Source organism: Equus caballus, chromosome X (genome assembly GCF_041296265.1).
Source record: "Equus caballus isolate H_3958 breed thoroughbred chromosome X, TB-T2T, whole genome shotgun sequence".
NCBI classification, from domain to species: Eukaryota; Metazoa; Chordata; class Mammalia; order Perissodactyla; family Equidae; genus Equus; species Equus caballus.
Genome location: NC_091715.1, coordinates 145,068,779 through 145,645,494, shown reverse-complemented (window position 1 = coordinate 145,645,494; position 576,716 = coordinate 145,068,779). Strand labels below are relative to the sequence as shown.

The 576,716-nt window shown below is 39.8% G+C and overlaps 16 protein-coding genes, 1 long non-coding RNA gene, 3 other non-coding genes and 1 pseudogene across 52 annotated transcripts in view; 9 read left to right on the top strand and 12 right to left on the bottom strand.

The window, feature by feature from the left end:
* The window catches only part of RAB39B (RAB39B, member RAS oncogene family), a 6,529-nt gene extending 1,875 nt beyond the window's left edge, over positions 1–4,654 (top strand). The window contains exon 2 of the mRNA XM_001494307.6: positions 1,595–4,654. Within this exon, the coding sequence (XP_001494357.2) occupies positions 1,595–2,021 (427 nt within the window). The 3' untranslated portion in view covers positions 2,022–4,654. The remainder of the gene's footprint in view (positions 1–1,594) is intronic.
* A 10,000-nt stretch (positions 4,655–14,654) lies between these two features.
* On the bottom strand, positions 14,655–44,361 carry VBP1 (VHL binding protein 1). Its single transcript, NM_001433650.1, is given in 6 exon segments — positions 14,655–18,537; positions 20,556–20,694; positions 22,223–22,321; positions 23,402–23,468; positions 40,618–40,742; positions 44,208–44,361. Coding segments are annotated over 6 exon segments (594 nt in total). The 5' UTR covers positions 44,301–44,361; the 3' UTR covers positions 14,655–18,466.
* A 4,918-nt stretch (positions 44,362–49,279) lies between these two features.
* LOC137571858 (uncharacterized) lies at positions 49,280–84,937 on the bottom strand. Its single transcript, NM_001433652.1, has 16 exons — positions 84,292–84,937; positions 81,475–81,617; positions 80,439–80,514; positions 79,322–79,424; positions 79,070–79,163; positions 78,838–78,949; positions 77,864–77,970; positions 76,995–77,036; positions 71,905–71,984; positions 71,005–71,081; positions 67,304–67,420; positions 67,156–67,186; positions 62,902–63,028; positions 55,907–55,963; positions 50,254–50,361; positions 49,280–49,373 (listed from the first exon to the last, which is right to left on the bottom strand). Exons 1-16 carry the CDS (start codon positions 84,368–84,370, stop codon positions 49,332–49,334), a joined length of 1,395 nt encoding a protein of 464 aa, NP_001420581.1. The 5' UTR covers positions 84,371–84,937; the 3' UTR covers positions 49,280–49,331.
* Positions 84,938–105,892: 20,955 nt separating this feature from the next.
* On the bottom strand, positions 105,893–204,186 carry BRCC3 (BRCA1/BRCA2-containing complex subunit 3). Of its 2 annotated transcripts, XM_001498791.7 has the most exons (12): positions 203,976–204,186; positions 203,289–203,305; positions 202,385–202,439; positions 197,584–197,703; positions 193,060–193,147; positions 186,540–186,628; positions 185,124–185,179; positions 137,788–137,862; positions 115,787–115,918; positions 115,188–115,231; positions 112,478–112,647; positions 105,893–111,065 (listed from the first exon to the last, which is right to left on the bottom strand). In XM_001498791.7, the coding sequence occupies exons 1-11, from the start codon at positions 204,096–204,098 to the stop codon at positions 112,496–112,498; spliced, it is 951 nt and encodes a 316-aa protein (XP_001498841.2). In that variant the 5' UTR covers positions 204,099–204,186; the 3' UTR covers positions 105,893–111,065; positions 112,478–112,495. The 2 variants fall into 2 exon arrangements, with proteins under 2 accessions (XP_001498841.2, XP_003365962.1); XM_003365914.5 differs by lacking the exon at positions 137,788–137,862 and having other exon boundaries at positions 203,976–204,181.
* Positions 123,193–124,435, bottom strand: LOC100062279 (large ribosomal subunit protein eL30-like). Its single transcript, XM_070257668.1, has one exon. The coding sequence runs from the start codon at positions 123,694–123,696 to the stop codon at positions 123,220–123,222; it is 477 nt and encodes a 158-aa protein (XP_070113769.1). The 5' UTR covers positions 123,697–124,435; the 3' UTR covers positions 123,193–123,219.
* Positions 204,187–204,709: 523 nt separating the features above from the next.
* On the top strand, positions 204,710–210,626 carry MTCP1 (mature T cell proliferation 1). Its single transcript, XM_023633328.2, has 5 exons — positions 204,710–204,849; positions 209,720–209,871; positions 209,990–210,160; positions 210,242–210,293; positions 210,379–210,626. The coding sequence occupies exons 2-4, from the start codon at positions 209,767–209,769 to the stop codon at positions 210,287–210,289; spliced, it is 324 nt and encodes a 107-aa protein (XP_023489096.1). The 5' UTR covers positions 204,710–204,849; positions 209,720–209,766; the 3' UTR covers positions 210,290–210,293; positions 210,379–210,626.
* Positions 204,711–212,742, top strand: CMC4 (C-X9-C motif containing 4). Of its 4 annotated transcripts, none has more exons than XM_005614661.4 (3): positions 204,711–204,849; positions 211,761–211,828; positions 212,370–212,742. In XM_005614661.4, the coding sequence occupies exons 2-3, from the start codon at positions 211,771–211,773 to the stop codon at positions 212,513–212,515; spliced, it is 204 nt and encodes a 67-aa protein (XP_005614718.1). In that variant the 5' UTR covers positions 204,711–204,849; positions 211,761–211,770; the 3' UTR covers positions 212,516–212,742. The 4 variants fall into 4 exon arrangements, with proteins under 4 accessions (XP_005614718.1, XP_005614720.1, XP_005614719.1 ...); XM_005614663.4 differs by lacking the exon at positions 204,711–204,849 and adding an exon at positions 210,688–210,741; XM_005614662.4 differs by lacking the exon at positions 204,711–204,849 and adding an exon at positions 210,705–210,842.
* Positions 212,743–219,378: 6,636 nt separating this feature from the next.
* FUNDC2 (FUN14 domain containing 2) lies at positions 219,379–236,978 on the bottom strand. Its single transcript, XM_001498864.5, has 5 exons — positions 236,661–236,978; positions 233,261–233,411; positions 227,775–227,850; positions 223,591–223,722; positions 219,379–220,584 (listed from the first exon to the last, which is right to left on the bottom strand). The coding sequence occupies exons 1-5, from the start codon at positions 236,791–236,793 to the stop codon at positions 220,507–220,509; spliced, it is 570 nt and encodes a 189-aa protein (XP_001498914.1). The 5' UTR covers positions 236,794–236,978; the 3' UTR covers positions 219,379–220,506.
* Positions 236,979–239,247: 2,269 nt separating this feature from the next.
* On the top strand, positions 239,248–384,790 carry F8 (coagulation factor VIII). Of its 23 annotated transcripts, none has more exons than XR_011434834.1 (26): positions 239,248–239,730; positions 256,619–256,740; positions 259,517–259,639; positions 265,135–265,347; positions 272,664–272,732; positions 274,935–275,051; positions 277,664–277,885; positions 280,045–280,306; positions 280,603–280,774; positions 286,262–286,355; positions 290,999–291,213; positions 292,962–293,112; positions 308,670–308,879; positions 313,188–316,230; positions 342,762–342,915; positions 344,325–344,537; positions 344,808–345,036; positions 345,244–345,426; positions 346,854–346,970; positions 347,570–347,641; positions 348,673–348,753; positions 352,947–353,102; positions 365,458–365,602; positions 366,002–366,150; positions 366,948–367,124; positions 382,221–382,256. XR_011434834.1 is itself a non-coding variant. In XM_001498904.5 (26 exons), the coding sequence occupies exons 1-26, from the start codon at positions 239,585–239,587 to the stop codon at positions 382,374–382,376; spliced, it is 6,996 nt and encodes a 2,331-aa protein (XP_001498954.2). In that variant the 5' UTR covers positions 239,248–239,584; the 3' UTR covers positions 382,377–384,790. The 23 variants fall into 23 exon arrangements, 14 of the variants coding, with proteins under 14 accessions (XP_001498954.2, XP_014584794.2, XP_070113762.1 ...); XR_011434831.1 differs by having other exon boundaries at positions 344,787–345,036; XM_001498904.5 differs by having other exon boundaries at positions 348,668–348,753; positions 382,221–384,790.
* LOC100630866 (elongation factor 1-alpha 1 pseudogene) lies at positions 329,969–332,816 on the top strand (annotated as a pseudogene).
* Positions 359,043–360,819, bottom strand: F8A1 (coagulation factor VIII associated 1). Its single transcript, XM_023634332.2, has one exon. It carries the CDS (start codon positions 360,719–360,721, stop codon positions 359,603–359,605), a length of 1,119 nt encoding a protein of 372 aa, XP_023490100.2. The 5' UTR covers positions 360,722–360,819; the 3' UTR covers positions 359,043–359,602.
* Positions 361,541–362,564, bottom strand: H2AB1 (H2A.B histone 1). Its single transcript, XM_023634333.2, has one exon. It carries the CDS (start codon positions 362,024–362,026, stop codon positions 361,679–361,681), a length of 348 nt encoding a protein of 115 aa, XP_023490101.1. The 5' UTR covers positions 362,027–362,564; the 3' UTR covers positions 361,541–361,678.
* A 5,305-nt stretch (positions 384,791–390,095) lies between the features above and the next one.
* On the top strand, positions 390,096–408,002 carry SMIM9 (small integral membrane protein 9). Its single transcript, XM_070257670.1, has 5 exons — positions 390,096–390,283; positions 393,561–393,664; positions 394,354–394,586; positions 395,713–395,842; positions 407,846–408,002. Exons 3-5 carry the CDS (start codon positions 394,445–394,447, stop codon positions 407,871–407,873), a joined length of 300 nt encoding a protein of 99 aa, XP_070113771.1. The 5' UTR covers positions 390,096–390,283; positions 393,561–393,664; positions 394,354–394,444; the 3' UTR covers positions 407,874–408,002.
* A 10,411-nt stretch (positions 408,003–418,413) lies between these two features.
* MPP1 (MAGUK p55 scaffold protein 1) lies at positions 418,414–450,236 on the top strand. The gene is made up of 12 exons (XM_014729317.3): positions 418,414–418,913; positions 434,210–434,353; positions 434,649–434,727; positions 435,546–435,631; positions 439,081–439,149; positions 442,137–442,333; positions 443,518–443,624; positions 445,146–445,226; positions 446,054–446,134; positions 447,787–447,989; positions 448,209–448,283; positions 449,722–450,236. The coding sequence occupies exons 1-12, from the start codon at positions 418,812–418,814 to the stop codon at positions 449,896–449,898; spliced, it is 1,401 nt and encodes a 466-aa protein (XP_014584803.2). The 5' UTR covers positions 418,414–418,811; the 3' UTR covers positions 449,899–450,236.
* Positions 450,237–451,547: 1,311 nt separating this feature from the next.
* DKC1 (dyskerin pseudouridine synthase 1) lies at positions 451,548–463,713 on the bottom strand. The gene is made up of 15 exons (XM_005614671.4): positions 463,453–463,713; positions 462,639–462,706; positions 462,099–462,185; positions 460,592–460,683; positions 460,188–460,372; positions 459,488–459,552; positions 458,985–459,111; positions 458,625–458,755; positions 458,063–458,206; positions 456,167–456,287; positions 455,194–455,312; positions 454,552–454,655; positions 453,964–454,072; positions 452,869–452,997; positions 451,548–452,448 (listed from the first exon to the last, which is right to left on the bottom strand). The coding sequence occupies exons 1-15, from the start codon at positions 463,466–463,468 to the stop codon at positions 452,383–452,385; spliced, it is 1,563 nt and encodes a 520-aa protein (XP_005614728.1). The 5' UTR covers positions 463,469–463,713; the 3' UTR covers positions 451,548–452,382.
* LOC111771698 (small nucleolar RNA SNORA56) lies at positions 454,153–454,284 on the bottom strand. Its single transcript, XR_002805625.1, has one exon. It is a non-coding gene; the product is annotated as a small nucleolar RNA SNORA56 (small nucleolar RNA).
* LOC111771696 (small nucleolar RNA SNORA36 family) lies at positions 458,395–458,528 on the bottom strand. The gene has a single exon (XR_002805623.1). It is a non-coding gene; the product is annotated as a small nucleolar RNA SNORA36 family (small nucleolar RNA).
* Positions 463,714–471,755: 8,042 nt separating the features above from the next.
* GAB3 (GRB2 associated binding protein 3) lies at positions 471,756–571,130 on the top strand. Of its 7 annotated transcripts, none has more exons than XM_005614673.3 (11): positions 471,757–472,040; positions 510,151–510,454; positions 512,861–513,056; positions 513,632–514,110; positions 529,825–529,880; positions 530,369–530,588; positions 539,172–539,253; positions 540,377–540,479; positions 553,475–553,591; positions 554,928–555,049; positions 570,996–571,130. In XM_005614673.3, the coding sequence occupies exons 1-10, from the start codon at positions 471,969–471,971 to the stop codon at positions 555,042–555,044; spliced, it is 1,746 nt and encodes a 581-aa protein (XP_005614730.1). In that variant the 5' UTR covers positions 471,757–471,968; the 3' UTR covers positions 555,045–555,049; positions 570,996–571,130. The 7 variants fall into 7 exon arrangements, with proteins under 7 accessions (XP_014584799.1, XP_005614730.1, XP_070113767.1 ...); XM_014729314.3 differs by lacking the exons at positions 471,757–472,040; positions 570,996–571,130 and adding exons at positions 508,805–508,889; positions 509,688–509,797 and having other exon boundaries at positions 554,928–558,267; XM_014729313.3 differs by lacking the exon at positions 570,996–571,130 and having other exon boundaries at positions 471,756–472,040; positions 554,928–558,267.
* Positions 516,977–517,081, top strand: LOC111771682 (U6 spliceosomal RNA). The gene has a single exon (XR_002805610.1). It is a non-coding gene; the product is annotated as a U6 spliceosomal RNA (small nuclear RNA).
* On the bottom strand, positions 531,484–537,207 carry LOC138921882 (uncharacterized). The gene is made up of 3 exons (XR_011434840.1): positions 536,838–537,207; positions 532,925–533,102; positions 531,484–532,109 (listed from the first exon to the last, which is right to left on the bottom strand). It is a non-coding gene; the product is annotated as an uncharacterized lncRNA (long non-coding RNA).
* Positions 570,702–574,528, bottom strand: LOC102147628 (spidroin-2-like). The gene is made up of 6 exons (XM_023634374.2): positions 574,469–574,528; positions 574,205–574,377; positions 572,885–573,471; positions 572,212–572,728; positions 571,638–571,766; positions 570,702–571,444 (listed from the first exon to the last, which is right to left on the bottom strand). Exons 1-6 carry the CDS (start codon positions 574,526–574,528, stop codon positions 571,306–571,308), a joined length of 1,605 nt encoding a protein of 534 aa, XP_023490142.2. The 3' UTR covers positions 570,702–571,305.
* Positions 574,529–576,716: the final 2,188 nt, after the last annotated feature.

The window sequence follows — 576,716 nt, the reverse complement described above, 5'->3', positions numbered from 1 at the left end:
GCTTAGAAAGGGCTTGGTTGCTTTCTAAATACTCGCAAACCATTAATGTAATAATGTATTTTAGAGCTCTGACAGGGATCTACAGCTTGTTTATTGATTTCTTGAACCAAGCTGTTTGTGAATCAAAACCTCTGTTTGTTCATGTTGAATTTTCTGGTATACCTACCGTTCTCCATGAATCTTCAAACATAAGAGAATCAGAAATGTTTTCAGTCTCCAGGGCTTATTTGCCTGGTCCTGGAGACTTGAACTCATTTGTAAGGTTTGCTCTTATCATCATATAGCTTGGACTTTACTTCTCTGGACAATGTTTGTTCTGTTATCATTGGGCTATTTGCCCTAAGCCTTAAGCTATTGAGTCCCTCATTGTTTATCTTCTTCATCCAAGGAGACAGAAAACCTAAAACTAGACATAGATCAAAAAGCACAGTAGTCCTGCTGACCCAGTGGTGTAGTGGTTAAGTTCGAGCACTCTGCTTCAGCAGCCCAGGGTTCACAGGTTCAGATCCCAGGTGTGGACCTACACACCTGCTCATCAAGCCATGCTGTGGTTGCATCCCACATACAAAGTGGAGGAAGAGTGGCACAGATGTTGGCTCAGGGACAATCTTCCTCACCAAAAAAAAAACAAAAACCAAACAAACAAAGAAACAAAGCATAGCAGTCTAAAACAAGTGATTGTAGAAGCAAATAGTTGTACATTCTAATACACTCTAAGCAAAGTACCATAATGTATACTGATAATGAAGCTCCTCAAATCAAGAAGTTAAAATACATGAGGTTTCTTCTGCTAAAGACATACAGCAAATGTATAATTGGTTTTAGAAGTATTCTAATTACAACCCTTTAAATAAATCGTGTCATTTCAAAGGGAAACTTTGGCTACTTAGGCAGTTTTCCTGGGGGCTCCTGAGTCAGCCTCTCTGAAATGTGTCAGGAAGTAGGGCTGACAGGCACTGTACTCAAGGCCTTTGCGATCATCCTTCTTTCTCCCATTCCCACAGAAGAGATAGAAGACCCCTGTTGGATTATAATAATAATAATAATAATAATAATAATAGAAAGACAAACATGGTAATGATAAATGGAGTATATTGCAATATACCTATATACTTATAAGCATTTTCTGTCAACTATCATAAATTCATTTTTATTTTTTTAAAGATCTCATTTCAACTACTAGAATTTGTGATGAGCTCTCCTGGCCACATAACATTTTAACATCTATTATTTCATTTTGCCTCATGATAACCTGTGCCTTGGGTGTCCCATTTTGCAGAAGAGGAAGTCTCATTCAGTTATCCAGATGAGGGGTGGGAGAGTTAGCTTTGGTTCTACCCGAATCAAAGGAAAAATGCTTGTAAGTTCATGAGCATTCATTTCTAGAAGATGCCATCTCCAAGTTTTGCCCAATTGAAAATTCATATATTGTTATTATTATGGAATGACATTTGTATTCCTTTGTTGGAAAAAAAAAGGGTCGTTTTTACTAAAGGACTGTGTCAGTAACCAGAGACACTAGAATACACTGAGTTCATTGAAGTGCAGGAGTTTGGGCATGGCCTTTATTCTTTACTTCTTTCTTGTGTTTTAGATCCATCACTCGCGCCTACTACAGGAACTCAGTAGGTGGTCTTCTCTTATTTGACATTACCAACCGCAGGTCCTTCCAGAATGTCCATGAGTGGTTAGAAGAGACCAAAGTACACGTTCAGCCCTACCAAATTGTATTTGTTCTGGTGGGTCACAAGTGTGACCTGGATACACAGAGGCAAGTGACTCGCCACGAGGCAGAGAAACTGGCTGCTGCATACGGCATGAAGTACATTGAAACGTCAGCCCGAGATGCCATTAATGTGGAGAAAGCCTTCACAGACCTGACGAGAGACATATATGAGCTGGTTAAAAGGGGGGATATTACAATCCAGGAGGGCTGGGAAGGGGTGAAGAGTGGATTTGTACCAAACGTGGTTCACTCTTCAGAAGAGGTTGTCAAATCAGAGAGGAGATGTTTGTGCTAGTCAGCCCTTTTATTTCCAAAACATGCTCTCCCACTTGAACTTAAAAGTGATCAAAATGAATAGAATCCTTGTGTGACTGAAGAGAACTCAACATCCATTTTGAATACCAAGTGAGCCTCCTTCCCAAGGGGCACTCTGACAGGCCATGGGTGGATGGATGGGGGAGCCTGGGTGCTGTGACTGAGGAACTAAATTACTGACGTGGGCCAGGCACTGTCTTGTGACACATGCTGGGCAGTAGCTGCTCTGCGTGCCCTTTGTGGACCACATGTCAAGGGGCTGAGATTTGAGGAGTTAGACCCCAGAAAATATACCTGCAGACAGGACAACTATTTCTTGGTATTTCAGCTCATTCATAGGTCACAAACATAAAGAAATACGTAGAGGGGAATAAAGTATCACATTGGGAACAATTAGCAAAAGCAAAAAAGACTATGATATCAACTTAATCAGTGAGAATATCCTACACCAAATCTGTGCTGGGCTTTATTAAAAGGTACCAGTTAGCTTCTAAACAGCCCATCTGTAAAATGAGGGACGTGGACCAGCTATTTACTAAGACCCTTTCAAGGCCTGGCGTTCTACTAAAAATGATGTGAATATGAAAAGGGAGGCTATTTACACACTGTTTATCACATTTGTATTCCCTTGTGATTGTATAACCAGCTGTGTGAAAGAAATTGTCCCATGCAAATTACCATGTAAGTAGGAGAGAGAAACACTGGAACCCAAACACCATATCCTCTTTCCCCTCTGACCATGCCTGGGGTTTCACTGCATTGGTGACTGCCATCTAGAAGTAAACAACCTGTGATCTCTTCAGGTATCTGAAGGCAACAACCCAGGGATTGCCTCTGGTGGCAATCTATATGTGAACCTGATGCAGTCTATATAGAAACTGAAATATAATAATGTAAACCTAAAATTGACACAATGTTATAAGCCAATATGACCCCAACAAAATATTTTTTTTGAAAAAAGAGCCCTGAGGCAAACACTTGCTCATCAGTCCTCTACTGAGTATCTGTTCAACAGTCACTTGAGTTGCTGATTTGATCATTGGAACAGGCCTGTTAGGTCTTCCCCATTTTACAAAAGAATAAACTAAGAGGCAGAAGACTCACTTGGCCAAGGTAAAGGTCTCCTGACTCCTAGTTCTTGTTTCACTGCATCATCCTGCTGTCAAATGAATGAACTGTTATTAATTTGTTTACTTTGGAAGAGATATAACTGTAAATAAATGTTCTCTACATGTTAGGGTATGTTTCTTTATTGATTACAACTCAGCTATAATCCTGAGAGAACCTGGGGATGAATCAAAAGTAAAGCCCTTTCAGGTATTATTGACAAGAGGGCTTGACACAAGTGAATAATTGCACAACTGAGAATACATTAGAACTGTGCAGGCTATAAGTGTTCTTATCACTGAAACATACTGGACATATTATTGAAAGGAACCAAATACAGCTGGGGAGTCGGAAGGGGAAAAATACTCACCTCACAATAACCTTGGCCACCTGTTTGCCATATACCTACACTGGGCTCCTATCTACCCTAAAGAGTCAGCTCTTAATTCTCAGGTGAACAGACAGCTAACTGCATCATAAAATTGGAATGGTTGGCTTGAGGTTCCATTACCTTCTTGAAGAGAGGTGATGCTTTAAATTATTTTTTGGATTGTAGCCAGTTCAGCTAGGCAAAAGCCATACTTTTCACAGTAAGAAAACAAGTCTGATTAGAGTCAGATATCTCATATCCATTGTAATAGGAAAGCCTGAGAATGGTAAATTGCTTTGAGATATAGTATTGAACTTCAGTATGAATGTGACTGAATCTGAAACTTTGGGAATTTACTTCAGCCAGAATAAAGAAGCCAAATAATGAAAATTATGAAAACAAACCACCTTGGACCAACCTGCAGCATCAACTACAAGTGAACAAATCATCATCTCTATATTCGTTTAATATGACCTGGCTTGGGTGGACTAATTAAGTTGCCAGATTTGTGGTTGTAGAAGGCAAATAAACAATAATAAATTGGGTTAACACAAAGTTTCATCAACTACTATACTTAGTTATGTTTAGAAGATTCTGAAAGCAAGATTATCCAGTGGATAAACAAGAGTTGACTGGATTCTGTCAGTTCAAAAAAAGGATAGAAATGAAACTTCTCTGTGGTTTTCTTGACTAAAATACGTTATATGTATACTTTTCCCATTCCTTCCATTTGTTTAGGCAGGTTTAAAAATACCCAGCATAGATCCAGCAGGGGCGGCTGAGCTTAATTGCTTAAACAAATTCTAGAAACATTAAAAGTCATTTTAGTAGAATTCAGTGCTGTTGTCACTGCACTTAAGTGGGTTTTAGAAAATAAGTGTGAAAAAACGAGGTGTTAATACAATACTAAGGATAAAGCTTTAGAAGCTATTTTACTACATAGGTAAAGAAAAGATAAACTAACTTGTAACTAAGACCACAACTGCATGTTGGATTAGATTGTCTCATATTCCAGAATAAAATGTACTGTATACTTTTCCTATGTTGTGCACTGTAACGAAATGTGAAAAAATGTTTTCTTTAGCTGTATGTGAATGAAAATTTGCTTGTATTTAGTAAAATGGTTGATTATGTGACTGTGAGATTCCAAGTGTGTATTATAGCTATTTCCAGAGTCTGTCACTACAGTGTAACAACCACTACCAAGGATGTCAATTAGGTATGACATATACTATGCACAATATTATTCACCAGTATCTCAAAGCCAGAAAGAGAATATGACTTTTGAAAGTTATGTGATCATCATGTTGAAAGTCATAGAGACCTCACTACTGCCTGGGAATCCCATGCCACTTTGGAAAAATTGGTCTGTCAAGCCTAAATCTGAATCATTGTAATTTTTAGTCAAGGATCCTAATTCTTTTTTTTTTTTTTAAAGATTTTATTTTTTTCCTTTTTCTCCCCAAAGCCCCCTGGTACATAGTTGTATACTCTTCGTTGTGGGTTCTTCTAGTTGTGGCATGTGGGACGCTGCCTCAGCGTGGTTTGATGAGCAGTGCCATGTCCGCGCCCAGGATTCGAACCAACAAAACACTGGGCCGCCTGCAGCAGAGCGCGCGAACTAAACCACTCAGCCATGGGGCCAGCCCCATCAAGGATCCTAATTCTGATGCCAGGTAGCTGATTATAGCTCTTGTCTTCCCTGGAAAGTCTTCTTTTCTCCAGGATAACTTGCCTCAGCTTTTTCAAGTCATACTATGGTGTGCTTTTTGTATCAGGATCACTTAGAGTGTGGGGCCCAGATTGGAACATAATAGCTCAGGACATTGCCTAGGGTTTATAGTACATATTTAGGGGAGGGCAAAAAAGGGAAAGATGTTTGATTCTGAGTCTAGGCATAGGTAGGCTGAGTTCTGTACAGCTTGATCACTTGTATAATCATGAGTGAGTGAGAGAGGGAGGAAGAAAGGGAAAAACCAACAATGCAACAGCATTGAATATAGTTTATCACCCCATTCTCCTTAAAACACTCCCCAGGGCTTGATCATCTTTTCTTCAGTTATATTAATTGCCTTGGCAACCTCATTCAGTCCCCTAGCTGTAAATACCATCTATAAACCAAAGAATCTTGAATTTATGTCTCCAGCTTGTCTCTTTCCTATGGACTCTAGACCTTTATGACCAACTGCCTACCTGACATCTCCATTTGAATGTCTATTAGGCATCAGAAATTTAACATGTCCCAAACCAAGCTCCTAATCTTCCTCCCCAAATGTGTTCCTCCCTTAGCCTTCCCCTCCTCAGTAAATGGCAATTTTGTCCTTCCATGTACTCTTGCCAAAAACCTTGGAGTCATCCTTGACTCCTCTCTTTTATAGTCCACATTCAATGTATGTGAAAGTTATGCTGGCTCTACCTTAAAAGTATAACCAGAATTTGACAGCTTTTCACCATTTTCACTGCTAACATGCATCTTAGCAACTATCATTTGTTGCCTGAGTTGTGATAGCTGGTCTCCCTGCTTCCACACTTGTCAACCCACAGTCTATTCTCTACACAGCAGCCAGAGGGAGCCTGATAAAACATTAGCTATAAGCAATCATCTATTCATAATTCTCCAGTGGTTATCCATTTCACTCAGGTTAAAACCAAAAGTCCTTCCAATGACCTGCAGAAGAACCCTTAGAAATGAATTCCATCCCCATCCCATCACCTCTGTAACCTCGTTTCTTACTGCTGACCGTTTTATCATTCTACTCCAGCTACATGGTATCTTTCCTGTTCTTCACACACACCAAGTACATTCACATCTCATGGCCTTTGCACATGCTTTTCACTCTATCTGGAATTCTCTTTCCTGAGATATCTGCATGGATTTCTCCCTCATCTCCATCCAGTTCTGGAACCAACAGTTTCCAAAATCTGCAAGCAGCTTCCTGATCCTAGAGAAAATGTGGCTCCAGAATCCATTTCTCACAACTCAATGTAAAGTCTAACTCTTTAGCCTTCCCTGGGGAACAACAAAGTTTAGGGTGTATAAAAAACAGAAAGGAAACTTTGAAGGAGAGAATGCAAAACCTGGAGAGTACTGTTTCAAAGGAAGGAGTGGACAATAGTATCACGATACAGTAGTGGTTTCAGAAAGATAAAGACTAAACAATATATCCATAGGATTTGAGGGAATAGGAAATCATGAGTGACCTTTGCCAGCATAGTGTTAGTGGAATGACTTTTGCCTACACCAAGACTTCCTTCTCAGGAAGTCGGTGTTCTCAGTTCTGTTGGAGGCCCAGTTCTTTTCCCGCTCTCCATCCTCTCCTCTCTCTTGACAATCTTACCTACTCTCATGACTTCAGTTACTATCTTTGCATTGATGACTCCCAAATACAGCCAACTTGCCTACTAAACACATCCACAAATTCCTCAAACTCAACATATCCAATGTGGAATCAACATCTATGAAAATGTGTTCCTTCCACCCCAGTCTTTTTCATCTCTGTAAATGACACCACCATCCACCTCCTTGTTCAACAGAGAAATTTAGGAGTTATCCTTAATTCCTCACTTCTCCTCACCTCCCATATCAAATCCATCATCAAACACTACCATTGCTATCTTCAAAATATGTCCAAGTCTGCCATTTTTCTCCATCTCCATTGCTATCACCTTTGTCCAAGTCACTATCAACTTTTTACTGAACCACTTCAATGTCTTAACTGTCTACCTACTTCTGCTCTTATTCCCATGATACATTCTCAACATAACAGCCAGAATGATCTTTTCAAAACAGAAATCAGATCAAGTCACTCCCCTGCTTAAAAGTCACTAGCGGTTTCTCATCACATTTACAACAAAATCCAAATAAACCTTACATTTCTTAACATGGCTACAAGGCCTTGCATGATCTAGCCTCTGCCTACTTCTCCAGCTGTAAGCTCCTTGAAAGTAAGAATCTTATTCATCTTGTTCACCAGTATTTCTGCAATCTGTAGCATAGACATATGCTTGAATAATCAATTTAAATAATCATTGACTTTACCTCCCTCTTTCTCCTGGCTCTTGTGGTCAATTGCATTTAAGCCATCAATTCCTAAAAAAGTAATTGTTAAAAGTTTGGCCCATTTCCTTCTAGATTTTTTAACTACTTTTCAAAAGGTTATTTAACAGTAAAACAAATGTGGAGTAAAACAAATGTGGGTTCAAATTCTGACTCTACCAGTTAATATATGTGTGATTCAATGTCTCTGAGTCTCAGTTTACACATATATTAAATTGGATAATAATAGTATTTAACTCATAGGGTTGTTGTGAGGATGAAATGAGATAATCCATATAAAGCACACATCCTAGCACTTGGTAAATGTCACACAGTAAACATACCCAGAAAATGTTTAGGTATTATGTTTGCACCTAAATGAATCTTTTTCATAAATGCTATCATGTAACACACTGTGCTGTTATCTTTTTCACATGCAGTATATTTTCTGTAAATACATGACGGCAGGAGCTATCTATTTTTGCTCATTATTATATCTCTATAGTTAATCAGTGCCTGGTACATATTTGTTGAATGTGATTAGGACGAGAGTTAGTTGACATACTGAAGATGGCAAAGCAGATAGAAGAGAGCTGGGTCCTGATGATGCCATTGAACTACAGATTTAAGTATCCTGCAGCCACTCTCTACTAAGACTACTACATGAGATCATGAATCTCCTTTTAGTTTATGCCATTTTTTTCCACTTGTAGCTGAAAGTCTCCTAACTGATACAATAGCATTCTACTGTATGGACATACAAGAAGTTATTTAATCAATTCTCATTGGAGGATACAATTTTTGCTGTTATAAAGCAATTCTGCAATGCATATATATCTTTGTGTATTTGTGTAATATGTCCTCAAGTGAAAATCATAAAAGTGGAATTTATAAATCAAAGAATATACATATTTAAAATTTTGATATAATCAGATTGCACTATAGAAAAAAAAGTTTTACTGAATGCCCATGAACACTGTATGATAATGCCTATACTATTATTGTCAATTTTCTCTCTGCTAATCTGAGAAGTGAATAATATATAAATGTTTTTAAATTTGCATATCTCTGGTTACTGGTTTTCTGTTGCTTATGGCTGAAAATAGTCCTAATAAAAAGGTGCCAGCTTTTTTCTTATTAATTAGTAAGATCTCCTTATATATGGAAATCAATTATTTATCCATCACACGTTACAATAATTTTTCAAGTTTTTCTGACTTTTAACTTTATTTATGGTGTTCAGCAATACAGGAGGCTTTAACATTTAATAATAAATAATACCTATTGTGTTAAATAATTAATTATAATTATTTTAATATATAAAAATCATTTAAATAAATATTATGTAATAATGTTATTTATTATTTAATAACTATTTAATATGTTGTCTGCAAGAAACTGAAAACAGTCATCTCAGAGTTGGGGAACTGGGTGGTTGGAAGACAAAGTGTGAAGAAGACAATTTGTACTGAATAACACTTTGTACTTTTTGATTTTTGTGCCAGGTACCTTATTTTTCTTACATAGCATGTTGTCTTAATGTTTTGTGGCAATACTATTAGTTTTAGATAGGCCTTCTCCTTTCTAGAGAACCATTTTCTTATGATTTCCTATAATGGATTTAGGGTTCCCTTAGAAATTGGCTTATGTATAGGATGTGGAGATAGGGATAACAACTATTTTTCCCATATGGCTATTCACCCCACACTATCCAAAGAATGCTCCATTCTTTCTTCAAGGATTGCAAGTTCTACCCTTTTCAAATATTAAATTATCATATATACACGGGTCTGTTTTGGGACTCCTGTTTTACGGTTCATAAATCTTTATCTATTCCTGCCCTAATACTACCTTGTTTTAGTCATGGTAATTCCATAGGATGTTTTCATTATCTTTTTTCCCTTCAAAATTTTCTTTGATATGCTCATGCAGTAATTAGAACTTAACAATAAGCGTGTCAACTTCTTTATCCATTCATTTGTTGAAACAGCCTGACACAGAAAGAGAACAACTGTATGATCACACTTGTATGTGGAATTTTAAAAACTCAAATACATAGAAGCAGAGTAGAATGGTGGTTACCAAGGATGGGGAGGTGGGGGAAATGGGGAGATGTTGGTCAAAGGGTACAGAGTTGCAGTTATGCAGAATGAATAGGTTCTGGAGATCTGTACAGCATGATGACTATAGTTACTAATGGTGTATTGAATACTGGAAATTTGCTAAGAGACTAGATTTCAGGTGCTCTCACTACACACACAAAAAAATGGTAACTATGTGAGGAGATGGATATATTAATTAGCTTGACTGGGGTAATCATTTCACTATGTGTGTGTGTATATATATCTCAAATCATCACGTTGCACATCTTAAATGTATATAATTTTTATTTTAAAAATAAAATAAAAATAAATGTGCCCTGTTTCCCCTCGAGTAGGGCTAGAATTTTGATTTCATTAATTTACTGACACTGATAGAATATCATTCCATTAATTTAATCCTTCATTTATGTCCATCAATAAATTCTTATACTTCACTTAAGTTTTAGCTATTTTCTGTTTATTCCTAGATATTTTAAATATATATCATAAATATGATATTTATACTTTATTTGAATGGGTTCCTTTTCTCATTACAAGTTCTAATTGGTCGTTGCTAGTGTGTAGGAAATCTGTGGATTTGTGTATGTTTACATCTTGTAACCAGACACCTTACTAAACCCTCTTATTACTTCAAATAGTTTTTCAATTGATGTCTTCTGTTCTCTAGGTAGACATTATAATCTACAAATAACAATAATTCTCTCTTCCTTTCCAATATTTGTACTTCATTTCTTTTTCTTGTCTTTTTACACTAGCTTGAACCTAGAGTAAAATGATGAATAACAACGGTGATGGTGGGCATCTTTGCCTTGTTCCTGCTATTATATGCTTCTAGCATTTTAACCTTAAATTATCTTTATTAGGTTACAAAACTTTTCACTGCATTTTTATCTTACTAAGAGCTGTTAGAAAGAATGTATGTTGAGTTTTTCAAATGTCTTTCTTGTACCTAATGAGATAATCAAATGGTTTTCTTCCCTTAACCTATTAATGTAATTAATTGTATTAGTAAATCTGTTTAAGTTTAACCATATTTCTTTATGTTCTTAGAATAAACTCTACTTGTTCATGGTGTGATTTTTAAACACTGCTTGATTTAATTTACCAATATCTTATTAGGATCTTTGCATCTGTATTCATGTTTGAGATTGGTTCATAACAGTATTTCCAAAAGCGTATGCCACAGGGATTAAGAGGAATGGTGGGAGCACCTACAGTAAAATAAATTTCAAAAATTGTGGATTAAACAAAACAAAATAGTATTCTGTAGGACTACACCATATCATATATTAGGGCTCTCTGAAGGAAGGCAATTTTATACAGCATCTCAACTTACATGACAAAATAGCTTATTTTCTGGAGCATTTTAAAGGACTACTGTTCAGTGAGAAACATTGGAAAATGTTGATCTTCTTTGCTTTCTGTCAGGTTGTAGCATCATGGTTATTCTGGCCTCATGAAATCATGAAATGGTTGGGAATCTCTCTGGGTTTTTTTTTTTCTTCTATACTCTAGATCAGATTACATAACATGGGAGCGGTCTGTTGCTTGAAAGTAACATATTTTCCTTGAAAGTTATTGATTCCATCTAGGTTTTCAAATGCATTGGCATACCATTGTACTTAGTATAATTTTAAAAACTCTGTATTGGTGGATAGAAACCTCTCGTTTGTAATGTAATATTTTTGTGTTTTTTCTTTCCATTATTCAGAGATGTTAGAGGTTTGTCTAGTTTTATCAGCATTTTCAAAAAAACAGTCCTTGGCTTTATCAATTTTTCTTTTCTGCACTCTAATTTATTTTTATTTACATAAAATTATAGTCTTTTTTCACGTGAGTGAATATTTTTCTGGTTCTTCATATGCCAAGTAATTTTTAATTGTACTCTGAACATTTAGAATATTATGCAACTCTGGGTCTTGTTTAAGTTCTATGGAGAATGTTGAAATTTTTGTTGTAGCTGACAATTTATCTGGATGGGTTCAGGTCACATGTTCCAATCTGGCCTCTGTGGGCTGTCATTTCAATGCCATTTCAGTTTTCAAAGCTTTTGCTGAGCACCTCAGATCTTTCCTGTGTTTGTGCACCATCCAGCGGCCAGTGTGGAAACTGGGTAGTGATCTATCCTTTTGTTCAGTTCTCGAAGTCTTTGTTACGCTGATTACAAACACATACAGAACACAGGAGTTCATAATCACTATGGGGTGCTTTCCCCAGCTTCTCCCTTTCTATGTGTCTCACCCAAGAATTTAATTCTTTTTAGCGCCCCTTTCTACTTTCAATAGTGTCCCGGCTTGGTTGGGATTTCTGACTGGAGCACAGAAAAGGAAAGCCCCAAGGAACTGTAAATTACTAGGCATAATCAGTGCAAAGATGGTATTCCCCAAGATGAGACTGGATGATTCCTCAAATACATAGAAAAGAAGTCTAAGTAAACCTTGGGGAACACCAGAACCTAGAGGTCAAGAAGACTGAAGAACCAGCACATGAAACTGAGAAGCAGCAGGCAGAGAGGTGGGAGGAAAACCAGGCAAGTATCTTAGAAACCAAGGAGAGAGTGTTAAAAGGAGAGAGCAATCAACTGTGTCAAATGCTCCTGATAGATCCAATAAGATAAAGAGGAGAATTGACCACTGGAGTTAGCAATGTGCAGGTATGGAGACCTTGACAACAGCAGATTCTGTGGAGGGTAAGCATAGAAAACCTGGTTTGGAGGGAACAGGAGGAAAAAAATGGAGATTAGAGTACAGGCAACACTTTCGAGGAATTTTCTCTGAAGGGAAGAGAAATGAGGATGACAGCCTGAAGAGAAGTCAGGCAAGAGAGAATTTTTTTAAGATAAGATTCAGTGGAGAAAAATTGAGGATATAGGAGAGAGGAATTGTCTGGGAGAATCTTCTCTTTAATCTTCATTCATAGTAACTGGAGGGGAAGTAGAATACAGGTTGTTCTGTTATGTACTACAAGGCAATGCATGCACTCCTAAAAAAATTTAACATTCTCCAAAATTGCCCATCAGCTGTTATGGGTTGAATTGTGTTCCCCCAAAAGATACGTTGAGGTCTTAACCCTCAGTACCTGTGACTATGACATTATTTGGAAATAGAGTCGTTGGCAAATGTAATTAGTTAAGATGAGATCGTACTAGAGGAGGGTGGGCCCCTAATCCAATATGACTGGTGTCCTTATAAAAAGGGGACATTTGGACACACTGATCTGCACACAGGGAAACCACCATGTGAAGATTGGAGTGATGCTGCCACAAGCCAAGAAATTATCAGAAGCTGGGCAAGAGGCTGGGAACAGATCTTTCCCTAGCACCCTCAGGGGGAGTGTGGCCCTGCTGACACCTTGATTTCAGACTTCTGCCTCCAGAACTGTAAGACAATAAATTTCTGTTGTTTAAGCCACTCAGTTTGTAGTACTTTGTTACAGCAGCCCTGGCAAACTAATACAGCAACAATAATAAGGCCTAAGGGAAAAAACCAATTTGGGGCCTATCACTTAAAACTGATGCGGTCATTGGTACCTGGGAGATAACATGTGCGCTGTCCAGGCCAGAACTTGGTTGACTGGAGGCTGCCCCCCAGGATGTTAAAAACGTTCCACACTGCCAGGAAATGCTTATAATGCTTCTAATGTTTCCGTTGGGGGCTGAGGAGGATGGCACCGAGTCAGTGGGACAACCACGGAGGTAGGCACAGGGGGCAGAGCAACCTGCCAGCAGAGTGCCACAGGCTGGGAGCTTTGCTCACAGAAGGGGGCTCCCATACAACAGCTTCTTTTTTTCTTTTTTTGTTTTAACTTTTGTTTTTGTTTAGTTTTCTTAAAATACAGCCCAATGTGCTCCTTCGGGTGTTGGTTATAATTCTTCTCCTGCTAGTCTGACTCCTTTTATCTAGAAAAAAGCCTGAACCAAAGCCAGCTTGTGTTATACTGATGTCAGCCTCTATTTACCAATCTAACGTGAGGGAAGTAACAGCAAATGGTTATGAATATAGGCAGACGGTGGGTAGACAGATGGATGGTGGAGTGCATGTTGATTCCTCTGGTTGCTTGGATCTTCTTGGGCAAATAGGAAGCAGCGGCATGAGCTGAGAGCAAGAATAGGAGGGAGTGTCAGGTTTGGGGCCAGAGAAGGCAGGAAACAGTCCCGCAGAGTGGGGGAGTGGAGGGATGAATGCGCAGCATCACTGCCCACTTGCTTCTCCTGCCTTTTGTCTTCCAGGGCCATTTTTATCGTCTTGGAACTTGACCACTCCTCCCCTAGGATAAAATCTATTTTCTCTAGGACCTTCTTTCCCCATCATCTCATCTGCACAGACTAGCCAGAAATCCAAGGTCAGTCCTAGACCTTAGTCATCTCTTGGGTAGCTGAGGACCAAGTGGAGAAGATGAGCGCAACCACAGCCCACTTTTTAACCAAGCACTGGTGTCAGTGTTTCAGTGTGACACCAAATACATACTGAAAAGCTAGCGTTGTCACTTTGCTCTGGTATTACAACCAATAGTTAGAGTTGAAAATTAAATATCTTGGGTCAATTAAAATTTAACTCTTAAGCCACCTCTGGCCTACTTGACTGAGAAGAAATTATAACCCAACCTAGTCCCGACAGGGGCTGAAGGAGCCAGGGATGTGAGTATTGAGGAAAGTGTTATCTGCTGACCTTTGGCTTTTTAATTTCTGTATTTTTCCTTCCTAGAATCCATGTTTGATCTGGGGAAAATAAGCTGCTTCAGTCTAAGATGTGTTTACTTGGGGAGCTAAAGGTTCTAGAAGAAATTTCCTATTTGGTCATGGCCTGCCTCCAAATAAAGTATCCCCAAAAGGCAAGCAGAGTTGTCACACAATCAACTAAACAAAAAAATTATTTGAAAACCATGGCCAAGAGGCATGATCCTTTATAAACAAACTACTCAAGGATGGACCTGTGCACACTAGGTCCATTCTTTTTATTTAATGTGGCTATAACCAAATCTGACATCAGACAAGAGAGAGAGGGACACAAACAGAAATTCTTTAATTGAGCTTTTGAGGCACAATCCACAACTGAGTTTTCATGTGCAGATGAGAATCCTGGGCCATCTGCTAACAACTCAAACAAGAAAAGCAGCTCTATGCACATAATACATTAACCAATTTCTCCAGCCTCAAACACTTCCAGTCTCAAACTGTTGCCTTCTTACAACTGGTCACGTGAGTATTCCCTCGCAACAGAAGGGTATTAATATATAGAAAATACAGTTATTAGCAGGCTCATCTACTCTATGATGCTGGTTGTAGTCAGTTATAAAATTTCAAAATAAAAAGTGTAAAAATGAAAAACGTTATCAACTAGTTTTGGCCACAAAACTAAAAAGTCACTCTGCAATGACTTCACAGTTTCACTAAATTTATGGCATCACTTGGTTTTCAGTCAAGGAGGAAAAAAGCTCTCTAATCCATTGTAGAATTATAAAATCTCTCAGTTGATGCCTTACTTTCACCTAACCCAGACAGAAATGCTCCCAATCTGGCCCTTTAAAATATCTGCACTATTACTACCTTTTTTTGCAGAGGCAGTTATTACTTAAGGAGCCCTAGAAAAGGAACCAGAGAAGCAAGTAGGCCATTGTCAAAAACGGGGCCAGGATTGTGCAAGATTCAACAGGTTATGAGAGGTGTTCAAAACCCCTTCTTCATTTGAGGTGGGGAACTGATCTTGGATCAGCTTTTAAGCTGGGTTTCCCTGGAAATCTGATGAAAGTGGACTGTCAGCTGTGTAACCAAGGGAGCCAGCTTCTGGTCAAAAGCCCTGGGTGGTACCCTGCATCTGGGCTGGGAGAACCTGCTAGGAGTCACAGCTCAGGCTCCCCGAGCACGGTATACCTCTTGTTCCTGGGCTCTGTCCCTGGCTGGGACCCAGCCTATGCACAAGGGACTGTTGCAGAGTGGTCCCTTATGGCTTCTAAGCCAGGGTGGCTCTTGTACCCATCTGTGTAGTCTGTGGGAACTGCTGCAAGAATTCCCACAGAAGAATTGTGCCCAAAGCCACCCCTTGGTGTCTTGCCTGTCCCATGTCCTTCAGAGTAAACTGGTGTCAGACATGGCCTATCCAGATCTTGAGAGTTTAAATGTGTAGTTGAACCCAACACTAGCTGTGACGGGTGTTGCACATGTCTTCAGCAGTGTCTTCACAGACAACATAATCCCACATTAGCACCAAATAGGCACAGACATGGCTATCAAAGGATTATAGGATTAGAACCAACTAAGACAAACTTTTAAGAAATGGTTCAAGACCATTAAAGGTATCACTGAGGTTTAGGGCAGAGAATAGCAAACATACAGAGAAAGGAGAGCACTCATTTGTTGAGGGATTGAACTTAACATTTTTATCAAACTTAGTTATTAGCTATTTCTAAATAAAAGAGCAAAGCATCATGGTACAGAGGAAATTGGCCCAGGAGCTGAATCTGGGTCTCATTCTGGCTACTCGGCCTTGAATAAGGTCCTTGCTTCTGCAGCCATCAGTGTCTATATGGAAGAGGATGGGAGGGACAAGCAGGGGTGATAAATTGTGCCTTCCATCATCCCCTGCTATCACTATTGACAAAACTACTCTCAGTCAACCCCAGAAAATAAAACGCTATAATCTTTGACTTCTTAATTCCATTTTCAGTAATCTAGTCTCAGGAAAAATCCTAAATACAAGAAAAAGCCTTATGTAAAAATGTAAACTCCTGGATCATTTGTTACTTTTAATAGAGAACAAAATTTAACAACAACCCAAATGTCTAACTGTGAATCACAGTTTACTATACTCACCCATTAGAATAGTGCAATGATACTAGTAAAATAATGTTAACATAATAGTATTATATAATAAGCAAATTTTATGTTAAGTAAAGAAAGTAGGATAAAAACTATAAAGACAATTTTTTCAATTATTTTTTTAAAAAAATCTATGCATATAAAAAGAAAGACACAGAAATGTTAAGGGGGACTGTAAGTGGAACTTAAATGTCTTTTCTTCCTCCTATTTTCTAAATGTTCTCAAATGAACAGCTGTTTCATGATGGAAAAAGTTAAATTTTAGTTGCATTTCCAACATATTTGTTACTTGGCATCAAGTTTTGTAGTCAATCTTTTGCCCATATCCTCTCTGGGTATACTGTACTAATATTAAGATTAACCTTGAAAATATTGTGTCAAATCAGGACGGTTACGTTATTCTGAAAATGTAAACCATTATAAGAGAAACGATCTGGCAGAGGCAAGATTTAAATATCTTTCTTTTATTTAATTAACAGAGAGCCTAATACTGTTCCTGACACACACTGGGTGTTTATATATATTTGTTGAAAAATTAATTTTGCTCTGTAATTCCTATCTCTAAAAAGCTGCATTCCTTCATATTGCCTGGAACACCTAAAAATTCTATTTAGATTTTCAGGGACTTAAACTAAGACAAAATAAAGATCTTCTGAGCAAATCATTCCTGTCTTAATATGAACAGGGACATTTTGTACCAATATACTTATCATAATAAAGTTTGGGGAAAAATTGCACTTATAATATCGCAAGATGTTTATAAACCTCAACTTCTAAAATACAAGAATTTAAAATTATAAAACAAAAACTGACTCGAGGAACTTTGGTATCATTCAGATTTAACGCCTTAATTGTTTGCCTATCTGTATTCCTTTTAAAGGGATTTTATGTTGTTTCTACAGACATAAGAAATTCTTGGGACACAGTAGGTGTATGTGCAAGTAAATAAACTTTACAAATATGTGAAAAGACCCATGTTAACTTTAGAAAGGATAACATGAAAAAAGGTGCCATGCTACAGTTTTAACATCATGAAATACAAGTACAAAACACTGTACAAGTATACTTTTTACTACATGGAGACAGAATAATACATTTGTGTTTTTACCAAAATCTGTAACACCCAGTATGAACCACTGCACCAATGGCTTTCCACAGGGATTTTCTACTATTCCTATGAGGTTTGATCATGAATAAAAAAGCTCACAAGTCTTTTCAACCACTGCAGATTTATATTTATCTTAATATTCCTGTTCAGCTGCTTTGGAGAACTGTTAAGAAATACAAAATTGCTTAGCCAAGGGTTTTGAGTGGGTAATTTTGTTATTTCATGTTGGCTGAGATCTCCCTTATGTTGGCATTGCAAAGACACTGTACACTTACAGGAGGTAAGAAAAAGCGTTGTCTCAATAGCCCTCTTACTGTTTAGGAAGGCAAATTACCATTTCCTGAAAAGTACAGAATATTATAATAGTTATTGGCTAAGCAGTAATTTGTGAAACTCCACTTACATAAGACAAATAACTGTAACAAAGGATCATAAAGCCCCACATGTACTAAAGAAAAACAAGTTTGCAAACACTCAAACTGATTTGTTTTTCCTACTTCTAAACTGGTTTAACCACATCAAGTGAGAGTAACATCAGCCAAAAGAGAAAAAGTAAAACGTGCTAAAGTGTCCAGAATTCAGCTTCCATAGCATACCTCACAGTTTTAAGCCATTTCAGGTAGGACTTTTCTTATGACTAAAAAACAAATATAAAAGCAGCATTTACTTTGTTGGAAATGCGAAAAAAATTACAATATTTCTAATTTCATAAAATATTTGAAACTAATTTTGTTTTTATAAATAAAATGGTTTATCTTTTTTTAAAGTTTTAATTATCATTCTTGCTGTTAAGAAATCATTCAAAGTTACGTCAACCTTTAAGGATAAACTTTGGGGTATTTAGAATAACATGTTTGGAAAACTGAACCACATTTTTAATTGTCATCATTATGCTTTGTTCTTGGTAGAATCATCTTTGTTTCTTCTTTTTACATCCCAATTATAAACCCTGGCCATATCTGTAAGAATTGTCAAAGAAAACGCAAATCCAATTCTAAAGACAACATAGTTAATGACCAAGTAGTCACTCACACACTGACTCAAAGACAGTATAGCTATAATATCATTTGATAAGAAAACACTAGAACTAAATTTCATCAAAACCAAGCCAAAGCCTCAAATCAACAAGTGTTTATCATATTTAGTCAACTATGGTATTAAACAGACATATGCTTGACACTGTCAACAATTTTAAAGAAAGCCCCTCATCCATAAAATTTCAAAGATTGTTCAAACCATATCCTGACACATATTTAAATTAGTGCAATTTAATTATCAATAATTTTATCTCTTATCCTCCCTTCAGTTTAACAAGACATTCCACTCAATTTATTAAGCACCACCCTGAATAGGCCCTCGTATATCAATTATTTCTTCCATGGATCATGCCTTGGGTGTTATATCCAAAAAGTCATCACTGTACTCAAGGTCATCTAGATTTTCCCCAATGTTACCTTCTGGGAGTTTTATAGCTTTTTTTCCTCTGGATGAAGTCTCCGCATTACCAGTCACACACCAACTCCTGCTCTAGGCCTCAAACAGACCTGCCTTCCCTCACTCAAGCACTCAGTGCCTGCTGCATACTACTACATGCTGTGGAGAAGAGAGAGAAAGTACAGCTCCTACACTTGAAGAGCTCCCAGTTTGGCATGGAAAACAAATAAAGCACCATGTGCAAAGTGCCAAGTAAGCACAGAGGAACAACAAAACACCCTGAGAGGATTAGAAAATGTTGAGAAATGTTCTGATGCTTGAGCTGAAATATGAAGGATAAAAAAAGAGTAGCCCAGGTAAACAGGGAAATCATTCTAGGAAGGAGAAACAAAGTATGGAAATGCAAAGGGCATGGCACATTCGGGGGGTGAGGAGAATAACTGACTGGGGTTATTTGGAAACCAGAGTATACTGGGGGAGGGCCAGGGCAGGAAGAGGTCAGTAGCATGACGTAAGACTGGCTTGGGACACCTCACAGAGTGCCTAGATGCATACTTTACATGTAACAAGGAATCCCTGAAGAATAAAAATAAGATGTGTGATTCAGTAAATTCATGCTGGAGATAGTGTGAAGGACAGACGGGTGGAAAAGAGACTAGAAAACTACAAAGTCTAGGTTCTGGAAGGCCAAAACAAGAACAACGGCAATGGGCAGAAAGGTTTACGAGGGAAATTTGGCAAGAATCTGGAGACTGGTTGGCTCTTGGTGATGAAAAAAGAAGAGTGAAGGATGACCCCCAGGTTTCTGTTTTGGGTGATTATGTGGAGCCAATGACTGTGACAGGAATCAGGAAGAGAGACAGGTCAGAGAGGAAAGGCAAAGAGCTGGGTTTCAACACGCTTGCCCTCTCCCTTGACCAGAATACCCACCCCCGGCTTCTTCTCTCTGCTGATCTAAATCCTACACTGCCTTTAAAAACAGCCGAAGTTCTTTCTTCTTAAAGCCTTCTTTGAACTAATTCCAGCTCACATCTATCTTTCCCTAACTTTAAACCGCCTTGGTGTCACATACATGAAATGAACTTATCTTTTGCTACAAAATTATCATTTAACTGTTTTACACATGCAGTCATAATAGAGCGAGACTTTGCTACTCTTTTCCTTTTTTGTACTGATTCCCTGACCATCCTGTGCCCCATACAGCTTAGCAGAGTTGCAGGAACATAGGAGATCCTTAACAAATGCCTGTGGAATTAAACTGCCCAACTAGCTATGAAGGTGTCTTGAGAAAATATTTGAAAAAAAATGTTCATTCACTAATTTTTAATTTGCTATTTCCACACCTTCACACTTCAAATTCAGATTAATCTATGTACAAACTTACCTAAGTATTAGTTCCAAACATATTACTTACTACTCTCATAAAATCTCTAACTTCACATTAGTCTAAGAGTAAGGACATTCTTTTCATTAAAGCAATGCAAGCAACAATGTTAAAAACATCTTTCTCCTTTCCTCCCTTTTTTTTTTTAAGAAAGGATACTGACTTCTGTGGTAGTAAACTGATCTCGAAGAAAGTCAAGGTCTTCCTCAAGAGAATCAAGATTCTTCGTGGCAGTCGATAAATTCTTTTCCAACAATGCCTGAGCTTCGTCAATATCATATTCAAGCATTACATTAGCCTGAAGAAAGAAAATCACAACAATTACTCAACATTTACATGGTACTTTATAGCTCAGAACGGATGTTGGTGAACTATAGCCCTTGGGCCAAATCCAGCTGCTGTGTTTTGTCATAAGCTGTTTTACTGGAACTCAACTATTCTCCACTTGCTGACACTTTTGTGCCACAGTGGCAGAACTGAGTAGTTGTGACAGGCCATGTGGTCTGCAAAACCAAAAATATTTACTCTCTGGCCTTTTACAGAAAGTTTATTGACCCCTGGCTTAGACAATATATTTACATACATTATATCATTTATTCCTCATAACAACCCTGGTGAGGCAAGTTTTCTTCTTCTTTACAGTTAAGAAAATGGAGGCTCAGATAGGTCAGGTTGCCTATGCTCGCATACCTAGTAAGTAAATGGAAGAATCAGGATACGAACCAATATGTTTAGATACCAAATCCTATCTTTCTACTACCTCCATTGTGACTCTAAATAGTATTACATTTGCATCAACTTAAATAGTTGTTTCTGAGTTTAAGATACAATAATTTAAAAGTTTTGAAAGACATATACATTATCTACATTTGATCCAATAAGAAAAACAGTCAGCTTTTATTGTTCCCTTACTATCTCTGAGACATGCTAGGGTCAAAGGCAAAACGACTGCATCTGGAATTCTCGAGATCAGGCGTTATTGTTGAAACTTGGGGATCCGTCCACTGTGGAGGTGGGGAACAGTACCTTTCCCAGCTCTGAACTCCTCCTACCACCCGACTTACCACCGGGCATTTCCTGAACCACTTTCCTCATCTATCTGATAAATGGAATTTAAAAATTACTCAAAGGACTGTTGTAAGGATTAAATGAGATAACACGAAAGTGTTTGGCACAAAGTAAGTGCTACATAAATACTTATTGATTGAATAACACAATCCACGATAATTAGAAAAACTGTAGAAAAATTCAAATAGGACCAAAAATAATCAATGAAAAGTATATCTCTCCAATCCTAAACTCCCAATTTAATTCATCAATTACTGATGTTTCTTATTACTTTTTTTTTAGAAAATTCTATGAAATCATCTAAAGTTGAAATACATGGTTTAAAAAATGGACTCTAACAACCTCAATGCTTTTGTTAATAATCATTTTCCCCATTAAGTTTAGAGATCTTTCTAAAACTAATAAACTCTTATGGGGGAGAAACATTTACTGAGGTTCAGCAGCACCTTCTATTTTATTTCTATTGCTCTTCCTTCTGTTACATTTAAGAGATAAGGCAATAGCTGGAGGGGAAGTATGCTTTTGGTCAGTTTTTTTTTTGACTGGGAGAGACTTGAGCATGTTTCTGCAGCAATCTTCATCACACTCTTAATTCTAGTCAGTTTCTAATATGGACCACTTGAACTCCATCCATTTGCTCCTTCCGCAGTCAAAGGGAGATGAGCACTTTACACAGCTCAAACAATACTGTTGGAGTGGGAAAAACCACTGGTTTACAAACGTCAGCTACGAAAGCTGCAGCTATTACATTTACTTACCCCCAACCACAGACACACTTTATCAGTAGGAGGAACTGAAGCTTTGCAATACAGATTATCTGCCAGTAAGAATCTGGTCTCCAGTGAATTGGTAGACTCCTTCAAAAAAATGACAGTACTGTAAACAGGCCAGTTTAATACCAAGGATACAAAGGAGAGACTGGAGAGCTGAACCTAAGCCATTTAAAACAGTATCATCATACAGACTAAGTGTAGTGGTAAAAGAAATGAATGCTGGAGCCAGATGGCTGAGCACAGAGGGCATGGATTCTGGCTCAGCTACTTACTACCTGTGTAATTTTGGCACATCACTTAACTTCTCTGTGTCTCAGGTTCCTCATCTGTAAAATGAGGATAACAACAGTCCCTACACCTCTGAAGCTGTGCATGAGTACACACACACATACCCCCTCCTCAGGGCCTGGCACAGAGTAAGTGCTATACAAGAGTTAGCTATGATTATCAGTTCATCAGTGCTTCATGCCCAACCAACCAATTTTCCAAAGTCTCTTACAAAATTCACCATATAAAATAACGTAATAGGAATGTGGATATTCTACCAGTCAAGTAATAAATTATATATGTACATATACACATAATCTTTTAAATATAATATGCTTATGAAATTTAATCTTTGCAACCTGCTTTTATTTAATAAGTATCAGATTAAGATTCAAAAGATCCTCAAATCCAGTTCTGCCAGTAACTAGCTATGTGAAACTGGCCAAGTATAACCTCTCTCTGTTTCCTCAACTGTGAAATGAGAACCTGAAACATAATATCTAAGATTCCCCCCAGTTCTATAAGTCTTGGAGTCACTCCTTAATCTTAGAGAGAACAAGAGCAACAACAACAAAAACCCTTAGATGCTGTTACCTCAAAATAAGACATTTTCTTTTGGTACCTAAAATAATTTCAAATTGCATTTAAGTTTTGCAAATACTATATTTAAGTAAAATAATCCATAAAGTGTGGGCCCTAGAATTAAACCTGACTTTGGGGGGAAAGTCACAAAGCCACATTTATCATGGAAGCATACTGTCTGTAACATCAGTGCATGTGCTCAGGCAGACTGGAGCTTCCAGCACAGATCAAATACCAGTACCAAAGAGTCAAGGAAGACACATCTCTGCTGAAGTATCCTGGTTCGCTCTTATTTAGAAACAAAAATGCACTTACTTTTTTCTTCTGCATGTACTTTAGAATTTCTAAAGTCTGCTTAATTTCAGGAATCTGACCTTTTAGCCTGTGAATAAGAAAAAGGTTAGCTTAGTATTTTGCAGGCAAGAATAAACACCAGGACAGAGTCTTACTAGCTTCACATCTTCTGTTGTCATGTTTTTGTGAACTATTTACAAATATAAAATATTAAAAATATTTAATAAATTTTGTTTCTTAAAATATCTAAAATATTTCAGATATATTTAATAAAACATTTAGATGTAACAGCAAATGTTTATGGAATGCCTATTGTGTACAAATCCCTGTTCTATATGTCAAACACCCCATCGTTATTTAACATTTCTAGAGCAAACCACATTCCAGAGGTGATTCAAGGTTCTGCATTTGATTAGAATTGCATTTAAACAGATTTTTTAAATAACATGCATTCAAATATTATATTCTAAATTCAAAACCACTGGAAACCACCAAATCCCTATCACGTGCTCCTGCTCAGTGCACTCACTGCACAGACATGTACATCACAGTCAGCTAAATGCCAGCAAAGTACAGTGACAGCTTCTCAGGGCTTGTGCTTCTCACACTGCAAGAAATGTGCAATATCACCAGAATACCTAACACACCACATTCTGATATAGTATAGTTTAGTGATTCTTTTAAATTTTGGGTAATGTTTCTTTAACTTTTATGTTGATAAATGCTATTTTCAAGTTAGGTAAGAACTGCTCTTAAAATTATGAATGGATCACTGGTTTCAACACAAGAAATGAAAGAAAACGATGTTGGGCAGGATGAAACTGATCAGACTCAACAGGTAAGTTATATTATAGCAAAACTACTAGCCTGGAACAACTGGACATCCATATGCAAAATAATGAATCTAGACAGACCTTATATACTTCATAAAAATTAACTCAAAATGGACTATAGACCCAAATGTAAAATGCAAAACTATAAACCTCCTAGAAGATAACACAGGAGAAATTCTAGATGACCCTGAGTGTGGCAATGACTTTTTAAATACAACACCAAAGACACAATCCATGAAAGAAATAACTGATATGCTGGACTTCATTAAAATTAAAAATTTCTCAGGAGTGACATCAGCATCAAGGTGGAGTGAGTTCTCTAGTTATCTCTCCCCTCCACCACACAGCAGAAAAGACATTCACACTCCAACAGAGGACATCCTAACACAACACAAAAACGACAGAGAGACCCACGCAGCCATATGATGGAGGGCAGAGAGGCTGGAGCCCCCCTCAGAGGAGGTGAAACAGGGTAAGAGAAAACTTCACACCCTCCCCAAAAGACTGGGATCCAGGACAGTGGGGCCTCCCAGAGGGAAGAAACAGGGGAGGGGACGTTCATTCACCAGAATATCAAAGATCCTTAAAGGCCCTCACAGCCTAGGGGAAAGCCCCTACCGAGGTAAAAGCTAATGTGGAGGTGACCACATCAAGCCAACACCCAAGGAGAGCAGATAGCAAGGGCAGAGCGAGAAAACCCCAAGAGCATGCAGAAGAAAGCATCCCTCCCTGCACCTGCCCAACACCAGCTCCAGTGTCTGGGATCCTGGCAGAATGCAGAGGACTAAGAATAAATGGCTCTTGACCATTTATTCTTTTTTACCCAGTGGGAAAAAGCGGTAACTGAGCCCAAACAATACCACGATGTGCAAAAACAGAGCCACGCCCTCTAACAGTATCAAAAATTATATTAAATGTCCAGACCAGAGAGAAAATGACAAGTACCCAGAAATCAGTCCTGAGGACACAGAAATATGTAATCTAAATGACACAGAATTCAAAATAGCTGTCATAAAAAAACTCAACGAGTTAAAAGAGAATGTAGAGAAACAAGTCAACGAGTTCAGGAGCTACTTCACAAAAGAGACTGAAACTATAAAGAAGAACCACTCAGAAATATTGAAGAGGAAAGACACAATGGAAGAGATAAAACAAAATATGGATTCCCTGAATGCTCTAGTGGACATTATTATAGAGGAGCAAATCAGCATAATCGAGGATAGACATATTGAAATGCTCCAGATATAGGAGGAGAGAGAACCAAGACTAAAAAGAAATGAAGAAAGTCTTTGAGAAATATCTGACTCAATTAGGAAATGCAATGTTAAGGATTATAGGTGTTTCAGAGGAAGAAGAGAAGGAGAATGGAGCAGAAAACTTGTTCAAAGAAATAACAGCAGAGAACTTCCCAAACCTGGGGAAGGGGATGGAAACCCATGTAGAAGAGGGTACCAGATCTCCTAAATATGTCAATGTAAAAAGATCTACTGAAAGGCATATAGTAGTGAAACTGGCAAAAGTGACTGACAAAAATAAGGGCAGCAAGGCAGAAGAAAATAACCTAAAAAGGAACCCCTATCAGGCTTTCAGAGGATTTCTCTGCAGAAACCTTACAGGCTAGGAGAGACTCAAAGGACATATTCAAATCTTTGAAGGACAAAAACTTTCAGCCAAGAATACTCTATCCAGTGAAAATATCCTTCAAATAGGATTGAGAAATAAAAACTTTCCCAGATAAACAAAAGCTAAGGGAGTTCGTAGCCACAAGACCCCCCACCCCCGTCAAGAAATCCTCAGGAAGGCCCTCATACCTGAAAAAAAAGGGAGAAAGAGGTTACCAAGCACAGAATATAAAGATAAATAGGTAGACAGAATCAGGAAATTGTAGCTATACATCAGAAAAGGTTAGCAAATACTAATGGACTATCTTATCTACGAGACTTTGAATACAAACCGCATGGTAACCACTAAACAAAAAGCAGAACAGAGACACAAATAATAAATAAGGAGAAAACAAAGAAACACAAGATAAAAAACTACATAACTCAATTGGTAGACCAAAACACACTGGACGAGAAACAAAGGAAATGCAGGAGAACCGGAAAACGAGTGATAAAATGGCAGCATTAAGCCCTTATATATTGATAATCACCCTAAATGCAAATGGATTGAATTCTCCAATAAAAAGACACAGAGTGGCGAGACGGATTAAGGAACAAGACCCAACAATATGCTGCCTCCAGGAAACACATCTCAGCTCCAACAACAAGCACAGGCTCAGAGTGAAGGGATGGAAGACAATACTCCAAGCTAATGGCAAACCAAAGAAAGCAGGTGTCACAATACTTATATCGGACAAAATAGACCTCAAGATAAGGCAGGTAAAGAGGGACAAACAAGGGCAGTATATAACGATCAAAGGAACACTCCAGCAAGAAGATATAACACTTATAAATATCTAAGCACCCAACACAGGAGCACCAAAGTTCATAAAGCAAATATTAACAAACCTAAAAGAAGATATTAAAAATAACACAATAATAGCAGAGGACCTCAACACTCCAGTCACATCAATTGATAGATCGGACAGAAAAATCAACACAGAAACAGTGGAATTAAATGAAAAGCTAAACCAGTTGGATTTAATAGACATATATAGAGCACTCCATCCAAAAACAGCAAAATATACATTGTTCTCAAGCGCACATGGAACATTCTCAAGGATAGACCACATGTTGGGAAATGAAGCAAGCCTCAATAAATTTAGGAAAATTGAAATAATGAGAAGCATCCTTTCTGATCACAATGCTATAAAGCTAGAAATTAATTACAAAAAGAAAGCTGAGAAAGGGACAAAGATGTGGAGACTAAACTACATGCTACTGAACAACCAATGGATCATTGAAGAAATTAAAGGAGAAATCAAAAAATATCTGGAGACAAATGAAAATGATAACGTACCATACCAACTCATATGGGATGCAACAAAGTGGTACTAAGAGGGAAATTCATCACAATACAGGCACACCTTAACAAACAAGAAAAATCCCAAATAAGCAATCTCAAACTACAGCTAATTATAAAAAGAAGAACAAACACAACCCAAACTCAACAAGAGGGAAATAATAAAAATCAGAGCGGAAATAAATGCTATTGAAACAAAAAAGGCGATAGAAAAGATCAATGAAACAAAGAGCTGGTTCTTTGAGAAGATAAACAAAATTGACAAACCCCTAGGCAGACTTACAAAGAAAAAAAGAGAAAAAGCTCAGATAAACAAAATTAGAAATGAGCGAGGAGAAATAACAATGGATACCACAGAAATACAACAGATCATAAGAGAACATTATGAAAAACTATATGCCAACAAAATGGATAACCTAGAGGAAATGGATAAATTCTTGGACTCCTACAATCTCCCAAAGCTCATTCAAGAAGAAGCAGACAATTTGAACAGACCAATCACAAGTAAAGAGATTGAAACAGTAATCAAAAGCAGCCCCAAAAATAAACGCCCAGGATCAGACGGCTTCCCTGCAGAATTCTATCAAACTTTCAGAGAGGATTTAACATCTATCCTTCTCAAGCTATTCCAAAAAAATTAGGGAAGATGGAATGCTTCCTAACACATTCTACGAGGCCAACATCATTCTGGTACCAAAGCCTGACAAGGACAACACAAAAAAGGAAAACTACAGGCCAATATTGCTGATGAACATAGATGCAAAAATTCTCAACAAAATATTGGCAACTCAAATACAGCAATACATTAAAAGGATCATACATCAAGATCAAGTGAGATTTATACCAGGGACACAGGGATGGTTCAACATCTGCAAATCAATCAGTGTGGTACACCACATCAACAAATTGAGGAATGGAAACCACATGATCATCTCAACAGATGTGGAGAAAACATCTGACAAGATCCAACAGCCATTTATGATAAAAACTCTTAACAAAATGGGGATAAAAGGAAATTACCTCAACATAATAAAGGCCACATATGACAAACCCACAGCCAACATCATACTCAATGGGGAAAAACTGAATGCCATCCTCTGAGAACAGGCACAAGACAGGATGCCCACTCTCACCACTCTTATTCCACGTAGTACTGGAGGTTTTGGCCAGAGCAATTAGGCAAGCCAAAGGAATAAAAGGAATCCAAATAGGGAGTGAAGAAGTGAAACTCCCGCTGTTTGCAGATGACGTGATCTTATATATGGAAAATCCTAAAGAATCCATCAGAAAACTATTAGAAATAATTAACAACTACAGTATAGCTGCGGGGTACAAAATCAACTTACAAAAATCAGTTGCATTTCTATACTCTAATAACAAACATAGAGAACTCGAGAATACAATTCCATTTACAATCACAACAAAAAGAATAAAATATCTAGGAATAAATTTAACCAAGGAGGTGAAGGACTTCTACAATGGAAACTATAAGACATTATTGAAAGAAATAGATAATGACATAAAGAGATGGAAAGAGATTCCATGCGCATGGATTGGAAGAATAAACACAGTTAAAATGTCCATACTACCCAAAAGCAATCTACAGATTCAATGCAACCCCAATCAGAATCCCAATGACATTCATCAGGGAAATAGAACAAAGAATTCTAAAATTCATATGGAGCAACCAAAGACCCCCAATTGCTAAAGCAATCCTGAGAAAAAAGAACAAAGCTGGAGGCATCACAATCTGTGACTTCAAAAGGTACTACAAAGCCATAGTGATCAAAACAGCATGGTACTGGTACAAAGACAGACACGTAAATCAACAAAACAGAACTGAAAGCCCAGAAATAAAACCACACGTCTATGGACAGCTAACCTTGGACAAAAGTGTCAAGAACATACAACGGAGAAAAGATAGTCTCTTCAATAAACGGTGTTGGGAAATCTGGACAACCACTTGCAAAAGAAGGAAAGTAGACCATTATCTCACACCACACATAAAAATAAACTCAAAATGGATCAAAGACTTGATCAAGTCCTGAAACCATAAAACTCCTGGAAGATAATATAGGTAGTACACTCTTTTGACATCAAACTTAAAAGGATCTGATTGAATACCATGTCTTCTCAGACAAGGGAAACAAAAGAAAAAATAAACAAGTGGGACTTCATCAGACTAAAGAGCTTCCGCAAGGCAAAAGAAACTAGGATCAAAACAAAAAGACAACCCACCAACTGGGAGAAAATATTTGCCAATCATATATCTGACAAGGGGTTAATCTCCATAATATATAAGGAACTCAAACAACTGAACAACAAAAAAACAAACAGGTCAATCAAAAAATGGGCAGAGGATATGAACAGACATTTTTCCAAAGAAGATATACAAATGGCCAACAGGCACATGAAAAGATGTTCAACATCACTAATCATCAGGGAAATGCAAATCAAAACTACACTAAGATACCACCTTACACCTTTTAAAATGGGTATAATCACTAAGTCTAAAAATAACAAATGTTGGAGAGAGTGTGCAGAGAAGGGAACCCTCATACACTGCTGGTGGGAATGCAAACTGGTGCAGCTACTATGGAAAGTAGGAGGCTGATTCCTTAAAAAACTAAAAGAGAACTACCATATGACCCAGCTATCCCTTTGCTGGGTATCTACACAAACAACTTGAAATCAACAATCCAAAGTAACATATGCACCCCTATGTTCATTGCAGCGCTATTCACAATAGCCAAGACATGGAAACAATCCAAGTGCCCAGTGACCAATGATTGGATAAACATGTGGTGTATGTATATAATGGAAGACTACTCAGCCATAAAAAAGACAAAATCACCCCATTGGCAACATGGATGGACCTGGAGGGTATTATGTACTAAGTGAAAAAAGCCAGACTAAGAAAGACAAACACCAGATGATTTCACTCATATGTGGAATATAAAGAAACACACAAAGAAAACAGTTCAGTGGTTACCAGGGCAAGGGGGTTGGGGGGTGAGCACAGGGGGTGAAGGAGAACACTTATGTGGTGACAGACAAGAAATAGTGTACAACTGAAATTTCATAATGATGTAAACTATTATGAACCAAATTTAAAAAAAACTTAAAAAAGATTTCTGCTCAGCAAAAGGCACTGTGAAGAGAATAAAAAGACAAGCCACAGACTAGGAGGAAATATTTGCAAAAGATATATCTGGTAAAGGACTGCTATGCAAAATATTACATTACAAAGAACTCTTGGAACTCAACAGTAAGAAAAGAAACAACTTCACTAAAGAATGGGCCAAAGACCTCAACAGACCCCTCACCAAACAAGATATACACATGGGAAATAAGCATATGAACAGATGCTCCACATCATATGTCATCAGAAAAATGCAAATTAAAATAATGAGATACCACTACACACCCACCTATGAGAATGGCCCCAATCCAGAACACTGACACCACTAAACACTGGTGAGGATGTGGAGAACAGGAACATTCATCCATTGCTGGTGGGAAGGCAAAATGGTGCAGCCACTGTGAAAGATAGTTTGGCAGTTTCTCATGAAAGTAAACATACTCTTACCATACCATCCAGCAATTGCGCTCCCTGGTACTTACCCAAAGGAGGTGAAAATGTATTTCCACACAAAAACCTACACATGGATGTTTACAGCAGCTTTATTCATAATTGCCAAAACTTGGAAGCAACCAAGCTATCCTTCCATAGGTGAATGGATAAATAAATTGTGGTACATTCAGACAATGGAATACTATTCAACGCTAAAAGGAAATGAGCTACTGAGCCATGAAAAGACATGGAGGAATCTTAAAAGCATATTATGAAGTGAAAGAAGCCAATATGAAAAGGCTACATAGTGTATGATTCCAAACATAAGACATTCTGGAAAAGGCAAAATTATGGAGAAAGGAAAAAGGTCAGTGGTTGTCACAGAGGTTAGGAGGGAAGGGAGGGATGAACAGGTGGAGCACAGAGAATTCTTAGAGCAGTGAAACTACTCTGTATGATACTATAATCACAGATACATGACATTATGCATTTGTCAAAACCCACATAATGTACAACACAAGAGTGTACCCTAAGGTAAACTATAGACTTTAGTTGTTAATAATACATCAATACTGGCTCCTCAAATGTAACAAATGTACCACTCTGGGGGGAATGCTGATATTGGGGGAGGCTATGCATGTTTCAGGGGCAGGGGGTATATGGGAAATCTCTGTTCCTTCTGCTCAATTTTTCTATGAACCTAAAACTGCTCTAAAAAAATAGTCTACTAAAAAGTAACTTAAAAAAACCACTGGCAACTGACTCCCAAATGAAATCAACCACACTGACAAGAAAATAAGAGATAAAAATATGCTGAAAACACTCAAAGTCACTTAGAAAGGAAAGAACAAAATATTTTCTTTTTTGGTCACTGAGGTGTAACTGTTTTTTATGACATTTAGAAGCTGCTTGGAGCCAGCCCTGTGGCATAGTGGTTAAGTTTGGCGCACTCCACTTCAGTGGCCCATGTTCACAGGTTTGGATCCCGGGGGTGGACCTACACCACTCATCAGCCATGCTGTGGCAGTGTCCCATATACAAAAAGGAGGAAGACTGGCACAGATGTTAGTGCAGGGCTGATCTTCCTCAAGCAAAAAAAACAAAGGGGGGGAGGGGAAGATTGGAAACAGATGTTAGCTCAGGGCTAATCTTCCTCAGCAGAAGCAGCAGCAGCAGCTGCCCAAGGCTTTAACATGTTGTGCATGGAAAAATGCAAGAAATAGTTCTGGAGTCCCTATCAAATCACAATGTAATTTGTAACAAAAAAAACTAAAGATACAAAAACAAAGCTGTGGTTCTTTCAAAATAAATTTAACTAAATATTATTGATCAGTTTGTAAACAAAATTTAAATATAATGAAAATGTACTTAATGCATCATATAAAGGAAGCCACAGCACATGTGAAGGAGGCCAGCAGGGCAAACTTTATTACACCCTGTGCTACTGACCTGGTGAGAAACGTGTTAGACGAGTCCAGTGCTTAAAAAAAAAAATGGTATCACTATCTGGTAATATAGTCCAGTGAATAATCTAGAAACATAGTCTTAGCATTCACTTTGTTTGACTTAGTTTGACTTAGTTCTATGAGCTCTTTACAATTCCATATGGATGTTGTAGGTCTCTCAATTTTGCTTATTTTTGTATGATCTGTTGATATAGGTAAATACTAGAAAGATATAGATGTATTCATTTGTAAAATATCTGAAACACATACAACATAAGAATTATGTGCATATCAAGTTTTTTGGTCAAGTAAATGATTTCTATGATATATTTTTGTATGTGTAAATATTACATATACTGTATAAGTTATGAAGCATATTAATAAATTGAGCAGCTGCAAACTCAGGCAACTTAGGAACCAGATAGCCAAGGCCACTGCAGATGTCCAAGCAATACATCCCACCCTACCCTGCTCCATCCCAAGAGTTAGGAGCTCTCCTGAACTGAGTGTTTACAGTCCCTTGTTTTCTTTTTCAAAGAGTTCCATCATATTTATGTGTATCCCTAAACAATAAATCCTTTGCTGGTTTCTTAGCTTAATACAAATGGTCTCGTATTGTATGCATTTTTCTGGGGTGTGCTTTTTTAACTCAATTAGGTCCCTAAGATTTGTTCGCTCATTTTCACTGCCATATAATATTCAATTATGAATATAACACAACTTCTTTATTCACTCTCCTGTCAATGGATAGTTGTCAATGGGTCAGTTCTAGGTCTTTGTTATTATATGTCCTGGCAGTGAGTAGGGGAATGAGAGGGGAGAGTAGCTTAGACGGGAAGTAGACCAAGTCTTCGAAAGAGAAGTAAGGCTAAAGGAGAATTTTCTAGGTGTTTTTCTCCCTCTAAATTGCCCTGGGCGAAGCACATTACCTACCTCAACACTGTAGGGGTAGAAAAAGAGTAGAATTGGTCAGAGGCAGGGAGTAGTTCAGGCTGAGGAGCTGAGAAGATGGTAGTAGTGACCCCCAGCAGTGCCCCTCTTGGGGAGAAGCAGCACTTGTCCAATGGCTGTGCCCTGGATTTTAACACCAGCAGCATTCTTCCTACCTCTACCCACCAGAAAGGACTTAAATTACTCCCACCCTCACATACATTACTGGCCAAAGTAACTGATATCCCAGAGAGAATATGAGTTTACAGGGAAAAGAAATGATAATTTGCTAAACTCAAGTACAATAAAATAAAGACAATAAACTCAACAACCTCTATCAGATGAAACAAAATTACATACTAAAAGATAAGATTATATACCAATTTAAAAATACCTCAAAGACAAAAGACAGGATATTGGTAATAGTAAGAATAAACAAATAGCTGTAATAAGAACCAATGAAAACTACTAGGTATAAAAAAACGTAATGGTTGAAATAAAGAGCTCATGGATATCCAGCTAACTGCCAAAAGACAAAGTACCAAAGTCAGCAGAAGAGAGGAAATAATAAAGAGAAATAGAAGACAGAATTAGAAGCATCAGCATCCGTATTGACAAGAATCACAGAAGGAGAGAAGGAAAAAAAATTAACAGATGATAGATAAAAGGCATACAATTTACGTGTTAAAGAGATCACCACAAGAGAATCACGAAATACTAAAGAACTTTTACACAGCTGAGGGTAAAGTTAAAGGTAAATGACAGGCTGCAAGAAAAGATTTACAACATCTGTAAAGAAAAAGGTTAGTATCCAATCTAAACAGAGCCATCTGCTACAAAACTTGCTCATGCACAAAAACAGTTTTTGTTGCGTAGCTGCTATCACAGAGGTGAGGGAAATTCCAGAAAAAAATAAAAGAGAAAACAACTGGAAAAGGCTTTGAACTGAGCGGTGAAGACCAGAGAGAAGTAGGCATCATGAAGCAGATGCTGATATCAGCTGTATACCTTAGCCTGGGCCCTGACTTGCTGGATTTAAAAGCAATAACCCTATATTATTTACATGGAACACTCTTAAATATATATAATAAGTAGGCTGAACATAAAGGGACTGGAAAAGATACGCCAAGAAACTGTTAGCCACAAGAAAGCTGGGACAGCTGTAAGAATCCAACAAAATAGACTTTGTAACAATACACATTATTTTAATAGGGTTAAATTCACCAAGAAGGCATAATAATTTTCAAATGACACGCATCCAATAAAACAGACTAAAAAGTTCGTAAAAAAAGGACAGAAGTTGTTTCACGTTAAGATGGCAGCAGACCAGCACTCCCACTTCTAATTGCTCAAATGGCCAGAGAAAATAAATCCATCCTTTGTTGGCAGGCAGCACGGAGCTGATAAGGTGATAGGAACTACAGGGCTAAGATTCCTGCAAGGGAAGAAACTGAGAGGTGAGCTGATTTCCTGCGGCCACTTTTACCAAATAGTACGTGAGGGGACGGTTCTCTTTATGGAAGTATGACAGCTTATTAATCAGTAAAAAAGAAATAACTGAATCAGAACATTATCATTTTGCAACTCATAATTAATGGATCTAGGCATTGAGTATCATAAAAAGAGATAAGTAGATACCATCTGCCTCTTAATGGAAGAACAGTACACAAATCTATGAAGCAGTGTTGCCAAAAAACACCCCACAAATACACCCTGAATATGATCAAAATTGTAAATCCAACTATCAATCTATAATAAATAGAGAGAACAAAGAAACATGCTTGAAAATCCCACAATTCCTTTGAAATTGAGCAACATATTTCTGAATAACTCATGGATTATAAGTCTAAATGTGAAAGATAAAACAATAAAGCTTTGAGAATAAAACATTAAGAGGATATCTTCTTGAACTTGGGACAGGCAAATATTTCTTAAACAGGATACAAAAAGCACTAACCATTAAGAAAAAAGATTAACTTGGACCACATTAAAACTAAATGGTGAGGGGCCAGCCCCATGGCCACATGGTTCATGCACTCTGCTTGAGCGGCCCAGGGTTCACTGGTTCGGATCCTGGGCACAGACTTACACAGTGCTCATCAAGCCATGCTGAGGTGGTGTCCCACACAGAAGAACTAGAAGAATTTACAACTAGGATATACAACTATGTACTGGGGCTTTGGGGAGGGAAAAAAGAGGAAGATTGGCAACAGATGTGAGCTCAGGGCCAAGCTTCCTCACCAAAACAAAAACAAACCAAAAAAAGTATACCTCAAAAAAAATTTAAATTAAATGGTACCAAGTCAAAGAGTATGTCCATGTCCCCAAACTGAATCAGGAAGAAATGGAGAATCTGAATAGACCAATCACAAGTAAGGAAATAGAAACGGTAATCAAAAACCTCCCCAAAAATAAGAGTCCAGGACCAGACGGCTTCTCTGGAGAATTCTACCAAACATTCAAAGAAGACTTAATACCTATTCTCCTCAAACTGTTCCAGAAAATTGAGAAAGATGGAGAACTCCCTAACACATTCTATGAAGCCAACATCACTCTGATCCCCAAACCTGACAAGGACAACACAAAGAAGGAGAACTACAGGCCGATATCACTGATGAACATAGAGGCAAAAATCCTCAACAAAATTTTGGCAAACCGATTACAGCAATACATCAAAAAGATTATACACCATGATCAAGTGGGATTTATACCAGGGACACAGGGATGGTTCAACATCCGCAAGTCAATCAACGTGATACACTACATCAACAAAATGAAAACCAAAAACCACATGATCATCTCAATAGATGCAGAGAAAGCATTCGACAAGATCCAACACCCATTTATGATAAAAACCCTCAGTAAAATGGGTATAGAAGGAAAGTACCTCAACATAATAAAGGCCATATATGATAGACCCACAGCCAACATCATACTCAATGGACAAAAGCTGAAAGCCATCCCTCTGAGGACAGGAACAAGACAAGGGTGCCCACTTTCACCACTCCTATTCAACATAGTTCTGGAGGTGCTGGCCAGAGCAATTCGGCAGGAAAAAGAAATAAAAGGAATCCAAATAGGTAACGAAGAAGTAAAACTCTCGTTGTTTGCAGACGACATGATCTTATACATAGAAAACCCCAAAGAATCCACAGAAAAACTATTAGAAATAATCAACAACTACAGCAAAGTAGCAGGGTATAAAATTAACGTGCATAAATCAGTAGCATTTCTATACACTAACAATAAACTAACAGAAAAAGAACTCAAGAACTCTATCCCATTCACAATCGCAACGAAAAGAATAAAATACCTTGGGATAAACTTAACCAAGGAAGTGAAGGATCTATACAATGAAAACTACAAGACTTTCTTGAAAGAAATAGGCGATGACATAAAGAGATGGAAAAACATTCCTTGCACATGGATTGGAAGAATAAACATAGTTAAAATGTCCATACTACCTAAAGCAATATACAGATTCAATGCTATCCCAATCAGAATCCCAAGAACATTCTTCACAGAAATTGAACAAACAATCCTAAAATTCATATGGGGCAACAAAAGACCGCGAATTGCTAAAGCAATCCTGAGCAAGAAAAACAAAGCCGGCGGAATCACAATCCCCGATTTCAAAACATACTACAAAGCTACAGTGATCAAAACAGCATGGTACTGGTACAAAAACAGGTCCACAGATCAATGGAACAGAATTGAAAGCCCAGAGATAAAACCACACATCTATGGACAGCTAATCTTCGACAAAGGAGCAGAGGGCCTACAATGGAGAAAAGAAAGTCTCTTCAACAAATGGTGCTGGGAAAACTGGACAGCCACATGCAAAAGATTGAAAATTGACCATTCTTTTTCACCACACACCAAAATAAACTCAAAATGGATCAAAGACCTAAAGATTAGGCCTGAGACAATAAGTCTTTTGGAAGAGAATATAGGCAGTACACTCTTTGACATCAGTTTCAAAAGAATCTTTTCGGACACTGTAACTCCTCAGTTGAGGGAAACAATAGAAAGAATAAACAAATGGGACTTCATCAGACTAAAGAGCTTCTTCAAGGCAAGGGAAAACAGGATTGAAACAAAAAAACAGCTCACTAATTGGGAAAAAATATTTACAAGCCACTTATCCGACAAAGGGTTAATCTCCATAATATACAAAGAACTCACACTGCTTAACAACAAAAAAACAAACAACCCGATCAAAAAATGGGCAGAGGACATGAACAGACATTTCTCAAAAGAAGATATGAATATGGCCAATAGACACATGAAAAGATGTTCATCATCGCTAATCATCAGGGAAATGCAAATCAAAACTACACTAAGATATCACCTTACCCCCGTTAGATTGGCAAAAACATCCAAAACCAAGAACGACAAATGTTGGAGAGGTTGTGGAGAAAGAGGAACCCTCATACACTGTTGGTGGGAATGCAAACTGGTACAGCCACTATGGAAAACAGTATGGAGATGTCTCAAAAAGTTAAAAATAGAAATACCCTATGACCCAGCCATCTCATTACTGGGTATCTATCCTAAGAACCTGATATCAGATATCTCAAGAGTCCGTTGCACCCCTATGTTCATCGCAGCATTATTTACAATAGCCAAGACGTGGAACCAGCCTACATGCCCAGAAACTGATGATTGGATAAAGAAGATGTGGTATATATACACAATGGAATACTACTCAGCCATAAAAAAAGACGAAATTGGCCCATTCACAACAATGTGGATGGACCTCGAGGGCATTATGTTAAGCGAAATAAGTCAGTCAGAGAAAGACGAACTCTATATGACTCCACTCATAGGTGGAAATTAGCATATTGAGAAGGAGATCTGATCGGTGGTTACCAGGGAAAAGGGGGGGTGGGGGGAGGGTACGGAGGGGGAAGTGGTGTACCCACAACATGACTAACAAAAATGTACAACTGAAATCTCACAAGGTTGTAATCTATCATAACATTAATAAAAAAAAAAAAAAAAAAAGAGTATGTCCATGACATACCCATAAAAAAAAGAAGAAATCAGAAGCCTACCACATACCATACATAAAAATAAATTTCTGACGGATTAAGAAGTTAAATGTGAAAAGCAAAATTTTACAACTTTTAAAAGAAAATATAGGAGTTTGTCTTTTTAAATATGAAATATAGGATAGGATTTCTTAAAGAAGACACAAAAAGCAATAACTATTTAGGGCAACTTTGACTGAAAACATTTAAATTAAGAACTACTGGGCAAAAGAAAGCATAATGAAAGAAAAAAGCCAAATTACAAAAGGAAGAAAAATATCTCACATATATAACCTAAAAGGATTAGTATCCAATATATAAAGAACTCCTACAAATAAAAAAAGACAACCAACCCACTACTAAAATGGGAAAATTCTTCAAAAAAGTTTTCCATATTCACTGTCTCCATCATTCCATCATTCTCTTTTAAACCACTGGACCAATAGTGTTTCCATCCAGAACATCAATGACTTCCACTTTGCTAATTTCAAATCCATTCTCAGTCTTTATCTTACTGGAGCCATCAGTAGTATTTGACACAAGCGATCATTCCCTCCTTTGTGATATATTTCCTTAGCTTGGCTTCCAGAAGCCCACAATCTCCTGGTTTTCCTGACCTCACTGGCAGCCTCTCTTCAGTCTTTTTTGCTGGTTATCTCTCTTCTCCCTAACTTCTTACTGTTGCAGTGCCCAGATCTTTGATCTTCTCTTCACCTACATGCCCTCCCTTGGTGATGAAGCTCATTCACTTCTCTGGTTTAAATGACCCCCAGTTTTTATTTCCAGCCCAAATCACTCCCAAAATTCAGACTCATATATTTAACTGCCTACTTAACATCTCCACGTGGATGTCCACCTCAAATGGGTACAGATTGAACTCCTGATATTCCCCCAAAACTGCTCCATCCAGTCTTCTCCATCTCTTCTGCCTCCAAATTCATAACCAGCCTTCGAAATTCTACACAACCATCTGGTCCTCTTAGAAGGTTCCCCTGAACCTCCCTGCCCCCTCCAGATCATGCCTTCCCCTTGCTAACTCATTACTTTGTACCAAAGCACCCTGACTGCTTTGCGTACTTTGTGTACTTATTTTATTTATATACCCATCATGCCCCTAGAAAGTGTCCTTGTTGAAAACAGATGATACTGCACCTTATTTCACCCAAAATAGCATCTGGCACCTACTAGGAATTTCATGTTCAACTGACAGAAGAATGCTGGCACATGTGCATAGCAGACATCCAGAAATATTTATTACAATGAATTGACTTTATAAGCTACTGTAAAAATACAGGGAAATAAAAGGATTGAGAGCAAGAATACCTTTGTCCTATGCCTATTAGCTATGAAATCTTGGAAAAATCATAAACTCTGTGGGTCTCTCATATCATTGGCAAAATGAGAAGAATGAATTAGACATCTAATATGTTATGAACCTAAAAGCTTTGGAATAAGGTCAATATTCATTCTATTATGCTTTCAAAACCATCTTTAGACTCACAATACCAAGTGCTGGCGAGGATGTGGAACAACCGGAACTTTCATACATTGCCAGTGGGAGTATAATATGGTATAGTGACCTTGGGGGACTTCTGGCAGTTTTCCATAAAATTGAACATACACTTACCATACAAGTCAGCAATTCCACCCCTAGGTAATTACCCAGGAAAAATGAAAACATATGCCCACACACAGACTCAAAACCAAATGGGGAAACAACCCAAATGTCCATCAACAGGCAAATCGATAAAAATTGAGGTACGTCCACGTACAATGGAACATGACTCAGCAACAAAAAGAAACTAATTTACTGATAAACACACAACACCATCAATGACTCTCAAAAGCATTATACTAAGTGTAAGAAGGGTAACCTAAAATACTAGTTACTATGTGCTTCCATTTATATGAAATTCAAGAACAGACAAAACTAATTTATGGTGAAAATAATCAGAACAGTGGCTGTCTCTGGCAGTGAGCAGGGTTGGCTAGAAAGGAGGGAAAAGAACTTCCTGGGGCAATAGAAATTGTTCTATCATACTGATCTCAGCAATGATTACAAAAGTGGATATATTTGTCAAAATTCACCAAACTGAACATTCAACATTGGGACATTTTAGTGTATGTAAATTATGTCTCGATTTTTTTTAAAAGTGTAAGCCATACAAGATTAATTAAAAAAATCGGCCAGTCCAGTGGCACAGCGGTTAAGTTCACATGTTCTGCTTCTCAGCGGCCCGGGGTTCACCGGTTCAGATCCTGGGCGTGGACATGGCACCACTTGGCAAAAGCCATGCTATGGTAGGCGTCCCACGTATAAAGTAGAGAAAGATGGGCATGGATGTTAGCTCAGGGCCAGTCTTCCTCAGCAAAAAGAGGAGGATTGCTAGTAGTTAGCTCAGAGCTAATCTCCCTCAAAAAAAAAATTTTTTTAAATCTTGGAAGTTTTTACACTTACCTCCTTTTCTTTTGAGCAAGGTTGAGTTCCATAAACTTATACTTCTGGTATTGTTCATCTAGTTTCTTTAGCACTGTATCTGCAGTCTCATTCCCAGGCTGTTTCATAAAGGAATCTACATCCTCCTTTAATATAAAAAATAACACATTACAAATTTTAGAATTCATACTTCTAATATGATATTTGACTGCTTTAGCTTTATCTTTAAAACATAAAAAGGTTTGTGTTTCATTTTCTCCACAGGATGGTTTTTAACTAAAAAAGTAGTTATAAAAAGTTAGAGACCATTTTATACAGTGCACATACATTATATAGCTAATTTATTATTCCTCTACCTTCCTTTTCTTATTTTTATGTATATTGGGAAAGAAAGATGACCTTGCCTGCTTTATGCATCCTCCATGCAGCCCTAGTAGTAAATATGAAAATTACCAAGAATCAAACACATTGCCCAGTCATGTGCCCTAGCCACAAAACGCTTCAACAGGTTGGGGGCTAAAATTATCGATTTTATTACTTAAATTATTAACTCAACAAGTTCTGCCATAGAAATCATGCTAAATATGGTCATTAGGTTCCCAAGGCAAGCCACAAGTGCCTCCTCAAGTATCAAGTGGTTGAAATAAAGTAAACTTAAAAGGCAAACAGAACAATAGTTTGTAACAGGAATAATTAAGCAAGAGAAAAGCAGTAAAACTGAAAAGCATTTTTTAAATGTATACTATATGCTGATCCTTGAAGAAAAGCTAGTTAATTAGATAAGAACCAAAAACAAGATGAAAATACATGGAAACTTTAAGGAGATTCTATAACAGCCTTCTAGTACTTTAAAGAACTTTAGTTTTTCACTGCAAGTAAGTTAAATTCAATTATCTTACAGTTTCTGGGATCTCTACACCATTAATTTTATCCATGCTTACTAGCTACGAGGGAATATTTTAGCTGAAACAAGGCAAGGAGAAAAAGAGAAACACAACAACGGAGTCAACTATGAAGCCATCAAGCTAGAGACAGTAAAAGTAACTGAAAAGGTGAGGCTGAGGCAACGGCTGAGCTCTGTATGTAAACTGGAGATACTGTCTTCCTAGAAGGGCCACTGCAGGAAAGAGAAATAAGTCAAAGTTTCCAGCACATGGTACCTGTTATGAGGAGCTTAGGGTCTAACAAGGAGAATTAACTATAGCAGAATAGGATTTCGGTTAAGAGACAGAGGCTGCCTGGTTTGAATTCTGGCTTCATCACATAATAGACGTGTTGACCTTGGGTAAGTTATTTAACCTCTCTCTTTTCCTCAATTTCCTTATCTCTAAAATGAAAAAAAAGTACCTTTTCCCCACAGGGGATTAAATGAGTTAGCATGTGTAAAATGCTTAGAAGAGTACGTGACAGCTAGGAAGTGCTCAACAAACATAGCTATATCTATAACACAATGTGCTAAGGGAATAGATGAAAGTACCAAGAAAACCATCTTGGGGTAGTGGTCAGGAAAAACTACAGGGAGATCATATCTGAACTAGATATGAAATTCTAGAGATGAAGAGGTCAGTAAATGGACAAGGGGGAGAAAAGCAAATTACTGCACCAGTGGGAATGGGGAAAGGGGCAAGGGTGAGGTCTAACTTGTAACCAGTATGGTATACTGCCTCCTATCATCACAGAAACTAACATATATTAAGCGTCTACTTGCAATACTGAAAGCACATTCTCCATCTCCCATAGCAACTCTGTAAGTATTGTTATTCCTATTCCAATTAAAGAAACTGAGGCTCAAAGTGATAAAATAATATGCTCAAGACTAAGCAGCAACTGGGAAGTAGAGGCAGAATTCAAATCCTGGTCTATTTAGATGCCAATGTTCTTTCTACAATACCATGCAATTCCCATTAGTTTGGGAACATAAAAATAATTACGTAAAATTTGGATTGCTTACTACATCATATTGGCAAAAATTTTAAGGTCTAGAAAAAAATAACCCATAACATTTTAAGATAAAACTTTATAAAGCCCTCAAAGTTTATCCTCCTGAATTACTTTTGGAGTCATCTGTAGCTGAGCACCCTGAATGTAGTATTTAAGGCACTATGGAAATTCAATTCGACATCCAGTTAGGAGCTTATCCTATGTGTCAGGACTGTGCAAGGACCAGGAGAAATGATAATGAGCAAGATAACTACCTCACTTTCCTCCCAGTGGCAGAGCAGGATGTGTAAGTAGAGGCTCTGGAGCCCCACAGATTGCCCAAGTTCAAATCCTGGATAACTCACTCACACCCTGTGTGACACGGGACAAGTTACTAAAGGGCTCTGTGCCTCAGTTTCATCATCTACAAAACGGGAACGATAACAGTATCTACCTCCTAGAGTTTTGTTAAAGCATGAGCAAAGTCCCTGGCACTCAACAAAAATTATCTGTTGATACAATTAGTTCGCAGATGAACATAAAGAAACAAATGGCACAGCTTGGGGAGAAAACGCAAAATGACTAAAGAAAATAACTACAAAATTGAATCACCAAATGCAAATATGCAATATAGAGTGTATATAAAAGAATACACTCTAAATAAAATACATTCTAAGTAATCAATAAAACAAATGGGTCTTTTGAAGGATGTAAGACATGATTAACAAAAAGACAGAGATAAGGCAACAGAGGTACAAACCAAAAGGCCGAGAAAATTCCATTAAGAATTGATTCGGGAAAGACAGATGATACCGGCCTGGAAGGCCAGTGAGGTTTTCTGTCATTATTCAAATAGTTCTCAAATACTTTTTCTAGATTAGCCTAGAGCAAAGACAGGATTGAAAGCATCTCCTTGCTTCTCTTTGTTTGGACTTGGGTTGGTCTACCTGTTCTATGAAGCCTCCAAATTGCATTCCCTGCCTCCTGTCTCAACTCCACACGACTCATTTTCTACTAAGTTGTTAGAATGATGTACCTAAAACCACTTATTCTCCTGAATTAGACGAAACATTATATCACGGCTTTATTTAGACACCTTCTAACGACAGCCCGTTGCCTATTGGATAAAGCCTCAATTCCTTAGCAGAACACACAAGGACTTCACATTCTCACCCTATCCCACTTTCCCATCAGCCTCTTATTCCATTCCTCTAAGGCAACAAACCGCTGCTCTCCTTCAACAGACTGTCTTTTCCTATTTTCAAACCTTAGCAGGAGCCATTCTGCCTACTCATTGTATCCTAAGTCACCATTTATCTGTCGGTCTCTCCAGCACTTAGGCTGAGTCTCGAGTTTCTCACCGCTTCCCCTTTTCCAGGCAGCAGGGGACGAACCCCGGTGGCCGGGGCGGTCCCTCAGACCACCCCGCCCCCCACTCCGCTCCGACTCCCCAATCCTCCCGCCCGGCGCCCCCTTCTCTTCTCGAGCCTTCTCGGACCACGTTTCCCCCCCGGCAGTTCCCAGTACAGCTCAGTCCGTTGAGGCGCGGAGGGAGATAGAGGACGGAGCACTCCCTGCCAGGTCCTTTAGTTCAACTCATTTTCCCAACAGTCGAGGCCAGAGTAAGGGCCGTGAAGGAAGGGGTGGCCCGCGGCCTAGCATCAAGATGCCGAGGACCAGCGCGCCCTTACCACAAACACGGCTTCAGGAATCCCTAGGTGGAGCCGCCGTCCGTTCCCTGCTGCCACTTCACCTAAACCACAACTGTCCTTAGCCGCCGCCATCTTGGGGAAGCAAGCGCGCGACTAACTGCTTCTCCAACCGCCAGCCGCCGGGGGCCCGTGATTGGCTCGCTTGCACCTGCAAGCCCGCCCCTCCCTTGTGAGTCTGCGCGTTCATTGGCGCGCAGGAAGTACCCGGCCCCTTCTCCCTGACCAGAGTCCCCCAGCCTTTGGGTGCTGATTGGTTGCGTGCAGGTGAGTGACAAGGCTGGAAGAGCCGCGGGGGAGAAGCTGGCTCTGCGGAAAGGACAATACAGAGTCCTGCGAAAAAGCGTCTCGTGGATGTTGTGGGTGGGCAGGGCTGGAGACCCTGGGAATCCAGGACCGAGTCGGACCCCACTCTCACCATAGAACAGGGAGCACTCTTCAGAAGGGCCTTCGAAGTGACCCGATCTCCTTTCGAATACAAGCGAACCTGGGACCTAGACGCCACCATGGGGCTTTGGCCTCGGTGCCTCTCTGGTCCCAGCATCCCAGCGAGCTTCCTGGCCCCTGAAGGGGACTTGTTTTGTGTCTGCTTCTGGAGTCACTGGCCTGATTCTAATAAATATCACTCCCATTGTACCAACCTTTCCCGAAAGCCACCTTTGATTAGAATCTCGCCACTCCACTCAAACATTTTGAAAGCTTCAGTCTACATAACAAAATCCTAAGGACTCTTCTGAGGTTTCTATGCCCAAGGACTTCCCCAGCATTGCCCACAACTACAACTCTTTGAGGGCAAGTGTGTTATACAGACACAATTAATTATTCTTTGGCGTCTTTTCTGACATCTAACAACCGTGTTTGTTCCTACCTTTGCATGCACTGGAGTGATTCCCAATGAAGCAGTGCTTCATCCACACCCACAAAGCCTACCATGAGCCAGGCCCTTTATGAATGAAGGATAAACGTCAGTTCCCTTACCTAGTGGGGACACACATAATGATTAACATTTATTAAAAACCAACTGTGTGCCAGTCACTAAGTCATGTTATTTAGTCTCCACAGCCCAGTGTGAGAGGGACTGCTATCACTCTTAGTTTACAGACAAGTAAAGGGCCTTAAAAATGAACCATTTGTAAGATAATAGGATAAATATTATAATAGACACATCACGTAGGAAGGATACACAGGTGAAGACACTACCTAAGTCATATTTTAAAGTGATAACAATATATACCAATAAGGCTGTTGTAAAGATTAAATAAGATTATATACGTACAATGCCTAAAAAGTACCTGCTACACAATAGGGCAACTGAATGATTTTATTTTCATTATCTTGTTCCACCCAACATCCCAACATCCTTACTGTCTGGTCATTATGAGTACATACATAAAATGACCTTGTCATGGTAGAGTGCCAACAGAATCAGAAAGAGGTCAAAGAAAAGCCTCTCAAGGCCAAAGAAACGAAGCTATATGCAAAAAGACCCAGCACTAGGGAACCAAGAGCCCAAAGTCACCCCAGTACTGAGTCAAAGAAGAGGCCAGGCCTGGGAAGCCAGAACTCCATGCTTCAAGTTCCAGGAAGGCAGGCTGCAGCAGGCACTCTCCAGCTCCTAATAGTATAAGGCAATCTAGATTAGTGCTAATTAGTACAGACAGTCATAGAAATAGCAACAATCTAGTTGGAGCCTCTCATGTTACAGATGATAAAACTGAGGCCTAGAAAGAGAACAGAAGGTGCCTAAAATCCCACAGAATGTCTTGGGGTAAAATAGAAAGAACCCAAATAATTCAGTTCTAAGTCCGGTGTTCCTTATTGCATGGAAAAAAAAAAAAAAAAAAAAAACAGACTTGTGAAATAAAGTAAAATGTCCAGAAACAGACAAGTACACAGGGAAATTTAATAAATGATGAGGGTGGCATCTCAAATCACTGAGGCAAAGATATACTTTTTAATAAACAGTGTTGTGACAGCTGGGTAGCCATTTGGGAAAAGATAAAATTAGATTAATATCACAAACTATATACAAGAATAAATTCCAAATGGATTAGGAAAATAAATGTAAAATAAAAAAATAAATGTGTAAAAAAATAAATTCTTTTCCAGAAGAAAATATGGGATAATTCCCCCTTTAACTTTGGTATAAGGAAAGACATTCTATGACTTATCTAGGGACAATAAAAGAAAAGGCTGATACATTTGCCTGTTTATAAAAAACAACAACATAACACTTACAAAAATGACACCAGAGCAAATTCAAACTGTTAAGAAACTGGTAAAAAATATTAGCGAAACTGTATCAAAGAAATAGACTAAACGTCATCCTGAAAAATGGTCAAAAGACAATTAACAAGGGGCTGGCCCCGTGGCCGAGTGGTTAAGTTCGCGCGCTCCGCTGCAGGCGGCCCAGTGTTTCGTTAGTTCGAATCCTGGGCGCGGACATGGCACTGCTCATCAGACCACGCTGAGGCGGCGTCCCACATGCCACAACTAGAGGAACCCACAACGAAGAATACACAACTATGTACCGGGGGGCTTTGGGGAGAAAAAGGAAAAAATAAAATCTTTAAAAAAAAAAAAAAAAGTCCTCATCACAAGAAAAAAAAAATTAAAAAAAAAAAGACAATTAACAAATAAAAAGATGTAAGAATTTCCTTTAAACATGTGAAAACATGTTCATCCTCACAAACACTAATACATTTCAAAATAAAACTACTCCGTGAGGAAAGCATTAGGAAGCAAGCAGGCCTACCAGAGAGCTGGGGGAGGGGGAGGAGGGAGCAGGAAAAGGATACTGGACAGATGGTGGAGCAGAGCAGGATGACGATGGAGCAAGGGCCAGACAAAAGGATTGAAGACCAGAGAAGGAAAGAAGAGTGACACAATTAAAAGAGGAGGTGAGGTCAGAGGACAATGAGCAGGGCACGAAATCTGGGACACGGAGCAGTACAGGAGGATAGAGGAAAGGGGGCGAGGTAGGAAAATTGGAAGAGGGGCACACTCTCCACTCTGAACACACTCAGGAACCTGCTCAGGGAGGTGAACATGGCTGGAGTAGGGAGGACACCGGGCCAGGCTGCAGAACTCTGGAGAGGGAGGGAGGTGAATTGGAGAGAGGGGCTGGACTAGAGGACTGGGGACAGGGGGAGACTGGAAGGTTATAGAGAGGAGCAAGGATGGGATACTGGAGAGAGGGGTCTGGCTGGAGGAGAAGGGAAAGCAGGAAGGGCTGCAGAACTGTTGATAGGCTGGGGAATAGAGGACTGGGGACGAGGGGTTGGAGGGCTGGGGAGATAGGTAATGTTGGAGGAGCGAAGAAGTTGGGTAGGATAGCAGGACTAGGAGGTAGTGGAGCTGAGGACTGGAGACAGTGGTGAGGCTTGAGGACTTAAAATAGGGGTGGTGGTAGAAGACAGTAGGGGCTGTTCATTATTTGGAAATGCTGATATTCTTAAGATGTCTATATGTCTGTTTTCTCCAAATTTAACTATAGATTCAATGTAGTCCCAATCAGTGTTCTCAGAGGGCTTTTTTTCATAAAAATTGATCAGCTGCTTGTAATATTTTTCATGGAATTCAAAGAGAACCTGAATACCTAAAATAATCTTGAAAAATATGAATAAACATAGGAGACAAATACTACCTGATTTTGAGAACTACAGAAAACTATGGTAATCAAGACAGTGTGTTATTGGATTAAGAATAGAGGTTTGGATCAATGGAACAAAACAAAGTAAAAAATAGCCCCTGAAATATGTTGTCAATTGATTTTTGAGAAATGTTCCATGGCAATTCAAGGGGAAAGGAACTTTTTCTCACAATGTTGCAGGAACAACTGGATAACTATATGGGAAAAGTAAATCTCTACCCCTACCTGTCACCAAACATAAAAATGTATTTAGATGGATCATAGATATAAACACAAAAGCTAAAACAATAGAGCTTCTAGAAGAGAACGAGGATATCTTCATGATGTTGGGATAATCAAATGTTTCTGAAGACACAAAAAGTACTAATCATAAAAGAAAAACTTGATAAATTGGACTTCAAAATTAGAAAACACCTGCTCATCAAATGATATCATTAAGAACATGAAAAGGCAAGCCACAGACTGGGAGAAAGTATTTGCATAATATATTTAACATAGAATTAATATTGAGAATACATAAAGAACTACAAATCAACAATCAAAAACAAAGGAAAACATTAAAATGGACAAAATAGTTGGATGCTTCACAAAGCAAAAGATATTGGAATGGCCAGTAAGTATGTAAAAAGTTGCTGAGTCATCAAGGAAATGGAAATTAAACCACAATGTTCTATTACTACAAACCCACTAGAATGGCCAAAATTTAAAGTATTAACAGCAGTTATTGTTGGCCAGAATTTGGAGCACCTGGAATTCTCATACATTGCTGGTGGGATAAAGTGGTACAGTCATTTTTGGAAAACTTTTGGCAGTTTTAATTTTAGACAAACACCTACTCTAAGATTCAACTCCTAGGTATTCACCCAAGATATATATCCACATTTGTCCACAAAAAGACTCATACAAGAATGTTTATAGAGCTTGTATGCGTACATCAATTTAAAATTTAGTTTTAAAATAATGAGTATGAAGGAATGTATTTTCAGATAAACAAAAACTGAGTTTATCACCAGCACAACTACACTAAATGAACTTCTAAAAGATGTACATCAGGAAGAGCGAAATGATTCCAACACAAGAAGGGACGGTAAACAAAGAATTCGTAAATACATAGCTAAATTTAAAATGAAACTGTTTCTGTAAACACTAACACTTTTAATTTGGTGGGTAACAAAATGGGACAGGGCTAAAATATTGGGCCACTATAGTAGGTAAGTTGGGAAGGAATGCCTTGTTGTTTAAAAGTGTTCTAAGGTCCTTGCGTTATTTAGGAGCAAAGATTAAGATGTTACCTGTAGTTTTTGATAATTTTGCAGGGTAAAATCTCAAGGATAACTATTAAAACCAGAGAAATAGAGTGCATCGCCTCCAAATCATTGAATTAAAGAATCTCAAGAGAGTATTGAATGCCCAAATGAATGTTTATTTTACTTGGAAGATGTGGATGATTCAGTTCAGGCTGTAGAGAGATCATCATGTTTTTCACCTCTGAATGTCTGCGTGAAAGAAAGACAGATATGTAAATCTTTCATCATTTCTACCTATTTTTCTTTGTAGTTATAAAATAAATTACAAATATTTTTACACAAAACTCTGGTCAATCTTCTCATTATCTAATACTGAAATTTGTCAGCCCTCTTAAAACAAACATTCAGGAACCAGGGGGCCCAATACATTGGCTGAAGACTTAAGGAAGTAACCCTGTAAAAACTTCTAGAAAACAATACTCTGAGGCAATGAACACCTGGATCATGACACTCTCCCACATGCTTCAGCTACACTCATCCACATTAACACTGCCTCTTCTACATCTATGCTCAAGCTGTTTTCTCTGCCTGTAATGCCAAACTTCTATCATGTATACATCTACTAGTTGAAATCCTCTTTATCATTTGATACTCACTGCCCCAAAACCTTCCATCCCTGAACTGATCAATTCCTTCCTTTGACCTCCCATGGTACTTTGTGCTTTCCCATCTGTTTATATGTTTGTTTCCACTCGGCTGACTGGCTATTTTTAAATCTTAGCCTTCGACTTAGGTATCGTTTCTCTGAGTTGTCCCTGAAACCTCCAGACTGAGTGACCCACCTCTCCAGCACTGATCACAGTTGAGTTCGTTGAATGAATGAATAAAAGGATTGCTGAATAGGTATCAGAACCCAGTTGAGGTTTAACAACACACGTTTGTAGAGAACTAGGTCTGCACAGTTCCGTCTTTTTACAATGCTGAAAATGTTGGAATCAGTTTTTCTCCTATGAGAGACCAATAGTGCACAAAAGATATATATACTGTAAAACTTTATTCTAACGCTGGTCTTGCCTCCAGTGACTGCATATCTCTACCAAGGCCCTAAGCAACGACAGCTAAAACATACCTTAATTTTTGTGGCTGGAGTAGAAGGATTGTTGGTCCTTAAGCCAAGTTGGGTGTAAATCATGGGTTGAGGTGCCATTAGGGAAGGAGCTTCCATTGGAGTTGGAACCTATGAATTCGAATGGAAAAGAAAACAAAAAATGAAAACTTAATTAGTATTTAATTGCTGTCCTAATACAATAGCACCAATAGAACAAGTAGTCCCTCAAGAGTAAATATTACATTTAATGAATGTCAACTAAAAGGAATACTAAATGCCAGATACAAAAAAAGAGAGAAAAATAGATCTGTGAAGGAGATGCTAGTGATAAAAGTGTGAAGGGGAAAGGCCTAAAGAATAGCTCTTGAAAAGCAGGCACGGATTAACCGCCATTAAGGCCTACAAAGGACTCTTTATGAGATAAAGAACTACATCTCATGGCCAATTAGTCCTCATGGGAAAGAGAAGGCAAGTCTGTAGGTAGACATGGACCATATTAAATATATAATGGTACGTGTGTATCTTTGATGAAATACATTAGTAAAAGTATGTGACTTGATATGACCATTTAAAGGTTAAATGTGAAGGATGTGTAGGAATTTTCCTGGTGAAAGGAGTGAGGAAAGGGCAGGCACACCAGGTCAAGGGGGTGGTTGGAGCTAGACAGGCATTCAGGCCTGAGAATTCATACTCCATCAATTCTTGCTTTGACATCTCTCTGCTTGGTATTATCTTTCCAGTGAGCTGAGGAGCTCTGATTTTTTTCCAGCTTTATTGAGGTATAAGTGGCAAATAAAATTGCATATATTTAGGGGCCAGCCCCGTGGCCGAGTGGTTAAGTTCATGCGCTCTGCTTCCGTGGCCCGGGGTTTCGCCGGTTGGGATCCTGGGCGCGGACATGCCGCCACTCATCAAGTTATGCTGAGGCAGCATCCCACATGCCACAACTAGAAGGACGCACAACTAAAAATATATAACTGTGTACCGGGGGACTTTGGGGAGAAAAAGGAAAAATACAATCTTTAAAAAAAATTGTATATATTTAAAGTGTACAACATGATGACTTGACACATGTATACACATTTTAAAATATATTCAAAAGATGAAAGAAGGATATTTAATGAAGGACAAATATAAGCAGGTCGCACAGACCCATTAAGATAAGACTCTGACCATCTCCCTCCCTGTTTAAAACCCTTAAATGGATCCTCAATGACTGTAGATAGATAGTGTGTAAACTCCTTGGCATGACTTAACAAGCCTACTGCTTCTTTATCTTTATCTACTGCACTTTTCCCTCACAACTTGAGGCGATATGGGCTTACTCGAGGACAATTGGGTAAATTAGAAACCATTCAAGTGACTCATATGTAAAGGTCAATGATTAATGTGTTGACCTGCCGAGAGGTTTCTGGTGATATGCTGCAGGACTATGTCCCTGGTCTTCCAGGTTATCTTTATCCAAGTTATCAATGAAAATGTAGAGGACACGCTCACTGAACATGTAACATATATATTAGAAGGGTTAATGAACATAATAAATAGAATCAGAAACATTAATGTTTTTGACAGGCTGGAGATAGAGTCCCAGCTGAATAAGATGAAGTTTAACAGAGATAACTATTAGGTTTTGTGCTTGGATCTTAAAAAATACCTTCATGGGGGAGAAGTGAAAAAGACTAACATAATTTTAGTTGATAGTAAGGTTAAGTTTTCCTATCCTTCCTTCTGTCTTAACCCCATGCCAGCAATTTAGAAGCAGCTCCCAGCTATTTTCATTATACAAGGCTGCCACCTCTGCAGGACTAAATAAATGGCCTGAGGAATATACCAAGACTTCTTGCTTTACAAACTACTGCTGCTTAGAAATTGTCAAAAGTGCTCTTGCCCAAGGATGGAGACCTTGGTGAACTTCCATGATGCTATCAGATATTGCACCCTGGAATAGTTCCATGCAGCAACTAAATTGAGCAGCTTGTCCTTTTGGGGAACCTAGGTGTGTATGCCTCCTTTAATACACCTGGGTCCGTAGTTACTCATGTCTGAAGAGTGGGATCACCATTCTGTAGTCTAGCCAATGGTGGGGCCCACTTTGTATCTGGTTCCCGTCAGCTTGCTAGGAAATGGACTCTATTCTGTTTACGTTTTTTTTTTAGAAAGAATCTGTGACATAACCTGGCTCTTTATGTGGCCTTCAGTTTTCACTCTGCAATCCATACATTTTGCTTCAAGCCCTGTTATACTAACAAAAGATGGATGCCCTTTGGTTACTGTTGTCTAACCTAGAATCTAATACACTCTTTTTGGGACTTGGACCCTGACTCCTCATCGTTTCCTGTGGAGTATCTCAGCTCTACCCCTGTTGCCTTATATTCCTATAAAGTCTACTTTCTCCAGGCTTGGGTCCCCACTTACTTCTAGCATACAGGCACACCTAGCATCACATAATACTCTAATCCTCTTTGGGGGATTAACTGGCAAATATAGTTTATCGTTATAGAGGTTGCACAGAGACGTTCAAAATGAAGACTGAAAAGAGGTGTGAGGCAGGAGGAAAACTAAGAGAGTATGGTGTTTCCAAATCTAAGAGGAGAGAGTGTTTCAAGAAACATTCCTCTTCCCTTACTGGCAATTCCTTTTCTACCTCCTTTACAAGTTCCTCCTCATCTCTCTGCCCCATTAATGACAGGTATTCCCAGGGTTCACTCCTTGGACCTGTGCTCCTGTCTATACTCACCCCTAGGTGATCTCATGTACTCTCTCATCAGACAGGGCTTTTGTGCTGACCATGCCCTCTCCCTGGAATGATCTTCCACATGGTCTTTTCCCTATTTTCTTTCAGTTTTCTGCTCAAGACTGAGTCACATTCTCAGTAAAGAGTTCACTGATCAGCTTATTTAAAAATGGGAACCTACCTCAAAACACTTAATTCTTCTTCCCTGCTTTAATTTTACCCATAGCACCTGTCACCTTACTTATTTTATTTATTGTTTGTGCTCCCCCCCACCATTAGAATGTATGTCCCACAAGAGCATGGAGTTTTGTGTGTGTGTCGGGGGGGGGGGGGTTATTGCTATATTCCCAGCTCCTAAAAGTACCTAGAACATACTAGATGCTTAATGAATATGTGGTGGCTGAGTAACAGGAGAGAAGGGTTGAGTAAGATAAGAACAGAGAAGTGACTATTAGATTCTGTCACATGAAGGTCATTGGAGACTTTCATGTCAGCAATTTAAGTAGAATAGTGGGGACAGAAGCGACATTAATAATAGGGTGCTATTTATATGGGGTAGTCGAGAAGGGACTCATTTGGTGAGATCCCTGAAGGAACTAAGGTAGTGAGCAAAACAGGTATCTAGGAAAAGAGTGCTGCAAGCACAGGGCACAGTAAGTGCAAAGGCCCTGAGCTGGAAGAGTGTCTGGTATGCTCAAAGAACAGCATGGCAGCCCTATGCCTAGAATGAACTAAGCAAGGCAAGAGTGCCAGGAGATGAAGGCAGAGAGGTAGTATGGAGAACCCTGGCTTTTATTCTGGGAGAAATGGGGATGGTTGCAGCAGAGTGACTTAATCTAACTTACACTGTAAGCCAATCACTCTGGCTGCAGTGTGGAGAAGACTGTAGGGCACAAGGGCGGAAGCAGGGAGACCAGGTAGGAGGCTACTACAGGGATCCAGATGAGAGTGACTTAGAAAAATTGAGGATGCATTCTGAAAATAAAGCCCATAGCATTTGCTCATGAATTGGATATGGAGGGAAAGAAAGAGAGACATCAAGGAGGACTCCAAGGTTTTTGGCCTGAGCAACTGGAAAGACAGAGTTGCCATCAGCTGCGATGGAGAAAGCCATGGGTAAAACAGGTTTGGGGAAATGAAGAGTTCAGTTTGGGACATGAGAAGTTTGAGATGCCTATTATATATTAAGTGAAGATGTCAATTAGACAGTTGGATATACAAATCTTGGTAACAGGGAAGAGCTTTAGGCTGGTGATACAAGTTTGGGAGTCAGTATATAAATGTACATTTAAAGCCATGACTTGGATGGAATCACCAACGGAGTGAGTGTTGACAGAGAAGGTGCTCAAAGATTGATTCTGCGGCACTCCAATATTTAGTGTTGGGAAAGAGAAGACCAAGAAGGAACAACCAGTTGAGAGCATGATGTCCTGGAGGTTAAGTGAAGAAAGCAATTCAAGGAGGATGGAGTGGTCAATTGTATCAAATGCCACTGATAAGACTCGATGTGGACTGAGGAGTGACCACTGAATATGGTAATATGGAGGTCACTTGTGACTGAGATAAGAACAACAGGGGCAGGCAGAATCTTTACTGAAAGAGGTTCAAGAGAGAAGGAGACGAAAAGAAGTAGTGACACAGCATATAGAGAACTCTTTTGAGGAATTTTTCAATAAAGGGATAAAATATACTATTAACTGGTAGTATATTCATATGTGGAATACCATTGAGCCATTATAATTAACATGTACCAATCTAGATAGATCTCAAAAACATAAGTACAGAATGATACCAATTATAATTAATTTTTAAAAATAATGTAGACTAGTACTACATATTTTTCCATGGTAAAATTATGGAAATGTTCTGGAAGGCCATACATAAAATTCATCATAGTCACTGTCTCCAGAGAAGTGGAGGGTGATTGGGACTAGTGGTGTGCCAAGGAGACTTTGGTTTTATTTGTAAAATTTCATTTAAACAAGATCTGAAAAAATTATGACAAAAAGTTAACATTTAGTAATTCAGGATAGTAAAGCATGGATGTTTGTTATCCTCTGTATTTTCCTGTATTTTTAACATTTTCCCAAATCGACACCAACAGCAAAAACATGAGTGAACTAGTGGTGAGGCTGTGTGCACTGAATGACTTCAGAGTTTCCATTACCTGAATTACCTTGCGTGAAATTTATGCAACGCACTGAAACTATAAAAAGGAGAACTTGCGATTGCAAACAATGTTTTACTAAGTAAAGAAAAATTTTAAATTATGAACATATTTCCAGATAGGCAGAACAGAAAATAACAGACTAACACGAGTTGGTAAATGTTAGATAATAAGCCTGAAATCAGAAAAATTCCCGATATTCTGCCTGTATTAACAATTTCTCCCATTAGAAGTTTTGAACAACAAGAACAAATTCAGACTTATTAAATTCCACTTATTTTTTTGGCTATAAATGGTTCAATGTATTTGTAATCCTAGAGTAGAAGTGATCCCAAACAGCAAAATGGCAAATAAAACAAAACAAAATGAAACAACAACAAAATCCTTGCAGAAAGGGAGGAAAACCGGCAGCAAACAGTAGTTCATAACTCTTGGAATAAACCAAGAATGTAAACTAAACTAAATTATATTTGAATCTCTGTCATGTGCATATTGATTATTCCTATCTTGGATTATCTATTAATTTTGGAACAGCTTTCTCTTAAATATTCCACGTCCACACATCCCTTCTCCTCATTTCTGGTGCTCCTTTCTGTGTTCCCTTTAGCCATCTCACAAAGCTTTTGCTGTATTATTTCTCAGAGGAAAGGATATGGATGGATTACATTCCATTTTAAATTATACATATATCATGTTTTTTTCTGTTAGTGCAAACCATGGGGAGTTTTAACTATATCTCCCACTCTTGATATCTTAAAAGGGTTTTTTCTTACCATTCTATACATAGGCACTTGCTGTGAAGTCACTGGGTAGGTCACTGGAGGTGGTACCTTGAAGAAAAGTGTCAGTCACTATATGGCACATTTTCTACTAGTATTTAATAAGAAATATTATAAGATACAGAAAAAATTCTGCTATATATTTAATATTGAGAACAAATATAGTGAACCATTTACAGCCAGGACAACGATCTTTCCTTGTACATGACTGATTTAGGAAATTTAAGGACTTCCAATTATTAGTATGTTGTTTTGGAAGCCATAAGGGAGTTCACTGTAGCTCAACTTCCCTGAGTACTAGGAATTTGCTTGAACAACATTCCACACCCAAGAGAAATACGAACTTAGGTAAGAAAGAGTTATGACTCTTCTTTTTATACTGCATAAATAAAGTGATAACATTAATAGGCAAAATGAAAGAGAGAAAAATTCAACCACAATCTCACTACCTCCAACAAATAAAATCTTCTTAATTTTTCAATGTTCACTCCCAGTCTTTGGTCATGACATCTTTCAGGTGTGTGAGATAAGGTGAAAAATGAAGATAGTTTGGCTTTCATCACAACAGATGAAAAGTAGAGTAATATATTTAATGCTCTCAGTGTAACGTCAAATTATGCCTGGCTCTCAACCCTGAATTAGTCTCCTCGCCTATACCACTCATAACTTTAATCCTTGTCTTAGTATCTTTGCCTATTACTAGGTGATACAACACGAGAGACAGTCATCTTTGGCCTTAGACATTTGACCTCAGAGTACTAGTGACTGGCCAGAAGAACTTGAACAAAGAGGCAGAAATAAATCTTTAACATCTTCCTGATCTTTCCCAAAGTATTTTTATACCCTGACTCCTAATTCTTCTATAAACAGTTTCTTCATTCTTTTTTTTTTTTTAAAGATTGGCACCTGAGTTAACATCTGTTGCCAATCTTCTCTTTTCTTTTCCTTCTTCTCCCTGATGCCCCCCAGTACATAGTTGTAGATTCTAGCTGTGAGTGCCTCTGGCTGTGCCATGTGGGATGCTGCCTCAGCATGGCCTGATGAGTGGCGCCATGTCCGCGCCCAGGATCCAAACCGGCGAAACCCTGGGCTGCAGAAGCGGAGCGCGCGAACGCAACCACTCGGCCACGGGGCTGGCCCCTCTACATTCTTTATATATATCAGAGGTAACTAGAAGAGTCAAATTGATAGAGACAGAAAATAGAAAAGTGGTTACTGGGGCCTAGAGGGTGGGAGGAATGGGGACTTATTGTTTAATGGGTACAGAATTTCTGTTTGAGATGTTGAAAAAGTTCTGGAAATACATAGTGGTGACGCTTACACAACATTTCGAATGTATATAAGGCCACTGAATCGTACACTTAAAATGGTTAAGATGGTAAATTTTATGTTATATATATTTTACCACAATAAGGAAGCAAAAAAAGATAGCAATAAAAATACTGTACAAAAATAACATATTAAATCAGCAGGGAGTCTGACCAGGGTTAAAGTTTTCTGAAGTCCTTATTGTTGTTTCAGAGGAAATACTGATTAACTTTAAACTTTGGTAATTTAACTATGCATGTTGTAGTCTCTAGAGTAATATCAAAAAGATAGCAATAGAGTATATAACTTCTAAGGTAACAGGAGAAAAAAATGAAAGGATAAAAAACCATTTAATTATTTCAAAAAATGAGAGGGAGGAGAAAGAAAAATAAGGGGAAAAAACACCCTATAATAGGAACATCCAAATATATCCATAATCACATAAAACTATATTAACTAAACTCAAGTTAAAAGACAAGGATTGGGTTCTAGTTTCAGTTAAAATTGAGCAAGCACTGACAAATTTCCTCTCTCATTGAACACCTAACTATAAAACCTGGATAGGATGCATGGGCAGCTATCAGAAAACTCTGAAAAGTACACCAGGAAAGAACACCAGAATTCGAAGTACTACTGAACTGGCAGTGAATTTATCATTTTTCCCTTCCAGTATCCCCCATACTGGACTCAAAGCAGCATGAAACCTGGAAGAGATGAGAGAAAACTCCATTAAGTCCTCTAGTTCTGGCTTGAATAGCTATAAAGAGAATCCCTAAAGCTCAGAGAAAGCCAGAAAAATCCACCAGTGTTTTTTCTTTTTACCAATTCTCTCCCACTCCAGCTCCCAGGCAATCCTACAGCAGTGGCTATGGTGGCAGCAAAAGTGGCCTGCAAGGGAAAACTCCAAGAGCCAAATATCCAAGGGAGAGGGACTTTCTTCTCCATTAGGTGGAGCTGTGGCTCCATGAAGAAGGGACAAAAAAAAAATGTTGTTTTTAATTCTCTGTCCTACCACCACTTGGAATCCTGACTTATCTCAATCACAGAAGTGAGCGGGATTTTTGGCAGATGAAAGAGAATGGGAGTCCCAAGAAACTGAAAAATACTGAAGAGAGGGCACAAATGGATAAGCTCAGGAAAGCTATTTATGAACTCCTGGGCTCATCAACCTCCTCCTGCCACCTGTGCAGGGGTGGGTCTGGTCTTGGTGAGCATACTGAAGACTTTGATTACTAAGCCAAGGGAGAGCCCAACGCCCAGGTCCCGGGCTGACCACTGGGTGGCGCACATGCACGACTAGTCTGAATAGCGGCACAAAGGCTATTCCTCAAAGGTTTCCACAAAGGTGGAAACCAAGCTGACGCAGGGACCACAGCCCAGAGAAGAGGGCTGGACTCGTAGCTTAAACTTAACCAGGTTAAGTGCCTGCTAAAACACAAATTATCAATATTCTCCATAAAATTTAACAAGACTCAAAGTAATAGTCAAAATGTCCAGGACGCAATCCAAAATTACTTAGCACATGAAGAACCACGAAAATCTCAAGTTGCATGGAAAAAGACAATCAACAGACACCAATGACAAGATGGCACAGATGTTGGACTTTAAAAAGACTTTAAAGTGGCTATTATATAAATGCTTGAATGAGTAATCATGCACACTCTTGAAACAAAAGTTAAAATAGCATCAGCCAAGAAATAGAAGATATAGAGAAAAGCCAAATGGAAACTTCAGATCTGAAAAATACAATGACTAAAATAAAAATACCCAATGGAAGGCCTCAATATCAGACTGGAGATGACAGAAGAAAGATTCAGTGAATTTGAAGATAGACCAATAAAAGTCATTCATTCTAAAGAACAGGAGAAAAAAAAGATTTATAAGAACCAAATAGAACATCAGGGGCCAGTGGGACAACATCCAAAGGTCTAATATTTGTGTTATTAGAATTTGAGGAGGAGAAGAAAATGACTGCAGTGCTGAAAAAAATATTAGAAGTAATAATGGCAGAAAACTTCCCAAGTCTGGCAAAAAATATCAAAATGCAGACTGAAGAAACTATACGAAGCTGAACAGAATAAACCCCTTAAAATCCACGTCAAGACAAATCATAAAGTTCTGAAAATGAACGACAAATATCTTAAAAGCAGCCACAGAAAAATGATGCAATATCCATAGGAGAATAATGATTTGAATATCTGTGGATTTTTCATCAGAAACCATAGGGGCCAGAATGAAGTGGCCCATTTTTCAAATGCTGAAAGAAAAGAGCTGTCAATCCAGAATTCTATATCCAGTGAAAAGTGCTTTAGGCATAAAGGTGAAATAAAGCCATTTTCAAATGAAGGAAAAATGAGAGAATTCACAGCCAGAACTGCTAATGCCAGAACTGCCAGAATTGCTAATGGACATTCTTCAGGTAGAGGGGAAATGATACCAGAAAGAATGAAGGAAGAGCAATAGAAATGCTGAATATCTGGGTAAGTATAAAAGGCTATTCTTCCACTTTTGAGTTCTATAAAACATGTTTGATGGTTGATAGCAAAAAGTGTAAGATCACCTGATGGTTTTTTTCAAAGTAATGTATGTATAGACAACTATAACATAAAACGAGGAAGATAAGGGAACCTATATGGTGCTAATGTTTCTACATTCCAATTGAAATGGTAAAATATTCATTCTTAATGGACTATGAAAAGCATGTGTTTTATAATTGCATTGCTGGAGCAAACACTAAAAAACAAAGAACCCAAAGGAAGGCAGGAAACAGGAAACAGAGGAACAACAACAAACACACCAATAATGAAATTAAATGCAAATAGTCTAAACATACCAAATAAAATACAGATTGTCAGAATGGACTTAAAAAGTATGCACCGTACAGTGTATACAACTATATACTTTTAGACAAGAGACTTACTTAAAATACAATGATATAGGCAGCTTAAGAATAAAAGGATGGAGAAAGATATACTATGAAAACACTAATCAAAGGAATGCTGTTACATTAATATCACACAAAGTAGACTTTGGGGCAAAGAAAATTACCAGGGATAAAGAAGAATATTACATATTGATAAAAGGGTCAATTCATCAAGACGACATAATATTCCCAAATGTGTATCCACCAAACAACTGAGCTTCAAATTACCTGAAGCAAAAAGTGGCCAGACTGAAAGGAGAAATGGACAAATCCACAAGTACAGTTGGGGACTCAACACCTTTCTCTGAGTAACTGACAGAATAACTACACAGGAAGTCAGCAAAGATATAGAAGAACCGAGTAACACAATCAACCAACAAGATCTAATTGGCATTTATAGAACACTCCACCCTACAACAGCAGAATATGCTTGTTTTCAAGTGCTCATGGAATGTTCACCAAGATAGACCATATCCTGGGTCACAAATCAAAATTTAACAAATTTAGAAGAACTTAAAGCATACAAAATACTTTCCTTAACCATAAAGGAACTAAACTAGGAATCAATAATAGAAGGATAACAAGAAAATTTTCCAACACTTAGAAATTAACAATACAACTCTAAATAATCTGTGAGTCAAAGAGAAATTAAAAAAATATATCGAACTCAATGAAAGTAAAGATAAAACATAATAAAATGTATGGCTTATATCTAAAGCAGAGCTTAGTGGGAATTTTATAGCATTATAAACACTTACACTAGAAAAGAAGAAAAGTATCATATCAATCATCTAAAACTTCTACCTCAAGAAACTAGGAGAAGAGCAAAATAAGCCCAAATCAAGCAGAAGGAAGGAAATAAAGAGCAGAAATCAATACAATTAAAAACAGAAAACTGGGGCTGGGCTGAAGTGGAGCGCACGAACTTAGCTACTACTACTACTTCAGCCGCCCAGGAAGGGACCTAGCACTGCTCGTCAAGCCACGCTGTGGCAGCATCCCACATACAAAATAGATGAAGACTGGCACAGATGTTAGCTCAGGGACAATCTTCCTCACAAAACAAACAAAACAGAAAACCAATAAAGAAAATTTAGTGAAATGAAAAGTTGGTTCTTTGACATGATAAATAAAATTGATAACTCTTTGGCACGACTGACAAAGAAAAAAGGAAAGAAGGCACAAATCACCAATATCAAGACTGAAAGAGTGAAGATCACCACAAATGTTATGTTGTTTCTACATTTCATCCTTTTTACTTCAAACCCAAAGCTTCCTCGCTACACCCCTTCTAGGTTCTTAGTCATCTGTGTTCTCTATTAAGCATGCAATTCCTTCAAACTGCCCTATGTTATTCTCAACTCTACTGCAGCAACACAGCACACCTCTCCTCAGTACATTTTGAAATTACTTCTTCCTGCTTCTCAAATCCTATCAAAATTCTCATTTCTAAAATGCACCTCAGCTGCATGTTGGGAAAACAAAGTCACTATGTACTCAATAAATAATATGCAGCTTGTTATATGATTGGACCCACGAAGTTTTAAAGCTAAATCATGCAAAAAATAGCATAGGCCCATATGCTTTAAGTCCTTGGGGCCAAATGTGTTTTGGAATTCAGAATGTTTTGTATTTTAGAAAGATAATTTAGAAATTACACATAGAACATATTAGTAACACCTGGGGGGGCTGAAATACCACTCCTTAATGAAACACATTAATATTTCTGCAGCAAAATGCGAATGCAAAATTCACATGTGAATATTTACACTTAGTGAAATAAACATTGACAAAAGCCTCGTTATAGTTCAGGTAAAGATTTGCAGCCAAAAGACTTTGTTGCAAACCTAACAAAAAAACTTGTTTTCCAGAGCCTTTTGAATTTTAGAATTGCAGATAATTTATTTTAGAATTGCAGATACTTTACTGGGGACCCATGATTTGACTTTCAATCTGTTAGCCAACTCCTATCAATTATATCTGCATATCCATCTCTCAAATCTCTTTCTTTCATTCTACTGCCACCATTCTAGCATTCTAGACCAGGCCACTCTAGATCGCTTGTCTGGACAACTTGAAAAGGCTTCCGTGTCTTATTTCCCTACTATCCATCTTCCACGTTCCTGCCAGGCTAATCTTTCAAACCTGTAAAAGTGAGCGTGTTATAGCTTTGGCTCCCCACTCCTTATAAGATAAAATCCAAACTCCTATACGAGTTCCTAGATCTGATCTCTGTTCAACACTCTAGCTTTATCTCTTGTTGCGCCATCATACATTATATGCTATAGCCATGTTAAACTACTTACAATTCCCTGAAAAACCCAGAGTTTCCTGCCTTTGTTCACACTGCTCCCTCTGCTTAGAATGCCCCATTTGCCAACCAGTGACTGTCAATTCACCTTATCTCCTTTTACCTGACGTTTAGCTCCTTTATAAAATTGACAGCACGCCCTCTAAAGTATTCCATCTCAGCACTTATAATATTCAATGCTACTATTTGATGACACATCTGTCTACTCTTACAGCTCCTGTATCTTTATCTTTCATCATAGTGCCTGATACCTAATAGGTGCTCAATAAATGTAGAGCAAAACAGTGGAATAGTTAGCTTAATATGTCTGTAACAAATGTGAGCACAATACATTAAAATTAAAAAGAAAACATTTCTTGCTTTACCTACTTCCTCAATACAAATTTCTATGTTATATTTATATATCCAAAAAGTTTTAAAAAGTAAGGTATTAATCATAAATGTTACCATGTGGGGAACAGGAGGAACAGAAATGGGATTCCAGATGGTTGATGTGCAGGTACAGGTATTCAACTGCCAGTTCAGTCCACCAGTAATTTCCATCCCTGAAGGTTGATGCCACTTCGTGTCAGATCTAAAATGGATTTATAAATCAGCTCCTTTTAGGGGGTTACAAACCTACTATTTAAACATCTAGTCAGGGTATAGCCTTTAAGACAATGTTTATACTTATCAACAGGTAAGAGATAATAGGAAGGAATCACAAAACAAAGCTGTATGAAATTAAGTTATTACAAAAGTAAATGTTTCAGCTTAGTTTTGATAGATAATGCCAAATTTAAATTCCCTACCAACAAATTTTGAGAGTTCATAGAAAAAATTCAATAGTAGCAGTTCCTCATAAATAAAGTGACTTGAAGGGATACATTTTATTCTAAACTATATTGTAATAGTTTATCTAAAGAAAAAAACTATCTCATGTTGGTGGGTCAAGAGGGCACTAGAGTAGGAGGAAGTAGTATTGAATTCTGAGCCTATACCAGTGGTTAAGATTATTATCCTTATCTTCTACATCTCTTTCAACTCCTCCACCACATCATGTAATACCCTATTCTGCATACATCAGTCACCACTTCCCCTTCCCCAAAGTAGCCACTCTTTTTCTCATGGTATTTAACTCCATAATCTCAAAGAGGATGTTTATACTGCTACACCTTAATTTATAAATTTTAGACATCACTGATTTCCTTTGGAAGATTTAGCACTCTCACAACATACCCTACTTCTCCTCCCACCTCCTCTCATCTTTGAAATACACTTATATATATATATAGTTTTATACTATAGAGGTTAATAGTCCCGACTCTGAGTTCAAATCTCAGTTCAGCCATTTAATAACTGCATAAAGTTGGGTAAGTTATAGAATCTCTGTATCTCAATTTTCTCATATGTGAAATGTGGATTCATTGCATTCATTCAACAAATACCCATGAAATATCTACTAGGTGCAGGAACTATTCTTGGTGCTTGGAATATATAAAATAGACAAAAATATCTGCTTTCATGGAGTTTATGATCTAGTGTAAATAATAATCTCAAGTGGAAAGATTAAATAAGTCATTATGTGTAAAATACTTAGAATGAATAATATCTGGCTCAGAGTAAATAATAAATGTTAGCACCAAATAAACTGTTATTTTTATTTTTTCCTGGAGACATCTCTCCTGGAGCTCTATATCCTTCTGTTCCAATCTAAACCGGCTGGTCTCTAGGCCTGCTACACACCTAGGCTGTATGGTACTAATCTTATGGGACCACTGTAGTGTATGCGGTCCATCATTGACCAAAACATCGTTATGCAGTGCATAACTGTATTGGGAATTCCCTCTACCTTTCACTTAAGTAGGGCTCTCTGTTTCCCTGAATCCCACGTGTTCCTCTTTCTTAGTTTACTTCTCTGTTTTGCTGGAGCACACTCAATAGGAGCTTCCTGAGCAAAGGTGCATGGTAGGTAATTTGTTTTAGATTTTGGGTGTCTGAAAATGTCTCCATCTCTTGCATTTGATTGAGAGCTTGTCTGAGTACAGAATTCTAGATTGGGAATAAATTTCACTACGAATTTTTAATAGGTTGAAGTACTGTCTTCTAGCTTCCAGTGTTATTGTCTAAAGGTCCAATGTGACACTTATTCTTGACCCATTGTTTGTGCTTTGTTTTCCTCAGTTCTTGACACTTTAACCATCTCTACTCAACCTCTACAATATTAGGAAGTTTTCAAAGTTCAATTCTGGACCTAACATTTCCTCTTTATTCTTTACCAAGATTAGTTAATCAAGTCTTAAAGCTTTAACTACCACACTGATGACTCACAACTTTTTATCTCCTGCTCTAATCTCCAGATTCATGTCCACCTGCCTCTTGGATGTGTAATACATATCTCAAACATAACACGTCAAAACAGAACTCTTGATTCAACTTGTCTACTCGAACTATTTCTCCTCCAGTCTTTCCCATCATATGTGATACCACCATCCATGTAGTAGCTCAAGCCTAAAACCTAAGCACCATCCCTTGATCCCTCTTTTCTCCTTCACTTCTAACAGCAAGTACTATCACATCTACCTCCAAAACATGCCCCAGATGCATCGACCTTTCATCATATCACCTGCATCCCAGACGGGTGTTTTGTATGGCACACTTCAAGAGAAAAGAAGCAGTATGTACACAGAGTAGAATTTTTAAATATATTCCTGGGTTTTATTTGTGACTATTTTACCTAGAATTCTGACATCCATAATGAATAAGTGAGATTGGTCAGCAGTTTCCTTTTTTTGTTAGATCTTTATTGGGCTTTGATATTAAAGTCATATCATTTCATACACTGAATTATAGATCTTTCCTTTTTCCTTTAGCCTGGAATTGAAATTTCTTACTCTTTAAGGGTTAGATAAAGCCCAACCATGAACCCGTGATACACCAGCAGATCTACAATTCTTTTTTCAAAACCTTTTGTGGTAATTGGTCCATGCATATTTCTGCCTCTTCTTAGATAAACTTGGTAATTTATATTTTGCTTGGAAATCATCAATTTCCTCTAGATTTTTGAAAATGTTGTTGCCAAACAGTTGCACAAAGTATTCACTTATAATTATTCTAATCTCTCCTACATCTGTGGTTATGTGAGCTCTCTTATTACTCATGTTGTATGCTTTTACATTCTCTTTTCTGTTTAATCAGAGGAGCTTGTTTTATTGGAATTTACAAAGAAATAAGTTTTGGATTTATTTGGTTTTTTTCCAATTTTATTAGTTTAAGCTTTTATCTTTACAAATTTTATCTTCCTAATATATTTTTTGTTATTTTACATCTATTTTCTTAAGATAAAAACTAAAATCTTATTAATTTCTCTTCTTTAACAATGATGAAATTTTCCTCTGAGTTCTCACAGTGCCCTTTAGCTCTGGTATGAAGTTCTCTTTTTCATTACCTTTAGATAGTTGATAACTTTCCTTTTGATATCCTCTTTGGCAAAAGTATTATATTTTCTAATTTTTAAGAAGTTAAGATTTTCTTTCTTCTCCTCCTCCTTCTCCTCCCCCTCCCCCTCCCCAAAGCCCCATAGTTGTATTTTCTAGTTGTAGTCCTTCTAGTTGTGGCATGTGGGACGACACCTCAGCATGGCCTGATGAACGGTGCCATGTCCACACCCAGGATCAGAACCAGCGAAACCCCAGGCTGCCAAAGCAGAGCGCATGAACTTAACCACTCGGCCACGGGGCTGGCCCCAGTAGTTAAGATTTTCATGGTCAAATTTTTATTAATTAGTTCTAATTTTAGTGGATTATGAGCGAATGTAGTCTGTAAAATTCTTTAGTTTTTTGTTAAGGTTTTCTTTATGACTGCTTTGAAGAAAATGAACATTCTGTGTGTGTGGGTGTATACACTCGGGTTTGTCATTTATTTATCATGTGTTATTCAAATTCTTTTATGTTCTTACTTATGTTTTGTCTACTAGATCTGTCCAATAATGAAAGAGGTTGTTTGAAGTCGCCCATTATAATTGTATTTTTATCAAGTTCTCCATGTATTTCTAATATTTTTTGCTTTATGTATTTAGCTTTATGCATACACTAAGCCTGTTATATCTCCATAAATAGTGCCGTATTTATTCTGTTCAGTGCTTTTAACCTTACATCCCACATTATTTGTTGTTAATATTATCGCTTCTGCCTTCCTTTGGTTTCCATTTGCCTGTTTGTTTGGGTTTTTTTGGCTGAAAACGTAGGGATTCACTCACTGAGGTAACACTGATTATCTTACAATGCTGAGGAGCTCCAACTGGTGGTTTATTGTCTTTATTTAATAAAATATAAAATAAGTATTACTCATTTAATACAGTCTATATCATAAAGTAAGAAAAGAACTGAGAATACAAAGAACTAGGAGGAATGCCAATATTTAAGACATGTTTAGAAAAAGAAGATCCTTCAGACAAATCATGAAGGGATTGTCAGAGGGGTAGGAGGAGAACCATGGAATTCAGTTAACTGAGAACTTTACCTACAAAACTGGGATAATATGTAACAAATAAATTTTCTACTTTAATTATGTAAGTGAAAAATTCACATCATACTATAGAGTTTTATAACAAATTATTCTTATATCTAATTTAAAAATAATTATTTTCTAGTTGTTACCCTCATGCGTCCCTCCCTCTAACATTTATTTATTGGTTATCTTTTTTAAATAATAAAAACTTACTTGTTGACTGGATTTTCTCCAAAGTTAAAATCTGTTTCATAAAACAAACACAAATTTTACATTATTTTTGTATAAATACTTTTTATGAAAATGCACTTAAAAATATATATGTATATACATAAAATATTAATTTAAAATAGATGCTTACTTCCTACAAGGCTAGAAAGTGAGCCATCCAGGTTGTTTGCTCTAATTGTTCCACCTTGCTGTCTGGCTCCAACCGGTTTGTGGGCTTGTGAAGGTAATATTGGTTGTAACATATCATCTAGGGGAAATAATCTGAAAATAAGAGACAGAATTAGATACAAACCTAGACCAAATTTATATCAATACAGTAATGACATATATGTATCTTCCCATTAAAAACTAGCAGGATCTCAAATTATTAGGTTAATGAGTATAAATAAAGTCATGTTAGATTATTCATGATAAATTTTAATTGAGCACTTATATGCTAGACCCTGTACTAGGTGCTAAAGATACAGCAGTAAATAAAAAAGATAAAAATCCCTGCCTTCATGTAACTACATTCTATTCGAGACAGAAAATAACGAAGGAAATAAAGTACATGATATGTTAGATGGTGATAAGTGTTAAGGAAAAAATATCAGGGACAGCGGTATGATATGTTCGTAGAGGAGGGGATATTTAAATTTTACAAAGGAAAGGCTCATCACAGGGACTTTTAAGTAAAGACCTGAGGGATGCGAGAAAGTGAACCATGTGGATCCAGCAGAAGGAACAGCACGAGCAAAGGCCCTGAGGAAGGAGTGTGCTTGGTGTGTTTGAAGAACAGTGAGGAGGCCAATGTGTCTAGATTCAGAGTGGTTAAAGGAGACATAAAGGCAATGGAGGGCCTTGTAAAGAATTGTGAGGATTTTGGCTTTTACTCTGAGGCCACCATCTCGGGGCAACTTCCCTGAGATGGTGAAGCCATTGAAGGGATTTGAACTGAGAGACATGATCTATTGACTTGTATTTTAATGAGATCACTCTGACTTTTATGTGAAGAATGGACTATAGGGGGCGAGGGCAGAAGCAGGCAGGTAGTCAGAAAGCTCTTGTAGTAGTCCAGGTAAGAGATGATGGTAACTTGGACTAGGGTGGTAGCACTGGAGGTAGGGAGAAGTGGTCAACTTTTGTATACTTTCTGAAGGTAAAGCCAACAGATTCCCTGATGGATTCGATGTGGGGTGTGACAGAAAGAAAGGAGTCAAGGATGACTCCAAGGCTTTTGGGCTGAGCAACCAGAAGAAATGATTTGCTATTTGCCATTAACTGAGATGGGGAAAACCATGGGAAAAGCAGGTTTGGGGTGGAGTATCAGGAGCTTAGTTTTGGACATATTGAGTTTCGGAACCCTCTTAGATATTCAAGTGAAACCATTGAAAAGACACTTGGATATACAATTCTGGAGTTCAGGAGGAATGGCCGTAGCTTGAATACTAATTTGGGAGTCCTTACCATGTAAATGGTATTTAAGGCCATGACCCTGGATGCGGTCATCTAGGAAATAAGTTAAGTATAGATTAAAAAATGATGAGGAATCAGTCAAAAAAGTCTAAAAAGAAGCCAAGAGTTAGATAAGAAGAAAACCAAGAGGCAAATTAAAGAAAGTGTATTAAAGAAGAGGGAGTGATGGACTATGTCCATTGCTGCTGAGGGGTCCAGTAGGATGAAGACTGAGAAATTACCACTGGATTTTGCAACATGGAGGTCACTGGTGACTTTGACAAGAGCCATTCTAGTGATATGGTGGGTATAAAAACCTGATTGGTACTAAATAACTACTTAAAGTACTTAAAGTAGTTTAAGAGGAAATGGGGGAAATGTTAACACACTTTTCTTAGTAACTGTAAGAACAAGCAGACAAAATAATCAATGAAAATATAGAAGATTTAAACAACAAAATTAACAACCTCAACCTAATTGACACCCATGGAACACTGTACCCAACAATGACAGGATACAATTTTCAAGTGCACGTGAAACTTCTACCAAAAAAAAAAAACGATTATATGCTAGGCCATGAAGCAAGTATCAACAAATTCCAAAGGACTGAAATTATATAGAGAAGGTTCTCTGACATACTGCAAGTAACCTAGGATTCAATAACAAAAAGATAACTAGAAGATCCCCATATGCGTGAAATTAAAAAATGCACTTCTAAGTAACACATGGGTCAGGCCCTGTTCTAAGCTCTCTACACGTATTGACTCATTTATCCTGACAGCAACCTTATGAGGATAAGAAAGCTGAGGCACAGAGAGATTAAGTGATCTGCCCAAAGCCACACAGTTCATGAATGGTACAGTGAAATCTGAACCCAAGCATTCTGGTTCCATGGCCAGTATTTTTAAATCATGACAATTTAAGAGAAAAAGTGATTTCAGCTGGCTACAGGATTTTCAACAGAATTGGTTCAAGCAATGAGGGTTAGGCAACCCGGGCCGGGTGCTCAAGACAGCACGTGCAGAGATCACCAGTAGTCACTGTTGGTCTGCTGGCAATCAGGCCCATAGGCTTTTATAACAGCGTAGTAGTAGTTCCTCCTCTCTACTCTCCTTGGGATCCACATTCACATCAGACTGAATCCACAGCTTGTCAGACACCATGTTTAACGTATCTTGTAATACCTGTTGCACTAATGATTCCCCAACCATAGGGACTCAGAAAAGTAGTCATTCTTTTGGAAATGAACCAAGTGTATAGTTTTTGCTATACATATGGTTTTACTCAAAGGACTTATGCTCATCATAGTTTTAGTCAAACTCACCCATCGAAAATGCAGAAAGTATGTCCATTGAGAATATATGTATAAAAGAAAAATAAAAACAACATTTAAAATAGATACAGTTTAAGTCTTCAAGTTAAATTAAGAGCAAACTTTAATTCAAATACATATAAACCCTATAAAAAATATAGCTCATTATTACATGGATTTGTGTCTAGAGTAGAGAATCAAGTAACATCATTGAAACACAATCATTCATTGAAAAACAGAATATGGCTGATTAGGAGTAGTTATGTGCCAGTAAATGTATAACAGCCAGTTCTCCAGAAAAAAAACAAAGGCCTGTTTTGTAGTGTTTGTCCATTTCTGTGGTGCAAATACTTCCATCATGGCCAATTTCAAGTTACCAATGCAACATCAAGCAGCTTGCAAAATTCCTGAAAATGTAGCAATGGGCTCTTGTAAGTTGCTATGAGCTGAAGCTAGCACACTACTGAAGCATGAGGCACACCACCCGTAAGAGACTACAAAGGACTTCTGTGTTAGGCATTACAACATATCACACTGTATGTATGTATGTATGTATGTATCTGTTTCTTTGTAAAATTTATCTTCAATTAGCAGTTATTTGCATGTACAAAATTCAAAAGTTACAAAATGGTGATGACTCTCCTACCCATCCCTTTCCATGAACCACCAAGTTCTTCCTGGAGGCAGTACATTTTACTCATTTCTTATATATCCTTCCAGAAGCATTCTTTAAGAAATTATATAAACATATGTATTCTTTTTTTTCTGTTTTTAAAAACAAAGATGGTAGCTCATTTTCCATTTAACAATACATCTGGGAGATCATTCCATTTCAGCACATAAAAACAAAGTCCTTATTGATAGTCATTTTGCAATTACAGTGTTGCAATGGATATCCTTGTTTGTACATCATTTCACAACTGTGAATATATATGTCGAATAAATTCCTAGAAATAAAATTTCTAGGTCAAAGACTGCTTCAGGAAGAGGCAGCAGATGTAGTAGGTGGTTAAGCAGCAGAAGAATGAAAAACTAATTCTGTCCTCGATTATTACTGATAGAATCATATAATAGAATTACATTACCTGCAAACCAAGCTCTGCTTGCTGAAGATTTCACAACTGGACTATTTGGGACGGAGGGAATGAATGCATGCTGGAGACTTAAGAGATCACAAGAAGGATGAGGCACACTGGAGAATAAATAGAATCACATATATCCTACCCAGCTGAGCCTAGGTTTCTTTAATTCATTCATCTATGAATCCATCCATCCAACTATATACTATCTGTGATAAAGATATAATTAAGAAATAGTCAACAGACTTTTTGTCTATTAGAGGGTGATAATATAAATCAATTACAATCAACATAACATAAAAAAGTGGAATGAATGAATAATACATGACGCTTCTAGAAATTTTGGACAATACTGAAAAGTACAAAAGAAATTGAAGTCAACCATAATTTTTCCATTCAGAAATAGCTAATCTGAACATTTTGAAGTGATATACCTCGAAATTTATATTATTCATCTTTTCTGTATATGCATATATAGAGGAGTGCATGCATGTATGCATTTGTATTATCTGGGTGTATACCCACACACACAGATAAGTCTCAAATGTTACTATGCACACTATTTTGTTGATAAACAGTTTGCCATACCATTAAATAATCATTTATAACAGTTATTCTCACTAGAGGAGCTCCTGAGGGAAGAAATCAAACTCTTCAAAAGAGGGGGTTACTCCACTCCCAACCTCTGACTTGGCGAATCACTCAGTGTAATAAAAGATGGTCCTTTAGGAAGCATATCAGCCTTGTGAAGAGTGTGGAGTTCCATATTATCATTAAAAATCACTGCACAGCATTGTATCATATTCAAAGCCCATAATTTATATAGTCACTCTCATGTTGTTGAAATGAGGGAACTTATTTAGACGGAAACAAAATTAACCTATATTAAGACAGTTATTAACTTACCTGTGAGGAGGTAAAATGTCCTTTTTCTCTTCCAAAGAAGCTAAATGCTGTTTTAGTGCTTCAAGTAAACTGTGGGGTGCCTAAAAATAGTTATTATAAAAGGGTTATTTTCTGATATTCTTAGTAAATTCATACTCTCCTACATCATATAAAGGTTTTAAACAAAAAATAAGACACCTGTATAGTAAATGCCATAAAGCTAAATAACGGCAATGAGCAAATTCATTATTAAAAGTAGCATCTTGATATCAAATCACATTTTCAAACTATGCTTTTATGTACACTTTTTAAAAACAACAACAAAAAAGCCTCTTAGAATGATCAAAGGGCTGTTAAAATATTTACTCCCTTTGGAGAAGATACTGGGCTTGAGAGCATTCAATATTTGTAGCTCCTTCATGAGTCACCAGACCTAAATAAATTTAAGTTAAACACCTTAAGCCCAGTGGAGAAGAGAAAGAGGGGAGAGAAGGAAACAGAGAGAGAAAGAAAGAAAAAGGGATGGAGAATTTCCCTCATTAGCAAATTCATTCGTGGTTTCTGGTCTCTGCTAAAAAGTCACCTCCTCAATGGGGATTTCCTTACTACCCTACATAAAATAGTACATACCAACAGTCTCTTTACTCTCACTATGTTTTATTTTTCTTTGCAGCACTTATCTTCACTGCAATTATAGGTTTCTTTCTCCGTATGTTTATTGTCTGTCTCCATGAAGACAGAGATTTTGTCTGTTTTGTTTACTGAGGAATCTTAAGTGCTTGGCACATGGTAAGTGCTTAATTAATATTTGCTGAATGAATGGAGATGCATCTTTTCATTCTCTATTCCCATTAAAAATGGAAAAAGTGGGCTTCTTACATAAGGTTGGTTCCTCACCAAGGTTCTATATATCCTACCATCTCTCTCCTGGTTCAATCAATCACTCCTAAAGAAAAGTTTATTGATAAACTACTATACACTAGGCACATAAGCAAAAACAACCTGGTCACAGGCTTTATGACCTGGAAAGCTTCAGTCTACAGGTCTAGGGGAGAAGCGATATCAAATAATTACACAAATAAACGTAAAATCAAAATTGTGAAAAGTACTATGACAGGGAGGTACATGACAGATAGTGTTTTAAGTCAGAGAATGTGACCAAGTCAGGGAGGTCAGAGAAGCAAGTAGCAGTTGAGCTGAGATCTAAAGGATGTCCAGGAGATAAGTAGGATAGTAGGAGATGAATGAGCATTGTAGGCAAGAGAACAGTATGTACAAAGGCAAGGACCAAGAATAAAGATGGTCTACGTTGCTATAGCAGAAAGAGAAAAGCGGACTGTCGGGGAGATGATACTGGAGAGTAGGTAGGGATTCAACAATGCAGGACTTAAAGGCAATGTTGGGCGGTATGGACTTTATCTTAAGAATACTGGGTGACCATCGGAGGGCTTTTAAGTGAGGGGTGAAATTATCAGATTTGTATTTTGCAAGTTATCAGATCAGCATTCCGGTTGCATTGTATAAAACAAACAGCAGAGGGCAGAGTATATACCGGCAGACTGGTTGGAAAGAGAGAGAATGGAAGTTTAAGCTAGGATGATGGTGTAGTGGCAGAGATGGACATAGATGGCTGCTGAACTGGCAGTGGGGAGACCAGGAAGTCCGGGGCCCAAGGTGAACCACAAAGGTTGAAGCATACATGATGGGCAAGAAGGGGTAGAGGGACTCCCCAGAATGATCAGGGGACTGCCAGTGTCACCAGGGCAAATGCACACGTTTGGCAAAGGGACAGAGTATTTCTGGTTCATTCAGTCAGTCATTCAATAAACACATAACAAAATAATTAACAAAAAATAAATAAAATTTAAAATTAACAAACGTTGTCATTACTTGAACAATGTTGGTTGGAAACACTCTTTTTCATCTGATTTGCTTTCAGACAATTCACTGACAGCTACAAATTGGTGGAAACGCTGCCACCCAGGGTTAGCAGACATGATTAGCAGAACACTGCTTAGGACTACGGAAAACTTCAAATGCACCAAGGTGCTTTACAATGAAAAGGTAGACGTGAGGCCATAGGATGTCTTTTGTGGGGCACACAGTTACCCTCCACCCACAAAAACCACGGAAATGCTGTGGTGAAGGTGGGAAAATGCATTCAGGTGCACATCAGGGTGGAACCCTCTGGTAGGTGCCCCCCTCCCCGAGTTTGTGCCCCTGGAGCTGTGATGAGGAGTGCGGCCCAGAGATGTCTGAACTATTGCAGTGAAAACTAAAAATGCATCTGGTGGCAGACAGAGCAGACCCTGCTACGTGAGTTTCCTGGAGTTGGGCACCCAACACGAACTGCACAGAATAGTTGAAAGGAGAAGGACAGACACACCAGATAGCTACTCACAGAAGGAGGCTCTGCGAGCCCCAGACAATGTCGAAATCAAGGCAGAAAAGATTAACCAAGGAAACGAGGGCGATTTCCGCTGAAGAAAACAGAAGGGTTTTGGTGAGTCTGCACCTAACAGTCCAGCATCCATTCACATAAAGTCAAGTCTGTTGGAAGCACAAGGAGAAACTGGCCAACCTACAGTCACAGAGGAAGATTTAACACCCTTCGAGAGATCTAGTAGCAGAGAGATCTAGTAGCAGATCTGTTGTAAACGCTCCTTGAAACTGTGCATTGTTAGGAGGAGACCTCTATCAAGGAGACTGACTGAGTGGGGCAAAGCAGAGGCTGACTTAATTCTCGTCTCCTTAACCTCCTCCCCTCCCATGGAGCCCTGCACGTCACTCCATTCCAGAGTTTCCAGGACACCCGAGAAAGCACGTCGCAGGAGCAGCTCTGCCAACCCAAGGCCATGACAAATGACTTTCTGTACTGGCTGAGGGCCAATGGCTAGCCTACTGATAAGAAAGCTCTTCCAGTAAAAGGAGTTGATTTATGGAGGAAGGAAGGGGGATCTGCATGAAAGTTTACCAAGAAAGACTCTCACCTGCCTTCCACAGCCTCTCCCATAGCTATCTACTTTGTTTTTGATTCAGGTGTCCTGGGGACCAGAGCTGAGATAAGGAGGAGAAAGAGTGGCCCAATGGGAAACATGGACCTCCATCCTGCAGCTCCTCCTGTCAGATGTCTCCCTAGAGCTCTGGCCACAGGCGCTGAACACTGAAGGAAGCTGAAGCCAAGATGCCAAGCCCAGGTCAGTTAACACTCATCAGTACCCGAACAATGGCCAAGCTGTGGTTCTCAGCAAAGGACCCCTTGCCACCTCCACCATCTCCCTCAAGGAAGTGAGGTCAATGTGGAGAAAAATCAGAGGACTACATTTTGGCAGATATTTTAGTCATGTTTCTGTAGTCTTTGTTCTATCTTTTTCAGGAACTCAGGGACTGGGACTGTGTCTCATTCATTACAGCTCCTTCCTCCTGGTAGGGATTAAGCATGTGTTTGCGAATGAATGTTGACTGAAATCCATTGGTTATAGTGCCTCTGGGAAATGAAATCCCATCTTCTCCCCTGCTAACCCAGATATTCTCATTTTCTCTTTGTCTGGTTATCTGACTTCTCATTCTGAAAACTATGCATTATTTCACCCTACTGTCGGTGGGGACACACCTCTGAAACAGCCGCCACCCGCCCTCCAGGCAAAACAGTAAATAAAAAACAAGATGGCCTCCCAGGAGGATGGCAGAAATTAATGCCGATCTTAAAGATAAAAAGGATGCAGAGTGATGGTCCCCATCATATATCCATGTAATTTGCCAATATGGCCCCCCAAACCAGTCAGGCCCTGGAGAATGACAAACTACAGCATAATCAATCAAGTAGTGACACAATTACAGCCATGGTTACTACACTTTCTTTGGTAGAGTTGGATTACCGTAGTCTCAGGTAGATGGCATGCAGCTATCAGTTTGGTGAATGCTGCGTTTTCCATTGCCATCAAAAGTGTGCATCAGAGTTTGTAGGTACATGGAATGGACAACACTATACATTAACAGTTTTGACCTAGACTGTGTTTACTCTTTCAACCCTCTGTCATAATATGGTCAGAAGAAGTCTAGACCATCTGGTTACCCCTCAGAAAAATTACATTGATCCATTTATATCCATGATGTCATGCTAACTAGATCAGATGAGGAGGAAGTGGCCAGTACAGTAGAGACCTTGGAAAGCTACATACTCTCCAGAGGGTAGGAGATAAACCCTACAGATTCAGGAGCCTTCTACATCATTAAAATTCTTAGGGCTCCAGCGGCCAGGTGTCTACCAGGAAATCCCATCCAAAATGGAAGATAAAGTATTGCATCTTGCACCTCCCACCATGAAAAAGGAAACACAACACCTGGTAGGCCTCTTTGGGTTCTAGAGACAGCATGTTCCCACACCAAGGAAAACTGCTTTGGCCCATATTCGAGGCAACCAAAAAGCCTGCCACATCAGTTTGGGGCCCAGAGCAGGAAAGAGCTCTGTAGCAGGTCCAGGCTTGGCCAGCAGCCCTGCTGCTCCAGCCCTATGGTACGTCTGGGATGGAACACAGGCAAATCCAGAGGGCACAGGCAGACTGCATGAGCTCCTCTACCTCACATCACACCCATGGCCATGTAAGGGGTTCCTGATGACCAGCTTCCAGGGAAGAAAAAAGCCTGAGTTCATCTGATTCTCATGACACTGCTATGAGACAGACAACAGTATTACACTCATACTGCAGTTGCAGAAACAAGGCACAGAGAATGGGAATGAATTGGTTGAGATTATACACCTGAAAGGAGGACAAGGCAGCCTCAAATCTATGTTCATTATTCCAAATACTCTACTGTTTCCACTGATCAGTTCTCTCCATTTAAAAAGCATGGTCTAGTTGTTATACTATGAGTCACCATTTAGTACTCAGCAGAGAATGGCCTCTTTTATAAGACCAACAGCTCACAGACCTGTTCAGAAGACACAAGTCTATGTGTGTATGTGTGTGCACATATCTTACTCCTGCGGAAATGAAAATACACATGTGAGTATATGGCAAAGGATGGTACCTCAGATGATGACCAATAGAATAAACACACAAACATAAGGACAAAAACATCATTTAAACACACAGGAGAGATACACTGACCTGAGTAAGATGTGGAATGTCGTTCTGGTCAATTCCAACTTGCTAAATTCACAAAAAAAAGGGGGGGAAAAGTACACATTACTGCAGGGAGGGGCAACAAAGAAATGCAAGTATGAGACCACAAGCATGAGTGCTTTGCTGGGCTGGGACCTATCTGATCAAGAAAAACAGGTTAGGCTAAAGTATGCCATGGACAGTTAAGTACAAACTTATATTTGTCATAAGGCTAAAACTATAAAAGAGAAGACTGGGCAGATAATGAGTCTTTGCTGTTTGAGAAGAGCTAAGCTACATTTTTGATATCACACAAACGTGTTCTAATTTTTCAAGTAGTTAGAAATCAGCTATTATTCATGTTGTTGTTCTCCTGTGGCTAATATGTCTTTTTCCCTTTGGTGTTTAGAAGTTCAAATATTGCTTGCCTCAGGTGTGGTTCTCTTTGTATTTGTCCTGCTTGGGTTCCTCTGAGAGTCAGGGTGAATGTGGGGCTCGCCTCACGCATTTCTCTCTCTTATTGATCACAGACCTGTTCTACCTGTTGTCCACTGACTGAAAAGACTTAAGTCATATATATTTTGGCCTGGTTTTAGAGTCATTTCTGGTGGGAAAGTAAGCTTGGTATAGGTTATCCTCATGGCTACAAACAGAAATCCTTGTAAGATTGCTTTTGAGCACAAGTGCATTGGATGGTACATTTGAAGTACCTAATTTTAGTTTTTAGTTTTACTGTCTACAAAATAGTTAAAACTACTACCAATTTCTGTGTGTTTGTGTGGTACGGGGCGGGGGGGGGGGAGATATAGTTATACTGGATACTAAACTAATACAGAAAACAGCAGAAAGCCTTGGATAGAAATGGACTTTTGTACCTCTGCAACTTTCAGAAACCGTGCCAATTTGGTCATTCTTTCAAGGAATTTGATGTAAATATCCAAACTTTCCTTGCACTGGTTCTTCCTCATGTCAAAATACTTGTCTATAAATAGAAAAAAAATTACCATGAAGGAGCCAATATCTTAGCAATTTTCAAGTTCCACTCCATTCTGATGATTCTCTTTTAAGCTGATTCTGGATATGATTTTAACTTGTTCAAAACAATTACAGTTTTAATCCAGCTATTTTTTTGTTTTAACAAGCAAGAATACTGCTCCGGGAGTAACATGCCAAACACTGGTGCTGGGAATATATATAGAATTTAATAGCATACATAGAGAGTTTAGTTTAATTTCTACAACTTCTAGTCTGTAATCTTTTTGATTAACATCAAGTCTGAACCTCTCTAAGGGAAGGGGCTGTGTCTCCCACTCTTTTATAATGTTACAAATGTACTAGGTACCCCTTCAGTATAAGAAAAACCTCAACTTCTCATTAGTGAAGTTTGGAGAACCCTTCCTATGAAATAAGTCATTCATTAGGGCTAAATGATGACAGAAATTTCCTGAAAAGCCTAAGAAATATATGCCTGTATATCAGCAATAATACTTACTTAAGTTATAGGCCCTATCTTGTTAGGAAAGTCAGAACTGTATTATTTGACTTTGGTGGAGTGAGCCTTAATGTGTAATGTATAAATATGGCAACCCATGTTGATTCCCTGGTAAGTTTCCCATAAATATAAAACTTATATGAAAACTAAAAAGTTCTGTGGCTAATTACCGAAACAATTTTTAACCAAAAAAGCAATATAACGTCTCATTATTTAAAAATATATATGACCCTGCAAAGATCTTCTATTTTGAACCTAGAACAAATACGAGTTTAAATGTAGAGATAAAAGATTTTTACAAATAAATTATTTTTACCAGTGTATTTTTTAAAAAGCAATGTTTATTCTTTAGCCTACCTAGCAGATTAAGGATCCCCTCATTATAGGCTGCAAAGAGACGAAGAGAATCCTTAAAGAGGAGCATGAAAGCGGCATGTATTATACCATTAGTTAGTTCGTCTGAATTTGCCTAGAAATTAAATAAAAGAGTAATCAATTACCACTACAGTTTAAAATAATTCCTTCTCCCACTTACAGTTAAACAATGCCATATACCAATATTTTAAAAAAGGATTTATAAAGCTCTTACATTAAAATTAAGAAGAGCATCAAACTGAATTTGAATAACTGGAAGTGTGTTTAGCAGCTCTTTAGTATTCATAGTTCTCATCATACCATTCGTCCTACAAAAGATAACAAATGCATAACATCAATAATTAAGAGTTTGAGAAGCAGCGTGACATCAGCGTCTCGAAATAAAGCTGTGTTTTTGACAAACTACATATCAGAGTACATATGTATTTCAGTATTTCTTGCTTACAAACTAATGATAATTACTGACCCTCTCTTGGTTTTGGTGATGTCAGATGCGATCAGTCTACATGCGAGCGACTTTTCATTCAAGTATCTGCTATATCGTCTGATGAAGGTTGACATAGTATAGCCTAAAAATGAAACATTTTTATTTTTTCCTAATTAACCAATATTAACCATTTACGATATATGTCACTAAATGCAAAGACTTATCATTCCACATTCACCTATATATGTCAATATATATATATTCAATAATAGATTCAATAATATACGTATATATATATATATATATGTCAATAACATCTTTGAAGCACAAAAGCTAGAATGGCCTTTATTTATCATCTAGTCCAACATTCCTCAAACTTTCTGTTAAAGATTATTTTTTTATTTCCTCAAAGCCTTGATATCACCTCATGATGCAGTGTTGATAGTGACACTCCTGAATAAGGAAATCATTGAACTTTATCAGTTTCTTTCACATTTCGACAGAAACTATTGTAAATTCTTAGCATTTTCCTGAAACACCTCATTCCATTGTCACCATCCCTCCCCCACCCTGCCTCCACACAGCAGATAACTTTGTTCCCTACTTCATAGACAAAATGGAGAAAGAAAGGCCATGATGGAAACTCAACTCCTCACTATTCAACCTCCAAATGCACCTTGATTATTTACTCAATTTATTTATTCATTCAACAATTGTCGAGTGCCTACTATGAGCAGTGAACAAAACAGGCAAAAGTCCCTACCCTTGTGGAACTGCCATTCCCATGGGGATTGATAGACAAGCAAAAGAAAAGAAAAACACAGAGATGGTTAGTCGGAGAGAAGTGGAAAGACTGAAACTCAAGCACAGAAGGGGCACAGGGGTATGCCACAATTTTTGGTAGACTGAACAAGGAAGGCCTCATTGAGTAAATACCCGGAGATTTCAATTTCCTCTATCTCCAGCACATATTCTGTTATTCTTAGTAAGCACCCAAATATGTGTTGTATCAATGAATTTAGAAATTATTTACCATTGTAAAATGTACAACACACCACACCCTTCATAATTTAGAACCATTTTTTAACCAAACGTGGTTTTCAGAACTTTTCCCTCCTTGCCACATAGAAATACTTCCATCAACGAATCGTCTTACCTTCCACGACACTTTTATCCAGAAAGTTGTGTAAAGTAAACAAAGAGTTTCTAGATGCAAGATGTTGGATAAAACGCTGTCAAACAAATGTGCCAAATTCTAAAATTAGTTTCTGTCCACAAAAAGAGTGTATTAATGATTTTGTCATTGTGAATGCATATTTAACATAGTTCTATCACACAGTTTCTATTTCAGGAGGGCTGAGTAAGGTGAGCATGAGCATATCCTGGGCTACCCAGCAGAAGGATCTGCAGTGTTGTCAGCTCTCCTCTGTATATATACCCCCAAATAAACAAGGGGGTACACATTAAAGCTCATGTGAATACACATTCTTTTCCCCCAAGACTTTCTATGGTGCCATTTCCCCCTTTTTGATTTTGAGAAGTTTTAACTAATTGCAGAATTAATTACAGTTGTCCCTTGGTATCCATGGGGGATTGGTTCCAGGACACCCCCCCGCCATGGATACGAAAATCCACAGATGCTCAAGATCCTTATATAAAATAGCATAGTGTTTGCATTTAACCTGCACACATCCTCTTATATACTTTAAATCATCTCTAGATTACTTATAATGCCTAATGCAATGTAAATGCTATGGAAATAGCTGTTATACTGTGTTGTTTAGGGAATAATGACAAGAAAAAGTCTGTACATGTTCAGTACAGACACAACCACTGTAGGCCCTTTGACTTGCAAACTGCTTTATTTTATTTATTTATTCATGCATCAACACATTTTTGAGGGTTTTCTTGTTTTGGTCTAAACCATCTAAATAATTGAGAAATATCCACCCTATTATCCACTTTATTACCCAGTGGTTAAAACAGTATACCTCAAATACTGACTGCAAAGATATATCCATAAATAAAAATGGAAAAATCTGTTTTTTAATACCTACTGCTATTCACTTCTCCCACTTGTCACTAATGAAAGTAAAAGGTAGGAAGCCCTTAACAAACCAAGAACATTTTGCAATTGCACTCACAGTGTTTTGTACTAAAAGGAAGGAAATTTGAATACAACCCATGCTCACCTCATTTCCATGCACCATAAGGTGATGCACAGTAACCAGGGCTTTGAACACCACCACCCAGCTGCTGCTCCGAGTTTTCTCAGAAAGAACATCAGCCAGATGTTCAACACTCATATTTGTTTCATTTATGTACTGTATTAGATCTAAATTAGAGACAATGACAAGAGTTAAAATACAGACTGAGAAATAATTTTCAAAACCAAAATTGGTAACTTAAATACAGATGCAATCAAATCTCAGAGAAATGACAAAGGGAATAATCCAAAACATTTTCTTCATTACAAATATTACAAATGTACTGATATAGGTTACATGATATTTACTGCCTGTCTACCTTATTGTTCTGTATACTTGATGAGGACAGGGACTGTGTCCATTTTGGTCACCACTGTCTCCCCAAGACCCAACACAGTTGTTGGCACATAACAGGTTATGGTAAATACTTCTTAAATGAATGAATAGGGCTCAAGAAGGTAAGTAACATACCCAAGGTCAAAAGAATAGTTAAGCAGCAGGGCTGGAAATTGAATTCAGATTTGTTTGAGCCTGGAGACCAAGATATTAACCATTATGTCACACTGCCTCTCTCAAGAAAACAGTCATTCCATAAAGGTTTAGTCAGGAGCTTTCCTTGTAGTATCACCCAACGTCTGATCCTTTCGTTTGTATCCTTTAACCCCTTATTGCTTTTTCTTCAGTCCACTTCCCCATAGCCTTGTACCTGGTTTATTGCGACAGCTTCCCAATTTCCTGCCTCAGGGTTACAACCATTCATCAATTTACTTCACACAGCCCCTCAAAAGCTAACTTTCATTGTTTCATTTTCCCATTCAAAAACATGCAATGATTCTCTACTGTTTATTAGTTTAAAACCCTCTTTGCTTTCAAAACTATCTATAGACCATTATAAAACAACTTCATATCTAGCACTTATTCATTAATCAGCATCTTCATATGCATAGCACTAGGATAGGTACTGAGGAAGGTGCTTAACAAATATGCTAGTGCACTGGAGCTATAGGCTGACCCTAACTGTTGACCCAGATTCATTTCTTCAATAAATATATGTCGACGAAAATAATCCATCACCAATCTATAAATGAAAATTTGGGAGAGTTTATTCTGAGCGGAAATCTGAGGACCATGGCCCGGGGCCTTTCTTCCCAAAGGAAGAAAGGGCACCAAAGAAGTGGGGTGTACAGAGTGGTGATATAGCCCCAGAGAGGATGTTTCACATAGGATTGAAATGTCCCTTTTACAATAGTCGCGAGACTGCTCTGTCGGCACAGCGATTGATGGAAACAGCAGGTAGGTCTTCTGTCTCAGTGAACGCAGCAGGGTGGCAGTCTGTTGTGTGGAGCTGGGTGGTCACAGGTGAGCTGGGTGGTCAAAGGTGAGTGCAGCAATCAGTTCCTAGCCTAAGGAAAGATGCTTATCCCTAAGGAAATGCCAATGTAGGGGGAAGTTGCACCTTTATCTCAAGGGCCTTTGTTCTGGCCATAGGAAGTGTCTAAGCAGATATACAATGTGTGCTCAACAGCCACAGTCAGGCCCTCTTGGAAAAAACAAAGTCAGGCCGAATTAGGTTTATACAAAATGGCTTCCTCGTATACTCCAATATATCCTATTGCTTGCCATTTTTATTTGTCATATATATACTTGGTTTCAACGCCTAATGTATGCCAGTTGCTGTGCCATGTTTAAGGTTATGAAGAATGTGATTTTCTCATATTTTTTATCTCTAAGTCTGCTTCATTTCTCTTTCTGTAAAGTTTCCTCTGCAAATTTTTTTTTGTTTCTGCTTTCCCATGATTTCAGCCTTTGGACTGAACCTTTGGGCTATCATGGTACTGACTCAAGCGTCCCTTTTCTGTTCCATGCATCTTCCACATAGATAACTACTGCTCATCCTTTAAGTCTTGAGAAGCCAGTTCTGGACATATTACATAACCATCCATGGCTGGATAATATATATTGCCCCAGAATCTACTATGGAGCCTGCCTAGAATGTTTACCAAACTTAAATATACATATGTGTGTATATATATATATATATAAAGGAAATTAATCTGTTTAACTTAGTGAACTGTTAATTGTTGTAATACATGTACATTATCATGATGATAAGAGAAAACTTCAGAGGGCAAATATATATTAAGTCAATGGATAGTTTTTAGGCAAAATACGAAAGAGGTGATGGAAAGAGTAAGACAGCTATGAAGGTTTCAAAAGCAGTAGGATTTATGTATATTGCCAATAGCACATACTGTTTATGAAGTCACTGCTCAGTATGAACTCAAACAATAGGAACTGAGGCTAGGCTGGGAGTCAATTCTGTCTGAGCGACAGATAACTTCAAGAATCAAAATTCTTTCCCCCGGAAACACAGAGGCGCATAAAAAAGGTTGCCATGGACACTCTAAAGCATATTCACGGAGCTTAGGTAAGGACTATCTATGGGAAGATTTGCTCCATAGACTTTTCCTTCCTTTATTTCAAAAGACTCGCTGCATACCATGATTTATATGGAGGCAGGGGCGGGCTTTAGAATTGAGATCCTTCTCAGAAGCTTGAGTTGAATGTTATTCTACCACCTCTCGCGTCCTGAGTTATTTGAATAACTTGCAAATAGTTTGGAGTTTGGAGTTAAAAAGGCTTGTGGTTCTCTTTTGGGCTCAATCAAAGATTGCTAGAGGGAGAATTCAATCTCCCCACTCCTGCAGGGTCAAGGACCAGGGAGAGGAGCAGGCGGCAGCCATCAGAGGCAGTTAGACCTCGCTGGCTGCGTGGGCCACCTGCGCCAAGCCTCCTACTCACCGGCTAGGTGTTTCGGCTCTGGTTCCGCGAGCTCATCGGTGGTCGCCCCGAGGGCAGCCTTGGACGCAAACGACCCCATGCGCACCTCGCAAACCGCCAGCCTCGAGGATAATGGCTGCAGAGTCTAGTCCCTCCTCTTCCCGACCAGCGGCATTATGAGGTGTGATTTGAAGTCGCTAGGCACCGGGGTTCCGCAGGAATGCTGGGAAAGATGGCTGCGGGGGCCCAAGAAGGGGGTTCCCAGACACGATCAGGCTTGGGGCGGGGCATATCCAGAGGGGCTAAGGCAGACCCTTTGCATAGTAAATGCTCAATAACAAAATAAACAACCACCATTGAATGAACATTACGAGGAAGGAGAACATGTTAACTCCAGATGGAAGGGCTGGAGATCTTCAGGTCTTGGGAAGTTAAGCAGTCCGAAGACGGTACTTTGTAAACGCTTGATGTGGCCTCATTAGGGAAGCTTGGGTCGCATATTATGGGGGCTGTATCCTGCCTAAGGTCATGTCCTCCTATCCCTCACCCAGCATCAGATACAGAAGTCTAAAGAGTTGCTCATAATATTCCTTTATTATCCCTTTTACTGTCTGCAGAATCTGCAGTGATGCTACTTCCGTTGTTCCTGATATTGGTAATGTATGTCTTCTCGCTTTTTTTCTTGATAAGTCTGGCTAGAGAGTTATCAATTTTGTTGATCTTCTCAAAGAACCACCTTTTGGTTTCATTGATTTCTCTCTATATTCTGTTTTCTATTTCATTGATTTCTGCTTCTACGTTTATTATTCCCTTCCTTCTACTTGCTTGCAGTTTATTTTCCTCTTAATTTTCTGGTTTGTTAGGGAAGGTTAGGTTACTTGAGATTGTTCTTTTATAATATAGGCATTTAGAATTAAGTTCTGCTTTTGTTGTTGTCAAAGAACGTATTTCTTATGATTTCAGTTTTTTAAAATCTGTTGACATTTTATGGAAGAGAATATCCTCTATCAAGGTAAATGTTCTCTGTGCGCTTGAACACATGCATATTTTTCTATCATTGAGTGCACTGTTCCAATTAAACGTGTATCACGGTTTTTGATATTGTATCACAAGGGACTGAGGCTCTGTTCATTTTCATTTTTAAAATTTATTTTTGAGGTCATAATGGTTTATAACATTGTGTAATTTCAGATCTACATTATTATTTATCAATTTCTGTATAGACTGCATCACATTCACCACCAATAGTCTAGTTTTTATCCGTCACCATCCATAAGTGCCCCTTTACCCCTTTTGCCCTTCCTGACCCCCTTCCCCTCTGGTAACCACCAGTCTGTTCTCTTTGTCCAAGTGTTTATCTTCCACATGTGAGTGAAATCACAGGGTGTTTGTCTTTCTCTGTCTGGCTTATTTCACTTACATCATACCCTCAAGGTCCATCCATGTGGTTGCACATGGGACGATTTTGTCTTTTTTATGGCTGAGTAGTATTCCATTGTATATATATACCACATCTTTTTGTTTTTTTTGAGGAAGATTAGCCCTGAGCTAACTCCTCCTCTTTTTGCTGAGGAAGACTGGCCCTGAGCTAACATCCATGCCAATCTTCCTCTACTTTATATGTGGGACGCCTACCACAGCATGGCTTTTGCCGAGCAGTGCCATGTCCACACCCAGGATCCAAACCAGGGAACCCTGGGCTGCTGAGAAGCTGAACGTGCGAACTTAACCACTGTGCCACCAGGCCGGCCCTACCACATCTTCTTTACCCATTCATCAGTTGATGGGCACTTGGGGCTGCTTCTACATCTTGACTATTGTGAATAATGCTACAATGAACATAGGGGTGCATAAATCTCTTTTAATTGTTGATTTCATGTTCTTCGGATAAATACTCAGTAGTAGGATAGCAGGGTCATATGGCAGTTCTATTTTTAATTTTTTGAGAAATCTCCATATTGTTTTCCCTGGTGGTTCCACCAGTTGGCATTCCCACCAGCAGTGTATGAGGGTTCCTGTTTCTCCATATCCTCTCCAACATTTGCTATTTTTTGTCTTGGTAATTATAGCCATTTTGACAGATGTAAGGTGGTATCTTATTGTAGTTTTGATTTGCATTTCCCTGATGATTGGTGATGTTGAACATCTTTTCATGTGCTTGTTGTCCATCTGTATATGTTCTTTGGAAAAATGTCTGTTCATACCCTCCGCCCATTTTTTGATTGGGTTGTTCATTTTTGTTGTTGTTGTGTTGTATGAGTTCATTATATATTTTGGAAAATGATCCCTTGTCGGATATATGACTTGCAAATATTTTATTCCCATTGGTGGGTTGTCTTTTTCTTTGTTGATGTTTTCCATTGCTCTGCAGACACTTTTTAGTCTGATGTAGTCCCATTTGTTTATTTTTTCATTTCCCTTGCCTGAATAGACATGGTATTTGAAAAGATGCTGCTAAGAGCATTGTCAAAGAGTGTACTGCCTCTATTTTCTTCTAAAACTTTTATGGTTTCAGATCTTACATTCAAGTCTTTAATCCATTTTTACTTAATTTTTGTGTATGGTGTAAGATAATGGTCTACTTTCATCCTTTTGCAAGTGGCTGTCCGGTTTTCCCAACACCATTTATTGAAGACACTTTCCTTTCTCCGTTGTATGTTCTTAGCTCCTTTGTCAAAGATTGGCTGTCCCTAGATGTGTGGTTTTATTTCTGGGCGCTCAATTCTGTTCCATTGACCCGTTTCTGTTTTTCTGCCAGTATCATGCTGTTTTGATTACTATAGCTTTGTAATATATTTTGAATTCAGGGAGTGTGATACCTCCAACATTGTTCTTTTTTCTCAGGATTGCTTTGGCTATTCGGGGTCTTTTGTTGTTCCATATAAATTTTAGGATTCTTTGCTCTATTTCCATGAAGAATGTCTTTGGGATTCTAATTGAGATTGCATTGAATCTATAGATTGCTTTAAGTAATATTGACATTTTAACTATGTTTATTCTTCCAATCCATAAAGCATGGAATATCTTTCCATTTCTTTATGTCTTCATTGATTTCTTTCAATAATGTCTTACAGTTTTCAGTGTATAGGTCTTTCACCTCCTTGGTTAAATTTATTCCTGGGTATTTTATTTTTTTGTTGCAACTGTAAATGGGATTGTATTCTTGACTTCTCTTTCTGCTATTTCGTTTTTAGTGTATAGAAATGCAACTGATTTTTGTAAGTTGATTTTATACCTTGCAACTTTACTGTAGTTGTTGATTATTTCTATTAGTTTTTTGGTGGATTCTTTAGGGTATTCTATATATAGAATCATGTCATTTGCAAATAGAGTTTTACTTGTTCCTTTCCAATTTGGATCCCTTTTATTTCTTTTTCTTGCCTAATTTCTCTGACTAAAACTTACAGTACTATGGTGAAGAAGAGTGGTGAGAGTGGGCATCCTTATCTTGTTCCTGTTCTTAGAGGAATAGCTTTCAGTTTTCCTCATTGAGTATGATGTTGGCTGTGGGTTTGTCATATATGGCCTTTATTACGTTGAGGTACTTTCCTTGTATACCCATTTTATTGAGAGTTTTTATCATGAATGAATGTTGCATCTTGTTGTATACTTTCTCTGCATCTATTGAGATGATCATATGATTTTTATTCTTCATTTTGTTAATGTGGTTTATCACATTGATGGATTTGTGGATGTTGAACCATCCCTGCATCCCTGGAATAAATCCCACTTGATCATGGTGTATGATTCTTTTAATGTATTGTTGTATTTGATTTGCTAATATTTTGTTGAGGATTTTTGCATTGATGTTCATCAGTAGTATTGGCCTGTAATTTTCCTTGTTTGTGTTGTCCTTGTCTGGTTGGTATTAGGGTAATGTTGGCCTTTTAAAATGAGTTAGGAAGTGCCTCATCCTCTTCAATATTTTGAGATAGTTTGGGAAGTATAGGAACTAAATCTTCTTTGAATCTTTGGTAGAATTCATCAGAGAAGTCATCTGGTCCTGGACTTTTCTTTTTTGGGAGGTTGTTGATTACTGTTTCAGTCTCTGTACCTGTGATTGGTCTATTCAGATTCTCTGTTTCTTCTTGATTCAGTTTTAGGAGGTTGTATGATTCTAAGAATTTATCCATTTTCTCTGGGTTATCCAGTTTGTTAGCGTCTAGCTTTTCATAGTATTCTCTTATAATCCTTTGTATTTCTGTGATGTTCACTGTAATTTCTCCTCTTTCATTTCTGATTTTACTTATTTGAATCTTCTCTCTTTTTTTGCTTAGTGCATCTAAGGGTTTACCAATTTTGTTTATCTTCTCCAAGAACCAGTTCTTAGTTTCATTGATCCTTTCTATTTCTTTTTAGTCTCTATTCAGTTTATTTCTGCTCAGATTTTTATGATTTCCTACCTTCTACTGACTTTGGGCTTTGTTTGTTCTTCTTTTTCTATTTCTTTTACACATATTATAAGCTTGTTTATTTGAGATTTTTCTTGTTTGTTGAGGTGAGCCTGTATTGCCATGAATTTCCCTCTTAGGACTCCTTTTTCTGCATTCCATATGTTTTGGTATGTTGTTTTCATTTTCATTTGTCTCCAGGTATTTTTTGATTTCTCCTTTGATTTCTTCATTGATCCAATTGTTGTTCAGTAGCATGTTGTTTAATCTCCAAATATTACTGACTTTCCAAGGTTTTTTCTTGTAGTTGATTTCTAGTTTCATAGCATTTTGGTCAAAAAAGATGCTTCATATTATTTCAATCTTCTTAAATTCATTGAGGCTTGTTTTGTTTCCCAACATATGGTCTGTCTTTGAGAATGTTCCATGTGCACTTGAGAAGAATGTGTATTCTGCTGTTTTTCAATAGAACGTTCTCTATATATCTATTAAGTCCACCTGATCTAGTGTTTCATTTAAGGCTCCTGTTTCCTTATTGACTTTCTGTCTGGATGATCTATCGATTGATGTGAATGGGGTGTTAAGGTGCCCTACTATTATTTTGTTGCTGTCCATTTCTCCCATTAAGTCTTAATAGTTGCTTTAGGTACTTTGCTGCTCCTGTATTAGGTGCATATATATTCATAAGTGTTATGTCTTCTTGTTGGAATATCCCTTTTATCATTACATACTGCCCATCTTTGTCTCTTGTTATCTTTTTATCTCGAAGTCTGCTTTGCCTGATATATGTAGGACTACACCTGCTTTCTTTTGCTTGTCATTTACTTGGAGTATCATCTTTCATCCCTTCACTCTGAGCCTATGTTTGTCTTAAGAGTTGAGATGTCGGGCTGGCCCAGTGGCGCAGTGGTTAAGGTCACATGTTCCACTTCTCGGTGGCCTGGGGTTCGCCGGTTCAGATCCTGGATGCGGACATGGCACCGCTTGGCAAAAAGCCATGCTGTGGTAGGCGTCCCACATATAAAGTAGAGGAAGATGGGCACAGATGTTAGCTCAGGGCCAGTGCTCCTCAGGAAAAAGAGGAGGATTGGCAGTAGTTAGCTCAGGGCTAATCTTCCTCAAAAAGAAAAAAGAGTTGAGGTGCATTTCCCAGAGGCAGCATATTGTTTCTTGTTTTTTAATCCGTCCATCCACTCTGTGTCTTTTGATTGGTGAATTCAATCTATTTACATTTAGAGTGATTATTGGCATGAGGGCTTAATACTGCCATTTTATCTTTTGTTTTCTGGTTTTTCTATATTTCCATTGTTTCTTTTTTCTTATATTTCTGTCTGCCGTTTCACTTGGGTGGTTTTATTTGATGGTTTTCTCAGTTTTCTCTTTATTTATGATTTGTGACTCTGCTCTGATTTTATGTTTTGTGGTTACCATGAGGTTTGTATAAAAGATCTCATAGATGAGATAGTCCTTTTTCTGATAGCCTCTTATCTCCATTAGTCTATGCAGGTTCCATCTCTTTTGTCTTCCACTCCTATTTTTTATTGTCATAAATTATTCTTTTTTGCATTGTGAGTTTGTGACCCAATTCAAGTGTTCATAGTTATTTTTTATGCTTTCTTTCCCTTTATCCTTCAGGTTATAATAGTTTGCTAATCTGTTCTGATATAGGGCTCCAATTTTATGACTGTCTATCTATTTATCTCCTTGCTCAAAGCTTTGTAAACATTTGCCTTTTTGTTTCAGGTAGGAGGGATCCTTCATCATTTCTTGTCAGGCAGGTCTAATGGTGATGAACTCCCTGAGCTTTTGTTTGTCTGGGAAAGCTTTAATTTATCCATCGTATCTGAAGGATAATTTCACTGAATAGTGTTCTTGGTTGATAATTTTTCTCATTCAGTATTTTCAATACATCATTCCACTCTTTCCTAGCATGTAGGTTTTCTGCTGAGAATTCCACTGAAAGTCTGATAGAGGTTCCTTTCTACGTTATTTTCTTCTCTCTTGCTGCCACAATACTTTTTCTTTGTCATTGACTTTTGACAGTTTTAATATTATATACCTTGGAGAAGGCCTTTTTGCATTGATGTAATTAGGAGTTCTGCTAGCTTCATGTACATTCATGTCTAGTTTCTTCTCCAGGTTTGGGAAGTTCTCAGCTATTCTTTCTTTCAATAAGCTCTCTGCTCCCTTCTCCCTCTCTTCTCTCTCTGGGATACCTATAATCCTTATGTTACTTTTCCTAATTGAGTTGGATATTTCTTGAAGAATTTCTTCATTTAAAAAAAATTTTAGTTGTCTCTCTTCCTCCACCTGAATCATTTCTGTGTTTCTATTTTTTACTTTTTTGAGGAAGGTTAGCCCTGAGTTAACATCCACTGCCAATCCTCCTCTTTTTGCTGTGGGGGATTGGCCCTGAGTTAACATCTGTGCCTGTCTTCCTCTATTTTATATGTGGGACTCCTACCACAGCATGGCTTGATAAGCAGTGCGTGGGTCCATGCCTGGGATCCAAACCAGTGAACCCTGGGCCACTGGAGTGGAGCATGCAAACATAACTGCTGCACCACCGGGCTGGCCCCCTATGTTTCTGTTTTGAGCTCACTAATTCTCTCCTCCAGAAGGTCTGCTTTCTTTTTAATGCTTTCTACGTTATTTTTATCTCATTAACTGTGTTCTTCATATCCAGAATTTCTGTTTGGATTTTCTTTTAGAGCTTCAATCTCTTTGGTAAAGTATTCCTTCTGTTCATTAATTTTATTCCTGAGCTCATTGAACTGTCTTTCTGAGTTTTCTTGTAACTTGTTGAGTTTCTTTATGACAGCTATTTTGAATTCTCTGTCAGTTAGATTGTAATCTTCTGTGAGTTCAGGTTTGGTTTCTGGAGAGTTGTCATTTTCCTTCTGTTTTTCAGTTTTACTGTAGTTCTTCATGGTGCTTGATGAGTTGATCCTCTGCTAGCAAATTTGTGGTAGTAACCACCTTTTCTCATTTGGGTATGGCTTTGGTTACTTTCGTTCTGAGTTGCTTCTGATTGTATTTGAGAGCCTGCGCTTTCCACCCTTCACTGCCCCTACCAGAGACATCATCAGCGCCCTCCTTGTGTTTCTTGTGCCTCTGGGGTTGCTGGCACCTTGCTGCTTACAATGTCCCTGCAGTGTCAGGCCATACCACCAGGGTCACCAGGCTGCGAGCACTTCTGTTGCTTCCAAGGTCACCTGGGTCTTGTGTTCCTCCACTGGCTCTCTACAGGCTCAGATGCTGCTGCCCCATACACCACCTGTGCTGCTGTTCCTGGGTTGTCTGGTGGTACTGGTTGCACCACTGCCAGGAGTGCTAGGTTCATGGGTGTTGCTGTCAATGGCAGGGGCCTGGGGACCCGGGGACTTGTATGCAGCCCCTGCTGCTGGTGGAGCTGGTGTCAGGAGTGCCACCACTAGAAGCTGGGTCACCAGTTCTGCTGTGGTTCCTGATGCTTGTGGTTACAGGTTCTGCCTGCCATTGTTTGGGGGGCAGGCAAGGGCTGTTTTTTCTGCTCCCGCCCAGTGTGCTTACAGTTGCATGGGTTGGGCTGTTGCCAATGCCTCTCTGCTGGCAGCCACATGAGTGGGGCCACCACCATAGCCACTCTGCAGGCAGCCATGTGGTGTGGGGCTGCCACTGCTCCATGGACAGTCATGCACAAGCTGGGCTACCCTTGCCTCCACTCACAGTCGCATAGGCCACTGTGTGAGGCTCCATACCCTTTATCACTGCTGCCAGGGGAGGGTACTTCTCCCCTAGTTCCACTACTTCCCAGGGGTCCAGTCCACCCACCTTCAGATGTACAGCAGCAAGGATCTCTTAGGCATCCTGCTGTGCTGTGTAGGGAATCCTCTGTTGATCAATGGATGTCCGTTTGGTTGTAACTTGGAACAGAGAGACAAAAGGAACTCATTCTGCCATGATGCTCATGACACTTGCTGTTCATTTTCATTTTTTATAACCTTTTTCCCCCTATGCTTCATAATGGAGAGTTTCTTTCACTATGTCTTCAAGTTCACTAATCTTTTTTTTCTGCAGAGTCTAATCTTCTGTTAATCCCATCCAGGACAGGCTGCATTTCTAATATTGCATTTTTTCTCTATAGAAGTTCCATTTGGTTCTTTTTATATCTTTCATTGCTCTCCTCATTATGTTCACATTTTCCTTTAACTCCTTGAGGATAATCATAATAGCTATAATGGTTATTTTAAAATGCTTGTCTGCTAATTCCTTCATATTTGACAGTTCCAGCTCTGTTTCTATTATTTTTCTCTTGTGTGTGGGTCACATTTTTCTACTTCTTCCTATGCCAAGTAATTTTGTATGGGATGGCAGATATTGCTAATTTTACTTTGTTAGAGCTGTATTTTGGTATGTTTCTTTAAAGAATGTTGAAGTTTGTTTAGACAAGTACACACATTACTTTCATATAAACTTTTATCCTTTCAGGGCATGTTTTCTTAAACACCTTTATTGATATTTAATTCATGTATCATACCATTCACACATTTAGTCTACAAATCAGTAGTCTTTTAGTATATTCAGTGTTGTACAACCATCATCAAGATTAATTTACAACATTTTTACCATCTTCAAAAGAAACTCTGGATTCATTAGTCATCAGTCCCCATTTCCCTCTAAACTTCACATCCCTAGACAACCACTATTCTGTCTCTAAAGATTCTCCTATTTTAGACACTTCATATAAATGGAGTCATTCAATATGTGAGCCTTTGGGACTACCTTCTTTCACTTAGCATAATATATTCCAGGTTCATTCACATTGTAGCATGTATCAGTACTTCATTCCTTTTTATGGCCAAATAACATTCTGTTGTATGGATATACTGCAATTTATTTATCTGTACATTCATTGATGTACATTTGGGCTGTTTCCCTTTTTGAATTCTTGTGAATACTGCTTCATATGCAAGTATTTGTTTCAATACTTGTTTTCAGTTATTTTGAGTATATACCTAGGAGTGGAATTGCATGGTCATATGGTAATTCTATGTTGAACTTTATGAGGAACTGCCAAACTATTTTTCCACAGTGGCTGAACCAGCAATGTATGAAGGTTGCACTTTCTCTGCATCCTTGCCAAAATTTGTTTTCCATTTACTTGATTATACCCATCTTAGTGGGTGGAAAGTGGTATCTCTTTCTGGTTTTCATTTGCATTTCCCTGATAACTAATGATTTAATGGATTTTTTCATGTACTTATTGGCAATTCGTGTATTTACTTTGAAGAAATGTCTATTCAGATCCTTTGTTCGTTTTTAAATTATCTTTTTTTTCAGCTTTATTGAGGTATCATTGACAAATAGAAATTGTATATATTTAGATTGCACAATGTGATGTTTTCTTTTAAGGTGTACAACATGAGGATTTAATATATGTATACATTGTGAAATGATTACCATCATCAAGTTAATTAACACATCCATCACCTCACATACTTACAATTTGTTTTGTGTGGTTAGAACATTTAAGATCTACTCTTGCAGCAAATTTCAAATATACAATATTATTAACTATGGTCACCATGCTGTACATTCGATCCCCAGAACTTATGCATCTTTTATTTTAACTAATTCATCTTATAACTGAAAGTTTATACCCTTTGACCAACTTCTCCCTATTCCTCCCACCCCCCAACCTCTGGCAACCACCATTATACTCTGGTTATATGAGTTCAACGTTTTCAGGTTCTACAGATGAGATCATACATAATTTGTCTTTCTATGCTGCGCTTATTTCACTTAGCATAATATTCTCCATGTTCATCCATATTGTCACAAATAGAATTTCTTTGTTTTATGGCTGAAAAATATTCCATTGTGTGTGTATATACACACACACACACACCACATTTTCTTTATCCACTCATCTGCCAATGGACACTTAGATTTTTTCCATATCGTGGCTATTGTGAATAATGCTGCAATAAACATGGGAATGCAGACATCTCTTTGAAATTCTGATTTCATTTCCTATGGATACATACCCAGAAGTGGGATTGCTGGATCATATGGTACTTCAATTTTTAATATTTTGACCAATCCATGTCTTCCATACTGGCTGTACCAATTTACATTCCCATCAGCAGTGTACAAGGGTTCCCTTTCTTTTATCCACACCCTCACCAATACTTATCTCTATTGCTGTACAAAAGCCTTTTAGTTTGATGTAGTCCCACTTGTTTATTTTTGCTTTTGGTGTCATGTCCAAAACAATCATTACCAAGACCAATGCCAGGGAGCTTTTTCTTTAAGTTTCTTCTAGGAGTTTAACGGTTTCAGGTTTTACATTTAAGTCTTTAATTCACTTTGAGATGGTTTTTGTGTATGGTGTAAGGTAAGGGTCCAATTTCATTCTTTTTCCTGTGGATATCCAGTTTTCCCAACACCAGTTATTGAAAAGACTATCCTTTCTCCATTATGTATTCTTGGTGCCCTTGTCAAAGATTAATTGACTGTGTATGTGTAAGTTTATTCCTGGGGTCTCTATTCTATTTCAGTGGTCTGTGTGTCTGTTTTTATGTCAGTACCATAGTGTTTTGGTAACTAGAGTTTTGTAATATCATTTGAAATCAGGAAGCCTCTAGCTTTGTTGTTCTTGCTCAGGATTGCTTTGGCTCTTTGGAGTCTTTTGTGGTTCCATATGAATTTTAGGATTGTTTTTTCTATGTCTGTGAAAAATGCCATTGGAATTTTGATAGGGATTTCTGTAAATCTGTAGATCACTTTAGGTCATATGGACATTTTAACAATATTGATTCTTCCAATCCATCAACGCAGGGTATGTTTCCATTTATTTGTGTCTTCTTCAAATTACTTCATCATATCTTATAGATCCCAGTATACAGATCTTTCACTTCCTTGGTTAAATTTATTCCTAAGTATTTTTTTCAATGCTATTGCACATGGGAATATTTTCTTTAATTTCTTTTCAGATAGTTCATTGTTAGTATAAAATTTTTTTTGGTGGAGTCTTTACGTTTTTCTACATATAAGACCATGTCATTGGCAGAGATAATTTTACTTATTTCTTTTCAATTTGGATGCCTTTTCTCTTTCTTGCCTAATGTTTCTGCCTAGAACTGCCAATATTATGCTAAATGGTAGTGGTGAGAGTGGGCACCCTTGTCTTACTTCTGATATTTGAGAAAAAGCTTTCAACGTTTCACCATTGAGGATGATGTTAGCTATGGGCTTAGTCATATATGGCTTTAATTATGTTGAGGTATGTTCCTTCTATACCTAATTCGTGGTTTTTTTTCATGAAAACGTTGGATTTTGTCAAATGCTTCTGCATTTTTGAGATAATCATATAATTTGTAGCCTTCATTTTGTTAATGTGGTGTATCATGATTATTGATTTGTACATATGGAACCATCCTTGCATCTCAGGGATAAATCCCATTGATCACATCGTATGATCTTTTTATTGTGCTGTTCAATTTGGTTTGTTAGCATTTTGTTAAGGACTTTTGCATCTATATTCATCAGGAATATTGGCCTATAATTTTCTTTTCTTGTTGTGTACTTATCCGGCTTTGGTATGAGGTTAATGCTAGCTTTATTAAGTGAATTTGGATATGTTCCTCCTTCTTCAATTTTTTGGAAGAGTTTGAGAAAGGCTGGTATTAATTTTTCTTTAAATGTTTTGTATAATTCATCCATGAAGCCATCTGGTCGTGGGATATTCTTTGTTAGGAAGTTTTTGATTACTTCTTCAATCTTACTCATTATTGGTCTGTTCAGATTTTCTATTCATGATTCAGTCTTGGTAGGTTGTAAGTTTATAGGAAATTATCCATTACTTTTATGTTATCTTATTTGTTGGCATATAATTGTTCATAGTCCCTTGTGATCCTTTGTATTTCTGTAATATCAGTTGTAAATGTCTCCTCTTTCATTTATAATTTTGAGTCTTTTTTTCTTGCTTGGTGTAGCTAAAGGTTTGTCAATTTTGTTTTCTCTTTTCAAAAAACCAACTCTTAGTTTTGTTGATCTTTTGTATTGTTTTTCTGGTCTCTATTTCATTTATTCCTGCTCTAATCTTTATTATTTCCTTCTTTCTCCTAACTTTGGGTTCAGTTTGTTCTTTTTCTAGTTCCATGAGGTGTAAAGTTAGGTTGTTTATTTGAGATCTTTCTTTTTTCTTAATGCATGCATTTATTGCTATAAACTTCCCTCATAGAAGTGCTCTTGCTGCATCATATAGGGTTTGGTATGTTGTGTTACCATTTTTGTTTGTCTCAAGGTATATTTTTATTTCCCTTTTGATTTATTCTTGGACCCAATGATTATTTAGGAGGGTGTTGTTTAATTTCTACATATTAGTAAATTTTCTGATTTTCCTCCTGTTTTGGACTCCTGTTTTCATGTCATTGTTGGAAAAATGCTTGATGTGATTTCAATATTCTTAAATTTGTTAAGACTTGTTTTGTTCCCCAATTATGATCTATCCTAGACAGTGTTCTAGTTCAATTTATCTATTTTTCTTTTGTTGTTTATGCTTTTGGTGTCATATCTAAAGATCCATTGCCTAAACCAAGGTTATGAATATTTACCCCTGTCTTCTAAGAGTTTTATAGTTTTAGCACGTAACTTGTAGATCTGTGATACATTCTGATTAAACTTTTGTATGTGATGTCAGGTAAGGGTCCAGTTTCATACATTTGCATGTGGATATCCAGATGTCCTAGATCCATTTGTTCAACAGACTGTTCTTACCCCATTGAGTGATTGTAGTCTAGACATAGTTTATATGTCTAGTCGTATGCCATTACCATACTGTATTTATTATTGTAGCTTTGAGAAGTGTTAGTCTTACTGCTGTATTCTTTTATAAGATTTTTTTTGGCTGTTCAGGGCCCTTTGCAATTCCATATGAATTTTAGGATCAACTTGTCAATTTCTGGAAATAAGGCAGCTGGGATTTTGATAGAGATTGCATTGAATATGTAAATGAATTTTGGGAATATTGCAATCTTAACAAAATTGTCTTTCAATCCATAAACATATCTTTCCATTTATTTAGGTCTTTTACAATTGCTTTCAACAATGTTTTTAGTTTTTAGTGTGTGTCTTACACTTCTTCGGCTGAAGTTATTCCTAAGTATTTTACTCTTTTTGATGCTATTGTACATGGAATTGTTTTTCTTAATTTCATTTTCAGATTGCTCATTGCTAATGTATACATGTACGACTGTCTTATGTTTTATATCTCCTTTTCAATTTGGGTGACTTTTCTTTCTTTCCTTTTTTTTATTTTCACCTAATTGCCCTAGCTAGAACCTTCAGTACAATATTGAATAGAAGTGGCAGGAATGGACATCCTTGTCTTGTTCCTGATCTTATGCAAAAAGCAGTCTTTCACCATTAAGTATGATGTTAGCTGTGGGTTATTTGTATATGACTTTTATCAGGTTGAGAAAATTCCTTTCTCTTCCTGGTTTTTTGGGTGTTTTCATCATGAAAGGCTGTCGTATGTTGTCATATGCCTATCTTGCATCTATTGTGGTTTTTGTTCTTTATTCTTTTAACATGGTGTATTACATCGATTGATTCCTAACCTTGCACTCTTGGGATAAGTCCCACTTGGTCATAGTGTATACTTCTTTTTATATGCTGCTGGATTAGGTTTATTAGTATTTTGTTGAGGGATTTTTCATCTATATTCATAAAGAATATTGGTCTCTGGTTTTCTTGTGATAACTTTGGTTTTGGTATAGGGTAATACTGGCCTCACAGAATGAGTTGGGAAGTGTTTCCTCCTCATCTGTTTTTGAAGAATTTGTGAAGGATTGGTATTAATTCTGAATTGGTATTAATTCAAACGTTTGGTAGAATTCACCAGTGAAGCCATCTGGTCCTGGGCTTTTCTTGGTGGGAAGTTTTTAAATCACTAAATAAATCTCTTTACTTCTTATACGTTTATTCAGATTTTCTGTTACTTCTTGGTGCAGTCTCAGTGGTTTGTGTGTTTCTAAGAATTTGTTTATTTCATCTATGTTACCTAATTTACTGGAATATAGTAGTTCATGGTTTAACTTAATAACCCGTTTTCTTTTTGCAAGGTTGGTAGTGTTGTCTCCTATTTCATTTGCAACTTTAGAAATTTGAATCTCCTTTTTTTTCAGTCAGCTCAGCTGAAGGAATGTCAATATTGTTGATCTTTTCAAGGAACCAACTTTTGGTTTTGTTAACTTTTCTTGGTTGCTTATCTGTTCTCTATGTCATGTATCACTGCTCAAATCTTTATTATATCCTTCCCACTGCTAGCTTTTGGTTTTAGTTTGTGCTTCTTTTTCCAGTTCTTTAAGGTAAAAAGTTGGCTTATTAATTTGAAATCTTTTCTCTGTGTTATGTAGGCATTTTCATCTATCAATTTCCCTCTGAGCACTGCTTTCACTGCACCCCATAAAGTTGGGTGTTATGTTTTCTTTTTTTTTTTTTTAGGAAGATTAGCCCTGAGCTAACCAATCCTCCTCTTTTCGCTGAGGAAGACTGGCCCTCAGCTAATATCCGTGCCCATCTTCCTCTACTTTATATGTGGGATGCCTACCACAGCATGGCATGCCAAGCAGTGCCATGTCTGCACCCAGGATCCGAACCAGCGAACCCCGGGCTGCCGAAGCAGAACGTGCGAACTTAACCGCTGAGCCACCGGGCTGGCCACATCATTTTTAATTCATTTCACAGGATTTTCTATTTTCCCTTATGATTTCGTCTCTGACTCATTAGGTATTTAGGAGTGGTTTGTTTAATTTTTACATATTTCTGAATTTCTCAAATTTCCTTCTGTTATTGATTTCTAATTTTATTCCATTGTGGTCAGAAAACACCATAATTTCAGTCCTTTGAATTTATTGAGATTTGTTTTATGTCCTAAAATATGGTCTAATCTGGATAGTATTCCATGTGCATTTCAGGAGAATGTGTATTCTGCTATTGTTGGATTGAAAGTCTTATAAGTTGTCTCATGTCTAGTTGATGACAATGTTGTTCAATTCTTCTGTTTTCTTGTTGATCTTCTACCTAGTTGTTCTATCCACTATTGAAAGTGGGGTATTGAATTCACCAACAGTTACTGTTGAATTGTCTATTTCTCCTTTAATTCTGTCAGCTTTTGCTTCATATATTTTGGGGCTCTGTTGTTAGATGCATATATAACAGTTTATCTTCCCAATGAGTTGAGCATTTTAACTTTATAAAATGTCCCTCTTTATCTCTACTACCATTTTTAAAATATTTTGTCTGATATTAGTTTAACCATGCCAGCTCTCTTATGGTTGATATTTGCATGATATCTTTTCTCATCTTTTTACTTTGAGTCTTTTCATATCTTTGAATCTTAAAGTGTGTATCCTATGAAAAGCATATAGTTGGATCTTGTCTTTTTATGTAAGGATCTCTTCCTTTTGATTGGATTGTTTAATTCATTTATATTTAATGTAATTACTAAGTTAGGATCTATTTCTGCCATTTTGCTCTTTTTTTCTAAACATATTATGTGTTCTTGATCTTCTAATCATCCATTACTGCCTTCTTTTGTGTTTTGCAGATATTTTCTAGTATACCATTTTAATTCTCTTGTTTCTGTTACTATATTTTTAATTACTTATTATATTTTAATTATTTCCATGGTGGTTGCCCTGGGGATTACAATTAACATATTAAAATCATCTAATTTGAATTAATACCAACTTAATTTCAATCATATACAAAAACTTTGCTCCAATATAGCTCTATTCTGTTTCTTCTCTTTTGTGCTATTATTGTCATACATATTACATATTTTACATTGTAAGGTCATCAACACATCCTAAAACTATTGCTTTATGCAGTTGTCTTTTAAATTAGGTGAGAGGAGAAGAGTATTACAAACAAAAGTACACTTAAAGTGTCTTTTATACTTATCTATGTAGTTACCTTTACCATTGATCTTTATTTGTTTATGTGAATTTGAGTTACCATCTAATGTCCTTACATTTCAGCCTGAAGGACTGTCTTTAGTATTTCTTGTAAGACAGGTCTGTTAATGGTGAATTATCTCAGGTTTTTTTGTTTTTCTGGGAATGTCTTTGTTATAACTTCATTTTTGAAGGATAATATTCCTGGATATAGAATTCTTCATTGACAGCCTTTTCTTTCAGCACTTCGAATATGTAATCCTACTGCTTTCTGGCCTCTGGTTTCCGATGAGAATTCAGTCATCAATATTATTGAGGTGCCTTTGTATGCGATGAGTCATTTCTCTCTTGCTGATCTCAAGATTCATTGTCTTTGGCTTTAGACATTTTGGCTTATGTCTCTAGGTATGGATCTCTTTGAGTTTTGGATTCTTTGAGGTTCTTGAATGTGTACATTCATGGATTTCATCAAATTTGGCAAATTTTTAGTCATTACTTCATTTAAAATTCTTTATGCTCCTTTCTCTTTATCTAGAACTCCCATTTTGTATATGCTGGTATGCTTTATGGTGTCTGATGGGTTTCTGAGGCTCTGTTCCTTTTTTTTCATCTTTTTTCTTTCTGATCCTTAGGCTCAGATAATTGACCTATTTCAAGTTCATTGATTCTTTCTTCTCCCTGCTCAAATATGCTGTCAAGCCTCTACAGTGAATTTTTCATTTCACTTAGACTTTTCAGCTCCAGAATTTCTATTTTGTTCCTTCTAAAAATTTTCGTATCTCCTTGTTGTTATTCTATATTTGGTAAGACATCATTCTACTGATTTCCTTTTGCTCTTTAAGCATATTTACAACTGTCGAATTAAATTCTTTGGTAAATCCAATGCCTGGGCTTTGTCCAAGATAGTTTTTATTAATTTCTTTTTTTCCTGTCAATAGGCCATATCTTATTTCTTTGCTAGCCTCATGATTTTTTGTTGAATACTGGACATTTGTAATATTGTAATATGCAATTCTGGAAATCAGATGCCTCCCTCCCCTGGCTTTGCTGTTGTTCTTTATTTAGTGAATTATGGAGTCGATCATGGTACTGTCACCAGATACAATAGTAAGCTGTTATTTAAAATGATAATCATGAAGCCTGTGCACCATGTAAATATTTAAATATTATGTCAAATGAAGGAAATCCACATGTACAACTATAAGATGTATTAATACTAGGACTGGATAAAAACAGAAAGAGAAAAACAAAAAGGAATAGCAAAAGTGATAGTAATTGTATTATGATGATATTATAAGTGAGTTTCCCTTTCTATTTTCCAAGTTTTATTATGTTACTTTTTGTGATTTTAAAAATTGTACATTTTAGTTTTGTATTATGAAAATAATACATGCTCATTGTAGAAATTCAAAAAACAGTTTACAGAAGATTTCAAAGTGAAGAATAAGACTCCCTTTCTTTGGCCTCAATCACCAGAAGTAATTAGCCAGTTATCATTTTCTCATGTAGCCTTCCAGACATTGTACATGCATGTATTTCATTATAATTTTCAACTTACAAAAAAGTTGGAAGAACGGTACAAAGAACTACCATGTAACCTTTACACATATTGTTCAACCGTTAACATTTCATCATATTTGTGCAATGTGCGTGCATGTATGTGTGTGTAGCACCTTTATCATTAGGTTTTTCTGAACCATTTGAGAACAAGCTGCACACATGATGCTCCATCATCCCTAAATAGTCCTGTGTACATTTCTCACAATCCAGGACACTCTTCTACATAACTACCACATTGTCAAGCAAAAGGCCAAGCAAAAGTGACTGATTTGACTTGTAAAGTAACAACAAGCCCTTTTTCAATACAGTCTATTACCCACATAGACAGCAAGAGAAAGAGGAGACAAAGGTGTCAGCTCTTTGTATCCTTGTCCCACACATCAAATAGGACAAAACTGAAACAAGACGGGCCAATGACTGCAGCACCAGTTATGGGACACCTCATTGCCCCTTCTAGACTGCAGCTAAGTGATTTTATATTCTGTAGCTATAACCTGAGTGGGGCAGGGCTGAGAGCCTCATACCTCATCAGAATCCAGAAGGCAATGAGAAACTGTCTCAGGACAGCCTCCCAGGGGAGATAAGGTGAGAAGGAGATGGCCTTGAGGCAGCACCTCACAAGCCTCCCACCCTCTTATGTTCCAGGAGGATCACAAGGTATCCTGCAAAGACCCAGATAAGTCATGGTTCAAGCTTTGCTTGCATGAATGCATGCAAGGTCATGAGGGCAACTTGGTGGACCCATTCTTTACGATTCCACTACTGACCTTTCACATACCCAACTAAGAATTCTCAGGAGCATGGGCCGCCCCATCAAATATGCTCTAACTGATAGAGGCTTATACAAAATCCATTCTGTTTGTTTTAGGCAACATAGGACAAGAGTGATGGTGACTATGATTACCTAGGATTATTGTCAGACCCACTTGGAGGACAGACTTCAGCCAGGCTCCCCAGCTGGAGCTAAGCCAGTTAAATATCTCATTGATTCAGGTACAGTAAGGGGTTTTGACAGTTGCACATACCTTGCCTTGACTGACCAGCAGGAAGTCCAGGGCAATATGATATTGTTCATTATCATTACCATTTTCACTAGAGAGTATAGAACAGTTTGTGTGTGGCAGGCTAGTATAGGCCTGACATTCACATAGGAAGTCCTAAGAACCTTGGCAGCAGCATTTTGTTGAGCTGGGGATGGAGTCTATTAAGTTTTTGTAGAAAAGAGTTTTCTTAGTTTCCAGAAAGTAAATCTTGTTCTATCGTCTTCAGTGGAGGCTGTTCACTCCTGAAGTCAGCAGCTGCTGGGACATTTCTGAGAGTCCTTAGAGATTCTTTGTGGGTCAGCCACCAAGTTGAGAGTGGTGGTGGCAATCTAGGTTAAATTGTCCAAGTGCCCTACAGACAAGAGCTGAGAGGTTAGTGATCCCCTCTCCACCCATGACCTCCTGGCAGCGTTTAAGGTGTGCTCTCCACCAGTGAGGACAGTGGCCATTCTTCCACAGCCAGGTGATTGGTATGACCAGTCCCTGTAGCAGGCACTTCACTCTTTTCCATTCTTCCCCTTGTCTTGCCTACACCCTGCTCCTGGACTTCTCTCTGAATGGCTTGGGAGTTTCTTTTCTGTACCCCTTGTACCTAAAATATCTCCCACCTCTGACATGTGGCCCACACCAGTATCACTTTAGGAGTCATCATCTCATATTTATGATCATTATCATCAATGTCTATAATTACCCAAATCCAGCAAGCAGAGAAAAGTGACAAAAGGAGCACCAGGTTAGAGTCACCAACCTCCAACTCCTCTTTGCTACTTCCAAATTCCAGTAGCCCAGGGTCCCAGAGGTAGCCATGGGAGGAACAAATGTAGAATGAGAAGAGTTAATTATGAAGTTTGGATCTCTTAAAGCCAGTCTAAGCTTCCTCCCCTTCATCACCTTATAATTAAACATCCTATTTTGATGGGAGCTACCCTTCTGCAGAATTGTCACATTTATAGCCCAAACTGTCATAAGTGTGTGCTAAACTGAGAGCTGAGCAGTTGTCTTTTTCAGTATTTCCTTTGAGTCCATGCCATCTTTCAGTAGTGTCTGCTCACTGGGCAACACAGATCTGATGAGTGTGTGGATTCTACTGATGTTCATCCTCTGAGGCTCCTTGTCCATGGGCATCCACATGGCTCACGTGGGTCTTGTGCAATCTGCTGCTGTAATGTTTTTCCCACAGAGGCTGACTTGATCATCCAATTGTCTTATCAGGTGCCAGCCCACATTGGCCAAACTGCCGATATGTTGGCTACTGCCCATGAGGCAGTGAAAATGTAATAAAGTGCATTTGAAGGGATGTTCCAAGGCTAGCACCACAGCAACTCTGCCCATTGAGCAGAGTCCCCTTTTCCATGCACAGTTTTAAGCACTTTTCTTTGGGGCTGCACAGCTGCAGCAGCCCAGTACTGAAAAAGATAACTGGACCACTGAAGCTCAGCCCCAGTGAAGCACACAGTTAAAGGAGGCAGTGTGGGTTGTAAATGTGGCAATTCCCTGGAAAGGTACCTACCATCTAAATAAAATATCTAATCATGGGGTTGAGAGGGGTTAGGAGGCCTAGTCTGGCCTTAAGTGAGCTGATCCATCTTTGAACCAGGCCCAGGCATCCTCAAGAACGTGTGGACCAAAGGCCTCAGGGAAAGAGAAGGGGGTGGGGTAAAGGTCAGGCTGTATATACTTCATCCTGTTTCTATTAGCTGCTTCCTCAGGATAGTGATACCCCACTTCTCTTGTAGCATCCAATACTACTTCCCTCTACCACACAGCTGGGCTGGGGAGCCAGGTGGGCTCCCAGCCGTGTACTCATCCCACCATCTCTGTTCTCATTGTGGTATTCTCCCATTGGGCACATCCCTGACAACCTGAAGTATTAAACATTCTCAACACATTTAGTGCCACAGAACACTCAGCAATATCAGCCATAAGCATGTGGGTATGAAGAATGTCCATCAAATAAAACAGCATACAAATTAGCTTCAAGGACTTCAGTAGAGTAAGCATAGTCAGCTGACTGCACTGAAATAGCAACACTGTAACCTAAAAAGGTCTTAATGGCAGTGAGGCACCACGAATAGTCCCAAGAGGGGGTCAAAAGTCTGATGCAGCCTCCTTTACCATAAAAGAAATGGGCCAATTTTTGGCAGGAGTTACAGCTTTTTTTTTTTTTTTTTAAATCAGGAACATAGAGTTCTTCACCTTGTAAAGGACAGCTGTTTTTCTTTGACTGACAGAGACTAAGCACTATACATTTACCCCATTGTTTCAAAAAATATTCCTTGGCAAGCAGGCATCTGAATTTTGTTGGGACTTATAAGTCACTCCACCTGGTGGGCAGCCATGGCCATTGAGACTGAGAGTTTCAACTTGTCAACAACCAAGACATTATTTATGCAGTGAAAACTCTGGACATCAGAGAACATTTCTAACACATTATGAACATGTACAGTTAAATATGTAACATATGTCAACATCAATTACACATTTTTACAAGACATAAAATTAACTGGCCTAAGCCTTACAAGGTAAAACTCTTTTGTCCAAAATCTGAGAGGAGTCTTTTTGTTTCTGTTTTTACAAAAAGAGATGCTACATCCTATCTACTCAGCTAGGAACTGAGCGAGTACAGGGCAGAGAGGAAGAGACCAGCCTGCAGGGTCAGCTGGAGGTGCAGGGAAGATTCTTCTTTTTTCATTTTTATAAACAGCTTTATTGAGACATAAGTTACATAGAATATAATTCACCCAAATTTACCCAAAATGTACAATTCAATGGTTTTTAGTATAGTCACAGAGTTGTGCAACCATCACTACAGTCAACTTTAGAATATTTTTATCACATTGAAAAGAAACCCAATACCTTTTTGTTATCATCCCTCTATCCCCACTCCCTCCAGCCTCTGGCAACCACTAATCTACTTTGCATCTCTGTGGATTTGCCTATTCTGAACATTACGTATAAAAGAAATCATACAATATGTGTCCTTTTGTGTCTGCCTTCTTTCACTTAGCATCGTGTTTTCAAGGTTCATCCATGTTGCAGGAAGCATCAGTAATTCATTCCTTTTTATGACTAACTAATATTCCATTGTACAGATATACCACATTTTGTTTATCTATTACAGTTTACGGACATTTGGGTTGTTTCCACCTTTTGGCTATTACATTATATTACGTTATGAACATTCGTATATAACTTTTTGTTTGAATACTTGTTTTCAATTCTTGAGATATATACCTAGGAGTGGAGTTGCTGGGTCTTGTAATATTTTATGTTTAACTTTTGGAGTAACCACCAAACTACTGTCCAAATTGGCTGCACCCAATTTGGAATTTTACAGTCCCACCAGCAGTGTACAAGTGTTCCAATTTCTCCACATGCTTGTCAACACTTGTAACTATCATACTTTTTTTATTCTAGTGGGTGTGAACTGGTATCTCATGATTTTGATTTGCATTTCCCTGATGTCTAAGGATGTGAAGCATCTTTTCATGTGCTTATTGACAACTTTTATATCTTCCATGGAGAAATGTCTATTCATATCTTTTGCCCATTAAAAAAATTTTTGTGTGAGTTGTCAGAGTTCTTCATATATTCTGGATACTAGATCCTTCTTTATATGATTTGCAAATATTTTCTCCCACTCTCTGAATTGTCTTTTCACTTTCTGATAATGTCCTTTGATGCACAAAATTTTTAATTTTCATGAAGTCCAATTTATCTATTTTTTCTTTGTTGCTTGTGCTTTTGGTGTCATATCTAAGAAACAATTGCCAAAACCAAGGTTCTGAAGATTCACTGCTATGTTTTCTTCTAGGGTTTTTATAGTTTTAGTTCTTACATTTAGGTCTTCCCGCTGCTTAACTTCCAAATGTATCTCAACAGGTAGCATATGCTATTGGATCCCAGGGAGTCCTTTTATATCCTCTCAGACCACACAGCCACTGATCACATAGGACAGTGGGAGGACCCTTACTCTCCCTGCTCCCACCCAACACTTAGGTGACAGCTGTACCACCAGATCCTGGGGAGTCTATCTTATCCCCTAAACTGGCCCTGTTTGCCTTTTAAAAGAACATTTTAACTTTGCCAGCCCCATGTGGGGCACCAAATTTGTCAAGCACAGACTAAGACTGACAGATTTGGCTGGTTAAGCTACACAAGCCCTTTTTAGATTCAGTTTACTACTTACATAGTCAGCAAAGGGAAGAGAAACCAAAGGTACCAGCTCCCTGTGGTCCTTGTCCCACACACCAAAATGGATGTAACCGAAATGAAAGAGGCTGGATGACTGCAATGTGAACTGCAAGACACCCCATTGCTGAGGAGCCCCTGTTAGACTGCACCTAAGCAGTTTTATAATATGTATCTATACAGACTACACCTGAGAGGGTATAGATATGTCCTGGGTATCAGAACCCACAGGCAATAAAAAACTGTCTCATGACAGCCTCCCAGAGGAGGTAGGGAGGTGGGTGGCAGATGGCCTCAGAGCAGTTCTTTACAGGCCTCCATCCTCTCATGTAACAGGGGGGATCTCAAGCTGTTCTGACAAGACTCAGATTAACTGTACTTCAGGCCTTGCTTAGGTGGCATATGTAGATACCACATGGGCACCAGATCACTGTGATAGAGCTGTTACCCTGTACACATCTCCCTCTTAATCAGGTAATACAACACTACAATTCAATCCAAAGAGACCATTCAAATATTGCAACTGTCCTAAGAATTTCTTTTTCCTTTCTGGCCCAGAATCCAATAAGGAATGCATGTTGCACTTAGTTTTCATGTCCTAAATCTCTTTAAGTCTGGGGACACCTCTTGGCATTTCCCTATTTTTCATGTCCTTGACAGTTAAACTTCCACCCGTGAACCTGCCTTAGCATCCATTGATGAGTCATACCTGAGTCAGTCACTACTATGATGATTACCCAAGTGTGATTTTCTAATTTTATCCTTCCTTCTATATTTATTAGTTGGCTTTCTTCTTAAAGAGCTTTCTTTGTCCTCCCAACTATTTATTTTTATCAGTGCAGACTCAAGATTCTTATAATAACTTATATAATGCTTTACTCTCATTAATCTGATGCACAAATTGTCCAGATTTGGCCAATGGGAACCCATTCAGGCTGGACCCATTTCCTTACTTTATGATCAAAAAGATGGTTTGGGCTTATCTCGTACTTTCTCTGCCCCAGCCCTGGAACCAGCCATTTCTCCCTAGGGAGCCCTGGTTACCTTTAGTGAAGGATAGTATTTGAGAACCAATATCTGGGTGCCAGATGTGCTCATAGCTACTGGGGTATCACTTTCAAATTCTTACATTAATCAAATGGCCATGACTCCATCAATGTAAAAAGTTTAGATTGTGATGAAGAGAGATGTTAAAGATGTCTGTTCAGTTTCTGGTTTGTGTAAATAGATGCTCCATTCACTGAGGTAAGAAACACTGGAAGGGAATATAGTTTAGATTGAAAACCAGGAGTTCAGATTTAGATGTATCAAGTTTGATATGCCATTAAGACAGCCAAGTGGAAATGTGTAGTAGGCAGGTAGAAATGTAGATCTAGAGTTCAGGGAGAGGTCTGGACGGAGACACAGATTTGTCTGTCAGCTGCATATAGGTGAATAAAGATGGAGAAGCCTATGAATGAATTTGAGAAGTAACAGCAAGAGCAGAGAAAACCTAGAAAAGAACAGAATAGCAGAAGTCGAAAGTGGTAGATTTCAAAGAAGAGTGGCTAACTGTGTCAAGACTGAGAGAATCATTAAGGACAGGAAAAGCATCTATTGACTTTTGCTATGTGGAGGTCATTGGTGTCTTTAGCAGGAGTGGTTTGAATGGAGTGATGGGGGCAGAGGTCAGAATGCAATGAGTTAAATGAATAGGAGATGAGAAAACAGAGAGAGAAAGTAAGTGTATATTGTTCCCATCAGTCTTGGCTGTGATTGAAAATAGAGAATCTGCTGACCAGAAGGGTATACAGGGTTGTGTGTGGAATGCAATGTTTTGTGTAAAGGTAAGCCAGACTGGTGCAAGTAGGAAAGTAAAGATACATCTTGTTCACATCACTGTTCCTTGTGATACTCAACACTTTTAAAGACTGAACACTAAGCTAAAGGAACCTTAGTGGTCACCTACTCTAAACTTATAAATAAAGAAAATGAAGCCCAAAAAGGGAAAGGGACGTGTGTTCAACGATAGCTGATAAAAATATTGAAATCATTTTATTCCCCTCAGATTTTCCTTTTATAATTCTTATTTCGTAAAATAAGTACCATACATCTTGGTTCCCTATTCAATACTTATAACTTTTTATTTTGCAATAATTATAGACTTACAGGAAGTTGCAAAAATAGTACAGGGAGTAGTCCCATGTACCTTTCACCCAGTTTCTCCCAGTGCAGTGGTAACATCTTACTTAACTATAGCACAACTTCAAAACCAACATACTGACAATGGTTGACACTACAGACCTTATTAATTTCACCAGATTTTACATGCATTCATTTATGGGTGTGTGCAGGTCTAAGGAGTTTCAGCACAGAGATTCATGTAACCAACACCACAATCAAGATACAGAACTGTTCCATGAGCACAAAGGAACTCCTTCTGTTAGCCTTTTATAGTCACACATATCCCACACTGCCTCCAGTCCCTATCCCTGGCAACCATTAATCTGTTCTTGATTTCTATAATTTTTTCATTTCAAGAATGTTATATAAATGCAATAATACAGTATGTGACCTTTTGAAATTGGCTTTTTTTCATTCATTATAATACCCTTGAGGTCCAACCAAGTTATGTGTATTGACAGTCTGTTCCTTTTCATGGCAGAGTAGTATTCCATGGTATGGATGGTTGGTTTAACCACCCATTCAATGGCAGGACATCTGGGTTGTTTCCAGTTTGTGGCTATAGTGTGCACAAGTTTTTGTGCCAATATAGGTCTTCATCTCTCTGGGACGAATGGCCAGGATTGCAACTGCTGGGTTGTATGGTATGTGTATGTGTAACTTTATTGGAAATTTCCAAACTCTTTTCTAGAGTGGCTGTAAAATTTTGCATTCCTATCAGCAGTGTATGAGAGATCTGGTCTGTATGCTCAACAGCATCTGGTATTTTCACTATTTTTTCTTTAGCTGTTCTTATTGATAAGTATGTAGCCATAATTCATTGTGGTTTTAATTTGCATTCCCTGATGACTGATGAAGTTCAATATTTTTTCATGTGCTTACTTGCCATCCATTTATCCTCTTTAATGAAATGTCTGTTCATGTCTTTTGCTCATTTTCTAATCGGATTGTTTGTTTTTTACTGTTGACTTTATATATTCTAGATTGATCAGATATATGGTTTGCAAATAATTTCTCTCAATAACTTCCTCCTCTTAAATATTTTGCAAAGCAAGTTTTTCATTTTGATGAAGTCCAATATATCAACTTCTTCCTTTTAGGATTGTGCTTTTGGTGTGAAGGCCAAAAACTTGTTGCCTAGCTCAAGATCCTGAAGATTTTTCTATGATTTTTTTTCTAAAAGTTCTACAGTTTTATGTCTTACATCTAAGTACATGATACATTTTGAGTTAATTTTTGTATGAAGGATGCAGTTTAGGTCAAAGTTCATTTTTTTGCCTATGGGTGTTCAATTGTTCCAGCATCATTTGTTGAAAAGACTATCCCTCCTTCACTGAATTGCTTTTGCACCTTTGTCAAAATCAGTTGTGCATATACCATACCATCTTGATTATGTAGCTTTATAGTAAACCTTGAAGTCAGGTAAGCTGAATCCTCCAACTTTTTCTTCTTCAAAATTGATTTAGCTTAATTAATTTTATACCTGGATATTTTCATCTTTCCTATAGGGAAAGAAAGAATAGTGAAGAACTGTGGCTGTGGGAAATTATGGAAAATACAGCATTTATACTCCATATGCCCTAGGGTAATGGTTTTCAAACTTTAGTATGCCTCAGAATCAGATGGAGAGTTCATGAAGATTTCTGGGTACCATCCCAGAGATGAAATTTAATCTCCAAGTGATTCTGGTGCAGGTGGTTCTGGACTACACTTTGAAATTTGACAAACAATAATCTAGGGAGAAACAAAAAGAAACTAAACTAAATACTAAAACAAAAACCGGCCGTTTGTCTCCATTGTTGGGATCAGGCTCTCTTTTTTTTCTTTCCACCTACTCCAATTCCCACTTTAATTTCCCATATGCAATAGGCTTGACTCTTTTCTGAAGACATACTTATCATCTGTCGTTATACAAGGTGAGAATAATGCAACAGAACTTTTTAAAGCATGATTTTTTCTACATCCTAAGTTCTAAATGTTTCTGGAAAAATACATTTATATTATAATGGAAGTTCCTAGGTAAATAGGATCTGTTCAATGGGAATTTGGTTCAGAGTCAAACATGCTAGAACTCGTGTATTTGGTTAGAAAGGGCACCCACACAGATTCAACCTTTGATAAGTATCTCAGAATACATATTTTATTACTATTTATTTATTTATTTTTTACTGAGGAAGATAAGCCCTGAGCTAACATCTGTACCAATCTTCTTCCTCTTTATGTGTGGGTTGCCACCGCAGCATGGCTGACGAGTGGCATAGGTCTGCACCCAGGATCCAAACCCACAAACCCAGGCCGCTGAAGTGGACTGCACTGAACTTAACCACTACGCCACGGAGCCGGCCCCTCAGAATACATATTTTAGAGATCAAGAAGGAAGACATAAGACATATGCCTCTCAATGAGAGCAAAGAGTAGAGGTGGAGTGCTGACAAGTCACCTTCACTTCCTTCCACTACCTCTTCTGTACTTATTTACTTGTGCAACATAAGCATCATAACTACAAAATTGAAATATGAAATACTCTCCTTCCCTTAGCTTATTCTAGGGAGTGAGTGTATCTGAAAATGAAAATAAAGACATCCAAGTTAAATAAGGGAAAAATAAACATTTAAAATTTTCTCCCAGGACATTTTATTACAGGATGTCCTTGCCAATGTACCTTCCATAGCCTTTTAAAACAAACCTTTCACATTCTACTTAAATCATTGTGCATATGCTCTTTGTAGGCCAGTTATAGGTAGGAGGGTTCATTAAGTCCTAATGAAACTTAAGAAGACATCTTGTGTTTATTGCATGCATAAAACTCATCCATTGGGATATAAAATGAGCTGCTCCTACAAAGAGTCTGCCTACACATGAGGTGTGTGAATTTCCAGACCATGATACACAAGTTGAAAAAAAAGTTTTTTACCCCATTTTGTCTCCTGCTTTATTCTAGAGAAGAAAGTTCTTGCATAAGCTCTTCCTTTTCCTGTTGCAGCTCCTGCAAATGCTGTTGGTTTTGCTCCAGTCTGTCCTCCAACCACTGTAGGAGAGGCCCACTGACTGCTGACATCTGACTGCACAGATTCTTGGTAAACACTTGAAGAGGAAAAACACAGATGAGATAACACTGCACCACCAACAGCCCTCCAATTGTGAGTACCAAAAGAAGGGGTTGGAGGAAGAAGTAGAACAAGTGCAATAAGTAGGACTAGCAGATGATTTTGTACGGCTAGCCAGGGGAAAGACAGAAGAGCAGAGCACAGAAGATACCTATCCTGAGGCCATCCTGAACATCCCTGGATCCATAAGCCTGAGGGAAGCCTGGCTATGCAGAGAGAAGATGACCAGCTCCTTACTACCTTAGGGAAATGGGCTAAGAGCTACAGAAGGGTTTCTTTCCCCAGCGCTCAGACCTCTCCACACTGTGAATGACCATAACCTCCTAGGGAGCTAGAACTCTGTCTTCTGCAATTGAGTTTTCCACTAAGTCCAGGCCAGTAGGAAAACTGCTTATCAAACGTTATATACATTGAAGAAATAAATACGTTAATTCAACCCACCTGAGAGCTCCTTTTTTTAAAATGAGGAAAAACCAGAGAGATGAAGAGTAAAGAGTTATCATCTTTCATGCCTTACTATGAATGTTCAGCTTCATGATGAGACAAAGATTCTATGGCACTGTTTTTAAACAAATTCTACCCAAGAGAAATATCTTTTTCTCTCTCATAATACCTAACTTACTGAAAACGACCACTGTTATACTGTGTGGTATATCTTCCAAGATATATGTATATGTATATGTGTGTACGTGTGTGCTGGTATATGTATACTTTTGAATAAAACCTGTATGATTTTGGATGTTACTTTTTCTCCACATAACAATATGCCATAGACATCTTTCTGTGTCAGTAAAGATCTAGCTTGCCTTCTTAAGAGCTAAACAATATTCATCTGAATGGATGTACCAATTTAATAAGTTCTCTATTGATGGGCATTTCAGTGACATCCAATTTTTTGCTATTATAAAGATTGCAATTAATTTTACCTCCAGGAACAGTATATGGGAGTGTTCACTTCCTCCACATCCTCATCTAATTATCTCAATTTCATCTTTGCCAAAAGAAAAGATGAAACACTGATAACTTTATCTTAATCCATACTTCCTTTAGAGATTATTATGAACAATTTGATTTTTCTGTAGGGGTCTATAAAAGTCTTTAATTCTTATTTAGTCAGTCTTGTCTTTTGTAAATTCAGGGTTTCAGATTATACTTAGGTGATCACCTCCCTAGAGGTTGAAAAATATCCTTTCATATTTTCCTTCTGTACTTTTTTTCCTTTTAAAATAAGCTTTATAGAGGTATAATTTGCAGACAATAAAATGACCCCATTTTAAATGTCCGGTTCAATGAGTTTTAACAAATGCATACCCCTTGGAACCACCCTTAGTCAAGATACAGAACACGTGCAGCAACCCACAGGCCCCTCTGCAGTTCCCTTTGCAGTCAATGCCCCTTCACCTCTGGTGCCAGCAGCTACTGATCTGCTCACTGTCACCATAGATTAGGCTTGCCTATTCTTGAATTTCATATAAATGGAACTATAGAGTATGGAGCATTTTCTGTGATGCTTCTTTCACTTGGCATAATGCTCTTGAGATTCATCCAGGTTGTTCATGTATCAGTTGTTTGTTCTTTTTGTTGCTGAGCAGCACTTCGTTGTATGGATGGCTCACACTTTGTCCATCCACTGACTGACAGACACTTGGGTGGTTACACCTTTTGGATCTTGTGAATAATATTGCTATGAACATTTCTGTACAAGTTGTTTTTTTAACCCTTGTTTTCAACTCTTCAGGGTATATGCCTAGGAGAGGAACTGGTGGGACATTTGATAATTGTAATTGCCAACCTCTTTTCCAAAGTGGTTGTACCATATTTAATAGTAAAAGTATAAATACACTTGGAATTTATTTTTTGTGTAGGGTGTTAGGTAGGAATCTATTTTTTCCCCAAATAGAGATAGAAGAATATAAGTCCATGAAGGTTAAGACTCTCTCTTTTCTTGAGCAATGTACCCCAGTGCCTAGAATAGTGCCTAGCTGAGAGTAGGCACTCCAATGTTTCTTGAATGAATAAACTAACAATTAACTGTCCCTACACTATTTAGTGAATAATCCATCCTTTTTTTTTATTTGAAGTAACATCGTTCTTAAATATAAATTCTTCTATATACCTGGGCCTATTTCTGGGCTCTATTCAGTTCTACTGATTTGTCCATTTTTGAGTTATTAACCTACTTTTTAAATTCAGAAAACTTGCTAAATTTCAAGCTGCTTGAAGCCATGTTAGTTGTTTGAAATCAGCCATGGTAGGGGTTTTATACCATGGAAACTGGCAAACACAACAAATCAGAGCCCTCTCTCCTCCCTCACTCTAGGTAGCATTTACAGTATTCAGGAGTCCATAGGCTTCAATAGAAAGGTGGGGAGCAAGATTAACGAATGGCAAAGCTCTGAGGAAAGAAAACTTGAGGATAACCTTGTACCCGTCACTTCAATCACTTAAACTACATTTGCTTCTGTCAGCTGCCTATTTCAGGAATCACTGCCTCTACTCAAGAAGAAAAAACCTTACCTGAGCCATTATGGATCTTGGTCACTGAGTCCAGATGTGTGAGGCTAAAGGGATAAAACAGTTTAGGTGAGTAGCAAAGCAGGAGTGAAGGGAAAACAAAATGGTCACGGACTGTCTAACAAAATGAGAAACAACCCCAGACCTTTACCAACTGGATTAGATGAATATGTATAATTTAAATTCTGGTTATTGGTAAATTTTTCATGATTTTTGGGACGTGATTTTATTCAGAACTTGGAGATAATTCAAAGAGATAATTTTGAAATTACTGTCTCTCACTGAAGACTTCACATAGTACAAATTTATTGGGCAAGACCCAACACTTGGCAACAGGACTACTGTTGTAGTTTACTTTTTTTAATAACCAAAAAAAGTGTCCTTGCCCTTGAAGGATATAAAGTGCAGCAGGAGAGAAACAAATGTTAAAGAGATTGTTATCATACAGTGTGAAAAACATTATGATTGGAGACTGCTATAAAGTTTTCTCATAGAGAGGTGAAAGGAAAGGGGCTCAAGAAGTGAGTTGCTAAAGATGAAAAGACAGAAGACAGGAGTAGGGACTAGGCCCCGAGAGGTGGAGGAGTGAGGAAGGTCTCTACCTGTGGATCCTTCTATATGCATCCTGCTCCTCTTGGCACAAGATCTTGGGCAGCTCAACTGCTGATTCAAGGCACACTTTCCCAATGGTTACATGAGGCACAATATGGATTGGGATTTCAATTCTCTCATACCTGCAAGACAATCAATTCAGGTCAGTTTATTGTTTGTTTCCAGCTTTATTGAGGTATAATTGACAAATAGGAATTATATATATTTAAGGTGTACAAATTGGTATTTTGGTATATATACACACATTGTGAAATGATTACTACAGTCAAGCTAATTAATGTATCCATCACCTGACATAGTTACCATTTTTTTGTGTGTGGTGAGAACACTTAAGATCTACCTTCTTAGCAAATTTCAAGTATATAATACAGTATTGTTAACTGCAGTCACCACATTGTACATTAGATCTCCAGAACTCATTTATCTTGACACTTCATATCCTTTCACCAGTACTTCCCCATCTTCCCCTGTACCGGCCCTGCCACAACCACTCCTATTCCACTCTCTGCGTCTATAAGTTTGACTGTTTTAGATTCTACAAGTAAGTGCAGTCATACAGTATTTGTCTTTCTCTGTCTGACTTACTTCACTTAGCATAATGTGCTCCAGGTATATCCATGTTCTTGCAAATGGTATGCATATATACATGCACCACATTTTCTTTATCCATTCATCCACTGACAGACACTTAGGCTGTTTCCAAATCTTGGCTATTGTGAATAGTGCTGCAATGAACATGGGAGTGCAGGTATCTTTTTGAGATCCAGATTTCATTTCCTTCAGACATATACCAAGAAGCGGGTCAGTTTTTAATGCTGAGTTGTCGTAATCAGAAGTTTTCTATAGTTTTAATAAAAACTTAAGGATACAGTGTGCTTCAAAGATTAAACATTCCTGTATTTCATTTAGTAGCTCAACTTCAAAGTGGATAGGGCTCAAACTGAATTCATCTGGGGAGCAAATTGGAAGCACATTTGCAGAGCCAATATTCTCTGGTCTCATAGAAACTCTGAGGCCACTTCTGTAAACTTAACAGAAGCCTTGGGAGCTCAAGATCCTTATGCTCACTCCCCAGAAAAGGGGAATAGCTAATTAATACTGTTTTCAGTCAGGAAGTTGCCAGTGAGGTTGAACACATTGATCACAAAGCCTGGGGAAGAAGAACTGCAGACTCTTCAATGACTCTATCAGATTCATTATATAGATGGGATTACTCATATAAATGCTCACTTGTTCTAACTCAGTGTTCACCAGTGCCGCCCCCCTACTTCCTGGTCTCTCCCCTCAGAGGAAATAGGTAAGAAATTCACAAATACTTGCATTTTCATGCTATAGTGGAAGAAACAGATATGCTTGTTACTGAGGCAAACCAATCTACCTCTACCTGCTGCTCACCCTAAATACACCTAAACTCCACCTAACAATGGGTTCAGTGGAACATTCAGGTTGAGGGCCCCTGGCACTGTGAGGCCTCACTGGCACATAGTGGTACAGCAGCATAAGACCTAGCTCCCCTCTCTCTTTTTCCTACCCAGCAGAATGTGTCTGGGGCCCACACCACAATCTAGATGGGAAACTAATGACGGAGGATGACAAGCACGCCTTCCCTCACCACATCCAAGTAGTCAGGGAGAAATTCATGAAGAGTATGCCATAGCTGTTTGTGGTTTACAGACGGCCCTTTGAAATAAAACACAGTGACTATTATTACTGATGTTTCCAGAAACTTTTAAGAAGTTAATCTGCTGCTATTAGTGTACTTAGCAGGGTTTCCCACTGAGTTTATCAGTACCATGAGCATAAATGGTTCCAGTAGTTGACTGAGAATGAAGACACATTTTATAAATTCCTAATGGAAATAGTTAGAGCTTCTGTCGCTTTACTCAAAAGTACAATTCCAGGACCTAGCTAAAGCAGAGATCCAAAGCTAAGACAGAGATTCTCCTTCTGCTAACGAACTAGCTGGTTAAGACCAATCCTCCTGTTGAAAGCAACTAGAATAGCTGGGCCAAATAAAATAGCATCTGTTGGAAGTCACTGGAGAGCTACCAAGGCAGTGAGTAATTGTGGGATCAAGACCTGGGAGAGGAGGAAAATCCAGAGAGATGAGCCTGGCATTTAAGGACAGCCTTCCTGGAAAGGCATCTGCTGATTCCAGAGGAGGAAGCTTATAGGCTGGGAAGTTTAAAGAGTTTCCAAAAGGGCTTATGGGTCTTGGGTGATAAAATCGGAGTTCAGGGCCTATGAAGGGGGAGAGGACTCGGCAAAATTGTCTCCAGGATTTGGGTTGGGACCTCAATAGTATACATACTAGCAGTAAAAACAGACCAGCCTTTACAGGGACTAAAGGCCCAACTTTGAATCATCTCAGTTCCTAACTAGATTAACGTGATTTGATAATTCTGCTACCAGTTAGGATGTAGAAGGTTGCCAAAGACCACTGCACCTACCATAACAACAAGAAAAAATCAGATAAAAAATTAGAAAGAAAAGACCCCAGAGAGCCATGGATACAAAGATAAGTCTAAATGAACTACATTCTTGAGAGCAACAATGAGTAGATGAGTAGAGACCAGTGGCCACTCTCCTCCGTGAGGGCATCTGTCTTGTCTGGAGGCACAAGCAGGTGAAGGATGGGGACTGCCACACACAGATGAACTTTGCTGGGGTAAGAGGAATGCAACTGGGACTTGTAACAATCACATGAGGTGGCAAACTGAAATATGCAGAAGCATTGAGGACAATGTATTCTTTTTTTTTATTGTGGTCGTAATAGCTTATAACATTGTGAAATTTCAGTTGTACATTAATATTTGTCATACACCATACAAGTGTGCCCCTTCACCCCTTATGCTCACCGTCCACCCACCTTCCCCCTGGTAACCACTAATTTGTTCTCTGTCCATAAGTTTGTTTATATTCCACATATCAGCGAAATCATACAATGTTTGTCTTTCTCTGTCTGGGTTATTTTCCTTAACATAATGCCCTCAAGGTCCATCCATGAGGTTGTGAATAGGACAATTCTGTCTTTTTTTATGGCTGAGTAGTATTCCATTGTACATATATATCACATCTTCTTTATCCAATCATCAGTCAATGAGGACTTGGGTTGCTTCCATGTCTTGGCTATTGTGAATAATGCTGCAATGAACACAGGGGTGCATAAATCTCTTTGGATCATTGATTTCAAGTTCTTTGGATAAATACCCAGTAGTGGGATCGCTGGGTCATATGGTATTTCTACGTTTAGTTTTTTGAGGAATCTCCATACTGTTTTCCATAGTGGCTGCACCAGTTCGCATTCCCCCCAGCAGTGTATGAGGGTTCCCCTTTCTCCACAACCTCTCCAACATTTATTTTTTGTCTTGCTTATTATAGCCATTCTAATGGGCATAAGGTGATATCTTAGTGTAGTTTTGATTTGCATTTCTCTGATGATTAGTAATGTTGAGCATCTTTTCATGTGCCTATTGGCCATCTGTATATCTTCTTTGGAAAAATGTCCATTCATATCTTCTGCCCACTTTTTGATTAGGTTGTTTTTTTGTACTTCATTTGTGTGAGTTCTTTATATATTATGGAGATTAACCCCTTATCAGATATATGATTTGCAAATATTTTCTCCCATTTGGTGGGTTGTCTTTTCATTTTGATCTCTAGGCTCTGGTATAATGTATGTAGCATTGAAGGCTATGTATTCTTTGAAGATTCCACTTTGAAAGCAACAGGGCTTTTTATTTTTGGGGGGAGGTGAGAAGTTGTTCCTTAGTAAATTTGTCTGTTCCTGCTATGGGAATTGATCTGTTTATGCTTTCTTTCCTAATGGGTCAGTTTTGGTAAATTGTATTTTCCTAAGAAATTATCTATTTTGTCTTGTTTTCAAATTTATTTACATAGAGATCTATCTCCCAGACAGCTTGTTATGGTATTTTAAATCTCCTCTATTTCAGTAGTTGTCTCCCTCTTGCCATTTCATATTTTGTATGTTTGTGCTTCTTCCTTTTTGCCCCATGATTATGTTGACTAGTGGGGTGTTTATTTTGTTAATTTCCCCCAAAACAATCATTTTTATTTATTAATTTGATGGGTTTTGTTCCTACTCCCGACTTCATTAATTTTCTTTTATCTTTCATTATTTCCTTATATTTTATTTTGGTTATTTGGTTTATTTTGGTTATTTTCTTGTGCCTTACCTTAGCATTTAGAATTTGGAATTTAATTAATACATTTTTGGTCTTTCATTTTTATTGCTGTAAAGTGCTTAAGGCTGTGAATTTCAACTTATCTCTTCTATAAATGTATCCCATATATGCTGGGATAGTATTTTCATTTTCATTATTTTTCTAAAGCCCTTTAATTTTTGTTTCCATTTCACCCACCCATTGTGTTCCAGTCTTCCCTCTAATTTGGTATCTGTGCTCTAGCCTTTCTAAAATGGTCCTGCTCTCTAACACCCTCAGAAAAAAGCCCCACACCTGAAGCCTTCATGGTTCACCTGTTTATCTAGCCCTGCTCTCTCCTACTCATATGACTGACTCTGCCCAGTGTCCTTTCTCTTTTTACAACCTGGCTAATGCCTACACACTTTTGGAGACTAAGCTCAAATTTAGGAATCCTTTTCTGATGCCCTTCAACCCCCAAAACCACCCCAGTTAAGTACTCCTTCTGGGAATTAAATGGGATCCTATACTTCCTTTATCATAATACTTATATAGTTGAATATTTTGTCTGTCTACTAACATTGTAAGATCCTTGAACATAGGCTTCCCTTTTATTGCTGTACCCCTGGTGCTCAATTAAATAATTGTTGAATGTCCCTTCACTGTCGACTTCAAAACTAGTATTTTAATACATTTGTTGTGACGTGTGAGCTTTAACAAATACTAGAGCTACTTTGTCATAAATTTAGTTTGGTTGATTGATTTTAGCTTTTCAGTTCAAGTATAGTACACAGAAAAGTACACTAATTGTAATTAGAAAAGGACACTATAAATGTCCAGAGCAATCAACTTTCACAAAGTCAAGATACCCACGCAACCAAAACACAGATCAGCTCTATGAGTTTTCAGAGTGAATGTTCCTATGAAACTGCAACACATATCAAGAAATAGAACCTTACCAGCCTTCCAGAGGCCCTCTTTTTGGCTCCTCACAATTGCTACGCCCTCCCTCCATTCCAAAGGTAACCATTACCCTGATTTCTAACAATACAGATTAATGATTCTGTTTTGAATTTTATATAAATGGGAAAATACAGTAAATACAGTTTTGTGTGTGACTTTTTTCACTCAACATAGTGTCTGATATATTATGTTGTGATGTATACTGATGGTTCTTTTTTAGTGCTGGGTAATATTTCACTGTCAGAATTTACCATAATTAATTTACCAATTTTCCTCTTGTTAAGCATTTGAGTTGTTTCCAGTTTGGAACTATTATGAAAACTGCTTCCTGTTGCACATATAGCTTGCATATCTTTTGGGTATATATGTAAGAATGGAATTTCTGGGTTATCACTTTAGTAGAATATGTTGCGCAGTTTTCCCAAGTAATTGTACAAATTCATATTCCTGCCACCAGTATTTGAGGTTTTTCATGGCTTTAACAGCTTCATTAACAGTTAGTATTTTCTGACTTTTTCATTTTTTTGTCATTCCGTTAAGTGTGTAGTGGTATCTCATTGTGGATTTAATTGTATTTCCCCAGTGACTAATTAGGTTGAGGACATTTTCAAATGTTTATTGGCCTTTTGAATATTCTCTCATGTATAAGTCCTTACCTGTTTTTCTATAACTTTCTTATTAATTTGAAGGAATTATAATATATTCTGGATACAAGGTCTTTGTAAGCTATATCTATTCCAAGTATCTTCTCTCTCTCCCTGGCCTAGTTTTTACTGTCTTAATGATATCATTTGATGAGCCTAAGTTATTCACTTAATATGTTATCACTTATGATTACTGATGTAAAAGTACTAAATAAAATATTAGCAACCATAGCCCAATACCACATTAAGACAACCTAGTAGGATATTTTTCCAGGAAGGCAAGCTTGATTCAATACTAGGAAATCTGTTAATATATTATATTATAATACATTATAAGTTTGAGAATAAGTGGTCTAACTCATTTTTCTATCTCCACACCTTCTACTCAGCTTAAATGTTCTTTAATTTTTGGTGACAAAATATTCCTAGAGTTGCAAAAGTAAAGCTTATTAATCCTTCTTCAGAAAGAAAAAAAAATAAGGTGAGGTACATGAGGTTATTTTCTAACAATATAAGAAAGCTTATGATTAGTAAAGTGCATTCTGGTGAAACCTCAAAGGGACTTTTAGTTCCTTTAAACTGTCTTCTGTCTTCATTCCTCCTTAAGTCATAGACATTCAAGGGGATGAAGGTGAGAATTCTGCTAGCTCTAAAAAACTTAAAACTTTCTTGAAAGACACAAAAGTAGACTACAGCAAATGGAGACATCCAGTGTTCTTGGAAGGGATAATGCAACATCAAAAAGATTAATTATAGGGGCCGGCCCGGTGGCACAGCGGTTAAGTGCGCACATTCTGCTTTGGCGGCCAGGGGTTCGCCAAGTCAGATCCCGGGTGCAGACATGGCACCGCTTGTCAAGCCATGCTGTGGCAGGCGTCCCACATATAAAGTAGAGGAAGATGGGCACGGATGTTAGCTCAGGGCCAGTCTTCCTCAGCAAAAAGAGGAGGATTGGCAGCAGATGTTAGCTCAGGGCTGATCTTCCTCAAAAAAAAAAGGATTAATTATAGATTAATTTATAAATTTAACACAATCACAATAAAGATACCAAAAAGTTTTTAGCTGGAGCTAGCCAAGTTGATAGTAAAGTTCACGTGGAAAACTAAACATGTAAGAATAGTCAGGGAAACACAGAAAAAGAAAACTGACAATGGGCACTGGCCCTAGCAGACAGTAAAATGTACAATAAAGTCTCTATAATTAAAATAATGTGATGCTGCTACATGAATAGATAGATTGCAAGATAGAATAGAAAGTCCAGAAATAGATTCAAGCAAATAGTGAATTATCATACATGATAAAAGGTGGCATCTAAAATAAGTGGGATGAAGATAAACTTTTGTTTTTAAAAAAAAAGCTCTAGCCAGTGTTTTTAAAAAATTTTTTGAGGAATATTAGCCCTGAACTAATATCTGCCACCAATCCTTGTCTTTTTGCTGAGGAAGACTGGCCCTGAGATAACATCTGTGCTCATCTTACTCTACTTCATACGTGGGATGCCGCCTCAGCATGGCCTGACAAGCAGTGCATAGGTCCACACCTGGGATCCGAACCAGTGAACCCCAAGGCCGCCAAACTGGAACGTGGAACCTTAATCGCTGTGTCACTGGGCCAGCCCCTGGCCAGTTTTATTAAAGAAAAATTATGCATGATTTACTTTTCACCAGTCTGTTCTGGCATGCTTCTAATGATATCAGAATCACCTGGATCAATAATAGCCAGTGTGCATACTCTGTAGTATTTTCCACGTGCTGTGCTCAATTCAATATTATTGCCACTGTAGTGATGGACATCAGTTTTGGCCAACATGGTATAGTACTCTATCTCAGATTTCCTCAAGGCTGGGCAGTTGTTTGCAAGGATGACCAGTTTCGCTTTGCCTTGTCTGGTCATTTTCAGGCTCTGCTGGTACCCCAGCACGTACTTTCCACTTTTCATAATGAGTTGAAGCCTAGAGTTGATTGACTCCAATGATTTTTTCATCTTCTTTGCGGCCACCATCTTCCTGCCTTGGGTGCAGGATGGCCCCCAACCAAGAGCAGCTGCCAAGATGGCCCAGGACCAAGAAAGGTTAAACTTTTTAATAAATGGTTTTGGGACAGGTGGATAGCCTTTTGAAAAGATAAACATAGATCCATATTTCACTATACAGAAAACAAACTCTAAACTATATAGTTCTGACTTTTGACTTTTGGAACCATGTTGATATTTCAGTAACTCCAAAAAGAAAAAAAGTATGGGTTAAAAAAATTCTAAAATGGAAAATAAACAGGAAAAAGACCCTAATTGTCATTCAAATAAATAATATAACCATATGGAGGTGGTGGGAGGAAAAAAAGACCAAACCCAAGTAACTTTTGAATACATTATTTTGAGTATATAACCTCAGGCTGAAGACAAAAAGAAGTTTAAACAAATTTTGATCTCCAGTTAGTAGGTTTGTGCCTTACTCAATACAGAATGCTATAACAAAAATACCATAGATTAGAAGCCTTAAACAACAGAAAATTATTTCTCTTAATTCTAGAAGCTGGGAAGTCTAAGAGCAAGGTGCCAGCTGATTCTGTTTCTGGTGAGTGCCCTCTTCCTGGCTTGCAGACAGATGCCTCCTTGCTGTGCCCTCACATGGTGGAGAGAGTGATCATCTCTCATGTCTCTTCTTATAAGGCAGTAATCCCATTTATGGGGGCTCCACTCTCATGACCTAATCATCTCACAAAGGCTATACCTACAAATACCATCACTTTGGGGGTTAGGATTCCACATATGAATGGGAGGGGGAGACACAGACATTCAGTCTATGGCAGTTTGTTTTTCACAGTGATATAGGTTAGCAATTCTGAAACTACTTTCTGATTGAGCAATAAATAAACATATTATGGACAGGAGGAGCAAGCTGTCTCTATGTCAAAGAAGAGAGCTGTAAATGTGCAAAGAGAGAATGCTAGAATGAACCCTAAGGTGTAGGAATGGAATTGAAGTTACAGGTTTGAACTCATGGCTTGGGGTGGGGGGGGACACGGAGTGTGTGCACATGCACACATACAACTTTTTCCTAGCTCTATCTACTGAGAGTCTAGAAGCAATGACACTCTAGTAGCAGTAAGTATGCCTAGCACCCAGACCTTGGTTTCTAAATAGCATTCTTAAAGGAACCATGGTACAGGCTAAGATGGAGGGATGGGGACCAGATTTACCTTCTTCCTGAAACAACTAAAAAAGGCTAAAAAAGAAAAAAGTGAAACAATGACTCTCAAGACACTGGAAAACAGGCAGCGAAAGACAGTGATCCCTAGGAGATGAGAAACAAGCAAGGTGAGTCTCAGCTTACTACCTGAAGAAAGTTTCCTGGCTGTAACATAGGGAGGGGAACCCCACATAGAGCTTGATGGTCAACTTGAGTTAAGACGATAGAGCTGAGACTCTGGGAAAGCCAAGGAGGCTTGAATTTGCAGGGCAAGGACTGTAGAAAAGAGGGCTGCAAACAGAGAGAACTCCAGAGATCTTTGGACGGTCCCCTTCAAGTGTTAACTTGAGTACCAATCAGGGTATGTGTGTGAGGAAACCACCCAAGCCCAGGGAAATATCAACCTAGATGGATTACAGGGAACCGTCCTCAAAGTGTACTCAGGGCCAGGAACAGTACCTGTTCCCAAGAGCCTGAATGGCAAATCTCATAATTCAGGAGACAACAGAGTACTAAAACAGGTCTTGCCTTAGTAGTAGGGAAAAATGAACCATACATTAAATACTGCTTTGTTTCTGCCTAAGAAAGCCTAAAAGCAAGACTCAAAAGGATCAAACTGTTTCCTAGCAACTTAACAGCATCTCAAAACAAAGCTCAAGAATATTTTTAGGAATATAAATATATCTAACACCTGATAGGTAAAATTCAAAATGTCTGCATCCAGTCAAAAACTGCAGGCATGGAAAGCTGCAGAAAAATCCAACTCATAATGAGATAAAATCAAATGAAATTTATCCAGAAATGATGCAGATCTAAGTGACAGGAATTAGCAGACAAAGATATTAAAACAGATATCACTATTCTATATGCTCAAGAAGCTAGAGGAAAGATTGAATGTCTCAAGTAGAGACAGGAAGAAAGAAAAAGACCCAAATCAGACTTCTAGAGATGAAAATTATAATGCCTGAGATAAAAAGTATACTGGAGAGAGTGATGTCAGTGTCATGGTGGGGTGAGCTCAACCTGGACTCTCTCCTCTCCAACATACAACAAAAAGGAGCAACAATATTCCAATAAAAAAATCCTAATAGCACAGGAATCCTCAGAGACCCACGGCAGCCAAATGATGGAAGGCAGAAATGCTGGAGCTCCCCTTGGAGGAGCTAGAAGGGGGTAAGAGAGAACTTCGCTCCCTCCCCTAAAGACTGCGGTGGCTACCTGAGGAGGCTCTGTGAGGGAAGGAGCGGTGGAGGGGTTGCACGTCCTTGGGATCGCCCAGGAATCTCTAGTGCCCTTGCAGCCTAGAGGGAAGCCCTCTAACGGGGCAAAAGCTTTCATGTGGGGTGACCTCATCAAGCCAAGATCCCAGGAGAACAGATAGCGAGAGCTGACTGGGAAACCTGGGTCTGTGCGCAAGAGAAAGCACCCCCCCCCCCCGACCTGCACTGCATGGTGACATCTCGGCTGAAGACGGAGGGCTCAGAATACGTGGCTGTTGACCCCCATCTAGGGGCGACAGGCTATAACTGCAACCAAATAATATCACAATGGGGAAGACCCATGCTTCTTTCGGCATCCGTCAATTCATCAAATCTCCAGACCAGAGGGAAAAGAAGCACCCAGAATTTTGTCCTGAGGACTCAGAAATAAGTAAACTAAATGACAATGAATTCAGAATAGCTATTGTCAAAAAACTCAATGAGGTAAAAGAAAATATACAGAAAAAATTCAACGAGGTCTGGAGCTACTTCTTAAAAGAGATTGAAATTATAAAGAAGAATCCATCAGAAATACTAGAGATGAAAAATACAGTGGACCAGATAAAACAGAATACGGATTCCCTGAATGTTCATGTGGATACCATAGAGGAGCAAATCAGCATAACAGAAGATAGACAGGTTGAATAGCTCCAGAAAGAGGAGGAGAGAGAACTTAGACTAAAAAGAAATTTAGAAAATCTCCAAGAAATAGCTGACTAAATGAGGAAATGCAACATAAGAATTGTAGGTCTCCCCGAGGGCAACAAAAAGGAGAATGAAGCAGAAAGCGTGCTCAAAGAAATAATAGCAGAGAACTTCTCAAATCTAGGGAATGAGAGAGAAATGTGTGTGGAGGAAGCTTTCAGATCTCCTAGACTTGTCAATGTAAAAAGACCTACTGCAAGGCATACAGTAGTAAAACTGGCAAAAATGAATGACAAAGAAAGAATACTCAGGGCAGCAAGGCAGAAGAAAATAACCTACAAAGGAACCCCATCACACTTTCAGTGGATTTCTCTGCAGAAACCTTACAAGCTAGGAGAGAATGGAATGACACATTCAAATCTTTAAAAGATAAAAATCTTCAGCCAAGAATACTCTATCCAGCAAAAATATCCTTCAGATATGAGGGAGAAATTAAATCTTTCCCAGACAAACAAAAGCTAAGGGACTTCGCAGCCACGAGACACCCCCCCCAAAAGAAATCCTCAAGAAGGCCCTCATACCTGAAAAAAGAAAAAAAGGGAGAAAGGGGTCACAAAACACAGACTAAGGAGACGAATAGATAGAATCAGAATAGGATAGCAAATAGTCAACTGTAACACTGGGATAAAGGGGAGGAAAACACCAAAAACAAAGACAATCTTGTCACTTTAACCACAAACTCACAACACAAATTGAAATAAGATATGAAAATAATAACTTAGGAAGGGAGGAGGAAAGAGACTGAATTAGTTTAGACTAAGGAAATAAGAGGCCATCAGAAAATGGACTATGTTATGCACAAGATTCTGAATGCAAACTTCGGGGCAGCCACTAAACTAAAAAGTGGAACAGAGACACAAAAAATAAATAAGGGAAAAGCTAACAAACACAGCATAAGAAACTGCAGAAGTCAATGGGTAGACCAAAACACGTAGGACGAGAAACAAGGAAATGCAGGAAAACTGGAAAATGAGTGAGAGAAAGACAGCATTAAGCCCTCATACATCAATAATCACCCTCAATGTAAACGACTGAACTCTCCAATAAAAAGACAGAGAGTGGCAAGATGGATTAAAGAACAAGACCCAACAATTTGCTGCCTCCAGGAAACACAACTCAGCTCCAATGACAAACACAGGCTCAGAGTGAAGGGGTGGAAGATAATAATCCACGCTAACGGCAAACAAAAGAAAGCAGGTGTCACAATACTTATATCAAACAAAGTAGATTTTAACATAAGGCAGGTAAGGAGGGACAAAAAGGGGCAATATATAATGATCAAAGGGACACTACATCAAGAAGAAATGATGCTTATAAATATCTATGCAGACAACACAGGAGCACCAAAGTTCGTAAAGCAACTATCAGCAAACCTAAAAGAAGATATCAAAAATAGCACAATAATAGTAGGGGACCTCAACACTCCACTCACATCATTGGACAGATCATCTAGACACAAAATCAACAAGGAAACAGTGGAATTAAATGAAAAGCTAAAACAGTTGGACTTAATAGGCATATATAGAACATCCAAAAACAGCAGAATATACATTCTTCTCAAGTGCGCAAGGAACATTCTCAAGGATAGACCATATGTTGGGAAACAAGGCAAGCCTGTATAAATTTTTAAAAATTGAAATAATAACAAGCATCTTCTCTGACCATAAAGCTATAAAGCTAGAAATTAACTACAAGAAAACAGCTGAAAAAGGGACAAAAATGTGGAGACTAAACAATATGCTATTGAACAAGCAATGGATCATTGAAGAAATTAAAGGAGAAATCAAAAAATATCTGGAGAAAAATGAAAATGATAACATGCCATATCAACTCATATGGGACACAGGAAAAGCTGTATTAAGAGGGAAATTCACTGGGGCCAGCCCCGTGGCCAAGTGGTTAAGCTCGCGCGCTCTGCTGCAGGCGGCCCGGGGTTTTGTCGGTTCGAATCCTGGGTGCGGACATGGCACTGCTCATTGAGCCACGCTGAGGTGGTGTCCCACATGCCACAACTAGGAGGACCCACAACTAAGAATATACAACTATGTACCGGGGGGGCTTTGGGGAGAAAAAGGAAAAACATAAAATCTAAAAAGAAAAAAAAAGGAGGGAAATTCATTGCAATACAGGCACACCTTAACAAACAAGAAAAACCCCAAATAAGCAATGTCAAATTACACCTAACTGAATTAGAGAAAGAAGAACAAAGCCGAAAGTTAGCAGAAGGAGAAAAATACTAAAAATCAGAGCAGAAATAAATGCTATTGAAACAAAAAAGGCAGTAGAAAGGATCAATGAAACAAAAAGCTGGTTCTTTGAGAAGAGAAATAAAATTGACAAACTCCTAGCCAGACTTACAAAGAAAAAAAGAGAGAAAGCTCAAAGAAACAAAATCAGAAATGAAAGAGGAGAAATAACAGACTCCACAGAAATACAATGGATTATAAGAGACTACTATGAAAAACTATATGCCAACAAAATGGATAAGCTAGAGGAAATGCATAAATTCTTAGACTCTTACAATCTCCCAAAGCTAAGTCAAGAAGAAGCAGACAATCTGCACAGACCAATCACTAGGAAAAAGATTGAAACAGCAATCAAAAGCATCCCAAAGGATAAAACCCCAGGACCAGATGGCTTTCCTGGGGAATTCTACCAAACTTTCAGAGAGGATTTAATACCTATACTTTTCAAGCTATTCCAAAAAATTTAGGAGGATGGAACACTTCCTAATACATTCTATGAGGCCAACATCACACTGATACCAAAACCTGACAAGGACAGCACGAAAAAGGAAGACTACAGCCTAATATCGCTGATGAATATACATGCAAAAATTCTCAACAAAATCTTGGCAACCTGAATTCAGCAACACATCAAAAGGATCATACATCATGATCAAGTGGGATTCACACCAGGGACACAGGGATGGTTCAACATCCGCAAATCAATCAATGTGATACACCACATCAACAAATTGAGGAATAAAAACCATATGATCATCTCAATAGATGTAGAGAAAGCATGTGACAAGATCCAACAGCCATTTATGATAAAAACTCTGAACAAAATGGGGACAGAAGGAAATTACCTCAACATAATAAAGGCCATATATGACAAACCTACAGCCAACATCATACTCAATGGGCAAAAACTGAGTGCCATCCCCCTGAAAACAGGAATGAGACAACGATGCCCTCTATCACCACTCTTATTCAACATAGTACTGGAGGCTTTGGCCAGAGCAATTAGGCAAGAGAAAGGAATAAAAGGAATCCAAATAGTGAAAGAAGAAGTGAAACTCTCACTGTTTGCAGACGACATGATCTTATATATAGAAAACTTCAAAGAATCCATTGGAAAACTTTTAGAAATAATCAACAACTACAGCAAAGTTGCAGGGTATAAAATCAACTCACATAATCAGTAGGATTTCTACACTCTAATAACGAACTAACAGAAAAAGAACTCAAGAACACAATACCATTCACAATCGGAACAAAAAGAAGAAAATACCTTGGGGTGAATTTAACTAAGGAAGTGAAAGACCTATACAATGAAAACTACAAGACTTTCCTGAAAGAAATTGATGACGACATAAAGAGATGGAAAGACATTCCATGCACATGGACTGGAAGAATAAACATAGTTAAAATGTCCATAATACCTAAAGCAATCTACAGATTCTACGCAATCCCAATCAGAATCCCAATGACAGTCTTCATGGAAATACAACAAAGAATCCTAAAATTCATATGGGGCAACAAAAGACCCTGAATTACTAAAGGAATCCTGAGAAAAAAGAACAAAAGAACAAAGCTGGAGGCATCACAATCCCTGACTTCAAAACATACTACAAAGCTACAGTAATCAAAACAGCATGGTACTGGTGCAAAAACAGGTGCACAGATCAATGGAACAGAATTGAAAGCCCAGAGATAAAACCACACATCTATGGACAGCTTATCTTCGACAAAGGAGCTGAGGGCATACAATGGAGAAAAGAAAGTCTCTTCAACAAATGGTGCTGGGAAAACTGGACAGCCACATGTAAAAGAATGAAAATTGACCATTCTTTCTCACCATTCACAAAAATAAACTCAAAATGGGTCAAAGACCTAAAGGTGAGACCTGAAACCATAAGGCTTCTAGAAGAAAATATAGGCAGTACACTCTTTGACCTCAGTATTAAAAGGATCTTTTTGGACACCATGCCTTCTCAGACAATGGAAACAATAGAAAGAATAAACAGATGGGACTTCATCAGACTAAAGAGCTTCTTCAAGGCAAGGGAAAACAGGATTGAAACAAAAAAACAACTCACTAATTGGGAAAAAATATTTGCAAGTCATATATCCAACAAAGGGTTAATCTCCATAATATGTAAAGAACTCACACAACTCAACAACAAAAAATCAAACAGCCCAATCAAAAAATGGGAAGCAGACATGAACAGACATTTCTCCAAAGAAGATATACAGACAGCCAATAGACACATGAAAAGATGTTCATCATCACTTATCATCAGGGAAATACAAATAAAAACTACACTAAGATATCACCTTACACCTGTTAGAATGGCAAAAATAACCAAAACAAAAAGTAACAAATGTTGGAGAAGTTGTGGAGAATAAGGAACCCTCATACACTGCTGGTGGGAATGCAAACTGGTGCAGCCACTATGGAGAACAGTATGGAGATTTCTCAAAAAATTAAAAATAGAGATACCATATGACCCAGCCATCCCACTGCTGGGTATCTACCCAAAGAACTTGAAATCAGCAATTCCAAAAGTCCCATGCACCCCTATGTTCATTGCAGCATTATTTACAATAGCCAAGATGTGGAAGCAACCTAAGTGCCCATCGACTGATGATTGGATAAAGAAGATATGGTATATATATACAATGGAATACTACTCAGCCATAAAAAAGAACAAAACCGTCCCATTCACAACATGGATGAACCTTGAGGGAATTATGTTAAGTGAAATAAGCCAGATAGAGAAAGACAATCTCTGTATGATTCCACTCACATGTGGAAGTTAAACATGTAGAGAAAGAGAACAGATTAGTGGCTACCGGGGGGGGGGGGTGGGGGGGGGCACAAAGGGTGAAGTGGTGCACCTACAACACGACTGACAAACAATAATGTACAACTGAAATTTCACAAGATTGTAAACTATCATAATCTCACTAAAAATTATTTTAAAAAGTATACTGGATACAATTAACAGAAAATTAAACATTATAGAAGGAAAGATTGCTGTGTGAAGACAGCAATAGAAACTATAAAAAATAAATCACAGATAGAAAAAAAGACTGAAAAACAATGAACACAGCATCAGTGAACTGTGAGACAATATTAAGTAGCCAAATATATCTGTAATTAGAATATCCAAAGAAGAAAGTGGAACAAAAAAAATTTGTAGAAATAATGGTTGAAATTTTTCTAAATTTCATGAAAAATGTAAATCCACAAGTCTAAGAAACTCAGTGAAACCCAAGCACAGGACACACAAAAACAATTACATCATGGCACACTATAATCAAATAGTTTAAAACCAATGATAAAAAGAAAATCTTAAAATAATTCAGAAAAAAAACCCAAATTAAGTAGATAGGAACAAAGGTAAAGATGATAACCACTTTCTTGTTGGATAGTGGAGAAATATCTTTATAGTTCTGAAAAAAAAAGAAAGGTCAACCTAGAGTTCTTTACTCATTGAAATTATCTTTCTAAAAATGGAATCGAAGTAAAGACTTTGTTCAGATGTACAAAAGTTGAAAGACTATATCACCAGAAGAAGTGCACTACCAGAAATATTAAAGGACTTTATTCAGGAATGATACCAGATTGAAACAAATAAATGAAGATCACTGGAAATGGTAACTACATAGGCAAATACAGACATTTTTTTCTTATTTAAATTTCTTGAAAGGATAATCATCTGTTTAAAGTGAAACTAATAATAACATATTATGCGTTTATACCATACATACAAGTAAAATGTATGACAACATTAGCACAAAGGCAAGGAGGAAGGAAATGAAAGTACACTGTTGCAAGGTTCTTAGACTACATGTGAACTAGTTTAGTATCACTTGAAGGCAGACTCTGATAAGTAAAAAAAAAAAAAAAATGTAAACCAGTGGTTTTCAACCAGGGGTGATTTTGCCCTTTGGGGAACAATTGGCAATGTGTGGAGACATTTCTGATTGTCACAACTGAGGAGGTGCTACTGGCATCTAGTGGGTGGAGGTCAGGGATGTTGCTCAACATCCTAAATGCAAAAGATGTCAATAGTGATGATGTTGAGAAACCCTGCTGTATAACTTAAAGCACCCACTAAAGCAACATAACAAAAAATTATAGCTAATAAACCTACAAAAGAGGCAAATGTAAATCACAAAACAACTCAATTAATCCAAAAGAAGGCAGAAGAGGAAAAAGTGAACAAAAATCAGATGAGACAAATAGAAAACAAATAGCAAGATGGTAGACTTAAACCTAAACACATTAATATCACCTTAAATTTAAAGGATCCAAATATGCCAGTTAAAGGCAAAGACTGTCAGATTGGATAAAGAAGGAAGACCCAACTATATGCTAACTACAAGAATTGCACTTTAAATTTAAAGACACAAATAGGTTAAAAGTAAAAAGATACAACATGCTAACAATACTAAAAAGAGAATAAGTGTGGCTATATTAATATCCAACAAAGTCAATTTCAAAGCAAGAAATATTAACAGGGATGAACAAAAAGCAATTTTGTAATGACAACAAGGTCAATTCAGAAAAAAGACATAACAGTCCTAAACAGGTATACACCTAAAAACAGAGCTCCAGAAGATATTAATAAAAAACAGATAGAACTATAAGGAGAATAGACTAACCCACAATTATAGTTAGAGATTTCAATACCCTTCTCTCAAAAACTGACAGAACAGTGAACACAAATATCAGTAAGGATAAAGACTTGACCAACACTATAAAACAACTTGACCTAATTGATATTTACAGGCACACCCCCCAACAGCAGAATACATATCCTTTTAGAGTGTACACAGAAAATTTACCTATACAGACCATATTGTGGGCCATAAAACATTTTCAATAATTTTAAAAGGATTTAATTCACACAAAATATTTTCTTCTGACCACAATGAAATTAAATTAGAAATCAGTAACAGAAATATATCATGAAAATCCCAAAGTATTTAGAAATAAATAGCATACTTCTAAATAATCTGTGGATCAATGAGGAAGTCAAAAGAAAAGTTAAAAAGTAATCTGAACTGAATAAAAATGAAAAACATACCAAAATTTGTGGAATACAACTAAATCAGTACTTAGAAGGAAATTTATAGCACTCAACATTTATATAAGAAAAGAAGATAAGACTCAAATAAATGAACTCAGCTTCCATCCACCTTAAAAAATGACAAAAAGAAGAACAAATAAAACTCAAAATAAGCAAAAGGATGGAAATAACACAAATCAGAGTTGACATAAATAGAACAGTAAAGAGAAGAACAAATAGAGAAAAATCAATTAAAACAAAGGTGATTCTTTAACATAGTCAGTAAAATTGCTACACCTCTAGTCGGACTTATCAGAAAAGAGACACAAATTACCAATATAGGGATAAGAGAGATGACTTTACTATAGATTTTACAGGTAACAGATAAAGAAAAAAAGAATATTATGAAGAACTTTGCCAATAAATTCAACTACTTAGATGAAATGAATAAGCTCCTTGAAAGACACAAATTGCCAAAGCTCACTCAAGAAGAAACAGATAACCTGAATAGCCCTATATCTATTAAATAAATCAAAATGGTAGTTAAAAAGCTTTCCATAAGAAGGCTCCAGGCCCAGAAAGCTTGACTGGTGAATTCTACCAAATACTTAAGGAAGAAAGAATATCAACATGAGTACAATAAGTTAAGAAAAATAAACAGACGGCATTCAGATTGGAAAGAAAGAAGTAAAACTGCTTTTATTCACAGATGACAATGTATGTAGGTCTCTTCAAAATGGACTCTTCAAAAAAGCTACTAAAATTAACAAGTGAATTCAGCAAGGTTGTTGGACACAAACTCAATTGTATTTTTATATAGTAGCAATGAATAGGAAATTGAAATTAAAATAGGATAAAAATATGAAATGTGTAGTGATAAGTCTGACAAAAGATATGCAAGTCCTGTATACTGAAAACTACAACCCATTGTTGAGAGAATTAAAGACCTAAATAAATGGAGAGATATACCATATTCATGGATTGGAAGACTCAATATTATTAAGATGTCAATTCTCCCCAGAATGATCCATAGATTGAATTAATCCCAACAAAAAAATCCCAGCAGGCTGTTTTGGAAAACAGACTGGCAATTTCTTAAAAAGTTAAATATACATCTACCATATGATTCAACTAGTCTATTCCTAGGTATTTCCTCAAGGGAAGACAGAGCATATATCCATACAAAGACTTGTACATAAATGTTCAAAGCAGCTTTATTTGTGATAGACAAAAACCACAAGCAACTCAAATGTCTATCAACAGGTGAATGGATAAACAAATTGTAGTAATATTTATACAATTTAATGTTATTCTGTAATAAAAAGAAATGAACTATTGATACATGCTATAACATGGATAAATCTCAAAATAATTCTGGAGTGTGAAAGGAGAGAGACAAAAAGAGTACATATTCTATGATTCCATATATATATATATATATATATATATATACACACATAATTCTAGAAAATGCACACTAATCTATAGTGACAGCAGATCAATGTTTCCTGAGGTTGGAGGAGAGCAGGGAAGCGGCAAGAGGGAGGGATTACACAGAGACACAAAGAAAATCTTGGGGGTGATGGACATTTTCATTATCTTGATTGTGGTGATGGTGTATACACATCAATTATCAAATTGCATACTTTAAACATGCATAGTATTGTATGACATGTATTGTATGTCAGTTAAACCTCAATAAGCCTATTAAAGAAAATAAAAGGAGGGGGCTGACCCCGTAGTGGAGTGGTTAAGTTCACACGCTCCGCTTCGGTGGCCCAGGGTTTCTCTGGGTCAGATCCTGGGCACGGACATGGCACCACTCATCAGGCCACGCTGAGGCGGCATCCCACATAGCACAACTAGAAGGACTCACAACTAAAATATACAACTATGTACTGGGGGGATTTGGGGAGAAAAAGCAGAAGAAAAAAAAAAGGAGATTGGCAACAGTTGTTAGCTCAGGTGCCAATCTTTAAAAAAATAAAAGGAAGCAAGGGTCTTGGACAAATGCTGAATCCAGGGCTAAATATAGGAAAGACCAAGATGAAGCTGGAACATCTTCGTGTGCCAGAAAATCAGGTAGTATCCAAAGAACAATGGGAACATATCAAAAGAACACAGGAGGGGCTTCCACTAGCTGATTGTGAAACAACGTGTGCCTCAAACTAGCTAATGGTAGCAATGGATTAGAACCTATTGAATAAAACAAGAATCCAGGTGTCCACACTAATATAAATAAATAAATGAATAAATAAACAAATGAGAAAGGAAAGCCCTTCCTTGGAGTAGAATGCCAACTAGCAAATGTAGAAGGAATGATGGAATTAGAACATTGCCTTTAATAACCATCTTAGTAGTAAATAATTTAGGAAAGAATGATTAATGAATGCTAAAGCTCCCGACAAGATACTTATGAATTTCATGAGGAAGAATGGAAAAACCTCATAGACACTACCTTAAGCACATGGTCAAAGTTGAACTCACCAGTAATGGGACAAATTGATAGATATCATGTGCCTTCTGATACAAATCACTGAGAGGAACACAACATCACTTTTGTGGTGTTATTGACAAAAGTGCATAATCTGCATCTAGTCATGATAAAACATAAAGAAATCCAAAATGAGGGGCATTTTCCAAAATAACTGGCCTGTAGTCTTCAAAAATATTAAGGTTCCAAAAGACACAGGAACTGTTTCAGATCAAAAGACACTAGAGAGTCATGACAATTATGTGCAATGTATGAACCTGGACTGCATCCTGGACCAGAATAAAGGTGTTTTTTTTTTTTTAATGCTATGAGGGATGTTACTAGGAAAACTGGTGATAGTTGAATACCATCTATAGATTAGATAATAGCATTGTATTAATTTTAATGTCCTGATATTGACTATTTTATTGTTGTTATGTAAGACAATGTCCTTGTTCTTCAGGAAATGTCCACTGAAGGGGCATCATGTGTGCAACTTACTCTCAAATGGTTCAGGAAAAATTATCTATAGGTAAAAGGAAAAAAATAATGGAAATATGATAAATTTTGACATTTGGGGGGTCTGGGTGAAGGATATACAGGAATTCTTTGTTCTATTCTTACAACTTTTCTGTAAATCTGAAATTATTTCAAAACAGACTTAAAAAACATTAAGAGCAATAACTAAAAAAATCAAAACAATGACGATTTCTAAAACAGAAAAAACAGGGAACAGAAAACTCAATCAGTGTAACAAATGGCAGGAAAGGTAAAAAGAATTAAATAGAAAGCATGGCAAACAAAAAACAGAAACGATACCAGCAGGAATGTTGCCACATAAATCAGCAGTGATAATAAAATGAATGATTTACACTCACCTATTAATAAACAGATGTTCTGATTATTTAAAACCAAATAACTCAAGATCTTGCTATACTCTATTTATAAGAGACATACCTGAAACACAATAACTGAGGAAGGCTGAGGAATAAAGGAACAGGAAAAGTTTTAAGGAAAATGCTACTAACAAGAATTACAACAAGCAACAGGCTAATAGCAGAAATTGCTGGCTGCCTAATCCAAATGTCCAGTCTCCCCTTCCTCCTTGGTAACAGAATGCCAATTTTTAGCCAAGACAGAGCTACCTTGACAGGCCTCTCTGGTAGTTAAGGTGTGGCTACTAGACAAAGTCCTGCCAATGAGATGGAAATGGAATTGTTTCCTAGGACTTCCGGGAATGTCACTTATTAGAAATTGGCTGAGCTGGGACAGCCCCTTTTTGCTCTCCTACCTTTCCTCCTCCTTCTGTCCCTCAATGGAAATGTGCTGGCTGGAGCTCCAGAAGTCTCGTGGACCATGAGGGGACCTTAGGATGGAAACCATATACCAAAAGGGTGAAGCAGAAAATAGGAGCCTGGGGCCCTGATGACATCGCAGAGCCCTGGAATACCTATCTCCCGACTTGTTCTACCAAGAAAAGAAATAATCTTTCTTGTTTAAACTAATTTTATTTATTATTTAATTTTTTCCCCTAATATATGTAATTGAACCTAATCCTGACAGGAACAATAATATTATTTAGAGACAAAGAATTCAAGGCATACATAAATAAATGGAACAAAGAGGGCTATTTTATGAAGGAAAAACACAGCAGGATAATAAAATAGTTATGAATCTTTATATACTCTTTATATACTAACAATACAGCTTCAAAATACATAAAGCTAACCTTGACAAAGTATAGAAAGTGGACAAATTTAGTTATGATGGGAAGTTTATATACATTTCCCTTAGATAGGTATAATCAAAACCACAAACAATGAGAAAGGATGTAAGGATCAGTATAATACAACTTAACAAGCTTATTGTAACAAGGATATAAAGGACTTGTACTCAAGAGACAATAAACATATTTTTCAATCCATAGGAAAAAGTCACAAAAATTAACCATGTTTTAAGTTAGGGGTCAGCAAACTTTTTATGAAAAAACCAGACAATAAATATTTTAAGCTGTGTCAGACACAGGGTCTCTGTCACAATCACTCAGCCATGTAGTTATAGCTGGAAAGTAGTCATCGGTAGTACGTAAACAAATGGGCATGGCTATGTTTCAATAAAATTTGATTTCCAAAATAGGCACCAGGCCCACGGGGCCAACAGGCTGTAGTTTGTGGATCCCTGTTCTAGGTAACAAAGGAAATAGCAAAAAATATCCATACTCTCCCCCCAGATCTACACGCCTTGAAATTTTAAAATACACTTCTAAATAACTCTTGGGTTGAAGAGAAAATAAAAATGGAAAAAACAAATGAGTTACAAGTAAAAAAACAAACAAACAAAAAATATTGGATACATCATAGGGTGGGGCCAAAGTGAGAATGACAATTTATGGCCTTAAATGTATTTATTAGAAAGCAAAGGAGACAAAAATAAACCTAGTTTTCACCTCAAGAAGTTAAAATAAGGATAACAGTAAGAACAACAACACAGCAACAATAAAACATACAGAAAATAGAAGGAAGAAATTAATAAAGAAAAAAGCAGAAATTTAAAAAAGAAAGCCAAGAAACCAAGTTGATCAAGAGAACCTAAAGCTGGTCCTTTGAAAAGACCAACAAAGTAGATAAGCTTCTGGCAACAGAATCAAGGGGACATACAGTAGCTCCCCACTTAGCCATGGTTTCGCTTTCTGCAGTTTCAGTTACCCGCAGTCAACCACGGTTCAAAAATCACGCTACGTCACAATGCCTTAGTCATTTACTCACTTCATCTCATCATGTGGGCATTTTATCATCTCACATCATCACAAGAAGAAGGATGAGTACAATACAATAAGGTATTTTGTGTGGGAGACAGAGACCACATTCATATAATTTTTATTACAGTATATTGTTATATTTGTTCTATTTTATTATTAGGCATTGTTGTTAATCCCTTACTGTGCGTAATTTATAAATTAAACTTTATCATAGGTATGTATAGGAAAAACATAGTATATATAGGATTTGGTACTATCTGTGGTTTCAGGCATCCACTGGGGGTCTTGGAACATATCCCCTACGTATAAGGCAGGGACTTCCGTACTTAAAGAAACAGATCACACAATCACCCACTCAATAAATATTTACTGAATAGCTACTATGTGGTAGGCCTGGCTCTAGGTACTACAGGTACAGCAATGAGCAAGACAGAGAAGGTCATGGAGACAACAATCTGGGGAGAAGGAGAGATGACAAATAATAAACAATAATTTACATTAGTGATAAATGCTACAAAGAAAAGGAAACCGATTCTAAAAATAAACTACATATATCCTTAAGTCAAAAAACAAATGGAAAACTTAGATAAAATGGACAATTTTCAAGGAAACTATAAATTATCATAACTGACTCAAAGAGGAATAGAAAATCTGAAAAAAACCAAAACCAAAGAAGAAACTTAAATGGTAAGGAAAAATCTACCCCCCAGAAGGCACTAAGCCAAGGTGGTTTTATAGGAGACTTCTATCAAACTTTTAAGAGAAATTCCAGTCTGATATAGCCTGTCCTAGAGCATACAACTACTCCAATAAAACAAAATATAGCTAAAATACAGCTAAGAGAGGAATTTCCTTAAACTTATAAAGAATATCTGCCAAAAATCTACAACAAACATCACACTTACTGGTGAATTATTAAAATTCATCTCCCTTAACTTGGGAATAAGAAAAGGATACTGAATATCATGGCGAAAGTCCTAGCAAGTTCAGTAAAGCAAGAAAAAGAAATAAAAGGCATATAGATTGGAAAGGAAGAAATAAAACTGATTATTCACAAATGACCTGGTTGTGTTTTGTAGTAAATTTTAAAAACCCACACACTATTAGAATTAATAAGTAAATTTAGCAAGGTCACTGGGCACAAGATCAACATATAAAAATCCACTGAATTTCTATATAATAGCAAAAAAATAGGAAATAAACTTTTTTAAAAGATGCCATTCACGCTAGTTTTACTGTATTTTTTAAGTAAACATCAAACAGGTAGGAATAAATCTAACAAAAGATGTGCAAGGCCTCTACACTGAAAATTATAACATATTATTGAGAGAAATTAAAGACCCACACAAATGGAGGGATATAACATGTTTGTGGAGTAGAAGACCTCACTTAAAAAATGTCAGTTCTCCCTGAATTGAGCTATAGATTTAATGCAATCCTAATCAAATCCCAGCAGGTCTTTTCCTGTGGATACTGACAAACCAAATTCTGAAATTTATGTGGAAGTGCAAAGGGCTAAGAATAGCTAAGGCAACATTATAGAAGTACAGTAATCAAGACAGTGTGGTACAGGCACAAGGACAGACAAGAAACCAATAAAATAAAGTAGAGAATCCAGAAATAGATCAACACACAAATGAATGCCTGATAGATAACAAAGAAATGGTCTTTTCAAAAAACGATTCTGACTCACTGGACATCCACATGAAAAAAAAGGAATCTTAAACCCTGCTTCACATCATACACAAAAATCAATTCCAGGTATATTCCAGATGTAAACGTGAAAGGTCAAACAATAAAATGTTTAGGTAAAAAAGTAGAACTGAATGACCTTGGAGTAAGAAAAAATTTCTTAAATAAAGCACAAAGAGCACCAAAATGGAAAAAAAAATGACATATATTAAAATTAAGAACTGTTATCAAAATATTTGCAAGCTATATTCTGATAAAGAGTTAATATCTAAAATATATAAGGAACACCTACAACCCAATAGGAAAAATAAGTAATCCAATTTAAAATGGGCAAAGGACTTGAACAGACATTTCTCCAAAAAAGATATACAAATGGCCAACAGGTATATGAAAAGATGCCCAACATTATTAATTATCAGGGAATGCAAATGAAAACTACAACGAGATATCACCTCACACCTGTTAGGATGGCTAATATCAACAAAAAAAGGTAAGTATTGGCAAGGATGTGGAGAAACTGGAACCCTTGTATACTATTGGCGGGGATGTAAAATGGTACAGCAGCTATGGAAAATAGTATGCAGGGTTCTCAAAAAACTAAAAATAGAACTATCATATGGTCCAGCAATCCTACTTCTGGGTATATACCCAAAAGAATTGAAATCAGGATCTTGAAGATTTATCTGTACTCGTATCTTCATTTCAGCATTACTCACAATAGTCATGACATGGAAACAATCTAAATGTTCATTGACAGAAGAATGGACAAAGAAATTGTGGTATATACACACTGGAATAATACACAGCCTTAAAAAAAAGAAGGAAATCCTGCCTTTTGTGACAACACGGATGAATCTGGAGGACATTATGCTAAATGAAATAAGCCAATCACAGAAAGACAAATACTGCATGATTCTACTTATATGAGGTATCTAAAATAGTCAAATACATAGAAGCAGAGAATGGAATGATGGTTGCCAGTAGATGGGGGAAAGGGAAGGAGAAGTTGTTATTCAACGGGCATGAAGTTTCCATTACACTACATGAATAAATTCTAGAGATCTGCTGTACAATATGGTGCCTATAGTTAACAATACCATATTATGCACTTCAAAATTTGACGTCTTCTTACCACAAAAACAAAATAAAACTAAACCAAAAAAAGACACAAAGAAACTTTGGAAGTGTTGGATATGTCTATTACCTTGATTGTGGTGATGGTATCATGTCTATTTACCTATGTCACAAATGTCAAGATTTCCTTCTTTATTAAGGCTGAATAATATTCCATTGTGTGTTTGTACGTGTGTACATCCCTGATGATTAATGATGAGCACCTTTCATATACCTGTCGGCCATTTGTATGTCTTCTTTTGAGAAATGTCTATTCAGGTTCTTTGCTTATTTTTTAATTGGGTTGTTTTTTTGTTATTGAGCTCATTATATATTTTAGATACTAATCCCTTATCAGATACATGGTTTAGAAATATTTTCTCCCATTCCATAGGTTACCTTTTCACTCTGCTGTTTCTTTGCTGTGTAGAAACTTTTCAGTTTGATGCAATCCCACTTGTCTATTTTTGCTTTCGTTGCCATATCCAAAAAATCACTGCCAAGACCAATGTGAACAAGCTTTTTCCTTATTTTCTTCTAGTAGTTTTATGATTTTACATCCTACATTTCAAAGTCTTTAATTCATTTTGAGTTGATTTTTGTATATGGTGTAAGTAAAGGGCCCAATTTAATTTTTCTGCATGTGGATATCCAGTTTTCCCAAAATCACTGATGGATTTTGTGTATTCTTGGCACTCTTGTGGAAGATCAGTTGACTATAGATGGGTGGATTTATTTCTGGGCCTTCAATTTTGTTCTGTCGGTCTAGATGTCTGCTTTTGTGGCCAGTACCATACAGTTTTGATTACTGTAGCTTTGTAATATACTTTGAAATCAGGAAATGTAATGCTTCCATCTTCATTATTCTTGCTCAAGATTGACTTGGCTATTTGGGATCTTTTGTGGTTCCATATAAACTTTAGGTTTGTATTTTCTATTTCTGTAAAAAATGCCATTGGGATTTTGATAGGGAATGCATTGACTCTCTAGATCACTTTTGGTAGTATAGACATTGTAACAATATTAATTCTTTTAATCCATGAACATGGGATGTGTTTCCATTTATCTGTGTCTTCTTTAATTTCCCTTATCAGTGTTTTTATAATTTTCAGTGTACAAGTCTTTGACTTTGGTTAAGTCTATTCCCAAGTATTTTATTCTTTTTATTGCAATGGTGAATGGGATTGTTTCCTTATTTTCCTTTTTGGATAGTTCATTGTTTGTGTATAGAAATGAGTAATTTTTGTATGTTGATTTTGCATTCTGCAACTTTACTGAATTTACTAGTTCTGATAGTTTTTTTGTGGGAGGGTTTTCTACATATATTATCATGTCATCTGCAAACAGATAAATTTTACTTCTGATTTGGGTGCCTTATATTTCTTTTTTTTATCTGATTGCTCTGGCTAAGACTTCCAGTACTATGTTGATTATAGGTGGCAAGAGTGGGCATCTTTGCCTTGTACTGGATCTTAGAGGGAAAGTTTTCAGTTTTTCCCCCATTGATTATCATGTTAGCTGTGGGCTTTTCATGTATGACCTTTATCATGCTGAGGTAAGTTACTTCTATGCCTATCTTATTGAGAGGTTGTTTTTTTTTTTTTTTTTTGAGGAAGATTAGCCCTGAGCTAACATCTGCCACCAATCCTCCTCTTTTTGCTGAGGAAGACCGGCCCTGAGCTAACATCCGTGCCCATCTTCCCCTACTTTATATGTGGGACGCCTGCCACAGCATGGCTTGACAAGTGGTGCGTAGGTGTGCACCCAGGATCCAAACAAGGGACCCCAGGCCACCAAAGTGGAACATGCAGACTTAACCACTGCACCACCGGGCAGGCCCTTTTTGAGAGTTTTTACCATGCTTTTTCTGCATCAATTGAGATGATCATATGGTTCTTATCTTTCATTCTGTTAATGTGGTGTATCATATTGATTGATTTGCATATGTTGAAACATTCTCATATCCCAGAGATAAATCCCACTTGTTCATGGTGTATAATCCTTTTAATGTGCTACTGAATTCAGTTTGTTAGTATTTTATCAAAAGATTTTGCATCTCTGTTCATTAGGGATATTGGCCTATATATATGTGTATATTGGCCTACAGTATTCTTTTCTTGTGGTATCTTTCTCTGGCTTTGGTATCAGGGTGATGCTGGCCTCATAAAATGAGTTTGGAAGTATTCCCTCTTCTATGTTTTGGGAGGGTTTAAGAAGGATTGGTATTAATTCTTCTTTGAATTTTTGGTAGAGTTGACTCATGAGGACATCTGGTCTTGGACTTTTTCTCCTAATCCGCCATCTTGCAGATGTCACCCTGCATGTAATTTGTAGTTTATGCCAGTAGTTAATTCCCTCATGGATATACCACAAAGATGAATGAGTGTTGTTTTTAAAGTTATTTTTTCATTATTATCTTTCTGTATGTTGGGAGGTTGGCCTTATCTCTGAATATGCAATACCTATAAACTTTGGAAATGTTGCATTTAGGGAAGGGAAAATTTTGTGCAATTGGGACTGTTTTTTTTTTTCATTAAATAATGGCTCCTAACGTTCCTAAGATACTGGGAACATTCTACTTTTATCCCTTTTGAGAAAGATAGGAGTACAAACTTAAAAAACGATGTTTATTAATGCAAAGTATATAATTGACTGTACCAAGCCCCCAAAGCAAAATCCATCATTATAAGCAATTGAATGTTAAAATAACTCCCTCACAGTATTGTGTGACTTTGAGCTGTTCTCAACTGAAAAAAAAAATGAGTAGAATGCTCATTTATTCTTTCAATTATACATTGTTTCATTCGATGAATGTTTATCCAGTGCCTATGTCATGTTTTCTGTTTCTATCTAGTTTGCCCCTTTCCTTTCATGAATTCCTAGGTCCCTTAAATTTCTTATCACAAAGTTTATCCTTTGACTTTCTGGTTGAATCCTGCATAACAATCTTTACTATTCAATACCTGTGAGATTCTCTATAAGAGTAGGGACTGTAGCTTTTACTTCTTTGATTTCTCTTCACCACATCCTGTATGAAAGAGACTGCTCTAAATATTCTCTAAGCATCTTTCTTAGTAAACAAAGGCCCTAATTTTTAGCTGGGTGGATTATCTCTAAGCTAAAATATTACTTAGCATCTTTTGCAGCTAGCTGTTACCATATTATTGCTAGCCAATAAGACATTTATGAAAAAGTTATATGTACTATCAGGAAGATTCCTTAAAAAGAAGGGATTTTTTTAAAACTTCCTTTTGTTGTTTACAATATCATTGTACGTCTGAAACTTTAACATCCATCTTGGACTATTTGGAGAACACATTAATGGAGCAACGAGATAGAAGATGCTTGTTTCCCGAATAAAGGCCATTTACTGTCTACCTGTTTATTTCTATTCCATGATAGAGAATTTAACTTTGCTTAAGGCACTACTTAGGAGTTTTTGCTTGGTTCTCAACCAAATGTAATTTTAACTAACACAATCTAATAAATTGTTATGCACATATTACAGACCTAAATTAAAAAATCCTATTGGGGCCAGCCTTGTGGTGCAGCGACTAAGTTCGCACGTTCTGCTTCAGTGGCCTGGGGTTCACTGGTTCGGATCCTAGGTGTGGACCTACACACCACTTGTCAAGCCACATTGTGGCAGGCGTCCCACATATAGAGTAGAGGAAAATGGGCATGCATGTTAGCTCAGGGCCAATCTTCCTCAGCAAAAAAGAGGAGGGTTGCCAGATGTTAGCTCAGGGCTAATCTTCTTCAAAAAAAATCCCACTTATTTGACTTTAATTTTGGGACTATGAACACAAGGCTTAATCCAAGGACTATATTCATGTATAAGACAGATGCTATTCATACCATAATAAAATGCTAGATTTAAAAAAATATGAAAAGGTTTTTAACTTTATTAGTGATCAACAGAATGCAAATTAAAGCCACAATGTGATACTACTACACACTCACCAGAATGGTGAAAATGAATAAGACAGTACCAAGTATTGGCAGGGATGTGGAAGAAGTAACTCTCCAATATTGGTGTTAAGAGTGAAAACTGGTACGGACACTTTGGAAAACTGCCAGAATTATCCACTAAAGCTGAACATATACACATATATACATACATATTCCACTCCTAAGTTGTACCCAACAGAACTACCCAAGAAATGTACATATGTTCACAACAACAGGAATATTTATAGCAGCATAATTTGTAAGAGCGTTTAAAAACTGGAACTATCTCTCAATAGTAGAATGAATAAACAAACTGTGGTATACTCATACAATGGAATACTAAACAGTAATGAGAGTTACTAAACTATTACTTGATGTTAACAACATGAACGAATCTCACAAACATAATACTGATTGAAAGAAACTGAACACAAAAGAGTACATCCTGCATGACTCCATTTATATATGGTTCAAAAAGAGACAAAAGTAACCTATAGTGTTAGAAGTCAAGATAGTGGAAAATCAGGATTTCAACCACAGCATCTGACTACAGAGCAGTGTTCTTAACTATTATGCTTATTGTCTTTCCAGAAAAGAGAAAAAGTCTTAACTCATTTTATAACTTAATAAAATAATCCTGATACCAAAACCAAACAAGAAAAGTCCAAGACAAGAACACTTTAGGCTAATCTCATTTATGAACATAGATGCAATGATCTTAAGCCAAATATTAGAAAATACAATCTACTTTGTATTAAAAGAAGAATATATCATGGCAAAGTGGGGTTTATCTCAGGAATGCAGCAATAGTTCAGTTTAAAAAGCTTTCAGTGTAAATCATTACCTTTACTAGTTTAAAGGGAAAATAACCACATTATCAACTCAGGAAATGACACAGGCATTTGATAAAACTAAAGAGACATTCATGATTAAAAACCCTCAGTAGAGGTCTCGTCAAGATGGCAGCATAAGCAGACTCTGAACTCATCTCCTCCCATGAACACAACTAGGTTACAACTATTTTTGGAAAAATTACCCTGGAGAGAAAACTGAAAACTGGATAAAAAGAACCCCCACACCAAGCGACAGTCCTGACTAAGGCAGAAGAGGCAGAAATTCCTGGTGGAGAGGAAAAAGCCACCTTTGGGAGCAGCAGAGCTTCTCAGATGGCCAGGCGGGAGCCACCCTAAAGTACGCGCCCTCCCTGGAGGAGTGAGGTCCAGAGTGGGGGCCGACACTGCTATAAGCATCCTTCAGACTCAGCCCAACTGAGATGGGGGTCTTACTGTCTGGCTTTGCTGGCTATTAACTGCAGTGAGGATACTCCCAGAAAAGCTATGGGGCGGGGGGTGGGGGGGGGGCAGCCAAAAAGACCCAGGTCTTAAAGGGCCCACGCACAAACTCACTCACTGCAGCAACCTAAAATCACCAGAGAGAAGGCTGACTGTCCTTTGGTGAAATGAGACTCACCTGGTGGGCTCTGGGGGCATCTTGGTGAGAGGAGGGACCTCTCTGGACACTGAGACATTGGTGGGGGCCATTGCTCTGACCTGGTCCAAGCGTCCTGACACAGACCCCAGTGGGTGCCACTGAGGTTCTTCCCTTGGCCTGTTAGCCCAAGGGTCTGCCACACCCACTAGAGCACACATTTAATCCAGCTCAGCCAGGGCAGGCAGCACGCCCTAGGGACCTGCCCCACCCAACCGCAAGCCCTCAGGCTACTTTTCGGCCTGCATGCACTGGGTGCCTGGATCCTCTACAGGCAGGCAAGTGTGTCCACCTCTGTGGGGCAGGGCCTGTGTGAGGACCAGGTGAACTGTGGGGGGCACTGGTGGAGAGGTGGGGACCTCTGCAGTGCGGCATCTGGGTACGCTCCAGGGGGTTGGGAAGTGTGCAGGGACCGGGGCTGTGTCGATGGTGTGTGTCGTCCTGTGCGGGGTCAGGCTTATCAGCAGAAGACCTATGTTTCACAACAGCCATAAAAAGGATCAGCCAAACCTTCCAAAGCCTTAAACAATTGAGTGCCTAGGGCCAGCCCCACTCAGCTGCACTCCTAAGAGAACTGACAACAGCCTTGTTGGCCTGAGGCCTATCACAACTGTAAGCCCCTGAGCCTAGCAACCAGCTACACTGGATACCAACCCTGCAATAGGAGGGTGCTGATAGACTTTGCAGCAAAGAGTGCTGAGGCTCCCCAAACCGGATTTAAAAACAGCTGGCCAGGGAAGGAAAGATTAGGCTCCCTGGGTACCTGCAGTAAGAGCAACCCTGACACAGCAGAAACACATAAGTAGCCCACAAAGGGGTCAATCCTGGATCATTTGGACTGGTGATGAGAGGGAAGCACACTGCTGGGCTTCATAAGGCATCTCTTACATAAGGCCACTTCTCCAAGATCAGGAGACACAGCCGACTCACCTAATACATAGAAATGAGCACAGAGAAAGAGGCATAATGAGGAGACAAAGGAATACTTTCCAACCAAGGAAAGAGGACAAAACCCCAGAAAAAGGACTAAATGAAACAGAAATAAGCGACCTGATGGGGGGTCGGTGAGCCGAGGAGTCGAAAGAAAGATTTCTTGGACTCTCAAGATCTGGCAGTAGTGCTCTTTTATTTAGAGAATAGTGTGGAATAGCATGGGGACAGGACCCATGGGTAGTCAGAGCTGCTGCTGCTGGCATGGGGACAGGACCCATGGGCAGTCAGAGCTGCTGCGTGGAGACAGGGCCCACAGGCAGGAGGTGCTGCTGGCAGGGGGAGCTGCTGCTACCCGCCATGGGTGGAAAGTAAGGCTAAAACTAAGGCATAGGTATGTGAGTTATCTCTTTACAAGACAAAGGAAAGAATATGTAAAAAAGTTAAAATGGTATCAGTGCAGGTGGAGTCTGGCTATTGGGTGGTCCTATAACTTTTAGATAAGAATCAAATCAGATTAAGTAAAGGCCAGAAGCCACCACCCTAAATACTATCTTCAGCTAAAGACAAAGGAGGATTTTTTTTGGGGGGGGGGGGTCAGTTACATGAGGTTGCCAGACAGTAAACAACTTCAGTTCTTGCCTTTGGCATTGATTAAGAATTTCTAGAGATAAGGCCATCCCGCCTTCCTCCTGGTGCAGAGGGGAAGGCATCTTTATAGATGGAGCTTTCCCTTACAAATGTAAATGTTTCCCAACAAAGGGCAAGCAAACTCTACTCCTCAGAGCCTGCTTCTCATCTGCCATTTTAAAATTAACCAGCCTAAAATCCTCATCACGACCTACTTGACAAAAGAGTTCAAACAAAATAACATAAGGATGCTCACAGATATGGGGAGAAGACTGGATGAACACAGTGAGCACATCAGCAAAGAACTGGAAAATATAAAAATGAACCAATCAGAAATGAAGAATACAATACTAGAGATGAAAAATTCACTAGAGGAACTCAATAGCAGAGTAGAGGATGCAGAAGAATGGAGTAGCGAGCTAGATGAAAGATTAGAAGAAATCACCCAAGCCGAACAAAAAAAAGAATTAGACAGAATGAGAACAGCCTAAGGGAACTCTGGGACAATATCAAGCGTGCCAACATTCGGATTATATGTGTCCCAGAAGGTGAAGAGAGAGACAAAGGGGCAGAAAATTTATTTGAAGAAAAATGGATGAAAATTTTCCTAACCTAAGAAAGGAAACAGACATCCACGTACAGGAAGCACAGAGAGCTCCAAACAAGATAAGCCCAAAGAGGCCCAGAACAAGACATATTATAATTAAAATGTCCAAAATTAAAGACAAAGAGAGAATCCTGAAAGCAACAAGAGAAAGGCCACAAGTGACATACAAAGGAAGGCCCATAAGGCTATCAACGGACTTCTCAGCCAAGACCCTACAGGCAAGAAGAGAATAGGACGACGTATTTAAAGTGCTAAAAGGGAAAAACCTACAGCCAAGAATATTCTATCCATCAAGGTCGTCATTCAGAATGGAAGGAGAGATAAAGAGCTTCCCAGACAAGCAAAAATTAAAGGAGTTTATCACCAAGAAACCAGTTCTACAAGAAACGCTGAAGGGACTTATGTAAGTGGGAAAGCAATGACCACAAATAGAGATAAAAAAATTATCAAAAAAAACCCCAGGCAATAAAATCACTTGTAAAGGTAAAAATATAGTAAAGGTAGCAGATCAACTACCTGTGAAGATAATATGAAGGTTAAAAGACAAATGTACTAAAATCACCAATTCAATGATAAGAGGGTAATAGATAGACACACACTAAACAAGAAACTATATATGATTGCAAAAACATAAAATGTGGGAGGAGGGGAGTGAAAAAGTAGAGCTTTTAGAAAGAGGTCAAGCTGAAGAGTCTATCAACTTGATATAGACTGTTATATACACAGAATATTAAATAGGATCCTCATGGTAATCACAAATCAGAAACCTATAATAAGTAAAGAAAAATTAAGACAAAAGAAATCAAACATATTACTAAAGAACGCCATCAAACCACAAGGGAAGAGAGCAAGAGAAAAAGAAAGGAACAGAGAAGAACTACTAGAACACCCAGGAAAAAAAAAAGTAACAAAATGGCTATAAATACATATTTATCAATAGCAACTTTAAACGTCAATGGACTAAATGCTCCAATCAAATGTCAAAGGGTGGCCAATTGGATAAAAAAACAAGACCCATGTATATGCTGCATACAAGAGACACACTTCAGACCTAAAGATAGTAACAAACTGAGAGTGAAAGGATGTAAAAAGATATTCCATGCAAATGGCAAAGAAAAGAAAGTGGGGGTAGCAATACTTATATCAGACAAAATAGACTTTAAAACAAAAACTGTAACAAGAGACAAAGAAGGGCACTACATAATGACAAAGGGAACAATCCAACAAGAAAATATAACACTTGTAAATATCTATGCAGCCAACATAGGAGCACCTAAGTATATAAAGCAATTATTAACAGCCATAAAAGGAGAAATAGACAGTAACACAATAATAGTAGGGGACTTTAACACTCCACTTACACCAATGAATACATCATCCAAACAGAAGATCAATAAGGAAACACTGGCCTTAAATGACACATTTTACCAGATGGACTTAGTGGATATATATAGAACATTTCATCCAAAAACCACAGAACACATTCTTTTCAAATGCACATGGAATATTCTCCAGGATTGATCACATATTAGGTCACAAAACATGTCTGAATAAATTTAAGAAGATCGAAATAATGCCATGCATTTTTTCTGACCACAAAGGTATGAAACTAGAAATCAACTACAGGAAGAAAACCAGAAAAGTCACAAAAATGTGGAGATTAACCAAAATGCTAGTGAACAACGATTGGATCAATGAAGAAATGAAAGAAGAAATCAAAAAATACCTGGAGACAAATGAAAATGAAAATACGACATGCCAAAATCTGTGGGATACAGCAAAAGCAGTTCTAAGAGGGACGTTTATAGCAATTCAGGCCTGAACAAAGAAGAAAAATCCCAAACAGACAATCTAAAAACACATCTAAAGGTACTGCAAAAAGAACAACAAACAAAGCCCCAAATCAGCAGAAGGAAGGAAATAATAAAAATCAGAGCAGAAATAAATGAAATGGAGACTAAAAAAAAAATAGAAAAAATTAATGAAATGAAGAGCTGGTTCTTTGAAAAGATAAACAAAATTGACAAACCCTTAGCAAGACTCACCAAGAAAAAAAGAGAGAAGGCTCAAATAAATAAAATCAGAAATAAAAGAGGAGAGATTACAACGGACACCTCAGAAATACAAAAGATAATAAGAGAATACTATGAAAAGCCATACACCAACAAATTGGACAATCTAGAAGAAATGGATAAATTCTTAGAATCATACGACCTTGCAAAACTGGACCAAGAAGAAGTAGAGAATTTGAACAGACCAATTATCAGTGAGGAGATCGAAACAGCAATCAAAAACCTCCCAAAAAACAAAAGTCCAGCACCAGATGGCTTCCCTGGTGAATTCTACCAAACGTTCAAAGAAGACTTAATACCTATCCTTCTCAAACTCTTCCAAAAAATTGAAGAGGAGGGGAGGCTTCCTAACTCATTCAACGAAGCCAACATTATCCTGATACCAAAACCAGACAAGGACAACACAAAAAAGAAAATTACAGGCCAATATCACTGATGAACATCAATGCAAAAATCCTCAACAAAATACTAGCAAATTGAATACAACAATACATTAAAAAGATCATACAACATGATCAAGTGGGTTTTATTCCAGGGATGGATGCAGGGATGGTTCAACATCCACAAATCAATCAACGTGATACACCACATTAACGAAATGAAGAATAAAAATCAGATGATCATCTCAATACATGCAGAGAAAACATTTGTCAAGATACAGCATCCATTTATGATAAAAACTCTAAATAAAATGAGTATAGAAGGAAAGTACCTCAACATAATAAAGGCCATCTGTGGCAAACCCACAGCTAATATCATTCTCAACAGAGAAAAACTGAAAGCTATCCCTCTAAGAACAGGAACCAGATAGGGATGCCCACCATCACCACTCTTATTTAACATAGTATTGGAAGTCCTAGCCACAGCAATCAAGCAAGAAAAACAAATAAAAGGGATACATATTGGAAAAGAAGACGTGATTTTATATATAGAAAACCCTCAAGAATCTACTAAATAACTTTTAGAAACAATAAATGAATACAGTCAAGTCACGGGATACAAAATTAACATACAAAAATCAGTTGCGTTTCTATACACTAACAATGAAGTAGCCGAAAGAGAAATTAAGGATACAATCCTATTTACAATTGCAACAAAAAGAATAAAAGACGTAGGAATAAACTTAACCAAAGAGGTGAAAGATCTGTACACCAAAAACTATAAGACATTGTTGAAAGAAATCAAAGAAGACACAAAGAAATGGAAAGATATTCCGTGCTCTTGGATTGGAAGAATTAACAGAGCTAAAATGTCCATACTTCCTAAAGCAATCTATAGGTTCAACGCAATCCCTATCAAAGTTCCAACAACATTTTTCACAGAAATAGAACAAAGAATCCTAAAATTTATATGGAACAACAAAAGACCCCGAATAGCCAAAGGATTCCTGAGAAAAAAGAACAAAGCTGGAGGTATCACACGCCCTGATTTCAAAATATACTACATAGCCATAGTAACCAAAACAGCACAGTACTGGCACAAAAACAGACACACAGATCAATGGAACAGAATTGAGAGCCCAGACACAAACCCACACATTTATGGACAGCTAATATTTGACAAGGGAGCCAAGAGCATACAATGTAGAAAGGAGAGTGTCTTCAATAAATGGTGTTGGCAAAAGTGGACAGCCACATGCAAAAGATTGAAAGTAGACCATTCGCTTACACCATGCACAAAAATCAACTCAAAATGCATTAACGACTTGAATGTAAGACCCAAAACCATGAAAACTCTAGAAGAAAACATAGGCAGTACACTCTTTGACATAGGTCTTAGCAGCATATTTTCAAGTACCATGTCTGACAGGGCAAGAGAAACAAAAGAAAAAATGAATGGGACTACATCAAACTAAAAATCTTCTGCTCAGCAAAGGAAACCATCAACAAAACAAAAAGACAACGTAACAATTGGGAGAAGATATTTGCAAACCATATATCAGATAAGGGGTTAATATCCAAAATATACAAAGAACTCATACAGCTCAACAAAAAAACCAACAGCCCAATTAAAAAATCTGCAAAAGATCTGAACAGAGATTTCTCCAAAGAAGATATACAGATGGCTAACAGGCATATGAAAAGATGCTCAACATCATTAGCTATCAGGGAAATGCAAATCAAAACTACAATGAGGTATCACCTCACTCTGGTCAGAATGGCTATAATTAACAAGACAGGAAACAAGTGTTGGACAGGATGTGGAGAGAAGGGAACCCTCGTACACTGCTGGTGGGAGTGCAAAGTGGTGCAGCCACTATGGAAAGCAGTATGGAGTATCCTGAGAAAATTAATAGATCTATCATATGATCCAGCTATCCCACTGCTGGGTATTTATCCAAAGAACTTGAAAACGCAAAGGCATAAAGATACATGCACCCCTATGTTCGTTGCAGCATTACACACAATACCCAAGACTGGGAAGCAACCGAGGTGCCCATCAAGGGATGAACGGATAAAGATGTGGTATATATACACAATGGAATACTACTCAGCCATAAGAAATGATGAAATCCGGCCATTTGTGACAACATGGATGATCCTTGAGAGTATTACGCTGAGTGAAATAAGTCAGAGGGAGAAAGTCAAATACCGTACGATTTCAGTCAGAAGTAAAAAATAAAAACGACAAACAAACACATAGCAATGGAGTTTGGATTGGCGGTTACCATAGGGAAAGCAGGGGGAGGGCAAAAGGGGTGATTAGGCTCACATGTGAGGAGATGGACTATAATTAGTTTTCGGATGGTGAACATGATGTAATCTACCCAGAATTTGAAATATATTACTACGTACATCTGAAAGCTATATATTGTTATAATCCAATGTTACTGAAATTTAAAAAAATTTTTTTAAACCCTCAGTAAACTAGAATTACAAAGAAACTTCCTTAACTTAATAAAGAAATAGAAGGTATCTATCACAAAATCATAACAAACACATGCTTAATGATGGAACATCAGAAGTATTCCCTTTAGAGTCAGAAAGACAATAATGTGTGCCACCCAACTCTGCTATTCAACTTTTATAGGTCCATACCAATGAAATAAGAATGCTCCTGAGGGGCCGGCCCGGTGGCGCAGCGGTTAAGTTCGCACATTCCGCTTCTTGGCAGCCCGGGGTTCTCCGGTTGGGATCCCGGGTGCGGACATGGCACCGCTTAGCAAAAAGCCATGCTGTGGTAGGTGTCCCACATATAAAGTAGAGGAAGATGGGCATGGATGTTAGCTCAGGGCCAGTCTTCCTCAACGAAGAGGAGGATTGGCAGTAGTTAGCTCAGGGCTAATCTTCCTCAAAAACAAGAAAAAAAGAAGAATGCTCCTGACAAAAACAGATGTACACACATATAATATTGGAAAAGTCAAACTTGTCATTATTTGCAGATATGATCACCCACCTAGAAAAATCCAACATAATCCAATGAGAAAGTATTACTATTAAGAGAGTTCAACAGCGTGGCTAGTTACAAAGATCAACATAGAGAAATCCATACCACTAACATAAGAATAACCATCCAGAATTTATAATAGAAAAAGGAAAATATCCTATTTAAGAGAGCAAAACATCTATGATTCTAAATGAGAAATATGATAATAGATATTTGCCGGTTTTGCTGCCACATATTCTCTCCTCCTCCTTCAGGAAATAGTGTCCATGAAAATAGGATTACCAAATCCCTTTCTCCTTTGAGGTGGGGAACTGATCTTGGATCAGCTTTTGAGCTGGGTGTCCCTGGAAACCTGATGAAAGTGGACTGTCAGCTGTGTGACCAAGGGAGCCAGCTTCTAGTAAAAAGCCCTGGGTGGTACCCTGCATCTGGGCTGGGAGAACCTGCTAGGAGTCACAGCTCAGGCTCCCCGAGCGCAGTATACCTCTTGTTCCCGGGCTCTGTCCCTGGCTGGGACCCAGACTACACACAGGGGACAAGACGGAGCGGTCTCTAATTTGGGACACGAGGTTTCTAAGCCACAGTGGCTCCTGCTCTCCCTGATCCCCACCCCATATGCTTTCATTCCTTCACACCTGAGCTGTTAACCAGGGGGCCAGAGAAGAGCCCTAGACAGCTATGAGAATGCTTGTTGATGCTGGCCTCCCAGCAGGCTGGGTTTCTTATCCTGCAACCTTCTGAGAAACCAAGTATATACAGATGCCGGAATGGCCTATTTGGGTTTTGTGAATGTGAAACATCTAGCTTAACCTGAAACTACTGCTGCTGATTGAGCTGATTGCTGCAATATCCCAATTTTCATTATGAAGAAAATGTTAACATATTTCTAAAGAAAATAAAACAAGATAACTGAAGGGAGAGATATATTCCAAGTTCATGGATGGAAAGACTCAATGTTGTAAACGTGTCAAGTCTTCCCTAAATTAATCTATAAATTCAGAGCAATCCTAATAAAAATTGCTGACTGCAGGATAGGTTTCAGAAAGTAGAATGGGTTGTGGTGGAGTATAAATGCCTACCAAGTCCAAATCCTGGAATAGCTTACATTTATTGAATCTTCCCATTTGCCAGACACTATCCTAAGTGCTTTACTTACATTAATTCATCTCATCCTCACAATAACTTTGAGGTGAGTATTGAATTAATATCTCCATTTCAAAAAGGAAACAGAGGCAAAGAGATCTTGAGTTACTTGCCCAAAGTCACACACCTAGTTAAAGGTAGCTTCAGGACTCAAACCAGGCTATCTGGCTCAAGGCCCCATGCTCTCAGCCACTGTACACACTGCCTCTCTGTTTCTATGCTAAAAAGTCATAGTAACTAAGCAAAGAAACAGTACAGTATTGGCAAAGGAACAGACAAACAGATCAAGGGAATAAAGGAGGGACCAGAAATGGGCTCATGTATATAAAGAAACTTAGTATATGATCAAAATGGGCTTTCAAATCAGATGTGTAGGAAACTGCTCAAAAAGTGGTTCAGGGACAACTAGTGAGCCCTCGGGATAAAATGAAGTTAGATTCTGACTGCAAGGAGTTAACTAAAGTATGTTCCACATGAATTAAGGTTCTAAATGTAAAAACCAAAATTATAAAAGAATAAGAAAATACATAAGACTATATTTATGTTCTTGAGGAAAAGAAAGGTCTTTTAAAGAAGAAAAGCAAAAGGCACAAATAAAATGATGGATAACTGACTCATTGTTTCAAAGCTTTTGCCTGACAAATGACACAATAAAGTCAGACTACGGGTAAACAGTTGCAACATACTTGACAGACAAAAGATGAAATTTCCAGAACATATAAAGAAATCATGCAAATCAGCAGGAAAACAAGATAAACAATTCTAAAGAAACTAAAGCAAAGTATATAAATGGGCAAATCGGAGCTGACAAACATAAGGGAGGCACCTCACTAATATGTAGCAAAGATCACTTTAATAGCATAATATCGTTGGTCTGTCAGATTGGGAAAAATCGATGTCTGACATTGAGAATGGCCCTGTATGCCAGCGTTTTGACTTGGAGCAAGTCTCTCAACCTCTGAGCTCCAGTTCCCTCATCAGTAAAAGGGGGCACAGGATTGCTGGGAAAATTAAATGAGAGGATAGACGTCAAGTACCTAACAGTTTCCATTAGTAATGACTTGTAATTTGTCAGTGTCTTCCCAGTAGCTATCGACGTAACCATATGGTTTTTCTTCCTTAATTTGTTGACATAATGAATTATGTTACATTCTGAATTACATTTAGATTTTCTGAAGCTGAACGAACCTTATATTTCTGGATTAAACTGAACTTGGTCATTGTGTATTATTCCCTAATACACTGTTATATTTGTTGGTTGACATTTTATTCTGAATTTTTACATCTGTAAGTGAGATTGATCAATAGTTTTCTTTTTCTATGGTATCTCTATTCAGGTTTTGGTGCTAAAATTATTCTAGCTATTAAAAAAAACAACACGGGAGCTTTTAACCTTTTCGTATGGTCTAAGAAAATGTGTAAAATTGCTGGGTTATGAAGTAAGTATATGTTTAAGTTAATACAAAGCTGTCAAATAGTTTTATAAAGTGACTGTACCATTGTGCACTTCCACCAGCATTTTATGAGTTCCAGTTCTGCATCCTTGCCAGCACATGGTACTGTATTTTTTATTTTAGTGACTCTAATAGGTATGGTAGGGGTATCTCATCATGGTTTCAATTTTCATTTCCCTAATAATTGCTAGTGATGTTCAGCATCTTTTCATGTGCTTATTTGCTATTCTTATATACTTGCTCATGTCTTTTGCCCATTTTTACTTGAGTTGTTTGTCTTTTTATTGTTGAGTTTCCAGAGCTTTATATATACATATATATATGTATATATATATATATATTTTTCTAGATACAAGTCTACTGTAGGATATGCGATTTGCAAATATTTTCACTCTTTCTGCAGCCAGTTTTCTCACTCTCTTAATGGTTTCTACCACTCAGTAAGGTTTTTAATTTTGATGAGGTCTCATTTATCAAATTTATCTTTTATGGAAAATCCTTTGGGTTCCATCTATAAGAACTTGTTAGCAAACTCAACATCATATAGATTTTCTCCTATCTTCTCCTCCAAAACATTCATTGTTTATGTTTTCTATTTGGACCTATGATCCCTCTTGAGATAATTTTTATATGAGGTTTGGCATGCGGTTTAAGTTGATGTTTATTATTTTGTGAACAATTTCTAATTGTTCTAATGCCATTTGTTAAGAATGCTACCCTTTCTCCACTGAACAGCTTTTCCAATTTTGTCAAAAATCAGTTCGGCATCTTTGTGTGGGTCTATTTCTGGACTCTATTCTGATCCAGTGATCTGTTTATCATTTAACCAATACCACAGTGTCTTGATTATTGTAGTTTCACAGTAAGTCTTAAAATTGGGTAGCATAATTCCTCCAACTTTATTCTCCTTTTTCAAAATTGTTTAAGGTATTCAAGTTCCTTTGCCTTTCCATATAAATTTTATAATCAGTTCGCCTATATCTACACAAAAAGAGTCTTGCTGAAATTTTGATTGCTGTTACTCTAAATCTATAGATTAATTTGGGGAGAAATGAAATCTTCACTATCTTGAGCCTTCCAATCCATAAACATGGTATGTCTTTCCATTTAATTAGGTTTTCTTTGATTTCTTTCATCAACATTTTGTGGTTTTCAGCATATACATCTGATACACATTTTGATAAATTTACACCTAAGTATTTCATTTTTTGGAAGTATTGTAAACAGTGCTGTGTTAAAATTTTCATTTCCAATTTTGTATTCCTAGCATATAAAAATATAATTGCTTTTGTGTAGTTGCCATTGTATCCTGTGACATCACTTAACTCACTTACTCTAGGAATTTCTTTGTAGATTCCTTAGGATTTTCTACGTACACAACCATGTCTTATGCAAACAGGGATCCATGTCTTATGCAAATAGGGATCAATTTATTTATTCATTGTCAATCTATATGCCTTTTATTTCTTGCTTTATTGCACTGGCTAAGACCTCCACTATAAAGTTGAATAGAAGTGAGGAGAATGGACTTTTTCAGCACCACACCCTTTCTGCTCTACTTCTGGGATGATGATGACATGCATGATATGTCTTTTCATCTACAGGTCTCTCTCTGGCTCTGTTCCTTTTTTTAAATTGAGGTTAAATTCAGAAAACATAAAATTTACCACTTTAACCATTTTAAAGTGTGTGATTTGGTGACTTTTTGTACATTCACAACACTGTGCAACCACTACCACTATCTAATTCCATAATATTTTCATCACCCCAAAAAGAAAGCCCATACCTATTAAGCAGTCACTTCCTGTCATGGTCTGCATCACCTTTACATCATATGTTGAAGTCCCAACCCACAGTATCTCAGAATGTGACTATATTTGGAGATACAGCCTCTAACAAGGTTATTAAGATAAAATGAGGCCATTAGGTTGGGCCTTAATACAGTCTGACTAGTGCCATTACAAGGAGAAATTTGGACACACCAAGTGACACCAGGGATGTGCACGCAGTGGAAAGAGCATGTGAGGCCACAGCAAGAAGGCAGCCATCTGCAAGCCAAGGGGAAAGGCCTCAAAAGAAACGAAACCTGCCAACACCTTGATCTCGGACTTCTACCTCCAAAATTGTGAGAAAATAAATTTCTGTTGTTTAAGCCATCCCGTCTGTGGTATTTTGTTATGACAGCCACAACAAACACATACACTCCCAATTTGCCTCTCTCCTCTAATCTACTTTTTGTTTCTATGGATTTGCCTATTCTGGACATTCCATACCATATGTGGCCTTTTGCATCAGCCTTCTTTCACTTACCATATATTCAGGGTTCATCCATGTTATAGCATTTATCAGTACTTCATTCTTTTTTATGACTCAATATCCCATTGTATAGATACACTACATTTTGTTTATCCATTTATCAGTTGATGGACATTTGAGCTATTTCTACTTTTTGTCTGTTATGAAAAATGCTGCTACGAGCATACAAGAACAAGTTTTTGTCTGAACACGTGTTTTCAGTTGTCTTTAGTATGTACCTTGGAGTGGAATTGCTCTGTCATACTGTAATTCTACATATAAACTTTTGAGGAATCACCAAACTTTTCCACAGCTACTGAACCATTCTACATTCCCACCTGCAATGGATCAGGGTTCCAATTACTCCACATCCTCAGCAACACATTAGTTTCCTTTAAAAAAAATTATTGCCATCCTAGTAGGTGGGTAGTATCTCATCATGTTTTTCACTAGCATTCCCCTAAAGACTAATGATGTTGGCCAGCTTTTTATGTGCTTACTGGCCATTTGTATGTCTTCCTTGGAGAAATGTCTACTCAAGTCCTTTGTCCATTTTTAAAAATTGAGGTGAAATTCACATGACATAAAATTAATCATTGTAAAGTATACAATTCAGTAGGATTTAGTACATTCACAATGTTGTGAGACCACAGTCTCTATCCAGTCTAAAACATTTTCATCACCCCAAAATAAAACCCCATGTCTATTAAGCAGCTGCTCCCCATTCTTCCCTCCCAACAGCCCATGCCAGCTACCAATCTGCTTTCTGTCTCTATGGATTTCGCTATTCTGGATACTTCACATAAACGAAATCATACAATATGTGATCTTTTGTGTTTGGCTTCTTCCACTTAGCATAATATTTTCAAGATTCCTCCACATTGTACCATGTTTCAGTATTTCATTCCTTTTTTATGAAGGAGTAATATTTCATTGAATGGTCATACTATATTTTGTTTATCCATTCATCGGCTGATGGACATTTTGGTTGCTTCTACCTTTTGGCTATTCTGAATAGTGTTGCTATGAGCATTCATGTACAAGTATTTGAGTACTTCTTTTCAATTCTTTTGGGTATATACCTAGGAATAGAATTGCTGGTCATATAATAATTCTATGTTTAACTTTTTGAAGAACCACCAAACTGTTTTGCACAACAGCCACACCATTTTACATTCCCACCAGCAAGGTCTGAAGGTTCCAATTTCTCCACATCTTTGCCAACACTTGATATTTTCCATTTTTAAAATTATGGTCAACTGAGCGAATGTGATGTGGTATCTTGTTTTAGTTTTGATTTGCATTTTCCAAATGACTAATGACACTGAATATCTTTTCATGCACTTATTGGCCATTTGTACATATTCTCTGGAAAAATCTCAATTCAAGTCCTTTGCCCATTTTTAAATTGAGTTTGTTTTGGCGTTGAGTTGTAAGAGTTCCTCATATATTCTGGATACTAGACCCATATCAGACAAATATTTTCTCCTATTCTGTAGGCTGTCCTTTAACTTCCTTGATAATGTCTTTTGAGGCACAAAAGTTTTTAATTTTTATAAAATCCAATTTATCTATGTTTTCTTTTGTTATTTATGCTCTTGGTGTCATATCTAAGATTCCACTGCCCCATCCAACGTCATGAAGATTAACCCCTGTGTTTTCTTCTAAGTGTTTTACGGTTTTAGCTCTTCTATTTAGGTCATTGATCTATTTTGAGTTAATTTTTGTATATAACATATGTGGATATCCAGTTGTCCCAGCATTGCTTATTGAGCAGATTATTCTTTCCACATTGAATGACACTGGCACCCTTGAAAATCAATTGGCCATAAATATACAGGTTTATTTCTGGGCTCTCAATTCTATTCCATTGGTCTATATCTCTATATTTATGTCTGATCTGCACTGTTTTGGTTACTGAAGCTTTGTAGTAAGTTTTGAAATCTGGAAGTGTTATTACTCCTCCACCTTTGTTCTTTTTCAATATTATTTTGGCTATTCAGGTCACATTGAAACTCTGTATGAATTTTAGGATCATCTTTAGCATTTCTGTAAAAAGTACCATTGGAATTTTAATTGGGATTATACTGAATCTGTAGATCTCTTTGGGAAGTATTGTCATCTTAATATTGAGTCTTCCAATCCATGAACATGGGATGTCTTTTGATTTATTTAGGTGTTCTTTGATTTTTTCCAGCAGTGTAGTTTTAACTTTACAAGTCTTTCCCCTCCTTGGTTAAATTTTTTCCCTAGGTATTTTATTATTTTGGATGCTATTGTAAATGGAATTGTTTTCTTAATTTCCTTTTTGGATTGTTCATTGGTGTGTAGAAACACAAGTGATTTTTGTGTGTTGATTTTGAACACTATAACATTGTGAGTTCAATTATTACCTCTAGGAGCTTTGGGGGGCTTCTATGCGATTTTCCATATATAAGATCATGTCATTTGCAAGACAGTTTTACTTCTTACTTTCCAATTTAGATGCCTTTATTTCTTTCTTTGCCTAACTGTTTTGGCTAGAACTACCATTTCAACGTTGAATAGTAGTGGTGAAAGCAGGTATCCTTTTCTTGCTCCTGATCTTAGGGAGAAAGCTTTCAGTCTTTCACCATTGTGTAAAATGTTAGCTGTGGGTTTTCATAAATGTTCATAACTGTTGAGGAATGTTCCCTAGATTCCTAGTTTTCTGAGTGTTTTTATTATGAAAGAGTGTTGGAATTTGTCAAATGCTTTCTGTGCATCAATTGAAATGATTGTGTGTATTTTTTCCTTCATTCTATTAATGTGTTATATTACGTCAACTGATTTTCTTATGTTGAACCTCACCTGTATGCCTGGGATAAGTCCCACTTAGTCATGGCGCATAATTCTTTTAATTCTAGTATTTTGTTGAGGATTTTTGCATCTGTATTCAAAAGGAATGTTACTTTGTAATTTCCTTTTTTCCTTTTGGTGACATCTTTGTCTGGCTTTGGTATCAGGGTAATGCAGGCCTCAAAGAATGAGTCAGAAGTGCTCCTTCCTCTTCAAGTTTTTGGAAGAGTTTGAGAAGGATTAGTGGTAATTCTTCTTCAAATGTGTGGCAGAATTAACCAGTGTAGTCATCTGGCCTTGGAGTTTTCTTTATTAAGAGGTTTTGACTACTGATTCAATCTACAGTCATGTGTCAGTTAACAATGGGGATATGTTCTGAGAAATGCATTGTTGGGCTATTTTGTCATTGTGTGAAGATTATAGCATGTACTTACACAAACCTAGATGGTATAGCCTACTACACACTTAGGCTATATGGTACTAATCTTATGGGACCACCATTGTTTACACAGTCCATCATTGACTGAAATGTCATTATGAAGCACATGACTATTTAATTTTTATAGGTTTGTTCAGGTTTTTTATTTCATTATGAGCTAGTTTTGGCAATTTGTGTGTTTCCAGGAATTTGTCCATTGCATTTAGGTTATCTGATGTGTTGGTATACAATTGTTTGGTTTTATCTTAAAATCCCTTTTTTTTTAAAGATTGGCACCTGATATAACAACTGTTGCCAATCTTCTTTTTTTCTTCTTCTTCTTCTTCCTGCTAAAGCCACCCAATACATAGTTCTATATTCTAGTTGTGAGTGCCTCTGGTTGTGCTATGTGGGACACCACCTCAGCATGGCCTGATGAGTGGTGCCATGCCCATGCCCAGGATGTGAACTGGCGAAACCCTGAGCTGCCAAAGCAGAGCGCGCGAACTTAACCACTCGGCCATGGGGCCAGCCCCCTATCTTAAAATGCTTTTTATTTCTGTAAGATCAGTAGTAATGTTCCTACTTTTATTTCTGATTTTAGTTTTGTGGGCCTTCTCTCATATGTATCTCAGCCTAGTTAAACATATGTCAATTCTGTTGATCTTTTCAAAGAACTAACTTTTGGTTTCCTTGATTCTATTTTTTTCCTATTCTCTATTTTGTTTGTTGTCACTCTAACATTTAATACTTCCTTCCTTCTCGTTGCTTTGTATTTAGTTCGCACTTCTTTTACTAGTTCTTAAAAGTGTAAAGTTAGGTTACTGATTTGAAATGTTTCTTTTTCAATATAGGCATGCACAGCCATAAATTTCCCTCTGAGCATTGCTATGGCTCTATCCCATAAATCTCAGTATGTTGTGTTTTCATTTTCATTAGTCTCAAAGTATTTTCTAATTTCTCTTGTGATTTCTTCTTTGTTTCATTGATTGTTTAAGAGTGTGTTCTGTAATTTCCACATATTTATTAATTTTCCAGATTTCCTTCTGCATCTCATTTCATATTTCATTCAATTTTTGTAGAAGATGCTGTGTATGATTTCAATCTTTTACACTTATTGTGACTTGTTTTATTGGACTACCATGTGGTTTATTCTGGAGAATGTTCCATGTGCACCAGAGAAGAATGTGTATTCAGCTATTGTTGGGTGGAGTACTCTATATATGTCTGTTAGGTATGGTTGATTTACAGTGTTGTTCAAGTCTTCTATTTTTTTTTCTAGTTGTTCTATCCTTTATTGAAAGTGGGATGTTGAAATCTCCTACCACTATTGTTGAACCGTTCGTCTACCTCTCCTTTCACTTCTGTCAATTTTTGCATGATGTATTTTGTGGCCTTTCTGTTAGGTGTATATATGTTTATAATTGTTACATCTTTTTGTTGGATTGAGACTTTTATCATTATATAATGTCCTCTTTTGTCTCATAACAATTTCTGTCTTGAAAAGTCTATTTTGTCTGATATTAGTATAGCCACTCCAGCTCTCTTTAATTACTATACCTTTTTCCATTCTTTTACTTTCAACCTACTTTTGTCTTTGGATCTAAAATGAGTCTTTTGTAGTTTTTTTGCTTCTTTAATCCATTCTTCCAACCTCTGCCTTTCAATTGGAGAGTTTATTTATATTTACATTTAATATGATTACTGATAAGGAATGACACGGCATTTTGCTATTTGTTTTCTATATGTCTTATATCATTTTTTGTTCCTCAATTCTTCCATTACTGCCTTCTTTTGTATTAGAAAGACATTTTGTAGTGCACCATTTTGATTTCCTTCTCATTTTTTTTTTACTGTATATCTTTATTTTCTTAATGGTTGCCCTGAAAATTACAATTAACATCTTAATTTATAACACTCCTAGTTCAAGTTTCAATCATATACACATTATTTCTATATAGCTCCATTCCCATCCTTTTATGATGTTATTGTCATAAATTACATCTTTATTAAATGTGTATCAACTTAGATTTGTAACTGTTGCTTTATGTAGTTGTCTTTTAAATCACATGAGGGGAAAAAAGAGGAGTCACAAACTGAAAATACATTAATACTCACTTCTATATTTAACTATGCAGTTACCTTTCTGGTATTCTCTATTTCTTTGTGTGGATTCAACTTGCTGTCTAGTATGCTTTCATTTCAGTCTGAAGGACTCCTTTTAGCATTTCTTGTAGGGCGGATCCACTAGTGACAAAACTCAGTTTTTGTTGTTTACCTGGAAATGTCTTAATTTCTCCTTCACTTTTAAAGGATCATTTTGCCAGATTTAGAATTCTTGCTTGGTAGTTTTCTTTTCAGTTGTCATTTAGAATATGTCATCCCACTGCTTTCTGGCCTCCCTAGTTTCTAGTGAGAAAATGCCTCTCAATTTTAGTAAGAATCCCTTATATGTAATGAGTCACTTCTTTTTTGTTGTTTTCAAGATTCTCTCTTTGTCTTTGTCTTCCAACACTTTGATTATATGTCTAGAGGTGGATCTCCTTGAGATTATCCTGCTTGGAATTCTTTGAGATTCTTGGTTGTGTAGATTCATGCCTGCCATCAAGGTTGGGAAGTTTCTGACAGTTTTATCATATACATTTATTGCCCCTTTCTCTATCTCATCTTCTACTGGGACTACTATTATGAGCATATTGATAATGTCTTAAGGTATCTCACAGGTCTCTTAGGCTCTATTCATTTTTCTTCATTCTTTTTTCTTTCTGCTCCTCAGACTGGGTAATCTCAATCAACTTATCTTGAAGTTTGGTGATTCTTTCATCTTCTTAAATCTGTTGTTGAACCTCTCTAGTGAATTTTTCACTTCAGAATTCCTATTTGTTTTTTTTTTTTTTTTTTTTTTTTGAGGAAGATTAGCCCTGAGCTAACTGCTGCCAATCCTCCTCTTTTTGCTGAGGAAGACTGGCCCTGAGCTAACATCCATGCCCATCTTCCTCTACTTTATATGTGGGACGCATACCACAGCATGGCGTGCCAAGCAGTGCCGTGTCCACACCTGGGATCTGAACAGGCAGACCTTGGGCCGCCGAGAAGTGGAACATGTGAACTTAACTACTGCACCACCACCAGGCCAGCCCCTGGTTCCTTTTTATAAATTCTCTTTATAAATATTCTCTATTATATATTCTCTATCATTCTCATGGTTTTCTTTATTTCTCTGTACATGGTTTCCTTTAGTTTTTGAAAATATTTTAAATAACTCATTGAAAGTCTTTGTCTAATAAGTCTAATGTCTGGGCTTCCTCCAGGAATGTTTTTATTAATTTCTTTTTTCTGTTTATGGCCCATAATTTGTTTATTTGAATGCCTATTTTTTGGTTTAAAACTGGATATTTTGAATATTATAATGTGGTACCTCTCGAAATCAGATTGTACCCCCTCCTTGGGGTTTGTTGTTGCTGCTTATTTTATCTGATTTTGTTCGTGTATTTAGTGACTTTCCTGGACTAATATTTTTTAAACATTTTTTTTGTCCTTTTTCTCCCCAAAGCCCCCCAGTACCTAGTTGTTTATTCTTTGTTGTGGGTCCTTCTGGTTGTGGCATGTGGGATGCTGCCTCAGCATGGCTTGATGAGAGGTGCCATGTCCATGCCCAGGATTTGAACCGATGAAACACTGGGCCACCGTTGCGGAGTGTGTGAACTTAACCACTCGGCCATGGGGCCAGCCCCCTGAACTGATTTTTTATAGTCTATATTCTTTGTTATGTGTGACCACTGAGCCATAACATGTGATGGCTTAGTGGCCAACTAATGAATTAACAGAGATTTCCTTAAATGCTGAGATTGTGCAGTTTTTTCTTAAGCATTTACCTGGTTGCTATAAAGTTTTGATTAGTTTAAAAAGTTTCAATAAAGTTGATTCTGGTAGTTTTTGCTGGATTACTTGCTGTTTTTGTGGAGGAGAACTTTTGAAGCTTCCTACTCTGCCATTTTTCTTGATGTCACTCTATTCACTTTTCTAGTCAATATTTTTTTCTCTTATTCAGATTGGATAATTTCTACTGATCTATCATCAAAGTTTACTGACTCTTTCCTCTGTCCATTGTTCCTCTGCTATCAAGTCCATCCAGTGAGTCTTGTATTTCAGTGATCATATTTTTCAGTTATAAAGTTTGCACTTGGTTCTTTACATCTTGCATTTGTTTGCTGAGACTTTCTATTCAAATATTTCTTGCAGGAGTATTTGTGGTGTTTTTTGGGAACATTTTTGTAATAGCTGCTTTAAAGTCTTTATAAAATATTTCTTACATCACTGTCATCTCAGTGTTGGCATGAGTTGATTATCCTTTTCCATGTAAGTTGAAATGTTTGTGGTTCTTCACATGCCAAGTAATTCTGAATTGCATCCTGGGTATTCTGAATATTATGTTGCAAGATACCAAGTCTTGTTTATATTCTATGGAGAACATTATTGTTTTCATTATAGCAGAAAACACGACTAATTTCAGGTTGAAATGCCCAGAGTGGGCTGTGGTTCCAACGTCAGTTCAATTTTCAGAGACTTTGTACTGCTCTTCAGATCTTTCCTGCATGTGAACTACCTAGTGGTAAGTATGGGACCTGTGTGCTGGTTGACTGGACAATTATCCTAATTAGGATCAGATCTATGCATAGATGGCTCAAGTATATAAATAATTTTATGAAGTTGCTTTGTTACACTCCTCCCTTTATGTGATTTCCTGGAGGTGGCTATACCTTTTGGTCCTCCTGCCAGAAACTTGGGACATTACTTAATTCTCTTCTGTGTTCTTCCACAATTGGGCCTCTGTTAGTAACCAGGCTTCCATTCTTATGCCAAAATCATCATCATCTTTAGGAGCAAAAGCAGCAGCAGCGGCAAGAGTTCTCCTAACTAACAGAATAAACTATCTGGGAGGAAAAAAATGGCAGCAATTGTTAAGATAGGTACCCCAGAGCAAGATACCTGAAATCTAACATTTAGTGATCCTTGAAAAAAATGGCTGGCTCTCAACCCAATGACCCTAAAATGAAGCCTCCTGTTGACAAGCTAAGGCTACCAATGATGAGCTATCATAGTTTTGTTGCCCTGTTCTTAAAAGAGGATGGACAAGAAAGATAAAAATAAACAGAAAAAAATGACCACAGAGGAAACACAACTGAAAAAACATGAGAAAATTTAACATTTCAATATTATATCAATAAATCAAGAACAGGAAACTGTGAAATGGGAATAACCACTAAACAAGGAAAAATCTCAATGAAAGAGTTTGAAGATAAAAATCAAGAATATACCTGAGAAAATAGATTAAATTACAAGTCCATGAAAGAGAAGAAGTATATTGGGTAAGTGAAAGTGAACAGTGACCATGAACAGAAGGACTCCTGCCCTGATTCCCAAAACCAGCACAAGACAAAGAAGCCTCCTGTCCCTACAGCATAAGTTCATTTACATAATCTCCCCAATACTTCAGATGCTGTCTTAGAGTTAAACATGGGGAGAAGAAGGGTAATTGTAAGAATGAGAAATTATCCCCTAAAGACTGATTTAAAATTGAAGAAACTTTAAAATATGCAATTGGATGGAATTATAAATAAGATTTTCTATTTCCAGGAACTGCATAGTTTATGGATTATTTTATCTGGGTATATAAAAGGAAATTATAGCAGAGAACTAGAAGATCTGAAGGAGAAGTGCTGTGTGATTGAAAGTGTCCAAGAGTTTGAATCATAGAATATCCACACTCTAGATATATCATAAAATTTCACAACATCAAGGATAGAGAAGCTCCGAAAACTTGTCAGAGAGAAAGAAAAAAATTTTCCTACAGAAGAACAAGAATTGGATTGATAAAACACTTTTCATCAATAACACTAGATGCTTAAAAACAGTGAAACAATGCCTTTAAGGTTCTGAAGGGGAAAATATCAATTTAAAATTCTTTATCCATTAGGATTATTAATGAGAATAAAAACATTTTCAGACAAGCACAAAGTCAGGTTTAGCTCAATTGCACACCTTTCTTAGGAAGTTACTAGAGGGTCTTTAACAGCAAAATGACATTAATAGAGTGAACAAGAAAGATGACATTAAATTCAGACAACAGATACATCCCAGGAGAGAAATGAAGGAAAGTCCCAGATTATGGTAGGAAGAAGGAGGTTTTCAGGGAGTGATCCTAGGAAAAGCAGGGATTCTACAGATATTTATATTATTCCTAAGAATTTGGCACTCAGGAAGGTAATAAAGGCAGAAAAAATAGAGGCGGAGAAAGCCATTAAAAAACTCCATGAATAGGGGCCGGCCCCATGGCCAAGTGGTTAAGTTCACGCACTCTGCTTCAGCGGCCCAGGGTTTCTCCAGTTCAGATCCTGGGCGTGGACATGGCACCACTAGTCAGACCACATTGAGGCAGTGTCCCACATGCCACAGCTAGAAGAACCCACAACAAAAAATACACAAGTATGTACTGGGAGGCTTTGGGGAGAAAAAAGGAAAAATAAAATCTTAAAAAACAAAAAACAAACAAACTCCATGAATAAACAAAAAGTTATATAAGAAAGGAAATGGAATTACAGTATACTACTTTACACTGCTTGGTTGTACACAGAATAACACTTACATAATCATAAATACTTCATTTTATACCCTGAGAATCAACTAGTAGATAAAGCACAGAAAATGTAATTATGGTTAGAAAACAGAACATAGATGTTTGCAACTGTGAAAATATAAAGGTATATGGCAAAACTGCAAGTAACAATAGGGAGACAAAAGATACTGTCTGTTGTCTCTAATTGATAGAATAAATAAAGGGGTGGAGAGAGAGCATCAAGATCACAATGTTGGCAGACTCTGAACTCACCTCGTCCCATGGACACAACAAATTTACAACAACCCTAGGAACAACTACCCCTGAGAGAGAACTGAAAACTGGATAAAAAGAACCCCCACAACAAGGCCAATGTGGACTGAGGTGGAAGAGGAGGAAATTCCTTTCTGGAGACAAAAAAGCCACCATCAAGCCACAGCACTTCACAGCCAGGAGCAATCCTAAGGTACGCAGCCTTCCCTGGAGGAGTGTGGGACCTTAGTGGGGGAGCGTGACCACTATAAGCAGCTTTTGGACTCAGCACAACCGAGATGAGTGTCATAATATGTGGCTTTGCTGGCTAATAACAACAATCGAGAATGTCCCCAGAAAAGAAATTGACATATGGGGGGAAAAAAAGCCTGTTCTTAAACAGCCCATGCACAAATTCACCTATTTCAGAAAGCAACCTAAAATCACCAGGAAGAAAAGTGCACAATCCTTTGGTGAAGAGACTCACTTGATAGGCTGTGGGTGCAGCTCAGTGAGACCACCCCAGGGACTGAGACATTGGTGGCAGCCATTATGGTGACATAGCACAGGCGTGCTAACACAGACACTGGCAGATGCCATTGGAGTTCTGGTCGCCTGTTAGCTCAGGGCCTGCCCTGCCCACTAGAGCATGGATTTAATCCTACTGAGCCAGGGCAGACAGCCTGCCCTAGGGACTGGCACCACCCAACAGCAAGGCCTCAGAAAACTTCTGGGCTCACATAGGTGGGGTGCCTGAAACCTTTGCAGTCAGGCCAATGGGTCCACCTCTGTCAGGCAGGGCATGCATGAGGAGCAGGCTTGCATTGACAGAGTAGGTGGGGCCTCTGTAGTGGGACGACTGGGTCCACTTCAAGGGATCAGGGATTACACACAGGGCAGGACTGTGTTGATGGTGTCTGTAGCCATGTGGGTGGTGGGGCTTGCCAGCTGTAGCAGACTTATGCCTCTCAAACAGCCACATAGGGGATCGGTCCTGCCTTCAAAAGCCTGAAATAATTGGGTACTCCCATGCCTGGGGCCGGCCCAACTGAGCTGCAATCCTGAGAGAGCTGACAATAGCCTTGCAGGCCAGAGGCCTACAGCAAATGTAAGCCCATGAGCCTAGCAACCAGTCATGCTGGGGGCCTACTCAACAGAAAAACTGCAACAGGGATGGGCTATTAGACCTTGCAGCCAACTGTGCTGGGGCTCCCCATGCCCAATAAAGTGACTGAAGTGTCCATAGCAGGCACACACAGCTTAGCATTACGACCAGCTGGCCAGGGAGACAGCCTAGCTTCCCTGGGCACCTGAAGCAAGAGGAACCCTGCCAAAACAGAAGGATACAGGTAGCCCACACCGGGATACTCCTGGGACATATGGAACTGGTGACGAGAGGGAAGCACATTGCTGGGCCTCATGAGGCATCTCTTACATAAGCCCACTTCTCCAAGATTTGGAGACGTACCTGACCTTACTAATACATAGATATAAGCAGAGAAGGATGCAAAATGAGGAGACGAATGTGTTCCAAGTAAGGGAAAAGGACAAAACCACAGAAAAGGAACTAAAGGAAACAGAAATAAATAACCTACTTGACAAAGAGTTCAAACAAAAAATCCTAAGGCTGCTCACAGATCTTTGGAGAAGAATGAATGAACTCAGCAAGAACTTCAACAAAAAATTGGAAAACATAAAAAGGAACGGATGAGAAATGAAGAATACAACACCGACGTCATAAGCTCACCCGGGTAACTCTCCCCTCCAAGATACAACAAAAAGGAGGTTCATATTCAAACAGAGGACATCCAAACAACAGAAAAAGACATCTGAGCGACCCACACAACCAGACGTCAGAAGGTGGAGATGCTGGAGCCCCACTTTGAGGAGGTGGGAGGGGTTAAGAGAAAGTTTCACTCCCTCCTGCAAAAGACTGCAATCCTGGAATTGCACACTCAGCCTGACAGGGAAGAAAGGGGGCAGGGGGCGCACCTTCACAGGAACGTCATAGATCCTTGAGGTCCCTTGGAGCCTGGGGAAAGACCCTACTGAAATGAGTAGCTATAACAGGGGTGTGTACATCAAGCTGACAGGCCAGCAGAGGAGACAGCAAGGGAAGAGGAGCCCCCGAGAGCACGCAGGAGAAAAGAAAACACCCCTGCACTCATCCGCCCAGGTCCAAACTCCAGCACCTGGGATCTTGGCGGAACATAGAAGGCTCAAAATATGCAGCTCTTGACACCCACCCAGTGGTGACAGGTGGTAACAGTAATCAAATAATATCAGTATGTGAAGAAACAAAGCCACGCCCTCTAGCAGTATCAAGATTTATATTAAATCACCAGACCAGAAGCAAAATGACAAGTAACTAGAAATCAATCGTGAAGACACAGAAACATGTAATCTAAATGACAGGTAATTCAAAATAGCTATCATCAAAAAACTCAATTAGTTAAAAGAGAATGCAGATAGACAATACAATGATTTCAGGAGCTATTTCACAAAAGAGAGTGAAACTGTAAAGAAGAGCCAAGCAGAAATACTGGAGATTGAAAGCACAATGGAGCAGATAAAACAAAATATGGATTCCCTGAATACTCTAGTGGACATCATAGAGGAGCGAATCAGCATAATCTAGGATAGACATAATGAAATGCTCCAGATAGAGGAAGAGAGATAACTAAGACTAAAAACTAATGAAGAAAGTATGAGAAATATCCAACTCAATTAGGAAATGCCACATAAGAATAATAGGTATTCCAGAGGAAGAAGAGAATGAGAAAGCAGCAGAAAGCTTGTTCAAAGTATTAATACCAGAGAACTTTCCAAATGTGAGGAAGGGGATGGAAATCCATGGGAAGGAGGCCATCAGACCTCCTAAGTATGTCAGTGTAAAAAGACCTAATTGCAAGGCATGTATTAGTAAAACTGGCAAAAGTCAATGACAAACAAAAAATACTAAGGGCAGAAGGGCAGAAAAAAATAACATACTAAGGAACCCCTAACAGACTTTCAGCAGATTTCTCAGCAGAAATCTTACAGGCTAGGAGAGGCCGGAATGACATATACAAATCTTTGGAGGAGAAAAACTTTCAGCCAAGAAAATTCTATCCATCAAAAATATCCTTTAGGTATGAAGGGGAAATAAAAACTTACCCAGATAAACAAAAAGTAAGGGAGTTTGTGGTCACAATATCCCCCCAGAAGAAATCCTCAAGAATGCCCTTATACTTGAAGGAAAAAAAAAAAAGGAAATGGGCTACAAAGCTCGGAGTAAGGAGATAAATAGGTAGACAAAATCAGAAAATTCTAGCTATACCTCAGAACAGGTTAGCAAATACTCAAGTATAACATTAAAAATAAAGGAAAGGCAAACACCAAAAACAAAGATAAGATTGTCATTTTAATGACAAACTCACAACACAAGACGGAATAAGATGTGATAAAAACCACATAAGAGGGGAAGAGGAAGGGGACTAAATTGGTTTAGTCTAAGTAAATAAGAGGCCATCAGAAAATAGACAATCTTATCTACAAGATTTTGCATAAAAACCTCATCGTAACCACTAAACAAGAAAGCAGAACAGAGACACAAATAAGGAGAAAACTACGAAACTCAACATTAAAAACTACGCAACTCAATTGGTAGACCAAAATACACAAGATGAGAAACAAAGGAAACACAGGAGAACCAGAAAATGAGTGATAAAATGGCAGCACTAAGCCCTCATATATCGACTATCATCCTAAACGTAAATGGACTGAATTCTCCAATTAAAAAACAGAGCGGCGAGACAGATTAAAGAACAAGATCAAACGATATGCTGCCTCCAGAAAACACATCTCAGTTCCGACGACAAACGCAGGCTTAGAGTGAAGTGATGGAAGATGATACTCCAAGCAAATGGCAAACGAAAGAAAGCAGGTGTCGCAATACTCATAGCAGACAAAGTAGACTTCCAGATGAGACAGGTAAAGAGAGACAAAGAGGGGTAGTACATAATGACCAAAGGGACACTCCACCAAAGCATAACACTTATAAATATCTATGCATCCAACACAGGAACACTAAAGTACATAAATAAACTATTAAGATACCTAAAAGGAGGTGTCAACAACTATACAATGATAGTAAGGGACCTTAACATGACACTCATATCAATGGATAGATCATACAGACAAAAAGTCAACAAGGAAACAGGGGAACTACAAGAAAAGCTGGACCAGATGGAATTAATAGCTGTACATAGAACACCCATCCAAAAACAGCAGAATACACATTCTTCCCAAGTGCGCATGGAACATTCTACAAGATAGACTATATGATGGGAAACAAGGCAAGCCTCAATAATTTCAAGAAAATTGCAAAATAACAAGCATCTGTTCCAACCACAATGCTGTGAAGCTAGAAATTAGTTACAAGAAAAAAGCTGAGAAGGGGACAAAGATGAGGAAACTAAACAACATGCTATTGAACAACCAATGGAGCATTGAAGAAATTAAAGGAGAAATCGAAAAATATCTGGAGACAAATAAAAATGAAAACATACCATACCAACTCATAGGACAGCAAAAGCAGTCCTAAGAGGGAAATTCATCACAATACAGGCTCACCTTAATAAACAAGAAAAATCCAATAAGCAATCTCAAACTACACCTAACTGAATCAGAAAAAGAACAAACAAAGCGCACAGTCAGGAGAAGGAGAGAAATAATAAAAATCAGAGCAGAAATAAATATATTTGAAACAAAAAAAAGGCTGTAGAAAAGATCAACGAAATAAAGAGCTGGTTCTCTGGGAAGATAAACAAAACTTAGAAACTCCTAGCCAGACTTTCAAAGAAAAAGAGAGAGAAAACTCAGATAAATAAAAGTAGAAATGTAACAGAAGAAATTACAATGGTTACCACAGAACTACAAAGGATTAAAAAAGAATACTACAAAAAGCTAGATGCCAAAAAAATGCACAATCTAGAAGAAAAGGATAAACTCTTAGATTCTTACAACCTGTGAAAGGTGAATCAAGAAGAAAAAGATACTCTGAATAGACCAATTGCAAGTAAAGACAATGAATCAGTAATCAAAAACATCCGAAAAAATTTAAGTTCTGGACGAGATGGCTTCCCTGGAGAATTCTACTAAATATTCAAAGAGGATTTAATACCTATCCCTCTTAAGCTGTTCCAAAAAATTACAGAAGACGGAATGCTTCTTAACACAGTCTAAGAGGCCAAAATCACTCTGATACCAAAGGCTGACAAAGACAACACAAAAAACAGAAAACTACAGGCCAATACTACTGATGAACATAAACGCAAAATTCCTCAAGAAAATATTGGCAACTGGAATACAGTAATACATCAAAAGATCATACATCATGATCAAGTGGCATTTATACCAGGGACACAGGGATGGTTCAACATCCACAAATCAATCAAGGTGATATACCACGTTGACAAAATGAGGAATAAAATCCACATGATCATCACAGAAGATGCAGAGAAAACATTTGACAAGATCCAACAGCCATTTATGACAAAAACATGTAACAAAATGGGGATAGAAGGAAATTACCTCAACATAATAAAGGCCACATATGACAAACCCACAGCTAACATCATACTCAATGGGGAAAAACTGAACGCCAGCCCTCTGAGAACAGACACAAGACAAGAGTGCCCACTATCACCACTCTTATTCAACATAGTAGTAGAGATTTTGGGCAGAGCAATTAGGCAAGTGAAAGGAATAAAAGGAATCCAAATAGGAAATGAAGAAGCAAAACTCTCACTGATTGCAGATGACATAATCTTACATATAGAACACTATAAAGAATCCATTGGAAAGCTATTAAAAGTAATCAGCAACTACAGTAAAGTTGCAGAGTGCAAAATCAACTTACAACAATCAATTGCATTTCTATACTCCAATAATGAACTAACAGAAAGAGAACTCAAGAATACAATCCCATTTACAATAGCAACAAAAACACCAAAATACCTAGGAATGAATTTAACTAGAGGTGAAAGATCTATACAATGAAAACTATAAGACATTATTGAAAGAAATCAATGATGACATAAAGAAATGGAATGACATTCAAAGCACATGGATCAGAAGAATAAACATGGTTAAAATGTCCATACTACCCAAAGCTATCTACAGATTCAATGCAATCCCAATCAGAATCCCAATGACAATAATCATGGAAATACAACCAAGAATCCTAAAATTCATATGGGGCAACAAAAGACCCCGAATAGCTAACGCAATCCTAAGAAAAAAGAACAAAGCAGGAGGCATCAGAATCTATGACTTAGAAAGGCACTACAAAACCAAAGTAATTAAAACAGCATGGTACTGATACAAAAACAGGCACACAGATCAATGGAACAGAACTGAAGGCAAGAAATGAAACCGCACATCTATGGACAGCTAATCTTCGACACAGGGGCCAAGACATACAATGGAGAAAAGGTAGACTCTTCAATAAATGGTGTTGGGAAATCTGGACAGCCACATGCAGAAGAATGAATGTAGACCATTATCTTACGCCATACACAAAAATAAACTCAAAATGAATTAAAGACTTGAAGGTAAAACCTGGAACTATAAAACCTTGAGAAGAAAATATACGTAGTACACTCCTTGACATCAAACTTAAAAGGATCTTTTCGAATAGCATGTCTTCTCAGAGAAGGGAAACAAAAGGAAAAATAAACAAGTGGGACTTCATCAGACTAAAGAGCTTTTGCAAGGCAAAGGAAACTATGATCAAAACAAAAACACAACCCACCAATTAGAAGAAAATATCTGCCAGTCATATATCTGACAAGGGATTAATTGCCATAATATATACAGAACTTACACAACTGAACAACAAAAAATCAAACAGTTGGACAAAAAAATGGGCAGAGGATATGAACAGACATTTTTCCAAAGAAGATACACAAATGGTCAATAAGCACATGGAAAGATGTTCAACATCACTAATCATCAGGGAAAAGCAAATCAAAACTATACCAAGATACCTTCTTACACGTGTTAAACTGGCTATGTTGACTAAGCCTAAAAATAACAAACATTGAAGAGGATGTCGAGAAATGGCAACCCTCATACACTGCTGGTGGGAAAGCAAGCTGGTGCAGCCACTATGGAAAAAAGGATGTAGATTACTCAAAAAAATTAAAAACAGAAATAGGATATGACCCAGCTATGCCACTACTGGGTATCTATCCAAACAACTTGAATTCAACAATCCAAACTAACACATGTACCCCTATGTTCATTGCAGTACCATTCACAATAGCCAAGACATGGAAGCAATCCAAGCACCCATCAACCAATGACGGGATAAAGAAAAAGGGGTGTATATATATATATATATATATATATACACAACGGAATACTACTCAGCCATAAAAAGGACAAAATCATCCCATTTGCAATACCATGGATGGACCTGGAGGATATTATGTTAAGTGAAATGAGCCAGACTGAGAAAGACAAACACCATATGATTGCACTCATATGTGGAAGATAACTAAACACACAGATAATGAGACACGTTCAGTGGTTACCAAGGGAAAGGGGTAGGAGGTGGGCACAGGGGGTGAAGGGGAGCACTTATATGGTGACAGACAAGGAATAACGTACAACTGAAACTTCACAATGATGTAAACTATTATGAACTCAATTAAAAAAAAGGAATACAATACAATACTGGAAATGAAAAATTCACTAGAGAGACAACAGCAGAGTAGATGATACAGAAGAACAGATCAGCAAGCTGGACAAAAGATTAAAGGAAGTCACTCAAGCTGAAGAAATCAAGGAAAAGGAATTAAAAAGAAGAAGAACAGCCTAAGGGACCTCAGGGACAACAGTAAGCACACTAACAATTGTCTTGGAGGTGTCGCAGAAGGAGAAGAGAGAGACAAAGGGACAGAGAATCTATTTGAAGAAATAATAGCTGAAAACCTTCCTAACATAAGGAAGGAAACAGACATCCAAGTACAGAAAGCACCAAACAAGATGAATCCAAAGAGGCCCAAACCAAGACACGTTATAATTAAAATGTCCAAAATTAAAGATAAAGAGAGAATCCTAAAAGCTGAAAGAGAAAAGCAACAAGTGAGATACAAAGGAATCCCAATAAGACTATCAGCTGACTTCTCATCAGAAACCTTACAGGCTAGAAGGGAGTGGCACAATATATTTAAAGTGCCAAAAGGAAAAAACCTACATCCAGGAATACTCTACCCAGCAATGTTATCATTCAAAATGGAAGGGGATAAAGAGTTTCCTAGACAAGCAAAAACTAAAGGAGTTTATCGCCAAGAAACCAGCCTTACAAGGAATGCTAAAGGGACTTATTTAGGTGGAAAAGAGAAGTCCACAAATAGGAATAAGAAAATTATCCAACAGAAACACAATACAATCACTGGTAAAGGCAAAAATATACTAAAGGTCGTAGATCAACCATCTATGAAAATAATATGGAGGTCAAAAGAGAAAAGCACTACAATTACCTGTTTCAATGATAAGAGAGTAAGGGATAAACATGCACAAAAAAAGGGGTTAGATATGATATCAAAAACATAGAATGTCAGAGGGGAGCAAAATACTAGAGCTATTAGAAAGAGGTCAAACTAAGGAGACCATCAACTCAATATAGATTGCTACATAAGTAGATAATTATATATGAATTTCATGGTAATCACAAAGCAGAAACCTATCATAAATACACAAATAATTAAGAGAAAGGAACCCAAACATAACACTAAAGAAAGCCATCAAACCACAAGGAAAGAGAGCAAGAAAAGAAGGAACAGAGAAGATCTACTAAAACACCCAGAAAAAAATTAACAAAATGGCAATCAGTACATATTTATCAATAGCTGCTTTAAATGTCAATGGACTAAATGCTCCAATCAAAAGGCACAGGGTGGCAGACTGGATAAAAAAGAAGACCGATATATATGCTGCATACAAGAGACACGATTCAGGGCTGGCCCGGTGGTGCAGCGGTTAAGTTTGCACGTTCCGCTTCTCGGCAGCCTGGCGTTCGCCAGTCTGGATCCCAGATGCAGACATGGCACCACTTGGCAAAAGCCATGCTGTGGTAGGCATCCAAGGTATAAAGTAGAGGAAGATGGGCATGGATGTTAGCTTAGGGCCAGTCTTCCTCAGCAAAAAGAGGAGGATTGACAGTAGTTAGCTCAGGGCTAATCTTCCTCAAAAAAACAAAAAAAAAAAGAGAGACACACTTCACACCCAAAGATACTCACAAACTCAAAGCGAAGGGATGGAAAAAGATACTCCTTGCAAATGGCAAAGAAAAGAAAGCTGGGGTAGCAATACTTATATCAGACAAAATAGACCTTGAAACAAAAACTGTAACAAGAGACAAAGAAGATCAGTACATAATGATAAGGAGAACAATCCAACAAGAGGATATAACATTTATAAATATCTATGCACCCAACATAGGAGCACCTAAACATACAATGCAATTATTAACAAACATAAAAGGAGAAACAGAGAGCAGCACAATAATAGTAAGGAACTTTAACACTCTACTTACACCAATGGATAGAGCATCCAAAGAGATCATGAAAACACTGGCCTTAAATGACACGTTAGACCAAGTGGACTTAGTAGATATATACAGAACATTCTATCCAAAAACTGCAGAATACACATTCTTTTCAAATGCACATGGAACATTCTCAAGGATTGATCACATATTAGGTCACAAAACAAGTTTCAATAAATTTAAGAAGACTGAAATAATACCAAGCATCTTTTCTGACCACAAAGGTATGAAACTAGAAATCAACTGCCAGGAGAAAATCAGAAAAGCCACGAATATGTGGAGATTAAACAAAATGCTACTGAACAACAACAGAGTCAATGAAGACATCAAGACAGAAATCAAAAACTACTTGGAGACAAATGAAAATGAAAATACAACATGCCAAAATGTATTGGATACAGCCAAAGTGGTTCCAGGAGGGAAGTTTCTAGCAATTCAGCCCTACCTCAACAAAGAAGAAAACTCCCAAATAGACAATCTAAAAGCACATCTAAAGGTACTGGAAAAAGAAGAACAAAGCCCAAAATCAGCAGAAGGAAGGAAATAATAAAAATCGGAGCCAAAATAAATGAAATAGAGACTAAAAATAAAAAGAAAAAAATCAATGAAACCAAGAGCTGATTCTTTGAAAAGATAAACAAAATTGACAAACTTTTAGCTAGACCCGCTAAGAAAAAGAGAAGCCTCCAATACATAAAATCAGAAATGAAAGAGGAGAAATTACAACTCAGAAATACAAAAGAAAATAAGAGAAGACTATGAAAAACTATACGTCAACAAATTGGATAATCTAGAAGAAATGGATAAATTCTTACAACCTTCCAAAACTGAATCAAGAAGAAATAGAGAATTTGAATAGAACAACCACCAGTAAGGAGATTGAAAAGGTAATAAAAAACCTCCCAAAAAGTAAAAGTACAGGATCAGACGGCTTCCCTGGTGAATTCTGCCAAACATTCAAAGAAGAATCAATACCTATCCTTCTCAAACTCTTCCAAAAAATTGAAGAGGAGGGGAAGCTTCCTAACTCATTCTACAAACCCAACACTACCCTGATACCAAAACCAGACAAGGACAACACAAAAAAAGAAAATTACAGGCCAATATCACTGATGAACATCAATGCAAAAATCCTCAACAAAACAGTACCAAATCAAATATAACAATATGTTAAAAAGATCCTACATCAGGATCAAGCGGGTTTCATTACAGGGATGCAGGGATGGTTCAACATCTGCAAATTAATCACTGTGATAGACGACATTAACAAAATGAAGAATAAAAATCAGATGATTATCTCAATAAATGCAGAGAAAGCATTTGACAAGATACAGCATCCACTTGTGATAAACACTCTGAATAAAATGGGTATAGAAGGAAAGTACCTCAATATAATAAAGGCCATCTATGACAAACCCCCAACTACTATCATTCCCAATGGAGAAAAACTGAAAGCAATCCTTCTAAGAACAGGAACTGGACAAGGATGCCCACTGTCACCACTCTTATTTAACACAGTAGTGGAAGTCTTAGCCAGAGCAATCAGGCAAGAAAAAGAGATAAAAGGAATCCAAATTGGAAAGGAAGAAGTGAAACTGTCACCATTTGCAGATGACATGATTTTATACACAGAAAACCCTCAAGAACCCACTAAAAAACTTTTAGAAATAAATGAATATGGTCAAGTTGCAGGATACAAAATCAACATACAAAAATCAGTTGCATTTCTATATACTAACAACAAAGTAGCAGAAAGAGAAATTTGGAATACAATCTCACTTACAATTGCTACAAAAAGAACAAAATATCTAGGAATAAACTTAACCAAAGAGGTGAAAAGATCTGCACACTGAAAACAATAAAACATTGTTGAAAGAAACTGAAGACACAAAGAAATGGAAAGATGTTCTGTGCTCTTGGATTGGAAGAATTAGCATAGTTAAAATGTCCTTATTTCATAAGGCAATCTACAGACTCAACGCAATCCCTGTCAAAGTTCCAATGACATTTTTTACAGAAATAGAGCAAAGAATCCTAAAATTTATATGGAACAACAAAAGACCCCGAATAGCCAAAGGAATCCTGAGGAAAAAGAACAAAGCTGGAGGTATCACACTCCCTGATTTCAAAATATACTACAAAGCTATAGTAACCAAAACAGCATGGTACTGGCACAAAAACAGACACGCAGATCAATGGAAGAGAATCGAGAGCCCAGAAATAAACCTACACATCTGTGGACAGCTAATTTTCGACAAGGGAGCCAAGAACATACAATGGAGAAAGGAAAATCTGTTCAATGAATGGTGCTGGGAAAACTGGACAGCCACATGCAAAAGATTGAAAGTAGACCATTATCTGATACCATACACACAAATTAACTCAAAATGGACTAAAGACTTGAATGTAAGACTTGAAGTCATGAAACTTCTAGAAGAAAACATAGGCAGTACACTCTGCGACACTGGTCTTAGCAGCGTATTTTCAAGTACCGTGACTGACCGGGCAAAGGAAACAACAGAAATAACAAACAAATGGGACTACATCAAACTAAAAAGCTTCTGCATAGCAAAGGAAAGCATCAACAAAATGAAAAGACAACCTACCAATTGGGAGAAGATATTTGCAAACCATTTATCTGATAAGGGGTTAACGTCCAAAATATATAAAGAACTCATACATCTCAATAACAAAAAAGCTAACAACCCAATTTAAAAAAATGGGCAAAAGATCTGAACAGACATTTCTCCAAAGAAGATATACAGATGGCCAACAGGCACATGAAAAGATGTTCAACATCACTATCAGGGAAATGCAAATCAAAACTACAATGAGATGTCACCTCACTCCTGTCAGAATGGCTATAACTAACAAGACAGGAAACAAGCGTTGGAGGGGATGTGGAGAGAAGGTAACCCTTGTACACTGCTGGTGGGAGTGCAAACTGGTATACCCACTATGGAAAACAGTATGGAGATTCCTCAAAAAATTAAGAATAGATCTACCATACGATCCAGCTATTCCACTGCTGGGTATTTATCAAAAGAACATGAGAACACAAATGTATAAAGATACATGTACCCCTTTGTTCACTGCAGCATTATTCACAATAGCCAAGACTTGGAAGCAACCTTGGTGCCCATCAGGTGACAAATGGATAAAGAAGATGTGGTATATATACACAATGGAATACGTCTCAGCCATAAGAAACAACGAAGGGGCCAGCCCAATGGCCGAGCAGTTAAGTTCATGTGCTCTGCTTTGCTGGCCCTGGGTTTTGACAGTTTGGATCCTGGGCACAGACATGGCACCACTCATCAAGCCATGCTGAGGTGACGTCCCACACAGCACCACCAGAAGGACCTACAACTAGAATATCAACTATGTACTGGGGGGCTTTGGGGAGAAGAAGGAAAAAAAAATAAGATTGGCAACAGATGTTAGCTCAGGTGCCATACTTTAAGAAAAAACAAAAAGAAACAATGAAATCCGACCATTTGTGACAACATGGATGGACCTTGAGGGTATTATGCTAAGCGAAATAAGTCAGAGGGAGAAAGTCAAATACAGTATGATCTCACTCATAAGTAGAAGATAAAAGCAACAACAAACAATCACATAGAGACAGAGGTTGGATTGGTGGTTACCAGAGGGGAAGGGGGGAGGGAGGAGGACGAAAGGGGTGATTAGGCACATGTGTGTGGTGATTGATTTTAATTAGTCTTTGGGTGGTGAACATGATGTAATCTACACAGAAATCAAAATATAATGATGTACACCTGAAATTTACATGACGTTCTAAACCAATGTTATTGCAATTAAGAAAAAGAACAAATAAAGGAGTAAACTATTTAAGATTAGAAAAGTAACCAACAGAAGAACAGAATGAAAAGCAGTAATGTGACTATATTTGGGAGAATGAAGATGGGGCAGTGTAAGTGAGCTAAATCCTATTTTTGAGAGCAAGATAACACAATAAGAATAGATAATATCTAAAATTATTAAATCAAGAAAGAGTGTCAAAAGTATATTATTTAAAGATATCAAAGTAAACATCAGAAGAACTAAAAAGAATATTAGAAGTGATTCCTTCTAAGAAGTGAGACTATTATAAGTTCTTCTGTACCATGTGATATTTTTACGCACATGCATCTATCAGGTTAAGCAAAACTGTAAAAATTGAAGTTCCTTGACCACGTGACACTTTTGTATGGTTCAACATTCCAAAGCTATGTAAAGGATACAATGAAGTCTCCACATCCCTCATTTCTAATTCCTTTCTGCTGAGGTGACTGATATCTTTCCTTCCAGATATTCTATGTTTTTATAAGCAAGTATGCTGTGGGTTCATGTATATATTTCTCTTCCATATCCTTACACAAATGGCAGCCTGCTATACACACCATTCTTGTACCTTGCCTTTATTTAACAACTTATCTTGGAGATATTTCTGTATTACTACCGAGCTTCCTTGTATTATTTTAAGGGCTGCATATTATTTAATTCTTTAGATGCATCACAATTTTTAAATCAGTTCTGTAGTGACAGGCATCTGTTTTTTTCCCACTCTGCTATTTCAAACCATCCAATAAATTGATAATTATAAGAAAAAATTTAAGACAGCCTTTGCTTCTGTCTCTCAATTAGATAATGAACTTGGCTTTCATTGTGCCAACCATGGTACCTGGCATATAGTAGATATTGAATTAAGATTTGCTAATTTAGGGGCCGGCCCAGTGACTCAGCGGTTAGGTTTGCATGTTCCGCTTCTCAGCAGCCCAGGGCTCGCCAGTTTGAATCCTGGGTGTGGACACGGCACCACTTGGCAAAAGCCATGCTGTGGTAGGCGTCCCACGTATAAAGGAGAGGAAGATGGGCATGGATGTTAGCTCAGGGCCAGTCTTCCTCAGCAAAAAGAGGAGGATTGGCAGTAGTTAGCTCAGGGATAATCTTCCTCAAAAAAAAAAGATTTGCTAATTTAGGTCGAATTGAATTTAAATGAGGAAACTAAGCTGTGCAAACATTTAAATGAGACACTGTAATTCTGAAAACAAGTTTATGGCACAGCAAACACAAGAGTCTATACTCTGCATACCCAGTCTTTGATTTACAATTCACGAGAGAAAGGAAAAGCAGCAGTGCAATTCAGTTTAGAATAACTGCTGGAAAGGAAATATGGGACCAGGTCTGTGGTGATGTAATTGCAATGAACAGACTGCTTCTATGATCACCAACATCCAAGATGTTAAAGAGATTTTAACTTCTCACAGAGACATTAATTGCTATAAGTAGACTATAGAATTCTTAATGTCTTACCAGTGAAAGACATAAAATGAAACAAAACAATCAATGCCCTGGACTGGAGATTAACCCACCAATACATATATATGTCTCTGTCATACTTACTCAGAGCTCTTTTGGGCCTGTATGGATTGAAAGCAAGTGTAGAGTACCCGACCAGTCTACGCAAAAACAAAAACAAAAAAAAGAAAGAAAGAAATATCACACAGAGAAGGATTAATATTGAAAAAAGTATAGCAATTTAGTAGACTCTAACCTAAAACTCAAAGGCCCCTCTGGAACTGGAAGGTTAAAAGAGATTCCAAAGGTGGAATCTATTTATAGTGACAATAAATAAATTCACGATGACAAAGCCTAAAGCATTTCAAATGAAGTATAAAGTTCAAGATACTGAACTCTAGTGTTTCTGGAAAAGAGTGATTTTATGAAGAATATTCATTACTAACAGATTCTGAGAATATAACTAATGTACTAAACAACAGGACACACTTGATAGTCTTGACAAAATTCATACCTACAATGTTAAATAGTAATTTTCTTTCTCTTTGAACTGACACGTAGTAAAACCTCTTGACATGAACATAAAATTCAAACAACAGCACTCTAAATAGAGGATGGCAAGACTAGCCATTGATTGAACTGCTTAACTTCTCTGAGCTTCAGTTGGCTCATCCATAAAATATGGATGATAATAGTCCTGATAGGTTTATTGTCAGGGTTCGAGTATACATATGTAAAACACCTAATAAGTAGGCACCATACAATAGGTGATAAATGGTAGCACTTGTTACTATTATTAGCCATCAAAATATATGCAGAATCCAGCCACTTATTGCTTCCACCACTACCACTGTGGTCAAATCTCCATCATCTCTTGCATAGATTACTGCAATATCTTCCTAACTGGTTTCACAGATATCATGGATTCTGCATCCATTCCCTCCCCATGCTCCCACTTCCACCCCCCGTCCAGTCTATTATCAAGACAATAGCCAGAGACATCCCATTAAAACATAAAGTCACACTCTAGTGGCTTCCCAGCTCAGAGTCAAAGCCAAGGCCTTTTAAGATCTGGTCCCCAGCTATCTTTCAGACCTAACTGTGGGATAGCCAAATGAGTTATCGTCCAAACCAGGACATTTCCAAGAAGGAAAGGTGCTAACTGAATAGGAGCCTGAGATAATGGGGTAAAACTGGGACTGACAGAGGCAAACTGGGACATATGGTCCTAGTATTCCTTGCTCTGCTGCAGCCACAATGACTTCCTCGATGTCCCCTGAACATGCCACACTCACCTCAAGGTCTTTGCACTGTCTATTTCCTCAGCCTGGAACGTTCTTCCCCCAAGAAACCCAGAAGACTTGTTCCCTCACTTTCTTCAGGTCCTGACTCAATGACCCCTCTCATTGAAACCTTCCCTGGCCACTCTATTAAAATTGCAAAAAGATTTTCTCTATTCTATGTGTGTGTGTATAAATACACACACACACACATACATGCACACACACACACACACAATACCTTTGTGTTTTTATCTTCTATGAAACAGGAAAAAATAAGTCCTACAAAGCCTTGATCCATCATCTGGTACATGGCTTGTGTACGAACATCTGCAAATAAACAAAAATAAAAATCTGCTGTCAGTAAACTATATCTCACAAACATGAAGATTTAAAGAAAAGAGTGGCATACAATCCTCCCAGGATTCAGATTCTACAGGCAGGACAGGGACACACCCTAAGGACAACATGATTGTCACAGCATAAATGTTTTACCAGGTTAGGGAAATATTACGAAGTCTACAATTAAATAAGAAAACTTATTAACTTTATGCCGCCTAGCCCAAGACTAGCCCTGCTCTGAAATATGGCATAGAAAGAGAAAAATGGAAAACTTCAGTTAGCCCACAAAAACCTAGTAATTTCTTCCAAGGGGATTCAAAGAGAAAGGCAGGCATTGGAAGGAGCTAAAAATGATTTCCTAGAATAAGTTTTTTGATAGACAGCTTCTGGGGAAGTGAATATATTAGACTTGATACTAAAGAATGGAAGTGTAGAACTATTATGGAGGAAATTCATATAGAGGAAACCATTGTATAGAAGCAATTAGAATAGAATTTAATTCAACATTTCAGGCAGTAGAAACAAAACCTCACTATATGCTTATGCAATTTTTGAAAAGGAAATCATAAACAGGCACCAAATAACATTTGAAAGGATTAGTGAAAAGATTACCAAAAACTGAACAGAGGCTAAATTTAAAGATCTAAAGTCTTCAGACCATTGTTTATGAAGAATACAAAAGATCAGGTATTATAACAAAACACTGCAGAGCATGGTTTGGTCCAGTGACTTATGCCCACTTAGTTTGGCAATATGTTCTTAAACATTCTTTGCATTCATACCTTTTGATCTGGATTGGGACTTCTCCCTGACGTCTTCCTAAGTAAAAAGTGAGGCCAAATAGTACTCAGCAATGAATGTGAAGAAAATACTGGCTCAAACTGTTGCTGAAAATATACAGCATTGGTCTCTGTACTGCTATATGACCTTGGTAAAATTTTAATACCTTTAAGCCTATTTCCTCATCAATTAAATAAGGATAAACATCATCCCTACTCTCACAGAGTTTTATATTTTTTTTAAATGCAAGATTTTTTTAGCACAATGCCTAGCACATCAAAGGTACTTCATAAGCATTTGTTCCATTCCATTTCATCCACAACCAGTGGTGAAGAACTGCTATCTGAGTCTGAAAAGGAAGATCACCAATGACCTATTGCTGGTCCTCAATTTACCTGATTATGCCCTCCTTGAAACACTGTCTTCACTTGGCCTCACACTCCCACTCTTCTAATCAAATGCTACATAAGACGGACACTTAAAAAGTTCACTAGATTTTCAACATGGATGTCACTGATGACATTAGCAAGATCCACTTCAATAGAGTGAAGGGCTAAAAGCCAGACTAGAGTGGAGTGAGGCACGTGCATGAATGGTGAGAAAGCATAAATGGAGACACATTTGAGTGTGGCAGTGAAGGTGACGGGAAAGACAAGATGGATTTGAAGGGGAAGTGGGATTGGGAAAACTGTTTTCTGTTGTGTTTTCTTCAACATGTGAGGTATGGGCATGTTTGAAAGCTCCATGAAAGCAAAGACCTTGTTTTTCTCTTTCGCTGCTTTAGCCCCAACATCTTGAAGAGGGCCAGACACATAGTGGACACCCAAATTTATTTGCTGAAGGAACAAATAAATGATGGGAAGAATCCAGGACAGGAGAAAGGGATATAGAAGTAGGACAGAGAAGTAAAATGAAGAGTGTAAGGTTCTTGAGGACGTGGGGGGCAAAGACTGAGAGAAGGAGTGGAGGGATGGTATTAGCTAAGAGCAAAGATACATTCTCTATTGTAAGAGGAGGGAAAAGGAGAAGGTGGGCACAGTGACAAGTAGGTGAGTAAAGAGAAATGGAGAAAATTCCTCTCTAATGACTCTTATTTCCTCTATTAAACTAGGAAGCAGTGTTATCTGCTGAAAGTAAAGGAGGAGGTGGGGAATTCAGAGGTTTGGAAATGAGAAAAAGGCTGAGAAACTGGTACAGAATGAGATTAAAATGACATGAAACCAAATGGCATGCGTGGTCTGAGATGGGATCCTGGAATGGAAAGGAAAAATTGCTAAAAGGACAGAATTGGGATAATTGGCAAAATTTTAATAAGCTGTGTACATTACATAATAGGATTATATCAGTATCAAATTTCCTGATTTTGATAATTGCACTGTAGTTATTGAAGTGAATATCTTGCTCTTCAAAACTACACAATGAAGTTACGTAGGGGTAAAGGAGCATCATGTCTACAACTTACTCTCAAATAGTGTGTATGTGCGGATAGAGAGAGAAAATGATAAAGCAAATATGGCAAAACGTTAACGTGAATCTGTTTCTTTACACTACTCTTGCAATTTTTGTGTAAGTCTGAAATTCTTTTAAAATCAAGTTTTACGGTCTTAGTGTTTGTGCTTGACCCCTACTCTTCCGCTGCAAACCTAACCCAACGCCAAAATACTCAGTTTATACTCTTGAAGGAATGACTACAACTCTAAAAGAGGGTTATCAAGCTCTTCTACTTCAACTAGTTTCCATTCCATTCCTTACATGTAAAACTTTGTCCTTTGTACATTTTATTACTATGGTGGGGAACACAACTTAACATTGTTAGAGTTTCATTATTTACTGTGCCTTTTATTATAGAATGACCTATCTTCTCTTACTCACCCTTTTGCTAATGATGTAACTACTACCTTTATTTTCTCCACACAGCTTAACCTAGTCCATTATTTTTTGTTCAAAACTTTAGGTTTGTATCTCTTTTTTAATGTCACCTTATTATTGTGTTTATTTCTTAATCCTAAGGCTTTTATTTTCATAGGTGCTTACCCTGTTTAAATTTCCTGGTACAAATGTTCTATGTGGACTACATCTTATTTCTTTATTGTTGTTCCTATTTGTTTTCCCCTTAGTACTTTACCTGCTTTTCTTCCCCCACAAAACCCTAAGGTCCAAGACAGTAGAAACCATGACTACATTACTAAATACAGGTATCCAATAAATTTGTTGAATAATCATTAATGTAATAATCCTTCTGAAATATGCTTAGAACACAGTCTTATTTAACCCACTGGAACTTAACCTAATTCTACTAATTACCTTATCATAAAAAGCATTAAAATTCTTGTTACACACACTGCCACATCCCTCTCCCTTCCTAAACCTTTTCCTTAAAAGAAAAAAATTTTTCACTCCTTCTAACTTGTTATTCTTTAACATACCTTGGAATTCTTTTCCTATTAAATGTACTTACTGTACATACTTTACATACTGTACATACTTTTTTATTCATCATTTTTTTCCAAGGCTTGCTAATACAGGGCCCCTGCTTGACTCAATTCTTGAACTGCTTTTGGAGATGAGTTGTATCTTTGTATCTACAAAGTTCCATAGACTCTGGAAATCCACAACAATGTATTCATTGTGAACAACAGTTTAGTTGGGAGATGATTTTTTTCTTTAGTTCTACCCATAGTTTTATTACCACAGATATTTTGAGATCTCAGACAAGAGACCTGACGTATCCTTACTGTTAACCCTTCCAATGTTGTCTGCCCCTCAACTTTAAATATTTAATTGTACTCTCTGTGTCCTCAGGAGTTTTACAGATAAATGCTTTGGTATCTATCATTGGTATTGTGATAAGCATGGGACAAAATGCCATATACATGATTTCATATACTGCTTCTAACAACTCGGAGACTGATAACATGCTCTCCTTTTCTGAGAGGAAACCATGGCACAGAGGGGTTAAAAGTTCTCAACTAGTAAGCGACTGAAACAGGATTCTAACACAGACCTGTTCCCTAACAGAATCCAAAGCTGGTGTTTCACTCTCATGCTATGATAACTCTCTGAACTTCCTATTTGCAGATTAAAAAATTAATGCTCTTAGAAGTGTCTTTGAGCATAGCCTTTATTACCTTTTCTGTTATTTGTTTCCTTTGCTTACCTAGTTAGGTGTTATTATTTCCAGGTAAGATCTCAATGCTCTAGTCTCCAAACCTATTTTGTGTTAAATTATTTTCATTTGGCTCCTTAATCATTTCATAATTTAGAGTTGATTTTTTTTTTCAGTTACATTCTGCAGTATCCTTGTTTTCCTGTCTTTTGTAAAGATGTTCTCACTGCCTCCCCAGGTTCTTGTTTAACGGCTTGGCTCTTCTACCCAGGAGGAAATTTCAATCATTCTCTGAATTCTGAACACTTTTTGGGTGTTCCACTTTAGAGATTCATAAATTTTTTTTTGCTAAGTTCTTAGGGAGTTTCTTTTTTTACAAGATTTTATATCTTTTCCATTCTAATTTATTACCATAGTGACAATGATTGTTCAGGAATATATGCACCAAACTTTCTTTCAGTAGTTGCTGGTACTTATTTCTTTCTAGCTAATGCATTACCATGGGAAAAATTTGAGGCCAATCTAATTTTAGTGTTGATGGTGGCAGGAAAACAATAGCTATTATTTGGGGGTAAAAGTTAGATGTGATCAAACATAGAATTTATGCAGGGATATTAAGGTTTTGCAGGAATACATTTATAGCTATAAAAACAACCTTTCTTGGGACATTAGTGAGCCAACTAAAGAACTTGAATGACATCAGAAATTTAAATAATACTATTATATCAATGTTAATTTCTAACTTTTGATAAATGCACTGTGCTTATGTAAGAGAACATCTTTGTGTTTAGGAAATTCACACCAAAGAGTATTTAGGGATAAAGGAGAATAGTGTCTGCAATTTACTCTCAGGAAAAAAATTATACTCAGACACACACACGTACATACACACATATAAATGTATATAGAAAGAGAGAATGACACAGCAAATGTTGCAAAATGTTAACATTTGGTAAATCTTGGGGAAGAGTATTCAGGAATTCTTTGTACTATTTTCTCAACTTTAAGTCTGAAATTATGTCAAAATAAAAGTTAAAAGCACCTCTATTCTTGTTATTGCAAGTTCTAGCTTCAAACTTTTTCTTTTCCACTGAAAATACTGTTTTGATAATAGATTTTTAGTTAATACAGGACATCGTGGGCTTGTCACTTTTATGTTACAGCAGATCAGGTAAATTTCTGTCAGCAGGAAATAAAGCAAGTCTATTATCTCCCTTATTCTATATCAGTATTTAACTGGGACCATGCACCAGAATTCCTTGAGGAGCTTTTTCACAGTATACCCATCTAGGACCCATTCCCAAAGGTTATTACAGTAGGTCCAGGTTGGGAAAAATGAATTTCGGTCAGGTACATTTTACAAAAGCTCTCCCAGGTGATTCTCCTCACACTGAGAACCACCACTCTAGACACAGGACCATTCGTCTATCTTTAAAGTCTGAGACTGCAGTGCTGTTGATTTTTTGGCATTCATACCACAGTGTAGATGAATAAAGAATCTGCTATCAACTCAAGCCCTTATGACTAGAAACAGAACATCACAGTGGAAAGAGCACAGACCTGGAAGAGACACCTGGGTTCAAGCCTCAGCTCTGCCACTTAACCCCTGTGAGCCTGTTTACCCCTCAGTACAATGCTGTGAAGATCTTCAATTCACAGGTTACCATAAAGATTAGAGAAAACATTTGTAAACCATTAGCACATAGTTAAGTGCTCAAGAATGTTAATTAACTTTCCCCAAGTGAAGTTATTCTACTTCTCTCAAGAGACCAAAACACCCAACCATGATTCGGAAAAGTGCTAAAGCTAAAAAAAGAGAAAACAATTTTGTTACATTATACTGATTAGAGAAGTGAGGAGGTAGGTTGAGAGTTCCAACAGCTAGAATGGAATACGTGTTAAACAGAGATTGTAAACATCAATTTTGTAAATTGCACTTTTCACACCTTTGAGTCTTCCGAATGGGAGTGTACTGGACAGTGATATTCAACAATCAGCAATTTTCAGTTACAGTTTCATTTTTTTTTCTGAGTACCAGCCAATTGTCAGGCTTTAGTTAGCCTTGATTTCCTGAATACGGTCAAAATGGAGTGCTGAAATTTTATCTCTATTAAAAACAATCAACATGACATAAATCATTACTTTTTTTTTTTGAAAATTTTTTTTAAAAGATTTTATTTTTCCTTTTTCTCCCAAAGCTCCCTGGTACATAGTTGTGTATTTTCAGTTGTGGTCCTTCTAGTTGTGGCATGTAGGATGCTGCCTCAGCGTGGCCTGATGAGCGGTGCCATGTCCGCGCTCAGGATTCAAACCGGCGAAATCCTGGGCCCCTGAATCAGAGCACGCAAACTTAACCACTCGGCCACAGGGCCGGCCCCAATCATTACTTTTAAAACATAGCAAAATAAAAATAAGGGCAGCTGCTTAAGGACAGTTAAATTTTGGTTTAAAATAGCCATAGCCCATGTAATGGAGAAGGAAAAATAATATTCAATTCTAAGAACAATAAACACTGCAAGCCCATAATACTTACCAACATGTGAAGGCCAAACAGTTATGTGAGGGTGGGAATGATACCAGCCCACAACTCTCATGGGGCGACCTGTTAGTTCAGCCAACCTGTGTGTCTGTCAAGGTATTTTTCATCTTATGGGAACAAAATTTGTGATGCTAATGAGGGCTCAGAATGTATCCTGAGGTGTAAAATAAACCTATTACAATTTAATGTCATCAAAAGAATGAAATAAGGTCAATGCCCAGAATTTCTCAGACTTCCCATGTAAAGCCAAAAGTGTTTCTTTTTTTTAAATAGAATCCATTCTGTTTCCATTATTGTATATTGTTACATCCTCTTAATCCAATTTCACTAAGGTTTGATCACTCAAATACTTAAATCACTGTGCTATATGAAAAGAAGCTTATCTAAATCTTTGGAAGTCACATTATTAATTTGAGTAATCTTCTATCCTCTCTGGCTCCATCCTACTCCCATTACTGAAAAAAACATATGATTTTAAAAATTCATTTGATTTCTCTCTGGCAGGCTGCCAATGTCAACAACAGCAACTAGGGTGGTTTCAGAGACTAAACGAACAAAGACTCCCAGTTTAGTCTCCCCATTTGTCTAGAGATATCCTCCAAAAGAATATGTTCCTCCTTTTTTCTACATATAAAAATTTCCCATAACTCTATCTGAGGCTCTAACTTAAGATAAGAACTCCACTTGGAGACACAAAGCTGTCACTTGTGTTGCTGCACAGAGACTGCTGCTGCTATCAGGTGAAATGCTGATTCGTTTTCCTGCAGATCACTTACATTAAAACAAAATAATCCTTTCTATACAACTAAGTCTGAGAAAGAATACTTTGTAAATAATTTTCTTATTTTCAAATGCCAAGAGAAGTTACTTCTCTAAGCCCATGTCTTCAACTACACACTGGGAGGAATTCCACTTCACACAGCAATGAAGAGTAAATGAGGTGATCCATCCAAGGTGTTCAACATCATGCCTGACATGTAGTAAATTCTTAACAGATAGTCACTGTAATGTGTGTCCCGCCATCCCCCCATTTTGAGAAAGTTCCAGTTTGAAGTCATAATATATAATCACAATAATAAACATCTTTTATACAATTACATTCTGGGAATTTTATTTTGGCAAAGTTTGCTTTTGTTTGTTTAAGTGCCAATGAACAGGTTTTCTGCTTCTGGCTAAGATGGAGGACCAGGGACTGGACTTATCCTCCTGCCTGAAACAAATAAACAAACTGGACAATATACATGAAGCAAGGCCAGTAGGCAGGAAACAAACAAGGTGTGCCCTTTAAGAGAACTTTCAGGCCACAGAGCAGGAAGGGGAATTGAAGCAGAGGCAAGCAGATACTCTGGGTTTAGGAAATGGATCAGAGAGTCCTGGCAGCTGGAGTTTCTGAAGGAAAGGACTGAAGAGAGCAGCAGAGGGAGAGAACCCTGCATATCCACAGGGGGTCCTGCTGAAGCAATCTGCAGACCACCGATCAGCACAAGTGTGTGAGGAAACTACTGGAGGGAGGCCGTGAAAGGAACCCTCCCTTCCCCCAAAGGATGAAAGGTTAACTATGCCCAGCCCTACAGCAGGACAGGGACTAGTGGCTGCCCCACCCCCCACTGGCCAAAATGGCAAACCTCATAATTCAGGCGGCCTCGGGCAGGGTGCTCAGAAGGGTCTCGCCTCAGGGTCATGGAAAAAAATGACTCTGACACTGAAAGCTGCTCTGGTGTCACGCAGCAAATCTTCAAAGCAAGACTCAAAAGGATCCGACTGTTTCCGAGTCACTTAACACACCCCAGAGCAAAGCTCAGGAAGATGTTGAGGAATACAAAGGTAGCCAGCACACAAGGGAAAATCATAATGCCTGGCATCCAATCGAAAATTACCAGGCATGCAGAGCAGCGGGAAAATCCAACTCATAATGAGGAGATGGAGAACAGATTAGCAGTTGCCAGGGGTAGGAATGGGGGGAGGGGCAGAGTAAAAAAAGCCAATCTCAAAAGGTCACATAATATGATTCCACTTATCAAACATTCCATTTTTAAAAATATATTCAATATTGAAAATTATACAGGGTTGTGATTGAGATTTTTATTAATTTTTTTTTTGGAGGAAGATCAGCCCTGAGTTAACATCCACCGCCAATCCTTTTTACTGAGGAAGATTGGCCCTGAGCTAACATCCTAGCCCATCTTCCTCTACTTTATATGTGCAACGCCTGCCACAGCATGGCTTGATAAGCAGTGCGTAGATCCACACCAGGATCCACACCGGAAAACCCCAGGCCGCCAAAGTGGAGCATGGGAACTTAACCGCTACACCACCAGCCAGCCCCTCAAATATTCTTGAAATGATAACATTATAGAGATGGAGAACAGGTTAGTGGCTGTCAGGGGATGGCAGGGTGAGGGTGAGGGGGTGGGTGTGAGTATACAGGGGAAGTATGAGGCAGATTTTTATGGTGGTAGAACAGTCCTGCATCTTGACTGCTATGGTAGTTACATATATGTACACATGTGACAAGATGGCATAAAATGACACACATTGTATCAATGCCAATTTCCTGATTTTCATATTGTACTGTAAATTGTGTAAGATGTAACCTTCAAGAGAAACTGGGTGAAGGGTACAGGGACCTTTCTATACTATTTTTGCAACTTCCCATGAATCAATAATTATTTCAAAATAAAGAGTTACAAAAAAAAGCAAAAGGTACACACCACAAGAAGAAACTGATATATCTGACCATATAAAAATACAAAACAATTTGATTGGGAAAACACACACACACACACCCCACGAATAAGCTGAGAAAAATCACTATCCTTATCGCAAAGAGCTAATTTTCTTAACATATACAGTGCCTATAAATTATTACAAAAAAGATTTCCAAATGAATATAAAAATGGGCAGGGCTAGCCTGGTGGCACAGCAGTTAAGTTTGCACATTCTGCTTTGGTGGCAAGGGGTTCGCGAGTTTGGATCCCAGGTGCAGACCTATGCACTGCTTGTCAAGCCATGCTGTGCCAGGTGTCCCACAAAAAAAGTAGAGGAAGATGGGCACAGATGTTAGCTCAGGGTCAGTCTTCCTCAGCAAAAAGAGGAAGATTGGCAGCAGATGTTAGCTCAGGGCTAATCTTCCTCAAAACAAAGAAAAAAAATGGACAAAGGAAATAATCAGACAATTCAGAGAAAAATACAAATGACTCAAAAATTAAAAGCTGATCAAATTTACTCATAATAAGAAAAATGCTAATTAAAATTGCAGGAAATAAAATTTTTTGCCAATCAGATTGGCAACAATCCAAAACTTTGATCTACAGAGCCTAGTAGCACAAAAACAAAACTTTGATCACACACAATGTTTGTAAGGGTGTAGGGGAATGGGCACTCTTGCACATTGCTATAGGGAAACTGGTAAAACAGCTATAGCTAGAAGTGCCTATAACCTTTGCCCCAGCAATTCCAACTCCAGGAATTGATCCTACAGATAGATGCGCACATTTGTGAAATGCAGTATGCACAAGGTTATTCACTGCAGCACTGTCGGTAGAAGATTACAACCTAAATATCTGCATGAGGATGGCACAGTCATCCAGGGTTGTATCATGCAGTCATCAGAATGAAGCATCTCCATATATTGATGTGGACAACTGTCTAGATACACTGTTAGGTAATGTCATAAGCTATCCTATGTATTAAATACTTAAAAAAAGGAAATATTCATATGTTTATGCACAGAATTCACCTGTAAGGATACATGAAAACCTGATAACCCTGGTTACGTCCAGGGAGGGACCATGGGGAAACTGGGGTGCAGAGATTGGAGAGTAATACTTACTTTGTATACCTTTTTGTGCCTTCTAAAGTTTGTACTATGCATGTGTACTACCTATTTTTAAAAGTTACTTTTTAACTGACTACAAGATTAACTTAATGCAAAAGAACAATAAATTACCAAAACCACTGATGCAAATTTAATTTGCTAGAGCTGAGGTATGGAATCAAGATCACAGGAAGCAAATGTCCCATTTGATCATTCTTTGGTTATATTTCATGTGGAATATTTCATTCAGTTCTCAGCACTGCATTTTTTTTGAGAGGCAGCCTCAAAAGAGAATCTCTCCAAAGGATAGAGACCAAGATAGTGAAAGGCCTAGAAATTAAATGATATTAGGAAAACTGGCGGGAGGCGGGGGAGGTTGGAGATGGGCAGAGGGGGAGTAGGGAGGAAGGAGGAGGAAACTCCCCATAGAGTTCATTGTCACAGGATTTCACCCTGGGATTTTTTAAGAGCGAGAATGTTAGAAATTCCTAATTTTTCCAATAAAAGCCACTCAAAAGGAGAAATGGAGAGAAATTCTGATTAACCAAGCAATTAGATCTAAGGGGTAAATATGAAAACTGGGAGAGTCACCAGGAAGAAAACCTCTGAAATCTCCTAAAGCAAGCTAAGGCAACAAATAGAGGAACCTGGCCTGGAAGCCCCAGAGCACATAAAAGCTTCTTATCAACCAATAAGGATATCTCTGCCTCTGTTGAGGCTGCAGACAGCTGCTCTGGAGAAATTTCCACTCGATCCTTCCTCTTATCAGAACGTCGCAAGATGATGACAGAATGAATGTGAATAATTCTGACGGTGTCAACCTAAAGGAAAATCCACAAAAATGTTTACTTCTGTCTCCCTCCAATAACATCTCTCCCTGCAATTACAGAATTGCATTATGTTACATTATCAGGTAAAAGATGCCATTTTAGAAAAGTGACATTTTTCTCATGAATAATGGAATGTTTCAAATAAAGGACATCTAACCTCAATACATACATTTCACAACAAAAATATAAAGGCTAATATTTAGATCAAGGAAGGACTTTTTGAATGATCAACTAATAATCATTTGATTTACAACTATGTGCAAAACTGTCACACACAACAATCCAAGTCACAGTGCTGACACTTGGATTAAGTGTCATACATGATGTAATGTAGTAAATCAATAGTAAGTACAGGAGCTCAAGGGAAAGGAGTCACTTCGATTAGGAAAAAAGTCTTTATAGAAAAGGCAGACGAGTGTAGCTATTTCCTGATTGCTCCACATGTGTGTGTCTGTGCATGTGCACACGTGTATAGACAGAATTTCTGTAGATACCAAATGGATGTGAGTGAGATGTTTGGGAGACAAGTTAGCCAACTGATTTAAATACAGAACTTGAGGTGGAATGGCAGACAGTAAGGCTAAGAAAGGCTAGATTGAAAATGTACAGGGCATGAAGTGAACTCTTTTATAGCCTATAAATTCCTGGCTCATCCTATAAAGAATTAATCATTCTCCCCTCCCATATTACTTTTTTAATAATATACACACACACTGCTGCTATTGTTGAGATAATTTTCTCCCCTACTAGAACATAAGTTCCATAAGGGCAGGGAACATGTTTTAGCTATGTTTTTATCCCCAGCAACCATACAATGTTTAGCAGGCAGAGAGTACATAATAAAGGGAATCAAAAGCAGAACTAGAAAGACACTTGACCTTTCAAGGAGCAACAAGACAAAGAGCTGACTTCTCAATAGAAACAGTGAAAGCCTAAAGAGAACAGGTGACACGTCAGAATGCAAAAAGAAAAGATCTGCCAACCAAGAATCCTAGATTCAAAGAATACATTTTTCAACAATGAAAGCAAAATAAAGATATTTTCAGATGTGAAAACTTGAAAGAATTCATCAGCACAGAAATACTAAAGAGTTCTTCAGGCAGAAGGAAAATCCTAGATATGAAGGAAGGAATGAAGACTACGGTAAAGGGTAAATAAAATATGTGAATAAACACAAAATAGTAATAACAATGCCATTTGGGGCTTAAAATATCCCTAGAATTAAAATGCATGACAACAGTAATCTAAATTATATATCAATAATTACATTAAATGTAATTGGATTAAAGACTCCAATTAAAAAGATTATCAGACTGGATCTTTTTTTAAAATGATATGCTGCTAATAAGAGACACACTTTAAATATTAGTACACAGAAAGGCTAAAAATAAAAGGATGGAAAAAGGTATGCCATGCGAACACTAACTAAAAAGATAACGTCAGTGAACTCATGAAGTTTAATATCTAATTTGGAAGGTACGGATTGACACAGAATTCAAGACGAGGGCATGGACTCTTGAAAAATAAAGTTACATCAGTAAGATTGGGAATGTATTTTAGTAAGAGTTGATGCCCAGGGTGAATTTTCTCTCTCTCTAGTCAGACAAGATTTCAGTGCCTAAGAGGAATGAGCAAAAGAAGTTCAAGATAGGATGGTGAGACCAGCCCAGGAATAGATGAGAAACAAAAGAGAACTAGCAAAAATTAAGACCACAAAGGACTGAGAAGATGTCCCTAAAAGCCACAGGTAGTTAAAGGGCTTGAGGAACAGACTGTTATGGTCATAGTCACATAAGATGGGCAGACTATGGCCTGCCCAGCCTCCCTCGGAACAAATCTGGCTACATTCATTCGTTTTATGTATTGTAGCTGCTTTTGCACTATAGTGGCAGAGCTGAGTAACTGCAACAGAGACTGTATGGCCTGCAAAGCTAAAAATATTTACCATCTGGCCCTTTACAGAAAGTGTGCATCCCCTGGCATGGCTCTCCCTGGGTCACAGGCAGGTAACACTAATTTCCAATTGCAGGGGATGTATGTTCATTCACACAACACGTATTTGGAGTACACACTATATATGAGGCACTACATGAGAACCTAAGTATACAAAGATAAACAGGATACACTAGTCACATCCAGGAAGAGAGACAGGTAAACAACTCTAAGACAACAGATATGCACTGTAACAGATCTGCTCAAGGAGCCAGCATAGCACAGAGGAGGCTATCTAAACTAGTCTACAGGTCAGAGGAGGTTCCTTAAAGGAGTCAGATGGCACCTGGGCTGAACTGCAAGAGACAAGGAGTTAGTCAAGCAGAGGAGAGGGACGAAATCCAGGCATAATACCCAGCAGACACAAGGAGTGAAACAGCGCAGCATAATCTGGAAACTGACATAATATACTATTCATGATTAGAACTTGGATCAACATGAAGAAATGTAAGGAGATAAACTAAAATGAGATTATGAAGGGCCCTGAATGCTTCACTAATGAGACTTCATCCTAAGGGTAATGGGAAACCCAGTGAATTTTAAGCAGAGGTATATCAGACTTAGGTTCTCAAAAGATCACATCCTAAGCAGGAGGATGGCAACTCGAGGTAAGGAGACCAGTGGGGACACTAGTGCAGAATTCGAGGAAAGAAGTGATAATAACCTCAAATAAGGTAGAAGCAGTTGGGATGAAGTGTTGGAAACAAATATGAAAGCAATCTCGCTTAATGGTTCTGAACGGCAGGCAGTGGTTCCCAACTTGGCTGCACGTTAGAATCGCCTGAGGAGATTTTAGAATTTCCTGCTGCCCAAGTCTCACCCCAGACCAACTGAGTCAGCAACAGAATTTTGTAAAGATTACCGGGTGATTCCAAGGTGCAGCCAGGCCTGGGAACTACTGTCACAGGAGAATGTTGGAGAAGTGAGTTTGAAGAGGAGGAAAGGTTCAGTTTTGAACCTGTTAGTTTAAGATGCCTGTGTCTAGCTAAACTTGGATGTCCAGTAGGCAGTTGAATGTGAAGTTGTGGAACTTGGGATAATTTATACTAGCATCTATTGGGAATTAACAACAACAACAGTCAGAATGGCCAATATTTATTGGCTACCTACCATGTATCAGGCACTTGGAAAAGTGCTTTTCATGTATTAACTTAATTAACTCTCCTAATGACCCACTGAGGTTGGTACTATTGCTACACCCATTTTACAGATGAGTGTTTTACATACATTACCCAAATCCAACCCTCCCAACGACACTATGAGGTTGATGGCTGTCATTATCCCTGTCTTTACAGATAAAGAAAGTGAAGCTCACAGAGAAGTAACATGCCCAAACTCACACAGTATCAGAGAAAGGATATGAAGACAGATCTGTCTAACCCCAATGTCTGTCGCAGCTAAAGCCATAGGGAAGGTAATGTTGCCCAGGAAGGCATTCTGAGAAGAGAAGGAGACCAAGCCAGAAACTTGGAGAATACTAATATTTAATGCAGAGGCAGAGGCAGAGGAGGAAGAATCCATAAAGGATGGGAGGGAAGGAGGAGGAACAGGGAGACACAGCAAAAACAAAACAAATTAAAAAATCCCATGAGTGTTCAGAGTTATGAGAAAAAAGGTTAAGATAAGCACCACGAAATAATCACTGATGTAGAAATGAGGAGGTGGCTGGAGAAGTAGAACCAGAAACGGGACCTTGGTGGGTTTGACTGGAGAAGGTAAAGAAGTAATGATTGTAGCCTATTCTTTCAAGAGGTCTGGCTATTAAAGGAAGGATATAAGAGTAGTGACTACAGGAAGATAGAGGATTGAGAAGTTATTTTTTTCTCCTTTCTGAAAATGAGAGTAATTTAAGCACATTTGTATCCTAACGGAAAAGAGCCAGATGACAGCAAAAGGCTGAAGACTAGAAAGAGAGACAGGACATTTGATAAGCAAGGTCTTTGAAGAAGCTGCTGCTCTGGACAGGAAGTAGACTTCTTTCCTTGACGTGGAAAGAAAGGAGGCAAAGTTGTTAACATGGAGAAGCCTGTAACTAGGAGTAATAAGTAGATGGAGTTGTTTACGATAGCCTTGAACACCTCGATCATCTGCTTGGCGGGAGGAGAGGATGTAATTTATTTTTATTGTATTTTACAAAAGCATTGGCCTGCAACATACTGGAAAAAGATTAACTGGTCCTATACCACAATTAGGTTGAGAAGCATTATACTAGACCATAAAGGCTAGATAGAGCATGCCAGAAAAGGCGGGGTGGGAGTGCAGACAGGAGAAAAGTCAAGGTAGACTAAGAACTATGAGCTATGGATAATTGGCCTGTAAGAAGAGAGGGGTTGCCCCAGTAGATATTGAGACTTGGGATAAAGAGATAACAATGATGTGAACCAGCCAAAGTCTCAAGGAAGGTGGGAGAAGGGCCAGAAAACAGGCAGATGACAACAAGGAGAAGAGCTGACAGTGACTACTCATCTTGATCAAGGAGTAATAATTCACAACAAATGGAAAATTAGGTCCATAATTCCTAGTGAGTAGATTCTTCGTCTGATTTTACCAGAGAGAACACCCCACCCAACCACAAATGTGGGCCTGGACAAACTGGATTAATCCCTGGCTGAGATCATCAGAGTATAGAAATCCCTCCTCAACTGCAAATTTCCATCATGCAAAATTCTAGCACACATACCTTTTCAGCAACTGTGCGCATTTCAGTTCCAGTATATGTAAATTTGGAGTCACTCCTTTTGGGGATAAATTAGAAAAAAAGGGAACTGAGGTTTGGAATATAAAAAGGTATTAAAGGAAAATAACATGATTAGCAGTTTTTACAATGAGACCTTAGCAGAAACAAAGGAAGAGGAGGAGAAGTAAACTGAAACTAGAGCTGTGCTCATACATTTGCTAGAAGCAGTCTGGGACACATGCGTAAGTGGTTGTGTGCATAAAGTTTTCACAGGCAAGCTAAACTCCAAGAATCCTGGGTATTAAGGAGGTGGGCTTGAGAAGCACATACTTTGCTATGCTTTGAAGTTTAAATAAAGGAAACCCAAAGCTTTCGCCACCTCAAGCATTCAAGCCACTGGGGATTTCTGAGATCATTGTAGGGCCCTCCAAGGGGAGGCAGAAAGCTATGGACAATTTAGATGGAAGAGTGAGTCAAAAGGGGAAAATGTCTCTTAATATGCGCATTATCCGTTGCAAAGAAAATTACCAGTATCTCATTGTCATTTCAGGGGAGAGAGAACATAAAACATATCAAGCAACAACATGGAAAATAATAGCACCAAATCAGTCAACAAAATACTACTTATAAGAGCTTTCACAGGTTCACTCATGATCTTGGTTCCCTCAACCATAGTTTTCACATAAGGTCATACATATCTCAACTGAAAATCCTCCTACTAGGAAGTAAGGTGAGAAGCAACCTTCAAGGTTGGGGTGGAATTCAAACTGCATTACTGAGGGAGCTCTGGACTCATAATGGTAACTTAAAATACAATGCCTACACAATATTGCCAAAATTACCATAATTTTTACTTAACAATGACATAGAGATTATGAGATATGAGTGAACAAAAATATAGTCTTACCTTGTGTCATCATTCAACTAGAGTGGGAAAGAGCAGAAAACATTATTGATCACATTATGCTTATTTGATATAGATAGACGCAGATTATATGAAAATTAGGTCGTGTGTTCCTGTACACCAGTATGAAAGACTGGAAAATTCTCACTTTGGATTGTAAACAACTAAGCAGTATTTCCTCATCCTGCTTCGCCTCTCTGCAACACTTAACGCAGCAGAAACTTTTGCGTCTTTGAAACCCTCTCCTCTTAGGTTCTTTGATACATTTAAAATGCTTCCTAGAGGGAAGACTGGAGGTGAGGTAGGGGGCCCTGATCGTGGTCAGCTGCTTCCTAATACACTGATGTCCTCACTATACTATGTCTTTCTGGCTTGACTTGCCGTTCTGGTCAGTGGGGTGGCAACTCCATATCTAAAGAAAAGCCACAGACTAAAAGAGAAATAGAAATAGGAAGGGCCCCCAGAGGCTTATGCGGATCGCTGGGGGCCTGTGGGAGGCTGAATCAGCATAACGCGAGCAGAGGAAACGGGGACCCCGCGACAGGACCATCTAAAGCATCTGTCCAGGAATCTAAGTTAGGGCTGCCTATGGCCTCTTCCGCAGCCCTGGGCGCTACCAGCACCCACCCCGGGGACACGCTGGGACTACTCAGCAGGGTTCCGCCCAGGCTAAGTGACTGACCTACTCACCTCCCCTATACACAGCCCCATCACCTCCTCCTTCTCTGTGCTCAGAGCATGGTTGAGACAAACTAGGAAAGCATCCGACTCGAGATGAACCGCCTGCACCGCCTGCACCACCTGCACCGCCATCTTGGTCCGACTCTGCTCACGTCCGCTTCGGGCCCAGTCGGGCCTGGCCAACCGGGTGCTCTGGAGCGCGGGTTCCGCGGGGGCGGGGCTTGGGGAGCGCGGGCGGGGCGCTGCAAGCGCGAGGCGGGCGCGCGGGGGCGGAGTTTGGGGCGCGGGGGCGGGGCCGGCCCGGCGGCACCTGGGAAACGCCCGTGCCGGTTGGGGCAGGCGTGGCTGTCGGGGCGGGGGGCGGTGGCCGGCCGCGGTTGGGGCGTCAGGCCGGGCGGCGGGGGCAGCAGGGAGGCGGCGCTCTCGGGCCGCAGGCCGACGTGGTCTCTGAGCGGCGCCCAGGCCGCCGGGCAGGCGCCTCCCGAGTGCCGGCGCCCATTTTGCCCGCCAGCTGAGGAGAGCCGTGCGCGGCCTACATGCTCCGGGGACAGCCCTTTGAGGCGGTATCGCCGCGTGCGCCGGCCTCTTGAGTCAGGGGAATGCTCCTTTGAAATTCGGTCCTAAGACAGTTAAGGTTTTATTTTATTTTGTTTTGTTTCCAAGTTACGGCCCCTGAATTTCGTGCAACTCTCCCTGGACCACTTCCGGTTGCCGGCCCGCGCCTCAAAACTTCGGTTCGGGTGACCTCGGCCCGGGATGCCCCTTGGCTCGCCCCGGGCTCACCTCCCGATCCCGGCTTGAGTGGCCCGGGGTGGGAAACCTGCAAGTTTTAGCCTCGCTGCTCCCGAGGCGGATTAATTAGTCCAAGAAACATTATATTCATGTGAGTAACCTCTTGCAGAAACAGTGCTATACTGTATCTGAAAAAGTATCACTCTTAAGCTTGGCTGCTGCTACTTTCTACAAAGGCTTTTTAGGTATCTGTTTGCTTGATACAGGGAAGGGGAATTGAGGACTTCAGTTTTTTTCAAGGTCGGATGTATCGCAGCAGATATCCACAAAACAAGTTTCCTCAGCTCTCCTTGTCTTGATCATATGAGACGTGGTAAAATTATATATAATTTTCTTTTAAGGTGTGCCAAACGTGCCATGGGTAAAAGTACAGATCCTCCAACTCCCAAGATTAGGAGTTACACGTGGATTTTAGGAACGATTCTAAATCAAAGAAAAATACATGCCCTGTTGTGTCCACAGCCTATCTGTATTTATATTCCTTTGATCTGGTTTTCTATTCCCTGTATACTGTTGAAGCCAGGCAGACAAGGCAGTACTGGAAAGGGAACATTCCCAACGTGCTAACTTGAAGAGGTGTTGATGCTTTGCTCTTTTCTCCCAAGTCAGTTCCAACCCAAGTTTCCCCACAGATAGAGCCCACATGCAGTGGAACTATCTATGAGACAAGCCAGCAACTTCCATTTTTACCTAATGCTTAGGGATCACATGGCACATCCTTCCATGATTAGTTTTGATAATGATGAAGCTTGGGTGAAATTTCAAGTGTGCAATTACATCGGATCCATCTAAATTTTCTCTTAACTTTCAGTTTCACACCATACATTATTTTCAGTTATGTACTGTTCATGGCTAGTATGTCCTGCCCTGATGGGGCAAGGATGGCTGTTCTTCTCCTTATTATGTTTGGTAATGAGATATTTTGAGTATTTAAAGGGCCTTTAGGCACCTTCAAAAAGGTAAACACCTTTTATTTGTTCTTGTTAGTCAATCTCATATTCCAGAATGACTTCTCTAACTTTTATAATACTCATGGCTGCATTTTACAGCTCTAAATGTTTAATTGGAGTAAAAAAAACCTATTAACATTTATGGCAAGTTTATTATGTGCTAGACACTCTACTAAGCATTTGTATACCTTGTGTATGTAAACTGCTCCAATTGGAATTGGGCTCTGCAACTTCCTAGCTGTGTGACTTGTGCAAGTTACCTAATTTCTCTGTGCCTTACTTCCCTCATCTTTAAGTGAGGGTGTAGTATCCATCTAATTAGGTGATTGTAAATATTAAGAGTCAATATATATAAAACATATAAGAAGTGTTGAATAAGTGCAGAATAATATCAATATGTTCTTTGAGTCTCATTTTACACCTCAGTTTTTTTAGTTGTTTTCTCAGTTGTCTGAGAGGTTACCTTGTCCAAGGTCACAAAGCTAGTAAGTGGCAAAATCAGGATTCATACACAGGCAAGACTGACTCCAGGGCCTGCGTTCTTGGTAACTTCACCCATTGTAATTGGATGACTTTATTAATTGACTTCAAATAAAATAAGTGTATTCAACTGACTAATGTTTAAAAACTGTTCAAACACCTGGAAAAAGGACACAAAATAATTCATTCTGTAAAGGAAAAATAATGGTTTTATTTAGATTGCTGCCTAAGGAAGCCCTTCTGTGTTGTATATCATCCATTTAAAACATCAGTTACAAAATGCTTTACTAAGAAATAGTCTATCTAGGCCAGTGTGGTCTCTGGCTGTTGCATCAAGATGACCCCCATGGGGACAATCTCTTCTAGTGCCTTCATGGATGATAAAGCTATATAAACAGTTTTGTTAATTCATTTGAATTTGCAGTTGGTAGTTGTCTTTGAATTGAGTGGAACAGGTTTATGTTCTGTGTATTGTATTGTACCTTGTACCTAAGTTTATCTTGAGGCTTTAAGAGATTCATCTTGGTTCAAGGGGTCCTGGATTTTGTGAACAAGTGTAATGTGCAGAAAAACATTCTCTAGTCAAATACATTTGGGAAATGTTAAACAAAGTAAAGTTTCTTTACTGCATAACTTGCCAGAGCTTTTACTATGCTAATGTGCTTTATGACTCTACAAGATTCCCAAACTTATTTGACCAAGGAAAAAGTTACAGGCAAGTGTTACAAGAATCACATTTAGGGAAATGGTGTTCCATTCATACAGCCTGTGATTTTGTGGACTTTGCTCTTAATCCTGCTCACTCAGCCTTTGCTTTTCTCTGCTGAGGATGTTGTTGGTTCATGCTTATATGGCAGCTTTTCAGTTCCTTGATCAAGGCAGTTTCCTTTCACTGAGTCGCCATGCTATCTCCAAGTGGTAGCACATCCAAGTCCAGGGTCGTGTGCTGGGATTTGTTCCCAGGCTCATCCTGCCAATGCCCAGCCTGTTGGCCTTTGCACATCATGCTGTCTTTCTTCTGACAATATTTTCTAGTGACTCATAGGCCTCTTTGTGGTGATTCATACTAATTCAGACCATTATCTCCAATTTGTTTGCCCTTTAGTCCACTGGAATTATTTCCAATTAATGTCAGTGTAACCAGTAAAATTTTGCCATTTCAAGAACAAATTTAAATGTCAATATGTTGGTTGTTGCTAGGACCCATCTGTGAAGTTGAGATGGTCCTGAAACCCTTAATATTTGATTTCTAGTTTAAAAAAAAAATGGCCTTACTTCTTTTGTACTTGAAATCCAGACTTTAATATATTTAATTTTGACATTAGTATTCCCTGGGTTTTTGTTTGTATTCCCCCTTTTCAAAGGCCTGGGGAAGGGGAGAGGTAGAACACTTGTATCTGCTAAATGGAAAAGAAATGGCTTTGAAAAACATAACGCATAGCTCTATAGTACACCTAGAGAATCAATGTATATGTATATGTGTATACACATGTATATGTGACCATCTGTTTCCCCTCTCTACTCACCATACATATCCATCCACTCACAGGAACATTGTTTCATTAGTGTTTGAGACTTAGGGTGCCCAGTACTGTATCATTTCTGCTATCGAGGAGCTTATAATACTGTATTTTGGGGAAGACAGGCCTTGTGAAATAAGCAGAGCAAATATGCAAGGCAATTTGTAATTTGAGGTCAAAACAGCTTTAGTTTACACGTAAACGCTACGTAGTCATAAGAGGCAAGAAGATTTCATGGAGAAGGCAGGCACCTGCACTCTGCTATAATAGTACTGAGATAGGCAGAGAGGCCTACGGAGGCAAGTGGAAAGCAAGAGCAAAGATACAGAGCTAGAAAAGAGCCTGGTATTTGGGGGAAAGTTTGTGTCAAATACGATGGTAGTGGTGCTTGCTGGAATTGCTAACAGATAGGATGTAGTGACTGAAGAAGAGGAAGAAGTCCAACATGACTCCAAAGTTTTGAGTCTGCAGGATCAGGAGAGGTGGTGTTGCCATTGAGAGAAATCAGGATTTCTTTAAAGGAGAAGAGGTTCCACTTTAGGTAAGTTTGAAAAGAGAGAGCCCTATGAGGTGGGAGCTTACCATGGGTTCAGAGTTAGATCCACTCAGGGTACAATGGGCAAAGCAATTGTGATGCTCTTAAATGATTCACTAAAATCAGACCATTTCTTAAGTCTATAAAAAATATTTTCCACTTTCCTTTTAGAGAAAGTAAACTAATAGTGTTAAGGAAAAAAACAAATCAGACTCAGGTTGTTGTCCTTAAAAAGAGGGTTTGGTTTAGCTCAATTAGTTCTTTCTGGCTAACTTTCTCCTGGGCTGCATCATGCTGCATTCTGGCATCTCAGTTTGCTCTTGACAATCTCATTTTGAGGGTTTAAAAATTTCCCAAGCTGTGCTGCAGTTCCTTTCCCATTTAATAGCCACCTAATAAGAACAGGAGGCTTTTGTTTTGTGGAGCAAATCCCCCAATGCTGTATCAGTGCTCTGCCAAAGGTATAAATACAGTGAAACCATGCCATCTTGCTATGAGCTGAGTCCAAAAGATTCATTCTTGCAAAATGCAGGTTAAGTTATTGTGAGGCCTTAAAATGAGACCCAGGGCTAGGCAGAAGATCTTTACAGGGTTAAGCCAAGTCTACAATATGGAAAGTTTGCCCGGGAGGTGTGCTTCCTTTACACCTCTCAAAGGGCAGAGGGGCTTTTCTGGCCTTCTGACTTGGGAAATCAGAATTTAAAACCACACTTCTATGGAAAAATGGGCTCCCATGAAGTCCTCATTATGAAAATGAAACAAAGACCTAGGTAGATAACTATCATTGGCTCTCAGCCCCGAATCACCATGAACCCCAAAGTCTCTTGCAGCTCAAAAGTTTCATGAAGCTACCTTAAATATTTTCCCTAACATGAAAACCTCCTTCTGGAAATACCCACCCACTATAAGTAACCTTTCTAAGTAAACTGATAAATAGGTCGTTTCCCCTTAAAACAAACTTTTAATTTCAATTTAGAAATCCGTGCACATGATTTGACCTTCACAATCTTACCTTTTAAAATGGAAATTGCTTGGAACGGGCTTTTACCTAGGGAATATGGCATGCATGTGTCTGTTATACTGCTTTCCTGCCCAAATAAGTGTGCCCTTAGGAACCCTCCTGTGCATATTCTGTTGCTAACTACATTTTGTTAGATACTCCTTTGTGAATGCAAAGACTGTGAGACCACTGCCCAGCTTCCTGTAGTGCTAGTCCTACATTTCCACAGAACTCACCTAGTCAAATTCTTGAGTGCTTCACAGTCAAAAATTAGCATTACCCGAGGTTGTGCCTGAGTGTCACTTTAGTGTCTTGCAGGGAACTTCAGATGTCTTCTGTTCTATTTAGGCTGTGCAAGTAGACATATGTGAGGTTTGGTTCTGGTTGGTGGTTGCTAGTACCAGGTCACCTTGCTCACTGGTGAGTTCATTCAAACCCAAAAAGTCACACCTGTGTCCTGTGCGCGGGTGCTGCAGGCGTAGGTGGAGAAAAGCAGGGCTAGAATTGGAACCCAAAGCCCAGAATGGCAGGAGAGGATGTGGGGGCTCCACCCGATCACCTCTGGGTTCACCAAGAGGGTATCTACCGGGACGAATACCAGCGCACGTGGGTGGCCGTCGTGGAAGAGGTAACTGTTTACATTTTGCTTATTTCTTTATTGATTTTGTTTTCAAGCAACTTGGTTTCTAACCAGTCTCAACATCCTAAAGTCTTTGGTTTTATTTTTGATCATTTCTTTCCATTAGGAGACAAGTTTCCTAAGGGCACGAGTCCAGCAAGTTCAGGTTCCCTTAGGTGATGCAGCTAGGCCAAGTCACCTTCTTACCTCCCAGCTACCTCTCATGTGGCAACTCTACCCTGAGGAGCGCTACATGGATAACAACTCTCGCTTGTGGCAGATCCAGCATCATTTAATGGTACATATGTTGCTTAATCGTTTTCCATTGTATTGGGACTCTTATAACAGAGTACTCTATAAACGTTTCTTTTTCTGACAGGTCAGGGGAGTACAGGAGCTGTTGCTTAAGCTTTTGCCTGATGATTAACCTGGTATGTATTTCTATTTCTTCCCTGTTCCCTCTTCTTTTTCACTCTATTTGGTTGTGATGATTTTAATGATCAATTTTTTTTCCAGGTGCTGGGATTCTAGGAAGATATGCTCCTCTGTTCCGTTCAGTATATGGCAATCACTTCATCCACCACTGCAGTACACCCACCTGTGGGCCTGGGGGAGGGAGTGGGTTGAAAAACTGCTCAAGAACACAGAAGTTTAGGAAGGGTCATGAAGAACACCACAAGTGGAACCGCAGAGAGAGGGTTACACAGGCAGAAAGCAAGTCAACAAAAGCACTTAGTCAGGATACGTAACTTGAAATTGACTCCTTTGGAAATTGCCATAGAACCTTTAATGGACATCATCAGCTGGAACTGGGATCTGATGAATCCCACAAAAGTCAGCACCTGCTACAGAACAGATGCCCTGATCACCAAGGACTTGGTACTGATTTAGAGAGAAGAGAGCAGCTCCTAGCAGCATCAACATCTATTTGTCGCTTATTTGCCCTGCAGCAATTCACCTGCCTTTCCTTCTCCCATCCTGTAAATATCCTAGGTTTTGCTCCAGTGTTTCCCATCCCAGTACTGACCTAACTTGGATCTACTGAGAACTTAGGGGGCTCTGAAAAAAAGGAGGTTATTTGCATTAATGAAATTAGTTACAAAGGCTCCTGTGCCTTTTTCCTTTCTGAAATTGTGTCTTCAAATTGTTAGAAGTTGCTGATCAAAATCGTGGGCACTTAAATTCATTCTCTGGGTACAGATATTTTAAATAAGTTGGTTTCTGTAAGCTCCAAAAAACATTTTAGCTGCTTAACTAGCACCTTTCTCAGGAAGTGATAACACCAAATATTGCTGATTCCTAGGAAAGTATTTACTACCTGATAAAGAATTTCCTGAGTTAAAATAGTCATAACAGCTTATATATATTAAAAGTAAGGTTTTACTTTTTTAAGTCTTGAGATTAACAGCTACCATATATTGAATCCTTACTGCCTTCCAAGCACTATTCTATGCACTTTATATACTTTATCACACTTAATCCTTCCATCAATGCTTTGAGGTAGGTATGATCCCCATGTTATACATGAGTAATAAGGAAAAAGGCTCAAGGAGTTTATCATTTAGCAAGGGTGGTTCTGTGAATGATAATGCCGGGCAGTGAGCAGGCCTGTCGGGAGTCGGCTCCTGTAGCCCAATGTTGGTGTGATATTCAACATGAGTTGAAGTCAAGGGTTTTCTTTTTTCATGTAAAGCTACTTATATCTTCCAAATCGAATGAAATGGATATTATAAAAATACAGTTGATTCATCCTATGAATGGGAAGAGTATTTTTTAATGTAATTGTTTTCCAGCAATTGTAAGTGCATACTGCTTGCCTCAGAAGAAAAGTCCATCTAAAGAGGCTTTAAACTCTTTATGGATAAAAGACAAAATAAAAATCATTTTTCTTATTTTAGTTTTCTGGATATGCCGCAGAAGGATCCGTGCCAGAAACAAGCCTGTGAAATACAGAAGTGTTTACAAGGTAGTATGTTAAATGCTTTTTTATATTTTTCCACTTTGTCTGTGAACTAACTACAAGAGACCAATTGTTCTTTTTATCAGCAAACTATATTAACTCCTCTCAGAATGTAATATTTCTGTGATTATCCTGAAGATTTTCCTCACTGTATTATCAAAGATGCTGAAAATAAAAAATGATGTAATCTAAGTTTGAGATTTGCAGTCCTGGTTGTACATTAGAATCACCTGGAGAGCTTTAAAAACTTGCCTAGAACAATTAAATCAGACTTTCTGGGGGTGGAGTCTGGGTAAGACTGTCCAAAAAGCTAACCAGGTGATTTTAATGTGTACCTAGCATTGAGAATTACTAAACTGAGCAAAGTCCTTTTTCACAAAGACTAGTTTTAAATGGGTTGGTTATACTTCACTGTGGGTAACAACTCCCTTTTTAAAAGCAATCAGGGTAGAAGAGGGGGGAAATACAAGTGGAATTCAGGCTACCAGAGTCAGCGATTAACTCTTAAAGGCAACAGTGACTAGGGTCTACCTGTCTTGTTTTTCAGCCAACAACTACATGGAATCTAAGTGTCAGGCTGTCATCAAAGAACTGCGTAAGTGTTGTGCTCGGTATCCTAAGGGAAGATCTCTCATCTGTTCAGGATTTGAAAAAGAAGACGAAAGGCTGACACTGAAGTCCATATCAAAGTAAAGTTCTGCTGAGAAGTTAAATGCTGCACCACTTTTCCACCAAGCGAGTTTTATTTATCCTCTTGACTCTTTCTTCAAGCCAGGTAGCAGCAAATATTAAATGAAAAAGTCAACTATAAAAGTTAATGAATATGCCATCTATGCAGAACAGATAGACATGTAACTATATTAAATATGTAGAATGTAATGAAACTGAGCTGCTAAAATAAACCTGCCAAGTGAAAAATTTTGGTTTGGTACTTGTGACCTCGTGACTTATGAGAAATATATCATTGGTCTTTGTCTCCAGTCCTGGCACAGAGCTCCTAAAACCCTTGAAATTTTCCAATAAGAGCCATAAAGGTGTCTTTTGTTATGTTAATGAGGTGACTTTTGGAAAGCCCTTAGGTAACCTGTGGCTAGGGGCTGGTTGCCAGCTGAACCAACAGGTGATCAGAGGGTTGGAACTTTTAGTCCCCACCCCCACCTCCCACTGGCGACCTCCAGGGAGAAGGGCTGGAGAAGATTGAGTTTAATCACCAACAGCCAATGATTTAATCAGTCGTCCCTGGACTTGCAGTAGGTGTCTGAAGTCGGGGTATGTTGTATGACTGAGCACTTAACCTGTGAGATCTGACGCTAACTCCAGGTAGATAGTGTCATAACTGAAACAAATTTGTAGGACACCCAGTCACTGTCCACTGAGAATTGCTTGGTGGTGTTGGGAAAAAACACACATAGGAGTACTAGATGTAGTCTTAAGACTATTAGATACAGGTGTTAATGATTTCTCTTTAGCATTTGAGTTCAGACTACTAGTACCATTCATAAAACTAAAATCATATGAGGTATGTTAGATGAAAAGACACCCCTCCAGTGTCACAATCATGACACCTTTCATTAATGACATGCTAAAGTCAAAGGTTTCTCTAACCCAACTCCATGCCTGTTGCATTTCCGATAATGCAGAGTAAAATGAGTGGTAGGAATGGCATAGAAATTATTCTTGTAGGGGCCAGCCCAGTGGCACAGCGAGGCACATTCCGCCTCAGCGGCCTGGGGTTCACCGGTTGGGATCCCGGGTGCGGACATGGCACTGCTTGGCACGCCATGCTGTGGGAGGCGTCCCACATATAAAGTGGAGGAAGATGGGCACAGATGCTAGCTCAGGGCCAGTCTTCCTCAGCAAAAAGAGGAGGATTGGCAGCAGTTAGCTCAGGGCTAATCTTCCTCAAAAAAAGAAATTATTGTAATGTTTAACAGCTCCTAATTTATCATGAGAGAACTGAAAAAAAAACCACATCATTGGTCATTGGGTTAGGCAGCAACAGAATTAGAATTCTTAGGTGGTTTATCTACTCCTTATAACCTTATAATCAAAACATTACTGCGGATCCTGATGATGTTAATACAAGGCTGCTGGAGGATGCCTTTTAGCAGTTGTCAGTGACTTCATACAGTGGTAGTGGGTGGACAGTATCGAACAGGCCATTTGCTTTCCTCAAATAGGTGCTAGAACCACCATTGCTCCACTCTCCGCCCGCCAAAAAAGAAAAAGAGATGACTTTTCCACGCAAGAGCAGAAACATTGTTACGTCCCTGTCTTAGTCCATTCAGGCTGCTGTAACAGAATAGCACAGATGGGGTGGCTTATAAACAACAGACATTTATTTCTTGCAGTTCTGGAGGCTGGAAGTCCAAGATCAGGGTGCTGGCAGATTTGGTGTCTGGTGAGAGCCCACTTGTTGTTCATAGATGGCCATCTTCTCGCTGTGTCCTCACATGGTGGAAGGGGCGAGGACCTCTCTGGGGTCTCTTTCATAAGGGCACTAATCCCATTCATGAGGGCTCCACCCCCATGAACTAATCACCTCCCAAAGGCCCCACCTCCTAATACCATCACACTGGGGGTTAGGATTTCAACATATGAATTTTGGGGAACTCAAACATTCAGTCCATAACAGGGAGGATCCTTCCTTGCCTCTTCCAGCATGCTAGAAAAAGCCTACATTGCCATGAATGGACTAAGATAGTCTCTGATGTTCAAATACCATTATTTTTTGAGACAAACTTCTTTAAGGCAGCATTCCCCAAAGTGTTTCTAGGAATTGCTGTAACAGCGAAAAAAAGACTCCTATGGTCAGATAAGTTTGGGGAATGCTAGGCTAGACACAAGTAAACAGGTTTCTTTCCTATAACACTTCAGAGCTTTTCATATGCTAATGTGAATTATGATTCTTTGGAAAGGACTATTGTATATAGTACTTGCTAAAGTGTACCTAGTGAACCTATTTTGCAGACAGCATCTCTCAGGGCAATCATTCTCCAGAGAGACTTGGAGAAATGCTGCCTTAGAGATATTTGGTCCACAAACCAGGGTAACAGCGCTACATTCTCATGAAATCATTTAAATGAACTCTTGTGTTAATAGTAAAACAATAAAACATTTTACAACTATGTTTACATCATATAGAAATCTAAATTACATTTAAAATTGTCAATTGATAGTGGTGCTAGGATTTATATTAGGAATCATGATCAAAGATTGCTTTCCTGTGTTTTATTACATTATTTTTATTGAGTTAACTACTCAAGTTTCAGACTTTTAAAATTTTTTCCTAAGGTATACTATTTTATTTAGGGCTTTTAGAGCTTCAAATCAATTGTTCCTTCCTATCTTTAAACTCAGTCCTGTCTCAGTTTAAGTCAACATCTATTGGCAGACATTGATTAAATATTATTATTCTTGGCTATATTATGACATACAGAAAAATAAAATAGCCATCAGAGAAGGTTAACATCTACTGTTTTTTATGTGTTAGGGACCATGATTACCACTGAATCTCAGTCTTCAGGGAAGAACTGGGAAGGTGAGAACTATGATCTCATCCTCCATTTTAGAGACTAAAAAGCATGTAAGTGGGCTACTAGTGATACTAAGTTTAATCACTTGGTTAACTAGTGACTGACAGACCTCTCTGCTGGAAAGGTAGTTTTCCCTTTGTAATCGGTAAGTCATTTGTGGGGTGATATCTTGGCCCCTTATGAATATCCCAGTACCCCACAACCTTTCACCCAATAGCTTTAGCATCCACTGATGACAAAAGCCCCTGCTCTGCCAATATGCTTCGATGTATCTGCAAGATATCTGAAGTTGTATGGCACTTAATTTAAAAGACTTTAAAAGCCTATTAAGTAGTCACTTGTTAGCAGCAGAACAATAGTTTTATTAGCACCAGCTTCCAACTCTGTACTTCAGTGGTTCTCAACCTTGGCTGCTCATTAGAAACATCTGAGGCAAGTTAAAAACTCAGGCAGATCCCGACCAGTGGAGTCAGTCTCTAGGATGAGAGCCAGGTGTCAGTAGTTTGCAAAATTCCACAGGTGACTCCCATGTGCAAGCAAGGATAAGAACCACTGCTCTCAATAATCCGAATGGCATTTCTTACCATTTAACATTCAGAAAGGTAGACAGTTTTGGTGAGTCAATAAGCTGACTTTACAAGTTTTAGAAAAATGTGAAAAAAGTGCAATACTGTCAGTTTTCTTGAGAAAAATAGTGCTCCTAAAATTCATGATTCCCTAAGAATCAAAGATCACAAATGTAAGCCACACCATATGATTTCTGGGAAATCAGGTCCAGAATAAGATGTATTTTCAGCCCAATTCTCCAAGAGATCACACTAACACTAAGTGATTAAGAAGGCCCCATACCTCGACTTCATGACAAAGAAACGAAGCTGATAAGTTGGTGGAGGGAGCAGAGAGGGCAGCAGTCTAATTTTGCCTACAGTGTTGAAAACTGGCCTTAAGTGATCTTCCCTCAGAGAAGAAACAGATCATCATGAAACTTTAATTACACTCAGAAATTTCAAATCCATCCCTATACCGTTTTTTCAACCAGAGATTTATTGTATTTTCCCAAACTATACAAAAGTAGAGGTTTCAAATAAGAACCCAACCATTAGTCATGCCCATATTTCTGGCAAATGTCAAACAAAAGGATGATGGCAAGAACATTCTTACAGCAGGTACCTACACAGTAACTGCATTTCAAAACCATAAGCACCTACCCTGAGTATGTTAGCCAGAATTAGGTAAGATTCATTCTTTTTAGAATACTGTTGTCAGGGAGGGAGGAAATTCCCCCTTCTTCTTGTGTTCTAATGGCTGGAGTAATAATAAAATTGACACAAGGCCAGATTAACAGGAGAAAAACCGAATTTAATTATGTTTGCACGGGAATATCATGGAAATGACGCTTGGAGAGTGAACAAAGCAGGCAGCATATATACCTTTTACATAAAGAATAAATTTGTGATGAATGATAGGACAAAGAAACTTAGGTTTGAGGTAGGTAATTAATGAGGAATTTAAGCAGAGTTTACACTTGAGGTAGTAAATTAATGAGGTTTGTTTCTGCAGGCTTCATTTGCCTGGAATTCCCTAGCTCTGGGGATAAGGATACAGGGAGAGCACCTCTCACATGGGAGACGTATTTCCTGCTTTCTCAGGGAACAGGGACAGGAGGGTCAAAATTCCCTTTTGCTTCTCAAGCAACTTGAATTCAAAATAATCAGTATGCTATTATGGGACATTTTCGGGTGGCCTGCCCTGGTATCCAACACTGTCCTCCAACTTTAATCACGTCCTGTCACAATGACACTCATGACAATGGGGCTGCTCAGGCGGCGTACCCCCGAGCACAAACAGTGTCAGCAATGAGGTTACAGAGCCTTAGGGAGACTGAAAACATTGAAAGCCTACTTGTTGAGCCTGAGGGGGCAGCAGCCTTAAAGCGAAAGCGCCCTTGGATCCTCCGCCCCCGTCTTCTCTGACACCAGGGTGAACTTCGGGGAGAAGGGACTCAAGCATTACAGCTCTACTGTATCAGGTCCCAAATCCTCGTCCAACCGGGTCCTATCACGGGAGGGACGCTGGGTCAAAGGGTGGCCCAGAGTGGCGAGGACACTAGGCGGAGCCGCGGTGGCCTGGGAGGGGACAGAAAGAGCGCCTCGGGGTGCACGGGGGAGGGGCGACACGAACCCCGAGGCGAAGAGCCAAAGAGGAGAAAAGCCTCGCAGGCGCTCTAGCCACCAGATGTGGATGCATTATGTGCTGGTAACGACAACAATCAGAGATTCTCCCAATGCGGACCAAACCAGAGGTAAAGCCCCGAGTGCAGTGTTACCACATCCCTGCCAGCAGGGGGCGCCGAAATCCCGAAGACGTTCAAAATGAATTTGCTGGAGTCTGTACAGACTGACAACGCTCAATCCCTCCATCAGCCAAGGAAAAATTGCTGTCTCCTCAGCTGCCCATCACTAAAAAGGAGGCCCAGCACATTATTGGACTCTGGGTACAGGAGAAAAATACATGCCTCACTAAACAGGCTTCGCTAGTCAAATGAAAATAGTACCTGGTCCTGGTACGTTGGTTTTGCATGAAGGGGTGGCAGCTGTTCTTTTGGGGGAAATCCTACCTTCCACTCCACCAACTGAAGCAAAGCTGGTAGCAATACGGCCACAATTTAGAGCCTCCCCTAAATGCCTGGGCCTACTTCACTGATGGTTCAGCTCTGCTGAAACCCAAGATGTGCACCAAAGCACTCCAACTGTTTAACCCTGGCGCCAGGTCTGCATGGCTGTAAGTGGTGGCCTCACTTGGCAGGCAGAATTCAAGGCCATTCTCATAGCAGTAGGATGAGGCCAACCCGCAACATAGACTTCAACCATGCCCCTCAGGGTCCCAGAAGCAGCTAGCTGGGAATAAACTTCAGGAGAGACCTATAGATCTTATTTCAGTCTGTTATCTATTACAACCCACACAAAGAGGCTTAGATCGACCTGCTTAATCTTTGTTGTCATCACCAATAATCACAGGAAAAATAGATGGACAAAAGGCAACTCCACCCGACTGGAGAGGCATTCAGTGGCCACTCTCCCTGACATGCAACCCAAAGAGGCACAGGGCACTTCAGGTAGACTTTGCAGTCACCATTCCAATGGCCTGGGTGAGTCACACATCATCTGAATGCAATGTGGACCTTATACAGATTTTGATTCAAACCAACCAAAGGTAAAACACTTAAGCTACCGGATATTTGATAGAGAATTATTAATTTTTTGTTATGATAATAGGGTATTATATTCATGATTCCAAAAAAGAGTTCTTACCTTTTAGAGATACATAGTGAAATATGATAAAATGATACATTTGGTATTTGTTTCAAAATAAGCTATAATTTGATCATCATTGTGGGTGCGTAATGGATACATGGGGATCATTGTACTATTTTCTCTACTTTTGTATATGTTTAAAAGTTTCCATAGTAAAAAGTGAAAAAAAAATTAAGTTCTTGTACATAAATATGCAACAAAGAGGTTCATACCATTATGATTTGAGGATGATTGATACATACTGCAAGCAAAATAACTTATGCTGCCTTAAAATATTACCATAATGTAAGAAGGAGAAAAACGCACATGGATGAATTCTAAAAAGTTCCACACATCCACTGGTAGCTACAATTTCCAAATTCAATACATCATTCCCAAGATAAATTAAAAGGCAAACACTTTAAAAGGAAGGCCTTAAAAACACACATTTTGCAAGGGATCACCTGCAAATTTAAGAATTCCAAGTTTTCTGAAATCTCAGAACTCAAAGTCTCAAATAACTCTTTGGATCAGTCCCTTTTCCAGACACCTTTCTATGAGGTCATCATTCATATATTCAACAAATACTAAGTACCTATGAAGCGCTCGGCTCCATGGGTATAATGATGAAGACACAAGCCCTGCCCTCCAGAAGCAGATACTCTAGATGGGGTCGCAGATTTGGTAACAGGCCATTACAGCAAAATGTGCTAAGATTCTAAGCATGTGTGTGTGCATAAACTTTTATTTTAAAGAATAACTCTAAGAGTTGGGGTCATCATGAGACAACAGATTACATTTGATGATGGAAATAATTTATTTTACACGTGCGACTACTGCTACTGTTCTCAATTCTGAATGCCTGGAATGCTACCTCTTTAAAAGTCTGGTTCAAATGTTATCTATTTCATACTAACTGGATAAAGAAATAGTAGAACTGGCACAGAGGAGCTATGGTTACTCCTAATGCTTTGACAAGAGATAAAGAATACAAGCTTAAAACCTTTCCTATGAAGTAAAAATCCAAGAGCTTCTTCCCTCTCCCACCTAAAACCAGTTATTTTCCTATTAAAAAACCCTTTGGAAATAGCCAAGAAATGCATTATTCTATATGGTGGAAAACATCCCTGGATAATATCTTAATGCCTCTAAATGATTCACTAAGTGTGACCATCCAACAATGTTATCTATTGGTTGGCTTCCATAAAGACCCTCCTACCAAACACAATACCTTCAGCTCAGCATATATACTTTTTCATTCCATATTCAGCACAAGTGCATTCCATATTCAGATTTTTAATTACAGTGCTTATGCTTCCATTTTTGTCAGGATAATTATAGCAGATATAAACAGCTCTCTTTCCATAATCTAAAACCAACTAATAAAGAAAGTAGACACTAAGGTACAAAAATATTTCATGCTTAAAGGCAAATGTATTCAGTTCCTTTCCATGCAGCACATAATAAGGTATCTATCTATGTGCTTGTTATTTCTTTTCCAAATCAAGTTTGGGACAGCCTTTGAGGATCCATTCATCCTCCATGGCAAGCCACCTTGCACCTTGTTCTGGTATCTTATGTAGTGGGGAAAGGAACATTCTTGCTGACCTATAGATTAGTCAAGTGGGGAGTGTGCTGGGAGAAGAGCTAATGTCTATTGTTTCTTCCAGTGCTGTCAAGCTCACAGTAGGGCCATATCAACTTGTACCAACAGATGCCTATAGAAGCCATTCAGATATGCCATAGCAGGGAGGAAGGCATGGGATAAGAGGACGAGGAGACTGATGTCCTAATGATGGAGTGAAGAGGCTGCTGGTTAGAAAAACCAGGAATAATGGAAGTGACGTTGTCCTCTTTAGGATGCCATGCCAAGGAGAAAGCCTCCGAAAAATCCACCAGTCACTATAACATTCTTCTTCACAAATGACACCACCTAAGAAAAACAGATAGCACAATGGGTTATTTTGCTAAGGATATCATTATTAGGAATCATCTGTGTTACCTACTCAATCTTAACAATGTCAATCCCCTTACCTGTTGAGTAGTTTGTACTTTACTCACAGCGCAATAGACGCCATGAATGGACTAATGTGAAAATGACCACTCACTGCTGTGGGGAGAATAAGACTACAGGGAGCCAAACAGGAAGCAGGACATAGCTCAGGAGGTGAGACGACAGGTCTTTGGATCAAGGTGATGGCAGGGATGCTTGTGCAGTGTTCAAATTCAAGAGATATTTTTGAACTGGGACTTTGTGACCAGATGACTGGCCATATGAGGGATGAGGAAGAGAAGTCAAGGGCAAATCCTTGGATTCTGTCTTTAGTAATGCTGTTTAGAAAAGTAAGAAATCTACCGGAGAGTAGTCCATGCAGGGACAGGAAAGGACAGAGGTTCACGGGGACAGTTATGCGGAAAGACTTTAAGATGCATTCAATAAACTTGTTAGAGAAGCCATTCTCCCTGGTTCCAATTTCACCCCTTCTGTTCGTTTCAGCACCTACTCTCTAATGGAGGCTGCTCACTCTGAGGTCTCTCCTCCAAATCTCTCTATCCATTCATCCTGTCCATCTGTCTATCTGCCCATCTAACCACTCATGCCCCTCTGAGACCTCCTCTCCAAGGAGATGCTATGAATTCCCATTCTTACACTTCACCACATCAGAAGATGATTAACAGGTGAGGTCTTTATTTTCTTAAATTCTCAAAGCTTTCCACCTCCTGTAAAAGTTCCTGCTCATCTGCAGCTCCGTCATCTCCATTTCAGAGAGAACTTTGGTAAATGAGTCAGACTCTCTCTTTCTCCCAAATACAACCACCACCTTAGAAAGTGTTCTTAGGGACAACACATCCAGTATCCTGACCTAATCATTTCTTGAACTCAAGTACAGTGACTTCATCTCCCAACCATTTAAGCCACTCACACCCTGATCTTCCTTTGACCTTTTCCACTCTACTACCTACCCCAGCCTCCTCAGACTCTCTAGCGTCCTCACTCCCACTCCTCCCCCTGACTCAGTTGGACCCCACATTTCCCTACTTGAGGCACTGTCTTTTGCCATCTGCCATCAGAAGGAATGAAAAAAATCATACAACTTCCTGATATAACTGCTTTCGTTCATTATCTTTACTTTCTTACTTCCTACTCATTCCTCAACTTGCTACAGTTGTCTTTCAACTCTACCAATCCACAAACTGTTCTCACTGAAGTCTCTCATGACTTCCTTGCTGCTAAATACTGAACTTATCATCTTCATTCCCTGCTTCCCAAATAAGACCATGGGCTCTGAGGTGTGGAACCAGCCACTATCCCTGGGGCCTATAACAATGCCAGGCTATGAACAGGAATACAAAAGTTTGTGGAATGAACCAACTCCAACTCTTTTGGTTAACAAGTTTCCTCTGAGTCAACAGTTGGTGCTAATCAAGGATTAACATTATACTTTTTATTATATATACTTCCTCTATCATTATATATATATATCTCCTGTATCATTAAAGAAGTTTTCAACAATCATGTATTACTTTTGTAAACATTTGAATAATAAAGTTTTGGCAAAATGAAAAAAGTGTAACTTTCATAACCTTGAGCTTGAGGAGAAGGGATGGAAGGAGAGAAGGAAAGGGGAGGGACTATCTGTGCTCCTGGGTCCCCACAGAGCCCACTTTCCATTCTGGATAAAGGACCAGCTTCAGCAAACCACTTGCCACCATACAGAGACTGTCACCATGTACCTGGAGATGTGGAGTTGTCTGTTCAGGATTTTTCTGGTCTGCTAAGTCATTTACCACTCATCTCTCTGATTTCCACCTTCCAACAATTTGCTGACATTTCTTTCTACTGGTATTCTTCTCCTATTCTCTTGGTCCTTGTGAGTTTAGCCTTTTTTTGTTGTTGTTATCGTCAGTCAGAAATATTTCAGAAGGAAGTGGAAATAAATGCATGTGTTTAACCTGACATTTTTAACCTAAGTTCACCTACTACCACCTATTCTCTTTGATTAAGTAACTTTTTCCTGTCACAGCTACTACAGTGTGAGTGCCTCAAGGACAAGGCCTATTTCAATTTACCTCTAAATCCCTCTTTTGCACTCATTCTGTCCCTTTTCTCTGTGAATCCAGAACACCATTGCTCCAGGCTATGGAAGGTGTCAGGAACCTTCTTGATACCTTGATCCTGGTTCATTTCTCCCCAGTTCAGTGCACCTATTTCTGAGACATTTTACATATTTCTAAAGGTAATAAAGAAGTAGCAAAATACATCCTTTTAGAAAGACTTCTCCTGTCCCTCCAGTGCCAGCCAATGTAACCTAACCTGGTTTTAAGCATTAGATCAGGGGTTAGCAAAGTACAGCCCATGAGCCAAATCCAGCCAGTCACTGTTTTTAAATAAAGTTTCATTATAACACAGCCACACCCACTTGTCCACATATCATCTATGGCTATTTTCACACTACACAGTAGACTTCAGTGGTTGTGACAGAGACCACACGGCCTACAAAGCTGAAAATATTTTACGATCTGTCCCTTTACAAAAAAAGTTTGCCAACCCCTGGGCTAGACATTCCTGCTAGTTATGTGTAGAATAAGTCACGTATGGACATTTCAGGGATGTGTGTACATAGACACAAAATATGACTCAAAATTATCATATTGCCTACACAATCTATCTCCTTATTATCCTCCCCACTGGCTGTGCTGCCCCCATCCCTACAAGAATTAGTTCAAGGGATGACTGACCCACATATGTGCACGTATCCCTTTACACTCTCACTTACTGATAAAGGTCACCAAACACTTCAATTACCCAGCTTTAAAAAAATGCCTCTGAGGTGAAGATCTTCCATCCAAGGCTGACGTACTGGTGTCTACCCCATTTTTGTACACACAAAATCGTCTGTACCATTCACACACTGTACATGAACAAAACAAGTCTCACCTCCTCTGCTTTGCTTTTGACCTCTGTAGGTATCTGGTTGCTCTTACGGATCTTCAGCTGTTCCTTGGCTTTCTTCATGTCCTTCTCTACTCGCTGCCAGTCAACTTTGATGTACCCAGTATGGTTTGCAAGCTATAGTTTCAATGACAGCAAGAAGTAAAAAACACAGGATTGTTATTTCTTTTTGTCAGGATGAATCACTGAAGTACATTATCAAAAACCCTTCTAATTTTCCATTTTTGGAGACATTTGCCATGCAGTTCTTTGTATGACAACGACATTCACTCAACATCTGTTCAGCATCTACCCTATGTGCAAGGCCGTATGCCTGATGCTGGAAATCAACAGACTGGCCTTCAATGACTGCTAGTAATTCTTTTACTTTATTTATACTCTTACCCCTCTCTACAAAGTTTTAAGTTAGCTTAAAAAGATAAAAAGGTAAAATGAAAATTAGAATTGGAAATCAAGATGTAAGGTGAAGAAACAGACCTTACAGCCAACATAAGTCTGAGTTTCTTGACAAAGTGAACAGAGCAAGGCTGTCAGATAGTAATCACTGGTGCTCAGAGAGAAGTCTTCTAGCACATGGCCCCGCAGAGATTTCTCATGAGTGACTTCATACGAGGGGTACTGGGAGAAGCACACCCAAATATCCCCACAGAATATGCCTATTTCCCTTGGTAAAGACAGCAGGCACAACACAAAAACGCAGTGCAAACAATTTCATCAAGAATGTGTGAGCAGGATAAAACTGATTCAAGTATGTAGTTTTGTGCTAGATTAGTGTTATCCAAAGAATTGAGCCACTGATTACAGCCCATTAATCAATCCTCCATCAAGATCAGCTCTCCCCACCAAATTTTTGATAAGTCATATCCACCTGGATTTCTCAAAATACTTAAAACTGTAACTCTTCTCCTCTCTGTAGTCTCCTCCTGCATTATTGTCCTTCTTCTAGTCTCTATTTTAGTTAATGGCACCACCAACTAATCAGTCACCCAAATCAGGCTGGAGAAAATATTTGCTATATATATAATAAAACATTAATCAAGGAAATTCAAATTAAAGTTAATGAGCTACTATAATTTTTTATCAGACTGGAGAAAACCAAAAGACTGAAAATATCCAGTGTTGGGAAGCATGTGGGGAAAGAAACACTCTTATCCACTTTTACTGAGAACATTAACTGATAGTCTTTTAAGAGAAAGATTTGGCATTACCTACCAACACTGCCACTGCATGTGCCATTATGCCATCCAGAATGGCAGCTCTTATCATAGCAGCTTTACTTGTAACAGTCAATAACTAGAAATAACCCAAATGTCCATCTACACGTGAATGGATAAACAAACTGTGCCATGTTTACACAACAGGATATTACTCAGTTCTAAAAAGAACAAACTACTTATAGCAGCAACATAGTTGGATCTCAAAAATTATACGCTAAACAATGGTTCCAAATCCTTTACTCCACCATGACTTTCCCATAGGACAAGAGACATGCAACAGTTACTTGAGGGCTCGTGCCTTTCCCGTTTTCCCTCCAGTACTACCTGGCCTAGATTGAAGGCAGGACTCAAAAACATCTGACAAAATTCAACACACATTCATAATAAAAACTCCCAGAAAAAGAGAAATGGGGGGGGGGGACTTCCTCAACTTGACAAAGAACATCTACAAAGGAACCTACAACTAACATTGTACTTATGGGTGGAAGACTGAATGCCTTCACCCAACGTTAAGAACAAGGCAAAGACGTCTACTGTTTCTACTCCTATTCAACATCATACTGGAAATGAAGTTGTACTGAACACAAGAAGGCAAGACAAGGATCGAAGAGGCATCCAGATCAGAAAGGAAGAAGTCAAACTGTTGCTATTCACAGACATGTTTGTCTACATAATGTCAAAGAATCCAACAACAAACAAACAAAAACTCCTACACTGAAAAAGTGAGTTTACCAAGGTTGCAGAATACAAGATCAACACATAAAATCAACTGTATATCTATATGCTAGCAATTGGAACAACTGGAAAGGGAAATAAATTATGATTTACAATAGCTGCAAAATAACTAAATACTAGGTATAAATCTAAACAAAAATCATACAGAATCTGTATGCTGAAAACTACGAACTGCTGCAGAAAGAACCCAAAGATGGCCCAAATAAATGGAGGGACAGGCTGTGTACATGGCAAATAAGCACATGAAAAGATGCTCCACATCATTAGTTGTATCATTCTCAGTCCAACTGGGAGACAGCCTTAGGGGTGAGAACAAGTGACCAAGGAAAGCCACAAGAGCGACTAAAGCTATAAGATATCTAGGAATAAAATCGAATCACAGATGTACAAGATCTATATGGAAGAAAATAATAAAAGTCTATGCATAGACATTAAAGACAAATAGAGAGAAAGCCCATGTTCACAGATAGATGACTCAGTATCATAAAAGATATTAATTCCCAAATTCATCTATATGGTTCCCACGCAATTCCAATCAAAATTTCAACAGAATTTTTCAAAGTAATTGACAAGCCTGTTTAAAATTTAGATGGACAAGCAAAAGCAGCCACAACACTCATGAAGAATATGTGAAGAAACTTGTCTTACCAACTATCAAGGCTTAGTGAAGGTAGGGAGTTGACCAGTGGAACAGAATAGGGAAACTAGAATCAGACCCACACATATATGGATTTTGATATATGATAGAGGCAACACTACAAATACTGGGAAAATGAAGACTTGTTCACTAAATATTGCTAGGACAATTATCAGTATAAAACAAACTAGATCCTTACATCAAACCTTAACCCCTGATCTCCCAACATCATGCCTACTTCCCACCCTCATCCCTCTGATGACAGACATGAGTGCACAGCAGACTCCCCATGTCCACCTCCCCTAGCAAGGAGGCATCCCTGCATTCCTTGAATATCTGACCCATTTTGAGGTTCTCTCCTGGAGGTACTTTCAATACCAATTACTTCTGCCAGTCAGGGCCCCAAAAAGAAACAGAGGGTATGCTCAGATTAAGACATTTCAACGTGATATTAAGATATTTACAAACTTTGGGGCATGCTGCAGGGGAAACCACAGGGATAGAGCAGGACTGTGGGTCTAGCAGCAACAGAGCTGTCACTGCACTTCCACCTGAAGGAGTGAGAGGAAGGAAAGATTACTGCAACCCAGAAGGAGACAGACAGGCATGAGGAGGGGGCCCTGCCTTGCAACGAGTCTGACCTGTCCAGTAACAGAGTCAGCCCCTGCCAAGCCCACAGGGAGGGAGCCAGGAAAGTAAATATTGAATTGGGGGTGGGAGAAGGCTGCTAGTAACCAGCAGAATGCTGCAAAAGTGATGCTGCATGAGTTTCAAGGCTAGGGCAGAAAAGGAGGTGCAACTTTCACGTGTCTCTGGAACACTTGTGCTTGGAGCCCTGAGGCACAGTAGTTTGAGATAGCTTAAACTAGCCCATGCAGAAGGACCATGTGGAGGAGCTCTGAGACTATTGAGAGCTAGGAAGGGGTTCGAGGAGCGGGGGAGGGGGCGAGAGACAGAGAGAGGCCCAGCCAGCCCAGACCTCTGCTCATCCAGCTCCAGCCACTCCCTGTCAAAAATCAGGCACAGGGGGCGGGGGGTGGGGCTAGGCTCCAAGCATCAGTAGTTTTTAAAACTCTCAAGTAATTCCAGTGTGGATTCAAGTTTGCAAACCAATGCTGCAGAGCATCCTAGCACCCAGAAAACTAGCACCTAGTGGTTCTGAAATAAACTTCAGGCCAAAGAGACAACATAGGACATCTGCCTGTACTGTCATCTAGCCCTCATTTCTCATCAACTGCTCTCGGATCAAAGCTGGCTATATTAGTGTATAAGAATAAATCGTATCACAGGGCACTTGCATTACACTTTGTATTTTTGAAATCATATTTGCTTAATATTTCAACGGGTCTAAGGGAGCTATGATAAAGAATATGTACTAATGTCCTCATGTTATAAATGACGACTAGTAATTGATGAAGTTTGACTCAAATGGTCACTAGTATTTCAAATAGTACAGGAAAACAAGAGCAAAGGCTATTCTAGTATAAAACGCCAAGACTATCTAGATTACAGCTCCTCACACCACATTCCTAATGGGCAAGTGGAATTTCCAAACTTCTAGGAATATTTCACATACAGACCTGAAGGAGAAAAAATCCACCTCCCACAGCTGTTGCAGCCAACTTTCCAACCTTCTGGAATATGAAACCTGTGCACCTACAAAAACAAAACCAGCATCAGACAAGTTGACATGCTGTCAGATACACACAAACATGCACTTCTAATAATGTTCAGATCCTACTTACCTTGGCATGATCCAGCTCCTTCCTACCCCATACATAAAGCCAGGCCCCAGGGGGAGCATGGCATAAGTATATAGCAGAGGCTCTGAACTCAGAAAGACCCTGAGTCAAATCTTGGCTTACTTATTAATTTTGTGGTCTTGAGCAAACCTCTTAAAACTCCCAGGTTGCATTTTTAAAAGATGACTCTGGCTATAGTGTGGAGAATGGATTAAAGGGTTCCAGAAAGGATCCACACAGAGACTCCAGTTGGGAGGCTGCAGTAGCAATCTGGAAGAACAACGCTGGTGGACTGAACTAAGGTTGTATGGGATAAATGTTAAGGAGGGAGCAGCCCTGAGAACTGTTTGTGAAGCAAATAAAACATGCCTGAGTTTGAGGACAGAGTGGTTGCAAGGGATAAGGAATAGGATTCTGCCCTCAACAAGTAGGTGGACAGGAGTGGCATTTGGAACAATATGAAAACAAGGAAGAAACAGATGAAAAAGCAGGGGAATATGTTGAATGAAATGTTCATCTGATATCTGACTGGCTAAATCTAGCGGCCAATTTAATCTAATTATCTGATTTCTTTATTTTTGTCTATCTCCCTTGCGCAACCTTGCTCCACAAGGGCAAGGATTTTGTTTTGTTCATTACTGTACACTAATATGCTAAAATTATTAACCATTGTTGAAAACGTCTTCCCTAAACTCCCATTCTTCTCCATCCACCTTCCCTTTTCTCTGCTCCCCTTTACAGCAAAACTACTTACGGGTTGTCTATACTTGCTGTATCTATCTGTCCCCGCTGCCCATTCTCTCAAACCCACTCCAAGCAGGCTTTTGTCCCGTGACTTCAAGGAAACCATTCTTATGAAGGTTACCAGTGATCTCAACCTTACCAGATCCTAATGTCCACTCGTCAGCCTTTATCTCATGTGACCTACCAGCAGCTTTGACATAGTCGATTATTCTTCTTGAAATAACTTATTGCTCTGAAATACCATTCTCTCTTGGTTTTCCTCATTCCTCACTGGCTGTTCCTCTCAGACTCTTTTGTTGATTCCTCGTCTTCCTGATCTCTAAATGTTGAATTGCTCCAAGGCTCAGTCCTAGGACCTCTTTTCTCTATGTGTATTAACTTCCTAGATGTTCCCATCTAGTTCCATGGCTTTAAATGGCATCTTCTCTGATACACACTATGACATGGATGAACATCAAAAAGCATTATGCTGGGCTTATGATGAGATTTAGGAATTAGTGATTAAGAGTCTTTATCATTAATTTACAATTATAACAAAAACATGGGAGAAATAAGAGCTAAGTAATGATCCGGTTCGCTTTTATCACTGATTAAACAATCTTAGTTGAAAAATGTCAGTTAATGGCTTCATGTAAGGGAATTAGGGCCAGTGGAAGCCAGATGCACAAGGTCACATATTGTATGATTCTATTTATATGAAATGTCCAGAATAGGCAAATCCAGAGAAACAGAAAGTAGACTGGTGGTTGCCAGGGGAAGGGGAGAAAGGGCAGTAACTGCTCAATGGATATGGGGTTTTATTTCTGGGCAATGAAAATTTTCTGGAACTAGATAGAGGTGATGGTTGCACAACCCTGTGAATGTACTAAATGCGGGTGAATCGTACACTTTAAAATCTTAGTTTTATGTTATATGAATTTCACCTTAATAAAAAAATTATATATATACACACATACATAATATACATATTTATACTATACATACATACATATATACACATATATATTTGATCCAAAAGAAAACAAAGGACATGTGCCTCTTCCCTTGACTGATTTTAATCTGTATCCTTTTGCTGTAAAAAATCATAACCATGAGTATACCAGTTCTCAGTGAGTTCTGTGAATCCTCCTAGGGAATTATCAAACATGAGGGTGGTCTTGGGGACCCCCAAACTCTGCAAACTACTAAGTGACTTTGACAAGATTGCAGTATACAAGATCAATATACAAAAGTCAATTGCATTTCTATATATAAACAATGAACAATGAGAAATTGAAATTGAAAAAGTAATAGCATTTACAATACCATCAAAAATATGAAATACTTAGGGATAAATCTGATAAAAGATGTGCAACAGGGGCCAGCCCCGTGGCCGAGTGGTTAAGTTCGCATGCTCCGCTTCAGTGGCCCAGGGTTTCGCCGGTTCGGATCCTGGGCGCGGACATGGCACTGCTCATCAGGCCACGTTGAGGTGGCATCCCACATGCCACAACCAGAAGGACCTGCAACTAAGATATACAACTGTGTATGGGGGGGATTTGGGGAGATAAAGCAGAAAAAAAAAAAGATGTGCAAGACTTACAAATCATTGCTGAAGGAAATTAAAAGAAACCTAAACAAATGGAGAGAGAAACCATATTTAAGGATCAATATACTCCCAGTCAAAATCCCCTCAGGCTTTTTGTAGAAATTGGCAACAAGCTGATTCTAAAATTCATATGAAAATGCTAAGTACCTAGAAGAGTCAAATCAAATTTGAAAAAGAACAAAGTTGTAAGATTTATACTACCTGATTTCATAACTTATTATAAAGTTAATCAAAACAGTGTGATATTGGCACCAAGATGTACAAATCAATTTAACAAAGAGTTCGGAAACAGACATATAGTCAATTGATTTTTGACACAGGTGCAAAGGCAACTGAGTGTGGAGAATTATAGTCTTTTCAACAAATCATGTGGGCACAATTAGATATCCATATGCAAAAAAAGAACTTGGATTCCTACCTTACAACATACACAAACAGTAAATCAAAATGGATCATGGACCTAAATGAAAAATCTAATCCCATATATAGTCTAGAAGAAAACACAGAGGAAATCTTGGTGATCATGGGTTACGCAAATGTTCTCAGATACGACACCAAAAGTTAGAGCTATAAAAGAAAAAGATGATAAATTACATTTCAAGATTAAGAACTTCTGCTCTTTGAAAGACACTGTTAAGATCATAAAAAGCTATAAAGTAGAATATATTTCCAAGTCACATATCTGATATAAGACTTGTATCCAGAATATATAAAAAACTCTTACAACTCAGTAATGAGAGAAAACCAACATCCCAATAAAAATACAGAAAAGATTTGAACAGATACTTCACCAAAGATATATGGATGGCAAAAATAAGCCCATGAAAAGATGCTCATCCTCATTAGTCATTAGGATAATGCAAATTAAAACCACAATGAGATATCACTTCACATCCACTAGGATGGCTGCAATCAAAAAGACATTATGCCAAGTGTTAGTGAGGATGTGGAGAAACTGGAACCCTCATACACTGCTGGTGGAGATGTAAGTATGGTACAGCACTTTAGACTGTTTGGGAGGTTCTTAAATAGTTAAAACATTTACCTACTATTTGACCCAGCCATACTATTCCTAGGTATTTACACAAAAGAAATGACAGCATATGTTCATACAAAGGCTTGTGCACAAATGTTCATAAGAGTTTTAGCCTAAAAGTGGAAATAAACCAATATCCCTCAAAGGCGAATGGATAAACAAACTGGTTCATCCATGCAATGGAACACTACCCAGCAATAAAAAGGAAGAAACTACTTATACACACAGCACAGATGAACCTCAAAATCAGTATGCTAAGTGAAAGAAGTCAGAATAAAAGAATACATACTGTATAATTCCATTTATATATAATTCTAGAAGACACAAAGTAATCTATAGTGATAGAAAGCAGATCAGTGGTTGGTTGGGGGCATGAAAGGGAGGGTGGGATCATAAAGAGGTATAAAGAAACTTTTAGAGTAACGGATATGTTCGTTATCTTATTGTGGTGATGGTTTATGGGTGTGTACATGTCAAAACTTATCAAACTGCTTAAATAGGTGCAGCTGATGATATGCCAATTTATTTATTAAATTGTTAACAAAATAAGAAATAAAGAAAATAGCTAAGAAGTTCCTGTAGTTCCAGGTAAACTACAGTATATTATTTAGTGACAGAATTGACGTTAAAGCTACAAAGAAAGGAAGGAAATAACGCATAACAGTCAGGACAACATTTATCTCTACAGGTTTTTGGGGTACCAGCCACATTTTTTTAACCTGAGTGGTTGTTACGTAGGTGTTCACTCTATATGTATTCATTAAAATGTACATGTATTATATGCACAAAAAAAATCAAAGAAATGATAGAAGAAATTATTAAAAATGAGAAGATTTGAGTCTTCCTATTAAAATTCTCAAGCAGGATAAATTAAAAAGAATCCCCACACAACATTATGATTGTGGAATTTCAGAAAACACAGAGAAGATATTTAAGCTTCCCCTGGGAGAAACAAGTCACATTCAAAGGCATGAGAATTAGACTGGCAATATAATGGAGCAATACCTTAAAAGTTCTTTGCAGCCTAGAATTCATAGCCAAACTATGAATCAGCTTTGGGGGAAGAATGAAGACATTTTCAGAAATGGTAGCCCTTAGAAGACACTGACTATGTACTACAGTAAAACTAAAGAGGAAACCAAGAAAGAGGAGGTTGTAAAATTCAGAAACCCAAGAGAATAATGAAGGACGAGGAAGGGTGTCTTCTTCTTAACTCTTTTCTGTACTGTCCAATAATTCTATAATGAATAAGCATGATTTCAGAATTAGAAAATAAATTAACTTTCTCAGCACAAGGAAAATTCTTTTTCTTTTCTTTCTATTGTATCTATATGAGATGATGGATGTTAACTAAACCTATTGTGGTAATCATTTCACAACATATGTAAATGAAACCATCATGCTATATACCTTAAACTTACACAGTAATGTATGTCAGCTATTTCTCAATAAAACTGGAAAAAAATGAGGATAGATGATAACAATACCAATTTCAGAGTGGCTGTGACAAGGAAATGAGACCTCTATATAAATACTTAAAATAGTACCTGGCATATAGTAAACACTATGTGTAACCATTAAACAACACTTTAACATGACGTTTAGATGAATGCTATACATTGAGTGATCAATTTCACAAAAGTCAATGTGTTTTTACTGGTTAAAGGAGATGGTTCCGGGGCCGGCCCCACAGCCGAGTGGTTAAGTTCCCGCGCTCCGCTTCGGCGGCCCGGGGTTTCCCCAGTTCAGATCCTGGGCACCGACATGGCACTGCTCATCAGGCCACGCTGAGGCAGTGTCCCACATGCCACAACTAGAAGGACCCACAACTAAAATATGCAACTATGTACTGGGGGGCTTTGGGGAGAAGAAGAAGGAAAAAAAAGGAGATGGTTCTTATAACCACAATACTAAATCACGCAAAAAAAGACACTGGACATCTTTCACATCACTTACCATCCAGTGACGCCTCCAATTAACAGCTGGGTTGCCACACTATACTTTTCGGCTGAAGGCCCAGATTCCTGCCCGAACAGCTTGCGCCACCACGGCTGCTTTTTAGCAAATTCTGCAAGATCCAGTGAATCAAAATTTCCCTCAAAGTTTCCTACAAGAATTAAGATACTGAATAAAAACACAGTTACTTTTACAATAAATCGCTACAATTCCTAATTAAATTAAGAGATATTTAAGGAATTTTAGAATAGAGATAGTTGTAATAACCTCCAAATATTATTCTATTTTAAATAGTAAATTAACTCTGAAATTCTGACTAGCAATTTTTAAAAATCAACTAAAATCAACAAATAATATGTCTTAGAGAAAGAAAACCTAGACAATTTAGAATTAGAACTCTAGTTTTTCCTCTCAAATTCAAAAACAAGCAAAAGGACCTAGGAAAAACTTCTAGTAATACTTAACAATGCATCCTAAATGAAATGGATTTTCTTTATTTGCCCTTCCTTTTTAGGAGAAACAATACTATTCAGTAATCCACAAATTCAGAAATTCTCAGTACTATGCGGATCTCCAGTGATAATAAAGGTAAAAGATAATGTTTAATTGAGCTCTTACTATTTACTAGGCAATGTGCTAAGCAATAAACATGTATATTTAATTAAATCCACAGAAAAAAGTAGGTGCAAAACAAGGTACTATTTATTAACCCCATTTTATAATTAAGAAATGGAAGCTCAGAGGTTAAATGATTTGCCTAAGAAGGGAAAAAGAGTTAACAAAATGTAGAATCCCCTTCTGTGGGAAGATAATGGAGGGATAAATTTAATGAAAGATGCAAAAGATTTCTACACTGTAAACGACAAAGCAGTGCAGAGAGAAACTGAAGATGACTTAAATTAATAGAGACATATACTATATGTTTTGCAAGACTCAATATTTGTAAGATGTTCATTCACTCCATAGTGATCTATAGGTTCACTGCAATCCCAATGAAAAAGTAGGTTTTTATCTAGAAATTGATGAGCTGGTTCTAAAATTTATATGGAGGTGTGAAGGACCTAGAGTAGTGTTCCAGTTACTATGGCTATATAACAAATTACCCCAAACTTCATAGAGGAAAACAATCATTATGGTCTCAGATTCTGTGGATCAGAAATTCAGACAGGATACAGCATTACAGCTCATCTCTGCTCCATGATGTCTGAGGCTTCAGCTGGAAGAATTACTGGCAGGGGCCTGGAATCATCTACTACATTCACACACACAGGGTGCCTCTCTATGTGGGTTAGTTTGGGCTTCCTTATAGCATGGTGGCTAGGTTCACAGGCGCCTGTCCCAAGGGAGGGAGGGTGTTAGGGATCTTGAGGGCTAGGCAGAAGCTATATTACCATTTAAGACCGAACCTCAGAAGCTCAGTAACCTCAGTTACTTTCACCGAATTCTATTGGAGCAGTCACAAACTTCCACTCAGATTCAAGAGGGAATATAGGCCCCATCACTCAGTGGGAGGAGTGTCAAAGTCACAATGAAAAAAGAGTATGTGGAATGGGAGATACTGCTGCAATCATTTAGGAAGTACAATGTACGACAAGTGGCCAAAACAATTTTGGGAAAAAAAGAACAAAGTTCAAGGAATTTCAAGACTTACAGAGCTACAGTACAATATAGCTACCAAATGTCAAGATTTATAAAGCTACTATATTTGATACAGTGTAAAACTGACCTAAGGATATACAAATAAATCAGTGGAAGAAAATACAGAGTCCAGAAGTAGATCTACACATATAGTTATTTGATTTTTCAATAACATGGCACCAAGGTAATTTAATGGGGAAATCGGTGTTTTCAGTAATTGTGTTAGAACTATTAGGTATCTGTATGAAAAAAAAAAAGAATCTCAATCCCTACCTTACACCATACGCAAACTATAATTCAAGATGGATCATAGGTCCCAATTTAGCAGAACCAAAATATGGATGTTTGAAGAACTGAGCCTTATATGGCCTCACAAGTAGTTAAACGAAAAAAAACTTTCTAATGTAACAACAAAATATTACTGCTATGTTGAAGAAGAAACTTTCTCCCTGGGGTAAAGAATATCACTGAAAACAAGAATGAGTTTTGGGTTTTGTTTTTTTGTAATTTTACCAAGCCCCTTACCTCAATAGGGGGCTCCAGTGAAAAGGGGGGTCAAATCAGAGACGTTTAGTTTACCCAACTTCATTCAGTCATTCGACAAACATTGCCAAGCACTATGCAGACAAAAGTAAGTCACTAGCCTTGCCAGGAAATCAGTGATCACAGTATTATGTGATCATCACTATGATAAGGATTGAAATTCATTATGTAAACCTCAAAATTTCTCACAACAATTTCATAGTTGCAAGTGTCTGATCAACCTATACAGTTTAAGTGAATGAGGGCAGTCCGCTCTGCAGGAAAATAATGACATTGTGCATTCCAACCCCTTAGAGTCACTCAAATTTAGTGGTGTGCTCGTAAAGGTGTAACAACCGGCTTGGGGAGGGGAAAGGAGGTGCTGACTTGCAGTGTATACCAATTTCCACGGTGTATTCACTCACCGAGAGCGTGACATCACTGAACGCAGAGTTGGGAAGAGATGCACAGTAGTGCACCACACTATGTTCTTTCCACTACACAGACACAACAGATGTAAATAACCTCAAGAGCACAGATAACAGTAAAACATGGCAAATAACAAGAAAGTGATGTTTGGAGTAGTTTCACTGCCTTTGCTTCTAATACAATTTATGTAATTTTAAGTTTATATGATTAAGTTTTTGATTATGGCTCTGTTTAGCCATCGGATCTTGTGAGCCAATACTGAAATGAATATAACCTGAAGCATTCAAAGAAGTAGGGTAAGAAGCATGACTTAAAGATGCGCTCCACTGCGTATATTACAGGAAATCTTCCTTTGACTACGCAGCCTCAATAAAAGACAATTTCAAAGTACCAGCCCATGTGTACTACTCTTTCAAAACCATCAATAACGCAGAGGGAGGCGCCTTGCATTAAAAAACACTCTTGACAGATGTCTGAGATGAACGTCCTTAGGGACAAAAGATCCGCCCTCGTCTCAAGGTGCCAGAGCGCTTCCGAGAACAGGGACGGAACGTCTCCGGGCTTAGGCTGTGGGGGGCGGCGCCGGAAGGCCAAGCGAGCTTGACAGGAGACAACACCCCGGGGCAGTTCGGCCCCAGTCTGGCGCCTGACCTTGGCCGGAGCCTGGGAGCTGCCGGGTCAGGGGTGAGCCCTGGGCGCCCTTTCCGCCCACAGGCCGCTTGGGCTCCCTGGGGAGCTCTGCCGGGACGAGCAGGCGCGGAGCCCGTCCCCTTCCGGAGCCCAGGAAGGCGGCTCCCCGCGGCGCGGTTACCTTGAGCGGACGCGGCCATTTCGGCGAGCTCGTCTCGCGATGACAGCCGCAGGGGCTCAGCGCGATAGGACGCGGAGTGGCGCGCCGTCGTCGCCGCAAGCTGGCTTCCGGCACGTGGGGCAGATGTTTCCATTCCTACAGCGACAGCGGAAGAGGGCAGGCTGGGCGCGGGGCGGTCACTTCCCACCCCGCACGCAGAGCTGCGTCACAAGGCTCAGCGGGCGGTGTCACAAGCCCCGCGGCCCCGCCCAGCAGACAGGCCGAGACGCGCGTGCTCAGAAAGCCGGCCGGGTCAGCAAGATGCTGGACCTGTTGCTCAGCTAAAAGGAAGTTCCTAGGAGGCGACTGCGACGTGGCCCTTCTCTAGTAGACTCTTTTCCCCATTACTTTACTAAAAATAAAGAAAGCAGGCTTGTCGTATTTGTTCATGTAAGCATTGAGCAAATATTTATTACTGCCTACTGTGTCCCCGACGCTGTTCTAGTGGAGAAAGACACATTTAAACAAACATTACAACCACAATAACTAAGAGAAGCACTCGGAAAGAAAAGAGCTTCCTTGCCTGCAATGCCTACAAAGCCCTTTAACCATGTGCCAGGGCACATCTCCCCACCCAACCCTAGGCTATTCCTCTTGCTGTCACCACATACCAGTTAATGGCAACTTCACTGTTCCAAAAACCTCGGTGTTATTCCAAACTCCTCTCTTTCAAAGCCCTCAAGTCCAATTCATCAGCATCCCCCATAAATGCTACCTTCACATAAATCCAGCAATTTCTCACCCCTCCAGTGCTACCATCCTAGCGCAAGTCACAATTACTTCTCAGCCCCAGTTAACAGGTCGACCTGCCCCTATTCTTGTCTCCCAAGTCTATTCTCTCCACTGCGACCAGGAAGATCACACCCCTCCTCTATTCAGAACCCTACCGTGGCTCCTTATTGCCCTCAGTGTGGAAGCCAAAGTCCCTTTGCTGAAATGTAACCTCAGTGAGACTTTCCGTGACCATCCTTATTTAAAATTGCGACCTGGTACACCCCTCCTTCCCCTTCCCCTGCTTATTTTTCTTTTGTGCACGGCACTTATTTTCCCTTCTAACATTCTGTATAAGGTACACAAGTATTTTAAGTATTGCTTATTATCTCTCGTTTGTTTATGTTTTTCACCGCTGTGCACCCAGCACCTAGGACAGTGTCTGGCTAGGACAAATGAGTAGTTGTGTGGCCTTACGCAAACCATTTAACCTCTCTGCACCTCAGATGCTTCCTCTGTACTCACTTTGAAGTCTCATCCTGAGGGTTAAATCAGATAATGTGTAAAGCATCTGGCAGAGAATTTATCACCCTGTATTGTAACTGTCTACCTTTCTGTTTCTCCCATTGGCCTAAGACTCCCAGAAGGCAGGAACTGGATGTTATTCATCTCTGAGGCAAGGAAGTATAGCATAGGGGTTAGGAGCATAACTTCTGGATCCAGATTACACGGATTTAAATGCTACAACTTAAAAACTGTGTGACCATGCCAAGGTTCCTAACCTCTCTGTGCTTCAGTTTCATCACCTGTAAAATGAAGACAACAATAGCAGCTGCATTAGAAAGCACTTATTTCCTGGCATATAGTACATGCCAACTATTATCTCTGCACCTGGTGCCTGGCAGAGAGAAGACCTCAGCAAATGTTTGTTTACCAAAGGGGCTTTTTCCTCCTTGTTTCCAACCTGGACAACACCTCACCAATTGCTCCCCAACACATTCTTATCTGTATGGAAAAGGACTCTCAATAATAACATTTCATACATCAACCCTAGTCAAATTTCTTCTTATTAGCTCCTATATTTTGAGGCCCTTGGGGAAACCCTTACTCCCCCTAAAATACGTTTATCTAAATAGAGTCTCTGCTTGAGCTCACCATGGCTACATTTTGATGTAGAGAGATATATCCCATACCTGGACCAAATGTAAACAACCTTAAGAAGCATCAGGTAACAACAAAGCAAGATAAATAAATACACAAATGCCGGGTGGTGGAAAGATATCAGTAGTTCCGCTGGGGGTAGAGAGCTTACAATGTAAATGTGGTGGTCCGTGTTTGAACTCATTGAGAAGTCAAGATTTGAGCCAAGACTTGAAGGACACGTGGGAGTGGAAACATGGAGATCGGAGGGAAAGGTGTTTCGGGTAGAGGAAATAGCCGGGGCTAAGGTCTAGGCACAAGTATGTGCTTGGTATTTTAAGGAAGAGCCAGAGTGAGATGAGACCACAGACGTGGAGGGAAAGGACATGCAGATCCTGGGGGATATTCTAGGCTCTGAGTGAGGTCAAAAGCCAGTGGAGGGTTCCGAAGCAAATGAGTGACAGGATCCACTTTATAGTTTTAAAAAGTCACTCGGTGGTGGCTGTGTGAGGGGCAGAGTAGAAGCAGAAAGACTATTAGAATACTGGTTACGCTTGCTTACGCAAGCGGATTTCAGAATCTTTGACAATACCCACAGCTTCTCTTGCTGCCACTACTAAGGAAGAGGGTTGCAGTAGGCAAGGAATGTTAATAGAAATTAAAGCTCCTTTTCACCTTGACCACTCCCTCCCTCTCTTCCTTTCCTTAAAGGTTCTGATTAAAGCCGCTGTCTGGTGCCCCTACTGCTCTCAGAGGTGAATGGGTTAAGTTTTTAGCTCAGCCTCCCTTTTCCTATTCAGTTCTTCCTGTGGCTGCTTCCCATGGCCAAAAAGGAAGCAATCCTATCCGTTACTGCTTAGTGCTCATGCTGCTGTCACATTCAGCAGGTAAAGTTCCCTAAAATTCTCTGCAAAAATTTTGGGACCTTTCACTAAATCATAGAAAATTTACCTTTTTTTCTCCTGAGAGCCGAAGATATTTTAGAGAATTAATCTTTTGTTTCTGCAGTTGAACATTTTTTAGCAGTTAGAGCCATGCAAATAGAGCTATCCACCTGCTTCTTTCTGTGCCTTTTGCCATTCAGCTTTAGTGCCACCAGAAGATACTACCTGGGAACAGTGGAACTGCCCTGGGACTATATGCAAAGCGAACTTCTCAGTGAACTGCACGTGGACACAAGGTAAAGACATGTTCTATAGTGTCCGATCAGGATTGTGGGGATGTGATTCTGGTTGGAGGAAGGTGCAGACATCAGGTTAGGATGATTGATGCTAGTTAAGCCCTGGAAAAGCATTTCCAGGTAAGGCATGCATGCATCTATACTATTAGCACAAATGCTAATTGCCAATCCTTTTCATAGTTCTGACTGATGTGTTGATATTTTGTTCTGTTTTGTCCATTGCTTCTCTTTGTCACATGCCGCCACTCTGGAAACTAGAGTGTAGAGAGAGCGCGAAGAGGCAAGGAGCATAAGAGAACAAAGCTTCCCTCAGCCTACCCCCAAACTCCCATAGAGAGAAGCAGAGCAATGAAATTCCATCAATATTACACACAAGTTTAGTCTGCAGTTCTCTTTTGTGTATGTATGGTGTGGTTTTGGTATATTTGCCCAGTTTTTGGTGTAAGGATAGTATTAGCCATGAGTTCAGAAGCTTTTCATCTTTTTTGGGTTCTGGTGCATTTTGAGAGAGTAATACGAAATAATCTTTTCAGTATTATTTATGGTCATTGATTTATTCAGATTTTTCTACCTCTTCTTCAGTCATATTTGGTTATATATATTTTCCTAGAAAGTGATCTATTATCCCTAGATTTGATAATGTATTGGTGTCAAGGTATGTAATAGTCTTGTGCTATTGTTAAACTGTTCTGTGTCTGTAGTTATATCTCCTTTTTCATTCTTATGTTGTGTATGTTCTCTTTTCTTCTCTTAAAAGTAATATTTCCAGGAAGTTTCTCAATTTTATTGATCTTCTTAGGGACCATCTTTTGGTTCTATCAATTTCTGCTTTTACTTTCATTAATTCATTCCTTCTCCCTAATTTCCTTTGGTTCATTTTGTTGATCTATTTTGGGTGGGGTTCTGGGGAGGGGGGGGGGAAGATTAGCCCTGAGCTAACATCTGCCGCCAATCCTCCTCTTTTTGCTGACTAGCCCTGAGCTAACATCTGTGCCCATCTTCCTCTATTTTATATGTTGGACACCTGCCACACCATGGCCTGATAAGCAATGCATAGGTCCCTGTCCAGTATCCAAACCAACAAACACTGGGCTGCTGAAGCAGAACGTGTGAACTTAACTGCTATACCACCTGGCCAGCCCCTTGTTGATCTATTTCTTGCTTATTGAGTTGAATGCTGAAATAATTTATTTTTCATTTTGTTTTGTTTTCCTTAAATGTGTATTATAAAGATTTAAACTCAATACATATATAATGGCAATGCCAATATTAAATGTGGTCATGTCATACATACTTTATAGTCTTTTTTGTTCTTTCTGTTTGGCTCCCCACCCTTCTTCTACATTATCCCCCTTCTTACCTATCCCCAACTAGGTCACCTGAGCAGGATATTCTATATTCATGCACACACCCATACACATATATATGCAAATAAAGGTTTTCTTGGTCATTGTTTGTTTTACAAAAATGGGATATTATACACACTTTTCTTGCTCATTAACACCTAGTAGAATTCTGTCCAAGTCAATTGGCATAGCTTCAATTCATTCTTTTTAATGGCGATTATATCCTGTATCATTACATACCAGTGCTTTTATTCCTATGGGACAGATGCTCAAGAAGGATACTGCTGGAATGAAGGGACTATCTCCTTTTTAGTTTTAATTTCCAAAAAGGCAAGAACTCTTCAAACATTTTGACCATCAACATATGGGAATGCTCTTCTCCCTGCATTCCCATCATCAATAAGTTTTATCTTGCTTTTTCATTTTTGCCAGTGTAGTAGTGATAGTGCATTATTACTTTAACTGCATTCCTTTTATTTCTAATGAGGTTGAGCGTCTTTTCAAATTCTTGTTGGCTATTGCGTTTATATTTTGAGATTTGACTGTTCATATGTTTTGCCCATTTTTCTTTGGGCTCTTTCTTTTTTTAAAGAAATTATGAGAACCCTTTTATTTTAACCTTTTATTATACTACATGATAATACCAATGTATATTGCAATTTCCCCCAAGACCTATTGTTTTTCTATTGATTTTGTTTATAACTTTTATGAAAATAGTTTTTAACTTTTATAGTCAAATATATCTATCTTTTCTTTCACATCTTCAGAGTTGCCAGTGTTGGTTAAAAATGTTTTCTGCACATCAAGATTGTATGTATATTCTCCCAGATTTTCTTGCAAGATTTTTACTGTTTTGCTTTTTACATCTATGGCTTCAATTCATCTCATAATTATTTTTGTATATGGTATGGGAGTGGGATCTGTCTAGTTTTATTTCCATCCAGATCAATAGCTTATTGTGATGGCACCATTTATCAAATAATACGTCTTTGCCGCTGATTTGAATAAACACATTCATCATATAAAATTCTCATATATATACTAATAGTATCTATTCCTGGATTCATTATGCTGTTCCACTGATCTACTTTTATCTTGCTGTGCCAGTACCATATGGATTTGATTGCAGTGGGTCTATAATATCTTCTGATATCTGGGAGGTGAAATCAATCCTCGCTGCTCTTTTTGTACCTTTCTTAGCATTTCTTAGGGATTTTATTCTTCCATGTAAAAATGTTAAGAAATTTTTCCAATTAAAAAAAGCCAAGCCCTTTTGTGATTATAACTGGTTTATTAACATAATAAATGTAAGTAATTTATTATTACATTTATCCCTATGCGTTTTATAAATGCGTTACTATTGTTAAGAAAATGTTTCCTCCTATTTCCATTTCTTGATGTTTAGTACCAGAATAGAGAGAAGCTATCTGTTTGTGTATATTCATCTTGAATCTAGCTACCTTACCGAATTCTCTTATTAATTCTCGTAATTTTACACTACAGTCTCTATGAGTATTGAATCATATCCAAAATGAGCAAAATGAGACAGATGTTAGCTCTTTTCCAGTGTTTATAGCCAATTATTTCTTTTTCTTATCTTATTGAATTTATTAGAAAATACAAGAAAATGTTATATAATAGCGATGAAAGTGAGCATTTCTGTCTATTCCATGATTTTACTTGAAATGGTCTTAATATTTTGCTATTTAGAATAACATTTGCTCTTTGTTTTTGATAAATGGTCTTTGTTACTTCTGTTCCCATTTGCCATAAAATTTTTATTAGAAATAACTTTTCAGCATCTAGCATCATCTGAGTTTTCTTTTTTAATATGTTGATGGACAAATAGATTATGTTTATAGATTTCCTGACATTGAATACCCTTACATTCTTGGAGTACAATGTACTGTTCGCGTAATTGGATTATTGCTGGGTTCTATGTGTTAATATTCCTTTAGACACTGTGTGTCTTTATTATGTGGGATTGATCTATAGCTTTATTTTTGACTATTATTATTATTAGATTTTGGTCTTAAAGTTTTGTTAGCTTTATAAAATAAATTGATGAGTGCTCCTTCTTTTTTATTGCCTAGAATAGCTCAAATAACATTAGAACTATCTATTATTTAAAAGTTAAGACTCACTTATGAATCCATTTGGTCCAAGTGACATTTACAATATCTTTAATAACAATATCATCTCTTCAGGGTCTTCTATGATAATAAGTCAAATCAGGTTTCAGCTTTTTTTGAGTCAGCTTTAATAATTTTATACCTTTCCAGGAAATCATTTCCTTTATTTTTTCAGTTTTGTTGCCACAGTGCTGCATATAGCACTCTCATGGTTCTTTTACTCCACCTTACTTGTAGTTATGTGCCCTTTCTCATTCTTAAATTCCTATATCTTTGCTATTTATCTTTCATTCATGAACAAGTTTGCCAAGGATTTGTCTATTTTGTTATTGTTGGTGGTCTTTTCAAAGAATGAGTTTTTGGCTTTCTTTGTTCTTCCTAGTTATTTTTTAATATTCAGTTTAGTTTTAGACTTTATCAATGATCCCTTCTTAGTTTCTTTTGGCTTATCGTGCTATAGTTTTTCTAATATGTTCTTTTCTCTTTCTTTTGTCCTTTGTCTTTAATAGTGAAAGTATTTAAAGCTATACATTTTTCTCTGAGAACAACTTTTCCACATCCCATAGGTTATGGTATGAAGAGTTTTCTTTTCATTGTTTTCAGTATAGTTTGTAATATCCTCTTTGATTTCATTTAGGAGCATGATTTTTAATTGCATTTTTTATTTGCTTGTCAAGTTATGTTTTAATATTTGGATCAACTTTGAGTATCCTATTAGTTTCCTATTGCTGTATAACAAATTACCTCAAACTTAGCAGCTTGCAATAACACCCATTTATTATCTCACAGTGTCAGTGGGTCAGAAGCCCAGGTAGGGTCGACTGGGTACTCTGCTCAGGGTCTTACAAGCGCCCAAATCAATGTGTTGACAGGGCTGTGCTCCTTACTGGGGGTTCTGGGGGAGAATCTACTTCCAGGCTCACTTGGAATTCAGTTTCTTCTCTCCATTTCCATGTAGCACCTTCCATCTTCAAGCTAACAAGTGTCCATCAGCTCTCTCTCATGTTTTGAATCTGTCTGACTTCAGTTTCCACCATATCTCTCTGACTTTCTTTTCTTCCTCCCTCTTCCATTTTTTCTTTTTTTTTTTTTGCTGAGGAAGATTCACCCTGAGCTAACATCTGTTGCCAATATTCCTTTTTTTTTTTTGCTTGAGGCAAATTAGCCCTGAGCCAACATCTGTACAAATCTTCCTTTATTTTGTATGTAGATCACAGCCACAGCATGGCTGATGAGTGCTGTACATCTGCATCCAGGATCTGAACCTGCAAACCTGGGCCACCAAAGCAGAGCACACCAAACTTAACCACTAGGCCACAGGGCCAGCCCTCTCCCTCTTCCTCTTTTAGGAACCTTCATGATTACATTGGGCCCACTCAGATATTTCAGGATAATCTCCTCATCTCAAGGTCAGCTGATTATCAACCTTAATTCCATCTGTGAAGTTTCTTTTGCCATATAACAACATATTCATGGGCATAACACCAAAGGGCAAAGGTCATGAGGGACAAAATGTTGCCTACCGCAGGTATAATTTATATACAAACACACAGATTTTAAACATGCAGTTTGACAAGTTTTGACAAATGCATGCAAGTTACATAACCACCACGCTGATCAACATATACAACATTTACATCAACCCTCCTGCAACTTTTTAGTGAGTCTTCCTACCCTGACCTGGCCCCAGGAGACAGGCTGCTTTCTGGAATTATAGATTCATTTTTGGCTTTTCAAGACTTTTACTTCAGTAGAATCATACACTCTTCAGTATGCACTCTTCAGTGTCTGGCTTTTATCTTTAGCATCATGATTTGGAAATTCATCCAGGTTATTGCGTGAAGTAGTTCTATCCTTTTTATTGTGGATCACTGCTCCATTAGGGGAATATATCATAATTTGTATATCCATTCACTACCACATGGATGTTTGGATTGTTTCCAGTTTGGGGACTAATATAAATAAATCTGCCACAAACATTCCTGTAAAAGTTTTTGTGTGGACATCTGTTTTCATTTATCTTAGGTAAATATCTAGGAGTAAAATTGCTGGATCATATGGTAAATGCATGTTTAACTTTATAAGAAACTGCCAACAGATGTCTAGAATGGTTGTGCCATTATATACTCCCACCAACAACACGTGAGAGTGCCAGTTGCAACACATCCTGGACAACATTTGAAGTTGCCAGTACTTAATTTTAGTCATTTTAATGACTATGTGGTGGTATCTTACTGTATGTTTAATTTGCATTTCTCTGATAACTAAAGATACTGAGCATCTTTGCATGTGTAATTGGCCATTCCTGTATTTTCTTTGATGAAATGTCTATTCAAATCTTTGGCCGATTTTTAAATTGGGTTGTTTGTCTTGTTATCATTGAGTTTTGAGAATTCTTTATATATTCTGGGTGAAAGTACATTTTCAGGTGTATCCATTTTGGATATTTTCTCCCAGCACAAAGTTTTTCATTTTCATGAAGTCCAATTTATCTATTTTTTCTCCTTTGGTTGCTTGTGCTTTTGGTGTCATATCTAAGAAACCATTGCCAGATCCAAGGTCCCAAAGATTTACACATATATTTTCTTCTAAGAATTTTATAGTTTTCACTGTTACACTTAGGTCTTTAATATACTGAGGTACTTTTTGTGTATGGTGTGAGGAAGGGATCCAAGTTCCTTCTATAGTCTATGTAGCCTGCATTTGTGCAGTGTTAACAACCCTGAAGTAGAGGCCCAGATGGTCAGTAGCCTGGTATCTAACTGAAAAATTAGCCACTTATCCATTAATGTTGGTCTTGTTAAAAATTAATATTCAGATAACCGTACTTAGTACATTGTGCTTTGTATTGTAGCTCCCATCTAGCATGCAGCTTGAGGCAGAGTGAATAGTAGTCTGAGTGTAAAATTGAATTGAATAAAGAAAATGACTTATTTGTTATCTAGCTTTCTATTGTTCTATAGGCAGTCACGTGTATTTACCAGGAAAAAGTTGATAGAATTTTTATTTTGATGATAGCGTTTTATAGTCTAGATTATTTTGATACTGATTAACAGGATAAGCTGACTCTGGACACATCCTGACAATCTCTGCCAAGGTTTGAAATAAACATCTGGGGAAATTCAGTTTTATATTATCTGTTCCTGCAGCTGCTCAACTTCTTCTAAGCAAAGGTCAGGGAATATAATAGGTTTTCCGATTGGTTTTAGATAAAATGTGAAAGAACAGTTCATGTCAAGGACATTGTTGCCAAGTGTATTTGGCAAGATTTATATATCAAATCCTAAGGGAAATACACAAACAAAAACCCCACAAAAGTTAGGAAGAAGTAAAACCCTTGAACCCTGGAACATTTTGTCATTTACTGTGCAGATCACCCTGAAACTAAGACCAGCACATAAATCACATGTTTCTGCTCTAGTGAAAAATATTCACTCGAATGTAAAAGGTCTCATGCTGGGGAGTTGGATATGGTCCTGTATAGGCTCATCTCAGAACTGAACCACACACCTATGTGGTGCTGATGCTCCTAGGAATGTCTAATATGTCCCTTTGAATAGGGTCTCCTACTCTGAACCACGTTTCACAACCTTGTTTCTTTATCTAGCCTCTGTTTTTTCCCTTTTCCCTCAGGGAGAGAAAAAAGTGTTTCAGTGTGCTCTTGACCCTGTTCCATTGCTGCCCATCTAAGCTCTTGCTCTAGTAAACATTTTCTATGTGTCTTATATTTTCATTTTAGTGAAAAACATTGAAGTGAAAGCACTGTGCTAACGTATGTCAAAATACGTATCTCTGGGGGGCTGGCCCTGCGGTGTAGTGGCTAAGGTTTGGCGTGCTCCATTTCAGTGGCCCAGGTTCATGGGTTCAGATCCAGTGCACAGACCTACGCCACTTGTCAGCTATGCTGTGGAGGTGTCCTACATACAAAACAGAGGAAGATTGACACAGATGTTAGCTCAGGGTGAATCTTGCTCGCCAAAAAATATATACTTACCTCTGAATGTGGGTCTAAGTCTTGTTGGAAACTTTGGAGAAACTGTGTAGGGTAGATTCAGCAGAACCAAGGAGATGAAATGGAAAAAGGGGAAAGGGAACGAACTAGGGATGAGTTTATGAGTGTGGAAGGGCATAAGTCTCAAAGTGGCCAGGAGATGGGACAAATGAACTGAAGAGAGGAGTGCACTCAATGATATACGGTAGGCATCAAATAACATCGTTAAATGACTAAAAGCCATGTAGGTATATCCCAAGGTTAGTCCATGAAAATTTTTAGAGATGGATGAAATTACAGCACATTTAAATATGAATTAATATCACAGGTTGGATTACCCGGAAGCAGCCTGTGAGATGACATTAAAGTGCAGGAATTTTATTTAGAGTGCTCTCAGGATCAACACCCGGGGAAGTAGGGGTAGGAGGAGGGAGAAGTTGGGCTGCAGTGCAGGCTGACCTGCGGGGAGCTCTGGAGCTGGAATGACCCTTCCGAGTTGTCACAAGCTGGGCCAACATGGCCAGGCCTTCAAGCCTCTGCACGATCAGTCATTAAGCCCTCTCCATTCTGGCAGGGGGCGTGGCCTTCCCCGAGAAGGGCCTGTGAGTGTTTTGGGAAAGGGGGAGGTCCAGGTCACCCTGAGTGGGGGGTGATCCTGGGCCAGGCGGCTCTCTGAAGAGACCCCAGCTGAAGGCCATCCTCCAGCAGCCCCCTCCCTCCAAGGGGCTGGAGATTGAGTACTTTCCTGGCCGTCCCATCCCTGTCTCCGTCACAGCCGCCGCTCACTCACCCTGCACGTCCTCACCTGGATCCAGGGCAGCTCCTCTAAGTCCCAGTGGCTGTTGCACCGCGCCCGTGGCTGCCCTTGGGTGCAGCACATTCCTGCCCGCCCAGCCTGGGACAGCGCCCCTGCACCCCCTTGTGATTGTGCCCCCAGGGCTCCTCCTCTGGCCTGCTGCTCCTTTGGTACAAGGAGCCCCAGGTGCCCAGGTGGTACCCCCAGCTTCTAATTCACTGAGACTCTTGCATTTCTGCTGTGGGGACCTTCTAGACTGCCGAGTCCAGAACTGCAGGGAGAGCCGGCACAGACTTCCCATGTGGGTCTCTGGTAGTGGTGGTAAGTAGAGCTTCTTTTGCTGTCACTCTGGTTCCTGAACGCATGTGTCCTTTTTATTGGAGACACAGAACCATCTGTGTCATTGACTACTGTTGTCCATAGTAGACGCTGTCTGTTGGCATTAACATATGACATAAAGATCTTTCTATGTTGTGCCCACTCACTAATATACCTTTACCCTATACATCCTTGTCCCTGATCTTCCAGTTCTTTCCTTTCTAGGCCCCTGACCAGACAGCCAAGCCATTTTCTGCTGTCCATTAATATGTATATATTTGAACTTTAGGCATTTCTCTTTCTCACACAAAGTGGACAGCTAACAGCATTGGCTGAAGTTTGGCCCATTGGGGGATTGTCCTTCACCATTGTCTATTAAAGCCACCCCTGAGCGGGGCTGTAGTACAGCAGTGGTCAGTTTTGGGCTTGCACCTGCATATCAAGCTGACCCATCTGTAAATAAAGCTCAGGCTTTTCCCTCCAGTAGCAACTTGTCATCAGAGATCCCCCACATGACATGGGTGTGATTTGAAGTAAAGGTGGCAGTGTACCATGAGTGGAAAAGATGAGCTTCTGACAACCTGTTCACACAGTCTGCTTGTGCCTTCTGGTCCATGCAGATCCCCCTTCCTTCCTCCATAAATCAACTCCTTTTACTGGAAGAGCTTTCTTATCAGTAGGCTAGCCATTGGCCCTCAGCCAGTACAGAAAGTCATTTGTCATGGCCTTGGGTTGGCAGAGCTGCTCCTGCGACGTGCTTTCTCGGGTGTCCTGGAAACTCTGGAATGGAGTGACGTGCAGGGCTCCATGGGAGGGGAGGAGGTTAAGGAGACGAGAATTAAGTCAGCCTCTGCTTTGCCCCACTCAGTCAGTCTCCTTGATAGAGGTCTCCTCCTAACAATGCACAGTTTCAAGGAGCGTTTACAACAGATCTGCTACTAGATCTCTCTGCTACTAGATCTCTCGAAGGGTGTTAAATCTTCCTCTGTGACTGTAGGTTGGCCAGTTTCTCCTTGTGCTTCCAACAGACTTGACTTTATGTGAATGGATGCTGGACTGTTAGGTGCAGACTCACCAAAACCCTTCTGTTTTCTTCAGCGGAAATCGCCCTCGTTTCCTTGGTTAATCTTTTCTGCCTTGATTTCGACATTGTCTGGGGCTCGCAGAGCCTCCTTCTGTGAGTAGCTATCTGGTGTGTCTATCCTTCTCCTTTCAACTATTCTGTGCAGTTCGTGTTGGGTGCCCAACTCCAGGAAACTCACGTAGCAGGGTCTGCTCTGTCTGCCACCGGATGCATTTTTAGTTTTCACTGCAATAGTTCAAACAGACATCTCTGGGCCGCACTCCTCATCACAGCTCCAGGGGCACAAACTCGGGGAGGGGGGCACCTACCAGAGGGTTCCACCCTGATGTGCACCTGAATGCATTTTCCCACCTTCACCACAGCATTTCCGTGGTTTTTGTGGGTGGAGGGTAACTGTGTGCCCCACAAAAGACATCCTATGGCCTCACGTCTACCTTTTCATTGTAAAGCACCTTGGTGCATTTGAAGTTTTCCGTAGTCCTAAGCAGTGTTCTGCTAATCATGTCTGCTAACCCTGGGTGGCAGCGTTTCCACCAATTTGTAGCTGTCAGTGAATTGTCTGAAAGCAAATCAGATGAAAAAGAGTGTTTCCAACCAACATTGTTCAAGTAGTGACAACTTCTGTGCTTCTTTGGGTGATTTTATAGCTTTTTAAGGACACAAATTAGAAAAAGAGAGGATTGTCTGCTTTTTTATTTTTTGTGTGTTTATCTGTGCAAGAAGTTTATTGGGGGGAGTTTATTGATGCTTAGTGAGGCTTACCAAGTGTCTGGATAGTTTCCTTGAGGAATGGTGACATATCAGGGACTTAATATTGGTCTCTGTTGCTGGCAAGTTGGACATTTGCAGCAGCAGTAGCTAGATCAGCTTTGGTGAGTCCGTGATATTGGACCCATGCATAGTCTCTGCCATGGCTCCTCCATTCTTATGTCCTTCTTGGCAGTATTGGGGTGCCAATGACTGAGGCTGGCTAATATCAACTGGCTAAGTCATTCAGTCTACTTGACTGTTTGGTGCCTTTTCCGTGGTGCATGTTTTCTTCACTTATTCATTCTCTGATGCTCTTCCTTTCTTTATGTAGATTCAAGTTTCTAACCTATATTAATTTCCTTCTCTCTCAAAAATTTGTTTTCCTATTTCTTGCAAAGCAGATCTGCTGGCAACGCATTCCCTCAGTTTTTGTTTGTCTAAGAAAGTCTTTATTTCTCCTTCACTGTTGAAGGATAATTTTGCAGGGTACAGAATTCTGCATTGGTTGTTTTTTTCTCTCCACACTTTAAATATTTCAGTCCACTCTCTTCTTGCTTGCATGGTTTATGAGGAGAAGTTGGATGTAATTCTTTTCTTTGCTCCTCTTTAGGTAAGGTGTTTTTCCCTTTGTTTTTCCCTTGCTTTCTTTCAAGATTTTTTCTTTATATTTGATTTTCTGAAGTTTGAATATCATATACCTAGGAATAATTTTTTTGGCATTTATCCTGCTGGGTGTTCTCTGAGCTTCTTAGATCTGTGGTTTGGTGTCTGACATTAATTTGGGGGAAATCCTCAGTCATTATTGCTTCAAATATTGCTTCTGTTCCTTTCTTTCTTCTTTTGGTATTCCCATAATGTTTATGTTACACCTTTTGTGATTGTCCCACAACCCTTGGATATTCTATTCTGTTTTTTTCAGTCTCTTTCTTCTCTTTGCTTTTCAGTTTTAGGAATTTCTATTGTCATATCCTCAAGGTCAGTGATTCTTTCCTTAGCCATGTCCAGTCTACTAATGAGCCTATTAAAGGCACTAATTTCCATTACAATGTTTTTGATCTTAGCATTTATTTTTTATTCTTCTTAGAATTTCCATCTTTCTGCTTATGTTATCCATCTGTTCTTGCATGTTATCTACTATTTTCATTAAGATCTTTAGCATATTAATCATAGTTTTTAAAAATTTCTGATCTAATACTTCCAAAATACCTGCTATATCTGGCTTAAGTTCTGTTGCTTGTTCAGTCTCTTCAAACTGTGTTTTTTTGCCTCATAGTATGCCTTGTAATTTTTTGCTAGAAGGTGGACGTGATATACTCAGTAAAGGGAACTGTGGTAAATTAGACCTTTAGTAATGTGGTGGTGAGGTGTGGGGGGAGGGGAAGCATTCTATAGTCCCATAATTAGGTCTCAGTCTCTTGGTGAGCCTACGCCCCTGGACTGTAAACTTCACTGGTGTTTCTCAGTCTCCCCACTTAAGTGGCACAGGATGGCTAGAAGGGGCTGATGTTGGATATTTCCCTTCCCCTGGGTAGGTTAGGCTGTGATAAAAATCCCTGCATGTTAGGCCCTGGTAAAAGTTTCTCCTGAGGGCAGGCATTGTTAAAAAGAACAGAATGCTCTGGCATACTTCAAAATGGTTACTTTTCCCCTCCCCCGCTGAAAGCATGAAGAGATTTTTCTCTGATATTCACTGTGAAGACCTAGTAGAGCTCCTGGACTTCACCTCACAAAACGACAGGACCCCCTTGGAGTTTTTAACTCTCAGACTTTTCTGCACCAAACCTCCAGCAATTCATCAATTACAGTTCAGGTTTTCCTACCCCAGCACTGGCTCCTGCAGACATTTCTGCTTGAAGGTTTCTGCTCTGGTAAGTTGTGATTCTCTGTATTCGCCTGTCTCCAATTTAGGAGGCAGTGGTTTGCCCTGTGACTTCCCTTCTCTGACGGATCTAAAAGGAGTGGTTGATTTTTCAGTTTGTTCAGCTTTTTACTTGTTGTTAAGATAAAGTGGTGACTTCTAAGCTCCTTACATGCTGGACTGGAAAACAGAAGTCCAATTGCCTGCTTTTTAAGTTATGTTGACTTTTAAAACATTAAAAATTCCTACCACCAATTCTTCTCAAAGTTTTCTAAAAAATTGGAGAGGAGAGATCACTCCCTAACTCATTATAAGGCCAGAAGTACCCTGATACCAAAGCCAGACAGAGACACTATGAGAAAACTGTAGACTAATATCCTTTATGAACATTGATGCAAAAATCCTCAATAAAATACTGACAAACTCAATCCAGCAGCATATGCAAAGGATTATACACCATGACCAAGTGAAATTTATTCCTAGAATGCAAGGATGGTTCAGTATACAAAAATCAATCAATACAATACACAACATTTGCAAAATAAAGGGAAAAGACATATGATCATCTCAATTGATACATAAAAAGTATTCGACAAAATTCCACACAATTTCATAATAAAAACACTCAACAAACTAGAAATGGAAGGAAATTACCTCAACATAATAAAAGCTATACATGAAAACCCCACAGCGAACATCACACTCAAATGGTAAAAGACTGAAAGCTTTTCCTCTAAGGTCAGGAACAAGGCAAGGATGCCCACTTTTCCCACTCTATTCAACATAGTGCTGGAAGTCCTAGCCAGAGCAGTTAGACAAGAAAAAGAAGCAAAAGTAATCCAAATTGGAAAGGAAGAAGCAAAATGATCTCTGTTTGCAGGTGATATGATCTTATATGTAGAAAACCCTAAAGATTCCACACAAAAAACGGTTAGAACTAATAAATTCAGCAAAGTAGCAGGATACAAGATCATCACACAAAAATGAGTTGCATTTCTGTGTGCTAAGAACGAACAATCCCAAAAGGAAATTAACAATTCCATTTACAATAGCATCAAAAAGAAAAAAATCCTTAGGAATTAACTTAATAAGGTGGTAAAAGACTTATACAATGAAAACTACACAACATTTCTGAAAGAATTTAAAGAAGACATAAATAAATGGAAACACATCCCATATTCATGGGTTGGAAGACTCAATAGTGTTAAGCTGTCAATACTACCCAGAGAGATCTATAGATTTAATAAATCCCTACCAAAATCCAAATGTTTTTGCCAAAACAGAAAAACTCATGCTAGAATTCATATGGAATCTCAAGGGATCCTGAATAGACAAAATAATCCTGAAAAAGTTGGAAGACACACTTTCTGATTTCAACCCTTACTACAGTCATCAAAACAGTGTGGTACTGGAATAAACACAGACCTATAGACCTATAGACCACTGGAGTAGAATAGAGAGTCTAGAAATAAACCCTCACATATATGGTCAAATGATTTTCCACAAGGGTTCCAAGACCATTCAATGGGGGAAAAGACAGTCTTTTCAACAATAGTGCTGGGAAGACTAGATATCTACATGCAAACAAATGAGATTGGATCTTTAACTTTTACCATATATAAAAATTAACTCAAAATAGATCAAAGGCCTAAATATAAGAACTAAAACTATAAAACTCTTAGAAGAAAACATAGGGCAAAAGCTTCATGACATTGGATCTGGCAATGATTTCTTGGATATGACACCAAAGGCATAGGCAACAAAAGAAAAAAATAGACAAGTTTCACTTAATGAAAAATAAAAATTTTGTGCGTCATAAGACACTATCAACATAATAAGAAAGGAACTCACAGAATGCAAGAAAATATTTACAAATCATATATCTGGTAAGGGATTAGCATTCAGAATATATAGAGAACTCCTTAAAACTCAACAAGAAAGCAGACAGGGGCTGGCTCCATGGTGTAGTGGTTAAGTCTGACGGGCTCTGCTTCAGTGACCTGGGTTCGTGGGTTTGGACTCTGGGCATGGACCTGCACCACTCATCAGCCATGCTGTGGCAGTGACCCACATATAAAGTGGAGGAAGACTGGCAAAGATGTTAGCTCAGGGCTAATCCTCCTAAATCAAAAAAAAAAAAAAAAAAAAGAGGAAGATTGGCAACAGATGTTAGCTCAGGGCTAATCTTCCTCAGCAAAGAAAAAAAACGAAAGCCAACAACCTAATTCAAAAATGGGCAAAGGACTTGAATAGACATTTCTCCAAAGAAGATATAGAAATGGCCAATAAGCACATGAAAAAATGCTCAATATCGCTTATTATTAGGAAAATGCAAATAAAAACTACAAAGAGATACCACCTCACACCCATTAGGATGGCTATTATAAAAAATAAAAACTCACAGAAAATAAGCATTAATGAGGATGTGGAGAAACTAAAACACCTGTGCACTGTTGGTGGGAATGTAAAATGGTACAGCTGCCGTGGAAAACAGTATGGTGGTTCCTCAAAAAAATTTTTTAAATCACCATATGATCCATCAATTCTGCTTCTGGGTATATACTCAAAATAATTGAAAGCAGGGTCTTGAAGAGATATTTGTACACCCATGTTCATAGCAGCATTATTCTTAATAACTAAAACATGGAAGTAAGTCCCAGAAGGTCACTGATTTTCCAATTTAGCAATTTTCACCATGTTTAGATTGCATTTTCCTTCCCTACCTCAGCATTCCCACTGAAGCCTTTATAAGAAAAAGCAAAATTTCTTATGGGAATGAGTTATTCTCTGGTGTGGCTGCTCCTGAAAGGAACACTGAGATTTTTGTTATTTCAGCATAGGATTGAGAAAGAAATAAGTAAGCAATAAATGACAGATGCCTTGTTATTGATTTCACATCCTGGTAATCCCAGGTATGGTGTGGCTTTCACTCCAAGCATGCTAATACCCACAATCAGAAGCTGCCTCTCCTTCCCCCCGCTTTATCCTCATTGTCGTTTGTAACAAGGGAGTATATGTCTTACTGGCTGATGTTTGGCGTTCCTTCTTCAGTGACTCCCCCCGCCCCATGCTGAGAATATCCACCATTTATTTGTGCTGTCCTTCATCTGTCACATCTCCTGCTTTTCAAAAGCCCCTGAAGGACAGCAAGACATAAGAAACAACACCCACTGCACATCTAATTATATATCTTTAAAAATCTCTCCTTTTCCATACTTATATCTAATGTGTGTTTTGTGATGACACAGTGGCACGTAGTATATGGTTTATAAGTGAATGGATATACATCTGTGGGGAGTGAATGCTCAAATTTTTTGGACTAATTGAGTGTTGGAGACCAGGATCTACACATTAAAGCTTTCTTCCTGGGCAGGAGCCTTGCTTTCTCCACATGAATCTTCATTACTCAAATGTCCATACCTTGTGCCTATGCTCCCCTGGATTGTTGGAACAATACCAATTGGTAAAATCTGGTGAGAGGTAAGGATTAGACATCCAGAATCATAAGCCAAGAAGAGAGGCACTCTGTGGCATATAGAAAACTGCAGAACTACTCCAGGGGGTACAAAAATGATCAGCACATGAAAACCAGTGGGTGGAAATAGTCACCTTCAACCACTTTGTATTTTCTACCAACTCACCTGGGGCCTTTTTCACTAGGATTCACATTGTCCTTTTGATTACTCAACTTAGACTGGGCCCCAAGATACAACCACCTTCACCTAAAAGAGTTTTAATAACTGAGGCAAAGAATATCAGCTGGGTAACATTTATATAATTAATTATAAAATTTATGATTCAGTAACTGATCCATGAATAAAGGGATAATTTGGAGTATCTGACTGGAGACAAGAATGAGCATTAATGGAAGATTGACTCTAAATTACAGCTCCTGGCATCAGTAGATCTCAATATAGATAGTCTTCTTAGGAAGGTAATTTTCTCTGTGACATTCCTGGTGTCCCTAAGAAAGGAAGTATAATTTTAGGTACATACTGACAAATTTGAATACGAGGTACTTAGATGAAAGTTATAGTTTGTTTTAGAGATGAAACTGAATGATGTTGTAGTTATTGCTTTGGCAAAGGATTTTTGGCTGATGCAGTGCATGGGTAACAATTTTACAATTTAGCTTATCATATGGCACCTAATGTATCAGGTCACTTTTGAAAACAATGTTTTCGTTTGATAGATGTTAGTGATTGTCTTGGTCTGTACAGCGTGCTATAACAAAATAACATAAACTAGGCGGCTTATAAACAGACATTTATTTCTCACTGCTCTGGAGGCTGGAAGTCCAAGATGAAGGTTCCTGCAGATTTGGTGTCTGGTAAGGGCTCTCTTCCTGGTTCATAGATGGCCATCCTTTCATTGTAACTTCACATCATGGAAGAGGTGAGAGATCTTTCTGGGGTCTCTTTTATAAGGGAACTAGTCCCATTCATGAGGGCTCTGCACACATTCAGTCTATAGCAGGGATTCATATACAACTTCCAATTTGCCTTGTTAACAATAGAGGAGAGTAGGATGGAAGCATTACTTCCAGCTGCTTTTCAGAGTGAATTCAAAGAAAGGTCCACCAGAATGAATGACTTTTTCCTTTCTTCACACAGGTTTTCTCCTAGAGTGCCAAGATCTTTTCCATTCAACCCTTCAGTCATGTACAAAAAGACTGTGTTTGTAGAGTTCACAGATCATCTTTTCAACATTGCCAAGCCCAGGCCACCATGGATGGGTAATGTAAACCATATTACCTATTTTTTATGAACCTGGGTATCTTATTTCCTAGCAAAGATTCCCCAGTCTTGGAGCTGCAATTGAAGAGGGCAACTGCCAAAGAGAATGTTCTCTTGGCCAGGCTTCCCTTACTACCATCTCTCAGGGAAATACACTGGCTGAATGTTGTCAATCTTTTTGTTTGTTCTCTAGATGTTAGAGTGCCCTAGGTCTTAGACCTGGGTTCATTTTATTTTCTCTCTACCTTCATCCCCTAGCTGATCTTATACAGTCTCATAGCTTTAAAATATCATCTATATGTCAGTAACTCCCAAGTTTATATCCTTAGTTCAGACTGCTTGCTTGGTATCTCCATTTAGATGTCAAATAAGCATGTAACAAGATGTTAGGATGAGACATTTCCTACCTTAGAATTATTGCTGAGAATTGTAGGTGACTGGTATCCCTAAATTCTAGAGATATCAGCCCACCTATTCAGGGCTTATTCAGGTAGTGGGCCCAAATTGGTTCTGTAACCCTTAGACCATCATGCACCTCCAGCCTGTATAAAAGAAGACTAGGAACTTATGAGGGAGTTTAAATCGAAGGATTTCTTTGGAAAGCATTTTTGGTGTTTTGTATGTCCTCTGCCCCACGTGGGGAGGGAGGCCTCCTTCTCAAGCTGTAGGGAAGGAGGCTTCAGGAGAACCAGTTAGAAGACTTGACATAGGACCTCTAGAGCTTGGGAGACAGACCAATGCCTGGTTTTTTATCTGGAAAAACTTTCAAGGCCAGAGTCTTGGGGGAACTTCCCCTGATGGCATAATAAGGAGAGTGGGCTACAGTGGAAGCTAACTGCACTGCCACTGTTTAGGTGTGAGGCCAGGAAGGTCGCAGGATAAGACATCTCAAGAAGACTCTGCCTGAGAGGTCTTCCTGGCAGAGCTAGGTGACCCCAAAAGAAAAGTGATTGTACTGCCAGAAGCAGAAACTGAGAGGAGAGATACAAGTGACAGCTGCAGAGGGCATATCCTATGCCAGAGGGAGGTGGAGTGGGTTGTCCCCATATTGGGAGGGAGAAAGTCTCAAAAGAACTCATATAAGAAAGAGCCAGAATTTTGGCATGTGCCACAACCAGGAGTTGCCAAAGCCATATTACCATTGCTCCTTCCAAGAAAGATCTTGTCATCATACCTATGGTTCCACCCCTGTCCTTTTCCCACTAGCTCCAACCTTAGAGGGTCCAGAGGCAGTAAGGTGAGTTGGGGAGGAGGATTAGGAAAGGAAGGTGAGAAAGCAGTGACGCTGCCAACCAAACAACCTTTTTGCATTACAGGTTTCTGAGCCTGTCAGAACTTAGCTGGAGGAGGGAGGGACCCTTAAATGCCAGGGGACATAAAAAATTTGATATTAGACTTCACTGGGCTTATTAGTATATAAAAATGATACTGTTAATATGTGAAGGCCTCTGGAAAAACTTGGAGATTGTTTAAAGTGCAAGAAAGGGAAATTCCACATAACACAATTAAAAACTGTGAAAAATAAAGCTATTTTATGTTTTCATCCCATTGAATCCAGTTCATTCAATAAACCACTTGTAGGCATCTTATACTTAATACATCTATAAGTTAGAAGTCTTGATTTTCCTCTTAATTTTCTGTGTCATGGCTTGACTACCATCCAGTCTCACAAACCAAAATCGGAGGAGTCATCCCTGGCTCCTCTCTCTCTTTTTTTTCTATCTCCAACATCCAATCCATCAGCAAGTCCTGTTGACTCTTTCTCCTAAACAAGTTCCAAGTCTGCTTACTTCTTGTAGATTCGAATTCACCCCAATTCCTGTGGCCTACAAAGTCCTACATGTTATGTTCCCTGCCTACCTCTATAACCTTACTTTCTATTACTCCTCCACTCATTCACTTTCTGTCAACCACATGTTACCCAACTATGCCAAGCTTATTCTTGTCTCGGGACTTTTGCATTTGTTCTATCTGCCTTGAATGCTCTTCCACTAGATCTTTGCAAATCATGCTTCTTTTTCGTTAGTCAGATCTCTGCTTAAATGCCATCTCCTTACAGAAGCCCTTCCTCACTACTATGTTTAAAATATCCTCCAAAAAAAATCCTCTAGGGCCTGGCCTGGTGGCCGAGTGGCTAAAGTTCCTCACGCTTTGCTTTGGCAGCCCAGGTTCACAGATTCGGATCCTGGGTGTGGACCTACTCCACTCATCAGCCATGCTGTGGTGGTGTCCCACATACAAAATAGAGGAAGATTGGCACAAATGTTAGCTCAGGGCTAATCTTCCTCAAGCAAAAAATGAAGAGAATTGGCAATGGATGTTAGCTCAGGGTGAATCTTCCTCAAAAAAAAGAAAATCCTCTACCTCCCGTCTCAGCATTTTCTAGCACACCACCATCTTTTATAGCATTTATAACAAACTGAAATTTTCTTATTTCTTTACATGCTTAATCTCCCTGGAATGTGATATCCATGATCTGTCTTGTTCACTACTCCATCTCCTGTGCCTGGGACAGTTCCTAGAATATAGTAGGAACTCAATTATTAGTTGAATGAATGAATGCATTGAATGAATTGCCAGAAATCTGTCCTCAGAACAACAATGAGGCTGAGCTGGTGATAGTAGTTTATGCATTCATTCATTCAACTACTACGTTTTATTAATAATCACAGACGCATGATTCTCCACTGTGGCTTTGATCATCACTTCTGTAATAACAGGTTTTCTGGAGTGCTACCCTCCAAGTGACCTTTGGGGGACATGTCATTCTTTCAGGTCTACTGGGTCCTACTATCCGGGCTGAGGTTTATGATACAGTGGTGATTACACTTAAGAACATGGCTTCTCATCCTGTCAGTCTTCATGCTGTTGGTGTATCCTACTGGAAAGCTTCTGAAGGTGAGTCAAATGCCTTCCTATTGTCCTGTCAGCCTATGGATAGAAGAGTATTGAATACAAGGTCATGAAGCTAGTGAATGATAGAGTCAGGATTCAAACCTAGGCCCATTTCCTGAAGTCAAGAACATTGTCATTTTAGTCTAAGCCTCAAAGTTCTCCCTTGGGGAGCCAGGCCACAGAACCTAAAAATCCTACTTCATCTGCCTTCCTGTGCCCATAAAACTTCCTAGGGAGAGTCAAGCTTCATGGTATGGAGGTAAAATGGAATTCTCCTTCTTTTTCCTTAGATTCTGACTTTCCAGATATTTCCTCTCCCGTCCCTCACCCCAATTTCTAAATATGAATGCCACCATGTGATGAGAGCCAACTAGAAGAAGGACAAGCCAACTTCATTAAAACAACCAACCTGTTTGGCCACAGTCCCCACTTCAACTAGCTGCTCCTAAACCTTCACAATGCAGGAAGGAGTGAAGGGGGTGTCACAATTGATGATGATATTGTCCAGACCATGGCCTATATAGATCAAGAAGATTCAAGCAAATCGTTAATAAAGTATTGCGGCTCATGCCCTATGTTTTAAAGCCTAACTGTGCTTACATATTGACTAATTTTTCATTCTGAAATCGGAAGGCCTTAATTTTCAGGGTTGTACTCATGAGGCCATGAGTTTGGGGAAGATGATAGGAGGGGGCAGGCAGTATAGAGGAAAAGTTATGCCAGGTTCTGACTGGAGACTGGCAGGCTACTTCTATGAGGCTTATCCACTTGGGAACTTCCAGAACAAATCTAGGGGCATTTTAGAGCAGTCAGGGTTCTCACAATTCTGCAGCTGTGGGCTAAGCATAGCGATGACTCTTTTGCGCCCTAAACCTGGTGAGGTCTGGGAAAATGAATTATCTAATCTCTCACACGTGCATCCACAGCAATTCTTCCCAGGAACAACACAGTGAGGTATTGACCTCATGTGTATGTGATTTATGGTCCTATTACGAAACTGTATGTTTATGATCCATAGGCTCCTGGCCTTCTTAGGCTAGAGTGGGGGCCCCAGGATGTCAGTTAAATCTGTGATGATGTTGAGTATCATTTCACATACATGTTGATCGTTCTGATATCCTTTCGTAAAGTATTTGATCAAGTGTTTAAGTGTTTATCCTGTTAAAAAAATGTTTATCTTTTTCTTATTTATTTGTAGAGGTAATTTATATATTCTGAATACAAATCCTTGGATAGATATAAATATTTGCATACCTTCTTCCAGTCTGTGGCTTGAATGTTTACTCTATTAATAACTTTCTTGGTAAACAGAAGTTCTTAAAGTTAATGAAGCACAAAAAAATTGTCACATTTTTTTCTTTTAGGTTAGAGCTTTGTGTCCTGCTTTCCTTTAGAAGTTTTATTATTTTACCTTTCACATTTAGGTCTGTGATCCATGTCAAATTGATTTTTGTGTACAGTTTCCCCATAGCATTTTTAAGCAGCTTTATTGAGGTGTAACTTACATAACACAAAATCCACTCATTTAAATTAGTTTGATGACTTTTAATAAATTTAGACAGTTATGCAGCCATCACCAAATCCAGCTTTAGAACTTCTGTCGCTTCACAAAGTTCTCTCTTTGCGGTTCAAGCCCCATTCCCACTCCCAGTCCCAGACAACCTCTGATCTGCCTTATCTCTCGATAGCTTTGCAAGCCTGTCATTTTTATATCCAACTCTAGTAAGTTGTACCACTGTTCAGCAAATAGTCATCCCCTCCCCGGGAGTAGGAGGAGTACATTTCCCCACCATATTGATGTTGGACTTGGCCATATGACTTGCATTGGCTAATAGAATCTAAAAACACATGATGTAAGCCAAGATAGATGGTTCATATGAAATATCTGTCAAAGGAGCCAGAATAGGAGTGAAAAGCAGGTCCAAGGAAATTTCAAGTTTGATCTTGAGCTGAAAATGGAAGCCCAGTGCTAGAGAAATGTTTCTAATTTCTTTTCTGGACAAGTTGGGTTCTGAGAGACCAACCCAGGCTGTAAGTAGGTCCACAAAATGAGGCTCTGAGTAGTAATGAGATGAGGTTGGCCAGGAGCTGCAAAACTTTGAGGGAGATCTGAAAGACAGCATGGGGGCATACAAGTCAAGGAGCATTGACCCAAAGCAGCTGAGCATAGATCAGGTAAAGGAAAAACAGCTGGAGGCACCAGAGAGCGGGGTGGAGTAGCCCCTGAAGCACAGCATTTGGCTTGTGGTAGAGCAGTTGTGCCCAGGGGTCACTGAGCTATGGCTCTCCAGGACTGAGACTAACAAAAATCCTTGGCATGGGGACTCAGATTGTGTGTCTTAACTCCTACTGGACACACAGGAATTTGGGATGTCTGAGCAGGCTAGCTTCTGGGGGCCTAGGCTAGGCCTGGGGCAAGTTTGACCCACCAGCTGCAGGGGGTTGAATAGAGGGTTATCTAAGACAGACAGTACAGCAGAGGCTGAGCAGAGAAAGGATGCAGGTACAAGGCCATAGACAGACACCAGGGGACACAAGCGGATTAGGGCTGGGGGTAGGAGGTGGAGACCAAAGAGACTCCCACAGCCTCTGGGGCTAGGTATTTGGATAAACTACCCAGCAGTTGTTACTCTTGGCTACTGAGAGCACATTGCTTCCTGAGACAGCTGTCAACTTCAAAACACCTGGTTGCTCATTTTCACAATGCCCTAGTATGGTGGTTTTAAAACATGGTAGCAGATGCCTTGACACTCCTTCCGTAGAAAACTGGAATCTGTATTTCTTCCCCTTTAATCTGTGTGGGCTTGTAACTGCTTTGACCAATAGCGTATGGCAGAAGTGATGCTATGTGACTTTTGAGGCTGAGTCATAAAAGAACGTGCTGCTTCTGTCTTGTCTGTGGGAACATCCACTCTTAGAGTCCTGAGATGCCATGGAGGAAGCCTTATGCCCCAAGGTCTTGATGCTTTGAGGAAGCTCAAGCCAAATACAAAGGCCATATGTAGCTGCGCTGGTTGACAGTCCCAGCTGAATCCAGTTTTCAAGTCGTCCAAAGCCCGGCTACTAGATCTATAAGTGAAAAAGCCTGCAGATGATTCTAGCCCTCAGCTGTTTGAGTCATGCCAGCTGATGCCCCAGACATCGTGGGGAAGTTTGTTATGCAGTCTTCTCAAGAGGAAGCCTTATGATTTTCTCCTTGACTTTTCTCTTCATTGGGTATCTCAAGCCCAAAAGCACTTGAGAAAGCTTTGACTGGCTCAAGGGATGATTACAAAATAACTTTCTTTCAGAAGTGGATTTCTGTTGATTCAGTACACTCCTTAGGATATCTTCCATGCAAAAGTCACATTGGAAGCAGACAGGCACACTCCCTGAACTCTCAAGTATCCTAACAGGGTTGTTCCTCATATAATAGAAGATGAAAATTATACAAAACACATTCTGCCTAGAATATTTGCAGATGGCTGAAGTATAAGCTGAGATAAGTCTTAAATGGAGGCAAAGATCTTCCAAAGGAAATAAACATTAGTAGATATGTAAACATTAAGGGCTGTGCACAATGCTTTTTCCCAGGCACCACCTACTTCATTTGGTCTTCACAAATCACCTTTGTCTTTATTGAAGGATAGACCTTGTTACCAGCAACTTGAGAAGCCCCTGAAATTTCAAGTTCAAGCCTTCAACGTTCTGAGCATCACCTCCTATTTTTCCAGTTCTCATTCCCTTACTGCCCACTCCAACAATTCTTCCTTCTCATTGGGATCTACCATCCACTGACCCTACAATTTTTTCTCCATCTACCTTGCCTCATAAGTCTTCACTTCCCTCCTGGCCCAGCTTAGATGCCCTGGCTCATCACAACCATGGCACCCTTGCATGCACTCACAAGTTCCTGGCCTCCTTGATTTCCATTCTATTCACTTGACTAAACAACTACCCTGGTTAAATGTGTTCATCTATTTTACTAGTAACCAAGAGAATGGCCATAGTTGAAATAAAAATCACACAACCACATGGAATTGTATCAACGAGTTCATAATACCTCACCTCAAGTGGTCCTTCAGCACTGCCCGGCCGTCCTACTGCTACATTTCTCTCAGTCTATTCACTATCCCCCTCTCCAAGATGGCTCTAGTATTTTGCACATTCTTGGCCTCTCATCAAACCTCCCACACTCCTCTCCCAACCTTAGTATTAGGAAAAGGGGTATCTTTTTCCTAAAGAAATATTTTAAACAAAGAAAGGTGCAGGAAATAATATAGCAAACAAACATTTGCCATCACCCCACTTTGCCAAATCTTAACATTTTGCCATCTTTGCTTAATTTATTTTAAGAAATTAAACATTATAGATACAGTTGAAGCCCCTTCTGTAGTCCTCTATGATCCCCTCCATCCCTATCCAAATGTATCCACTATCCAGAATTTAATACCAACCCACGATCATACAGACATGTGAACCACACACTCCATCCTCAGGTGCCAGCTCAGGTTTTTTAAAATGTCCATCTGGCTCTGCTAAGCATATGCGTTGGTCTCCTTGTTGCTTCTAGATGAAGCTAACTGTCCCTAGTGCCTGCTGGAGGGGGTGCTCCTATACCCCAGAGAGGCTGACTTTACAGTGGAGACCACCCACCTGCACTTTGAAGATGGTCTTTGGCTGCTGAGAGTTTGTAGTAAAAATACGGACAGAGCAGGGGCATGCAGGTGTTTCTTGTGCTGCTCTGTTGGAGAAGTCCCTCTCTCAGATGTATATGTTATGGGATAAGATGGGGGTATAAATGAAGAGCACCCTGAATGCCTTGGGCTGCTCTGGGGTCCCAGAGACCATTATGAACCTGAGAAGCTATGTGAGTTGCTAGAAAAATGCTTCAGTGGAAGAATAAGTATTATGGTCAGTGCACCTTTAAATATTTTCTACTTTTGTTCACTGAAATTACCCAGAAGCATTGAAACTTCATTAACAATGAACACATACAGTGTTCAATTTAGAATAAAGGTTTCAGGCTAATCCAGGGGTCAATTTTAGCACCACTAAGTATGGGACAGCCAGAAAATATCTGCTCCTGATGTGATCTGCCCCTTCAGAGAAGAATCAAGTTAAAAACGTTTTTAAAAAATCCCTGTACATCACCCGTCCCTGACCCTTACTAGTGCTTATTAAAGAGTCTGGGACAAAGTACGAACCCAATGTATGTCTGTTGAGTTGAATTGACTTGAATTAGGTAAAAATATGTAATAATGGAAGCAATATTATTTGTTAGAATCTAGAAGTCTCAGTGAGAACCATTCAACCGCTGATGTTTGCACTAGTGGTCTAGAACTCCTCTGGAATATATGAGGCTTCTCCCCATTTATAGCTGCTGCTTCTTAGTTTTCCAAATTAAGCTGCAGAAAGGCTGTTTCTTGTGTAGAGTCTACTGGTGACAATAAACTTGATATGTTTTCTTGAGTGGTCAATGGACATAGAGAGGACAATTTTATCCCTTCTTGCTTTAGGTGCTGAATATGAAGATCAGACCAGCCAAAGCGAGAAAGAAGATGATAAAGTCATTCCTGGTGAAAGTTATACCTATGTCTGGCAGATCCTGAAAGAGAACGGTCCAATGGCCTCTGACCCTCCATGTCTCACCTACTCATATCTTTCTCATGTGGACTTGGTGAAAGACCTGAATTCGGGCCTCATTGGAGCCCTGCTGATTTGTAGAGAAGGTAAGTGTAAGAAAGGGTAAAAGTGAGTTGAAATAAGCAGGGAAGTACAAACGTCTGGATCTATTCGTGAAAAATAGCATTTGTGTTCTTTCATCTGAAAGAGGTTTCTTTTCCCTAGCATCAAGCCCGTGGAAGGGAGAATAATCCAGTCTCTGAGCGGAATAGACGCCCATCCTATATAGCCACAATGCACTCTAATAGTCAAGAAAAGCCAAGTTCTGGAATTAGGTCTCTTTTCTCAAAACACTTCTACTTTCTACTTCAAATGTCCTATGGATTGTCTCAGTAGTGCCTTTTGTAAATGTTGTGTTAGGTTCCTTGAAAGCTCCATGGAGGGAAAGACATCCAAGTGTGTGATCAATGGTGGAAACACCAGTTCAGGAGGTTAGTTTGTCATCTGTAACCCAAAAGCGTATAAAAATCTGAGAAAAGCAAGCATTTATTTATGTTTATAACTTGTTATTCTAAAAGTCATTTTAATTTTAACAAACCTGTTTTTAATTTATAGTTTAATAGTATAACTAAATTAGGGAAGTGAACTATGCATAATTTATTTTAATCCTAATTTTTTAATGGGGAAATCAGCTTCACTGGACTTTTTTGTGTTCCAGTTATCTATTATTGCATATCTCCACAATTTAGTGGCTTAAAACAACAACAACCATTTATAATTTCTCATGGGTTTTTTGGGTCTGTCATGGAATTTGGGAGTGTTTTGACTTCGGGGTCTGTCTCAGGGTTTCTTATGAGGTTGTAGTCAAATAGTGACTGGAGTTGAGATCATTCTGGAGGAAACTTTATTCACATGTCTGGTACCTAGGCTTGGAAGACTCAAAAAGCTGGAGCTCTCTCCACATGGTCCTTTCAGCATGGGAGCTACAGGGTCACCAGCCTTTTGTTTTTTTCCTTTTAAATAGACTATTTTTTAGAGAAGTTTTAGGTTCACAGCAAAATTGAGCAGAAAGTATAGAGAATTCCCTAATACCACCTGTCCCCCCCGCTCAGCCTCTCCCACTATCAAATTCCTGCACCAGAGTTGTACATTTGTTACAATCAGTGAACTTACATTGACACATTGTCACCCAATGTCCATAGTTTACATTAGGATTCACTCTTGCTGTTGTACATTCTATGGGTTTGGTCAAATGTATAAAGCCACGTATCCACCATTACAGCATCATACAGAATAATTTCACTGCCTTAACAATCCTCCGTGCTCCGTTTATTAATCGTTCCCTCTCCTTCCTGCTGGCAACCACTGATTTTTTTATTGTCTCCATAATTTTGCCTTTTCCAGAATGTCATATAGTTGGAATCACACACTATGCAGCCTTTTCATATTGGCTTCTTTCACTTAGTCATATGCATTTAAGGTTCCTCCATGTCTTTTCATGGCTTGATAGCTTGCTTCTTTTTAGCACTAAATAATATTCTATTGTCTGGATGTACCGCAATTTATTTACCTATTCACCTACTGAAGGATGTCTTGGTTACTTCCAAGTTTTGACAATTATGAATAAACCTGCTATAAACATCCATGTGTGGTTTTTTTATGTGGACATAGTTTTCAATTCTGGGTAAATACCAAGGAGTGCAATTGCTGCATCATATGGCAAGATTATGCCTAGTTTTGTAAGAAACCACCAAACTGCTTTCCAAAGAGGCTGTACCATTTTGCATTCCCACCAACAATGGATGAGAGTTCCTGTTGCTCCACATCCTCACTAGGATTTAGTGGTGTCAGTGTTTTGGATTTGGCCCATTCTCAAAGATGTGTAGTGATATCAAATTGTTTTAATTTGCATTTCCCTGATGACATATGATGTGGAGCATCTTTTCATAGGCTTATTTTGAATTTGTATATCTTCTTTGTTGAGGTGTCTGTTCAGGTCTTTTGCCCATTTTTTAATCAGATTGTTTGTTTTCTTACTGTTGAGTTTTAAGAGTTCTTTGTGCATTTTGGATAACAGTTCTTTATCAGATACATCTTTTGCAAATATTTTCTCCCAGTCTGTGGCTTTTCTTCTCTTTCTCCTCTGTGGCTTGTCTTCTCTTTCTCCTGAGTAGCCAGACCTCTTATATGGTGGCTCACGCTCAGTTTTTTTATATGATCTCTTTATTAACCTGACCTCAGAAGTCACACGTCATCACTTCCACCACATTCTATTTGTTAGAATGAGTCACTAAGGCCAGCCCATAGAAGAGGAGGGGAATTAGACTTTACCTTTTGATGGGAGGATAGGCAAAGAATATTTGAACGTGAACCACTGTACCCTTCCTGAATAATGATGATGTATACGATTCCAAAAAAATAAACCAAGAGGGGAGGAGGTAGAAGAAGAAGAAGAAGACCAGAAGAATTTGTACTAGTTTCATTTGGAAGCATGATCTGTCATATACTGAGTTCAGTTTCATAGCCATAATTTATGACAAAGTGCTAAAACCACAGTTTGTTATTTGTGGGATGCAAAGGCTAATAAAATAATAAAATCATCAAAACATGTGTTTATATAAAATATAAATAAATAAATTTAAAATCAAAAGAATTCTTTGACAGAGAATTGAATTAAAAAGTCAAGAGACATTCTAATTCTGGGTAAGATGGAGAAAACACATGCCACCCTTTATCTCCCATTGAACTTAACTATAGAACCTTGACAAAATGCACAGCCCAACCATTAGAGAACTCTAAAAAGCAAATGAAACAGGCAGAGCAGGAAAAGGCATCAAAATTCAAAGTACCACCGAATTAGTGGAGAATTTAACTTTTTATTCCCCTCCAGTATTCCCCAACCTGGTAGAGGATCTAAACAGACCTTTCCCAAAAGATACACAAATGGCCAACAAGTATATGAAAACGTGCTCAACATCACTAATAATCAGAGAAATGCAAACCAAAAAACCATAATGAGATATCAGTTCACACCTGTTAGGATGGATATTATCAAAAAGACAAGAGATAACAAGTGTTGGCAAGGATGTGGAGAAAAGGGAACCCTTGTGCACCGTTTGTGGGAATGTAAATTGGTATAGCCGCTATGGAAAACGGTATGGAGGTTCCTCAAAAAAACCAGACTAGAAATCCCACTTCTGGGTACATAGCCAAAAGAATTGAAATCAGGATCTCGAAGAGATATCTGCACTTCCATGTTCATTGCAGTACTATTCGCAATAGCCAAGGCTTGGAAGCAATTCAAGTGTCTATTGACAGACGAATGGATTAAAAAGCTGTAATATATATATATATATATCACAATCACATGGATATATAGATAATAATATACATATAATAATAGAGTATTAATGGAATATTATTCAGCCTTAAAAAATGAAGGAAGTCCTGCTGTTTACAAAAACATGGGTAAATCTTGAGGGCATTATGCTTTAGTGAAATAAGTCAGTAGCAGAAAGACAAATACTTAATGATTTCACTTATATGAAGTATCTAAAATAGTCATAAAATAGTCTAAAATTCTCATAGAAACAGAGAATGGTTGTCAGGAGGTATGGTAGGGGAAATAATGAGTTGTTACTCAAAGGATATAAAGTTTCAGTTAAGCTAGATAAATTAGTTCTAGAGATCTGCTGTATATCATATTGCCTATAGTTAACGATACAGTATTATACACTTCAAAATTTGTTAAGAGGGTAGATCTCATTTAAGTGTGCTTAACCCCCCCCCCCCCCACACACACACTCACACACACACACCCCCCAAGAGACAAGGAAACTCTGGGAAGTGTTGGATATGTGTATTACCTTGATTTGGTGATGGTATCATAGGTGTTTTCATACGTCCAAACTCATCAAATTATACATGTTAAATATGTGCAGCTCTTTGTATATCAATTATATGTCAATAACGCTATTATAAAATAAATTATATTCTATGTACTATCAATGAATAACTGGAAACCAAAATTTAAGAAAGAATAATGTTTGCAATAGCTCAAAAAATTGAAAATTTAGATGTAATTCTAACAAAACATATATATTGTATGGTGAAAACAATCAAGAAGACCTAAATAAACAGAGAGACATACTGTGTCCATGAACTGTAAGATTCAACATAGCGATGATCTCAATTCTCCCCAATCTATAGATTTAATGTAACACCAATAAATATCCCAAGATTTTTTCTGTAGCTATAGACAAGCTCATTCTGAAATTTATAAGAAAAGGCAAAAGTACTAGATTAGCTAAAATGATTTTGAAAAAGAAGCATAAATTTTGGGGAATAATCCTCGATTTTACAATTTATTACAAAGCTGCAGTAATCATAACATGTATTGGTTAATGGAATAGACCCATAGATTATTGGAACAGAATATAGAGTCCAGAAAGATCCACACAAGTGTTCCCAATTGATTTGGTGTCAAAACAATTCAATGGAAGAAGGATAGTCTTTTCAACAAATGGTGTTGAACAATTGGACATCTATATGCAATGATCCTAAACTTTACTACTTATACAAAGATCAACTCAAAATGGACTGTAGGTCTAAATGTAATATGTAAAACCATAAAACTTTTAGGAAACATAGCAGAAAATCTTCATGACCTGGGGTTAGGAGAAGGGTTCTGAAAAGACACCAAATTAATAAATTTGAATTCATCAAAATTAACAACTTTTGCTTTATAAAAAAATACTGTTAAGAGAATGAAAAGACAAGCTACACACTGGGAGAAAATATTTGCCAATCACATATCTGGCCAGGGACTTATATCCATAATATATAACATGCTCTCAAATCTCAACAATAAGAAGCAACCCAATTTTTTAAATGGGCAAAAGATTTAAATAGATACTTCACCAAGGAAGATATACAAGTGGCAAATAAGTACATGAAAATATGCTCAATGTCATTGGCAACTAGAGAAATGCATCTTGAAATGCACAGTGAGATACTGCTACATACTTATTAGAATAGCTAAAATAATAATTTAAAAATTGTCAAGTATGCTGGCGAGAATGCAGAGCAACAAGAAATCTCATACATTGTTGGTGGAGATTCATAATCATATAGCCACTCTGGAAAACAGTTTGGCAGTGTAATATTGTGATTTATAATAAGAAATATGTATTTGATCTTTGTCCAGCTCCTGGCAGAGCTCCTGAAATCCTTGGAATTTCCTATACTGAGATTGATAAAGGTTTCTTTTGTTATCTTAATGAGGTGACTTTTGGAAGGCATTTGCCCATGGACCCAACCCTGTGATTAGAGGGCTGGAACTTTCAGTGCCATCCCCTGACCTCTGGAGAGGGGAGAGGGGCAAGGGGCTAGAGATTGAGTTCAATCACCAACGGTCAATGATTTAATCAATCGTGCCAATGTAATGAAGCCTCCATAAAAACCCAAAAGGACAGGCTTCAGAGAGCTTTCAGGTTGGTGAACACGAGGAGATTTTGAGAGAGTGTCCCACCCAGAGAGGGCATGGAATGTCCACGCCCTTTCCCCATGCCTTGCCCTATCCATCTCTTCCATCTGGCTGTTCCTCGGTTATATCCTTTTATAATAAACCTGTGATCTAGTGAGTAAAACGTTTCTCTGAGTTCCGTGAGCTGCTCTAACAAATTAATCAAACCCATGGAGGAGGTTTTGGGAACCTCCCATCTATAGCTAGTCGGTCAGAAGCATGGTGACAACCTGGGCTTGCAACTGGAGTCTGAAGTGGGGAGAGGGGGAAGTCTTGTAGGACTGAGTCCTTAACCTGTGGGATATGATGCTATCTACAGGTGGATAGGGTCAGAACTGAGTTGAACTGTAGGACACCCAGCTGCTTTCCAAGAATTGCTTGGTGGTGGAGAAAAACTTGCACACACTGGAATTGGTGTCAGAGTTGTAGGCAGTTTCTCACAAAGGTAAATATACACTTGATTTCCATTCCTGGGTATTTACCCTAGACAAATGAAAGCATTCACACAAAAATCTGTACATGAATGTTCACAGCAGCTTTATTTGTAATAGCCGAGAACTGGAAACAACCTAAATGTCCTTCAACAAGTGAATGGTTAAGCAAACTGGTGAATCCATACCATGGAATACTACTCAGCAAAAAAACAGAACAAAGTACTGATACATGCAACAAAATGGATGAATCTCAAAGACATTATACTGAGTAAAAAAGCCAGTCTCAACAGGTTATATATTGTATGATTCCGTTTATACGACATTTTCAAAAATACACATCTATAGTGATGGAGAACAGATCAGTGGTTGCCAAGGGTATGCTGATACATATGACTATATGTATGTGTGTGTGTGTGTGTGTGTGTGTGTGTATATATATATATATATATATCTAAGACTATATTTGTGGGACTATAAGGAGATAGAAGGAGGGAGTTTTTGGGATGTTGGCATTGTTCTGTATCCTGATGGTGGTAGGTTCATGAATCTATACCTGTATTAAAATCCATAGCCATATACAAAAAAAGTAAAAGAAAAGTCAATTTCACTATTTGATAATTTTAAAAATAAAATAAGAATTAAAATGTTTTCAGACAGCTTTAAGTGTATTTTAAATTTGTATGGGTGAGTTACTTTCTTCGTCCAATCTAATTTTTACTTTCCAAACATCAAGGCTACAAGAAAGAGCAAAAGAGAACATCCTAAACAAAAATATTCCTACTCAAAATAAGCCTACAAAGAGAACTTCCCAATCAAATGAAGACATGCAATGCTAAGAAAGACAATCAACAAATTCAACAGTTAAAGAATGAAGCAAGCTCATGTGTAACATTAACAACTTTAAATATCAATATATATGGTGTTCATTTAAAGTGTGAGTATAGGTGTTTAATACGGACAGTTGTTATTTTGCTCATAACTTTTTGCTTATTTACAGTTGCAGAAGTAAAAAAAGTTAAAAGCATGATAGAAATTCTCTATATTAATTGCCTATATGCACATTTTTCATGAACAGTGTGTATGGTTTTTGTAGTTTTTTCTTTTTCTTTTATATTTGTTCTGAATACATACATATATATGAAATATGATTAAATGGGCTTATATTTTGTATGTCTTTTTAATTTCGAGTTTTTAGTAATTCATTTTTATTGTATTTTACAAAGAAGTGGTCTGCAGCAAATTTGAAATTAAAAAAAAGTCCTTTACCCCAAATAGTTTTAGAAGCACTGGTATGGGAGATCTGACACCAAAGAAACAGTGTTGTGGTAGAGTTAACAGGAGACCAAGAGACCAAGGACTACATTCGTGCCTACTCACGTGGTTTATGAGGTAGTGTCTCCTCCTAGTGGCAATTTCCTACAATAGGGTTTTCAATGGAAGATAAATGCCCTCACTTCTTTTTCAGGGAGCCTGGCCAAAGAAAGGACACAGACCTTGCATGAATTTGTACTGCTTTTTGCTGTATTTGATGAAGGTTAGTGAGCTTCAATCTGAATTTTGGGCTCCTGAAATAAATCAAATATATTAATTTAATCTGGTACTTGAGAATGAGGGCTACCATTATAGAGGAAGTGATTATAGAAAGATCATAAACTACATTACTGTTTAGGAATGAAGGAGATGGGGTTGAAATGAATTCCAAGAAAATGAGTTCGATTGGCAGCTATGAGGTTAGGAGATAGAGGAGCTGGGTAACAGGTTGGCCTCATTCCCCTCCTTAAAGCCATCAACAAAGAGTTTTTGCTCTACTTTATACGTATTTCCTCTTATCTTTTAAAGAAAACTTTAATAAAAATTGTATACATTTAAGGTGTACAACATGATGATTTGATATACATATCCATAGTGAAATGATTACTACAGTCAAGCTAATTAACATATCATCTCCTTGCATAGTTACCATTTTTGTGTGTGTGATGAGTGTGCCTGAAATCTAGTTTCTTAGCATATTTCCAGTGTTTAATATAGTATTATTAACTATAGTCATCATGCCTGTACAGTAGATCCCTGGAACTTATTCATCTTAAAACTGAAACTTTGTACCCTTTGACAAACATCTCCCCATTTCCCCCACCCCCTAGCCCTGGCAACTATGATTCTGCTCTCTGCTTCTGTGAGCATATCTTCTCTTATCTTCATCTCTTACTTCTTTCAAGTAAGTTTTAAGTGACTTTGACAAATTACTTAACCTCTCTGTGTCTCAGTTTCCTCACATTTAAAGTTGAAATAATAGTACTTTTTCAGTGGGATAGTTGTGAGCATTAAGTGAGTGATTTCAATTAAGTAACTTAGACCACTACGTGGCACAGAATATGTCCTCAGTAGTGTTAGTACATTCTGCTTCCTCCTTCTAAGATAATCACTAGATAACCAACAAAAACATGATCATCTTCTCTCCCCTCTTACCTTCCTATACTGCCATCTTCTGAATTGAGGCCCCCATCATCTCTCTCCTGACTAGGCTCCCAGTCTTTTCATGTCTCCTGACACTCCATTGTCACTATAGCATCCAGAAGGAGCTTACTGAAATGCAAATCTGATCTTGTCACTCCAGCCTTTAAAATCCTTCAATTTTACCTCAAGGCAAAATACAAACTTCTTAACACAACAATGGATGCATGATCTAGTCCCTGATGACCTGTTCAGCCCCATCGTGCTCCTCTTCCTGCCTCACCATCCAGGCTCCAGCCAGAGTGAACACATTTTGTATTTCACCTAAACGTGCCATGCTTTTTCTTGCATCCAGACCTTTGCTTATGCTGCTTCCTCTTCCTGGAAAGCCTGTCTCCACCTTCACACCAAGTAAGTTTCTCCTTCTCCTTCCAGTCTGGGTTAAATGCCTCTTTATATATTTCCACAGCATCTTGACCTTCCTCCTTAGCACACTAAATCATCACTTTCTGCTCTCTGCTCCCATAATACCCTGTTCTCATCTCTGTCACATCATTCTCCCCTCTGTCTATTCAAGCTCTAAGCACCCTGAAGGCAGAGGCTGTCTTCTTCTCTGTCATCAGTGCCTAGCACCCCATAGTGCTCAGTAAATATGTTTGGATGAATGAACAAATGAGTGGATAAACAGATAAATGAACTTATGAGAATAGCCCAAAGCCTAGGTGCTTCAGAAAGTTTCAGCATTAGCTGCCAGTCCTTAACACAAAGGGGCAACTTAAGGGAGCTGCTGTCCCATAATAATATTTACAGTTCTTTCGCTCTTACTAATTTCAGGGAGGAAATTGGGAAGCTTTCAGGTTCTTGGGTTTTCATTACTTACAAGCTAAATCAAGCAAGTAGGACAGGCACAGGGACTGGCAGCCCTTTCTGAGGATGATATTCATCTGCTTCCTCTGAAATGTCAGCTAATGAAATCCTTGTGGTGCAAACTAACCAGTATTCTCTCTTCTCCTAGCTATCATTTGTCATTATCCTTTCCCACCTACTGTCATGGACAAGTATATAGAGAGATAATCAGTTTGAGCAAGAAATGTCTGTCTTTTGGCAATTGTCTTCTCCCTCTCTCTTACTAACTTTGAGGGCAAGTCATCCATGCCTACAGTGTTGACAAAAATGCTTAAGGTATGAGCAGCCTTTGCCCCATGGGAGGAATGGAAAGAGAAATGGAGGGTCAGTCATGAGACAGACACTTAGCTGGCCCTATATTTGCCTCCTTTCTCCTCAGGGAAAAGTTGGCACTCAGAAACAAATGAGTCCTTGACACAGGCTATGGATCCTGCATCTGCTCAGGCCCGGCCTGAAATGCACACAGTCAACGGCTATGTAAACAGGTCTCTGCCAGGTATGTACACACCTGTTCAAGACCTCAGGGTCTTCTGCATTTACTACCAGAGCACTCTTCAGTTCTCCTCAGACAGCTCTGCACCCCAGAGGAAAGCCCACTGAATTCTGGCCTCTGGGGGTCTTAAAATGCAGTGGTAAATTCCTCTTCCAGTCACCTAAGAATGAATGTCTGCCCACATACACGGAGCTCACAGATTTCTCTTTCCTTTTGCTTAAATATAAGTGGGCAAGCAAGGATGCACAGATTTTTAAGGAAAGCCTGAAACAGAAAAGGAATATGCAAAGATAAGCAAAGAAAATAATAATCCCAGAAGGAAAAGAAATGCTTAGAACAGAAGAGAACTTGTCAAAAGCTCTAATTAGTATTTTTGTAAATATTCAGGAAGATACTGCATCAATAAAGTAATAATAGGATTCTATGAAAAAGAAACGATCAAAACAAGAATATGCTCACAAAAATTAGGAATACGATTGTCAAAATCATATTCTTCAATAGAAGGCAGGTAGGCTAGAGAAAACCTCCCCAAAAGTAAAACAAAAAGAGATTGAGATTTAAGACAGATTTTAAAAATCAAAGAAATGATAGAAGAAATTATTAAAAATGAGAAGATTTGAGTCTTCCTATTAAAATTCTCAAGCAGGATAAATTAAAAAGAATCCCCACACAACATTATGATTGTGGAATTTCAGAAAACACAGAGAAGATATTTAAGCTTCCCCTGGGAGAAACAAGTCACATACAAAGGCATGAGAATTAGACTGGCAATATAATGGAGCAATACCTTAAAAGTTCTTTGCAGCCTAGAATTCATAGCCAAACTATGAATCAGCTTTGGGGGAAGAATGAAGACATTTTCAGAAATGGTAGCCCTTAGAAGACACTGAATATGTACTACAGTAAAACTAAAGAGGAAACCAAGAAAGAGGAGGTTGTAAAATTCAGAAACCCAAGAGAATAATGAAGGATGAGGAAGGGTGTCTTCTTCTTAACTCTTTTCTGTACTGTCCAATAATTCTATAATGAATAAGCATGATTTCAGAATTAGAAAATAAATTAACTTTCAAAACATGCAAGTCCCTGCCCTCACATAGTTTATAGCATAATAGAGAGACAGGTAGTAATCAAATAATCATAATAATAAATACAAAATTATAAACCAAGAATTACTCTGAAGGAAAATTACATAGTTCTATGTAAGCACATAATAAAGGAGGCTGATCTAGGCTGGGAAATCAGAGAAGGCTTCCCTGAGGACGTGTCACTTAAATTGAGCTTTGAAACAAGATTAGGAGTAGGGAAATGAGGTGATGTCAGATGAGACTGGAGAAGTACCAAAGCTTGAACCATTCAGGGCTTTCTAGGCCTCAATGGAGAGTTTGGACTTGATTCTATATGGAATGGCAGCACTGAAGAGTTTTAGGCCAGAGGATACTATAATCAGATCTGAAATTGCAAATATATTACACTAGTTTCCTTGTGGGTGAAAGGCTTGGAGGGGAATGTGACCAGATATGGGAAGACCTATAAAGAAGCTATTCCAATGGCTCAGACAAGAGATAATGGTAGCTACATCAGATTAATATGGTGGGGGTAGTAATGATGGCGAAAGATAGATATATTTGAAAGCTTCAGGAGCCAAAATAGGAAATAACTGTGACCTGGTAGTTAACATTGTGAGGTCTAAACATACAGCTGCTTGGCTTCAAATTTAAGCAAGTTAATTAACCTCTCTGGGCATCAGTTTCCTCTCCTGTAAGAGAGGGATGAGAATAATAGTTTCTACATCCATAGGCTTATTGTGAGGAGTGAATGAGTTAAAACTTGTAAAATACTTTGGACCGTGCTTGACACAAAACAAATACTCAGTAACTATTAGTGTTATTAATTATATTGCCATAATTGGTGTTAGACTGGATGTGAGAAGTGACAGTGGTGACAAGAATAACTCTCACTTGCATAACTGAATGCAGGATGGTGCCATTCACTGAAGTAAGGAACTCTGGAAGAGGATGAAGTGATGAAAACTGCAAATTTGGTTTTGGACATGTGGGTTTTATGAGATATCCAGGTGAAGATATTGAGAAGGTGATTGACTGTATGAGTCTGGATTTCTGGGAGAGGTCTGAAACATGAAACAGCATATGGATGATCATTAACACCATGAGAATGGATGATATTGTTCAGGGAGAAAATATTGATTAAAAACAGAATAAGGCCTAGGGTGGAGCCCTTTGGTGATCTATCATTTAATGGACAGGTAGAGAAGAAGGAGTCAGGAAAGGAGACAGAAGAAGGAGCAGCCTAAGCAATAGGGGAGCAAACCGCAGACAGGTGTTGGCACAGAGGCCAAGGGAGGAGAGAATTTCAAGACAGAATGAATGGTCAACAGGTGCAGATGAAGACTGAAAAATATTGGATTTAGCAGCATGACAGTCATTGGTGACCTTGGCAAGAGCTGTTGGTTTGACAGTACCCCAGTGTTCTTGGAAAGTTTGATTCCAAGTCAAGATAAAATCTGTAAGGTCAATTTGTTCATCCTATCCTCGAAAGTATTTTCCATTTCGAATTTTCTATTTCTTGACCATAGCTGTCTTATTCCTACTTTACAGGTCTGATTGGATGTCACAAGAAATCAGTCTATTGGCATGTGATTGGAATGGGCACCACCCCGGAAGTGCATTCAATTTTCCTCGAAGGTCACACATTTCTTGTGAGGAACCATCGCCAGGCCTCCTTGGAGATCTCACCAATATCTTTCCTTACTGCTCAGACACTCCTGATGGACCTTGGCCAGTTTTTGCTGTTTTGTCAGATCTCTTCCCACCAACATGGTAATATCTGTTCATCTTAAAATGAGTATTATAAATATCCAGCTCTTCTTTTAATGAAATTTATTGTCTACTGTCCAGTATAGGATTATGTTATTAGACCTCAACTGAGATTTCCTAGTTGCCAGTATTTAAAGTAAAGCTCTTACTTGGAGTATTAAAGGGCTTGAGTATCAGTAGTATTGGTGAATTTTTAGTTAAATACCTGTGACAGAGGGAGGGGAGAAGGTTTAGGGATGAATGAGGTGGTGAAAGTGATGAGGACAGTATATCCTTGGTTTCCCAGTCTGATTCCATTAATTAGGCTTCAATACTATGGAGAGAAGGGTTGCAGGCCATAGCTGTTTTATGAGGAATTAAGAGAAATGGGAAAAAACATCACTGCCTAGGTTGTAACTATAAGGGCTCCAGGATATCAGTAGTGATGCCCAGAGCAATAAATAGCAAATACGAGAAGATATTGTGGTGTTCGATATGAGACACCAGACAACTGGTGTTCTTGGAGGCACTCCTAGATATCTGGTAGGAGATGAGAGACATTTGGGAAACTCAGAGCATGTCAGGGGATAGCAGATACTGGGATAAGTAACATGGAATTGGAAGTTGATGAGCATATGTAAGGCACCACATGAGGTTTTCAAGGACTACTTGATGGTGACTTTGCAAAGGGTCAAAGATCCTGTATAAGCAAATTGGGCCAATGATACCTACAGTTTCACATTATTGTTAGTATGATGTCATTTGTAGCTACAGGCTATGAAAATTCACATTACAAGCTCATCTCACCCCCATTTTCCTTCTTGTGTGTTTGCTCTGCTAACTCTTAATCTTGGACCAATCAAACAAACCTCTTTGTCTATTCCTCTATTGTGGCCATGGAGGGCTGTTGGAGAAAAATGTTGAGGAGGCCTACTCTTTCATGTTTAACACCATTTGTTTGTTCCTATCACTCTAATATTAACCCTCTCCTCTGGTTCCTTGTTGCCTTGGAAAAGAGATTTTTTTCCCCTTATGTTCTATGAGTGACCTTGTTTGTAGTCCTCTGTAGTGATGAAGAATGGGGCCTCTTTTCCTCATCTTTTACATAACATTTATGGGATTTTTGACAAGACATTAAGAGACAGAGGATATCATACTGGGTGAGTAACAGGAATTTGATCATATAGGTAGAGAGGAATAGGTCATTTACTTTTATGCAGGTTGGTCATTATCTAGTTTGAGCCTGATTCAGTTTAATGGGAGTTTGTTTTGTGTTTTGTTTTGTTTTATTAGTTTGACAATTTCTTTCCACTGATTTTAATCCTAGTTTTTCAGAAAAAATGCTTTGTCTTACTGGACCTCAGACAAAACCCTTCACTTTTAGATCTAGAATGAATTATGTTTAAGGCCACGTGAGCTCCAGACTAGTTGTTGCTCCTGAAATCTGCCCTGTTCCCCATCATCCAGTAAACAGGTCTCCCTTCTTAGTATTGATCTTTAAAATAGCCTTATGGTGTAGATAGGGTAGGGATTATTTTTACCCACAGTTGGTAAAGCATGATGATGAGATTGAGATTGTTGAATAGATTTACCATAGGGCTTACTAGTCTTTGGCAGACATGCTCTTAAAATATGTAACGTATTTCCTTGATTCTAAGTTGTTCCTTTCCATGTTTTTATGAATTTGGAATGTGTGTCGAAATTTATATCTACACTAATATTTTTCCTGATAAGCTGTTATTAAATCAATGGTTTATATCATAATTCAATGAAGTAAATATAGAAATCATTAGGTATCTGTGGGGATGGAGAGTTGGTCTGACCTGGGCTGCCAAATGCTGAAAATATGCAGTTCTTCAAGTCTCCTTGTTTATAATTTGGGAGTTGGGGAGCGATAGGCTCAGACTCAATTCCAGAAGGGAAATATTCATATGTATTATAAGAGCAAATGAGTGAGTCTTGAAAAAGGGGTAAAACAAATATTGTAGAGAGTCAGGAAGAAACCAGCAAGCACCAGCTATGGGGAAGGTAATCCATATAGGAGGGGGGAAAAAACTATTGGTATGGAGAAGGGAACACTTATGAAAGAGCCTTGAAGGCCTGATGAGAGAGAACAAAGTCATGGAAGTTAAGGCAAGGAAGTTTTGTAGGAATCTGACACTGTTTGGTTTGTCTGACTCCAGATGGTATGGAAGCTTATGTCAAAGTAGATAGCTGCCCAGAGGAACCTCAACTCCGGATGAAAAACAGTGAAGAAGCGGAAGATTATGATGATGATCTTTATGACTCTGACATGGATGTGGTCAGGTTTGATGGTGATAACTCTCCTCCCTTTATTCAAATCCGCTCAGTTGCCAAGAAGCATCCTAAAACTTGGGTCCACTATATTGCTGCTGAAGAGGAGGATTGGGACTATGCTCCCTCAGTCCTCACCCCCAATGACAGGTAAGCATCTTTTGACTCTTGGTACTATCTCTTCCTCATACTCAAAAGGTTCTTCTCAGTTATTCAAAACAATGAATCTTCAAGCCATGTTTACAGTTAGGTACAGATATGGAATCAAATAGCAAGGGTATAAATATGTTTGTAAACTAACACAGCTAAGCATCAGGGATGCTTGTATTTTTATCACTCCTTTCCATGATTAAATCATATCAGCTGTTTTAGGGTTGGATTTTAGCCACCTGTCCTCTACCTGGAATTCTCCATCCCAACCTCTCATCTTTTTGTGTCTCACACAGAAGTTACAAAAGTCTGTATTTGAACAATGGTCCTCAGCAGATTGGTAAGAAGTACAAAAAAGCCCGATTTATAGCATACACAGATGAAACATTTAAGACTCGTGAAGTTATTCAGTATGAATCAGGAATCCTGGGACCTTTACTTTATGGAGAAGTTGGAGACACACTGTTGGTAAGTTGAGGAAAAGGTATAAGTTTGGGTAAGAATTTGAGGATTATTTTTCACATTTTATATGAAATTTTCAAACATATCCAGAACTAGAGAGAATAGTAAAATAAACTTCTTTGAACCCATCACTTAGCTTCAACAGTTATTGACAAGTGGCTAATCTCCTTTCATCTATAAACCAACTAGGCCTAAAGACATCTATAGAACAGTTCACCCAACTCCAGTAGTATACACATATTGATGTTCTCCAGGATTGACCATACATTAGGCCACAAAACAAACTCAAAATTTTAAATCAAACTATAGTCCAACATTCCTTGTGAATATAGATGCAAAAATCCTCCACAGCACATTAATAAACCAAATCTCACAATATTTAAAACATATTATACACCATGATCAACTGGGATTTATCTCAGGGATGCAAGGGTGGTTCAACATATGAAAATTAATGCAATACACCATTTTAACTGAATAAGGGGCAAAAAGCCCATGATCATGTAATAGGTAGAGAAAAGGGGTTTGACAAAATCCTCTACTCATTTATGTTAGAAAAAAATCTCAAAGAACTAGGAACAGAAGGCAAGGTCCTTAACTTGATGAAGAACATCTAAAAAAAATTTATAATGTGGTGAAATACTGAATGTTTTCCCCTGAAATTGGAAACAAGATAAGATATCCACTCTTGTCACTTATATTTAACATTGTACTGGAAGCCAGTACAAGAAGTCCCCCGCCCCCACCACCAAAAATGGAGGCATTTGGATTGGAAGGAAGAAATAATACTGTCTTTATTTGTGGATGACATGATCTTATATGTAGAAAATCCTAACTAATCTACTAAAAAGCTATCAGAGCTAATAAACAAGTTCAGCAAGGTTGCAAGATACAAGCTCAAGATGAACAAATAAGTTGTATTTCTACACGCTAGTAATGAATAATCTGCAAATGAAGTTAAGAAAACAATTTCATTCACTATAACATTAAAAAAGAATAAAATAATTGGGGATAAATATAACAAAAAAGGTGCAAGACTTTACATTGAAAACTACTAATCATTGCTGAGATCATTTAAAGAAGATCTAAATAAATGGAAAGATATTATGTTCATGGATTTAAGACTCTTGCAAATTTATCTATAGATTCAATTCAATCCCTATCAAAATCTCAATTGCCTTTTTTGCAGAAATTGACAAGCTGATCCTAAAATACAGATAAAATTACAAAGGACCTCAGTGGATAAAAGAACCTTGAAAAAAGAAGAACAAAGTTAGAGGACTCACACTTCTTGATTTCAAAACTTACTACAAAGCTACAGTAATCAAGAGTGTGGTACTGACATAAGGACAAACATATAGATCAATGGAATACAATTGAGAGTCCAGAAATAAACCCTTATATCTATGGTCACTTGATTTTTGACAAGAATCTCAAGACCAATCAATGGGGAAAGAATAGTCTTTTTAGCAGATAGTGCTGGGACAAATGGATACTCACATGCAAAATAATGAAGTTTGATCTCTTCCTTATACCTTACACAAAGATTAAGTTAAAGTAGATCAAAGACCTAAATGTAAGAGCTAAAACTATAAAAGCTTTAGAAGAAAATATAGGAGTAAGTCTTTGTGCCCTGGGATTAGACAATAGTTTCTTAGATATGACACCAAAAGCAATAAGCAACAAAAGGAAAAATAGGTAATTGCACTTCATCACAATTAAAAACTTTTGTGCCTCAAAGGACACCAACCAGAAAGTGAAAAGACACCCCATGGAATGGGAGAAGATAATTGCAAATCATATATCTGATAAGTGTCTAGTATCCAGAATATATGAAGAATTCTTACAATTCAATAATAAAAAGGCAAATGGCCCAACTGAAAAATGAGCAAAGGATTTGTACAGACATTTCTCCAAAGAGGATATATGAAGTGGCCAACTAGCATATGAAAAGATGCTGAACATCGTTAACCATCAGGAAAATGCAAATCCAAACCACAATGAGATACCATTTCATACCCACTAGAATGGCTATAATCAACAAGACAGATAACAAATGTTGGTGAGGATGTGGAGAAATTGGAACCCTCGTAAATTTCTGATGGGAATGTAAAATTTTGCAGCCACTTTGGGAAACAGTTTGGCCATTCTTCAAAATGTTAAAAATGGAGTTACCATGTGATCCAGAAATTCCACTCCTAGGCATATACTGAAGAGAAATGAAAACATAGGTCCATACAAAGACTTTTATGCAAATCTTCACAGCAACACTATTCATAGTAGCCCCAAACTGGAAACCATTCAAATGTTCACCAATTGGTGAATGAACAAACAAAATGTGGCATATCTGTATAATTAGAACACTATTCAGCAATTATAAGAAATGAACTACTCATACATGATACAACATGGATGAAACTCAAAATATTATAATGTTAAAGAAGTCAAACAAAAAAGACTTACTTATTACATGATTTAATTTATATGAAATATCCAGAAAAGGCCAATTTATAGCACAGAAAGCACATTGGTGGTTGCCAGGGGCTAGAGGTGGGAGCAGGGATTGACTGTAACCCAGCATGAAGGATCTTTTTGGGATGATGGAAATGTTCTAATTCCGGATTGTGGTGCTGATTGAAAAATTCTATAAATTTACAAAAATTATTGAATTGTACACTTAAAACAGGTTAATTTTATGGTATAAAAATTATACCTCAATAAACATGTTTTTAAAATGGAAAGAAAATCAGGCAGAAAAAACAGGTTACGTTCAAAGAAATGATAATAAAATTGTTCTGGTTACTATGGCTGTGTACCCTACAACCTCAAAACTCAGTGGTTGAAACAACAGCCATTTTGTTATTTTCACAGATTATGTGTGTCAGGAATTTAGCCAGGGCTCAGTTGGGCAATTCTTCATTGACTGAAGGTCCCTTGGCGGTAATCAGCATATTTGGAGGGACCAAGACAGCTTCACTGACGTGAATGGGGATGACTCAAAGACTAGAACTGCCAACTAGAGCACGTGGCCTATCCATGAGGCTTGGCTTCCTCACACCATGATGGCCTCAGGATAGGGCCTTCTTACGTGGTGGCTCAGGGCTCCAACTGTGTGTGTTCCACTAAGTCAGTCAGAAAGCGCATCACCTTTTAGGACCTAGCTCAGAAGTCACACAGTACTTTATGCCATAATCTGTTAGTCAAAGCAGCCAAAGCCCACCCAGAATCAAGGAGAGGGAAAATTTGGCCTACCTCTTGATGGGAGGAGTGTCAAAGAATTGGGGAGCCATGCTTTAAAACTGCCACATAAACTGACAGCTTACTTCCCTAGAGCAACAAAGTAAGCCAGAAAACAATGAAATCATGTCTTTAGTGTGTTGAAAGAAAATCACTATCAACCAGCAAAAATTGCCATTTTATTGGCAATTTATACCAATATTCAAGGAATACATAGTTTTACATCAACATTTTTAACATAGAGTACAAGAAAGGAAAGACCCGCCGGTTCTTTTTTATTGGGCTAGCATAACCTTGGTTGTAAATCTGACCAGGACAGTATGAGAAAGGAAAATTAAAATTACAGACCAATTGCATTATAAACATAGGATTCAAAAAATCCTAAACAAAATTTGGTAAACTCCATACAGCAATATATAAAAAAGACAATACATTATTTCTGATACCATTCTCTAATAAAAAGAACCAAGGCTCCTTGGAGAAATGGATAATTCTAGGGCTGGGCCAGGGGAAATATAAGATGAGCCCAGAGCATCTTGTGGTTCCAGAAAGTAAGAAAGTCCTCAAAACATAAAAGAATGGAACAACATCAAAGGGATACAGAAGACAACTTGGCCAAGCTGGAAGAATTTGAGCAATAAAATAAATAAAGTACTATTGGATTGTACCCCAAAGTGTAAAATAAATACCCATGAGTCTTTACTGATGTAAATAAATGATTGAATAAATAAATAGATGGAGTGGAGACAAATCTCACATACAGAAGAATTCCAAAATAATTATTTAGTTCTGTGATCCATTTTGGGTTAATTTTTGTAAAAGGTATAAGGTCTGCGTCCAGATGATTACTATTTTTTTAAAGATTTTATTTTTCCTTTTTCTCCCCAAAGCTCCCCAGTACATAGTTGTGTATTCTTAGTTGTGGGTCCTTCCAGTTGTAGCATATGGGACGCCGCCCCAGCATGGCTTGATGAATGGTGCCATGTCTGCATCCAGGATCCAAATCGGTGAAACCCTGGGCTGCCGAAGCAGAGTGTGCAAACTTAACCACTCGGCCATGGGGCCGACCCCTAGATTATTATTATTATTGTTTTGCATGTGGATGTCTAGTTGTTTCAGCACCATTTGTTGAAAAGACTATCTTTGCTCCATTTTGTTGCCTTTACTTCTTTGTCAAAGATCAACTGACTAGACTTGTGTGGGCCTATTTCTGGGCTCTCTATTCTGTTCCAAAAGGAAGATTTTAGAATGAAAGATGCTACAAGCTTATTGTGTACTAGTGCAAAAGAGAAGAAGTTGGCACTAGGTAGGAGCTGATTTTAATAGGAGAGAATATGGCCATACATGCACATAGGTGGGTAGGTCCGATGGTGGGAGGATGAGGAAGTTCTTTTCTGAATGCTTCTCTTTTCTTAGTGAAAAAAGAAGCACCTGAGAGTGAGATTTGGGAAGCAAATATTAGTCAACTAAGTAAGTGGGAAGGTGAATTCCTAGGAAAACATAATAGGATAGCTAGGTAGCTTGAGTGCCCACTTGAGATTTGTGGTAATGAAATTAAAAAGGCTAGTTGCAGAGCTGTGTGATTTTTCTCCTACATCATTCTGCTGCTTAGGTGCAGGCAAGGAATAGGCTGTTTAGTGGGTTTTACCAAATGAGTGGGTTTTAAGACAAGAATGCAAGTGGAAGTTGGTTTTTTATCCTCATATCAAACAACCTGAGATCTAGAGGCTGGGTTGGTGTCTTCAGAGTTCTTAACTGTTGTTTCCATGTTATTGCTCTTCCATCCTTCCTCTCTTTTAAAGCTCAGGCAATCAGACAGTGCCGACTGCCACCTTGCTTAATGCTGTAATCAACTGTCCTCCTGGTCATGCCTGCTCATTCAGTGAAGATTTTATCACCAGAATCACTATTTTCCTCTCCACTATTTGGGAATTCAGTGTTCAAATGGTGGAAAAGGCTGAGGGGAAGCAGTGTCCTCAGCAGACATCCAAATTTCAGTTAGTGTGAGAAGGTGCAAGGAATACTTTCTGAAGCAATTGCAATAATTTTAAAGAAATGGAAAGGGGCCTTTAGTGAGATACCTAAGTAGCTGTCTGAACAATTTTATGAAAAGAACAAATATTTTGAGCCTCACCTAGGCTCAAACCCCTGTAATGTGGATGCAAGGCAGCTTTTGTTTTCTGGAGACATGCCACACTTTTCTTGTTGATCCTAGTTGTCTTAGGACTTGATCTTATACCTCATTTACACTTTCAGATTATATTTAAGAATCAAGCAAGCCGACCATATAACATCTATCCTCATGGAATCACTGATGTCAGTCCTTTGCACTCAGGGAGGCTGCCAAAAGGTAAGTGTTACTTCAGTTTTATAGGTCTTTATTTACCTGTAGATACAGATGAGGTCACAGCCTCCACAACTAAAATGATGCTAGTCCTCGTCCCAGCTGTTATGTACTATGCAGGCACATTTATCGCCCTACATCCTTTATGCTATAATTTCCATATGTATCACATCTATATACTTTACAATATCCACAAGAAAATGCTATCATTTTGCTTTAAACAGTCATATGTAGTTTTAGAAAATTATGAGGAAAAATATTCCTTCATATTTACCAATGCTTTTCATGCCTTCCTGAAGAACCAGATTCCCTTCTGGCATCACTTCCACTCAGATAATTTCCCTTCAGCCTGAAAAAAAAAACTTCCTTTAGCATTCCTTGTAGTGCAAGTGTGCTAGAGATAAATTCCCTTACTTTTATTTTATTTGAAAATGTCTTTATTTTGTCTTCACTTTTGAAGGATAATTTCACAGGAAATAGAATTCTCAGTTGGGAGGATTGTTTTTCCTTTTAGCACATTCAAAATTTTGTTTTGCTGTCTTCTGGCCTTTATAATAACTACATCTAGATTCCATTGACTCATTCTTCCACTGTAGGTCATTTTTCTCCAGCTGTGATTTTCTTCATATTTATCATAATCAGGGTTCACTGATCTTTCTGGATCTGTAAATTTATGTTTTTCACCAAATTTGGAAAGATTTTGGTCATTATTTCCTCAAATATTTTTCAACCGTGTTCTCTGTCTCTTTTCCTGAGACTCTCATTGCATGTATGTTTGACCTCTGTTCTGCAGAGTGGATAGTTTCTATTGATCTATCTTCAAGTGTACTGACCTGAAAGTGGAATTTCTGGGTCACACACACACACATATACATATAATATATATATATGTTTTTAATAAACAACCAGACCTTTGTCCCCAAATGAAGTAATAATTTGCGCTCCTACTAGTCATGTATGAAAATATAATTTCCCACATCCTTGATAACTAGACAGTAATAGTCTTTTAAAATCCTGCCAATCTGGTGGGTGAAAAGTGATGTCTCATTGTTGTTTTAATTTTAATTTCTTGTAGTGTTGACCATCTATTCGCATTTTTATTGGCTATTTTGGTTCCCTTTACTGTAAATTTCCTGTTCATTTATCCTTTGATTATTTTTCTGCTGGGTTGTTTACCTTTCTATCATTTAGCTTCTTAGTTTATTTAATTATAGGCATTACTTTTTCTTAGTAAGTGCATTTAAGGTCATTTTTTTCTGAATAGGTTTTTGCTACATTCCACACTTTTGATATCTAGTAATCTCTTTACCTTTCATTTCAGAATAGTTCACAACTTTAGTTTTCATTTGCTATGTTGTTTGTTGTTTAAAAATTCATGACATATCTTTCTCATGGATTGTACCTTTTATCAATAAAAATATCCTTCTAGGTTCTCTTTTATGCTCCTTAACTTGAATTCTATTTTGCTAACTTTAGTGTTGCTACACATGTTTAGCTAGTTTATCTTTCCCATGCTGTTATTTTCCCATATTTTGGTTTATCTTGTGTTAGGCTGACCCATGTAAAGAGCATATTCCTGTGTTTGGTTTTGTTTTCAGCCTAGTCATGGTTTGTGTTACGACTGATCTGTTTGTGTATTTTCCGGCTATTTTATATTTTTATTTACAATTACTTTACCCGTTTATTTCTTTTGTCAGTAGTTTTTTTGTTATATATTTTTTCTTTTAGTAGATTGGATGTTATACATATTCTTTCTATTCCTTAATTTTGGGGGAATATTTATTTAATCAAAATAATAGATGCTTAAAACTCCAGAAGGGCTGTTAAGTCCCACTCCCTAGAGGCATCCATTTTTAAGCATTTCTGTTTTAGATTTTTGGTGTTTGGTTATCTCTGTATCTCTAAAAAATTACATATATGCTAATCATTTGTTTTTCAACTTTAGATGTTATATATTTATTTTATAGATTTATTTTGTGTTAAACAAGAATTTAGCTTTGTGCTTCTTCCCACTCCAGTTGTTGTAGACTTCTATCGGCGTTTTTAGTTCCTCAATTGACTAGCGTTAGAACTTTAAAAATATTAAAAACATTTCTCAACTGCTGCCAGCCATACCTTTACTTTTATGAAACCTAAAGTTGATAATATTTACATTTTAACATGTTAGATAACTCCTTGCTTTGTTATACATTTATTCTAAACTTCAAAAATCAAAAGAACAGCATTTATACTCTTTTTGTATGTGTTTCTGAGCTACTATCTTTGGATGCTTTTCTTTGGACTTTTATGCCAGTGCCATTATCTTGTACATTTCTGTTTTTTAAATTTCTTTTGTTGTTCTGGAAGCATACTTCAAGTAACTTCTGAATGCATTCAGTACATAGAGGGTAAACTTTATGAGTCCTCCAGTTTCATATGATTTATGGATGAGTTGGTTATAAATAGTTTTCCATCCACTTTTTTCTTTGTTTTTATTGAGATCACATTGGTCTATAACATTATATACATTTCAGGTGTACATCATTATATTTCACCTTGTACACATACATCGTGTGTAGTGTATACAGACTTGTTTCCAAGTCTTAGCTATCGTGAATAATGTTGCAATCAACACAGGGGTGCATATATCTTTTCAAATTAGTGGTTTCATATTTTTCAGGTAAATAATACCCAGAAGTGGAATAGCTGGATCATATGGTAGTACTATTCTTAATTTTTTGAGAAATCTCCATACTGTTTCCTCAGGCAAGGGAAACAAAAGTAAAAATAATCAAATAGGACTACATCAGACAAAAATCCTTCTGCATAACAAAGGAAATCACCAACAAAACAAAAAGACAACCTACTGAATGGGAGAAGATAGTTACAAATCATATGTCTGATAAGGGATTAATATCCAAAATATATAAAGAACTCATACAACTCAATAGCAAAAAAACGAACAACCCAATTTAAAAATAGGCAGAGGATCTGAATAGACATTTTTCCAAAGAAGATATACAGATGGCCAACAGGCACATGAAAAGATGTTCAACGTTATTAATTATTAGGGGAATGCAAATCAAAACTACAATGAGATATCACCTCACGCCCGTCAGAATCGCTATTATCAAAAAGACAAGAAGTAGCAAGTGTTTGAGAGGATGTGGAGAAAGGGGAACCCTCGTACACTGCTGGTGGGAATGTAAATTGGTGCAGCCACTATGGAAAACAGTATGGAGAGACATCCACTCTTTTCTAATACTCATTGTTGCTGATGAGAATTCTAGTGCCAGGTTGATTTGTATTGCTATAGTGGCAGAAGGGCATGGTAACAGAATTCTGGGGAGATTTTGAATGTACACCCTGAAATTTAGAGGCATACATGAACACAGTTATTGGTGATTTGCTTTTTATGTGGAGGATTCTGAAGGCTGTACTGCCCATACTAGCAGACAAGAAGAGAGGGTAAGAGCAGAGCAGTCTCCCCTTCTGCTGTTTGATTTGGCAAGGATGTATGAGTTTTCTCTGTAGTAAGTGGATACTGCTGAAAGTAGCTGGCTTGATCTCTTTCAAAGATACTCTACCTAAGAAGGCAGGCTGGCATAGTGAAGGGATACCAGGAATAATAGGCTTTTGGATATATCACAGAAGGTAAAAAGAGTTGATGGGTGGAGGAGGGTTGCAGAATGATAGCTGAAGTAAACAGCTCTCATGTTATGGAACTATGCAGTGCTAAGGTACCCATGGTGACTCCAAGGAAACCATATATGTATCCTAAAAAAAGACCAGCATTTGGGCACCTGCCACACAGAAAGCATTGGTGACCAAATAGTGTTGTCAAAGAGAGAATACTCAAAGAGCAGGACCTATTAAGCAAAAGTCTATTTGCCCTTCCTCTAATACTCATCCACTCTCACTCCCAGCTCCTCGAAGAGGGAAGAGAAAATGCTGAGAAATATTGAAAGATCATGGCACGCCATTCTTTTTTTGTAGGTTCTCTAACGATAGGTCAGGCTTAACCTAAAAGGGATGAGGGAGAGTTTAGAATGGATATAAAGCTGAAATTTTGATTTAGACTGGATCTTCAGCTATTAAACATACCCCAAAGTGAGTTTTAATTACTAAAATCAGACAGTTCTTGTCCTGAGGAGCCATTAGCCTAAGGGCAGGTCTCAATTCTTGCTCCCGTTCCTCACAGAGGTCAGATACCACATCTTTTGATACTATATGTGAGTTAAAACTTCAGTGGCATGTATTCAGGCCTGAAACTCTCATGGTCAACTGGATCATCAACTGTAGCTTTACCACTCCGGCTTTGGTGTCCTTTTTTTTAGCACTTGGGATTTTTTTCCTCTTTATACATTTTCAGCTATGTATTTAAAATATTTAAAAAATATTATTATCTATTATTTCTATGTATTTGTAATAGTAGATAGACCTGCCCATTTCAACTTAAACTAGTATGCTAGCAAAAATTTCCTGGACCCATTTTTATTGTAAAAAATTTGTAAATTTTAAACATATAATAGGTGCAAATTTAGTTTCCACTTATTGAGATACTTCATATGTACACATAAATTTGTAGACCCCTTGCAATAACAACACAATTAACAATATGTTGCTTGTTATACTCTAATCAAGCTATTTTGGGGTTTGGGTGTGGGTAGGTGTGAAACATTTGAAAGATATGCCAATTCTGCCAGGAGAGATATTCAAGTATAAATGGACAGTGGCTGTAGAAGACGGGCCAACTAAATCAGATCCTCGGTGCCTGACTCGATATTATTCAAGCTTCGTTAATCTAGAGAGAGATCTAGCTTCAGGACTCATTGGCCCTCTCCTCATCTGCTACAAAGAATCTGTGGATCAAAGAGGAAACCAGGTGAGTTCTTCTTTTTCCAAGTGCTGGGTTTGAGGCTAAAAATGGAATGACAATGCATATGAACTTCCAGACAATATTTCCTATTCTCTCTCAGTGTATGCCCCTGCAGACAATATGGTAGTCTGCAATGTTGGCCAATAAAAGAAATGACCTGGATTTCTCACAGCTGTTACTGAATTTGACTTTGATGTAATAAACTTGCTTGCTGGATGGATTGGAGAGCCTGGGCCCTAGATTGTTTCTGTAATACTCATTCCCAGTGTAAAATTCCACTCTCTGTACGTGGTCTTGCCCATTTTTACATGCTCAATTACCACTTATTTTTAGTGTCCCACAAATCTGTATCACAGCCTAGACTTCTCCCCTGGACATCTCATCATGAGTGACTCAAAGACACCTCAAAATTAACAGATCTGCAGCATGTAGCATAGTACATGGCATTAGTAGGAGTTCAATAAATATTTTTTAGGCAAAATACAGAGAAAGATAGTATTTCAGATTATGGTTAGAATTTGGATCATTTCTGCTTCTTTAAAAAAATAAAGTTAAATTCTATGAATAAGAAAAGCTTGATTCTTTGCTTAGTTGCAGAATAACTCCTTGCCACATTGCTGAGGCTTGACTACATGTCCATTTGGTTATTTATGATACATAGGATTCTTACTAGTCTGAACACATTTCATTGGCTTAGAGGGTAAAGCACATAACTTATTTTTATTGAGATAACATTGGTTTATAACTATATAAATTTCAGGTGTACATCATCATATTTCGATTTCTGTGTAGATTACAATCCATCACCACACACATGCACCTAATCCCCCCTTTCGTCCTCCTCCCTCCCCCTTTCCCCTCTGGTAACCACCAATCCGATCTCCGTCTCTATGGGGCACATGAACTTTAATGCAGGTAAAACATATGTCACACAAACCCAGAGCGTTCTTGTCCTGACGAATTGTTCCTAATAATAGTTTTTCCACCAGTTTTTGAAAGAGAACTGAAATGTACCTCCAATATCCTCCCCTCAGCATTTTGGTTTCTTTATCAATAGGTTATACAAAGTGAAATTTATGCATATTAGTGAAGTTTACACATTAAATCTTAGGAGATTCAATTAGCGAGTGACTAACTCATAACTTTAGTTCATATACAAACTGCTTTTCTGAAAAAAACTTAAAACTTTTTAAACAGAAAACAAGATATTAGTGTTAGTTAATATTTTATGGTTCATCTTAGCTTTATTTGATTTCTGTTTTCTATTTTTAATTTTTTTATAGATTGGTAGTCTGTGGAAGGGCAGTTGCTAGATAGAAGTTTAGGAAAGGCATTAATCTTACTTGATTTGACTAACTTGTTTAAGAAAGACACTGAATAGTCACTTGGGTGTTTAAAGAGTGAAAATCCTCTAATCTGAACATGAAGAGAATGAGGTTACAGACTGTACCAAAGAATCAGCCAGCAAATGGCCTCAGATCCAGAGGAAACTAAATTTAATGGGTCCAGTCACCGTCTTGCCCTGAGGCAACATTTGCTCTAAACATATACTCATGGCTCATAGCACCCACTCCCACCCCCAGGCCCTGGTATGTGCCGTCATAGTGACCCTAGGGAGAAATGGAATTGAACCAAAGGATTATAGGTATATCACATGCATGCATGCCATCACTTCTATGGTAGACTGCTAATTCCTATCTGACAATACTAGTAGCATTTCTTTCTTTCCTTCTTTCAATGCATGTAATTAACAGATGATGTCAGACAAGAGAAATGTCATCCTGTTTTCTGTATTTGATGAGAATCGAAGCTGGTACCTCACAGAGAATATGCAGCGCTTCCTCCCCAATGCAGATGGAGTGCAGCCCCAGGATCCAGAGTTCCAGGTCTCCAATATCATGCACAGTAAGTAAAACATCACTTGAGTGGCCAGCCCCATGGCCGAGTGGTTAAGTTCACATGCTCCACTTTGGCAGCCCAGGGATTTGCCAGTTCGGATCCTGGGAGCAGACCTCGCACTGCTCATCAAGCCATGCTGAGGTGGTGTTCCACATAACAGAGCCAGAAGGACCTACAACTAGAGTACACAACTATGTACTGGGGGGCTTTGGGGAGAAGAAGAAAAAGGAAAAAAAGATTGGCAGTAGATGTTAGCGCAGGGCTTATCTTAAAAAAAACAGCACTTGAGTCCAAGGGGTAATGGATAAAGGGAAATTGAGGCCACGAAAGGGAAATTGAAGCCATCAAATTGATATCTAGATAATGGATTAATTTTTATGCCAAGTAAGAGTCGTATTTCCTTAAAAATTGTTACATATGAACATATACAATTTTTATAAACGCCTAAATATGTTCATATAATGCGTATTTTTTGTTTTAGAAGGCATCAAATATTCAGAGAACTTTACTTTTAAAGGATAATTCAAATAAGACACAGCTTTCATTTACCCAAACATGCATAATCCATCCTTAATATAATATGCACTCGAATGGTAAATTACACATGAAATACGTAGGGAATGCAATTTTACGTATGTAAAACAATTGCCAGCTATAGCAATTTAACAGTCAAATTAATCAAGACATTGTACATTAAAAAAACCAATATCCTTTTTTTTACAGCTTTATTGAAGCATTGGCAAATAAAAATTGTATATATTTAAGATGTACAACATGATCCTTTTGCTATTTACTTGGCTGCCCCTCCTTCTTGCCTCCCCATCTCCTTCCATATTACACCTTTCCACTAACTGTTCCATGTCCAGGTAGCCCATGTTAAAACATACCAAAGAGTGAGTGGCTTCAACAGCAGAGAATTATTTCCTTACAATTCTAGAGGCTAGAAGTCCTAGATCAAAGTGTGAGCAGGATTGGTTTCTTCTGAGGCCCCTCTTGTTGGCTTGTAGTTGGCCACCGTCTCTCTGCGCCCTCACGTTGTCTTTCCTCTGTGTGTGCATATGTCTGTATACAAATTTGCTCTTCTTATAAGGACACCAGTCATATAGGATTAGGGCCCACCTTAATGACCTCATCTTAATGAATTACCTGTTTAAAGACCCTATCTCTAAATGTAGTCACATTCTGAAGCATTAGGGGTTAGAACTTCAACATATGAATTTAGGTGGGAGCACAATTCAGCCCATAACATACATTCATATGTGTATGTGTTTATATACAAACACAAATCAGAATGGTCAAAAATATGATAAAAATTTTTCAATCTCACAACAGGGAAATGCAAAATAGAATACCAACAGAATACATTTTATACCTGTCAGACTGGCAAAATTAAAAGAATTATTACTAGTAGGCTTGTGAGTAAAAGGGCACTCTCATACAATGCTGGTGGATAACTAGTACGGTCTTTTTGAAACCATTCTGATTGAAACCATCAAAATTACAAATAAATGCCTTTTGGAGTTCTGGTTCTGGTTAAGATGGAATAAGTACATGTCACCCTGTCTATCCCACTTAATGCAACTAAAAATCTTTAACAGAATGCCTGGAGCAGCCATCTGAGAACCCTGAAAAGTGGTTGGCAGCGGGTAAATTGGAGAAGGAAACTAGAAAAATTTAAAAGCATGCATATTGGAAGTGAAAAAATAAAACTGAATATGAAATGATTATACATAGAAAATCTCAAGAACTCAAAAAAAAAGCTCCTAGGATTAATAAGCGAGTTTAGCCTGATTGCAGAATACAAGGTCAACATACAAAAGTCAGTCATATTTTTATAACCAACAGCAAACTATTGGAATCATAAATTACAAAAATAATACCATTTACAATAGCTCAAAAAATAAAATACTTAGGCATAAATTTAACAAAACATGTGCAGGATCTGTCCACTGAAAATTACAAAACACTGATAAAATAAATTTTAAAAGACCTAAATAAATGGAGACACATACAACGTTTTCAGATTGGAAGACTCAATAGAGTCCAGATGTCAGCTATCCCCAAACTGATCGATAGATTTAATGCAATTCCTATTAAAATCCCAGCAGGATTTTTTGTTGGTAGAGAAAATAATATTATAAAATTTTTCTGGAAAGGCAAAGGAATTAGAATAGCCAAACAATTTTGAAAAAGAAAAATTAAGTTGGAGGACACATATTACCTGATTTTAAGACTTACTCTAAAGCTATAGTAATCAAGATAGCATTGTATTGGCAAAGATCGACACAGACTATACAGTGCAGAAATAGACCCACACATATTTGGCTAATTGATTTTTGAAAGAGATGGAAATGCAATTCAGCAGAGAAAGGATGGTCTTTTCAACAAATGGTGTTGGGACAGTTGGTCATCCATATACAAAAATATAAATCTTGAACTAAATTTCACACTTAAACAAAGATTAACTCAAAATGGATCACAGATCTAAATGTATAATGTAAAACCACAAAAAGTTTCAAAGAAAATATAGGATGAAATTTCATGACCTGGAGTTAGGCAAAGGGTTCTGATAAATGACACAAAAATCCAAATCCATAGAAGGAAAAATTCGTAAATTAGATTTCATCAAACTTTAAAACTTTTGCTCTACAAAAGATACTGTTAGGGAGAATGAAAAGACAAGCCACAGATTGGTAGAAAATATTTGCAAATCACATACCTGAACTCTCAGACTCAGCAGTAAGAAAACAAACCCCTAAAAAATGAGAAAAATTTGAACAGACACATCACCAAAGAAGATATATGGAAGGCAAATAAGTACATGAAAAAATACTGGACGTAATTAGCCACCAAGGAAATGCATATTAAAACCACAGTGAGATAGCCATATATGCCTATTTTAATAGCTAAAATAAAACAAAATGGACCATATTAAATATGCTGCCAAGAGTACAGAGCAACAGGAACCCTCATATATTGCTGGTGGGGACGTGCAATGGTATAATAACTGGAAGACAGCTTGGCAATTCTTTTTCTTTGGAAGATTCGTGCTGAGCTAACATCTGTTGCCAATCTTCCTCTTTTTTCTCCTTTTTCCCCAAAGCCCCAGTGCATAGTTGTATATGATAGCTGTAAGTTCTTCTATGTGAGCCACAGCATGGCTATTGACAGGCCAGTGGTGTGGTTCTGCACCCAGGAATGGTACCTGGGCCGCCAAAGCAGAGCAGGCCAAGCTTTTAACCACTAGGCTATCAGTGCTGGCTTGGCAGTTTCTTATAAAGTTAAACATACACACTTACCATGTGATCCAGCAATCCCACTCCTGGGTGTGTAGCCTAGAGAAACGAAAATTTATATTCACACTAAAACCTGGCCATGAATGTTTATAGCAGCTCTATCCACAATCGCTAAAACTTGGAAACAATCAGACAACCTGGAGCCAGCTTCAAACCCCTAAACCTCCAGCCGGGAACACCCCTGGATCACTCACCCCGTGGGTGCACCGCCTGCCCACCGATCAGCCCCAAGAAGGAAAGCCACAAAAGTAGGGGAGAAACAGGAGCCTCTCGAAGAGGCAAGGAAAGAATTGCAGAGTTAAGAGGAAGTAATTGAAGCCTTTGCCTAGGAGCTGAGAAAGCGGGACTCTCCCCAGCCACAGGACCCCAAAAGATCACTTTTCTCCTTTCCACACACCCCGCCTGTCACCCTGCTTTCCTGCCTCGACTTGACTTGGAATTGGCTGAAGACTACACAAGAATGTATCTTTCCCACTCCCCATCCCACTTGGAAAATTCCGAGGTAGTGTGGCTTCCCTGGCACCATGCCCACATCTACACCGGCTACTCCTTGGTTGGGGAGGACCCCACCCTTTGCTCCCTTTTGTTCTTTCTCTTTGCCCTTTCCCTTGGGGCTGATTCCTTTAATGCTTAATGTCTTCGGATTTGGTTATTTTTTAAGAAAAATATATATGTAATTGGGTTTTGGGGGCAAAGGGAAATTTTTTTCTCTTTGGTTTTGATAAAATTGAGTGTGAGGAGTTTTTAAATGCTACAGCCCCAGGCTTGTCCCATTTGGGGTAGATATTTAAGGGAGGATGTCCCATCAAGCTGGGGGCACCTTCCCACACCCCAGGGACTTCCCTTCTCTCTGGCTTCTTCCTCTTTTCTACGAGGAATTGAGGTGTTGTAACTTTTTGGAAACCCAGTTTTTCAGCTTTTTATTTAGGTAGGCTTTGGGGTACAGGCCATTTGTATCCCCTGGGGAAAACACATGATGGAGAAAGGAAAAGGGGAGGAAAGCTCTCCTCTCCCACTTTCACTTTTAGCTTCTTGAAAATGGGCCCCTACAGAGTAAATCTGCCAGTTTTTATAAAAAACAAAAAATTGGAAACAATCAAAATATCCTACATTAGGCAAATGCTTAAACAAATTGTGTTACATCCATACAATGGAACACTACTCAGGAATAAAACAGAGTGAACTATTGATACACACAACTTGAATGAACCTCAAAGGGATTAAGCTGAGTGATAAGATCCAGTCTCGAAAGATGACATACTGTATTATTTCATTTACAAAACACTCTGGGAAAGGTAATTATATCAGTAGAAAGAATACAATAGTGGTTGTCAGGGCTTAGGTGGGAGTGGGGAGGAGTTTGACTGCAATGGAGAACTCCAGTACAATGGAGTTTTTTATTTTGATGGAGATGTTTTACATCCTGATCGTGCTGGTGGCTACACACATCAATATATGTGCTGAAACTCATAGAACTGCACACCAAATCAAAATCAATTTTGTTATATGTAAAATTTTTAAATTAATTATATATTGTATAAATTTTATATAATATATAAACAAATTCATATTTATATAAAAATATAAACATGATATATATTATATAAATATATATAAACACACATATATATATGTCTTTTGACCCAATATTCCTGCTGCTGGGCTATATCCCAGCGGAATAAAAGTACCAGTATATAAGGACAGATGTACAGGGTGTATTGTAGCAGTTTGTAGTGCTCCAAATAAACTAAAAACAAAGACAATGCCTATCATTAAAGGAATGTTTGAATATATTGTGCACACTCATAATATGAAATACTATGAAGCCATTAAAAAGAATGAGTTAGAACTATACCCAGTCTACTTAGAGTGATATCTATGAGTTATTGTTGAATAATGAGATACAGGTGCAGAGAAGCGTGTATAATATGATCTCATTTTTTTTTTAAAGATTTTATTTTTTTTTCCTTTTTCTCCCCAAAGCCCCCCGGTACATAGTTGTATATTCTTAGTGGTGGGTCCTTCTAGTTGTGGCATGTGGGACGCCACCTCAGCATGGCTTGATGAGCTGTACCATGTCCACGCCCAGGATTGGAACTGTTGAAACACTGAGCCGCCTGTAGCGGAGCGCACGAACTTAATCACTCGGCCATGGGGCCAGCCCCAGATCTCATTTTTTTTAAATAATGACCACAAAACAGAAACCATAGACATGAATGTATGTGTATGTAGAATGTGATATGTTTTTCAAGACAGTATGGTATGTTCTAATCATTCTGGGTTGGGGGGGTCTTTCCTCAGAGTTTCTATGCATATCTCTATCACTTTATTCCCACTTTGCTTCAAGAACAAAATCATGTAAGTTGTATAATAAAAGAGTGTGGCAAGATGAGTCTAGAGAAGAAGGGTTAGATGTTCGATCTTTTTCAAATCCAATTTGACCATCTCTCTCTTAAGTGGGGAATTTAGCCCATCTGCATGGGATTTATTTGTACGGTCTTATTTTTTGTTTCCTATTTTTTCTGAATTTTTCATTTTTTCTTCTTTATTGCTTTTTTAAATTAAGATTAAAAAAAATTCTTTTTCCTTTACTATTTTGGAAGTTATGCACACTTCTATTTCCATTTGAGGGGGATTACCCTTGAAATTTTACTCTTCATACAAAGTCTGTTGTTGTTGCTTGGTTTTTTTCTAGCATTATTGAGAGATAACTGACACAGAACATTGTGTAAGTTTAAGGTGTAAACCGTGTTGATCTGATACACTTATATATTGCAAAATGATTACCACAGCAGTGTTAGCTGACTCCTCCATCACATCACATAATTACCATTTCCTTTTTTGTGATGAGAACATTTCAGATCTACTCTCTTAGCAACTTTCAAGTATATAACAATGTTATTAGCTATAATCACCATGCTGTACATTAGATCCCCAGAACTTATTCATCTTATAACTAGAAGTTTATATCCTTTGAACAACATCTCCCCATTTCCCCCAGCCCCAGCCCCTGGCAACCAGCATTCTACGCTGTTTCTGTGAGTTCAGCTTTTTTGGATTCTACATATCAGTGGAATCATACAGTATTTGTCTTTCTCTGTCTGACTTATTTCACGGATGATCATGTTTCTCTGATGATTAGTGATGTTGAGCATCTTTTTTTTTTTTTTTTTTTATTAATGTTATGATAGATTACAAACTTGTGAGATTTCAGTTGTACATTTTTGTTAGTCATGTTGTGGGTACACCACTTCCCCCTCCGTACCCTCCCCCCACCCCCCCTTTTCCCTGGTAACCACCGATCAGATCTCCTTCTCAATATACTAATTTCCACCTATGAGTGGAGTCATATAGAGTTCGTCTTTCTCTGACTGACTTATTTCGCTTAACATAATGCCCTCGAGGTCCATCCACATTGTTGTGAATGGGCCAATTTCGTCTTTTTTTATGGCTGAGTAGTATTCCATTGTGTATATATACCACATCTTCTTTATCCAATCATCAGTTTCTGGGCATGTAGGCTGGTTCCACGTCTTGGCTATTGTAAATAATGCTGCGATGAACATAGGGGTGCAACGGACTCTTGAGATATCTGATATCAGGTTCTTAGGATAGATACCCAGTAATGGGATGGCTGGGTCATAGGGTATTTCTATTTTTAACTTTTTGAGAAATCTCCATACTGTTTTCCATAGTGGCTGTACCAGTTTGCATTCCCACCAACAGTGTATGAGGGTTCCTCTTTCTCCACAACCTCTCCAACATTTGTCGTTCTTGGTTTTGGATGTTTTTGCCAATCTAACGGGGGTAAGGTGATATCTTAGTGTAGTTTTGATTTGCATTTCCCTGATGATTAGCGATGATGAACATCTTTTCATGTGTCTATTGGCCATATTCATATCTTCTTTTGAGAAATGTCTGTTCATGTCCTCTGCCCATTTTTTGATCGGGTTGTTTGTTTTTTTGTTGTTAAGCAGTGTGAGTTCTTTGTATATTATGGAGATTAACCCTTTGTCGGATAAGTGGCTTGTAAATATTTTTTCCCAATTAGTGAGCTGTTTTTTTGTTCCAATCCTGTTTTCCCTTGCCTTGAAGAAGCTCTTTAGTCTGATGAAGTCCCATTTGTTTATTCTTTCTATTGTTTCCCTCAACTGAGGAGTTACAGTGTCCGAAAAGATTCTTTTGAAACTGATGTCAAAGAGTGTACTGCCTATATTCTCTTCCAAAAGACTTATTGTCTCAGGCCTAATCTTTAGGTCTTTGATCCATTTTGAGTTTATTTTGGTGTGTGGTGAAAAAGAATGGTCAATTTTCAATCTTTTGCATGTGGCTGTCCAGTTTTCCCAGCACCATTTGTTGAAGAGACTTTCTTTTCTCCATTGTAGGCCCTCTGCTCCTTTGTCGAAGATTAGCTGTCCATAGATGTGTGGTTTTATCTCTGGGCTTTCAATTCTGTTCCATTGATCTGTGGACCTGTTTTTGTACCAGTACCATGCTGTTTTGATCACTGTAGCTTTGTAGTATGTTTTGAAATCGGGGATTGTGATTCCGCCGGCTTTGTTTTTCTTGCTCAGGATTGCTTTAGCAATTCGCGGTCTTTTGTTGCCCCATATGAATTTTAGGATTGTTTGTTCAATTTCTGTGAAGAATGTTCTTGGGATTCTGATTGGGATAGCATTGAATCTGTATATTGCTTTAGGTAGTATGGACATTTTAACTATGTTTATTCTTCCAATCCATGTGCAAGGAATGTTTTTCCATCTCTTTATGTCATCGCCTATTTCTTTCAAGAAAGTCTTGTAGTTTTCATTGTATAGATCCTTCACTTCCTTGGTTAAGTTTATCCCAAGGTATTTTATTCTTTTCGTTGCGATTGTGAATGGGATAGAGTTCTTGAGTTCTTTTTCTGTTAGTTTATTGTTAGTGTATAGAAATGCTACTGATTTATGCACGTTAATTTTATACCCTGCTACTTTGCTGTAGTTGTTGATTATTTCTAATAGTTTTTCTGTGGATTCTTTGGGGTTTTCTATGTATAAGATCATGTCGTCTGCAAACAACGAGAGTTTTACTTCTTCGTTACCTATTTGGATTCCTTTTATTTCTTTTTCCTGCCGAATTGCTCTGGCCAGCACCTCCAGAACTATGTTGAATAGGAGTGGTGAAAGTGGGCACCCTTGTCTTGTTCCTGTCCTCAGAGGGATGGCTTTCAGCTTTTGTCCATTGAGTATGATGTTGGCTGTGGGTCTATCATATATGGCCTTTATTATGTTGAGGTACTTTCCTTCTATACCCATTTTACTGAGGGTTTTTATCATAAATGGGTGTTGGATCTTGTCGAATGCTTTCTCTGCATCTATTGAGATGATCATGTGGTTTTTGGTTTTCATTTTGTTGATGTAGTGTATCACGTTGATTGACTTGCGGATGTTGAACCATCCCTGTGTCCCTGGTATAAATCCCACTTGATCATGGTGTATAATCTTTTTGATGTATTGCTGTAATCGGTTTGCCAAAATTTTGTTGAGGATTTTTGCCTCTATGTTCATCAGTGATATCGGCCTGTAGTTCTCCTTCTTTGTGTTGTCCTTGTCAGGTTTGGGGATCAGAGTGATGTTGGCTTCATAGAATGTGTTAGGGAGTTCTCCATCTTTCTCAATTTTCTGGAACAGTTTGAGGAGAATAGGTATTAAGTCTTCTTTGAATGTTTGGTAGAATTCTCCAGAGAAGCCGTCTGGTCCTGGACTCTTGTTTTTGGGGAGGTTTTTGATTACCGTTTCTATTTCCTTACTTGTGATTGGTCTATTCAGATTCTCCATTTCTTCCTGATTCAGTTTGGGGAGATTGTAGGAGTCTAGGAATTTGTCCATTTCTTCCAGGTTGTTCAATTTGTTGGCATATAGTTTTTCATAGTATTCTCTTATGATCTCTTGTATTTCATTGGTATCTGTTGTGATTTCTCCTCTGTCATTCCTGATTTTATTAATTTGCGATTTCTCTCTTCTTTTCTTGGTGAGTCTGGCTAGGGGTTTGTCAATTTTGTTAATTCTTTCGAAGAACCAACTCTTTGTTTCATTGATCCTTTCTATTGTCTTTTTTGTTTCAATATCGTTTATTTCTGCTCTTATTTTTAATATTTCCCTCCTTCTACTGACTCTGGGCCTTGTTTGTTCTTCTTTTTCTAGTTCTGTTAGGTGTCGTTTGAGGTTGCTTACGTGAGCTTTTTCTTGTTTAGTGAGGTGAGCCTGTATTGCGATGAATTTCCCTCTTAGGACTGCTTTTGCTGCATCCCAAATGATTTGGTATGTCGTGTTCTCATTTTCATTTGTCTCCAGATAATATTTGATTTCTTCTTTAATTTCTTCAATGATCCATTGTTTGTTGAGAAGCGTGTTGTTTAGTCTCCACATTTTTGCACCTTTCTCTGCTTTTTTCTTGTAGTTGATTTCTAGTTTAATAGCGTTATGATCAGAAAAGATGCTTGATATTATTTCAACTCTCTTGTATTTATTGATGTTTGCTTTGGTTCCCAAAATATGGTCAATCCTTGAGAATGTTCCATGTGCACTTGAGAAGAATGTGTAACCTGCTGTTTTTGGATGAAGTGTTCTATATATATCTATTAAGTCCATCTGGTCTAATTTTTCATTTAATTCTATTATTTCCGTGTTGATTTTCTGTCTGGATGTTCTGTCCATTGGTGTTAATGGTGTGTTGAGGTCCCCTACTATTATTGTATTGTTGTTGATGTCTTCTTTTAGTTCTATTAAGAGTTGCTTTACAAATTTTGGTGCTCCTGTGTTGGGTGCGTATATATTTATAAGTGTTATGTCTTCTTGGTGGAGAGTCCCTTTTATCATTATATACTGTCCCTCTTTGTCTTTCTTTATCTGTTTTGCTTTGAAATCTACCTTGTCTGATATTAGTATAGCGACACCTGCTTTCTTTTGTTCATTATTAGCTTGGAGTATTGTTCTCCATCCCTTCACTCTGAGTCTGTGTTTGTCTTTGGGGCTGAGGTGTGTTTCCTGGAGGCAGCATATTGTTGGATCTTGTTCTTTGATCCATCCTGCCACTCTGTGTCTTTTGATTGGGGAGTTCAATCCATTTACATTTAGAGTGATTATTGAGACGTGGGGGCCTACCACTACCATTTTGTGTCTTGTTTTCCGGTTTTCTTCAGTTTCCTTTGTTTCTCGTCCCATGGTTTAATCTGTTCTGATGTAGAGCTGCTACTCTCTGTTGTTGTCCTTCTACTTATCTCCTCTGCTCTTGGTTTTGTAGCCCCTTTCCTTTTTTGGATTTTTCAGGAATGAGGGTTTTCCTGAGGATTTCCTGAAGAGGAGGTTTTGTGACAATGAACTCCCTTAATTTTTGTTTATCTGGGAAAGTTTTTATTTCTCCATCGTATTTGAAGGATATTTTCGCTGGGTAGAGAATTCTCGGCTGTAGGTTTTTGTCCTTCAGATTTTTGAATATATCATTCCACTCTCTTCTAGCCTGTAAAGTTTCTGCTGAGAAATCTGCTGATAGCCTGATGGGGGTTCCTTTGTAGGTTAGTTTCTTTTGCCTGGCTGTCCTTAATATTTTCTCCTTGTCATTGACTTTTGCTAGCTTCACTACTATATGCCGTGGAGTTGGTCTTCTTGCATTGATAAAGTTTGGAGATCTATTGGCTTCTGTCACCTGAAGATCCATCTCCCTCACCAGATTTGGGAAGTTCTCAGCCATTATTTCTTTGAATAGGTTTTCTGCCCCTTTCTCCTTCTCTTCTCCCTCTGGTATACCTATAATCCTTACGTTGCATCTCCTAATTGTGTCTGATAATTCTCAGAGAGTTTCTTCATTTCTTTTAAGTCTTGCTTCTCTCTCCTCCTCTGCCTGCAACAATTCTATATTGCCATCTTCCAAATTGCTAATTCTTTCCTCCATATTATCGGCCCTACTGTTCAGAGCATCTAGATTTTTCTTAATCTCCTCTATTGTGTTCTTCATTTCCAATATTTCTGTTTGGTTCTTCTTTATCGTATCAAACTCTTTTGTGACATAGCTCCTGAACTCGTTGAGTTGTCGGTCAGAATTCTCTCTTAACTCAGTGAGTATTTTAATGATGGCTGTTTTGAAGTCATCATCATTTAGGTTATATATCTCATTTTCTTTGGGATTGTTTTCTGTGTATTTGTTACTTTCTTTCTGTTCTGGAGATTTAATGTATTTTTTCATATTGCTTGATGATGTTGATTTGTGCCTCCGCATGGAGATAGAGTTTAGTTGCTCCTTTCACTTGTTTCAGCTGCTACGGTGGGGGGAGCAGCTGTTTATACTTCACCAACCAGGAACCCTGTCCGTAGTTGCTAACTGGGCCTGGGCCCCTCTTCGTAGCCACAGTGGCCCTTTGGATTCCCTCCTCTGCCGTGGGGGCCGTCACGGGGGGCTTCAGGCTGCAGGTGCCTACTGTTGTTGCTCACCTAGATGCGCTCTCTCCTTGGGGTCTGCAACGGTGTTATGGGCTTTTCCAGCAGCCAGGGGTGGGATCACTTATATTTGTCGCTCCGTTGCTGTCGGCACCCACCAAATCTCACTTGTCCTCTATGGGTCGCAGGAGAGCTATTGGCATCTTCTACAGTCTGTGGTTAGTACACCTAGCTATGCTGCTTTTGCCCTGGGGTCTTCCAGCCTTGTGGCTGGCGGCTGGGTGCCTTCTACTGGTGCTGTGCAGAGGCTTTCCCTAAGGCTTCTGTGAGCCTGTAGGGTTTCCCCCTAGGCTACTAAGCTGGGTCTCTGGAACTCTCTCCAGCCCCAGTCCTCTCCGAGATCTCCGGCAATCCCTAGCCTCACCGGGCGGGCAACGGCAGCTGGGGGTTGCCCCGCCCTCTGGGCTTCTCTCCGGGCCTCTGCCGGGAGCTCTGAATGCTCAGCGTGGCCCCTCTGCTACCGGCAGACAGAGAGTTTTGTCTGCTGCCTGGCGGAGCTCCGGCGCTTCCCCTCCGGGTCGCCACACCGGCCTTTGAAAGTTCCCCCGCCCCGGTCCTCTCCGAGATCTCTGGCAATCCCTAGCCCCACGGGGCGGGCAACGGCAGCTGGGGGTCGCCCCGCCCTCTGGGCTTCTGTCCGGGCCTCTGCCGGGAGCCCTGAATGCTGGGCGTGGCCCCTCTGCTAATGGCAGACAGAGAGTTTTGTCTGCTGCCTGGCGGAGCTCCGGCGCTTCCCCTCCAGGTCGCCGGACCGGCCTTTGAAAGCTCCCCCGCCCCGGTCCTCTCTGAGATCTCCGGCAATCCCTAGCCCCAAGGGGCGGGCAACGGCAGCTGGGGGTCGCCCCACCCTCTGGGATTCTTTCCGGGCCTCTCCCGGAGCCGTGAGTGCTCAGCGTGGCCCCTCTGCTAATGGCAGACAGAGAGTTTTGTCTGCTGCCGGGCGGAGCTCCAGCGCTTCCCCTCCGGGTCGCCCGAACCGGCCTTTGAAAAGTTCCCCCAGCCCCGGTCCTCTCCGAGATCTCCGGCAATCCCTAGTCCCACGGGGCGGGCAACGGCAGCTGGGAGACCTCCGTGCCCTCCGTGTCTCTCTCTGGGACCCTCCGGGCGCCCCGAGCACCAGGCTGGGTCTCCCCGCCAATGGCAGGGAGAGACTCTCCCCGCGGGCTCAGGTGTGCAACTCCAAAGTTTCCCTCTGCGTTTAGGAGTAATTGCGGGGGGTTTAAGTAGGGTTCTGGTCACCTGTTTCCACCGTCGCTCCTCTGTTGTGTTCTCGCTCCTGCCCTAGATGTGTGTGGATCCTCTGGGGGCGTCCGTTGGAAGAAAGCCGCTTGCGGGTACTAGGCTGCCCGTCGGGGTCGGAGAGTTTTCACCTATTTCCACATCCTCCCGGAGGAAAGTCCGTCCGCCTTCCGATGTATAGTCGCGTGGGTGTCTCAGACGTCCTGAGATGCTGTCTGGATATCCTTTGTCAAGCGATAAGTGTCCAAATAATTGTAGACTCGAAGGGCGAGAGACAAAGAGGACTACTCACGGCGCCATCTTGGATCTTCCCCCCGATGTTGAGCATCTTTTCATGTACCTGTTGGCCATTTGTATGTCTTCTCTGGAAAAATGTCTATTCAGTTCTTCTGTCCATTTTTTAAATCAGACTTTTTTTGTTATTGAATTGTATGAGTCCTTTCTATACTTTGGATATTAACCCCTTATCAGATATATGGTTTGCAAGTATTTTCTCCCATTCCTTAGGCTACCTTTTCATTTTGTTGTCTCTTTTGCTGTGCAGAAGCCTTTTAGTTTGATGTAGTCCCACTTTATTTTTGCTCTTATCGCTTGTGCTTTTGGTATCATGTCCAAAAAGTTGTTGCTAAGACCAATGTCAAGGAGGTTTTCCCTGGTTTCTAGGAGTTTTACAGTTTCAGGTCTTAAGTTTAAGTCCCTAATCCATTTCAAGTTAATTTTTGTGTGTGGTATAATCTGGGGGTCCAGTTTCATTCTTTTGCACATGGCTCTCCAGTTTTCCTAGCACCATTTATTGAAGAGACTGTCCTTTCCCCATTGAGTATTCTTGGCTCCCTTGTCAAATATTAGTTGACCATAAATGTGAAGGTTTATTTCTGGGCTCTCAATTCTGTTCCCTTGGTCTACATGTCTATTTTATTTTATTTTATTTTTGATGAGGAGGATTGGCCCTGAGCTAACATCTGCTGCCAATCTTCCTCTTTTTGCTTGAGGAAGATTGTCGCAGAGGTAACATGTATGCTGATCTTCCTCTATTTTTTGTATGTGGGACTCTGTCTCAGCATGGCTTGATGAGCAGTGCATAAGGCCATGCCCAAAATCTGAACCCGTGAACCCTGGGCCACTGAAGCAGAGCATATGAACTTAACCACCATGCCACTGGGCCAGCCCTATATGTGTCTATTTTTATGCCAGTACCATACTGTTTTAATTACTATAACTTTGTAGTATAGTTTGAAATCAGGAAGTGTGATGCCTCTGGCTTTGTTCTTCTTTCTCAGGATTGCTTTGGCTATTTAGGGTCTTTTGTGGTTCCATATGAATAGTCATATTTTCCATCAGCATTTACCAAATAGTTCATTCTTTCTGCTACTGGTTTAAGAAGCTGCCTTTATCATATGTTACATTTCCATTTATATCTGTGTCTGTTTCTGGACTCTATATTCTGATTGACATATTTATCTGTGCCTGCATTAAGACCACACTTTTAAGTACAATAGCTTTATGATATCATTTGATACTTTCTAGGGCAAGAAACTTTGATTCTCAATTAGTTACATTAAGCTAGTGTCTGAGCATTGCTTAGTGGATTTGTGTGTCACCACCTTGCAGAGTAGACAAACATTTATTGAATGGTTGGATGGATAGATGTATGGAAGAGGCTTTCAGAAACAATTCTCTTTATAGACTGAAGTCAATGTTACTTTTGTTTAGCTTTTTATTTAGATATAATTTCAAGCTTACAGAAATGCTGCAAGAATAGTAGAGAGAACTCTCATATACTCTTTACTCGGATTCACTAATTTTTAACATTTTGCTGTATTTGCTTTATAAGCCTCTCTTTTCTCTGTATACATGCTTTTATTACTTATTTTCCATTTGAGAATAGGTTGCAGACATCATGCCCCTTTATCTCTTAGTACTTCATTGTGTATTTCCTATGAATAAAGATACTCTCTTATATAACCCAAGTAGAGTTATGAAATTCAGAAAATCTAACATTGATGCAATACATTTATCTAACTAGCAGCCAATATTCCAATTGTATCAATCAATGCTATCTTTTGTAGCATTTCTTCCCTCTACTTCAGGGTCCAGTCCTGGATCCTGCACTGGACTAAGGTCCTGCTTCTTTGAAATGTTTGTTTCCTTGAATTTGGAACATTAGCAGATGTTAATTTTGATCACCCAATCAAGGGTTTTTTTCTGGTTTCTCCTCTGTGTAGTTACTATTTTTCCCCTTGCAACTAACAAGCAGTTTGTAGGAAAACAGTTGAAGACCATGCAAATGCCCTTTTCCTCATCAAACTGCCCCTCCCACCATATAGCATCCAAGTCCATCTTTACCACGATGGTCTATGGCTCACTTCGCTTTGGGATTGGGACCTAACTGATCAAATATTAATGATGTACCTTTTTTTGGAAGGTTAATGCTATCTCTTCTTGAGAATAAGGTAATGGGCATAACATATAATCATTTCTAATCATGTCATGACAATCCAAAATAATAAATCCAGATACTGCTAAAACTTCTCATTCCCCATTTCTTTTGTAGGCATCAATGGCTTTGTTTTTGATAGCTTGCAGCTGTCAGTTTGTTTGCATGAGGTGGCATACTGGTACATTCTAAGTGTTGGAGCACAGACTGACTTTCTCTCTGTCTTCTTCTCTGGATATACCTTCAAACACAAAATGGTCTATGAAGACACACTTACCCTATTCCCATTCTCAGGAGAAACCGTCTTCATGTCAATGGAAAACCCAGGTTAGTTATTTTCATTATTCTTTTTCTAATAGCTGTGATTGCTTCATAAGCCTTTCATATGCCCTTTTGACCACTAGCTCACATTTGGGCAGATATCAAATTGTTCAAGTGATTTTGGTAATTGCAAGGCATTTTGATGACAGCACCACATCAAGCATTTAACTTAAAAGTCTTTGCTCTAAAAAGTGCCTTTACTTGCTATGGGCTAAAATTTTTAGTGTGTTTACTAAGCTATAGTGGTGAGTACATTTATACATGCAGTTAACATGTGGAGGCTAAATATGTTTCTGTGTGCCTTGTGATCATTGGTGTTCTTGGTCTCATCCTCCCTCTCCATCGATAACCACTGCAAGGCTTTTGAAAGCACTAGCCCTGTGATCAGGAGGAACACTGACCTGGCCTAAATCCAACACAGATTGTCGCTACATTCATGCAGCTTGGTAACAAGCACTAGGCCACTCCATGGGATGCTCCTTATCCCTCCTACCCCCATCATCTTCAGAGGAAAGCACATAAAACTACCTGAAGATTGTAGTTATTCTCTTACATGTATGGCTTTTCTGGAGATAAATCCTCATGGGGAAATTTCTGGGGAATAAAAACCAATCTCATCATATATAAATGTATATTCATGTTCATACCTAGAAACTTATCTTACTTCAAGTGATGTATTTTTGTGGAAAGTGAGTGAAGAAGAACCTGACAGAACTCCAATAACACCTCTGAAAGTGTCTTGTTTATTTATATTTATGTCTTTGTTATCTGTTTTCCAATAAGTTGCAAACTCTCTGAGGACAGAGACCTTGTTTATCTTGTTCATCACTGTATCACCAATATTCACAATGCCTGGTCTATAGTAGATGCTTAATAAATATTTTTTCAATGAATGAATTAATTAAATACGTCCAAAAAGACTGTAAAACAGAATGTATAACATGGTTGTAATTGTCTAAACCAAAGAGAGAAAGTGTGTGTGTCTGTGTGTGTGTGTGTGTAGGCAGAGAAAAAATATTAAAAATATCAATATTTTGAGAAGCTTTTAAACTACTTTGGTGATCACTTAAATTCTAAAGACAAATTAAAACTCTATGTCTTGAGGGAAAATTTTTTAAGATAGTATCATTGATTACAAAGCTCAAGCTAAATAAAGCCCCTAGAGATTTCCCGTGTTCAGTATGGTAAAGTCTGATCTCTTTTATTTGTTTATTTTATTGAGATTAAATTCACATAACATAAAATTCACCATTTTACCCATTTAAAAGTGTACAACTTAGTGGCTTCCAGTGCATTCACAGTGTTGTGCAACCATCACTGCTGTCTAATTTCAGAATTTTTCATCACCCCAAAAAGAAACCCTTTACCATTGTCACTCCCTATTACCCCTCCCCCAGCCCCTGGCAATCACTAATCTTCTTTCTGTCTCTATGGAATTGTCTCTTCTGGATATTTCATTTAAATAGAATAATGCAATATTTATTTTCTGTGTCTGGTTTATTTCACTCAGAATAATGTTTTCAAGATTCATCCATGTTGTATTGCGTATCAGTACATCATTCTTTTTATGACTATACAGTTCACTTTACACCCTGCTTTAACCACATATTACCGCAAAAAAGAAATGATAATTATGTGACGTGGTAGAGGTGTTAGCTAACACTACTGTGGTGCTCATACTGTAATATATAAATATATCAAATCAATACATTGTACACGTTAAACTTACAAAACGATATCTGTCAATTATATCTCAATAAAAAAAGAAATTATAGCCAGCAGGTTGGTCAACTGTTTCTGTAAATAAAGTTTTATTGGAACATACACACAAAAGAAATACAATTAACTTTTGTATATTGACCTTGTAGCTTGCGACCTTGTAGCTTGCAACCTTGCTAAATTCACTTATAAGATCTAGCAGTTATTGGATTCCCATAAAGTTTTCTATGTACACAATCAAACTGTTTGCTAATATTGACAGTTTCAGTTTTCCCTATCCAACCCCATGCCTTTTATTTCTTTTTTTGTGACTCGATTTTCAATAAAACTAGTAAGAATAGAAAAAACATACCACAAGTTTTGATGAGTCATATTTTTACTATCATTGAGTTTGAAATATTTTCTAACGTCCATTGTGGTTTCCTCATTTACCCATAGTTATTTAAAAATGTTTTACTAAATTTCTAAACATATGGGTGTTTTCTAGTTATCTCTCTGTGGCTAATTTCTTACTTTTACTTCACTGAGGTCATATAACATACTCAATATGATTTCAATTATTTGGAATTTGTTGAAACTTGCCTGTGTCAGAAGTTGGAGGAGGAGATTGGCAGCTGAGGTGTCTTCAAAAGAATTATAATTCTTTTAATTTTCTTTGCATCTGTGATTATATCTCCTTTTTTATTTCAAATTTTGTACATGTGGAATTTCTTATTTTTATTTAGTTATTGATTTTATCTTGTTTTTCATCAAAGAATCAACTCTTCTTTAAGCTCTCAGACTGAGATTAATTAATCAATCATAATATTTTAAACTTATCTTTATTTACACATGTAAGACAGAAAGATGTTCTCATTACAAAAATTTAACCAATACAGATATAACTAAAGTCCCTCTTGATCATTATTCCCAATCCCAGGCCCTTTGCAGACCCGTTTATGGAATTTCATTTTCCCCTTTTCTCACCCAATTACCGTCCTCCTCAAGAAAAGGAAGGTATTAGTTTTGTCTAAGTTATAACAGTGGAATTTTAAGAGTCAAAACCTTATTTAAATACTCATTTCAGCTCCAATCCTGGTCCACTCTGACTCAACATGGTTTTACACCATCAAAAATATGCCTTAAATATCACGAGACTGGGCTCCCAATCCCAAAACTTATGATATAGTTATGTCCTTATATTTAGTGAAATAACATTATTAGGGCTATGTAAATGTTCACTGTGGAACCAAATAAAGATTACATTTCCCATTTTTATAACTTGTTTAACTGGAACTTCTAAGTATCTTCCTGTTCTTCTTTTACTGTTTTCCCTTTACTTATCCTCTTTTTTTCAAGAGTTCCATCGTATAACATATTCTTTTTTGCTTAGAGACTGACCTCCTGGACCCATTCATCCTCTTACTCCAATATGGGCTGATTCTCTCCAGGTCTGAGGCTCAGTTATCAATTTGGGACTTTTCTTCACCCTCCCTCAGGATAGTGCCTGGTTCCTGGATCCTATGTCTTCCTATTTTTTAATATACTCCTTTATTTTGGTAGAAAACATTCTCTAATCACTTCTTGAGAATGGCTTTCTTGAGAAAATATCTTTATTCTCATTTCTCATTTGATTGATTATCTGGCTGCACATAAATGGCTGCAGTGTGCATTAATTCCAAAATGTGTTTGACCATAGGAACTTTGGCCATGGGCATCCTATTATCTCACAGGGCTCTGTGGAAATATACTTTGGGGAAAGTTTTCCCTTTGAGAGAAAGCTGGATTCAGTTCAGATTTTGCAAATATTGTGTGAGATGATGAGGCTGTACTTGATGGGGAGCTTGGTAAAGGTGTATTTTTTTTCACTTACACTTGTGCATCTGCTTTACCACCATGAAATGCCTTCACTCAGCTAATCCTGTCCATAGTAGAAATTAATATTGCTAGCGCTGTGGTGGGATTTTATATTATGTGTATCCTAAACCTAAATCCTGCTCCCTTGTGCTTATTTATCCCGCAAATTGGTGACAGTGGATGCTAGGCATTGTGTTATGTGATTTGAATGCGTTATATGATGGGGTAGATACAATTAGCTTCATTCACAAATTAGAAAACTGGAACTCAGAGAGCTCAATTGACTTGCTGAAAGTCACACAGTTAGTAAATGGGAGAGCTAGGATTTGAACCCAGGAAATTTGACTCTAAAACCTGTGCCACTATGTTATATAGCAATAACAACTAGCCTGTACAAACATTCCTGAATTAAGGCACTGTCATCATCAAAGAGTTCTGTGTGACTATTAAGACTTTCCACTATTGTGTATGTTAAATACATTTCTCCACTTTTATCCCAGTATCTATTCAATGTTTTTAATTACAGCCCTTTCTTGTGGTCACAAACAGATATATCACAACAGCAGCAATGCAAAAACCATTTTTACTACCATTGTTAGACTACTATCACGTGTCATGGATTTAACCCAATGACCTGTAATATAATGGTACTGACTAATATTTTTTCATTTATCTGGGAATAAGAGAGAATCTCTAACACAGAACTTGCTTGGGACCTGAGTTACGAATAACCAGAATCTTATTCTTCCTCATCTCCAGGTTTGTGGGTTCTGGGGTGCCACAACTCAGACTTTCGGAACAGAGGCATGACAGCCTTACTGAAGGTTTCTAGTTGTAACAGGAACACTGGTGATTATTATGAGGACATATATGAAGATATTCCAACCTCCTTGCTGAATGAAAAGAATATCATTGAACCCAGAAGCTTCTCCCAGAATTCAAGGCACCCTAGCACTAGGCAAAGACGAGTCAAAGCCAACACAACTCCAGAAAATGATGTAGAGAAGATTTACCTTCGGTCTGGAGAGAGAACACAGCTGCTTAAAGTACAAAGTGTCTCCTCTAGTGATTTGTTGATGCTCTTGGGACAGAATCCTACTCCACACGCATTATCCTTATCTGATCTCCAAGAAGTCACATATGAGGCTAACGACCATTTACTTGGAACAATAGAAAGAAACAAGGGCCCATCTGAAGTGGCATATCTCACACCAGAGCTCCATCACAGTGGGGATAGAGTATTTTCTCCTGAGCCAGAACTGCAGTTAAGATTAAATGAGAATTTGGGGACAACTATATCAGTAGAGTTGAAGAAACTTGATTTTAAAATTTCTAGTTCATCAAATGATCTAATGATCTCGCCAACAATTCCATCAGACAAGTTGGCAGCAGGTATTGAAAAGACAGGGTCGTTAGGACGCCCAAATATGCCAGTTCAGTTTAGTAGTCAACTAGACACCACTGTATTTGGCAAAAATTCACCTCACCTTATTGAGCCTGCTGTACCTTTGGGCTTGAGTGAAGGAGATAATGATTCCAAGTTGATTGAAGCAGCTTTAATGAATAGGCAAGAAAGTTCACTGGAAGAAAATGTATTATCAATGGAAAGTGAAAGGTTATTTAAAGAGGAAGGAATTCATGGACCTGTTTCATTGACTAAAGATAATGCTTTATTCAAAGTTAATTTCTCTTTTGTAAAGACAAACAAGGCACCAATTAACACAACAACTACTAGAAAGACTCACATTGATGGCCCAACATTATTAACTGAGAATAGAACATCAGTCTGGCAAGATATTATATTAGAAAGTAACAGTGGTTTTCCAGAAGTGACTTCTTTGATTCATGATGAAACGTTTATGGACAAAAATACTACAGCTTTGGGGCTAAATCATGTGTCAAATAAAACTACTGCATCAAAAAATATGGAAATGATCCGCCAAAAAAAAGAGGACTCTGCACCACTAGGTGAAGAAAATCCAGATATATCATTCTTCAAGATGTTGTTCTTGCCAGATTCAGCAAATTTGATAAAAAGGCCCCTTTGCAAGAACTCCCTGAGCTCTGGGCAAAGGCCCAGTCCAAAGCAATTAATATCTTTAGGATCAGAAAAATCCGTGAAAGATCAGAATTTCTTGTCAGAGAAGAATAAGGTGGTAGTAGGAGAAGATGAATCTACAAAGGACACAGGACTCAAAGAGATGATTTTTCCAAACAGCAAGAGCATATTTCTTACTAACATGGCTAATGTCCAAGGAAATGATACACACAATCAAGAGAAAAACTCCCAGGAAGAGATAGAAAGGAAGGAAAAATTAATCCAAAAGAATGTAGTTTTGCCTCAGGTGTATACAGTGACTGGCACTAAGAATTTCCTGAAGAACCTTTTCTTACTAAGTGCTAAGCAAAATGTTGAAGGCTTAGATGAGGGGACGTATACTCCAATACTTCAAGACACTAGGACATTAATTGAGTCAGCAAATAGAGCAATGACTCACATGGCCCATTTCTCAAAAGTAAGGGAGGAAGCAAACTTGGAAGTCTTTGGAAATCAAACAAAGGAAATGGTAGAGAAGCATCCAAGCACCACAAGGATGGCTCCTAATCCACATCAGCAGAATGTTATCACTCACCATGGTAAGCGGGCTTTGAAACAATTCAGACTCCCACGAGAAGAAACAAAACTTGAAAGGGGGCTAATTTTGAATGATACCTCAACCCAGTGGTCCAAAAACATGAAATATTTGATCCAAGGCACCCTCACACAGATAGAGTACAATGAGAAGGATAAAAGAGCCATTACTCAGTCCCTCTCGTCAGATGGTTCTGTGAGGAGTCATGGCATCACTCAAACGAATGGCTCTGCATTACCCATTGCAAAAGTATCAGTATTTTCATCAATTAGACCTAGAGATCTGACCAAGATCCCATCCCAAGACAACTCTTCTCATCTTCTAGCATCAGCCTGTAGTTATACCTTTAGGGAGAAGAGTTCTGGGATCCAAGAAAGCAGTCATTTCTTACAAGGAGCCAGAAAAAATAACCTGTCTTTAGCCTTCCTAACCTTGGAAATGATCAGAGGTCAAGGAAAGATCAGCCCCCTGGGGAGCTTGTCTGAAGCATCTGGCAAAGTTGAATTACTTCCTAAAGTTCATGTTCATCAGGAAGACTCTTTCCCTATGAAAACTAGCGATGGTTCCCCTGGCCACCTGGATCTCATGGAAGAGATTTTCCTTCAGAAAGCACAGGGACCTGTTCAGTTGAATAAAGTAAATAGACCTGGGACAATAGCCTTTCTGAAGCGGGCAGCAGAAAGCTCTGAAAAGACTCCCTCCAAACTGCTGGGTCCCCTTGCTACTGAGATACCAAGAGAAGAGTGGAACTCCCAAGAGAAGTCTCAAAAAACCAAAGCTTTTAAGGCAAAAGACACCATTTCATCCTTGGACCCTTGTGAAAACAGTCATTCAATAGCAGCAAGAAATAAAGGACAAGATAAGCCCCAAGGAGAAGCCACCTGGGCAAAGCAAGAAGAGACTGGAAAGTTGTGCTTTCAAAACCTACCAGTCTTGAAACACCATCAGAGGCAAATAACCCTTACTACTGTTCAGCCAGAGGAAGACAAAATTGACTATGATGATACCTTCTCAACTGAAACAAAGAGAGAAGATTTTGACATTTATGGTGAGGAGGAAAATCAAGACCCCCGCAGCTTTCAAAAGAGAACACGACATTATTTTATAGCTGCAGTGGAACGGCTCTGGGATTATGGGATGAGTAGATCCCCCCATGCACTAAGAAACAGGTATGGGTACATTTATTATTCCTTTGTACTGCTAGTGTGACATTTGACTTTACCATGTGCTGAAACAAGAGGAAATGCATAGCCAATCTGCAGCAGTGAAACTCCAAAGATTGCTTTATAGAGGAACTCTAAGAACCAGGTGGCAAAGTCTAGATAAAGCTGAGGAGTAAATTGGAGGTAGATGATGACCCAGCAATGAGAGTTAGAGGATGGTAAATCCAGATGGTATGAAACTCTTACTCTGGTGGGATGGAGGAAAAGAAGAGGGGTTTACAAAAGAGTAGAGGGTCAAGAAGCAGCAATGGGGAACAGGAAGAAAGTAAACCTTACCTTTCAGCCTTATGAGCTGCACAAGAAGTCTTGGTCTCATGAGAGAGCCCTGAAAGAGGCAAGAGGAAGAGGTGAAGTGTGTGGTAAAGAGGTTGAGGATGCAGGGAAGGTTCTTTTCGATTGTACTGAGGATCCAGAGGGAAAAATGGGAGGATTTGATTGTTAGGGGAGTAGAGGGAGGTTGGGCAGGGGAGAGAAAGCACAGAAAAAATTGGAAGATAAACATAAGGAGAAAAATCAGTTAACAAATATTTATCGAGCATGTACTATATGCCAGACATTTTTGCAGACACTGGAGTGCAGCAATGTAGGAGCTTACAGTCTATTGGGGAGAGCAACAGATAATAACTTAGTATAAAAACAAATAGGAGAATCTTTTTTTTATTGAGGTCAAAATGGTTTATAACTGTGAAATTCCAGGTGTACATTATTATTTATCAGTATTCTGTATAGACTTCATCGTGCTCACCACTAATAGTCTAATTTTTATCCATCACCATACATATATGCCCCTTTACCCCTTTCTCCCACCCCCAAACCCCCTTCCCCTCTGGTAACCACCAATTTGTTCTCTTTGTCCACATGTTTGTTTATCTTCCACATATGAGTGAAACTGTACGGTGTTTGTCTTTCTCTGTCTGGCTTATTTCACTTAAGATAATGCCCTCAAGGTACATCCATATTGTTGCAAATGGGATGATTTTGTCTTTTTATAGCTGAGTAGTATTCCATTGTATATATATATACCACATCGTCTTTATCCATTCTTCCATTGATGGGCACTTGAGTTGCTTCCATGCCTTGGCTATTGTGAATAATGCTGCAGTGAACATAGGGGTGCATAAATCTCTTTGAATTGTTGATTTCAAGTTCTTTGGATGAATACCCATTAGTGGGATAGCTGGATTGTATGGTATTTCTGTTTTTAGTTTTTTGAGAAATCTCCATGCTGTTTCCCATAGTGGCTGCACCAGTTTGCATTCCCACCAGCAGTGTATGAGGGTTCTCTTTTCTCCACATCCTCTCCAACATTTGTTGATTTTTGTCTTGGTAGTTATAGCCATTCTGATGGGTGTGAAGTGATATCTTGTTGTAGTTTTGATTTACATTTCCCTAATGATTAGTGATGTTGAACATCTTTTCATGTGCCTGTTGGCCACCTGTATATCTTCTTTGGAAAAATGTCTGTTCGTATCCTCTGCCCATTTCTTGATCAGGTCGTTTGTTTTTTTATTGTTGAGTTGTATGAGTTCTTTATATGTTTTGGAGATTAACACCTTGTCAGATATTTTATTTGCAAATATTTTCTCCCAGTTTGTGGGTTGTCTTTTCATTTGTTCATGGTTTCCTTTGCTTTGCAGAAGCTTTTTAGTCTGATGTAGTCCCATTTGTTTATTTTTTCTTTAGTTTCCCTTGCCCAAGTAGACATGGTATTTGAAAAGATGCTGTGAAGACCAATGTCAGCAAGTTTACTGCCTATATTTTCTTCTAGGAGTTTTATGGTTTCAGGCCTTACCTTCACGTCTTTAATACATTTTGACTTAATTTTTGTGTATAGTGTAAGATAATGGTCTACTTTCATTCTTTTGCATGTGGCTCTTCAGTTTTCCTAACACCATTTATTGAAGAGAATTTTCTTTCTTCATTGTATTTCTTGGCTCCTTTGTAGAAGATTAGCTGTCCATAGATGTGTCGTTTTATTTCTGGGCTTTCAATTCTGTTCCATTGATCCGTGTGTCTGTTTTTGTGCCAGTGTCATGCTGTCTTGATTATTATGGCTTTGTAGTATATTTTGAAGTCAGGGATTGTGATGCCTCCAGCTTTGTTCTTTTTTCTCAGGATTGTCTTCAGTATTCAAGGTCTTTTGTTCTTCCATATAAATTTTAGGAGTCTTTGTTCTATTTTCATTAAGACTGTCATTGGGTTTCTGATTGGGATTGCATTGAATCTATAGATTGCTTTAGGTAATATGGACACTTTAACTATGTTTATTCTTCCAATCCTTGTGCATGTAGTATCTTTCCATTTCTTTATGTCATCTTCAATTTCTTTCAATACTATTTTATAGTTTTCAATGTATAGATCTTTCACATTCTTGGTTAAATTTATTCCTAGATATTTTTTGTTGTGGTGGTGGTGGTTATAAATGGGATTGTATTGTTGAGTTCTCTTTCTGCTAGTTCGTTATTAGAGTATAGAAATGCAACTGATTCTTGTAAGTTGATTTGTACCCTGCAACTTTACTGTAGTTGTTGATTATTTCTAGTAGTCTTCTGATGGATTCTTTAGGGTTTTCTATTTATAGAATCATGTCATCAACAAACAGCAAGAGTTTCGCTTCCTATTTTCCAGTTTGGATTCCTTTTATTTTTTTTCCTTGCCTAATTGCTCTGGCCAAAACTTCCACTACTATGTTGAAGAAGAGTGGCGACAGTGGGTACCCTTATCTTGTTCCTGTTCTCAGAGGAATGGCTTTCAGTTTTTCACCATTGAGTATGATGTTGGCTGCAGGTTTGTCATATTTGGTCTTTATTATGTTAAGGTACTTTCCTTGTATACCCATTTTATTGAGAGTTTTTATCATAAATGGATGTTGGATCTTGTCAAATGCTTTCTCTGAATCTATTGAGATGATCATGTGATTCTTATTCCTCATTTTGCTAATGTGGTGTATCACATTAATTGATTTGTGGATGGCAAACCATCCCTGCTTCCCCAGAATAAATCTCATTTGATCATGGTGTATGATCCTTTTAATGTATTGCTGTATTTGGTTTGCCAATATCTTGTTGAGGATTTTTGCATCTATGTTCATCAGCAATATTGGGCTGTAATTTTTCTTCTTTGTATTGTCCTTGTCTGGTTTTGGTATCAGGGTGATGTTGGCCTCTTAGAATCAGTTAAGAAGTATTCTGTTTTCTTCAATTTTTTGGAATTGTTTGAGAAGGATAGGTATTAAATCTTCTTTGAAGGGGAACCGTCATACACTGCTGATGGGAGCGCAAACTGGTGCAACAACTATGGAAAACATTATGGAGAGTCCTCAAAAAATTAAGAATATATCTACCATGTGATCTAGCTATTCCACCACTGACTATTTACCCAATGAACATGAAAACACGAATGTGAATGCATAAAGATACATGCACCCCTATGTTCATTGCAGCATTATTCACAATAGCCAAGACTTGGAAGCAACCTTGGTGCCCATCAAGGGATGAATGGATAAAGATGTGGTATCTATACACAATGGAATACTACTCAGCCATAAGAAATGATGAAATCCAGCCATTTATGACAACACGCATGGACCTTAAGGGTATTATGCTAAGTGAAATAAGTCAGAGAGAGAAAGTCAAATACCATATGATCTCACTCATAAGTAGAAGATAAAAATGACAAACAAACACATAGAGACAGAGATTGGATTGGTGGTTACCAGAGGTGAAGAGGAGAAGAAGGAGAGTGAAAGGGGTGATTAAGCACAGGTATGTGGTGATGGATTATAAGTAGTCTTTGGGTGGTAAACATGATGTAATCTACACAGAAATAGAAATATATAATGATGTATGCCTGAAATTTATGTAATTTTATGAACCAATGTTATTGCAATAAAAATAAATAAATAAATAAATAAATAAATAAATAAATAATCTTCTTTGAATGTTTGGTAGAATTCTCCTGAGAAGCCATCTGGTCCTGCAGTTTTGCTTTTTGGAAGGTTTTTGATTATTGTTTCAATCTCTTTACTTGTGATTGGTTTATTTGGATTCTCTATTTCTTATTAATTCAGTTTTGGGAGGTTGTATGAGTCTAAGAATTTATGTGTTTCTTCCATGTTATCAAATTTGTGGGCATATAGGTTTTCATAGTATTCTCTTATAATCGTTTGTATTTCTGTAGTATCTGTTGTAATTTTTCCTCTTTTGTTTCTAATTTTATTTATTTGAGACTTCTCTCTTTTGTTCTTATTGAGTCTGGCTAAGGGTCTGTCAATTTTGTTTATCTTCTCAAAGAACCAGCTCTTGGTTTCATTAACCCTATCTACTGATTTTTAGTCTCTATTTCATTTATTTCTGCTCTGATTTTTATTATTTCCTGCCTTCTGCTGACATTGGGCTTTGTTCTTTTTCTAGTTCTGTTAGGTGCATTTTAAGATTGCTTGAGATTTTTCTTGCTTGTTGAGGTAGGCCTGTATTGCTATGAATTTCCCTCTCATGACCACTTTTGCTGCATCTCCTAAGAGTTGATATGTTGTATTTTCATTTTCATTTGTCTCCAGGTATTTTTTAATATCCCCTTTGATATCTTCACTGATTCCAGTGGTTGTTCACGAGCATGTTGTTAAGTCTCCACATATTTCTGACTGCCAGTTTTTTTTTTCTTTTTGCTTTTTCTCCCCAAATCCCCCTAGTACATAGTTGTATATTTTAGTTGTGGGTCCTTGTAGTTGTGGCATGTGGGACACTGCCTCAACATGGCCTGGTGAGTGGTGTCATGTCCGTGCCCAGGATCAGAACCGATGAAACCCTGGGCTGCCAAAGCAGAGCACACGAACTTAATCACTTGGCCATGGGGCTGGCCCCCCAGTTTTTTTCTTATAGTTGATTTCCAGTTTCATAACATTGTGGTTGGAAAAGATGGTTAAGATGATTTTGATCTTCTTAAATTTATTGAGGCTTGCCTTGCTTCCCAATATATGGTCTATTTTTGAGAATGATCCATGTGCACTTCAGAAGAATGTGTATTCTGCTGTTTTTGGATGGAATGCTCTCTATATATCTATTAATTCCATCTGATCAAGTTTTTTTGTTTAAATCTACTATTTCCTTGTTGACTTTTTGTCTGTATGATCTATCCATTGATGTAGGTGGGGTGTTGAGGTCCCCTACTAGTTCTAATTTCTTCCTTTAGGTGTCTTAATAATTGCCTTATGTTCTTTGGTGCCCCTGTGTTATGTGCATGTATATTAATAAGTGTTATATCCTCTTGGTGGAATGTACTTTTTATCATTATACACTGCCTCTCTTGTTCTCTCATTGTCTTTTTTAACTTGAAGTCTGCTTTATCTGATGTAAGTATGGCAATACCTGCTTTCTTTTGTTTGCCATTAGCTTGGAGTATTGTCTTCCATCCATTCACTCTGAGCCTATGTTTGTCTTTAGAGCTGAGATGTGTTTCCTTGAGGCAGCATATTGTTGGGTCTTGTTTTCTAATCCACCCAGCTACTCTGTCTTTTGATTGAGAATTCAATCCATTTACATTTAGAGTGATTATTGACATATGAGGGCTTAATACTGCCATTTTATCTCTTGTTTTCTGGTTGTTCTATGTTTCCATTGGTTTTTTTCCTTTGTATTTCTGACTGCCATTTCATTTTGATGGTTTTCTGAGGAGGTATTCTCAGTTTTCTCTCTTTTTGTGAATTGTGGCTCTGCTCTGAATTTTTGTTTAGCAGTTACCATGAGGATTGTATAAAAGATCTCATAGATGAAATAGTCCATTTTCTCATAGCCTCTTATCGCCATAGACCTAAGCAAGTTCCTTCCTTTTCCTCTCCCATTTTGAGTTATTGCTGTTACAAATTGTTCTGTTTTTAATGTTGTGAGTTTGTGACTAAGTCGAAGCATTTATCATTACTTTTGATGATTTCTTTCCCTTTATCTCTTAAGTTATAATTGAGTCTTTGCTTCCCTCTTCTGATAGAGAGCTGCAGTTTTCTTATTATGTATGTCTATTTATCTCCTTGCTCAGAGCTTTGTAGACCTTTGCCTTTTTGTTTCAGGTGTGAGGGCATCTTTAATTATTTCTTGTAGGGGAGGTCCAGCAGCAATGAACTCCCTCAGCTTTTGTTTACCTAGGAAAGCTTTTATTTCTCCATCATATCTGAAGGAAAGTTTCATTGGATAGAATAGTCTTAGCTGAAACAGTTTGTCTTTCAGTATTTTGAATATATCATTCCATTATCTCCTAGCCTGTAGTGTTTCTGCTGGGAAAGCCACTGAAAGCCTGATAGGGTTTCCTTTGCAGGTTATTTTCTTCTGCCTTGCTGCCCTTAATATTTTTTTCTCTGTCATTGACTTTTAGCATTTTTACTAATATATGCCTTGGAGAAGGTCTTTTAGCAGCAATGTAACTAGGCATTGTATTAGCTTTGTTTATTTTTAAATCCAGATCCATCCCCAGGTTTGGGAACTTCTCAGCTATTATTTCTTTGAACAAGGTCTCTGCTACTTTCTCTCTCTCTTCTCCCTCTTGAATACCTACAGTCCTGATGTTGCTTTTCCTAATTGAGTCTGATATTTCTCAAAGAATGCCTTCATTTTAAAAAAATCTTAGTTCTGTCTCCTCCTCCACTGGTAGAATTTCTATATTTTAATCCTCTAAATAACTAATTCTTTCCTCCACAACATCAGCTCTATTTCTTATGGATTCTAGATTATTTTTTACTTCATTAATTGTGTTTTTCATATCCAGAATTTCTGCTGGATATTTTTTTATAGTTTCAGTCTCTCTGGTGATGAGATTCATTTTATTCCTGAGCTCATTAAACTGTCTTTCTGTGTTCTCTTGTAAATCATTGAGTTTCTTTATGACAGCTATTTTGAATTCTCTATCATTTAGGTTGTTGGGGCATTTGTGGTAGTACTAGGTAATAGATTCCACCTGTTACTGCTAGGGAGAAGCAGGAGCAGAGTTTCTGGCCCAACCCCATCTGCTGGAAGCTGTGGGGGTATTATGGGCACTTGCCCCAGCTTGGTGTGCATTCAGGAGCTTGTGTGGACTGTGCTTGTTGGATGGGGATTCCTTGCTGTACTGAGCTAGGGCCAATCCTTGGCCCCGCAGGGGCATAGTGGGCTCCCCCTTCCCACTGGGAAAGCAATCACCAGCAGGCTAAGGGCTGCCACCCCCTCTTCCCACAGCTTCCTCAGGACGTGTGTCCTCTTTTGGGGCTCAGTGGCACTATGGATGCTCATGTGAACCTGGAGTGTGCTTGCTCTGGTGTGTAGATTTGCTGTGGTCTCTGCTTGCAGTCTGCAGGGCTGCTGTGCTTGGTGGGCGGGGCTTCCTCCCCAGGACTGAGCTAGGGCCACTCCTTGGCTCCACAGGGGCAAAGTGGGCTCCCCTTTGCTGCCAGGAAAGCCACCACAAGTGGGCTAAGGGCTGCCACCACCTCTTCCTACAGTCGCTCTGGTGCATGTTCCCACATTCAGGGTGCTTGCATCAGGCTGGAAAGCATTTGTGCATGTGCACAGGGCTACCAGGGGAGAGCAGGGCATGCTCACCTATCTCCACCACTTCCCAGGGGACCAGTCTATCCACCCTCAGATGTATGGCTGCGTGAGTCTCTCAGGCATCCTGTTGTGCTGTGTGGGCTTCCTCCGTTGTTTAGTGAATGTCCATTTAATTGTAGCTCAAAAGGGGGAGAGACAAAGGGAACGGCTCACTCCAAGTTGCTGACATCAGTCCTTCTTCTTCCATCTCTAATGTTATGTTTGCTAACCTGTTCTGATAGAAAGCTGCATTTTCTGATTTTCTCTGTCAATTTATCTCCTTGCTCAAGGCTTTGTAAACCTTTTCCTTTTTGTTTCAGGTATGAGAGTATTCTTCATGATTTCTTGTAATGTGAGTCTTGTGGCCACAAACTCCCACAGCTTTGTTTGTCTGGGAAAGTTTTTACTTCTGAATCTGAAGGATAGTTTCACTGGATAGAGTATTCTTGGCTGAAAGTTTTTGTTTTTCAGTATTTTGAAAATATCATTCTACTCTCTCCTGGACTGTAAGGTTTCTGCTAAGAAGTCTGCTGAAAGCCTGATGAGGGTTCCTTTGTAGATTATACTCTTCTGCCTTGCTGCACTTAATATGTTTTATTTGTCATTGACTTTTACTAATATATGCCTTGGGCTAGGTCTTTTTGCATTCATGTAATTAGGAGTTCTATTTGCTTCATTTACTTGTAATTCCAGTTCCTTCCCCAGGTTTTGGAAATTCTCAGCTATTATTTCTTTGAACCAGCTCTCTGCTCCTTTCTCCCTGTCTTCTCCCTTTGGAATACCTATAATCCTTATTTTGCTTTTTCCAACTCCATCAGCTATTTCTCAGAGAATTTCTTCTTCTTTTTTTAGTCTTAGTTCTCTCTCCTCCACCTGAAGCATTTCTATATTTCTGTCCTCTAAATTGCTAATTCTGTCCTCCATAATGTCAGCTCTGTTTTTTAAGGTTTCTAGATTGCTTTTTATCTCATTCATTGTGTTCTTCATGCCCATCATTTCTGTTTGGTTTTTTTTTTTTTTTTTTTTAGAGTTTCAATCTCTTTTGTGAAGAATTTCTTCTGCTCATTAATTTTATTCTTTTTTTTTTTTTTTTTTTTAAAGTATATTTGAGTCTATTTTTTTTTTTTTAATGTATTTTTTTAAGATTTTATTTTTTCCTTTTTCTCCCCAAAGCCCCCCGGTACATAGTTGTATATTCTTTGTTGTGGGTCCTTCTAGTTGTGGCATGTGGGACGCCGCCTCAGCGTGGCTTGATGAGCAGTGCCATGTCCGCGCCCAGGATTCGAACCAACGAAACACTGGGCTGCCTGCAGCGGAGTGCGCAAACTTAACCACTCAGCCACGGGGCCAGCCCCATCATTAATTTTATTCTTGAGTTCACTGAATTATCTGAGTTTTCTTGTAACTTGTTGAGTTTCTTTATGATATCTATTTTGAATTCTCTGTCATTTAGACTGTAAATTTATGTGACTTCAGGATTGGTTTCTGGATACTTGTCATTTTCCTTCTAATCTAGAGTGTTAATGTAGGTCTTCATGGTGTTTGATGACGTGGACCTTTGCCTGTGCTTAGTGGTAGTATCTAGTCACAGTTCCACCTGCTGCCACTGTGGGGGGGGGAGCTATTTTCTGAACCTGCCGCATCTGCTGAAAGTTGTGCCCATCTGCTGGAAGGTGTGCTGATAGAGTTCATCTGCATTTGCTTCTGACTGTCACTGCTTGGCAGGTCCCACGCTCAGGCACAGGTGCTCTGGTGTGGATCTGCTGCCCTGGCCAACTGGCCAAGCTGGTGGACCAGGCAGGAAGGAAGGGGAAGGTCACTTTCTTTTGTGCCTGCAAGCCCACTCTGCACTCATTGGTGGCCCACCTGGGCTGCTGGGCTTGGTAGGGGTGCCCATGCAGTGGCTGAGCCGCCTCAGTGTGGAGCATTCCTGTGGGCTGGGATGCAACTCTGAAAGCAAAAGCATTGCTCTGGATGCCTGCTTGTTTCCCCATCTCCTCTTAGAGTTGCATGCCAGCCCATGCATGAGGTCCTGCACCCTAGATTGCTGCCACTGGGGAGGGGAAAGAGATCTGCTCACCTCCTTCCACTGCTTTCTGGGAATCCAGTACCCCTGCCTTCAGACATATGGCTACATGGATCTCTCAAACGTCCTATTGTACTGTGTGGGTGTCCTCTTTTGGTTAATGAATGTCCTTTTGGTTGTATCTTAGTGGTGAGAGGCTAAGGGAACAGCTCACTCCACCATGATGCTGGTGTCCAAGTCCAAATCTGGGAATCTTGATGGTGCTAATCAGAAGATAGAATCAAATAATATGGTAGAGAGTGACTGGAGGTGTTACTTTAGCTGTGGTGGTCAAAGAAATCCTCCTTGTGGAGTTGAGACCTACATGATGATAAGAGGCCAGCTGATGGAGCTGTTAGAGAAGACGTTTCCAGGCCAGGGAACAGGAAATGCAAAGGTCCTGAGAATGGACCAAGGTTAGCATGTTTGAGGAATGGAAAAGGACCAGCATGACTGGAGTACAGTAGAGTACTTGGGGCGGGGGGGGCGGCGGTTGTGGGAGATGGAGTGGTAGAGATGAGCAGTGGTCAGATAATACAGGTCCTAGAGGAAGGGTAGGTGCCCTCTTTATTACCCGTTGTCACTTTCTGACTTTGCTTTTTACCTCAAGTGAGCTCTTATTGCTAACAGCAACCATAGAATATTTCCCTAGTCCACTGACTTTCCCACTTTCCCGAACCTCTATCTTACATTTTCTGCTTTTTTCCTTAAATCTCCAACACCGTTTGCCCTTTCTCCAACACTCCTTCTCACTCCTAGCTGATGCTGTTCAATGAACTGCCACAGACTTCCAACATCACAGTTATCAACATCTGTACCCATATATTGTCTTCATGCTTATGACAATGTGACAATAAATGTACTGTCTGTGTTCCTAAGGTTAACCTCTTCAGTTTTGCACTTGATCCCATCCTTTCTGCCCTCACAAAAAATGTTGCTTCAGAAATTCCCCTTTTCTCTCTCACATCATCAATTTCTCCCTCTCCACTGGGTTACTCTCATCAGCATCAATCATGCTATTATTTATCCCCTTATTTTTTCAGAAAACATTTAAAAATAATTCTATCTATTTGCTAACTTTGTTTCTTTTCCTCTTATTCTTTCTCTAAGCCACTCCAAAGAGGCTTTTATCTCCATTATTCCATCAACACTACATTTTCAAGGTCATTGTTGATGTTTACATTACTAATTCTCAGTCCTCATCTTAGTTGAACTCATAGTAGTATTTGATAGTTGATACATGTTCTCACTTGGCCTCTCTGATGCCACTTTTCTTTTTCTATTATACTCACTGCCAATCTTTCTTGTCAACTTAGCTGGTTCTTCATCTCCCTGACCATTAAGTGTGAGAGTGCTTGGGGTATTAGTTCTCCCAACTCTCCTTTTTTTGTTTACACTCACTCTTGTGATGATCTCATTTACTCTTATAGTTTTAAGTACTATCTATATGCAATTTCCAGTTGTATATCTCCATCTCATATCTCTCCCTTGAACTTGAGATTCACATATCAACTCCCTATCTTAACATGTACAAAATTAGACTAAATTTCTTCCGCTTCCCAAAACCTGCTGTTTTCCCAGCCTTATCCATGGCAGTCAATGACCATTCCTTCCTTTCAGTCATTCAGACTCCAAACCTTGAAGTTATTCGTAACTCCTCTTTTTTCTCTCATGACCACATCTAATCCATTGAATAATTCTGTTGGCTATAACTTCAAAAAATAACCAGAATTTGATTTTGGACTGAATATTGGATAAGATGAAAATGTACTGAAATGTAAAGTTGGAGATGGTTGACTAGGGAAAAAAAAACAGGCTACAAAACAAGAGAAGACATATAAAATGTTACTCTAGATACTGTAAAAGTAATGTTTTTAGTTAAAAAAGTTATTTGTCTATATTGTCAAATTTTCTACAATGCATATGCACTGCTTCTATAATAACAAAAAACTATTAAAAATAATAAAATCAATTTTATAAACACATACACACAAACACCCAAAATCTAGCTACTTCTCTCCACTTCAATGGCTACCATCCTGGTCTAAACCATTGTCAACTCTCACCCAAACTATTGTAATAGCTTCTTAACTGGCCTTCTGGCTTTCAACCTTGCCCTCATACAGTCTTTTCCCAACACAGCAGCTAAAGTAATTTTTCAAATTATAATTCTGATTATTGTTCTCTGCTCTAAATACCCTAGTGGATTTCCATCTCACTCTCAATAAACTCCAAAGCCCTCACCATGGCCTTCAAGTTTCTATGAGGACCCTCTGAAACCTCTCTCCCCTCATCTTCTACTATTGTTTCCTGCTCACTCTGCTCCAGTCACACTGGCTGCATTGCTTTTCCTCAGATGTAGCAAGTATGTGCCTATCTCTAGGTTTTTTCACTTTCTGTTCTCTGCTTGGAATTCTCTTCCCCTGATATCCTATTGTTAGTCTTCTCACTTCCTTCAGGTGGCTGCTCAAATTTCATTTTATCAGTGAGGCTTTCCTTGAACACTGTATATACATATAGCTCCCACCACTCTGTTTCAATGCACTTACTAGCACCTGAAATATTATATATTTGTTTATTGTCTATCTTCCTCAACTATAAGGTAAGCTTGTTGAGAGCACAAACTTTGAAGGTGTTGTTCAATGGTATATCTCCAGAACCTTGAACAGTGCCTGACATGTGATAGAAGCTCAGATAAATATCTGTTGAATGAATTAGTAAATGATGGATGTGGGGAAGCAAGAGTAGGTCTTTCATGTATGTCCAAATTCCAGGGAACACCAATGAAATGGAATTGTGTAACACAGCTTCCATGGGCAAGAATGGAGGCAGGGAGACAAGTTAAGAGGATATTGCAGTCATCCAGATAAGAGAAGACAGTGTTTAGATCAAGGTAGTGGTGGTGAAAATCAAAAGAAGTGGAAGGATGTTGATTATAATTTGAAGACAAGTAGACAGGGCTTGCTGTTAGATTGAGTACAGGGGAAATGGAGAGAGAGGACTCAAAGAAGATTTTTAGTTTTTGTTCTGAGCAACTAGGTGGTTGATGGTGGTTGATGGTGACATTTAATGAGATAACGAAGGCTTTAGGTAGAACAGGTTTATTTGAGGAAACACTCAATGGTCTGTTTTGTACATACTTAGTTTGAGATGCCCATTAGACATCCAAATTGAGATGTTGAGTAGGCAGTTGGATATATGAGTCTGGAATCCAAGGAAGAGGCCTGTGCTAAGGATATAAATTTTGGAGTCATAAGCATATTGATAGCATTCAAATAAGACTAGATGAGATCATCAAATGATTAAAAGTAGATGTAAACTATGCCCACTTTAATCTGAGTCTCCAAAGGGATACATCCTCAAGGTAATGGTAAACCAGTTAACTTGCATTTCATTGACTTACAGTCCAGTTTTCTGTCATCTGCGTTGTCCATGAAATCTCTATTCTTGATCATAATTTAAGCAAGTCTTAGATTGGAAGTGCCTGTAGACAGCTGGCAGAAGAAAACATAAAACCCCTGTAGTGGAAGAAACCAACATCCTAGGCCTTGACTTATTTTCACAAATATTTCAGATATAATGTCCAGAACACAAAGTTACTGTGTACAAAACAAAGCAAGAAAAAATAAGCAAGAAGCCACAGAAACAATAAAGAGCCAAAACAAACTCACAGACTTCAGATCTAGGAATCATTAGATACAGTTATTAAAACACCTATACATCACGTATAAAGAATTGGTGAAGTAGTAGGTATGTAAAAAAAAAAGTGGAATTCAGCATGCAAGGATTTTTTTCTTTTGCAGGGAAAGATTCACCCTGAGCTAACATCTATTGCCAATTTTCCTCTTTTTGTATTTTCCTCCCCAAAGCCCCAGTGCATGGTTGTATATCCTAGTTGTAAGTCCTTCTACTTCTTCTATGTGAGCTGCTGCCACAGCATGGCAACTGACAGATGGGTGATGTGGTTCCACAGCCAGGAAGCGAACTCAGGCTGCTGAAGTGGTGAGAACGCCGAACTTTAACCACTACATCATCAGAGCTAGCTCACAAGGAGCATTTTTTTATGGATAATACAAAAGAGATAATAAAAGACTATGGTCAACTATATTTTTCAAAGATGGATGTCCTGTATGCTCTTGTACAACGTGACCTTGCCACCCTCTCATTCAAGAGCTAGGATCTAATTCCCTTCCCCTTGATCTGGGCTGGCATTATGACCCATTTATGACAATAAAATATAGCAGAAATTGTGACCTGTAGATTTGGTGGAAGTGATGCTGTAGGACTCCTGAGGCTAGGTCAGAAAGTACATGCAGCCTACATCTAGTTCTCCTGGGATACTCTCTCTGTAAGAAGCCAGCCACCATGTAAGAAATCAGAGTACCCTGGTGCTGTCTTGCTGGAAAGGTCACATAAAAGCCCTCTAATCAAGAGTCCCAGCTGAGTCCAGCTTTCCAACATTCTCCATCAAGGCACCAGATATGTGAATGAAGCCATTTTGGACCCTTCAGACAAGCCCAGATGCCAACTATATACCAATGAGTGACCACATTCGACACCATGAGGAGCAAAACTATTACCTAACCAAGTCCTGCTGGAATTCCTAACTTAACAGAATTGATAAGTATAGTAAAGTGGCTGCTGTTTTAAGCCGCAAAAATGTTGAGGTAGTTGTGATACAGCAACAGATAACCAGAAGAGAGACATAGAGGATAGAGTATGAGGGACTAACCTATTTTTAATTGAAATCCCAGAAGGAAAGGAAAGAGTGATTAGAGGAGAAGCAATATTTGAAGAGGTAATGGGTGAATATTTTCCAAAATTGAAAAAAGCCATCAATGAACAGATTCTGGGAGCTCAACAAATCCCAAACCAGATGAATAAAAAAATCAACACCTAGGTATATTTCATCAGAGTGAAACTGCAGAAAACCCAAGAGAAAATTCTTAAAAACAGCCAAAGAAAAAAGAGAGCATACATTCAAATGAGATACAAAGAGGTGACCTTTCAATAGTACTAATTACAGATAGAAGACAGGGGAATGATATGTGGAAGGCATTGAAATACAATAACTGCCAACCTAGAATTCTATGCCCATCAAAAATATGATTCAAGAATCAAGGTGAAAAAGGACATTTTTAGACAAACAGAGAAATTTCACCACTAGCAAAAACCCACTAAAAATATTCTAATGATGTACTTGAAACAATAGAAAAGTGAAACCAAATGAAAGATGTGAGAGGCAAGAAGGACTAAAAAGCAAAGAAAGGGCAAATATATGGATAAATATAAAAAAATTTGTTTGTATAAACAATGGTAAAAATCTTTTATGAGCTTTAAGATATATAGAATTCCCTTTTTTTTTTTACAACGGGTTTGCCACCAGAACACACGTGTCAGTGAAAACCACCCCTAAACCTAAGCCAAAATGGTAAAGGAAAAAACTCATATCAACATTGTCATCAATGGACATGTAAATTCTGGCAAATCCACCGCTAATGGTCATCTGATCTACAAATATTGTGCAGTCGACAAAAGAACCATTGAAAAATTTTAGAAGGAAGCTGCTGAGTTGGGAAAGGAATCCTTCAAGTGTGCCTGGGTTTTACACAAACTGAAAGTTGAATGTGAGCATGGTATTGTCATTGATATTTCCTTGTGGAAATTCAAGACCAGCAAGTATTATGAGAGCATCATTGATGCCCCAGGACACAGAGACTTTATCAAAAATATGATTACAGGCACATCTCAGGCTGACTGTGCTGTCCTGATTGTTGCTGCTGCTGTTGGTGAACTTGAAGCAGGTTTCTCCAAGAATAGGCAGAACCCTGAGCATGCCCTTCTGGGCTTACACACTGGGTGTGAAACAACGAGTTGTTGGTGTTTACAAAATGGATTCCACTGAGCCACCCTATGGACAGAAGAGATATGAGGCAATCATTAAGGAAATCAGCACTTGCATTAAGAAATTTGGCTACAACCCTGACATAGTAGCATTTGTGCCAATTCCTGGTTGGAATGGTGACAACATGCTGGAGCCAAGCGCTAACATGCCTTGGTTCAGGGATGGAAAGTCACCCATAAAGATTGCAATGTCAGTGGAACCACACTGCTTGAAGCTCTGGATTGCCTTCTGCCACCAACTCATCCAACTGACAAGTCCTTGTGCCTGCCCCTCCAGTTATTGGTGTAATTGGTACTGTCCCTGTGGGGTGAGTGGAGACTGGTGTTCTCAAACCTGGCATGGTGGTCCCCTTTGCTCCAGTAACCAATACAACTGAAGTAAAGTCTGTTGAAATGCACCATGAAGCTTTGAGTGAAGCTCTTCCTGGTGACAATGTGGGCTTCAATGTCAAGAATGTGTCTGTCAAAGATATTCATCATAGCAACATGGCTGGTGACAGCAAAAATGACCCACCAATGGAAGAAGCTGGCTTCATAGGTCAGGTGAACCATCCAGGCCAAATCAGTGCTGGATGCACACCTGTGCTGGATTGTCACACAGCTCACATTGCTTGCAAGTTTTTGCTGAGCTGAAGAAAATTGATCACTGCTCTGGGAAAAAGCTGGAGGATGGCTCCAAATTCTTGCAATCTGGTGATGTTGCCATTGTTGATATGGTTCCTGGCAAGCTCACGTGTGTTGAGAACTTCTCTGAATATCCTGCTCTGTGCTGTTGTGCTGTTCATGACCTGAGACAGACAGTTGCTATGAGTGTCATCAAAGCAGTGGCTAAGAAGGCTGCTGGAGCTGGCGAAGTCACCAAGTCTTCCCCGAAAGCTCAACAGGCTAAATGAATATTGTCCCTAATACCTGCCATCCCAGTCTTAGTCAGTGGTGGAAGAACAGTCTCAGAACTACCTCAAGTGGCCATTCAAATTTAATAGTCAAAGTTTAGTTACTAATAAAATGCATCATAAAACCTTCAGAAGAAAAGGATAATGTTTTGTAGACCATTTCGTTTATTTGTGTTGCAGTTTTGAGTTATTAGTTTTTAAATCAGTGCTTTTTAATGGAAACAACTTGACTGAAAATCTTCACAGAATTTTGAGACCAATTAAAACAAATTTTAATGGGAAAAAAAGACACATAGAATTAAATTGTACCCCCCCAAAAAGAGCTTATAAGTGAGGTAGGGGTAAATGGAATTAAAGTATTCTAATGTCCTTGTATTTATTGTTCAGGAGAACAGTAAAGAAATTAATTAAGAATTTTTTGAGAATGATGAATATGTTCATTATGCTGATTGTTCTGATGGTTTTCCATGTGTATACATACATAAAATCCCATCAAATTGTACACTTTGAATGTATGTAGTTTGTTATATTTTAATTACATCTTTTTTTTGGCACCTGAGCTAACATCTGTTGCCAATCTTCTTTTTTTTTTTTTCTTCTCCCCAAAGTCCCCAGTACATAGTTGTATATCCTAGTTGTGAGTGCCTCTGGTTGTGCTATATGGGACGCTGCCTCAGCATGGCCTGATAAGCGGCGCCATGTCCACACCCAGGATCCAAACCAGCAAAGCCATAGACCACTGAAGCAGAGTGCGTGAACTTAACCACTCGGCCATGGGGCCGGCCCCCTAATTACATCTTGATAAAGGTGGAAATTTTTCTAAAAAAGATATTGATTACATGAAGACTTTGCTAAGTTAAAGATTCATGTTGTGATTTCTAAGGTAAGCATTAAAATGGTAGACATCAAGTGTGCAACATCCAAGAGTAAAGGGAAAATTAAAATAATCAATACAAAAGAAGGCAAGAAAGGGAAAAAAGAAACAGAATAGGAAAAAGAAGATGGTAGCTACAAATCCGAATATATCAGAATTAATATTAATTATAAATGGATTAAATGGTCCAGTTAAAAGACAAAGATTGGCTTACCTGACTTTAAAACAAAATATAACTAGATGCTGTTTCCAAGCTACAGATCTAAAGCATAAGAGTATAAAAGGTTGAAAGTAAAAGGATGGAGAACAGCATGCCGTGAAAATATTAACCAAAAGAAAGCTAGTGTGACTTCTGCTCCTGGGTAGAGAGTAGGTCATGGCAGACCAACACTCCTGCTGCAACAACTATAAAAACTAGAAAAATAAAAAACTTCATATTTTAAAAATCATTGGAGAGCTGTGGAGCAATAAGAATTAGATGAGCCAAAATTTAAGTGGAGGAGGGGGAGAGGACTACCTAGTTGAGGTGATGATCACGAGCTACTTTCTTTCTTGGTGGCCTTTGCTGAAATGTCTTAAGGGCTGAAGGAACAAAGATTTTCTAATTTCTAAGTCAAAAATCTTGGATGGGCATGCCTGAGAAACAGGGATAAACCAGAGGTCAACTGAGTTGTACCAAAATTGCAAGCAGCCCTAAGTGCAAAACTTGATTGGATTGAGATCATCAACCCTTCATTCCTTCTGCCTAACAGAATGAAGGGAGCATGCTTTCTTCTAGAAAATATTATCTAAAGCTTCCATAGCTTTTGCTACACAATATCCAGTATACAGTGAAGAATTATAAGACTGTGAAGAGGCAGGAAAGTGTGATTGGTAATCAAGAGAAAAAGTAGATATCAGAATCAAACCACAGATGATCCAGATATAGGGATTAACATATAGGGACTTTAATATAATTTTTGTAAATGAAAGAAAATAGAGAACAGATTGACAATATTGATGAGAAAATGGAGAATTTCAATTAGAAATTGGAATCTATTTCAAAAAATCAAATGGTCGTTCTGAATTGGAAAACACATCATCTAAAATTAAAAGCTCATTGGATGAGTTATTTCAAGATAAACACCACAGAAGACAGGATTAGGGTCAAGCAAATGTATCTAAATAGAAGCACAGAAAGGAAAAAGAATGGTGGAGCACTCTCAAATGATATAGCATAAGTGTAATTGGAGTCCTTGGAGGAGAGCATGCAGAAAATGGGACAGGAAAAAAATTGAAGAGATAAGGTCTAAGAATTTTCCAAAATTGATGAAACATCAAGTCACAGATTCAAGAAGCTAAATATACCCTAAGCAAGATAAATACAAAGAAAATGTACATAGGCAAATAAAAATCAAACCTAAGAAAACCAAGGATAAAGGGGAGATATTAAAGATCAGAGAGAAAAAAATATACATTACCTCCAAAGGAACAATAAGATTGATAGCTGACTTTTTTTTATTGAGTTAATGATAAGTTGCAATCTTGTGAAATTTCAGTTGTACGTTAATGTTTGTCAGTCATGTTGTAGGTGCACACTTCACCCTTTGTGCCCACCCCCCACCCCACCTTTCCCCTGGTATCCACTAAACTGTGCTTAGTCCATAATTTTAAAGTCCTCATATGAGTGGAGTCATACACAGATTATCCTTCTCTCACTGGCTTATTTCACTTAACATAATTTCCTCGAGGTCCATCCATGTTATTGCAAATGGAATGATTTTGTTCTGTTTTACAGCTGAGTAGTATTCCATTGTATATATGTACCACATCTTCTTTATCCATTCGTCTGTTGATGGGCACTTAGGTTGCTTCCACGTCTTGGCTATTGTAAACAGTGCTGCAATAAACATTGGGGTGCACAGGACTTTTGGGATTGCTGACTTCAAGCTCTTTGGATAAATACCCAGTAGTGGGATGGCCGGACCGTATGGTAGTTCTATTTTTAATTTTTTGAGGAATCTCCATACTGTTTTCCATAGTGGCTGCACCAGTTTGCATTCCCACCAGCAGTGTATGAGGGTTCCTTTTTCTCCACAACCTCTCCAACATTTGCTACTATTAGTTTTAGATATTTTTGTCATTCTAATGGGTGTAAGGTGATATCTTAGTGTAGTTTTGATTTGCATTTCCCTGATGATCAGCGATGCTGAGCATCTTTTCATGTGCCTATTGGCCATCAGTATATCTTCTTTGGAGAAATGTCTGTTCATGTCTCCAGCCCATTTTTTGATTGGGTTGTTTGATGTTTTGTGGTTGAGTTGCGAGAGTTCTTTATATATTATGGATATTAAGCCTTTGTCAGATATATGACTTGCAAATATTTTTTCCCAGTTAGGGGGTTGTTTTTTTGTTTCAATCCTGTTTTCATTTGCCTTGAAGAAGCTCTTTACTCTGATGAAGTCCCATTTGTTTATTTTTTCTATTGTTTCCCTTCTCTGAGAAGGCATGGTGTCCGAAAAGATCCTTTTAATACTGATGTCAAAGAGTGTACTGCCTACGTTTTCTTCCAGAAGCCTTATGGTTTCAGGTCTCACCTTTAGGTCTTTGATCCATTTTGAGTTTATTTTGGTGAATGGTGCAAAAGAATGGTCAATTTTCATTCTTTTACATGCAGCTTTCCAGTTTTCCCAGCACCATTTGTTGAAAAGACTTTCTTTTCTCCATTGTATGCCCTCAGCTCCTTTGTCAAAGATAAGCTGTCCATAGATGTGTGGTTTTATTTCTGGGCTTTCAATTCTGTTCCATTGATCTGTGCACCTGTTTTTGTACCAGTACCATGCTGTTTTGATTAGTGTAGCTTTGTAGTATGTTTTGAAGTCAGGGATTGTGATGCCTCCCGTTTTGTTCTTTTTTCTCAGGATGGCTTTAGAAATTCGGGGTCTTTTGTTGCCCCATATGAATTTTAGGATTCTTTGTTCTAATTCTGTAAAGAATGTCATTGGGATTCTGATTAGGATGGCGTTGAATCTGTAGATTGCTTTAGGTGGAATGGACATTTCAACTATGTTTATTCTTCCAATCCATGTACATGGAATGTCTTTCCATCTCCTTATGTCGTCATCCAATTCTCTCAGAAAGGCCTTGTAATTTTCATTATATAGGCCCTTCACTTCCTTAGTTAAATTTACCCCAAGGTATTTTATTCTTTTTGTTGCGATTGTGAATGGTATTGTGTTCTTGAGTTCTTTTTCTGTTAGTTCATTATTGGAGTATAGAAATGCTACTGATTTATGCAAATTGATTTTATACCCTGCAACTTTGCTGTAGTTGTTGATTACTTCTAACAGTTTTCCAATGGATTCTTTGGGGTTTTCTATATATAAGATCATGTCATCTGCAAACAGCGAGAGTTTCACTTCTTCCCTCCCTATTTGGATTCCTTTTATCCCTTTTTCTTGCCTGATTGCTCTGGCCAGGACCTCCAGTACTATGTTAAATAAGAGTGGTGATAGAGGGCATCCTTGTCTCGTTCCTGTTTTCAGGGGATAGCGTTCAGTTTTTGCCCATTGAGTATGATGTTGGCTGTGGGTTTGTCATATATGGCCTTTATTATGTTGAAGTAGTTTCCTTCTATGCCCATTTTGTTCAGAGTTTTTATCATAAATGGCTGTTGGATCTTGTCAAATGCCTTCTCTGCATCTATTGAGATGATCATGTGGTTTTTATTCCTCAGTTTGTTGATGTGGTGTATCACGTTGATTGATTTGCGGATGTTGAACCATCCCTGTGTCCCTGGTATGCATCCCACTTGATCATGATGTATGATCCTTTTGATGAATTGCTGAATTCTGGTTGCCAAAATTTTGTTTAGAATTTTTGCATCTATGTTCATCAGTGATATTGGCCTGTAGTTCTCTTTTTTCGTGGTGTCCTTGTCAGGTTTTGGTATCAGCGTGATGTTGGCCTCATAGAATGTGTTAGGAAGTGTTCCATCTTCCCTAATTTTTTGGAATAGCTTGAAAAGGATAGGTATTAAATCCTCTCTGAAACTTTGGTAGAATTCCCCAGGAAAGCCATCTGGTCCTGGGGTTTTATCCTTTGGGATGTTTTTGATTGCTGTTTCAATCTCTTTCCTTGTGATTGGTCTGTTCAAATTGTCTGCCTCTTCTTGAGTGAGCTTTGGGAGATTGTAGGAGTCCAAGAATTTATCCATTTCCTCTAGGTTATCCATTCTGTTGGCATATAGTTTTTTGTAGTATTCTCTTATAATCCGTTGTATTTCTGCAGAGTCTGTTGTTATTTCTCCTCGCTCATTTCTGGTTTTGTTTATTTGAGCTTTCTCCCTTTTTTTCTTTGTAAGTCTGGCGAGTGGTTTGTCAATTTTATTTATCTTCTCCAAAAACCAGCTCTTTGTCTCATTGATCCTTTCTACTGCCTTTTTCGTTTCAATAGTATTTATTTCTGCTCTGATTTTTATTATTTCTCTCCTTCTGCTGACTTTGGGCTTCATTTGCTCTTTTTTCTCTAGTTCAGTTAGGTGTGCTTTAAGGTTGCTTATTTGGGATTTTTCTTGTTTGTTAAGATGTGCCTGTATGGCGATGAATTTTCCTCTTAATACAGCTTTTGCTGTATCCCATATGAGTTGGTATGGCATGCTATCATTTTCATTAGTTTCCAGGTATTTTTTTATTTCTTCTTTAATTTCTTCAATGATCCATTGCTTGTTCAGTAGTGTGTTGTTTAGTCTCCACATCTTTGTGCCTTTCTCAGCTTTTTTCTTGTAATTAATTTCTAGCCTTATAGCACTATGATCTGAGAAGATGCTTGTTATTATTTCAATTTTTTTAAATTTGTAGAGGCTTGCCTTGTTTCCCAACATATGGTCTATCCTTGAGAATGTTCCATGTGCACTTGAGAAGAATGTGTATTCAGCTCTTTCAGGGTGAAGTGATCTATATATGTCTATTAAGTCCAATTGTTTTAGTTTTTCATTCAGCTCCACTATTTCCTTGTTGATTTTCTGTCTGGATGATCTGTCCATTGATGTGAGTGGGGTGTTGAGGTCCCCTACTATTATTGTGTTGTTTTTAACATCTTCCTTTAGGTCTGTTAATAGTTGCTTTATGAATCTTGGTGCTCCTGTGTTGGGTGCATAGATATTTATAAGCGTTATTTCTTCTTGATGAAGTGTCCCTTTGATCATTATATATTGTCCCCCTGTGTCTCTCTTTACCTGTCTTATTTTGAAATCCACTTGGTCTGATATAAGAATTGCAACACCTGCCTTTTTTTCCTTGCTATTAGCTTGAAGTATTGTCCTCCACCCCCTCACCCTGAGTCTGTGTTTGTCCTTGGGGCTGAGGTATGTTTCCTGGAGGCAACAAATTGTTGGATCTTGTTCTTTAATCTATTTTGCCACTCTGTGTCTTTTTATTGGAGAGTTCAATCCATTTACATTGAGAGTGATTATTGATGCATGTGGACTTAATGCTGTCAATCTGTCGCTCATTATCTTGTTTTCCTGCGTTTCTTTTCCTGTGTGATAGCTGACTTTTCAATGGAAACTGTTAAAACAATGCTGTGCTATAGAACTTTCTGTGATGATGGATATGTTCTAGATCTTCACTGTCTAATATGGTAGCCACTAGTCATATGTGGCTATTGAACACTTGAAATATACCTAGTATGATTGAAGAAGTGAATTTTAATTGTGTTCAATTTTAATTAATTTAAATGTAAATACTAACACGTGGCTAGTGGCTACTGTATTGGACAGCAGAAATATTAGAAGAAAATGGGGGGCAGGCCCCATGGCCAAGTGGTTAAGTTTGCAAACTCTGCTTTGGTGGCCCAGAGCTTCACCGGTTTGGAATCCTGGGCACGGACATGGCACCGCTCATCAAGCCATGCTGTGGTGGCTTCCCACATAGCACAACTAGAAGCACCTACAACTAGAATATACAACTAAGTACTGGGGAGCTTTGGGGAGAAGAGGAAGAAGAAAAAAAGAAGAAAATGGAATGACATCTTTAAAATGAGAAATATTGAAAGAAAAAATGCTAACCTAGAATTCTCAACCCAGAGAAAATATGTTTCAAAATGAGGTTGAAATAAAGATATTTTCAGAAAAACAAAAGCTGAGAGGCTTTGTCACAATAGACTAGTGCTATAACAAATACTGAAAGAAGTTCTTTAGGCTGAAGGAAAAAAAATCACGGATAGAATCACAGAATTACAAGAAGGAATGAAGAACAACAGAAGGAATAAATGTGTGGGTATATGAAAAATGATATTGACTATTTAAATCAACGATAGTGATACTGTCTTGCAGGAATTTATAATCTATGTATAAGTAAAATACATGACAATAATAGTACAAACGGAAGGCGGAATCTATATGAGTTTAAGTGTTTGAAAGGCTCTCACATTGTTCAGGAAGTGGTAAAAGTACTAATTTGAAATGGACTACTAATCAAGGATAAAATTTTATCTCCAGAGTAACCACAAGAATGTATGACTAAAAAATTTACAGTGGAAATAAAATGAAACTAATTAAAAACTTTATTAGTACAGAAAAAAGACATGAAAGAAGGCAGAAAAGGGATGGGATGAATAGGAAACAAATAAAATCAGATAGACTTAACCCTAACTATATCTTAAAAAGTAAATGAATTAAACATATCAATTAAAATATCAAAATGTCAGACGATTAAAAATTAATGTCAACTATACATTGTTCACACTTAAAATATAAGGACTCAGTTAGGTTGAAAGTAACTTTAAAGCAAGAGGTTTCTAGCAATAAAGAGGAAATGTTATAATAACAAAAGGGTCAATTCAATAGGCAGACATAACATTCCTAAATTTGTATGAACCTAATAATATAGTTTCAAAATACATAAAGCAAAACTTGATAGAATTAAGAGAAATAGATAAATTCCCCATCATATTTAGAGATAACTGATTTAAAGAACAGACCCAAACATCAATAAGATATAGAGGATTTGAACATAATCAGCGAAGCACGCCCAACAATTGCAGATTTAACATTTTTTCAAGTTCACATGGAACATTTACTAAAGTAGACCATACGCTGTGCCACAAAACAAGAAATTTTAATGGGTTGAAAATATATAAAATATCTTCTCTAATAAATTAAACATTAAATCTATTAGAAAGTTCACTGGAAATTAAGCAACACACTTCTAAATAATGTTTGTCAAAGAAAAAATTACGATGGAAATTAGAAATATTTTTAACTGAATGAAAATGTAAATATGATGTATTGAAACTTCTGATATGTAGCTAAAGCAGTGCATAGAGAGAAATCTTGAAGATGAAGGAATGATGCTGCCAGATATCAGGACTTACTGTAAAGCTACAGTAATTAATAAAGTGGGGTACTGATACAAGGATAGACAAATACATCAGTGTAATCCCTGGATTATGATGTTGATTTAACATTTTTCAAGACCACTGTAATTTGTCATGTTAACAAGATAAAGTAGAAAAACATATAACCCTCTCATTACATGAAAAGAAGTGTTTGCTTAAAATTCAGCATCCATGCATGATTTTAAAATTTTTAGCAAATTAGAAATTCCTTTAATTTGAGAAAGAGTATCTACAAAAATCTACACCAAGCATCATATTAAATGCAGACCCTCTGAAAGCTTTCCAGTCCATGTACATGATGTATCTTGGCAATATGGTGAAAACTATCCCCAAACTGATCTATAGATTCAGTGCAACCCAAATGCAAATACTTAACCCCATTATTAATCAAGTAAATGTGAAATAAAAACACAGAGACACTGCTATACAACCACTAGAATGGCCAAAAATGTAAAAACACAGTCACTATCAAATGCTTGTGAAGATTTGGAGCAAATGGAACTCTTATACATTGCCAACAAAAATGGAAAATGATGCAGCCACTTTGGAAAACAGTGTGGTAGTAGCTACCAAAGCTGAACACATGTGTACTCAGCAATTCCACTCCTTGGTATGTGCCCAACAGAAATGCATGTATAGCTTCACCAAAAGAAATGTACAAGAAGGTTCATAGCAGGACTACGTGTAACCATCAAAAATTAGAAACAACTCGAATGTCCTTGATTGTGGTATATTCACACATGGAATACTATATAGCAAAGGGAATGAACAAACTATAGCAACACACAACAATGTAGATGAATCTCGCAACCATAATGCTAAGTAAAAGAAGCCAGAAACAAAAGAATGTATACGATATGGTTCCATTTACGTACTTCATAAAGAGGCAAAACTAGACTATATTCTTTAGGGATGCGTACATAAGCGGTACAATTATGAAGAAAAGGAAAGAAATAATTATCATGAACATCTGAACCGGATGGAGAGGGAGAGGATGTAATTGGAAAGGTATATACAATGAGTCTCCTGGGTTTCTGGCGATGTTCTTGATCTGGATGGTAGTTGCATTTTTATCCAAAAACATTTGTTTTATGCACTTTATTGCATAGTTTTAGTGCACAATTCTAACAGATTTTTTAAAAAGTAAAGAAAAGAGCTCCCAGGACTGAACCCTGAGCCTCTCTTATATTTAGAATATGTTTATAAACCCTACATCCAGTCAACAGGCAACAAATATTTGTTAAACACCTACTATGTGCCAGGCACTTGTTCCAGCTACTGGAAAAACAGCGGGACAAATCAGACAAAACCCCCTGCTTTCATGGAATTTACACACTAGTGAAGCCTGGAAAGAGTATGTCAAGAAGGATGGAGTGGTTAACTATGCAAAATGTTGCTTACATGTCAAGTAAGATGAGGACATAAAAAAATTGACTACTGGCTTTGCCACTCATGTGATTTGGATACTATCTAAATATGGATGATCTTCATCCAGACTTCTTTTGTAAACTCCCAACCTCCGTGTATTTGCTAATTTAATTCACATAGATGTCCTGTGTGTCCAAAACTGTATACCCCAACCTACTTCTCCTCTAGGGCTCCCCATCTCAGTGAATTGCCTCACCATCCATTCATTTACCCGATTCAGAAACCCAGAAGTTATCTTTAATCCCTCTTTCTCCCCTACCTAGTACACTTCCAATTAATCATCAGTTCTACTAAATGTATCTTAAATACAGGGAAGGCAAGAATGTGAGGTATTTCTACCCACCTGGTCCATAAGGATATTGCTTTTCCTCTGCTTTTTTCTTCAGGGCCCAGAGTGGAGATGTCCCTCAGTTCAAGAAGGTGGTTTTCCAGGAATTCACTGATGGCTCCTTTACTCAGCCCTTATACCGTGGAGAACTAAATGAACACTTGGGACTCTTGGGGCCATACATAAGAGCAGAAGTTGAAGACAATATCATGGTGAGTTGAGGACAATGGAATTACAAGCAAATTAATCCTATATGTTTTCTTTATTTCTGATTACAAGAATAACATATTCTCACTTTTGAAAATTTTTAAAGTATAGAAAATAAAGAAGTTGAAAAATAATCCAATAATTATTTTGCTGTATGTTATCTTTTTCCTATGCAGTCTTCTCTTTATGTGTTCCAAATTATACAATGTATAATTCCACTTTTTTGACTAAATAGCATGTCATAAACATTTCTTATGTCATTAAAAACACTTCCTGAGTATCTTTTTAAAATAATGGCATGATAGTCTATTATATGAATTTATAGTTTACTTAACCATTTTACTTTGAATGACCTTTTAGCTCGTTTATTTTTTCCCTATTTAAATAATGTGGCAATCACAACCTTTTTCCTAGGATAAAATTCCAGAAGTGCAATGTACATGAACATTTTAAGACTTTCTCTAGTGAATTATCTGTTAATGTCCTTTGCACATTTGACATTTTTTGAGGGAGTGCTTTACTTATCAATTTATATTACCTTATATATTGTAGCTCATTGATCTTTTTACTGAATAGTATTTTCCAAGTTGTTTGTCTCTTAATTTTATATATGGTGGTTTTTTAAATAAAACAGGTTTGAATTTTCATATAGTAACCCATAAAATTTTCCTTTATTACATTTTCATAGTTTTAATATTTATAAAAATCCTTCCCTATACAGAGGTTTTTTTCTTAAAATCACCTATACTTTCTTCAACTTTCTTTCACAATTTAATTTCTTAACATCTAACTTTTTAATCCATCAGTAATTCCTGTAAGCCAAAAGTTATTTTGGTGCATTCTGTGAGCCCAAGAGCAAAGTAGTTTAATTTTTTCCAAAAATACTTAGCCATTGTCCCAATTGATTGTTTACATGAAGTATATAGAAGGATCAAAAATTATGAGATTGTGAGTGGATATTTTTTTGGCTTGAATTTTATTTTACTTTCCATATGTTCTATGAAATGTGTAATTTTTTAAAATCTGAAAAAAGTCTTTTTTAAAGATCACATGGAATTTGTCATGAGGAACCTTAACTTAAGTATCAACTCCTGGGGTTATGGTCTCTTAAACCCCTGTGGTGATATTTTCCGTTTTACTTTGGAATTGTTTTAAGTATTTAGGAATTTTCTCCTTTGCAACTTTTAGTTCATGCCTTAAAGATTTTAGAATTCAAAAATTCCTCAGAGTTTCCTGTGTGGATCTTTAGGTTTGGGTTCTAACAACATCCCTCCTCTGTAGCACTTCCTCCAAGTATTAAAAACTTTGATAAACCCCCCCAAATAGGCATTACTATTAGGGATGTAAACCCTAAGCTAAGGACTTTATAGGATCCTAAAACATTATGTTTGCATTCCTTTTTTTTGCTCTGTAGGTAACTTTCAAAAACCAGGCCTCTCGTCCCTACTCCTTCTATTCTAGCCTTATTTCTTATGAGGATGATCAGAGGCAAGGAGCAGAACCTAGAAAAAAGTTTGTCAAACCTAATGAAACCGAAGTTTACTTTTGGAAAGTGCAACATCATATGGCACCCACTAAAGATGAGTTTGACTGCAAAGCCTGGGCTTATTTTTCTGATGTTGATCTGGTAAGCAGGTCTACGTTGTGCTGGCCACTTTCTGGTTTAAAGGAAATGGTCTTGGTGTTATCTGCTAAGAACTTTTGGTATTTAACCTAAGCAAATGGGAAGCTTTAAATAGGACAGATGCCATTATATTTGTGTTTTAGAAATATCACTCTGGAATCTACTGAAGAGGATGAATTGTACTGTGGGGAGATGGGGAGTGGGTTGGAGTGGCATAAAAGTTGATGAGAAATCCATTCCTGTTGCTCATAGGATTGCTGTCTTCCCTCCCAGGACAAAGATGTGCACTCAGGCTTAGTTGGACCCCTTCTGATCTGCCATGCTAACACGCTGAACCCTGCTCATGGGAGACAAGTGACAGTGCAGGAATTTGCTCTGTTTTTCACTATTTTTGATGAGACCAAGAGTTGGTACTTCACTGAAAACATGGAAAGGAACTGCAGGGCTCCCTGCAATATCCAGACGGAGGACCCCACTTTTAAAGAAAATTATCGCTTCCATGGTAATATATCCCACACCCCAATATTACTTACTGTGAAATGTGGCATGTACTACAAGAAATGAGCCTTGAGCCTAAGGCTTGGACATTGTATGAATTGAGAGTATATATGGGAGCAGAGTCCTCATAGGAATGAATATTTTTGACTGGAGTGGAGGGAAAGAAATTTCTACAATGGATTTTAATAGCCTTCTCTCTGTTCTTCTCCAGCAATCAATGGCTACGTGATGGACACACTACCTGGCTTAGTAATGGCTCAGGATCAAAAAATTCGATGGTATCTGCTCAGCATGGGCAGCAATGAAAACATCCATTCTATTCATTTCAGTGGACACGTGTTCACTGTGCGGAAAAAAGAGGAGTATAAAATGGCAGTCTACAACCTCTATCCGGGTATGAGCTAGTTCATACTCTTTCTTCTACCTGCTGAACTTGTTGAGGACTGACTTTAAATGGTCTAGGCACTGGGGATACAGTCAGTGAACAAAGCAAACCAACTCCCTGCTCTCGGGTAACTTACTATTTCAAGTAACTTTACTCTACAGAGAGATAATAAATAAATTAGCAAATGAACATGATAATCTCAGACACAGATAATGTGCTATAAAGGAAATAGAACAGAATAAATGGGTAATTAACGTCGCAGTACTTTCCTAGGAAAAAGTTTTTTTTTTTCCCCTCTCACATCTCACATGACACCAGCAGTTATCCAAAGAGTGATTTGTTTATGTGTGTAGCCAGTATATTGATTAAGCACTACTCACAATGTCAATCAAAACACAGCTGCATTTTAGTTCCTCGCTGTCTCTTTAAAACAGGTTTAATAGTGGGAGTAGCCTTCCCCTGTTTCTGTGTAAAAATTATGATATGCTTGGTGACTTTTTTGCTCACTTAAGTAATAAAGAATTCTGCAGTCACTTTACATTATAAATATAGTTCAAGTCAGAAATTACAATATCGCGCTCCAAGATATTAATCAAAATTCTAAACGTGATCTAACTTCAGTCTTTCCTCCCCCATCTTGAGCCTGCACCAGGCTGGAAGACTGCACTGGGAAAGGGAGGTGTGGTTGAGTCCTCTGTTTCTCTACCTTATGCGTATTGTGCTTCCCCCCAACCCCTTGCTGGCTGCTGCTTTGAACTCCAGCATGGAGAGGGTAAGGGTTAGGGATAGGGCAGTTCTTACAGAGTGGCACTGTCATTGTGAGCCAAGTTCATACTGCCTGCACCTGGCAGATATTTAAACCTGACTCTTTTTCTTGTAAGGTACTTTCAGGGGCTCCTCAGAGACTCCCTGTTGGGACCCTCTCTCATGAAATCCCCTTGACCTGGCTGGTTCCACCTTTATTCTGGGTGGTCACTTGTGACTCATTCCTCAGCCCATCAGCATTCATCTCCAGCTTCTTGCTGCTGGGGTTACTTTAGCCCTCAAGGAGTCCTGGTGGACTAGATCCATGAGGACCTCACCCTGACTGCCTTCTCCTAGGCAGCCCACCTGGTCAATTGGAAATACACCTTTGGCTCTGAAAAATCCTGAGCATGCAGGCCAATCCTGATGCAGTAGTTTTCTCCTGTCTCCACTACCAAAACATTCTGTCACCCTGTCTCTCCCATCTCCCAGTGTGAGGGACTGTCAAAACTCAATCTCCAGTGCCTCCGACTGTAGGGGTCACATAACAAGCACTTTGGGTTTGAGGGGTTCAAGAGTGGTGGAACTGACTTAGGTAGATCTCTTTTGATATTCTGCATAAGCCAATGTAGCTCATGCTCATTTTTTTTTAGTGAAAAGAGGTACTTTTTGTTCCTTTTGTTTTTCATAAGGTGTTTTTGAGACAGTGGAAATGCTACCATCCAAAGCTGGAATTTGGCGGATAGAATGCCTTATTGGCGAGCACCTACAAGCTGGGATGAGCACTCTTTTTCTGGTGTACAGCAAGAGTGAGTAACACTGTGGGCAGAGGCTCTCTGCCTACCCAGCTTACTTCCATACAGCTTTTCTCCTGCCTAGAGTGGTTGCCTTCGTCAAGAAATAAATATAAGCTCACAGTCATTATCAATTCTAAAATGAATACTGCTGGTAGAAATCATCAGAGTCCTCAGGGGAGGGCAGGTATGGTTGAAGCTTTGAACACTTTGAACCTGTAGCTCCAAATATTTAACAAACTGGTGCTAAAAAATATCTCTTCATTTTCAAAACTTTGTGAACCTCCAAGAGTAAACTTTGAAACTTAACTTTGTTTCAATTATCAAAGATAACTTGGAAGAGTTTAAGGTTTAACCCCAAACAAGTAAGAGAACTACTGGTCTCCTTATGTATGAACCTTAGTTTCCTCTGCTGCAAAATGTGAATACTTCTAGCACATGTTGGGGTGAATTAAATGAGACAGTACAATAAAATATTTAGTACAGTTCTTGGCACATAGTAAGCACTAAAAAATGTGAGCATTTGTTGGTGTTCTCCCATTTTCATGGACTTGCATTTGAGAAGCTAAATTGTCTGCACTTCTAGCTATTGTGTTTTCCTCGTTTGATTTCAGAGTGTCAGACTCCACTGGGAATGGCTTCTGGACACATTAGAGATTTTCAGATTACAGCTTCAGGACAATATGGTAAACACTATTGTCTTCTCTCCCAGAACTGGGCTGACTATACCTTTTTTATTTCTTTTTTTCTTATTGCAGTAACATTGGATTATAACATTATATAACTTTCAGGTGTACATTGTAAACCCTTTTTATTTCTATTGGAGACATTCAGATAACCAATCCATCTTCATGGTTCTATTAATTCTACTCCATAGTTGCCTCTCAAATCCATTTTCTCCATTTCCCACTGTGACCATCTTAATTCAAGCCACCATCACTTCTCACCTGGGCAATGCCACCGCCTCCTTAAATGTCCTGCCTGCCTTCAATATTGCTCCCCTTGAGTCCATTCTCTTCACTGTAGCAGGAAGCTACACTTTTATATGACTGGTGATAGTAAAGCTTGAATAGGATCTATAGTCAGTTTCTCAAACAAATTTCAGTGTCCATAAATAAAGTGTGATATTGGCACACAGCCACACCCATTCATTTATAATCGTCTTTGGCTGCTTTCACTCACAACAGCAGTTAAGTAGTTGCAACAGAGACCAAATGATCTGCAAAGCTTAAATTATTTGCTATCTGGCCTTTTACAGAAAAAAGTTTGCCAACTCCTGTTTTAGAGGGAAAAAATTCCCTTTTAAAAAGAGCTGGAGACATATATACTAAAATGGTATTTTTCTCTGGGTGGAAGGATGATGTTTTTTATTTCTTTTATTTTTATTTTAAATTATTTTTTATTTTATAATTTTTCGACAATGAACATACATTGTGTAATAAAAAAATAATAATATTATTTGGTAGTGCTGGTAACACATTCCAGTATCAACGAATTAGAGGTGCTAACAGTCAACAAAATTATTAAATTCTAGAAAATAAAATGGACAACAAGGACAAGCAAAACACTTAAGGAGTTATTGATACCACTATGCTTTATGACTTTATATTTTCCACAGCTAGGATTAACCTTTCTCAAGAGAGTGATTTTATTCCCAAGTGTCTAGGACCAACCCAACTGAATCTAATCTCTCTCCCCTTTCTTGGGCAAAGGACAGTGGGCCCCAAAGCTGGCCAGACTTCATTATTCTGGATCAATCAATGCCTGGAGCACCAAGGATCCCTTTTCCTGGATCAAGGTTAGAAAATGCATCACATTCAATCACATCACATATTCTTCTTGCAAGCTCAAAGCATTATGCATCCCCTTTATACTGAAGTCATTTTCATCAAACTTCAGGTAACAGATGAGGAAAGAACTCAAGAACAGAGTGGCTTATTATTTGTGCAAAAACAATCAGGAATGAAAGACTTGGCAATAGAATTGAGTATGCTGATGTGTTCTATTCCTATGTTTTTAATCTTTCTACTGGGATTAGAACATCTGAGTACTTGTGATAACATTGAACTCACCACCTCCCAAGACCGTGTATTCTATTATTAGATGCCTCCAACTGCCTAGGGGTCCTGGAGTCCTCCAATTCCCTCATTTTAACACAAAAACAAATGGGCCAATCCCCTATCTCACAAGCTGAGAAAATGTGGCTTCTCTATTTTCTAAAAATCGAATCTGTCTGCTTCACAAATTCTGCACCACTGGGTAAACACCTACTGCAGTTGGTCCAATCTGGTAAACTAACTTAGAGCCAATAACCATGATAGTGTCTTTGGGCTAATTCAATTTCTTTTTAATGACTCAGTCTTTCAGATTTTCTCACTCCCCCATTTCCCCTAGAGCAGTACTTTCCAATAGAAATATAAGGTGAACCACAAATGCAAACCACATGTGTAATTTTACATTTCCTAGTAGCCGCATTAAAAAAGAAATGTGAAATTCATTGAAATAACATACTTTATTTAACCCAACATATCCAAAAACATTATCGTGTCAACATGTGATCATTCAGGACTGTGACCCTTTCGAGGGCATACATATGGGAACTTTCGGGTCCCTTCCATTGCCACATGAGCACTGAGGGTATCTTGGAAGTGCCAACTCAGCCTCTCTGCCTAACCACCAGGGTAAGTTCCTTCTAGAGCCCAAACAGGAAAAGGGAGAAAACTTCCCTGCTTCCAGCTTTGCTCTCAACTTGTCTAACATGCCTCCTACCTCTGCTACTCACAGCCTGGAGAGGGAATAATGTACACACGTTTTACCACCGATTCCCCTACCTCCATCCTCTTCTCATAGCGCACCAGCTTCCTTCTTCCTTATCTTAGTTGGCTGATGACATTCCCCTACATATTTTCCTCCTTTGCAAGTTTGCATCCACTCTTCTATTTTTCCTGAGGTTAAAATAACATATAGGGATCAGGGGAAAATGAACCGGTTTACCAGTAAGCAGATGCAAAGAGCACATCTGTTAATGCTACATCAGCTCATCTGTTTTTGTTTTGTAGGCATTGCCAGTTATGACTCAATTTGAGCTGACTGTTCAGTAATCCCTAAGTATTTTTGTTTGTTTATTTATGAGGCTCCAAACCACATGTTCTCACCTTGTATTTCTGTGGTTAGCACTTTCAACGTTACATGTATCTCTATGTAGTGGGCATTTTAATCTATTTGGCTGCCCTGCATCTGTTCTATTTATTTTTTTGTAATAGTGTTCTCATTTCCATTTGGGGAATTACATCTCTCTCACCGGATACAATCTGATGAGACTAGTAAATAGAGTCACTTTTCCAGGCCTCACCAAAGAACCCTGAGTGACATACTCTGTTAAGTTTCCCCTTATTAGATTTGGCCCATTGTTCCAGCTCGCCAAGCTTCTGTCTCCCAAAGTATTTCCTAGTCTACCCAGTTTCGTATAATTTACTTACTTGACAGTAAACTTTTTTATACTTTAGCAAAGTCATGATCAAAATATTGAAGTAGACAGGGCTTTCTTACTATGTGCTTAAGACAAATCAAGCTATTAAATCCTTACCACAACCTTATGAGGTAGATGTTATTATCATGCTTATTTCAGATAAGGAAGTTGAAGCACAGAAAAGTTAAATAACTTGCCCCAAGTCACACAGCCAATATGTAGCTGAGCCAAAAATTCAAACCCTGATATTTGCACTTCAGAGACCTAAGTTGTAATCATTAAACTATACTGCTTCTAGATGCTCCCTTTAGGTTGATAACCATCTATTAACTACCACTGTTTGATTATGGTAATTGAACCAGTTACGAATCCACCTAATTGTATTATTATCCAATCTGTGTTAAACCACCTTATCCTCAAGGTGTTTTTTGCCATCTGTCCTACTGAAATCCAGATATACATACTTTGTAAAATAAAGAAATGGTTCCAGAGAGCCAGCAGGCAGGGAGTTGGAGTTGAGGGGGGTGCTGACAGGGAGGGGAGTTGGGGCAGGTCTCTATTCCGGTGAGAAGGCCTAAAGAGTGCACAACAGCCAGGCCACCAGGCATAAGAGCACTGGGCTGGCTTGAGGGGCAGCAGGTGACCAAGACCAGGCAATCAGCAGCAGGCAGTTGGCAGACTCCAGGGAGGCATCCAGCTGCAATATTTGTATTTGTATACTGCGTGACTCATTACTGACTTGCTTACTTCCTTGTATAAAGATGTGTCTTTCTGTCACACATACCTGGCTGGATACATAAGTGAAAATATTGAATCTGTAATTGCCAAATTGCTCCAAGATTCCAATTATAATGCAGAAGAGGCACAACAAGAAGATGAAGTAGATAAGATTGGCAGCTTGCCAGGACTTCCTCAGTTATAGAATGTAGGCAGAAAAAGCAGCCGGCAAGGTTTTATTAAAATTGCTAGAAGGTACCATAGTCAGTAGTCCAAAAAAGACCTCTCCTACTCCTACATGAAGAAACAATACAAGTCAATTCAACAAAAGGCATAACCTTTGTACCTGGTGCTTTCAGTTGTTTATGCCCCAATACCAAGAAGAAACGTGAAGTGTCTTCAACTGGGAATATCATCTAATCTGGTAAAAGACAGTGCTGTAGCTTCTGAAGACCTTGCCACTCTCTCTCCTATTGCCTGCTTCATTTTTCTCCTGCACTCATCACTATTAGATGCTGTACACAAATAAAACCAGATAAGATAGTCTGTTTCCTCAATTCCAATGTAAGCTCCCTGAGGGCAGGGCTTTGTATTTTCTCATTCACTACTCTATTCCCAGTACCCAGAACAGTGCTTGGCATGTACAAGTGCTAAAGATAATATAGTCTTTGAATGAATGGATGGATGGATGGATCTTAGAGTCAACTAAGCAATACTGGGCATATCTGTATCAATGTAGATTCTTCTTAAGCCAATAGTTTCAGAAGGTGGTACATACATTTAACTGAAGGAGACAGTCATTAAGCACAAGAGTCACAACAGTCTAATTTGAGTGTGCCAGGCATCTGTGAGAAGTCAATTTTGACTTGCTTGTTAGGACAGTAGCTGATGCCAAAATTCCTGTGTAGATACCCCCTGTAACACTTGCATGGTCCATGCTCTCTTCTTTAAGAACCAACCATTCCTTACCACTCTGCCATTATTCACTCATTCATTCCAAAACATTTGCTAAGTATCAGCATTATATCAGATGCCTTGTTAAGTGCTGGGGCTAGAGAGAAGAGAAAAGCACTGAAATCAGCACAATACCTGTATTAACTCGTTAATCATTCTAGTAACCCTTTGAGATAAACGCCATTATTATCTCCACTTTACAGATAAAGAAACTGAGACACAGAGAGGTTAGGTGACTCAAACAGGTTCACTGCTTAAGGATCTCAGTCTAACAAGGAAAGCAAATAAGCAAAGAAACCTTTATAATATGGTGCAATAATTTACTATAATGAAGTTATATACAAAGTGAAATGGAAGCACAGAAGAAGCAGCACTAAATTTGTCTGGGTGAGTCAGGAAAGGCTAACCAGGAGAAATAGTTTCTGAACTAACACTTGAAGGAGTGGTAGCAATTTGTCACTGATAGTGATGTCGGGCTAGGGTCTGGTCTAGGGAGAGGAGAGGAAACTGGCTTTGGTTAAGCTGAGGCTGAGGTGTGGGCAAAGCCCTAGGTTATGCAGGTCCATATGTGTAGCACAAAGGATGTGTGTAGAGGATATGGGGGCTCAATGATTTGGAAGTGGTCTAGTTTGCCAGAAAGTAGGTTGGGAACTCAATAAGCACCTTTCCTACTCATTCCCATCATTTATCCCTCAGCTTCACACACATCCACATTTCAACAGTGGTATCTGCCTGACCTACACATCCAAGGCAATACTGGGCATATCTGTATCAATGTAGATTCTTCTTAAGCCAATAGTTTCAGAAGGTGGTACATACATTTAAAATAAAGTGTTGTTTTTAATTGGTAGGTGGATCTGTTGGCACCAATGATTATTCACAGCATCATGACCCAGGGTGCCCGTCAGAAGTTCTCCAGCCTCTACATCTCTCAGTTTATCATCATGTATAGTCTTGATGGAAAGAAGTGGCAGAGTTATCGAGGGAATTCCACTGGGACCTTAATGGTATGTAATGAGAACTTTCAAGAGAATGCATGAATCTTTTAAAGAGCTTTTGACAGATTTCAAAAATGGGACAAACACTCCTAGCTTCCACAAACTTAACTCCAAAAAAGAATTTTTCCTTTATAGGCAATAGAAGTCATTATGAACATATGGACAAAAATGTGGTAACATCAAGGATCTCACAGATAATAGAAATGAAGAGATGCTCTATTGACAGAAATATGTGACTCAGGACTAGATGGATTGATAAGATTGTGAGTTTGCTTATGGATATTCTAGGTTGGAGGTGATAGTAAGGCAATCAGGTTGAATGGCCAGCAGGCAGCAGATGAAAGACTTGAGTTTAGGGGGTAAAACCATGAATGGAGGTGAAGATTTGCATCTTCCACATAAAGGGATGGGGGAAACCTTGGGAAACGATGACTTCTCTAGGGATGAACTGAAGACCCTTAATTAAACAGGCTTAAAACCTTAGCACCATCGTCTACTCTTCCCTCATTTTTATGTCCCCTGATGAGTTGATCCATAAATCCAGCCAATTCTTTCTTTTAATGCTTCTCACATCTCTTCTGTTTCATTTATACTGCTGTTGCTACAGCCTGAGGCCCCATCACCTCACACTTGACCTATTATGTTACATTCCTAACTAGTCTTCACCTGTTTCTAGTCTCTTTTCTAATAAAAACTGCACATCATTTTTGGGATAATCATCTTATCAGTCCCCTGCCTAAAACCTTTCAATGTCTCCCTCTTGTCTTCAGAATAGAGTTCAAAGTCCTCAGATGGCCTTGTACAAGATGACTTCTTTCCCTTTGGATCCATTTCCTGCTTCTCTACACTGCGTCTTGTTCTGTGAGCCTGGCCTGTGTGGAATACATTGACAAGCTACCTTATCCTCTAGCTTTTGGTTGGGTTTCACCAACAGGGAGCACTGGCAAGAGATCAGAGGAAGGGAGGAGAGAAAGATCAGGATATTTATTTTCCTGGCTCCCTCCTCATAGACGATTTGGCTGTATCTCTCCACTGAAGGTCCCTGCTCCCCTCAAAGTGGCTTTCTCTACCTGTTCCAGTTACTATTGCTGAATACCAAACCACCCCAAAACTTAGCATTGTAAAAACAACCATTTTGTTTTGTTCATGGATTCTGTGGGTGAGGACTTTGAACAGGGCACAGCAGGAATGGCCTGTCTCTGCTCCAAAATATCTGGGGCCTCAGCTGAGAAGATTCAACCGCTGGGGGCTAGAATCATCTGGAAGCATCTTCACTTGCATGTCTGGTGGTTGGTGCCGACTAACCTAGCTAGGATAGCATCTGGGGCTGTTGAGACTGAAGTAACTTTACATGGCCTTTCCATGAGGCCTGGGCTTCTCACAGCATGACAGTCTAAAGGTAGTTGGACTTCTTATATGGCATCTTATGGACTCTAAGTTTGAGTGCTCCAGCTAACAAGGTGGAGACTACATCACCTTTTCTGATCTGGTCTTCTAAGTTATGTAGCATCACATCCAATACATTCTATTGGTTATAAGCAAGTCACATATCCACCCAGATCCAAGGGGAAGGGACAGAGACCCCACTTCTCAATGGGAGGAATGTAAAGAATTTGTGGTTATTTTTGTAAACCACTATAAGAATCTACCTAGTTCTCTCTTTTAGGATTCTGCTCCCTCTCCTCATTCCTCCAGGCCTAGGGATAGTAATACCCTGCCCCTACCTTCCTACCTAGTACCTTTTTAAACGTTCCTCAAATTATCCTAATTTGAGTGTTCCCTGTTTCTTGTTGGAACCCTGTCTCAGTCATCAGTGCCAGAAGTAGCCCCGAGAAACAGACCCTCAAAATGGAATTCTAGAGTTATGTTGCTAATATATTCAAGGAACACAGCTATAATTTCCTTGCTTGGGGAGAAGACTGGATGTTGGGTAATCCATGACATCCATGTAGGCATCACAATTTCTCAGATTATCACCAGTGATACTATGGGATGAGTTACAGATGGTGAGGAAGACATTGGGAGGTTAAATTGGCAGTGGCATTTAGTTGCTATGGCAACCTGGTAGGGCTAAGCATATGAATTGCAGAGTTGCAGTGGCAATTAAATGGTCACCACCACCAGGTCTATCCATTATGCTAAGGTAAGGGCACTGGTGGAAGAGTGAAGCTCTGAGACCTGGGATGGGTATATTTAGGTAGACATGAATGAGGCTGAGAATTGCAAATCTTCAAATCCCCCTGAACCTCCTTTGCCTGAGGAGGCAACCTTTCCCCAATTTCTGAAGCAGTCATCCCCTCTCTGCATAAGTCTTTCAGTGACTTTAACTGGAATGGTTGCCTCACAAGCCAATGGTTCGTCTCCTTAGGGCCCCTGTTTAGCCACTACAAAAGCTAGATGAGTCATGGAAAAATGACAGACCATCACTAATTTAATCAGGTGGTGATGACCAAAAGTTGCAATTCCAGATGTGGTATCAGCCCCAGGTACCTGATATGGAACTATTGACCTGGAAAATGCTTTTTTCTTCATTCCTATTGATAAGCAAAATCAGAATAGATTTGCATTTATGAGGAAGGAACAAGAGTATTAACTTTGCTGTTCATGCCTCAGGGTGATGTCAGCTCCCTTGTTCTTTGTCATAATATAGACCCGAGGGACTCCAAACTTCTTGACATCCCACAGAACACCATACTGGTCCATTACATTGATGTCGTTATGCTGACAGGACCTGGTAAAGAGGAAATAGCAATCCTAAATTCTTTTGTGATTAAGTATAGGTACAGACACACAAATATATATATATTTGTTTATATATATATAAAACAAATAAGCCTATCTTGTTCCTGACTTTAATTGGAATGGAACGCATATTTCACTGTTTAATGTTCAGTTTCAAACAAAAACTTTTTATCACATTTAAAAAGTTTCTTTCTACCCCTACTTTATTTGGAATGGCTGCAGAATTTCATCAAATATTTTTTCAGCATCTTTGATATATCACAATTCTTCTCTCTCCTATTGTCGAATTATACTTACATTCCATGGTGTGCTGGCAAATGTTTAACAACTCGCTCTGGGGCAAAGTAGGGGCAGTCAAGGGGAAAGGCCTTAATTTGTAGCATTTGCTGATTTCCCATCATACCTGATTTCAAGCTGCTGATGTAAAGTCATTAAATGCAGTGATGGGACCAGATGTGCACAATTGGCTCTCACAAGCCAGTACTGGTGGGCTCCAGCACGAAACCGTGCTCCATTCCTGGGAAAACTGCCCTCTGCCATAGTGTATTAATCATTTAAAACTTAGCTGGATCCAATTTGCTAACTTTTATTTAGAATTTTTCTATCTATACTAATTAATAAAATTGGTTTACCTTTCTTGGTTGCTCTATTTATCAGTTTTGGCGGGAGAGTTATACTAAACTTGAAAATGAAGTGGAAAAGCTTCCATCTTTTTCCATTAAACTATTGCTCTAGAATACTTTAATTAATGTAGTAATCGCATATTTAATTAAAGTTAGATGGAAAAGTCACTTGAGCCTTGTGCCTTATTTAGTGGTAGATACTTTATTACCTTTTCCATTCCTTATCTAATTATTGGTATTCTCATTTTCTGTTACCTGTAGTTGATTTCTGTAAATGTATACATTAGAGTTCTATCTCCCTTTCCACACCATATATCTATATCTACATACACACATATCTCTTTTTTCCCCTTTATCAAAGTTGGCAAGTGTTTGTCGATTCTATTGGATTTTCAAAGAATCAACTCTCGATCTTAAGATCAAGCATAGATTTGAAGCTGTTATTTTCTAATTCATTAATTTCTGTTCAAAACTTTCAAAATTCTATTTTCTTTTGGTTTATTTTTCATTTCCTAGAATCTGGTGTTGTATGACTAGTTCATTTATTTTCAGTCTTTTGTGTTCAATGATAACGATAAAATAGTTATTAACTACTCTCATGGGGTCATTCCTTTAATAAACAGTTATTGAGTAACTACTATATTCTAGGTTTTAGTAAAGGGGTGGCCAAGCTGGAGCCATGGATTTGGACTACAACCTGCTTTTGTATGGACTAAGAATGGTTTTTACAAGTTTAAAGTTGCAAAAACAAAGACTATGTGACAGAGACCATTTGTGGCCTGAAAAGGCTAAAATATTTCCATCTGGTCCTTTACAGGAAGTTTGCAGACTAGTGGTCTATTCTAATGGCAGTAGAGATGCCTAGACAGAAAACATTAACCAGAACCTTCCATCCCAGAGCTTGCGTAATGTACAAATTTCAGTCTTAGTCATCTTCCTGCAGTGCAGTGGTTCTCAAATGTTTTTATATCTTTGTACCACCATTCACATACAAAATATTTTTTCATAAGCAATATTTCTCATCATAGAAGTTCCTCATAAAGGGGGGAAAGGGGAACCCCAACACCCTTTAAGGATCACTGCTTCACTGCCACCATTTTCAATAGTGTATAATATTTTGAATGTTAATTTTGAATTTTCAATGAACATTTCAATGATGTGGATCTTTCCCTCTGATTTTCAAATTAAAAAGAAGACTAATCATGTCCTTTAAAAATACTTACCTTTGGTCATGTTAGAAATAAGTGTTATTTTGATATTAAGTTCATATATAGCAAGAGACCTCTGTCAAGTTGTTGAAATCTGGCCTTCGCCCAGCTATTTGTACTAAGAAGTTTCTGAGGGATATATATAAATAAGCCAATGGCAAACGGAAAACGACTTTTAGTGTTTCCTAAAATTATACTTATATACCCATTACCAGGCTCTCTGGTGATCCCTCCCCTCCCCTTCAATGCAAGGAGTTTAGACCAGAGGCCTAAGGAGGTTTTCTTTAAGCCCAAATCCAAATACTATCACTAGTCACAGTCCATACTTGCTAAGCATTCTTCTCACAAGACAGTAAGGCGGCGGGCCAGGCCTGCAGCCCGCGTTGAGAGGAGTGTACCAGAAAAAGCAAAAGCACAAAGGGCCATACACCGTTCCCTCTTTTGCAGTAAGTTGGACTAGTCTTTTAGGGCTCCAAAGGACCCTTCCCGGCAGCCACGTGAGAGCCCAGGAACGCTGCCTGAATCTGTCTCAAGTGGGCCTCTCCTGTATGTATTGCCTTATCCATTGCTTCCACGCTGTTGAAGTAGGAGGAGAAAAGAATACCCCCAAAGTCCCACCCATTTTGAGGCACGTAAGTCATAGTGACTACCCTCCACATATCCCCACCCCCAAAATGCAAAATAAAAATCTACCCCCAAACTGTGTCCTTAAATCCCACCCCAAAAGATCAGTATACAAGTTCAGCCTAAAGGATGCATTTTCCCAAAGTGGAGTGATTCAGAATGAGATTATATTCTGAAGAGTTCTTGTTGTCACTCTCAAAACTGTAAAGAAAATAAAACTGAATTAAAGGAAAAAACAGCTAAGCCGGTGTGCATGTAACATCGGGACCAAAAAGCCTCGGAAATTTAGTGTTTTTTAAAATGGACCGCCATCCTGCTTTTGGGGAACAAAGACGCTGTCTTGCACATACCTGACCACACAGTACCAAAGAAGCAGGCTGATTTTACATATTTAAGTAAGAGTCGCAGAACGTTCCCTACTACGAGTAAAAGTTGCATGGACTCCCCGTACCTCTCAGAACAGAACCAGAACTGTGAATTCCAACGCACATCTGACACTTTTGCGCTGGACTCGCCCAGGGTCGCGGGGTTATTGGAGACATTTGCATTGCGGCTATCTGAGCAAGGACCGCATTGCAAGTGATCTCTGCAGATTCATTACCTGGCACGGCCTGCACACCAGGCACACCGTCAGTTGCAAATGAACGAATACATCTTGGAGCCGAAAGACAACTCTGTGTTTCTGCTTTCTGCCTCCCGACATGCAGATAAGCGATTCCCACTTTATAGGTGAAGTAAATCTAAACCACAAGTTAGGAGTACTAGAATGGCTTTATCGTGGATTCAGGGCTGTAGCAACAACAACATGACGTATGGGATTGAATGATTCCCACGAAACGTAAGGGGCGGATGAAACAAAGGAGAAACAGGGTGATCACACAGATAGAAATAAGCTAAGAAGTCAGAGTCACGATAAAAAAAATTATATAGCTTAAGTACTCAGAGCTGTGCAAATAAAATCCTCACTGTGAAGCAAAGGTGCGGGGGAGGGGGTAGAGCGGGGCAGAGCTGGGTGAAAGAAGAGGAGGAAGGGGATAAAAGGGGTTCTCAATTTACGTCGCAGTCTTGGGGGAAGAGAGCCATGTCCTCTCCTCGATTCCATCATATTGTATTTTCCCCCACTATTACGGAAATGCGTCTTTGGCATACAGGTAACTTTCAGTCAACTAAAGTCCTATGGTGGCAAGAGGAATGAGATAAACAAAGGTAGAACCGCCGGGTTCCGTGTCTTTTATTTCGCCCCCAAACGCAAAGGCGGATGGAGGCGTGAGGTCTGGTAACAGGCAGAAAGTCACTTGGTTAAGGTGATCCGTCAGATCCCCTGTCCTGAGGGGGAGACGGTTTCTTGCAGAACGAGGTGCAGGAGGTGGTTCTGCTCGGCACTCAACAGCGGCCACATCTCCACCTGCAGCGACTTGACGGCCTCCGTGTCCTTTTCGTGGGTGGCCATGACCAAGGACTGGAGCAGTAGGAAGAGCTCCTCCGGAAGCTGGCCACTGCTCTCCTGCCCGTGGCTGTCGAAAGCCTCCCAGCAGTACTTCTCCAGGGTGTGGGCATGCTCCGGCAGGAGCTTGGCGGGCGGGGGTTGCAGGAGCAGCAGCAGCAGCACGCGAGACACCTCGCAGCGGACCAGCACGTCCGAGAAGGCGCCCAGCGCGGCGGGCGCGGCTGCAGAGCCGGCGTTCGGGAGCAGCAGCGCGGCCGGCAGGGCGGGGGCCGCGCCGGGTCCGGGCTGGGGCCCCGGCGGCGGCGGCGGCGGCGGCGGCGGCGGCGGCTGCACCGGGTGGCTGCCGTGCTCCCGCGCCAGGCGCTGCATGCGCGTGAAGACCGCCAAGGCGCCGCTGTAGTCGCGCGCCAGCAGCTGGCAGGAGGCGGCGTCGCCGAGCGCCTGCAACGCGGCCAGGGGCAGCTGGGGCAGCTGCAGCTGGGCGGCGCGCTGGAAGTGGCCGGCGGCGGCGGCCGGCTGGCCCAGGTCGCGCAGGGCGGCGGCCAGCTCGAGGCAGAGGGCGGCGGCGGCGGCCGGCTGGCCCAGCTCGAGGTGCAGGCGCACGGCGGCGCCCAGGGCGCTGGCGGCGGCCTGCAGCGGCTCCCCGTAGGCGGCGGGGCAGACGAGGCGCTGACGCGCGTCGCGCTCCTGCCGCAGGAAGAGGCGGGCGGCCTCGGTGAGCGCCAGCGCCTCCCCGGGCCCGTGGAAGAGCGCCTGCTGGCAGCGCGCCACCGCCAGCTGGCACCAGGCCGCGTACGGCAGGCACTCCTGGGCGCGCAGCTCGCGGCCCAGCTGTGCGAACTGCTCCCCGGCCTCCGCCACGTTCGGCTTCCGCAGGAAGCGCTTCTTCAGCTTGTTCGACACCTGGCGGTACCGGGCCAGGAAGTCCCCGGCCTCGGGCCCTGGGCCCGCGCCTCCACCCAGGCCGCCCGCGGATGCCGCCATGTTCGCCGCCCGAGCGCTTCCGGGCGCGCTGACGCACCCGGGCGGCCGCGCCGGCGCCGGCGGCGGGCTGCGACGTACCCTGCGTCCCGCTCCAGAGGCCCAGCGCGCCGGGTGGCCCCTGTGATATGCAAAATACCCGGGTCGGGGGCGGGGCCTGGCCTGGCTGCGAGCTGCGTATGCAAATCGGGGCCCACGGGGCGGGGCCTGGCCCGGCGCCCGCTGTTGCTAGGCGACGGCTCTTTGGCCCAGGTTGCTAGGGGCGTCCCCCAGCGTCTCTAACGCAACGCGACCCAAGCGAAACTCGGGATCCACGTGGCCCTCATGCCGACTTTGCCTGTTTCTCGAGTGTCCGTCCGTCCTCCATCTTCGCGTCAAAGCCCCTGCCCCCTTGGAGTCCTTGCCCACCGCTCTGCCCACCTCCTCCCCCCGCATGCCGCCCCCCGCCCCACACCGCCACCCCCACCCCCGGTCGCCACTGCACGTTCACCGGGCCACGACGCCGCAGTCCCGGACTTGAGCTCCACCCCAGCGAACACCATCCTTCCCAACGAACACCGTCCTTCCGGGGACGTGGCCGGGCTCTGACTTGTTCGGAGCCCGTGGCGGAGTCTTGCGCACCCAGCCTCACCCCCGACCCCACCCCAGCCAGCCTTCCCACCCAAGGCCCCCCGCGACCCCACGCTGTCCACCGCTCCTCTCTGTCATCCCCGACTCCTCCCTGCCACCCCGAGCCCACCCCCCGCCGCTCCCCCTCCCTCCAAGGAGACACGTCCCGGCACCAGCACCTCCCGCGCAAAGTGACCGAAGCACGCACGCGGGTTTCCTGAAACACTTTATTCTTAGAGATTTCCCATGACTGTGCCCGAGGCCCCAGACAGGCTGGGGCCGCCCCGGGGCTGTGAGCGGGCCTGGGGCCCGACGGTCGGTCGGCCCGGGGACCCGGGTCGCGCTGGGCAGCTACTCCCGGCCCGGGGCCACCTGGGAGATGGTCGTGGCGCCAAAGAAGCCGCTGAGCAGCGCGTTGTTGTGGACCGCCATGTCCACGAGCTCCGGGGTGATGCGCCTCCTGCCGCTCTTGCAGGCCTCGTTGCCCGCCAGCTCCAGGACCTTGGCCGTCAGGTACTGGATGACGGCCGCCAGGAAGACCGGGGCGGAGGGGCTCAGGCGCCGGGCGTAGTGGCCCTCCCGCAGGAGGTGCTCCACCCAGCTCACGGAAAACAACAGCTGCGCTCGGGCGGTGCGGGAGCGGGGCCGGCCCTGGCCGTGGGAGGACCCTCGACGACGACGGCTGCGATTCCCCGGCATGCTGGGCGTGGGCTGCGCGTTCTCCTCCGACGGGCCTAGCTCTTGGGCGGCGCGGTGGGATGCGGAGCCTCCGGCTCGGCTCGGCTCGGCTCGGCTCGGCTCGGCTCGGCTCGGCGCGGTGCGGTGCGGTGAGGAGAGGTGCCACCGGCGGGACCAGGTGCGGTGAGGTTCGGCGAGGCGAGGTGCGAAGGCTCGGCGGCGCCCCAAGCTCTCAAGACGGCCGGTACTCAGGCCCCTCCTCGGTATCCTAGCGACGTCGGGCCGGCCCCCAGTTGGTCTGGGCGCACGCGCCGTGACAGGTAGATCCAGTGAGGTCACCGCTCTCCCATTGGCCGCCGGAAGTGGCGGGCCTGGGCCCGCCAAGAAAGGGCGCCGGCACGAGCCTGCTCGCGCTGCGCCCTGGACCCTCTCTTCGAGGGAGCGTTCCCTTGCCCCTGGCTGGGAGCCTGGACGGAGAAGAACAACAGACGTGGGGACGACCCACTGCCACCAAGTGGACACCCGCGGGGCCGGGCGACCGTCGCAACTACCCGCTTCCAAAACGTTGGCGCCACCCCAAAAAGAAACCCCTGTGCCCGTCCGGCCGTCGCTCCCCACCCGCCGGCCCCACCAGACCCCTAACCCCGACTCCTCCACCGCCCCGCAAACCCACCCCAGCCCGCCACCGGCCAGCACCCAGGCAACCACTCTTGCTTCCTGTCCACAGAGGTCGGCCTCTTCTGGAGACTTCCTCCAGATGGAGTCGTACCATAAAGCGGTGGCCTTTGGTGCCTGGCTGCTTTCACTTAGCATCACGTTTTCGCTGTGGTTCGTCCCCGTGGCAGCACGAATCAGCGCTGCATTCCTCTTCGCGGCTCAGCGAGATTCCCTGGTATGGAGAGACCGCACGCTGAGTATCCACCCGTTCACCAGTGCATGGACGTTTGGGTGACGGCCACCTTCTGGCTCTTGGGAATAGCGCTGCAGTGAACATTCCCCTACGGGGATCTGTGGGAACACCTCTTCTCAATGCTTTTGGGTATGTACCCGTGAAGAGATTTATGGGTTGATTTCCCAACTCTTAATTTTATTCCATTCATCCATGTGTGTATCCTTATGCTAGTACCACATAGTTTTGGTAACTGTAGCTTTGTGCTAAGTTTTGACATAGGGAAGTGTGAGTCCTCCAACTTTTTTCTTCTTTTTCAAGATTATTTTCACCATTCAAGGTCCCTTGAAATTTCATATGAATTTAGGATTGGCTTTTACATTTCTGCAAAACAGATCATTGGGATTTTGATAGGGATTGCACTGAATCTGTAGATAACTTTGCGCAGTATTGCCAAATTGACAATATTAAGTCCTTCCAATCCATGAACACTGATATCTTTCCATTTTTTTAGGTCAATTTTAATTTCTTTCAGCAATACTTTGTAGTGTTCAGCGAAGAAGTCTTGCACCTCCTTGGCTAAATTTATTCCTATGTATTTTTTATGCTATTTTAAAGACTTGTTGTCAATTTTATTTTGGAGTATTCATTGCTAACATATAGAAATGCAACTTATTTTTGTGTATTGATCTTGTATCCTGCAACTTTGTTGAATTTATTTATTAACTCTAATAGTGATTTGTGGATTCTTTAGGGTTTTTCTATATATGAGATCATTTCATGTGAGAATAGAGACAGTTTTACTTCTTTCTTTCCAATTTGGATGCCTTTTATTTCTTTTCTTGCCTCATGGCTCTGGCTAGGACTTGAGTTATAGTCTTGAATAGAAGCAGTGAAAGCAAGCATTCTTGTCTTATTCCTGATCTTAGGGGAAATGCTTTCTGTCTTCCACTATTGAATATGATGTTAGCTATGGGTATTTCATAAATTCCCTTTATTATGTTGAGGAATTTCCCTTCTATTCCTAGTTTACTGAGTGTTTTTTAAATCATGAAATGTTGTTGGATTTTGTTGAGTTTTTTTTATGCATCAACTGAGATGACCCTGTAGGTTTTCCCCTTCATTTTATTAATGTGGTGTTGATTAATCAATTTTCTTATGTTGAACCATCCTTGCATTCCTGGGATAATTCTTACTTGGATGTGGAATGTAGTATTTATAATAGGCTGTGGGATTCAGTTTGCTAAAATTCTTTTGAGGATTTTTGCATCTATATTCATAAAGGATATTGGTCTGTAGTTTTTTTTCTTGTGGTATATATGTCTGGCTTTGGTATCAGGTAATTCTGGCCTCATAGTATGAGTTAGCAAGTATTCCATCCTTTTCTATCTTTTGGAACAGTTTGGGAAGGATTGACGTTAATTCTTCTTTAAACAGTCGGTAGAATTCACCAGTGAAGCCACCTAGCACAGTTCCTGGCACATAAGACATGAAATCTAGGATTCGTGTAGTCATTAGCTATTTGTTGAATTAATACATTGTCTCCTTAAGATGGTTTCTAATCAAGACACAAGGATTGAGTAAAAAATGAAGCAAATATATTTACCAAAAATAATGCTGTGATTTCTGGGACAATGCTATAAATGCATTAATATTTTTTATCCCATAGGAAGAAAAAAATTGTTACATGTCAGAACGATTTTTTAAAAATTCCCCATAAGACTATAACTCTGATATGCGATTATATAACAGGCTTACATTGATTCCTATTTTAGTGTATTCAAGCAGATGCAGAATCCCAGGTGTCTTATGAGAGATGATTATCAACTTTCCTTATGCTATATGCCAGGACTTAAATCTAGGCCTTTTGAATTGGCATTAGTACCATATTTCTCAAACTGTGTTCCCTTTCCCTTAAATATGTCATATACTTTTCTCTAGAACCTAGACATGTCAAGGTCCAAAACCCCACATGTTGGATATTAACATGTATCTCATGAATTCATACACAGGGAATCATTAGTTAGTGTTTCACAGTCCACATGTGCACTCACACATGCAAGCACACAAAGCCCACATTCTTGGAAGATCATTTTAAGACCAGTGTGGTCAGCTTCCTACTCCCAGTGCTTTCACAGCTGACTCTGCCCTAATCTAGTGCTTCTCAAACTTCACATTCTGATTCAGTAGATCTGGAATAGGGCCCAAGATACTGCATTTCTAATTGCTCCCAGGGGATGCTAATGCTGCTGGTTTGTGGCCCACACTGGATTAGCAAAGCCCTAAATGGCTTCCTCAACTTTGATGAGCCTTTTACAGGACTCCAAAGTAGAAGACTACTTCACTTGCCCAGACCTAATCTCCCTTGTTTCATTCTTCTTCCTGGTGTTTTTCTCCTTCATGTATTCCATCGTAACATCTGTCTGGTTAGAATGATTTTATTTCAGTGTTGGATACTGTTGAGAAATGCACAAAGCAAAATTAGAAGGAAGATATGATTGGGAGGAATTGCTTTTTACTCTGTCTTCACTTTCCGTGTGTCTGTGCTAATCCCTCTCTACAGGTCTTCTTTGGCAATGTGGATTCATCTGGGATAAAACACAATATTTTTAACCCTCCAATTATTGCTCGGTACATCCGTTTGCACCCAACGCATTACAGTATCCGCAGCACTCTTCGCATGGAGTTGATGGGCTGTGATTTAAACAGTAAGTGCCAAGCCATCCCATATCCCTCCCTCTCCCAACCATGGGTAGGATAACTAACCATCCTAGTTTTCCTAAGACTGAAGGGATTTCCCCTCAAGACACAGAACTATCAATGCTAAAACCAGCACAGTCCTGGGCAAACTCAGGACTTGGTATTCTAACCATGGGATTCCCCAGGGGCAGCCACCTCCTATACTACTATTAACAAGGCAAATCAAAGTCAAACAGAGCTGAGCAGAAAGTAGGGGTCATGTTAACAATAACAGAATCTGTGCAAAAGTTAATTTCTGGGAAATGATGTCATGATAACAGTAGCCCTCAAGTGTCAGTGGAGGCAGGCCAGTGGAACCTAGGCTGTATCTCGTCCTTGTGATTACGTTCTCCTTTCATTTCTCTGAGGTTGCAGCATGCCACTGGGAATGGAGAATAAAGCAATAGCAGATGCACAGATAACTGCCTCATCCTACTTAAACAATATGTTTGCCACCTGGTCTCCTTCACAAGCCCGACTTCACCTCCAGGGCAGGACTAATGCCTGGAGGCCCCGGGTAAGAGGCAACAAATTTGCCATTTAACTGATGTAGAGGAGGGAGTAGTAGTTATGAAAAAATAGAGAAAGCCCTTGACTGTTTATTCAGAGGTATTTCTGTTATCTGGTTGTTCCCAAAAGAGTATCAAGGAAGGTTGACTATGGGCAGAAAAACCCACAGATATTTAGTGGATGTACTGTGTGATTTCACACAGCATTCATTAGGAGAAATGATCCCTAATTGAACCTCCTGGAAACAGAATCTCTATGTGCAGTACTGGGCTAATATCCATCAAAGAACTGTAGTAGCTGAAGTCCAGTTTTACAGAGAAATATCAACAATTAGCCCTCTTTGCAGGTTTCTCAGTGCCTCAAAGGAAAGAATCACAGTCATATACAGTTCACTGGGCAGAGTTTTTTTCCAGAACCACTCAGTTAGTGATTGTCAATCACTGAATAGCTTTTGGGGATGAACGAAGTTAATGGTTTCTGCTTCCTTCAGGGCCTTATTTTAAACCAAACAGGTTATATGACACATTGCCAAACTTTTAATACTCTAGTCAATCTGCCTATGGCTCTTATATTATTCAGCAAACATTTACTGGGCACCTATTAAATGCCTGACCCTGAGGATACAGAGATGAACCATGAAAAGTTTCAGCCCTCAAGTTGCTTAGAGTCTAATAATGGAGACTGACAAACAGATCATTAAAATGCAGAGTGATAAGTGCTGTGCTATGGTTAAGAAAAAGGGATTTAGGGATTTCTGGGAGCACATAGTGACCAGCAGGATACTAGTCTAACTAACTTCCTCAGGTGAATAATCCAAAAGAGTGGCTGCAAGTGGACTTCCAGAAGACAATGAAAGTCACAGGAATAACCACCCAGGGCGTGAAATCTCTCCTTACCAGCATGTATGTGAAGGAGTTCCTCATCTCCAGCAGTCAAGATGGCCATAACTGGACTCTGTTTCTTCAGAATGGCAAAGTAAAGGTATGCTGGTCTCATAGGAAAGGCACATAACCTCTCCTAGAGCTTGACATTTAGAAACATAACAAAGTTGAGCTATATGACCAAACTTTCAGGATAACTTTACTGAATACCTATAGTAATAGGACACTATACAAGGTGTTCTGGGAGAACACAGTGACTCCAAGCAAGGATGTATAATCTCAGGAAATGGCAGAGTAGAGCCAAAAGTTATTTATCCTCACAGATGTTGATGTCATCCAGGATGATGGCAAGAATCAGAGGGGTGAAGAATGAGAGTTATTTGCCAAATGCTGGATGATGTCTGTATCCTCATCAGTAACTTGGATTCCAAGCCTCATTGACTTTAACTTTAGTGACCCAAACAGTCTTCCTTCCTGATGTTAATTTGCTGGAGAAGTCAACAAATTAATTAGAGGAAGTGACATAAAAGTCTTGCTATCCCATGAGTGATGGGAGAATGGATAGTTCTTCTCTATGGTCTCTTTTATCTACTTTTTTGCCAAGAATTAACCATGATGTGGTCCTTACCAAACTCTCTAGTACAATCTCTTGCCACTCAGTCCTTTGCTCTCTAAGCTCCACCCGTACTAAGAAACTCTCAGGTCGCTAAAAAGAGCATGTTCTTTCTTACACTAGGCTTTTATACATACTGTTTCTTCTACCTAGAACATTTTTTCTAGGTCCTTCCCACTGCCCCTTTCACCTGTCTCATTCTTTTAAGCCTCAGATAAACATCATCTCCTCCAAGAATTCCCTGATCCCTCAAGGCAGGATTAAAGACTTCTGCTTCTGGCAGTTTAATGGACAAGAGTATAGATAATACATACTATTCTAGAGGACATTCCCATTTCTAAAAGGGTATGTCTCTGAAACATGCTACAATGTGGATGAACCTTGAAAACATTATGCTAAATGAAATGGGCTAGACATAAAAGGACAAGTATTGTATGATTCCACTTATATGAGTATGTTAGTCAGGGTTCTCTAGAGAAACAGAACCAATAGGATGTGTGCATGTGTGTGTATAAAGAGATGTATTATAAGGAGTTGGCTCACATGATTATGGAGGCTGACAAATCCCAAGATTGGCAGGGTGAGTTGGCAAGCTGGAGACCCCAGAGAACCAATGGTATAGTTCCAGTCAGAGTCCAAAGGCCTGAGAACCAGGAGAGCTGATAGCATAAGTTCCAGGCTGAAGGTCAACCGGCTCAAGACCCAGGAAGAGCTGATATTTCAGTTTGAGCCCAAAGGCTGGAAAAAGGTAATGTCCCAGTTCAAATGCAGTCGAGCAGAAAGAATTCTCTCTTACTCAGGTGAGGGTCAGCTTTTTTGTTCTATTGGGCTTCAACTGATTGGATGAGGCCCATTCACATTAGCGAGGGCTATCTGCTTTCCTCTGTCTACTTATTCAAATGTTAATCTCATCCAGAAACACCCTCACAGACACACCCAGAATAATGTTTGACCAAATATCTTGGCACCCTATGGCCCAGTCAAGTTGACACATAATATTAATAATTATAATGAGGTATCTAGAATAAGAAAATTCATAGAGACTGAAAGTAGAATAGAGGTTAAAGAGTTTTTGTTGGGGATGATGAAAATGTTTTGGGTCTAGAGAGTGGTGATGGTTGCACAACATTGTGAATGTATTTACTGCCACTGAATTTTACACTTAAAAATGGTTAAAATGGGGCCGGCCCCGTGGCCGAGTGGTTAAGTTCCCACGCTCCACTTCGCCCCCCTGCGGTTTCGCTGGTTCAGATCCCAGGTGCAGACATGGCACTGCTGGTCAGGCCATGCTGAGGCGGTGTCCCACATAGCACAACCAGAGGCACTTACAACTGGAATATACAACCATATACTGGGGGGCTTTGGGGAGAAGAAGAAGAAGAAGAAAAAAATGGTTAAAATGGTAAATTATATGTTGTGTATATATTACCACAGTAAAAAAAGCTATATTACTTACAGTACGTATTTCTTAATGTATTGCTACACTCAGTGAAGAAAGGAGAATCTCAGCCTCCTCACGAACAGCAACAAAAAAATCCCATGAGCTTTTACTTAAAAATAATCAGCTTAGGGGCTGGCCCCGTGGCCTAGTGGTTAAATTCGCGCGCTCCGCTGCAGGCGGCCCAGTGTTTCGTTAGTTCGAATCCTGGGCGTGGACATGGCACTGCTCATCAGACCACGCTGAGGCAGCGTCCCACATGCCACAACTAGAAGAACCCACAACGAAGAATACACAACTATGTACCGGGGGGCTTTGGGGAGAAAAAGGAAAAAAATAAAATCTTTAAAAAAAAAATAATCAGCTTAAATCAGAGCAAAGAGAGGCGAAAAATGAGAAAATGTAAAATGCAGCACCTTTCCTAAAGGAAAATGCTGATATTAGTTTGTTATTGGGAGACTAAGGTCTGAGCAAAATGCCAGAAGAGCTGAATATGAGACTTCTGCTCTAAGTAATGAACCCCAGAAAGGAGCTAAAGTTGTTGAGGATAAGTAGCACCTCCTTTCTCAAATCCACTCTAGAAGAAAGCACTCCCAGTTTAGATCTCCAGGATTCCCACATATTAAAATGATAAGGTCATAAACATAGATCAGCAAACATGCAAGACAGCAAGCCAATGTCACTACAAGTGAGCAAAAACAATACAGATTTAGAATCTGAAGAACATCAGATATCAACATTATCAGATACATATCATAAAATAATTATGCATAAAATAGTTAAAGTAATGAATTATGGACACATAAAAATAAATGACAAATTATCCAAAATTATTAGGCAGTTTTGGAAAAAAACCCAGTACTTTTAGAAATGAAAAATATAATTAACAATCAAAGAAAGACTTAGCATATTAGACACAGCCAAAAAGAATTTAGTAAATCGAAAAATATATCTGAAGAAATTACCCAGAATGGAGCACAGAAGATGAAACATATGAAAAAGAAATGTAGAGATATAGAAGATACAGAGAAAGCCTAACATATCTAATTAAAATCCCAGTGTGAAAGGAAAGGAATAGTGGAGAAGGTGCAAACAAACAAGGATGCTCACTTTTGCCACTTTTATTCAACATTGTACTGGAAGTGCTAGCCAGAGAAATTAGGTGAGAAAAAGAAATGAAAGTCATCCAAATTGGAAAGGAAGAAGCAAAATTATCTCTCTTCACCAATGATATGATTTTATGTGTAGAAAATCCTAAAGAATCCACCAAAAACCCCTATTAGAGCTAATAAATGAACTCAGCAAAGTTGCAGGATACATAATCAGCACACAAAAATCAGTTGTATTTCTATATACTAGCAATGAAAAATCTGAAAAGGAAATTAACAAAACCATTTTATTTATAATAGCATCAAAAAGAATAAAATATTTTGGAATAAATTTAATCAAGGAGATGCAAGGCTCAAACACTGAAAACTGCAAAGCAGTGCTGAAAAAAATTAAAGAAGATCTAAATAAATGGAAAGATATCTGGGTTCATGGATTGGAAGACTTAATATTGTTAAGATGGCAATGCTACCCAAAGCCATCTACAGATTCAATGCAATCCCTATCAAAATCCCAATGGCCATTTTTGCAGAAATGGACAAGCTGATCTTAAAATTCATCTGAAATTGCAAGGGACTCCAAATAGCCAAAACAATCTTGAAAAAGAACAAAGTTGGAGGATACACACTTCTCAATTTCAAAACTTACTACAAAGCTACAGCAATAAAAACAGTGTGGTATTGACATAAAGATGGACAGATCGATGGAATAGAATCAAGGTCCAGAAATAAGCCTATACAACTATGGTAAATTGATTTTCAATAAGGGTGCCAAGACTATTCAATGGGAAAAGAATAGTCTCTTCAACAAATGGTACTGGGAAAACTGCATATCCACATGCAAAGAATGAAGTCACCACACACCACATACAAAAATTAATCCAAAATGGATCATATACCTAAAAATAGGAGCCAAAACTATAAAACTCTTAGCAAAATTATAGAAGTAAATCTTTATGACCTTGGATTTGACAATGGTTTCTTAGATGTGACACCACAATCACAAGCAACAAAAGATAAATAGATATAGTGAACTTCTTCAAAATTAAAATCTTTTGTACATCAAAGGACACTATCAAGAAATTGAAAAGACAACCCACAGTATGGGAGAAAATATTTGCCAATTGATAAAGGGTCTAGTATCCAGGATATGAAAAGAACTCTTAAACTCAACAACAAAAAGACAACCAAATTTAAAAATAGGCAAAGGACTTCAACAGGCATTTCTCCAATGAAGATATACAAATGACCAACAAGCACATGAACATCAACATCACTAGGCATTAGGAAAATTCAAATCAAAACGACAATAAGATATCGCTTCACACCCACGAGGATGGCTATAATTTCTTAAAAATACAGAAAAAGTGTTAGCAAGAATGTGGAAAAATTAGAACCCACATTGCTAATGGGAATGTGAAATGGGGCAGCCACTGTAGAAAACATTTTAGTGGTTCCTCAATAAGGTAAACATAAAATTATCGTATGACCCAGCAATTTCTCTACTGGGTATATACCCAAAAGAATTGAAAAAAGTCAATTAATAAAAACTTTAAGCAAGTGCTCATAGCAGCTCTATTCATAATAGCCAACAGGTGAAAATGACCCAAATGTCCATTGACTGACGGATAAACAAAATGTGGTCTATCCACACAATGGAATATTATTCAGCCACAAAAAGAACAGAAGTACTAATATATTTGCTACAGCATGAGTAAACCTTGAAAACACGCTAAGTGAAAGAAGCCAGACACAAAAGGCAACATATTGTATGATTACATTTATATGAAATGTTCACAATAGGCAAATATATAGACACAGAAAATAGATTAGTGATTACCAGAGATTGGAGGGAAGTGTGAATGGGGAGTTGCTTCTTCACGGGTACTGGATTTCCTTTTGGAGTGATGGAAATATTCTGGAACCAGATAGCGGTAAATGTACTAAATACCACTGAATTTTACACTTTAAAATGGTTCAGGTGGTAAATTTACATTTTACCACAATAAAAAGAAGCCATAAGACACATACATTACCATAATAAGAGTGATGAACTGACAGCTGATTTCTAAACAATAATTAAAACCAGAAGATAATTAATGGTATCTACATGATGCTGAAAGAAAAAATTTGAAACCTCTCTCCAAAAGAAAATCTAGTGAAAATTTCTTTCATTTGTTAAAGCAAAAACTAAAAAATTTTCCAACATACATGAGTGATTTTACCACTCAGTAACATTTTACCACTCAGCCAACAGAAAACATAAGAGGATATTTATTAACCTTACGCCAGTAAATTTGGAAAATTAGGTAAAATAGATTAATTCCTAGTAAATATAACTTACTCAAGAAAGCACAGAAAACCTTAAAACTCCCATAACCTTCGAGAAATTGAATTGGTATTAAAAAATCTTCCTACAAAGAAAACTCCAGATCCAGATGGCTACACTAAATACTCTGCAAATTTTCAAGGTAGAAGTAATACCAATATTACAAAGATTCTTCCAGAAAATGGAAAAAGACTGTACATTACCCAACTCTTTATGATAACAAAACCCAACAAGAACAATTTCGTTAGAAAGGAAAATAATAGGCCAATTTTATTCATGAACATAGATCCAAAACAAAATATTAGCAATATATATCCAAGTTGGATTTATCCTAGGAATATGAGGTAAGCTTAATGTTAGAAAATGAACTTAATCCACCATGTTAATAGGCTAAAAGATTATATGACCAATAAATGCAGAAAAAAAAATTTCATAAAATTCAGCATCTATTCTTAACGAAAAAAATAGCAAACTAAGACTAGAAGGGAAATTATTTAATCTGATAAAGGGTATTCACAGAAATCTTAGAGCAAATATTGTATTTTAGGTGAAACACAGAAAGCTTTCCCTGTTGAGACTGGGAATAAGAAAAGGAGGTCCACCGTACCAGTTATCTATTGCTGCATAACAAACCACCCCAAAACTTAGTTACAATTTTGAGGATCAGGAATTTAGGTTGAGCTGGCTGGCTGGTTTGTCTGTGATCCATATAATGTCAGTGGGGATGGATGGACAGATCTACTTCCTAGATGGCTTCTTTGCTCACATGTCTGGTACCCTTGGTTTTCTTGGTCTGGCACCTTGGTTTTACCCTTGACCTTTCTATACACATGGTGTCTTTTCAGGGCCTTTCCACATGTTGTGGGCTTCTCACAACATGATGGTCTTAGGATAGTCACTCCTCTTACTTAAGAGCTAGATTCCAAGAAACCAAAGTGGACGCTGTCAGTCCTCTTGAAAAGGCCAGGCAGAACTGGCACAGCATCACTTCTGCCATACTCTATCAGTGCAAAGAATCAGTGGCCAGCCCTGATGTAAAATAAAGCAAAGTATACCTACATCTCCATTGGAGGAATGTCAAAAATTCATAACCATCTTTAATCTGCCACATCCACTTTTGTTAGAAACCGTATTGGATGTCCTAAGTGGTGCAGCAAGATAAGAAAAAGAAATAAAACGTGTAAGAACTGGAAAAGATGAAACAAACTCTCATAATATGTGGAAGATATGATGGCATACATAGAAAATCCAACAGAACCTATCTAAGTGTCTATCTAAATTGTTAGAATTGATAAAATAATTTTGCAAGTTTACTGAAAACAAAATCAATACAAAATTTAATTGTATTTCTATATGCCAGAAACAAATAGTTGGAAAAATAGTTTAAAATAGAATTTAAAAATTCCAAGTACTGAGTTGCACATTCTCATCAGATAATAGCAGCTGCCTAAATCTCTCCATAGAATACTAGAAGTTTCAGTTTACAAGTAAGTAGGAAATAAACATGCAAAGCTAGCTGCCCTAGCTCCAGAGCTCACTCTGGAGAGAGTCCAGGAGAGACTGTGCAAAAAAGAGGAAGGGTCAGTGTGAGACCTAGTGGTGATAGAACACAGATCAAATCACTTCTGGAAAGAGGCAGTCTCGCCTTCAGTGATGAAATACTGATATTTGAGAACTGCTGGATCATAGCGTTGGCTTCTGGAGAACCGAAAGGAAAGGGATTGAGACGTGGGACTAGAGGTGGCAGATATGGAAAGGCATTGGTTCTGATGAAGAGGGATACATTTTTTGGAGGCTTGGTGATGAACAAAAAGAGAAATCAAATGGTGGAAATTAAGTCTCCTGTAAAACCAAAAACAAATCTCCAAAGCACAAGACACAAACCTCTTTCCGTCCCATCTGTTAAAGAAATTGCACTGCACTTTATCAGCAGTAGAGGGTGCTCCTGGATTAAGAAACCTCATAAGTCGTCCAACTTTATCTCTGCCTACATAAAACTGCTTCTTATTGCTAGAACAAGAAAATATAAGGCATTTCTAAATGAACAGAAAATGGCAGATGAGGTAAAAGGTATTATTCTTGATTTTTCACTCCCTCCTTACTTGAAAACTCCATTGACTTTGGGCTTGGCAACAGGACTCCTTTTGACCAAGGGAATGTAAGTCGACATGAAATTCACCACTTCCGAACAGAAGTTTTAAATGTGATTTTGTGTTTGCCTCTGCCCTCTTCCATGAGATAAAAATGTCCAGTCTGAGAAGACACACTGTACATGAGCCTCAGCCTGGAGCAGAGCTTTAACCAACCAACACTTTTTAAAAAAAATTTATTTATTTATTGTGATCAATAATAGTTTGTAACATTGTGAAATTTCAGTTGTACGTTATTATTTGTCAGACACCATATAAGTGTGCCCCTTCACCCCTTGTGCCCACCTCCCACCCCTCCTTCCCCCTGGTAACCACTAAACTGTTCTCTTTGTCTATAAGTTTATCTTCCATAAATGAGTGAAATCATACAGTGTTTGTCTTTCCTCTGTCTGGCTTATTTCAGTTAACATAATACCCTGAAGGTCCAGCCATGTTGTTGCAAATGGGATGATTTTCTCTTTTTTAATGCCTGAGTAGTATTCCATTGTATATATATATATACACACCACATCTTCTTTATCCAATCCTTGGTTGATGGGCACTTGGGTTGCTTTCACGTCTTGGCTATTGTGAATAATGCTACAAGGAATATAAGCCTCTTTGTATTGTTGATTTCAAGTTCTTTGGATAAATACCCAGTAGTGAGATGGCTGGATCATATGGTATTTCTATTTTTAGTTTTTTGAGAAATCTCCATACTGTTTTCCATAGTGCCTGCACTAGTTTGCATTACTACCTGCAGTGTATGAGGGTCCCCTTTTCTCCACAACCTCTCCAACATTTGTTATTTTTTGTCTTGGTGATTGTGGCCATTCAAACGTGCGTAAGGTGATATCTAAGTGTGGTTTTGGTTTGCATTTCCCTGATGATTAGTGATGTTGAGCATCTTTTCATGTGCCTATCAACCATCTGTATATCTTCTTTGGAAAAATGTCTGTTCATCTCCTCTGCCCATTTTTTGATTGGGTGGTTTGTTTTTTTGTAGTTCAGTTGTATGAGTTCTTTATGTATTATGGAGATTACCCTTTGTTGGATAGATGATTTGCAAATATTTTCTCCCAGTTGGTGGGCTGTTTTTTTTGTTTTGATCCTGGTTTCCTTTGCCTTCCAGAAGCTCTTTAGTCTGGTGAATTCCCACTTGTTTATTTTTTCTTTTGTTTCCCTTGTCCAAGTAGACATGGTATTTGAAAAGATCCTTTTTTTTTTTTTTTTAAAGATTTTATTTTTTCCTTTTTCTCCCCAAAGTCCCCCAGTACATAGTTGTGTATTCTTCGTTGTGGGTTCTTCTAGTTGTGGCACGTGGGACGCCGCCTCAGCGTGGTCTGATGAGCAGTGCCATGTCCGCGCCCAGGATTCAAACCAACGAAACACTGGGCCGCCTGCAGCGGAGCGCGCGAACTTAACCACTCGGCCACGGGGCCAGCCCCTGAAAAGATCCTTTTAAGGCTGATGTCAATGTGTGTACTGCTTATATTTTCTTCCAGAGGTTTTATGGTTTTGGGAATTACCTTCAAGTCTTTGGTCCATTTTGAGTCTATTTTTGTGTATGGAGAGAGATAATGGTCAACTTTCATTCTTTTGCATGTGGCTGTCCAGTTTTCCAACACCATTTATTGGAGAGGCTTTCCTTTCTCCATTGTATGTTCTTGGCTCCTTTGTCGAAGATTAGTTGTCCATAGATATGTTGTTTTATTTCTGGGCTTTCAATCCTGTTCCATTGATCTGTGTGCCTTTTCTTGTACTAGTACCATGCTGTTTTGATTACTGTGGCTTTGTAGTACATTTTGAAGTCTGGGATTGTGATGCCACCAGCTTTGTTCTTGTTTCTCAGGATTGCTTTGGTTATTCGGGGTCTTTTATTGCCCCATATAAATTTTAAGATTCTTTGTTCCATTTCTGTGAAGAACATCATTGGGATTCTGATTGGAATTGCACTGAATCTGTGGATAGCTTTAGGGAGTATGGACATTTTAACTGTGTTTATTTTTCCAATCCATGTGCATGGAATATCTTTCTATTTCTTTATGTCATTATAGATTTCTTTCAATAATGTCTTATAGTTTTCCTTGTATAGGTCTTTCACCTTCTCGGTTAAATTTATTCCTAGATATTTTATTCTTTTTGTTGCGATTGTAAATGGGATTGTATTCTTGAGTTCTTGTTCTGTTAGTTCGTTATGGGAGTATAGAAATGCAACTGATTTTTGTAAGTTGATTTTGTACCTTGCAACTTTACTGTAGTTATTGATTATTTCTAATAGTTTTCTGATGGATTCTTTATGGTCTTCTATATATAAAATCATGTTGTCTGCAAACAGCGAGAGTTTCAATTCTTCATTGCCTGTTTGGATTCCTTTTATTTCTTTTTCTTGCCTAATTGCTCTGGCTGAAACCTCTAGTACTATGTTGAATAAGAGTGGTAAGAGTGGGCATCCTTGTCTTGTTCCTGTTCTCAGAGGGGTGGCTTTCCGTTTATCCCCATTGAGTATGATGGTGGCTGTGGGTTTTCCATCTATGGCCTTTATTATGTTGAGGTACTTTCACTCTACACCCATTTTATTGAGCGTTTTTATCATGAGTGGATGTTGGATCTTGTCAAATGCTTTCTCTGCATCTATTGAGATAATCATGTGGTTTTTGTTCCTCATTTTGTTAATGTGGTGTATCACATTGATTGATTTGCAGATGTTGAACCATCCCTGTGTCCGTGATATGAATCCCACTTGATCATGGTGTATGATCTTTTTAATGTATTACAGTATTCAATTTGTCAATATTTTGTTGAGGATTTTTGCATCTAGGTTCATCAGCGATATTGGGCTGTAATTTTCCTTCTCTGTGTTGTCCTTGTCTGGCTTTGGGATCAGGGTGATGTTGACCATGTAGAAAGTTTTAGGAATTTTTCCATCTTCCTCAATGTTTTGGAATAGTTTGAGAAGAATAGGTATTAAGTATTCTTTGAATGTTTGTTAGAATTCTCCAAAGAAGCCACCTGGTCCTGGACTTTTATTTTTGGGGAGGTTTTTGATTACTGTTTCAATTTCTTTACTTGTCATTGGTCTATTCAGGTTCTCTATTTCTTCTTGATTCAGTTTTGGGAGGTTGTAAGAGTCAAAGAATTTATCCATTTCTTCAAGATTGTCCAGGTTGTTGGCATACAGTTTTTCATAATATTCTCTTATAATCTTTTGTATTTCTGCAGTATCTGTTGTGATTTCTCCTCTTTCATTTTTAATTTTATTTATTTGAGCCTTCTCTCTTTATTTCTTAGTGAGTCTGGATAAAGGTTTGTCAATTTTGCTTTTCTCCAAGAACCACCTCCTTGTTTCATTGACCCTTTCTACAGTCTTTTTGTTTCAATTTCATTTATTTTTGCTCTAATTTTTATTATTTCCCTCCTTCTGCTGAGTTTGGGCTTTGTTTGTTCTTCTTTTTCTAATTCTGTTAGGTGTAGTTTAAGATTTCTTATTTGAGATTTTTCTTGTTTGTTAACATGGGCCTATATTTCTATAAATTTCCCTCTTAGGACTGCTTTTGCTGCATCCCATATAAGTTGGTATGGTGTGTTCTTGTTCTCATTTGTCTCCAGATATTTTTTTATTTCTCCCTTTATTCCTGTGATGATCCATTGGTTGTTCAGTAGCATGTTGTTTAGTCTCCACATTTTTGTTCCTTTCCCAGCTTTTTTCTTGTTATTGATTTCTAGTTGCATAGCATTATGGTCAGAAAAGTTACTAGATATGATTTCAATCTTCTTAGATTTATTGAGGTTTGCCTTGTTTCCCAATATATGGTGTATCTTTGAGAATGTTCCATGTGCACTTGAGAAGAGTGTATATTCTGCTGTTTTTGGATGGAGAGTTCTGTGTATATCCATTAAATCCATCTGATCTAGTTTTTCATTTAATTCCATTATTTCCATGTTGATATTTTGTCTGGATGATCTATCCATTGAGGTAAGTGGGGTATTGAGGTCCCCTACTATGATTATGTTATTATTAATATCTCCTTTTAGATTTGTTAATAGTTGCTTTATGTACTTTGGTGCTCCTGTGTTGGGTGCATGTATGTTTATAAGTGTTATGTCTTCTTGGTGGAGTGTCCCTTTGATCATTATATACTGCCTGCCATCTTTGTCTCTCCTTAATTGTTTTGTCTTGAAATCTACTTTGTCTGTTGTAAGTATGGCAATACCTACTTTCTTTTGTTTGCCATTAGCTTGGAGTATTATCTTCCACTCCTTTACTCTGAGCCCATATTTGTCTGTGGAGCTGAGATGTGTTTCCTGGAGGCAGCAGATTGTTGGGTCTTGTTCTTTAATCCATCCTGCCACTCTTTGTCTTTTGATTGGAGAATTCAGTCCATTTTCATTTAGAGTGATTATTGATATATGAGGGCTTATTACTGCCATCTTATTGCTCGTTTTCCAGTTCTCCTGCATTTCTTTTGTTTCTCATCCCATGTGTTTTGAACTACCAATTCGATTAGGTAGTTTTCTATGGTGATTTTCTTCATTTTCTCCTTGTATGAGAGACATATATGTCTCTGTTCTAATTGTTTGTTTGGTGGTTACCATTAGGTATGTATAAAAAAATCTCAAAGATGAGACAGTCCATTTTCTGATAGACTCTTATTTCCTTAGACTATGCCGATTCCATCCTTTTCCTCTTCCCATTCTAAGGTATTTATGTCATGTCTTATTCCATCTTGTGTTGTGAATTTGTCGTTAAAATGATGAGATTATTTTTATTTTGTTGTTTTCCTTCTCTTTATCCTTAATGTTAAAGTTGAGTGTTGACTAACCTGATCTGATAGAGAGCTGCCATTTTCTGATTATTGCCTTCCTGTTCATCTTCTTGCTCAGGGCTTTGTAGCCCTTTTCCTATTTTATTTTTCAGTTATGAAGGCCTTCTTGAGGATTTCTTGTAGGGAGTGTCTTGTCGTGATTAACTCCCTTAGCTTTTGTTTATTTGGGAAAGTTTTTATTTCCCCGTCATATCTGAAGGCTATTTTTGCTGGATAGAGTAGTCTTGGATGAAAGTTTTTATCTTTCAGAATTTTGAACATGTCATTCCACTCTCTCCTAGCCTGTAAGGTTTCTGCTGAGAAATCTGCTGAAAGCCTGATATGGGTTCCTTTGTAGATTATACTCTTCTGCCTTGTTGCCCTTAATACTTTTTCTTTGTCATTGACTTTTGCCAGCTTTACTACTATATGCCTTGCAGTAGGCCTTTTTACATTGATGAAATTAGGAGATATACTGGCTTCATTCATTTGTATTTTCAGCTCTTTCCCCAGGTTTTGGAAGTTCTCAGCTATTATTTCTTTCTGCTTTCTGCTCCATTCTCCTTCTCTTCCCCCTCTTGAATACCTATAATCCTTATGTTGCATTTCCTAATTGAGTCACATATTTCTCTGAGAGTTTCTTCCTTTCTTTTTAGTTTTAGTTCTCTCTTCTCCTCCATCTGAAGCATTTCTATATAACTATCTTCTAAATTGTTATTTTGCTCCTCCATATTGTCAACTCTGTTGTTTAGGGAATCCAGATTTTTCTTTATCTCATCCATCATGGTTTTCATCTCCAACAATTCAGATTGGTTCTTCTTTAAAGTTTCAATCTCTTTTGTGAAGAAGCTCCTGAATTTGTTAATTTGTCTTTCTGTGTTTTCTTGCAACTCATTGAGATTTTTTATGATAGCTATTTTGAATTCTTTGTCATTTACGTTATGAATTGCTGTGTATTCAGGGTTGGTTTCTGGGTACTTGTCACTTTCCTTCTTGTCTGGAGATTTAATGTACTTTCTCATACTGCTTGATGGTGTGGATTTTTGCCTCCGCATGGTGTTATTATCTGGTTGCAGCTTCCACCTGCCACTTCTGGGTGAGGATCAGGCACTGTGTATTCTGGGCCCAGCATGATCTGGGGCTCCCCAGCTCCAGCCACTGACTTCTTTTCTCTCTGTGTGATGCTCTGACCAACAGCAGATCTGGGGCACCAGGAAAGGGGAGGGGTGCTTTCTTTCACTTGTGCTTCCCCCAGCCTCCGCTTCTCTCTCTATGCAGAGCTCTGGGCAATGAGAGGGCTGGAGTTCCAGGTGGGGGAAGGGGAGCCTTCTTTCACCTGTGCCCCTTTCCCAGCCCCTGCCCCTCTCTCTGTGTGGCACTCTGGGTGATCCCGGAGACCTACACAGCTTTCCTAGCCCCCACCTCTCTCTCCCCACTGTGCTCTGAGTGATGCCAGAGACCTGCATGCCTTTCTCAGATGCTGCTTCTCTCTCCACTTGGTGCTCTGGGCAATCAGAGGGCTGGAGTGCTGGGCAGGGGGAGGGACACTCTCTTTCTTCTATGTGATCCCTGCGTTCTCTCTGGGCCCTCACCAACTGCTCTCCTGGGGTGCTAGTTTGGTGGAGACATCCCCACAATAGCTCAGTCTCCTGTATGTGTGGGGCTTTCCCTCGGGCTGTGAGGGAACTTGGAGAGTAATGGTGTTCCTGTGGAGGGCCACCCCTCCGCCTTTCCTCTCAGAGCCCTGCACTGTACCAAGGTAGCTGGCTGCCATAGGGAAGAAAGCAGTTCCCCTTACCAGCTCCCACTTCCTCCAGAGGATCCAGCCCCACCACCTTCAGACGTATGGCTGTGTGGGTCTCTCAGACATCTTTTGTGTTGTGTGAATGTTCTCTGTAGGTGCATGAATGTCCTTTTGGTCATACTTTAGAAGGGGGAGTTCAAGGGGAGAGCTCACTCTGCCATAATGCTGATGTCACTCCTTCCCAACCAATACTTTTTGAACATTCAGACTTAATTTTCCCAAAGCTTCACCTGGTTCACAGGTAGGCTTACCTCCAAAGTCCCAGAGTGGCAAGATGTCTTGTCTTAGACTCTCTTCCCTCTTCTTTCTCCGTGTCTGTACCCCCTACCGGCTGAGTAGCCAGGCTACACTAAATTGCATGCCTTGCTGTGTGGCTTTTGTTATCATTATGAAGTTCCTACCAACGTGTGAAACTAGCTTATCTGACTCATGACTGTAGGTACCATTTATTGAGCACTTAGTATGAACTCTTCTTGCAATAGCAAATGCACTGACGAGAGAGTCAGCTGGCTGAAGCCTGACTCCCACATCCAGATGGCCCAACACACAGATGCTGTGTATAACCTAGGACAAAAAACCCATTCTCACTCAGATTTTGGCAAGTGGATGAGAACATTCCAGATATAAGGCATAGCTGGAGCAAAGGCCTCTACAGCAGGCAAGAGAGTACTGTTAATTCTAAATGTCACAGCCACTTTCCTAGGCCCAGATGCATAGGACACAGAGTCATCTAGTCACCTCCAAGGGTTCAATCCTGGACTCCTGGAAACATGGACTACTGAATAGGAAGTGAAAAAAAAGTCTGTGCTTTGTGATGGATGCCAAGAAGGGTGAGGGCCAAGTTGGGGAAGGAGCTACAGGTAAGTGAGTGACAGAGTAGGAGGCCAATGGACCTGAAGAGCCTGGTGGGGGATGGGAGTATAAACATTATCATTTTTTTCTAACTAATAAATGCTATCTTTCCTCTTTCAGGTTTTTCAGGGAAATAAAGACTCCTTCACACCTGTGGTGAACTCTCTAGATCCACCTTTACTGACTCGCTACCTTAGAATTCACCCCCAGAGCTGGGGGCACCAGATTGCCCTGAGGCTAGAGGTTCTGGGCTGCGAGGCACAGCAGCTGTACTGAGAGGGGACCAGGCTGTTCCCTAACTTCAGTCCAGCATCCCTCTCAGGGTTGCCTTCTGTCTTTGACTGGCCTCTGGGTTACTTCCTGCCCAACACTGCCCATAGCACCATCATTTTTCTATGCATTTAAACTATACAGTCCTAGTAAACACTGCCCTGAAGCCTCCCAAAGAAATTGTCATTAATCCTGCATTTTCTGGGAGTGTTGCATCTAGTTTAACCCTTGCCCATTTGCTGCAGCTGCTCCCAGCTTTGCCCCTCCTTCCAATGGAACTAGGCCAGAAGAAATAAGAAAACCCACCTGGAAAGCATTCTCCTCCTGACAATTAGGTCTCTCACACAGCCACCAGTTCCTCCTCTGTGGAAAAACAATGTGTTTAAAGTTGGCAGAAGATATTCATCATGTAAGCATTTCAGATTAGGCTTCCAACATTTAAAATAGAACTCTTGGGGCTGGCCCGGTAGCATAGTGGTTAAGTTCATGCACTCTGCTTTGGCAGCCCAGGGTTTGTGGGTTCTGATCCTGGGCATGGACCTACACACCACTCATCAAGCCAGGCTGTGGTAGCATCCCACATACAAAATAGAGGAAGATTGGCACAGATGTTAACTCAGCAACAATCTTCTTCACTAAAATAAAAAAAGGAAAAAAAGAAAAAATAAGATAAAACTCTCATTTATTATCCTGGTCAAACATGGAGCAAAACGTGTTTGGGGATCATATCACCACAGACTTGAAGTCAAAAAGAGATAAGAACTACTACGTTAAAGTCTATTTTTGCCTCCCTACAGATAGATACAATTATCTTATTTAGTCATCTTGGGGTATTGTTAGGGGCACATTGTTTCCTCAAAAACTAGTGCTCTTAACCCAAGGCTCATAAATGGGACTCAAGAGCCCCCAAATCTCCTGAAATTACCTGCAACATGATGTATGAATACATATGTGCATTTTTCTGACAGGAGTGTCCAAACATTTACATTCAGATTTTTAAAGGAGGGAATAACTTTAAAAGAGGTCAGTTTGATCTCAGAGGGATATGAAAATTAACCATTTGGTCCTAATTCTAATCAACAAAAAAATAATCGCTTAGGATCACAGAAGTATTGGAAAACTTGAAATAAAATGACAATGTCCCCTTGAAATTTGTGGTGACCAAGAAAGGTAATGATCATAGTAAGCTTCTAAAGGACATATTTTTAATATTTCCACAGAAAAATGAGAAAAATCCATGGCTATCTGGGATAGGAGATACAACATTATAATTCTAATAATGCACTCATTTTACTCCCACCCACAGCTAATTTCCTGCTGAAACGACACAACAAAAACGTAACGGGAAATTCTATACCATGATTGAAAACTGGAGTCCCACTCACACGGTTGAAATGTGAAGGAGTCAGGAGAACATTGAGCTGGTGAAAGCAGAGAGCAAACCCTCCAGTCTGCTGCATCCACCACTCAAAAGGACCCCTCCATCTTGGCCCATGCCTGATAGATAAGGTTGTGAAGGGTTTGCTACTCCTTACATCTGCCTGCTCCTTCACGTTGACTACACAAACATCCCCTGGATGTTAAAGGGGGCTAGAGGCAAGGATAAGCCAGAGAGCAGTTGGAGAAAGCATCCAAGATTTGCAATCCTGGGCAATCTGAAAACAGGAGTTCCTAGTATAAGAGAAATAAGAGAAAAATTTATTACAATCTCAGAAAAGGCAAGGGAATAGTTGCTTTTTTTCCCCATGCTAATGCATTTTCTTTTTCTTTCTTTCTTTCTTTCTTTCTTTTTTTTTTGAGGAAGATTAGCCCTGAGCTAACATCTGCCACCAATCCTCCTCTTTTTGCTGAGGAAGACTGGCCCTGAGCTAACAGCCATGCACATATTCCTCTACTTTATATGTGGATGCCTACCACAGCACGGCTTGCCAAGCAGTGCCATATCCACACCTGGGATCTGAACTGGTGAACCCCGGGCCACCGAGGCAGAACGTGCGCACTTAACCACTGCGCCACCGGGCTGGCCCCACGCATTTTCTAATAATCCTGCTTGACTCTGATCTGACCTTTTGGGGATCAGAAAATAGCTGTCACAGTATAACCACAATCCACAACTGATGAAGGTGCAAATGGTTTGTAGTCCTATAAGATTCAGTTAAGGTTAGAGATTAATTTACAGACATCAATAAGTTGTTATGCTTTATAACCTGGCAGAGAAGTTAATCCCAAAGGTGACATGATTTTATTTCCTGTAGGAGGTTAACCACTCTTCTGTTTGACTTAATAATCTTGTTTTGGCATTCCTCTCCCATTGACTATATACATCTCTATTTCTCAAGTGCTTTCGGGACCAGCTCTTTTGTCTTCCTGCTGATTTTCTCAATAATGGGTTAAATAAAACATTGACACATACAAACAAATGCCTTGATGGTTGTGTTTTTTTATGCTGGAAATAAAAATGTGAACAATGGTATTAAAAAAACCAAATAGAGGTACTGAGTAGCAGGATGGACACTTTAGAAAACGAAATTAGTGAGTTAGAAAACCAGATTAAATTGAACACAGAGTAAAAAGTGATATAATTTATGAGAGGTGAAATAAAATTTAAAAAATTAGAAATGAAGCCTTGATCCAGGAGAAGAGCTTATATAAAAGAGACTGAGAGAGACACGAGGAGTTACTGTTCAATGGGCATAGAATTTTAGTTATGCTGGAGGAATAAGCTCAAGCTGTACAACATGGTGCCTGTAGTTATCAGTCTTATTCTTCCACATTATCCTTGGAATTTAACATTTTTGTTTTGTTCTAGTCTTTCTTTAATTCTGCCTTGCCTTGCACTAAGAGACTGATCTGAAGATTCAACTTTTTTAATTATTATTTCATCTCAAAGAAATTTTCTCCTGTTTTATTTGACCACAGGAGCTTTCGATTTTTATTGTGGTAAGTACACTTAATATAAGATCTATCCTCTTAACCAATTTTTAAGTGCATAATACGATATTGTTAACTACAGGTTATTCCATACTATTTTATAATCCTGGTTGAGTTATTTATAAGATCACTGAGATCATAGCAAGTTAATTATCAGAAGATTGGTGAGCAAGTTCAGTCTCCTATGACAAATATAGTTTGTAACTTTAAGTGAGCAAATATAATTTACTGTCACAAACATTTTCTCAAACATCATCTCAAGATTACAAGTTAACAATCTTTGGAAGATACATATTAAAACAAGTATATCTCTCAATGTTGTAGAAAAGCTTTATATCCTTTTTCATAAACAGACTATATAGAAACCCAGCTTTATGATGACAAGAGACACATTAAATATAGACTTGATTTTAAGGTTATAAACTGATTGTAACCATTTCTAACCTTCTTCCCTGGCTATCTAATCAAAAAGTAATGCCTGAATAAAATGTTCAAAACATCCTGTCAGAACAGATCAGCTACAAAGAAGAAAGAATTAGGGTGACATCGGTGGTTGTCACCTGTTCTTTGTGTACTTAGCATCCCTTCTTTTGGGAAACTGCTCCCCTCTCACTTGCACAGTATTCCGACGTGGTCCGTGTTTTGTGAACCAAGATTCCATTTTGTTCCTAAACTTTTAAATTTTGAGTTGGGTTTCTATCACTTGCAACCCAAAGAGTGCTTTCTAAACTTCATAACTCTCCATTGCAATCTTCTATTCAACAAGCTAATGAGGAAACATCTACAGAGATGTGAAGAAAACATTTTCTCAATGCAATCCGAGAATTTTCCAGCCAAAGTATGTATGGTCACACATCTCTATTTTTATGCCAACTTTTCTCCTATGCACAACATGTACACGTTCCCTCATGATCCCCTTCATCACTCATCACTCCTCCATCCCCCACTTTGCAACTGCTCTGATTTGTCATCCTCCCTCTTGCCTCTAGTCTTTTATAACACTGTTCCTTCTGTATCAAACAGTGTCTCCCTGACCCTTCACCAACCTACCGAATTCCTATTCATCTTTTAGTTCTCAGCTTAAATATTACTTAAACATAATCTCCTCTGGGGAGCTTTTTCCTCCTATGAATCCTGCTTGTATTGGTTTCGTGGCCCTGCTCCCCAGTACTCCCACAGCAGCCTTGTATCATTGTTTTGAAGTTGCCTGAGGATGTCCAACCAAAAATGGTAAATTGAATGAAAACCTAGCCTTCACTCTCTTCTGAAACTCCAATAAAATAACCATAAAATTAAAAGGAGGGGAGGGGCTCCATAAATCCTTAAGGAAGAGGAGACCAGGGTAACAAAATTTTGGAAAGTAGAAAGACTACATGCAAGTGGTAACTAACTTAGAAATCCATAGAAAGCTGAATCCTAGACTGTAAGTTGACAGCAAAATGTAACTGGATTTACACTACAGAATCCTCCAAAACAACCAGGAATTGGTGGCTTTGAGTAATTCTGGAAATGGAGGTGAAGGTGGAGTGCTAAAGTAAGGAAGATTACTTGAGAAACTGTCTAATTATACCATTTGAGAAGTAATTTAATCCTACAATCTTCCATTCAGCTCCACACAGCAAAACCAGCAGAAGTCTGGAGGTTTATTCTCTGAAGAGGTTAGAATAGAGAGTCTAGGAAATGGGAGATACCAAGCAAGGTTGAGGGTAGAGTCTATCTTACTGAAAACAGAAGGATCAAGATTGATTACTCAATCTTGTGACCCATTAACACTCTTTCCTTTCTTACCTCACAGATGGGGATTGCCATACTAGCAGGAGTAATTGACCCTGATCTTCATGAGGAGTTGGGGCTGCTGCTACAAAGTGGGAGCAGAGAGTACTATGCTTAGCATGCAAGCGATCTACTGGGGCATCTCTTAGGACTAAATGCAGTATTGAGGGCTGTGGCTCATCCCACTAACACTCCTTTTATAAGTTTTCTAGAGATTGTGACCAACCAGAATCCTGGGGAAGCTGTGGCAGAAGGTAGTGAAAGGTAGTGAACCTAATGTGACAAATAAGTGGATTTGAGGGGTGCAAGAGGTAGATCACAGCAGATGCTGTAATTGCATTCTGTAATCTGTAATTGCCCAGATATCCTGGGATCCCTTTTACCAGTTCAGTGTTTGCACTTGTCCTGCTAACTGCTTTGGCTAATGGTTTCTACTTGCAATATTCTCCATGGGTCTGCCCTTGGGCTATCTAAGCTGCCTGACTCAGAGGTACTTGAGGGTTACTCAGCTCACTCCCCACCCGTGACAGGCCAGACCAAGGACTGACTGGAGCAAGGGTACAAATCTTGGATCCTGAAGGCAGGACATGCTCTGAGGTGCAAATTGCACTCCAGGGCACCCTATGAAATCAAGCTGCAGAGACATTTCATCTGAAAATACATTTTGTATAGCTCCTTCTTTTTTCCCATCCTGCTTCCTTCACTGCCTTATAGGTTTCTTCAGAGTGCACCCCTTAAGTAAATTACATGCACAGGAATTCCAGTCTCTGAACTCGCTTCTAGGCAACCCAAACTTAAAGCACTTCAATTATCAAGTTCTAAACACTTGTGTTAGTATTTTTATTGGGATTTTATTAAATTTATTGATTAATATATGGAGTGTTGAAATCTTTACAATATGGAATCACTCTGTTAAAAACTGATGGGGTAAGTAGCCTCTTAGATGGTCCCAATGATCCCTGCCTTCTGGTTCTTCAAGCTTTCATGACATTTCCTCCCCATTAGTGTGGGCGGGACCTAGTAGCTCACTTCTAACCAACAGAATGTGGCAAAAGTGATGGGATGTTCCTTCTGATATTAGGTCACAAAAAGACTGTGACTTCCTTCTTACTCGCCCTCTTATTCTTTCTCACATGGAGCCCTCACTCTGAGGGAATCCAGTATGTTGCTAACTGCCGCACTGAGAGGCCCACATGGCAAGGAACTGATGTCTCCAGCCAACAGTCAACAAGGACCTGAGGCCTGACAACAGCTTTTTAAGTGAGCTTGGAAGATTTCCCCCATCGAGGCTTGAGATGATTGCAGTACTGACTGATAACTTGATGGCAGCCCCATGAGAGACCCTGAGACAGAGGCACCCAGCTAAGTTATGTCCACCCAGATTATTGACACCCCAAAAACTGTAAGACAATAAATGCTTGTTGTTTTAAGCTACGAAGTTTTGGGGGTAATTCATTATGCTGCAATAAATAACAAATACAGATATTGGTAACTGGAAGTGAGGCGCTTCCAAAAAATAACCAAAAATATGAAAGTGGCTTTAGAACCAGGCACTGGGTGGAGTCTGGAAGAATTTTGAGGAGAATGTTAAAAAAAAACCTAACTTTCCTCATATAGACTGTTACTACAAATCTGGATTTTGAGGATGCTGCTGGTGAGGGCTCAGAAAGAAGTGTGGAACATGTCATTAGAAACTAGGTGAAAGAGGATCCTTGTTATATAGTGACAGAAAGTTTAGCAACACTATCACCTTTAGTAACTTGAAAAGTATGAAATGTGTCTAATGAACTGTGTGATCTAGCTAAGGAGATTTCCAAGTAAATTGTTGAAGATGCCACCTGGTTTCCTCTTGTTGGTTATAGTAAAATGTGAGAAGAGAAAGATGACTTGTAAAGACTGTTAAACGTGAATGAACAAGGACTTGAGGGTTTTGAAAAATCTCTGCCTCTCTGGACAGCAAAAGATGCTAAAATTGAGAAATGGCTTCTGAACAGAAATCACAACTGAATGATATCTCACCAACAATGAAAGCCAGAATACAGTGGAATATCTTCGATGTACTGAAATAAAATAACTGTTGACCTAAAAGTGTATACTCAGCAACTGTATCTTCCAACGGTGAAGGCAAAATGAAGACGTTTTCTGAAAAACAAAATATGGAAGTGTTTGCCACCAACAGATTTTCACAAAATGAAATTTTAAAGAATATATTTCAGTCATAAAGAAGGCGATCTCATATAGAATGTCTTAGGTGCAAGAATTAGCGAACAAAGAAAGAGTTATGTAGACAAAGCTAAATAAATATTGGCTGAATAAAGCAGCAACAACGTCTTGTGGCAATAAAAATAATCTCTAAAATACACAACAGCAAATAAGTCAGGAGGAGATGATCAGAACTAAAGTGTTAAAGTCCTGTGGTTCAGAAGAGAAAGTAAAGGTATTGAACTGCTTTAGACTTTTCCCCACCATTTTAACTATTTTAAAGTGTGAAATTCAGTGGCTTTTAGTATGTTCAAAACATTGTGCAACCATCACCCCTATCTAGTTCCAGAACATTTTCATCACCCCCTAAAGAAATCTCGTACTTATTAAACATTAACTTCCCATTTTCCCCTCCTCCCAGCCCCTGGCAACCACTAATCTATTTTCTGTCTCTATGGACTTCCCTATTCTGGACATTTCATATAAATAGAATCATGAACGATGTGGCCTTTTTGTCTGGCTTCTTTCATTTATCATAATGTTTTCAAGGTTCATCCATGTTGTTGTGTGTCAGTACTTCATTCCTTTTTATGGCTGAATGATATTCCATTGTGGATATACCGCATTTTGTTTATCCATTCATTTGTTGGTGGACATTTGGGTTGTCTCCGCCTTTTGGCTGTTGTAAATAGTGCTGCTATAAACATTTGTGTACAAGTTTTTGTTTGAATACCTGTTTTCAGTTCTTTTGAGTTTCTGGGTCTTATGGTAATTTTTTTTTTTTTAAAGATTTTATTTTTTTCCTTTTTCTCCCCAAAGCCCCCCAGTACATAGTTGTATATTCTTCGTTGTGGGTCCTTCTAGTTGTGGCATGTGGGACGCTGCCTCAGCGTGGTCTGATGAGCAGTGCCATGTCTGCGCCCAGGATTCGAACCGATGAAACACTGGGCTGCCTGCAGCAGAGCGCGCGAACTTAACCACTCGGCCACGGGGCCAGCCCCATTATGGTAATTTTATGATTAACTTATTGAGGAGCCACCAAATTTTTCCACAGCAGCCACACCATTTTAGATTCCCACCAGCAATGTATGAGGTTCCACTTTCTCTACATTTCCATCTCTAACATGGAGATTGTTATTTTCCATTTTTTTAACGGTCATCCTAGTGAGTGTGAAGTGGTATCTCACTGTGGTTTTGATTTGCATTTCCCTAATGGCTGATAACATTGATCATCTTTTCATGTGTTTATTGGCCATTTGTATATCTTCTTTGGAGAAATGTCTATTCAAGTCTTTTGCCCATTTTTTTAATTGGGTTGTCTTTTTGTTGTTGAGTTGTAAAGATTCTTTGTATATTCTTGATACTAGACTATTAGAAATATGATTTGGAAATATTTTCTCCCATTCTATGGGTTGTCTTTTCATCTCCTCATAGTGTCCTTTGATGTAAAAAATTTTAATTTTGATGAAGCCCAATTTATCTATTTTTTCTTTTGTTGCTTGTGCTTTTGGTGTTATATTTAAGAAACTATTGCCAAATCCAATGCCGTGAAAATTTACCCTGATATTTTCTGCTAAGAGTTTTATAGTTTTTGCTCTTATATTTATGTGTTTGATCCATTTCAAATTAATTTTTGTATATGATATGAGATAAAGTTCCAAATTCACTCTTTTGCATGATTTATTGAAGAGATGGTTCTTTCCTCATTAAATGGTCTTGGCACCCCCTACTCTTGTTGGAAATCAATTGACCATAAATTTTTGGGTTTAGTTCTGGATTCTCAGTCCTATTCTATTGATCTATATGTCCATCCTCATGCCAGTACCACAGTGTTTTAATGACTGTAGCCTTGTATTTAAGTTTCAAAATTGGGAAGTGTGAGTCCTCCAACTTTGTTTCTTTTTTGTAGATTGCCTTGGCTATTTAGGATCTCTTGCAATTCCAGGTGAATTTTAAGATGAGGTTGTCCATTTCTTCAAAAAAAAAAAAAAGGCCATTGGGATTTTGATAGGGATTGCATTGGATTTGTAGATTGCTTTGGGGAGTATTGCCATCTTAACGATATTAAGTCTTCTAATTCAACATAAGAATTTTAAACAAGAAATAAAATCATTATTATTCCCAGACTGAAATAGTTGTGCACATTGAAAACCCAAAATAATCTACAGATAAGTTGTTCAAATTAATAAATCAACGTAGCAAGGCTTCTTGACAGAAGTTCAATATGAAAATTATGTCTATGTACTAGCAACAAAGTTAGAAAATAAAAATTTTAAAAGGTAACATTTACAATAGCGTCAAAAATACCTAGTACCTAGAAATGAATTGTATGAAAGATTTCCAAGAACTCTAATTAGAAAACTATAAAATATTCTTGGGAGACCTAGATAATTAGAAGGATATACTATATTCAAGGATTAGAAGATTCAATATTATAAAGATGTCAATTCTCCTCAAACTGACCTACAGATTCAACACAATCTCAGTGTAAATTCCAAGATTTTTTCCTGGTGTAATTCAAGCATGTGGAAATGTAAAAGGCCAAGAATAGCCAAAATATTCCTGATACAAGACAGTAAGATTTAAGGCTACAGCAATTAAGACAATGTGGTATTCGCACAAGGATAGACCAATAGACCAGTGGAACATATTAGAGTCCAGAAGCAGACCCATACATATATGCACACCTGATTTATGACAAAATAGCTCTCCAGAGCAGTGGTACTGGGTCAATAAGAAATCCATATGAAAAAGTGAAATTTGACCCCTTCCTCAAACTATACAAAAAAAAAAAAATCAATTCCAGATTAAATAAAGCTCTATGAACAGCAAACAATAAAAACTCCAGGAGATAACAGCTTTGGGTTATGCACAGGTTTCTTAAACAGGACCCCAAAACCACTAACCATGAAGGAAAAGATTGATAAATTTGACTACATTTAGATTCAGATCTTCTGTTCATCCATAGAGTGGGAGAAAATATTTGTGTTATGTAAAATTGATAAAGGGATGTGTAGCAAATGGAATTCTCTTATGCTGTTCGTGGTATATTTATTTTGGAAAACAATCTGGCATTATCTACTGAAGTTGAACATACAGATAGCCTCTGGCAATTCTGTTGGGTGATGACCTAGGAGTAGAATTTCCATGTGAACCAAGAGATAGGGTAGCACTGTCCAGAATAGCTTCAAACTGGAAGCAACTCTTACTGTAGATATTTCCTAGTGGCTCATCTGAATTGTGGTAAAGTATTTCATTATATAGTATAGACCACAATTTATTTAATCCATTGCTTTTCTGATAGAACCCTGACTGATATATCATTTATGCCAATTTTTCTACGGAAGTGATCATCTTTCTTATACAAATTAATTTGTAAGAGTTCTTTGCATGTTAAGAATCTTATCTGTCATATATGTTATAAAATGTATTAATTTTTCATTAATCTTTTATCTTTCTTTACAATATTTTGTTGTATGAAAGCTTTATATTTTTATGCAACAAATTTATCAGTATTTTTATTTGTGGCTTTTGGGTTTCATGACATGCTTAGAGTAGCTTTTTCAACACTAAGATTATAAAAATATCCACCCATATTTTAATCCAATATGTGTATATATATATATATTTTTAAAGATTGGCACCTGAGCTAACAACTGTTGCCAATCTTTTTTTTCCCTGCTTTTTCTCCCCCAAATCCCCCCAGTATATAGTTGTATATTTTTTAGTTGTGAGTCCTTCTAGTTGTGGCATGTGGGACGCCACCTCACCGTGGCCTGATGAGCGGTGCCATGTCCGCGCCCACGATCTGAACCAGCAAAACCCTGGGCCGCCGAAGTGGAGCACGGAAACTTAACCACTTGGCCATGGGGCCGGCCCCTGTGTATGGTTTTATTTTTGTTTAGTCCTTGATCCATCTAGAATTTATTTTTGTGTGTAGGGCTCTCACTTCAGTGCATCCAAATAAAGAGTCAATCGTCATATTAAACCATATCTTTTTTCCCCACTGATATGAAATGCCACCTTTATCATCTGTTATAGTCACATATATACACTATTATAAGGTGTAATAGATACTGAATGGCAAATAAGATATCTTAGAATTCTTCAAGCTTAAGAGGATACAGCTACTGAGAGGATAGGTTTCAGTATCAACACAGATATTTATGCATGGACAGAAAAAGATGTCTGTATGCTTAGCTGTCAAATAGAGAGAGACTGGGGGAGGGTCAAATGCACTACATGATATCACAAGGAGTGATAGAATTCTATTTGGAACTTCAGAGGCCTGAGAGGAAGACTCTGGCCAGTTTCTTCTGAAGACTACTGCACTCTGAGGCCTCATTCACTGGCTTCTTTGGATCCCTGGCTGCTAAGCCAATTTTCAGGTAAGTGGCTTCCAACCTGACACAGGTCTCTTTAAGACCTATCAAATAGTGAATGAGAGTATCAGTTATAAATGTCTTAAGTAATAGAAAGCCCAAATTATAATGGCTCAAATAGGGATTTATTTTCCTCACACCAAGCAGTCCAGAGGTGGGCAGATAGAGGTGTTGGTTTAGTGGCTTGAAATTGTCAGAGCCAGAAGAGATGTAATTTTCTTGGCCTTCTCCTCATGTACATTACCTCATGGTTACAAGATGGCTTCTCCGACTTCAGGTAACTGTTAAACAATGTTTGAGGCAGCACAAAGGAAAAATGGTAGCTATATCTTTTTTATCAAAACAGCAAAAAGTCTTCCCAGAATCTACTCATCGGATTTCCGTTATGCTTCAACAAAGCAGGATCTCTGGCTCCTCAGTGGAGAAGAGACTGAACAACTGTTGTTTCCACTAATTGAATTAGGGAAGCCTGAAGGGGCATCTAGTTTAGGAGGGAATGTCAGGTGTCTGACCTGATAGATTCCAGTAAATTTTTGTTTTGTGTTGTTTTGTTTTTTTTTAGAGGGGAATAAATTTTGCTTTGGAAACTGACTGTATTCAGAATTCAAGTGTCAGCTAGTGAATTATTCTTGTGTTCATGACAGGTGGGAAGCTTTTTGCAATAAAAACTAAACCACCATTTTCTAACTTTTCAGACAAAGCTACCTTGGAAAGAGCCAAGGAAAAAGCCATCTCCCCTTGGCCGAGTGAGCTAGGAGAACAGCTAAGTGGCCCTCAGGAGACTCCATGGACTCTCCCCAGAATCTGCTGAGCATTGGATTTCTGCTGTGCTCTCTGGCTTGCCTCCTGGAGACTGTAGGTTCCTCAACATCGCCTTTATCTGCCTTTGGAGTAGAAGGCAAAGCAGGATCAAAACTACGCTCAATGGGTGTGTTTGCTGTTAGGATGAATGTTCGTAGCTTTGTAAGACATAAGATTCGTGTCTCAGTTCAGAAAAATTGATTTTATATTTAAAAATAATGTTCACAAGAAAGCAAACTATTCTGGTTTGGTTCAATTTAGTTCAACAAGAGCTAACTCACTTACTGTGTGCACCAAACCCTTTGCTGAATGACATGGATTAGGAGTTCAGAAATGTGCAGCCAAAGCCACAGATGCCAACCCTCCATGGAATATGACACATGCTCCCTGAGGAAAAAAGGATAAAGTTGTCACAAATAAAGTAAAATAAAATGAATGAAAAAATAAAGGGATAAATAAAGTTGGGGGAGGGATCAGGGAAGCCGACAAAGGAAATGAACTTTAAGCTAAACCTGATGACCCATTGATCTGTGGCTTAGGTGCTCCCAAAGCCCAGCTTCCAACATGCATAGCCATGCTGCTCAGATCCTTTCCGGAGCTCCAGCTACGGAAAGTGTCTGCCTGGTGAGTGGTGAACCCTCTTGACTCCACACCACAGACACTCTTTTTCCCCTACCTCTTTCCTTGGGATTAAATCACATTCCCCTCTTCTTCCTCTCCAACTTCCTAAAGAAAAGACCCAGTATCTTGAGCCTTACCTTGATCAGCAGACTCCCTCTAAAGTTCCTTCTGCCAGTTTCCCTGGCCCCTTCCTCCTCTGGATGTTCCTGCAGCTGATAGCCCTCTTTTTTCTCTTCCTGAGGCACTCACTGCCCTCAGCCTCTTGCAGAACTCCCAAACATACTCTAGGCAACCATATATTAGTTATCAGTTCATGCTCCTCTTTCACAAAGTACCCCATTTACTCAAGAAGACCTCAAAACAACCCTTAAGATGTCTGGGGCAGAGATGATTTTTCCTATTGATTTGTGAGGAGGCAAAGATGATAACCACCTAAGGATACCTTTTGTGAGTGTACGTTTACCCCTTGAATGCCTTAGAGGCAGCACAGCAAAGTAGTCAAGAATATGGGCTCTGGACAACTATAAGAGCATGATATTTGAGACAACTATTTGAACTTGAACCAAGGTTCAAATTCCAGCCTCATCATTTACTTGACCTCTCCTCAATGAACATCTATGCTCTTTCTGCAGAAAATCACAGATCCTGGCTGAGCAACTTCAGGGAGTACTTGGGGGATCTCATCAAGAGCTCCGTACCTCCAGCAGCCATTTTTGCTTTGCTTGTCATCACAGCACTGATGGGGACCCTCTGCTGCCTCACGTAAGCTGCTGTGTGGCATGAGGAGAGGGGAGGATAGAGGGAACCTGAGGGAGAGACAGGAACAATCAGGTTCCCTACCAGCCTGCACATCTGTAATTAAGGGAAAGTTTCTTTTTTTTTTGAGGAAGACTAGCCCTGAGCTAACATCTGCTGCCAATCTTTCTCTTTTTTTGCTGAGGAAGACTGGCCCTGAGCTAACATCCATGCCCGTCTTCCTCTACTTTATATATGGGACGCCTACTACAGCATGGTGTGCCAAGTGGTGCCATGTCCGCACTCGGGATCCAAACTGGTGAACCCCGGGCTGCTGAACCAGAATGTGTGCACTTAACCACTGAGCCACTGGGCCAGCCCATAAGGGAGAGTTTTAAGAAAGGTAATTCTGGGGACAAAACTCCAAAAGGCCATGCAAGTCCCTTTTAAAAAGTCTCCTCTACCAGGTGGACTGTGGGGTGCATTGGTGGGGAGGTGGGGGCCTCTGCAGTGGGGTGTTGGGGTAGGCTCTAGGGGGTTGGGAAGTGTGCACGGACCAGGACTGTGTTGACAGTGTGTGTGGTCCTGTGGGGGGTGAGGCTTATCAGTGGCAGAAGACCTGTGCTTCACAAATAGCTATAAAAAGGATCAGCCACAAGTTCCAAAGCCTGAAACAATTGAGTGCTCCCATGCCTAGGGCCAGCCCCATTCAGCTGCACTCCTAAGAGAACTGACAACAGCCTCATAGGCCTGAGGCCTATAGCAACTGTAAGCCCCTGAGCCTAGCAACCAGCTACACTGAGTACCTACCCAATTAACAGAAAAACTGCAACAGGAGTGTGCTGTTAGACTTTGTAGCCAATGGTGCTGAGGCTCCCCAAACCAGATTTACAAACAGCTGGCCAGGGAGGGAAAGACTAGACTCCCTGGGTACCTGCATTAAGAGCAACGCTGCCACAGCAGAAGGACACAAGTAGCCCACAAAGGGGTCACTCCTGGATCATTTGGACTGGTGACAAGAGGGAAGCACAATGCTGGGCCTCAAAAGGCATCTCTTACATAAGGCCACTTCTCTAAGATCAGGAGACAGAGCCCACTCACCTAATACAAAGAAATAAGCACAGAGAAAGAGGCATAATGAGGAGACAAAGGAATACATTCCAAGCAAGGGAACAGGACAAAACCCCAGAAAAAGGACTAAATAAAACAGAAATAAGCAACCTACCTGACAAACAGTTCAAACAAAAACTCATAAGGATGCTCACAGATATTGGGAGAAGACTGGATGAACACAGTGAGCTCATCAGCAAAGAACTGGAAAATATAAAAAAGAACCAGTCAGAAATGAAGAATACAATACTGGAAATGAAAAATTCACTAGAGGAACTCAGTAGCAGAGTAGATGATACAGAAGAATGGATCAGCGAGCTAGATGAAAGACTAGAGGAAATCACACAAGCTGAACAAAAAAAAGAATGAGAACAGTCTAAGGGAACTCTGGGACAATATCAAGCACACTAACATTCGTATTATAGTTGTCCCAGAAGGAGAAGAGAGAGACAAAGGAGCAGAAAATTTATTTGAAGAAATAATAGCTGAAAATTTTCCTAATCTAAGGAAGGAAACAGACATCCAAGTACAGGAAACACAGAGAGCTCCAAACAAGATAAGCCCAAAGAGGCCCACACCAAGACACATTATAATTAAAATCTCCAAAATTAAAGACAGAATCCTAAAAGCGTCAAGAGAAAGGCAACAAATGGCATACAAGGAAAGCCCATAAGGCTATCAGCGGATTTCTCAGCTGAAACCCTACAGGCAAGAAGAGAATGGCATGACATATTTAAAGCGCTAGAAGGAAAAAGCCTACAGCCAAGAATACTCTATCCATCAAGGTTGTCATTCAGGTTGGAAGGAGAGATAAAGAGCTTCCCAGACAAGCAAAAATTAAAGGAGTTTATCACCAAGAAACCAGTTCTACAAGAAACGCTCAAGGGACTTATTTAAGTGGGAAAACAATGACCACAAATAGGGATAAAAATAGGGATAAAAAAATTATCAAAAAAACAGGCAATAAAATCACTGGTAAAGGTAAAAATATAGTAAAGGTAGTAGATCAACCACCTGTGAAGATAATATGAAGTTTAAAAGACAAAAATACTAAAATTACCTATTGCAATGATAAGAGGGTAATGGATAGACACAAAATAAGAGATTAGATATGATTTCAAAAACATAAAATGTGGGAGGAGAGGAGTGAAAAAGTAGAGCCTTTAGAAAGAGGTCAAGCTAAAGAGTCTATCAACTCAATATAGACTGTTATATACATAGAATATTATGTAGGATCCTCATGGTAATCACAAATCAGAAACCTATAATAAACAAGCAAATAAGTAAGATAAAAGAAATCAAACATATTATTAAAGAAAGTCATCAAACCACAAGGGAAGAGAGCAAGAGAAAAAGAAAGGAACAGAGAAGAGCTAGTAAAACACCCAGAAAAAAAGGTAACAAAGTGGCAATAAATACATATTTATCAATAGCTACTTTAAATGTCAATGGACTAAATGCTCCAATCAAAAGGCATAGGGTGGCCAATTGGATAAAAAAACAAGACCCATATATATGCTGCATACAAGAGACAGACTTCAGACCTAAAGACGCTCACAAACTGAAATTGAAATGATGGAAAAAGATATTCCATGCAAATTGCAAAGAAAACAAAGTGGGGGTAGCAATACTTATATCAGACAAACTAGACTTTAAAACATAAACTGTAACAAGAGACAAAGAAGGGCACTACGTAATGATAAAGGGAACAATCCAACAGGAAGATATAACACTTGTAAATATCTATGTACCCAACATAGGAGCACCTAAATATATAAAGCAATTATTAACATACATAAAAGGAGAAATAGACAGTAACACAATAATAGTGGGGGACTTTAACACTCCACTTACACCAATGGATAGATCATCCAAACAGAAGATCAATAAGGAAACACTGGCCTTAAATGACACATTTTACCAGATGGACTTAGTGGATATATATAGAACATCCCATCCAAAAACCACAGAATACACATTCTTTTCAAATGCACATGGAACATTCTCCAAGATTGATCACATATTAGGCCACAAAACAAGTCTCAATAAACTTAATAAGATCAAAATAACACCATGCATCTTTTCTGACCACAAAGTTATGAAACTAGAAATCAACTACAGGAAGAAAATCAGAAAAGCCACAAAAATGTGGAGATTAAACAAAATGCTACTGAACAAAGATTGGGTCAATGAAGAAATCAAAGGAGAAATCAAAAAATTCCTGGAGACAAATGAAAATGAAAATATGATATGTCAAAATCTATGGGATACAGCAAAAGTGGTTCTAAGAGGGATGTTTATAGCAATTCAGGCCTACCACAACAAAGAAGAAAAATCTCAAATAAACGATCTAACAGCTCATCTAAAGGTACTGGAAAAAGAAGAACAAACAAAGCCCAAAATCAGCAGAAGGAAGGAAATAATAAAAATCAGAGCAGAAATCAATGAAATAGAAACTTAAAAAGCAATAGAAAAAAATTAATGAAACCAAGAGCTGGTTCTTTGAAAAGATAAACAAAATTGACAAACCTTTAGCTAGAGTCACCAAGAAAAAAGAGAGAAGGCTCAGATAAATAAGATCAGAAATGAAAGAGGAGAAATTACAATGGACACCTCAGAAATACAAAAGATGATAAGAGAATACTACAAAAAGCTATACACCAACAAATTGGATAATCTAGAAGAAATGGATAAATTCTTAGAAACACACAACCTTGCAAAACTGGACCAAGAAGAAGTAGAGAATTTGAATAGACCAATCACCAGTAAGGAGATCAAAACAGCAATCGAAACCTCCCCAAAAATAAAAGTCCATGACCAGACGACTTCCCTGGTGAATTCTACCAAACATTCAAAGAAGACATAATACTCATCCTTCTCAAACTCTTCCCAAAAATTGAAGAGGAGGGGAGGCTTCCTAACTCATTCTATGAAGCCAACATTATCATGATACCAAAACCAGACAAGGACAACACAACAAAAGATAATTACAGGCCAATATCACTGATGAACATCGATGCAAAAATCCTCAACAAAATACTAGCAAATCAAATACAACAATACATTAAAAAGATCATACACCATGATCAAGTGAGATTCATTCCAGGGATGCAGGGATGGTTCAACATCTGCAAAACGATCAACATGATACACCACATTAACAAAATGAAGAATAAAAATCACATGATCATCTCAGTAGATGCAGAGAAAGCGTTTAAGATACAGTATCCATTTATGATAAAAACTCTAAATAAAATGGGTATAGAAGGAAAAACCTCAAAATAATAAAGGCCATATATGACAAACCCACAGCTAACATCATACTCAATGGAAAAAAACTGAAAGCTATCCCTCTAAGAACAGGAACCAGACAAGGATGCCCACTATCACCACTCTTATTTAACATAGTATTGGAAGTCCTAGCCAGAGAAATCAGGCAAGAAAAAGAAATAAAAGGGATCCATATTGGAAAAGAAGAAGTGAAACTCTCACTCTTTGCAGAGGCGATGATTTTATATATAGAAAACTCTAAAGAATCTGCTAAGAAAAACTTTTAGAGGGGTTGGCCCCATGGCCGAGTAGTTAACTTCACGTGCTCCACTGCTGCTGGCCCAGTGTTTCGTTGGTTCGAATCCTGGGCGCGGACATGGCACTGCTCATCAAACCACGCTGAGGCAGCGTCCCACAACTAGAAGGACCCACAACGAAGAATATACAACTATGTACCAGGGGGCTTTGAGGAGAAAAAGGAAAAAAAATAAAATCTTTAAAAAAAAACTTTTAGAAATAATAAATGAATACAGTCAAGTCACAGGATACAAAATAAACATACAAAAATCAGTTGCGTTTCTATACACTAACAAGAAAGTAGCAGAAAGAGAAATTAAGAATACAATCCCATTTACAATCACAACAAAAAGAATAAAAGACCTAGGAATAAACTTAACCAAAGAGGTGAAAGATCTGTACACTGAAAACTATAAAACATTGTTGAAAGAAATCAAAGAAGACACAAAGAAATGGAAAGCTATTCCGTGCTCTTGGATTGGAAGAATTAACAGAGCTAAAATGTCCATACTTCCTACAGCAATCTATAGATTCAATGCAATCCCTATCAAAGTTCCAACAACCTTTTTCACAGAAATAGAACAAAGAATCCTAAAATTTATATGAAACAACAAAAGACCCTGACTAGCCAAAGGATTCCTGAGAAAAAAGACCAAAGCTGAAGGTATCATACTCCCTGATTTCAAAACATACTCCAGAGCTATAGTAACCAAAACAGCACGTTACTGGCACAAAAACAGACACACAGATCAATGCAACAGAATAGAGAGCCCAGACACAAACCCACACATTTATGGACAGCTAATATTCGACAAGGGAGCCAAGAACAAACAATGGAGAAAGGAGAGGTTCTTCAATAAATGGTGTTGGGAAAACTGGACAGCCGCATGCAAAAGAATGAAATTAGACCATTACCTTACACCATGCACAAAAATCAACTCAAAATGGATTAAACACTTGAATGTAAGACCCAAAACCATGAAAACTCTAGAAGAAAACATAGGCAGTACGCTCTTTGACATCAGTCTTAGCAGCACGTTTTCAAGTACCATGTCTGACTGGGCAAGGGAAACAAAAGAAAAAATGAACAAATGGGACTACATCAAACTAAAAATCTTCTGCTCAGCAAAGGAAATCATCAACAAAACGAAAAGACAACCTAACAATTGGGAGAAGATACTTGCAAACCATATATCAGATAAGGGGTTAATATCCAAAATATACAAAGAACTCGTACATCTCAACAACAAAAAAACCAACAATCCAATTAAAAAATGGGCAGAAGATCTGAACAGAGATCCTCCAAAGAAGATATACGGATGGCCGACAGGCATATGAAAAGATGCTCAACATCATTTACTATTAGGGAAATGCAAATCAAAACTACAATGAGATATCACCTCCCTCCAGTCAGAATGGCTATAATTAACAACACAGGAAACAACAAGTGTTGGAGAGGATGTGGAGAGAAGGGAACCCTCATACACTGCTGGTGGGAATGCAAACTGGTGCAGCCACTATGGAAAGCAGTACGGAGTATCCTCAGAAAGTTAGCAATAGATCTACCATATGATCCAGCTATTCACTGTTGGGTATTTATCCAAAGAATTTGAAAACATAAATGCATAAAGATACATGCACCCCTGTGTTCATTGCAGCATTATTCACAATAGCTAGGACTTGGAAGCAACTTAGATGCCCATCAAGGGATGAATGGATAAAGAAGATGTGGTATATATACACAATGGAATACTACTCAGCCCTAAGAATTGATGAAATCTGGCCATTTGTGACAACATGGATGGACCTTGAGGGTATTATGCTAAGTGAAATGTCAGAGGGAGAAATTCAAATATCATATAATCTCACTCATAAGTAGAAGATAAAAACAACAACAAATACATAGCAACAGAGATTGGATTGGTGGTTACCATAGGGGAAGGTGGGGGAGGGCAAAGGGGTGATTAGGCTCACATGTGTAATGATGGACTATAATTAGTTTTCGGGTGGTGAACATGATGTAATCTACACAGAATTAGAAATATATTACAATGTACATCTGAAAGCTATATAATGTTATAATCCAATGTTACTGCAATAAAAAAATAAAAGAAAAAATAAAAGAAAGACAGCACTTGAAGTCATACTTCTAACCTTAGATAAGATCCTGACTATACAGTTCTTTCACTACTAACTATCTTCCAAAGTTTAAAAATAAATAAATAAATAATAACAATATAAAAGTAAAAAAATAAAAGTCTCCTCTACTTTCTCTTTTTTTCTCCAACCTGCTCTGTCCATTACCAATGACTTATAGGTGACATTTAATAACTAGTTTTTGCCACTGATCATTTTTTTCTAATTTCATTAACTCCTAATTATCCTTCCCTTTGGTTTAGGAACTTTACATGGAAAATATATAGTGAACTGTTTTCAATTTCCTGAAAATTTACCAAAATATTTAGCTACATAAACCATATAAAGCCAAAGAGATTCCTGAAATAGTTAACAAAATAGTTAAGCATAGCTGGAAAAGCCTACATTTCAGTAATTCAACCAGTATTTACCAAGAGATGGCTACTTGCCTGTCTCTGTCCTAGTTGCTAGAGAGACAAAGAAATAAGATAATTGAATAATTACAAACTGTTGGATCAGCGCTATGGTGAGAGACAGAGTCCAAGTTGGGGAACCTATATAAGTGTGTGCTAGAATTTAAAAAGGCTTTGTGTAGCAAAGGACTGTTCAAACTTCACAATCTAATAAAGTGGCTGAGGGCAAAGATCAGATTAAGGGTGTGACATCCTCACCTATGGCTCCTCATAACCTCAAAATGATCACAGGATCAAGAACCGTGTCAAGGAAACAATCTTGGATGTACACATATTGGCATATGGAATTAATTAGAGCCAACTAGAAGTCAGCTAAGTTTTGAGAGAAGCTTATTGCCAAAGAAGCCACAAGCTAGAACTAAATGAGGTATCCATTGTTTGGGCCTTAAAACAGTATTTAGACCTCTAATCATCCCTGAGAAGGACACAGGCTTTGAAGGCCCCTAGGAGAGCATGCTGCCCAACACTTGCTGCAGATGCAGCCATAGAAAATAATGGACAGGAAGAGCCTCTCAGAGGCTGGACAATGGGCCAGGGAGCTCCTCCTATAAACCTATAAAGCAAGGTCTGGGCTTTATCAATGTCTGCCCAGCAGGATTCCAGGATTACTACAGAGCAGTAACTGCTATGTGCCTCTCATTCTTCCTCTTTCCAAATGGGAGTGTTTATGGTGATTATCTTCTTCCTGCTCAAGCATTGTATGTGAAGTGTGGAGATTAGGGGCAGAGAACTTGTTTTAGTTCATAGGTCACTTAACCAAGAAAAACCATACCCAGACTTAAGAGAACCAAGCATCACCCAGATACTCTGGACTTTGAGCTGGACACAGTGATGGTTGGGATTTTAGTCTTGGGGAAAAGTTGTGCCACAAGTCAAATGTTTTGGAAGCAGAGAGACAGGAGTTTGGTGTGCAGGGTATTATCAGAGATCAACGCCTGTGGAGGGGAGGAGGAGGTAGGAAGAAGTTCAACTGCCTTGTAAGCTCAACAAAGCCTTAGTTGACCCCATCAGAGATGTCCCACATTAGGCTGGAATGGCTGGACCTTTATAACCACACCTTAATTGGTTATTGGATGTGGGCTGCCCTAGGAAGTACAGGCAGCTCTTGGCAGCTGAGGCAAACTCTGAAAGAGCTAACAGTTAGAGGCTGTGTATTGACAGCCCTCTCAGCAGCTAGAGAAACAAGGCAATTCTTAAGGGGAGGATTTGGGTGGCATATTACCATGTACAGTGCAGGGTGGCTGTATTCGTGTACAGAAGGAAGAGTGAAACAAAGAGCAGGCGGTCAGTAATACAGACTGTGACAGAGACTGGTTATATGTTCACCAATCCTGTTCCTTCTTCCAAAGCACAGAGGAATACTGCATTTCCCAACTAAAGAAGCCAGGACTCAAGTCAAGATATATCTGATTCTATGTCTTTTAAGTAATTGTTACTCAAACTATGGCCAGCAGGCTAGCTGCATCAGAAACATCTGAAGTATTGGTTAAACACGCACCTTCAGAGGGACTTCTGTGAATATAAAGCAGGCAATATGCCAAGAGAAATACTTACTTCTTTGAAGTAGAAGGCTCAACCTGAGGAGAGAAACCAATAAGTCCCTGTTGGGAACAAGCAAGCTGGCTAGTGAAAGAAAGAAACCGCAGTGAGGACAAAAAGAGCAAGAGGGCAGGCAAGAGAGAGCAAAACAAAAGAAGACACTGATGAAAAAATATAAAAGGAGATATGAAGAACAGGGTCAAAAAAGCCAACACTATGAAGTAGAAATAAGCAGAGACTTGAGTGACAGTAAGATTAGAGAAAAAAATGATAGATGCAGGAGGCACATAATTAATTTCTTCGTAGAAGAGAACCAAAATAATACAACAGGAAAAATGCTTCAAGGTATAACTTTTTAAATGTTGCAGAAATAAAGGAAGACTCAAGTCTATAGTCATAAAGGGCACGTTGAGTCCCAGAAAAAATTGGCACTTGGCACTGGGCACATAGTAGACCCTCAGTGATATTTGGTGACTTTTATTAGTACATTTCACAGTAAGGATGGCAGTCTCTCTGGGCCTCTTTACTCATCCTCTGTATTCATCTATGCACCACTAGCTGCAGCTCATCCATTACATGAGGAAGTCAACATGGAAGCCTCGTCAATTTCTCAGTACTACAGTGGTGTCGACGAAAATAATCCATAACCAATCTATAAATGAAAATTTGGGTGAGTTTATTCTGAGTTTAAATCTGAGGATTATAACCCAGGGCCTTTCTTCCCGAAGGAAGAAAGGGCACCAAAGAAGTGGGGTGCACAGAGTGGTTATATACCCCCAGAGAGGGTGTTTCACATAGGATTGAAATGTCCCTTTTACAATAGTCGCGAGACTGCTCTGTCGGCACAGCGATTGATGGAAACAGCAGGTAGGTCTGCTGTCTCGGTGAACACAGCAGGGTGGCAGTCTGTTGTCTCGAACCAGGTGGTCACAGGTGAGCTGGGTGGTCAAAGGTGAGTGCAGCAATTGGTTCCTAGCCTAAGGAAAGATGCTTGTCCTTAAGGAAATGCCAATGTGGGGGGAAGTTGCACCTTTATCTCAAGGGCCTTTGTTCTTGCCATAGGAAATGTTTTAAAGCAGATATACAATGCGTGCTCAACAGCCACAGTCAGGCCCTTTTGGAAAAACAAAGTCAGGCCGAATTAGGTTTATACCAAATGTCTTCTTCATATACTCCAATATATCCTATTGCTTGCCATTTTTATTTGTCAGTGGCAATCAGTGGGACCAATTTGTGCTAACAAGTATGCAAAGACACATGTAGCATAAGGACTTCTTAGTATGGTTCATAATAGCGAAAAAATAGAAACAACTTAAATATCCATTGGCTGGTTAAAGAAAACATTGAACATTCATACAATGAGTATTATATAGTCACCAAAATGTTGTTGTAGAAGGACAATTACATGGAATCATATTCATGAAATATAGTTGAGTGGAGAAAAGCAGATTATAACAGAGGATATACCATTTAATCCAATTTGTTATTAAGAACTATAGGTACAGGGAGCATCATGGTGGAGTGAGCTCTCCCAGTAAACTCTCCCCCTAGAGATAAAACGAAAAGGACATACATATTCCAAAAGAGGACATCCACACAACAAAGGGGCTAATAACATACAATGGAGAAAAGATAGTCTCTTCAATAAGTGGTGTTGGGAAAACTGGGCAGCCACATGCAAGAGAATGAAAGTAGATCAGTATCTTATGCCACACACAAAAATTAACTCAAAATGGGTCAAAGACTTGAAGGTAAGACCTGAAACCATAAAACTTCTGGAAGGTAATATAGGCAGTACAGTCTTAGACATTGATCTCAAAAGGATCTTATTGAATACCATGTCTTCTTAGACAAGAGAAATAAAATAAAAAATAAACAAGTGGGAATTCACCAGACTAAGGAGCTTCTGCAAGACAAAGGAAACCAGGATCTAAACAAAAAGACAACCCACCAATTGGGAGAAAATAATTGCAAATCATATATCCAACAAGGGGTTAATCCCCATTATATATAAAGAACTCACTCAACAACAAAAAACAACCCACTTAAAAAATGGGTAGAGGATATGAACAGACATTTCTCCAAAGAAGATATACAGATGGCCAAGAGGCACATGAAAAAATGCTCAACATCACTAATTATCAGAGAAATGCAAATCAAAACTACCCTAAGTCACCACCCTACACACATTAAAAATGGCTATAATCACTAAGACAAAAAATTACAAATGTTGGAGAGGTTGTAGAGAAGAGAGAGCCGTCAACACTGCTGGTGGGAATGCAAACAGGTGCAGCCACTATGGAAAGCAGTACAAAGATTTCTCAAAAAACTAAAAATAGAAATACCATATGACCCAGCCATCCCACTACTGGGTATCTATCCAAAGAGCTTGAAGTCAGCAATTCCAAAAGTCCCATGCACCCCTATGTCCATTGCAGCATTATTCACAATAGCCAAGACGTGGAAGCAACCCAAGTGACCACTGACTGATGATTGGACAAAGAAGGTGTAGTATATATATATATATACAATGGAATACTACTCAACCATAAAAAAGACAAAATCATCCCATTCGCAATAACATGGATGGACCAGGAGGGTAGGATGTTAAACGACATAAGCCAGACAAAGACAAACACCATATGATTTCACAATGTTGTAAACTATTATGAACTCAATTAAAAATATATATTAAAAAAAAGCAGAATGTAAAAAAAAAGCAAAAATAACTAGGTACAGGGCAAAAGCCTTTAAGGACCTACCCAAAGTATTAGACATTGGTTACCTCCTTGTGGTAGTGAATTGGTGGTTTTCATTATTGTTACTATTGTTGTTGTTATTATTTCCACGTTTATTTTTGTCTATCTACACTTCCCAATCCTTCCACAACAAAGAGTTTTATTTGATGAATATGTTTTTTAAAAGATACTTTGAAAACAAAAGAAAAAAACCCATTTGACCATACTTCTACCTCTACCTCTAATCCCAATTGCACTAGAAACATATTCTTACTCTTATTTTCCCAAGTCATCAAAGCATTTTGTCTGTATGAAATCATTTAGTTAATATTAAGAGAAGAAGCTGTCTAAAATCCTATCTATCTTGGAAGAGGTGATATAACTAGCAAGTGACTCTGTGCAGACCAAGAAAGTGTATAGGAATTTAAACTTGGTTCAGCATTCCTCATTTTCTCTTCCTTTCCCAGTATTTTTGTAGGTGAAACATTCCATTGAAGACTCAATTGGGCAAGCGTGATGTTTGGATTCCAAGAGAGTGGAGAGTGTGCTATTTGCTTACAATGAGGAAGTATCTGTCAGTTCAAATTAAATTGTCTTCCATCTTAAACTATCTTTGCCTTTATTTAAAACATACAATTTAAAAATGGGAATAGTCTTATTACTGTTTTGAATACAAAAATAATACATACTTAAAGCAACAAAACTTTCTTAAAATACAGCAAGAAGAAAAAGTATCCATAATCCTGGCACCCAGAAATAAGCATTGTTAGCATCTTGGTGTATCTCTTTTCAAACTTTTTTCCTATGCTTCTACTACCAGTTTCCCAAAATCTGTTCTGTGAAACAATAGTTCTGTTTTAAAAAAAATGTTATGAGATAATAGGGCTCTGTGGTCAATTAAGTTTGAGAGATGCTGGATTAAACACATTTAAACATGTTTCTTTGCTCCAGGACTTTTAAGAGCCTTTGACAGGCTAATTTGAATCTCCATGAGAGGCCATAAAATGCAATATTTCCCAAACAAATTAGAACATGGGATTTTTTTATGGAGTATCCTACACTCTTTAAGAAATGCTGATGCACCCACTGTCACAGAAAGTCATTCAAGTACTTTTTCTTTTACCAAAATATCATAGTATGCATGCTGTTTTGTAGCCTGCTTTGTTTCTTCACTATATGACATATCATGGACATCTTTCTATGTTAGTAAATATATGTTTATATAATTTTAAGTGTTGCATAGTATTCCTTGCAGCAGATATGATGTAAATCATTTAACTACCCCCTATACGATAATTATTTAGGGTGTTTCTGCTTGTTCACTATTATAAATGTAATGCAGGTCATAGTTTTACAAATTATTAATTAGCTTTTCCCCTTTGCTGTTCTAAGTTTGAAATCTTTCACTCAGTGGACACTCACTGAACACCCACTGTGAGCCAGGCACTGTTCCAGGCAGGTAACAAACCGAAACAAATCCGGGCCCTTGTGGAGTAGTGTGCTAGTGGGAGGATTCAGTTCATGCTTTCCCTCTGGTAACCACCAATCCAATCTCTGTCTCTATGTGTTTGTTTGTCATTGTTTTTATCTTCTACTTATGAGTGAGATCATACAGTATATGACTTTCTCCCTCTGACTTATTTTACTTCGCATAATACCCTCAAGGTCCATCCATGTTGTCACAAATGGCCAGATTTCATCATTTCTTATGGCTGAGTCGTATTCCACTGTGTATATACACCACATCTTCTTTACCCACTCGTCCCTTGATGGGTACCTAGGTTGCTTCCAGGTCTTGGCTTTTGTGAATAATGCTGTAATGAATATAGGGGTGCATGTATCTTTAGTCATTCGTGTTTTCGTGTTCTTTGGATAAATACTCAGCAGTGGAATAGCTGGATCATATGGTAGTTCTATTGTTAATTTTCTGAGGAATCTCCATACTGTCTTCCACAGTGGCTACACCAGTTTGTACTCCCACCAGAGTGTATGAGGGTTCCCTTCTCTCCACACCCTTTCCAACACTTGTTGTTTCCTGTCTTTTTAATTATAACCATTCTGACTGGAGGGAGGTGATATCTCATTGTAGTTTTGATTTGCATTTCCCTGATAGTCAATGATGTTGAACATCTTTTCATGTGCCTGTTGGCCATCCGTATATCTTCTTTGGAGGATCTCTGTTCAGATCTTTTGCCCATTTTTTAATTGGATTGTTGGTTTTTGTTGTTGTTGAGATGTACGAGTACTTTGTATATTTTGGATATTAACCCCTTATCCGATATATGGTTTGCAAGTATCTTCTCCCAATTGTTAGGTTGTCTTTTCGTTTTGTTGATGATTTCCTTTGCTGAGCAGAAGATTTTTAGTTTGATGTAGTCCCATTTGTTCATTTTTTCTTTTGTTTCCCTTGCCCAGTCAGACATGGTACTTGAAAACGTGCTGCTAAGACTGATGTCAAAGAGCGTACTGCCTATGTTTTCTTCTAGAGTTTTCATGGTTTTGGGTCTTACATTCAAGTGTTTAATAATCCATTTTGAGTTGATTTTTGTGCATGGTGTAAGGTAATGGTCTAATTTCATTCTTTTGCATGCGACTGTCCAGTTTTCCCAACACCATTTATTGAAGAACCTCTCCTTTCTCCATTGCATGTTCTTGGCTCCCTTGTGGAAAATTAGCTGTCCATAGATGGTTTATTTCTGGGCTCTCTATTCTGTTGCATTGATCTGTGTGTCTGTTTTTGTGCCAGTAACGTGCTGTTTTGGTTACTATAGCTCTGGGATATGTTTTGAAATCAGGGAGTGTGATACCTTCAGCTTTGGTCTTTTTTCTCAGGAATCCTTTGGCTATTCGAGGTCTTTTGTTGTTCCATATAAATTTTAGGATTCTTTGTTCTATTTCTGTAAAAAAGGTTGTTGGAACTTTGATAGGGATTGCATTGAATCTATAGATTGCTGTAGGAAGTATGGACATTTTAGCTCTGTTAATTCTTCCAATCCAAGAGCACGGAATAGCTTTCCATTTCTTTGTGTCTTCTTTGATTTCTTTCAACAATGTTTTATAGTTTTCAGTGTACAGATCTTTCACCTCTTTGGTTAAGTTTATTCCTAGGTCTTTTATTCTTTTTGTTGTGATTGTAAATGGGATTGTATTCTTAATTTCTCTTTCTACTACTTCGTTGTTAGTGTATAAAACCACAACTGATTTGTGTATGTTGATTTTGTATCCTGCAACTTGAATATATTATTTATTATTTCTAAAAGTTTTTTAGTGGATTCTTCAGGGATTTCTAAATATAAAATCATGTCATCTGCAAATAGTGACAGTTTCACTTCTTCCTTTCCAATGTGGATCCCTTTTATTTCTTTTCCTTGCCTGATTGCTCTGCTAAGACTTCCAATGCTGTGTTAAATAAAAGTGGTGACAGTGGGCATCTTTGTGTGGTTCCTGTTCTTAGATGGATAGCTTTCAGCTTTTCTCCACTGAGAATGATATTAGCTGTGGGTTTGTCATATATGGCCTTTATTATGTGGAGGTACTTTCCTTCTATACCCATTTTTTTTTTTTTTGAGGAAGATTAGCCCTGAGCTAACTGCTGCCAATCCTCCTCTTTTTGCTGAGGAAGACTGGCCCTGAGCTAACATCCATGCCCATCTTCCTCTACTTTATATATGGGACGTGTACCACAGCATGGCCTGTCAAGTGGTGCCATGTCCAGACCTGGGATCCGAACCGGCGAACCCCAGGTCGCTGAAGTAGAACGTGCGCACTTAACCACTGCGCCACCGGCCCAGCCCCTTCTATACCCATTTTATTCAGAGTTTTTATCATAAATGGATGCTGTATCTTGTCAAATGTTTTCTCTGCATGTATTGAGATGCTCATGTGATTTTTATTCTTCATTTTGTTAATGTGGTGTATCACGTTGATCGATTTGCGGATGTTGAACCATCCCTGCATCCCTGCAGTGAATCCCACTTGATCATGGTGTATGATCTTTTTAATGTATTGTTGTATTTGATTTGCTAGTATTTTGTTGAGGATTTTTCATCGATGTTCACCAGTGATATTGGCCTGTAGTTTTCTTTTTTGTGTTGTCCTCGTCTGGTCTTGGTATCAGAGTAATGTTGCCTTTGTAGAATGAGTTAGGAAGCCTCCCCTCCTCTTTAATTTTTTGGAAGAGCTTGAAAAGGATAGGTATTAAGTCTTCTTTGAATGTTTGGTAGAATTCACCAGGAAAGCTGTGATAGACGCTTTTAAAAGGTTATCTTAGCTGCCATGTTGAAAATGTAGGGGAGCGAGGACATAAGCAGGGAGATCAAATCCAGGTGAGAGACTGGGCCTGGACTTTGTTTGGACCAGGGTAGGGAGCAGCAGAGTTGCAGAAAGTGTCAGATTCTGGAGATATTGGGAAGGGAGAGCCTACAGGATTTGATTATGGGTTGGACGAGATGTAGGGGGGAGTGAGGTTTCAAGGATGCCTCCCAGGCTTTTGGCCTGAGCAAGTGAAGGGATGGAGCTGTCAATTACTGAGATGAGGAAAATTACAGGGGTTTAGGAATTTACAACCTGGCAAAAGCAAAGAGAAAGAAACAGTGAAGTGCTAGCCTTATTGATACTGAGGTGAGACCCAGCGAACTGCCATCCCCTTGGCCTGTTGTGTGGCCTATGGTGGCAAAGAAAGGTGTGCTCATTAAGATTACACTGAAGCTGGGTGGAGGGTCTGACAAATGCTACTGAGGGCATTGCTCAAACCAAAAGGCCATGGGTGTACTAGAGGCCAATAAGGGACAAAAGACAACAGAGGACAAGAGGACAGGAGACATCCCTGTGGACACCAGTGAGTGCCAGCTCACACTTGCAAGCTGAGGTGAGGGGGCCAATTTCACTCCATAGCATAGTATGAGCCACGTACCCTTTGTCCCACATGTCAGAAGGAGATCATCATTCTTCTCAAAACTGACGTGACAGTTTAAACTTATTAGCTTACAGTAAGCTTTAAATCAGATTGGACGTTTACTTAATTTTTTTCCCACTAATCAGCAGGTAGGAGCTTGGGAGGCAAGTCATAAGTCACAACAAAACAGAAGAGCTGCATTTTCTCTGAACATCCCAGTTTCGGTGTTAGTAGGATTTGGGACTCTGCTACAGAAACAGTAATTTGATGAGCATCCTTACACACATCTTCATACTCTTTATATCTTGTTCAACCCGTTCTTTAAGATAAATTGCTGAATGTGGAATTGTTGGGTTACAGGCTATGACCACTTTATGGTTTCTGATACTATTCCACACAAGCATTGTACCAATTTACCCTCCTCCGACTGTCCTGAACATTGTGTTATTATCTTGGTTTTCTTTATATTTTTGCCAATTATGTTTGGCACATTATTATTTAATTGGCCTGTATTTTTTAAACTCTTGAAGTATCCTGAGGCTTGATGCCCCATAAATTTTTTAAGCAATTTTTTGGGATTATAATGGTTTATAACATTGTGTAATTTCAGATGTACAATATTGTCTATCAATTCCTGAATACGCTTCATTGTGCCTACCTCCAGTAGTCTAATTTTTATCCACCACCATACACATGTGCCTCTTTATCCCTTTTGCCCACCCCCCGAACCCCCTTCGCCTCTGGTAACCACTAATCTGTTCTCTTTAACCATGTATTTGTTATCTTCCACATATGAGTGAAATCATGCAGTATTTGTCTTTCTCTGTCTAGCTTATTTTCCTTAACATCATATCCTCAAGGTCCATCCATGTGGTTGCAAATGGGACAATTTTGTCTTTTCTTAATTTTAAACTTCATTCTTGAAGAATAACATACCTACAGAAAGGAGCACAGAGTGAACAAAGTTGTCGTCCTCCTCTACCTCCACATCGCCATACCTTCTCATCCCCAAGGTAACTCCTGCCCAGTCTTCTAACACCACAGCCTTGCCTGCTTTTAAACTTTGTAAAAACTAAATCATGGGGCCGGCCCCGTGGCCAAGTGGTTAAGTTCACGTGCTCTGCTTTGGCAGCCCAGGGTTTCTCCGGTTCAGATCCTGGGCACGGACATGGCACTGCTCATCAGGCCATGCTGAGGCAGTGTCCCACATAGCACAACCAGAAGGACCTGCAACTAGAATATACAACTATGTACTGGGGGGCTTTGAGGAGAAGAAGAAGAAGAAGCAGAAAAAAACAAATAATATGGATGTATTCTTCTCTGATTTTCTTCTTTTACTTGTTTTATTTTGAGACTCACCCACGCTGATGCTTGTAGTTTCACCCGTTCTGTATAACATCCTATTGTGTAAAGAGAACCTTACTCATTTAGACCATCAACTGTAGAAGGACATTTGTATTGTTTCTGGGTTTTTAATAAAATTTCTATAAATATTATTGGACATGTCTCCTCATGCACATGAGTGAGAGTTTCTCTAAAGAATATACCCTGTGATTGACTTGCTGGGTCAAGGGAAGTGCAGGCTCCAGCTCAGTCTCAAAGTGATTTCATCAAGTTACATCCTACCATCAATAGGAGTATGATGTTCCCGTCATCCCACATCATTGAGAACATGCAATACCATCAGTCTTTCACTTTCACTCTTTTTTTTTTTCTTGGTGAGGAAGATTAACCCTGAGCTAACCTGGGTACCAATCTTCCTCTATTTTGTATATGGGACGCTGCCACAGTATAGCTTGACAAGCAGTTTGTACGTTTCCACACATGATCTGAACCTGCGAACCCCGGGCCGCCAAAGTGCACCACACGAATTTAACCACTACACCACCTGGCTGGCCCTAGTCCTTCACTTTTTTTGCTAATCTGGTGGATGAAAAATTGTATCTTATTGTTTTCTTACCTTCATTTCCTTGATAACTGATGAGATTGAAGATCTTTTCATGTGTTCATGGATCATTTGTCTTTCTCCTCTACAAAATTCCTGTTAATGAATTTTGCCCATTTTTGTAATTTGTAGTTTCATCTATGCCTTATTGACCAGAGGAATTCTTTATGTATTCTGCATCTTAATGTTTTCTAGGCTGTAGATGTGGAAAATACCTTCTCCAAGTTTGAGGATTGTATTTTCACTCTTGATATAATGTATTTTGGTGAGTGGAAGTATTTATTTTAATGTAGTCAAATTTGGTAATCATTTCCTCTATGTTAGTGCTTTTGGTGTCTGTTTAAGAAATAATTTTCTATGTCAAAGTCATAAGGGAAGTCTCCTATTTGTCTTCTAGAAGTTTTTTAGTTTTGCCTTTCACATTTAAGTCCTTAAGCTACTCAGAATTATTTTTTGTGTGGTGTGAGGTAAAGTCCAATTTCCTTTTTTAAAATACAGGTATTGTGAGAAGCTATATTTTTCCACTCATGAACTTTGAACAGAATTTCTGTGCTTAAAGGCAGTTCTAGGAATTGAGAAAAGAAGATAGCTGCAATAAATTCCGAGAAGCAATAAATTCCAAGGAGCAAAATCAGATTCTGAGCAATGAGCACCCTGAACTGGAACTGGCTGACCAGAAAAAGGCCTGAGAATGCTGAAAAAAACACAAGCTGTGTGACCGTCTACCTTGAGTCAGCTGACTTACTCTCCCAGTACTTTTCCACCCTGAGCTTTGCCTCAATAACAACTTTAACTAAATTTTGCTCAAGGAGTTACTCTCTCTGAAGTTTTTCCAACTGCAATAGTTTGGATAAAGTGTTTGCCTTCACCTGTAACCAGTCTCGGTTTCCGTTTTGATAATATGAATCCCCAATATGCCCAGTACCACTACTGCCCCTCAGTGCAAGTCTGTCCTTTCCCTACTGCTCTGCAATGTCACTTGTCATGTTACCAAGTGTATAAGTATGCATAAATCCCTTTCTAGTCTCTCTTCTGTTTCATTGGTCTATTTGTCTATTTTTTTGCCTATGCCACACTCTCTTAATCACCATAGCTTTCTTACAGGTCTTGCTATCTGGAAGGCAGGTCCTCACACCTTGCTTTCTAGAGGGCTTTGCCTATTCTTGTTCTTTATAACTCCACACATATTTTAAAACCAGATTGTCAAGTTTCACAAAACATATCTCGAGATTTTTATTGGAATTGCATTGAATCTATAAGCCAATTTTGGGAAAACTGACATCTTCATAAAATTGAGTCTTTCAAATCATGAACATGACTTATGTTTCCATTTGTTGGCTCTTCTTTAATGGATTCCAATAGAGTTTTGTTGTTTTTTGTTTTTTTTTTTTTGAGGAAGATTATCCCTGAGCTAACTACTGCAAGTCCTCCTCTTTTTGCTGAGGAAGCCTGGCCCTGAGCTAACATCCATGCCCATCTTCCTCTGCTTTATATGTGGGATGCCTACCACAGCATAGCATGCCAAGCAGTGCCGTGTCCGCACCCGGGATCCGAACCGGCAAACCCCGGGCCGCCAAGAAGCGGAACATGCGAACTTAAACGCTGTGCCACCTGGCTGGCCCCTCCAATAGAGTTTTATGATTGTTTTCATATAGTATAGAGAGTTAGATTTATTCCTAAGGTATTTGATCATTTTAGATGTCATAACGAATGGTGTCTTTTAAACTTATATTTTCTGTCTGTTGTTGGGGTATAGAAATGAAATTGATTTCTGTATAATGACTGTAGCTGGCAACCTTACTAATAGCATTTATTAAATTTTATAATTTATCTGTGGGTTTTTAAATATTCTACAAAGACAATAAAGCATCTGGCCAAGACCCAGGTAACACAACTCAGAGGTGTGGGGAAATTAATGCCTGGCTGGGTGAACTTTGACTAGTGAAAGAGATGAGACCAAAACAAGCTGGCAGATCAATTCCTTTCCCTTGCTTGACATTTCAAGATGCCATGGTTCTATGCAGCATGTCTGGAGGCATCTAGGGAGACTGAGAAAGACGCTGGATTTTCTTGAATAGCAATGGTGAGCTCAGGAGCACACTAATTTATAGTTTCTTTCCATCCCTCTCTGCCTCACTTCCCTTTTTCCTTCACTCATACACCCATGGGATTGCATCCTACGGGAAAGCTTCAGCACATATGTTTTGCTTCAGGCTCTGTTTTCTAGTGAACGCAGAAACCAATCTTCCAGTTGTAATATCTTGTCTTGGGCTTCAGAGGAGGCCTGGTTCAGGGGGAATTGGGGAAAGGAAGAATGGTTTGGCTCAGGAGAAGGAGAAAGACCACGCTTACCACGGTTTCTCTACCTGAACAAACAAGGCAACTCTAGTTTTGAATATTTTGTATGTGTGTAGAGGAAGGCCTGGAAGGTTTCAGACCAAACTGGGGAAGGTTGTTCCTTCTGGGGAGTGGGAAGGGGTGAGGAAGTGTTTTCCTCTATTTTATATATGTACGTACTTCTGATTTGTTTTCTTCTTGTTTCCATAATATTCCATTGTGTGGCTATGCCACATTGATGGGCATTTGAATTGTCCACAGGTTTTTGCTATTAACGAAAGCATTTTTACGAACATTGTTGTACATCGCCATTGTTGTACCAGTTCAAGAATTTCTGCTGGATATATGTACCTAGGAGTGGAATTGCTGGCTCAGAGGGTAGATACGTATTCAGTTTTAAAAGATAATGGAAAACTGTTTTCCTAACTAGTAACTAGTTTTGACTCCCAGTAGCAATGTTCAAGAACTCATATAGATTCACATCCTCTCCAGCACTTGATATTGTTAGACATTTTAATTTTTGATAATTGAATGGGTGTACATTGGTATTTCATTGTAGTTTCCCTGATCACTAATGAGTTGAATACCTGTTCATATGTTTATTGGTCATATGTGTTTCTCCATCTGTGAAATGTTTATTCATGCTTTTTAGCCATTTCTTTACTGTATTGTTTGCGTTTTTCTTATTAAATTGTAGTCCTTTATATGTTCATAATAGGAATCCTTTGTCACTTGTGTGTATTGAAAATATTTTCTCCCAATGCACATCTGGTCTTTTTTGCTTTTTACTTTGTCTTTTGATGACTAAAAGTTGTTACTGTTAACAAAGTGAAACATCAATATTCTGTTTTATAGTTAATGGTTCGTTTGCATTATTTAAGAAATCTTTCTCTACCTCAAAATCTAAAAGTTCCTTGCAGATGTTTTCTGTCACAAGACTTAAAAGTTGTGTTTTTTGATATTTAAGTCCTTAATCCATCTGGAATACAATTTTTTTTTCTGCATGTGGCATGGAGGAGGGTTCCAGTTTCATCTCTTTCAATATAAGTAACCATTTTCCAGCTTCAGCTAATGCGAAGTTCCTCTTTACTTACTTAACATGCCACCTCTATCATATACCACAGTTCTACACATGCAAGTGTGTGTTTTCGTTCTCTAATCTATCCCATTGCTTGATGAGTCTATCCCTGAACCAATATCACACTGAATTTCAATAGCTCTTTCTCTCTCTCTGTCTTTCTCTCTGTCTCAGTCTTCTACAGTTCCTTTAGCGTAATCTTGGGGAAGGGAGCCATCAATCATGTGACCTCAAGCTTCTTAGCAGAGAAAACTGGGCGATCCAGCTCCAAACTCTTGCCCTTGGATTTTCTCCTCTTGGGTATGAGCTACTGGAAAGTCCAAATAAGATTACACAGAGTAATGATCTGCTTATAATACTGTGAGGTTACTAGCTTGGGGTACAGGGGGCCAGGTTTTTTAATCAGGTAAAGGTGTTTACAGATGGTGAACAACCCTGAGCCCTGTAAACCCAGTAAATGTGTGTTTTGTTCAAAAAGCCTTCCATCATTTACACTGCTGTTTTAACGCCATCAAGGCGTTAGGATGCTAAGGAATCCTGCTCTAGGACTCCTGAGGGATATCGGCTCCCTTGGTTTCACTGATCCCTCAAAATTTTTATGGCACTAACAGCAGGAGATGTGGCCTCAGACAACTAAAAACAGTTTGCTGTTGGAGGCAATCAGGTCTTTCATCAGTGAACTGCAGACAGCAATGTAAATTACAGGGTACCAGCAGCGTGGGAGCCTTAAGGGCGTTTTCGCAACGTCCTGTGCCCGCATCGACTTACGGGTAGAGCCTCCAGTTGAAGGGGCGGTTCCCTTCCATCCCCACGAATTTGGCTAGGGTGTGGTCGGTACGCTCAACCAGCTCGAGGCTGGAGGGCCCTCCGCAGTTTGGGCGCCGTTTTCTTTATTCCCACAACCCCTCTGGGATTTGGCGGAGGCGAGAGCCGCGCCTCCTTGCGGCCCTCAGGCGCCCAACGCCGGGTTTCGCGGGGGCCGAGGCGTGGGCGGGCCCACGGGCGGGGCGTGGGCGGAGCTCCGCCCACACGCCGCCCGGCGCGCAGCCTGCGGGGTGGTGACGGGCCCAGCCGCGCCGCGTCCACGCCGCTGCAACCATTCCCCAGGCCCAGGGCGCTCGCACTCCAGGCTCTGCTCGGCCCGGAGTCACTGCATTCCCGCGTCCCGGCTCCTGCAAGATGACGCTGAAGGCGAGCGAGGGCGAGGGCGGGGGCAGCATGCGCACGGCGCTCTCCGACCTCTACCTGGAACACTTGCTGCAGAAGCGCAGCCGGCCCGAGGTGAGCGGGCCCCGCGGGGCCCCAGGGCGCGGTGTGCGGGGTCGAGACTCAGCTCCAGGCCGCGCCGCCCGCCGCAGGACCTCACCCATCTGTGGCCCTGTCCTTGGGGGGCCTGTCCCAGGGTGGAGGCCGTGGCGGCCAGCGGAATTCGCGCGGGGCTTCGGGTGCGGTGGGTCCTTGGCCCCAGCAGCCCTTCTAGGTGGGAATCAGGAGAGGTCGCGACCTGGACAGAGCGCTTGCTAAGGTCAAGGAAAACTTCTTCGTGGACGGAAGTCAGGGTAACAGAAAGACTTTAAGGAACAGATCCAAGAGTGGCTGGGTTGTTGTTGAAATGCTTGTATTTGGGTCACCAGAAAAGGGTTATAAAAGCCAAATCTGGCTCTAAAGTGCTCACTCACTGTCCCTCTGCATTTAGGCAAGGCCCCTTGTGTAGCGTGCAAATGAAATGGCCTGTGTGTCCTTGTGGGGGGACAAGGAATCCAAGGATTTCAGAGGTAATTCTGCCCTCCAGATTCCTGTGATGGCTGGTTAATAGCTGTTAACCTCTACCTTCAAAGATGTCCAGAGGGGAGGTTAATCATTTTCTTATTATCTCTCATAGTTCTGGATGTGGGTTGGACCCAGCAAGGTAAGCTTGTCACTCAGAGTCTCTCAGGCCCTTGGGCAAAGCCACCAGAGTGTTCACTCACTCACTCACTCGTCTGGAGGCTGAGGCTGGCTCTCAGTTGAAGCCATCAGCCAGAGGACAGAGCAGCAGCCCTCCCATGTGGCCTGGCCTTCCTCACAGCCTGGTGGCCAGGCATCAACAGTGAATATCCACAGAGACACAGAGAGAGAGCCAGGCAGAGGCTGTGTTACCTTTGATGACCCAGCCTCAGAAGTCACAGCGTGAATCTCTTTCCTAGACTTAGAGATCTTCCAGGGCAAGGCTGTTTCATGCACACTTTTTAAATTTTAAATGCCTAATACATGGGTCCTCATAAATGTTTGCTGAATTAGTAAATGACTGAAGAGGTTTAGAGATTTAACATAACCTTCTGCTTTCATAGATGACCAAACTGAAGATCTATGAGGTAAGGCAAACAGAGCCTCAGAACTGAGTCAAAGCTCACTGTTACTTTCTGCTCCACCACTTTGCCTCTCCTTTATACTGCACTCAGTGTGGTGTTCATACAAATCATGATCACCATACTCTAGGCAGAAAGGAGTGCCGCAGTGAACAGGTGGGGAAGATGCCATTCTTATTCAGATGACAAGACAAAATTGGAAGTTATGCTGTGGAATGTGCACTAGCAGGGAATCAGGGTCTGAAACTACCTGGTTCCGCATAAGCTTGGACACGTGATATTTTTTCTTCCCCATAATCAGCTCCCTTGGCTGCGCCTTAACTTTTTCAAAAAACCTCTTTATTAAATTGACTTTGGGCAGCTTTCTTGAGGTATAATTAGCATACATTTAACTCACAAATTTAATTGTGCAGTTTGATGAGATTTGACAAATGCATACAGTCATGTAACCATCACCAAAATCATGATATAGAACATTTGCATCACTCCAGAAAGTTCCCTTGAGGTCCTCTACAGTCACTCCCCCCTGCCCTCTGGAAACTGGGAAACCACCCTGGAAATGGATCTGCTTTCTGACACTATCATTTTGCCTGTTCAAGACTGCCTTATAAACGGAATCCAGCTATGTGCAGTCCTTTCCCTCTGGCTTCTTTCCCTCAGCACGACCTGAGCCCCGTCTATAACTCAATGACCAGACCTTGTGTAAACCTGTCTGCTCCTTGTGGGCTGGCTGGAGAGATTGTTTGCCTTGTTGAAAAGAGGCCTCATCACTACAAGAGTTATGTTGTGGGCGCATCCTCTGAGTAAACAGTAGTTTTTGTGAAGCCGTGAGTTTACCCTAAAATACTGGATGCAGTCCACCAATTAGGCAGTTTGTTTTGGTGTTATTCAAGGATTCCAAGAAGGTGAAATAAGAAAACTTGCTAAATTCCTGAATGAAATAGCATCCCACTCTACTAAGGTGTGGACATCAGGGGGAGAATCTCCGCATGGTGAGGGGTGGCTTGATCCCACGAACCTGCTAATTCTTATTTCTTAAGGTTCACCTTCTCTTTGAGGCTCTTTCTAGTCTTTGCTGCCAACACTAGGTTCTGCCTTTCACTCACTGTGGCCCTGAGCAAGCTGCTGAAGCTCTCTGTGCCTTAGGTTTCTCTTCTTTGTAAAATGGACCTGCTTGGAGGGTTGTGGTGATGTTTACCCGAGGCAATGCTTGTCAAGCACTTTGAACCACACTAGGACATCCAACATCTCCCTAAGAGCTGCCTGGCTAGTAGCAGTCAGCACGTTTTCCTATACTTCCTATACGTTCCCAAGAGGCAGGAAAGCCTGTGAGGAAGTTGTTGGCTTTAATGGAATTCATAAAATTATGTTGTTAAAGGCTTCATTTAAGGGGATTGCTTTCTGAAAAGTTCTAAAGACTCAAAACCCAAAGTTTCACTTCTGATCATAGTCCACATCTAATATTGAAAAAGTATTGTCAGAAGATAATTTTGCAATAGGTTTGAACTGTAGCCTGTCTCCCGTATTTAAGTATATTTCCTTCCTTGGAGAAACTAATTTTATAAGCTCTCTCTGGCTTTATTCTTTATGGCAGTATCCATTAATGCACATAGAATTGGTTGTAAAATTCCTAACACTGCTTTTTCTCTTCGGTTGTATTTGAAGCGGCACTTTTCCCATGACCTGAATGAAGCAAAGTCGAGAATCCCTGAAAATTCTCTTGGGCCTATGCTAGGTCAACAAGTGGCCTAAGCAATAAATCAGGCTCCAGGTGTGTTTCTACTGAGAAGACCGGTCTGTTGATTCTTAGGCCATCAGATGCAGCATTACACTACTCCATACTGGTAATCAGTCATTCTGACACAGGATTGTTGATTGCCTACTGTGTACAGGCTTGGTGCTGGGGCCAAGAAGGAAGGAAGGAAGGACACAGAGGCAGGTGTGAGGTGTCAGGAAGTTGTCGGAGCCTGAGTCGTGCAGTCTCTAGGATGTAATTGGCAAATAGCACTCCAGGCAAGGGGGACTGCCTGTGCAAAGACATCGAGGTTGTTGCCAGGCGTGGCACCTTCTGGGCTGGCAAGAAGTTGAGTCTGGCCAGTCTGTGGTGTGCATTGTCAGTGAGGCTGCTCCTGATGCTGTCTGATTTTGCCTGAAGAAGAACTTTTGCTCCAGACTTGGATCTGGTTGCTTCATTTGAGGAGGAAATTTTTCCATTTGAGGTTTTTCTTTTCACAGAAAGGATAATAGAAAATAAACTGTAACTTTCAAAATATTTAGTCCTCTCCCCACTTTTCCCAGTACATGGTGTGGTCTCAGCCTGTCTGGCTCCTTCCCTGCCCTTCCCTTCAAGGAACTTTATGACTGCCTTTCAAAAGTAAAGGACTTGGTATACCCATTGTGACCACTGGAAGCTAAGGAGGTTAGAGTTTTATCATGTAAATTCTAGTCAATATTTTAAATTCAAGAAGATAACCTTTTCTAACTCTTTTGTTCTCTGACACTGAATTAGGTATTTCAGGTCAAGATCAATTCCCTTAAATCAGGGGTAATCAGTTAACATTTCATTGATGCAGAGATTTTTCTCCTAAGCAGTGAATTGCTCAGACCTTTCAGTGTTGTTAGAAAAGGAGGACTCTGGGTGTGGAGTGTAGAAAGGCCAGAGTAAATCCCCAGATTTCCAAAATTGGCTGGGGGAGGGGAAGTGACCTCAGGGGTGGGGAACAGGAAGAAAAGCTCTGAATTAGGGAACCAGAGTACAACTTTTACAACATGGAATTTTCTTTTCTGATTCTTCACTTTTTCTTTTTTTCCTTCATTTAAAGACATATACATGAGCAAAGCACATACATAGGTTTTTGCTCAGAAGTCGCCTTCCCTGCATGGCCTACTTAGAATTGCAAACCCCCTCGCCCCATTTCTGCTTTATTTTCCTCCATAGCATGTATCATCATCTTTGAATATTCTCTCTAACCAATGGATTGTTTAGTAGCTGAATCTGCCCACTGGAATGCCAGCTTTGTGAGTGTGGGGTTCTTGTCTCTTACTCACTGCTCTCTCCCAAGCACCTCGATAAATCTTCCTTAGATAAGTTACTAGTTCTCTTAGGGGGATTCTAGCTCTGAAAGAGCTCGCCTTGCCCAAGCCATATGGAGGAAAAGCCCTCTTGTTGCTTGGACCCCAGGTGAGGAGATGACTTGGGAGCTGCATCCCCAAATACCCCTTTGTCCTCCTCATATAAAGGCCGCCTCTGTGCTGCACGTTTTGGGAGGCACTGTGCCTGCATTCTCTCCTTGAACCCTCACAAACTCTGAAGTCCATACTCTTAATTTGAGTCCTGGAGTCTGAGACTTACTAGTCCTTTAACCTCTGACAAGTTTCTAAACCATTTTGCCCCTCTGAATATTGATGGCAAAATGGTACTGAGGATTTCACGGAGGGTGTTATGTGCACAGTCTGGGTGCTGGTTTAATGGCTTCACAGTCCTGTGCTTCTTTCTATGTGGGGCTACTTGGGTTTCCTGTTTACCTTCAGCGGAGGGAGAAGCCTTGGCTTGTGTACATAGTACGTTGGGTGGATAAAGCACTTTGCACAAGGATCTTTAGAGACTTGGCCTTTGGATTGATGTATGTGTTCTCCAAAAGATTTAGTGCCTGTGAAACAACATGCCTAGTTAATGTATGATTTTGAGACAGTGCCTGCCAGAAAATCTTGACTCTTAGGCCTTCCTCTCTCCCCAATTCATTTCCCCAGCTCTTGTTGTCTGTGGTTAAACAGTGCTAATCTCTTTCTGATACCTTGAAGCACTCTTGGTTTTCTCCTAGTTTCCCTTGTTTTTCTCTCAAGTGGAGTAGGATCTCAGCCAGGCCAAGAGTTGGTGCTTGCCCGGGGCTGCAGCTGTCTGCAGTGCCCAGGGTCTGCGCTCTTTGGGGATCGCCGCCTTCTTGGCCAGGCCCTCTCCTAAGACTCCGTATGGGAGTGGTTGGCAAAGAGCCCAACAGTAGGCTGAACGTATGTTTGTTCTCTCCTCCATTCACTGTCACTCACTCTAATCCCATTGTTTGGATGAGAAAGCCAACTGGAGTTGCCCCTGCCTTATTCACCCCACCACCGCCCAACCCCCGCCAAGTTTGTTTTTCATCTCTTTTTTAATCTCAACTTCCTTTGAGCAGCTGCCTCTGCCCTTTGAACCCCAATGCAGCTGTTTCCTCCGAGGGCGTTCAGAGCAGCAGGCGCTGCCACTCTAGCAACTTTGTGTGATTAAAGGCCAAGAGGCTGCAGAGCAAAGACCAGACATGGAGTCATGGGCGGGAGTTTACTCCCTCGTTTCTCCCGAATCTGAACGGAGCCATTCCCACCCTGCCTTGTCATTGGTTGGGGACAGGCCCACCAGAGCCCTGCGACCTCCCATGTCCACTGGAGATGAGGGTGGCGGTTTTGAAGTCATGAAGGAAACTCTGTGGATTGGAATCTAGTACCTTTGACTTTTATTATTTCTTCAACATTGCTCATGTCATTTACCAATTGCATTGCATTGGTGGTGATGATGGTGGTAATGACTCAAAAACATAGTAGCATCTGCCTTGGTAGTCATTCCTGTTATCACTTAGAGCTGGGCACTGTCCTATGTGCCTGGGTGCATGAGTGAATAAACCAGATGAAGATCTCTGCTTGTGTGGGCCTTATGTTCCAGATTGGGGACACAAAATAAACAGAATAACAAATAACATAGATATGGCACACTGGACTGTATTACCAGCTGCTGAAACAAGAAAAGTTAGAGTGGATCAGGAGCCAGGATAGGTGCCTGGTACATGGCAGGTGAGTAGATGAACAAGTGGGACAGACTGGAGTGTAAGTTGTCAGTCTCTATCAGTTAGTTATCCTGAGGCAAAAGCAGATACCTTCCCCTTTCTCCTAAGCTCAGTCTGGCCCAGTTGTGTAGCAGGAAGACTGGGATGCAACTTCATCAGGCAGAGCTTGTGTCTGAATCTCGATTCTTCTGTCTTCGCCTCCCACTGAAGAGCAGACTTCTCTTTGGTCTCATCCCCCTGAGGATGCCATCCTCTACACCATTCAGAAAGCCACTGTGAAGCTCCATTTGCTAGTTTTGAAGAAAGCTGACAACTTTGGTCTGTGTCCCTTGAGTGCTTACAGTCTAAGACAATCTTAAACTTGATGGAGGATATCTTCCCCATTTTTCGTTTATGTTGGATGAGTGAGTGAATGAATGATTCCTCCTTATCATGAGCTGCTGAAAGTCAGAGACCATGACTTAACTACGTCAAGATCTCCTGCATTTAATGTAGTCTCGGACCCATAGATTGAATGAAGGAGTCACTTTCACTCCGTGTGTGTGTGTGTGTGTGTATGTATGTACAGAGAGACATCAAGTGTATATCTGCATATCCCTGCTCCTATGGTTTTCTGTAGTGAGGAGATATAGGGGCCTAGTTGAAGCAGTTTGCTGTAGGGTGAGGTTGAGGACAAGCTGGTCCTCCCTTTCTGAGTAGTCCAGGAAAGCTTCACTGAAGACAGGCCCTGGGGAGTGTGTCTTAGGAAGACAGGGTGGCCCAGCACAGGTTCATGGTGGCAAAGATTTGCTTTTGGAGGCCTCACTATTGTGAGTTAGTTCTTTAGTTACCACATTGGAGGTTTCCATTTATCTTAGTCATCAGTTGCAACTTCTGGGTGAGTGTGATAGTGACTCTTAGTCATCGCAAAGGCGACTTGATGGATAAGCACATTTGAAAGACCAACCTTTGGGATAGCAACTCTTGAACTTTTCTGGCTGGATTGTGTTCTGCCTCTGGTAAGCTTTGCTGAGTACTTAATTTAAAGGCTGACATGTTAAAAGCAATCTTTTAATAAAGCTGAATAAGAAGAATATGATGTAAGGGTGGTAGTTTATCTGCCTGTTCTAGGTGCACTATCGTGTAGGCTTCTCCCCCTTTCAAAGGTCATTTTGTGTTCTCAGGACTAAGACTTTCAAATCTGTCATTGTTTAGAACGTTATGCAGGGGCCCATCAAGTCTGGAAACACAGGTGAATCATCATAGATGGTTTATTGATGGTACATTATAGCACATGATAAAATCATATCCACGTTTCCAGATTTCATGGCCACCTGTGTCCTACTGTAGTTACCGACACACAGAAATGATCTTGGCTGATAAGCCCATAGAATTAATTTCTGAGTTTGGTTTTCAGCTTTCTCAGCCCCACAGTTGCTAGTGATAAGAGATTTGTAAGTCAGGGTCAAGGAAGGTCTTGAGTTTTATTTCATGCTTTGAAGCCAGAAATTTGAGATTTGAGCTCATCATTTTTTCACAGCAATCATTCAGTCAGTGCCCTGGAATTCTTCATCGTAGACATTCACTCTATAATACATGCACATGGTAAAAACATACAAATAGTATAGATGGTTAATTTGAAAAAGGAATTCTTTTCGCTGTGTTTATTCCAGTTTTCTTGAATCTGCTTAGAGAGGTATTTGATCTCATGCCTCTTAAATGGATCTGTGGCAGTAGCTACTAGCTTTGAAGAGTTTTAACCACATGGTCCCAGGTAACCATGGGCAATGCTTTGAGGAACTGTTTGGTCATGGTGTATCATGGCCTCTTACTTTCCCATCCCAGAATATGAATGGAAATCTCAGTCTGCACACCAGTCCTGTATATTGCATATTTCTCCAGGATCTGTTGCCTGGACCCATTCTTTAGTACCAAGCTCTCTTAGTTATAGTTCTTTCGTTGCAAACAAGCACTGTTTGCCAGCCATTTTGCTAGTTATTTTATGCAGTAAGCTCAACTGACTCTACTAGGAGCGCAATAATAGTACAGTATCAAAACCATGGAATTGACCTTGGTACAATGTGTGAGTATAGTTCTATGCCATCCTGTCACGTGTGTGGATATACGTAACCACCACCACAATCAAAATACAGAACTGTTCCCTGGTGCTGCCCATTCATAGTTACATCTCCCCTCACCCCCCGACCCATGGCAACTATTAATATCCTCGTCATCTCTTTAATTTTGTCATTTTTACAAGAGTGTTATATAAATGGAATCATATAATATGCAACCTTTTGAGATTGGCTTTTTTCCCTCCTTAGAATGCCTTTGAGATCCATCCCAAGTTGTGTGTATTAATAGTTTGCTCCTTTTTTTGTTGGTGAGATGTGTTCCATGGTATGAATGGATCATAGTCTCTTGAACTGTTCGCCTGTTGTAGGCCATTCTGGTTGTTTCCAGGTTTTGGCTATTATGAATAAACCTCTTATGAACCTTCATGTGCAGGTTTTGTGTGAACATTTCTCTTGGGGTGCCCTTGCTGGGTTGTGAGGTAGTTGTTTAGTTTTTTAAGAAAGTGCTCAACTCCCTTCCTGAATGGTTGTGCCATTTTACATTCTCAACAGCAATGGATGAGAGATTCACTTTCTTTGCATCCTTGTCAGTGTTTAGTGTTATCACTCTTTCTTTAATCTCAACTAAACTGACAGGTATGTAGTAGTATCTTATTATGCTGTTCATTTGCATTTCTCCCTGATGGCTGATGGTATTGCACATCTTTTCATATCCTCATTTGCCACCCTTCCTTACATATCCTCCTTAGTGGAATATTTGTTCCTGTCTTTTGCCCATTTTCTAATTAGATTGTTTTTATTGTTGAGTATTGAACATTCTTTATATATTCTAGGTACTAGTCTTCTGTTGCGTGTGCAGTTTGCAAATGTTTCTCCCAGTCCATAGCTTGTCTTTTTATCATCTTCACACAGACTTTCATAGAGCAGAAGTTTTTAATTTTTAAGAAGTCCAGTTTGTCAATTTCTGCTTTTATGAATCTGTGTGTCTATAGCACACAGTCTTGATTGCTGATAACTATGTAAGTCTCGAAACTATGTAAACTGAGTCCTTCTACTTTCCTCCTTTGCAAAATTGTTTTAGTTACTCAAGGGCCTGTGCCTTTACATCAGGTACATGAGTTTTTAAAAAGTCATCCAGAGGTGCTTTTAGTATAACCTACATGGATCAGGTGAGTGAAGCCACTTGTGTGTAAGGAAAAATAACATCCCAGGTGCAGGAGAATCAGCAGCCGAACTTGACTTCCATCCCAGGGAACAGTACAGAATGGCCTGGAGAGCGTGTGCCCATCTCCAAGGCCAGCCTTCCATAGCCCTGTGAGGAGACAGGTTCAACGGTGCCAAGTATTCTGAGATTTTAATGAGAGATTGGAATCTCCTGATTTTTACTTCCCGAAACGAAAGTATGTGGTTGGAATGAAACAGATTTGTGAGCCATCAGTTTGCAACTTCTGCCTTGTTGGTTACACCTGGAGCTTTAAATTATACGTTTATTCCTTCATTTATTGTTCCACTCACTGTAGTGACAAGTTCAGTGGCCCCTTCCCTTCATTTCTTTTCTTCTCTCAGCTTCTGCCATGTATATGTATATCTTAATATTGTCACAGTGTTGACACTTACAGTCTGCTCTTTGACTATAATTGTTTCATGACTTGTCTGTAGGTAGATTCTATGAAGGGAAAGTTAGCAGTTTTTATGTTGTAATGACTGGTTGCCAACCCAACAGCTTTAGCCCACTTTTCGCTTGTCTCACTTTTCCCTGGCTGATGAGACATGAACATATGTCCTCTGGAGAAGTTCTGGGACAAATGCCACTGACCTCGCCCTTCTTCCTTCTTCCTGCCTTGAAAGTGGAGCTAAAGGCCAGATTGGTAGTTTTTTGGGAGATGCTTTCCCCCCAAGCCTCATTTCTTTCTTTCTCTGTCCAGGGACTTCCAAGCCCCAGCCTGCTGTGCTCTGCAGAGTGGCCGATTTCTCTTCTGTGCACATTCTAGGCTCTGCTGTCTCAGCTCTGCTTGAACAATGACCATTCCCCCACTCTGCTTTCTGTCTTCCAGAAAGTTATTGAAATCTCTCATCCCTGATGACTTCCTTATGTTTTCTTCTTTTTTTGTGGGTTTCTAATTCCCTCCCCACTTTGCTCTCATTTAGCAGAGTCCAGGGTACACCCAAGTACTCAGGCTGCCAACTTGAACCTGAATCACAATCACTGAGGAAAATTCTATCTCGCCAGAATAGAAAGTATTGTACTTTGTAGAGCTTTTAGGAATAACATGTCTTCATTTCCCTGTATAGAAATTAATTAAAACTGAAGGGATGCACGAAATTTTGAATGCAAACGTTTTCTGTAGTGGTGTCTTTCAGGATTCTGAAGATATCTCAGCACTCCCTACAGAGAGAGTGGTGCAACATCTTCATGACGACAGCCCGCATTTCCTTCACCCCCATCCTGTAGTCGCCCAGTTCCCTTCCCTAGGAGCAACCACTTCCAGAGACAGCATATGCATTTACACGCAAATATAAATGTATTCATTTTTTTCACTGTTTATGCTGATAATAGCATACCTTTCCTCACTCTGTCCTTTTTTTTTTCCCGCTTGACAATATATCTTTAAGATTATCCTCAGAGCCTCCTTTTCATTGCTACCTGGTGTCTGTATGCCGGGCTGCCCCCATACTGATGAAGTGTTAACTGTATTGTGGGATCACCTGAGGTAGAGTACCTTGAAGTTATGTGGAGTTCTGTGCCCCCAGGTATCACAAGTCAATTTTCTAAATACAACCCTATCTTAGACAATTCTGCTTTAATAGCGATGCCATGTGACTCAGCGTCATGTGAGTGTTTTGAAATTCTAGTTGCTACACAAGGAAGTTTCCCTTTCTCAGTACTTCCCTCATTTGAAGCCACTCAGTAACTAACACTTATCAGAGTTTCTACTGACCTCTTAGAAAGGATGAAGTAAATTAAAATGTTACTTTATATTATTTTGTAAGAAACACTCCCTGTCTTATGAGACATATGTTCATCTACAAGCCTCTACCTTCCTTGTCTCTGATCTTCCAGTCGTTTTTCCTCTAGGCTCTTGAGTAGACCATTGGACACTGCCCAGGAGTGAATGGATGAATACATCTACTTCTAAATCTAGATAGATAGATAGATAGATAGATATTCCCACCTGGGATACTCCCACTTCTCCTTCCCCATGGAATGGGTGATATGTGCACAACTCACAGCCTACCCACTGGGAAGATCTTCCCTTGGGCCCGCTCCTGTGGCCCAGTGGTTAAAGTTTGGCATGCTCTTCTTCAGTGGCCAGGGTTCAGTTCCCGGGCCTAGAACCACAGCACTTGTTTTTTTAGCAGCTATGCTGTGGCAGCAGCTCACATACAAAAAAAGGAGGAAGATTGGCACCAGATGTTAGCTCAGGGTGAATCTTCCTCAGCCAAAAAAAAGGATCTTCCCTTCCTGCTGTCGTTGAAGGGCACCCCTAGATGTGGCTGGAATGCAGCTGCCATCCATTTTCAGCTTATACTCATATACCAAATTGACCCTTCTATAAGCTAAGCTTGGGCCTATTCCTCTTCCTCCAGCCATATTATTTTTGATTTAACATTTTCTCTGGGGTGGATGGGGGGCACTTTCAGAAGTTTCCACTTGGCCTTCCCCACTGTGATACCTCTTACCCTAAGCCCTGGGCAACTCCAACATTAATAGATTAGAAAGATGAGGAAGAAAACAGCAAAGGAGACAGAACGAGTGTTTCGAGAAGAGAGTGATCATCTGGGAGATTCAGCCATGTTGTGGTATAGCAGTAGTTATTTATTCTCACTGGTGTGTGGTATCCAATGGATGGCTGTGCCACAGTTTATTCATCATACTGCTGATGGACTTTTGGGGTGCTTCCAGATTTGGGCTTTTAAGAATAGTGTTGCTCTGAAAAGGGCACACCACTTCCATGGGATTCCTGCCCAAAAATGCACAACCTCAATCTAATCATGAGAAAACATTGGACAGACTCAAACTGAGAGACAGTCAACAAAACAGTAGGCCTGTCCTCTTCAAAAACGTCAAGGTCATGAAAGACAAAAAGCCTGAGGAACTTTTCCAAATTAAGGGAGGCTAAAGAGATGTGAAAACTAAATTCAGTGCATGATCCTGGATTGGATCTTGGTCTAGGGAAAGAATATATATACCTATAAAGGACATAATTGGGACACTTGAAATTTGAATGTACACAGAGAAGCTGATGGTAGTATGGTCTCAACACTAAATTTGCTTTCTTTCTTTCTTTTTGATGAGGAAGATTGGCCCTGAGCTAACATCTGTTGCCAGTCTTCCTCTTTTTGCTTGAGGAAGATTGTCGCTGAACCAGCATTTGTGCCAATCTTCCTCTACTTTATGTGGGATGCCACCACAGCATGCCTTGACGAGTGGTGCTAGGTCCACGCCTGGGATCCGAGCCTGCAAACTCCGGGCCACCAAGGCAGAGTGTGTGAACTTAACCACTACACCACCAGGCCAGTCCCTAAATTTTCATTTTTGAGAATGTTTTTGTTCTTAGAAAACACACAGAACCTTTTACGGGTTAAGGACCATGATGTCTTTGGATTATGCTCAAGTGATTCAAAAATTAAATTTTATAATATTAAAACAAAAACATTGCTGTGATGACATTGCCCTCTACGTCTTCTGGCGCACATGGTATGTGTCTCTGTTGGGTGGATGTGGAATGCCTGGGTCCAAGATGCATCGTATGCATGAGGCTTCCAGTTCTCTGCTCCATGGCTTGCGTTTTCACTCTTTTAATGCCATTTCCCCCCAGTATTTTGTTTGAAATTTTTCAAACTTACTGAAAAGATGAAAGGATTTTATAGTAACACCCATTTACCACACCTCCTAGATTCTACAACTGACATTCTTCCATGTTTGCTTTATCATATATCTATCCAAAAACCATCCAACTCTCCACTTTTTTTTTGCATTTCAAAGTAACTTGCAGACATCAGGGCACTTTACCCCTAAAACCTTCAGCACGCATATCATTGGCTAGAGTTCAATATTTATTTATGGTTTTTTTTTATTTTGGGCTAAAATTTACATTCAGTGAAATGCACTGGATGAGTTTTAACAAATGTGTACGCCTGTGTAACCCTACCCCCTGTCATGATACAGAACATTACCAGCATCCCAGAAGGTTCTCTCATGCCCCTTCCCAGCTATCCCTTCCCATCCCATTAGAGGCAACCACTGTTTTAATTTTTTTTTTTTTGCTGTAGTTTTGCTTGTTCTATAACCTCATTAATTGTATCATATAGTATGTACTCTTTTGCACAAGGCTTCTTTCACTCAACAGAATGCTTTTGAGATCGTTTGTGTTGCTGCATATATCAGCAGCTCGGTCCTTTTCTACGGACGTGGCACGAGTGGTGTATGCATTCTCCTGTGGATGAACACCTGGGTTGTTTCCACTTTTCAGCTTTATGAGTAAAGCTGGTATGAACATTCGTATATAAGCCTTTGTGTGAACATCTGTCCTCTTTTCTCTTGGGTGCATACCTAGGAGTGAGATTGCTGGGTCGTAGGGTGAATGTGTGTTTAACTTTATCTAAGAAATTGCCAAACTGTTTTCCACCATGGCTGCACCATGTAGCATTCCCGCCGGCAGTGGATGAGGGTTCCAACACTTGGCATCATCTGTCTTTCATTTTAGCCTTCCCAGTGGGTGTGCAGTGGTGTCCTGTTGTGGTTTTAATTTGGATTTCCCTCGTTACGGTGATGTTGAGACCTTTTTCATGTGCTTATTGGCTATTCATATGTTTTCTTTGGTGAAGAGTCTGTTAGCAAATCTTTGGTCCATCTTTTCATTGTTTGTCATCTTGTTATTGAGTTGTAAGAGTTCTTTATATGTTCTAGATACAAGTCTTTTGTCAGATGTAAGTATTGTAGATTTTTACTCTCAGGCTGTGCCCTACCTTTCCAGTTTCTTCAGTGTCTTTTGGTGAGAAGTTGTTAGTTTTGATGGTCAGTCGTTTGCTTTTATGATTATTGCTCTCCGTGTCTACTAAAACTGCCTCAGTGGAGGTTTTGAATGAACAGATCTTCTTAATCTTAAAGTATTTATCTTTTTAGTTTTCATTTTATAGGTAGAATCTTTTATGTCATATGTAAGATATTTTTCCCTCCTCCAAGGTTAGGAAGATGTGCTCTGTTTTCTTCTCCAGGCTTGGCTATTTCACATTTGGAGCTCAGTCCACCTGGAATTGGGTTTGGTACGTAGAATGAGGTGGGAATCAACAATTATTTTTCCTGTATGCTTACCTGATTGATCCAGCACCGTTTATTGCAAAGACCATCCTTTCCTCACTGCACAGCAGCATCTCCTTTATCATAAATCAGCAGACTGTGTATGTGTGGTGTGTTTCTGCACTTTCTATTCTGTTACAGTGGTCTTTTGTCTATCTTCCTGCCGATGCCACAGTGCCTTAAATTACTTCAGGTTTATAATAAAGAGGTCTTGCTATCTACTAATGTAAGTTGTCCACTGGGGGAAAGAGGTCGCAGTGAGATGGCAGGAGGGGTAGTGATGATCTCTTCTAGGTGGCCACTCTGATTTCGACCAGTAGTATTGTTATCAGCATAGGCCAGGGGTGGGTCCTAAGCATCTAATTCTTCAGTCCAGGTACAATTTCTTTGTAGCCTAAGAGATGATTTGTGAGAGACTGATGCTGACCTGAATCACCTTTACTGCTGTGTGACCCAGAGTGTCAGGTTGCTGGAGGAAGTAAAAAGGGAAAAGAGCAATTGGGTCTTGTGCTCACCCATGCGCCTGTCACTGGAGAGGCGCTTGTTGTTTGGAACAGGAACGGCCGTTGTCATCCGTGCTTGCTTCTCCCCTTTATTGATGTGCTCCTCCTGCAGTTGTCCCCTTCTGCCTCCTCCCATTACGAATTAATTCCACCCTGGGTCTTTGCTTTAGAGTTTGTGCGCGCACGTGTGTGTGTGGGTACGCACACACCATACAGGCACACTGCTCCTCAACAGAAACCATGGGGGCCCAATGTGCATTAGAAATCAGAATTTTTCAACTTGTGTTATATTTTATGTAATACCGCAAGCAGGATCCAGGATACTACCGTATAAATCAAACACATTAATATTTATACAGTAAGCTGTATAAACGAGTCTATTAATTTGGATAAATAAAGCTTACAAACAGCTTCACATCAATTCAAGTGAGATTGGATGCCAAACTTATGAAATAACTGTTGGTTTTCAGAGCCTTTTGGATTTTAGAATTGCAGTTACAGACTAATGGTGGGCCTTGACTGCTTACTTTATACATTGCTCTGTTATTTTGACCTGACAGGCTGTGTCACACCAATTGAATGCCGTGACTGAGGACATGTACACCAATGGATCTACTGCCCCAGGTAGCCCTGCCCAGGCCAAGGGACAGGAGGTGCGGAAGGTGCGACTCATACAGTTCGAGAAGGTCACAGAGGAGCCCATGGTAATTCCTTGTCATAGTGTCACCTATTGGTTCCTCTCGACCCCATGAGTCACTGGGCCACAAGAGGAAACACAGAAGGCTACTCATGGAGTTAGGGAAGCAGCCAGCTCCCATATTGTCTCTTCATCCACATCTCAAGCTCCTCCTCCAAGTGGGCTTCAGGCCCATTCTAGTTGAGGACCACCCCAGGTATAGATGGAAAATATTTCTCCTGAGAAATCGCTTTAAATTGTCTGAAAGATAACCTCCGAAAGAGCTTAAAATAAAGCTTCGTGTGCCATTGTCTTTATTTCAGGGAATCACTCTGAAGCTGAATGAAAAGCAGTCTTGTACAGTAGCAAGAATTCTTCATGGCGGCATGATTCATAGACAAGGTACTTGAGTAGGGGGCTCCTAGGTGGTGTTTCATTCAGAGATTAATCATTTACTCCCTGTTCAGTGGGACATGAAGTTCGTAGTCTTCAAAACTGGGAGCATTTTTGTGTGTGTGCTAAGAACATTTTGTATTTTAATGTATTATTTTGTTCTCTCACCCCCCAAAATAGCTTTTACTAAATGATGCGTCTGAAAATGCATTTTGGGTGTTTTAGCTACACAGCAAAGAAACATCTTATTTGCTGGTGAACGAAGAGGACTGAGAACTCTGCCCTGCTTTGTGTCATAGCTCTGCTAGTTCCAGGGGACTTGGAGGACGGGGTCTTTTATTCTATGGCGGGAGCACTGAGGGCAAGGAGGATGAGATAGTCTTAGACTGTCAAGTGCTTGCCTTCATATGTCCCTCAAAGGAATCAAAAGAACATTCCCGGGGCCGGCCCCGTGGCCGAGTGGTTAAGTTCACGCGCTCCGCTGCAGGCGGCCCAGTGTTTCATTGGTTCGAATCCTGGGCGCGGACATGGCACTGCTCAGCAAACCACGCTGAGGCAGCGTCCCACATGCCACAACTGGAAGGACCTACAACTAAGAATATACAATTATGTACTGGGGGGCTTTGGGGAGAAAAAGGAAAAAAATAAAAATCTTTAAAAAAAAAAGAACATTCCCATCTCTCATGGTTCAATGTTCTCAACCCTGAGTATTTTACACAGTCTATTGTATAACATGCTCTAGATCATGGTTTCTTATCTTGAGTTATATTGACAGCACTTGTTTGAACATTTATTCTTCTGTGGACTGATTCTTCATTTCCTGGTAGGCTCCCTTCACGTCGGGGATGAGATCCTAGAAATCAATGGCACAAACGTGACTAACCACTCAGTGGACCAGCTGCAGAAGGCCATGGTGGGTATTTGCTACGCCATTGTCTTCATGAAGTGTGGGAGCCCCATTTAGTAAACTTCTAAAACAAGGCAAATAACTCAGAGTGTCTGTCTAGAAAGAACATTGGACTGGGTGTCAGAAGGCCTTGGTCTTTAATGGCAGCTCTGAATCCTTGCTCTGCTTCATTTTAGAATAAAAGAAATCTGTGATTTTGAGCAGATAAATTAACTTCTCTAAATCATTTGTAAAATGAAGATAGTCATCCATATTCTTATGTCATTGATTTGTTAAGAAGAGCGAATGGGATATTATAAATGAACAGTTGAGTGTGCTCTTTAGATTCAATTGATATTTGTCAAGCACCTACCATGTGCCAGGCATTGTGCTTGGTGTTTGTGCTGGCTGTCCCGTTTGCCCCTCCAGATTCTTCACCATCCTTCTCCACCCCTGCATACACACCAGAGACCATTCCTGTAATCAAAGCATTAAGGAACACATAGGGTGGTTGGGGGTAATTGGCCACTGCCGGCAGGAGCCACACCTTAGGTATTCAGCAGTAAGAAGCTAGGATACCAGCAGGGAACAAACCAGAGAACAGCACCTTGGGAAGAAGTGTCATTTGACCCAGAATGTGGTTTTTCACTTGAGACAGAGATGAAGAAACTAAACCTTGAAGAGTTTTCAAACTCACCCATGGTCACATGGCTGTTTAAGGATACACCTAGGATTTGCTTTAATCAAAAGTCCTCACCTAGACTTCTACTTCTGACCAAGATATAGTAACAGAGACCAGATTTACCCTGCCTCTTGAAATGACCCAAGTCTTAAATGTCCATGTACCTAAGAGCAGAGCTTCAAAATATTTGAAGCAAAAACTTGTAGAACTGTAAGAAGAAAAAGATAAATCCACAATTATACTCTGCAATTTCAATCTCTCAATAAGAGACAGTGCAAGTAGGCAGAAAATCAATGAGGATATAGAAGATGCAAACAACATTATAAACCAACTTGACCTAACAGAACACTTGACTCAGCAACAGCAGAATGCACATGGAACATTCTCAAAGATAGACCATATGCTAGGCCATAAAACAAACCTCAAGAGATTTAAAGGATTCAAATCATACAGAGTGTTGTCTGCCCACAATGAAATTAAATTTAGAAATCAGTGACAGAAAGGTATCTGGAAATCCCTAAATATTTGGAAATTAAACAACACACTTCTAAATAACCCCTAGGCCACAGAAGAAATCACAAGGGAAATTAGAAAATTCCAGAATAGTGGAAATTTAGAGCATGAAACACCTATATTAGAAAACAAGAAGGGTCTCAATCTATGGCCTCAGCTTCCACCTTAAGAAACTAGAAAAAGGAGAACAAATGAAACCCAAAGCAAGCAGAAGAAAAGAAATAAACAATGAGAAATAGATTGCACAGGACCTTGGCAAATGAATGTGGAAGGTAGAGGGGTTTATAAAAGATAACTGAAGTAGGTTACTTGTAGAAATTGTGTGTGTGTATATTGACACAGTTGTATATGAGCCAGTTGGAAGATGTGAGGGAACCAATTCATTACTTGGAAAACTGTTAACTAAAGAAAAAGAATAATATATTTGTCCTTTTTTTCCTATATGATCTCTACCACTAAGTAACCAGATAGTAAATGAGGAGAAGTTTTCTCTGTAGAAGTATTCCAGCTAATAAATGAAGGAGTGATGAAGTTGGTTAGAATATCACCATTTTGCAACTCCTGATGAATTAATGGACTAAGCATTGAGCAGCAGTAGCTGCTACTGTGACAAAAAAGACAGACAACCAGACATCATGTGCCTCCTGATAGAAAACATACCACCTCTGAAATCATCTTGCCAAAAAAATTGGACATGAATCTGATCAAGCCTTTTTCTCAATTCAACTGCTGATTTATAGGAACTATAGAGGAGTGAGAATCGTGTCAGACCACAACATGCTGATGCAATCGGCAGAATCCAACTGTAAGAAACTCTAATAGGACCAACAACCCATTTCCTTCAACAGAGAAAAGACTAGAGAAGAAAACACTGTAGGAGGAAGGGGTAGATGAAAAGTGTCTTGAAAGACATATCAACCAGTTGCAGTGTGGACTTTGTTTGGATCCTGATGCTAACACACAGTGTAAAACCACACGCCCAGACCCATGGGGTGGTAATAGCTTCACTGCCATCCCTTGACCTTCACTCTTTGTAAATAGCTCCTTCATTCAACTATCTTCCCTACCCTCAGGAGCGGGTTCCCTGTTTCCTGCCTGCTTCCGGATTACCAGCTTGAGAAGGCTGGTTTGTTTCTCCACAGAGCAGGTTGCTTCTCACTAAGACTTTATGTGCATCAAGTGAACATTCAAAATTTGTGCTTCCTTTTGATTTATGTAAATTGACTGTAAAAGTTCATTTGTGTCACATGACAAAAGATACAATAAACAGTTGACTTGGAAAAATATTTGTTGTACATATAATAGTTATGGTAGACAGTTAACTCTAATATTTAAAGAGCTTCTAAACTTTATTATAAAAAGACAAACAACCAAATAGAAAACTGAACAAAAGATATAAGAAGAAAAAGCATATGGCTGGTAAGCTTTTGAAAAGATGTTCAACTTTAGTTTACGGTAATAAAATTATGAAATAAAGCAACCATGAGATACTTTCCACCCATCAGATTGGCAGAAATTTAAAAGGAATGTTGATGTAATTCTGGAAAGAATTTGGGAGGAAAGGGACTCTCATATATTCCTGGTGAGAGTGGAATTGCTGTTATCTTTTGGAAAAGTAATTTGAGGATAGCTATTAAAATGTTCTTACCCTTTGATTCTGCATTTCCACCATGGTATTCTAGTCTATAAAAATCACAGTGCAAATATATAAGGATATATGTTCAAGGATGTCTGTTGCAGCAAACTGTGAAAACACCTGGCAACAATTGACATGCCCAATAATGGGGAGGATGGCTGAGTAGAGATCGTCGTGTATCAACCTAGAAGTCTGTCCATGAAGTAATGCTAAATAAAACAAAGCAAATTAGAGAGTAATACATATATTCTAATCCCATTTTCGTTAAAAACAGAACAAAATACATACATATAAATATGTATATATGTGTGTAAATATTTGCAAATGTTTTTGTTTGATATCTGTGTGCCACGGTTCATTTTAGGTACTTCTGGGCCCTTTTCGGGTCAAGTGTGGAGAGGAGGGAAAATCATTAGCCTTTTCTTCATTATTCTTTGTCCATCTCCATGTTGTTACAGTGGTTTATGGGGCACATGACACTTTTGTATTGAAGGAGGAATTGTCCTACAGAATTTCAAAGTGAAGATGGCTGTTGGAAAAGAAAAAACACATAGGACTTTGAGAGGGGAAAAATGACTTTATGAAACCCCAGGTCATCCAAGTTAGTTTTTCTTACAATTTAATTTCCCTTTTCTTTTTTAATAGAAGGAAACCAAAGGAATGATTTCATTAAAAGTAATTCCCAACCAGCAAAGTCGTCTTCCTGCGCTACAGGTAAGTGGCACCATTCTCTCTGTTGTGATGATGGCAGGATTCGTGCCCAGTGTTTGGTTCTTTGAGATTTGATTGAGGTCAAGTGATTCTGACTTTAAGGTCTAAATATCTCACAAGTGTAGCTGCTTGCTGCTCTCTGAACTAAACTAACATCCATTGCAAACAGGCAAGCCTTCTTTCTAACCACTGCCTGTTTGTAATGGATGTGAAAGGAAAGGTTAATCTCCTCTTTATTACAACGTCAGGAGGAAAATGGGCAAAGAGAATGTAAAGATCATTCACAGGAGGAAAAACACAAATGGGCATTGAGCATATGAAAAAATATCCAATCTTACCAGTCATCAAAGAAATGCAAAATAAAATGTGTGCGATACCAGTTTTCACCAAACGAATTGGCAAATATTTTTTAAAATAGTAATAGGGGCCGGCCCGGTGGCACAGCAGTTTAAGTTCGCACGTTCTGCTTCTTAGCGGCCTGGGGTTTGCCATTTCAGATCCCAGGTGCAGACGTGGAACCGCTTGGCAAAAGCCATGCTGTAGCAGGCGTCCCACGTATAAAGTAGAGGAAGATGGGCATGGATGTTAGCTCAGGGCCAGTCTTCCTCAGCAAAAAGAGGAGGATTGGCAGTAGTTAGCTCAGGGCTAATCTTCCTCAAAAATAAAATAAAATAAAACAGTAATAAGTAGGCCCAGCGATAAACAGTGCCAAAGGAAAGAGTCTTAAGCACTTACTCAGAATTCATTGAGAGTCTACCATGTACAAATGACTTTGCTAGAAAATGGAGGTGATATAAAGAGAAATGGGTACATTCCCAGTCCATAGAGCTCCTCGTTGGTGGAGGAGAGAAATAGCTTGGACAGGGGGTTGGCAGATGAATGGGGAAGAGGGAGTTTTTTTAAAAAAGTAACTCTGAAGTTTCTATCGCAGGTTACTTCAAGTATGATGGTATAATTTTCTTTTTAAGTGAAGGTTTTAAATTGGCGTTTTGGTACATGTGGGCATGTATACAACAAAGTACACAAATCATAAGTATACAACTAGGTGAATTTTCATAAACTGAACACACCCATGTGAGCAGCACCCAGCTCAAGAGACAAGACACGCCCAGCCCCCTAAGAACTCCCGTGCCAATTTCCAGTCACCACAACCGTGACTTCTAACACCAGAGACGAGTTTTGCCCCTTTTTGAAATTTATGTCAGTTGAATCATACACTGTGAATTTTCCTGTGTCTTATTTCATTCACACAGTATTGTGTCTGTGCTGTCACATGTAGCACCAGATGACTCCTTCCCATTCATCTGTTATGTGAGATGCTGTGGAGGGACTTCTGGGTTGCCAGCTGTTTTGCTCTCACAGCTAGTGCTGCTGTGAACCTCCTTGTCCCTGTGTTCAGTGGAGACCTCTGTGCATTGCTGATGAATTGGAGGGTATGGTCATCTTTGCTAGTTGTATCATGTTACATTCCCAACTGCACTGATACAGATCCCAGTTGTTCCATAGCCTCACTGCTACTTAGAATTATCTGGGTTTCTTTTTTAATTTGGGTATTGTGGTGGTGGTATCACATTATGATTTTAATTTGCATTTCTCTGATGGCTAATGAGGGTGAGCTCCTGTTTATATATGTTTTTCTCCTTTTGGATGTCCTCTTTTGTAAAGTACCAGTTCAAGGCATTTTCTTACTGATTTGTAGGAGTTCCTTATATATTCTGGATAAGAGTCTTTTGTCTCTTCCTCTGTGGCTTGTGTTTTTATTTTCTTTGTGGTCCTGTTAAATGAGTTGGGAAATGCCATCTTTTTCTGTAATCTGTGTTTGTATGAGATTAGCCTTATTTCTTCAAGTAATGAAATAATGTTTGGAAAAATTTACCATAGAAGCCATCAGGGCCTGTATGTATGTGTGTGTTTAGGGGCGGGGTAGGAGGTTTTCAATAACAGGTTCAGATTCTTTAATAGATATATGAGTGTTCATATTTCAATTTCTTGTGCACTTTTGGTAAATTGTGTTTTTCAAGAGATTTGTCAAATGTATTTCTGTGAAATTGTTCATAATGTCTTATAACCTTTTAAACATCTCTAGTGTCTCTACTGATCTCTGCTAGGAGATTGTGTCTTCTCTGTTTTCTTAATCAGCCTTGCTAGGGGGTTCTCAATTTCATGAATCTTTGGAGAACCACTTTTGCCTTCGTTGATCCTCTAAACTTGATTTTCTGTTTCATCTGTTTCTCCTCTTTCTCATTTCTTTCCCTCTTTCTCTGGGTTGGATTTGCACCCCAAATCTTTGTAACAGAGGGAACCAGTATGAAATTCTGATATAGTTTCTCCCAGTCTTTTTTTCTATGTATAAATAGATACTTTTTTTTAACATTTCAAGTATATGGGAGGTATTGTTTTTGTTTAATGATATTCTTATTTAATGTTGTATCAGCAGCATTTTCCAAGGGCATTAAACATTTTTCTACAAATTGATTTTTATAGTCGTGTGGTACTATATTCAGTAGATGGCCATATTTAACTAATTCCCCATTCTTGGAAAATTAGGTTGTTTCCAATATTTCACTCTTATGAATAATGCTGTGGTGAACACACTTACCCATACATCATAACTGACAACTTTTCTGTAGAAGTGGATTGTGGGGTCAAGGGGTATCAACATTTTAAGACTTTGACACATTCCTATTTATTTAACATACTCATAAAAAGATTTTTCAGGGAAACACATGCATTTCAGATAGTAACTGCTTTGTACTCCAGGACAGACAACTTAGACCCAATAACCACAGACATGTGGACCCAGAAAGGCATTTTATGCTTTCTTGTTAGAAGATTCAGGCCTGACCCCTCTACAAACACAGCAGTGACCAGTTCCAGTCACCTCAGCATTCCGACTTCGCTCTGTTCTTGCCTCCCTGTTGTTCACTTGATCCCGACCTGACTTATTTCCAGCAGAACTTTCTACGGACATGTGCTGCCTTCTTTTTCAGATGTTCATGAGAGCGCAGTTTGACTATGATCCCAAAAAGGACAATCTGATCCCTTGCAAAGAGGCAGGACTGAAGTTTGTTACTGGGGACATTATCCAAATCATCAACAAGGATGACAGTAACTGGTGGCAAGGGCGGGTGGAAGGCTCCTCCAAGGAGTCAGCAGGATTGATCCCTTCTCCCGAGCTGCAGGAATGGTGAGCTGCTTTTGTACAGGTGGAATTTGCAGATGGAAGGGACCCAGCCCTGCCACAAATAATCACTTAGCTTCAGCAATCTACCATCTTGTGTAGTAGTTTCTGTTTCTCAACCAAGCTAACCTCTCAGTTTCCCTGGCATGATGGGTTGATATGCTTGACTAGCAGACATTACAGGTAAAGGAGCCTAAATAGCTCTTCATTCATTTGTGGGCCTCTATTTTCCTCAAATGCTTTCCCTGTGCAAGTGACAGCACTGGCGCTGGAGCCCTCCCTGGTCTCCTGCCTCCTAGGCCGATGCCCTTCTGAGAAGATATCTTCTGAGTCCTGTAGAAAACAGTCAAATTTTAAATGTGTCCTTTATGCAAATTAACGGGACATGGAAAAAATAATTCCTGTCCCCAAGTCAGACGGTTCACTGACTGCTTAGTACCATGTGGCCCTAGGAGTGGTAGAACAATCCTCCACACAACACTTCTAAGTGATTCCACATGTAATGCTGGGTTGCAATGAGTATTTCTTTTAAAAAATGACATCAAATAGAAATATTAGAATTTATTTTGTGTAGTAATAGAAGGTATTGGTTTATGAAACTGTTGTTTTAGTTGTATATATGCTGTGTGTGTATGTGTGTTTTATAGGTGTCTGTGAGTAATACAGGGTTGCAATATACAATGTATTTCTTATATTGATTTTGGGTCTTAAAAGTTCAGAAACCACTGCCCCAGAGAAAGTGAGTAGTTTGTGGGTTGCATTTGGAATCTGCTGAAAGGTACCGGATGCAGACTCCAGGAGACCAGGTTCACCTGTCTGATGGCAGCCTATGATGTGTGATACTCCAAATGGCATGACAGGCACTTTCCAGACATTCTATCCAGCTCCCACAGCTGAAAGAGAAAGAGAGACAGAGAGGCTGAGAGATCAAGAGTGGGGTCTCAGAGAGAGAGAGACACAGAGAGAGTGAGGGGCTGAGATGGGGGAGAGGATGAGTGTGAAAGGGGCAATGGTAGAGACATACAGGGGATGAGTGACTTGGGGAGGGTGTGAGAGAGGAGGCAGATGGGTCTGGAGGGTGAGTGTAGAAGGGAAAGGGGGTTGCCAAGCCCTGTCTCAGCACAGGCGATTGACCCTGGGGCTTTTACACCGAGGATCTGCTGACATCTTTGGTCATCTTTTCCCACTAGGCGAGTGGCAAGTGTGGCTCAGTCAGCTCCAAGCGAAGCCCCAAGCTGCAGCCCTTTTGGGAAGAAGAAGAAGTACAAAGACAAGTACCTGGCCAAGCACAGCTCGAGTAAGCTTCCTGGCCTCCTCTCTGCCATTTATTCTTGTTTTCTTTTGTTACATCGTCTTCCCAGGCTCACTGCCACTGGAGATGTCTCATCACTTTCACTCTCTCTCTAGTCTCTGGGGTTGCTCAGATCTTGCAGTTGGTCATGCTGATGGCACTGACACACTGAGAAGGGTCTGGAAGGCTGTTCATTTGGTTACCTGAGGGGTGAGGGTTATGAGCAGGTGTGAGCAGGCCACTAGTCTTCCTTTACATGTACTGATGGTACTGATGGTACTGATGATGGTGACTAGCATGTTTTCCTAAGAACTAATTCTGGCTTTGTTTTTTACCTACCATGGTTGGAAATATACTAAAATTATAAATGGGATCAAGTAGATTGTAGATAATCAATAATAATCTACCACTAAGCTATCATTTATTAAATGCCTCCATCCTGCTGTGAGCATTCTAGATAAAGACAGGAGCATGAGCAAATCACGGAACCTGAAATCGCCTGGCGTGTCGGGAGCCCACATGGAAGTAGACGTGGCTGGAGTATTGATTGGGGGGGGTGCAAGAACGCATGCCAGAGAGAGAGGCCAGGGCCACGGCCTGAGGAGCCTCGTCCGCCCTCTGTAGTGTCTCTGTGGAGTCAGTGAAGGGTTTCAAGCAGGGGAATAATGGGATCAGCTTTTCATTTGCATCTGTCTCTTTGGTATCAATGAAGAAAGAGGCACACTGTGGGAGGCAGAAGGGGTAGAGTGTCAGTACAAGACCTGGGTTTCCATCTTGAGCAGCTGGGTCGGTGATGGCGGCACTGTTCCTGAGATAAGGGCCATTTTAGGCAGTACGGGGAAGTGACAGAGATAGTGTTGGAATTGCCGAGTTCTCAGTGTCTGGAGTCAAGGGGGTCATCAGGTCACTGAAACTGTGGAGAAGACAGAGAGTGAAAGGAAGAGGAGAGTATGGGGTCCAAAAAATTAGAGTCTGACTGACCAATAGAGCCATGTTGAGTTCAAATGGAGGAGTTGGGAAAGCCAAGAAACAGACCGAAAGGAACTGTCTGTGATCCTGAAGCAGCTTATTCTGATGTTCTAGTTCATCACGATTCTTTATCAGTACCTCCTGTAGCTGTCCTTGACAGTGTGCTAGCATGGACGTTTGGTTGCAGCCATCATCATCCCTTGGTAAGAGTAGATTAAGTTTAGTTTGCCCGCAAAGATCGGCTCTGAGGCATGGAGTGGGGTTGTTAAGGGTCCCTTTGCTTCCCTGGCTCCTGCAGCCTATTACCTGCCAGAGTTCTCCTTTCAAAACCTAAGTGGGATCATGTCACTCCCTTGCATAAAACTCCCTCATCACAGTCTAAAGTCCTTCCTCCACAACCTCCTGGCCTCGGCTGCCTTCACTCCCTGCTTATTAGGATGCAGCCAGGTTGGTGGGGTTTCACTTCTTTTCCCGCCTGGCTCTTTCCCACGTCACGGCCTGGACCACTGTTCTCCCCAGCTCTGGAAATGAACATTGCTTGGTTTTCTTTGTCTCTAGTTTTTGACCAGTTGGATGTTGTTTCCTATGAGGAAGTTGTCCGGCTCCCTGCCTTCAAGAGGAAGACCCTGGTGCTGATCGGTATCTTGTCATTGCTTTGCTCGTTTAAGTACATTTCTATCCTTATTTTCCTGCCTGTTTCATATAACCTCCCTCCCTCCAAAAAAAAAGGCAGTGAGGAAGAAAAGAAAAAAAATGAGGTCTTCTCTTGGGTTCTCCATATAGAGCAGATTAAAGAATTTTCTGAGTCCTTACCATACAAGGGAAATTAAACCTTACAAGATTTTCAGCAACTGATTCTTTTAGGTCAGCTTTGGTGCTGGCAGATCCTAAACTGGGTTTTGTTCTTTGTCCATCTGTTTGGCAGTAGGAGTGTTCTAGTCCTATGCTGTTTTTTTTTTTTTAAGTACACATGTTAGAGTGCTGTTAAATAACATGGGAGGCCCTGAAAAGTATTTTAGTCATCCACATGATCCCTGGCCTTGAAGTGGAATGAGTCCTTGTCCCAATCCCAGGTCCATGACCTTGCCTCCAGTGGGTGGCTCACCTCCCTGTCTTTAAAGTTAAAACATTAGTTGGTTAGATGATCTGTTTGAGGGTTCTGGTGAAATTTCCAGCAAAAACACTGGCTTAAATTCAGTTCCATTAATTTTGGAGAGCTCAGTAAGGCAAATATCCTTAGAAAATAAACAGAAAACCCCATGCCTTAGCTGTTCTGAGTCCTGACCCTTAGGTCTTAGAAAGAGCTTCTTCCTTGAACTGGGACACAAGGGCCTGAGAGATGAAAACCCATATCCCATTCCTACTCCCATCCCCACCTTTGTCTTTGGCGAAAGAAATAGAAGCCTTCATCAGAATCATGGCAACCCGGTTTCTCTCTTCTCAGCCTTTCTTCTCTCCCTACACAGGAGCCAGTGGGGTGGGCCGCAGCCATGTTAAGAACGCCCTGCTCAGCCAGAACCCGGAGAAGTTCGCATACCCTGTCCCGTGTAAGTAGCTCTGGGGGCCTCAGAGGGCAAGTGAGATACCATAGGAATCTTTTTCTTGTGATTTTACTTTTAAGTGTTTGATTATAAAAATAAAACAATTTGGAAAGATGTAAATTTGTGCTTATAATCGCTCCAAATAACAAAGTAACTAGGTTGTTTTCTTATAGTTCTCTTCTGTGCTGTTTGTCTACATAACAGAAGCCGTAGTAAACATTTTTATCCTGCTTTTAAAAGTTAAAGTAATATGTTATTAAAAACTTATATTACTTTTTTCATTGCACTTTATATTTTAAAGATTTTCTCATGTGCCTAAATCACTTCGAGAATTCTCTTCCATTCCACTGAGTGGCTGTACTGTAATTTCCTCAGGTCTCTCACTATTATTTGATGTCTAGGCTGCCTCTAATTTTCATGAAATGTTTTTTAAATCAAAGCAGTGTTCAGAAAAGGCATAGTCTCAGCAGCAGTCCCTTTAGATAGGAGGGAAGTTGGATAACGTCCATCCCCAGCAGTGGATCTGTGTAGTATGATTGTATATGTTCCTGGGAAGAGATACTGCTGATCAAAGTCAAAAACCGATTCTAAACCTGATGTTAGTACTTTTTGGTTCCTTGCTTCTCCATTTTTCCTTTAGGGACATAGTGAGACACTGGAGGCAGAAAGCAGATGCCCCTTGGTTGAGGAGTGAGTGAAGTCTGGAAGTAGAAATAACCCATACAGGCTCATTCATCATCAATAAGTTTGAATGAGAAGGGAGATAGAAAAAGAGGGTGAGAGGTCAAAGAAGAGTCATTGTTTAGTAAGATGGAAAGAAAGAGATGTGTGTATGGCTGTGGATGGAGGAGAAGGAGCCCACTGAGAGAGACAAGCAGATGATGTGGAAAACAAGGGAGGTGTTCAGTGAAGGTGGAAAGCAGGAGAGGTCTATGGGGGAGGGGTGGGGAGGATTGTTTCTCAATATCTGGGGCATATTGTACTCAGAGGACAATTTATATGAGGAATAGCAAACGTTGTGACTTAAGGACATAAGTTTAAACCAAACCAAAGGATTCTTCCCAAGCTATGAAAAGGAAACTTTAAATATACTTCCAAGAAATCCTGACTATAGCCCATAGATCTGTTTTAAACATATTTCCAGGGACCAGCCCTGTGGCCTAGTGGTTAAGTTCAATGTGCTTCACTTCAGCAGCCCAGGTTTGGTTCCTGGGCGCAGACCTATACCACTTCTCGGTGGCCATGCTGTGGCAGCAACCCACATACAAAATAGAGGAACTGGCACAGATGTTAGCTCAAGGACAATCTTCTTCAGCAAAACAAACGAACAAAATTTCCTACTGTCATTTCTCCATTTCTGAGCTTCAGTAATCCTGGTGTTGGTGGTTGAGAGATGTAACTTCATATAGGGAAAATGATGATGGGAATATTCTACGTTGGGCTTTGCTTCTTTAAAGTTAAACGTGTTCTGGATGGACAGCAGATTTCCTGGTCTGCATCATCATCTATCATCAGCCATTCAGGATCCCATGGGAGAAACCCCTCTATTAAACTCTGCACCAATGGCAGTTAGGCTTTCAGTACAGACACCGTGGTCTAAGCCCTTAGGAGATGGCCAGGACCCCGAGTTTGTCAGGGATTTGGTTTCTTGTGCACAGATACAACACGGCCACCGAAGAAGACTGAGGAAGATGGGAAGGAGTACCACTTCATCTCCACAGAGGAGATGACGAGGAGCATCTCTGCCAATGAGTTCTTGGAGTTTGGCAGCTACCAGGGCAACATGTTTGGCACCAAATTTGAAACAGTGCACCAGATTCATAAGCAGGACAAGATTGCCATCCTTGACATCGAGCCCCAGGTGGGTAGACATTGAAAGGCAGAAGTGGATGATGAAGAGGTGCTCAGGTTTGCTTCATATCCTTTCAGTGGGGTCACCTGGAACAAGAACAGTAGCACTGGAAACAATGGAAATAGGATTGGACTTGGTGAAGCCCAAAGATGCTTATTAGAAGGAATCCAGCATGACAGCTAACTCTTTTTTTTCTCTTTTCTTCTTCCTCCCCTTCCTTTTCTCTAGACCCTGAAGATTGTTCGGACAGCAGAACTTTCACCTTTCATCGTGTTTATTGCACCGACTGACCAGGGCACTCAGGTGGGAAAGAGTGGTTTGTGTGGGGTGGGTGGGGGTTCACTGTCCCAGCCTCTCCAGACTGGGACAGCCATCTATATCATTGGCTGGAGTACTGGCTGGAGCTCAGCTTCAGCTTGTAACCAAATCTCCCATGAGCTTCCTGGCTACTGTTGTCCTCCTTCCTGTAAGGCCGAGAAGCCAAAGGGCATGTGCACATTTGATTCACTCAGCAGAGTTATTAAACCACTAGCTAGGCCAGTGCCCATGCTAGGTAACGGGGACAAAACAAATCAGACATAGTCATTCTAGAAGTGCTCAGGGTCCAGTGGCAGAGATGGACAATTAGACATATCCTGACACTGGTGCCACACAGGCTCAAGTAGGGCAAGCAGGGGGAACTGTGAAGGACAGAGGTAGCACTGAACCCACACTGGGGTGTGGTATGGCTGTGGGGAGAGAGGGAGAGGAAGGAGGCCAGGAATATATTGAAAAGTCTCCCCTTGCTCCCCACTTCCCAGTTGCTCCCTGCTCCACACCCACCCAATGCACACTTTGCAGCACCCTGCTGTCTCACTGAACACAATGGAGATCTTTCCATATCAGTGTGTAGAGCTTCTTCAATCTTAGTAGGTGCATGCTGTCCCATTGCATGTATGTAGCATAATTATTTAGTTTCACCATTCCCTTCTTGATGGCTGTTTGGGTTGTTTTAAAACTTTATTATAAATAATACTGCAATCAATGGCTCTGTACATATGGCATTTCACGTGTGCAAACAAATCTGTAGGCTCCATTCTAGGCAGAATTGCTGGGTGCAAGGATGTGTGCATTGGGAATTCGGAACTCAGAGTGATTATCTGGGAGAGTGCCTGCTTCCTTGTGCCAGGAGCATGTGATCCAGTTTTCTTTTTGGCCAATCTCAGTATGTTTTTGGTGGGTTATTGGCCTTTTTCTTATTGATTTCTAGAAACTCTCTATTAGGGTAATTAGCCCTTTGTGATATCAGTTGCAAATTTTTCCCAATTTGGCATTTCTTTTGGTGTGTATTGCTATGCATTTTTACTTTTATGGAGTTAAATTGTCAGTCTTTCCATGGCCCCTGGTCCTGAAATTGCAGCTCTGGTGGTTGCTGAAATGACTCTCCATGTTCAGAGAGAGAAACTGGGAGATGCTGGTCAAGTCCATGTCATCTTGATGTAGCTACTGGACTTCCAGACAGCTGATTATCTATAATTGTGGTTAGTTTCAGATCCTGAGAATTGCAGTGTTCTTAATTGATTGCCTCTCCACGCCCTACTCTTAACATTCACCAGCAAGGTCTTCAGGGTTTGTCTTTAAGCTGGTGATTCGGAGCTGGGCAATGGTCACAATCGACACCTGCTTAAAACCTGTCCCTGGCCGCTCAGGCTGGGCATGCTGTGGCTTGCTTCATCCGTGGCTCTTTTGCTCTTCTTTGCAGACAGAAGCCCTGCAGCAGCTGCAGAAGGACTCTGAGGCCATCCGCAGCCAGTATGCTCACTACTTTGACCTCTCACTCATCAATAATGGCGTTGATGAAACCCTTAAGAAATTGCAAGAAGCCTTTGACCAGGCATGCACTTCTCCACAGTGGGTGCCTGTCTCCTGGGTTTACTAAGCTTGCAGAATAGGGGAACTACTGTATGCCCCTCTCCAGCATTTGGAACTCCATTCGCCTTGCTGTAAGACAAACAGGGTCACTCCAGCTAGTTTTGTGTCAGCTTCCAGCTCTCTACAACTATCCTAATTAGGCCAGTGGGTGTCAGTCCTGTTCAAGCTCCTGAGGGGCTGGGCTCTGATTTTCCTAACACTGGGCATTTCATTTGTCTTTACCTTGAAGAAAGCATTTTTAACTGCAACTCTCTAAAATGCCAAAATGAAGTCGCTGTGCAATAGGATGATGTCTGCTCTAGGGAAACCCTCAAAAGCAATAAAAACGCTGTATTAAAATGTCAATGATTTTGTAACCGAGTACTTATCTGTGCTACAAGCCTTTGCAAAGGGAAAGGTCTCCTGATTTAAGCCCCTGGAGGATGGGCATCAACACCAGATGCCTCTCCTGGGTTCCTAAGTCTCCCTCAAGCCCGTAACAATCTTAGGAGTCTAGAGATCAGAATAACCCAACCTCTCATGTGTGGTGTCCGTGTCAGGTAGGGCATGATCCGGTACATTATGAGTCTCTGTACACATACACACATATGTGTGCCATATAAAAATACCTTGAGAGCAAAGTTCTAAGGGGATCGTCCAATTTCTGCTTCATGGGAAGACTGCTCTGAACTCATCTTTGCTTCCTCGTGCATTGGCCTTGGTTATGACATGCCTATCAAATCTTTCCATTTTTCCTCCTAGCAGCCACTCCTTTTAACTTTCTCTTTATTCTCAAGTCATGGTTTTCAGAGAGCCCACACAACTGGCTGCTCAGATTAAATCAACATGTCTAGAACTCAATACTCCACTCCCTTGTTCACATAACCAAGTCTCACATCAGCCCTGAAGAGCTAAGATGCAGCTGCTAGGATTATAAACACTTGTGCCCTTGAAAATGCCTACTGCAGGTCTCCCGAGGCTGGTGCCCATGTAGAAAGGCAAAGATTGACTTATCCTGAACAGGAACTCACTGCAGACATTCATTTAACTTCCTGCTAAAACTTGCTGGAGGAGTAGGGGGAAAACCCAGCCTCTGGGCTCAGCTGTGCAGCCCATGCTCAGGATCCCGGGCACCAGAGGCAGCTATGAGCCAGCACTGGGGTGCACTCTGCACACCTCCCGAGGCCTCTCCTCACCACAAACTGCTCCTCATATTCTTTCTCAGTTTTTGGTACCAAATTGAAAGCAATCTCACCAAGGCCTTTAGATCCCCCCAGCTTCCTTCTCACCACTCACCCAGTCAGCAGCACAAGCAAAAGCCTCAGTGGGCTCCCACCACTGAGTGTGAGCCAGTAAGTATCTGCAGATACTTGAAGACCTGTCAAGACCTGGCTCTTATGTGTTTCCTGAGGCGGCTTCTAGGCATTCCCCTTTTACCCCCAGACACCCTCACTGGCATCTCCTGCTAGGCCCACTATGTAACACTTACACCTTTCTCCTCAGTTATTTTGGAGATCACTTAATTTGTGATGATTCCCTTTTTGTTATCTAATCAGTATCTTGAATGAAGATTCCAGAGTATTTGGTCCCATACCAGATGATAGACCCCAAGGTGAATGTTGCAAGACACAGAACTAGAGAAAGAAAACTAACCAAACATAAAGGAAAAACATCATATTTCAAATAGGACATAAAGGTCCCTAGATTTTTAATCAAAATATTTTATACTTTTTGTTCTATTAGTTTGAGATCACCAACAATTAGAAAATCCAACAGAAATGCTTTAAAAACTTAAGTAAACTTTAGTTAAGTAAAAATTACAACCTTCTTCTCCCAGTAATGCATACTGCATCCCTTGAAAGTAAATGAGGGTTAGAATAAGAGAACAGAGGAATAGTTTTTTGGCTTCTGTCACAAATGCAAGTAGCCGGATGGATTTGGGTGCCTGAAGAAGTGCATAAGGGATGGACAGACCAGAGGAGGACTGCAAATAGCTGACAAAATGGAACACTGCGAGTCCTTGCCAGGCCTATATCCAGAAGGGAAATATGGGGTGACAGAGGTGGCTCTGACACCTCAGAGGACACTGAACATGATTGTTATATTTTTACTTGCTCTACACCAGTCCACCGAGCAGACTTAACTTTTACAAACTTTTTAAATGGAGTGGGAAGCAACCTAGGAGAGGACTATGTCAAAATGGCCACCAGGAAACAGCTGCTGATGGTTACTGGGCAGTGCTGGCTCTAAAGGCAAGGCTTCCCAACTCTCCCAAGCAGAAAAGTGGGTGGCATCAAACCTGCCTCCTTCACCCATATCCTTAAAACAGGACAAGATGGGATGACCACACCAGGTAACATCACTGAGGTCTCAGGCAGCAGCTAAGATGTGCTGGATCTCTCCTTTTTCTGGGACCTATGTTCCATTCTCTCAAGAACAAAAAGAACTATGTTTTCTCAACAAGGCTTTAATTTCTCCTCCCAGCTGGACAGAATGCTTAAAGTGGTTTCCACTACTCAGAAAGCATTTCCACTTTTATTTTCTTCTTCTTCTTCTTCTTTTTGGTGATGTCACTGTCCTAAGAGAAAGAGAAAGCAAGCTCACAGCATCTGCTAACAGAACCATTGCTACAGTCCCAAAAGGAAATCAGGGAAGTTCTACCCAATCAACTGAGCCTTTTCAGGATCTGTAAGGATACTCTGGGTTAAGGAAATTTTGCACATTAACACAAGTCCTGAGCTTTTCAGTGCTGCTGCAGCAGGTCTACTTTCACAAATGGGAGCATTCAGTTTCCCAAGGTAGACATCTTCCCCACCCACCATCAACAGAATTCTAACTATGAGCAGTTACTATAAAATGCCAGGGCCTGGCTCTGTCCATCCCACGGAGGCGGGGGAGGACAAAGGCACTCCAGGAACACAGGGCAGTGCCACCTGAGCAACTCCTTCCTCTCCAAGGACTGAGCGAGCCCAAGTATCCTGAAAGTGCTTATACACACCCTGTCTCCCGGCTCGCCAGCACTCTCTAGAGCAGCCTTGGTCTTCTTGTCTTTCTTCTTCTTCTTTTCCTTCTTGATCAACTGTGGAGACACTGGAGATGTCTCATCACTTTCACTCTCTCGCTTCCGCTAAGGCAGAGACAATTGACCAAATGTTAGCTCTTGGGCAAAAACGGATGAGAAAGCTTCAGTAAATCAAAAGGTGGGAGCCACCAGAAAAGATCCTGACTGGATCCAACAAGAAATTTTCTAATTATGAACCCTGACAGAGCCTTGGTTTACAGAGGATTTGAAGTGGTCTCATTCCCAAAGACCAGGAAGCCATCGGCATGGCAGGAGCACCAAAGTAGCAGTGCAGTGCCCGGGGGCTGAAAGGCCCCAAGCAAGCCATTTTGCTCCGGGCCTAACCTCCCTCATGTAACAATCTAGACTACCTGCCCTCTAGGGATGCTCCCCACAAGTCTTCAAGGCAGGCAGGCAAGCCAGGACTTCACATCTCACAGGCCCAAAGCAGGCCAGGAGAAGCTCTTCTCAGATCCCTCGTTTCAGGTCATTCACTGCCACCCAAGGTTTTGGACATGCCATTCTATGCTCTAATGCCAGCGGTTCCCAACCTTAGGAAGTGGAGCTGCCACCACACGCTTTCCTCAGACTTTTGAAACACTAAGCCAGTGCTCTCTAGAGATGTGTCGGCCTCAGGTCATTTTGCTCCCTGGTGAGTTTTGTTCAGCTCCAAGTGTCACAGCCTCTGATTTCAACACACCTGTGCCACCAGTTGACCCAGAGTGAGGGCCAGAATAATATGCAGTGCACCCCTACCCTGTTCGGGTGTTGCTGCCTCACTGAGGTGGGGGCTGAGCCCACACTCCTCCCAGCAGATACAACAGGGAAAGTGATTTGGAGACCGCAGAGGCTAAACAAATACACCTGGGGTACGAGATGATATCACCTCAGTGCACACTGTGCACCGTGGGGGCGGGAAGCCCTGCTGAACTGAGCCAGCACATGCCGCTGGACTGCACATGGTCATGGAGATGAGCAAAGCAGAAACATCTCCCAAAGCTCATTCCAAACTGATCACAGCACACCACTCACCTTTGGGGCTTTCACTGCTTCGGCAACTACCTTTGGAGTTTTTACCACCTCAGCAACTACCTGCGGAGCTTGTGCTGCTTTGGCCACCACCTCTGTCTTTGCAGAATCACTGAAAGAGGGGAGGTAGCAATAGGTTAGATTCATTGAACAGCTTTCCATGGAGGTACTGCTGCCTCCTCAGTTTATCAGTGCTATCCGGCAAGTCTAAAGCCACCATCAAAATACTGACGCTGGACAGAAGAAGAACTCACCACTTGCTGTTGCAGACTGACTCCCTCTAGAGTCCCATGACCCAGACTAGAAAGGGATAACTGTCTGCTGTGCAGGCCCCAGCCCCTAACTGGCCCAGGCAGTCAAGGTGAAGCACCTGCTGCTACCTTAGAACCCCCAAGGCCTCATGAGCCACCAGAGGCTCCTATGGTCCCACATTTAGCAAGTTTCTCCCAAACTAAATCTGTCCCTTCCCCATACCCAAGCTCCAGGACCCTCCTCACTTGTAACTGACGTACTCATCCAGGTGGCCAGCATGCTGTGTCTTCCCCTCTGGGCTCTAAATCCTCCCACCCTCACTACAGTGGACATCCTCACCTGTAGTCGACATACTCCTGTGTCCAGGCAACAGGTGTGCTCTCCGTGGGCTTGCCGTGCTTGTCCAGAAGGCCCTGCTTGATCATCAGCCTCTTTTGACTTGCCTGGTGGAGCATGAGGGTTTCAACATCAGAACAGTGTCAACACATGAAGCAGGTATTATGACTGCACACATACAACAGGAGCAAATATGGGACTTCTCAAAGGTCACAAAGCTTATTATTGTATTAGTGAGAGCCTCTGCAGTGTCACTTTGTGGCACACCTTCCCCACAGGGCCTTTGCACATCCTGTTTCAGCTGCCCTGGACTCTTCCCTCCCCTCTTCACCTCATCAACAACTCATGTTACGTCCTTCGTACTGGCATGGCTCAAGCTAAGATCCCTTACCCAGATCCCCTACCTAGGTCAAGCCCCTCACTGTGGACTCTTGAGTGACAGACACCTCTCTGCACTCTGTGATAAGCCCTCAAGTTGGCTGAAATTCACCATCCCATTGTGTAATGTGAATGATACCCATCTGCTTCCCCTCGTCCAACTGAAATCTGGTCTCAGACGAGCCCGTTTCTACTCACTGTCAATTCTCTAGAGCCCAGGAGACGGCAAGGCTGTGGCAGCAGGGACACACACTCAGTCCCACTTACCTTTGGACCTAAACCCCACTTCCGAGGGTAAGTGTCTCTCTCCATGATCACTCTCTTGATCTTGGCTACTATACCATGATCGCAGGTAGAGATCACTGCTGTGGTCATTAATGCAATAGCTGCAGGCATTGGGAAGAGATAAAAGAATGATCTGAAGGGGAAAGACTCAATAACCCATGAGCCTGAATTCCACTGTTCTATACAACTTTTTAAAACCCATTTAAAACTCTAAGCTCTACTGCCTTGAGGTTTTCTTCTTTGAAATCATGTTAAACTTATCAAGATAAAAAAAATACTGGTATTAATCACACTAATAAAAATCAATGCTTCTTAGATCTTGGGAAACCTCTTAATAAGTGAATCAGAGCTACCCACTTAATGTGCCAAATTTGCACCAGAAATAAAGCATGTCATCAGCATCCCTTTTCTCAGCTGTGAGCAGGCAAGAGAGCCATGGAGGGCTCCATCTCCACAGACAACAGCCAGACCGGAAGGGAACACCTCAACAAGGTACCCTAAAGAGATACCCATCAGGCTTGGGGCTCAAGCCACACACAGGGAACAGCATGCACACCTGCTTTGGGGCCATGGAACATGTGAAGCTTTAAGGGACAATCCAATAGCAGCTAAAGTTTTACAGGTTCACTGCTATAAGCAGACAAGGAAGAGACTAATGGCTGTCCATCTCACTTGCCATGGACATTTATTCCCCTTCATTAATGAGTTCCTCTCTTCCCACTGGAGGGCCAAGCTGCTGAGACATGGCCTCTAAAAGCAGCCAGTGGGACAAAGGGAAACCCCACTTACCTCCTTGCCTGTGCCTGTCTGACACGGCCCTTTGCTGTGACCACTCCCAAAAGACCCCAGGTAACACAATGCTTAGTCCACCTGAGGGGCCAGGACTTTGAGGACTTGCTCTTGGTGAGCCTGGCTGTGATGGTGCAGAAGGGATGAGGGTGACTTCTGCTCTTACCCATGCAGATTGCTTCCCCTTTGGTAGTGATGACCACGATCTCCTGATTGACTTCAATGCCATCCTCGTATCGGAGAACACCTGGAAGCATGATCTTTGCCCCATAGCAGATTGCATTCACCTGCAAGGATGGCATCACCCATGAGAGGCCAAGCCACTGCCCTCCATCCCACGCCCACACCAGAACAAAGGAGGACAAGGGGGAGGGTGCCTGTGAATGCTCTCCCACCTGTGAAATCCCGCTTATGAAGGGACTCAGAATAATAGCGACCACCCACTGTGTGCTAGGGGCTTGGTACATGTGGTCTCAGAAAGGTTAAAGAGGACTTCAAAAATAGCTGCTCTCTGTATGTCCATGGACTTAAAGGTGTTTTCTTCTTAAACCAAGATCCAGCTTTAGTTTTCCTTAATTGCTCTTCTCTATTCCTTATCGTTAAGGGAAAAAGTCTAAGAGAACTAGGAGACCTATTAGATTTATTAGGCTCCCAAAGTAACTTGCAAGCAAGATTACCGAGGCCTGTTGAACCAATTATACACAAATTTTGACATTAAGTTATAGGCAAAGAGGTATAAGTTAAGGCCACCTCTTCCTGAGTTCAATGGCACTCAATGCATCCATCTGCCTTGTCCCATCTTGTCTTCACTCAGAAAGATCTCTTTTGCCGACTATATTTCCACCCTCCCCTTAAATTCACCCAGAAGCCACCAGTTTAACCCCAGCATAAGGAGGGTATATCACATTTATGTTGTTCTATGTGATTAAGTTTTTTCAATCATTTTAGTATACCTCTTTTGTCTTTTAACTTTAACATACAAAACATGCAAACATCTGTGTAATTTAAGATTTGAATATGAATGATCAACCTCAAATTATTAAATGTATACAGAAATTTATACCCTTCAGAACTAATTTTTATTGTTACATATTATTTAACAAAAATTGATTATGCTCTTGGCCACAATTACAATGTTAATTTATAAAAGCCACATTGATCACAATGTCATTAGTAATAACAAGGCTTTTTACAAAATTCTGGACTACTTGGAAAGCAAAACTCATCCATAAATCACTACTAGAGAGGAAACCCAAACTGACACCATTTTACATATTTACTTGCGTCATTAAGACAACTACTCTCGATAATAAGGTTATTTAGTAAATATGCTAAGAAAAAAGACTCGATAAGCTCAGTGATGTTTAGGTTTCATAGCCTCAAACTAGAATTTAAACAGGATGAAACTTTTCATTGAAATCCCTAAAACAGAAATAACCTCTCTGAAACTCTCTAGTCTCAACCTTTTATCCCTATCAAAACAACCTTTTCTACCAATCATTCAGATAAATCAAGGTTTCTCAGGCACAAGCAGAACTATCAGGTTATAGGAGGGCAAATTTTATGTACCACTGACAGTCTATTTCTTGAACCAAGTTACTTACTATGGGAGAACTCTTAAAGTAAATGTTTAATTAATTTGCCTTAGTTTGAAATGGAATTAGACCTAGCATTAAATTTTCACTTGAACTCAGTATGTTTGGGTTTTGTTTTTCCTGAGGGAGAGTGTCCCTGAGCTAACATCTGTGCCAACCTTCCTATATTTTGTATGTGAGTCGCCACCAAGTGGTGTAGGTCTATGCCTGGGAACTCAACAGGCCGCTGAAGTGGAGTGCGCTGAACTTAACCACTAGGCCACAGAGCCAGCCCCAATGCTTCCATTATTAACCACAAAAGGATCCAGTGCCCAATCTACAAAAGTTGAAAAAAAGAAAATAAACCCAAAGGAAAATATAAGTTCATGACATCATGTTTCACATCTTTAAACAGAATGAAGTTTTCAGAACATGGACCATGTCTCTCATCATTTTGTCCAAACGTAGTCTTGAAACCCAGAACTTACTGCACTGTCTTTCATAACCAGCCGCTTATGAGATGTCAACAGCTTTTCCAAAGGGTAAACAACTCGGCGCAGGTAACTCTCATCCTTGTGGTTGTCGTACAGCCACTGGGCATCAAGCACGTCATGCATCGTCACCATGTGGTCCTGAAAGGCAGCCATGTATGGAAATTATTCAGTGTCACTGTATCTCAGCCCAACAGACCCCAAACTTCCAAAAACTGAATGAATTTAGTCTTGTCTGCTAGTCCAAGCTCATCTGTCTTCAGTCCCTTCAGAATCACCTCTCTTCTGGACCTCTTTAACTGTAGATATATTTAAATCTAAGCAGACACTTTTGTAGGCTGGGAAGTAAATGAATAGAGCAATGCTTTCTATCCAATCATGCCCCCTAGCCCATGTTTCAATGTTCCAAAGTTTAATTAACAGAACAGGGAAGCTACCCTGAACTGAACTCAACGCTTTGGAAATTGCCTTTTCTAGGATGTGAAGCAGGTGGCGTTCCACCAAGGGATGGAAGATATTAAGTACAAGCTCTAATGCTTCTAGCTCCACAATGGTGTACCTTTTCGCTCATGACTCCAGAACGAACTCTCCGAAGTTCCTGCATCTGACCGCCAACTCCCAATAACAAACCAAGGTGCACACACAGCGTCCGAATGTAGGTGCCGGCCTCACAACTCACCCAAAAGATTCCTGATACACACACACAAAAGCAGCACATATTTTCCAAAGTAAACACATCACCAGTTGAGAAACCCAAAGTTATTCTCTGAGCCAGTGAAACTAGAGACAACACACATAGGCCATGACTCTACCATACACTAAGGGCATCCACTTTTAACAACAGAATACAACTCTCGACAATGGATTCCATGTGTGGTCTGCATCAATTCAGTTGCTCACAGGCCTAATCTTGACCCACCTAATCTTCTTTCAGGGTCATACTCAATCATCTTGCTCTCATAGATGGTCCGCACTCGGAGCTGCCTCTTTACTGCAGCAATAAGTGGGGGACGCTGGAATAAGGCACCAGTCAGAGTTTCCAGGGCCTGAGAATAAGCACAAATGAAAATAAAGACTCTCATTAGATGGACTTTTCAATAAGATCAAAGGGAATATCTGGCGAGTTTAAGGACACAAATGAAACACAAAAGGTTTCTTTCAATCATTTAAGATCTAAAATGCCCTTTCAAGTTTTACTTTCTTCAACTACGCTGAGATGGCTCAGGGCCATAGGACCTTCACCTCAGAAGACATGGCTGGAAGTGCCCCTACCATCTGCAGTCACCCATCCAAGATGGCCAGGACAGCCCAGTGAAAAGAGCACGAGAAAGGCCAGCCAGGAAAACCAACCTGTCTCCAGCTGTCCAGGGGCTCAGAGACCCAAGTCGCCAAAAGGTGACCTCCTTACAATTACAGACTTACCCTAGAAAGCTGAGTACCCCCTTCAATAGCATTGTGCAGCCGGACAATTCCCACATACTCTTTGCCTGAAAAATGACAAAAGAGTAGTCAGGTGTGGCCACTGAGTTTTCTGTATTTTTTATATGCTCACATCACTCTCATTTTGTGCAGCAGGGAAAAAGCAAGCAATTTGACCTCCTGTTTCTGTAAAATTTGCAATAAGACAGATTTCATGGTGTGTGGATGTGGGAAAGGAATGAAGACACTGTCTCTCATCAGGTGTTCAACTTTTGACGTGCTGACAGGGACAGTTGGACTACCCAGTGTAGAGCCTGCCTGGAAAAAAATCCTTTCTAAGATCAAGCAGGAAAGTTCTCCCAGATGAGAATGAGGGAAGGGCACTTCAGGCAGAAGCAGCAGTGCGGAGTTAGAGGAGCCTGGAGTGATAAGCCTAGAGCTGGAATCAGACACAGCTTGGCCTCAGTGCCAGGAATAGATCTAGTCAGCCCGATGTGCACAATCCTAGTACCCGGAACTCCAAGAAAGGCACACCCACCAGGATCTGGCAGAGGACAGGAGGTATAAACCAAGAGTACCCCTGCTTAGAATTTTTTTTTTTTTTTTTTACTAATGAAGAAATCACTTCCAAGAGCCAAAATGGAGAAAGGAAAGGAAATGCAGAAAGCCTTCCAATCTCCAAGTAGCCACCTCTTCCACATACCTGCACTCTGTTGTGATTTCACCAAACGAGTGGCTCGTTCTATGCACACAATTAAACAGCCCGTCACCTTGGGATCCAGGGTACCACTGTGTCCCGTCTTCTCCACCCGAAGTATTCGTCGGATCCAGGCTACCACCTCATGGGAGGAGGGGTTGGAGGGCTTGTCAAGATTAATGAAACCTGTCCTAGAATGGAAAAAAAAAAATTAGTATGCCATCAGCTCTGGTCCTCTAATAAAAACTAAATCTGAAGAGCAAAAAAGAAGAGTTCACCATGGGTACAGGTTATGAGATATTTAGGGCAATGTCATTCTAAAATGCCACTAGCTCCTTGAATAACTGATGTGAAAGGGTCATTTTGAAAAGAACATAGGTTTGAACAGTGCTTGCTCCCAACACACCTACCTGATATAGTCCCCAATCTCCCTCTTCAGAGGATTTGAACCACAAGGAAGGGGTGTATAATGTGTCGTCCTTACATTTAGCTTATCAAAATTCTAGAAAGCAATGATACAACACAAAACAAACTTAATAAACCATTAACATACATAAAACAAGAATCTGCACCACCATCAACCATAATATGGTTACCCTTCAACTTCATAAATTTGGATTTTGCTCATTTATTTCCATTATCTGCTGTGACAGATTGTTAAGCCTCCTTACATACTGGAAAAATCACCCATATGGGTAAGAATAACACAAACTTAGCACTCCTCTAGAAAGAGACTTCTTGGGGTACTACAGCACAGACTGGGCTTCACTCTGAGGGCTTATGAATAAGGACTAACTTTGATTTTCTCAGGGACAAAAGATAATCAAATTGAGACTGGCAACAATGTTTCTCAAACAGACCAGCTTGTTCCTGCTCCAGATGCTCCAATCTCTGTTCCTTTTTCACTCTGCTTTCTGAGGCTTGAGGCTCAACACCACTGGTCTGAAACAGCTCCCCTCAAATGAAGCCCATCTTTTCTAGCACCCAGTTTAGTTTTGTCATGGTACTTACAAATAGCAATTATTTTTTAACTGTCTCCCACTCCTAGATTTTAAGTTTCATGAGAGTAGGGACATCATCTACCTGGTTCACTAGCATATCCCCTCGGCTTACAATAGAAAAGCAGATGCTATCTAAATGGCCGACATGTCTGGCAAAGCAGAAACTCAACTGTGTTGAGTTATGTAAGCTGATTTCATTCTTTTACCTCATTCACACACGCTGGTTTATTAAAACACTTCGTCAAGGGGTTTCTCACTAACTTTTTCTACTCTAACTTTTCCTCCTAATTTCATAGTAGGTGCCCATTAAGTCATTTGTGAAACTTGCAATTCATCTAGTTACCAAACTACCCTATTTAAAACACAATACAATAGTTAATAACTTCTACAAGACATGTTAAGGCCAGGCACTGTGGCTAAAGACCTTTCATGGATTACCTCCTGCAGCCCTCAGCTTGCCTTCCTAAGAGAAGACATTATGACCAAACAGCCTCAGAGAGGTTAAACAACTGGCGCAAGGTCACACACTGCCTGACCCAGCCTGGTCTGGCTTCAAAGCCCATGCTCTCAAGCACTAAAGCAGTCCTACTCCAAGTGTGGCCCACAAACTGGTATAGGTCTGTGAGGTGGAGTTAGGTACAGAAACCAAGAAATAATAGTTTATGAACTTTAACAGCAGTTTGACGTTGTTGTGGGATCTTAACTGTATTCTACAACACTGTCAGATGCATTGGAAATGAAAAAAATGATAATGTGGTCCTTCACCTCAGACACTTTCAGGACCAGTGCTTTAGACTATCATCTACCATTTCCTAAGTCAAGGACGCTGGCATTAAGCACTCTTAATCAACTGTTTAACACTTAGAGATAATGTAACAGCCAGACACTGAGCTGGTGCATGATCTTAACCACGTACCTTTAGCAACAGGGGCCACTGAGATGTGTCCAACTGAGCCACTTTGGATTCAGGTTTGATAAGAAATTCTTCAGCATGTTGTATTTCCTTGCACAGGACAGAAACACACTGTTAGACTTCTCACCTGATTTTGAACAATTCCATTACTACCACAGAAGTCTATGCCTTTAAAACAGAAAAAGTGGTCTGTGCTGCTTCCCTGGGACGTCCACAGGAAAAAGAAAAATGAACCAGGAGCTCCAAACAGTAAGGGAAGTACCACCAAGATGGGCACAGCTGTTTAAAGAGAAAGAGGGTTGGTGGGTCTGCAGGTGAGATGATAAAGAGAATTTCAGGGAGAGCAGCTGGTGCGGCCAATACCATTTAGCAAACTACACCTGATAGGAGAGACTCTAGGTTGGCTGGGCTTGTGTGGTTTTACATAACGACCACCCAATTCCAGCCCATTCCTTAGAAATCTTTAGAAACAGTTCTTTTTTGTAATTTGTTATCTAAGTAACGTTTTTTAGTCAAAGCAAAGGAAAATGTATTCCTACTCACTGCTACATCTTCTTCTGGTAATGACTTCCGCTCCTTTTTCTTCTTATGCTTCTTCGGCAAAATAAATACTAAAAAAACAAACACAAGATTTGGAAGTTCTCCCCGAAAATAAAGGCAACAACGTTTAAAACACAAAACGAAATCAGGGCAGGTAGGAAATGGATGCTTGGTCTAGAATTACTGAAGAAAACAAAATGTGTACGGCCAAATGCGTGGGCTGCGCGGCTCCGGCTCCCACCGCCAACAGCCGCACGTGTCGGCTTCCGTTCCGACTCAGCACGTGGCCCTGGCGGGGCTTAAACATGCTGCAGAAGCGCTCGACCCGCTGGCCTGAAAGTTCCATAAGTGACCGCTCGACTATCCCCGAGGGCTTGTGGCCTCCAGAACTTTCTTGCGACTCGGAGCTCCGCCGGAGGCCCCTCTTCTTCCCCGCTTGTTCCCACCACCCTCTACTCCCTCAGCGCGTGGCGCCGACCGCGGCGTCCGGGCTGGCAGCGGCTCAAATACTACTAGGTCTCCCGCCACCGCGGGGTCGCCGGCACGGCCGACGCCTTTCGACGGCGACAGGGCCCTAAGGGGGCTGTGCTGTCCACGGGAGGTCCGGCCCTCGAGGCACCACATCACCGCGAGGGCCTCTCGCTCTCTTGCCCTCAGTCCTGGAATCAGGGCCCAGAGGCAAGGGCGGCAGGAGGCCCGGCGACTGGAGCTAGCGGAGAGCTCGGGCCCCGACGCCATCCCGCACCACTCCCGGCTCACCGAGCCGGCCCCAGCTCGGGGCACCTGGCCCCGCCAACCGCGAGGGAACGACCTTTACCTTCCGCGTCCGCCATATTACCCCGAAGAGCGTGCAAGCCGCGTGGGCCAGAGCCGAGGGAGCGACCACAGACTCCCGCCGCCGTCAGGCCGCGCCGCTAGGACCCGCCCACCTGTGCGCCGCCCTGTGCGTGCCGCGCCGCGGGGCGGAGTGAGGCAGAGCCAGCCTGGGGGTGGGGCGGGCAGAGCTGGAGGCGCGCGCGCGCGCGCACAATCTCATTGGCTGGCTCGGCCCCTGTGTTAGTGCGCCCGCGCGTGCGCTTTGGGCCTCGCCCCGCCCCCCGGCGACTGGGGCTGGGAAGGCATGCGCAGCTGGCCTCCGCGGGTTGTAGCCTGTGGGCGTGACCCTGGCTGCTGTTCACACACCTTAGCTGAGTTTAAGGCAGGCTTGGATACTCAGACACTTGGCCGAGCGCTCTGTTAACGGTAGCTCCTTGCTTCCTCTTCCCCACCCTTGAAGGCTGGTGTCGGATCAGTTCCGATTGAAAAATGAGCACGTTGAAGCACAGAGAGGTTGAAAGCCCCTTTGCTGCTTGCAATGCCCATCCAGCTGGAGCGGTGCCGACCAATGGGAATAGAGTGCGGAGCCACTTGTGGACTTTTACATTTTCCAGCAGCCACGTGGAAAAAAAGTTAGAAAAAGCTGAAAAAGATTTTAATAACGAATTTTATTTAACCCAGCGATCGGAAATATTAACGTTTCAACACATAACCAATATACATTATCAATGGGATATTTTACATTCTTTTTTCGTGCCAAGTCTTTCTGGTGTGTGTTATACACTTACAGCACATGTCGCTTTTAACTCCACGAGGGGGCTCCAGGTCAAGAGCTCAATAGACACAGGTAGCTAGCGACGGCAGTATTGGACAGGCGGGAAGTAGCAGCTCTTGGTTCAAGCCCTCTTCCCTTCTGTCTTTCGGGTTCTTCTCGCTCCTCTCTCTCAAGCTGGGCTCTTAACCTAGCCTCTGTGGACTTGATTGATCGCTAGTTATTTAATTCTCTATTGTGATTTTAAATGGAATCTCTTCCAATGAGTTTACTTCTGCAATCCAAAGGTTAGAAATTTTTCAGTTTTATTTTACTGTGGCTTAAAATAGATGATAGGTTTTTTCCTCACTTAACTTTTATTCTATCTAGAATTTGTTTTGGTGTATGCTAAGGTAATACTAATGATGACCTAAATTGACTTTTTGTAGATAACTCAAATCCCCAGTATCATCCAATCCATCTGTAGTTCATTACTTCCCCCATTATTTTATAATACTTCATTGGTACATATTTGGCTGAATAAGTTTGAGGTATTCATCAATAGTTCTCCTACGGGCTTCATCTTTCTCCAACACTCCTCATTGAATCTGTTAGCAAAGCCTGTCAGCTTCGCTTTCAAAAGAGATCCAGAATCTGATGGGTTTTCACCACTTCACTGCTGTCACTGTAGTCTATACCATCATTATGGCTCTCCTAGATTTTTCCAGTGGCCGTCTACAGTTCCCCCTGCTTCTGCTTTTTCCAATTGTAGTGTTTTCTCAACACCGCAGCTGGAAAGGGGCATTAAACTGTAAGTCAGGCCATGTTCTTCTTCTGCTCAAAGCCCTTCAATAACTTCCCATCTGCAGTGGGGTAAAGATTGGCCACCCCAAAAGATATGTCCTAACCCCTGGACCCTATGAATGTGACCTTATTTGGAAAAAGGGTCTTTGTAGATGTAATTAAGTTAAGGATCTCAAGATGAGATCATTCTGGATTACCTAGGTGGGCCCCAAATCTAATGACAAGTGTCCTTAGATGAGAAGGGCAAAGACAGACAGACAGAAGACCATGTGAAGGTGGAGGCAGACGTTAGAGGGATTTCAGATTTTCAGTCTCTAGAACTGTGAGAGAATATAATTTCTGTTGTTTAAAGCCACCCAGTTTGGGGTAATTTGTATGAGTGTAGGAAACTCATACACTATCTCAGTAAGTGTAAAAGACAAAGCACCTATGACAGCTGTCAGTGTCTGTCACCAGGTCTCTTTCTGAGACTATCTCCTTCCACTCATGCTCTTCCTCCCCCGCTCCTGCCACACTGCCCCTTGGCTGTTCAGGACCACTCTAGGCACACACCCCTCTCAGGGCTTTTGCACCTGCTCTTCCCTCTGCCTTAAATGTACCATGTTTAACATCTCCCTCTTCACTAGAATGTTAGCCTGAAGAAGCCAGGAAATTGTTGTCTGTTTTGTTCACTGCTATGTACTTGGCTCCTAGAAGATGCTGAGTAAGTATTTGTTGAATGAATCTGTTTCTTCTGAACCCGGAAACCCCATGGACCTTCCCTTACCAGCAGAAGCATCTCCTCCTCTCCTGGCTGATGAGGCTGCTCCTGCCTTTCTTGGAGATCTTGCAGTGAAATCACCTGGTCAGTTACCAAGTGAGGGGATGCCAATTCTCCTTGTGCCCTACTCCTGACATTCCTCATCGTCTCTAATCCCAAGACGCGGGGACGTGGGAATGTGGGAATGGAATTGTCATGTGGATCCCCCTGGTTGACCCCTTAACTGCATCCCCTGAGAGGGCTCAAAGGACATTCCTTTCACCAACACATTGAGACATACTTTGTTGAAGGTTCTGGAAAACTAGTCTGGGAAAGGAGGTGAGAGGTGTTGCCATGGAAACAAGCTTGCGTTCTCAGTGGGAATGACGGGATCCTGGAGCAGCAGCTGCCAAGTGGTGGCACTAAACCTCATAGAAACAGGATGGGTATCCTGATAGGCAGCAGGACTGGCAGCTGGAATCAGATTGGTTCCTCCCCAAGGACCTCTGGTGGCGGCTAATTGATCATTGTGTTCTGTTAATAGGCCACCTGGAGTAGACCATGATCTGTATAACCCAAACAACAAAAACTCTAGGTATGGTGAATGGCAGCCCACCTTAAATCACCACAATGGAAAATTGTGCCCCCTCATCTGCTTCCAAGACCCAGTCAGTCCACAGGCTCAGACCCCTCAAGTGAAGGTTAGGCCAGGTACATGTGACACTGCAAGTGTATACTTTAAATCTTCCTCCTACTTTCCCCTGGGGATATAGAATTCCACTGTGGTCCACTGGTCAGAAATGGAAAAATTCCCACAGGGGCTTCCTGATTCAAGGACTGAGGGCAATTATGGAAAGAAAGGACAAAAAGAAGCCCTGGCACCGTCCCTTCGATTCTTTGGCATATTATTGTAATTAAGTCCCTGGGAACTGACCTCATCATCTCACTGTTCCCCAACACATGACGCTGGTCTGCTATGTTAATGACATCATACTGGCTGGGCCTGATGCATAGGGAGTAGCAAATATTTCCCCACCGGGGGAGAGATAAGCCCCATGAAAATTCAGGGGCCCAACACCTCCATGAAGTTTCTGGGCATCCAGTGAGCCAAGGCATATTGGGATGGTCCCTCCAAAGAGAAAAACAAATTGCTGTACTTTGAAACCCACTGCCTCTAAGAAAGAAGCACAATGCCTGGTAGGCCTTTTTCTGGAGGTGGCATACCCCTTTAGGATGGTACACAGAGACTTTTCCAAGCCTTGATAAGAGAATCACAGCTCAGGCATCTGGAACTTGACATAAAAATAAAGCTTAGACCTACAAACACATACACACACCCCAATTTGCTGGCAGGAAAAGCCCCTGACTTGCTTTAGTCCTTGATTGAAACTGAATGTGTTACAAATGATCTTAAGAACTGAGCTGTGCATCATGAACTGGGTATTGTTTGACCAACCAAGACATAAAGTCAGGCATGAGCAGCAGCACTCCACCATCAAGTACAATGGTACAGCTCCTGGGGAAAACAGTCTGGCAGTTCCTCAAAAGGTTAAATAGGGGGCCGGCCCCATGGCCGAGTGGTTAAGTTCGCACGCTCCGCCGCTGTGGCGGCCCAGGGTTTTGCTGGTTCGGATCCTGGGCACGGACATGGCACTGCTCATCAGGCCATGATGAGGCAGCATCCCACATGCCACAACTAGAAGGATCCACAACTAAAATATACAACTATGTACTCGGGGAATTTGGGGAGAAAAAACAGAAAAAAAAAAAAGATTAAATAGAGTTGCCATATGACTCAGCAATTCCATTCCTAGGTGTGATATACCCAAGAAAATTGAAAGTAGATCTTTAAACAGATGCTCCTACACGTATATTCATAGTATTATTCACAATAACCAAAAGGCAGAGACAACCCAAATGTCGATCTACAGATGAAGGTACAAACAAAATGTGGTCTATCCATATAATGGAATATTATTCAGTCATAAAAAGAAATGAAGTACTGATACATGCTACAGCATGGATGAATCTTGAAAACACCATGCTGAATGAAATAAACCAGACACACAGGGACAAATATTGTATGATTCCACTCATATGAATAGCCAGAATAGCCATCCTAGCACAGGCAACCAGGCATGTGAGTGAAGAAGCTTCCATAAGATTATAGCCTCCAGCCATCTGGTCACTCCTAGCCATCAAATCATCTCAGCCAAGACCCCAGACATTATGGAGCAGAGAGAAGACATTCCCGCTGTGTTCTGTCAGAATTCCTTGGCATTATCTGTCAGCTGAATAACAAACCATCCCCAAACTTGGTGTCATTAAACAACCATTTTATTATGCTGACAGATTCTGATTATGCTGAGAATTCAGCTGAAAGGCTAGGTTTCACTGGAACAGGAGCACATGCTACACAAAGCCTCTCCATGTGGCTTGGAATTCCTTTCAGCATGGCAGCCTCAAAGTAGTCAGACTCTGTACTTGGTGGCTCAAGCCTCCAAAAGCAAATGTTAGAGTGGATAAGGCATAAACCTGCATAACCTTTTGTGACTTGGCCTTAAAAGTCTCATAGCATCATTTCTGCCATATGGGGTTGAAGCAGTCACAACCTACCCAGGTTCAAGGGGAGGGGGCATCAACCCCATCAACCCCGCCTCTCAGTGAGAGGAATCTCAAAGAATTTTGGAGCCCTGGTTTAAAACTGCCATATTCACCAAGACCCAACCAACTGCTGTGCAGGCCAAACTGGTGAATTAAGTGGGAATGTGACAGAAATTTCCTTCCCTGCATTCTTCAAGTCTTTGATGATGGAACTAATTTCTGACCTTGTCCCCTAAGTGTGTGATATTTCTTTTGACTTACACTTTGCTAGGAAGGAGGAGCTCCAGGGGTTGCCACTTGGGCCTTTCTGCCACGATTGGCTCATTCCACGGGTCAGGAAATCAATATGAAGATTCCATTGATTTTGTAAATTTTAGCCATTCTGATAGATATGTAGTGGTGACTCATTATGCTTTTAATATGCATTGCCCTAATGCCTAATGATACTGAACATCTTTCCAAATGCTTATTTGCTATCTGTAAATCCTCTTCAGTGAAATGTCTCTTCCTATCTTTTATCTATTTTCTAAATGGATTATTAGTGTTTGTTTGCTTGTTTTTTGCTATTGAGTTTTGAGAGTTCTTTATATATTCTTGTTATGAGTCCTTTGGCAGGTATGTGATTTGCAAGCATTTTCTCCCAGTCTGAGGCTTGTCTTTTTTTTTTTTAATTGACCCTGAGCTAACATCTGTTGTCAATCTTCTTTTTTTGGTTTTTATTCTTCTTCTCCCAAAAGCCCCCCAGTACATAGTTGAATATTCTAGTTGTAGGTCCTTCTAGTTCTGTTATGTGGGATGCCACCTCAGCATGGCTTGATGAGCAGTGCTAGGTGCATGCAAACTTAACCACTCGGCCATGGGGCCAGTCCCTGTAGCTTGTCTTTTTATATTCTTAACAAGGTATTTTGTAAAGCAAAAGTTTTAACTTTGATGAAATCTGACGAGGATTATTTTAGGCTGGTTAATTTTAAAAACTGCAGATGAGAAGCAGGCTCCGAGGATTGGAATTTGCTTGCCCTTTGAGAGACATTTGCATTTGTGAAAGAAGGGAGATGACCTTGTCTCTAGAAACTCTTAATCAATGCCAAAGGCAAGAACTTAAGTTGGTTACTGTCTGGCAACGTCATGTAACTGATTTAGGGTGGTGGCTTCTGGCCTTTACTTAATCCGATTTGATTCTTACCTAAAAGTTGTGGGACCACCCAATGGCCAGACCCCACCTGCATTGATACCATTTTAACTTTTTTCATGTTCTTTCCTTTGTCTTGTAAAGAGATGGCTCTCATACCTATGCCTTAAATTTAGCCTTACTCTCCACCCACCTTTGCAGCAGAAGCAGCAGCAGCAGCTCTGACTGCCCATGGGTCCTGTCCCCATGCTATTCCACACTATTCTCTAAATAAAAGAGCACTACTGCCAGATCTTGAGAGTCCAAGAAATCTTTCTTTCGACTCCTCGGCTCACCGACCCCGCATCAAAATCCACTTTATCAACTTTTTTCTTTTATGGATTGTGCTTTTGGTGTCATGTCTAAGAACTCATCACCAGGTCCTAGGTCTCAAATATTTTCTCCTATGTTGTCTTCTAAAAGTTTTATAGTTTTACATTTTGCATAGAAATATCTGATCCATTTTGAGTTAATTTTTGTATAAGCTGTGAGGTTTTGGTTAAATTCTTTTTTTTTGGCTATGGATGTCCAATTTCTCCAGCACCACTTGGTGAAAAGACTATCATTCCTCCATTGAATTGCTTTAGTACCTTTGTCAAAAAACAACTGGGCGAATTTATGTGGGTCTATTTCTGGATTCTCCATTCCATTCCTTTTATCTATGTCTATTCCTCTAACAATGTCACACAGTCTTGATTACTGTAGCTATATAATAAGCCTTGAAATTGTGTGAAGAGATTTGTGTGGTGATCTTTTCTCCTGCAACCTTGTAAAACTCACTTATTACATGGGAGTTTTTTCTGTAGATTCCTTGGGATTTTCTATGAAGATAACTATATCATCTGCAAATTGAGAGTTTTATTTCTTCCTTCCCAATCTGTGTGACTTTTGTTTGTTTGTTTCTTTCATTCTTTCTTTCTTTCTTTTTTGCCTTGTTGCACCGGCTAGAACTTACAATATTACATTGAATAAGAGTAGTGAGAGCAGATATCCTTGCTTTCTTCCCAATCTTAGGGGGAAAGTGTCTAGTTTTTTTACCGTTAAGTATGATGTTAGTCATACATCTTCTGTAGCTGTTCTTTAACAAGATGAGGAAGGTCCCCCCCATTCCTACTATAGAGGGAAGACTTTTCCTCTACCTAAATGTGGGTTCGTCTGGCCGGAGAACGAATTAAATTCACATGAGACAGAATAGCAAGAGAAAATTAAACAAAGCTTTATGAGGAACCATGGCCCGGGGCCTTTCTTCCCGAAGGAAGAAAGGACACCGAAGAAGTGGGGTGCACAGAGTGGTTATATACCCCCAAACAGGATATTTCACATATGATTGAAATGTCCCTCCCACAATAGTCATAAGATTGCCCTGTCGGCACAGCACTTGATGGACACAGCAGGTAGTGGTCTGCTATCTCGGAGGGCGTAGCAGGAGGCAAGTCTATTGTCTTGAGCTGGGTGGTCACAGGTGAGCGCAGCAATCAGTTCCTAGCCTAAGGATAGATGCTTAATCTTTAAAGAAATGCCAACGTTGGGAGGGGGAGGGAAGTCAGTTACAGGAGGTTACCAGACAAGCACAATAAACAAATGCAGATTTAAGTCCTTGCCTTTGGCATTGATTAAGAGTTTCTAGAGAGAAGGTCATCCCCTTTCTTCTTCCTGGTACAGAGAGGGAGGCACCTTTACAGATAGAGATTTACCTTACAAATGTAAATGTGTCCTAACAAAGGGAAGCAAGTTCCACTCCTCAGAGCCTCCTTCCCTGTCCCAGTTTATCAAAAGCAATCAGCCTCAAATAAGCCTCATGCTGAAGAGACATATATTGGGGTGGCCAATGTTGAATGAGGCAAGTCTATTTCTGAGATAAACCCCACCCGGTCCAAGTAACTGACTTCCCTCCCCTTTGAACCATTACTCTGCAAACGATCGTGTGGAACAGGGAAGTCAAAGAGGAGTCAGGCTTTTCTTTCTTTCTAGCTATATACATCGCAGGTGCTGCGGGTCCGAGGTTTCGGCTCCTGTGACCCTGAGGCCCGGGGAGCAGCCCTTTTGACGTGGGCGATCAGGGATGGGGGCATGGGCAACCGGGGACAGTTCCCTACTGCGCTCCCGTTAGGTCGCAGGGCTCCTTCCTCGCGCTCTCCGGTGGCCCTGGCTACCGGCTACTCGCTCCGGCCCTGGGTTAGAGGGGCGGGACGCCCTCCCCGGGGCCTCCGGAGGCACAGCCGCTGGCAGCTCCTCTCTTGTTCGAAGGGGGTTCCCCGGGCTCCGTCGCTTGTTTCTCCTGCCATCCCAGGCCGCGGGCGGTGGCGCCTGTCCTGTCTAGGGGGGTCGCAGCGGCTGCTCGGGGCGGCGCTGGGCGGGCGGCGCTGGGCCCGCCCCGCCGGCATCCCTGGCCCGACTTCCTCCTGCCACGGGCGGCCGACCCAGCTGGAGGAAGCAGCGACGGCGGCCACGATGAGCGCGGGCGACGCCGTGTGCACGGGCTGGCTCGTCAAGTCGCCCCCCGAGAGGAAGCTGCAGCGCTACGTGAGTAGGGGCGCCGCCCGTCCGGGTCTCGCATCCTTGGGTCCCAGGCCGCCGGGAGCCCCCGGGCTCTGGGCGCCGCAGACGCCGCCGCTCCCAGCGCTCGGGGCTGCAGGCAAGGCCGATCGACGGAAAGCGAAATCGCACGTCGAGCCAGCGTCGGCCAGCTGCGGGCCTGGGGCCGCTGACCCTAGAGGAGGAAGGCGGGTTGGGGCTGAAACGCCAGGCGCCAGTCTCGGTGCAGGAGCGGCCAGGGAGACATTTCGAAAGAGTGCCCCTGTCTCTGGCGGGGAGTGGCCCTGAGTCCCATTGCCCAGCGGGGAGTACAGGGCAAGGGATAAGGGAGAGGGACAGCCGGACGGGGCTTGCCTGGGCCAGGCGGGCAGGGAGGCTCCTGCATTCCCCTTGGACCGTGAGGAGTGCTCTCTCGTGTCGCTGTCATCGGACACGCCTGTCTGGAGCCTTCCACAGACTCCACTCGTTTCCACTCGTTTCTCATGGTATCGCTTCTGAGCTTACTCTTTATGCTGACACCACGCTTTTCTAGTACCAGCAGGAACCGTGGACTTTTGCTAGTATGAAATAAGAGACACTTGAAAGTGTACATCTTCCTACAAGCACATCTTCCTACACATTCCATTACCATTTTAAATGTATTACAGACAGCTCAAACGTTCATTATCCATGTCTGCTCTGGTGTTTACCATGCTCCAAAACTGGTGTCCCCGTTTCAGCCAAATTTGACCAGAGTTTTTGTTCTCCACATTTGTGAGGCACATACAGTGTGGAAGTGGAGGATATGGGATTATAAGAAGACTTTAATCATAAATGAATACTTCCAGAATATGTGACAGGAGCATTTCCTGAACATACAGTTGCTCAGGGCACCTTTCCCCATTGACCCTGGACTAGACAGTGTCACTCTCTTTTGCTGTTTGCTCTGCGGAGCAACATTTTAGAGGCGTGTTGTTCTTCTACTTAGTATGTAGTTGTAGAGAGCTATACATACGGAGATTTTTCAGATGAACCACCAGTGTGTCCCTTCATCATTATTTTTGAGTCCCCAAGTCCATAAGCACAAAGTCCAATATTTCTCAGCCTCTGGATCACCTAGCTGCTTCCCTAACAGTGAAGCTGCTTTGAAGACTCATTGATACTCAAAGGAGGCAAGAGGAGAAAACCTGCTCCCTGTGACATGCATGGACAGGTGAGGGTTTGTCACAAAGTGGCTTTCCTTGTTGCCCTTTGGAATGTGAGACATTTTAAAGGTTCACTAGATATTTTCAGAGTGGCACTCTCTTTCCAGGAGGTGATTCAGAAAGATGGTGAACCTGTAGGGCAAAGTTTATGGAAGATTTTTTCCAGTCCTGCTTTGTATATTGTCCTGACCAGATTGGTTTAGGAAAGTTCATTAGCATTTCATCAACTTTGGGGAGGCATGCATGCGTATACCTATTATCATACAGGGTTCATTCTTTTTGGGTGGAATGGAGGTGTGGCAAGTGTGAACTTTGCACAGCTTAGAGGTGCGTGGGCATGTGATTGTGGGGTGATGATGGAAGAGACTCGAGACACAAAAGTACCTAGATGTCATCTTACCAACACTCCAAGACAAACTTTGACCTTTTAGCCTATGACTGGGAACTTTTTCTAACGAGAGTCATAGTCTTCTAGACAGTCAATGCTGTTTTGTTGAAAGATGTCCCTGGAGCACACCTCCAAAAGAAAAGTTGTTTCCTCTCATTTCTAACTTCTGCAGGAATCCCTTGTTGACACTAGATGGCAATCGTGTGTCGGTTCAACCAAGTGTGGACAGCTCGCTATTACTCACAGCCACCTTTAATTTAGATCTTGTCCTGAGTGGGTATTCCTTCCTCCCTTTAACTGAGCACCAGCTCTGAACCAGCCCCTGTGTCACAAGCTACAGAAACAGAAAAAAAGACTTGATCCCTGTCCTCAAGAAGTCTAACATTTGTGTTACAAAACAAAGCTAGTTAGTGGCACAACTAAGCCAAGAGGCAGCAGTCCTTTGGTTCTGTTAAATTACAAATGAAAGCTGAGTCTGTTTTTAGGTAAATCTTTCAGTCCAAGGTAAGCTTGTACTTCATCCTCTTGAACCCATGAGCCAAGGCAAATTTATTTTTATCACTGCTCTTTTAAAAGATAGTTGATTCTTTTCTTTTGTATTTTTTGTTTCACAAATAATATAGGAATATATTCTTGTAAAAATTCAAATGATCTAAGGATAAATATAATAATAATAATTTCCCCACATGTCCTACCCTTCTTGTGCACCTCTCCTCATTCCACTCCTCTCTCTAGGGATAACAACTGTTAGCAGTTTGGTGAGTATCATTCTAGAAAAATTTCTACAAAAGATATAATTTTCTTTTTGCACAAATGAGATCATACTATACAAATTGTCCCGCAATTTTCTTTTTTCAAAAGAATCCTGGACGTCTTTCCAGGTTAGTACATAAAGATTTACTTCATTCTTTTAAACCATTGCTTAAAATTTCTTGTAAGAGATGTAACATAATTTAACAATTTCTCTACTGATGAACATTTGTCTTGCATTTGCTTTCTCAATTTTAAAGAATGCTGTAACAACAGTGACAATACAATTATAATAATTCACATTTATTGAATGGTTGTATGTGCCAGGCCCTACAATAAGGACTTTACTCTTGTTATCTCATTTAGTCTTCAAAACAATGCTAAGAGCCAGGTACTGTTTCTATCTCTGGATACAAGTTCTTTGTTGAGTATATAATTTGCAAATATTTTCTATCAGTCTATAGTCTGGTTTTTCCTTCCCTTTACAATATATTTTGTAGAACAAAGATTTTAAAATTTTAAGTCAAATTTATCAATTTTTCTTTTATGAATCATGCTTTTAGTGTCAAATCAAAGAACTTTTAACCTAGCCCTAGATCCTGAAGACTTTCTTCTATGTTTTTTTCTAAAAGTTTTATAATTTTACATTTTATATTTAGATCAACGATCCATTTGAGTTAAATTTTGTAAAAGATGTGAGGTTTATGTTGTGGTTCATTTTCTTGCAAACCGATGCCATTTGTTCCGGTACCTTTTATTCAATAGACTGTCTTTACTCCATTGAATTACCTTTGCAATTTTGTTAAAAATCAATTGGTCATATTTATGTAGGTCTATTTCTGTGTTCTCTAATCTGTTCCATTGATCTCTTTGTTCATCTTTATGCTAATACCATGCTGTTTTGGTGACAATAGCTTTACAATAATTCTTGAAATGAGGCAGTTTTAGCCCTCCAACTTTGTTTTTCTTTTCAGAGTTGTTTTGGCGATTCTAGGTCCCTTACAGTTAGTTTGTCAATTGATTTTTGTATATCATCCTTGTATCCTGAAACTTTGCTAAACTCACTTATTAGTTCTAGTAGCCTTGTTTATAATTAGAACCTGTGGTGCTATCAATGTTGCGTAGAAATGATGAGAGCAGACATCCTTGACTTTTTCCTGATGCAAGAGGGAAAGCATTCAGTCTTTCGCCTTTTAAATACGTTAGCTGTAGACTTTTTGTAGGTGCCTTTTATCAAGCTGAGGAAGTTCCCTTATACTGCTAGTTTGCTGAGGCTTTTTATCATGAATTGAATTTTGTTAAATGTCTTTCCTGCATCAATAAAAAATAATAATATGATTTTCTTTTTTTGTCTCTTACTATGGTGAATTATTCTGATTGATTTTTCAATCTTGAGCCAGCCTTGATCTCCTAGGATAAACTCCACTTGGTTGTGATATCCTTTTCATTTATTGCTGGATTTAATTTGCTAATATTTTGCATCTTTGTTCACAAAGGATATTGTTCTGTAGTTTTTCTTTTGTGCTATCTTTGTCTGGTTTTGATATTAGCATAATGCTGGCCTCATAAAATGAATTTGGTGTTGTTTGCCCCTCTTCTATTTTCTGAAAGATGTTGTGTAGAATTGGTATTCCTTTTTCCTTAAATATTTCATAAAATTTACCATTGAAACCGTCTGGGCCTGGACTTTTCTTTGTAGGATGGTTATTAACTACAAATTCTATTTCTTTAACAGATATAGGACGATTCAGGTTATCCATATCTTCTTGAATGAGCTTTGGTAGTTTATGTTTTTCAAGGATTTTCTCTATTTCATCTAAGTTCTTGAATTTATTGGCATAAAGTTGTTCATTATATTTCCTTATTATCCTTTTAATGTCTGTAGGATCTGTAATGATGCCTCCTCTTTCATGTGTGATACTGTAGTTTATTTTTTCTCTTTTTCCTGATCAGTCTGGCTAGAATTTTATCAATTTTCCTGATATTTTCTAAGAACTAGCCTTTGATTTCATTGATCTTCTCTATTGTTTTTCTCCTTTCAATTTCACTGATTTATTCTCTTATCTTTATTATTTACTTTCTTCTGGTTGCTTTGGGTTTATCTCTTCTTTATCTAGTTTCTTAAGGTAGAAGCTTAAATTACTGATTTCAGAACATTCTTAATTTCTAATATAAGCACTTAATGCTATAAACTTCCCTCTAACAACTTCTTTAGGTGCATCCCACACAATTTGATATGTTGTGATTTCATTTTACTCATTTCAAAATATTCTTCAATATCCCCTGAGATTTCATCTTTGACCCAAGGGTTGTTTAGAAGTTTTTTGTCTACTTACCAAATATTTGGGGATTTTCTAGATATCTTTCTGTTATTAATTTTTAGTTAAATTCTGTTATTATCTAAGAACAAACTCTGAGTTTTATTCTTTAGAATTTGTTAATTTTATATTATGGCCACAATATAGTTTCATTTGGCAAATATTTCATGTGCACTTGAAAAAGAATGTGTATTCTTTTCTTGTTGGGTGGAATGTTCTATAAATGTTAATGAGGTCAGGTTGGTTGATAGAGTTGTCCAATATTTCTATACCCTGACTGTTTTTCTGCTTGCTTTAACTATCAATTACTGAGAGAGGAGTGTGTAAGTTTCCATTTGCAACTGCGGATTTGTCTGTTTCTCCTTCCAGTTCTATTTGTTTTTGCTTCATGTATTTTGATGCTCTGTTGTTAAACATATTTAGAATTATTACATTTTCTTGGAGAATGGACCCCATTTTGATTATTTAATGTTTCTCTTTATCCTTGATGCTATTTGTTGTTCTCAAGTCTACTTTTTCTTGTATAAATATAACTACCCCAGCGTTCTTTTGATATGTGCTTGCATGGTATGTCTTTTTCCATTCTTTTATGTCTAACCTATCTGTGTCTTTATATTTAACGAGAGTTTCTTATACACAGCATATAGTTGGGTCTTGCTTTTTTATGCAATCCTACCATCTTTGGTTTAATTGGTGTATTTAGTTCATTTAGGTAAGGTGTGATTATGAAAATGTTTGGATTAAAATCTACCATATTGCTAGCTGTTTTCCATTTGTTCTATCTATTCTTTGTTTCTTTTGTCTTTTATTTCTGCCTTCTCTTGTGTTAGTTGAGCCTTACTTATTATTTCTATTTCCACTATTAACTTATCAATCAAAACTTTTAAATTTTTTAGTAGTCACGGTAGAGTGTGAAATATACATCTTTAATGGGAATCTTTCTTTAAATAATATTATACCATTCCATGAGTAGTGTAAGGACGTTATAACAGTATAGTCCCAATTCTGTCCTTCTATTTTTTGTGCTATTCTTATCATGTATTTTACTTTTACATATGCTATAAACACATAATACATTGCTAATAATTTTGCTTTAGAAAATCAGTTATCTTTTCAAGCAATTAAAAATAAGGAGGGGGCTGGCCCGGTGGCACAGTGGTTAAGTTCACACATTCTGCTTCTCAGCAGCCCGGGGTTCACCAGTTCGGATCCCGGGTGCGGACATGGCACCACTTGTCAAGCCATGCTGTGGTAAGCGTCCCACATAGAAAGTAGAGGAAGATGGGCATGATGTTAGCTCAGGGCCGGGCTTCCTCAGCAAAAAAGATGAGGACTGGCAGTAGTTAGCTCAGGGCTAACCTTCCTCAAAAAAAAAAAATTAAAAATAAGGAGAAAAAAATCAAATTTATTTTCCTTTATTCCATTTCTAGCACTCTCTTTCTTTCTTTCTTTCTTTCTTTTTTAAATATTGGCACCTGAGGTAACATCTGTTGCAAATCTTCCTTTTTTTCCTTCTTCTCCCCAAAGCCCCCCAGTACATGGTTGTATAGTCTGGTTGTAGGTCCTTCTGGTTGTGCTAGCACTCTTCATTTCTTTGTGTAGGTTCAAGTTTCTGTCTGGTGTCATGTTCCTTCTGCCTGAAGGAACTTCCTTTAACATACTATGTAATTTATATCTGCTGGCAATTAATTCTCTCAGTTTTGTTTGTCTGAGAATGTCTATTCTCTCTCATTTTTGAAAAGTCTTTTCACTGGACATGGAATTCTGGCTTGACAACTTTTTTTCTTTCAGCCCCTTCAAGATGTCATTCCTTTGTCTTCTGCCAATTCCTCTAGTGATGCCTTCTATTTAGGATAGGGGCTGCTTGCCAGAGCTTGTTTCTCAATGTCTGCATGACCTTCAACTTTAGGTCATCTTGTATTTTCAGTCTACCATCTTCCTAGTTGTCTCATTTATTCTTTCTTTCCTTTTCCCTCTTCTCTGCCCTGTTTTGAATTAATTAATTTTTATGATTCCATTTTATCTTCTTTGTTGGCTATACCCCTTTGTGTTTTTTACAGTGGTTGCGTTAGGGGTTTAGTGTATATCTTTAACTGATCATAGTCTACCTTAAATTAATATTATATCACTTCACATATAAGAAACTTACAAGAGTATGCTTCCATTTACCCTCTCTCAGACTTTGTGCTACTGTTGCCATACATTTTACTTCTACATGTTATAAACCCCACACTGCAGTGTTATTTTCTGCTTTAAACAATTATCTTTTAAAGAGATTTTAAACATAGGGAAAATGTGTTTTTTGTTTACCCACATGTTTACCATATCCACTGCTTTTCATTTCTTTCTGTCTATCCATACTGCCATCTGGAATCATTTTCCTTTCTGTAAGTCTGCCGGTGACGAATTGTTTCAGTTTTTTATGTCTGTATAAAAATCTTTATTTTCCTCAATTTTGGAATGGTATTTTTGCTGGGTAAAGAATTTTTGCTTGATTTTTTTCCCTTTGAGTATTTTAAAGATGTTGCTTCACTGTTTTCTCATGTGCATTGTTCCTTTGTTCCTTTACACATAATATGTCTTTTTTTTCCCTAGCTGCTGTTATTAGTAATTTGATTATGATGTGCCTTGGTGTTGTTTTTTTCATGTTTCTTGTACTTGAGGTTCATTGAGCTTCTTGGATCTGTGGGTCTATAGTTATTTCTTGGTTATAGTTATATCTTCAAATATTTTTCTCTCCGTCATCTCTTTCCTTTAATTTGGAGACTCCAATTACACCTATAATAGGCTGCTTGAAGTTGTTCCATGGCTCACTGTTGCTGTGCTCTTTTTTGTACAGTATTTTTTTTTCTCTGAGTATCGTTGTTGGTGGTCTATTGCTTGGTCTTTCAAGTCCACTGATCTTTTCTTCTGCAATGTCTAATCTGCTGTTAATTCCATTCAATGTATTTTTCATCTCAATCTTATATTTTTCTTCTCTAGAAGTTCACTTTCTGTCTTTTTAATCTTTCATATCTTTCCTTAACATGCTTGTGCTTTCCTCTACCTTCTTGAACATGTGGGGCATATTTATAATAATTATCTAAATGTCCTTGTTTGCTAATGAAAATTGCAGCAACTTCTCTTCCACATTGGAGGGGATAGCATGCTCCAAATCATTGTGCCCCTAGAAATTTCACTTAGGGGCCAGACTCCTGAAACTTGTAGAGTTAATTTCACACTTTCTGGCATGCATTGTCTTACTAAGCAAAGGCGCTCTCTACTTTGTGCTTAATAGGTCTAATCAGCATCATGTCATTAATGTAGTGGACCAATGTGATGTTCTGTGAAATGTCAAGGTGATCACTGATTCTGCAGACTAGATTATGGTAGAGAACAGCAGACTTTCATAGCCCAAAGGCAAGATCATAAAGATGTACTGTTGTTCCTGCCAGTTGAAAGTGAAGTTTCTGCTGATCCTTGCAAGTTGATGTAGAGATAAGAGCATTTGCCAGATCAATAGCTGCATACCAGATGCCAGAGCTATGTTGATTTGATTTAACGAAGAGGCTCTGTCTAGAAGAGCAGCTGCAATTAACATCAATCCTGGGTTAAATTTATGATAATATGTTTTTCAAGATCCATCCACCTTCTGCACAGACCAAACAGGCATGTCAAATGGGGATGTGATAGGAATCACCAGCCCTACATCTTTCAAGTTTTTCATGGTGGCTAATCTCTGCATTTCCCCAAACATGCAGTATTGATTTTGAATTACTATTCCAGTAGTGTGTGTGGTGAGTTCCAGTGAGTTTTGCCCTTCCTACTATCACAGCCATCACTCCACAGGCCAGAAGGCTGATGTGGGAATTTGATCAGTTGCCGGGGATGTCTGTTCCAATTATGCATTCAACAACTGGAGAAATGGCTATAGACTCGTTGGGCCCACTTGAAGATGGAATTAGGTCAAAACTTCATTTATTACCTGACCTCCCTAAAATACTCTTTCAGGAGCTATAGTGGGGATGGGTGAGTGAAGAGATCACACATGGGAAATCTACTACATCTTTCTATCTCCCTATGCCTTTGTATTTTTCCTTTTACATACTGACAAGGAAATTCTGGTATCACAACCTCATTGAATGTAGCCACCATTTAGTTCATGTTTTAGTCAGGCAAACTGTTAGAACACTTTAAGCACTTGAGCTAACACATTAAATCTAGAGTCTTTGGTAAGCGTATCCATATCAATACATTTAGCTTGATCCAATATTATATTCCATCTTCCTTGGCCTAACGTCCTTAGAACACATTCCCACACATTACAATGGTTTTAAAAGACAGTTTTATTGAGGTATACACACACACACACACACCACATACATACATACATACATACTACAGAATTCACCCATTGTAAGTGTACAGTTAGATGATTTTTAGTAAATCTATAGCTGTTCAACCATTACTACAGTCCAGTTTTAGACCCTTTCTATTCCCTCAAAAAATTCCCTTGGCCTGTTTGCAGTCAATTCCCACTCCTATCTCCAGCCCCAGGCAACAATTGATCTGCTTTCTGTCTCTATAGATTTACCTTTTCTGGTGATTTCATATAAACGGAACAACAGAATATATGGTCTTTTGTGTCTGACTTCTTTCCCTTAGAATTGACCGCATGACAGCCAGTGCTCTTTCTGAAATTCACTTAAGGTGGAACCTGAGGCCATTGATTTGAAATCTTATTTTCTAATATAGACACTAAGGCTATGAATTTCCCCCTTGGCACTGCTTTAGTGGCATTCCACAAATTCTGGTATCTTGTGTTTTCATTTTTGTTTTCTTCAAGATATTTTCTAATTTCCCTTGTTATCTCCTCTGTGACCTATGTGTTACTTAAAAGTGTGTTAACTTCCAAATATATTTCTGTTTTTGATTTCTAATCTCATTTCATTGTAGTTAGGCAAAATACTTTGTATAACTTGAAGTCTTATAAATTTGTTGAGACTTGACCTAGCATATTGTCTATCTTGGTAAATGTTCTGTGTGCACTTTAAAAGAATGTACATTTTCTTGTTGGATGGAGTGTTCTATAAATATCAATTAGGTCAAGTTGGTTGATAGTGTTGTTTAGTTCTATATCCTTGTTGATTTTCTGTCTTCCTGTTTTACCAGTTATTGAGAGAGAGGTATTTAAATCTCAGACTATAATTGTAGATTTGCCTGTTTCTCCTTGAAGTTTTACCAGTTTTTGCCTCATATATTTTGAAGCTCTGTTATGAGTTGCATACGCATTTAGGATTGTTATTTTATCTTGATGAATTAACCCCTCTATCATTGTGAAATGACCTTATTTATTTCTGGTACTATTCTTTGCTCTGAATTTGTCTGTTGTTCAAGGTCCTTGTAAGGGTTTATTTCCTAGGACTACTTCTGGCACCAAACGCTGTATCAGTTAGGCTCCAGACAGGAAAAGAGAAGCCACATTAGGTATTCAACAGAAATGATTCAATACAGGGTATGGTTTACGCAGGTATTAGAAGGCTGAAAGAGCAAGAAGAGAGCATCCAGATATTAGTAACTACAGAAAGCAGCTACTATTGCAAAAACTCACACATAAAGGTGAAGGGTGGCGTGACCAGAACCTAGGAACTTGGAGGAGGGGTAGCTGTAGTCACGCATCTATTGCTCTGACTTTTGATGGAGAGGTTGCTATGCAGTTAGTACTGGTGCTTCAGGGGGCCCTGATGAAGCTGGCAGCTGGAGCTGGTGTTGTCTTCTGCCACTGGAGGGATGCTGATGGATCCTGAGAGTCCCTTCTCCCTTTTTCCTGCCTTACAATCTTCTACCAGTGTTTCTCATTAGCAGAACCCAACAGGAAGACAGCCAGCAAGCAAGTCTGAGAAATGAGGTTGGTAGAACCCTGGTTCTAGAATCAGAGAAGAGTGTAGAGGGGTGGTCTTGGGATTGAGAAACAGTGGATGAACAACTGGTATAATCTAGATCTACTCTCCAGATACATCCCAACCTTTCTCTCATACTTACTATCATTGTGGCCTTTTGCTCAATGTTCTGAGAGACCTTCTCAGGTCAAGCTTTTAGCTCACTGATTTACTCTTAAGTTGTAAACATTCTGCTGGTCAGCCCACTGATTGGTAGTCATGCTTTTTATTTTTAAGAACTATTTCCTTTTCACATAAGCCTGCCCCTCTTTTCTGGATATCTCACCATCTTGTGAGAGTTTTCCCTAGCATATTTATTAAATCCTGGCTTCCTCCCTTACATCCATACAGATATTTAGAGGACAGGTATCTAGAAGGAGGGAACAGAAAGTGAAAAGGCCCTGAGGCAGAAGGAATATATTTACCGTATTTGAAGAAGAGCTTTTTGATTTTGGTTTTGTATTCTTCAAATGCTTGATGATTCTTGGTTGTCTGTTCATGTTTGTGTTTGAGGGTCTAGATCAGTTCTCAGTGGGGGTGAGATTTTGCCCCCCAGGTAGGGATGCCATATTCAGCAAAAAAAAGTTAAATTTGCATTTCAGATAATAAAAACAAATAATTTTTTAATATAAGTGTGTTAACTCTGTTCCCAGGAGACATTTGGCAATGTCAGGAGACATTTTTGTTGTTACAACTGGTAGTGAGGGTTCTGCTAGAATCTAGTGAGTAGAGACCAGGGATGCTGCTAAATGTCCTACAATGCACAAGACAGCCCCCACCACAAAGAATTTGGCCCAAAAGGTCAATAGTGCCAAGAGTGAGAAATTCTGTTCTAGATTGAATAGTGAATTTCTTCAGGTAAAATGAGAATCCTGTTTACAAATATCTGTTTTAATTACAGAAGCCTATTTCTTGTTGTTATGGTGAAGAGGAAGGCCAGGGACCTGGGTTGGCTAGTTTATCTTCTGGAGTGTAGGCTCTCATAGCAACTGCAAGTCTCCATTAGAATCACCACCAAGGGAGCTTGCCACTACGAGTTCCCTCTACCCTGGTGCCTTGTGACCTCAACTTTCTGATGGGCTCAAGAAAGTGAAGATTCTATGTCTTGTCCAGCTTTTCTTGTCAGGGTGGAAGGGCTATTCTTTGCAACTTTCTATATCCTAGGCAGAAATGGAAACCACTTCTATTTCTTTTCTGAGTTTAATAAACTCTTCTTTTATTATTTTATTTCTTCTTGGTATTTATTCATTTCTGTTCTGAGCTTTTGAAATTCAGATGATCTCAGCCTCTGAGTTATGTCTGGAGGATATGTTAGAAGTTTCAGGTTTACACAGCCACCATTACCTTGGCTGGTTTCTTTTTTTTTTTTTTTTCGCTTTTATTTCTCTAGTTCCGTTGGTATTTATATTAGTGTAAGTTGAGGGTATACCTTTATTTTACAAATAGTTAAACAGCTGATCCAACACCATTTGTTGAGTAGCCCTTCCTCTATACATATTTTCTTTATATGTTGCCAGAAAGAGTGTATTTTCAAGGAATATATGCACACGGTTCAAAATCGAAGAGTATTACAGTGTATACAGTGAAAAGTAAGTTTCCTTCCTTCTCCTTTATCCTAGCTACTCAGTTTCTCTCTCCAGCTGCAGTCATTGGGACTAGCTTCTTGATTTTCCTTCCAGATATATTTCATGCATATACAAGCATATTTTTTTCACAAATGATAGCATACTATTTTATAATAGTGCATACTATTTAATAACCCCCTTTCTTAACAATATATTTCAGGGATTGCTCCATATCAGCACATATAGATAATTCTCATTATTTTTAACAGCTTCATAATATTTCACTGTATGGAGATACCATGATGGGCTTTTTCCTGTTTCCCAGTCTCATGCTGCAGTGAATATCTTTATACATTGGTCTTTGTAGTCATGCTTGTAAAAAAAATTCTTAGAAGTGGAATTGCTGAGCCAAAGTGTGTGTGAAGGTAAAATGCCTATAGATATCAAATTGTCATCTTGAGCAGCTGCCAATTTTCAGTCCCAGCAACAGTGCATCAAAGTGCTTGTCCCTCTGCAACCCCTCAAATATAGGGTGTTATCAAATGTTTTGATCTTTGCAAAGTCAATAGTTGATAAATGGTGCTCTTTTTCGGTATTTTGTTTTAATTGAATTTCTTTATTGGTGAATTTGAGCATCTTTTCATATATAAAAGCCATTTGTGTTTCTGTTTCTATAATATAATTTTAAATGCAATGTAAATCTTAAATTCTTACTTGGGTCTATTTTGAGGCAGTTTTATTTGGTTGATCTTCCTGTCAATTCTTATACTTTTTGTCTGAGTTTTTAAATTGTTATGGGATAGGTAAATACATTTCCATGTTTCAAAAATAAAAATATATTTAAAATATGCGTAATTTCACCCTCACCTCTGTATTTATCCATCTCAATTGCTCTTACCCCTCAAGTAACCATTTTTATTAGTTTGTACCTTCATCCTTCCAGTATTTCTTTATCTAAATACAAGTAAATATGTATATAGCTTCTTAGTCCCCCCTTTCTTACACAAAAGTTTTCTTCCTCTATATACCATTCTGTATCTTAGTCTGTTCATATGTTCATTCACAGATGGCCAACAGGCACATGAAAAGGTGCTCAACATCACCAATCCTCAGGGAGGTGCAAATCAAAACCACAATGAGATATCACCTCATTCCAGTTAGAATGACTGTTATCAAAATGACAAGAGATGACAAGTGTTGGAGAGGATGTGGAGAAAAGGGAACCCTTGTGCACTGTTGGTGGGACTGTAAATTGATGCAGCCACCATGGAAAACAGTCTGAAGGTTCCTCAGAAAATTAAACATAGAACTACCATAAGATCAAGCAATCCCATTTCTGGGAATATATGCAAAGGAAACGAACACTAATTTGAAAAGATGTCTGCACCCCCATGTTCACTGCAGCATTACTGTCAGTAGCCAAGACATGGAAACAACATAAGTGTCCACTGATGGATGAATGGATAGAGATGATATGTATATATATATATACACACGATGGAATATTATTCAGCCACAAAGAAGAAGGAAATCCTTCCATTTGCGACAACATGGGTGAACCTTGAAAGTATTATGCTAAGTGAAATAAGTCAGACAGAGAAAGACAAATACTATATGATCTCACTTATATGTGGAATCTGAAAATAAAAAACAAACTCATAGATACAGAGAACAGATTGGTTGTTGCCAGAGGTGGGGTTTGAGGGGTGGGGGAAATGAGTGAAGGGAATTGAAAGGTAAAAACTTCCAGTTATAAAATAAATAAGTCCTGGGGATATAATGTACAGCATGGTGACTACAGTTAATAAGACTGAATTGTATATTTGAAAGTTTCTAAGAGAGTAGATCTTAAAGTTCTGAAAAAAAAAAAAGAATTTATTCTAGAATTCTTTCCATGTCAGTGATCAGAGATCCTCACGGTTTTCGACTACTGTATAATACCCTGTTGTGTGGCTATACCATGTTTATTCAACTAGTTCCCCATTTTGGACGTCTGAGTTGGTTCCATTCTTATGAAATTACAATGATTGTCACAAGTAATAACACCGTATATGTAACATTTGTACTTGTGCTAGTATGTCTGTATGATTCCCAGAGCTGGGGTCGCTGGGTCTGTGAAACTACAAATTTAGTAGGTGTTACCAAATGTCCCATTTTGCATTCCTACCAAAAAATGTAAATAGTGCCTTGCCAACAGAATGTGTTGTTAAGCTTTGGGGGTTTTGCCATCAATAGATGAGAAACGGTTTTTTATTCAGGGGAGGTTGAACATTTCTGGATCTTTTTATTGCTTTTCCTGTGACCTGTGTGCTCTTCCTCCATTGTTGGTCATTTTAGTCTCGATTTCTTGGAGGTGATTTAGTCCTTTGTGAGAAGAGTTGTATATAATTTTTCCCAGTTTGTCATTTGTATTTGACTTTGCTTATGTTATTTGTGTGTGTGTGTGTGTGTGCAGAAAAAAATTGTATCTAGTAAATTGTGTCAGTATTTTCTTTTGCAGCTTCTGGATTCTCAGTCAAATTAGGAAGGCTTTTTCCACTCCCTGGGTTTAAAGGAATTCACCTGTGCTTTCTTCTAGTGCTTGTATGGTTTTATTTTTTACCTTTATCTTTGTGATCCATTTGGTGTTTATCCTGGTGCAGACGTAAAGAATGGATCTGATTTGAGAAGCTGCCCTTCCTCATCATGTGTGAAATTCCCTTATTTATTTCTGGTTCAATTTCTGGCCTTTCTGTTCTCTTCCATTTGTCTCTCTGTCTAGTCACAGGCCATGATTACACGGTTGTAGTTAGGGAGTTGACTTTAGGATTGGTATGGCTAGTCAGCCTTCATTGTTCTTCTTTTCAGAGTTTTCCTGGCTGTTTTGATTTTTATTTTCCCTCATGAACTTTAGAATCAGGTAGCTTAGTTTAAAAAGAAACCCCATTATTCTTGGGGAGGAGGTTATGTTAGATGTCTGGATTAACTTAGGGAGAATAACCATAGTTATGACATTGAGCCTTTCTATCCAAGAATATGATATGTCTTTCCAGTTGTTCAAGTCTGCTTTCACGTCTTGCAGGAGTATTTCCAGGTTTTCTTCATATTGGTCTTTACATAGTTCTTAGTAATCTCATGCTTAGCATTTTTTCCAGTTTTGTTGTTATTGTAAATGGGAGTTTCTCTCCATTATACCTAGTAACTGATTGTTGTTTGTGTTTATAAGGCTATTAACTTCTGTCTTTGCCTGAGTTTGTTAGGAAACAGAACTTGAGTTGAAGCTTATTTGCCAATGCTTTGTTGAGGTTGTAATCTCAGTGCATCAGAAGTGATGGGAAAAGGGAAAGAAGGAAAGGAAATATAAATTGGTGCATTACTCAATTGGTCACAGCTTCATGAGAAAACACAACTTGTTGTTGGGTCATTTGGATGTATTGGGACAGGCTCTGTAGAACTACTCCAGCTTGAAATGGTCTTTTGCAGCAAGGAAGGGAGATAAATTTATCTGCCAGTTCCCTTATGGCTCCTGTCTCTCATTGGCCCTCTGGACAGCCCCTGGGAAAGCCAGATCCCATATTCTGTGGCATGGTGTTTCATCTGAATCCAGAAGTGTGGGAAGGAACTAAAGCATTTGAGGGTTCATTTGGATTGGGCCTGGGCATAGGAGCTGCAGTGGCTTCTGTCATGGCAGACATAATAGAAGCTACACCAGAGCCCAGTCTTTGTCCAAGAAGGCCAAACTAGGCAAGATGGGAGGGACCCTCAGCAAAGGCCATAGCTCTTCACTGAGTGAGCAGATAAAGCCTGGAAGGCAGGTGGGGCCAAATTCATCTTGGGATGCACAAAGTTGTGTCCAATATAATTTCCACATATTAATATTCTATCCTCATACTTTTGAGTTCTCTTACTTTTTGTAGTAGTTTTTCAGTTGATTCTCTTGGGTTTCCTGAGTATATAATCATGTCATCCTAAGTAGAGTTTTACCTTTTTTTTTTCAATTCTTATGTATCTCATTTCTTTCCCTCTTGTCCAAATGTGTTTTAACACCCCAACGTGAAATGGTAGTACTGATAATAGGCAGTGTTATTTTTATCTTGACTTTTATAGGCATGCCATCAATGTTTTCCTATTAAGGAAGATATTAGAACTTTACACCAATTGAACAACATCTTCCCATTTCCTCCTCCCCTGGTTCCCTGGCAACCACCATTCTATTCTCTGCTTCTATGAATTTGACTACTCTAGGGACCTCTTATAAGTGGAATCATGCAGTATTTGTCCTTCTGTGTCTGGCTTATTTTGCTTAGCGTAATGTCCTCCAGGCTTATCTATGTTGTCACAAATGGCAGGATTTCCTTTTTTTTAAAGGCTGAATAATATTCCATTGTATGGATATACCACATTTTCTTTATCCATTTATCCATCAGTGAACATTTAGATTGTTTCCATATCTTGCCTATTGTAAACAATGCTGCAATAAACATGGGAGTGCAAATATCTCTTTGAGATGCTGATTTCAATTCAAGTATATACCCAGAGGTGGGATTACTGGATCATATTGGTATAATGTTTCAGTTATGCTAGATAAATTAGTTCTAGAGATCAGCTGTACAGCATAGTGCCTATAGTCAACAATACTATATTATGCACTTGAAAAGTTATCAGGAGGATAGATCTCATGTAAGCATTCTTACCACATGCACACACACACACACACACACACAAAGGGACACAAGGAAACTTTTGGAGGTGATAGATATGTCTATTACTTGGATTGTGGTAATGGTTTCCTGGGTGTTTGCATACATCTAAACTCATCAAATTGTACACGTTAATTATGTGCAGTTCTCTGTATGTCAATTGTACTTCAATAAAGCTGTTTTTTAAAAAAGAAAGAAAGATATTGGCTTTGGGGCTAGGAGGATATATTTTTTTCATGTTAGTTGAAATATTCTGTGTTACTGAGTGTTTTTTCATCAAAAATCATTGTTGAATTTTATTAAAAAGTTTTCAGAGCCAGCCCTGATGGCCTAGTGGTTAAAGTTTGGCGCACTCCACTTTGGTAGCCTGGATTTGGTTCCCAGGCATGGAACCACACTACTCATCTGTCAGTAGTCATGCTGTGGTGGTGGCTCACACAGAACTAGAAAGACCTGCATATACAATTATGTACTGGGGCTTTGGGGAGGGGGGAGAAAAAGAGAGGAAGAATGACAATAGTTGTCAGCACAGGGTGAACCTTTCCCAGCAAAAAAAAGAAAAAGTTTTCAGCATTTCTAGTGATAATCATATGACTTTTTCATTGAATCTAGCAAAGCAATGAATTCTATTAATAGATTATCTAATATTGAACCACCTTTACATTTCTGGAATAAACCCCAGTTGGACAGGGTATATTTTTTTTTATTGTTTTGGGCTTTTGCATGCTAATACTTTATATTGGATTTTTGAATTAATATTCATAAGTGAGATTGGTCTTTGGCTTTATTTATTGCTGTACAATCTTTGGCAGATTTTGGTATAAATGTTATACTTGGTTCATATAAAAATTTGGAAGTTTGCCATATTCTAGAATATTTTAAGTGGAGCTGGATTTAACAGCGCTTTAAAATTTTGGCAGAATTCTCCTCTAAACTGTATCTGGTGCTTTTTGTGTGTGTTTAGATCTTTGTCAACTTTGTCTATTTCTTTTATGGAAATTGATCTGTTTAGTCTATCTCTCCCTGAGTCAGTTTTGTAAATTATATTTTTCCTGGAAAAGTATCTGTTTCATCCTGGCCATCGAATCCATCTCCATATAATTTTACAAAATGGTTCGTATGATTCTTAAATTTATTTCCTACTCTTCTTAGAGGTATTTCTTTCTTGTCATTGTGAATTTGTGCTCTATCTCCTTTTCGCCTGTTGGTTAGGTTAGCTGGTGGTTTTTCTATTTTATTGATTTTTATTTTTGCGGTGAGCGAGCTTTTTGATTATTAATTAGTTGTACTTTTTAATTTTTCTAACTCTTTAATTTCTATTTTTCTATTTATTAATTCCTTCCTTGGACTCTGGTGTATTTTAGAGCTGGGGAAACTGAGACTGACCCAAACTCCATCTAGATGTTGTACCAGTCAGGATTTTAATTTGCAAGCAACAGAAGCTGACCATGACTGATTTAAGCAGAAAAGGAGCTTATTAAAATGACATTGGGTAGCTCACAGAAATGTTGAGAGTGTTGGAGAACTGACTTTGAGGTTAAACGGCCAGGGGAAAACGCCCCAAACCACAACTCAGAACTAGTTCTGGTGAGAAATCCGCTGCCACTACTGGCTATCTGTTCCTTCTCTCTTGTGTCAAACAGGCTGAGGGGTGCCACTTGTCATGAGCCTACCTAAGAGACTATAAGTTGTGAATTAAACTGTAAAGTTCACTACCACCAACACATCTTGGGTAAAACAGTAGGGAAAATAAAGAGGAAAGGAAAAGAAAATCAGTAAACTGTCCTAGCGAGGCAGAACATGAATGGTCACTGTGGTCCTGAATTCCTGTTCGCCTCCGGCTCAGCCAGTGCCTCAGCTGATCAAGGTTCTTTACCTGGTGAGACGACCTAAACACTCCTTTCTGAGGAGTCTGTCTCCTTGGTGGTCCTACTAGTGGGTTTTGGGGGCTGGGAGATTAGGGTATTTGGAGTCATCCAAATGCCCTCAGATGTCTCCATTGCCGTTCTCAGGATCCCAGTCGCTCTTAAGCATGCTCTTGCTCTCATCTATAAGACCTGGTAGAATAATTTGGCACCTTGCAATATTAAACTCTGGGGTTTGTTTTGGGCTGTCTCAGCCTGTAACTGTAAGATGTGAGACAGGCTTTTAGCACTGTCATAGAAAATCTACTTTTTCAACCGTGCTTTGAGCCAAGAATATAGGTCTTTGAGCTTGTCATCTTTAAGTTCTCCAGCGCATTTGGAAGCAAATGCCTACCTCAGAGTCCTAGAATGCCTTATGCCCTTCATTGCTGTTCTGTGGTAGTGAACACTGAGCTCCCTCTCCCCATCCCACCCCCCAAAACCCTTATCTTCAATGGGCACATCATCCCAGGTAACTACATGATCATTTAATTAGGTCACTAAAAAACAGTTGTGGCATCTGCAGAAGCATCTTGAGGCTAAACTGTCAAGAAAGACTACAAAATCTTTATTCTAGCTGTAAGGGAGACTGGAAAAGAAAGAGCATTAATGGGAATGCAGCAGAAGGGAAAAATATGACAATGATTTTGGAGAAATAATCCATGGGACTTGTTGATTGCTTAATTAAAAGGTATGTGGGAGAGAGGGGACATTGAAAAGGGTGCCTAGCAACCCCAGCTGCAGTGCAGCACTGTAAACTTTAGTGATTTGAAGGGATGTTAAAGATAATCTAAGTAACTGCTGACCACGTTTTTGACCAGTCATTTGTTATCTGGACACTTTCAGTGACAGGAAACTGGTTACATAACATGCTTCCCAAATAATTTTGCGATAGCTCTGACCGTGAGACTCTGATCCTGGTATTACTGCTTCAAAATACACAGAACACGTCTCATTCTTTTTCACCTTGAGGACCCTGCAAATATCCAATATAAAGGTTGCTAGTTTGTTCAGCCATTCCTTTTGAGTTTCCATATCATCTTGATACACCTCCTCTGAACTGATACCAGAACTGACTAAACTCCATATTTACAGTGTCCAGGGCAGAGCAGAGCAGAACAAGATGATCACTCTTCATCTGGACGCTGTGCTTCTGAGAAGGCAGCTGGAGATTCCATTAGCTTTGTTCTGGCAGCCACACTGCACCGTTGACTCACATTGAGCTTCCTGTCAAGTGAACTTAGTTTTCCTCTGTGCTTTTGCTAAGCTATCTTTTCTCCAGTCTATTCTTGTGCTGTTGGTGTTTTGTTTTGTTTAAGCCTGGGAACTGGACCTTACATTTATTACTGTTAAATTTCTTCTTGTTTGCAATTTGTCCTTCATGCCAGTCTGTCAAGATCTTTTTGGATCCTGATTATATCATATAAGCACTGTGAGAGGGAGCATGAGAGAAATGACCTTCATCTGGGGGCAAGTCCTTGCAGCTGGCACATTCAGGTGGGGGCATACTGAGTGTAAAGTAACTGTGGGACCTGTAACAATCATTTGGGTAAATTTGTCCAGAGCTCAGGAGTGGACCTGGGCCTGAGATGGAGGTTTGGTGGTCACTAGGGTATAGGTAGTAGCTGAAATCATAGGGTGGATGAGACTATCCAAAGAGAATGTGATGAGTAAGAAGGAAAAGGACCTAGGACAGGACTTTAGGAGATTCCCACAGTTAGAGAGGAAGAGGAAAGGTGCTGTGAAGCTGAGAGAGCTAAGAGGGGAGCACAGGTAGAGTCTGTATTGGCAGGGGGAGTGCCAGTCAGCCCTCCTCTTCCCAGGGCTCTGACGGAGCACAGACAAGGAAGTGCAAAGGAGCACAAGACAAGGCAGATGGATGCGAAACAGCTGTTTTATCGCTGAAACAAGCTGAAGTAGAGAAAGCCACTTGGGCTTGAGGCCAAAGTGGGGCTTCCTACTCTTTCTGGTGAAGCTGATTCCCAATATTAGTGGTTTAGGAAGAAATGGGTAGGAGGATGGCAGAAGTGTGGCAGTGAAAGAGAAGAGAGATGGAGTTGCCATATACTGAGATTTGGAAGCCTGTGGAAGGAAGGAACTGCCCCAGGGGCTACATTATAGAAAGATGTCTTGTGAACAGCCTCTGCCCAATTTTTTTTGAAAATTTGCTTTTATTTTGGAATTATAAACTTTACTTTTCATTTCACTCAGACTTGTAAATGACATAAGAGAAATGGAGCTTAAAGAGTCACAACAAAGGGATGAGAGTGGGCTGTGGTGGAGAGGGGTATATGTGTGGTTAGTATATTCATACCATAATTTATTCAACCTTTTGGTGGATATTTAGTTTCTTTTCGATTTTTAGCCAATATAAATAATGACATCAACATCCATGAATATACATCATTGCGCACATGTTTGAAAGTTTTTTGCCCATCTGCTGGGCAAAGGTATCACAGTTTTAATTAGTAATTTCTGGATATATGACTTGGGGCCATTTGTTCTTCTTCTGTGAAATACTTATTCATATGTTTTGCCCATTTTTCCTATTAGGTCACTTATATTTACCTTAATATTTCATGGAAGCTCCTTGTGTGTCTCGTTTATTAAATTGTAGCTCCCTACGTATTAATTATCTCAACTTTGTTCAAGGGGTCTCTCACTGTGTAGATATTTTTGATTTTTTGTAAGCAAATCTGTAAATCTCTTCATTTATAATTTCTGTGGCTTGTTCAGCATCTCATAGTTATATTCATGTAATGTTAAACATAAAAGATTGAAAGAAAATGTAGAAAAATATTTTTTATAATTTTAGAATGGGGACGGCCTCCAAACTTGTGTCAAGCTGGCTGTGCCCAAAAGCCCTGTGTAACCCAGCCCTGAAGCATGCTGGGAAGCCCTGGCTGGGGTGGCTCCACATCTGCTGTCTCAGTAGCTAAGGGTGGGTGTTAGAGTGGAAACATGGATCAAAGGTGGTTCCCTTCCCTTGTTGAGCACCCCCTCGGTTACTTGTCTGCCTCCCTCCCTGCACTGTGAGCCTGTGAGCACAGGGGCTGTGGTGGACTTGCTCAGTGTCATCTCCCGAAGACCTGGAGTGAATGACATCAAAGTCGGGGTTTCTTCCCTTGTGAGTTGGTGTCCAGTGCCTGAAAATGCACTGTCTTACTGCCAAGGAGAGCTTCATATGTCCAGCTTAGTGACCTGGAAAGTGTGTGGGTGAAACCTGCCCATCCTCCCTCTCTTCACGTCTCTCATGCTGCAGTGTTTTTGTTTGTTTGACTTACTCATATCTATATCCCCAGTACTTAGCAAAGCCTTTCACTAGAGACTTTCTATTCAGGTAACTCAGCTTATTCTGCTTTCTTTACAGATAAGAATTTTGCCTTGCTTTACACTGAGATAAATGCCTTGCTATTACTTACTAAAAGTCAGCAGCAGCAACATGCCAGCTAGGTCCCCTGATGGGCTGTTTTGTGATCCCCTCCCAGGCCTCCTTTTTGGTAGTTGTTTCGGTTCATCATCACCAGTTCCTATTTCACAAGAAGCGAGTCTGTTATGTTGTGGCTTTCAGTGCTGACAAGAAATCAGTGGTTTGGGGTCTTTGGCCATGAGAACGGTGTAAGTAGAATTTAAACTGAAGTTTAAGGAGTAATTTTACTCCACCCAAATTTTCACACCAAATGAGAATCCTAACACTGCCTTGCCAAAAAGTGTACTGTTCAAAGGCTTAGCCCCTAAAATGTTATCCTGATTGATATTATAAAGCAAATATGAAAGAAATGAAATGTATTGTCAGATAATTACCTCCAAGACAGATGCTTGACTCAGAAAGTTTTTGTATTTGAGATCTTTTGAACTTTAAAAAACAGATAACGCTCATAACTGTTAACTATTTGGGCACAGCAAAAGACGCAAACTTCTTCAATAACATTGATACCAAGCTGGGTAAAGAGATTATAGTACAAAAAAGAAAACTCTAGATCAATCTTACTTAATATAGATATGAGAAACTAATTCCAGAGGTCTTGTATTTAAATGTAAGAAAATGAAATATAATTTCCAGAAGAAAATATTGTAGAATCTCAATCTGATCTTGATGTGGGGAAAACCTTCCTAAACATGGTACCAGAGGGAAAAACTATAAAGGAAAAGAGATTTTTGCTATATGAAAATAAAACTCTTTTGTTCATTCATTTATTCATTCATTCAGTCCTTCAACAAACATTTAGTGATCATCTCCTATATGCCAAGCACTATTGTAGGCCTTAGGTACTTCCAAAACAATACCCACTTACAAGGCAAATAACAAAACGTGAAAAATTTTTGCTTATGTGTCAAGCAAAGAGTTCATATCCTTCAACTCTATGAGTAATCCTTATCAATCATTAGAAAAAGATCAGCATCCCAATTGAAAAATGGGCAAAGTATATGAACAGCAGTTTACAGAAGAAGGTCTAGAAAGGCATATGAAATACAAGAAATAATATCTAACCTTTAGACCCCAGACAAATACAAATTTAAACAGCAAGGTGCTCTTTTGCTTTGGTCTATGTGACTGCTAGAGTTTTAAAAGAAGTTTCTGAGAAAGACGGCAGAAAGAAAGTAACATATTCCTGAGTACATGGTTCCATAATTCCTTTCTGTGAAACTCATGAAAAAGAATGGAAAGAATCCAAAATAGTGAAGAAAAATCCAACCAAGTCACAGAAAGACCTTAGATTAGTTATACGTCTCATCTTATCAGTTTTGACAAAGTAGAAGAAAGATTTCTGAAGGATTCCAGTGAAAAATCTTTCCCTTGAAAGGAGAGGAGTATGGCGGGGCTAAGCCTCCATTCTGGATTCTCAGAGTCATGAGCGGAGAGGAACAGGGAAGGAAGTGGATGGAGGTTTAAGGCGAGGGGAGATGCGCAGTGGTGCCTAGGAAAGGGAGCGAGTGTGCAGACTCGGAAGGCATCTTCTGATGGCCTACTTGCGCCGAGAGCCCACCTGACGTTACTGCTCACACACTGAATTCAAAGTGAGACTGCTTAGTGGTGTTGCGTCTGAGTGTGCTTGTTCTGGACCAGTGCTCATCAATTTACTCAACAAACGTTTCTGAACCCTGACTTGCACATGTGTTCCCAGGGGAAGGGAAGAGCATTTGGATCAGCAGTGAGGAGGAACTGTCAACAATAAAGGATTCTTCCTACTAGCAGATGTATGTACTTTGAGGCAAGCAATTAATGAATCCAAGTTGAAGTCGAGAACATTCTTTTCCTCTCCAGGTACCTGGGGATAAGTTGGCAGGCAGGTGCCCTCTGGGATTTTAGCTTCTCCCATACTGAGACAGGAGCTTAAATAAACACTGGTGACTTGTGGTCTCCTGGGTGGAGTAGCTTCTATTGATTCACAGTTATGTGTCGGCCAGAGGCTGGGAGGTGGTTTTGGCAACTTCCTGCAGCCAGAAGAGTATTTAGAGCTGATGAACCACCCTGTAAAAATCCCTTTGGGGCCACAGCTGACTGCTTGAAGTCCCACCCACCCTGAGGTGCTGCCACGATCTGAGATGTGATGCCTTTGAGGACAGCTCACTTTCTTTTCTTCCTCCCTGTCCCCCTACACCTCAGGCTCACATGTAACAGGTGTTTCAAGCATAGGCATCTCTACTTTTTAGGAATCATATATCGCACTGTTGTTCTCTACAGTTTCTGGTTGTAGCGTCACATTTTCAGAAACTCTCTGTGGCTGCCAGTGTTAGGTAAATGTCCACCTCTATTTTCTACTTTATTTCATTTTACTGAGGTCATAATAGTTTATAACATTGTGAAATTTCAGTTGTACATTATTGTCAGTCACCATATAAACGTGCCCCTTCACCCCTAATGCCCACTTCCCAACCCCCTTCCCCTCTGGTAACCACTTCTGTTTTTTCAGGACTATTATAATTTCCTCATTTAAATGTGAATCTTTAACCCAGGCATAATTTCTTCTGATTATATGTGGAATGAGATAGAGTTTCATTAATTCATTCAACAAGATTTACTGAGCTCTCTCTAGGCATCAGACACTGTTGGGACATTTTAGAAAGGTTTTCCTCAGTATTAAACCTCAGATATCTTATACCTAATAACACAAGAGATCAGGTTTTCCAGATGCTTTCCAAATTCATGTATTTTAGGAAAAGAACAGGAGAATCTCTTGCTAGACTGTAAGCTCATTTTTATAATATGGTGCTGTATTTTCTTCTCTCTTAGACCTTTTATCCTAGGCTTTGTAACCCAAATACACTCTCTCCCATAATCCCAGTTGATTCATCTCATTCCTTTCTTCCTGCCTCACTCTTTGGGTGTTTGAAGCTCTTTAGCCTACATTGCTATCATCAGTGGGTAGCAGCTTCTGATCTCACTACCACGTGTGGGTAAGACCCAGGCTTCTGAAGACAATGATGTGAATTTAAAGCCCACCTCTGCCTAAGATTAGCTCATGCCATCAGGCAAATCCTTTCACCTCTTTGCACCTCAATTTCCTCGTATGTGTAGAATGGTATAAAGAGTATACCTCATAGGGTCTGTGTGCAGGCTAAATGATTTAATATAATCTATCCAAAGCAGTTGGAACAGTTCCCGACATACGTGTTAATCATTATTATCACTCTTGTCTATTTTGAGAGATCTGTGTTACTGCAGTTCTTTCTATTACTCTGATACTGATATCTTCTCATTGTTAATGGACTCCTCTGGAGACAGTCCCAGGAGACCTCACACCTGTGTACTCAGCTTGAGCAGTGGTGAATGTCCCTAGGGGACACCCATGGGTGTGATGGTAATATTTTTTCATTTTTTATTGTAGTAAAATAGACATAATATCAATTATTTTAACCATTTGTAAATGTACATTGACAGTGTTGTGTAACCGCCACCACTATCTGTACCCAACACTGTAATTTAAAAAGCTCATTCTCATGTGTCCATGCCTTTGCAAGTAGTCTGCTGAGAAGAGCCTCCCCTCAACTATTTTGTTCTGAGCTCAGCTCAGTTGTTACTTCCTCTATATTGTCCCTTCCCCCAACCTTCTTCCAGAGTTTCTTACCTCCTTTGTGTTTCCCTTCAACCTCAGACTCTTAATCTATCACAGAACTTACTAGAGTTTAAAATAACTGTTTATTCCTGAGTTGGTTTTATCCCATTGTTTCAACCTACCACTTTGCATCCTGAGCCTGGTACCTAATGTATTGGTGACACTCCCAGGTTCATAACGCCTGCAAATTTGATTAGCTTGTCTTAATGACCTCTAAGATTCTGCCACACAAGAAATAATGAAAAGGTAGCCAGGACATTCAGTGGCATTTAGGTTAACAATACATGAGGAAGGTCAAGTCCATGTCATGCAGTGTGGCACACTTATCTCTGCCGAACATTCCTTCTCAGGATTCCTCCTTCTAAGGCCCACCACATTGCAGAGATACTGGACTTTTCTGCCTCTGTTGACAAGCCATGGAAGCAGATCCTGTGGGCCAGGCCATATCCAGGACAATCACAGGAAGTTATTCCACGCCTGGGACAAGTCCCAGCTCTATCTGGCAGTGAGCAGAAGGTTACAGGCCATCAGGCTGAAGGGTCACCAGCAATCCCAGGGCTGGTGGCACTGAGCCAGGGCAGAGAGTAGTAGTGTGACCTGCTCCTGGAAATTCCCAACCCACTGCCCTTGGGTCTCATGGCTTTTGTGGTCCCCCTTGGCAAGGAAGTAGAAGGCGGAGAGCAAGGGCCCTCTTGAGTAAAGCACAGCAGAAAATAGGATATTAACCAGAATTCTGTTTCTTTGATGATGTTCACCTTTTACAACACATAAACACACACCAAACCTCCTGAGCATTTTCAAGGTGAAACCACTGGGAAGAGAATGGGAGCTCGGCTTAGAGGAGCAGGTCTTGGGAAGTTACCCAAAATCTCCAAGTCATTACCAAATGCTTTCTTTCATCTCATGTTCTGGGACCACATCCCAGATTCCTGGGGGCCTTACAAATGGCAGTCAGGGATCGAGTTGTTAGGTTTTCTAAACATTAACTGGCATTTACTAAGTATATGTCAATAGCAACACAACAACAAGAAAAACGTGGTGGGGGAAACCTGTTCATAGTCAGAGGAATAGGGATGAAGAGCGATGTAAAAGGAAAAGTCAGTAAATCAGACAAGAGGAAGCCTTATTTCTCTTTCCTTTTTTTCCTCTGTGTCTTCTGGACTCCAGCGAAGAATGTTTGTATGTGAAGGGACAGAAATATTCCGCTCTGGAACACTGAGCTAAATCAGGGAAACAGCTTTGACAGTTCCATGTGCTAGAACAGTCTTTGCTGAAAGTACTTTAACATGTGGCTTTGAGGGTAGCGTGCTCTGTTACTCTCCAAATACCTCCTGGTAAACTGCAGGAGTGGCAGGAGCAACCAGCTTGAAAACTTGCCTGGTAAAGTTTTAAGATATTGCACTGGGTCACCAACCAAGTTGAATGGGTATATAGTACCCTTTTCCTGCTGTGGCTCTGTTTCCTCTCTTCCTTAATTTCAATTAATTTTTATTCAGTTTCTTAAATTAAACAGAGTTCTCGAACACTGAAAGGGGAGCCATGAGATTTGGATCAATGAATAAGACAATTCATCTCTCTGAGGACAAGCTTCTTTTTCTGGAAAACTGGCTGCCTTGACCACTTCACAAGATTATGAATATAAGTCGATAAACTTGTAAGAGAAAGAAATGCCATCAGTGAAAGTTCATTTGCCTTTGTTCCATGCAGGGGACTGTGAGAACTGGATAACACATTACAGAAATTACAGAATAATAGTATCTGCTCAGTTGCAAACCAGAGCCTCTGATTCAGCCTGGATCCCTCCCTCTCCCTCATGGCCCACATGTAATTGGGACAATTCCTCTCCCCACCATATCTTCCACCATCTGGCTGCTGCCACCTCTCTAGCTTCGTCCTTATTTTACTGTCGCTCCAACCCTCCTGGCAGTTACAAATTCGTCCATGTGGCACATTCTGTGACAGCACTTGGCTCATGAGACCACTGTGAGCATCATAAGAGCAGGGCCTGGGTCATATTCATCTCTGTATCCCCTGCACACATCCCGTTCAATGAATGTCTTTTCACTAGAGCATTGAGTACATTTCCATTTAATGTAATTTACTGATGCATTTGGACTGAAATCAAGCATCTTATTTTGTGCTTTTTATTTGCCCCATCTCTTCTAGGTTTCCTTTTCTGTACTTTCTTGACTTCTTTTGGATTGAGTATCTTTCTGTAAACTTATTTAGAAACTTAATTAGATCCCCAGAAGGTTGTAAATAAATGTACAGGAGGCCAATGGCCTTATCCGCAGTTCCCTGAGTGTCAGTATCTCATACAACTCTAGTCCAGTCTCACAACCAGCAAATGATATTGGTGCCATCCAAGAGCTGCTGCAAGTTTCACCTATTGTATGTGCACTTGTATGTGTGTGTGTGTGTCTCAGTGAAATTTCGTCACATGTGTAGATTCATATGACCACCACTGCAATCAATATACAGATCTGTTCTAATACAAGAATTCTTCCTGTTAACGTTTTAGAGCCACACCACTTCAGTCAGTCTTTCATTCGGTCCACAACAATGCACTGAGTATGGGTTGTACACCACAACTGTTAAAAATGCTGGAGGTACTTCAGGGACCAAAACAGGTGACATTCCTGCCATCAAAGAGCATACAGACTAGGCAGACTAAAGTCCCAGGGAGAGTAGGAGACCAGTTGATGTTCATTGGCTGTGTCTTGGTTTCTAGAGTTCCTTTATTCTGCCTGTGACTTCAGATGCTCCCCACTAGTTCCACTTCCAACTTTGTACCTCTCTTCATATGTCATAGTGAGAAAACCTCCATCGGGCCAATTCACACACAAGTTGAAAGTTTTTCACAATAGCTCCAGGCCTTGCTGTCTATATGTTCTTAGCAACATTTTTTTCTCCTTGATGTCTCTAATCTGAGGCAAATCCTGCAGCCTGACCAATCAGGCCACCAAAAAAGCAGTGCAGGAGACCAACACCTGTAAGCAATCAGAACAATCAGAATCTGAGCACCAAATGTTGGCGCTCTGGACACTCTTGGCCAGGACAGTGTGGAACACATCCATGAGTCAGGAGGGGAAGAGGCCCACACAGTTCCTTTTGGAAGGTTAAGTCGAAAACTGCCATTGCTGAAATGACAGCGATATTGAAGGTTCAAACCCTAGAGCTCCAAATGCAGCTAGATGGAGGTTTTGTCTCTTCAGCTCGAGTAGGAAAGCCTGGCTATGAAGGCAGGTTGCTGACCCCTCCTGTGCACATGCGAAGGAAATGATTTCATAGCTTTGGGATTTCACCGCTGCAGAGCAGGCAGGGGGCCAATTCTGCTGAAACAAAGGGACTGTAATCACTCTTGCCCGAAAAGCAGTTTAAATCAGAGGTGTCTCTTTACAACCTCAGAGACTTCCAGGATGTTTCTCAGTTCATTTCAGTGTCTTTTGACAATGGATGCAATCCAGATGGGCCACTTCAATTTTATTGGAGTGAATTCTGGAGCCCAAGAAGTGAAACTTGCTAAAACCTAGCCAGGTTGATTTTACTGTGCAAGTAGAATTGAGTGCAGGAATAAAGTGCTCAAACTTCCAAATTGTGCCCATGGTAACCTTCAGCCTTGATAGCCTGTCTCGTTAACTGATAAAAGCTCATCTTAGGTATGCTTAGGTTATCACTCTCACACCCCAGTTTAACCCTGAATAGCATGCTGCAACGTCAGCATATAGCCTTTGCTGTGTTTGAGTTAAAAGTCCAGCACCAAGTCTTGCCTGACTGCCTGAGGTCCAGCTAAGAGACTGTGTCTATCTAGTTCACCATCACATCCCCAGCTCCTAGCACAATAAATATGCGATGAGTAAATCCTGATGGTTAGGTTTGTTATGAACCCACAAAACTAGTCATGTTTCTCAAGAGTAGTGTTTTCAACCTAGGTCTATGACACCATGAAATCATGTTTTGGATTCATTCATTCAACAAGTATGTTGTGAACAACTCTTCTGTGCTAGGCACCACCAGGCCCAGAGAATCCAGCAGTGATCAAGACAGGCAAGGCCTCTGCTGCTACTAGTGGGGGATGGAGGGAAACAGACACTAAACTTCAAACAAACAACCAAGAAAGAAAAATATGAGGTATTGAAAGTGGTATGTAGGGAATTAAAACAGGGTGATGTGGTAGAAAATGACTGTGTGGCTGATCAGAGAAGGTCTCTCTGAGGAGGTGACAATTAAGTTGAAGTCTCAATGATAGGAAGCTGAGATCCGAATGACAGCCATACAAAGATCTGGTGAAAGAGTATACCAAGAAGAAGGAACAAGTAGGGCAAAGGCCCTAAGATGGAAATGAGACTTCACATGCTCAGGAGCTGCAAAAAAAACCTATGGGAAAGAGCAAGAGAGTGGTTGAGATGAAGTGAGAGAGACGGGCAGGGCCAGTTTATGTGGGGACTTTCTACACCAGATTGAAGAGTTTGGATTTTATTATTAAGGCACTAGGAAGCCTTTGGAAGGGGCTAATCAAGGGAGCAACAGGATCTGATTTATGTTTTTCAAAGGCATTGACTTCTTCGTTGAGAGTGAATTTATAGGGGGAGTTGAGAGTGGATGTGGGAAAACAAGAGGCTGTTTCAGTTACCTAGGTGAAAGACAAAGGTGACTGGGACTCGGGTGGTTGTAGGCAGATGTATGGAGAGAAGTGGATTGATTTGGAGTGTTTTGAAAGCAGAGTCAACAGAACTTGCTAATTGGATATGGAGAGTGGAAGCAAGCATCACTCCAAGTTTGGATTTAGAAAATGAACGGATGATGGTACCATTTACTGAGATATTGGAAGGCTGGAAGAAGAGTAGGTTTCAGGGGCATGAAATCAAGAGCCTAGTTTTGGGCATGTTAATTTTGAGAGACCTCTTAGATATTTGAGTGAAGATGTCAGACGGTTGGTTATACAGATCTGAAGTTCCTGGGAAAGACCCGGGTTGGAAACGTAATTTTGTAAATCATCATCAAATAGTTGGTAGTTAAGGGAAATGAGACTGGATGAGGCCACTAAGTGAGAATGTGTGTAGTTCAATAAGGGAAGGCAGTCCAGAACAGTGTGTGTGTGTGTGTGTGCGCACGTGCACACGTACACATATGCACACGTTTCTTTTTTCTGTGAGGAAGATTGGCCCTGAGCTAACATCTGTTGCCAATCTTCCTCTTTTTGCCTGTGGAAGATTATCCCTGAGGTAACATCCATGCCAGTCTTCCTCTGTTTGTATGTGGGATGCCACCACAGCATGGCTTGATGAGTGGTGTGTAGGTCTGCGCCCAGGATCCGAACCCATGGAACCTCAGGCCACTGAAGCGGAGTGCACGAAATTAACCACTACACCACTGGGCCAGCCTCTGCATGCAGGTTTCTGGTGAGAGAAGCTCCCTATATTTCACCATGTTCTCTAAGGGGCTCAAAACCCATAAAAGGTTAGGAATTCCCTGCTGAAACAGTGCACCTTGAGGTTGTGGTTCAGAGATAGATGTAGTCCACTTGTTTTGATAAGGTATATACTCTGAGGTAGGAGCAGAAGGTTTAGAGATATTTTACGAAACTGTCTTTTGATCTCTATCTACCCTGAGGCTCCAGACGAAATGGTGCCATCCAGAATGCTCTTCCTTTTCAGGTGGATTTCATGTATACTATGCTTCTTGACTTCTACCCTCTTGACATCCCTTTTCACTTTGTCCTTTCTTCTCATCCTTGGCCAGTTACCTTTGGAAAGGGGGCTGCCTTTATGCATCACAATCTGCAGAGATGCTTGTTAAAAATACGCATTCCTGGGCTCAAGACCAGGCCCAGTGAATTCAGCTCTCTGGAGGTAAGCTCCAGGAAAGTGCATTTTTAGCAGCTCTCTGGGTGATTCTCTTCATTTCTCCCACAGCTGTTTCTTTCTGTACTTCAGGTTCACTGATCATTTCTTCAGTGTCTAGTATGTTATTATGCCCATCCAGTGAATTTTGCACTTCAGATGTTATATTTTTTACCTCCACAGGTTCCGTTTTGTTCTTGTCTGTATCTTCCATTTCTCTCCTCATTATTTACATGTTTTCCTTTAAATCTGAAACATTATAATAGCTGCTTTAAAATTCTTGTCTACTTATTCCATCGTCTCTGTCACTTTTAAGTCTCTGTATACTGACTGATTTTTCTCCTGATTATGAGCCATAGTTTACTGCTTCTTTGCATTTTTCGTACTTGGATGCATTACATTGTAAATATTATATTGTTGACTGTCTGGATTTTTCTATCTTTCCTCAAAAAGTGTTAAACTTTGTTTTAGCAGGCAGTTCAGTAACTTGAAGATCAGCTTGATCATTCCAAGCCTTCTTTTTAAGCTTTCTTAGGGCAGGTCTAGAGTACCTATACTCTAGGGCTAGTTTGGCCTACTCTTAACTCTAAGGTGTGGCTTTTATAGAGTCTCTACTGAATGTTCCAGGTTTCTCCACTCTAGCTGGTCAGAACTCGGGCATCTCCCAACCATGTGTGAGCTCTGATAGCTATTTAGTTTGTGCATCTCTGGTAGTTGTTTTTGGATTCACCTCATGGGGTTTCGCCCTATGCATGAATAATAACATACATTAGTATTCAGCCAGAGCCTTATGGGGGAGTTTCTATGTCAATTTCTGGAGCTCTTCTTTACACAGCTCCCTCCTCTCTGGTACCATATATTTGGTCTTGTTTTCTAGTTGGTTTTATGGGTAGGGAGCAAGTTCAGTGCCAGGTACACCAATGTTGCCAGAAGTGGAAGTTCTCCCCAGTGACTTAGATGCACAAGAATGGTTGGGGAATGTATTATTTTGCTGGGGCTGTACCCAAGTACCACAAACTGAATGGCTTAAATAGAAATTTGTTGTCTCACAGTTCCAGAGGCTAGAGGTCTGAGATCAAGGTGTAGGCAGGGTTGGTTCCTTCTGAGGGCTATGAAGAAAGGGTGTGTTCCAGCCCTCTCTCCTTGGCTTGTTGATGGCTGTCTTCTCCATCTGTCTCTTCACAATGTCTTCCTTCTATGCAAATCTGGGTCCAAATGTTTCCTTTTTATAAGGACACCAGTCATATTGTATTAGGGCCCACTCTAATGACCTCATTTAACTTAGTAAAGACCCTGTCTCCAAATGCAATCACATTCTGAGGTCCTGGAGGGTAGGACTTCCACACTTGAATTTAGTGGGGACACAAGTCTGAATCCCTCTTCCCTAGATACTAAAGTGGTGGCAATTTTCCAAACCTGCCATTGTACAGCACCCACCTCGGCCTTGCAGGTGCTTGCCCCTTTATTTCACCTAGTGGGTCACTCTCTATCAAGAAATAAACTAGGAGGTGTTTGTAAACTGTGAAATCAGCATGTTGGTTTAAGAGAAGAGCAACACATAGCTTTTACTCTCAGAAGGATGAGATTCAATGGTTCCTCTAACAATTCCATCAAAATGAGCAGGACTGTGGTCGTTTTAGCCTCCCTCAGATTCTAGAAATGAGCACAAACACTTTTCCACAAAGTTACAGGATGTTGCAGGTTTTTGTTGTTGGAGATGACACTGGTGGGGTGGCAATGAGTCAGCTTGGTGGCTGTGGCAGGAAAGACTGATGAGAAATGGATCTTTTGATGGTCAGAGCTGGAAAAGCCCTCAGAGCCCATCAGTGTACAGTGGTGGAACATGGGCTCCAGATGGGAAAAGCATTTTCTCCAGGGAAAGTGGTGTCTTGTGCCCTGGGGGCTAATGCTCCCATTGTCATTTTATGTTAATTGCAAGTTAATAATGTTTTGCTGTCCATTTTTCATTGGTTCACTGCAATTATGCCATAAGGGAGATGGGACAAGGTTTATTATCTCTACTTACAGGTGGCAGGACTGACGTTCACAGCAGTAGAGTTAATTGCTCAGGGTCACCCAGAAAGTCAGAAGTAGAATCAGAATTCAAACACAGGTCTCCTGACTTTCAGTTCACCTGCCCCTTTTTTGCACTCTATTTCTCTGAGTCATCATTGTGGATACTTGTTGGCACAGTGATTCTGCTTTCTAGATCCTCTTGGCCCAAGACACGCTCATCTTCACAGTCTATCCTGAACTGTTGGCCTCATCCTTTTCTATCTTGGCTTCCCAAGCTGCTCATGACCTGCCCAGCAGAAGGAGGCCCAAGGGGAGAAGGTGGAGTCCAGCCCAACCATGGAAGCCAGCAATCCTGCTTTGTAAAATGTAAACATCTCCCCAATAAGAAGAGACAGAAGCTCTGTTCTGCATGCCTTTGTGAGCTTACCAATGCCCTACCAGACCAGCACCCTTCTGCCTTTCGTGCAGAGAGCCTGACACATAGTGGGTATTCAGTAACCGTTTATTGAAGGAATCCATGAAGATGTCCTGTACAGAGGAATTATTTTAAAATCCTTTTTATCCTAAAAGAAAACAAATATATCAAACCACATAAAACAATTGTATGGCCTAATGAATTATTATTAGGTAAGCCCCCTTGTAACCACCCACCAGTTGAAAAATAAAAAAATAACTTTGCCTCCATATGCCTTATCTCAATCACAATGTCCTCCTTTTCCCCATAAGTAACTACTGTCCTGACATGTATGGAAATCTTTGCGTTTTTTTATGTTCTTATCACTCAAATGAGCATCCCCTAGGCACTATAATTTAGTCTAGCACATTTAAAACATTTTTATTACCTTTTAAGTCTCATTCAATCCCTACATCCCCTCTTCTGTCCTTTCTTTTTCTCATCATTTATCTGTTGAAGCATCCGGGCCTTTGAGCTGCAGAATTTCCCACAATCTGGCTTTTGCTGATTGCACCCTCCTGCCAGCCTATCGAAGGCACAGAATGTCTGCTTGCTTCTCTTCCTGACTTAGCAACTCTTGGTGCTTAATACCTCTACAGTCCCTGCTAATTTACTGGGGACAGCGAAATGGTGAGACTCTAATTCCAACGTTTGTTTTGTCCAGAATGATGCTTGATTCTTCCCCCTTGCTTACCGGTGTGCAAGAAAATGAAGTGGTTCCTTCGTATCCTTTGAGGGTGACAAATTCTTTTTTTCTTTTTTAATATCGTGATGAACTCATGGATATAAACACATTTGATGAATCTCAAGCCACTGTAATTATTATATTTATTAAAGCTCAAATTCTTCCATCTTTGTCCAGTGGCTTTGTCCAGATTGGCTTCTGAGTCCTTTTGACATGACCCTAGTCATCTTTGATAACTTTCTTTGGCACTGTTTCACTGTAAACTTTGGTGCTGGCTGACTGCTTTCGGAGGTCTTGGTCACATATCTCCCATTTTCAGAAGCCTATAAGCCTGGTGGGACAGGACTTACATGGTCTCCTCTTCCACCTACTTAGCAAGGAACTCCAAGAATACGTCATTTCTTCTTTTGCATAATCGCCACTTTTAGGTAGGGATTTAAAACTCTAAGGGAGGGCATGCTGGTGAGTTTGCATGATTTAGCAGGAAGATTACGCTATATCCTATTCAAGTTCCTGGGTGACTATTCTTTTCTGTTTCTGCTCTCATGCCTGCCTTCCAGTTCTGCTGATCTACATGCACTTACCCAAAGCTTCGTGCCTCTTTCATCTTGATGCCTTTGCACATGCTGCTTCCTCAGCCCTTCTTCAGTCTCAGCTTAGCCATCACTTCTTCCTGGAAGCTTCCCCAGACCCACCGATCTGATAGAGATGTCTCTCTTATGTGTTCTTATAGCATTTTGGCTTTCCCTTATCATAGCACTTGTCTTGCTGACCGCAGTTGTCTGTTTATCCATCTACCCACTTTCCTGCTGCTCACGAGACTGTGAATGGCAGGACCTGCAGCTTGTTCACCTCTGTTTCCCCAGTGTCAGCATGGTGTCCAGCATATTAGTAGGCTATCAACAGATCATTGTTGAACGAATGAGTGAAACCCAGACTTGTCCACATCATTCTCTTCCTTGCACTCCTACTGCTCCCGGTTGACTCCTCTACTAGCACGCTCCTTGCCTGGGGTTGAAACCTACCTCCCTCCCCATCCCAGCTGGATAGCAATCTCTCTTAGGGACCAGCTCTAACCCCCTTCTCTATCTCTACCATCTGGCAGGATGCACGGTGACTCGGTGTTACTTCTTTCCCCAACACTGTTATTTAAGGATAAGAAATTTGTTTCCATAAAACTAATAGCAGTTAACTTGAAACTTGTTTCTGCACTCAATTTAACTTCCTCTTTTAGAATCATTTTTGGGAAGTACAACAAAGTTCCTCTTCACATTTCCCTACCAAAGTGCCTTTTGAAAGTTTGGGGTCCCCCAGGCTCCCCATGAAAGCTTTCCTAGGCAGGCCCACATGGCATTCTCTCATTCCCCCGGCCCCTGCCCTGGGTCCACTCTGGCTCAGGGAATGCTGGTACTAGGCCTTATGTTCCATTGCCTCAGGCACTTTCAGAAGCCTGAGTTTCCCACCTCCCACACCCCAAACCCCAAAGTGACACTTGAGCTCCTTCTCTCATGGTTAGTGGCTGCACCCTATTCCATACCATGTTTTTGCAACAGGAATTTATTGAATCATTAATTCTCCTCTCCCTCCTGGATCACTCTCTTGAGCACACAAACATGCTGATACTTCTCTCAGAAAAAAAAGGGCTTTTTATTCTCAGGCATAATTGTAGGTCATTTGTGACAGTTGGCCTCTCCCTCTTCAGTGCTTTATCAGATTCTCTGCTGCCTCAGATCTCATGTTCTTCGGGCAGGGAGGGAGTTGAGAATGCTCCAAACGGTGGCTTTTCCTTTTCCCCTGGCCTCTTGGTCAAAGCTGGTGGGCTTATAAATGTGTCAGGCATAAATGAAGCTAGAGATACAAAAGACTTCCTGTCCCAGTGGTCACCATGCCTCCTGGCAGAACCCCACACTTCCTGCTGTCACACATGCCACTGCATAGGAGAGCAAACCACAGAGCTATAAATCTCTCCACTTGCATTTGCCAACTGCAGCATCGAGCATCTCTGATGGAAGAAAGCCCTGCTTTCAGCCTGTGAGCCTGGTGCACGTGTCTGTTCTCTACAGCAGAAATCAAGGGTATGCTGTCCATTGGGGCTGGCCGGGTGGCATGCACTGAGCAAAGGGCACCTAAACATAAGATAGGGAACTTGAGGCAGGTCCTCACTCACTTCTGCCTGGCTCCAGGAGATGACAGGGAAGTTTACAGATACTGAGGACTCCTTCGAATGGCTGGCGGGGCTATGGTCAACTGCAAAGACCTCTTTCCCCAGGCCTCATACCCAAGGGGATAGGTCATCCCTTTATCTGTTTGGATGTACACCTCTCCTTGGTACTGTCCGCAGCAAACATTTTAGATCAAGGGTGAGTGGGGAGCCGAGAAGCTCCCCCTCGGTAGCTCCAGTGGTGTGCCAAGCAGCCTGCCATATCTTGGTTCTGGTTTCTTTGGAGCATCAGTGCCTCCTTTCTTTTCTGAGCATGGACTAAGCTTTGCCTGATCAAAGCTTAGTCTTAGTTCAAGACTTGGCTCTTTCCAAGATTCCTATTGTGCTAAGGAAAGTTCCTTTCAATTGTTATAGTGTTTCTCAACAGGGCACTGATAGCTTTAGGCCAGACAATTCCTGTACCCACCAGCCTTTATGACAAGCAAAACACACCTATTTTCAGAGTCCCCCTAGGGCATCTCAATGCCTGGTTGAGAAGCACTGTTACTTAGAGGGTGAATGCCTAAGTGTCTTCCATCTTTAAAAAAAAATCCCTTGACCCCAGAGCTCTCCCTCTTGGGGAGTTTTATAGAAAGACAGTCATATCAACTTCAGTTAATGATAATCCTCTCTCTTCTCCAATGTAGATGATTTTTCTTTTCTTCTTGAGCAGTTCTCTAGAAGTTAAACAACAGCGTTAAATGATACTGACAATGGCGGGCACTTGTGATTTGCACCTGATTTTAATGTATGATGTTGGCTTTTGGATTAAGATAGACAGTGGTAAGAAAGCTTCCTTGTTCTTCATTGCTAAGATTTTTTTTTTAAGGCCCGAGTATAAATTAATTTGTATCACATGCCTTTGCTGCATCGATTGTGATAATTGCATAATTCTGGTCCTGCGGCCTCTGGGTGTGAATCTCATTACTACACTCCTCAATAATGGCCCAGTCTTTAAATACTTGAAGATGGTGCACTAGTCCTTTAATCCAAAGCTGGAGGGACTTTGTGCTTCACTGTTAGATTGGCTGATTTACTTCTTTTCTGCTGTCCTTGTCATGAAATAGGTTCTTGGCAGAGTCTGAGAAACGAGAGCAATTGGTCCAGTAACCCCTTGTTGAATTGCCTCTCTGCAGGCCTGGCGCAAGCGCTGGTTTGTCCTGCGGCGCGGCCGCATGAGCGGCAACCCCGACGTCTTGGAGTACTACAGGAACAAGCACTCAAGCAAGCCCATCCGCGTGATAGACCTCAGCGAATGTGCAGTGTGCAAGCATGCGGGCCCTGGCTTTGTTCGCAAGGAATTTCAGAATAATTTTGTGTTCATTGTCAAGACTACTTCTCGTACATTCTATCTAGTGGCCAAGACTGAGGAGGAAATGCAGGTGTGGGTGCACAGCATCAGTCAGGTCTGCAACCTCAGCCACCTGGAGGATGGTGCAGGTGAGAACAGAGTTGGAGCTGCTGTGTGCTAAGGGGTGGCCCGGGATGCTGCATGGGAAAACTGTTCAAGGTGCCACTCCTGCCTCCCAAGGGTGTTTTGGCAGGCTAATTTACATCAGAACTGTTCCCACCAAGTCCAGTACCAGAAATTGCTCCCTTTCACCTGGTTTGAGGTTTCAGGTCCGAATGTGCCACACATGGAGATTTACAGGTGACTTCAATGGCTTCAAGGCTGTTCTGTGCCCTTGCCCTCATCAGCCACAGAGAACGCATCCTGCTGCTGATTTCCTAGAAATATTAAATATCACCGTTTTTCAAAAATTCATGGAATTTCAGCTTTTCTGTTGCCTATTGGGTTGTTCAGCACTAGATGACAGAAAGACAGAACTTGGCTACTTGTCATAGGCATGGAAGAATTCTTCATGTCTCCAATTGGCTCAAGTCTCTGCAAGGGAAATTACCCTAAGTTTGCTCTGGGCCGTTTCTGGGCAGTGGGAGCAAATGACCCATGGGGCTCTTTCTCCCTCTTCCTTTCTCTCTCACTCTCACTCTTGCTCTCTCTCTTTCATACACGTACACACACGCATGCGCGCGTGCACACACAAACACACACACACTGCCCATTTTAATATACCAGGGTTAATGCACCCAGGGTGACAATTCACTCCCCTTCACAAATTTTGTTGTTGAGACTCTAGCATCATCGCACCATGCCCTGACCTTCAAACTATGGGACTTTGAATCTGATTTCCTTTAGTAGACAAAAATCTTACCCCTAAATCCCATGGCCTACAGTTGCTTCAACATTTCCACCATTACTGCTTGTTCTCTGCCACTGAAATATCCACATTATAACGCTAGGTGGTGGTAGAGAGTCAGAGTTGCATCTCTCTCCAGGACAGGCACTTGAGAGAGCGCTTCCTAAGGACAAAGTCCTTTCCTTCTCATACACCAGGGAAGCTTATTAAGTGAAGCTACTCAGTCACATTGCTGAACTTTGAGAGCACACAAATAAAAGGAAATGAAATGGTGGGAAATTCTTTATCATTGCTATAAACTACGAAACTTGTTGCAAAGTTGCAGTGAATCTGTCCTGGCGAGAGTCCAATACTATGCAAACAAGCAGAGCCTCCCCAAGCAACTCTCCAGCCTTGCCTCTCACTCTTCACCACCTTAGTCCCTACCTTCAGCCCAAACTAGATATGTATTCCTGTGTCATGTTATGTGTGTCCTCTGTTTCTTTCCTCATCCAAGAATTATCCTAAAACATAAATACATAACATGTTTCCCAATATCTGAAAAGGAATGAGAATGAGTAAGGTACCAGGCAGAAAACAGAAAGCCCTGGGGTGAAGTTGGAGGAAGCCAGAAACCCCCCATGACCTCTTTTGTTCCCTGTAGGCCCCCTCAGTTTTTAGGAAGAGCAGAGTAAGGACAGAGTTCTCTTCATCTGAGAACCATGTCCAAAGTGCTTTCTTGTGGCTTTTCACATACAGTGTTTGGTTCTGTCTCCAGCAACCACAGATAGTCAACACATCATGCCTGAGTACTCTGACCAGGAGCTCTGTTAAATGCTTTTGCGTATTAGCTTGCCTTATCCCCAGACCGATTCTGTGGCATATGTACTGTTAGCATCTCCACTTTACAGAGAAGGAAACTTGCAGCAGGCATTTAACTTGCCCAAGGTCACAACAGCTAGATGATACAGGAATCCTGAACTCCTCCCGACTTGGTTCAAAGGAGAAATAAAACCAGGCTATTCATTGGGAGTTTCTGAATGTTGTGTTCCATGAGAAATGTGGGCTTTACCAGCCATCACAACACCCTGTTTCTTTCCTTCCTTTTCCTTATGTGTCATTAACAGTATTCTTTATCTATGTGTTACTCGTCCGTCTCCTCTGGTGGGCTGTAAACTCCAGCAAAGGCAGAATTAGAACAGTTCCAGGTACATAATAGCTACAATAGTAGGTATTCTATATAGACATAAATAGACATATGTATCTCTATATGCATACATACATATATGCATAAATGCATATGTAAGTATAGACATATATTTGTTATGCATAAATATATGTGTGTGTGTATATGTATATTTGTTGAGTGAATAAACAGTGATGCAGGGCTGTGGCTGAGGGCCATAAAGAAGCTGTGTGTAGACTTTCTAACTGCAGATATTTTGGCCAAGAATGCTTGTTTTTTTTGTTGATTTTTTTTTACTCTTAATTGATTCAACACTTCACTCTTGGAACATTGGCCTTCTTTCCCAGACATTGTTTATAGCTTGAGGAAATTGTCTCCTCCATCAGTACAAACACCAGCTGTGATTTGCGTCTTCTGTTTGGCTTCTTAGATGCTGTTTGAGAAATTGTGAGTGAGTGTTAACCTGGGAAATTATTCCTCCAGCAGATTCCATGGAGAGCCTCTCTCACCTGCCCTCCTCCCTTCACATGGCCCATGCTGTCAGCTCCTCCTTGCCAAGAGATGACCCAAGCACTAGTACCATAGCCACTGAGGAAACCAGAAGTGAGTCAGAGTTTCTCTTCCTTCCTGATTATCTGATTCTGTCCAACTGTGAGACTGGAAGACTGCACCATGCCAGGTATGCTTCTGTGCACGACTGTCTCTGAGCTGGCTCCCCTCTGTTTACAGAACCCACACTGTCTCCTCTCGCGGGGTCTGTCACTGAGATATGCTCGGTGTGCTTGACCAAATCAGTCCATTTAGCCATAGCATCTTCCAGTGGGCGTATCTGCCCTCACTTCTCTTCCGCTGCTGCCAAGGTGGGGACAGATCACTATTAACCACTGTGAAGGTTGAAGCACGCAATATACTAAACAAAATGAGTCATATATTTCAGCATTGTGGCTTTCATTTCTAACCTTGCATTTTCATATGCATCTGACTTTTATAGTATGAAAAAAGTCAACAAACTATTTTTTCCTGTCTCAAGGGGTTGGTGTAACAGAGTTGTAGAGAGAACGTGGCTATACAAGTAAAATAAAAGGTACTATTAAAGGGATGGGAGTGAGGCCAACATGGGTTTTTATGGTGGAAGGATGACTTTCTTCTTCAGACTTCTGCAAAGGGTATAGTGGTAGTGTTGCTGTGGTACCAGCTATGGCTGCCAGGGACTTGCTACATTTCAGTCAAATTTACATGCTTTTCTTCCCTCAGTCTACCCACCAGATGTGATAGCTGGTCAAACTCAGACCGCTCATTGGAACAGACTTCATTCGATGATGTTTTTGTCGACTGTCTGCAGCCGCTGCCCTCTAGTAACTTGGTCCACCCCTCACGCCATGGGAATGGATCTCAGGAGGTGCCTTCCACGAGGGCTCAGGCTGCCCTAATCTGGAGTAGAGATATTAATGGGCCATCCAGGGACCACTTTTCTTCACCATTGCTGCAAACTTCCTTAAATTCCACCATTCAGGTAGATAAAAACCAAGGTTCCTTGTCCTATGGGGTAAAAGAAGTAGACATTATGTCCAACACACCACCTCCCCGACCCCCTAAGCCAAGCCATCTCTCTGAACGGCGCCAAGAGGAGCAGCTCCTATGGAGTGGGCACAGCAACGTCAAAAAGGCAGACAGCGCTATGGTACCAAGAAGAATCTCCCTCTCTGGTTTAGATCACATGAGAACCTGGAAAGGTAAGCTTTGGATGTTAACATTCGGGTCCAGAGAGAAGCTTGGCTCCTCTCCCCTCCTTGCGTTCATGTGAGGACGTGGCTCAGTGTCCCTTGCTCAAGCTGGTTCAGTATCCCAGTGGGGCCAGGCCCTTGGTGGAAGCACATAGCCTGAATGCTAGGAACTCTCCTGCTCCCAGGGTCCACCCTCTCCTTTGAATCTGGTCACCAGGAGATACTTGGGTCCCTGTAAATGCTGAAAGAAGTCAGAGCCCTAGTCCCTCAGCCATGCCCCTGCCCATGTGGTGGGCTCCCCACCTGAGACTAAAGTCCTGGTGTTTGCTTGGAGTCAGCATCATTCATTATCCCAGCTGACATGTTCTTTCCAAATTCTAACTGTAAAGCCGTTTATTCTCATGAGGTTGCCTTGCTTTCTTTCTCTCTCTCTCTTGCTCTCTCTATCCAAGTATAATCACTCCGACACTGCTACTGATAAAGCCATGTTTTAAAGGAATAATGGAAGCTTGAGGAATGCAAACTCATTTCAATTTGTATACATCTCTCATTCTGACTGAGGAACTAAGTCACTCTGGCAAAGACCCCCCCCAATGTCCCTAGTGATGTCACCATTACATGTGTTACTTCCTTCTGACAACCTCCATGAACTGAATATATGCTGATTACACAAAGGTCTTAATGTGCTAACATGTGTGAACAGTGGACAAAAAGGGAAAACTGAGAGAGGAGGTAAGCAGATTTTGGAAAGTGAAATGAATAAAACCAGTAGAATAATAGAATATGAAAATGAATTAAAAGTCTCAAATTGAAGAACAAAAAAGTTGAAATAATTTAAAATTTCAAGACAGACATAAAACAATTAGGTTGTGTTCTTTTACACGAAGGCAAACAAAGGCTAAAACTCATTAAAATATGGGTTTTGACCATGAAACAGAGAGCCAAACAGCAGTGGTAGACAGAAGCAAAATGATCTGATAAAGCAGAGGGAACAGGTCAAATCGATTGCTCTGCCTTCCCCATTGAGGTCCACCTGGAATCAATGTTTGTGTGTGGCGGCAGAGTGGGGTCAAGGTTCATTACTGTCCATGTGGATCTCTATCCAGTGACCAGGAACCCTTGATTGGAAAGGTTGTCAGGTTCCCAAGGTCCTCCAGTGCTCCCTCTGTCATAAATGAACTGTCTGTGTAGGTGGGGGTCTGCGTCTCAGCTCTGCTTTCTCTCCCGTTGGGCCCCCTGTTCCAGCCTGCACCAATGCCACACTGTTGGAATTATTGTACTTTTCTATCTTGATATCCAGTAGAGGAAGTCCTCCCACTCGTTCTTTAAGAGTGCCATGCCCATTGTAGGCCAATTTTAAAGTCAGCCGGTCAGATTCCAGACATACATATACAAAAATATTTGGAATTTGAGGAGGATTGCATTGTATCTATAGATCAATTTGTGAAGATTTGACATCCTTACAATGTTGAGTTTCCAATTCGTGAACAGAAAATATCTTTCCATTTATGTAGATCTTATTTGATTTCTGTCTATAATGTTTTATGGTTTTTAGTGAAGCCTTGTGTATCTCTTATTAATGTATTCATTATTTTTTGTGTTACCGTCAGTGGTATTTTATTTTAATAACTTTTTTGTTGTATAAAATTAAATTCATTTTCTATTTTAATTTTGTATCTAGCTTTTCTGAACTATAGATTATTTTGCATTTTCTTCCTGTACAATCATATCACATGCAAATGCTAATAATAACTTTGTTTCTTCTTTTATAACACTTATATCTTTCACTTACTTTTTCTTAGGTCACTGGTTGGGCTAGTAAGTTCAGGACATTGTTGAATAGTAGTGATAACAGGTATCCTTGTCTTATTCCTGATCTCAGATGGAAAGCTTCCAACATTTCACCATTATATTGTGGTTTGCAGTAGATTTTTGTAGATACCATTCATTAGATTGAGGGCATTTTCTGATATTCCTACTTCGCTAAGTGTTATTTTTTTAATCATGAATGGATATTGAATTTATTGAAACATTTTATGATCGTATGCTTTTTCTCCTTCATCCTGTTAATGTGAAGAAGTTCATTGATTGATTTTTGAACGCTAAACCAACCTTGCATTCCTGAAGTAAACTCAACTTCATCATGAGGGGTATCCTTTTTATAAAATATTAGATTTGTTTTGCTCATATTTTGTTTTGAATTTGTTTTTTGATCTATGTTTCTGAGAGAGATTGTCCTGTAATTTTTTCCTTTTTATTTATCTTGGGATTCACTGGGTTTCCTGAATTTGAAGACCAGTGTCTTTCAACATTTCTAGAAAAATCTAAGCTATTATGTATTCAAATGTTGCCTCTTCTCCATTGTCCCTATTTTTCCTCTGAAACCCCAATTATATGTATTTTAGACATCCTACTTTATCTTGCATGTTTCTTATATTCTCTTTTACATTTTTCATCTCATTTCCCTGAATCCCAGTAATTTCTTTCAGTTTTTGAAGTCTTTCTTCAACTCTACCTAATCTACTGTATAACTCATATTTTTTTAATACATTTCTTTTTGAGGAAGATTAGCCCTGAGCTAACATCTGCCACCAATCCTCCTCTTTTTGATGAGGAAGACTGGCCCTGAGCTAATATCTGTGCCATCTTCCTCTACTTTATATGCCTACCACAGCATGGTTGACAAGCGGTGCGTAGGTCTGCACCCAGGATCCAAACTGGCAAACCCCAGGCCTCTGAAGCATAACGTGCAAATTTAACTGCTGTGTCACTGGGCCAGCCCCATGTATAAGTCATATTTTGAATTCAAATTTCATTAATTTTATAGGAATATATATTTATATTTCAAAATCATAATTCTAAAAAGGTACACAGAGTCCACTTCAGCAGCATATGTACTAAGATTGGAAAGATAAAGAAAAGATTAGCATGTTCCCTGCAGAGGGATGACATGCAAGTTCATGAAGTGTTCCATATTTTGCTTTCCTTTTCTAATGTTCATGGGTGGGGAAACTGAGGCTCTGATAAGCACAGTGACTTATCCAATTGAGGGCCCTTCTAGCTTCAAACCCTATCCCCAATTCCTCCTCCTCCTCCTCCTCCAAAAAAGATGTACAATGAAAAATCTTTTTTGTACCTCTGTCTCCTGTTTGCTCTTTTCCAACCACCCATATCCTTCCAGAAAAATTTCTAGATATTCAAGAAAATATAGCTATATAGTCTGCATTTTAATGCAAATAGTAGCATTCTCACACTCCATTCTGTCCATTGTTTTTCATCTTAAGAATATATCTTGATGATTTTTTTTACATTGGTACAAATACTATAGCTTTTGATCCAGCAATTTCACTTCCAGGAATTTAGCCTACTGTTGCTATTAAGGGCAGTACTGGGACAGCAGCAGTGTTTGAATATGGACTGTATAGTAATTTTGATAGATGGTATAAATTGATCCAACTCCCATGAAGGGTAATCTTGGCTACAAAGTGCTTATTCATGTATAAATGATGTATGTACATGGTTCATGATTGAAAAATTATTTGTAAAAGAAAAGATTGGAATTAACCCAAATGTTCATCAATAGAGAACTGGTTAAATAAATTATTCTACATCCATTCAATGGAATGGCTCATATTTGTAAAAAAAGAATCAGATGGTTCTCTATGTATATTAGATAATAGTGCTATATCAATGTCAAATTTGCTGAATTTGATTAAAGCACTGTGCTTATATAAAAGAATGTCCTTATTCCTAGGAGATAGATGCTGAAATATTTTGGAGTGAAGATTTCTGATTACTGCAACTTACTCTCAAACGCTTTTGAAAATATGTTAACATGCATATTATACACAAAGAAAAAGTTTATTTATAGAATCTTCTATATTAACTCACATGTTTGCCATTCTAATGTTCTTTATTTCTTACCATGGCTTTGAGTTACAATCTGTTGTCATTACCTTGCTCCAATATAGCTCCATTCTTTACTCCTTTGTGCTATTATAAAATATATTACATCTTTATATTTTATAGGCCAAAAAATACAGTTTTATATTTATTGTTTTATGTAGTTGTCTTTTAAATCAGTTAAGAGAAGAAAAGATAAAAATTTATTCTTCCAAAAAAAAAAATAAAAAAAAAATTATTCTTCCAGTGTCTTTTATATTTATCTATATGATTCTCTTTATTGCTGACCTTTGCTTCTTGGTGAGGATTTGCATTACCATATGACATCACTTCCTTGTAGCCTGTATGAGAGACTTCCTTTAGTATTTCTTGTAAGGAAGGTCTGCTGACAATAAATTCTCTCAATCTTTGTTTATCCAGGAATGTTTTTATTTCACATTCATTTTTGAAATACAGTTTTGCTAGATGTAGAATTCTTGTTTGACAGATTTTTTTTCTTTCAGCATTTTGAATATATAATTCCACTATCTTCTGGCCTCCCCTCATTTTTGATGAGTAGTCTGCTATTAATCTTATTGTGGTTCTCTTGTATTCAATGAATTGGTTTTCTCTTACTGCATTCAAGATTTTCTCTTTGCCTTTGATTTCAACAATTTGACTATGATGTGTCTAGGTATTGATATGTTTGTGTTTATCTTACACAAGATAAATTTTTTGAGTTTCTTGGATGTGTAGATTAATGTTTTTCATCAAGTTTGGGAAATGTTCAGTCATTATTTCTTCAGGAATTTTTTATGCCTCCTTTTCTTTCTCCTCTTCTTGTGAGACTCTAATTACATGTATGTTAGTATGCTTGATAGTGACAAGTCTTTGAAGCTTTGTTAATTTTTCTTCATTCTTTTTCTTTTTTTCAGATTGGACAATTTCTATTGATCTATTTTGAATTCATTGATTCTTCTGTTAGCTGAAATCTTCTGTTGAGACCCTTTAGTGAAGTCTTCATTTCAGTTATTGTAATTTTCAACTCCAAAATTCCATCTGCTTCTTTTTTGCAATCTCTGTCTTTTTATTGAATCATTGTTATCATACTTTCTTTGAATATGGTTCCCTTTTATTCTTTGAATATACTTATGATAGCAGTTTTGAAGTCTTTTTCTGCTAATTCCAACATCTAAAACTTTTCAGAGGCAGTTTTTATTGACTGCTTTTTTCCCTGTGTATGGATCATATTTTTCTGTTTCTTTGCATATGTTTTAATTTTTGTTGAAAACTGGATATTTTAGATAATATATTGTAGCAACTCTGAATTCTGATCCCACCTAGGATTTTTTATTCTGCTGTTTGTTTAGTGACTTGCCTAGACTGATTCTGTGAAGTCTACCTCTGCCCACAGTGTGCAGCTGCTGAAGTCTCTGCTTACTTTTTGTCTTTTGTATTCCTTTCTTTTATTTGTATGCCTGGCTTCCTAGGGGTTGCTTCTGGGCCAGCATAGTTTACTGATCAGCCAGTGGTCAGAGTATGTACTTAAGTGCTTGAGCCAGTAAGGATTCCACATTTTGCCAATGTATCTGTGTGGGCTGGGAAATGTATTTGAAGTTCAGGCGTTTAAAAGTCTGCCCCAGCTCTTACTTTCCATGTGGGTAAGGCCTCATGTTCTTCCAGGGATGAGTAGATAACTTGGGCCCTCTTTGACTTTTTCTAAGTGAGTGTAACTTGTGCATTCACACAGTCTTCTAGACCCCCGGGGTGTGTGATAGTTTATTAAGGTGCACTTTGGTTTTCTCTTTCCCTGGATCATCCTGTTATGTTTCTGTCTGATCTGCTTGTCTACTGCTTGCCATGACCAGTATTAAGACCTCAAGCTTGCTGTGATGTTGGCCCTCCCTGATTGTTTGTCACTGAGATCACTATTGCTTTTGATAAGACCTATAGGAATGGAATTTTTTGTATGTTTTGATCCAAATAAAATTAGTCCCCTTTGGCAGCAAAGCTACTGGTCTTCATGGCTTGCCCTGCCCTAACAGAACTATTTCCGATTGAGCTGGTGAGGGGAATGGGAGCACCCCAAGCTAAAATGCCACAAAATCTCACTGTTCTTACCTGATGTCCAGTAGTTTTTCTTGGATAAATGCTTCCCAATTTGTTGTATGCTTTTGGTAATTTTCTGAAGTCCTCAAATAGTTGGTTTTGTTTTTTTTTTTACAATTTCGTACAGTTTTATCATTGCTTTTTGGAGAATGGCTTTGCTGATCTTCTCACTCAGCCAGACATTCCAGGAGTCTTGCCTCTCTGTTTGCTAATATTTTATCTAAGATTTTTACATTGATAATCATAACTGATATTAGTCTTTAATGTTCTGATTTATTTTATCTTTATCAGATTTAGCTACCAAAGTTCTACTTGCTTCATAAAAAGAATTAGAAATTCTCCTTGATTTTCTATGCTCTGGAACAATTTATGTAGCAGTGGGACTGTCTGGTCTTTGAAGGTTTGGTAAAATTCTTTGTTGAAACCATCTGGTCCTGGGGCTTTTGGGAGGATGCTCCATGGTAACTTACTCTGTTTTAGTCTATGGAAATTTGTATGTGTAACATTTCCATTCCTATTTGGGTCAATTTTAACATACTGTATTTTCCTAGGAAATTATTCATTTCATCTAGATTTTAAAATTTATTTGCGTAGAGGAGTGCAGAATTGTCTCATGTTTCTTTTAATTCCCTCTATTTCAATGACAGTTTCCTTCTAGTCACTTCTTATTTTGTATATTTGTGCTCCCCCCATTTTATTGATTAGATTGGCTAGTGGGTTGCCCTTTGTTTATTTTGTTCCCCAAAAAACCAAGATTTTTAGTTTTTAAAATTAAATCTACTAATTCTCTGTACTCGATTATTTTCTACTTTTGTCTTTATTTTTGCAATTTCTTTTGGTTTTCTCGCTTGTTCTTTTTCTCACTTTGAACTGGGTATTTAGTTTGTTTATTTTCATTCTGTCATTTTTATCAATATAACTGTTTTAATAGAATTTACGATTCTGGGTGGAATTGACCATTCAGTTATTTCAGGTACTTGGTGGACCCTTTCAATATGTAGATTCAGGTGTTACTTTATTTGTGGATCTTTTCTTGGATTATAATCTTTTTTTAGAGATTGGCACCTGTGCTAACATCTGTTGCCAATCTTCTCTTTTTTTCCTCCTTCTTCTTCTCCCCAAACCTCCCAGTACATAGTTGTAGATTCTAGCTGAGAGTGCCTCTGGTGGTGCTATGTGGGACGACACCTCAGCATGGCCTGATGAACGGTGCCATGTCCGCGCCCAGGATCCAAACCAGCGAAACCCTGGGCTGCCGAAGCAGAGCACATGAACTTAGCCACTCGGCCACGGGGCTGGTCCCTGGATTGTAATTTTAATATTAGTACTGTAGTGTTGGTTTTTTTTCTTTCTTTGAGGAATCTAATAAAATGTATATTGCAACTTCTTTGCCAATCTTCTATTTCAACCACTTTTTCCATGATTCTTTTTACTTCTTCTTTTTTTATTCTCTTAGTTTTTTTCAGACCACATTTTTATTTCAATGTCACTTATTAAATTTTAACTTGAATCTCTTTTCCCCTAGGAATCTTGTAAATAAGGCTTCATTTCTGAGATGGTTTTACCTTTTGCTTCAGTTTCTTTCCTGAGTACAATCAATCAATTCTTAGGTCATTTTTTCTATATTTTCATCCATTTCTGTCTTATGTTTTAAGGCAAAATGTTTGAAATAAACTTGATATCTAATATTAGAGGGACACTCAAATTATGGTACATCTGTTAAATGGAAAACAGTACCAGTGAATAAAAGAATGAAGAAATTCTTTTGTGTTTCCCTGCACTGATCTCCACGATATTAAGTGAAAAAAGCAAGTTACAGAACAGTGAGAATAATATGCTACTATTTGTTTTATATATATATATGAATATACATATATTCATAGATTAACTTTTTATTTTTTTTAAAGATTTTATTTTATCTTCCTTCTCCCCAAAGCCCCCTGGTACATAGTTGTATATTCTTAGTTGTGGGTCCTTCTAGTTGTGGCATGTGGGGCGCTGCCTCAGCGTGGTTTGATGAGCAGTGCCATGTCTGCGCCCAGGATTCGAACCAACGAAACACTGGGCCACCTGCAGCAGAGTGTGTGAACTTAACCACTCGACCACGGGGCCAGCCCCAGATTAACTTTTTAAAGTCACACAAGAAAGTAGTGATTTTTTTTTGCCTCCAGAGATGAGACTGGATGGCTGTGGGAGTGAGGTGGGAAGAAGAGTTTTCACTGTAAAGCCTTTTTTTGCTTTTGAAGTTTTAAACATATGAGTGCATTAACCTATTCCAAATAAATAAAAATTGGAAAAATAATCCATTCCTTCCTAGACTTTATATTAGAATGGTGGGAACAGACAAAAAACATAATTTAAAAATAAGGGAATCCAAAACAGCCAGAAAACAATAAGATGGCATTAATAAATCCATACCTATCAATAATTACTCTAAATGTAAATGGATTGAATTCTCCAATCAAAAGGCATAGAGTTCTTGAATGGATTAAAAAACAAGATCCAACTATATGCTGCCTACGAGAGACTCACTTCAGCTTTACAGATATACATATGCTCAAATTGAAGGGATGGCAAAGGATATTCCACGTGAGTGGGAACCAAAAGAGGGCAGGGGTAGTTATGCTTATATCAGACAAAATAGTCTTTAAAACAAAAATGGTAACAAGAGACAAAAAATGTCATTATATAATGATAAAGGGGTCAATTAATCAAGAAGATATAACAATTATATATGCACCCAGCATCAGAGCACTTAAATATATTAAGCACATACTAAGAGATCTGGAGACAGAAAGAGACAATACAATAATAGGAGGGGACTTCACTACTCCACTTTCAAAAACAGAGAGATCATCCAAACAGAAAATCAACAAAGGAAATTTTGGACTTGAACCATACTTTAGACCAAGTGGATTTAACAGACATAAAACATTTCATCCAACAGCAGCAGAATGTATGTTCTTCTCAAGCATGCACAGAAGGTTCTCCAGGATAGATCATATGATAGGCCACAAAGCAAGTCTTAGAAAATTTAAGAAGATTGGAATCATACCAAATGTCTTTTCTGACCACAATGGTATGAAACAAGAAATCAATAACAGGAAGAAAATTATAAAATGCCCAAATATGTGGAAATTTAACAACACACTCTTGAACAACCAATAGGTCAAAAAAGAAATCAAAAAGGAAATAAAAAATATCTGGAAACAAGTGAAAACGGAAACATAACATACCAAAACTTATGGGATGCTGCAAAAGCAGTTCTATGAGGGAAGTTTATAGAGATAAACACCTATATTAAGAAAAAAGAAGGGCTGGCCCGGTGGCACAGCAATTAAGTTGACACATTCTGCTTCGGCGGCCTGGGATTCACCAGTTCGGATCCCAGGTGTGGACATGGCACCGCTTGGCAAGCCATGCTGTGGGAGGCATCCCACATATAAAGTAGAGGAAGATGGGCACGGATGTTAGCTCAGGGCCAGGCTTCCTCAGCAAAAAGAGGAGGATTGGCAGCAGATGTTAGCTCAGGGCTAGTCTTCCTCAGAAAAAAAAAAGAAAAGAAAAAAGAAAGGTCTGTATTAAGAAAAAGAAAAAAAGACAACCTAACTTTACATATCAAGAAACTAGAAAAAGAAAAACAAACTAAGCCCAAAGTTGGCAGAAGAAAGGAAATAACAGAGATCAAAACAAAAATAAACGGAAACCAGAAAAACAATAGAAAAGATCAACAAAACTAAGAGTTGGTTTTTTGAAAAGATAAACAAAATTGACAAACCTTTAGCTACGCTAACTTAGAAAAAAAGAAAGAAGACTCAAATAAATAAAATCAGAACTGAAAGAGGAGACATTACAACCGATACCTCATAAATACAAAGGATCATAAGAGACTACTATGAACAATTATATGTCAACAAATTAAATAGCTGAGAAGAAATGGATAAATTCCTAGAAACATACAACCTACCAAGACTGAATCATGATGAAACAGAATATCCGAACAGACCAATGACAAGAAAGGAGTAATCAAAAATCTCCCAACAAAGAAGAGCTCAAGACCAGATGGCTTCCCAGGTGAATTCTACCAAACATTTAAAGAATTAATGCCAATCCTTCTCAAGTTCTTACAAAAATTTGAAAAGGAGAGAACACTCCCAAACTCATTTTTCAAGGCCAGCATTACCTGATAGGACAGGACAAGAAAAGAAAACTATAGACCAATGTCCCTGATGAATATAGATGAAAAAATCCTCAACAAAATATTAACACACTGAATTCAACAGTACATTAAAAGGATCATACATCATGATCAAGTGGGATTTATCCTGCAAGGATGGTTCAACATACACAAATCAATAAATGTGATACACTACAATAATAGAATGAAAGACAAAAGTCATATGATCACGTCAATAGATGCAGAAAAAGCATTTGACAATATACAATATCCTTTCATGATAAAAACTCTCAACAAATTGAATGTAGAAGGAGCAGACCTCTCAACATAATGAAGGATATGTATGACAGACTGACAGCTAACATACTCATGGTGAAAGGTTGAAAGCTTTTCCTCTAAGATACGGAACAAGATGAGGGTGCCCACTCTCACCATTCTTAGTTAACATAGTACTAGAAGTCTTAGCCAGAGCAATAAGGCAAGACAAAGAAATAAAAGGCATCCAAATTGGAAAGGATGAAGTAAAATTATTCTTATTTGTAGATTATATGATCACATACATAGAAAATACTAAAGACGCTACCAAAAAACTGTTAGAACTAATCAATGAATTCAGTGAAGTTGAAAGATACAAAATCAACATACAGAAATCAGTGGCATTTCTATACACTAACAACTAAATATCTGAAAAAAGTAATCCCATTCACAATAGCATCAAAAACAATAAAACAATTAGGAATAAATTTAACCAAGGAGGTAAAAGTTATGTACGTGAACACCACAAGACTTTCATGAAAGAAATTGAAGAGGACACAAACAAATGGAAAGATATCCTGTGTTCATGGATCAGAATAATTAATATTGTTAAAATGTCCATACTACTGCAAACCATCTACAGATTCAATGCAATCCCTATCAAGATTGCAATGCCAGGGGCTGGCCCCGTGGCCGAGTGGTTAAGTTCACGCGCTCCGCTGCAGGCGGCCCAGTATTTCGTTGGTTCGAATCCTGGGCGCGGACATGGCACTGCTCATCAAACCACGCTGAGGCAGCGTCCCACATGCCACAACTAGAAGGACCCACAATGAAGAGGATACAACTATGTACCGGGGGGCTTTGGGGAGAAAAAGGAAAAAATAAAATCTTTAAAAATAAAAAAAAAGATTGCAATGCCATTTTTCACAGAAATAGAAAAAAAAAATCCTAAAATTTGTATGGAACCACAAAAGACCCTGAATAGCCAAATCAATCCTGAGAAAAAAGAACAAAGGCAGAGGCATCACACTTCCTGATTTCAAACTATGCTACAAAGCTGTAGTAATAAAAATATTATGGTACTGGCATAAAAATAGACACACAGACCAGTGGAACAAAATAGAGAGCCTATAAATAACCCCTCTCCATATAGTCAACTAATATTTGACAAGGGAACCAAGAATACTCAATAGGGAAAAGATAGTCTCCTTAATAAATAGCTTTGAGGAAACTAGATAAACACATGCAGAAAAATGAAACTGGACCCCTATCTTACACCATAATAAAAATTAGCTTGAAATGGATTAAAGACTTAAACATAAGACCTGAACTCATAAAACTCCTAGAAGAAAACATAGGGAAAAAGCTCCTTGACATTGATCTTGGTAATGACTTTTTGGACGTGACACCAAAAGCACAAGCAGCAAAAGCAAAAAATCAATGGGTGGGACTACATAAAACTAAAAAGCTTCTGCAGAGCAAACGAAACAATCAACAAAATGAAAAGGCCATCAGTGGAGTGGGAGAAAATATTTGCAAACCATATATCTGATGAGGGATTAAAATCCAAAATCTTTAAAGAATTTATACAATTCAATAACAAACAAACAAACTGATTTAAAAAAATGGGCGGAGGAACTGAATAGACATTTTTCCAAAGAAGATATACAAATGACCAACAGGTACATGAAAAGATGTTCAACATTGCTAATCATCAGGGAAATGCAAATCAAAACCACAATGAGATATCACCTCACACCTGTTAGAATGGCTATCATCAGGAATAAGAGATAACAAGTGTGGGCAAAGATATGGAGAAAAGGGAACCCTTGTGCACTCTCAGGAATGTAAATTGGTGCAGCCACTATGGAAAACAGTATGACGATTCCTCAAAAAATTAAAAATAAAACTACCATATGATCCAGCTATTCCACTTTTGGGTGTATGCCCAAAGGAAATGAAAACAAGATCTTGAAGAGGTATGTGCACTCCCATGTTTATTTCAGCATTATTCACAAGATCCCAAATATGGAAACAACCTAAATGTCTGTCGATGGTTGAATGGATAAAGGAGATGTGGTATGTACATACAATGGAATATTACTGAGCCATGAGAAAGAAGGAAATCCTGCCATTTGTGACACCACAGATGGACCTTGAAGGCAATATGCTAAGTGAAATAAGTCAGAGAAAGATACAGTGTGATATCACTTATATGTGGAATCTATAAAAAGCCAAATTCAGAAACAGAGTAGAATGGTGGTTGTCAGGAGCTGTGAGGTGGAGGAAACAGGAGATGTTGATCAAAGAGTCCAAACTTCCAGCTAGAAGATGAATAAGTTCTGGAGGTCTAATGCACAACATTCAGATTATATCCTTGAAAGTTTTTAAGTAGTTCTTAAATATTCTCACCACAAAACAGAAATGATAATTATGTGATGTGATGGAGGTGTTAGCTAATGCTACAGTGGTAATCATTTTGTAATATACAAGTGCACCAAATCAATACGTTGTACACCTTTAATTTACACAATGTTATATGTCAGTTATATCTCAATAAAGCTGGAAAAACATAGTAACTATGTGGTATGTGAGAAGGTGACAGTACTTTGGAAAAAGAAAAGGTAGAGCAGGGTAAAGGAGACCAGTAGAGCAGGCAGGGGGGAAGGTTGTAATATTAAAATGGGTGATTAGGGTAGTTTTAATTGAGAGGGAAGATTTGAAAAAACACTTGAAGGATCTGAGGGAGCAAGCCATGCTGATATATGGGTTAGGAGTGTTATAGGCAAAGGATAAGACCAGGGCAAAGGCCCTTAAGTGGAAAGAGTTTGGTGTCTTCAAACAACAGCAAAGTGAGGCCAATATGATTGGAGTGCAGAGAGTAAGAAGAGTTGTAGGAGATGAAGACAGAGAGGTAAGGCAGGGTAAGATCATATTTGTCCTGATAGACCACTCTGAAGAATTGGGCTCTGACTCTGAGTGAGATGGGGCCATTGCAGGATACTGAGTAAGGAGAGGCATCACTCTGGCTCCTGGGTGGAGAATAGATTGGGAGTGTCAGATCACGTGAGTCCTTGTAGATCATTCTAAGGACTTGGGCTCTGATTATGAGTGAGACGGTGCCATTTCAGCACATTGAGCAGGAGAGAGACATGATATGACTTACATTTTAACAGGATCACTGCTGTGTTGAGAATAGACTGAAAGGAAGCAAGTGTAGAAGCAGGAAAACCAGTTAGAAGACTAGTATAGTAATCCAGGCAAGCTATAATGGTAACTGAGATGAGGGTAGCAGTTTTTGAATTTGTTAAAGGTGGTTGGATGCTTGATATATCTTGAAGATACAACCTCACTCATTGGATGTGTGGTAGAGAAAGAATGGAGTCAATGTTGATTTCATGGTTATTTGGCCTGAGAAACTGAGATGCGGAACAAGGAACAAGTGGAGCAAGTTGGAAGATAGAGAGGAGATCAGGAAGTTGTTTTTGGATATGTTGAGTTTGAGATGCCTGCCATATATCCTAGTGGAAATGTCAAGTAAGTTGTTAGAAATAGGAGTCTGAAGGTCAGTGAGAGGCCTGGGCTGGAGCTATGAATCTGGGAGTTGTCAACATATAGATGGTAAATCCAAGGGACTAGATGAGATCACCAAGAGAGTGGATATAGAGAAGAGAAAATGACCAAGAACTGAGCTTGGAACCCTACAACGTTTAGAGATTGTGGTCAAGAGGAGGAACCAGCAAAAGAAACCTCTAAACAAGCAACCAGTGAGATAGGAAGAAGTCCAGCAGAGTGAGATTTGGGCAGTGACTCTCATTTTCCAGATGTCGCTTTTATAGGAGTGTGGATGTGAATCCATTCTTGGTGCTTTCCTGTAGTCTGATACCATCTTCACAATATCATAAACTCCTTAAACTATCTGATGTTGATGCAGGTTTTTCTCTATATTTGTGTTATTTGGTTATTTCAGTAGGGATCTGTTAATGGAGAGGGAGTTAGGGGCTTGTGTTCACATAAGCAAGTCCCACATTTTTTGTTAACCACACCCGTAATAATTTCTAGGTTTTATTAAGTACTTCCTGTGTTCCAGGCACTGTTCTAAGTCCTTTATATGCGCTAGTGCATCTAACCTTTCCAGCAGTGCTCTGAAGTAGATTCTATTATTGGTCTCATTTTCCAGGTTGGGAAACTGAGACACGGAGAGGGTAAGTAACTTGTGCAGTGTCACACAGCTAATAGCTGGTGGAGAAACAATTTAAAACTAGACTGTATGACTCCAGAGCAGCTTTTAACCAGTACTTCTGCAGCCTTCAAGACATATAAGCACAGATATATACATGCATACATACATGTATGTGCATCTATAGTACATATTTCTTAATTCTATAAATCTCTATCACATCTTTCTGAGCCGAGTTATTCTCTCACTTTAAGGTGATATTGACTCTTCAGTTTACTTCTCAGAGGCAACCTGACTTTTAACATGTCCAAGTTCTTGGGGGACACATTGCCATGGACTTCTCAGCAGCACTCACCATCGCTGGCCATGCTCTCCTTCCTTAGGCTTTCAGGGCCTGGTGCCCCCAGACTTTCCTCATTTCTCTATGGCTGCTCTTTCTCAGGGTGAGCCAGGGTTCATCTTCCTGCTCTTCAAATATTGGGATTCTCTAGGGTTTTATGGTTCAGCTTCTCTCAAAACTTGCAACCTAGACAATCTCATCTACTCTTATGGTTTTGACTGCCATCTCGAAGCTGCTAATTCCTAAAAATCATCTCTCATGTGAGTCTAGGCCCATTTATCTTGCTGCCTTCTGGACATCTCTTTCAACTCAACTGTTGTTCTAAATTTTTATGTTACACTGTTTGTCACATCTGTCTGACAAGTTTCTAATCTTGGATTAATCCAACTTTTCTCTCTCTCCACGGATGTACCTGCTGCAGAGAATCATGGTCACAAATTCATGGTCACCAATCTCAAACAAGCCATCTCTAAGCTCAGAAAATTCATGTAATAAATGCGACCAGCATTTGTTAGTTACTTGCTATATATCCTCCTAATTCACAGAGAGAACTGAAGCCATGATACAGAAACTTCAAAATCTGGTCTGATTTCCATCTGTTGGGGAATGTGTTCTTATTGCCCAACTAGACTTAACAGTAAGCCTTGCGTATAGAAGCTGTGTTATGCTTCTCTGCCTCTCCAGAGCTGAGCACAGGGCCCTGAGGTGCATAGGGACTTGGACCCTAGTTTCAAGTGATAATGTCCTGCATTTCTTACCGCCCTGGCTTATTTCTTGCAGCTGATGTAGAAGGCCAATCTTTAAGACACCGAGACAAACGGCTTAGTTTAAATTTGGTAAGTTTGGCACTTGAGTTCCCTTAAGCCTCAATTTTACCCCAAATTTCCTGACCTATATATGTTCCCTTGAAGTCTTTTGAGACTCAGCACTCTGAATCTCTGAGGACCCTTCCAGTTTTCCCTTAAGACTTGAACTTGTCTGGGAACTACTAGACTTAGTATTCTACAAGGACCCTGTCAGTTCTCATGGTCCAGACACTCGCCCAACTTGAGGTAGCTACTTAAGACATCACATTATACTTAAAGCATTTGCATAAATTCATAACTCTCTGTCTTCCAGCATCAGATCCAGGAGAGTCATCACCTACCTCACACAATAAGTCCAGAGACACAGCTTGAGTTAGAGGCTTGTCTGACTTTCCTGAGGAAGTTCAGAGTTATTTTCGGATAATTTGTAACTGAAACCCTATGTGCAGTTGCGGCCACCATTGTGGCAGTTTCCATGCCTGTTCTGTGGTTCCCAACCTGTACCTATTCTCTTGCAGCCATGCAGGTTCTCCCCAATGTACCCCACAGCTTCAGCCAGTGCCGAAGACAGCTATGTGCCCATGGGCCCCCAGGCCATTGCCTCTGGTCTTGGAACCCACTGCAGCCCTGATGAGTACATCGCAATGAGCTCAGGAAGCATCTCAAGCCCACTGCCTGAGCTACCTGCAAACCTGGAGCCTCCTCCAGTCAATAGAGATCTCAAGCCTCAGAGGAAACGTAAGCCACCTGACCAGGCCTCTGGTGCAGAAGAGGGGAGCAAGGTCCTGGAAGCATGTGGAAAAGTTTCCTTCCTGACCCTCTCTGGGAAGGAACCATCCCAGAGAGCTGGGAAGTACAAGGGCAAGGAGAAATGGCTGGTATTGAATGGGAAAGGTCAAGGAACCTTGCTGCCCCAGCTTGTCATGATAAAAGGAGTCAGGGGACTTACAGGGACTGTGGCCCTGTAAATACAGCCTATAAAGCCAGGTTCATTCAAGAGGAGTCATCTTTGATTGCTTCCCTAACAAAGGCCCAGAAATAAGTGATGATGGATGGGAATGGAACCCACCTAGCATCTCTTTGTTGAATGTAATTACAGTGCTTCCCTTCTGTAAGGCAGCCAAGAATGACCTTTGACACTAATTCCTGAATGTCAGACCTAGTCATATGCAACTTATCACTCACTGCCCTATGCATGCTCATCAGCAGAGGTGTTTGAGGGTGGGAGAGGACTTTGGCAGTGAGCAGTGTGCCTCCTATGTGCTCAGAGCTCCGTGTAACTTCTGCATCACTCTAAGGCAGCTGCTCTGGTCTGCTAAGCAGCATAAATAGGCAGGGAGAAAGGAGAAGAGGGAAAGAAGAAAATCAGGTCAAAGTAACTTGTTAACTTCATCCTTTCCCACTGTTACCTGCCCAATAGGGCTATGTGATCCCAAGGAAATCTTTGGTACAAGGACTGTGATCTCTGACACTCCATCTGGTTCATTTCCACCTCTCTTTGCTCTTTGGAAAAACTACAGTTTCAGGTGGTCATGCCCCAAGCTGGCAACTATGTCCCCTAGTCATGCTGATATGGAACCTGAAGTGAGTTCACTCACCCGTTGCACAGCAAGCCAAACTCTGACACTGGGTGTAGTGGAAGAAAGTTGGAATTTTATTATTGCACAGCGCTGAGCAAGGAGAGAGGGCAGCTAACGCTGAAATTCCAAATGCCCTGAAAAGCTAAAAGGAAGGGTTTTTATTGGGGGTTTTAGAAAGGGGAGGGGGAGCATATGGCCTTGGTGGTTGGAGCTTTCCCACCAGCCTATCTTTGGCCTTGAGACTACTTGCAGAGAGGAGGGAGACCATGACCTTGCTGGTCAGCAGCTTTCTCACCAGCCTGTATCTCTTTGAGGGAGGAGATAGTCCAGGTGCTTGTCCTTGACGGTGTCTGTCTCCATGGAGGATGGTGGATTCTGGAGCCAGGAAGCCAGGGAGTAAGCAGAGAATGAGTGTTTTGGTTTTAACCCCATATATGCTGGGTTTGATGTAGGGAAACTGATATCAGGGTTGGTATCAATTCCCCCCTATTTTTATGTTCATTCCTCAATCTTGAGGGATTTGGGGCAGTGACCAATCTAGCTACTTCCTGCTGAAATGGGGCATAGGTTGTTTCATCTCATTGAACCAGTCTTTTAATAAGGTGGTGATGCTGGTGAGCTCCCAAGGTTAGGCCTGTATCATGTAGGTAAGTAACCAGGTATTTAAGAAGAAGTTTTTCTAGAGAAACAAAAAGAGAAAAACAAGGTTAACGGTTGGAGCAAATTATAAACCAGTTTTTGAGCCCAGGGGGCAGTCAATCAAGATTCCTAGAAGTCAGGGTTGAAGCATCTTTTGCAGTTTGAAATATCTCTCATGGTGTCATCGGGCATTCAGGTAGCTTTTTGAGTGGCTTACACAGCAGTAGACATGAATCTCTCTTAAGTTTATATTAGGTTCTCCAGCTTCAGTTTGCAAGGCTTTAGGAAAAGGGCAGATTTAGTCTTCAATGACTCCAAATGAAAATGATGGTAAAAAAACCCTGAAAATGTTAATTTGGAGGTTTGTAGCCAGATATTTCAGGAGACTGGAAGAATTCAAGATCCAGTCCAGTTAACAGATGTAACAAAAATCTTAAAGACGATTGGCAAAACCAAAATCCAATATTCACAAATGTGTATTATAGTTTCTATTGAAACATAATCTTTCTCTCTAAAATCACCCTCAATTTCACTAGACATAGCCAAATTAAGACTAACTGGTTTGCAAAATAAGTCTAGTTCTAATAAATTTGGCATAATTATTTACATAAGTACAGCAAGAGTAGTAATTGATCATATAGGCTCTTTTAAATCTGCTTTGCTGGAACCTTATAAGGAATCTCAGGTTGAACTTTAAGGCCCTCTCAAGACTAGGAAGGCCAGACCAAGAACTTGTCATCAGATTCTGCCTGCAGTACCTACAGATTTGGGTGAATTCCTCTCTTCATGAGGTCCCCAAAATATTAAGGTTCCTTGTACCTGCCAGAGGGAGCGACATCCTTTGCTCAACCTTACCAGGTCACTGGAAATCCACAAGCAAGGTACCAGGCCAATATTTCCAAGTGGTTTTATTCCAGAATGTCAACCTTCATTCCTCAAAAGCTGTCTTGTCATATCCAAGTCTGTACTTTTTTCTCAAATATGACGTTCCAGTCAAAGCCTTGGTAATATAACCAGTGTTTCCAATTGTGTCCTGTCATAAGAAGAACAGATTCTTATTGGACTTATGCAAACAACCATATTTCCATGAGTATAAGAACACTTACTCATCAGGAGTTTTTACATTTTGGAGGGCTCAGAGAGGGAGAAAAAGATAAATGTTTCAATTTTGTTTACAAATTGCTATAAGTCATAGTTCCTTAAGAGAATAGAGAAAAAGCTTTTCTTAAATCTGAAAAAAACCAAAACATCAAAAATCAGCAATATCTCAATCAAAAAGTCATAAAAATTATAATCATCCCTATCAGTTTATTCTGTCCTGTGTAATTGGTTCTTGATCTTAAACTTCTGTCAGCGGTTTGTGAGGCCATCAGTTTCTCTGTTAGACTTCTGTAATTTCTACCGAGTTCAGTTTCACAATCTTAACGTTTATCAGAACCTGTACTCTAGAGTAAGCACCAGAGTCCTCTCCATGAATTTCTCCGAAGATGAAACATATTTGCAAAAACATCAAAGTAAAACAGCAACTGTCTGTAAATAACAAAACATTCAAAAATGGTAACTGACAAAGACACTTGACCATTCTTGTGACATATAATACTTTGAGATAATAACCAGAATCATGGCTGACAATCAGAACAGATCAGAATTGTAGATAATTTTTGAAATATTTATATCAATAACACTCATTTATGTAATACCATTTAAGCAAGTTTATCATTGCTTATTTGACAACGCTTCCCATGTAATTTAACATACTGAACAAGCCTAATTAGCTTAGCATTTTTTCTTATAGAAAGAGAGTAAATTTCTCTGAGAAGTCTCAGGGGTCCTCCGAAAATCCCCAGATAAACTTTCCCTCCTCTTCCAGGTCAAAAGAAAGCTTTTATTCAGGACTTGAACATTTTTGTGTGTTGTGGGGGAGCTTGTCAAAAATATTAAAAGCTTTAAAACATTTGTTCAGATAGGAAACAAAGCTCACTGTGAAACTATGTTGAGGTATCCATTCAAAGTGACAACAGAAACAGTCAAGGGGAAACAGAGTTAAAATAGTAAAAAAAAAAAACCTTTTTATAATCTTTTTATCAAGAGCAGATTAAAAGTCTAGAAAAGTTATCCTTTTAAGGAAGAGGAGACCAAATTTTAATTTGTACCAGTTTACTTTTGACATATAAATTCATTTACTTAATTAGATTTACTTTAATCTTAGCCAACTTGACTATGCACAAAATTTTACAGTTTCACTTTCACAAACCTTTGGTTACTTTTTTTACATTCAGAATTTGTCCCAGTACTTTAGGACAAATTTATCTTTCTTAACTCAAGAAACAAAAATAGTTCTATTCTTTATGCCATTTTACTGAAAACATACATTTTACTTTCCTTTTATTCAGACCTTTTAGAAATATATGTCTTCTTATAGAAAATTCCTCAGCATACATAAAACGTGTTTATCAATAAGCCTAAGCACCTTTCAGTTTCTTTGATATAAGAAACCAAAGGCAGACAAATATATGCTTAGTAGTTAACCTTTAATATTTTATCTTATGTGGAAATGACCTAGATACCCACTAAACTGTTATTATTGAACTTACCTTAATAAAGCTATAAAGTTTGTTTCCAAAAAGATTTTGGAAGCTGTTTTTTTAAGTATGCAGACTATAAAACATAATTATTGTACTTAAAACTCTTACCCAGTTTTAACAATTACTCTTAAAAACTTCATGTGACATTACAGCAATTAACTATCATCTTCAGTTGTTTTAAGTACATACATCATAATACATATAATTGTTAAAGGTTTTTTCCAAAAGCTTTTATCTTTTTACATTTATTTAGTTTACCTGTTCTTAACAGTTATATTTAGATCGTCTACAAAAACCCCATGAGATATTAAACAAAAGTATCTATTATACTGAGTTTTTAGTTTTGCTGATAAATTTTGTAGCAGAGATGACATGAGCTCATTTGAGCAGTAAACCCAGGCTGTATGTCTGCATCATAGCCAATGCTGATAACTTTGAGGACATGTCTATTGTAAATCAAACCAGCAAACTTAAACAGGCTTTCATTCATCAAAGATCATTTTATAACATGTTAAATAACTGTCTTTTAGAAGTTTGTGCATATTAATTAAAGACTGCATTCCATTATGAGGTATTTTGAATCCTCTTCTGAAACAGGTTTCCAGAATGGCCATTACAGTTCCAAATTATCTCAAAAGTTTACTTATTTTTACTTGTTCAATTTTAGATCAGGAATTTCAGGGGAGTTGAAGCGAAGCTCAGCTTGCTGGGAAGCTCAGCAAGAGAGTAGAGAAAAGCAGCAGATTTGGGTTTGGCTGCTGGCATGTTTAATTATTTAATTATTTTTTCTTAAAGAGGCAGTAAAGTATTTCTGATTTTATTTAGAAGCCTCAAAAGATGAAAATAGGCTTTCCGTTGTTGTAGCTGGCTTTTCCAATTGCATATGTAAATACACCAATTTGGGTGAACTGAAATTGGCCCCTTTAATTACATCAATTTTACAAAACTTTATCTTAGTTTTACTAACTCATACTTTTAATTAGAACTTGCATTAGAATTCCACTAACAAGTTTTGGTATTACAATATTGTGTAGGGAAAGCCTTCCCAGTTAGACATAACGTTTATTCTCAAAGCAAATATCCAGGCAAAGTTGACATACCTCTTCATATAATATTAGCTTAAACACTTTAATTTTTATAGTCTTATTAACCTTAGTAGCCTAACTGTTGCCCCAAATAATTGCTCGTCAGGTCATGCTGATTTCTGCCTCCTGACCTTTTAAATTTTTTCAAACTGGGGTGAATAGAACAGGTTTGTCTGATGTCCTTCAATGTTGGGGAGTGAATAGCGGGGTCCCTTTAGCCCATCCAACCTTAGGCAGTGTTTTATTAAAACTTTTGTTTTAACTTTATTTATATCTGTTCCATTTATTCCATTTTTCTTTTAATAACTAGCTAAAGATTTTTATCCTATTGGAATAAGTCCTGTGACTCTTCCCTTTCTGATTTCTCTTTGTTAACTTAATGTTTTTATTAGCATCCATAAGACCAAGAGAAGAAGCTGGGACCCCAAGTTTGATTAAGTTCTTAAGACCAGCCATTGTATTTTCCTTTTAATTTGGTCTTTTCAAGTTACCAGTAAAACAGATGTTTATGATGAGAGCTCTCTGGAAAGTTTCCCAACTTAAGGATCCATTGTTTGGCCTGTTTTTTTTTTCTCCAGAGTCTAAAGAATATTGTGGCCACGTGGTGTTACAAAAGAAAATCATCCCTATTTAGACATTGGCTTATGGCTATAGGTCGACCATCAGCCAAAGTTTTTCCCAAGGGGCTCATAGGTGGAATAGATGCAGCACCTCCCATGTTAACACTTTTAAAAGGACAGACAAACAGACAAACAACAACAAATATCAAACAAGTGTTCTTTCCCGAAAACCCTCGGCCACAAATGGAAGCCAAAAACCAAAACCAAAAACTGAAGTGCTTCCAGTCCCAGCTCAGTCCGTGTCCTACACTCGGGGGGCGCCCAACAAATGGAGATCCGCCATGCAGATCTTCCCAAATGAGCAAGGACAAGGGGCCTCGGTTGTGCACACCTGGGGGACTTACCAAAATCTGGCCGGGGCATCACGGTGACTTCAAATCAAACGGAGCCCAGAGGGCTGCCAGTACCCATTATTTTTGGCTGGTCCTGTTGGAAAAGGTTAACACAAAGACAAAAACAAAAACTACCAGCTACTTACAAGAGACGTCTTCCTAAGTCCTGAACCTAGTTTCTTCCACCACCAAAGCAAAAGCACCGTGGGCTGATGACGTCTGGCTAGCAGCCAGTCACCTGGGGCTGTCCCTGAGAGAAGGGGCTCAAGCAGCTGCAGGACAGCTTCCAAGAGAGGCCTTTAGCCAGAGGCTGGTGTGCCACAGGCGAGACGTCCACCTGGGACATTGTCCCATCTGGGTCGCCAAATTGTTACCGAACCTGAAGTGAGTTCGCTCACTCGTTACTCAGCAAGCCAAGCTCTGACACCGGGGGTAGTGGAAGAAATTAGGAATTTTATTATTGCACAGCGCTGAGCAAGGAGAGAGGGCAGCTAACGCTGAAATCCCAAATGCCCCGAAAAGCTAAAAGGAAGGGTTTTTATTGGGGGTTTTAGGTAGGGGAGGGGGAGCTTATGGCCTTGCTGGTTGGAGCTTTCCCACCAGCCTGTGTTTGGCCTTGAGACTACTTGCAGAGAGGAGGGAGCCCGTGACCTTGCTGGTCAGCAGCTTTCCCACCGGCCTGGATCTCTTTGTGGGGAGGAGATAATGAATCCAGGTGCTTGTCCTTGGCGGTGTCTGTCTCCATGGAGGATAGTGGATTCTGGAACCAGGAAGCCAGGGAGTAAGCAGGGAATGAGTGTTTTGGTTTTAACCCCATATATGCTGGGTTTGATGTAGAGAAACTGATAGCAGGGTCATGAATCAATGCCAGTCCATTCTGGTCTCACTTCCTTCAGTTTGAGTCAAATCGCATTTACAGTGTGCTTGCTGTGTCTGTAATACTGTGCTAGGCACAGGGTGGGATGCAAAGGTGAAGAAGCAAGGAGGATTCTTCAGTCTCGGGGGTGAGAGATATGTAAAATCCACATGGAAGAAGAAGAAAAATTAAGAAGTCAGTAATAAATAGAACATACCCTTCTTAGGAGAGTGAGAGGAAATAACCGTTCATTCCGGGCAGAAACAATTTCACAGGGATTGTAACTTTGAGGTAGATATTGTTTTGCTCAATTAATTTCCTATAGCAATGCTGTCCAACAGAACTTTCTGTGATGATGGGAATGTGGCTATTGAACACTTGAAATGTGGCTAGTGCAACTGAGGAACTGAATTTTAAATTTAATTTAATTTTAATAAACAAAATTAAGTAGCCACATGTGGCTAGTGGCTACCATATTGGACAGTGCAGCTCTATAGGACCTGGTGATTGGACGCACAAAGATATTGGATGGACTTGGGTTTAGGGATTCATTGGGTGGGTGTGAAGGTGGATACCTGGGCCAGGAGGGGCTGGTTCTGACAGGTGTGGCTGCTTGGATGGAGCCTGGGGCTCAACCAGGAGAGGGCAGGTGGTGAAGCCGGGAGGTGGCTGGTTGGTGAATCTGACGCCAAGGTGTCGTGCTGCCAGGAGAGATCTCCCCAGGGACTATATGACTCACACGTCCTTTACAGCTCAGCACCTTGCTTGGGTCTGAGGCTCCTGGGAAACTGATTGAGCAGCAGGAAAGTCACTGTCATAGGCACTGGTAATATGAAGGGAGTTAGTCTCTACCCATGTAGTCTAGTGCAGGCAAGAGATACAAAAGCCAACTAGTCGAGGCAGTGATAGAGAAATACATGCATGGCCAACTAGGCTACTGCAGTGAGTAAGCCAGAAAAACTCCTATCCTCCCCAAGCACAGTCAGTCTAGACCTGAATCAGATAATCACAGATGAATGTATCATCATAAGCTGATGTGGGGCCTGATCTTGTCTGAAGGTCAAAGAAGGCCTTGCTAAGCAGAGGACATTGAACTGAGATCCAAAGATGACTAACCAGGCAGAGAGATGGGGAAGAACATTCTAAGCAGAAGGATCATCAGGTAGACAATGGACTGGAGGTGGGGAAGACTAGAACCTGGGTGACATCTCTGCCTGTGATAAGAAAGGTAAAATTTCAATTTTGGACATATCGAGTGTGAGGTTGGTGTTGGCATTCCACAAGGTCAGAGAATTTCATCTGTTTTGTTCATACTGTGTTTCCATCACCTAGAACCATACCTGACACATAGTGAGTTCTCAAGAAATGTGTGTTGACTAAATGTATCACCTCATTGTTACCTCAAGCTGGTAATGGGACCATTTGCTCAGTAGTTGTCCTCTCCATTCCCAATAAGGCAGGAAAGAGTAAGACGGTGAAATTTACACTCATCATCAGTGCTGCTTGTTAGTAAACTTGGATCTGATGTGCTAGGTAAGGGGAATGTCATAGTTTCACAGTCTTTAGATTCTGACCTTGAACTCCTAACAACTTACCATACTGGATATTGTGTGTTATCTTGTAGCACAGCCACCTCCCCTGGACCTGAGAAACCTCTCCACTATCCGGGAACACGCGTCTCTAACCAGGACTCGCACAGTGCCGTGGTACGTCTTTGATTGCTCAAAGGGCCCTCCTCCAGCACAGACACTCTTGGTCATAGTTAGCCCTCTTTGATTAAATGTAGTTGAAAACCACTTGATCTAGCTTAAGCCAAAGGAGGGATGAGATTTATTATCATGAGCTAGAAGTGTTTTGTAGATTACAGAGGGAGGAATATAACTGAATCTCCCAGGATACTGGAATTGGGAACTAGAGCGCTGCTGGGAACCCGAGGAATCTTCTCTCTCCATCTCTCACATCTGCTTCTCTCTTTACATTTGCTCATTCCTCTTTCTTTGGAGAACTCTTTTCTCTGTTGCATAGTCCTTATGGCCAAAGATAGCTGTACCATAGGTCTCGAGCTTATTTACCTGATACAATTCCAGTACCAACAGAGATAGGCTCTTTTTCAATCTCAATTCACATTTCTTGGGAGAGGGAATTTGTATTGCCCCAGCCTGAGTAGAATCAGCTATGACCCAGGGGGAAGGGCCAGTAGTACTGATGGTTCAAGGGCTTGGTAGACAAACTCCGAAATGGATCTGCACTCTCTCATCTTACCTTTTAGAAGTTGCATTTTCAGAGTCCTGAGCCTGGCCCAGGAGTTTCTTGGTTCACTCTAAATGCCACAGGACACAATCACTATGTAAAATAAAATTCTGCGATGAGCTATATTTCCAGCCAAGACTGCAAAGAGACTCAACCTGCGCTTCTGACTCAGGAGTAGGACGAAAGTTGACTTACAGTCTTGTTCTCATCCTGACAGAGAAATGGCCACACTTTCTTACTTTTCCTGGTTATTTTAAATGGACACAAGAAAGCCTCAAAGGAGAGTTTTGGGGTTTTTTTTCTAAATGATACAATGCCTTGGTTTGTTTTTAGAAAGCTCATGAGCTGTGTCACAGGAGGGCCTGGAAAAAAGTAGCCTTTGAGAATGGGAGCCATTTGCTCCAAAGTGGAACAGAAGCCGCTGGGCAGTCTCTACTGCTTCAGGAATTGCTTTGGCCGGAAGGAAATTGTATCTGGAAGGGGAGGGCTGAAATCCCATGGGGGTCATGTCAGTTCCTGGCTGGCTTTCAGAACAGCTGTAAGACATTGCTTTGACCTCATTCATATTTTTGTTCTTAGCAATCGAACCAGCTTTCTCTCTCCAGAAAGAAATGGTATTAATTCTGCAAGATTTTTTGCCAATTCTATTTCCAGAGAAGAGGAAGAAAGCTACATCCAAATGGTAATCCTATATTTTACACACTCTTCTTTTCTTCACCCCAATCTATATTCTTATAAATTGATTTATAAAGGAAACGTATCCTTCAGAAAACCCTGTGCAATCTTAAAACAAGCACTTGATTGTTATACCAGGTTACAATGTTTTCTAGACTGGAAACAAATTGATTTGAAGCTGGTTTTCTTTCTTGCAGTATTCAGCTTCTTGTACCACTTTGAGGCCACAGTATTTCAAGTGCCCCCAGGGCTGAGGTGTATGTAATACCACAGTTCTTTTCACCAGGGCTCTGATATCCTGCTTGACCCCAATAGGTCTATAGTTCCCTGGATGTCTGGAGTCTCAGGTGTAAAAACTCACGTTGGGTGTTCCCTTCCACCAGACCACCTGGTGGCCCTGCCCCGACTGCCTCTGAGCCTTTCTGAAGGATGAATCACTTAGAGTCCCACTGGGAGGGAGCTACAGTGTCCTGGGCTGTGGATATGTCTTAGTCTCTGGTGACTCCTGTTATAGGGTCTTTCTGTACCTGAGTGGATGGAGACCCAACATCTCCATCCTTTGATCAACCATTTACAGTTCCTGCCCTCCGTTGTCCCTTCTGTTTCCTTTACCTTGGATTCTGAAGAAAGAGAGGGGCTTTTAGCACCTCTGGAAATTATCAGGCACTTTAGCCAGAACTGTGCCCACTCTGAAATTTAAAAATGTAGGGAACACTAGAGAAAATTCTCTGGAAAGAATCTCTGAACTTTGAAATTTTGAAAAGAGATTTTAGAAGGACAATGTTCAAGGCACTGTGACTATATATACTTTTGAGAAGACAATTCTGCCCTCCTATACATAAGGATAATAGACAATTAAAGATCTAAAAACAATAATCTCCAGTGAAGTGGTAATTAAATGTTTCATTTTGCCTTTCTATTTGATAAAATTTGGGCTGTAACTGCACTTAACTATATGCAGATGGAAAGTGACTCATATACAAATCTTCTGTGGTCTTCCCAATGTTTTTCACACTTAGTAATAGCCCTTGGGAAACTTCTAGAAGAAAACACTTTTATAAAGGCTGCTGGCCAGTTGTACTATGTCTCCAGAGAACAGAAAAAGGAAGTGAATCTATAATCTAATACAAGCAAGTGCAGAGTCATTCCAGACACTAGCGGTGCATTTCTAATCTTTGAGATTGTGAGACAGACCAGTGTTTTATTAACAATACAGTTAAGGATTGATTTCTTGCCTAAGTTTATAATAGTTGATTAATGACTGTCTCTGTGCATTACTAGGCAATACGACCAAGTAGATTAACAGCCCTGAATACTGGCCAAAGGAAGGTAGCTGTGAGGGATCCACCATATAAGTGTGTTTAAAGGCTATCCCATCTCATTCACTTGTGTGTTTTTTTAACTTCAGTAATACGATATTTTCAAATGACGTTGATTTACATTCTTTCACTAGTTCCACATAACAACCCTATATGGTAGACAGAACTAATGTGCTGTGATTTTGATTTTGCACATAATTACACACGTTAGTTTTTTTTCTCTTTGAGGATAAGTTCTGATCTGAATGAAAAAATTTAGACCAGGGGATGAAATACAAGTTTTATTTTATTAAAATTATGTAACCTTATTTAGTTACTTTAAATGTTTGTGAAATTATAGAAAATTTAGAGAATGAGCATAATTTTAATTTATATGATCTCTTTTCTATGGGTTTTTCAAACTCATCATTAATTTCAATGGTTTTATAAGGTTTTATAGTAGAATTCTAGACTTCTAAATCTCACATTAAATTTTTTATTATGGTATTATAATACTTTTAGTTTTTAGATTATCTTACTGTGAAATTGACTTTCTCTTGGTGTGCAGTCCTATATCTCAATTCGTGTAACCACCATCACCATCAGGATATAGAGCAGCTCCACTACTCCAAGATATTCCATCGTACCACCTGTGTGTAGTCATATCCTCCCCACAGCCCTAACCCCTGGCAACCACTGATGTATTCTTCATCACTATAGTTTTGTCTTTTCAAGAATGCTGTGTAAATGGAATCACACAGCATGCCATATTTTGAGACTAGCTTCTTTCACTCAGCATAATATCTTTGGGATTCATCCAAATTGTTACACGTGTCGACAGTTCTTTCTGTTTTTTGCTGAGTAGTATTCAAGTATACGGATGTGCCACAGTTTGTTTATCCACTCAGCCACTGAAGGACATTTGTATTGCTTCAAGTTTTTTGGCAAGTATGAATAGAATTGTTATAAACACTCTTTTGCAGATTTTTTTTTGTTTTTTGGGGGTTTTTTTTACTGTAGTAAAATATACATAACAAAATTTACCATTTTAACCATTTTTAGATGTACAATTCAGTGGCATTAAGTACATTCACAATGTTGTGCAACCATCACCACTATGTATTTCATTTCCAGAACTTTTTCATCATTCCAGACAGAAAACCATTAAACAATAACTCCTTAGTCCCTCTCCCCCAAACCCCTGGTAACCTCTATTCTACTTTCTGTCTTTGTGAATTTGCCTATTCTAGGTACCTCATATAAGTAGAATCATACAATATTTGTTCTTTTGTGTCTGCCTTCTTTCATTTAGCATAGTGTTTTCAAGATTCATCTGTATTGTAGCATGTATCAGAATTTCATTCCTTTTTAAGGCTGATTAATACTCGATTGTATGGATACACCACATTTTGTTTATCCATTCATCTGTTGATGGACATTTGGGTTGTTTCTACCTTTTGGCTGTTATAAATAATGCTGATACAAACATTGGTGTACAGGTGTGTTTGAGTCTTTGCATTCACTTCTTTTGGGTATATACTTAGAGGTGGAATTGCTGGATCATATGGTAATTTATGTTTAACTTTTTGAGGAACCACCAAGCTGTTTTCCACAGCAGCCAAAACATTCCCACCAGTAATGCAAAATGTTTCCAGTTTCTCTACATCCTCACCAAAACTTGTTATTTTCCTCTTTTTGGTTTATTTGTGGTTTTTTTTGTAATAGCCACCCTAACGGGTGTGAAGTGATATCTCATTGTGGTTTTCGTTTACATTTCCCTGATGATTAGTGATGTTAAGCATCTTTTCATATGCTTATTGGCCATTTATATATCTTCTTTGGAGAAATGTCTAATCAAGTTCTTTACCCGTTTTTGAATTGGGTTGTTTGCTTTTTTTTATTAGGGTTGTAGAAGTTTTTTAAAAAATATACTATGGATATTAACCCCTTATCAGATAATGATTTGCAGATATTTCCTCCTATTCTGTAGGCTGTCTTTTCACTCTCTTGACAGTGTCCTTTGAGGCACAAAAGTTTTTAAGTTTGATGGAGTCAAATTTATCTTCTTTTTTCTTTTATAGCCTGTGCTTTTGATATCATATCCAATAAATTATTGCCAAATCCAACGTCATGAAGTTTTCCCTTATATTTTCTTCTAAGAGTTTTATAGTTTTAGCTCTTATGTTGAGATCTTTGATCCTTTTTGAGTTAATTTTTGTATATGGTCTAAGGTTAGGGTCCAACTTTATGCTTTTGCATGTAGATATCCAGTTTTCCAGGCTTTATTTGTTGAAAAGACTGCTCTTTCCCCATTGAATGGTCTTGGCACCTTTGTTGAAAATCAGTTGACCGTATATGTGAAGGTTATTTCTGGCTCTTTATTCTATTACATTGGTCCGTATGTCTGTCCTCATTCCAGTATCACACTGTTTTGATTACTGTAGCTTTATAGTGAGTTTAGAAACCAGAAAGTGTGAGTCCCCCAACTTTGTTCTTCTTTTTCCAGATTGATTTGGCTATTCAGAGTTCCTTGAGATTCCATGTGAATTTTAGGATGGATCTTTCTACTTCTGCCAAAAAATGCCATTGGCATTTTAAGAGAGAATGCTTTGAATCTGCATATTGCTTTGGATAATGTTGTATTCTTAACAGTATTCAATCTTCCAATCCATGTACACAGGATGTCTTTCCATTTATTTATGTCTGCTTTACTTTCTTTCAGCAATGTTTTGTAGTTTTCAGTGTACAAGTCTTGTCTCCTTGGTTAAATTTATTCCTAAATATTTTATTTTTTGATGCTATTGTAATATGAAATTGTTTTTTTAATTTCCTTTTCAGATTTTTCATTGTTAGTGTGTAGAAATGCAACTGAATTTTGGGTGTTGCTTTTGTATCCTGCAACCTTGCTGAATTTATTTTTTGTTTATTATTTTTTTCGTGGAATCTTAAGTTTTCTACATATAAGACCATGTTATCAGTAAACAGATTATTTTCCTTCTTCTTTTCCAATTTGGATGCCTTTTATTTCTTTTTCTTGCCTAATTGCTTCGGCTAGAACTTCCAATACTTTGTTGAATAGAAATAGCAAAAGTGAGCATCTTTGTCTTGTTCTTGATCTTGAGGGTCTTTTATAGATTTTTTGTGGATATATGTTTTCATTTCTCTGGGGCAGTGGTTCTCAACCAGGAGTGATTTAGCCCTCCAAGGGACATTTGGAAATGTCTACAGATATTTTTGGCTGCCACAACCTGGGGTGGAGGATGTGGTGTTACTGGCATTTAGTAGGAAGAGTTCCAGGAAGCTGCTACACATCCTACAATGCATAGGACAACACCTCACAACAAAGGATTATCTGGCCCCAAAATTTAAGAGTTCCACTGTTGAAAAACCCTGCTCTAGGGTAAATACCCAGGAGTGAGATCGCTGGGTCATGAACTATGTTTAACTGGGTCATCAGTTGTATGTTTAACTTTACAAGATACTACCAAAACCTTTTCCATAGTGGCTGTACCATTTTGCACTCCCACTGACAATTCATGAGAGTTCTAGTTGCTCTACTGGAGCATACTTGGTATTACAGTTTTGTTGTTTTTAACAGACATTCTATTAGGCATGTAGTGGTATCTCATTGTGGTTTTAACATATATTTCCCTAATGGAAAATGATGTTCAACATATTTTTGTGTGCTTACTTGGTATCCATATATCCTCGTTGGTGGAGTATCCATTAAAGTCTTTTGCCCAAGTTTTAATTGGGTTGTTTATTTTCTTATTTTGAGTTTAGAGAGCTCTTTATATTATCTGCATACAAGTCATCCAGTAGATATGTGACTTGCCAATATTTTCTCTGAGTCTGGAGCTTGTCTTTTCATGGTCTTCTGTCTTTTGCAGTGCAGAGATTGTAAATTTGATTAAGCCTAATTTATTGGCTTTCTTCATTCATGGACTGTTATCATGTCTAAAAAGTCTTTGCCTAATCCTAAGTCATTATGATTTTTTTCCTGTTTTTTCTCTAAAAGTATTACAGTTTTAGGCTTTACATTAAGGTCTGTGATCCATTTTGAGCTAATTTTTGTATAAGACGTGAGATGATGTTGAGGATGATTTTTGCTTATGGATTTCCAAATATTCCAATACCATTTGTTGAAAAGACAATCTTTTGTTCATTGAATTGCTTTTACACTTTTGTAAAAAATCACTTGGGCATGTTTTTGTACTCTTTCTATTCTGTTCCACTGATCTATATGTCTATCATTTTGTCTATATGACAGTCTTGATTACTGAAGCTTTACAGTAAATCTTAAAATAGGAAGTATATTTTTTCCAACTTCAATCTTATTTTTTTTAATTTGTTATTCTATTTCCTTTACCTTTCCATAGAAATTTTGAAATAAGCTTTTGTCTACAAAAATATCCTGATTAGATTTTTATTGGAATTGTATTAAATCTATGAATAAATTTCAGGAGAATCAACATCTGTACTATACTGAATCTTCCAATTCGTGAATATGGTACATTATTCCGTTTATTAAGATTTTCTTTATTTCTTTCCTTAGAATTTTGTAACTTGAACATATAGATCTTATGCATGTTTTATTAGATTTCTATCTAAGTGTTTCATTTTTTGGAGCTATAGTAAATGACATTTTTGTAATTTCAGCTTCCAATTGTCCATTGGTAGTATATAGAAATATGATTGATTTTTGTGTGTTAGCCTTGTATCCTGAAACCTTGCGAAATTCACTTATTAATCATCAGAGGTTTTTATTTTCTTTAGATCCTTGGGGTTTTCTGCTTATATGATCAACTTAGCTGTGAATATAGTGCTTTAGTTCTTCCTTTTCAATCTGTGTGCTCTCATTCTTTTGCTTGCCTTACCACCAGGCAAATACTTCCAGTACAATGGTCACTAGATGTGGAGAGATAAATCTCTTTGTCTCCATCTTAGCGGGAAAGCATTCAGTCTTTCACTATTAAGTATGATGTTAGCTGTAGGAATTTTATAGACGCTCTTTATCAGCTTAAGGAGACTCTTTTCTGTTCCTAGTTTGCTGAGAGATTTTTTTTTTTTATCATGAATGGATGTTAAATTTTATCAAATGCTTTTCTGCATTCATTGATATGATCATTTAGTTTTCTTCTTTAGACTGTTAATATTGTGGACTACACTGATTTATTTTTGAATGTTGAACTACTCTTGTATTCACTGAATGAATCCAATTTTGTCATGGTGTTTTATTCTTTTTATGTCTTGCTGGATTTGATTTGCTAACATTTTGTTGAGAATTTTGTGTCTATATTCATGATGGAAGTTGATCTATAGGTTCTTCGTAGTATCTTTGTCTGGTTTTGTTATCAAGGTAATACTGGGCTCCTCAGGAAGTGTTACCTCTTCTTCTATTTTCTGGAACAGATTATGTAGAATTAGTGTTATTCGTTCTTTAATTTTTTTTGTATAATTCACCAGTGAAACTGTTTGGGTGAATTCAATTTCTTTAGTAGCTATGTAACACGATCTGTGTAATCTTGGGTGAATTTTGGTTATTTCCCAGAAGGCTTATACTTTTACCTTTCACATTTTGGCCTACTATGCACCTGGAATTAATTTTTCTGTATTATTTGAGGTGAGAGTCAAGTTTCATTTGCTCCCCCATGCTTCTCTAATCAATCTGGCCCCTTTTATTTAAAATTACTATCATTTGCCATTATTTTGCAATGCCAAATTTGCCATAAATCAAGTATCCATATGTGATGGGTCTTTTTATGAACTCTCAATTCTGTTCCATTTGTCTACATGTCTACCTTTGGACAATACCACACTACACAAGTTACTATAGTTTGATAAGTCTTGATATCTAGGAAAGTGAGTCATCCTGCTTTATTTCTCTTACTGAAAGTTTCTTTGGCTATTTTTGGTCCTTTCTAGTCTCATATAAATTTTGGAAACAATTCATCAAATTCTACCATAAAAATAAAAAAATAAATATTATTCTCTGTGGGAAAGTGGTCAAAATTACTTAATCCAACCCTACTAGAAGTGGAGCTACATTTGTTCTATTTTTTAAAATTTTGATGGGACACTTCTGTAGGCAAGGTACTGTGAAAACCACACACTCCCATATAAAATATCTTAAAATGGTAAAGAATATATTTTTAAAATACAAAACTCAACCGACAAGAAAGGAAGGAGAATCCCTGGGGCCAAAAATGTTGAGAAATTACAAAACCTGAGAATCAATAGGAATTACAAGCAAGAATCCAATATAGAAATAAGCCATTCTTGGAAAGATTGGATTTTGAATGTAAAATAATTATGTTTGATATATTTAAAGAAATAAGATGATGAGTTGAAAGTTGGACTGAGTAACAAGATACTATTAAAAGATGACCAGGTGCATTAGAAAAGACCATTTAGAACTTCTAGACATAAAAATAAGGATGAAATTAGAAACTCAATGGATGAGTTAAACAGACTAAACTCAGAGAGTCATTTAGTAAAACGGAAGATAGTTGTGAAGAAGTTACTAATGGGGGCTGGCCCCGTGGCCAAGTGGTTAAGTTCGTGCACTCCGCTGCAGGCGGCCCAGTGTTTCGTTGGTTTGAATCCTGGGCGCGGACATGGCACTGCTCATCAAACCACACTGAGGCAGCATCCCACATGCCACAACTAGAAGGACCCACAACGAAGAATATGCAACTATGTACTGGGGGGCTTTGGGGAGAAAACGGAAAAAAATAAAAAAATCTTTAAAAAGAAAAAGAAGTTACTAATAAATCAGGACAAGGAGATAAAAACATAGAGAAAGAAAGTTGAGACATGGAAGATAGTATGTGAAGGCCAAACATTTGTCTAGTCAGAGTTGCAGAAGAAGATAATAGAAAAAAAAAGGAGTGAAGCAATATGTAAAGAGATAATGGCAAAGTTTCTCACAATTCATGAAAGATACCAATCCTCAGACAGTCCAAAAACTCACAGGCAGTTTAGTGTAGTCAAATGTTAGTGGTAGAATGTAGATGGTGGGTATTTGGGTGTTCACAGTATATTTTCTTCAGTTTGGCCGATTGTTAGAAGATTTTCATAATAATAAGTTGAAAAACCCCATGAAGGAAAAATGAATAAAGGCGAGAACAGAAATGAACAAAATAGACAACAAAATTCATTTTTTTAAAAGATGTGCTTTTTTTCTCCCCAAAACCCCAGTACATAGTTGTAAGTCCTTCCAGTTCTTCTATGTGGAATGCCGCCACAGCATGACTTGATGAGCAGTGAGGTCCATGCCTATGATCCTAACGGGCGAAACCCGGCTGCCAAAACAGAGCACACAAACTTAACCACTACACCACCAGGCCAGTCCCAACAAAATTCTTAGAGAGGCTCAACACCAACCTAATTGACTCTTTTAATAGACTAAAATTGAGCATAACCAATCAAATTGCAAATACATCAGAGATTAATGATATAAGCGATTATTATGAACAACTTCATACCAGTGAATTTGAAAACTTTGGTGAAAATAGGTAAATTCTCAGAAAAACAATATAAAAAACTGACTCAAGTAGAAATAGAAAACCTGAATGGTTATGTAACCATTAGAGAAACTGAATCAGTAAGGAAATTTTTATTACAAAGGATCATGAAGCACAAACAACTTTACAGGTACTTTCTACTAAAAGGAAGAGATCATTGCAATCTTATAAAAACACACCCAGGGAATGGAAAAAGAGGAAATATTACCCAGCTTATTTTATAAGGCTAAAATAGCTTGATACCAAAATAAATAACGATAACACAAGTGGAAATTATAGACCAATCTCACTCATTCATGCAGGTCAAAAAATCCTAAAGAAGAATACATCCAACCAAATCTCGTATGAGAATATTCACAGTAGCATTTTTCATAATAGCCCATAAGTGAGACCAACCAAAATGTTCAGCAACTGATGAATGGATAAATAAAATGTGGTACAGCCACACAGTGAAGTCAAGTACTGATACATGAAACATCATGGATGAACCTTGAAAAGAATATGCTGAGTAAAAGAAATCAGTCACAAAAGACCACCCTTTTGGGTTCCTGTATCAAATTCCATTGTGTGGGGGGGATGGGGGCTTCCCACACAACACCAAGCAATTCTCAGAAACCAGCAAGGGTGTTCCAGAATTCGACTTAATCCAACTCAATTCTGACACTATCTACATGGAAATAGCATCAGATCCCACAGGTTAAGGGTTCAGTCCTACAAGACTGCCTCCTCACCACTTCAGATGCCAATCGCAAGCCCAGGCTGTTACCTGTGCTTCTGACCTCCTCAGATTTGATTAATTTGCTAGAGTGGCTCACAGGACTCAGAGAAACATTACTTACTCAATCACAAGTTTATTATAAGAGGATATAACTCAGGAACAGCCAGGTGGAAGAGATGCATAGGACAAAGTATGGGGAAAGGGCATGGAGCTTCCATGCCCTCTCTGGATGTGCCACTCTCTCAGCACCTCCATGTGTTCACCAATCTGGAAGCTCTCTGAGCCTTGTCCTCTTGGGTTTTTTTGGAGGCTTCATTATATAGTCATTGATTAAATCATTGGCCATTGGTGATTGATTCGAACTCCAGGCCCTCTCCCCTCACAGAGGTCAGGGGGTGGAACTGAGGGTTCCAACCTTCTAATCACATGTTGGTTCTTCTGACAACCAGCCCCCATCCTTGGGTGGGGTCCAAAAGTCACCTTATTAATATAACCAGAGACACCTTTGTCACTCTCAACACTTAGGAAATTCCAAGGGATTCGGGAGCTGTGAGCCAGGAACTGTGGATGAAGATCAAACGTATATGAGGAATATATTTTGGTCATCTGAATGACCAAATATATATTTCTTATAAATCACAATATGGCAACCACATATTGAATGATTCCATTTGTATGAAGTGTCCAAAATGGCAAATCTATATATACAGATATTAGATTGGTGGTGGTTGCCTACAGCTTGGGGAGATGGTGGGTCTGGGGAATAATGGCTAAGGGGTGCAGGATTTCTTTTTAGGGTGATGAAAATGTTCTAAATTGATTGAGGCGATGCTTATACAAATATGTGAATATACAAAGCACCACTGAATTGTGCACTTCAAATGGAGAATTGTATGGTATGGAATTATATCTCAATAAAGCTGTTACAAAAGAAATCCTAAAGAAGATTTTAGAAAAATAAATCCAGCACTCTATAAAGCTGAGAATATACATGAACAAGTTGTATTTATCCCAGTTGTGCAAAGTGGGTTTAACATTTGAGAGTCCGTTCATGGACTTCTCACTAAAGATGGCAGATTGGCCACAGTCTTCCATTTTCCCTCTATCTGAAAAAATCCTCTAAAATCACAGTAAAGGGATTTGTTAAAAGCATAAACCCACAAGGGCGTGAAGAATTGAAGAAGATGATAACAGTAACATTGGAAACCGGAAAGCAGGTAGATGTATAGTAAATGACTTATCAGACCCAAAAAAGTGAAATCCTAAATACATTGGGGAGAAGGCAAAAAGCAACTTGAGTTATACTGCAGAATACCCAGAGGGTTCAGGAATTGCCCATGGCATGTAATTCTGAAAATAGGGCTGAAGGGAAAGAAGAAAGGGTAGTGGTCAGAAGTCTGTGTAAGCAGTAGAGAAATCCCAAGATCCCTTCCCCCACTCCAAGGAAGTGGACCACTGTGACTTCTCATCTCCTACTCCACAGAAAAATTGAAATGTAGTCTCTGGAGAGAGTAAAACAAGGGGTCTCTGCACTGGGAGGACACTAGACATATTTGACCAGAATACTATACTAAAAACAAGGTGATTAAGTAAATATGCTTACCAGATATGAGAACCATTCCCAAACCATTTCCCCAGCCCTTCTTTTCCAGAATGTTGACAACCAGGCCTTTACAATTGAGTTGGGCGACTGGAAGATAGTTTTCTGAGCCATTTGAGCAGCCCAAGAGGCAAGACCTAGGTCCCAACTTTGGGGGCTCCCCAAGAAGACCATCCAGCAGGATCACCTTGCAGTGAACCCCACAGTTAACAAGTGCCACCCATGTCCTCAAAGCTTTGGATCATCTTTTTGGTCTTTCACTCTTAAATATGAGCAGACAGCCAATGATTTCATCAGACATTTCAGGAAAGCTCTGGTATGAAGGATAGAGACCAAAACAAACAAATTGGAAGAAACAAAAACTATACCAGAAGGAGAAACGTTTTTTAAAAAATCTATTATTACCAATAGTCTCTGAGAGATAAGCTATTATAACCATAAATTAAAAGAATCTATTAAGTCAATCAAGCACATTAATATAGTAATGGAAGAAATGATGTGATTATCTCATTAGATGCAGAAAAAGTATTAGATAGAACTCAACATCTATTCACATATGGAAACTTGCTGTATGAATAGAGGATGCATTACTGGGGAAAGGATGGTTGTCCATGTGGGGTAAAAACAAAGAAAGAAATGAATTGTCTTCCTATTTCACCACCATATGTTAAAATCAGTTCACGCTAGATTATTACTTAAGTGTGAAGGGCAAAAACTTTATAATTTTAGGAGAAAATATGAGGAGACAAATTATGACTGTGATGGGCTATTTGCAATGCACATAACCAACAAATTATTACTCTCCATGAAGTATGAGGAAGTACTGAGAAAAATCAGAAAAATACAAGTACTTCAATATAACAGTTAGCAAAATAAAACCAAATCTAAACAGACGATTCACAGAAGGCAAAAAAAAAAAAAAAATGACTCAAACATATGAAAGGTGGCAAATTAAGTAATAATCAAGGGCATGGGAAATCAAACCACACTAAAATACCATTTTCCCCATATAAGGTCGGAAAAACATTAAAAAGTCTGACAATACCAAGTATTGGCCAGGAGAAGGAGCACTAAGAGTTCGTGTACACTGCTGGTACCCATGTAGGTTGGTTCAACCACAGCCTCTTTAGAAAATAGTTTGGTGATAGTAAAGCAGAAGGTGCACACATCCTATAACCCAGGAATTCTATTCCCAGGTGCACACCCTAGAAATTCTCCTACAGGTGCACAAATGCTCATGGCAGAACTGCTTATAAGAGCCTCCAAACTGGAAGCAACTCAAATGTCCATTGGTGATGGAACAGTTAAATGCATCATGCAATAGAATAATGTATTCCAGTGAAAATTAATGAAATAGGGCTAGTGCATCAACATGGGTGAATGCGAAGTACGTAATATGGAGCAAAAACTGAAGTCACAAAAAGTACATACAATATGGTTCTATTGGTAAAAGTTCAAAACAGGCAAAACTAAACAATATGTGATTTAAGGATACTTACACACTCATAAAACCATATTTAAAAAGAAAAGGAGTGGTAAACACAAAGTTGATCTTCTCAGGATTTAATCTCTAAGGTATCACAGGCCTGTCAAATCCATAAAACGAATTCTTGGGGGAGATTTTGGCCAACTGTTTCCATGGTGAAGAAAGGTATAGCTTCATGTGAAGTCCGGATTGGCTCTATTGTATTTCAGATGACAGCTCTCACTAAGACTTGTAGGCTGATCTGCACAGGTCTCTTCAGGTCACTTTGTTAGGATCTGACACCAGCTGCTCAAGTGGAGACACGACTCTCCCCTCTTCCCTTGGGCAGCCCGGCCAGACATTGTGAACCTGAGTCCTGTGATGTTGGTTTCTAGCAGGAGCACAGAACAGCCAACTCCCTGAGCAGTGGTGCTCTGACGTGCACGAAGAAATTCAGCCTGGATTATTTAGCCCTGGACTTCAATTCAGCATCACCAGCCCCTGTACAACAGGTAGGAAGGACTTTGTGTCTGAGAATTCCAATGATATTGTATTTCTGTTTAGATTTTTCTGATGATTCAACCATGCGTGTTCTCGTTGGAAAGTCTTAAACATACAGACATGTACACTGAAGAATATTAAAATAAGCCCTAATTCTGCCTCCCAGAAATCTTGGCATATTTCCTCTGGGGTATGTTCTTTGGGTGTATATGTAAGAATGTATGTAGTGTTCATGCTCTTCAAAACTTGGACCATAAAGTTTATAGACAAATTTCTCCGGCAGAGATGCGGGTGGGTTAAAGGGCACTCTAGTTAGAGGAAGGGCCTGCTTAGGGAAGAGGCAACAGCCTAGTTTGGCTAGACTCTGGGAAGTGGTGACAGGAGCCCTCAGTAAAGGGCCTCAGTTGCCAGTATGGGCAGTTTTGACTCCTTTGGGTAGTAGTCTGATCTGTAAAGTGGGGATCAGAATTAATAACAGCTACAATGAGACCTGTTGTGAGGATTAAACGATTAATACATGTAAGCGGACCTAGCCATTAACTAGTGTCACTCACTGCAGAGTGTAAGCCGTGGAATAAGTGAATAGTAAGTAGTGGACAACAGCTAAATATTTTTGAATAAGGGATGGTAATAATCTAAACTGTGCCTAACAATGTAGTGTTTGATGAGAAAAGCTGCTTGCCAAACAGGAGATATAGTATGATTCCATTGTTTGTATGCAGAAAAAAAGCCTGGAAGTCTTCCTTTCCTTTTTGCTGAATGAACTCCCATTTCTCCTTTACCTTTAATTTCATTCCAAAAACCTGAACTGATACACCAGAAAAGCTGGTCAGGTGAAACTGACAAGTACAAAAGGTGCATTAATCAATTTTGGTAGACTATGCAGCCAAGACAAACAACCCCCAAGTCTCAGTGGTTTGCAATGGCAAAGCGTTTTTCAGTTGTTGCTCATGGGACAGTCCATGGCAGGCTAGGGCCTTGGCATTCCAAGTCATCTTTAATCCAGGGCCCAGGTGGGAGGAGCATGCTGGTCTCCTGGCAGAGGAAAAGGAGAGATTGCAGAATCACAGGATGCCTTTTTTCTCTTTCAGATTGGCACATGTCACTTAGCCACTCACATTATATCAGTCGAAGCAAGTCAAATGGTTAGAGCAAAGCTGAAGGAAGCAGAGACAAAGAGATATTTATACACATACATAAAAAGTATAATAACGCTTCTGCAGGGAATGACCCGGGAGGAAGGGGCAGCAAATCTTTAACAACGCTGTAATCTACCACAGAAGGGCTGACATTTTTCTGAATTTTTTAATTCAGTGTAATGAAATCCTTTTTGTTCTCTCCCTTCAGAAACTTCTCCTTTCAGAAGAACAAAGAGTAGACTATGTCCAAGTGGATGAGCAGAAGACACAAGCTCTCCAGAGCACAAAGCAGGAGTGGACGGATGAGAGACAATCTAAAGCGTGAGACATGTGAGCTTGGGCTGTGTGTGAGACAGGGAAGCATGGGGCTCGCTTTCAGGTTTTTTTGCTAGAATTGCACCGGTGGTCAATGCCAGTCAAGATGCAGAGAGAATGTGTAATTTCCATGGGCTTAGCAAGAATCTTTGGGACAGAGGATCTATTTGTACACATTGAACAGAGAGAAGAAGGAAGCAATCTCCTCCCAGAGGAGGCTCTGAGGAAGTCCAGCCCCTGCTGCTGCCCCTGCCTGTCACAACAGTTTCCTTCTCTGTCCACACTTGTTCATGCCCAGAGCCTCATGGATGCTTGGAGTTGGCTCCACAGTCACAAGAGGCAGACATGGAGGATTCCACAGCTGCAGACTGAGATGTAGAAAACCCCATTCATTCAGGCAGAGTTGGAACAACAAAAACAACACTTGGGCGAATATTTTTCCCAGAGCTTGGTTAAAAATCTCTCCAGTGAAGTGTTTGGAGTGTAGATTGGAGTCAGTATTGCTACTGACAGGATAGGATCATTTGACTCCAATACCTGAAATTCTGACTTCTCTCCTGTGTTTCCTTTGGAATCATAAATTATCCCAGGAGAGAGGCACCTGGAGACCATCTTGTCCTAAAAACATGGCTGAGGAAATCAAGCCCAGCAACAGTGGCAGAATCTATGCTTCTTACTCCAAAAACTCCAGCAGACAAATCATTTCTATCCCCAAAGAAAGATAATTCAAGTGAAAAGAGCACTGAATCCTGGGCTCCAGGATGAGCTTATCAGATGATACTGGTGGCTTTAAGGATGTCCTGGTTAAGCTGCTACCTGTGGCTAAGTGTTCCGTTGCTGTTGGCCTTTTCCCAGAATGCTTTCACATGCATCTTCTCATCTCTTTCCCTAAAAGACTTCGGAAGCTAGGCTTGGCAAAGATTGTTGTTCCCACTTTGAAAAAAAGAAAATTGAGAAGCAGAGGAGGGAACACTTTGCCCAAGATCACTCATAGAGCTGAGACACAGAGTCAGGCTTAGAATAGAGTTGGCCAGGCTGCCTATTGAAGGCTCATTGCACTGTCTCACACTGCGTCTGAGGATTGTGATGAAATCCATAAGTGTGGTCAACCTTGAAGACACGTGGGAAACATGTGCAGATGCAAGATGAGCCATCATCTCCTCTCCATTTCATAGGATTTTGAGCAGGTGTTTTTATACTTGAAAGGTATATGTGTCAAGCCAGGGTTCCTTTGTATGGTGTCCAAACAGGGAACTCTAACATAATCAGTAGTTACCATTAGAAATACTTCCTGACGATCAGTGTAAAATCCATTCTTGGAGCATGTGGTCCCTTTGCAATGTGTTTCCTGCCAGCTAGCTACTGTTTGCAGAAGAATTTTTGCCACCTTGGGGAAGGCACAAATCTTCCCTGAATATCCTATGCTGGACCCAAGCTTTTGACTGATAAAGAATTACGACCAGAAAAACAAACAGAAAAACAATGAGTTCTGGTCTCAGGTTTCCTCGCTAATTTTTCTCTTCTGCTTTAGTGATGACTAGGTCCTTTATCGGGCACTGGGGAAGAATAAAGACTCAGTTGGGCATGTGATTTTACTTAATGCCCCTTCCTTATCCTTCTGAGCACCTGCAGCAGGAAGATAGATCTGAACAACTAAGAATTAAGCAGATACTGGTCTACCATTCTGACTGGCACTGTGTCTTATATATAAGGAAGAATCAAATAGGCAGGCAGGTCTATGACAGTCAGGGTTAGTCAAAGCAGTTTTAGGCTTTGCTGCAGGGTTTCAGGGTTTCAGACTGCCCCAAAGGTAAGTAAATGCCAAAGTCTTAGTTTTTCATACCATGAGAGGAGTAATTTTGATGTTCAAAGAAGCAGGATCTGGAGACATCATTTTTTTCCTGGAGCAAGGTGAGGAAAAACTGCCAAGTGCTTTAACTGAGTGAAGAGTCCTTACTGAGCCTGGACGGAACAAGGAAAAGGCTCCCCACAGCCGCGGCTGGCCCCATATCACTGCACCCCAGCTAGAGCCTGTAAAGAGCTGCCTTCTTCCCTATGGGACTTGTGAAGAGCCACAGAGCTTCAGGCAAGAATCCAGGGCTGCAGACTGCCAGTTCCTATAGACGGTAGCTTCCTTATGTGTAGAGCACCTGTGTTTAGATCATTGATTACTGCCAAAGGTCAGTGCAGAAAAATTGTTTGTCCAAATGTCAAGAACCATACCAGATTGAAGATAGATCGGAAAAGTAAATACAGCTGAAAATATGTCACTAGTGAAGAGTCATCCAACTGACCAAAAGGAAAAAATCTGTTTCTACAAAACATTTCCAGGGACATATTTACTGCATGAAGCAATACACATTTGAGTGGTGTTACTTGTTTGGAAGTGATTAATTAGGGGTTTTAAAAAAAGATGACTTCACTCTCAATTCCAGGGTGTATGCGATTATGTCCTGCTTTGATAAAACTGCTAATGGATACACAAAAGCGTAATAAGTCAGTGATACAAAGTACAGGCAGTTTTTGAGCTGACAGCAGCATATCCTCCTGAGAAAGTCACCATTAAGTCAAAACAATGCTGGCCAAATCTTGTTTTCTGGTGGAGATAATCCGTGTGTGACAGAGGGCTATGATTCTGACCAGGGTCTGAGGGTTTTGTTTTTTTTAACAGAAATGATCCCAGATATTCCAAATCAAGTGCATATGGCATGTCTTTACACTGTGCAGGGTGCATCTTCTAGAGGATTGGGGAATCAACCTAACAGGACAATGCAGCAGTTACTCCCACATTGTTTTTTCTAGTTCCTCTCTGCTTTGCTTCCATCTTTTTTCGTTAGGAAATTCTTCTAGATCAGGTGTTGTGTAGTGCAGAAGAGGGGATGGAAGGGTCTCAAGCCTGCAAGCCCATAAGGCCACAATCCCAGGAATGTTGGGAGTTAAGCTTTCCTTGGGGAGGGAGGAGCCCTAAGGCCTAGCAAACAGCCTGGCTATCACGGAGTGATCCTGTGGAGGTCAGTGTCCAGGCCATTTCACTGTGGAAAAAAGATCAGCTGAATCATGGCCTTTAGGTCCCAATCAAGACTAAAGGCTCCCTTCAGGCCTGGCTTTCTCCCCTCAGGCTCCCTCAGTCCCCTTCCATACCATCTTTGTACCCACAATCATGCTGGTTTTTAAAAATTCATTGTGTTTTTACTATTTCACTTCTGGCATTAATAAAAGTCTTATAAGGAGGAGTCATGACTTAAGTTCTCTCTTATTTGTTTTAAGTGATGACATCCAATATAAATATAGAATACATTTTGAAAGCTGAATATGTGAAAATGGACTTCATTGCCATTTTCAAGTACAACAAACTTAACGTTACTTACATGGGATGACCTACACACGTGTTATTTCACTGCAAACAGTTGAGCTGGTGGCTGTAATGAGTGCAGCTTCTTCTCAGCAAAACCACATCTTGACATCTTTTTTCTTGGTCAAAACCTAGCTTCAGTAATTGACAGTGGTATCAACGGCCCTCCCTGATACCATGTATACATGACCTTTGTCATTACTGACATTAGAAAGCAACAGACCCCAGCCTGCCTCTCCCAGTCCAGACTAAGCCCCTGACCCAAAGATGAGCAGGTTGGCCCAAGGACTGACCTGAGAAGCTAACTACAGAGACCTTGAACCCCAGGCCTCTTATACTCCTGCCCCTTCACCAGACACCTCCCTAAGTTTCCAGCTTCCTACTTCTCCTTTATTTCCCTTGATCTTAAATTGCATTTATTGTTATCACTTCCTTACTTTAATTGTGCCATTTGTTTTATAAATTTAGTTTTTATTTTTTGCAACTAAGACAGTGTGGCATTGGTGCAGGCTGGAACAGGGGGCCCAAAGGGAGAAAAAGCAGAGCTGAGACGCAGACCCCCACCTACACAGGCAGTTCATTTATGACAGAGGGAGCACTGGAGGACCTTGGGAACCTGACAACCTTTCCAGTCAAGGGTGCCCGGTCACTGGATAGAGATCCACATGGACAGTAATGAACCTTGACCCCACTCTGCCGCCACACACAAACATTGATTCCAGGTGGGCCTCAATGGGGAAGGCAGAGCAATCGATTTGACCTGTTCCCTCTGCTTTATCAGGTCATTTTGCTTCTGTCTACCACTGCTGTTTGGCTCTCTGTTTCATGGTCAAAACCCATATTTTAATGAGTTTTAGCCTTTGTTTGCCTTCGTGTAAAAGAACACAACCTAATTGTTTTATGTCTGTCTTGAAATTTTAAATTATTTCAACTTTTTTGTTCTTCAATTTGAGACTTTTAATTCATTTTCATACTCTATGGTGATAGAAGACAGAATAGTGGTTACCTCTATTGGGGAGATTATTATTGATTGGAAAGGGCACAACAGAGCTTTCTAGACTGTTGGGAATGTTCTGTATCTTAATCTGGCTGGTGGTTATATGAGTGTATACATATGTAAAAATTTATCGATGCATAAATTTAGTGTTTGTAAACTTTGCTGAATATAAATTATACCTCAACAAACCAGTTAGCATGAAGAAAAATAAATGACTCCAGGGGAGTTAAAAAGTTAATGTAAGAAACACAACCATAAAACATATTAAAGGAAACTACAGGAAAACTTTTTATTATCTTGAGTGTGGAAGACCTTCAGCAGCAAGGCACAAAAGACAGAAGCAATAAAGGAAATATTTATTTCTTTTGATAATTCCATTTAATTCAACACATGTTTAGTGATCACCTGCTATGTAACATGTACTCATGTAGGAGCTTTGGATACACGAGTGAGTGAAACACAGACCCCTTTCTGAAGAGCTCGTGTTCTGGCAGAATGTAGTGGGCACTGTTGGTGCTCTGCCCAAATCCTCTAGGACCCATTTCACTTTTTGTTGTGCCTCTTTCTGGCTTTAATGTGCTTTGTGCCCACACCTTGGACTCTCCCTCAGAGGCGAGCCCCTCAGACAGTTACTAGAGCTGTTTTACCTGCAACAACAGAGAGTTGGAAGGGTCTCAGAATGGACTCTCCCTGCCCTCCCCTCTGAGGGGGACAGCATTCTGAAATCCCAGCTCCTTTACCTCAGGTTGGTACAAAGTCTAAGTAGAAATTACACTCCAGAGTTACCCTGTGGTTTCTGGCCGAATCTTTCTTTGCTCTGAGATTGCCCCCTTGCTTGGATTCTTCCCCTTCCCTGTCCTGCCTTCCCCACTATCCTGGTCTCAGCCTGTGGCAAACCCAATTGTAGTACGTTGCATTCTCGAAAAATCCTCACAAGGATATCTCCTGTCCCACTTGCTCTTCCAGAATCTAGCCACTCTCTATTAAGAGGTGCAGTCTACCTCTCCTTCTCTAGAACCTGGGTAGGACTTGGCAGTGACTGCCTTGACCAGTAGAGCACAGCAGAGGGGACATTGTGACATCTGGGGCTGGGTGATACAACTTCTGCTTGGCTCTCTCTCAGGATACACACCCTTGGAACCCAGCCATCATGCTGTGAGGAAGCATAGGCCACGTGGAAAAGAACCAAGGCCCTTAGACCTAGATTCTGCTGAGTTCCCAGCTGGCAGCTGGCACAAAATTGTCAGCTGTGTGAGTAAGACCTCTTGGAAGCGGATTCTTCCAGCACTCAGTTTAGCCACCCCAGACACTGTCCCATGTAGCAGGCACGAGCCTTTCCCCCAGTGACTGCCCATGAGCTATATTTGAGAGCATTCAAGGCAGGGAGAACAGACTGCAAAAGCCCTAATTCAGCAGGAAACCTGGAATGTTGAGGGTGCAGCCAAGAGGCCAGTGTGGTTGGCATGGAATAAGCAAGAGAGAGCAGAGCAGAGGAGGTAGAGAGGTAATGGGTGATTCACAGATTATAGCGTGGGATCTTGTAGGCCAATGTACAGACCTTTGGCTTATGTTGTGAGTGAAAATGGAGCCAGTGAAAGAAATTGAGCAGGAGAGACAGGTGATCTGACTTACATTTTGAAAGGAAGGATCATCATAGCTTCTATGTTGACAATAGACTATAAAAGGATTAAGATTAGAATCAGGGAGACCAGGTAGTAGATTATGGCACACAGACAGGCAGGAGAGAAGAGTAGCTCAGACCAAGGTGGCAGCAGTAGAAGTGGCGGGATGTAGTCAGATTCTGGCTAGTTTAGACAGAATGACAGAATCTGCTGGGGGATTGGATATGTTCCAGGAGAGGAAAAGAGCAGTTAAGGATAACTCCAGGGTTTTTCACTAAGCAACTGAGAGGATGGAGTCAATCACCACAAATGTAGTTTGGAAAAACTGTGGGTGGAAAAGTGTTATGGGGGTCGGGGGTCAGAGACCAAGAGTTTTTTAGAACTATCTCAGGCCTCCCTTGGAAAGTGAGAAAGCCTTTGAAGAAGCTCAGAGCCCCCCTAGGATGAGTAGGAGGGATGGTGCCACGGTAGATTGGATTGGACTTGGGAAGGTTGTACCCAAGGATCATTCTAGAGCTAAGTAGAAATTACAAGTAGGCAACTGGATATGAGAGTGTGGAGTGTGTGAATGGGATGGAGATAAGAACTTGTGAGCCAAGACATGGCTTCGAGCCCCAAGTCTTGGTGAGGTCACCAAGGGTGGCTGAGAGTGGGCATAGAGGGAGAAGCGACCCCAGCACTGTGCCCCCCAAATTTTATTACCTCTGTCCTCAGCTTGTGGGGGAGGTTCTGGGCCGCAGATTGTCAGGTAGTACAAGGCAATTGAAGACAATTTAGGAGATGGGAGAAAGTGGAAATTACTTGGGTCCTGTCATTCAGCATTAACTGTCGTCAGCATTTCGGAATACTTTTGTAGTTTTTGAGTTGTAGGTATACATTCAATGTATAGCAGTCATAAAAACGAGGAAGGTTTTTCAAGTTTAGCATTAAGTTTTCTCCTGAAAGTTTTTCATCTAACATCTGGGCTTTACCTCTGTCTAAAAATTCTTCAAAAACATCTTATTGAACGGATGCATGAAAGATGCATCATAATGTAATTGTTCAGCACTTAAATGGTTGGCAGTTTTTTCCCTATGATACAAGCTGTTTCAGTGGGATTCTTGTGTATAAGTCTCTGCATGAATGGTTGTTTTCTTAAGATAGATTCCAAGAGGTAGATCTACAATACAAACTTGCTCTCCAGAAAACATGCACACCCCCACCAGCATGCTGTTTTCCCCACATCCCTGTCACTGCTGGATCTGTTTTCCTGCCACATTAGAAAGAGAAACCTCAGTTTGCATGAGCAGAGCAGAATCCAGAAACACTAGAATAAAAATTTTGTGCTTTACTGACCATATTTCAGATCAGGGAAGAAAAGTGCTGGGACAGTTGGTGAAGTGTCTGCGGATGGGGGGAGGAGGCAGTGTTGTGTAATGTTGGGAAAAGGTAATTGAAATCTGTGTGCAGGCATTATGCTATGCACTTTTACATTCTTGTATATAATTCTCACAACAACCCAGCAAGCTAGGTGCTATTATTACACCTTTTGTAGGTGAGGAATTGAGGCTCAGAGAGGCTAAGTAACTTTCTCAAGGCCACTCAGCCAGGAAGTGGCAGAGGCTGGATTTCAATCTAGGTCGAGCTCTCTCTCTTGCTCTCCCCGTATGTGCACTGAGGAAAGGCCACATGAGGACATAGGAGAAGGCAGCTGTCTATTAAGCCAGGAAGAGAGTCCTCACCAGAAGCCAAATTTGCTGGCACCTTGACTGTGGACTTCTAGTTTCCAGAATTGTGAGAAAATAAATTTATGTTGTCTAAGCCGCCCAGTGTGCAGTATTTTGTTGTGGCAGTTTGAGCAGACTAATACACTTGGCTTTATCCGAGGGAAAAATGAACTCATATTCTTACAACAGGAGCTGGTTTTGCAACTTGGAGCCAGGTGCCCACTGAAGTTAGGCTTCTACTTCCCATGGAAACCAGGAGATAGGGGCTCCATCTTGCTCGATGTTTATGTTCCAAAGAGATGTTTCTTACATCCTTGAAAAAGACATTCCTGGGTCATAAAGCTGGCAAGAGGCATCTTTTTAGCCCTTAAAAATACTTACATACTTTCAAAGAGACAGAGAATGAAATTACAAATTTTCTAAAGTAAATGCTTTAAGAAAAGGGAGGAGGGGGGCCTCTCCCCTTATTTACCACAGGGAGAATTAAGCCTCTTATGTTTAATTTGCATGTGCTCTTGCAGCAGCTCCCTCTGAAACATGTCGTAGCCTACAGCCTTGCTAAATTCACTTATTCTGGTAGCTCCTTTGTAGAATCCATCAGATTTTCTACATAGGTGATCATGTCCACAAATAAAGGCAGTTTTTCTTCTTTCCAATCTGGATGCCTCGTATTGCTTGATTTCTCTCCTCATTATGAGTTGGATTTTCCCACTGCTCTGCATGCCTGGTAATTTTCGATTGGATGCCAGGCATTATGATTTTCCCTTGTGTGCTGGCTACCTTTATATTCCTCAACATCTTCCCGAGCTTTGCTCTGGGGTGTGTTAAGTGACTCGGAAACAGTCGGATCCTTTTGAGTCTTGCTTTGAAGATTTGCTGCGTGACACCAGAGCAGCTTTCAGTGTCAGAGTCATTCTTTTCCATGACCCTGAGGCGAGACCCTTCTGAGCACCCTGCCCGAGGCCGCCTGAATTATGAGGTTTGCCATTTTGGCCAGTGGGGGGTGGGCAGCCACTAGTCCCTGTCCTGCTGTAGGGCTGGGCATAGTTAACCTTTCTTCCTTTGGGGGAAGGGAGGGGTCCTTTCATGGCCTCCCTCCAGTAGTTTCCTCACACACTTGTGCTGATCGGTGGTCTGCAGATTGCTTCAGCAGGACCCCCTGTGGATATGAAGGTTCTCTCCCTCTGCAGCTCTCTTCTCTCTGGTACCCTGTCCCTGCCAGCTCTAGGTGCTCAGAGTTTCAGTTCCATCTCCTAAACTCAGGGTGTCCGTTGGGCCCCATCAGGAAACGCCCTCTCCAGTCAGTCAGCTGGGGCAACTGCAGGGCTTACCCATTTGTCCCCAGCTCCAAGAGACCACTGTCCTTCCCTGCCTGATAGCCAGTGTCTCCAAACCTGTAGTTCAGATCTGTTGTCTGTCTTTTGGGGTGTTTCAAGTGGGACGGTAGGTCCAGTCCCTGTCACTCAGTATGCCTGGACATAGTCCACCACTGCAGAACTTGGACAGCTCTGATGTTGTGGGTTGGAGGGAGAGAGATGCTGTTGACGGGGCTGTGGCAGTGGTCCTGATGATGATGAAGAATCTCACCTGACAGCATGCAGCAGCTCTAGTGGCTACAGTGAGGGTCTCTTTCTCTCTCTCTCTTCCGTCCTTCCTTTCTCTCTCTCTCTCTCTCATTCTTTCTTCCTTTCCTTCCTCCCTTGCTTCCTCTCTTCCTTCTTTCTTTCCTTCCTTCCTTACTTTTTTCTTTCTTTCTTTCGTCCTTTCTCCTTTCTTTCTTTCCTCCCTCCCTCCGTTACTAAACACAAACACAGGTTTCTTTAACCACCACACAGGAGGGCCAAAACCTGGAAATGCCAGGCTTGTGGTAAAGAAAGAGGTTTATTATCAAAAGGCTGCCAGACAAGAAGATGGGAATTAAAACACAGATCCACCTCCTTGAAGGGAAAAAGGTAGCGGTTTCTATCTGGGGTTTTAGATAGGGGAGGGACAGCACGTGGCCATGATGGGTGGCGTCTTCCCACCAGCCTGCGTTTGGCCTTGAAGACTGAAATTCTTTTTCCTTGACCTTCTGGACTTTTCTGGTTAGTTTTCATCTTCAGCCTGCGCTTGGCCTTGTGAGGCTGACTCTTGATGTCTGGACCTTGACTTCCTGGGAAACACAGCTCAGTCACATACTAAAGAGTGACAGAAAGACCTGGTTAGTTTTGAACAACAGTTGATTATGCTGAATATGCACAGCTGCAGTTAGCAAAGCTTATCTCAGAGTTTTTTGCTCTGGGGAAGAGTTTTTTAACTTCTTCATTCTCAGTTTCACCTTCTCCCCTCCCTCCCTCCCTTCCTGCCTCCTTCCCCTCCTCCCTCCCCTCCTTCCTTCTTTCCTCCCTTTCTTCCTTCCTTTTCTTTCTTTTTTTCTTCTGCCTTTTTTCTTTCTTTCTGTTTCTCTTCCTTCCCTTCTTCCTTCCTTCCTGCCTTTCTTCCTCCTTCTCCCCGTCCCTCACTCTCTCTCTTTTTCGGTGCTTTCTCCTTTTTCCTTCCTTTCTTGACTCTTCTTTTTTAGAGATTAATTATTGATGAACAGAAGAGGATTCAGCTCTTTTACAACACCATCCAATCTGCTTCTCCTCCTCGTTCTTCCATTGTGGTTCTTTTAGGTTCTGTTCATTTCTGAGGGCTTGGATATTTACAGTTAAAATATAATGCACGGATGTTCTGGGTGACATCAACAAAGGGCAAATGAGGATCTCCAGGGCTCCATTCTTCCACAAAAGCAGCTAATGAGCTGGCCAAAACTGTCAGAACCGACGTTTACAGAACTCTGGAATCTAGTCGAAAACATACCTTTAGGGAAAAGCTTGGCAAAGAAAGAAGGGGCTGATTTGTGGTAGGAGAGCACTGTGGCATTTTAAATTGCCCACCTAACATCTCTCAACACTCAAATCAGTGGGGCTGGAGAGGGCATCCAGCACACCTGACGCAGGTTGCTAGTGCCATCATGTTCACAGCTCCCTTCTGCCCTCGAGGGGAGGAGATTATATAGGGCAGACACAACAGGGATGGGAATCTGTGCGGACATCTTCAAATTCTGCCCACCACAGGAAAAGACTGGGGAAAGGGGATGTCTGTGAATTACAATTTCCACCTTTTATGCTTTTGTATCACGGAATATTTTTATGGCGAGGACTTGTCAGTTTTAAAATGAAAAAACCAACGAAAGTAAGCATGTATATGTACATACATGCACATGTGAGGAATCTTGGGCGGTAAGGAGCTGTTGAACAGTGTTAGGCAGGTTCCAAGTGGCCTGTACCCTGTACCAGTGTTCCCTACTCCTCCTGGCTCGCCCTCTCCTGTCCTGAACGAATTCTGTCCTTCTCCTGGGCACTGTAGATCTGGACTGCTCTCCATTTCTCTTTCTGCCCTGTTCCTGTGGTTTCAGGCATGTAGGGCAGCAAGAGGTGACCGTTGGGAGCACTCAATGTGATAGCTCATCACCTGCTCAAAGTAAAAGCTTGAACTTCGTGGAGACCGTTCGAACTAAGAACTGTTGTTTTCCTCTAGATCGCTTCTAATCTTTTTGTTAATCTGTTCCGTTGCCGTCTCGAGACACATTGCCACTTGCTCAGAATCTCGAGTCTGGCTAGTTGTGCTGGAATGTCTGAAAGGTGCCCCAGACTCTAAGAAAATAAGATTGTGTCAATCCCAGCCTTCTCCTGGCATCAGCAAGGTGACACTCATCCTTCCAGTTTTGGAGGTGGAGCTTTATGCTTGTCTCACTAAGGTCCCTCAGCACATTTCCTAAATAAAAACTGAAATAGGATAAGAGCATCCTCTGCCATTTCCCTCTGGCCCCATGACCTCACTGTCCACCCAGAGCAAGTTAGGGTGCTGGAAGAAGAATCGGGGGTGGCCCACCACGCAGCAGAGTGGCTAAGAGCGTGGGCTGTGGAGCCAGACTGTGGGGATTCAGTCGTAGCCCCTCCGCTCGATAGCTATGTGACCTTTGGCCAATAATGTGCCAGCTCGGGACCTAGGCTTCATGGTCTGGGGACTGGAGATGGTAAGAGTACCTACCTGGCAGGATTGTCATGAGAAGTAATTGGAGTGAATGTAAGTAAAGTGCTTGGAATAAGGACCTGTGCAAAGCCAGTGTTGCGTAAAGGTTAGCAACCATCATTTTGTTGTTTTCTTGCTGTAGCCATCACTATTTGTTCTAGTTACTGCAGCTGCATAAGAAATTACCCCACGAGGTAGGTGGCTTAAAACAGCCACAGGTTGTGCACACAGATTCTGTGGGTCAGGAATTAGGACAGGGCACAGTGGAGACATGTTGTCCCTGCTCTGTGATGTCTGGGACCTCGGCTGGGAGGACTCAAGCAGGTGTGCGCTGGAATCCTCCGAGGGCGGGGCCAGCCCCGTGTAGGGCCTGTGGCGTTTGCAACCCAACTGGAGACCCCAATAGGCAGGAGACACAGAGGTGTGGACTTAAGGATGCATCCTTGCCTGGAGACAAGAACTTGTGAGCCAGGACATGGCCCCGAAAGCCCCGAGCCTGGCTGAGCTCACCAAGGGCGGCCGAGTGGGTGTAGAGGGAGAAGCGGCCCCAGCACTGGGCCCTGGGACACCCACAGGTGGCCGAGAAGACAGGGAGCTAGCAGCAGAGACTGAGGAGGGGCGGCCAGAGGCGTGGAAGGGACCCCAAGAGTGCCAGGCGGGTCCTGGAACATGAGTGAGGCTCCCCGGGGCGGGGGGCGCTCAGGGAGGAGGGAGTGATCGGCTCTGTGGGGTGCTGCCGACGGTCGAGGGAGATGAGGCCCCAAACGCTCACCGGGACTTGGCATCAGGATCATGGAGACCTGGACAAGAGAGGTTTGGGGGGGGGGCCGATAGGAGCGGATGGGAAAGGGGAAATCGGGGACAGCGAGTGCAGACCACTCTTGGGAGGGGCCGCGCTCTGGCTGTGGAGAGGACGACAGAGAGTTCTGCAGTTGGAGGAGGATTTGGGGTCGAGGAGAAGCCGGAGGGTGTGTTCAGAGGTGAGAGATTGCAGCCCTTCCCACGCGCCTGCCCAGGGCCCCCTGGGAGGAGGGATGTGCTGAGGCGTGAGGCAAGGAAGAGCTCAAGCTGCTCAAGCTGGGGAGGGGGGCTTTGCCCCGGAGGAGCCGGCCCCTCCTCGAGAGCCCAGCTCCGGGGGGCCGTCCTGCCCCAGGTTCTCACCGCTCTGGACCGAGATGCGTCTTGTCGGAAGCATAAGTTGCGCCAGAAGCTGGAACACATCATCACCCTCCTGTCCAGCAACAGTTAAGGGTGGCGGAACCGGTGAGGAGGGGCCTTTTCGGTCCTGAGCTGTCCTCCCGTTGAGGGGGCGGCTCACGCCTGGGTCTGGGGGCTGAGCCCTGGATCGGGTGGCACGGGGGAGGTCACTGGGCCAGTGTGCCCCTGGCACACCTGGGCCCCCTTCATTAGTGCCTTGCTTTGGGCCCCACCGGGGTGGGGGCTGGGGGCGGAGGGGGAGAGGATGACAGGACCAAGCCCCGCACCCCAGCAGCAGCAATACCCTTAGCCTCCTGCCCTTGTGCCCAGGTGTTGCCACGGCCCCTGCCTTCCTTGCTATGTATACCCTCAACCATGTATTTACTTAATTTACCGCCACCTCACCATCTCCATCTGTAAATGCGTGTCCCCCCCACCCCAGCCCCCGCTCCCCGGCATGTTGCCAGCCTCACTCACTGGCACTCTGCCCTGGCCTCCCTCAGCCTGTCCTCAATGTGGGAGGTGGAGAGAACCTGCTAGGATGTAATGCAGATCATGTTGTCGCTGTGTTCAAATCCACCCCCCCCCCCCCCCCGCCTCCGCCAGTTGCTCCAGTGCACCCAAACTCCCTAAAATCTGGCAACTCCTTCCTGTCCCGGCTGTATCTCCATCATGGTGAAGCTAGCGACCTCTTCTTCCCTCCCCCGCCCGTTAATGCTGGGTGAAGGAGGAGAGCTCGGCCAGGCCCCAGGAGTGTTCTGGGCCAGGAGAATGGCCTTTGACGAGATCCGGCTGACAGAGACCATGGTCTGACAAAGGAGCACACCTATCTGGGGCTGCTCTGTGCCAGGCAGGCAGCGTTCTCGGAGCTGGGGATACTGCAGGGGTAATAAGTAACGCAAGGGGTGAGAGAAGCGGGACGCAGGCCAGGAAAGCCTCTCTGAGGGGGTGACATCTGAGAAGGACCTGAAGGAGGTCAGGGAGTGAGCCAGGTGGAACCCCGGGGGAAGAGAGTTCCAGACAGGAAAGAGGCCAGTGCAAAGGCCCTGAGGTAGGTGTGGGCCTGGGGTGTTTCAGAAAGGGGAGGAGGCCAATGTGGCTGGATCAGAGTGAGCCAGGTAGAGAGGGGAGGAGAGGAGGCCAGAGAGGAAGCAGGCCGATTCACATCGGACTCCGTAGGCCACCATAAGGACCTTGGCTTTGTCTCTGAGTGAGAGGGGAGCCCAGGGAGTGCTGGGAACAGGGGAGTTTCGTGACCTGACTTAGGTGTGAAAGCTGCCTGCAGCTTCAGCAGTCCATCCGTGGGGCCAAGGTGGCAGACTGATTCTGGGCTTTGCTGCGTGATGGAGGGAGAAGCAGATTGAAGTGGGGGCCCTAAGGCCCAGCGTACTGTAGATTGAGCTGCAGGCAGAGAGGATCCTGGACATCTGCAGAGGGTCCCTCTTGAGTATTGAGGAGAATGCCGATCAGCACAGGCATGGGAGGAGACTACCCTCATCCTGGGAAAGGATCACCAGAAAGGATTAAAGGTTAAACAGGACCTAGGTGAGCACCTGTGCCCACCGGCCTTCACGGAAAACCTCCTAATTCGAGTGACATGGGATACAGTACTCAGAGGGATCTTGGATCGATAGTCTGGAAAATAATTCATTCTACAGTAAAAGCTGCTCTGCTCCTACATAGCAAACCCTCAAAGTGAGACTCAAAAGGATCAAACTGTTTCTAAGGAAGTTGACAACATTCGATAAGGAAAAAAAAAAAAAAGCCCAGGAATATATTTAGGAACACAAACATACCCAGCACCCAAGGAAAAATACACACAGTCCGCACTGAAAAAATAACCAGATATGCCAAGAGTCAAGAAAACGCAACCCATTACGAGGAGATAAGTTAATCAGTGAAAGGCATCCCAATCGGAAAGGAAGAAGTAACACTTTATCTGCAGACAACATGATCGTCTGTGTAGAAAATCCAGTGGAGTCTACAAAAGAGTGACTGGACCTCCATCCGTGGGTTTGGCAACATTGCAGGAGACAAGACGTGTTAGAGGGAGCTAACCTTCCCCCGCCGAGACACTTTGCCAGTTGTCCCCCCACTTTTCTTCACTGACCTGGAACAAGGCCAGCCAGCCACAAAATTCCTATTTAGGTGCTCCTGGGTCTTTTCTCTTTTCATGCAAACTAAGTTTTTATTTTAGTAGAGAACCAACTCAGTGGTGACAAGAACACTGGAAAACCAGAAATCTGGTAGGAGGCAGATTTTCTGAAGAGCAGTTGTGATCAAGAGTCTTAAAAAAGAGGGGCTGGCCCGGGGGCCGAGCGGTGGGTACGTTCGCGCGCTCCGCTTCAGCGGCCCCGGGTTTCGCCGGTTCGGATCCTGGGCGCCGACATGGCACCGCTCCTCAGACCACGCTGAGGCGGCGTCCCGCGTAGCACACCCAGAGGCACTCACAACTAGAATATACAACTATGTACCGGGGGGCCTTGGGGAGGAGGAGGAGGAGGAGAGGAAGAAGAAGAAGAGGAGGAGGAAGAAGAATAAGAAGAAAAGAAGACTGGCAACAGATGTTAGCTCAGGTGCCAATCTTAAAAAGGAAAACAAAAGAAACAGAGTCTCCAAAAAGAAAAAGAAAAGGAAAGGTTTAGGTCAATACTTCTACCTTTGGGAATCTATCTTAAGGAAATAACCATTCACGGAAAGACTTACAAGAATTCCATTGAAAAAACTGGAAACAATGTAAATGTTCAATATTACATTATAATGCATCGTTTACGCATCCATTCACTAACATATTTTTGAAGCACACTTAGAAAGAGGTAATGCTCAGATGTTAGATGAAAGAATGTCAGGAAAACTTGGTGCTAAACTTGCAAAAACATACTTATAACTAATAACCTCATATGTTTATATTATCATTACACATTTAATGTACAAATACAAGTATAAACCTACAAAAATATTCCAAAATGTTGACAGGACTTAATGCTGAATATCAGGACACAACTGACGTTCATTTTCTTCCATCTCCTAGTTGTCAGTTACCTGGTACTACTGGACTATCGGAATCCCAGAACCTCCCCTCCCACACGAGGACAGAGGCAAGAAAACCTGGAGGTGCAGTAGCTGAAAAGAAACTCAGACGCAGACTACTAGCTCAATTCCGTTTTCTGCAGTAACCAGCATTTAATCATCCCCTCCTCCAGCAACGGGGAAACAACACAAGTGGGCCTAGAGAGTCAAACGCCAATAAGGGCAAACAATGAGGCCCCAGTAAGATAGTGGCCGCCACTCCAGGAATCAACGCCCTGTGCGTTGCCCGGTCGGGGTCCCAGGGTTAGGGCTCAGCCTCCTTTACCCCGGCCAAGACTTAGGGGAACGGTGGGTCCCATGCGCCGAATGTTCCGCACCACCCGGACAAGCAGGTCCAGGAAGGAGTTGATGGAAATCTGGAGGAGGCCAGGGTCTTCAGCAGTCCATCTGCTAAAAGCGAGGGGTAAAGATCAAGTTCAAGGTGATGACTCTCTCTTACACCCAGCACACCACACCCGCCCCGGAGACCTGACACTTGAGACCGAGTCTCCCTGTGTCCATCACCGAGCCCCTCCGGCTGAGATTGGCTCTCAGGCCCTGAGCCCTTGCCGCCACCCCCATCTCAGCTCCGTGTAGAACTGACACAGCCAGGACGCTGCCGTTCACGGCGCACTCCTTCTGAACCGCCTGCTGGTGGCGTTGGGTTTCTGGGGCCATGGCCCTGCGGGCCATCTCTGCCTCCAGGGGGGACCGGAAAGGCACGGTGAGTGTGCTGGGGGAGGCATGGTTAAGGCACCATCTGCTACTGAATTTGCTGGTGCCCCAGGCTTCGCACGTCTCAGAGGCTGGCCTTCACCCCAGCTTCCCCTCAGGCCGTCCACCCCCACCCTCACCCTCGAACACACAAACCCAGTCCTGCCAGCTCAGGCCACCCTGGGCTGCCCGCCTCCCTCCTCACTCAGTTCACCCTGTCCCACCTCCCCCGCTCCTTCCGGCCTGTGTCCCCACCCTCCAGCCTCCTCAGGCGTCAATTCCCCGCCCCCCGCCCCCCACCGCGCACCCTCCCCCACCCCGCGTCAGGCTACCCCAGCTTCCCCTCACTGCTCCCCTTTGCGTGTCCCAGCCCCCGGCTGCCCTGTGCCCTGTGCCGGGCCTTTTGACACGTCCCTGGCCCATCCTGTGGCCACCAGGCCGCAGGGGCTCAATGGAAAGGATACAAGACCATCTGTCGGTTTTCTGGTCCTACATCCACTGGTGCTGCATCTCCACCTAGCCCTGACTCAAGTGCTGCCGGTGCGACATCGGGAGCACCTACGGCTGCTGGCCCCACCGCCCCCTCGTCTCCAGGGCTGCCCGGGCCACCAGGGCCACCCTGGCCATCAGGGATGCCAGAGCCACCCTGGGCCCTGGGGCCGCCAGGGCCGCCCTGGCTGTCGGGGCCGCCAGGGCTAACTTGGTCGCTGGGGCCGCCAGGGCTGACAGGAGCACCCCGGCCTTCCAGAACGCTGGGGGGACTATGGCTGTTAGGGCCTCCAGGGCCGCTGGGGCCACCCCTCGCACCGGCCGCACCACCGCCACCTTCGTCTGCGGCCTGCATAGCTGCTGCCACTCCGTCGTTCCCCTCAGAGTCCAAGCCGAATCCGCCGGCCCTCTCAGCCCGCCGCTCAGGGACTGAAGCCCTCTCACCGAGTTCCCCCCTTTCGCGCGCAATGCAACTCGGGATGTCCAGTGCGCCTGTGCAAACAGACCCGCTTTGAGTCCCTCGGAGTGTGACAGGCTCCCGCCAAGCCGGCCCAGAGACCCTGTAGCCGGCCGAGCCAATGGGGACTCCCTCGTGAAGCCCCGCCCAATAGAGCACGACGTAACCTCAGTGCGCCTGCGCGAACCGACCCTTCCCTGGGGCTTTCCCGGGAGGAGAGCGGTGCGCTGGGCCTCTGTGCTCAGGCCTCTGGGCAGGTGACGGTTGCCCGCCAAGGCTGCCGCGCCCCAGGCGTGCGTCCTGCGCCTGGGAGCCCGGGCTGCTGCCCGCCGGGCCGACCTCGCCTGTGACCAGCCTGCCGACCGCCAGTGTCCTGTCATCGAGTTCCGGGAGGGAGTCGGGCTCCTCTGGGCCGGGCGGCCTGTCCCCCTCTCTGGGCTCCACACGTGGCCCGAGTCTGCGAGTAGCGGGGCCCAGGAGGGACCAGCTGGCCTCCAGGGCTGCACGAGGGGGAGCACCACCCCTGGGACAGCTCCCCGTCGCTTTGCCCTCTGCTGGCACAGCCCTCATGGGCTCTCCCTCCCCCGGGAGCAAAGTCTTGCAGCCCTCTGGGGGGCTGGAGGTGCCAGGGGTCCTCAACTGGGAGGTGACCCTGTGTCTGCTGGCCTGCTGGGTGCTGGTGTCCTTCTGTGTCTGGAAGGGGGTCAAGTCAACAGGAAAGGCGCGGCTGGAGGCGGGCGGGGCTGGGGATGACGGCAGGGCTGGGGGGCGGCATTGCCTGGGGGAGGGGAGTCTGTGCCAGGGACCCCTGTTGCAATGGGAGGTGACTGGGCCAGGGCCGGGGCCTGGGCCTGAGGTCGCATGGCGGGGGGGGCGGGGGGAGGTGGCCAGGTGCTTCAACCCAGGCCAGTTGATCCCCGCCCCACCCTCCAAATGCAGCCCCAGCAGTCTTCCCTCCTGAGCGGGAGAGGCCACCCCTTGCCTGTGTCGGCCTTCCCCCTCCCGGCCCCCTTCCCGGTTTCTCTCTATTCCTCACTCACGATCTGAGTGTGTTTTGATGGTCTGGGTGGGCCTGGCCTATGGCTGTCTCTCTCGCCTGCCTCTCTGGCCCCGGGGACCCAGGGGGAGTCCAGACACATGCCCTCCCTCGGGGGCTCTCTGTCAGGTTGGGGAGACAAATGTGTGAACAGACGCATAATAAGACAGTGTGCCGAGGACTGTGGGACATTGCCAGGTCCCTGGAGGGCTGGCTCATTCCCTGCGGGGTCCACAGAGCAGCCGCTTGCTGGGCTGGTAGGCCCGCTTAAACGGGAGGCAGAGGCCTCCATCGGCCGCCTTGCTCTTGCCTCTGTCTCTGGCTGGGCCGCTTCTAATCCCAGCTACCTAGGACCCCACCTCTCTGCAGAGGATGACCTGGAGTCGCTGGCACAGGAGGCATGGGAACTGCCCCCATGCTGATGTCCCACTCTGCCTGGGGAGGGCCCTGCCTCTCCCCTCCCTCCGCGGCTGACCTGTGATCGCCATGGGGCTGCTGGTGCTCCAGCTGAGCACCTAGCTTCCTTTGGGAGGAGCCATGGCTCCGAGGAGTAGAAGTGGGGGGCGCTGCTGACTGGCCTCCCTCCTTACCTCTGAACACACTGTCCAGTAGCCCGGGACCGTGGCCTGCCCGGCCGTCCTGCTCAGGCTGGGGGCCTCCAAGGGGGAGGTGGGTGCTGCAGGCCCCTCTGAGCAGCCTGGCCCCTCAGATCGTGTACTTCACCGCTACATTCCCCTACGTGGTCCCTCGTTGTGCTGCTGGTGCGTGGAGTGCTGCTGCCTGGCGCCTTGGACGGCATCATCTACTACCTCAAGCCTGACTGGTCGGAGCTGGGGTCTCCTCAGGTGAGGTGGAGGCAGGGCCGGGTGGGGGGGGGAGGGAAACAGGGGGCAGGCCGGCCCAGCAGGGCCCCCCATACCCACTCTTCCCTGCCCGTCTCCAAGTATGGATAGGTGCCAGGACCCAGATTTTCTTTGTAAAACAATTGCAAGATGTTGCAAATACAGGGTGATATTTAGTTAACAGAACAGTAGCTACTTCGTTGAGGCTGCATCAAATGCATGTGAACCAGAAGAACCCGCCATCCTCAGAAACCAACAAGAAACTCCTATACGTGTCAAGGCCAGGTTCAGTCACCCGGTGGACAAAGTTGGTGGCTACTGAAAACTACGAGGAAGGACAAGGCTGTCTAAAGACACATACAGTACGGCATTGAGTACCCAAGAAAAGTCTAAAGAAATCTAGAGTACTTCTAGAGTACTGAATTTGCTTTTCCAAAAGAAATTTAGAAGTAGTGTGATTTGTAATGGGATTTAAATGCTTTATAGACACGAGAAATCTTGGTTAAAACCAGTTTTTTTCAGCGGAATTATAATTGTTGTCATCCTTGTCTTCAGCCTCCTCTTTATTTCCATTATCATCTTTGTCTTCTCTTTCTTCGTTTTCTTGCCGTTTCAGCCTTTCCAGCTCAATTTCTTAAAAAGAGACCTCTTTTTTCAGTACCCGAAGACAAATTACCATCCCTCACTGTACACATGTGCCCTATTACCCCTTTCGCCCTCCTCCATCCCCGCCTACCCTCTGGTGACCACCAGTCTAGGCTCTGTATCTATATGTTTGTCGGTTGCTGTTATTGTTTTTTTATCCCCCACCGATGAGTGAGATCTTATGGTGTTTGACTTTCCCCATCTGGCTTATTTTGCTTAGCGTTAGACCCACAAAGTCCATCCAGGTTGTCACGAATGGCAAGGCTTCATCTTTTTTATGGCTGAGTAGTATTCCGTTGTGTATGCATACCACGTCTTCTTTATGCATTCATCCATTGATGGTCACTTACATTGTTGCCAAGTCTTGGCTATTGTGAATAATGCTGCAATGAACATAGGGGTGCATATATCTTTTCGACTTAGTGTTTTCTCGTTCTTTAGATAAATACCCGGCAGTGGAATAGCTGTATCATATGGTAGTTCCATTCTTAAGTCTTTGAGGAATCTCCATACTGTTTTCCATAGTGGCTGCACCAGTTTATACTCCCATCAGCAGGGTCTGAGGTTCCCTTTTCTCCACATCCTCTCCAACATTTCCTATTTCTTGTCTTGTTAATTATAGCCATTCCGGTGGGCGCGAGGTGATATCTCATTGTAATTTTGATTTGCATTTCCCTAACAATTAGTGATGTTGAACAGCTTTTCACGTGCTTTTTGGGAAAAATGTCTCTTCAGCTCCTTTGCCCATTTTTTAACTGGGTTGTTTGTGGGGGTTTTTTTTGTTTTTTTTTTTGGGGGGGGTTGAGTTGTATGAGTTCTTTATATACTTTGGATATTAACCCCTTATCAGATATTTGACTTGAAAATCTCTTCTCCCAGTCGTTAGTTTTTCTTTTTGTTTTGTTGATGGTTTCCTTTGCTGTGCTCCGGGCTCGCTATTCTGTTCCACTGATCTATTTGTCAGTTCTTTCACCCATACCATACTGTCTTGATTACTTTAGTTTTATGGTAATCTTGAAGTTGGGCAGTGTCAGTCCTCCAACTTTCTTCCTTCCCTTCAATGTTATGCTGGCTGTTCTGGGTCTTTTGTGTCTCCATATAAACTTTAGAATCAGTTTGCCCACATTCACACAATAACTTGCTGGGAGTTTGATTGGGATGGCCTTGAATCTATAGATTAACTTGGGAAGAACTGACATCTTGTCAATATCGAGTCTTCTTGTCCATGAACACAGAATCTCTCTCCATTTATTTACTGCTTCTGTGACTTTTTAAATCAGAGTTTTCTAGTTTTCTTCATATAGATGTTGTATATGTTGTGTTAAATTTATGCCTAAGGGTTTCATTCTTTGGGTGCTAATGTAAATGGCTTTTAGTTTAATGTAGCTTAACGTAAATGGTTTTAGATGTGTTTTTAATTTCAACTTCCATTTGTTAATTGCTGGTGTATAGGAAAGAAATTGGTTTTTATATACTAACCTTGTATCCTGCAACCTTGCT

Excerpts from the sequence above, each read along its gene's own strand:
- LOC137571858 (NM_001433652.1), bottom strand. The coding sequence starts at position 84,370 with ATGGGGTCGTTTGCGTCCAAGGCTGCCCTCGGGGCGACCACCGATGAG. Across the intron at positions 77,037-77,863 it reads GGTTTCTGAAAGTTGCAGAG|CAAGTTGGAATTGACCAGAA; the intron begins GTACAAAAGTCC and ends TTGTGAATTTAG. Across the intron at positions 55,964-62,901 it reads TTCCTCCTGTTCCCCACATG|GTACCACCTCCAGTGACCTA; the intron begins GTAACATTTATG and ends CTTTTCTTCAAG.
- LOC100062279 (XM_070257668.1), bottom strand. The coding sequence starts at position 123,696 with ATGTTTATCTTTTCAAAAGGCTATCCACCTGTCCCAAAACCATTTATT.
- BRCC3 (XM_001498791.7), bottom strand. The coding sequence starts at position 204,098 with ATGGCGGTGCAGGTGGTGCAGGCGGTGCAGGCGGTTCATCTCGAGTCG. Across the intron at positions 193,148-197,583 it reads CAGCCTCAACAGAGGCAGAG|AGGTTGGCTGAACTAACAGG; the intron begins ATATCCTTATTG and ends TGACAGACACAC. Across the intron at positions 186,629-193,059 it reads TGTTTGGCCTTCACATGTTG|ATGTTCGTACACAAGCCATG; the intron begins GTAAGTATTATG and ends GTTTATTTGCAG.
- MTCP1 (XM_023633328.2), top strand. The coding sequence starts at position 209,767 with ATGGCAGGAGAGGATGTGGGGGCTCCACCCGATCACCTCTGGGTTCAC. Across the intron at positions 209,872-209,989 it reads GGGTGGCCGTCGTGGAAGAG|GAGACAAGTTTCCTAAGGGC; the intron begins GTAACTGTTTAC and ends TCTTTCCATTAG. Across the intron at positions 210,161-210,241 it reads AGATCCAGCATCATTTAATG|GTCAGGGGAGTACAGGAGCT; the intron begins GTACATATGTTG and ends TTTTTCTGACAG.
- CMC4 (XM_014729320.3), top strand. The coding sequence starts at position 211,720 with ATGGATAAAAGACAAAATAAAAATCATTTTTCTTATTTTAGTTTTCTG. Across the intron at positions 211,829-212,369 it reads AATACAGAAGTGTTTACAAG|CCAACAACTACATGGAATCT; the intron begins GTAGTATGTTAA and ends CTTGTTTTTCAG.
- FUNDC2 (XM_001498864.5), bottom strand. The coding sequence starts at position 236,793 with ATGGAAACATCTGCCCCACGTGCCGGAAGCCAGCTTGCGGCGACGACG. Across the intron at positions 227,851-233,260 it reads ATTGGAGGCGTCACTGGATG|GTGCACAGGTTTCATATTCC; the intron begins GTAAGTGATGTG and ends TTGTTTTTGTAG. Across the intron at positions 223,723-227,774 it reads GTGGATTTTTTCTCCTTCAG|CTTGCAAACCATACTGGGTA; the intron begins GTCTGTATGTGA and ends TTGAAACTATAG.
- F8 (XM_014729308.3), top strand. The coding sequence starts at position 239,585 with ATGCAAATAGAGCTATCCACCTGCTTCTTTCTGTGCCTTTTGCCATTC. Across the intron at positions 348,754-352,946 it reads ATCCCTTTTCCTGGATCAAG|GTGGATCTGTTGGCACCAAT; the intron begins GTTAGAAAATGC and ends TTTAATTGGTAG. Across the intron at positions 353,103-365,457 it reads ATTCCACTGGGACCTTAATG|GTCTTCTTTGGCAATGTGGA; the intron begins GTATGTAATGAG and ends CCCTCTCTACAG.
- F8A1 (XM_023634332.2), bottom strand. The coding sequence starts at position 360,721 with ATGGCGGCATCCGCGGGCGGCCTGGGTGGAGGCGCGGGCCCAGGGCCC.
- H2AB1 (XM_023634333.2), bottom strand. The coding sequence starts at position 362,026 with ATGCCGGGGAATCGCAGCCGTCGTCGTCGAGGGTCCTCCCACGGCCAG.
- SMIM9 (XM_070257670.1), top strand. The coding sequence starts at position 394,445 with ATGGACTCTCCCCAGAATCTGCTGAGCATTGGATTTCTGCTGTGCTCT. Across the intron at positions 394,587-395,712 it reads ATCAAAACTACGCTCAATGG|AAAATCACAGATCCTGGCTG; the intron begins GTGTGTTTGCTG and ends CTCTTTCTGCAG. Across the intron at positions 395,843-407,845 it reads GGGACCCTCTGCTGCCTCAC|TATTTTTGTAGGTGAAACAT; the intron begins GTAAGCTGCTGT and ends TTCCTTTCCCAG.
- MPP1 (XM_014729317.3), top strand. The coding sequence starts at position 418,812 with ATGACGCTGAAGGCGAGCGAGGGCGAGGGCGGGGGCAGCATGCGCACG. Across the intron at positions 435,632-439,080 it reads ACCAGCTGCAGAAGGCCATG|AAGGAAACCAAAGGAATGAT; the intron begins GTGGGTATTTGC and ends CTTTTTTAATAG. Across the intron at positions 447,990-448,208 it reads TCCTTGACATCGAGCCCCAG|ACCCTGAAGATTGTTCGGAC; the intron begins GTGGGTAGACAT and ends CCTTTTCTCTAG.
- DKC1 (XM_005614671.4), bottom strand. Across the intron at positions 459,112-459,487 it reads GGGGTACTCAGCTTTCTAGG|GCCCTGGAAACTCTGACTGG; the intron begins GTAAGTCTGTAA and ends GCTTATTCTCAG. Across the intron at positions 452,998-453,963 it reads AAGCAGTGAAAGCCCCAAAG|CGGAAGCGAGAGAGTGAAAG; the intron begins GTGAGTGGTGTG and ends TCTCTGCCTTAG.
- GAB3 (XM_005614673.3), top strand. The coding sequence starts at position 471,969 with ATGAGCGCGGGCGACGCCGTGTGCACGGGCTGGCTCGTCAAGTCGCCC. Across the intron at positions 510,455-512,860 it reads CCACCTGGAGGATGGTGCAG|CAGATTCCATGGAGAGCCTC; the intron begins GTGAGAACAGAG and ends TTATTCCTCCAG. Across the intron at positions 530,589-539,171 it reads TCTCAAGCCTCAGAGGAAAC|CACAGCCACCTCCCCTGGAC; the intron begins GTAAGCCACCTG and ends GTTATCTTGTAG.
- LOC102147628 (XM_023634374.2), bottom strand. The coding sequence starts at position 574,528 with ATGCCGTCCAAGGCGCCAGGCAGCAGCACTCCACGCACCAGCAGCACA. Across the intron at positions 573,472-574,204 it reads CAGCCCCATGGCGATCACAG|GCAATGCCGCCCCCCAGCCC; the intron begins GTCAGCCGCGGA and ends CCCCTCCCCCAG. Across the intron at positions 571,445-571,637 it reads AACGGCAGCGTCCTGGCTGT|CAGATGGACTGCTGAAGACC; the intron begins GTCAGTTCTACA and ends CCTCGCTTTTAG.